This window comes from Grampus griseus (genome assembly GCF_964374135.1).
Source record: "Grampus griseus genome assembly, chromosome: 5".
Classification (NCBI taxonomy): domain Eukaryota; kingdom Metazoa; phylum Chordata; class Mammalia; order Artiodactyla; family Delphinidae; genus Grampus; species Grampus griseus.
In genome coordinates, this window is record NC_138998.1 from 934,794 (window position 1) to 1,511,509 (window position 576,716).

General features: G+C 43.2%; 4 protein-coding genes across 10 annotated transcripts; 2 read left to right on the top strand and 2 right to left on the bottom strand.

The window, feature by feature from the left end:
• Positions 1 to 55,828: 55,828 nt before the first annotated feature.
• On the bottom strand, positions 55,829 to 59,929 carry OXSM (3-oxoacyl-ACP synthase, mitochondrial). 2 transcript variants are annotated; one of them, XM_082655102.1, is made up of 3 exons: positions 59,830 to 59,929; positions 58,211 to 59,268; positions 55,829 to 56,263 (listed from the first exon to the last, which is right to left on the bottom strand). In XM_082655102.1, exons 2-3 carry the CDS (start codon positions 59,188 to 59,190, stop codon positions 55,861 to 55,863), a joined length of 1,383 nt encoding a protein of 460 aa, XP_082511228.1. In that variant the 5' UTR covers positions 59,191 to 59,268; positions 59,830 to 59,929; the 3' UTR covers positions 55,829 to 55,860. The 2 variants fall into 2 exon arrangements, with proteins under 2 accessions (XP_082511228.1, XP_082511229.1); XM_082655103.1 differs by having other exon boundaries at positions 58,211 to 59,324; positions 59,830 to 59,860.
• Positions 59,930 to 69,156: 9,227 nt separating this feature from the next.
• Positions 69,157 to 132,163, top strand: NGLY1 (N-glycanase 1). Of its 2 annotated transcripts, XM_082655205.1 has the most exons (12): positions 69,157 to 69,376; positions 83,996 to 84,110; positions 88,646 to 88,891; positions 105,416 to 105,584; positions 111,935 to 112,157; positions 114,393 to 114,514; positions 115,638 to 115,783; positions 117,447 to 117,557; positions 118,636 to 118,800; positions 123,416 to 123,601; positions 130,747 to 130,924; positions 131,322 to 132,163. In XM_082655205.1, the coding sequence occupies exons 1-12, from the start codon at positions 69,246 to 69,248 to the stop codon at positions 131,495 to 131,497; spliced, it is 1,968 nt and encodes a 655-aa protein (XP_082511331.1). In that variant the 5' UTR covers positions 69,157 to 69,245; the 3' UTR covers positions 131,498 to 132,163. The 2 variants fall into 2 exon arrangements, with proteins under 2 accessions (XP_082511331.1, XP_082511332.1); XM_082655206.1 differs by lacking the exon at positions 130,747 to 130,924.
• Positions 132,164 to 184,842: 52,679 nt separating this feature from the next.
• TOP2B (DNA topoisomerase II beta) lies at positions 184,843 to 251,242 on the top strand (the record flags this gene model as incomplete). 3 transcript variants are annotated; one of them, XM_082654896.1, is made up of 36 exons in its annotated part: positions 184,843 to 184,933; positions 205,513 to 205,683; positions 206,503 to 206,593; positions 207,932 to 207,995; positions 213,110 to 213,255; positions 214,096 to 214,193; positions 214,908 to 215,120; positions 218,526 to 218,699; positions 220,617 to 220,718; positions 220,801 to 220,938; positions 222,817 to 222,955; positions 223,271 to 223,428; positions 223,561 to 223,686; positions 224,617 to 224,727; positions 224,813 to 224,918; positions 226,404 to 226,513; positions 226,849 to 226,941; positions 227,038 to 227,152; positions 228,247 to 228,368; positions 228,581 to 228,729; positions 229,295 to 229,526; positions 231,510 to 231,644; positions 232,242 to 232,442; positions 233,399 to 233,594; positions 233,740 to 233,831; positions 236,642 to 236,797; positions 236,955 to 237,038; positions 238,622 to 238,816; positions 241,359 to 241,503; positions 241,728 to 241,889; positions 243,414 to 243,615; positions 244,532 to 244,608; positions 245,780 to 245,890; positions 248,103 to 248,225; positions 249,782 to 249,876; positions 250,743 to 251,242. In XM_082654896.1, 36 exons carry the CDS (start codon positions 184,865 to 184,867, stop codon positions 250,908 to 250,910), a joined length of 4,869 nt encoding a protein of 1,622 aa, XP_082511022.1. In that variant the 3' UTR covers positions 250,911 to 251,242. The 3 variants fall into 3 exon arrangements, with proteins under 3 accessions (XP_082511022.1, XP_082511024.1, XP_082511023.1); XM_082654898.1 differs by having other exon boundaries at positions 248,118 to 248,225; XM_082654897.1 differs by having other exon boundaries at positions 184,865 to 184,933; positions 205,528 to 205,683.
• Positions 251,243 to 251,325: 83 nt separating this feature from the next.
• On the bottom strand, positions 251,326 to 444,431 carry RARB (retinoic acid receptor beta). 3 transcript variants are annotated; one of them, XM_082655388.1, is made up of 8 exons: positions 444,415 to 444,431; positions 412,209 to 412,357; positions 360,289 to 360,430; positions 284,776 to 284,936; positions 277,394 to 277,570; positions 255,365 to 255,569; positions 254,398 to 254,556; positions 251,326 to 252,785 (listed from the first exon to the last, which is right to left on the bottom strand). In XM_082655388.1, exons 3-8 carry the CDS (start codon positions 360,398 to 360,400, stop codon positions 252,589 to 252,591), a joined length of 1,011 nt encoding a protein of 336 aa, XP_082511514.1. In that variant the 5' UTR covers positions 360,401 to 360,430; positions 412,209 to 412,357; positions 444,415 to 444,431; the 3' UTR covers positions 251,326 to 252,588. The 3 variants fall into 3 exon arrangements, with proteins under 3 accessions (XP_082511514.1, XP_082511512.1, XP_082511513.1); XM_082655386.1 differs by lacking the exon at positions 444,415 to 444,431 and adding an exon at positions 443,721 to 443,904; XM_082655387.1 differs by lacking the exon at positions 444,415 to 444,431 and adding an exon at positions 413,712 to 413,826.
• Positions 444,432 to 576,716: the final 132,285 nt, after the last annotated feature.

The following is a 576,716-nucleotide window of genomic DNA, read 5'->3' on the forward strand; positions in this document are numbered from 1 at the left end:
ACATACAGCATATTTTTTAAATGCTTCAGTTTCAGAGGATCTGAGACAATGGTATGTCTATAATTAACCCTCCACCATCAGTAAGCTTCAAATGACTGTCTGTTCTCAAAGGTAGAGAAAAATATTAAGTATTTTTTATGAAATTTCAGAAGTTGCCTATTCAGTAATTTGCTATTTCATGGAGTCATACACACAGAATGTGTCTTGAGATTCTGTTTAACGGCAGGGAGGTTTTCAATCAACCTATTTGATTGGGATATAAGGAGGCCACCAAGAAAAGCCTGACCACCAAGCAAATGGAATGCCTTAGAGGTCCACAAATGTGTTCCACCACAATCACAAACCACTGATGGTAAGACACTCAATTCAGCTTATTTCCCATCAATTTCCTTCTTCCCAACAGTATTTCCTCTTAGTTCATATATGTGTGTGTATGTGTGTGTGTGTGTGTGTGTGTGTGTGTGTATTCGACAGACAGTCATTAAACATCAATTATGTACAAGCATTGTGTCAGGCACTAGAAAGAAATACAGTAAGTCCCCTACATGCGAACCTTCAAGTTGCGAGCTTTCAAAGATGCGAACATGGGTTCGCATGTCCAACCACGTAAGTTAGTTCACTGTCTGGCGTACATTGTCATGTGCATGCATATCCTACAAGTGGCACATGGACCTAGTTGCTCCATGGCATGTGGGATCTTCCCGGACCGGGGCACGAACCCGCGTCCCCTGCATCAGCAGGCGGACTCTCCACCACTGCGCCACCAGGGAAGCCCCCTGCTTCCTCATTCTGGAGCAGATGTCAGGCTTCCATTGTGAGCTCCTCCTCCACATCAGGTGGAAGTTTTCTTGTCCCTACACGATCAAGCTGGGACTGTCATGGCACAATGGAAATGAGCAAACTGCGGTAACACATGCTAAAAATGGTAGGTTTCATCTCAGGTTTCAGTATAAAGTCACCTTTTCCTTATATTTGTGTTTATAGCGTATGCAGAGGAGCATGTCCTAGGAATCATTAAATTACTGAGCTCACTGGGCAAGATGTGGGTCTCATGACACCATCGTTTTATTGTTTGGGGGCATGTCTTGTGCTTCTGTTGCATGGTTTTGTTGCTAAGCAAGCCTGCTTGGTTTTGTGGTTAAGCAAACCTGCTTTCTTGAGTGATCATTAATTTACAGGGTCTCCCATACTTTTTCCTTTACTTACGATCCCCTAGTGGGATTAACTATTTAATCACCTACTTTGTCCCTTTACTCTGTTCCTATCACAACTTCTTCTCTGCACACCCACTTCTACCAGCCCGGGCCATCATTCATGTACCTGGATCATGGCAATAGCCTCCCAACAGTCTCCCTGCTGCAAACTCCTGCTCTTATAGCAACCAGAGTAAGCCTCTCAAAAGATAAATCAAAAGATGTCACCCGGGACTTCCCTGGTGGTGCAGTGTTTAAGAATTCGCCTGCCAATGCAGGGGACATGGGTTCAATCTCTGGTCCAGGAAGATCCCACTTGCCACGGAGCAACTAAGCCCGTGTGCCACAACTACTGAGCCTGCGCTCTAGAGCCCGCGAGCCACAACTACTGTGCCCATGTGCCACAATTACTGAAGCCCATGCACCTAGAGCCCATGCTGTGCAACAAGAGAAGCCACCGCAATGAGGAGCCCGCGCACCGCAATGAAGAGTAGCCCCCGCTCGCTGCAACTAGAGAAAGCCCATGTGCAGCAATGAAGACCCAACACAGACAATAATTAATTAATTCGTTAATTAATTTTTTTAAGTGAATAAAAACAAAAAGTTGTCACCCCTCTCATGGCTGTCCTACATTTTTAAAATAAGAGTCTTCATTACGTCTGTAAGAACCCATATGATCTGGTATCTGGGTCCTGCTGGATTTCATTTCTTCTTCTACTCTTCCCCTGGCTGACTGCTCTGCATCTAGACTTGCACCCTTGACATTCCTCAAACACAACAAGAAATCTACCACAGGGCCTTTGTACTTGCTGTTCTCTCTGCCTAGAAGTGTTCTAACGGCTACTCACTTCATTTGGGTCTCTGCTCAAATGTCACCTCTTCCTAGAGGCTCTCCACAACAATACCACTGAAAATAGTGCTCTCCCCTCATTTGGCTTCGATTTCTTCCCCTAGCACTTGTCACTATCTGACATTACATGTATTTATCCACTTTCTAGCTCCCGCCCTAGAACCTAAGTCCTATGAGAGTGAAATTTTATTTAAGCCACTGCTGTGTCTCCAGCACCTGCAGCAATTCCTACAAATAACAGGCACTCAGCAGACATCTGTTCCATAAATAAATCCATGCCATGTCCCCAGGACCCAGAAGAAAGAAGAAATAAAAGCTTAGTGTGTGCAGAAGTTGTTTACATGGCAGGCCCTGGCTCTTCACTCCCCTTCTAATCGAGCTAAAGAGGCTGTTCTAGTAACATCATAAAACCAAACAAAGAAAAGATCAGTTCCAAAGGGAGTACAAAGGGTGGGCAGGATTCCTTGTCTGAAAAGCTTTGGAAGTAGTATTGTTGAGAATCAGAGCCATGACACTAAAAGCCTTTTTAAATCCTTCAAGTTCTAAGTGACCGTAAGGCCCAAGTCCACTTGGAGACACATGTTCAGTCACCTCGGCGTGATGCCATAGTCTAAAGAAAGGATTTTCCCAATAGACAGATGTTCCTGGAGAAACTGCTGTACATCCTCGTAGGGAGAAGACCTGGCACCTCTTAAAATGACAACCCAGAGGCCCATCCTGTATTTAGGGGTTGGGGCCGGGGATGGGTTACATTTTATTTTTACATTTTTTAAATAGTTTCCTGCATTCAAACATTGGAATCCATACTTTCTATGATCTGTTGAAAATGTGAAAGATCTAGCAATACCTAATAGTCAGTGTGAGGCTAGTGACAGCTGCTCCCTCCAGATCGGGAAGCACTCAGACTGCCGCCCCGCTTCCCATGACCCATGTATGAACTCAGGTGGGTTCTCTCATTTAGTTGACCTGTCTGGTCCACGTAGCCATTTAAGTTCTGATTCCTGGCCTTAAACCTGATGGGTTACTTTCCCTAGAGTCAGAAAGACCATAAAAGGAACAGAAACACTGATAATGCCATGAAGAACCACCAACTTTTTAAATGAGGCGTCACCGTAGAAATGTAGAGCTGGAAGGGGCCTCAGGAATCAAACAGTGGCTTCCTTATTACAGGTGAGGGGCAGGTGGTCGCACTTTGAACAGATCAAAGATTGCATCTCCCAATACCCGATATGGGTCTTATATGCCATCTACGGAGTGGCCATCAGAACGTGTGTTCGCAGATTAACAAACACTGCTATTGGTCAATGTCATGGCCATTCAGTGGCCCCCATCCCTAATGTTTTGGAAACATTTTTAAAATCTAAATACTAAGAAAAGGCAGCCTTTCTAACCATTTAAGGGCAATTGAGAAACATCTATTAAATAATATTCTCATGAATCTCAAGATTCGGAGAACTGAGTTGGCCTAAATCAAAGGTGAGGAAATTCTTTTGGTAAAAAACCAGAGAGTAAATATTTTAAGCTTTGTGAACCATCGGGTCTCTACGGCAGCAACTCACCTCTGCTACTGTCTCAGGAAAGCAGCCCTAGGGGATATGTAAATAAATGGGTATTACTCTGTGCCAATAATGCAGGCGTTACTATGGACACCGAAAGCCGAATTTCATAACACTTTCATGTGTCATGAAATAATAACCTTCTTTGATTTTTTTTCTTTTGGAACCACTTAAAATTGTAAAACGCATTCTTAGCACACAGGCCATAAAAATGACAGGCAGACGCAACATCGTAAATCAACTGCGCCAATAAAATTTTTTAATTTTAATGTTTAATTAATTTATGAAAATGATAGATAGGATTTGGCCCTTGGGCCATGGTTTGCAGATCTCTGGTCTTGATGGTGACGGGGGATAAAAAGAGCAACCAACCTGCCTGTCCTGGTATCCCAAGGTTGCTTTCAGTTTGAATACAAGATCTCTGTCCCTCACTAGACCAGCCTGACTTTTTTGTTTTTAATTTCTCTTTTATTTTATATTGGAGTATAGTTGATTTACAATGTTGTGTGAGTTTCATGTGTACAGCAAAGTGATTCAGTTATACATATACTTATATCCATTTTTTTTTTAGATTCTTTCCCCCTGTAGGTTATTACAGAATATTGAGTTCCCTGTGTTATACAGTAGGTCCCTGTTGATTATCTATTTTATATATAGTAGTGTGTGTGTGCTAATCCCAAACTCCTAATTAATCCCTCCCTCCCCCCACCTTTCCCTTTCGATAACCATAAGCATGTTTTCGAAGTCTGTGAGTCTGTTTCTGTTTTGTAAATAAGTTCTTTTGCATCATTTTTTTAGATTCCACATATATATGATATTAGATGGTATTTGTCTTTCTCTGCCTGACTTACTTCATTTAGTATGATAATTTCTAGGTCCATCCATATTGCTGCAAGTGTTATTACTTCATTCTTTTTTATGGCTGAGTACTATTCCACTGTATATATGTACCACATCTTCTTTATCCCTTCCTCTGTCGATGGACATTTAGGTTGCTTCCATGTCTTGGCTATTGTAAATAGTGCTGCTATGAACATAGGGGTGCATGTATCTTTTTGAATTAGTTTTGCCTGGATATATGCCCAGGAGTGGGATTGTTGGATCATATGGTAGTTCTCTTTTTTGTTTTTTAAGGAACCTCCATACTGTTCTCCATAGTAGCTGCATCAATTTACATTCCCACCAACAGTGTAGGAGGGTTCCCTTTTCTCCACATTTATTATTTGTAGACTTTTTGATGATGACCATTCTGACTAGTGTGAGGTGCTACGTCATTGTAGTTTTGATTTGCATTTCGCTAATAAGTTGCAATGTTGAGCATCTTATCATGTGCTTTTTCCAGCCCAATGTTTTTCTTTCTTTATTTTATTTTATTTTTTTTTCTGCCACACTGCACGGCTTGTGGGATCTCAGTTCCCTGATCAGGGTTTGAACCCAGGCCCCAGCAGTGAACAGAGTCCTGACCACTGGACCACCAGGGAATTCCCCAGCCTGACTTTTACGAAGTGAATCAGTTATACATATACATATGTTCCCATATCTCTTCCCAGCCTGACTTTTTAATGGCAGTATTTGAATTGTCCTACAGTTTATCTAGTTTACTCATATTCTCTTGTTTGATCTTTACCATGTTCTATGAGTTACACAGGGCAGGTATATACACATATATATGGCATTTCAAATTTGTTCATTTTCATACAGATTATAATCACAATAACAGATGAAAAATTCACCCAAAAAATCAGAAACTCAGGAAAAAATATTTGATGTTTTTCTTTATATTGCTCTACTCTCTTTTCACATGCCAAATTTTACTGAATTGGCACCATAATATTGATAAAATGGTAAATTCCAGTTTTTCACATAATGAGTCTATGCATTATACTGCATTACTAAATAGACCTCATGGTGAATGTTTAAGATTCTTTTGTACTTTATCATTATTTACTTAATCTTTTCTCACTTGTTGGACATTTAGGAAGTTTCCAATGATTTACGATGATAAATAATGCTGTAATGAATGTCTTTTTCCACTTTACTTTTATAGGAGTATTTTCTTATGATATCCCCAGAAGTGAGATTACCAGATAAAAGGATAGTAACACTCTTTAATTGTTCGTAAGCTTTGGAAATTCCTTTCAAAAAATTTTTACCGAAGCAGAATTTTTATTAGCATAGGGTTAAAACAATGGGCCCTGGAGAAGCCCAGTTCTGTCACTGACTCCTGTGTGACCTTGGGAAAAGTCTCTTATACTTTAAGCTTCAATTTCCCCATCTGTCAAAAGAGGGAAATAATCTATGCTCTCAGTGAGGATTAAAAGAGATAATCTATGTAAAGGTGACTCATAATAAGTAACTTCCCAATACTAGTGAAGATGGTGTAATGATGGTGACGGTGATGATAATGGTGATAATGAAGGTGATGATGATGGTGATGGTGATGACGATGATGATGATAATTCTGATGATAATGGTGATGATGATGGTGATAATGGTGATGATGATGGTGATAATGATGATGGTGATGGTGATGGTGATGAGCTTCAGTTTATTTATGAAGAACTGAAGTTCAGACTTAAGTGTCTCACCCAATGCCACACAGTTGGGGAATAGCACTTCAGACTCTAGCTCATGCCTTTTGCTGTTTCTTTCGGACGGCACCCAAGGACCTCCCACGATTTTGAATGTATACGTAGTTTTGATTTCTTGTTCCCTCTCAGGGGCGTTTCATTTGCAGACTGACTTCTAAGTCCCAGATATCAGCCAATCTGTTCCTTCCGGACTGAGGACCCTACTGGTCCATCTCTAATCTGCTACACAAATCCAGAGGTGAGGCTTTTTTTCCTTTTTATTTTTTAAATTAAACAAGTAACAAATGAGCATTATGTGGCATAACATTTGTGCCTTTACATCAGCCTAGTCACCAAACTTGCTGCAACAGTCCCTTCCCTTCTGACAGTATTTACTTGCTATTTAAAGTAGATGTCAGCAAGTCCTAACTGTGAGTTCATTTATATTCTTAATGCTTTATCGACACTCTGATATTTCAAGGTTAATGACATTTGTACTCCTGAAACTGAGAATTAATATCCAAGAAGAGTTCATATATGAAAAACATTTATTACTTCCCCTTCTTTATTTCTTCTTTTACGAAAAGATCCCTAAGAAACTTCAAAATTATAGAGTTAATAACAACATGAGAATGGTGACAAAAACTGTAATCTTTGTCTATATAATATTCTGAATGAGATGCAAAGCTGGAGTCTAGGAACTTCCTTGGCCGCTTCTGTCAGTGCTTAATCACTCCTCCCAGGATGTTTTCTGTAAGTTTACTCATTGACGCAGTTGTGTTTCTCACTGTTGGTTGCACTTCGTAACAACTTTGATTTAAAGTATTTGAGGTGGACTTCCCTGGTGGCGCAGTGATTAAGAATCCTCCTGCCAATGCAAGGGACACGGGTTCGAGCCCTGGTCCCGGAAGATCCCACATGCCGCGGGGCAACTAAGCCCGTGCACCACAGCTACTGAGCCTCTGCTCTAGAGCCCGTGAGCCACAACTACTGAAGCCTGCGCACATAGAGCCCTTGCTCTGCAACAAGAGAAGCCACCGCAATGGGAAGCCCACACACTGCAACAAAGAGTAGCCTCCGCTCGCCGCAACTAGAGAAAGCCCGCACGCAGCAACAAAGACCCAACACAACCAAAAATAAATAAATAATAAAGTATTTGAGGGACTTCCCTCATGGCACAGTGGTTAAGACTCCGTGCTCCCAATCCAGACGGCCTGGGTTCGATCCCTGGTCAGGAAACTAGATCCCACATGCATGCCACAACTAAGAGTTCACATGCCACAACTAAGGAGCCCACGTGCTGCAACTAAGGAGCCTTCAAGCTGCAACTAAGGAGCCCGCCTGCTGCAACTAAGACCCAGCGCCACCAAATTAAAAAATAAATAAACATTTTTTTAAAAAATAAAGTATTGAGGACTTCCTTGATGGTCCAGTGGGTAAGACTCTGTGCTCTCAATGCAGGGGGACTGCGTTCAATCCCTGGTTGCGGAACTAGATCCCGCATGCGTGCTGCAACTAAGAGTTAGCATGCCACAACTAAGAAGCCCACGTGCTGCAACAAAGCTCCCACGTGCTGCAACTAAGACCCAGTACAGCCAAAATAATAAATAAATAAAATAAAGTATTTGAGGCAAATCTGGTTCTAGGAATTAACGACACTTGTAGTTATAGGTTGGGGGAAATTGGGAGTTTTAGAACAGATGTCAGCAAACGTTTTCTTTAAATAATCAGATGGGAAAGATTTTAGGTTTTGTAGGTCTCTGTCATAACTAGTCAACTCCGCTGTGATAGCACACAAGCAGCCATAGACAGTGTGTAAATGAATAGGTGTGGTTATGTTCTAACAAAACTTTATTTACCAAACCAGGTAGCAGGCCTGCAGGCCATAGTTCTCTGACTTCTGGTCTAGAAGTTGAGAGAACTTGCACTTCTAGGTATCAGTGACACTAGTAGTATCTTGGCACTTTGTGGCACTTTTTCACACTTTTAATGGCACATACTATTCTAGGTTTTGGCGTTTTCTTGCACTTTGTGGAGCCAGCACTTGGTGAAGGCCTCTTGGGACTTGGTGGAACTTATGATTCTAGATCTTGATAGCACTTGAGGTTTCATGCTTGGCAATTCTTGTGGCTGTGAATATTGCTGGCATTTACATTTCTAGAAGGTGGTTATTTAATGGCATCAATGGTCATTTGCCAATCCCAAACTCATAGCCCTGATAGTAAACTCGCAGAGAATGTTTAGTGAATACGTGACTCCTTCCTGGGTCTCCAAGGTGTGCCAAAAATTATATCTCTATTATCATGCTAAGTGAAGTAAGTCAGACAGAGAAAGACAAAGACCGTATGATATCATTTACATGTGGAATCTAAAACAATAATACGAATGAACTTATTTACAAAACAGAATAGACTCACAGACATAGAAAACAAACTTGTGGTTACCAAAGGGGAAAGGTGGGGGGGGATAAATTAGGAGTTTAGGGTTAAGATATACACGTTACTATATAGAGAATAGATAATCAGCAAAGGACAGGGAACTCTACTCAATATTCTGTAATAACCTATATTGGAAAAGAATCTGAAAAAAATGGATACATGTATATGTATAACTGAATCACTTTGCTGTACACCTGAAACTAACACAACATTGTAAATCAACTATACTCCAATATAAAATAAAAATTAAATTTAAAAAAATGTTAAGAACCATAATGGCAAAATAAAATAAAATAAAATAAAAATTATGTCCCTAATATTTACAAATTTCTGCACTCCATGCTTTTTATTCAATAAAAACTGGCTATTAAATTTGGAAAAACTGACAGACTTTGGCCAACAGGTGGTTCTGGTTTTCATTAATTCATATTTGCAGTCATTGTGTCAGCAAATATTAATTTAGAATCTACCATGTATAGGGCACAGAACCTCCTCTAACTAACCTTTTTTTTTTTTTTGTGGTATGCAGGCCTCTCACTGTTGTGGCCTCTCCCGTTGCGGAGCACAGGCTCCAGACGCGCAGGCTCAGCAGCCATGGCTCACGGGCTCAGCCGCTCCGCGGCATGTGGGATCTTCCCGGACCGGGCCACGAACCCGTGTCCCCTGCATCGGCAGGCGGACTCTCAACCACTGCGCCACCAGGGAAGCCCTAACTAATCATTCTGAATGTTGCATTCGGGTATCTGGGTTCATCAGCTTTATAAATACCTTTTACTGAAAGTTAGTATATCTCCCAAAGTACTATGGAGAAATTTCTGCATTCCCTAAGAAATGGGAATACTATTAGATACAGATCCTACTGGTCTCATTCTTAAATGTAAAAAGTATATAATTGTTTCCCTCTTCAGCACAACTCTGAGAATGTGCTCCTCTGGGTTAGAAAACTCCAGTTTTACAAATAAAACATCATGAGAACTAAGTCAGGTCTACCTGTTGACTTAAGAAACTGATAAGAAATAAAACATTACTTTGAAGCTACAAAAATATTATTTATGTTCCATGACTTTGTTTCTTAAAATAAAATAACTGAAGCCAACGTGGCCACGTTTCTATACAAGAAGGAATTTGCAAGCTGGTCTGAAAAGCCATATTAACTACCAATGCTTTGGCACCATCATGTGGCCGTTTAGATTTATCCACTAAAAACTAAAGTGAGTGCTGCCATAACCAATATGGCAACTCCACGCAGATCATAACCGATATCTGGAAATGGAGAAGAAACTCTTCAAAATGGTGTTTCAGTCCAACCTGTTCTCTGGTTCTCTGACAGGGGACAAAAGATTATTATAATCAAATTTTTATCTGACGTATAATGGTAGCTTGCCTATTTTGAATCCAATTGTTGTCAAGCCTTGTGGAATTTGCTGGCTAGATATCCGCTGCATCTTCTCTCTCCTGTCTTTTCCCACTGCCACCACCCGAGTCCAGGCCCTTGCATCTGTCCTCAGCAGATCTGTCTCCTAGACTTCTGAAGCAATTTCCCGCTCGAGTCCCTTCCTCCGTTCTCCACTCTGTTGCCACAGTGAAAACAAGACCAATCCTGTCACTCCTAAACTCTACCTAAAACTCTTCAATAATGTCCCACTTCTCCCAGGAAAAATGTCCCAATTCTAACTCAGCCTTGCAGGCCACCCAGCTCTGTCCAACAGAGGAGCCTCCAGCCACTTGAAAGGAGGCTTGTGGAGATGAAATGTGCTGTGAGTGTAAAATACACCCCAGAATTTGAAGACTTCAAACATAAAAAAGTATGTAAATTATCTCATTAATAATTTCAGAGTAAAATGATAATACTTTGGATATAATGGGTTAAATGCAGGATTTTTAAATTTTTTTATTACTTTATACAATTTTTTTAAATTAATTAATTTATTTATTTTTGGCTGCGTTGCGTCTTCATTGCTGCGTGCGGGCTTTCTCTAGTTGCAGCAAGCGGGGGCTACTCCTCACTGCAGCGCGTGGGCTTCTCATTGCGGTGGCTTCTCTTGTTGCGGAGCATGGGCTCTAGGTGCACGGGCTTCAGTAGTTGTGGCGCACCAGCTCAATACTTGTGGCTCGCGGGCTCTAGAGCGCAGGCTCAGTAGTTGTGGTGCACGGGCTTAGTTGCTCTGCAGCACATGGGATCTTACCAGCCCAGGGCTCGAACCCGTGTCCCCTGCATTGGCAGGCGGATTCCTAACCACTGCACCACCAGGGAAGTCCCTATTTTATACAGTTTTTAAAGGTTACTTTCCCTTTACAGTTATGACAAAATACTGGCTATGTTCCCCGTGTTGTATAATACATCCTTGAGCTTACCTTACACCCAACAGTTTGTACCTCCCCCTAACCCCACTGGTAACCACTAGTTTGTTCTCTATATCTGTGAGTCTTCTTATGTTATAATACAGTATATTATTAAACTTACTTTCACCTGTTTCTTTTTACTTTTATAAGGTGGACCCAGAACCTGGGGATATAGTGAAGCAAGCAAGAAAAGCGCCTTTCCCTGTGGCGTTTCTCCCAATCTTATAGGAGAAGTGGGAGGTAGACAACACAGAATATGAGACAGAGCAGGTAAGGGAGTGACACGTGCTGAGGAGGGGGGGCGGAGAAGAAGAGCCGGGACAGGTGGGTGAATTGGAGATAAGCAATTCTAGGCAAGGCCTCATTGAGTAGGTGATTTTTGAGTCCTAAAGGAAGTGAGGGAAGCCACCCAGAAAAACCATTTGAGGCAGAGGAAATAGCAAGGGCGAAGGCTGTAAGGCAGGAGCAGCTCTCACTTATTTCAGAAGTCTCCAAAGGTCAAAGTGGCTTAGCCTCAGTCAGCAAGAAGAGACAGGGGAAGTGAAGGTCAGGGAAATAACAAGACATCACTGAGAGTCTTACAGAAGGTAGGAAGGACTTCAGCTGAGGAAGACAGGAAATTACCAGAGACCCTAAACAACGGACCAGCCCCAGTGCTTTCCCTGACTCAAGCCTATGCATCCAACCACTGCACACCTTCCCTTCGTTGTCTAAAAGCTCTTTCAGAAGTGACTGATTCCTGACATGTGGCCCCCAAGACCAGCTCCTCACCCAGGAGTCCTCATCTTACTAAATTACATCTACATACACCTATGTAGCACCTAAATAAAAGGAATTGACAGTAAAAGTCTTCTGGTGTTAGCCCCAACATGTAAAAAGCTTGGAAGGCATCACTCCCTTCTTACAAAAAGAAAAAGCTGAACAAACTGAAAATCAGAGACTTTTCTTGGACCTGTCAGAGAACTGAGGTGGCAGGACACATAGCACCCTGAGATCTTGAGAGACAGCGGCATCCAGAGGGTCACAGCCAAGGTCAGCAGAAGCCACTGGAGTCATAAATTGGCAGCCACAGTTCCACATGGTGGCTACAATTAGATTGAGAATTTGACTCCTAGGCACCTGGCAGGTGTCAAAGGCTTTTCTGAGTAAGAAATGGAAACCAAAAGTAAGACATTTACCCAAGCCATGAAACCTAAAAACAGGTTTTGATTATGCACATAAAAATGAAGAACTTCTGTACAATGAAAGAGAAGAAAAGTTTAAAAATAACTAGGAAACTGGAGGGAGTTATTTGCAGCATAGTTAACAAAAGGTCAAAGTCCATAATATATAAACAGCACCTACAAATCATTTTTTAAGTATGAGCAAGTTCTTGAAACATTGTTTCCAATACAGAAAAACTGGACTACCTTCACCATAGGCAGGGTATAGCCATTCCATAAGGTTCTATGCAACTGATAATAAAGGACTATTGTAACTCATCTTCTGTCTTAGAAAAAGCTCCATGATTTGTATTTAAATGACAATAGCATGATAAATATTGAAAGTCTCATCTCAAGACAAAGTATGTAATTTATCTCTTCAAGACTTCTTTATGCTCAGAGAAAAACATAATTCAAAAAGACACATGCACCCCAATGTTCACAGCAGCACTATTTACAATAGCTAAGACATGGAAGCAAATGAAATGTCCATCAACAGAGGAATGGATAAAGAAGCTGTGGTACATATATACAATGGAATAATACTCAGCCATAAAAAAGAATGAAATTGGGTCACTTGTAGAGATGTGGATGGACCTAGAGAGTGTCATGCAGAGTGAAGTAAGTCAGAAAGAGAAAAACAAATATCATATATTAACACGTATATGTGGAATCTATAAAAATGGTAGAGATGATCTTATTTGCAAAGTAGAAATAGAGACACAGATGTAGAGAACAAATGTATGGATACCAAGGGGGAAAGGGGGAGAGGTGGGAGGAATTGGGAGATTGGGATTGACATATATACACTATTGATACTATGTATAAAATAGATAACTAGTGAGAACCTACTGTATAGCACAGGGAACTGTACTCAATGCACTGTGGTGACCTAAATGGGAAGGAAATCCAAAAGAGAGGGGATGTATGTATACGTATGGCTGATTCACTTTGCTGTACAGTAGAAATAAACACAACATTGTAAAGCAACTATACTCCAATAAAAATTAATTTAAAAAAAACTTCAAAAGAGAGAGGAAAAAGAAAAAAAAGATTTCCTTATGGCTCCACGATGGAGTTTTACAGTTTTCTTCCAAAAGATCCTTTACATTTTTCATTAGATTTATTTCTGGATATTTTCTGTTTCATGATGCCAATATGAATGGAATATATTCTTCCATTATATTTCCTATATAAATTTCTATACAGCTCATATAAAACTTGTTCATGTTTTTACATAAGAAAACTGCTGATTTTCAGATATTAATTTATAATTGGACTCAGAGAATTATCTTATTGTTTCTAGTAGTTTAATAACTGTGCTTACCCATTCTATTCCTTATGTTTCCTCCTCTATACCCCCAAGAGGAGCTGTTAAACATGACTGCAGTTCAGGGGAATTTTACTGCTAAACAGCTGGGAAAAGAGAATAGGGAACCATAAAATTACTCATATTTGAAAACAAAACAGTTTTGCAAAATCAAGTAAGTCAGTATGTGGTCCCTGAACGATGGTTCCTGAGTCTTTCTCAGTCTGGGCAGTGGTGATCACACACGCTTTAGGCAAGCAGCTCTTTCTCCAAATGAAACCTTGAGCAGGAAAAAGCCCAGTATCTAAAACAGAGCTTGTGTGATCGACACTGCCGGGGGAGAGGGGGGGCAGAGGCGGGGAGGGGGTGCAGCATCCTGGGTAAGAGAGGAAGCCTCCTCTGAACTCCGGCGACTTCCCAGAATAATACACCAAGCACTGAGAGCCCCTACTACTCTCACTCCCCCTTCATCCCTGACGACTGCACTCAAACTTCTTTTCTTCACTTGTCCCCTTCTCTCAAATGTATATGCCTCTTCTGCCATAGAAAATTACTCTTTTTCAACGTATGGGGGCCCCAAGATAACTTCTGGACACAAATATAGGGCATTTTCTCACAGTGCCAATGAAATGTTCCACGATCACCTGGAACATTCTGGGATTTGACTTGACTTCAAGGAACCAGAAAACAAAAAACTGTGTATGATGACTCTTTGCTTTAAAACCCATTTAACCGATTCTTGAGAATTCCAGCCTGTTGCCCTTAAAAACATAGCAAGTGAGTGATTAAAATTCCAGTGTTTCTGTTGATTTTCTGTCCTTATGACGGTTATCAATTTAACAAAGTTCTGCGTGCCCACAGCTGCTTGAGAGAACTTCTCCACAAATCAGAAAAATCAAATCAAAACAAAACTGGAAAGGAAGCAAAAAACTTTTAAAACATTCTAGACCCAGGATAGGGCTTTAAACAGCAGGGCTTTCACCCAACACCGTGCCTGACGCAAATCATTCTTCACGTTCCATTTACCTGATTGGCAAACTGAGAGGTCTGCTGTCTGGCAAGTACTCACAAGCACCCACTGGGGGATTTGGTTCTTCCAGTCCCCTGTTCCACAGAGCTGGCAGCTGTGCTTGAAGCTCCTCTCACCATCCTGGAACGCATCCGCGTGTGCTTGCATAAAATTCCATCTGGTGCTATAAGCGTGATTTTAATTACAAGACTGAATTTGGCAAGTAGCTGAGAGAATGCATCAAAAGTTCTCCACATGATGGAACTGCACCTCCTGGCATTTTACTTTTTGATGAACCTATGAGGCTAAACTACATTGTTTTTGAGCAAAAGCCTTTCCACTGAAATCATGTCTTATGGTAGGAGGAGCTGTCATGAGCTGAGCCATCACACTGACAAGGCTCTCCCCAAAGAAAACGCTGTTGGCTGCTAGAGGCTCTATAGAAAGTACAGTGCGGCACAGGGATTAAATGAATAGCTTTGATAACTACTCTGCATAGGTGATATAAAGAGAATAAATACACAGTTGAGGAAAATCATAGGTGTCCAGATTCATAGTATTTAATTAGCTTAGCCAAGACTGAATTCACTATTTCCACTTCCACTTCTTACAAGTTTACTGTGCTCCCATCTCCAGGCTTAGGTTGAATGCTTAGTTTTCTGTCTCAGTTAAAGTCTAGACGTATAAGCTTCAGGAGGCGTTACCTCTCCTAATAGCCAAATGGTGCATGTAAGTTCTATTGGTGTCCATTTCTTTCTGTCCACAGAGCTCTCCCATTGATTCTGAACCTACTACATGTTGGTTTTATGCATCAAGTATTGCTGATGAAAAGTCTGATATCATTCTGATTTTCTTTCCTCTGTAGGTAATTTGGTTTTTATCCTTCAGGATTTTCTTTTCATGTCGAGGGTTTCAAAGTTTCACTCCAAGGTGTTAATTTTTGTGACAGGTGTAAAGTCTGTGTCCAGGTTCATTCTTTTTTTTAATTTTAAAAGAAAAAGATTTTAATTGAATAAATTTGACATGTAATATTGTATAAATTTAAGGTGTACAGTGTATTACTTTGATACATTTAAATATTGTAATATGACTGTTGTAGCAATGTTTATCAGTATTATATAGTTATAGTACAATATTATTGTCTACTTTCATTATGTTTTATATTAGACCTTTATGGCTTATTTACTACTCTTTACAAGTTCATACCCTTAAACACCATCAGTCTTATCCCCCCAGCCCTCATCTCCTGACAACCACCATTTTACACTCTGTTTTTTACTAGTTTGACTTTTTTAGATTCCACATGTAAGTGATTGGTTTGTACAATAGGTTCATTTTTTGCTTCTGGCTTTCCAATTGCTCCAGCACCGTTTGTTGAAAAGATTATCCTTTCTCTATTGAATTGCCTTTGATCCTTTCTCAAAAACCTGTGAGGGTCTATTTCTGAGCTCCTTAATCTGTGTCACTGATCTAAATCAATCTACGTATCTGTCACCAGTACCATGCTATCAGCATGTCCTGCAAGAAAGGTTTCCCAATAACACTGTTTTACCTTTTCTCCGTATCGCCATCAATAATGAATGTTATGTCTTTAAAATGTTTTTCCAATCTACCAGACTCTTCTCCCCATCCCAAATCTTTACTTTTTCAAAACGCCTAGTATATTGTGTCATTTGTTTTATTTTTTTTAATTTATTTTATTTTATTTATTTTTGGCTGTGTCGGGCCTTAGCTGCAGCACGTGGGATCTTCATTGAGGCTTGCAGGATATTTCACTGCAGCGTGCAGGATCTTCGTTGCGGCACGCGCGCTTCTCTCTAGTTGTGGCGTGCAGGTTTTCTCTCTCTAGTTGTGGTGCACAGGCTCCAGGGCATGTGGGCTCTGTAATTTGCAGCACATGGGCTCTCTAGTTGAGGCGCAAGAGCTCAGTAGTTGTGGCACATGGGCTTAATTGTCCCACAGCATGTGGGATCTTAGTTCCCTGACCAGGGATTGAACACACGTCCCCTGCATTGGAAGGCAGATTCTTTACCACTGGACCACCAGGGAAGTGCCTGTCATTTGTTTTAATGATTTGTTAATACTGTTTACATATTACAGATATTGACCTTTTGTTACCAATATTGGAAATAGTTCCCTTCAAATTCCTAGTTATCTTTTAACTTTGTTTCCCTTTTATTACATGAAAGTTCTTCATTTCTATGTAGTCAAACCAGTCTTTTAAGTTTCATGGCTTATGTGAATGTTTTACTTCTGGTTTCATTTCTTACTTAGAAAAGCATTTGACACCTGCCATGTCCTTGGAGTCAAATTCTCAGTTTAATTGTAGCAACCAGGTGCAGCCTGTGGTTCACATATTTTCATTTGAAATTTTTGCTTTCTCATGTCATCATTCTAAACTTCTTAATGTTATCTAATATCCAACTGAGCTAATATATCAAATACCACCTCAAAAAATGTTTGTGTCTTACATGAAATAGAAATAAAGTGGATAAAAATAAATGCACATTTCACTCAGGTATATACCCAGAAGGATTGAACCCAGGTCTTCAAATAGAAACTTGTATACAAATGTTCATACAGCCCTATTCACAAGAGGCAAAAGGAGGAAACAAGTCAGATGTCCATCAAATGATGAATGTATACTAGAGATGATCATACTAAGCGAAGTAACCCAGACAGAGAAAGACAAATATCACATGATATCACTTACATGTGGAATCTAAAAAACTGATACAAATGAACTTATTTACAAAACAGACACATGAGTGTGACAGGGGCCGTGGCGAGGCTCTGAACAGAAGTCCTGGCTGTGCCCAGCCTGATTTCTCACTGTCTCAGGTGGGTTTCCCTCAGTGACCCTGGCTCAGCATGTCACCTGAATCAGATGCTTTTAGTGCACATTGCAGAAACCTCTTAACCCCACGTCTTCCTTTAGCCATTGCTGCAGTTACTAGTTCCATGCAGGCTTTGACCTCCTTTGTCCCTGGGAGACTGGGTTGTACCTTGCCTTTAGCTGCACTGAGAACCTCTTGCTTTGTGCCCAGGGATTCCTTTGAGGCGAACCCAAGATGTCTTCCAAATCACCCGGAATTCATGCATTCTCGATCCAGATTACAAGGAAGCTAACGTCAGTGAGACCACCCTTGACCATGGGGGACAGATGTTGATTAGTAAATGCTCCCCCCTTGCATTCTCCACCCCTGCCCAAGAAAACAATTCCTGGATGCATTTCCTAAGGTTCCTCACGAAGTCTCACTGGATCCAACACCAGATGCCTCCAGCACTGGTCCAGCTCAACAATGCATCCTTGTACTGCCTTCCCTCCTTTCTGGCTTCATTCCTGCATCCTGCACCCTTGCTCCCTGGGATCATATTTTTTAATAAACTGACTCTGCACAAACTGATATCTCAAGTTCCACTTTAGGAGAAATCCAGCCTAAGACCCCTCCCTCCACTTTCAAATCTTACTCCTCCAGCGTGGAGCCTCTTAGAACGTGGTGCCTGCCTGGAATCTCGCAAATTGTCACACTCACCTGGTCTTGACTGACAGCCAGTTCTACCCTGGCTGCCCCTCAGGCCCTTTTAGCTCCCAGTCACCTTCCCCTCCCTCTTCATCTCCTCTGTTCCCCAGAGCTAGAGGCAGAAAATGAACCTGGAAAATAGGGGGCCAACAGATTGTGAAAGTCCTTGGATGCCATGCCAGAAGTTATAGGCAGAAGAGATCCACTGGGTGTTTTTAATCAGGGGAACAATGTGATCATATTTGAGAAAAACAACTAAGGGAAGAGTATAGAAGGTAGATGAGAAGAAAAAAGTCTAGAGCCATGGCGATTAGGAACAAAGAAAGTGGAGGAATACCCACTCTGATTATGGCCATTCTCTCCCCAAAACTGGTCGTATGCCAACAATGCTGGGCATAGCAGTGGAGCCAGGGCCCACGGGGAATGGTGGATGTGCTTCCTTGAGGTGCTCAGGGCTGGGTTGCTCTGAGTGGGGTTGGCATGGTAGGTGCAGTGGGAACATAAACAGATGGGGGCCCTGGTGATGTGAGGGTTGTGGTGGAAGGGATGCATCATGGGACTCATACTGGATGGGAAGGTAAAGAAATCAAGAGGCATGACCCACACTCTGAAAGAATCACGACAGTCAAAAAGGGACTTCCCTGGTGGCGCAGTGGTTAAGAATCCACCTGCCAATGCAGGGGACACGGGTTCGAGCCCTGGTCCAGGAAGATCCCACATGACGCGGAGCAACTAAGTCCGTGCGCCACAACTACTGAGCCTGCACTCTAGAGCCCACGAGCCACACTACTCACCCCATGCACCACACCTACTGAAGCCCGCGTGCCTAGAGCCCGTGCTCTGCAGCAAGAGAAGCCACTGCAGTGAGAAGCCCGTGCACCACAACAAAGAGTAGTCCCTGCTCGCCACAACTAGAGAAAGCCCGCGTACAGCAACGAAGACCCAACGCAGCCAAAAAAAAAGACAGTCAAAAAGAGATGCTTGTGAGAAGGAACAAGGAGGTGGAACCCTAAAATGTCCATCTTGGGACTTCCCTGGTGGTCCAGTGGTAAGGACTCTGTGCTTCCACTGCAGGGGGCACAGGCTTGATCCCTGGTGGAGGAACTAAGATCCCAGGTGTCACACAGTGCAGCCAAAAATGAAAAAATAAAATAAAATGTCCATCTCGCTCCTTCATTACATTTCTGAGTGGAAGGCTTGTTACAGAATCCATGGATGCTAAACATTCAAATAAGGTTTGGAGATTATCTGTGGATTTTAAAGGTAATAGGCAATGAAATTCAATCCTGCTTAACTTACAGGAACTAATGGTCGCATTTCAAAGTCTAAAGCGAGACAGGACGAAAACTTTCTATTAGTTCAGCATAAATATTGCACAGGGCTAGAGAAAGAAGGCCAGATTCATGGCCCTAAATTTACTTAGGATAATGCTCACTGTGGTCAGAAACTAATCACACAGCATTGTAAGGGCTGACAAGACTCTTAAAAATATAAGTAAATTAGCAATCTTTTAAGCCAACTTTAAAAGTAAAGTCGATTCACCAATATGGCCATTTTTCCTTGTTCTTAGTAAGTTAACGTTCCCATTTTCTTTCTGTAATTGAACAACCAATTAGTCATTATTCTTTTTACTATTGAAAATATTTTCATATATATGAAATTAGATAAATGCAAAAGGCCAAGATAGGAATGCAGTCTAGAAACTACCAAGGAGGTTTTTGCTTGTGTCTTTGTTTTGTTCTTTTACTTGTATCTAATTATAATGGATGGACATTATCACTTCAGCTGAACTGCATTTATTACCTTGAAAAAAATTCCAGGAAAATATGTTAAGGCTTAAAAAACTACCAATTAATATATGTACTAATAAAAAATAAATGCCACTGTATCAGTTGTCTGTTGCCACATTCATGCTGAGTACCAAACAACCACAGATCCTCACTGACATACAAAACCCGGCATTTAGTGTTCACATATCTGTGGGCTTGCTGTGTGGTTCTGCTATCTTGCTGGGTTCACTCAAGTTTCTGTGGGTTGGGTGGGCGGCTCTGATTTACTCAGAACTTTATTGAGTCAGACTAACTGGGCCTGTTCTGCTTTCACTGTCCTTCTGGAAGCAGCAGGCTAGCTAGGAATGTCCTATGGCAATGGCCCAAGTTCAATTGCAAAATCACTTCTCAAGACTCTCCTTGCATCCCATTTCTAACACCTCATTGGCCAAAGCCAGCCATCTGAGCCCAGGGGAGATATTACACCCTGCCCACAGTGGGAGAGAGCTGAAAGGTTACACGGCAAAGGGCACGAATACGAGGGGGGGAAATGCAGCCTGTGGCACAATCCACCATACCCACTTCTAAGAATTTATCCAAGGAAATGTTTTAAAAAGATAAAAACAAAATGATGTACAAGAATGTTCAGCAACATACTGATTACTATATGGAAAAACTAGAAACCTAAATACCCGTGAATAGGGGCCTTTTGAAGCACATCATGATACAAGAAAATGAAAACTTATCAGCTATAAAAATTGAAGTAGACTCTTTTCTTCTTTAAATGGGAAGAGGTCCACTACATATTATAGAGCAGGAAGGATAAAAACAACTTAGAGAATAGAATGACTGATATGAACCCATTCATGTAAAATGTGTACGTATTTCCACATGTCACGCACATGAGAAATATCTGAAACAATGTCATCTGAGGTTTTCTTGCAATTGTCGAGTTCTAGGTGCTTGTTTTTCTCTGTATCATTTGACTTTAAAAGTGTACAAGCATTGGGGCTTCCCTGGTGGCGCAGTGGTTGAGAGTCCGCCCGCCGATGCAGGGGACACGGGTTCGTGCCCTGGTCCGGGAGGATTCCACGTGCCGCGGAGTGGCTGGGCCCGTGAGCCATGGCCGCTGAGCCTGCGCGTCCGGAGCCTGTGCCCCACAACGGGAGAGGCCACAACAGTGACAGGCCCGCGTACCGCAAAAAAAAAAAAAAGTGTACAAGTATTATATTTACAGAAGCAGTAACATGCTCAAAAGATAAGTAAATTACTCATCTTTAAAATTAAATATAGTAGAAAGAGGAATGGATAAAGAAGATGTGGTACATATATACAATGGAATACTACTCAGCCATAGAAAGAATGAATGTTTGCCATTTGGAACAACATGGATGGACCTGGAGGGTATTATGTTAAGTGAAATAAATCAGACTGAGAAAGACAAATACTGTATGATATCACTTACATGTGGAATCTAAAAAATACAGTAAACTAGTGAATATAACAAAAAAAGCCGACTCACAGGTATAGAGAACAAACTAGTGGTTACCAGTGGGGGGGGGGAGGGGCAACACAGGGATAGAACAGTAAGAGGCACAAACTAGTATGTATAAAATAAGCTACAAGGATATATTGTACAACACAAGGAATGTAGCCAATAATTTATAGTAACTATAAATGTAGTATAACCTTTAAAAATTGTGACTTACTATGTTGTATGCCGAAAACTTACATAATATTGTACATCAACTATACCTTGATTTTATTAAAAATTAAACACAGGAGAAAATAGACCTTTGCTCTTAATTTAATTCCTGACTCATTGTCAAGATTTATACTGGAAGTCCCAGTTTTTCTGCACAAGAAAAGAGTAACTACTCATTTAAAAACGTTTCATTTTTTTATTAAACTTGGGTGGGAAGAACAAAGATGTTTGTTATGTTATGCTTTATACTTTTTGTGTGTCTTATTCATTTCATAATAAATATTTTTGAAATTTTTTAAAACCAAACCTGTTTCACTACTCAGTGTACTTTATTACAAATGCAATTTTTTAACATCTTTATTGGAGTATAATTGCTTTACAATGTTGTTAGTTTCTGCTTTATAACAAAGTGAATCAGCTATATGTAGACATATATCCTCATATCCCCTCCCTCTTGCGTCTACAAATGCAATTTTTATTAGTTCTGAGGCTCTTAATGTCCTATAAGGAAAATTTTCAAATTTGAGACTATTTTTAATAATTTGCTCAAAGCCTCGAAGAAATAATCATCATTTAATAAAGCTATCATTTATGGAACTCCTACTATATACAACAGACTATATCAAGGGCCACTCAGGGTTTGTTTTTAAGTACATGACAAAGAGTCTACTTTTAAAGAGGAAAACGCTTCATATTTTGAAGAACAGTCCCTAAGTAGGATATGATACAAAGAATTTCTGCCTCTAAAATGATCTAGGGAGGACTTTCCTGGCGGTCCAGTGGTTAACACTCTGCTTCCACTGCAGAGGGCACGGGTTCAGTTCCTAGTCAGGGAACTAAGATCCCACAAGCCACGTGGCACAGCCAAAATAAATAAATAAAAATAAATAAAATAATCTAAATGTCAAAGCTAGATTTCATGGAGAAGATTCATCTCATCTATGAGACTCTCATATTAGTATAGGTGTTCTACGCCCATGCTTCTATTGGCTTGAAACTTTGCTCCAAAAACTATAGACAGTCAATAGCCAACTTTAAGACCCAATTACAAGCATCTTGCCCACAGGGTACCAAATGGAATATGTATTCGAGAAAAAGAACAAACACAGTGATATTAAACGGTGATATTGCTTAGCACAGCAATCCAAAGTCGGCCAGTGTCCCAAGGTGACTGTTCTCCAAGGCTACTTAAAGTAGTTTGTTGTCAAAAGAGAATGGTTTGCTGTCAAAAGAGTCTAACGTACACACCTCGGTCTTGGCTTAGTATGACTGTGCACACAGATTCAGCTATGACGTTGTCAAATCACCGTCCTCCACTTTCTACCAAAAATGGGGATTCAGCTATCTCTATGTTAACATACACTGCAAGAGCTTTGCATCATTGCCAAGCGACATACTGCAGCCAGACTTCCCAGTAGAGGACTGAAATGAGGATACATTCATTTTAGTCCTTCAATACCAACTACCTGCTAGAGGTAATATTTGTTTCTTTAAACTCCTGTAGTTTATTTTTCCAGTACAATTGCACTTATGTGTTGATTTACATTTAAAGCATTTTCATCTAGGTCCTGCCTTCCTTCACTGACTGTTTATCCCTTAAGGCAAGAACAGCACCTATTCATCATTGAAGCCCCAGAACACCTACTACACTGTCTGGTAAAGAGCAGACTCTCAATAAATGGATTTTTAAAAAAATGAATAAATTCTAATTCTGTTTCTAATTCTGAGCTATAAAAATAAATCTGATGAGATAAGAGCACTGAACTTTCAGTACAGAGATATAGTAGACACCGTTGGCTATCAACTCCACATTCACTTTGCAATACTGTCCTACGTTACAGCAAAACCTGCCTCCAGTGACAGAGACTGAAAATGCCAGATACTCACTTTTCCTGACCTCCTTGCAATTAGGAATAAAAATGTAACCAACTTCTAGCCACACTGATACCTGGAGAAATCTTTGGAGAATTAATTCTTGGAAAGATGTACCCCCTAATTGAAGAGGGGGAGAAGGAAAGAATGTGAAAGTGAGAGAAAGAAGAGATAAGAGATGGAGAGGGAGGGAGGGAGGGAGAGAGAAGTAGACAAAGTCAAGGAAGAAAGAGGGAGGGGGAAATAGAGAAACAGAGTGGAAGAGGTGGGCAGGAAACGACGAAGGGAAAAAGGAAGAGGGAGGAGGAGAGGGAGAAGGAGAGAGAGCTATCCTATCTCTCCCTTCCTGCTTTGGGTTGATTCTGTAATGGGAAGATGTGATGGCTGGAGCTGTTGCAATCATCTTGTGGCCTTGAGGGGAAGGTCAAGAGAATCAAAGAGACACAAGCCTGGCTCCTTGAACTAACCTGGAACCACTTGCTTCCAGTCTTCTGTTCATGTGAGATTGTTAATGGTCTTTTGTGTTTAAGCCTATATCAGCCAGATACCCTGCCATATGTAGCTGAAAGCATCCTATCTGATAGGTTTAAGCCCCAGCTCTGCCACTTACTATCCGTATGACCTTAGAAAAACTTCTTAATATCTCTGATTCTCCATTTCTCTATCACTGCCTTCCTCACAGGAATGGTATAATGAGTGGCTATGAAAATTGATTTAATTACAGGTTGAAGCTATAGATATCCTCACACTTTGTCAATGATTGTTGTCAGATCATGTCCTCAAATCCCAAACTCAACAGGTAAAGAAAAGCATACCATAGAAACAAAATCACAATCTGCTGATTAACAGCAGCAATTAAATTTCTCATATCTCCAGGTTATATTCCTTCCAAAGAGAATTCCCAAAGACTCACTTTACCAACTTACCAACTACCAAGAATTAGTTTTTTTCATGCAACACGATACCATGATTTTAAATAATACGGATTTTAGTTTTCTTAAAATATGTTGAAAGTGGGCCAAGGAACATTTTTCTGGAATGTAGTTATTGCAAATATGGACTAATTACAGGACAAACCCAAGGGCTGTTTTTCTGTGCAGGTTGCACACTAACTCACTGTGGGTAATGGCCCAGTCACTTAGAGCAGCACATAATTACTCAGCAGTTAGGACTTCCCTGGTGGTCCAGTGGTAAAGAATCCACCTTCCAATTCAGGGGACACGGGTTCGATCCCTGGTCAGGGAACTAAGATCCTACATGCCGCAGGGCAACTAAGCCCACTTGCCACAACTACTGAGCTCGTGCGCCTCAACTAGAGCCCAAGTGCTGCAAACTACAGAGTCCACACGCTCTGGAACCCGCGCGCCACAACTACAGAGCCTACGTGCCCTGGAGCCTGCACACCACAACTAGAGAAGAGGAAACCCACACAACACAACTAGAGAGAAGCCCACGCACCACAACGAAGAGCCCGCACACCACAGTAAAAGATCCCACATGCTTCAACAAAGATCCCGAGTGCCACAACGAAGACCCAACACAGCCAAAAATAAATAAATAAATAATAAATCTTTAAAAAAAAAATTACTCAGCATTTACAGCTAAGTCTTTTCTACGCTTTTGCCAAATAAAACCATGAAAATACTATAAGACTGTAAGGCAAGCAAATGATTCAGAGAAAGCATAAGTGTTGTATGTACGGGTCACTTAGTGTCTGATTCAGAATGATTTTTGCTTTTAGTTGCACACACTTGTGTGGGAAAACTCCAGCCTGCTTAAGCTCTATCAAGCAGAAGCACTGCTCAACCTGCCCTTCACGTAACAGGCTTGAGCTTGAAGATGTCTTGCTAATGATAGTCGCCTGTAGGAACTACTATTTTGTCTGCTCCACATACACACTTTCCTCTCTCCTCTCTTCTAGTAACAAACTCTCCCCACCGGTCACAGGCTTGGGCATGTGACCCAAACAGGATCGGTCAACGGCAACACCCTCCTGAACCCAGTGATTGGTTCAGGGATGTGCACATACGGCCAATCAGAATCCTTCCCTGGGTTTACTGTATGAATGTTAGTAAAAGTCCATCTCCAATAAGAGAGAGTCAGCTGGCACATAGGAAGATCTAGTTTCATCGTTTGGGTGAGGCTTTTAGCTTCTGCATATGGGCAGGTTGCCAATCGAAATGACTTCTGATGAAAATTCTCTGGTTAATTCAGTCATGTGACTTAATTGCTCCTCCAAATAGTCGTCAGCAAAAAGTGGGTGGCAAAGTCAGCTGCCATGTGAACTCAGAAAAGACTTGACTTAGCTATACCACTGGACACAGTGATTAACATGAGAAGCAGAAATAGAGAGTAACTAAGAGTAAAGATTAATTGATCCAGAGAAGAGAAGAATCTAGAGCAGCATTATCCAACAGAAACTTCATGTAAGCCACGCATATAATTTTAAATCCTCTAGTAGCTATGTTTCCGAAAGTAAAAGGTGAAAATAATTTAAACAATTTCTTTTATTTTATATAGCCAAATCTTATTATTTCGACTTGCAATCGATATTTTTAAATTATTAGTGAGACATTTTGCTTTCTTTTTTTAGTAGTAAGTCTTGAAATCCTGTGTGTATTTTATACTTACAGCTCATCTCAATTCAGACTAGCAGTATTCTATGTGCTCAATAAACACATGTGGCTGGTGGCTACCATATTGGATAGTGAAGCTCTAGAGAATAAGATAACCTAGTTTTTAACTTTTGCTGGCAGCTCCCTAATATCTCTTTGAGCTGGGAATCAGTGATTCCCCTAGATCCAAAGCTTCATTTACCAGCACAATATGTAGAAATTCCATCCTGGGTAAATTTTTTGGTTTTTTGTGGATTTTTTGTTGGTTGGTTGGTTGGTTGGTTGGTTTTGTTTGTTTGTTTGTTTGTTTGTTTTTGGCTGCACTGTACAGCATGCAGGATCTTAGTTCCCCACCCAGGGGTCAAACCCGTGCCCCCTGCAGTGGAAGTGCAGATTCTTAACCACTGGACCACCAGGGAAGTCCCCATCCTGGGTATTTTCAATGGCAAATTCAAGATTCCACGTGGGTGTGGATACACCCAAGTATGTGAGCCGAGAATCTGAAACACCTCATGTGGATTACGACACCTGCTCAGTGAAAAGATGACCATGGATCATCTATCCTGTCCTTGCACCCAGGTTGTTGAGCAACTCTCTTGGAGAAAAATGACATAACTCGGAGCATTGGTACCATTACAAATTCAAAGCTTTAAACCTCAGATAGAAACTCAGTTCTACCGAGAAATTCTGTCCCTGGTCAATCCCCTTTCCCACTGTCCTCCACAGCTATTTGACACCTTCACCATTTTCCTTAAGCCCCTTACCTCAGCATAGCCCCTTCTTCTGGCAATTTTCCGTGCACAACCCTAACCTTCCTTCATAGAGAAATGGAAGCCTCATGTAAGAATTCCATTTCCCTACACTTGTTTCCTCCTTCAAACTTCAGCCTTGAGCCTTTATCCACCCTTTTCTGCCTCTTGTCTAACTCCTGTCACCTCCCATCTTCCGGGCTCACTCCATCTACTATACCACTTCTTGCACATTCAGCCTTTCTTCTCTACTTTCTCCTCTCTTCAGCATATAAACCTGTTCAAATTTCTATTGTATTGAAATTATATACATCCAATTATTCCTATTGCTTGCTCTCTCTGTATCCTTTCAAAGCAATCTATCCTCCTTTCTCCACGAAAACTGCCCTAAGGTCATCAGATGCCTCTTCCTGGAAAACCCAGAAGAGTCTGTTCTGTCTTTGCTATTGTTTCTCAGCAGCATTTGACCGAGTTGAACACGCTCTCTGTCTTGAAATTCTTTCCGCCATTCACTCCACGACACAATCACTCTCCTGATTTCTTCCATTTCTGGCTACTCTTCACAATCCCTTTGCCGCTTTGTTCCCCCCTTGCCTATTATTTAAATATTGTTGCTCCTTAAGTTCCAATCGTCTACCTCCTTGGCTTTCCAAGTGTGGTCTGTGAAGCAGTAGCATCGTCACCATCTGGAGCTTGATGAAAATTCAGAATCTTGGGCCTTGCCCCAGGGCTTCTGAATCAGAATCTGCATTTTAACAAGATCCCCAGGTGATGTATGTGCACATTCAAGTTTGAGAAGTGCTGCTTTCCCCTGGTCTCTTCTTATTCTGCACATTTCTCCATGAGTGATCTCATCCGCTCTCATGACTTTCATCACTACCCATATACCATGACTCAAACGTGCATCTCCAGCCCGGCTCTCTTGTCTGAGCTCCTTGCATATCTATAAAATTGCCGACAGGAGACTTCCCTGGTGGTGCAGTGGTTAAGACTCCGTGCTCCCAATGCAGGGGGCCCAGGTTCGATCCCTGGCCAGGGAACTAGATCCCACATGCATGCCGCAAGTAGGAGTTCACATGCCACAACTAAGGAGCCCACCTGCCGCAACTAAGGAGCCTGCGTGCTGCAACTAAGGAGCCGGTGAGCCGCAACTAAGGAGCCCTAGAGCTGCAACTAAAAGAGCTTGCCTGCCACAACTAAGTAGCTGGAGAGCCGCAACTAAGGAGCCCTCGAGCTGCAACTAAAGGAGCCCACCTGCCGCAACTTAGACCCGGTGCAACCAAATAAATAAATATTTTTTTAAAAAATTTAGTATGATCCCACAGACAAATCTGATCCCACGTGTTCAGATAAGGGAGAGATCATGAGAGAGGAGTAATGATAAAAGACCTCACCTTGGAGCTGGGGTTGAACTTGACCTGAGCCTATGAAAATACGGAGGGCAGGGATTCAGATAAAGGTAAAGGGAAAGGATGTGTAAAGCACATTTATCTTTTTTTTTAATTTTTTTAAAAAATTTTATTGGAGTATAGCTGCTTTACAACGTTGTGTTAGTTTCTACTGTACAGCAAAGTGAATCAGCTATACATATACATACATCCCCTCTTTTTTGGATTTCCTTTCCATTTAGGTCACCACAGAGCATTGAGTAGAGTTCCCTATGCTATACAGTAGGTTCTCATTAGTTACCTATTTTATACATAATATCAATAGTGTATATATGTCAATCCCAATCTTCCAATTCATCCCACCCCACCCCTTTCCCCCATGGTATCCATACATTTGTTCTCTACGTCTGTGTCTCTATTTCTGCTTTGCAAATAAGATCATCTATACCAATTTTTTCAGATTCCACATATATGAGTTAATATACGATATGTATCTTTATAATTGATATGTAAGGCTTTCTCCCAAGGCAGCCGTCTCCTGCCAGGAAATCTAAGGAAGAAGTAGTGGTTCGGTGTTTCTTCAGCTGGTGTGAGAATTCCCCTAGATCTCTTAGTCTCTATTCTCTTCAAATTTCTTTTCATTAATTGAACAGATGTTTACTGAGATCCTGCTATGTGTCAGGTACTGTTCTACATGCTGGAGATAAAGTAATGAAGAAAATGCAAAAATTGCTGCACTCACATTCTTGGTAGAAATCTTTTTTTAAATTCGCTTTTTATTTATTTTTTTGGCTGCATTAGGGTCTTCGTTTCTGCACGCGGGCTTTCTCTAGTTGCAGCGAGTGTGGGCTTCTCTTCGCGTGCTTCTCATCACGGTGGCTTCTCTTGTTGCAGAGCACGGGCTCTAGGTGCGCAGGCTTCAGTAGTTGTGGCATGCAGGCTCAGTAGTTGCGGCTCGCAGGCTCTAGAGTGTAGGCTCAGTAGTTGTGGCACACGGGCTTGGTTGCTCTACGGCATGTGGGATCTTCCCGGACCAGGGCTTGAACCCGTGTCCCCTGCATTGGCAGGAGGATTCTTAACCACTGCACCACCAGGGAAGTTCCTTGGTAGAAATATTTATTTTCTCCTCTTAATGAGTCATTTAAAAAGAGACTATCATGCAAATCGAGTCCTTTAGTGATGAAGCTCCAGGGCTCAGGAAGAATCCCAAGACATCACATGAAATACTTTAAGGCAAAGGCCTTCTGTTGGTGAAACTTATGAGTAAGTGTCAATAGGCAAAGAAGGCCTGGATCCTTTATGTTCCCACTGGCCCTACCAAGAGGCTTGCTGGGATGACCCCCGAAATGACTTATGCAGCTATTCAGTGCTTATATATGCTAGACCCTGATATCACAAAGAGGAATAACATCTCTGTCCTCCAGTAGGGAGAGGAGGTGAAGTGTGAATGGAACCGTGCAAATCCACCACCACATCTGAGAAAATTTTCCCAAGTAGATTACTAGGTTTATCAGTGTAAATAAAAACCGTGTGAAACATCCTGTTGTAGCTCTTATTTTGTATAGATTTCACTTGTGATACATTCCCCATTGCTAGGATAGACTGATTAAAACCAGCATTAGAGCCCAAAGACCAAAAAAATTTACTAGTGACACACGCCCACAAAAGTGAAGGTTAGTCTAGTAGAGTTCAGTTATGAGCAGAAAAATACCGATAACAAAACACTAAACCACAGAAAATAGATAGTGGAATTATCAATTAACTGCAAAAATGGAGTGTTTCTTTGACACTTTCATAAAGTGATATTTTCCTCAAATTCCAAAGATAATTGTAAAAGTTGGAACTGTAAGTCACCACATGTATCTCCACATGTCTCTTTTTATATTGTATTTTAGTGCCAATAAAATATAATAGGGGAGAAAAAAGTAGAGCTTTGATATCAGGCCTCTTACCTTTTCATTTGATTTCAATCTCATATTTCTAGAAATACACAATAGTGCCAAATAGCTTTCTTTATCTTGGGTTGGTTTTTCTGTATATTAGCAGTCATTGTAAAATTATTGCACTCCTACATGGAGACTAAAATTCCAGACAACAGTTACTGACAAATTTCTCTACAGTTCACTGATTCCTCAAAGAAAATGGGTTTTCTACACAGCTAAAATTAATTATCATTGTAACAGAAATCAGAATGCATCTGACAGCTGGAACAGAAAACACAGAGTGCTTTGCTTTCCTTTTTTATCATATCAGTAATAACATTCTCCAAAACCAATTTGTATAGTATAATCTTCCTAAAGAAATACCTACCCATGATACACACTTACTGTGCAAAAGTCAGTCACAAAAATCTCCTGAACTGGAGGGATGCAGGTTTGGGCAGTGAGAGAAGGTATCAGGGAATGTTTTATCACCTCTTGCTTGCCCCAAGAATACGTAGGATCTGGGAAAGTGATGCTATGGTACCAGGCAGCCCAAGATGGCAAGTTTCAGGGTGTTAAATTAGTACTTCTGCCTAACAAGCCACCCAAAACTTGATGCCTCAAAACAGCAGCCATAACAGCAAGGTCCTACCGTGGAGAACAGGGAACTATATTCAGTATCCTATGATAAACCATAATGGAAAAGAATATTAAACAAAGAATATATATATATATATATATATATATATATATATAACTGAATCACTTTGCTGTACAGCAGAAAGTAACACAACATTGTAAATCAACTATACTTCAATTAAAAACAAAACAAAACAGCATCCATGTATTATTGCCCACACATGTACGGGTCAGCCAGGCAGTTTGCTGATGTGAGCACACTCCAGTCTGTAGCTGTGCACTGGGCTATCAGCAGTGGCTCCAGCAGAGACGCTCCTCCACATGGTCTTGTCTTTCAGCCAGCTAGCCTGGGCTTGTTCCCATGCTGGTGGCAAGGAGAGAACAGAAGCGTGCAAAGCCCTTGATGACTGGGATTGGCCAAAGCAAGTCACCAGCCAGCCCAGATTCAAGGGACAGGGAAATGGACTCAACCTCTTGACGAGAAGGTCTTCAACGTCACGTGGCAAAGGGCTAAAATACAAGGACAGAGAATTAGTCAAGTGTCTTGGTCGTAAGTCTAACATCCCTAGGAAACCCCCGGCTAGTCTCCTTAGGTGTTATAGTTCTACCTGGCACATCCCTGAGGAACTGTTCTTGCTGAGACTTTATCTTACTGTGACCCTGTCTTGCAGTCGCCATTACTCTCTAAAGGGCAAGTCAGAGGAGACAGGGCCAAAGGGGGAGAGGAAGACACTACCTGTGTCCACAGGGCTTTACTGTCTCTCGACTCCCACCAATAATACACCCAAACCCTTGCTCTGGCCTCTCAGTGGGAGAAGTAAGCTTCCCTGCCCCTCACCTGTGGGACAGCCACGTGCCTTGCTTTGGCTGATGAGACGTGCCACCAGCAAAGATTTAAAATGTGCTTATGCATTAAGCTTACGCTATTGCACTTGGGCCATTGCCATGAGAAATACATACCCTGGGAAGACACTGCCCCTTCAGCACAGAGCAAACCAGCCCGGACACCCCAGAGTACATGAGCCAAAAATAAACGCTTGTGGTTGTATGCAACTGAAATGGACTGAATTCTTGATAAACTGAATTAAGAGTAGATGAAGCTGACTTACAATGTTGTGCCAGTCTCTGCTGTACAGCAAAGCGACTCATTACCCACATATACACATTCTTGTTTTATATTCTTTTCCATTACGGTTTATCCGAGGAGACTGGATATAGTTCCCTGTGCTCTACAGTAGGACCTTGTTGTTTATCCATTTCTAAATGTAATAGTTTGCATCTACCACCTTCATGAAAAGACTCGCCATTATTTATTTATTCGTTTATTTATTTATGGCTGCGTTGGGTCTTCGTTGCTGCGTGCAGGGGCTACTCTTCATTGCGGCGTGTGGGCTTATTGCAGTGGCTTCTCTTGTTGCGAAGCACGAGCTCTGGGCGCACAGGCTTCAGTAGTTGTGGCACGTAGGCTTCAGTAGTTGTGGCTGGCGGGCTCCAGAGTGCAGGCTCAGTAGCTGTGGCGCACAGGCTTAGTTGCTCCGCCACATGTGGGATCTTCCCAGACCAGGGCTTGAACCCGTGTCCCCTGCATTGGCAGGTGGATTCTTAAACACTGAGCCACCAGGGAAGTCCCAAGACTCACCATTATTAAATTTGCCTTTTTTGATTAAAAAAAAAGGAGTGGATGAAGAGGCAAGGAGGAGAACAGGAATTCTGAAGGCAGGAAAGCAGCAAAGAGGTGATGGAATCATCATCTTTAATACAGGTTTATTCAACACATGAATTTTCTGAGAGAAATCATGCAGAGTCATTTTTACTCACTGAATGTTACAAGCATTAATCCAAGAGCATCTTTTCTACCTCTGCGTGTGTGTGTGTGTATGTGTACTTCTTGTTTAATGGTAGGCACTGGTTGTGGTTAATCATTAAGAGAAAACTTTGTATTATTTTTGTAAGCATAACAGGATACATTGGTGTTTGCTAAAGAAATGTCCCATATTCCCCCATCTGTGAAACGGAGATTAACATGTTAAGATGCCTCAAAGGGTTTTGTTTTCTGGGATATTTTTTCCCTGAAGAATAATGGAAAAGATAACGGAAAAAATGTACGGAAATACAAAGCAGTATAAACAATAAATAATAATTACTTGTGAGAATTGCTTTGCCAAGAATCTTGAGTTAGATTATAGCTCCATTATTTGCGAGGAATAGCTAATGAGAATCCTCATTAAAATTTCTCGTTTTCTACCGACTGATTCTTTACCAGGTCGAAATTATTAGCAAATCCCTATCAAGCATTGTGAAGCAGAAAGCTATTCAAGGCAAGCAGCATAATTTCCTTTCGGGACACGGCTGACTAGGGTTGTCAGAAGTCACCTAGCCATGGCAGAAAGACATGGCGCTTCCAGATAGGGAGGAAAACAATCACCCCCCAGCAGATAAAGCTGCACAAGGGCACTAGAGCCTCTAGTTAGTTAGCTGGATGGCTAACTGATGTGCTATTTGTACTACCACCATTCCAGAAGACTTATTGCTGGTTTACGCCTGCACACCAGTAATAATAATAACAATAATAACAGCCACTACTCATCGAGCAACAAGTATGTGTCAGGAACTTTATATAAATTAGCTTATCCTGACATCGATCATGTCCAGTTCTTTATATATAATAGATGCCAACACACATGTGTTTAATAAATGAATGAATGTTTATAAGTACTGTTAGCTCCTTAACTCTTTCTTACAGATAGGAAACTTAAATAACTCAGGTGGTAAATGATAGAGCCACAATGTTAAAAAAAAAAAACTTTTCTGAACCCAAAGCCTAGTCTCTTTCTATTACATCTCCAGTGTAGACATGAAGAACAGAATGGAAACAAACAGAATCCCTGCTCTTTAGACATTTCTGGTCTCAACCCAGTAGAGATGTTACCTGCCGCATCCTGAGTTGGGCTGACCGTCCTGCAAGGTGAGGTGGAGAGGTGTGGCTTAGATCACGTGACTTTCTCTACCCCTCTCTCCCATGTCTCTGAGGCTGTGCTCTTCGAATATCAGAGAAAGGTATCCTGGTGCTTCCAAGCAAAGAGTCCGCCCAGTAGGGCTCCCAACTTCACCCCTGCCCTAGTTCTTCTCATTGCTCTACCGCCCCGCGAAAGTAATGACCTGCCCTTGTACCCCCTGTTCTACAAAGATGCCCTGTTCCTTGCTGCAGGAAAACACACGGGTAAGTCTGGGCTTCCAGGATCCCTTAATTTTCTTGTTCAATTTTCCTCTTATTTACCGGACAGAACACCACCACCCCTGACTCCCACCAGGTCCCACTCAGATCACCACGTGCCTCTCTGGTGTTTACTAGGGTATCCTGAGCATAAAATTTGAAGCCAGAAATCCCAGCTCTGCCATTTACTCACTGACTTTGAGAATGTCTCAAGACCATCTAAGCCTTCGTTTTTTCATTTATAAAGTGGGGACAAATCTAAACAGAAAAAAAAAAGGACTTTAGAGCAGGCCTTTTACAGCTCACCAAAATTATCATTAATCCAGGTACTTCAGATAGAGTATCATAACAAGTTGGGGTGAAGGAGAGTGAGTTTTTAAAATTTTATTGAGGTATAGTTGATTTACAATGTGTTAATTTCTTCTGTACAGCAAAGTGATTCAGTTATACATACATATATTCTTTTTCATATTCTTTTCCATTATGGTTTGTCACAGGATGTTGAATACAGTTCCCTGTGCTGTACAGTAGGACCTTGTTGTTTATCCATTCTCTATATAACAGTTTGCATCTACTAACCCCAAACTCCCAATCCTTCCCTCCCCCACCGCTTCCCCTTTGGCAACCACAAGTCTGTTCCCTATGTGTATCTGTGAGTCTGTATTTGTTTTGTAGGTACGTTGATTTGTATCATATTTCAGATTCCACATATAAGTGATATCATATGATATTTGTCTTTCTCTTTCTGACTTACTTTGCTTAGTATGATAATCTCCAGGTCCATCCATGTTGCTGCAAATGGCATTATTTCGTTCTTTTTGATGGCTGAGTAGTACTCCATTGTATATATGCACCACATAAGAAGACTGATTTTATGTGAGGCATGTTCTCTATGACCAAAGACCATAGCCCCTAGGGCCCTGCCTGATCCCCCTTCAACATTAGCCTTGAATCACAGCTCTGAAAAGAGGTAGACATAATGAAAGGTCAGAGGGCAAGGATTCTTGTTTGGTTCACTGGTATGTCCCAAGGACCTGGCACATAGTCAGTGTTCAATAAATATCTGTTGAATGAATGAATGGAGAAATTGCCATAAATGACTAAACTTAGAGCAATTCCACCCACTGAGGAAGTAGTCGACTTAGTGGTTTCAAGCAGTGATTTAGGTATCTGATGGATCTGAGTTCCAGTTCTCGATCTGCATCTTATTATGTGAGCTTGGCCAGGAGTTAAGTTTTCTCAGGCCTGAGTTTCATTATCTGAAAATGGATATAATAACACCTATTTTCTTAAAGGTCGTTTGAAGGATTAAATGAGATAATACTGGAAAACATTTAACACAGTGTCTGGCACACAGACTAATTGCCAAGAGGAATAAAAACAAAAGATTGGGTGAGGGGGTAGTCACGTGAGCCAGAGGCCTTTTGGCTCATGGGATGCATTTGTGTTCTGTTTACAGGGATAAGTGACAGAAATTCAGTCATTCATTCAGCAAGTATCAATATGTTTTAGGCACTTTCTCTGAGCCAGACACTGATGCAGGCACACGGGATGCTTCAGTGAACAAAACAAAGCACCCTAGGGCTTCCCTGGTGGTGCAGTGGTTAAGAATCCACCTGCCAATGCAGGGGAAATGGGTTTGAGCCCTGGTCCAGGAAGATCCCACATGCTGCACAGCAACTAAGCCCATGCGCCACAACTACTAAGCCTGTATGCCACAACTACTGAGCCTGTGCTCTAGAGCCCACGAGCCACAACTACTGAGCCTGTGTGCCACAACTACTGAGCCTGTGCTCTAGAGCCCACGAGCCACAACTACTGAGCCTGCGTGCCACAACTACTGAGCCTGTGCTCTAGATCCCACGAGCCACAACTACTGAGCCTGTGTGCCACAACTACCGAGCCTGTGCTCTAGATCCCACGAGCCACAACTACTGAGCCTGTGTGCCACAACTACTGAAGCCCATGCGCCTAGAGCCCGTGCTCCGCAACAAGAGAAACCACCGCAATGAGAAGCCCCTGCACCGCAATGAAGCCCCCGCTCATCGCAACTAGAGAAAGCCCGCACACAGCAACAAAGACCCAATACAGCCAAAAATAAATAAATATAAATAAATAAATAAAATCTATAAGAAAAAAAAACCAAAGCATCCTACCATCAGGAAACTTCCCTTCTGGCAGGAAACAATATGCAAGTACCAGACAACTAAGTAAATTATAAGGTGTGTTAGGTGGTGACTAATACCTTGGAAAATTAAGAAGTTGAGCAGGGTTAGTAGCAGTGTGGATCAGTAGTGTGGAAGTAGGAGGCAGAATGCTGTTTTTTTTTTTAATTTTTATGTTCTACTGGAGTATAGTCGATGAATACTGAGCGAGGCAAGTCAGACAGACAAAGATCACATGACATCGCTTACGTGTGGAATCTAAAGCAGTGATACAGATGAACTGATCTACAACACAGAAGCAGACTCACAGACTTGGAGAACGAACTAGGGTTTCCGGGGGGGAGCGGGGGGACGGGGGATACACTGGGAGATTGGGATCGACATGTATACACCGCTATATTTAAAATGGATAAGCAACAAGGACCTATGGTATAGCACAGGGAACGCGGCTCAATACTCAGAATGCAATATTTAAAAAGAGTGATTAGGCTGGGGATTCTTGAGAAGGTGACATTTGAGCAAAGGCTCGAAGAAGGTGAGAGAATTGGTCGCGCATCTGGGAGAAGAGCACTAACGGTAAAAAGAACAGCCAGTGCAGAGGTCCTATGAAGGGATGTGACAGGTACACTTAAAGAACTGCAAAGAGATAAGCAAGGCTGGAGCAGAGTTAGCAGAAGTGGTGTAGATCCTTTAGAAGCTTGTGAACCATTGCAAGGACTTCAATACCTATTCTGAAAGGTTTTGAGCAAAGCAGTTGTGCCATGGATTTGGTTTTAAAGGGATTATTCTGGCTGTTGGGTTGAGAACAGGTGGTAGGGAAGCAAGTACAGAGTCAGGGAGACTGACTAAAAGGCTACTACAGTGATGTAGATGGGAGAGGGTGGTGATGTGGACCAGGGTAGCAGGAGCCTGGGAGATGACAGGAAGGGGGTAGGTTCCAGATACAGTAAGTCCCCTACATACAAACCTTCAAGTTGCAAACTTTCAAAGACGCGAACGTGGGTTCGCATGTCCAATCACGTAAGTTAGTTCACGTGTCTGGCGTACATTGTCACGTGCGTGCATCCTCTACAAGTGGTTGTGCTTTTGTGTATTTTTACTGTTTAGCACTGTATACAATACAGTATCTTTATTTCAAGCCCAGGATGTCCGGAAGCAAGCGTAAAAACAGCGGTGATGTAGCTGGTACTGCTAGGAAGTGCCAAGAAATAACAATGGAAACAAAAGTGAAAATAATTGGAGAGTGGAGCGAGCAAAAAGATGGTAGACGCCGCTCATTCTTATAACATTGAACTCCTTGTCGTGCAACACGAGGGGCTTACTAATGAAGATCTGATGGAACTGGATCTTCATCCAGCGAAAGGATGAAGAGAGACAAGAGGAAGAAGAAGTAACTGAAGAACCGAAGGGATTCACGACACAGGAAATGGCAGGGGATTTTCTTTATCTGAGGCGGCGCTGTTAGTTTTTGAGGTACAGGACCTGAACCTAGAACGGTACACAAAGGCTGCAGTAGCCGCTCAGAATGCAACCCAGTGCCACCGTGTCATCTGTGACGAGAAAAAAAGAGCTACTACCCAGACATCACTGGATCGTTTTTTCAAGAGGGTGGATAGAATTGAATCCAGCAAGGAACCAGATCCTGCGCCATCAGCGTCAGGTGTGAGTGACACTGCAGCTGGCCCTCCGTCCCCTATTGCCCTATTGCTGACCATCCTTCAGCTCTACCATCTCCCACTCCCCCTCCCTCCTCCAGTCAGTAACTCTTCCTGCTGTTCCCTCGATGCCAGCCCCTGGATGCCAGCTGTTGTACTGCACTACTGTTCTTTTCAAGGGACTGCACTGTAAGATTTAAAATGTTTTATTTTTTGTGCTTGTTTGTTATGTATTACTTGTGTGAAAAGTATTGTAAACCTGTTACAGTACAGTACCGTATAGCCGATTGTGTTAGTTGGGTACCTAGGCTAAGTTTGTTGGACTTATGAACAAATTGGACTTAATGTGCTCACAGAATGGAACTCATTCGTATGTAGAGGACTTACCTCTACTTACGGTTATCAGAATGGGTAGAAGTCAGAGATGTGCCCCCAGGGAAGGTCTGCTCATCTCCCCCTTTTTATAGCTGTCGTGATGTCCAGTCAATAAGGATACATTTGAATAATTTCACAGTATTGTCGTGGTGGACCTTCCCGTATTCAAAGAGGCATCTCCTCCAGTGCTGATTTTTATTCAGAATTAGCAATTTTTAAATTCAGCTTATCTCATATATACAATGGAATATTACTCGCCATACAAAGAAACGAAATTGAGTTATTTGTAGTGAGGTGGATGGACCTGGAGACTGTCATACAGAGTGAAGTAAGTCAGAAAGAGAAAAACAAATACCGTATGCTAACACATATATATGGAATCTAAAAAAAAAAAAGGTAATGAAGAACCTACAGGCAGGACAGGAATAAAGACGCAGACGTAGAGAATGGACTTGAGGACATGGAGAGGGGGAAGGGTAAACTGGGACGAAGTGAGAGAGTGGCATGGATATATATAAGCTACCAAACGTAAAACAGATAGCTAGTGGGAAGGAGCCACATAGCACAGGGAGCTCGGTGCTTTGTGACCACCTAGAGGGGTGGGATAGGGAGGGTGGGAGGGAGGGAGATGCAAGAGGGAGGAGATATGGGAACATATGTATATGTATACCTGATTCACTTTGTTATACAGCAGAAACTAACACAACATTGTAAAGCAATTATACTCCAATAAAGATGTTAAAAAAAAAGATGCAGCCTATCTGCTAACATCACAAAATGATAGTCATTGTGTACTGTGTCACGAAGGCACATACTACCCTTGAACAGTGCATGTTCTTGTAAACTTGGGTTAAGTCTCCAGTTCTAACCACCAATTGCTAGGCAATACAGAGGACAGAGCAATATGTAAAATGATACCATAGACTTCAACCAGCAAAATATAGATGTGGGAAACGCTATAGGACAAATGATCTGTTTCTTTAACAGCTAAATTGCAAGGGGAAAAAAGAGAAAAGACGACTGCCTCCTTTAGATTAAAAATGACAATGTGTTGACCTCATTTGGATCCTTGTTTTTAATATATCCATATTTTTTAAAATTTATGAGGTATCTGGGGAAATCTGAATACCAATTGGATATTTGATAATATTAATGCATTATTGTGAATGCATTAGGTGTGAAATTAGGTGTGAAAATTATTAGGTGCGAAAATGAATTCTGGTTATGTTTTTTTAAAAAGAAAGAGAGTCTGCTTGTCTTTGAGAGCAGGAGTTGGTGAACATTTTCTGTAAAGGACCAGATAGTAAATACTTTAAGCTTGTGGACCATAAGTCTGTCACAACTACTCAACTCCACCATCGTAGCACAAAAGCGGTCACACACAATAAGTACATGAATGGGCATCACTGGTGTTGGGAAAGAAAACTTTTCTCTACCCTCTTAGGTTCAGATATTGGGGTCTGTGAATTAAACTGATTAAAAAACAGATTAGGAATACATGCACCCCAATGTTCACAGCAGCACTATTCACAATAGCCAAGACATGGAAACAACCTAAATGTCCATTGACAGATGAATGGATCAAGAAGATGTGGTACATATACACAATGGAATACTACTCAGCCATAAAAAAGAATGAAATAATGCCATTTGCAGCAACATGGATGGACTGAGAGATGATCATACTAAGTGAAGTAAGTCAGACTGAGAAAGACAAATATCATATGATAGCACTCATATGTGGAATTTAATGTTTTAAAAAATGAAACAAATGAAATTATTTCCAAAACAGAAACAGACTTACAGATATTGAAAACAAACTTATGGTTATCAAAGGGGAAAGGGGGAGGGATAAATCAGGACCTTGGGATGAACATACACACACTACTGTATATAAGATAGATAACCAACAATGACCCACTGTAGAGCACAGGGAACTCTACTCAGTATTCTGTGATAACCTATACGAGAAAAGAAACTGAAAAAGAATGAATATATGTATATGTATAACTGATTCACTTTGCTGTACACCTGAAACTAACACAACATTGTAAATCAACTCTACTCTGTATTCTGTGATAACCTATATGAGAAAAGAAACTGAAAAAGAATGAATATATGTATATGTATAACTGATTCACTTTGCTGTACACCTGAAACTAACACAACATTGTAAATCAACTATACTCCAATAAAATTAAAATTTAGAAATAAAAAAAAACAGATTAGGAAGAGAAAAGACAGATTTTTATTCATGCACATACACAAGAGTTCACAGAAAAATATGACTCAAAAGGTGTCTTATTTTTATAATTTGGGACCTACAAATTATCTTAATAGGGGAAGTGGAGGGGAAGAAAGGACACTTATGGAAAACCAAATGCCTTTTAGGAAAGATAAATGGGCCCTCAGGAGAATAGATGACAGGTATAGTTTTGTGACAATGTCTGGTTAGATGTGGTTCCAACTTCTCATATCTGTGATAAGAGTTAATCTTGCCTGGTTGAGCATTCCTGGGGAGTTTCATCACAACTGAGTTCTTCTAGGAGGATCTGCTCTTAGGCAGATAAAAGAGTTCAGAAAAAAAAGCCTATCCTCAGATGACTTCAGTTCAAAATAATTTTTATCCATCAGTGGCATATTGTGGACCCCTTCACTGTGTTCCAATAAAACTTTATTCATAAAACAGAGTTTGGGCCATAATTTGCTACCTTTATTTTAGAGATACATACTGGAAGATTTAAAAATGAAATAGAGTATGGATGAGATCTGTTTCAAAATAATCAAGTAAAAGTAGGGGAAGTGAATGGGCATTTAGGTAAAACAAGATTGCCCATAAATGGATAACTGCTAACGAATACGTGGGGGTTATTATACCTCTATTATTAAAAATTAAAAATTTTTCCATCATAAAAAGTAAAGAGGGCTTCCCTGGTGGCGCAGTGGTTGAGGGTCCGCCTGCCGATGCAGGGGACACGGGTTCGTGCCCCGGTCTGGGAAGATCCCACATGCCGCGGAGCGGCTAGGCCCGTGAGCCATGGCCGCTGAGCCTGCACGTCCGGAGTCTGTGCTCCGCAGGTGGAGAGGCCGCAACAGTGAGAGTCCCACGTACCGCAAAAATAATAATAATAAAAAAAAAACAGTAAAGAAGTGAAAACAAAAAGGAAACAAAATAAAACACAATAATACTTAAGATTTTGAATTAATTGCTATTATTGAACACATTGTATTCCAGGCACCATGCTAACCACTTTACACTTATTAACTCGTTTAATCTTCCCAGCAACCCTAAGAAGTAGGTAACTATTATTATCCCCATTTTACAGATGAGAATCATGAGGCACAAGTATGTTAAATGCATTGCTATGATCACAGAGCCCATAAAAGCTCAGAACCAGTATCCAAACCCCCAAAGGCTGGCTCCAGAGCCCATTCTCCCACAGCACTACACAAGTTACTTATTAGATACATGGGAACTCTCTGTGTTCTCTGCTACAAAGACTCTTTCCTAGTTAATATGCTGCTCCAGTGATAGCTTTCTGGGGGAGTCACCTCCTGGGTCTTTGCATTCTACATTATTATTCATTCCTCTTTCTCACCCACAATATAAAAACTAAGCTTAGTTATTAAAATAATCTAAATCCTTCTGTATTTAAATGCATTTTTTTTATCAACCTTCCCCCTCTTGCTTTAGTCCAAAATACAATAACAAGAAATCTTTTTGAGGAGAAAAAAAAGACCCAATGGCTTATATAAGACACGAGCATTTGAATCCTGTTCATCTCAAGTATATGATTTTAACCAGGCAGGCATAGATTCAGGTCAGGAGCCAGTATTTTTAACCATCACTGTGTACAAAGGATTTTACATCAGCAGTATTAGCGTAATCTTTAAACAGACATCAAAAAACAAAACCACCAGCGACAAGGAACCTTGAGAGGTCATCTGATCCCCCGCTGCTGCTAGGAAGGGGTGGGCCTGAGCCAGCCAAGAGCAGCAGCTTTCTCATCTTTCATCTCTTCAGAAGGAATGTCATAAGCTTCTTTGTTAACGTTTCTATGCTTCACACTGCTTATTTTGGGGGAAAATCCTAAAGTCTGGATATGGTGCTTTTTACCTTGACAAAGCTTTTCTCCTATGTAATAATAGGTCACATGGATGATGCTATAATAATAATAAATCTACATAGATATAGAAATATGAAAATAATAATAAAATCCAAACCAATTGAATTTTCTGGACTTAGCAACGAAGGTCCTAGAGAATCCATACATACGGAAAAGCCCACACTCAGCTCTTAACAAAATAGCCGCTCTCTGTACAGAGGATACACTTAGTATTCTCTGTACAGTACTGATAACCTCATTTGAGGCTCAAAACCATTGATGCATGGATAACATTATTGACTCTGAAACCGAGCAGTACACTGTGGGGTCCACCCGAGGACAAAAGCCCCTCTGTATCCCCATTTCTTGTTTGTGGAAAAAGGCTTTATTCTCCTAGGGCTTCCCTGAGTTCCGAAGAGAAGGCACATGCCCTTACTAATTAGGGAAGAGAGGGAATGCAGATACAAAGGAAAAGCAGTTGAACAAGAAAAGTAATGACAAGAGTACAGTGATAAAACAGTCCTAGTTCCTCCTCAAGGAATATACCTAACAACCTGATGCACAGGTTGTTCAGTTGTTCTGCAGAAACTAAGACCCTCCTGCTACCCAGGTGGAGGATGGTAACTACAGGCTGAGCATGAGCACTAGACCCCAGGCTGCTTGGAATCAGAGGCTGATGACTGAGATTCCTGAAACGCCACCCTATTACCTCACCTCCAACCAATCAGAAGAAAGCCATGCACCCTGCAGCCTCCCCCCTAAATGTTGCCATTGAAAACTCTTCACTGAAGACCCTCGGGGAGCTTGGCTCTTCTGAGCACAGGAGTCACCCGTTCTCCTCGTTGGGTGCCCTGCAATAAATGTTGTACTTTCCTTCACCACAACCTGGTGTCAGTAAATTGGCTTTGCTGCAAGGTGGGCAAGTGGACCCAGGTTTGGTCCAGTAACAACTCCATTTACAGATGAGAAAAAGGAGGCCCAGTGACAGTGATTTAAACCTAGGTTACTGAGTCTAAAGCTCCCACTCTTCCCCCAACATCACTCTGGAAAGCAAGGAAATCTCAGGTGGCTTATTCCCCACCAGCCCATCTTTAACAGAGCTTGGCTAGGGTGGAATTAAGCAGTGAAAGTGAAACCAAGTCCTCCTAAAGCCGAGTGCCCCTGCTGACTTTATGAGGAACCTCTCTTTGCAAAACTTTATTCCCTTTCTTGTCCCACCCTGGTCCCCTCAAGACTGAGGGAGATCAAAGAAAAGAGAGGATTGAAACTGAGGCCCCTGCAGGGCCCTCCCAGACACAGAAGCCTTCCCATACCCCCCGTTTCTCATTTGTAGGAAAAAGGCTTCCGTCTCCTGGGCCTTCCCTGAGTTCCAAAGAGCAGACTCAAGCAGTTAATAATCAGGACAGTAGAGTCACAGGACTCCTAGCTCCTCCTGAAGGGACATAGATAACAATCTGGTACATATCTGTGAGCTGTTCTGCAGAACTATGACCCCCCTCAGCCACCCAAGGGGAGGATGGTGACTACAGGCTGACCACAAGCACACAGACCCCAGACTGGTTGGAACCAGAAGGTTGAGATTCCAGAAATTTCACCTGTTACCTCACCACCAACCGATCAGAAGAAGGTTCACAAGCTGATCGTGCAACCTAGGACCCTCTCCCCTCACACTGTCTTTAAAAACCCTTGCCTGAAAGCCATCAGGGAGTTAGGGGTCTTTTGAGCATTAGCTACCCAGTCTCCCTGCGTGTTGCCTGCAAATAAACCACTACTTTACTGCAAACACCCGCTGTCCGAGTTTGGCTTTCTGCACCAGGGCATAAGAGCCCTTGCTTGGTAACAGAAGGATAAAGGAAATCCTCATGTGCTGTCTGCTAAAGTTAGGCCAGATCAAAATGGCAATACCTGTGTCAGTTACTTTGAGGTTATAAAATGTTATTAGCCAGTGGTGAGGGGGTGTGGCAATGGGCTGACACATATTCTTCTGCTCTGCTTTAATTTTTTTTTAAATGAGCATATATCACATACCATCTGATGGTATATGAAAAATATACCATCAGTGTTTTTAACCTATAAATTAATAGGTCCTTCCCTTAAGATACTATGATGAATTTAATTATAAAGATACACTAATATTAAACCTGGAAAGAGTAGAATATATATACTTAGGGAAGGATCATATTGATTTTCAAGTTGGAGTTTGGTTATCCGTCTTTATATATTCTAATTTAATGTGTCAGTACCTGCAAAAACAAAACAGGTCCCATCTTTCCAAAGAAACAAAAGGAGATGTTCAGGAAACTGCATTACTCCTCCTCCCAATTCAGAACAAGGTCCAAAAGAGCTGGCTCTGGCCCTGCCTATAAGATTTCCCTTGGTAGAGCCTCAATCCTTGCTCTTTGGGCAGGTGGGTATATTCATGAGGGTAAAAGTCTGCTCTTTAGGGTCAGAAGACACTCTTGAGTCCCCGCTGTGCCATTTTTTGACTGTGTGACTTTGGACCAGCTTTTTAACTTCACTAAATTTCAAATTCCTTATCCATAAAATGGGGACAATGATGTTACCTAAATTACACAGCTGTAACTGAGCAGGACCCCCTGGGGCCTTCCTGGGACAGACCCCTCCCCCGTATCCTCTGCTTTAGCCCCTCTCTGAAGTATCTGGATAACAGTATGTGACGCACACTTCCTGAGTTGTTTCACAGATGTCAAAATCCCCCACCAAATGGAAGATGCTACCTACTTGATGACCTTGAGCCCCCAGTCCCCAGGCCTACTGGAGCCTAAGGACTGATAATATTAACCCCTGTGATCCTGCCCTGTGACCTCACCATCAGCCAATCAGAGAATTGTGCACGAGCTGATCACATACCCTGCAACCTGCACCCCCCTCACCTGGTCTTTAAAAATACTTTGCTGAAACCCATCGGGGAGTTCAGGTGTTTTGAGCACTAGCTGCCCTGGACCCCTTGCTTGGTGCCCTGCAATAAAAACTGCACTTTCTTTCACCACAACCAGGTGTCAGTAGATTGGCTTTACTGTGCACGGGCTAGTGGACCCAAGTTTGGTTCAGTAACATCGTGAGGATTAAATGCAAAAACGTTAAGAAAGGTAGTTGAAATATTGCCTGACATACTACATAAGCATTAGCTATTGCTATGATAATTACTGTTATTACTCCAGGACGGAAGTCCAGCTTTCTAATTTTACGCTGCAAAATTTCTAGACACCCCACAGGCACAGAAAGGCTAGCTGGCTAAACACTTCAGAGAAGGAGCTTCCTTGAAGACTTAAAGCAGGAGTCGCGAAACTACAGCCCATTGGCCAAATCTGTTTCCCACCTCCAGCGCCCCCTCCAGGTGGAATCCTGCACGCTTGTCACTTGTCTAAGTATTGCTCGTGGCTGCCTTGCACTACTAGCTGCACGACTGAGAAGCAGCAACTGAGACCATGTGGCCCGTAAAGCCAAAAATATTAACTCTCCAGCCCTTTACAGAAAAAAAAAAAATGGCTGAATCCTGAGCTAAAGGCATTTTTGTTCAAAACAACATAAGTAGGTTTTTATAATTCAAGGTACACTGCTTTTAAGCAATTCTAAAGAAACTACCAAGATAACCATGACCCTTCCTCCTTGGTTTCAAAGACCAAAGCTGAGCCTCTAGTAACTAGGCAGAGAAAAGCACTGCAGCCCTCACTCATCACAGCCGTGAGGGCCATCCCCAGAACTTCCTTGAGGCGGTAATGACAACCCTCTCGGTTTTCTATGACCATGAACAAACTGGTCTTCCTCACCGTCTTCCTGAAACAGAGATATTGTCAGTCACTGTTAGGACTAATATTCTTCTCTTTGTGTCGGTGTGTGTGTGCACACGTGTGCGTGCCACACGCTTTGCTGGATTCTGGGAATACGATTTTTGTTCCCAAGATCAATAAGATTTCTCTTCTCATAAAGTGTACATTCTAACAGAGGAATAAAAAGCCCGGAAAAAAATATTTTTAAAATGACATCATTGGGTCTTCCCTGGTGGTCCAGTGGTTAAGACTCTGCATTCTCAATGCAGGGGGCCCGGGGTTCGATCCCTGGTCGGGGAGCTAAGACCCCCCCATACCGCAACTAGAGAAGCCCACGTGCCACAACAAAGAACCTGAGAGCCACAGTGAAGACCCAGCGCAGCCAAAATAAATAAATAATTTTAAAAAGGACATCATTTCTGATCCTGATAGATGTAAAGAAACAAAACAGGGCTCTGGGATGGAGAGAGATTAGGAAGGAGAGAGGGGGCTCCTTTAGGTTGGAGGCTCCCCCCAGAAGAGGCAGTTGTGCTGAGACCTGAATAACAGGAGCAAGCCAATTTGCACATAAATGAAAAAGGACAAGAGAAGAGCAAAGACAGAGGCAGAAGGGAGCTTGGTATGTGTGAGGAAGAAAAAGAGCACAGTTTGGCTTAAATGCAAGCAGTATGAGGTGGGATTGCAGGGGGGTCAGGGCCACATCACATGCCCTGGTAAGGAGTTTGCCTTTCATCTACTGTGAAACGGGCAGCCATTGGAAGCTTTCCAGCAGAGAAGGGGCACGATCTCATTTACATCATAAAAAGATCAACTTGACAGCTATGACTAAAACTGTTGCAGGAAGGGGGACCCCTTCCAGGGCTCGAGAGCGGGCTCTTGTCTGACCCTCGGAAATGAATTGTCCGAGGAGACACACGTGCTGACAAAGCAAGAGACTTTATCGGGAAGCGGCACCTGGGCGGAGAGCAGCGGGGTAACGGAACCCAGGAGAACTGTGCTTCCACGTGGCTCACAGTCTCGGGTTTTACGGTGATGGGTTAGTTTCCGGGGCGCCTGTGGCCAGTCATCTTGCTTGGCCCATATTTGGTATCACTCAGCGTCCTCCCGGGTGGTGCACGCGTCTCTCAGCCAAGATGGATTCCAACGTGAGGGTTTCTGGGAGGTTGGCCAGACATATTATGGGCTGGCACCTCCTCCCTCCTGCTTTCAGTCCCTCCTGAATTCTCCCAGTTAGTTTTCAGTGGCAGCACCACGTTCCTTATCGGGACCTCCTGTTGTGACACAACTCATACAAGTGGTCACATCATGCCCAGCCCAGGCGGGTGGTTTCAGTCAGCGGTTCCCTGACAAAATGAATGGTGCTCGGGAGGCCATGGAAAGTGGGCAGAGGAAGAGCAAAGAGTTGGCTCTTGCGGGAACTCGGGGAGATGGACAGCAGCAGTGGAGGTGGAGGGCAGCGCTGTGCGGGGGCTATTTTGGGGATACAATCTGGTGGAGTTTTGGAAGAAGGAGATGGGGGAAAGTGGGGAGGGCAGGAATCAAGTTGCCTCCCACTAGCCTTGTGGTCGGTGGAGCAATTTTCTGAGATCCGCTCATCTGTTCATCCAACAAACGTTTATTGGGGACACACTTTGTGCAGGTACTGTTCTAGGTGCCAGGAACTGTAGCAGAGAAATAAGCAGCAGAAATCTCTACTCTGGGGACTTTCTGGTGGTCCAGTGGTTAGGACTCAGTGCTTTCACAGCTGGGGCCTGGGTTCAACACCTGGTTGGGGAACTAAGATCCCACAAGCCATGCCACATGGCCAAAAAGAAAAAATCCCTACTCTGGTGGAATTTATATTCTAGCAGGGGATAGAAAATACAGAGGATTATGAGAGAAGCAAAGAATCTGGGAAGGAAGACAAGGGGAATCATTTACCAAATCCTCTGATTCTGTCTCCTAAATACCCCTTGCAGTAGTTCAAGTTGAAAACAGGTGGCAGCTGCATGAAAGTCATATTCAGGGTGTTAAATTAATCAAACAGGAGGCTGTTAGACTGAGGTGGCCCCCATGTCCTGGCAGCCTAAGTCACCGAACCAACACCTAAGCCGGAAATGCCTCAAGGTTATTAAACTGAAACTAAGGACAACAAATCACCAACAGCCAACTAGGCTTTAAGCTGTAGCCAATCAATATGTCCTCGCTTCGCTTTGCTTCCTTTTCTCTACAAGTCGGGCCCTGAGCTCCTGCTGGTGAAGTCACCTAAACACTCACGGTTTGGCCCATTCGAATCAAAAAACGTTCAAATCAACTCTTAAAAATGTTTACTGTGCCTCAGTTTACCTTTCAACAAGTTCACTTGAAAGACACTGGTGATGGGGAAATCTTCCCGATGGGCGGAGCTGCAAGCAAGGCATCTGGTCCACTTTGTACAGGAGAAACTGCCCAAGAAGTGAGAATACATCAATATTTCTGGACAGTGGCCAAAGGTCTGGCCTTCAGGCAGGGGTCTGGAAAGAAAACATCTCTGGAAGACCAGAGATGAGACGGTCTGGAGCAGAGGCACGCAGACGGACACCCAGACACTCCATGGAGAGTACAGATTTTCCTATCACACATTCACACCCACCAGAAAACACTCACAGGGTAGAAGCACTGAACGACCACGTAGACAAAACGAATCTGTCCGTTGACACTATCAGCCTTTGTCACTGGCCACCCAGAACTTACACAGAAGGCTTGTGAAAGAAGCCACAGCGGCAGAGATGAAGGCCACATGTGGGCCCAACACTGCGGACCCCTACTTAGCAAGATGGATCTAGCTACCGCTGCCTCTGCTTACTTAATACAATCCAGGTACTGCTGCCTCTGCACGTCCAACCACGCTCCAAAAGGAGGACCTGAGGTTCACCCTCGCAGGCGTAGGTTCCAATTTCAGGTGTGGGTTTGCCCTTTCTGCCATCGAGCCTCAGCCGGCACCACTGTCTGCAGGTCCACAGGCGTGGATTCCCTTCAACACAACTTCTGAGTGTTGGCTCAAAAATTCAGGAGCTTCCCGGGAGAAATCTGAACCTGGCCCCCACAAACGGAAGACAAGGAGGGACCAAAGAAAGAGGCAGGTAGGTGGCAGGTGTAATAAGCAAGGGAACTTACACAGGAGGCTTGTCTTGGGCGCCAGAAGAGGAGGAGACCTCTCCACCCACCAAATCTTAAAGTTTATACAGAGAACTTCACTGGGTTCAGTCATGTGTTCAGTCCAGATGGTCTCAACACCACACCGCTCTCTCAAGGCTGCGTCCTTGCAAACAACTCCCACTGTGGGAATGGTGGGCGGAAGGTACGTTTCAAGGACAGGGGAGGGGTTGTGAAGCCTCCCACTGCCCGGGGCCAGCTCCAGGGTCAACCAGCGGTCGCATCCTCTCAATGACCTCCCCGCACACTCCAGCCCTCCCGGTTCCTTGACTCCTACAGTCTCTCACGCCCCCCCAGCTCCTCCACAATGGCTCTGAGAGGTCCGCGAGCAGTTTCACTAGCATCGAGACGGCCTGTTTGGTAGCTGTCTGGCTACACTGTAGCAACACAGGCACAGGCAAGAGAAAACACAGATCAACATAATGACTCCCAAAATAAGTAGCAACCTTTCCCACCAAGAGCCCCATGATCCAAACCACTGATTCACTAAATGTCCCAGGCTGGGGACAGTGGATCACTCAGGGTGCTCGCTTGAGTCCCCATTTGCTTTAATAAAGAAGACACGTTAACAGACCATCAGGTGTGAACACACAGCATTCTGTCTGGATAACACACAGGGGCCTCCTTGTGAGGCAGTGGTAATGTCCGACCGAGGCCATTTTATTCTGGAGGACGGCTTTTCTCACTAGAGACAGTTCAGGGTCCGGTAGGGGCAGGCTTTGCCAGCTATCATTTAAGGCTTGCTGGGTGAATGTGGTGAGGGCTTGTGTGTGAGCTAGAATAACCTCCAGGCCAATGGAGGAACGAAGATGGCAGCCACATGTTGGTACCAGTGGAAAAGAGAACGGGCCCGCCTGGCCTCCAGGAGAGGGAGGTGGGCAGCTTTAGGACCCTGACCCAGTTGTGCTGGCCATACATGTTGACTGGGAAGGCAGCAGTGTCAGGAGTGAGGGATGGACCGGAGGTGGGCTATGTCAAAGCAGGACCCAGACCCCCCCGCTCCCCTCTCTCAATGGTGCACGCTCCAATCCGGGCACAGCTGGCAGCAGGACAACGGGGTCCCGGTGGAGACGCCCTCCCGCAGGGGCAGGGAGCAACTCTCCTCTCCTGGTGGGACGTCCCACTGCAACTTCCAGCACACGACGCCCGTCCCGGGCTTGAGGGGGCCGGGTGTTCTCAGCAGCACACCACGTTGATCCGTGGTGTCAGGGCGCTGCCACCCCCTGACCCTTCCATACTTTATGGTGTTGCGGGTCTCGGCAGGGGGCCCCGGACTGGCACATGGGGCCACAGTCCCTACTGGTTGATCACTCAAATGTATAAAGTCTGGGACGGTGGCTTAGTCCACCCAGCCAAGGTGGTTTGACCTGTTAGTGATTTAATCTGCTGCTTGCAGGTTACAGGGGAGATGAACCCTCTGTGCAACGTCATGTTCCTCTGCCTAGTCTTGCACAGCATGGCCCTTGAAATGGGATCTCCGATCACTATTTGACGAGGGTATCAGTACAGGGCACTCAGCTTCTCTAATCACCTAAGGGTGGCAGCCCCTGGCTTGTGCAGCCACAGGGGAAAGCTTGGGTTAGGCCAGATGCAGTGTCCACAGGAACCAAGGCAGATTTAGAACCCTCACTCTGAGGGAAAGGGCCAATACGATCAATTTGCCAACCCCTCGCTGGCAGGGAACTCCAGGGGGTGGTCCCAGACTCCTCTGGTAGTTGCCCTGGGCACCGTTGAGAACACACAGGACACGCTGTTGCTGCATGAACCAACTCACTGTATTTCAAGGGCAATCCAGGGTCGTGGCAATACGCCATCCCACCCTGGTGCTACGGTGGCTGCCCTTCCTATGCACCTCATCTACTGATGAATCTACTGAAGGGTCAGTTACCAGGGCTGGTACCCAAGCTAGGGCATCAGCCTCCTGATGGCCAGGGGGTGTCAGCGCCTCGTGAGCCGGGAGGTGGAAGCCAGTGAGGACGGCCTCAGCCTCTTGCAGGTGAACCGAAACGTCTCTCCACACATCCTGCCCCAGCGAGGGTTTATTCATGAACATCCACCTCCCGACTCCCCGCTGTTCAAACCACAGGGTTAATCCCTTTAGATCAGCCCAACTGTCATGGCAAAGGGTTAACGGCCAAGGCTCATGAGTGGTCACCAGCCAAATGCTGAGTTCAAACCCCTGGCTGCTGCAATTCATTCCTGTTACAAGATGAACAGATTCTTGTTGAACTTACGCAAATAACTATATTGCCATGAAACTAAGAATGCTCATTCTAAGACTTTCTGAATTCTGCAGGGGTCAGGTAGGGAGGAAAAGGTGAATGTTTCCTCTTTGTTCACAATGGTATATGTTAGCAAATTGCTGATAGCTTAAGAGAAAAGAAAATTGTTTTTCTTAAACCCGGGAAAACAAAACATAAAAGGATCAACAATGTTTCCAATTTAAAAGATCATAAAAATGATAGTCATCCTCATCAGTTTTTCCATTAGAGTTCTGCAAATTCTTACGCAGTTTAGTAGCGTGACCTTAGTTACCAGAAAGCTATATTCTTCCACAAATCTTGAAGATGAAGCCCTCTTACAGGAACACTTTTGCAAAAGCATCAGAGCAGACAAAAGTCTGTAAATGACAGAAGACTTTAAAATGGCCAAGGTTAAAGATCTGATGAGAGCTCATCATAATGCAATTGGCAAGGAAATTTGGTTATTGCTGTGATATACATCCTCCTGATGACCTCCTCTGACACCAAGCAGGGGACCTACGTCACAGCAAAGATGGGCCGTGGGCATAGGCCAATGACACGGGGTCCCCGGGTTGTATGACACATCATACCATGCAGAAGCAGCCGGCCTCCTAGAAGGATGAACTGCCTTCCAAAGGCACCCCTGAATGACCAGCTGAGAGGCAACCTCCTGAATGGGTGCAATGCCATCCTGGGGATGCAGTATGTGCTTAAATCAAAGACTTCTGTACGGGGCTAAGTCCCCAGTGAGAACAACACACAGGTCCAGAAACAAAGCGGGGTGGGGAACAGGGGTGGCCCCACTTACCATCACTCCCAGTGATCCAATCACAGCGAGGAATTTCATGCTTTCCATCCTTGCCACTCTGAGCTCTGCAGCGTTAAAAGTTCTGATCTCCAGAGGGTATGCACACTCTTGCCAGGGGCCACAGCAAGTGTCTCATTACAGCCAGGACACTTTGGCCTCCCTGTGCCCAGGGACCAGAAAGTCAGCATGCTGGCTGTGGAATCTGACCCTGACCAGCCAGGGAAGGTAGCATGTGTATGGAATCCCGGTGGTCTGCTTGGGTGCCTCCTGGTATCCGCTGGCTTCCTGATCCCAGTGCCTAGGACACAGCTCCAACTGCTGTCCGAAAAGAGCGTGGTATGATTGCCAAGGGCTCAGCCTTTCAGGACTAAAGGTTTTGAGCCACACCACCAGGGAAGCTGCCAAAGCCTGCCAAGATAATCCCTGAAGGTGAGGGGAATTTGGAAAGAACAGTGGCTTAGGGAGAGGATGGGTACCAACCAGTATGCACCTGAAACCAATGCAGGATCAGGGGCTACTGCTTGTCCCACTAACTTCCCTCTTCTAAATTCTCCCTCAGAAAGAGAGGCCCACAGAACTCACAGAGGACCTGCCCCCTGAACTTGCTTGCAGAAGTAGATCACTGTGGTACAAGGGGTGCAGCACACTGGCCACGAAAAACGCACAGCTCAGGTCTCCGGCCATGCCCTGGTAGCACTGCCGCCGACCACAGTGGGGGCACTAATGCAGGTCCACCCCTGAGGGTCCTGGAACTCCTTCAACATGAGATTCTCGGTCGATTTGGCCCGTCGGCCTGGCCAAAACTCTCTTAGAATGGGACTTCCATCTGAAACCTTTCTAGTCCACCCCCTTTCATCCCTGCCCCCCCTCCTGACGGGTGTCAGACTCTCATCACGGTCGGAGGGGCTCCCTGCCTTCTCTTGTTCCCTCTCCCCTCATCCTTCACAGGCCTTTCCCCCCGAAGACTTGCACAGGAAATCCTCTCCTGGTGTCTGCTTCTCAGGGGACCTGAATTAAAACTAAAGCTAACTGTTATTACTTTTATTACCCTAAGTTGTCTACTTTTTTCCTTAAACATAAAGACCCAGGGGGAGAGGAGGGTCTTTGGGTCCAAAAATAGTCATATCCTCTTGGCACTAGACCACAGAAAAAAACTGTCAGATTTCTACCAGTTCAATATTCTCAGTAATGTGTGTATATATAGATGTACACACGTCTATCTATATATACCACATACACATATATACACAGTTGAGCCTAGAACAACGTGGGTATGGGGTTGCTGACCCCCCTTCCCTAGTGTGCAGTCAAAAGTCTGTGTATAACTTTACAGTTGGCCCTCCGTACCGCTCGCTCTGCATCTGTGGATTCCACCAACCTGTGGACTGTGTAGTACTGTAGTATGTACTATTGAAAAAAATCCTTGCACAAGTAATCCAGGGATCAGTTCAAACCCATGTTGTTCAAGGGTCAACCGTATACCCTTTATACAACTGTATCCTTGTAGATTTGTGATTTTCAAAGGAAGGATTCTTCACTTCAGAAGCTATCAGTTTTAGAAAACATTTTAAATCCTTGCCTTCCGTGCAAAAGGCAATACCTATCCGTCTAAAAAATAACAGTGAGATTAAGTAAAATGCTATAAAATAAGCTGAGTAGGGATTAGGGAAAGATTAAAAGCCAAAAGTATCTGTATCTATTACAGAATTTTTAAAAAGCAGTAATAAAAGAGGAAAGAGTTACTGATACACTCAATAATATGGATAAATCTCAAAAAAATTGAGAGAAAGAAGACAGGAACCAAGGGGTATGACTCCACTTATATAAAACTCTAGAAAAGGCAAATCTTATCTATAGTGACAGGAAGTTCTTCTGCAGCTGGGGAGATTGGCTGCAAAGGGGCACAAGGAAATTTCTGCAGAGATGGAAATGCTCTATATTCTGATTGAGGTAGTAGTTCCTCGAGTGTGTGTCACACCTTTATTAAAACTCGTTTAACCATACACTTGAAATGGGCGCAATTTACTGCATGTAAATTATGCCTTAGTAAAACTGACTAAAAAAAATGAACATGATTTTCAACTTTAAAATAACCTTGGGTCAAAATATCCTGCTCCATCCATCCAGGCCACCATCTTTTCTTACCTGGATTTTGCTCTCCCCTTCTGATTGGATTCCCTTATAGGAATCCAGCTTCCCTCCAATCTGTTCTTTGCTCTGCAGCCGGAGTCATGTTTCTAAAAGGAAATGTGATTATGTTACTCCCAACAACTCCCATTCTTCACATGTATCGGTCAGGGTTCAATCAGAGAGAGAACCGCTAAGAGAGATACAGATGTAGATACTTATTACAGGGATCTGACCTACACAGTTACAAGAACTGGCTAAACAGTCTCTGTAGGGCTGTTAGGTCCACCTATATTCTCTTCCGCTGCTGGAGACTCAAGTCCACCGGGCAGGCGACTGGGAAGGGAAGATGGATGTAAAGTTCCAACAACCAGCTGGAACACACAGCCACAAGAATGAACCTCACCCTGTCAGTTCTTGCTTCCTCTGACCTTGGCGTCATGGGGTGGAAGCTGGGCCATTCGTGAAGCTAAACGCATGTGGCCCAGGAGTCAGGGAAATTGAGGGAGGATCCAGGGGCGGGTGGAGCAGTTACAGGCTCAGCCACTGCCTCACCGCAAGAAGTCAGCCAGCAAAGCCACAACACACGTGAGCTACAAAATGGTTGCTGCTTCACGCCACCCTGCATATCTCCTACAAGACTCTCTCGTGGCCAGCCCTAACCAAAAAACATACGGTAGAGCGAATTCTGGGAAATGCGGCTCAGCCTAGCCAACTTGACACGTTACAAAACCATCGTTAACACACCAAACCTTAGATGGCTTCCATTACTCTCACTGCCTTAACAGAACTTAGAAGGTTCTTTGTGACCTGATTTCCTCCAGGTCTTCTGGCTTTATCTCCTACTCCCATCTCAGGCTGTAAGTATTGAAATATTTACATTCGGTCCTGAGGTTTTCTCTAAATTTCCTAGCCGTTCCACACTATGCCTCCTGGCTGGAATACTCTTCCTTCCTTCCCCTGTAACCTGACTGAGACCTTTTCACCCTTAGGAAGCCTGTCCTGACATATCACTTTATTGCTGGTGGCCAGTACAAAACCAGGTCCACAGCTGGCACCCAATAAATTTCAACGGAACCAACCATACGCCCACGAGAATTAAGACTGATTACCACTGAATGAACATGACTGGAGACTTAGGTATATAGGGGATAAAGTGCTGCAGCAAAGGTAATACGAGCAGCCCATTAACACATGGGGAAGGCTGTTCCCTTCTCACTTTTGTGCCCCCTCCCCAAGAAACAGGGGGAAAGGTCTAGAGACATTTTTAGTTGTCACCACTGGGGAAGTAGGTGCTACTAGAATCTAGCAGGTAGAGACTAGGATGCTGTAAAGCATTCCACGATGTGTACGACAGCTCCCCTCTCCCCAACGAAGAATTACCTTGCACAAAGCGTCAGCAGTGCCAAGGTTGAGAAACCCTGACAAAGATAACGCGTATCTGGATACTGATATATAAAAACGCGCATTTACATAAACATATTATTTCTCAACTTAATGCAGTTTATAACAGGTAAAAAAATCAATATTTAATGACAGATGATTTGTCCTACATGCCAGCAATACAAAGTGTTGCATTTGTACCACCAAAACCAAAGGAATTGGTGAGTCCAATACATCTCTTCTCAGTTTTCCATTCCTGTGCCTTGAGTGGAACATAATTGAGATCAAATTCTGGTTCTGTACAGTCCAGGTTTAAAGTAGGTGGCAGTTTTCGATGATAACAAGCCAGGGAGGTAAAAGCTGCCTCAGCAGCCCCGGCAGCCCCCAGCAGGTGTCCCGTGGCTGCCTTGGTGGAGGAAACGGCAAGGGCGTGGGCGTGCTCTTTGAAAAGATGTTTGATGGCTTTGTTTTCAGCAGCGTCTCCCAACGGTGTGGAAGTAGCATGTGCGTTGATGTAGGATATCTCTTCAGGCTGTACACCTGCATCTTTTAGAGCAGCAGCCATACATCTAGTACAATGAGAAAAGCAACTGAACTTATCGGAACGACATCTAATTCTAGCAAGGTATTCACTGTCTGTATGGCTTACGAAAAAGAAATATCCAAGTACACTGGATGAAAAGAACCCTTTATGCTCTAATGACAGAACAGCATCTTGGATTACCGTGTGAGTTGGAATGCTGTCTGCATGGGAATAACAAGGCACCCCCAGGACCCTGGACTGATTCATCACCATGACATAAACATACAAACCTATGGATTTTACAATCTCTAATAAAACGTATTTCCATTTTATTTGAATCGTCCTTTCTTCCTTGAGGAAAAAGCCACATAGACTCAGGCCTAGAATAATTTCTCTTCTAGGAATTGCTTTTCAGTGGGGTGTGTTGTAGAGTTAAAACGTGGAGAAAAACATTTATAACTATGCTTTAATGTTTTCTTTCACAGTTAAATGTAAAACTTGGAATATGTCCCAATAATCTAAAAAATGTCTGTCCTATTACTTTAAGGCTCAAACACCCTTTCAAAAATTGTCTATTCGGGATATGAGAATTCTAAATAAATGAAGAAATACAAAGCCAAACCCCAAGAGAAACAAATCCAAAAATAAAACACTTCTCTGGGAAAACCTCTGAAAATCTCATGGATGTTAACACCCTTTTTTTTAGTTGTTGATCTCTGGGCTGCATACATTTCCTTAAGAGGCAGCTCAGAGTATCATCTGAGGCGTGCTGGAAGGTTTCACCTAAACATAACTATTTCCTCATCTAGCTGACTACTAGGCTGGACATTTCCAGCACTAGCAACTACTCACTAAAACTCAGAAATATAATTCAGGGGTCGGTGAACTATGACCCTGGCCAGATGCTGCTTTTGCACACACAGTTGGCCCCCGAACAAACTGGGGGTTAGGGGTGCTGACCCGTCACACAGTGGAAAATGCCCCTATAACTTTACCGTTGGCCATCCATTCCCCCAATTCCACATCCGCAGATTCAACCGACCGCGGATCCTGTAGCACTGTAGTATGTACTTAGCGAAAAAGACCCGCGTGTAAGTGGAACCGCGTAGTTCAAACCCGTGTTGTTCAAGGGTCAACTGTACTTTCATCGGAACACACCCATTCATTTTCGTACTGTCCATGGCTACTCTCAGTTACAAAGCAGAGTCTGAGTAGCTGTGATAGAGACCCTCGTAGCTGGGATAATATTTTTGGCCCACAAAGCCAAAAATATTATTTGTTCCTTTACAGAAAAGGCTTGCCAACCCCCGGCTAATTTAACTGGTTAAAACGTAATATGATCTAAGCAGGCTAACCTATGAACAAACATACTGACACATAATGTTAGTGTCAGAGGGGTGTTTTGTTTTGTGGGTTTTTTAACTTAACTCGCTACCTCTTTCACAATAAAAGCACCTTGCTTTTCCAAGTGCGGTCCTCAGACCAGCAGCATCAGCACCACCTAGGAGCTGGTTAGAAACGCAGCATCTCGAGCACCACCCTAGACCTACGGAGTCAGAATCTGCATTTTAATAAGATCCCTGGGTGATGAGAAGTCGCAGCAGAACCCTGCTGAAATGGAGCAGAGACCAGGTACACGTAGGACAAAGCGCTAACTGTACTGTGCAGGTCTGATGGAGGGCTGCAGAAGGGAGCCTCCTGACCCTGACGGCTGTTAAGCACAACTGAAGGGATGAAAATGTGGCAAAGTCACACACGGCCTTCTTCACAACGTTACTGGCCTTCGCTAAAACTCCAGATTTTGTAAGGATATTCACATGTTTTCAAATATTTCAAACGTGGTAAAGCAAAGAATTCAAAAACACTAGTTAGTCTAAAATGGGAACACAACAGAGATACAGTACACCAAGGCCAGATACTACAGTTTCCCCTAAGCTGAGACTCCAATAAAGAGTCTTACCTGAAGAAATGTGAACAAACAACCACTCTTTACCTTAAGGCACCTTCTCCTCCAGGATCAGGGGCGGTTATGTGACTGGCATCACCTGAGAGTCCGTAGCCCAAAATCTCTGCATAGATCCGAGCCCCTCTTTGAACAGCATGCTCGTGTTCTTCTAGCACCAGCACAGCTGCACCTTCTCCCATCACAAAACCATCTCTCTTGGGATGGAATGGCCGACATGCCGACTTCGGATCAGAGTTTGTGCTCAAAGCCCGGGCTCTGGAAAACGCAGCCAGCGACAAAGGGCTGATGCAAGAGTCGGCACCTCCAGTCACCATCACATCAGCAGCGCCGTGGGCTATGAACCTCAGAGAGTCTCCCACAGCATGAGCTCCCGTGGTACAGGCTGTGGACACTGCATGATTGGGGCCCTTGAGTTTATAGCGAATGCTGACCTGGCCTGCGGCCATACTGATCAGAATCTTAGGGACAAAGAATGGGCTGACTTTACTGTAACCTTTCGTCTGAAACATCAACGCGGTTTCAAAAATCTCTTCAAGGGGAACCATTCCCATGCCAATTGCAACACCAGTAGCCTCTTGGTCAGCTTCTGACTGAGGATGCCAGCCGGAATCTTTCAAGGCTAACTCAGCAGCCCCAATGGCCATAACGGTGGGAGAAGACATGGACTTGATATCTGATTTGGGCACAAAGTTTTGTGCATTGAATTGACCTTCATCACAACCTCTTGGCACATAAGCTGCAACACTGCAAGGGACACTCTTATACTCTTCACCGACCAGTGAAACGATTCCACTCTCTCCCTGGATAAGACGATCCCACACCAGCTGAGTGCCAACACCCAGAGGAGTCACTAAGCCAATGCCTGTAACGACAACCCGCCTACGCAATCTGGGTGTTGGCACAGTTCCGAAAAACCTCCTTTCACTTATCAATCGCTGGCACAACCCTGTGTGTATTAGATGAGGGCTTGTAACTTTTAGGAAACTTTGCAAGCCGTTTGACAGCATGGTTGAGACTCGGAGGGTCAGAGACGTTCTGTAGCAGACCACGACACGCCCAGCAGGTACTGACTGTTGTTGAAATACCTTAAAGGCCAAAGAAACAACATCCAAGGTGGTTTTTCTCGGGTGCTTGGTATGAGCTGTTAAGGAGCGCAGGGAAAATAATGTTACATCACTTTTACTTATCAAACCACCTGTCTGGACTCAACCCTTTTTAGACTCTCAGTACCCTCGGACATTCCAAGATAAAGAGCTGAAAAGACGACTCATTCGATTCACAACAGAACTTCACAATGAAAAATATACACGCACTCCTGGCCTGATATAGGCTGCGAAGAGCATCCTTTTTCAGGATTACCGAGGCCTTATTACAAAAGGCACAAAACACACTTCAGGGCCTATTATTTGGGGTGGCGGTGAGAGAACTTTTTTGATCAGGGTTTTGGGGACCGCGAAGGTCAAGGGTGGGGTGGGGGGGAAGGGAAGGGGGTGTGGCCAACTCCCCGCACCAACCCAGAAACCCGAGGAAAGCGTGGCGAGAGGAAAAGACACCTGACCCGGCTCCTCCACACCCCTCTCCCCACGCAGCGCCGATCCGACTCGGAGCTGGAGGGCGGAAGGAGAAGAGGAGCGAGAACCCACTACCTGCACCCGGCCTCCGGCGGCCAGCGCAGCCGCAGTCCCACGCGCGATGCGGGCGTGCGCACGCGCACAGCACGTCCACGTATGTCCGCGCACACACACGTCCGCGCACGTCCGCGCACACACACGTCCGCGCACACACACGTCCGCATAGGCGCGCACGCGCACGCCCGGCGTGCGCGCCCTCTGGGCCGGGCGCGCTTCCCCCGCGTCACCTTGGCGGAGGTCAGACGGTGAGGGGAGCGTCCGGGCGCCACCTCACCGACTCCAGCATAACTTGGGAACGAGCACGTAACGAGGGGAGATAGCATTTTTGCGTATCAAAAAGGGATCTCTTTTTTTTTTCTTTTGCTAATAATCCCAGATATTCGCCTGTTGTGGGAAGAGGGACTCCGTCATATTCGCCCGGAATGCTAGGGAAGAATTAAAGAAGTTACCGTATCGTTACAGTGATCTCTGTATCGCCCAGAATTGTTTATCATAGCAAAGTAGGACTCACCGCAGTTGTCTATTTTGTGGTACATCTAAGTAATGTGCAAACATTTAAAATAATTTTATAAGTGAATATTTATTAATGTGGAAAGATGTTGATAATTTCTTAGAAGATCCAAGTAGTAACTTGTATTTTTCCTTTTTTTTTAAAGGGTTTTCTTGGGGGCGGGGTCTGGTCTGCAAGCAAGTATAATGATTGCGGTGTTTTTCCCTTATTTTATTTTTTAATTTTTAAATTATTTTGCCCACTCCTTGTGGTGTGCAGGATCTTAGTTCCCCGACGAGGGATGGAACCCAGGCCCCATGCAGTGGAAGCCTGGAGTCCTAAACACTGGACCGCCAGGGGATTCCCATTCCCCCTTATTTTTGCTTAGCTTTATTTATCATCTTCTCTATAGTATACAAACAATGCTTTTGTCATAATAAAGTTACTTTTACTTTTTGAAACTTATTTTCAGCTCTTGGGCGGTGCTCAAAATATCACAGCCAGTGTCTGAGAATGGAGACAAGACCAGAATAGAGAAGAACGTAGACATTTATTTCTAAGTGTTCGAAAAATTCAATAACTTTTATTTGCTCAGAGCTCACTGTGAATCTATCAAGGGAAAAATAACATGAAAATATAAAAAAGCAAGAAATCAGCAAGGTAGTATTTGTTTAGATGACCATCTGTTGCTCACGTGCTGACCCAGGTGCGTTTTGTGTCCTTCTTTCTTCTGTAGATAAAGGATTGACCATATAACCTGCATCTGAACCTCTCAGCGTATTTGTTTCTTTCTGGACAGTGTGCCTCTTGATGGCTTCCAAGTAGAGTGCTTTGTCTTCTTTCCCAGCTCTAGGGAAGAATTTGGGAGCTTAGCTTTTCCTAGTTAGTACTGGATTTAAATGTGTCTGGAAATAGACTTTTTCTAAAGTAGTTCCCTAGTATGACCTTGAGTCATCTTTGATCCAAGGCCTATTCAGTCACTTCTTAGGTTGACCTTCTTTCAGTGACGATAGAGTTACTTTAAGAGAAATTAAAACAAACGTGGTTATAAAATACAACTAAAAGTTAAGGAGTGAGAGGTACCCAAACTTGCTCTCTCCTCTCTTCATGGCTATATAATATTTTAAAATCATAGTGCGAAAAGTCCTAAAATATTTTTTGAAGCCAAACTCATATGAAACACAGTTTTAACATGCTGTTCTTTTTTCTTTTGTAACATCACAAAATTATCTTGGATAAGAAGTGACAAGTCAATTAAAATATTGTAGAGGGAATTCTCTGGCGGACCAGTGGTTAGGACGCCCCGCTTCCGCTGGTTGGGGAACTAAGATCCTGCAAGCTGTGCAGTGTGGCCAAAAAACGGAAAAAAAAAATTGTAGGAAAGTAAAGCCACCAAAAGTCTTTTCATTTTTATTTCTACCTCTGATCTTTCCTTTGGTCTGGAAAGGGGTGAGAGATTTTATGGTATTCTAATAGCTATACTGTATGATTTAGTACCATATTCCTTGTTAAAATACCATGGTGTTTTAGCTAAAGTACCAAAATCTTCAAAAAGGCTCCACTTGCCATAGCCTTTTGTTCAGACATATGTTTACTTAAATTTTTTGTAATGTGATTCAAAACTATCTTTCCAGATATAGTTCCCATTCTCTATTAAAATAGATTTCCACCCAAGATGGCTGTTCTCTTGCACTCTGTACATCCTCTGCCTGACGAGTGCCTGCTTCACCTACACCCTACTCACGCGACTGACCTTCCTACAGACTTGCCCCCAGCCCCAGCTGGTGACTAATCTTTAGATCAGAACCTCTGTAATGTGAGAGTTCATCAAAGAAGCAGTGAGGGGCGTGCCTCACTGTTGGTAACCGATGAGCCAACCTGACATCAATTGCCCTATAACTGGTAACCTCCCCCTCCCCCAGGAGCAAAGACTGCTGCCATGTCCTGCCCACCGTCTGCTGCAGACGGTGGGGTGTCACTCCACGACCTTGCTTCAGACATGTAAGATCCCCCCATCCACTAAACCACTGGTGTCTCTGTCACTGACTCTGGGCTCTTTCTTTTGTCTTGAAGCTGGGTAAGCCCAGGGCTTGCAGGCCTGCAGGGTGCAGCCCAACACCCAGCAAAAGTGATCTTATCATCTCTAGGTTGACTTCAGCTTGTCTTTTTTCATCTCTGTATCTTTGCTTGTACTTTCTTTTGTTCAACATTCATTTTCTTCCTAAGCTGTGCTAGAAGCTGGCATATGAAAATGAATAGGGTATGGTTCTTGCTTTCAGGAAGTTCATAGTCTAAGGAAACAGCCATGGAGACAAATATGTGCAAACCACTGAAACAGGTGCTGGAATAGAAGAATATGACAGAATTATAATAATACAAAGGAGACAACTGGGTCAATACTACCTTCCAAAGTCAGGAAAGCCTTCAAAAAAGTTGACCTTTGAACTGCATCTTGAAAATGAGTACATGTTTGTCTAGTAAATTTGGTGGGAAAGGGCATCCTGACAGAGTAGAACAAAGGCCTGGATACCTGATATCTTCCACAAACTGCTAGTAGTAGTTCAATGTGGCCAATGCTGGATGTGAGGTGTGGGACAAAGCAACAGTGAAAGCATGAGAGTGAAGCAGGGGCTGATCTGAAAAAGTCTTGGATGTTGTGCAGAAGACTTTGGATTTGATCCTGTAGGTCAGAAATGATATGCAGGCAGCCCTGGTCTAACATGGACTGCAACATTCTTTTACTGAATCTAAATTCCTCTAGGAAGGAAATGGTAAACTCTCTCATTCCCTTCACCGGACTCTGCTAGTTCTTTTGTCTTGAACAAAGCCACTTAGTACATTCAAGTTTCTTGCCTGACTCGTGACATCATTTGGCGGTAGAGTGTGTGTTGCTGAAATCTGGCCTCTACGCTGGTGCCAGATGAAATCTCGGAGACAGAGTTTTGGGTGAAGTAGAAAGAAATGGATTAATTGCTTTGCCAGGCGAAGGAGGCCACAGTGGGCTCGTGTCCTCAAGACTGTGCGCCCCGCCCTGGAGGGGGTCGAGAGAAGTCTTACGATGTTCAAGGAGCAGGGCGCGGTCAGCTCGTGGACATTCTGATTGGTTGGTGGTGAGGTAATGGGGAGTCGGCATCGTCAGCCTTCTGGTTCCAACCGGTCTGAGGTCTACATGCCTGTGGGCAGCAGACAGGTAACTTCCTCCACCTTGTGGGGTTTTCAGTATCTGCAAAACAGCTCAAAGGATGTGGCTCAGAATATTCTCTATAGTCCTGGAGGAAGAACTAAAGGTCCTCGCCTGTTTACTGGCTAAAGTATTGTGATTTGGTCTTGCTTGACTGTCTTCCTTTCTTTCTGCATTTTCTCACGTCTCTGGCTATTCTTCAACTAAAGTTTTTCTACAAACAGAAGGCAGGTGTAGGATGTGGGTGGAGGTCTATTCTGGGAAGGCCCCATAGGGTCCTGCTCGGTTACATGTGGGCAAGGGGTAGCCATAGAAAACGTTTCAGCAGAAGAATAACATGATCAGATGGGTGGTTTAGAAAGATCATCGTTGCAGCATGTGCAGGGGGATTGGGGAATGTGGGAGTGGACATGGGGGAAGAGAGTTAAGACTGGTGAGGCTCTACGGAGGGGATGAATTGGGGGCTTGGGATTGACATATGTACACTACTATGTATAAAATAGATAATAAGAAGAACCTACTGTATAGCACAGGGGACTCAATGCTCTGTGGTGACCTAAACGGGAAGGAAATCCAAACAAGAGGATATATGTATACATGTAGCTGATTCACTTTGCTGAACAGCAGAAACTAACACAACATTGTAAAGCAACTATGCTCCAATAAATATTAAAAAAAAATTTAAAAAAGACTGGTGAAGCCCTAAACTAAGGCAGTGGCACGGAGGAGAGAGTGCTAGGATGCTGTCCTTAATTAAATGTGTGTTGGGGGCATTTCCTCCCACAGCTGGAAAGTCCTGCCCTTCCTCATCTCATTAACCTCCCAATTTAAGGGTTCTTTTCAAATTCTTCTTCCATGAAACTGCAACCACAGAGGAATTTTCCTTCTTCTAAACTAATAGTTCTCCAAATTTACCGTGCACCAAAATCACCTGAAGGGCTTACCACACACATTGCTGGGCCTCATCTTTTTTTTTTTTTGCGGTACGCGGGCCTCTCACTGCTGTGGCCTCTCCCGTTGCAGAGCACAGGCTCCGGACGCGCATCCTCAGCGGCCATGGCTCATGGGCCCAGCCGCTCCGCGGCATGTGGGATCTTCCCGGACCGGGGCACGAACCCGTGTCCCCTGCATCGGCAGGCGGACTCTCAACCACTGCGCCACCAGGGAAGCCCTGGGCCTCATCTTTAATGGTGGGGCTTGAGAATATCCTGATAGTTCCCTGGTGATGCTGATACTGCTGGTCTCACCAGTGCTCGAACTCGATGACTCTTATGAAGGCGGGGCCTGTGCTCATCTCCTCCCCTGCTTCACAGTGTGTGGCGCACGGCCATTGGCTTCATAACTATTTGGTGAATGAATGAATTACAGAATGAATTAATAAACACATACCCTTATGCATATACCACTTTGTGCATTTCTTACCAAATGATTTTTTCACAGTAACTCTGTTTCATCAACTGAAGGGCTATCTGTATGTAAGGTATTCTTATTCATTTTGTCCTTCCTACTAGATTAAAAGTTTCTTATGTCATCCATCTCAGACTGCTTTGCATACAGCATGTGCTCAATAAATAATAGTTGCTTAATTACTTAATACAGTCACACAGTAGTGAGCTACCACATCAATTCCTGAGAGGCTTTAACCCTTCTCCTTGCCAATAACCTTTACTGAGGTCAACATTTTCTCTTTTTTAAAAAATATATTTATTTATTTTTGGCTGAGTTGGGTCTTTGTTGCTGCCCGCAGGCTTTCTCTAGTTGCGGCGAGCAGGGGCTACTCTTCTTTGAGGTGTGCAGGCTTCTCATTGTGGTGGCTTCTCTTGTTGCGGAGCATGGGCTCTAGGCATGCTGGCTTCAGTAGTTGTGGCTCACGGGCTCAGCAGTTGTGGCTTGCGGGCTCTAGAGCGCAGGCTCAGTTGTCGTGGCACACGGGCTTAGTTGCTCCGCGGCATGTGGGATCTTCCCGGCCAGGGCTTGAACCCATGTGCCCTGCGTTGGCAGGCAGATTCTTAACCACTGAGCCACCAGGGAAGTCCCAACATTTTCTTTTTTATGACAAAACCTATCCTGGGGAAATTTCAGTGAGTTATATCTTTATTTCATTTTAAGAATAGTGCCACCATATGTCAACTCTAAAGATGATGTTCTTAACAAAGCTGGAATCCTAAAAAGAAATTCATTATCTTGAAGCAAAAAAAAAAAAAAAAATCAAGTGAATGAACAGGAAGTTCAAAGCTGATTTAATACTAGAACATCCTTTTATGTGTTTGGAGCAATGGTGGGTATAAAGAGATTGACTAGCTTAAAACCTTTAACTTTTCTAAAGGAAACTGAAGAATCAAAATACTTTCAACTTGACTTAAGTGGAAGAAGCAGACAGGGAAAAGAATGGGCCAAGTCCCTTGTTATAATAAATTCCCTTAATAGCTTCATAGATGGTGGTATCCAAGAGAGAGAGTAGTTACTCAAAGTAAAGAGTAATTGGGGGGCTTCCCTGGTGGTGCAGTGCTTAAGAATGCACCTGCCGATGCAGGGCACACGGGTTTGAGCCCTGGTCAGGGAAGATCCCACATGCCACGGAGCAACTAAGCCCGTGCGCCACAACTACTGAGCCTGCGCTCTAGAGCCCGCGAGCCATGACTACTGAGCCCGTACCCCTCAGCTACTGAAGCCCGCGCACCTAGAGCCCGTGCTCTGGAACAAGAGAAGCCACTGCAATGAGAAGCCCGTGCACCGCAACGAAGAGTAGCCCCCTCTTGCTGCAACTAAAAAGAAAACCCGCGCGCAGCAATGAAGATCCAACGCAGCCAAAAGAAATAAATTTTTTTAAAAAAAGTAATTGGGAAGGATTTAAATTTCAGGTGAATTAAAATAAACAATAATTTAGTGAATTACCATTGAAATGAGGATTTCTATGATTTTATGGACTGTACGTTATTTTAACAGCATTAATTTTATGGCATTGGTTCTCACACTGTGGTTGCATGTCCCTCACAAAAGTACCTTAAAGCCATTATCTACTCAAGGGGAAAGCTAAGTTGATAACATTCTATTCCTCCCCCACCACAAGAGCATTCCTGCTTCAGTTCTAGAGCGCCTCCACTTTGGTGTTTTGTATATACTAGGTTTCCTCCTAAGGGTTTATTTGAAAAAAAAAAGTGTTCTGTAGCCTTAAAAAAAGTCATAAATACTAGATAGTATATGATAACCTTATACAATTATTATAAGAATAAATGAGTGTGCTGATGGAAAGAAGAAACTCAAAGGGAATACTGTTTGTGATAGAGACAGCTAGTTACATCCCAGGCCTCCCACCTCCCATCCCACAATTCCCAGAGTTGTGGGTGGTGCCTGTCCAGCTAAGGACTACATTTCCCAGTCTCCCTCCCTTTTCATCTAGGTGGGGCTTCATTTTCACTAATGATACAGTAGAGAAAACGCTGTTTGTCATTTCTGGGCCCATGTGGTTAAGAAGCAGGTATGCAGTCTTTCTGCCCAATCACTAACTAAATGCAAAAGTCTCTGTGGCCATATAGCAGTAGTTAGCAAACCACACGCTAAATCCAGAAGGCTGCTTGTTTTTGTAAATAGTTTCATTGGACATACCCATACACATTCATTTTAAGTACAGTTGACCCTTGAACAACACGGGTTTGAACTGCATGGGTCCACTTATATGAGGATTTTTTTTCAACAATAAATGCTACAGTGCTACATGGCCCACTGTGAGTTGCAACCTCAGATTCAGAACCACAGATACAGTGGAACCTCAGATACAGAGGAAGTTATACACAGAATTTGAATGCTTGGAGGGTTGGTGCCCACGTTGTTCAAGGGCAAACTGTATTGCCTATGGAACAACTGCAAAGGCAGAGTTAAATAGTTGAACCAGAGCCCCTATGGCCACAAACCCTTAAACATTTAATATTTAGTCCTTTATAGAAAATGTTTGTTGACTTCTATGGGAGGAAAGGAGCCTGGGGCCCTGCATCATTATCTGGAGGAAAGCTGCTCACTGACAAATGATACCTCTTGTATGAACAAGAAAGAAATTTCTCATGTTACGTCACTGAAAATTTCAGTTACGGCAGCTAGCAACACACTATCAGTTAAACATTATTCTTGGAAGCTGGTCCAAAAACCTACATATTTATTAAAAACTTCTCACATATATCTGGCAAGTGAATGGTAACTGAAGTGGGTGGTTATTGCTCAGGGTCTTGCTCAGAGACACTGGAAGAAAATTTCAAATTTAAAAAGCGAACTGACGATAAAGCATCAAGATTATTCAAAGAAGCTACTTAGACAAACAACTTTTAAAAATATATAGTGTCAAGAAAAACATTTGTTGAGGTTTGGAAAAGAAAGAAGGCATTGGTAAAGTACACTTTCAAGGTCATGGAGAAGTAGATGATGGATTAAAGATGTTAGGATTCTTCTTTTAAGAGGAATAAAGGACGCTGATCACAGGATCTACCTGCGAAACAAGGTCACAAATTAATACGTACACTTACTGCATGGGATGCATAATTTTGCTGTCTTTCCTTTCTCCTCCATTCCATTCTACTTTGTCGTTATTGGATATGTGTTTTACTTTGGTCAGTGGAGTCCACAACCCACTATGTTGCAAACTGCAGTTTTGAAAAAAACTTCTTTACAGAGGCATCATATTCTCTGAGCTGGGACTTATGCAAGAGATTTTCAATCATTTATCTAATTCCAAAAAAAATCCATATAGGAGAAACCCAGCAGAGTTTATGTGTTTGGTTTTGAACGTGGTTTTCTGCTTCCCTCTGGGGTCTTTCATCCACATTGACTTAGGAAGGCCTGACCATCTGCGAGGAGGAAGCTGTAGAGTAGTTTCATCTGGGGGCAAAGGGGTGGTTGGAATATAGGGGGTTTCTCCACCGTCTGGCTGGATCTATTGAGGCCGGCCCCGAGGCGCCGAGGAACCTGGGTTCCTGCGCTGCACCAGCCAGCAGCCCCTACCCCTGCGCGAAACCCCCGCCCCTCCACCCCACCCCGCGGTCCAGACCACCAGACACACATGGGAAAAGCCCCGCGGTCCGGACGACCAAGACCCACACCCCAGCCTGGTCGAAGCCCCCAGGCCCTGACAACCAGGCCCCTGTCGGCCCAAGCCCCCAACGGCCCCAAACAGCCCCCAGCTCCTCCCAGACGAACCCCACCGGTCCCGGATACTAGTCCCCGCCCCCTGGAGACCAGCCGTCCCCCTCACCTCCCGCCGAGTCCCCAGCCCAGGATATCAGACGCCACCCCCCTGGAAAACCCCCCGTCCCCTGCAGATCACCCCCCCACACACGAGCCCTGCCCCCCGCCACGAGCCTTGCACGCCCCCGCCCCCCCGCCCCCTGGAGACTAGCCCCTTCCCTCTCGGCTGGGCCCCGCCCCTGGAGACCAGCCCCTTCCCTCTCGGCCGGGCCCCGCCCCTGGAGACCAGCCCCCTCCCTCTCGGCCGGGCCGGCCCCTGGAGACCAGCCCCCTCCCTCTCGGCCGAGCCCCGCCCCTGGAGACCAGCCCCCTCCCTCTCGGCCGGGCCCCGCCCCTGGAGACCAGCCCCCTCCCTCTCGGCCGAGCCCCGCCCCTGGAGACCAGCCCCCTCCCTCTCGGCCGGGCCCCCGCCCCTGGAGACCAGCCCCCTCCCCCCGGCCGGCCGCAGAGCGCGGCGAGCTGAGGCGCCTGCTCAGAGCGCACGCGGTGCGGGCGGGGGGAGGGGGGGTCACGGCCGCGCGCTCGAGTATGGCGGCGGCGGCGCTGGGCAGTTCCTGTGGGTCAGCGTCCCCGGCGGTGGCCGAGCTCTGTCAGAACACCCCGGAGACCTTCCTGGAGGCCTCCAAGCTGCTGCTCACCTACGCGGACAACATCCTCAGGTGCGGGGCCGCGGGAGGGACGCGTGCCAGCGGGCGGGGCGCGGCGCACGCGCGGCCGGGTTTGGGGGCGCCCGGCCGGCCCCGGGGGCGCGGAGGCCGGGAGGGCCCCGGGCCTGGCTCCCGCTCAGGGGGGCGGCGGGGGGGGAGCTGGGGCCGCCCGCCAGGGGCCTGGAGACCCGCCCGGCCCAGCCCCGCCGGAGCGGAGGGAGTCTCTGCACCTGTGACCGGACACCTGCTGTCGCGGAGCCCAGGGCGAGCCGGGTCCCGGGACGCGCGGGGCGGAGGAGGGGAAGGCGCGCCCCGGGCTCTGGCCTCGGTCTGGCGCTTGAACAGTCTTACGTGTCAGGACAGGAGCGGCGACAGCGTTTCATCCCCACTGCGTGCGTTTTACCCACCAGCAGCCTTCAGTTGCCATTGGGCTTCTCAGAAGTTTGCCACGGACAAGATGTTTTCTTCCCAGCGTTTTGTGAATATCCTAATACTAGAGCCTAACACTACCGTGGTGTTTGTGAGGATAACCTTGGCTAAGAGTAGTTTGTTTCCTTTTACTCTGAGCACACTTCTAGACCTCTAAGGAACCTTACAGATTTGGGGAATTGGGAAGTAAGTTTTATTAGTCATTTTGAAGCATTACGTCCCTCCACTCTTAGATCAAATGATGTGGTGTCCTGAGGGACGGGATGTGTGGGGGAGGGAAAAGGAGCCCCACGTGCCTCCGCCTTAGTGCTGTTAGCTCGTTTATCAGGGCGCCGTGATCATATAGGCTCTGCCCCCCGCCCCCCAGCCCCTGGTGCGCTTGCTTTTCTAAGGGGTGGATGTATTGGCCTGAAGTCTAAAAGGAGATCCTTCGCAGTGTCAAGGTTATAGATTTCACGTGACCCAGTTTTGGAGACCTTAGTTACAAGTGCAGTGTCTTAACCCATGGCAGTTTTAATATGGCTCATATAGGCAACATTAATGATTTAAAAAGTGAATTGAAAGAAGAACATATTGAGCCCTTGTTGTGTGACAGATGCAGAGAGGGATGCAGCATGTGCACTGTGCACAGCTGCACAGTTAAGACCTATATGGGGGCCGCCTTCCTCCTCTGTGACACCCTCTCAGCTCACCTTCTCAGCCCTGGGAGATCTGACAGCTCTTCAGAGCGCAAGGATGCCAGAGGATTCTGCACAGTGAACTCCGAGGCAGAGTTCTCCAGAGGCCGTCAGCTAGCACCTCCCATCTGGAAAGCCACCAAACTATTTAAACCCCATTCTTCAGAAAAGGGAGTTGCCCTTGTAATGAGGATTCACTTCTGCTTTCAATCCAGGGAAACCACAAATGCTGAGATCAAGGTGTTTTGAGGAAGGAAGTCTTTTCCATCATTATCGTCATTATGAGTGTTTACCAAACTCATAGTAGAAACGTGGCATGCTGTCAGTGTATGTTATAGTCTCTACGATGGCTTATGTTTCTTACCTTAAAAAGGTTTTTTATCCAGAAAGGGAATTAGGAGTCTGGAACTCATATAAGTGGAGATGGTATGAAAAACTACCCTTTTTAGTTTGTCTTAAGTAATAGTATTAGTTCCTGCCCTCATTCTTTTTTTTTTTTTTTTTTTTGCGGTACGCGGGCCTCTGACTGTTGTGGCCTCTCCCGCTGCGAAGCACAGGCTCCGGACGCGCAGGCTCAGCGGCCATGGCTCACGGGCCCCAGCCGCTCTGCGGCATGTGGGATCCTCCCGGACCAGGGCACGAACCCGTGTCCCCTGCATCAGCAGGCAGACTCTCAACCACTGCGCCACCAGGGAAGCCCCCTGCCCTCATTCTTACAGTTCAAACTCGTTTGGTCTTCAGAGGGGGGGAAAAATCCTCACCTTTTCTTCTGCTTCCAAGTCCAGTGATTTGCTTGCCTCTTAACAGAAAAGCCCCAGGCCTCTTCTTGATCCCTTAGCTACACTGCATTACAGACAGGCTAATCTAACTTATTTGAGAATAGAGGAAACCATCGTTTCTTTTGCTGTTTTAGGAACACCTTTAGCATGAGCGATAAGGGGTGTTGTCTTGATATCCTTTGCTCCTAACTCAGGATCTGACATAGTATTTTATAGGGTGAGTGCTGAACTGAGAATTTCATTTGCAGTTTTTTAATTGTTGGTGTTAACAGTGATATTTGTCACTATACACTGGTGAAAATAATACTTTGGGTTAAGTTTGAAATTTTTGCTTCAGATGATGTTTATCCTATTCCCCAACTAAGGCTCGTAAAGCTAATGAAATTATACAATGAAGTATATACTAATTTGCATGCACAGTGTACCATGGGTTTGAACCGTTTTTTCAGTTCACTGACTTATCGATAAAAATCAGCTTTCCTCAGTATCTGCCTTTCAAAAATCTGCAGTAGTTTTACTGGCATTCCATGTGGGTTCCCTAGGAAACTTGCTTCATTCATTCTTTAAAAAACAATATTTGACTAAATTCGGGGGGACGAGGGGAAGATGGCGGAAGAGTAAGAGGCGGAGATCACCTTCCTCCCCACAGATACACCAGAAATACATATACACGTGGAACAACACCTACAGAACACCTACTGAACGCTGGCAGAAGACCTCAGACCTCCCAAAAGGCAAGAAAGTCCCCACGAACTTGGGTAGGGCAAAAGAAAAAACAGAGACAAAAGAATAGGGACGGGACCTGCACCAGTGGGAGGGAGCTGTGAAGGAGGAAAGGTTTCCACACACTAGGAAGCCCCTTCGCGGGTGGAGACTGCGGGTGGTGGAGGGGGAATGCTTCGGAGCCGCGGAGGAGAGCACAGCAACAGGGGTGCGAAGGACGAAGCGGAGAGATTCCCGCACAGAGGATTGGTGCCGACCAGCACTCACCAGCCCGAGAGGCTTGTCTGCTCACCCACCGGGGCAGGCAGGGCTGGGAGCCAAGGCTCAGTCTTCGGTCGGAGCGCCGGGAGAGGACTCGGGATGGCGGCGTGAACACAGCCTGCAGGGGGCTAGTGCGCCACAGCTAGCCGGGAAGGAGTCTGGGGAAAAGTCTGGACCTGCCGAAGAGGCAAGAGATTTTTTTTTCCGTCTTTGTTTCCTGGTGCGCAAGGAGAGGGGATTAAGAGCGCCGCTTAAAGGAGCTCCAGAGACGGGCGCGAGCCGTGGCTAAAACCGCGGACCCCAGAGACGGGCATGAGAGGGTAAGGCTGCTGCTGCTGCCACCAAGAAGCCTGTGTGCAAGCACAGGTCACTATCCACACGCCCTTCCGGGGAGCCTGTGCAGCCCGCCACTGCCAGGGTCCCGGGATCCAGGGACAACTTCCTCAGGAGAACGCACGGCGCGCCTCAGGCGGGTGCAACGTCACGCTGGCCTCTGCCGCCGCAGGCCCGCCCCTCACGCCATGCCCCTCCCCCCGACTCCGGCCTGAGTGAGCCAGAGCCCCCGAATCAGCGGCTCCTTTAACCCCGTCCTGTCTGCTGAGCGAAGAACAGACGCCCTCAGGCGACCTACATGCAGAGGCGGGTCCAAATCCAAAGCTGAACCCCGGGAGCTGTGCGAACAAAGAAGAGAAAGGGAAATTCCTCCCAGCAGTCTCAGAAGCAGCGGATTAAAGCTCCACAATCAACTTGATGTACCCTGCATCTGTGGAATACATGTATACACAACGAATCATCCCAAATTAAGGAGGTGGACTTTAAGAGCAAGATTTATGATTTTTCCCCTTTTTCCTCTTTTTGTGAGTGTGTATGTGTATGCTTCTGTGCGAGATTTTGTCTGTATAGCTTTGCTTCCACCATTTGTCCTAGGGTTCTATCTGTCTGGTTTTGTTTTTCTTAAAAAAATTTTTTTTTTCTTAATAATTACTTTTTATTTTATTAACTTCATTTTATTTTATCTTTTATTTTATTTTATCTTCTTTCTTTCTTTCTTTCCTTCCTTCCTGCCCTCCTTCCTTCCTTCCTTCCTCCTCCCTCCCTTCCTTCCTTCTTCTCTCCCTCCCTCCCTCCCCCTTCCTCCCTCTCCCCCTCCCTCCCTTCTCTCTTCCTTCCTTCCTTCCCTCCTTCCTTTCTTTCTTTCTTTCATCTTCCTTCCTTCCTTCCTTCCGTCCTTCCTTCCTTCCTTCCTTCCGTCCTTCCTTCCCTCCCTCCCTCCCTCCCTCCTTTCTTTCATCTTCCTTCCTTCCGACCTTCGTTCCTTTCTTTCTTTCTTTTCTTCTTTCTTTCTTTCTAATTTTTTCCCTTTTGTTCTGAGCCGTGTGGATGAAAGGCTCTTGGTGCTGCAGCCAGGAGTCAGTGCTGTGCCTCTGAGGTAGGAGAGCCAACTTTAGGACACTGGTCCACAAGAGACCTCCCAACTCCACATAATATCAAACGGCGAAAATCTCCCAGAGATCTCCATCTCAACATCAGCACCCAGCTTCACTCAACGACCAGCAAGCTACAGTGCTGGACACCCTATGCCAAACAACTAGCAAGACAGGAGCACAACCCCACCCATTAGCAGAGAGGCTGCCCAAAATCATAATAAGTCTACAGACACCCCAAAACACACCACCAGACGTGGACCTGCCCACCGGAAAGACAAGATCCAGCCTCATCCACCAGAACACAGGCACTAGTGCCCTGCACCAGGAAGCCTACACAACCCACTGAACCAACCTTAGCCTCTGGGGACAGACACCAAAAACAACAGAAACTACGAACCTGCAGCCTGCAAAAAGGAGACCCCAAACACAGTAAGATAAGCAAAATGAGAAGACAGAAAAACACACAGCAGATGAAGGAGCAAGATAAAAACCCACCAGACCTAACAAATGAAGAGGAAATAGGCAGTCTACCTGAAAAAGAATTCAGAATAATGATAGTAAAGATGATCCAAAATCTTGGAGATAGAATAGACAAAATGCAAGAAACATTTAACAAGGACCTAGAAGAACTAAAGATGAAACAAACAATGATGAACAACACAATAAATGAAATGAAAAATACTCTAGATGGGATCAATAGCAGAATAACTGAGGCAAAAGAACGGATAAGTGACCTGGAAGATAAAATAGTGGAAATAACTACTGCAGAGCAGAATAAAGAAAAAAGAATGAAAAGAACTGAGGACAGTCTCAGAGACCTCTGGGACAACATTAAATGCACCAACATTCGAATTATAGGGGTCCCGGAAGAAGAAGAGAAAAAGAAAGGGACTGAGAAAATATTTGAAGAGATTATAGTTGAAAACTTCCCTAATATGGGAAAGGAAATAGTTAATCAAGTCCAGGAAGCACAGAGAGTCCCATACAGGATAAATCCAAGGAGAAAAACGCCAAGACACATATTAATCAAACTGTCAAAAATTAAATACAAAGAAAACATATTAAAAGCAGCAAGGGAAAAACAACAAATAACACACAAGGGAATCCCCATAAGGTTAATAGCTGATCTTTCAGCAGAAACTCTGCAAGCCAGAAGGGACTGGCAGGACATATTTAAAGTGATGAAGGAGAAAAACCTGCAACCAAGATTACTCTACCCAGCAAGGATCTCATTCAGATTTGATGGAGAAATTAAAACCTTTACAGACAAGCAAAAGCTGAGAGAGTTCAGCACCACCAAACCAGCTTTACAACAAATGCTAAAGGAACTTCTCTAGGCAAGAAACACAAGAGAAGGAAAAGACCTACAATAACGAACCCAAAACAATTAAAATGGGAATAGGAACATACATATTGATAATTACCTTAAATGTAAACGGACTAAATGCTCCCACCAAAAGACACAGATTGGCTGAATGGATACAAAAACAAGACCCATATATTTGCTGTCTACAAGAGACCCACTTCAGATCTAGAGACACATACAGACTGAAAGTGAGGGGATGGAAAAAGATATTCCATGCAAATGGAAACCAAAAGAAAGCTGGAGTAGCAATTCTCATATCAGACAAAATAGACTTTAAAATAAAGACTATTAGAAGAGACAAAGAAGGACACTACATAATCATCAAGGGATCGATCCAAGAAGAAGATATAACAATTGTAAATATCTATGCACCCAACATAGGAGCACCTCAATACATAAGGCAAATACTAACAGCCATAAAAGGGGAAATCGATAGTAACACATTCATAGTAGGGGACTTTAACACCCCACTTTCACTAATGGACAGATCATCCAAAATGAAAATAAATAAGGAAACACAAGCTTTAAATGATACATTAAACAAGATTTACTTAATTGATATTTATAGGACATTCCATCCAAAAACAACAGAATACACATTTTTCTCAAGTGCTCATGGAACATTCTCCAGGATAGATCATATCTTGGGTCACAAATCAAGCCTTGGTAAATTTAAGAAAATTGAAATTGTATCAAGTATGTGTTCTGACCACAATGCTATGAGACTAGATATCAATTACAGGAAAAGGTCTGTAAAAAATACAAACACATCGAGGCTAAACAATACACTACTTAATAACGAAGTGATCACTGAAGAAATCAAAGAGGAAATAAAAAAATACCTAGAAACAAATGACAATGGAGACACGACGACCCAAAACCTATGGGATGCAGCAAAAGCAGTTCTAAGAGGGAAGTTTATAGCAATACAAGCCTACCTCAAGAAACAGGAAACATCTCGAATAAACAACCTAACCTTGCACCTAAAGCAATTAGAGAAAGAAGAACAAAAAAACCCCAAAGTTAGCAGACGGAAAGAAATCATAAAAATCAGATCAGAAATAATAGAAAAAGAAATGAAGGAAACGATAGCAAAGATCAGTAAAACTAAAAGCTGGTTCTTTGAGAAGATAAACAAAATTGATAAACCATTAGCCAGACTCATCAAGAAAAAAAGGGAGAAGACTCAAATCAATAGAATTAGAAATGAAAAAGGAAAAGTAACAACTGACACTGCAGAAATGCAAAAGATCATGAGAGATTACTACAAGCAACTTTATGCCAATAAAATGGACAACCTGGAAGAAATGGACAAATTCTTAGAAAGGCACAACCTGCCAAGACTGAATCAGGAAGAAATAGAAAATATGAACAGACCAGTCAGAAGCACTGAAATTGAAACTGTGATTAAAAATCTTCCAACAAACAAAAGCCCAAGACCAGATGGCTTCACAGGCAAATTCTATCAAACATTTAGAGAAGAGCTAACACCTATCCTTCTCAAACTCTTCCAAAATATAGCAGAGGGAGGAACACTCCCAAACTCATTCTATGAGGCCACCATCACCCTGATACCAAAACCAGACAAGGATGTCACAAAGAAAGAAAGCTACAGGCTAATATCAATGATGAACATAGATGCAAAAATCCTCAACAAAATACTAGCAAACAGAATCCAACAGCACATTAAAAGGATCATACACCATGATCAAGTGGGGTTTATTCCAGGAATGCAAGGATTCTTCAATATACGCAAATCAATCAACGTGATTCACCATATTAACAAATTGAAGGAGAAAACCACATGATCATCTCAATAGATGCAGAGAAAGGTTTCCACAAAATTCAACACCCATTTATGATAAAAACCCTGCAGAAAGTAGGCATAGAGGGAACTTTCCTCAACATAATAAAGGCCATATATGACAAACCCACAGCCAACATCGTCCTCAATGGTACAAAACTGAAAGCATTTCCACTAAGATCAGGAAGAAGACAAGGTTGCCCACTCTCACCACTCTTATTCAAAATAGTTTTGGAAGTTTTTGCCACAGCAATCAGAGACGAAAAGGAATCCAAATCGGAAAAGAAGAAGTAAAGCTGTCACTGTTTGCAGATGACATGATACTATACATAGAGAATCCTAAAGATGCTACCAGAAAACTACTAGAGCTAATCAATGAATTTGGTAAAGTAGCAGGATACAAAATTAATGCACAGAAATCTCTGGCATTCCTATACGCTAATGATGAAAAATCTGAAAGTGAAATCAAGAAAACACTCCCATTTACCATTGCAACAAAAAGAATAAAATATCTAGGAATAAACCTACTTAAGGAGACAAAAGACCTGTATGCAGAAAATTATAAGACCCTGATGAAAGAAATGAAAGATGATACAAATAGATGGAGAGATATGCCATGTTCTTGGATTGAAAGAATCAACATTGTCAAAATGACTCTACTACCCAAAGCAATCTACAGATTCAATGCAATCCCTATCAGACTACCACTGGTATTTTTCACAGAGCTAGGACAAAAAATTTCACCATCTGTATGGAAACACAAAAGACCCCGAATAGCCAAAGCAATCTTGAGAACGAAAAATGGAGCTGGAGGAATCAGGCTCCCTGACTTCAGACTATACTACAAAGCTACAGTAATCAAGACAGTATGGTACTGGCACAAAAACAGAAAGATTGATCAATGGAAAAGGATACAAAGCCCAGAGATAAACCCAGGCACGTATGGTCAGCTTATCTTTGATAAAGGAGGCAGGAATGTACAGTGGAGAAAGGACAGCCTCTTCAATAAGTGGTGCTGGGAAAACTGGACAGGTATGAGATTAGATCACTCCCTAACACCATACACAAAAATAAGCTCAAAATGGATTAAAGACCTAAATGTAAGGCCAGAAACTATCAAACTCTTAGAGGAAAACATAGTTAGAACACTCTGACATAAATCACAGCAAGATCTTTTTTGACCCACCTCCTAGAGAAATGGAAATAAAAACAAAAATCAATGGGACCTAATGAAACGTCAAAGCTTTGCACAGCAAAGGAAACCATAAACAAGACCAAAAGACAACCCTCAGAATGGGAGAAAATATTTGCAAATGAAGCAACTGACAAAGAATTAATCTCCAAAATTTATAAGTAGCTCATGCAGCTCAATAACAAAAAAACAAACAACCCAATCCAGAAATGGGCAGAAGACCTAAATAGACATTTCTCCAAAGAAGATATACAGACTGCCAACAAACACATGAAAGAATGCTCAACATCACTAATCATTAGAGAAATGCAAATCAAAACTACAATGAGATATCATCTGACACCAGTCACAGTGGCCATCATCAAAAAATCTAGAAACAATAAATGCTGGAGAGGGTGTGGAGAAAAGGGAACCCTCTTGCACTGCTGGTGGGAATGTGAATTGGTACAGCCACTATGGAGAACAGTATGGAGGTTCCTTAAAAAACTACAAATAGAACTACCATATGACCCAGCAATCCCACTACTGGGAATATACCCTGAGAAAACCATAATTCAAAAAGAGTCATGTACCAAAATGTTCATTGCAGCTCTATTTACAATAGCCCGGAGATGGAAACAACCTAAGTGTCCATCATCGGATGAATGGATAAAGAAGATGTGGCACATATATACAATGGAATATTACTCAGTCATAAAAGGAAACAAAATTGAGCTATTTGTAATGAGGTGGATGGACCTAGAGTCTGTCATACAGAGTGAAGTAAGTCAGAATGAGAAAGACAAATACCATATGCTAACACATATATATGGAATTTAAGGGGAAAAAAACGTCATGAAGAATCTAGGGGTAAGACAGGAATAAAGACAAAGACCTCCTAGAGAATGGACTTGAGGATATGGGGAGGGGGAAGGGTAAGCTGTGAGAAAGCGAGAGAGTGGCATGGACATATGTACAGTACCAAACGTAAGGTAGATAGCTAGTGGGAAGCAGCCACATAGCACAGGGAGATCAGCTTGGTGCTTTGTGACCACCTAGAGGGGTGGGATAGGGAGGGTGGGATAGGGAGGGTGGGAGGGAGACGCAAGAGGGAAGAGATATGGGAACATATATATATGTATAACTGATTCACTTTGTCGTAAAGCAGAAACTGTCTCACCATTGTAAAGCAATTATACTCCAATAAAGATGTAAGAAAAAACAATATTTGATTTCCCACTAGTTTCCTTTGCAAACTGCACACAGTTACTGGTTATGAACTGTATTGGGTGTGATTGGGAAGGGCCAAGAATGGAAAGTGGTTTCTTCCTTCAAAGAAAATAAATACGTCTGGGAGAAAGACACAGGTGTGGAAAATAGCCACAGCATAAAATCTAGAGAACAATTAATTCCAAGACAATGTTTAAGCACTTACGTGTTTATGTGAGGAGATAGCTGGATGACCTAGTGTGGAACAGTTCTGAGAACAAAGGTTTGGTAAGAGAACATGTATTTGACATGATAGGCAACAGAAAGTAATTGTAGTTTCTAGACTCAAAAAAGAAGCATAACGAGAAATTCACGTGGAATAATGATGTGAGAAGACACAAGGCATGGATTTCACTTCTGAAGCTACTGCAGAGCATAAGCATAACTGTGGATGTAACAGAAGAATTGTAGTCAGGGACTGGCAGTCCTTGATGAGTGAGTGCCAGGGGTAGAGCTGGTAACGGGAGGAGACAAAATACTGTACCTGAAATAACTTGAGATTTCTCATCTGGGTTAGTACTGACACCTGGAGAAACTGAGCGAGGATGGCTGAGTTTGTTGGCAGCTTGTATGGTGGAGAGTGTTTGTAATCGAATCAGTGGGTTTAAGTCCCAGTCAACCATTTCCTAAGAATGTATGTAAACTGGGCTTCAGTTTCCTCATTTTTAAAAGGAACAAACAATACCTACATTATAAGATTGTTGCAAAAGATAGAAAGAAATAGAGAATATGGCACATGTGTTGTTTGTTAGTCTCATTCAGTTTTTCATGTTAAGCTAGTTTACGTGCACGTTTCCCTTGTTGTCAGCTGCAGAGAATGGTGGAGTTAGAGCCAGGGATGCTTCCCAGATGTTCTAAAGGCAGAGAGATGTTTCTGAAAATTTTACATGTAAGTCGCACTAGCAGATTTTCAGAAGGACTAGAAATAGTTTTTCAGATGGCCTACAAACCAACTTTTGTCATCAGTAATAAAAATGCAAGATTATAGGATGCACTCACGTACTAAATTTCCATTTGTGAGAACTCTTCCTGGGATTATGCGTTCTAAAGAGGAAGAGAGCTAGAGAATGCTCAGATATATTTAATTCCTAGCATTTCTGAAAGAGAAACATTTAAGCTTTCCTTTTCTGAGAAAAGGAATACTGTGACTCAGTGGGAGGCTTATTATTAACATGTTGTAAAATCTTAGAAATATGGTAGATTATGACTTTCGAGGTGCAAAGCGGGTGTTTTTCCTACTATTCAGTTGTAAATACACAGGCGAATTTTCTGTAAATGAAACAGTTTGTCTATCTGTGGGTAAGACAGCTAGGAAGGCACCAAAGTGTGTTCAAAGTGATGGTTGCGTGAGGTTTAGGAAGTTTTGCTGCCCTTTCAAACCTCATTCATTCAACATCATCATCCAACAACCAGAAAAAGAAATCTCAAGCTAAGGTGCAAGATAATTGCTAACAAGCAAGATAAATAATAAAGTCGTAGAAATAGTTAATTGTCACCAGAGATAGGGAAAAAAAATCGAAGAGTTATAGCAAAAAATATTGAGAAAAGTCTGCACAGAAAATTAAATTAGTGGAAGAAGAAGATCAAAACTAAAGGTCCGTAGGGGTACTTCAGATGCCGCAGGATACTGAGCGTAGTAATGGGCTCGAGGAGAGTGGCCACTCCAGGCTGATGCTGTGAAGCGAGAGGTTCAGGAATGTTTGTATGGCACTTCTCCAAGGGCAGGAAATGGGAGCTGATGGATCCGAGGTCTGATGGCCCTGGGGCCAACTTCTGTAAGCCTTTGAGGGCTTCAGGGGCTGACTTTCACATCAGTCTGTGCTCAAGACTATGGTTGGTCTGCTCAACACATTCATTCATTCATTCATTCATTTATTTATGGCTGCGTTGGGTCTTTGTTGCTGCGCGCGGGCTTGCTCAAAGCTGCGGCGGGCGGCGGCTACTCTTCATTGTGGTGTGCGGGCTTCTCATTGCAGTGGCTTCTCTTGTTGCGGAGCACGGGCTCTAGGCACGCGGGCTTCAGTAGTTGTGGCACATGGACTCAGTAGTTGTGGCTTGTGGGCTCTGGAGCGCAGGCTCAGTAGTTGTGGCGCACAGGCTTAGTTGCTCCGCGGCGTGTGGGATCTTCTCGGACCAGGGCTCGAACCCGTGTCCCCTGCATTGGCAGGGGGATTCTTAACCACTGCACCCCCAGGGAAGTCCTGCTCAGCACATTTAAAAAGAGGAAGCTAGGATTTGGTTACCTGGATGTTATTGCCATTTTTCAAAAAATTTTTTTAATAAATTTATTTATTTTTGTCTGTGTTGGGTCTTCGTTTCTGTGCGAGGGCTTTCTCTAGTTGTGGCAAGCGGGGGCCACTCTTCATCGCGGTGCGCAGGCCTCTCACTGTCGCGGCCTCTTGTTGCGGAGCACAGGCTCCAGACGCGCAGGCTTAGTAGTTGTGGCTCACGGGCCCAGTTGCTCCGCGGCATGTGGGATCCTCCCGGACCAGGGCTCGAACCCATGTCCCCTGCTTTGGCAGGTGGATTCTTAACCACTGCGCCACCAGGGAAGTTTTGCTCAGCACCTTTAAAAAGAGGAAGCTGGGATTTGGGTACCTGGATGTTATTGCCATTTTTCAAATTTTTATTTGCAATATACGTTGAGTGAGAAAAACACATAAATGATATGTGAGGTCCACAGATGTTGTACAAAGATAGAACATTGTTCGTTAGAAACTAGAGAGGAAAATCTAAGCTATACAAAGCCTGTAGCAGAGAAGCTGCTTCGACCCTTTGAAACATGTCTCAAAATAATAAGCTATATCAGAACAGCTCATGTAAGTTTTATAAGAATTTTTTAGTGTGAAAAAGGGAAGAAAAATTAGAAAATTAAGCCCAGTGAAAGATTTTGATTATGTAGAAATCTGGAAACTGTTGGGAAAAAATAGACTAAGATAGCTCAAGCAGTTCTGCACCAGTGGGATATACCATCCTGGTGGTACTGATTGTTTATCACCCTGTGGAATGTGTTGAGTGTCGTGAAAAGATGCCTCATTTACCTGTAACTAGCTTTGGTAAAGGTAGGATTGTTCACTGTTTAATGTTTAAGTGGTAAGAAAGAGCGGCATGCTTATGATGTAGTGTGGTATAGAAGCCAGGGATGTAAACATTTTACTGTGCCCAGGGCAGCCCTCACAGCAAAGGCCAAAGATCAGTATTGCCAAGGTTTAGAAACCCTGATCTGATACACAGAATAAAAGAGTAAGGCATCTGTATCTCTTTGTGTTTCTCAGTTATCTGTGATTTTCAAATGACCTGCAGTAAAGAACAGTATTTTTAATTTCCAATCCTTTGTGGACCTATAACTTTTGTAAAATGCAATGAAAATTTCATGGCAGTGTCAAATTGCTGTAATAATTACTGAATACTTTCAATTTCTGTACTCCTCATGGATGAAAAGCAAAGTGTTTACAGATCAGCACCAATCTGGACATTTTAAGTAACACTACTTTGGAGCTTTTGTCTCTAAATATTCTGTAATAAACTGGTGTAATTTTTGAAATTAAAAGAGGTTTAAAAAAGTTTTGTGTAGTATTTATGACAGTTTGGCAACAGGAACTGCTTGATGGAAAACAAATGTGAAATTTGTTGAACCTTCTACAGTTAACAATCTCTGTTTTGGTTTTTATATCACCATATCTAGAGAACATGTGTAAGTTTAGGGCAAAGGTGTTTGGTCATTTGCCAGCACTTGGCCACCCCATCATCCCAGACCCCAGGCTGATAGCCTCAGCACTGCTTCTGTGGACCCCTGAGACAGCCTCAGTCTTTCTTAATGCCATACTGATGGAAGCCACTACCATTTTAAGGGCGTCAGTATCAGATATGAAACCTACTTATCATCCTGAATTAAGTTCAGAAGGCCTTTTGAGTATAATACCTTGATTGTCTTTAACCTTTTATTTTCTTTCTGATTTTTTTTTTTACAGCCTTTCTGATTTATCAACGTTATTACAAATCTCAAATCAAAGATTTTTCATGTGCTGGTCTCATCTCATGTGTACTATTCAAAATCTTAATCATGGTAAAAGAAATTCATATGTTCACTGTATTTTATTACCATAGTTGCTGTGACAAAAATATATCTTTAGCTGAAACAGAAATTATAGTAAAAACAACCATTGGTCTAGGGAAGACAGAAAAATCAAGCGACCGTAAAGGTATACCTAGGTTCATGTTTGTCAGAAGTAAAGTCTTTGAGGAGCTGTGATTCATTTGTCTATAACTTCTTAGTTTCTTTTATTCATTCGTTTCACAAATATTTATTAACCACCATCTACATGTCCATCAGGCGCTATTCTCGATGACTGAGATCCATCAGAAGAAAACAGGCAAAACTTTCTGCCCCTGTCTGGAACTTGCATGGAATTTTTTCTTAGCAACTTAAACACTCATAAAGGTCTCTAGTTTTAACAGCACAGAAATAGAATGTTGCATGGGTTTCCCTTACGTCAGCATTGATATTATCAGCTGTGAAGTTAAACAGTAATGTTGCAGTAAGTGTGTACAAGGTAAGAATCACAAAATCAGTCTGTCTTTCTAGACTGTGCATCCTCTTTCTTTAAAGCTGGGATCTCTACTACCTCGTAGGCGTATAGCCAGTATAAAATGTGAAAAAGAATGCAAAAACATGGTGAAAAATGTAAATTGTTATATATAATCAGACTTTTTTTTTTAAATCAGAAACCCTAATGATGAAAAATATAGATCTATCCGGATTGGAAACACAACTTTTTCTACTAGACTCTTGCCTGTCAGAGGAGCTGTTGAATGTTTATTTGAAATGGGCTTTGAAGAGGTAAGTATGTTCACGGTTTCTTCTCCACAGTTCATGTACAGAGCATTCATTATAATGTTGATAGATAATTTCTAATAAGAATATTTTTATTGATTGATTCATTTTGGAAAACTGTGGAACTAGTCATTTCTTCACTTACTCTACATTGAAAAGTCACAGTCCATATGCTTTAAATTCACAGTAAAATATAACAACTCTCCCACAGGGAGAATTCTTACAATCTCAGTCCTTTAGAATAGGGAGGTCAGGCATGCAACCCAAGGACTAAATTGTGGTTCTCTTTAGACTTTTAGCAAAAACCTGCTATGAGAGCAAACATGAATTGCTGATGGGGGTCCAACCACCTGTCTCCAGTAAGAAATGAGAAGAGTAAAAACAGAAAAGTTGAGTTTAGTTGCCACGCATAAGGGTTCCCTTCTGTGACAGGAGAAAAGAATCTCAGTGGGGTTTTTTTGTTTTTAGGTCAAAAGAAAAGCTTGGTGTTTCCATGTTGTGGAATCTTGTGGCATAGTTTAATTTTATGACACAATGAAAGTAGCTTTCAAGATGATAAGTTTTCTTTATGCATATATGCTTAACCATTTCTAGTTTATGGAATACTGAGAGAAGTCCAGCCAGGTTCTAGAGGCCAAGCAGTCAGTAGCAGTCAACTGGCAAGACCGTAGCAGCTGTTAAGGAGATACACTGAGTTGCTCTGGGATGTACTTTCCTCCCCGCCTCTCTGCTTCCCTCCCCGATTCTGTTTCAGGCCTTGGGAATATAGTGGTGAACTAGTTAGATAAGAGCTCCCATCTCACATGGGGCTTGCATTCCTGTAGGTTAGACAGACAGTAGGTGTGAAAGCAAAGATGAGCACAAAGAAGAAAATAAGGCATGGAAAGAACATCATAAGCAACTGTAGTGATGGGCAGCTGTGTAAGGACGAGCGCTCAGGGGAGGCCCCTGAGGAGATCATGTTTGAGCTGGGACCTGAGTGATGAGAAGCAATTCAAATACCTGACGCCCTCAGGTGAGCGTTTTTCAGGCACAAAGAGCCACACGTGTGGAGGATCTCTAGCAGGAGTAGCCTTGGCACAGAAAGTGGCCACAGAGGCAGGCCTGGGGTTTGGGGAACTGCGGTAAAGATTGGACTTCATGACCAGTGGGATGGGAAGCCATTGAAAGGTTTTAAGCAGGGAAGAGTATTTTTGAAGATTGCTCTGGCTGTTGGAAAGAGAATATCCTGGATGTTCTGGATGGGGGCAAGGGGTAAAGCAGGGAGGCCGGTTGTAAAGCTTGTCACGTTAGTCTCAATGAGAAATGGTAGTGGTTTGTCTAGATTCCACGAGGGCAGGCTTTGTGTCTGTGTTGCTCCCCGTGTGCTGGCTGCTGGGAAAGGAGCAGAGCAGGTGGGCACCCAGTAAATATTTGTGGAAGTAAAGACCGACGGCAGTGGAGATGGGGGAGTAGTGGGATCCAGGATTTCTTTTTGAAGCAGTCTGTGGGACTTGCTGATGAACTAGATGTGGAATGTAAGGGAAAGGAAGGAATCAGGGTGACGTCTGGGTTTTGGTTTGAGCAACTGAGTGGATGGGAGTACTATTCATCGAGGTTGAAAAATCTTGGAGAGTAGCAGGTATCAGGGGAGAAAAAACGACCCGTCTTTTGGATAATTATAACTGATATACTGTTAAATATTCAAGTAGAGGTGTCAAGGAGAGAGTTGGATATATGAGTCTTTGATGATTCAAAAGGAGAGGCCAGGGTGGAGGTATAAATTATGGTGTCATCTGCTTGTAGTTGCGCACAGACATCTGAACCTAAAGAATTTAAAACTATAGAAGGGGAAAGTTGAGAACATTGATGAATTTGTTCAAGGAAATGCAGATTTTTGAGAGTCAAATGACAGGAAAATTAAGTAAATGACAACTGGAGACTGTTGAAGTGTTTCAGTTTCTCATTGTTTCTCATTGTTGAAGTGTCACAGATTCGGTGGAATCATATTTATCTTTCATTCAGCAAATACTTGAGTGCCAGGAGGGATGACCAACCGCTCTAGTTTGCCAGGGACTGTCCTGGTTTTAGCAGTGAAAGTCCAGCCCCGCAGAAAACCCCTCAATCCCAGGCAAACTTGTAAGTTGGTCACGCCAGTGCCAGGTAACAAGCCAGATTGAGACTTGCAGTAGTATTTGATGCAAGTAGAGTCACAATTTCAGAAACGATGATCATGCTTTAAGACTAATTTATACTTAGAGTTTCTGGCTGGCTTTGGACTTCACACGGTAGGAAGTAAATGTTTTATCAGTGTTAGCCAACGGAGTTGAGACTGAACTCTACCACCAGAAAGAAACTTGGTGGGCTTTGAGATGAAGTAGGAATCCAAGACCTATCCTGAAATTTTCAGTTACACATTAAAATCCTGGACACCTTTGTGCCCACTTGTCCCTGAGGCTGCATTCTTGTTTATGAAAATTCTGAGGAGGAGGTTGAGAAAGATTGGGATTCAAATGGTCGTGTGACCCGTCAGGCTGGCTTAGTGGAGTAGTTCTTGCTGGGAGCTGCCCCCACCCTCGGGGAGGATGGGGCATCGAGGACCATAGTTTTGGTTGTCTTGGTGACTGGAAGATGTCACCAGCATTTAGCGAGCAGGGACGGGGTTGACTCACATCTGGCAGTGAGAACTGTCTCACCAAGAATGCGTTGAGAAACATAGATTTTGTTAAATACTAAAATCCTCGTTGGTTTCTTAAAGTGTTATTGGGTCTAGTGCATTAAGCCTGTAGTTTTGTCCTTTTATGAAAATACAGTGCTGTCGAGTAAACTTTTTCGTACAGACACTTCAGTCATAATCATACATTCTTTTAGGACTGGTCCTGAAAAGATGGAAGGGAAGGGAGCAGCCTCTGTCTCACCGGGGCCCTCTCTGGGGTGTGGACCAGACAGACCCACGTGGCTGTCAGGCTCTCCTGCCTCCGGCCACGGTGTCGTGTACCTTCCTCAGTGCCACTCCATTCAGAGTGTGAGATCAGAGGCCTCCATGCATGGTTTTAACCCAGGAGTCTGGTTTCTCTTCCCAGAGCTCATCGTAGATAGGAAGTGGTTCCTTTCTCCTGTTGGAAAATTCACTGCGTTCCAATTTGTGCCAATCATCGTGTATGTAATCATCACAACTGTAGAAATGCTTTTTGCTCAACCCTTCAAGCTATTTGTACAGGCTTGTGGGTTTTGATCTCTGTTCAGTCTCAGGTGGAATCAGTTATAGCATAGCGATTAAGATCATGCAGTTTGAATCCTTGCTCTGACGGTTGGTAGCGTCAGGCAGGTAGGTTATTTAACTTCTCTGAGCCTTCATATTTCCATATGAAAAGCGGGGATAAACCCAATACCTACCTTTCAAGGTGGTTGTAAGAATTCTTCAGATAATGTGGGTAAAGTGCTTTTTAGCACAGTACCTAGAAACACATAAATGCAGTAAATGGTAGTAGTCTTTTTTACAGCTGTTTTGGGTAATACATGGAGATTGCTGGCCTCTTCCAGCTTTTTCAAAAGGATTCACGTGGAATTGATTTTCATGTCGTGATGGAGTAATGTCTTGGTCCGTTGATTCCTGTAGATCTGCCATCACCAGGGAAATAAGGTCATTCTCAGTTGTGGAGTTGAATTTAAATGCTCACAATCTACAGGTTGGCCCACTGCATATTGTAACAACTGTGTTATCTCATTTGCAGTTGGTGGAATTACTGTTTTAGCATTGTTGCTTCTCAACCCTTAAACCTTGATGGAATATATTTTCATTTCACTTTTTTGTTTTGTAATTTACTATTTTACATTGTGAGCTTTGTTGTAATGTTTACTGTACCTCAGAGCGCTCTGATTATATTATGTGGATTCATTAAATGAATCACTTCTTAAAGAATCAGATTTTTATTGTTTGATGGTCTGTTTTTGTTTGGACCACCTTTGTATTACTAAATAGCAATAGTTTTTCCATAGTTTTGAATTGACCCTCAGGATGTAATTTTTGTTATCTTGGAAGAATTAGTGAACTCCATACACAGACTTCTAGTCATGTAGCTATTCTTAAAGACTTGAGTTTAGAAGATTCAAAGGTTGTTATATAACTTCTTACTGGTTTTATGTGACCAGTGATCATTTTGAATGGCTGTATCTATAGTATCATTATTTCATAGGGAATTTCATGGAGAATAGTTGTATCATATACTATTGCAGAGGAGATAGGAATGTTCATTTTTGCATCTCTTAGGAGGCTTTCTGACTCATTACAGTGTTTCTAAAAGGTAAAGTATTTTTCTGAAGGTCTTTTGAACGAATAAAACAGGCTAAACATTTTATGCTAACAAGGAGACATATTTTCTTAATTTTCTAGTATACCTTTGCCTGTATTTTTTTAAAAAGTGCCAAAATGGTAAGAAAAGAGAAAGATTGTTAAAATATGATGTGTTCTGTAGTATTGGCTCCATTTTATATATACTGTGTACGAATGACTGTCAGTATAAAGCAAAGGTTCAAATTTTCCCTAATTTTGTAAATTCCAGGGAGAAACCCATCTTATCTTTCCTAAAAAAGCTTCAGTGGAGCAGCTGCAAAAAATTCGTGACCTGATTGCCATAGAGAGAAGTAGCAGATTGGATGGATCAGATAAGAGCCACAAAGCAGAATTATCTCAGCAACTTGCAGCCAGCACCCAGCTTCCTACAGCACAGCCTTCCAGTCCTAATGGGTTAACCCAGCATCCAGGGAACAGTGAAGGGCAGTCATCAAATCCACCGTCCGCTCCAATGGTAATGTTAGAATTAAACCTTCCTTGACTGCTCCTTTCAAAGTGTTGATATAGCAAAAGCTTTAAACTAGGACTTATTCCAGAATTTATGTCTCAGTCATTCTTGGTTCTTATAGTTCTAATACATTCAGATTTCCTGAGCTCTTTTAAACAATTGTCAGATCTGTAACAAAAGTGGGGAAATGGCTGTCTTTTATTTGGACTTTTAAATGTTAACTTGTGACTTACTGTTTCTGAGGCAGCCAGGGTTTTATTTAATTTATCGTTTGTAAATGTACCTGTTGCCGTGGCACTTAAACCAGTTGCACAGATTAGCGTATGTCTTTAACCTAGAAAAAGTAAAGGACTTGCTAGACAGATGTGTGGCCATCAAGTTAGATTTCCTCTATTGCTTTGACACTTCTGATGTAATACCTGCTGCTGTCTACCATGGAATTATTCATTCCAACAACGTACCATTATCAGCACCTCAATTCCATAAAAAATGGGCTTCTTTAGGCTTAAGGTAAATAATCATTAATTTACTGACAGTGGTGCTAGCATATACATATATACTTCTGAAGAACTGAAGTCAAATTACTGATGTCTAACAGGCATTCTCGGTATACTTAAATGACCTTATTTAATAGGAAATTATCCTGTTTACAAAAAAATCCCTTTTAATAAAGGTCCTTAAGCATTTTACTTCTAAATTTTCACTGTCAGAAAAATTTTCATGGCTTTTCTATAGTAATTTTATCAGTAGGCAGCTTAAACTCATGTCCTCTTTTAATTTTGGTGAAACACCTGGTTGCTCTCCTCCATACACTGGAACTCTACATCTAGAGTCAGTTGTTAAATCTACCCTTAATTTTCTCCAGCTGAATAATTGGAGAGCCTTTAACCTAACCTCCCTGGTAGTCAGATGATGGGCAGTCATTCCTTAGTGTAGGCTGGGAATACCCTAAGCTTGTCTTTAAAAAATAAAGAATTGAAGGTGCTAGGGGCTGGCAGGGGAAGAGAGAGTGTCTGTCCTTTTGAATAATAATTCTTATTTATTTATTTATTTATTCATTCATTCATTTATTTATTGGCTGCGTTGGGTCTTCATTGCTGCATGTGGGCTTTCTCTAGTTGTGGAGAACGGGGGCTACTCTTCCTTGCAATGCAGAGGCTTCTCGTTGTGGAGCACGGGCTGTAGGTGCACGGGCTTCAGTAGTTGTGGCACGTGGGCTTAAGTAGTTGTGGCACGTGGGCTTCAGTAGTTGTGGCTCACGGGCTCTAGAGCGCAGGCTCAGTAGTTGTGGCGCACGGGCTTAGTTGCTCTGCGGCATGTGGGATCTTCCCAGACCAGGGCTCGAACCCGTGTCCCCTGCATTGGCAGGCGGATTCTTAACCACTGTGCTACCAGGGAAGCCCCTGAATAATAATTCCTGATGAGTGGTTTCCCAGATTTTTGTGGAGGGTTAACTCTTCTAAAACATATTCTTTTGTGCCTCAGTTGACTTAGGTTAATGTTTAAGTCTTTAAAATATTTCTCCTCTCATTAGCTTCAGAGCTAATGTTTGTTTATACTAATAAACACAGCTATTGTTTATGAATGCTTCCAAGAAACTGTTACTGGATACTATTGGATCAACTAGTAATGATATTAAGTGGCCGTGGGCATCAGATAAGAGCATATGTGAAAGCTTAATAAACTGTAAAGGACTTAAAGGTTTGCTCTTGGTAACAGTAATTCTTTCTGTAAAGTATCTCAGCTGCTTCATTCAGAACAAAGTTACCACAGAGTAACAGAAAAGTGGGACTACTTAACTCTATTGGGACAGAATAGTAACCCTAGCCAGTCCAGTCCTTAGGACACTGGTTTCCACTCTTTTTTGATTGTACATCTTACCAGTGATAAAATGTTGAATGCATAACCCAATAAGTGTCTATTTACTTATGAGTTACATACTTCTATGGGTATGTGTTAACGTACCTTATACAGGACTCATGTACAGGATTAAAGCATGTCATTACACCTCTGGGTAACAGGTCTTCATCAGTTTTGCAGTTAAGGCTGGTACAGGGGCTTCCCTGGTGGCGCAGTGGTTAAGAATCGCCTGCCAATGCAGGGGACACGGATTCGAGCCCTGGTCCGGGAAGATCCCACATGCCATGGAGCACCTAAGCCCACGCGCCACAACTACTGAGCCTGCGCTCTGGAGCCCACGAGCCACAACTACTGAGCCTGCGATCCACAACTACAGAAGCCCGCATGTCACAGCTACTGAAGCCCATGCGCCTAGAGCCCGTGCTCCACAACAAGAGAAGCCACCACAATGAACCCGTGTCCCCTGCATTGGCAGGCGGATTCTTAACCACTACACCACCAGGGAAGCCCCTCGGTTATAGTTTGAGGTCTTTAATCACTTACCAGAAAGGGCCTGGATACTACACTAAAAACAAATTGTCATCCTATTGTCAAAACGAATTTAGAGTTTAGAAGAAAACAAACTTTTGCAAACACATATGCTCTTAGAAGCCTACTGTATATTAACTCTTAACTTCTTGAGTCCCTGGGACAAAGTATCTTTTTCTTAAGGGAGTTGGGAGAAATTAGAATGAATCTTGTTTTTTATAGCCAACTCCTGGTTCCATGGATCACTGAAGTACACATTTTTAAAAAGTATTTTGTTATTTAAGCTTTTATCACCATTAATTGCTGTATTACAGAGTTTGACAATTATGTTCTCCTCCCTTTCTCATTTTGAATGGGGATATTGAGAATTAAAATGGACCAAGTAAAGCAGCAGGAGAGAGATTAACAATGCATGTAACTGCATATAAACTAGACAAATCCTGAGCACTGTTGAGTGTCACACCTAATATATTTCTTTGGTTGAAACTGTATCAAGTAAAATTTGGAAATATAAGACAAGGTGATAGTCATTGATGTTGAAGTTGCCAGTAAGTTTTTCCCTTAAGATATAAAGTACTGGAATATACCCATGCTCAATAAACGGTGATGTAGTTAGAAATTTATTTTGCTGCTTTTTCTGGATATTTTATGTAAATGAATGATACACTACATAGTCTTTTGCTTCTGGCTTCTTTTACTTTGTATGTTTTTGAGGTTTATCCATATTGCAGGATGTATTAGTATTTTTTTCCTTTTTATTGCTGAATAGCATTACATGGCGGACATTTGGGTTTGCCATGTTTGCTTGTTATGGACAATGCTGCTATGAATGTCCACGTACCAGGCTTTGTGTGGGCAGATGTTTTCATTTCTCTTGGGTAGATTCCTAGAAGTGGAACCACTGGGTTGTATGACAAGTTTATGTTTATTGCTTTAAGAAATTGCAAGCTGTTTTCCAGAGCTGTTGCACCTTTTTACATTCTAACCAGCAGAGTGTGAAGGTTCCGATTTCTCAGTATTCTCATTGATAATTGTTAATGTCTTTTTTATTATAGCCATTTTAGTCGATGTTAAGTAGTATCTCATTGTGGCTTTAATTTGTATTTTCCTAATGACCAAACTGATTTCTTAAATTTGCTGGTTATACATGCTGAGCATTTAGTGTTCTTATATGAAATAACTTCCTGATAACCCTTTATATATTTTTATGCCCTTTGCCTTCCAAAAGCAGGTTCAAAACAGCAAAGACAGTTTTTCAGAGACTGAGCCTCAGAGTGTTAGAAGCATTGTTTCCAATTTTGCAACTTTTTCTAGGTTGAAAGCATGTGACTCTTGAAGTATGATTTGCTTAAAATAAGTCGTTGGCAGTTATTGCACAGTCTAACGTATGCTTTTATTTGATATGTGACTGCTTTTAGAATGTGTATGAAGTTGTTGAGGACTTTGCATCAACACTTTTATGACTCTAGAAATTATTGCCCATTGTGTATATGACTATATATGTATCTGTTTAAAAGAATTATCATTTGAGATTATATTAGTGAAATTATAAAAATAATATTAGATAATGATAAATAACAAAATTAGTTGATTTTTTTAAATGAAGATATTTTTTTTTTATTGTTTTAAATTTAACTTTTATTTTATATTGGAGTATAGTTGATTTACAGTGTTGTGTTAGCTTCGGGTGTGTAGTGAAGTGGTTCGGTTATACGTATACATGTATCAATTCTTTTTTAGGTTCTTTTCCCATATAGGTTATTATAGAACATTGAGTAGAGTTCCCTGTACTATATAGTAGGTCCTTGTTGATTACCTGTTTTATATATAGTAGTGTGCATATGTTAATCCCAAACTCCTAATTTATCCCTCTCCTAGACCTTTCCCCTTTGGTAACCATGTTTGTTTTTGAAGTCTGTGAGTCTGTTTCTGTTTTGTAAATAAGTTCATTTGTATCATCTTTTTAGATTCCACATAGAAGTGATATCATATGATATTTGTCTTTCTCTGTCTGACTTACTTGATCCTCTCTAGGTCCATCCATGTTGCTGCAAATGGCATTATTTCATTCTTTATTGTGTCTGAGTGGTATTCCAGTGTGTGTGTGTGTGTGTGTGTGTATACACATCACATCTTTATTCATTCATCTGTTGATAGATATATTGGTTGTTTCCATGTCCTGGGAATTGTAAACAGTGCTGCAATGGACATTGGGGTGCATGTATCTTTTCGAGTTATGGTTCTCTCTGGATATATGCCTAGGATGTGGGATTGCTGGGTCATATGTTAGTTCTATTTTTAGTTTTTTAAGGAACACTCCATACTGTTCTCCATAGTAACTGTACCAATTTACATTCCCACCAACAGTGTAGGAGGGTTATCTTTTCTCCACACCCTCTCCAGCATTTATTGTTTGTAGACTTTTTGATGATGGCCATTCTGACCGGTGTGAGATGATACCTCGTTGTAGTTTTGATTTGCATTCCTCTAATAATTAGTGATGTTGAGGATCTTTCCATGTGCTTTTTGGCCATCTGTATGTCTTCTTTAGAGAACTGTCTATTTAGGGCTTCTGCACATTTTTTGATTGTGGTGGGTTTTTTCTTTTTGACATTGAGCTGCATGAGCTATTTGTGTATTGTGGAGACTAATCCTTTGTCAGCTGCTTCATTTGCAAATATTTTCTCCCATTCTGTGGGTTGTCTTTTAATTTTGTTTATGGTTTCCTTTGCTGTGCAAAAGCTTTTAAGTTTAATTAGGTCCCATTTGTTTATTTTCTTTTTATTTTCGTTACTCTAGGAGACAGATCCAAAAAGATATTTCTGCAATTTATATCAGACAACGTTCTGCCTATGTTTTCCTCACGAGTTTTATAGTATCCGGTCTTACATTTAGGCCTTCAGTCCATTTTAACATTACTTTTGTGTATGATGTTAAAGAATGTTGTAATTTCATTCTTTTACATGTAGCTGTCCAGTTTTCCCAGCACAGCTTGTTGAAGAGGCTGTCTTTTCTCCATTGTATATTCTTGCCTCCATTGTCATAGATTAATTGACCATAGTTGCATGGGTTTATTTCTGGGCTTTCTATCCTGTTCCGTTGATCTATATTTCTGTTTTTGTGCCTGTACTGTACTGTTTTGATGACTGGAGCTTTGTAGTATAGTCTGAAGTTAGGGAGCCTGATTCCTCCAGCTCTGTTTTTCTTTCTCAGGATTGTTTTGGCTATTCGGGGTCTTTGTGTCTCCATACAAATTTTCAGATTTTTTTTGTTCTAGTTCTATGAAAAATGCCATTGATAGTATGATAGGGATTACATTGAATCTATAGATTGCCTTGGTTAGTATAGTCACTTTGACAATATTGACTTTTCCAATCCAAGAACATAGTATATCTTTCCATCTGTTTGTGTCATCTTCAACTTCTTTCATCAGTATCTTATAGTTTTCTGAGTACAGGTCTTTTGCCTCCTTAGGTAAGTTTATTCCTAGGTTATTTTATTTTTTTTTTGATGTGATGGTATATGGGATTGTTTGTTTAATTGCTCTTTCTGATCTTTCACTGTTAGTGTATAGAAACAACAGATTTCTGTGTATTAACTTTGTATCGTGCAACTTTACTGAATTAATTGATGAGCTCTAGTAGTTTTCTGGTGGCATCTTTAGGATTTTCTATGTATACAATCTTGTCATCTTCAAACAGTGACAGTTTTACTTCATCTTTTCCAATTTGGATTCCTTTTATTTCTTTTTTTTCTCTGATTGCTGTGGCTAGGACTTCCAAAACTATGTTAAATAACAGTGGCAAGAGTGGACATCCTTGTCTCGTTCCTGATCTTAGAGTAAATGCTTTCAGCCTTTCACCGTTGAGTATGATGTTAGCTGTAGGTTTGTCATATATGGCCTTTATTATGTTGAGGTAGTTTCCCTCTGTGCCCACTTTGTGGAGAGTTTTTATCATAAATAGGTGTTGAATTTTGTCAAAAGCTTTTTCTGCATCTATTGAGATGATCATATGGATTTTATTCTTCAATTTGTTGATATGGTGTATCACACTGATTGGTTTGCAGATATTGAAGAATCCTTGCACTCCTGGGATAAATCACACTTGATCATGGTGTATGCTTCTTTTAATGTGTTGTTGGATTTGGTTTGCTAGCATTTTGTTAAGAATTTTTGCACCTATGTTCATTAGAGATGCTGGCCTGTAATTTAATTTTTCTGGTGGTGTCTTTGTCTGGTTTGGGTATCAGGGTGATGGTGGCCTCATAGAATGAGTTTGGGAGTGTTCCTTCCTCTGCAATGTTTTGGAATAGTTTCAGAAGGACAGGTGTTAACTCTTCTCTAAATGTTTGATAGAGTTCGCCTGTGAAGCCATCTGGTACTGGACTTTTGTTTGTTGGAAGATTTTTAATCACAGTTTCAATTTCAGTGCTTGTGATTGGTCTGTTCATATTTTCTATTTCTTCCTGGTTCACTCTTGGAAGATTGTTCCTGTCTAAGAATTTGTCCATTTCTTCTAGGTTGTTCATTTTATTGGCATAGAGTTGCTTGTAGTAGTCTCTTATGATCCTTTGTATTTCTGTGGTGTCAGTTGTAACTTCTTTTTCATTTCTAATTTTGTTGATTGAGCCCTTTCCCTTTTTTTCTTTCACGAGTCTGGCTAAAGGTTTATCGATTCTGTTTATCTTTTCAAAGAACCAGCTGTTACTTTCATTGACATTTTATGTTGTTTTCTTCATCTCTATTTCATTAATTTCTTCTCTGAACTTTATGATTTCTTTTCTTCTACTAACTTTGGGTTTTGTTTGTTCTTCTTTCTCTAGTTGCTTTAGGTGTAAGGTTAGGTTGTTTCTTTGAGATTTTTCTTGTTTCCTGAGGTAAGATTGTATTACTGTAAACTTCCCTCTTAGAACTGCTTTTGCCAGGTCCCATAGGTTTTGAATCGTTGTGTTTCATTTTCATTTGTCTCTAGTTATTTTTCGATTTCTTCTTTGATTTCTTCATTGATCCATTGGTTGTTTAGTAACATATTGTTTAGCTTCCATGTGTATGTGTTTTTTTAGTTTTTTTCTCGTAGTTGATTTCTAATCTCATAGTGTTGTGGTCGGAAAAGATGCTTGATACGATTTCAGTTTTCTTAAATTTGCCGAGGTGTGCTTTGTGACCCAGCATGTGATCTGTCCTGGAGAATGTTCCATGTGCATTTGAGAAGAATGTGTATTCTGCTGCTTTTGAATGGAATGCTCTATAAGTATCAATTAAGTCCCTTGGTCTAATGTGACATTTAAGGCCTGTGTTTCCTTATTTTCTGTCTGGATGGTCTGTCCATTGCTGTAAGAGGGGTGTTAAAACCCCCACTATTATTGTGTTACTGTTGATTTCTCCTTTTATGGCTGTTAGGATTTGCCTTATGTATTGAGGTGCTCCTGTGTTGGGTACATATATATTTACTTGATCATTATGTAGTGTCCTTCCTTATCTCTTGTAACACTCTTTATTTTAAAGTCTATTTTGTCTTATATGAGTATTGCTACTCCAGCTTTCTTTTGATTTCCATTTGCATGGAATATCTTTTTCCATCCCCTCACTTTGTCTGTATGTGTCCTTAGATCTGAAGTTGGGTCTCTTGTAGACAGCATATATATGGGTTTTGTTTTTGTATCCATTCAGCCAGTCTGTTTTTTGGTTGGAGCATTTAATGCATTTACATTTAAGGTAATTATCAGTATGTATGTTCTTATTGCCATCTTGTTAATTGTTTTGGATTTGTTTTTGTAGGTTTTTTTCCTTCCCTTCCTCTCTTGTGATTTGATGCCTGTCATTAGTGTTGTTTGGATTGCTTTTTCTTTTTTGTGTGTGTATCTGTTGTAGGTTTTTAGTTTGCTGTTACCATGAGGTTTTGATATAGCAATCTGTATACAAACACGATTGTTTTAAGTCGCTGGTCTTTTAATTTCCAATGCACTTCCAATATCCTGCATGTGTACTCTCCTCTTCTCACAATTGCTGGGTTTGATATCATATTTGTGTGTGGATGATTTCCTACCTTTACTCTATGTTTGCCTTTAATGGTGAGCTTTTCCATATGTAATTTTCTTGATTCTAGTTGTGGTCTTGTCTTTTCTGCCTAGAGTAATTTTTTAAAGATTTTTTGTGAAGCTCTTTTGGTGGTGCTGAATTCTCTTAGCTTTTGCTTTCTTCATCGAATCTAAATGAGAGGCTTGATGGGTAGAGCATTCTTGGTTGTAGGTTTTTCCCTTTCCTCACTTTAAATATATCATGCCACTCCCTTCTGGCCTGCAGAGTTTCTGCTGAAAAAAATCAGCTGATAACTTTATGGGGATTCCCTTGTATGTTATTTGTTGCTTTTTCCTTGTTGCTTATAATATTTTTTCTTTGTCTTTAATTTTTGTAAGTTTGATTAATATGTGTTTTGGTGTGTTCCTCCTTGAGTTTATCCTGTATGGGACTCTCTGCACTTCCTGGACTTGAGTGAGTGTTTCCTTTCTCACGTTAGGGAAGTTTTCCACTATAATCTCTTCAAATATTTTCTCAGGGTCTTTCTCTCTCTCTTCTTCTGGGACCACTATAATGCGAATGTTGCTGTGTTTGATGTTGTCCCAGAGGTCTCCAAGACTGTCTTCATTTCTTTTCATTCTCTTTTCTTTATTCTGTTCCACAGCAGTGATTTCCACCAATTTGTCTTCCATCTAACTTGTTCGTTCTTTTGCCTCATTTATTCTGCTATTGATTCCTTTTAGTGTATTTTTCACTTCAGTTATTGTATTATTCATCTCTGTTCTTTAAATCTTCTAGCTCTTTGTTAAATATTTCTTGTATCCTCTCAGTCTGTGCCTCCATTCTTTTTCCAAGATCTTGGGTCATCTTTACCATTACTCTGAATTCTTTTTCAGGCAGATTGCGTATTTCCACCTCACTTAGTTGTTCTTCTGGTGTTTTATCTTGTTCATTCATCTGAAACATATTTCTCTGCCGTTTCATTTTGTCTAACTTGCTGTGTTTGTGGTCTCTGTTTCTCAGGCTGCAGGACTGTAATTCTTGGTTGTGGTGTCTGCCCCCTGGTGGTCCAGGTTGGTCCAGGGGCTTGTGCAGGCTTCCTGGTGGGAGGGACTGGTGCCTGGCCACTGGTGGGTGGAGCTGGGTCTTGTCCCTCTGATGGGCAGGGCCATGTCAAGGGGTGTGTTTAGAGGTGTCTATGTGCTCAGGACGTCTTTAGGCAGCCTGTCTGCTCATGGGTAGGGCTGTGTTCCCACCCTGTTGGTTGCTTTGACTTAGGTGTCCCAGCACTGGAGCCTACATGAGCCACAGCCGACCCCCGCCTCCCCAGGAGACCCTCCTAGACCCACAGGTAGGTCTGGCCCAGGCTGATATGATGTCACTGCTTTGCCCTGGGTCCCAGCACATGTGAAGCCTTGTGTGCGCCCTCCAAGAGCAGATTCTCTGTTTCCCCCAGTCCTGTGGAGCTCCTGCGCTCAAGCCCTGCTGGCCTTCAAAGCCAAAGGCTCTGGGGGCTCCTCCTTCTGATGTGAGACCCCCAGGCTGGGGAGCCTGACATGGAGCTCAGAAGTCTCACTCCTGTGGGAGAACATCTGCAAAATAATTATTTTCCAGTTTGTGGGTTGCCCACCTGGTGGGTTTGGGATTCGATTACACAGCGAAAGCGCCCCTCCTACCGTCTCACTGTGACTTCTTCTTTGTCTTTGGGTGTAGAATATCTTTTTTGGTAGGTTCCAGTCTTTTTCATCCATGGTTGTTCAGCACTTAGTTGTTATTTTGCTGTTTTCCTGAGAGGAGATGAGCTCAGGTCCCTCTGCTCCACCATCTTGTCTCCTCTCTGTTCTGTTTATAATTTTAAATTGACACCAATTCTGCTTATTGTATGCAAAGCCCTTCTCTAGTCTCCACATCAAAGTCAAATTTGTTCCATCTTGAAGATGTTAAAGAGTTAAGTCAGAATTGCAGAACCTTCAAATGCAGACTTAAAACGGTAGGAGCCCAGCATGAAGAGCACTCGGGTTCAGCCTCCTGGCCGCCCTGGTGTCTTCTTCCCCTGGCTGTGCACCTCTGAGTTAGTCGATTTTTAAACTATTTAAATCTCATAAGACAACTTCTTAGTCTGGATCTATATGCAAACTTTGTAAGAGGAGAAATCTCCTCCTCGTCTCCCTTGGACACAAGATTTAAATGTTCAATTTCTTGTTCGTGAACCATTCTTAAAAGTAACATATATTTACATACTTTCAACAGGCAATTATGACACATATTTACATTGCCATTCTTAATATCCTTTAGAAATGATGATGTGGTATATTTTGACATGAAGACAATTATTATGTGGTGAAAAAAAGGTAAACTAAGAATTCCAAAATTAAACAACATATGTTGTGTGTTTGTGTGTATTTCCATTTTTCTTATTAAAAACACACATACATAAATATGTTCATTTTTAAAAGGTCTGGAAAGCTGTACACTGATATCTTAGCTATAATTTTCTCTGAGTGGTGAAATTATAGTGATTTCACATTATTTATACCATTCAGTATTTCCTGAAAACTTGCTGCAACATTTATTACTGTTACAAATAGAATAAAGTGGTTTTTGTAAGAAATGTTTATTGAAGTCACAAGTTGATTAAAACTGTCGTTAAAAATTTATTAAACATAACTTTTATGTTAAGAAAACAGGTTCTAAATTTAAAAGCCATTGAAGCAAAGGGTTGTAAAAAGGTAGAAAGAGGGCTGGTGGGCTTGAGAAGCCTTGTCCTTTACTAAAGAAGTAAATTTGCTGATCCAAATTCCACTGCTTCTATCACTGCTTCTGTTTTGTGTGATTTGACAAAAATACACATTGTACTTATTTTCTTATAAAGAGTCTTAAATATCTCACATTAGAAACCAAATAATTGGAATCCAGGTATGATTAGTGAAGAAAAAAATCTTTTTTGCTCTAAAACAGATTTCACGTTTTAAACTCCCATTTGTATTCCAAATAACTTTTAACTCTTAAGCAATGAACTGTTGCCTCATCTACATGGTTACCCAGCTGCTATAATGGCCATGCAATCAGCAAACTTCTATTTTTATGAATTAGTTTTTTTGGCACTGTGCTAATGAGTATTTAAAGAAATAAGGCAAAGAAAATAAACTTTATTCTTCAAGATTGTTTGAGTGCCATTAAAAACCACAGTGGGGGCTTCCCTGGTGGCGCAGTGGTTGGGAGTCCGCCTGCCGACGCAGGGGACACGGGTTCGCGCCCCGGTCCAGGAGGATTCCACATGCTGCGGAGCGGCTGGGCCCGTGAGCCATGGCTGCTGAGCCTGCGCGTCCGGAGCCTGTGCTCTGCAATGGGAGAGGCCCGTGTACCGCAAAAAAAAAAAAAAAAAACCACAGTGAAGGTGGTAATTTCCAGAGTGAAAAATGAAAATAAAAATTCTTTGGATGAGTTCTTACCCTCTCAGTAAATGAAAATCTGTGTGTAAAAATAAATAAATAAATAACAACCGTAAGGGTCTCCTCTTTATAGGAATTCTTTCAGGTAAAAATGGAGACATCCCTGTTTGCTTGTTTGTTTGTTTCTGTGTCAATTCTGGTAAAAAGCACACTCCTTCCTGCTGTGGATGCCCTGGGTTTCCCACCTCAGGTCTGCCCCATCTCTTCTGTCATCTGTTAGTAGAGTAAATGTGTCTGCACCTGCTAAAGGCCAGCCCGTCCTCTGTACCTGTGTTCCTCTCCTCTGTTCACCGTGGGATGGCAGGTGGACTGCGCAGTCTTGACCTGCCCCTTTTCTTGGAGATTCTTCTCAGTGGCATTGAAACCTTGCTTTAGGCCAGTTTTCATCTAAGCTTGGACCATTGGCATCAGAATAACCTGGACACGCAGATTCCCGGACAAACCCCAGACAGGCTGAGCCAGAAAGAGAGGGGGGAGCTTGGAAACCTGCATTCTTCCCAAGCAGATTAACGTTTATGAACCTCTCATGTAGCTCTTAGAAACAAGCCATCACACAAGTATCCCTGGATCGTGCATTCCTGTATTTCTCACTTCCTCTTCACAGCAACTTTCAGGGAGAATCCCCAGTACGCATCCCTGCATCTGTACTCCTCATGTACTTGTCTTGCAGGTCTCCTCATTCTAACATGTGCCCCGTCAGTAAAACATTTCTGAGCATGTCCTCTCAATGTGTATTTATTTGTTTATAAATTATATACATATACTAGTATGTCAGTGTACTCGATACATTATAGAACAATGTAAAGAGGAGCTAGAAAATAAGTAACATTTTTAATTTAAAAAATGTATTAACACTATATCATTTCAAGAACGTAGACATGTCTTATTTTAAATACTCTTGATCATTTTGTTTGTCAGATCTCAGTAGATTGTGATTTTTTTTTTTTGGCATTAAAATATGGCTGTTGAAGGGGCTCATACTAAAATAATAGATGGGTTAGCCCTGCCATTTTCTTCTTGTAACACTCCACATGTGCTTACATTGTAAGTATTAGCCTCAGTGCCTAGAGGTCTTTGAAATCTTTTTTAAGCCAGGTTGAGGGTTAAATTAGTTAAAACCGCATAGTATGATCTGTAAATCCGCTGAACCAGGCACATTTGAACTGCAGAAGTTTGTAGCATCATGGGAGCAGAAGTAGGAATGAGCCGTGCCACTGTGAACCCCTCCACTTTGTGGGACTTTCTTCCCTCAGGATGGCTTCTGTAGCCTGGGAGGAAGCCACCATTGATCCAAATATTAAATATTATAATAAATTGCTTTACTTTTTGGACAAAAAAATAATATAAATAGAAGTTGTAATATTTTCTGTCCCTATCCCAGTGGACCACTTTGTACAGCTCCTTTGGGGCACCTGGCCCACTTCGGGACACCACTTATACCACTGAGTCTCTTAAAACTTGTTTTCCTTATTAACACTGTTACAAAACTTATTACTAAGATCATCAGTGATCTCCACGCTGCTAAATTTAATGGACTTTTTTCAGTTCATTTTTATTTGACCGTTCGTAGTTTTTAGCTCAGTTGACCATTTCCTGGTGTTTCTCCTATTATAAGTGGTTCAACCATTGACCCAGTTGCTCATATGTGAATCATTCCCAAATATTTTTCTACTTTCCTAACTGCCCCCTGACCCCACGGTTCAGTCACTAGGATTTGTTGATTCTACTTCCTACATGTTTTTCGTATCCATTCGCTATTCTACCACCTCTGTCCCCACGCTGGTTTAAGCCTCCGCTCCCTCAGAGTTCGGCAGTGGTCCCCCAGTGAGTCTTCTGAGGCCTGCTTTCTCCCCCCTACAGCTGGTGTCAGACTCAGAAAACACAAATCTGATCATTTTACTCCCTTGCTTAGGTTTCTTTAATAGCTTCCCATTACAGTGGAAAGAGACAGGGAAGATCTAGATGCTTCCCCAGCCCAACTTCTTGCTCAGCTGTCTCGCACCATCATTTCCCCTGGGTGCTCTGTGCTCCAGACACACTGACTTTCTCTCTGATCCTTCACAGCATGTTAAGTGTATCCCCCGCGCAGACTCCCCGGCTGCCTGCACGTTGCTCCCTGTGACAGGAATGGTCTTCTCCCTTCCCTGGTTACCAGCGCTTCTCATCCTTCATATTTTACTGCAAATATCATTTCTCCAGGGAATTCTAGTTGTGCAGTTACACTGTCCTCTGTGTTTGCTTTATAACTCTTACCGTACATATGAATAAACTGTCTAACCATTATATCCCCCGTACCTAACAGGTAATAAAGGCTCCTTAAATATTTGAGTAAATTAGCATCATTGTAGCAATATTTGTTTCTGTATCCACAGACTCCCTACTCTGTGAGGATAATGTCCTTGTCTGGTTTGGTCTCCATTATTTTTCCATCATCTAACACATATGCACACACACATTTACACACAAACATTTGTCGACTTCATGTGAAGATTCTCTTGTTTCTTGTTTAATGCCTTCCCCTTCAGACTGTAAAGTGATGATGTCTGTTTTGTGCACCCATGCCCAGCGCTTGATACAGTGCCTGACATTACAGTAAGTATTTGGTAATGGTTTTTATTTTTTAAATTAATCTATCTCTGCCTTTTAATAAACAGGTTAATCCATTCCTATTTACTGTAATTCTAATATGTTTGAACTTACTTCTGACATCTTATTTTGTGTTGTCTGTGTCCTTCTTGTTTTTTTTTTTCTTTTTCTATTTTTGTTTAGATTGACCAAGTTTTCTTCCATTATTTTCCCTCTAAAAATTAGGAAGCTAAGTATTCTCCTTTTAGTCTTCTCATTATTCTCTTTAAATTTCTAATGCAGGTATTTACTTTATATTTTTCTGCCAACATCTTACAACAAGACAGGAACCTCAGAAAGGATTTACTCTTCTCCCTTCCCTGCCACCTTTCTTAGATTTTGCTTTTCAATTATCATTATTTATTTATAACAATCGGAACTTAAGTTTAACTAGTTTGTTTGGTTTTTATTTAACTTGCTCCTGCTCTTTTATCCCAGGCTCTACTCCTTGGTGTTCTGTTTATTTACTTTGGCTATATTATATTTGGGGGGGACAATAACTTTTCTAATAATTTTTTAAAATAGGATTTGGGAGTGATATATTTTCTGCATTGTTACATATCAGAAAATGTGTTTATTTTGCCCTTCTATGTAATTAGTTTGCCTGGGTATGCGTCGTATGTTCTCATTTTCTCTCAGTATTTCAGAGATTTTACTCCGTTGTTTCCAGTGAGATGTCTGATATTGAAGGCTTTTAGTATTTTGTTTTTAATCCTTTTTACTGTCATGAAATGTCACTATTACATACCTGATATAGTTTTTGTTTTTGTTTTCCCATTCACACTGGCTCGCTCTTCAACTCTCAGAGATTTTCCATTATTTCTTTGAGAAGTTTTTTCTTCCATTTTTTTCTACGCTACTTTCTAGACTTCCTGTTAGCTGGATTTGGGAAGTTTGGGGGTTTATCCTCAGTGTCAGTGTCTATTTGTTCTTTTGTACTGCATCCTCAGAAAATGTCTCAATCTTCTAATTGATTGATCACTTAGCTGTGTTTGTTCTGCTGTTTGACACACCATCTGTGCTTCATTTCAGTGTTTACATTTTTAATTTCCTAGATCCATAGTTTTCTTTCTCTGACTCCAGTGTACTCTTGCACTTCTGAAGATAGACTTTTTTTTAGTCTTTTTCTGTATTTGCTGCCATTGCCACAGGTTCCTCCTTCTGCTGTTGATTCTAGTGCATCTTCTCAACAATACGGGTTGTTGTAGATTCACAGGGGTCTGAGAGTCCCTGCTAGCCTATCTGTGAATACCGCATGTGGTTTCAGCCACTGTGGGGAGGGACAGGACATGCCGCCAGGTGGGCTTTGCCTGAGCAGCGCCTCTTCTGAGCCGGGGCGCTCGTCTTTCCTTTTAGAAGTCTAAGCGTCCGCCCTCACTGCCCAGAGACACACTTTTTTGTTGACAGTGGTGACCAGAATGTCTAGCTGTTCCTCCCGTGGAGCCCAGCAGCCTTCCTCACGCTCACTCCAAGGCCCCTTCCTGCTCTGCGGGTCCTCAGGCTCCTCTCTCCTTGGGATTATTTTGAGAACTTTTTCTTAGTTTTTGTAACCACTCTCTCTAGAGGGCCTATTGCCATTGTTTCTTCCTTTAGTCCATTGGCATCTGCCTTTCCTCTCAGGAATTCCTCCAAATTCCTGATCCCTTGAGAGTAGTCCTCGGTAGCTAATGCGCTATAAAGTTCTAAAAAAATTGTCCTTTACAGGGATTTGAAGTGGAAACAGCTGTCAGATGCATTGCTTAGAGTGCTGTCTTGTTCCAGGTGTGTGGTCAAGAGTTCAGCATATCCCTGCCTAAATATTTATATCCTCAGTAACATACTTTCAGATGAAAATATAGACATGTCTTAGACTGTGATACAGATATGGCTGTCTCCTAATACTAATTTTGTAAAGGTTTTGGGTATAACTATTATATTTCAATGAATCCATGCATTATCTGTGAAATCATAGAACCCGTGTGTTTTTATGATGTTTAACATAGAACCGGTGTTATTATTTTTATAGCATATGGAGAAAAGCTAATTTCATTATTTTCTTTCTGTTAGGTTACTACTGGTGATTCAGTCATTCTAAAAGCTCTTCAGTCCAACATTCAGCATGTACTGGTCTATGAGAACCTTGCTGTCCAGGAGAAAGTGCTGGCTTGTATTCCAGTCCAAGAACTAAAAAGGAGATCACAAGAAAAGTTATCTAGAGCTAGAAAGTTGGATAAAGGTAGTGGCTTTACATAACCATTCATTGCTAAATATGCATCATTGCTAAATAAATGGGAATGCTGAAATGGTGCCTTTTGCTGTTGACATTGTAAATACGTAACCCAGTTCTATTTGGATTTTTAAGAAGTACAGTAGTATAATTTTTTATTGCATACACCTCATGCACACTGGAATGTGTATTTGCAGTTTAATCATTGATATATGATTTTTTTTCAGATATAGTAGATCTTTAGTCCATGGAATATATGATGGCATTATTAGAAGATTCTAATGTGAATCGGAGAAAAACCTTACTCAAAATTAATTCATGTGATTAGACCACTGACTCCCTTTAATAGACAGTTACTGATAAAGAGTGTGGATATAGAAGCCAGATACCTGGGTATAAATTCAGCTCTGACTCTTACTGAGCAAGTAGTTTAATCTCCTTACCTCAGTTTCTTCATTTGAAAATAGGAATGATAATTTTAAGAGGTAACTGAGATAGTACATGTAAATGGCTCAGAACAGTGCCTGCCACATTCATCAAGCAATAATTATTTGTTATTTTCATTAATGGTCTTAGGATTTTAGTTGTTAAATGTTTCCAACTTCAGCATTTTTACTTTGAGTTTTATGGAATTGGTTTTTATCTGTTAAGTCATTTCTTAATACTGTCCTTTCTAGGGGGTTCTGTAGTATTTTTTTGGTGGTTGCCCTAGTTTACAGTAAACATTTTTTTTCCAATTTAAAAAAAGAATTATCTTATATTGGTATACTTGATTGATAATGTTGTGTTAGTTTCAGGTGTACAGCAAATTGATTTAGTTATACAGATACATGTATCTATTCTTTTTCAGATTCTTTTCCCGTGCAGCTTATTGTAGAGTACTGAGTAGAGTTCCCTGTGCTATACAGTAGGTCCTTGTTTATCCATTTTATATATAGTGGTGTGTGTATGTCAATCCCAGACTCCCAATTTATCCCTCCCCCTCCTTCAAAAGCATTATGCTGCTTCGTGTGTAGTGCAGATACGTTTCAACAGAATGTCTCAATTCTTCCTTCCCATCCCTTGAGACTCTGCTGTCATTCATTTCACTTACCCAGACACTGTAAACACTCAGTACATTGCTATTGTTATTATTTAAGCCGTTACTCTTTAGACTAAGTAAGAATGAGGAAAATAACAGATTTTATGTTACCTTCATGCATTCTTCCCCTGATGCTCTTCCTGTATGCAGGCCGGAGTTTATGACCATCACTTTTCTTCTTCCCGAAGAACTTCTTTTACTGTTTCTTTCAGGGCAGGTATACTAGAGGTGAAGTCCCTCAGTTTTTCTCTGCCTCAGAAAGTCTTTATTTCTCCTTCACTGTTGAAGGATAATATCCCTGGGATAGGTTGGTGGGGATTTTTTCTGTCAATGACACTTTAAATTTCTATTCACTCTGCTGCCTGCTTGTTTATGAGGAGAAGTCTACCGTAATTTCTATCTTTATTCTTCTTTAGGTTTCTCCCACCTGTGCCCCTCACCTCCCCCTCCATCCCCAGCTTCACTCAGGATTTTCTCTTTGTTTTTAGTTTTCTTCAGTTTGCGTATGATGTGCATATGATGTGCATATGTGTGGTTTCTTGGTACTTATCCTGGTTGGTGTTTTCTGAGCGTCCCAGATCTGTGGTTTGGTGCCTCATTAATTTTGGAACATTCTTGGCCATTATTGCTTCAGGTATCTCTTCTGCTCCTTTCTCTCTTTCTTTTCCTTCTGATATTCCAAAATAGGGTATCCTATTCCACCTTTATTTATCAACCGTTTCCCACCATCGTTAGATGTTCTGGTCCATTTTTTAAATTCTCCCACCATAATTGGATGTTCTAGGTGTTTTGTTCCTTTGTTTTTATTCTCTTTTTTCCTCTTTGATTTTCAGTTTGGGATGTTTCTGTTGACCTGTCTTCAGGCTCAGTGATTGTTTCCTTGGCTGTGTCCAGTCTGCTGATGAGCCCGTGAAAGGCATTCTTTATCTCTGTTAGAGCATTTTTGGTTTCTAGCATTTTTTTACAGTTTCCATCCTTCTGCTTACATTGTTCTCACATGTTGTCTACCTTTCTCATTAGCGCGCCAAACATATTAATCATAGTAATTTTAACTTCCCTAATTCCAAAATTTGTGCCGTATATGAGTGGTTCTAATGCTTTGCTTTACCTCTTCAGACTTTTTTCTTTCCTTCAGGTTTTTCCTTGCCTTTTAGCATGCCTCCTAATTTTTTTGTTAAATGTTGGATACGATGTATTGGGTAATAGGAACTGAGGTGAACAGGCCTTTTGTGAAAGGTGTAAATGTCCATTTTACTAGGAATTGGACACCGTTAACGACATTGTGTTTAATGTTTGCTGTAAGTGTCAGGGGCTTTGGGTTCCTCTGGTGTTCTTGGGGTCCCTCTGTTGTCTGTGGGCTTCCCTAAGGACCCCTCCTTAGCTCGAGTCTGCATCCTGCAGATGGTTTAGTTGTAATCATCCCCTATTGTTGTACTGGAGTCCTGTTGGTGTGGTGGTGAGGTGTGGGAGAGGAGCATTCTGTAATCTTAGGGTTAAATCTCAGGGTCTTAGGGGGCCTTATGCTCGGGCCTGTGACCCACCCTCCATAGGTGAGACAGGAAGACCAGAGGGGCCTAGAGTCAGAGAAGTGCCCTTTCCCCAAACTTACTTAAGCTACAGGTTTGTTGTGAGACCTTGAAACAGTTCTTCCTCTTCTTGAATTAACAGGGTGTTTTGGTTTTTTTCTATTTATAAAACAAGGATGCTTATCAGCATGTGGTCACGGAGGCTCTGTCCATTTCAAAGTACTGTGGTCCTGTACGTGATGCCTGACATACATGCCTATTTCTCAGGTACTTACTGTCATGTTGTGTGTGTGCTGAGCCCTGCAGAGGAGACATAGTTAGCAATGTCCCTGCTGCCGTTTGCCCTGGCATTTTTTCCCTCTAATTATAAAAGTAATACCTGTTTTATGTAGAAAATTCAGGAAATAGGGGGAAGATAAGCCATCCATAATTTCATCACATCAGAATGCAACTTCTAAGATTGTGTATGCAGTTGACCCTTGAACAACACAGTTTGAACTGTGTGGGCCTGCTTACACGCAGATTTTTTTTCTCTAAAGACATGCTACAGTACTACATGGTCCAAGGTTGGTTAAATCCGTGGATGTGGGACCACAGAGAGTTGACTGTAAAGTTATACATGGATTTTCCACTGCGTGGGGGAGATCAGCACCCATAACCCCTGCATTGATCAAGGGTCAACTGTATATCCTTTCACACTTGAAAATATAAGGGCAGGATAATGGCGTTTTAATGTAAGTAGGAAAGAAGGAACACTTCTTTTCTGGTAGAGGCATTGGCAACTGCAAAGGCTCCGTGGGTGGGAGTGAGCTTGGCATGTTTAGGGGATGGAAGGAGGGCACCTGGCGTAGCAGAAGGAGCAAGACAGAAAGCTGAGAGAGGCAAAGGCAAACATTAGTTTCCTGTGCTGCTGTAGCAAATTACCACAAACGTGGCTCCTCGAAACAGCAGGAGAGTGCTGTCTCACAGCTCCGGAAGCCGGAAGTCCGTAATCAGTATCCCTGGGCCGAAGTCAAGGTGTGGGCAGGGCTGGAGGGGAGAAGCTCTCCCTGCCCCTGTCCGCTTCTGGGGGCTGCCTGCAGTCTGGCTTGTGGCTGCACCACTGCAGTCCAGAAGACCAGCATCTTCACACCCGGCTCCTCTGCCGCTGCGTCACCTTCCCCTCTGTAAAGTGTCCCACTGCTTCCCTCTTGAAAGGACACGTGTGATTGCATTTAGGGCCCCCGTTTAGTACGTAGGATAATCTCCCTGGCTCAGAAACCTTACTGCATCATATCTGCGGAGGCTTTATTTTTTTTTTTTTTTTTTGCCTTCTTTGGTAGGATTCACGGGCTCCAGGGGTTAGAGTGTGGATATCTTTTGGGGGAGCTACTTTTCGGCCTACCACAGGCGCCAGCTGAAAGAACGAGAGTGGCGACTTTGGCTTGTATTCTGAATGAGATGGAAACCCTTGGGAGGGTTTCAGTCGACTCAGGCTACCTTGCATTCTTAAAAAGATCACTCTGCTGTAGGGACTTGTTGGAGAAAACAGGATGAGAGTGCTGTTTTTCTTAAAGTTCATTTTTAGTCCAGCATTCACGAATATCTCCTTGTTGAGAAACTTTCATGTTGTACAGGAAAAGCTGAACTCTCCCTGCCAGTCAGTCCTCTGCCTCCTCTTCTGCAGGTAACAGCTATTACCACGTGACGTGTTCCTTTTCATATCTTTTCCTGTGTATTTCTACCCATAAATAGTTATCTGTAAAAATAAATAAAGTTGCATGGGTTTAATAAAGTGTATCATCTCTCATATATTCAGCTCCGTGGTGATTTTCATTTACTGACATGTCTTGGAAGTCATTTTCCCTCCCCCTAGTGCTCTGTAGTGTGCATGCACTGTTATTTATACAGTTCCCCACTGATGGACACCAAGATTTCCCTGTTCTGAAGGCTGCTGCAGTGAAGATCCTTGTAAAGCATGCCTGCCTACATGAAGGAATGTTTCACTGGGTTAGATATAAAAGTATCAAGGGTTGTGTGATACTTTTATACTACAGTGGATCCCTGCCAAACAAATTGCCTTCCAATTTATACCAGAAGTGTCTGGGAGTGTTTGTTTCAACTTAATGAAATTATTGAACTTCTTTTATGGACTGTACTAATTTTTCTAATGGGTTCTGTTAATATTCTTACTGATTTATAGACGTTCTTAATATATTCTGTATACTTTTCTTTGTTAGACTCATTACATTTTTCTCTCAGTATTCTTTAATTTCATTCAGTGTATCTTGAAATTCAAAAGTTACAAATTTTAATGAGAAAATTATTTTTTCCGTTTTTGTTTTTACAGTTGTGTTTTGTTTTCTACACCAAAGTCATAAACGTAAACTTCTACTGTTACTTTTATAATATTCCCTCTCTGTGTATAGTGTTTATATATATGTATTAGAATGAATGTAGTAGGGATCTGATATTTGGATAGCTACTCGTCCCAATACCATTTGTTGAACAATCCATCCTCTTAGAACTACTTTAAAGGCTAACTTTATTAAATACTGTGTATCACTTAGAAATCTATCTTTCAGGACTCTTTGCTTTGTTTCATTCATCTCTGTCTATTCTTTATCAGTATCACAATATTTTAATTATTAGAATTTTGTAATGTGTTTTGATGTACTGTAGACAGATTTATCTCATTCTTAGTCAAAGTTGTGTTGATCATTTTGTGCCTTTCCTCTTTCACATGAATTTTGCAGTTAGCTTATCAAAGTTTATGAAAAATTATTTTGTAATTTCAGTTGATTGCATTAAAGTACAGGTTATTTTGCGGAGAGTTAACAACTTTGAGTTTTCCCATTCAAGAACATAATGTATTTTGGCCTTTTAATATTCTCTGTAGTTTTTTTTTCTTCTATAGTTTTTTTATTTTGAAACGTATCAAACATAAATACAAGAATAGCGTATAACAGATCAAACACCTGTGCCCAGCATCAGACTTTATTAGATCTTAACATTATGCCATATATCTCCTTCATATATTTTTTTTATTTTTAATAATAAAATATTAAAGATAGGAATGAGAATCCCCATATATGTCCCGAGATTGTTTTCCCCTCTCCTTTTTCCCAGAGATACCACTGTCTTGAATATGGTCGAGAGAGAGATCTTTTTATTTGATAAAGTGGATATAATAATATATGTCATGCTCACTTGCTAGGGTTGTTTTAGATAGATAGTACACATGGTTGTGCTTTTATGTGTTTTGTGAATTATATTGAATGATGGTGAATTATATTGTACAGTTGAAGCACTAATAGAAAAGCTAACAGGATGATTTTTAAGGTATCCAGAATTCTGTGATTTCTGCCTGTAATAACTGTGATTGTTTCATATTTACTTGTGAATATACCTGATAACAAATATAATGCAGTCATTTAAAAATGTTTGCCAAAATCAGACTTTGTTACCTTCCAGGTGCTTCAGGATCAACTCCAAACTGTCAGTAGTTCCCTGAGAGGTGGTTGTATTCAGCATGGTGTCGGTCAGAGGATGCAGTAAAGTCCCACTGCTTTGAGTGTGCAGTGGATTACGTCCTTGTATTTCAGCCTGCTTCACAATACACTGACAATTCTGTCCGCATCCTATTTGTGAAGACCTTTTAGATCATCTTCTGTTTTCATATATTTCAGCCTCATATTTGAGGATAAAATGCACATGGATGTTTTTAGTTTTTTATGCTCTAAATCTTACTTGGTTCTGTTGTAACTTCTCAGGTACTAATGTAAGTGAAGAGGACTTTCTTTTGCTGGAGCTTTTACACTGGTTTAAGGAAGAATTTTTTCACTGGGTGGATGACATTTTGTGCAGCAAATGTGGTGGCCAGACTAAGTCTAGAGGCGAATCATTGTTCCCCAGTGATGATGAGCGGAAGTGGGGTGCAAACAGAGTGGAAGATCATTACTGTGACGCCTGCCAGTTCAGCAATCGATTTCCAAGGTGAGCATCCCCTGGACACTGAAGTCAGAATAATCTCTTATTGGGATGGCTAGAAGAGAATTTTATTAAATCAACTTGTAATCTTCGTTTTAGTTATTAGAAGTATATTCCTCTAGGACAGGGGTCAGCAAGCTATGGCTGACTGGCTCAATCCAGCCCACATCCTATTTTTGCAAATAAAGTTTTATTGGGACACATCCATGCTGCTTCAATAGCTTATGGTCTGTAACTGTTTTCACATTACAATGTCAAGAGTTGAATACTGGCAACAGAGACCATATGGTCTGCACAGTCTAAAACATCTACTGTCTGGCTTTATATAGGAAATGTTTGTTGACTCTTGAATATAAATTGAGTGTAGTTCTAGCAACTTAATGCTGTAAATCTTGTATTTTTATTCTTTTAATACATAAGTTTTAACTTTCTGATTAATAATAATACTGATAACACATAAAATGATGCTGAAACACTAGAATAATAGTGATCATTGTGATAGTAAATACAGTGCTGTACTCAAAATCATCAGATGGAAATATGGAAGGTGAAAGTATAGTATAGGACCATCTTTTTTTTTTTTTTTTTTTTGGCTGTTCTGTGTGGTACACGGGATCTTAGTTCCGCGACCAGGGATCGAACCCGCGCCCCCTGCAGTGGAAGCGCCGAGTCCTAACCACTGGACCGCCAGGGAAGTCCCCTCATCATATTTTATCTTGAATGACAGAAGTTTAATTAGGGGCCTCTGCTACCAACCTAACCTACCCTCATATCTCTAAATTCAAACTAAGGGAACTGGAACTTTTCTGTTCACTTTTTCCATCCTTTACTTTATAAGTCTCTTATCAGATGTTCTTAATTGACAATACTTGTAAAGTTTGGTTGTATCATCAGGTAAGAAAAGATACCAAGTTTTTGAAATACCTGATTTTGGGGGCTTAGGGACTCAGTTCAGTCCTAATGAGGAATCAGTCCTGTGATATACAGAGTCTAAGATAAACAGAATCCACTGTCCAATAATTATCTAAAATAAGCGCAGGTTATTTTTTCATTCAGCATATGTGTGCACAGGTACTTGGCAAAGATGTGAAGATAAAAGATGTCTGTGATTAAATCCTGTCTTCATAAGGTCTAAGCAGTTGGGTGTAGACTGATAGTGTGGGGAGACAGAGGCTAACAAAGGTGTCTGTACCGAGCATTGTCCTTTTCCCTCCTAACCGTGTGCTTGTCTTACTGTTAGCTGTTCTCTGGGTAGGGCTGGGAGGATGAACACTATTAATCAGAGACCAAGCAGCCTTTCAAGTTGGCACGAGTGTGTTTAGAAGATGGAGGCGTAGGATGCTCTAATCCTGCTGCCGTTACTTCTTCAGGTTAATACGCAACTTCTTCCAGTAACTACCTTACCTAAACCATAAATTCATTTAACTTAGCTCAAGCAAGAGCATCTACTTGATTGAAGACAGATAGCTTGTCATTGCAGATACGGTTCATTCACAGCTGACATCGCTGCTCACTTTTCCTGAGTAGCTTTATTAGCTCAAAATCCTTCTCAACACAATATGCAAATTTTGATGTGCTTCAGCTTTATGATAATTTTATAACTGGAGTAACTTTTTTAAAGAATGTTGCCAACACATTTCAAAACACAACTTGCAAATTAGCAAACACCTGTAAGTAATTCAGCAGAATAAAATTTCAATCCAAATGGTTGTTAGAAAGAAGAATAGTATTTTAAGTAAAACTGAGTTCAACTAAGCTTTAAAATCTTCCTTGAGTTATTTGTTAAAGTTGTTTACCTTTGAAGTACAAGGAGCTAATTATACCACTTGTTAGAGTAACACTAATGCTTAATGCAGATTTCCTAGAGAACCTGCCTGTCCAGATCCTGCCTGTCCTTCAAGGCCCAGTTCAGGATCAAGCCCTCCTCCCCGACCCCTCCCCCATGACACTAATTCTGACCTGTTGTAGGGTAGGTATCACAGTCTGCCGTGTATTTAAATGATTTGTGTTCTCTCCTTCCCTCTCTCAGGACTGTAAGCTCCTTGAAGGCTGTACCACTGTTGAATCATTTTCCACCCAGGATTCTAGCACAATGCCTCACATAATCTAGGCTCTTTAATTGTTATTTAAGAATACGAAGTTAAGAAATATTACTGTTTAGCACGGAGGTAATGTAAATTCTTCAGAATGCTTGATTTCTATAATGAATCGAAGCTTTTTGTTGTTGTTATTTTAAACCAGGTATAATAATCCCGAGAAACTTCTGGAAACAAGATGTGGACGGTGCGGGGAGTGGGCCAATTGTTTCACACTCTGCTGCAGAGCCCTGGGCTTCGAAGCCCGCTACGTCTGGGATTACACAGGTGCGGACGCCATGTGGGCAGAGGCCAGGGTGGTCTTGCTGACTTCAGGATGGGGTGTACAGTCCCGCCTTGTCAGTCTGTGTTTCCATTTGCCTTCTGTAAATAGCAGTAATCCCAGCCTCGTGGGGTTTTTTTTTTTTTTTAATGGGGATCACAGGATTGTTTTTAGTACCCCTAGCATTTTGCCTGGTACTTTACACTATAAACATTTTTTATTAACAATTTATCGTGACATTTTAGTAGTGCTGTTTCTCTATGGATAAGAACGTGTGTAATAATGTTCTGTAGAAATCTTCATTTTTGTAGAGATTAGTGTAAAAGATTTAGTAATCTTAATATACAATAAAATATAATAATAGCCATGTGAGATTTATATTGTCCTTATTTAGTTATAACTTGTGTCACATGTTAAAAAGTTTTTCTTCTTAGATCTTTTTACTTGTGTTTCTGTTATTTTCTTAGGATAAAATGAAACCTTCACTTAATAGTTATTGTTCTCTTAACAGTCAGATAGAGACCATCAGTAACCAGACATCCTCTGTTAGACCTCTGCTGGCCTACAGTTCCGAAGTGGAATTAACTCCTTCACATAAGCAAACTGTGTGCATTAGTCCTATGGTTTACGTGCTGTTGTTCAATGTGTTTGCCCTTTTCAGAGTTATAGCTCACATTATTTTTAATTAAGCCTAAAACTGACTGTATTAAAGGAGATTTTCCAAAACAATTGCAAGGATTTCAAAGAGAGAGAGAGGGACTTCCTTGGCGGTCCGGTGGTTAAGACTCCATGCTTCCACTGCAGGGGGCACGGGTTCGGTCCCTGGTTGGGGAGCTAGGATCTCAAATGCCGCAGGGCACGGCCAGAAAATAAAAATAAAAAGTAAAAAAAACAGTCATCAAGAATTGCCCCTATTAAAAAAAAAAAGAGAGAAAGAGAAATTAAAGCAGGTGTTCTAGAGTCTTGTGTGCCACAAAATGCTCACTTGTTAATTAAAATTTAGACTCTTGCATATTATCACGTGGTTCTCATCTTAGGCGTTTGTATATAGTTATTGGAAGTCTTGGTTTTATAAACTTAGCTTTTGTTTTTCTCTTTCTGTCGCGTCTTTGTCTGTCACTTGCATAGACCACGTCTGGACAGAAGTGTACTCCCCTTCTCAGCAGCGGTGGCTGCACTGTGACGCGTGTGAAGACGTCTGTGACAAGCCCCTCCTCTATGAGATAGGCTGGGGCAAGAAGCTGTCCTACATCATCGCATTTTCTAAAGATGAGGTAGGACGGAAGAGAAAAAATGTGTTCTAAGAATAAAATTTTTTTTTCTTTTTTGACAGCCTTTGAAGGTATAATTGACATAAAATAAGCAGCACTTGTTTAAAGTGTACAATTTAATAAGTGTTGTCATTTGTATATGACAACACTTTGTATATGACAAAGAGATGACCTTTGCAGTCAAGGTGGTGAACACATCCATTATCCCGGGAGTTTCCTTGTGTTCGTTCTCGCTCCTTCTTGCCCCTCTCCAGGCAACCACAGATCTACTCTCTGAGACTGTACACTAATGTGCATTTCCAGAGTTGTATGTAAACGGAATCATATATACTCTTTTTGACGGGGGGGGGGTTTATTTTACTCATCATAATTATTTTGAGGTTCCTCCATGTGTTTGCAAGTATCAATAATTTATTCTTTTTATTGCTGAGCAGTATTCCATCGTATGAATGTACCATGGTTTGTTTATCCATTTGCCTGTTGATGGACATTTGGGTACTTTGCAGTTTTTTACTATTTCAAATACAGCTGCACAAGTCTTTATATGGGCATATGCTTTCTTTTCTCTTTGGTAAATGCCTGCTAGTGGAATGACCGAATCGTATGGTAGGTGATTGTTTAACTTTTTAAAAAACTGGCTCAACTGTTTTCCAAAGTGATGATGCTGTTTTGCATTCTCATCAGCAATATGTGCGAATTCCCAGTTTCTCCATATTCTTGCTAACAGTATGGTCTGACTTTTTCATTTTAGCCCTTTTTAGGAGACGTGCGGTGGTGTCGCATTGTGGTTTCATTTGCATTTTCCTGAGGACCAACACTGAGCATCTTTTTTATGGGATTGTTTGTCATCCATTTCTCTTCTTTGCCCTTTCTTTTTTTAATTGGGTTGTTCATTTTCTTATTCTTGAGTTTTGAGAGTTCTTCATACATTCTGAATACAAGTCCTTTTTCAGGTATGTGCTTTGCAAGGATTTTCTCCCTATCTGGCTTGTCTTTTTATTCTCTCAGTGACTTTTGAAGAGAAGAAATTGATGAAGTCCAGTTTATCAATTTGTTCTTTTGTGGATCTTGCTTTTTGATGTTATGTCTAAGAGATGTTTGCCTAGCCCGAGCCACAAGGATTTTCTCCTACGTTTTCTTTTAAGTTTTATACTTTTAGTTTTACACTTGTGTCTGTGATCCATTTTGGGCTAATTTTTGTAGATAGTCCAAGGTGTGAATTGAAATTCATTATTTTGCATATGGATAATGAATTGTTCTAGCACCGTTTGTTGAAAAAGTTATCCCTTTCCACTGAATTGGCCTTGTACCTTTGTCAAAAATCAGTTCTATAATATATTTATATATAATTTATATATTCAGTACAATAAAAATGGAGTGTGTTTATTTGTTGAATTTTGTGAAATCGGCTTTGTAGGTAAGTTATAAACAGCTAAATGTTCTGAAACTTTTATCTCCTAATCACAGTCTTTCTTGGAAGTGCATACTGGTTAGAAAATGAATAAAAAGCATATTCTCTTCGATTTTTTTTCCCACAGGTTTTAAAATGTTAAACAAAGGACAGCATTTAAAAAATTCTGTTTAAGAATTACATGCATTCTAGGTATTTAGCCAATTAGTGTTGATGGTTGTAATCTTATTAAATATTTCTGTCCTGTAATTCGAGGTGGTTGACGTCACTTGGCGATATTCTTGTAAACATGAAGAGGTGATCTCCAGAAGAACTGAAATTAAGGAAGAGTTACTTCGAGAAACTATTAATACACTTAATAAGCAGGTATGTGATGGGCATTTGGCATTTTTCAGAGGACATTTGAAATATTATATAATCAAGAATAGCCAATTTTTAACCCAGTGAAGTTCTTCAAGTAGTAGCATTATTTTACAATGAAAAATGTTTAAATATTTAAATTAAAATTTTTGAGGACTTGTTTTAAGTATTGTGAGGTGGGGTTTTTTTTGGCTTAAATTGTCACATCTCAAAGTTCAGTGAAACAAAATTTCCATATATATACTAGTTGACATAAAAAATATGTTGCCTTATTTTTCAAAGTAATTGTGTCTTGAATATAATTACCGACACACTTGTCCACGTAGGGGAATTTCTGGAACAAGGCACGGGAAGTTGTTAACAATGAGTATTTCTGGGAAGAGGACTGGGGGGTCCAAGAGGGAAGTTTCAGCTTTGATTTTATACCCCTTTGGTAGTACTGAAAAATTTTTTTTATATATATATATATATATGCATATTATTTTGCAATTAGAATAGGGCAGATCACCTTACAGTGGTTGAGATTCAGTGTTTCAGCACGTTCACCTGTTTTGAGCTTGGCTCCTTGGGCCATTTGATGATTGGCAAATGCCTGGAAGGGAGAAGAGGTGCAGTTCAGTTCACCTCAGTTTGTTTCTTCCCTTGGGATCTTAGCTTCTTCAGGTCGGGATACCTTTGTAGTTTTGTGTTGCATTCAGACAGCTGTTGTGTGTGTGTGTGTATACCTTTGTAGTTTTGTGTTGCATTCAGACAGCTGGTGTGTGTGTGTGTGTGTGTGTGTGTGTGTGTGTGGTTCCCTGCTGTCCTCGCCTTTCTCAGCAGGACAGTTGTTTAAACGTAAGCCAGTAAAGGGCATGGGAAGTTGGATATGGGTGTTCAGTGATTTCTTAACATAAAATTTGTAAAAGTATTTTGTTTCCACAGTGTCCTTTCTATTTTCCAAAATTACATGTATGAAAACAAAGTTGGTTACTTCTTTCCAAGACCCTGTTAAAATACAAATGTCTTAATTATATTCATACTTAGAGATGGACCTCTGCATTCCCCTAATCGTTAATGATGGTTTTTTAAACGTGCATTACAGAGGCAGATATCTTTGTCAGAAAACAGAAGAAAAGAACTTCTCCAGAGGATCATTGTGGAGCTTGTTGAATTTATATCTCCCAAAAGCCCTAAGCCTGGAGAACTTGGAGGAAGGATATCTGGGTCCTTGGCGTGGAGAGTAGCCCGAGGTGAAACGGATCCAGAGGTATTTACTTCATTACAGCCTGATAACCTTCTCACTTTACCACTTCCTGTCCTGTGCCCTTTACGTACAGAAAAACACGGTTGGCCACGACCTTTCAATGAACTTTGCAGGGTAATTATTAAAAAATGTAAACATTTGAAGAGAACCAATAATAGATTGATGTAGTATAATTACATACAAGAGTTAGCAAAGCAATTAAAATGGGATTTTTCTGTTGTTACCTTACGTAAATTTCTAGGGCAGTTATGACTAAAGTACATAAAAACGCATTAATTGTAAGTGTACAGCTTAACAGATTTTCACGAATTGTGGTTCCTCATGTGACCACTAACCAGAATAAGAAGTCAGACAAGCAGGTGTCTGAATGACCTGAGTTCCCTTCCAGCCACTGCCCTTCACCCCTAAGAGTGACCTTTTTCCTGGTTTCTAATATCATGGACTAGTTTTGCCTGTTATTGTGCTTTATGTAAATGGAATCATACAGGATGTACTCTTTTGTGGACGATTTCTGTCTCAACATTATTTAGTGAGATTCACACTTGTTGCTGCTTGTTTATAGTACATTTATTTTCTCATTGTGGTATAATATTCCACTGTGTGAACATAGTATAATTTATCCACATCACTATTGGGTATTCAGGTTGTTTCTCGATTTTGGCTTAAAATTGTGCTGCTGTGCTATTTACAATAGCCAAGACATGGAAACAACCTAAATGTCCATCAACAGATGAATGTATAAAGAAGATGTGGTACATACATACAATGGAATACTATTCAGCCATAAGAAAGAATGAAGTAATGCCATTTGCAGCAACATGGATGGACCTAGAGATTATCATACTAAGTGAAGTAAGTCGACAAAGACAAATATTACATGATATCACTTGTATGTGGAATCTAAAACATAATACAAATGAATCTATTTACAAAACAGAAGCAGACTCCACAGACATAGAAAACAGACTTATGGTTGCCCAAAGGGGAGAGGAATGGGTTATAAATTAGGAGTATGGGATTAAGAGATGCACACTACCATGTATAAAAGAGATAAACAACAAGGGTTCACTGTATAGCACAGAAAACTATATCCAGTATCTTGTAATACCTGTAATGGAAAATAACCTGAAAAATATATATATAGAAATAACTGAACCACTTTGCTGTACAGTTAAAATTAACGCAATATTGTATATCATTGTATATATTTATTGTATATTGTATATTATTATTTATAATATATTGTATATGAATTTTTTTTAGTAAGAAATTACATTTTTTTTCCTGGAAAACATAGGGTTTTTTAAAATTTATTTATTTTTTATTGAAATATAATTGACTTACAATGTTGTGTTTCAGGTATACAGCAAAGTGATTCAGTTATACGTACATATATATCTATTTTTTTTTTCCGATTTTAAATTTGCACTTTGGTGCTGAATGATGAAGTTGAATGTCTGTTCTTTAAACTTTCGTTTATTTATTTATTTTTATTTCTGGCTGTGTCAGGTCTTCGGTTGCCGCATGTGGGATCTTACTGTTGCGGTGCACAGGCTCTTCGTTGCAGCGCGTGGGCTTCTCTAGTTGTGGCGCGTGGGTTTTCTCTCTAGTTGCGGCGCGTGGGCTCCTGTAGTTCGGGGCGCGCAGGCTCTCGTTTAAGTGCGCAGGCTCAGTAGCGCGGTGCACGGGCTTAGTTGCCCCGCGGCATGTGGGATCTTAGTTCCCCGACCAGGGACCAAATCCATGTCCCCTGCGTTGGAAGGTGGATTCTTAACCACTGGGCCACCAGGGAAGTCCCATTCTTTAAACTTTTGGATATCCTCTTTTGTGAAGTCCCGTTCAGTGCTAGGAAAACTTTATAAAGTGGGAAAAATAATAGAACCTGGGTAATTCAGCAGATGAAAGTGTGTATTTCTTATTACATACTTGCCTGCATCTGGTTTGGGCTAGAAAGTGTTGTTGCTCTGAGTACTATTATATAGTCAAACTTATTTGAAGATATTATCACTTGACTAGTCTCCCAAAATTAAATAATGAACAATGGAAATGTAATTTCTAGAGTTAGGGACTAGCATTAAAGCAGTGTGCTCTGTAATGGACATTAAGTACAATAGACTGTCCTTTGCTCTTAGGGAGCTTAAAGTTGACTCACTAGAAAGTATTTAATATAAACGTCTAAGAAGATAAGCAATGAAAAATGCTTGAAAGGAAAATAATCCATCACGGTAGAAGTATCAAACAGCTCCACACAAAGTTTTATATCTACTTTTTCTAAATTTGCCAGTTACACCTCATTTCTCTAATAAAGGAATATGTCCCGAAGGGGAGAATTATCTCTAGTAAACTTTGTTTACTCTTAAATTTATCCCATCATCTTTAGCTGGCAGTTAGAAGTGTTGGTTCAGCTATAGAATTACAAGATCTAATTTCAACAAATCAGATCACTGCTGATGCAGTGCAAGTTACAAGTCTAAATCTAAATGAAGCCAATTGAAAAGAGCTAATGTAATTCACAGCTGTGTTCAGTTTAAAATGGGGGTATTTAGGTCTTCGCTTCTTTTTCTTTTTGTGGATGAGTGCGCTTCCTCTTGCATGGCATATACGTTGATTAAACTTTAAAAATATGAATTGGGTCCTATGCCCGGATTGTTTTCCCTGATGAACATTTTTTAAATTTCTCAATTATTGGAGACCATATTAGGGCCGTGGATTTAAAAAATCATTTTCCTCTTTACAAATAGATGTTTGTTTTAAAAGTCAGTCCTAAAAAATTAGGGAACTGTATCTTGAAATCGGTTGGAAAAAGAAGGAAACATTGGTGATATTTTCATAAAGAGAAGTTTTGTCTTAATCTTATATTTTAAAGAAATTATGAAATATGATATATTCAGTAACGTATATTTTTCTTTTCCCTTTGGTAATTAGTTATCCTTGGTAAAATGGTAGACAATGCTACTTTAATATTTTAATTCCACCTGGGTTATGTCAGCACTCTGAAATATCTTTGATAGAGAAGAGAAGAATTGAGAAGTATTGTTACGTGCTCGTTTTAAAGTGTAGTGTACTAATTCATAGTTAGAAAATCACCTCCTAAAAATAATAAACTGCCCTTTTTTTTTTTTTAACCATGTCCAGGTTCTGCTAGGGAATTATCTTGTTTATACATTTATAAATATTTTTCTCTTTCCATCTCTAAGATGTTTTATATTCTACTTATTGATCCTTGTACATTTGAAGTTTTTACATTGTGTACTACCTAGTTCCCAATGTTTAACAGGAAAGCATCACCTACTATCTTGATTGATTAGTAAATTGATTAGTTAGAAGCAAGAGGTTGATACAGACTAGAGCAGTGGTTCTCAACAGTGGATGACTGCCTTCCAGGAGCCATCTGTAATGTCCAGGGACATTTTGGGGGTTCCAGCTGTGAGGGGCAGTACCACTGGCATCTGGTGGGTGAGGGGCCAGGGATGCTGCCGAGCAGCCTGCAGTGCACAGGGCAGCCCAGCCCCGCACACCACACGCTGCTATGCTCACATCTGAGAGGGAGGAGATGTTGTGTCGGTGCCACAGACAGGCGTGGGACAAATACATCCTCTTCCTCAAACCTGAGATTCAACCGGTGATTTCAGGCGCCTGTTTTACATTAAAATAAACATTTATTTTGTAATAGAATGCAAAATTTGCCTGGAATTTTAAGGTGAAACAGGAGTTTTTGTAGCAATTTCACATGTGCGGAAGATTGTTTCCAGCTATACCTCCCAGGCACTGTCCTCTCTTCGGGCATCAAGAAAGGACCCTGGTGAAACGGCTTTAGGCTGAGGCCTGAAGGGTGAGAAAGAATCACGTAGCTGGAGAGTAGAAGGAACAGCATTCCAGACGGAGGGAACAGCATGTGTCACGGCCCCATGGCAGGAAGCAGCTGGGCCTTTGTGAGGAACTAAAGAAGAAGTAACACAGTGCGGGTGAAGAGACCGCAGAGAAGGGTGCCGTGGGACCTGGTTGGAGAAGGAGCACAGGACAAGCCACGTGGGCCCTGGTAGCCCTGGTAGAGGTGTGGCGTTCCTGTGCAGTGAGAGGTCAGTGGAGCCAGTTAAGCAGGAAGGTGAGGGACTTCCCTGGGGGGTCCAGTGGTTGAGACTCCGCACTTCCACTGCAGGGGCCGTGGGTTCAATTCCTGGTTGGGGAACTAAGGTCCCCCATGCCATGTGGTGCAGCCAAAAAAAAAAAGAAAGTGATGTGTCCCAATTTACATTTTTAACAATCACGTTGATGACTGTGTGGAGAGGTGAAGAGTTGAAAGCTGGGAAATCAGCTGTAGGAGAGGATTGCAGCATCCAATTAAGACATGGTGGTGGAAATGAAGTCATGTTGACACAAAATCCGAAAAGTGTAAGTCAGCTACAGTTTATATTTCTTGTTTTCTGTCTAGTAATGTTTGGTGCTACGTCAGCATCATCCTGTTCATATTTAATCTGTAAAATATTTTCCAGATTTTCCAATGACACCAGTTTTTCATTTTCAAGTTGAAGGAACTCTTAACCACTATCCATAGCAGTACCTCTCTATGTATCTGTTTTCTATTATGTTGAAAAGCTAATTCTGCTTTCTTTTTAAGAGTAAAGAAACCCTGTTCATCCCCTCTGAAAACGAGAAGATTTCTAAACAGCTCCACCTTTGCTATAATATAGTAAAAAATCATTATGTCCGCATTTCAAGTAATAACCAAACCATTTCTGGATGGGAGAATGGTGTGTGGAGAATGGAATCCATATTCAGAAAAGTTGAAACAGACTGGAACATGGTAACGTAATGCATGAAGCTGTTTAAAACTTCAGTCGTTGTTTAAACAAATACAGATTGGCTTCATTTTTCAGCTGTGCATAATGTGAAAATGGATATCAAAATTACTTTTAGTAATGCTTAAAGTTGTAAAAGAAGATCCTGCTCTCTGTTTAATGAAATGTCCATTCGAAATCTCTGTGTTTATATCAAGAAAGTATCCATTTTCATCAAAGAGGCCGAATTTAATTCTTTCATGGGGAAAAATAATCAAGTGTATGACCAACTCATGTGACTAGTTTTTGCATGAATATGTAGAGTATACTGTTATCCACTTCCTTCATAGATGTGTACTGATTGCCTGCTACGGGCAGGCTCTTAGGGACTGTAACCCATTTAGTCCAAAGTCCCAAGAGCTAACCATCTAACACGCTTCTGTTTCATAAGAATGTCGATGATTGAGCGGCGATATTGGTTATTTCTTCTCTGTTTCCTAAAGATAAAGGGAGAAATGGATGGTGTGACTGTAGTAGTTCATTATACCAACTTGTACATTGTTGTCACTTGTTGTCTGGAATAAGAGGCTTTGCTTTTAGACTGCCCTCCCCCTTAGGCACACACCAAAAACAAGCTCAGAGCAACTCACATGACCTCGGTAGGTCTGACCGTATTATTGATGGGTTTCACTGGAGTGAATGAGCTCATGGGCAGCTTTAACTTGCCCCCTGAAGAGTGAGAAGCTGTTCACTTGTAAGACATAGTGAGTAGATTTAGCAGGTGAGTCACAGATGAACAGCTGCTGGTGTTCATGAGCATCTACTACATGCTTATCGCTGTACCAGCCATTAATCAGAGTACAGAGGACATCCAAAGATAAGGTCCCTGCTTGCTTCCACCACCACCACCCTCACCCCCCCATAGGTTTTTGTTCTAAACTTACCTTGGTGCTTATTTTGACCATCTTTTTGTATTAAGCCAAGAATGGTTTGTAGGCTCATTGAGATTGTAGATGGAGGAATTCTCTCCCTTAGTTAAGGAAGGGCATAAAATGTAATACAAGATAAAATTTAAAACTTCAAGATATGTATATCTGTAATTGACTCTTCTCGCTGATGAGAGAGGATGAGCTTCTTCTGGAAAACCATCCTTACCTGAAGAATTGCTCTGAACAGAAAGCAGGAGAGGACAGACATGGCGTTTACCCAAGGACTAGCATGTGCTGAACTGGAGACAAGGCATGCCTCGCGCCCTGACCACCGGCCTGGTGGAGAAGACAGCACTGTGCCGAGGAGCAGGGCTCGTGTGTGGCATGCTCGCGTCCTGCTCCCGCGTTTGCTCATCGGCACACGCGCACCGAGCGCCTGCTGTACCCGGCACAGCTCTCACCGCGAGGACGCGCTGGTGAAGGTGCCACCGGTGCCGGCCCTCACAGTCCAGGAAGCGTGAGCAGCCACGACGCAGGGCGCTGTAGCAAGGACGCCAGCGCGTTGCCATGGGGACTGCGGGAGGCTGGCAGAGCGCCACAGCGCGGGCGCCGCTGGGGCTGCGCGCAGAGAGCGGAGTAGGTGCTCGCGAGGCAGGGCCGGAGCGTGCAGGGCAGGGCTCGCTTCCAGACCTCTGAGTAGACGGTCGTGGCCGGAGACGGGGTGTTGTGTGAGAAGGCTTTACGTAAGGCAAGTGAGGTGTGAGGGCCATTAAGTATGAAACAAGAGCCTACTGAAGCAAAGTTTGTGCCTTCGTATGCTTTTACGAGGGGCGCCATTTTTCAAAAAGCTAAATGAATCCATTCCCGGTTAAAATACTTAATTAGTAAATTAAGAAGAATGCTGGAATTGTAACTGCGCTTGTAGAGACTAATCACTCCAAAGTCATATGTCGCCATTTAAAACATGAATTTTTCGCCTAAATCAGTCTCTGGTCGTTCTGTTCGAGGGCGCCCCCTGCTAGAGATTCTCTAACTCGGCTAAAACTAGAGGCGCATTCCACTCAGTAATCGCCACGCTGGAGTCACGGCAGGTCCCGTGCAGCCCGTCTGTGGGTGATTAGAACAGAACCTTACGCTCTCACAGTGGCAGCCTCCCGGGAGCACAGAGACTCTGAATTTTACTCCTTAGCAAAGACACTGTTCAGTGGTGTCTGGATTTGAAGGGAACATAAAAAGCTCAATCAAGAGTCTCCTTTTTAGGAGGCAAGTAGTAACACCCTGATAAAGTGATGTTAGTGGCTTCCTGACTAGTCTCCCTGCATTGCCCTGGTCCCTTCAAAGATGTTTTTCTGGCTACAGCATGGAGAACATTGTCAGAACCCCGTTCGTTACTGAGTGCTCTCAGGGTGAGAAGCAGCTCCGGTCTCCTGAGTCTGGCCCTCGCCTTGCACCACCAGGCTGCCCCCTGGCTCTCTGCATGCGCTGCCCTGCCTTGCCCCCCTCCCCGCGGAACCTCGTTTCTTTCCTTTCTGTGAGACTAACTTATTCTTACCCTTAGGACCTGTGTAAGCCTCATTCCGTCCAGTCCCAGCCGGCTGGTTCCTTTTACCCCGTATTGACTCGTGGCATCATGCCCCTCCCCTTCCTGAAGTTTATTCTATGCACGTGTGTGAAAACAGATTGTCTCTCTCCTACCGGACTGTAAACATTGCCCGGGCAGAGACCTTGTCTTTTCCTACTCACTTCTGTGCTCTCAGTATTCACATGTCTAGCATAGTGCCTGATACGTAGCAAATGTTTAATAATAAAGACGGGTGGATGTGAGAACGAGCGCTTGAGTGTGTACGGCATAAATTCTGCGGCACCCGAGGGCCACGTTGAGCACCGCAGGAGCTCTGTTCATTCAGACTGTGCCCCGTGGATGTTCCTCAGTACTTTGCAGTTTTGAGCAGTTTTGTCATTCTCGATGCCACTAGAGTCACGTTAGCCCTTTCGGGCGCACGGCGTGATGTCAGGAATTGACCCCCTCAGCCATTCGGCAGCCGTGCACCTTGTCATACTCTGTGCTCGGCACTTAGGGCCTAGTGGTGAGTTACGAGGCGCACCCAAGGTGAGCTAGGCCTGTGTAGGAGGAAGACACGTGGACCAGCTGTTTCGGTCAGCAAGGTGGGCGCTGGAAGGACATGGGCCCGTGTGTGACACACGAGGAAGAGCCGCTGCACCTCACGCCGGCGCCTTGCAGAAGAAATGATATCCGAGGGGGCGGCAGAGGGGAGTTTCTCCGAGAGGGGCATGAGAAACAGTGTGCACACGCACAGAAGCGGGAAACACCCGCACCTTCAGAGAAGAGGAAGCAGTCGGGAACGCGGGGAGAGCAGCGGGGAATAAGGCCGGAGGGGTGAACGGTTGTCAGGCCCCAGGGACTTTGATGACCTTGCACTTATGCAATAGGAAACCTTGCAGGAGTTCAGGCAAAGGAGGGCCATCATCACACTGGCCATCCAGAGGCTACAGATGGAATAAGTAGAAAGCATAGTCTGGAAAGATGTAAATACAGTGGGAACTGACAGTGTTCACGTTGGACCTCAGTTGAAAAATTGGAATAACCAAAAATAAGATTCATGAGCCAGAGCAGCTTACTAGCATTCGATTAGGGTTTCTTGAAATACAGCTGCTCTGCTGGATATCTGTAGGAATGACTGACTGCACCGTGAACTCAGAGTTCATCTCAGCAGCCGCGGCAGAATGAGAATTTTAAGTGTGTACTAAAGAGCAGCTTCAAACAGTGCAGTGCAAACTGAGCCTCCAGGAAACCATAACAGCCGACTAACCAGCCTGGCATGTTTCTCATGTGATGAGAAAATCTTTAAGTGCAGATCTTCCCAAGAATGTGAAATACGGAAAGAAGCTGATGTGCAGATTGTTCACAGTCTTGAGAGTAGTGGTCGCAGCCACAACCCGCAGGACCCGCTTCAGCAGGGTGCATGGCAAGCAGTATAACTTAGATCTGAAGCCGCAGATGCACTGGTCTCACTCCTCCCCACAGGTTGTGTGTGATGTGCTTTCGTTGTCTACAGATGCCAGAGAGGGGCCAGGGTGGATCACGTACAAATTTAAAAAGCCAACAGGCAAAACATTTGTTGAAGGTAAATCAAGAAGTTCGGAACGATCAACAGTTACAAAAATGCTTTTTTTCCCCTTTAGAGCAAACAGTTGCCTGTTGGAGAGGTTATAAAGTATTTTTTTCTCCTAAATAAATTATAATTACCGGTTCTGTTGGTTTTACACCTAGACAGGACCACAGTTGGAGGTTTATGTAAATCCTGATGTTTTGGTACATTTCAAAGTGCCAAACTGAGTATATACATAGTATACTATGGAACTGAGTATACATAGTGTACTCGGTTACCATAGTAACATCCTACAGTCTCTAAAAATGCTGAATTAAATAAGTTGGTTAAAGTGCTACAGACAGAATATGTTGCGTCCAAAAGATGACATGAATTTTCAATATAAATAGGGTTTACTTTATCTCCATACGCTGTTTCTTTAGCCTAAGAGAACTTTTATTTTCTCACCGTATGCTTAAAGGTTTGTTTAAGCATCTAAGAATTCAATGAGGAATTTCACCCTATCCTTTAACGTTTTAGAGTTGTAAAAACTGATGCCTTCAGGACTGAAAAATGTAAGTCTTAGAAAAAGCAATTTTCAGACATGTTCAACAGCCATTATAAGCCTTCTGTGACAGTTAAAAACAGTTCTAATTAGATCGTCTTCACTTTCTACTGTGATCAGGTATTGCTTTTCCATGTGTACCTGTAAGACTTTTCTGTCATATCTCAAAATTAGAAGCTTTAAGAAAGAAGAAGAAAAAAATTTTGGCCCAGACTCACATGATATAATTAAGGCAGTTCTTGGGGGTAAACTAGAACATTGAAGTTAGCTTGACTTCAGCCTATCGTATTTTATATGCCCACACTTTTAGGGGGGCATTTGAAGCCACTGAGCTCTGAAAACACACAAGACACAGAAGACAGGTTTTGAGACATAAATATATTTGCTCCCTGTCTTTCAGTTTCTTCCCACCACCTTTCTTCCAGTGACCCCTCTGTCTGGCTCTTCTTTCCCAGGTAGCCCCCTTTACCAGCCTCTCCTCTGGAGGAGTAATTACATTATGGATAATCCCTAGGTGCCCAGGAGTTTAGTGTTGGTGAGACTAACAGCTCCCTGGCAGCTTTGCTGCAGCCCTGAGCCCAGACTCTCCATGCACACAGCTCTCGGGGGAGCGAGCAGGAGGTACACACGCATCCGAGGTGCTAGAGTGAGGTACCCGGGACCCGAGTGGGGCAGGCAACCGTGCAGACAGCTGGGATGGTTGTGCAGGACAGCAGCAGGCGCTTTATGTGTTTCTGGTCTAAGGAGTTTTAAGTCATCTTCCCTGGAGAGTGATTGTGTAACGGTTTCATTGTCTCCAGCTCACTGATTCTAAAAACTCAAATTAGCCAGCATATTTAACCTGGAGGAAAACTAGGTAGGGGTTGCCGAGCAGAATAGCGTATCAACAGCATGCTAGCAGCAACTGACGTTTTACTTGATGGCTGAGGGCTAGAATAGGAAGGAATTGGACATTTCCATGGCAGGTGTGTTTCATGCGGTACTGCCAGCTACTTGCCCCTGAGAAGTAGATTAGCTGTTTCTGAAAGAACGTATGTGTGTGCGCGCGCAAGTTTCTAGTACTTAAATACTGTTTATTAAACCCCATAAACCCAGAGCCTGTGCCCCCAGAGCATTTATGATTTGGTTAAGTTAGATAATACAAGCACACCTGAAATAAAACAGTTATATTTGGGTCACGGAGTATTGGCAGTTCAAGGCGGGATGCACTTGTGGAGGACCATGAAAACTGCGAGTTTGGATGTCATGCAAGAGGCAGGTACTTGCTGTACGTTCTAGACCAGCAAACCATAGGAGGCAGTGGGATGTTAAAAACATTAATTAGGCAGTTGCAGAAAGATGAGTGTAACGTCATGACCGAAGTGTTAAGTGCAGTAAGACCAAAGGAAAGGGTTTTTCGTTGTTTTTTATTTTCAAGACTTATTTCAAAGAAATGCATGGATTATTGTGGGAGTTTGGACATTAGGGATAAATGACTAAAGAGTCAGGTTCTCAGGGGTTCAAGCCTGGGTGAGTGGGCCAGGGCTGTGGACGTTCAGTTTTCACGTCAGCACATTTGAAGAGTGTGGATGAAACTGTGAAGGGAGCTGGATTGGAGGCAGCGGTCGGTCTGGACGTCTTAGGGAGGACATTGATGGTGGTCACAGCACTGACGGTGAAGGCCTGGGCAGCATCCTGTTTAGAGAGGCTTGCGGGGAGCATGGACTTTTAGCCTTGTAAACCTTTCCCGTTGCTTAGCACTGACTGAGGTATTTGCTTGATTTAGAGGATATGGCCCATCTCATTCTAGGAAAGCTTATCTGAAAACCCAGGCTTAGAAAAGAAGATACATTAAGGAATAATTGCATTTAAAAAGACTTCATTTTCAGCAGGATTCATCATAAAGTTCATTTTAAATAGCTGGACTGGGGACTTCCCTGGTGGTAAAGTGGTTAAGAATCCGCCTGCCAATGCAGGGGACACGGGTTCGAGCCCTGGTCCAGGAAGATCCCACATGCCGCGGAGCAACTAGGCCCGTGAGCCACAACTACTGAGCCTGTGCTTTAGAGCCTGCGAGCCACAGCTACTGAGCCCACGTGCTGCAACTACTGAAGCCCGTGTTCCGCAACGAGAAGCCACCACAATGAGAAGCCTGCACACTGCAACAGAGTAGCCCCCACTGGACGCAGCCACAGAAAACCCATGTGCAGCAACAAAGACCCAACGCAGCCAAAAATAAACAAATAAATAAATGTAAAAAATTAATAAATAAAAAATAAATAGCTGGAGTTGGTAATTTAAAAGAGAATATGATTTACCAAAATTTTGGTTAGCATGCAGCCTTAGGGCTCTACTTATTGAGGCACCTGTATTCAAATAATACCTTACATCCATAGCAAAAGACGCTATCGCAAAGATTGCTAATAAAATGAAAAATTGTTAGCAGTAAAAATCTTTTCAGTGGGGAAAGTTATGTTTTAAATCACCATTTGTGCATAGTTCCTGTGGCAATAAGACTTTGACTATATGTGTTTTTCTACACTGTTTGATTATCTCTGACAGTTCCTTTTCTCCCACCTACTTTATAGGTGTATTTAACCCGAAAGGAAGGATCGTCTTATGCTTACATTTCCTGGAAGTTTGAATGTGGGTCAGTTGGCCTCAACGTAGATAACATTTCCATTAGGACAAGTAGCCAGACCTTTGAGACAGGAACAGTACAGTGGAAATTGAGATCTGATGCAGCACAAGTAGAGCTGGCGGGCGGTAAGCATTTGACGGGAGAAGTAATGGTGAAGTGTCTGTTCAGCACTCTGAAGGGTGATTGTGCTTATCTGAGATGTAGTTAAGAGTTTTCCTTAGCCTAGAGTTATTCATACTGTTGCAGTAAAAAAAAAAAAAAAAAAAAAAATTTAAGTTAAAACCTGTAGTTTAACCTCATTATTAATAGTAGGGCTGATGTTTTTCATTGTGAAACACAGATGGAAGGAGAAAACATCATTTCTTTCTTCAGAGGACACATTTCCTCCATAAAGAATAATTTGTATTTATTTTTTAAGGGTTGATTTTTACCTATAAGGCAGGTATGTCAAATGCATTCCGAAACTACCTCTTTTATGTTCTTACCAAAAGCAAAGTGTTAATTTTTTTTTTCCTCCAACAGATAAAATTCTTCGCTCCTATCATGATTTTTCTGGTGCCACTGAAGTTATTTTGGAAGCAGAATTAAGCAGAGGAGATGGTGTTGTTGCTTGGCAACACACCCAGCTGTTTAGACAAAGCTTAAATGACCCTGAAGAAAATTGTTTGGAGATAATTATAAAATTCAGTGACCTTTGAGAACCTGAACATTATAGAAAAGCTGGCAATAATCAAGGACACAGCATGTTCTAAAGTAGTCTGTGGGCTCCGTGCATGCTTAGATGGCAGTTCTGCCCCCTGCTAGCATATCTCCTTGTTGGCTATCCATCGTGTTAACCCTCATGAAAATGTATCTTTTTACTGTGGACCCTAATGAAACCTTGAATTAAAAGCTTCCTTCCATATGTGACTCTGATTTGGAGTGAAGTCTTACTGCCCCACTATGAGATTTTAACCTAAAAGTCGTGAGTATGGTTTTAAAAGTAAAATGAAGGTATTCGTGATTAAATGCTATTCGTGATTATGATGACATCTTAAGCTAATAATAGTAACTTGACAGTTTCTGATCATTCTGGCATTAATTTCTCCGTAAGTAATAGAAATAGATTTCCTAAGATTTTTTAATTTTTAATAAACGTGAAAGTGTAGTATTTCATAAGTTATAGAGCATGAAAATTTTTATGACTGTAAATACGTACACATTTAAGAAATAAAATGAATTATTTTGCGTTATATCTTTTTAGTGATTACTTTGGCTAAATAAAAATCATAAGTATGCTAAACATTGAAAACCACTTGAATAGACGAGAATTATGAAAACAGTTAACACTGCGTAAATTCAAAGATACATTATAGATCCATAATATGTGGACACTTCTGAAAATGCTTTACTTTTGAGTTTACTTTTGAGTATTTTTATCTACCTCATTGAATAAAATGTTTATTCTTGACTTTGAAACTATGTAACTGGGATTATTCAGTGTGTATACACTGTATCAAGAGTGTGTGTGTGTGTGTGTGTTCCATGTAACCTCTCCAGTTAAACTTAGTGAACATTTATGAAGTGTTTGTGTGCACCGCAAGGGATGCGGTGACGAAGACGACCACGGCCCCACTCCCTAAATGCTTTTTGTCACGTTCTGCAGAGCGAGTTCTCAGCTCTCCCGGCCAGAAAAGTACGTTCTCAGACATTCTCACCCTGTGCAACTCACTAGCATGTTTACATGCGTTGTGAAATATGTACTGGAATTCTGAAACAAAGGTCTTATGTTTTCTTTTTAATTGTAGTCCAACTCTGCTGAGGATCACCTTCTTGCTAAAAAGTTACACTTAAAGGTAGCTTGTGCGTCTAAATTTATTAATACGTCTCGAATATTAGAAAATTTTCTGGAATTCTGAAACTGTTAAGTTAATCATAGCATCGTAGAGTGGCCAAATACGTGAAGTTGGACAGCCTTGTCTCCTACCTGTCTCGAAGTGTCTGGTTTTGTCAAGGTAAGTATTTGGATGATAAGTGGAACAATACTCTTCATGAGAAAAACTGGAGCTTGACAAGCAGTCTTGTTAAAGATGGCAACAGAGATAAACTGAATGTACTTTATCTATGAAAAGGAAACATTCTAATTTTTACTGTGGCTTTAAGCAGAAAGGTCAAATGTCCTGTATTTTTACAGAGTTGAACTACTGAAGAGAAAAGCAGTTGCACACTTTTCTTAAGTGTGTTCCTTGAGAGTTTCAACCTCAGGGTACCTGACACACGTTAATAGATATTTTATGATACAGACAAGTTTGGCAATAGTACAGAAGATATGAGACAAAGCAATTCTCAGTAATGTGTACGGCATAGTGAGTAAACCAGTAAGGCAAAAGTAACTGAGGCAGAGACGGGCTGTGATAGTACAAACCCCGTGAATAAACTGGCAGTCACATTAGCTGCCCTTTATAAAGCAGTCATCGGAGATCTTTTTTTATTTTCTTTCCAACTGAAAAATTGTAATTAATTTGCAGGGTTTTTCATTTATCTCGATCAAAACAAATTTCAGAATCCAAATATATGATACCAAAACTAGACCATTTATATTTTGTAAAAATTAATAATAAGCCTCTCTTAAAACCTTTACAAGATACAAATCTAAAATACAAATGCTTAGGGCAGTGGTTTCAAAAGTGTTCTTTATCTGTGAACCAGTGGCATCAGTATCACCTAGAGACTGCTAGAAATTTAAATTCTCAGTCCCCACCTCAGACTTACTGGATCAGAAACAACCCTCCAAGTGACCCTTGGATCTTATTGTAAGAGCCCTCAGTCTGCGGTGACCCCGGGGTGAGCACACAGCGCTCAGGGGACACCTGCACCAGGCTGCAGAACCACCGGCTAGTCGGTGAGCCCCTGCTGTCATTGCTCACCATCTAACAGGCTTTATACCTCGGCGTCCTGAGCAGCTTTACAGACCGTCTGCTTTCTGTTGCAGTGTTGTTTTTTTAAAGTAGGTCCTTTGCTGGAAATCACATTCTCAAGATGAACAAGAAGTTACATCTGATGTTTTGATCACTTTAGAAGGAAAAGAAGTGCCTCGGATTAAGGGAGGGCTAGAGAACACGGTGTCATGAATTTGGGGGTAGGGGGGGTTGTTAGAGATCATTTAATCCAGACTCCTCGCTTTTCCCTGAGGAAGCTCAAGCCCGGAGAAGGGCCTGTCTAAACAATGCAGTGGATTAGTAACACAGGCAAGATTGACTTGTACACTCAGTGTTCCCTTCTACCGAGTTGCAGGGTTGTAACACAGGGTTGTAATCCTATAGAATTCTAGTCCTGTGTGTGGGCTGCTGTTGTATTACATGTTTCATGAATACAGATACTTTGGTAGGAATGTTCAAGTTGAGGAGATATTAAAACTGATGTTAGAGCCAGTTATTTTTCTAACTATAGTTAAGCTTTCCTGGAGAGTAAATGTATTATAATTTGATAATAGATAACTATAGATATATATGCTTTGGTATTTTTTTCTCTACAACACAATAAATTGTGTTTTGATTTTATAGTTCAAGCAAATACACTTTTTAAAATTTATTGAAGCATAGTTGAGTTGCGATGTTGTGTTAATTACTGCTGAACAACAGTGACTCAGTTTTATATATTTATTTATATATATGTGTGTGTGTGTGTGTATATATATATGCACACACACACACCTTCTTTTTCATATTCTTTTCCACTATGGTTTGTCACAGGTTATTGAATATAGTTCCCTGTGCTGTACAGTACGACCTTGTTGTTTATCCATACTATATAGAATAGTTTGCATCTGCTAAACCCAAACTCCCAATCCATCCCTCTCCCACCCCCCCTCCCCCTTGGCAACCACCAGTCTGTTCTCTATGTCTGTGAGTCTGTATTTGTTTCATAGATAGGTTCATTTGTGTCATATTTTAGATTCTACATATAAGTGGTATCATATGGTAAAGCAAATACCCTTTTTTTTAACATCTTTATTGGAGTATAATTGCATTACAATGGTGTTTTAGTTTCTGCTGTATAACAAAGTGAATCAGTTATACATATACATATATCCCCATATCTCTTCCCTTTTGCGTCTCCCTCCCTCCCACCCTCCCTGTCCCACCCTCCCTGTCCCACCCCTCTAGGTGGTCACAAAGCACCGAGCTGATCTCCCTGTGCTATGCGGCTGCTTCCCACTAGCTATCTGTTTTACATTTGGGAGTGTATATATGGTCTGTCATACAGAGTGAAGTAAGCAAATACACTCATAAGCTGCGATCAAGGTGGTACTCCTTCCTAAAGTACTCATGGGAAGAATAAGGGTAAACCACACATGATTGTGGTTTTATTGGTTTTATTACCCTTAGGATGTATTCAGGTACATCCTTTATATTGACCAAACCAGTGCTTTATTTCTGATCAGAGATTTAGAATGGACCTACACTGATAGTGGCCACCGTTTGAGTGTCTACTAGGTACCAGTGGCTTTGGTGTCTCATTGGATCGTAGTGGCACTGTACAGTAGGTAGTATATCTTGTCCCCATTTCATAGCTGATGAAACTAAGAGGCTGAGAGTCAGATACTTTAATACCAGACTGTCTAACAGCCGTTTCCCATTCATTACACCCCGACAAGTGAAAGCAGACTCAGAAGTTGAGACCTTGCTCTATTTCCTTAATTTTCTAAAGACTTGATCTGAGATCAACAAAATTGTAGCAGCAGCTAGAAATCCATAAGTGAGCCATAAAGGGTCTCCGAAGAGCTCAAATAAAGTCTAGCCACAAAAGCCCAAATTCTTTACTGTAAGAGGGCACTTTGGGTTGTCACTCAAAGTCCGTTATTTTCCAGTTTTAAATGTTTAGATTATTTATTTTTGTTAAAAATTCAAACAAGACAGTATTATGAATTAAAAGTGCTGCCTTCACGCCCCACTCCTCTGGTACCATTTTCAGAAGTAACCACCAAAATTTTTACATGTGTCTTTCCAGAGCTTTTCTGTAGATTTTGACATTCAGAGATATCTGTGCACACACACAAAATCAGTATTCATGTATTGACATTTGGTTTTCTTTTTACGTAAATGGAAGAGTATTTTCTTCTTGTATCCTTAACAATGTGCCTTAGAAATCTTTCCATGGTCAATCATAGATCTGCCACATTCTTTTTAACTGCTCTATAGTATTCCTTAATTTATGCATTCCCTAATTTACAGATATGTAGGTTTTCCCCCTTTTTCTTTCTTTCTTTTTTTTTTTTTTTTTGCGGTACGGGGGCCTCTCACTGTTGTGGCCTCTGCCGTTGCAGAGCACAGGCTCCGGACGCGCAGGCTCAGCGGCCATGGCTCATGGGCCCAGCCGCTCCGCGGCACGTGGGATCTTCCCGGACCGGAGCACGAACGCTTGTCCCCTGCATCGGCAGGCAGACTCTCAACCACTGCGCCACCAGGGAAGCCCCTCCCCCTTTTTCTTGTTATTGCAAATACTGCACTGAACTTCCTTGCACGTATGTCCTTCACATAGAATACCTGCAAAGGTATGTTGCATTTTAAATCGTACCACCCACCCACTGTCAAACTGCCCTCTAAATGAGGTACACCAGTTACACACCCCGCAGTGGTCTGTCAGGGCACCCGTTCCCTCCCATTCTCCCCCATACTGAATATGGCAGTTGTGGTAGCCAGCCTCCAATGATCCTCACCTCCTGACTTCCACGTCTTCGTGTTGTCCCTTCCACACTAAATCAGAGCTGGTCTGTGCCCAGTAGAATATAAGTGACCGCGTGTGTGGTATGTCATGAGAAGCCTTGCTTTCCTGGACCGCTTGTTCCGGAGGAGGCCCGTGGCCGCGCCAGGAGGCCTCGAGCAGGTCTGGAGAGGAACCGACGGCAATAGAAGCCTCTCCTCCCTCCAGCCCGAGCAAGCCTTCGATGACTGCAGCCTCGTGAGGAGTCACGCAAGTTGAACCTGCCCAGCCAAACCACTACTGAATTCCTAGTGCACAGAAACCAGGAGAGCTAGTGAGTGGTTTGTGGATACAGCATGAGATCACTGACTGCGACTGAATGTTGGTGTACCCTCCTCCCACTCCAATTCATATGCTGAAATCCTAACCCTCTCCCCACCCCCTACCCCCAGCCCCACCTCCCCGCAGTGTGATCTGGGTGAGGGTGTTAGGAGGTGGGGCCTTTGGGAGATAATTAGGTCATGAGGGTGGAGCCTTCGTGAATGGGATTTGTGCCTTTGGGAGGAGAGAAGAGATGCTTGCTTCCTCTCTGCTCTCCAGCTGTGAGAACCCAGGAAGAGGCCATCCTTAAGCCAGGAAGAGGGGAGGGCCTTCGCGGGGAGCCCAGCCTGATCGCGGGCTTAGAGCTTACACAGCTGTGAGAAATAAATGTTTGTGGTTTAAGCCCCCTAGTCTATGTAATTTGTTACTGCAGCGCAAACTAGTACAGTTAATTAAAACAGCGTTGCTCTTTTTGCCGATTCGATGGATGAAAAATACCTAGTTTTAACTTCCATTTCCTTGATTACTGTGAGATTAAAATTTATCATGTTCATTAGCCAGTTTTGTTTCTTATCTAAATGTTCTATATATACAGTCATCCCTCGGTATCCACAGGGGTTTGGTTCCAGGACCCTCCACAGGTACCAAAATCCAAGGATGCTCAAGTCCCTTTTATAAAATGCCATGGTATTTGTACATAACCTGTGCATATCCTGTGTACTTTAAATCATCTCTAGACTGTTTATAATGCCTAATACAATGTAAAAATGCTATGTAAACAATTGCCAGTGTGAGGCAAATTCCAGCTTTGTTTTTTGGGACTTCCTGGAATTTTTTTTTTCTGAATATTTGTTTTCAAAGAAATGATTTTTAATTTACTGCTTTTATTGAATGAAGGAGTCTTTAAATTCTATAGTACTTTACAGTTCTCAAAAGTCTCACACATGATTTCATATAATCCCATAATAACCCTTTTTTACCCCCTACCCCTTTATTGCCCCTCCCCCCTTCCCTCTCCCCACTGGTAACCAGTAGTTTGTTCTCTGTATCTCTGTGAGCCTGCTTCTTTGTTTTATACACTAGTTTGCTGTATTTTTTAGTTTCCACATATAAGTGATATCACACAGTATTTGTCTTTCTCTGTCTATTTCACTTAACATAATATACTCCAAGTCCATCCATGATACTGCAAATGGCATTATTTCACTCCTTTTTATGGCTGAGTAATATTCCATTGTATATATGTGCCACGTCTTCTTTATCCATTCATCTGTCGATGGACACTTAGGTTGCTTCCATGTCTTGGCTATTGTAAATAGAGCTGCAGTGAAAACTGGGGTGCATGTCTCTTTTCAAGTCAGTGTTGTTGTTTTCTTCGGATACATACCCCGAAGTGGGATTGCTGGCTCATAGGGCACCTCTGTTTTTTGTTTTCTGAGGACCCTCCCTCCACACTTCTCCACAGTGGCTGCACCCGTTTACATTCCCACTGACGGTGAGGAGGATTTTTCTGAATATTTTTGGCTCACATTTGTTTCAGTCCACAGCTGCGGAACCAGAGGTACGAAGGGTGACAGTGTTCGCCTGTTGGGTGGGCTCTTTGTTTGATAATCACCTTTAATCCCTGACTGTTCCTGATCCCTTTCCTCCATATCGGTTTGTGCTTGTTTAATGCCTGGGACATTCTCTCTATCAAGATGCCTAATTATAACTTTCCCATAGGTCTGTTTGTTAAAGAATTATCTCCACTTTCTTGTGGATCCTATCACATTGTTCATCTTGTTTTCTGTTCCATGTGGTTGGTTTTTCGTAAATGTTTGATGGACTGTATTTATGACTAAGGACTAAGCTGATAACTACCAAGTGGCAGGCCTAGGTTTCCTCACTCAGGGGGGCTGTTGATTGGCAGGACTCTCCCTTGGTTGGGAGGCTGACTGCACAGCAGACCGTGTAAGTGGCGGGTATGGCCAGTCCTTAGCGAGCCTCACCCCATCCCTCCCTACTCAGTATTCATTTGTTTCAGGGATTTTCTTTTCCCTTTATGATCTCATGGTTTATTCTATTTTTTTCTTTTTGAAAATATAAGCAGGAAAAACATTTCCCCCCCTTTCCATCACTTCAGATACTATACTATGCTACAGATTCTCTTTTGCACCTCACCTTTTTCACTTGATATATTGTGGCACTCGCTCTGTATTTTTTTTATATTGGAGTATAGTTGATTTACAACGCTGTGTTAGTTGCAGGTGTACAGCAAGGTGATTTAGTTAGACATAGACGTACATCTATTTTTCAGATTCTTTCCCATTTAGGTTATCACAGAATATTGAGTTCCCTGTGCTACACGGCAGGTCCTTGTTGATTATCTGTTTTATATGTTGTAGCGTGTGTATGTTAATCCCATCTCTGTGAGTATTTTAAAAGCTTCCTTATTCTTTCTACAAGTGGATAATATTTCTTTCAGTGCACGATAGCTCACGTTTTGGGCTGTCCCCAGTCTTATTCAACCAACAATTTGAAATTATGTTATGTTTACCATAAAATCTGGATTTCAGCTTACATTGGAAAGTTAGGTGCTGTGACAACACTGCATGCACAATGGCGCAGCTGCGCTTTCCTTAAGGCAGGACCTGTATCCCCATGATAAGGGCCGTAGGGACCATAAGCCCGCACCCCTGCCCAGCTCTGATGCTGAAGCCTAGGGTCAGTCAGTCACCTTTTGCTGTAATACTTGCACTACTTTTTTTCTTAGAGAAATAAATCCCCTGTTCCCGTCTACCAAGATTGTAAAATCAAAGATAGACTACATGGATTGCATATGGTTTTATTTATTCATTAATTCACTTTTACCTATGGTCAGTTTACTCATAGAAGTTATCTGCCCACGTGTGTGTTGCAGTTCGTGCCGGCCCTAAAGGAATGTACTATTTTATTTGTACATATTTTACTCAAGTTTAAGGTAATTGCTTAATAGTACAAGTTGCTTAAAGCAAAGTAATTTGACATGTTGAATAGCTTTAGGAGAGGTTGTTGTCTTTGAATTTTCAGGAACTTAGGATCCATCAGGAAGTCAGCTAAGATGGTAGGACTCATTTCTGATGTCAGATGCAAAATGTAGGTGACAATTTTTATATCTTTTTTTAAAATAAATTTATTTGTTTATTTATTTTTGGCTGTGTTGGGTCTTCGTTGCAGTGCGCGGGCTTTCTCTATTTGCAGTGAGCGGGGCTACTCTTCGTCGAGGTGCGTGAGCTTCTCATTGGAGTGGCTTCTCGTTGCGGAGCACGGGCTCCAGGCGCGCGGGCTTCAGTAGTTGTGGCGCGCAGTCTCAGTAGTTGTGGCGCACAGGCTCAGTAGCTGTGGCTCGCGGGCTTAGTTGCTCCGCAGCATGTGGGAATCTTCCCGGACCAGGGCTCGAACCCGTGTCCCCTGCATTGGCAGGCGGATTCTTAACCACTGTGCTACCAGGGAAGCCCAATTTTTATATCTTTATTTCTATAATCCCCGACTTCAGTCAGTGTTCTGTGAGACAAAGCTCAGTTCTCATGACTGTCTTTGACAAGAACCCTTGTACTGAATAATTTTCAGAATGCTTTATAAGTATCATCACGGCATTTGGAGGAACTAGCGCCACAGAGTGGCTGGCCCCACTGTAGCACCCTCGCCGTTTAAAAGGATCATTGTGGGCATCCAGAGATTCTTTTCCAGGTATCCCACACTGTTACTTGTTAATACATCAGTTTAAAAATATTTTTAAATACAGGGAAGTAGAAAGAATGATATAACAAAACCCAGTGTCCTCTCCACTTGAAAGTGAAATACATTAGCATTTGGTTTTTCTCGTTTGTTTTTTTAACATCTTTATTGGAGTATAATTGCTTCACAATGGTGTGTTAGTTTCTGCTGTATAACAAAGTAAATCAGTTATACATATACATATGTCTCCATATCTCCTCCCTCTTGCGTCTCCCTCTCACCCTCCGTATCCCACCCCTCCAGGTGGTCACAAAGCACCGAGCTGATCTCCCTGTGCCATTAGCATTTGGTTTTATTTGCTTCATCTTCTAATGAACATCTAAACAGCACTTAATCAGTTGAAGGCCTTGTGGGTCCCCTCTACTCCCTCTCTCCCTTCCCCACAGGCAACTGGAATCAGGAATTTAGAGTTTATTTATTGCATGATTTTTAAGCTTTTACTATATGCATATATTTAATAATATATAATATTAATTGTAGAGTTTTAAATCTATATAAATAGTATTATAAATAGTACATAATGTTCACTAATTCACTTTTTCAATCATTTTCCACATCCATGTTGAAGCATATAGATCTTAACTATCTTAACTGCTGAATCCATTCCATCGTTTAATGGTATCACAATTTATTTCTCCCTTACCAACCTGATGGGTGTTTGTCTTGTCCTCTGTGTTTATTACAAACAGTACTTATAACCAGTGCTACCTGTTTCTCCTTGTGGGTAAGTGCAGTTTCTCTAGGATATATTCCTGGATATAGAGTTGCTGACTCACAGTCTATGTATATTTTCACATTTATTGCCAGTTTTTCTCCAAGATGTTTATACCAACTTATAGTACTATTGGCAGTTTATCCCAGTTCCTGCTTGTCTACATCCTGGCCTACACACAATATTGTTAAACTTTATAACAATATTCTTTTTTCTGAAGTATAGTTGATATACAATGTTGTGATAGTTTCGGGTGTACAGCAAAGTGATTCAGATATATGTGTGTGTATACATTTATATATTCTTTTTCAGATTCTTTTCCATTATAGGTTATTACAAGATATTGAATATAGTTCCTTGTGCTATACAGTAGGTTGTTGTTGTTTATTTTATATTATATATAGTACTATGTATCTGTTAATCCCAAACTCCTAATTTATCCCTCCCCCCTTTTCCCCTTTAGTAACCATGAGTTTGTTTTCTCTGTCTGTGAGTCTGTTTCTATTTTATAAATAAGTTCATTTGTATCGTTTTTTAAGATTCCACATGTAAGTAATATCATATCATGTTTGTCTTTCTCTATCTGACTTAACTTCACTAGTATGATAATCTCTAGGTCCATCCATGTTGCTGCAAATGGCATTATTTCGTTCTTTTTTAGTAGTAGTATTCCATTGTGTATATGTACCACATCTTCTTTATCCATTTCATCTGTTGATGGAAAGTTAGGTTGCTTCCATGCCTTGGCTATTGTAAATAGTGCTGCTATGAACACTGGGGTGCATGTATCTTTTCGAATTAGAGTTTTCGTCTTTTTCAGATATATGCCCAGGAGTGGGATTGCTGGATAATATGGTAGCTCCATTTTTAGTTTTTTAAGGAACCTCCATATTACTCTCCATAGTGACTTACATTCCCATCAGTTATGAACTTTAAAGTTATAAACTTTAAAAATACTTAAAAAGCATTCTGAAAATTATTCAGTTATAAACTTTATAACTTTTGCCATTATGATCTGTGTGAAATAGTATTTTGTTGCTTTACTTGGTATTTTTCTGATTACTGGTGAGTTGGAGTATCCTTTTACGTTCATTGATCTTTTGAGTTCCCTGCTCTGCAATTGCCTGTTTGGATATCTGGCCTCCTTTTCTATTGGATTCTTTTGTCCTTTTCTTACTGATTTTTAGTTCTTTATATACTGGGACAGTAATCTTTTGCCTGTTTTATATTTTTCTCCATATGTGTTCCATCTTTTAAGTATGTCAATGATCCTTTGCCAGACGGAAACAACACAACAAAGAGCCATCTTCTCTAAGATCTGTTTAGGAAGATAACAACCTTTGACTTATACCATTTTATAAGCCCTAAAGCCAGTCTTACTAGGAAAAGAGCTTTGTGGGAAGAAGAGGGACAAAGCTGTATCTGGTGGCAATTAAGAATGGTGTGTTAGATCCCTGGTGTTCTTGAAACATAACACTGAATGAAATTCCATGTGTGATGGCAGCATGCTTATAATTTGGAGAACGTTGAGGCTTAGAGAAAAATAAATGCTTGAAAATGAAGGCATTCTCATGCTAAATTCTTTGGTGGAAAGAAAACCTGTCATCTGAAATGTTCTGTTATCCCTTGCAGATGTAAAAGACGAAAAAAAGCAAAGAAGGCCTTTGATCTTCACTGAATAAATATGGAGCCATCAAAGCTCTTGTACTTCTTGTAAACTTAAATTTGAAACAGATTAAATGCTAAGGCAGAATGATGACAGGAAAACTTTGTTAAAGTGAATCATGAAGTAGTTGAATTTCAAAAAAAATTCATGGCTGAAGCAATGAGTGCTGTAATTTCAGTTGGATTCAAATCATCTCACAGGATGAGGAGTGTCAGTACCGAATGGTTGTGCAATCAAGTCATGTACCTTTGCCACTAGGGAAAATTAAGGTATTTTCATTAATCAGATACTATATCCTGAAAGTGCCGGGTGGCAGAGGAGCTGTCCAAAAGGCACAGCGCAAACCTAAGTACCACTTTTTCCTGTCCACATGAATGGGAACGGGCGTCTACACTGAGGTGTCGCCAAGTTGCAGTGCTGCCTGACTTGCCAGCGAGGGGCAGGTGCTGTCCTTCCTGTCCTCCTCCCACTGCTGTGTAGGGTACTAATATCCAGTCCCACACCACCAGGAGCTGCAGGGATGCCTTGCTAACAAGTAGGCCTGCATATTAAACAATCACTACTTTTAAAATATGTCTTCAGTAGGAGAATGGAAACAGTCTGCATTTGATTTCTCAGACTCTCCACAGCATAATTCCTAAATCACGATATTTTGGGGAAACTTTTCATTTTGATTTGTGAATACAAGTTGATTATTTTTCTTAGTTTGAATGCAGTGTTGTGTTTAAGCCTCATTTTCGGGAAAAAAAGTATAATTTTGATTTCACTGAAGAAGGAATTGCATACAGATTAAATTATACTGTTTATGAAATAATTCCTGCTTTAAACTATTTGTGATGTATTACAATGGGAATATATAAATGGAAACAGGAAGAAAAGAAATGGCAATTTGCGTGTTTAATGTTTCTGCTATTTCCCTTTTGTAAGGGTGATGCCTCGCACAGAACATAGGATCTTTCAGGCAGTGTCCCCAGAGTGAGGGTTGTATCACACATCTGGGGGCGGTGTGTGTGTTGGGTGGGGGATGTCACTTAAATACAGATTCCTGGGCCTCATGCAGGCGATATTAAGTCAAAATCCTGGGGTTGAGGCTAGAGAATTTGGTTTATTCACAAGTCCCTGACTCTTAAATGGACAAACATTTGAGATCTGCTGTTCTAACATAATGCTCTCATTTTTATGATGAAGAAATTGAAGGTCAGGGAGCTTAAGACATCGGTCCAAGGCCACACAGCAAGTTAGGAATTCTTTACCCACTGCCTAGTATTCGGAAGCCTCTAACTATTGCTAACCTGTCTCATTCTCATTTTTACCAAGATTTGACTAACGTGGAGTTATTTCATTTTGTTCTTTCCCTTGCGTCATTATGTGCTAGCTGCTTTTTTTTTTTTTTAATTTAACAGAAAAGGAATTTTTTTTCTTCTGGTTCTCTTCTCTCAATTCTTAGAGCAGACCAAGGTTACCTCCAAAGGGAGAGAGGGGGAGAAAAGAGAAAGAAAAAAATAATGGTGCTCTAGCTTAACCGAGCCTACTTCTGGCATCCTCTTTCACTTTGCACCCACCGCAGTTTGTCTTTTACCCCTCACCTTCGCTGAAAACACAAGATGGCAAGCCCCTTCGTCCCAGGAACCATGTGCTGTTTCATTTTGTCACCCTTACTGTACATAGCACAGCACCCAGAAGGGGTATATTGAGGAGGCAGCAAAGGATAAGCAGACTAACTCCAGAGTAGAAGAACCCGAGTGCCTCTTCAGGGAGCGGCTACTCTGTGGATATACTTTTATCCATAAATATATAAATTTATAGATATATAAGTGTGTCCTGGTGGTTTTGCCCCAGGACACATTGTCAACATTTTGCACCCCCTGTGCTGTGGATTCACGGAAGATGTGCTTCTCGCCTTTTCTTTGTCTTTCCCTGTGGGTAGTGGTCTCCATACATTCTCCCTTAGTCACCAGGACTCGCTCTCTCAAGCCACATTCTCGTTCCTTTTCCGATTGGATCTATCAGCATAATCCTAACTGGCTTCCAGTTACCCTAATCAGTCCAACAAGTGCTCATCTATCCAAATGGATATTATTATTATTTAAATTAAAATCTGTGGTTGAAATCATCACTGGGACAGTCTGACCGCTAGTGGCACATACCATATCCTACAATTTTTTGTTTTGTTTTGTTGTGGTCAATTCTTACCCATCTTTCAGTTCTCTGTTACCAAAGAGATCCTTTATCCAAGCTCCATTTTGAGTCTTCTTTCTAATTTCATTATTTCTTTTATAGAATTGAGCAGATCTCATAGTTTCCCTGACCAACCGAGACATAGCTGACTCCCGGAGCTGGACCTCATGCTGACACCTCAGAGATGCCCGAGTTCCTTTCCATGCAGCCATCCCACTGCCACCTTCAAACACAGCCGTCTCTACAGTGGGAACCTTCTCAGCCGCTGCGTATGAGCCATGTTGATGTTCGTGACATAGTTGATTCAGGCCTTCGGTAAATATTACTGACAGCCTACTCTGAATTAGGAATTATTTTAGGTATGGGGACTACAGCAACAAATAACACAGACAAAACTCTCTGGCTTCATGGCGTTTGTATTATAGAGAGGGAGATGATTTTTAAGCAAGATACACACACATATTTAGATAGTGATAGGCAGAGAAATAGATATTTAAATAGTGATAAATTCCAAAGACAAAGAATATTATTTTACCAGTTCACAATATTAGGCTGGTGAACCAAGAGTGACTTGCTTATAATGAACCTAACTGACTGCCCAGCCTCCAAGCACAATGGCTGGCAATTCGGCGGGGCTTTACTGACTACCCGCACCTCTATCTGACAGATGGCGGTTACAAAGAGGACACGCTACTATCTCTCACTGTAAGGGTTGAATAACTTAGACTTTGCACAATTCCTTGAGCTGGCTGCAAACATCCCCCCACATCTGCGTGTCCTCGGGATAAGCCTGTTGCACCTTTTCTCTGTACAGAAGGCCTCACTCTCCCATCTGCCGTGTGAGTGATGTTAACTGCGGCTCCACGTGTTGAAGGACCAGCCGTTGGCTGAGTGATACAGGACCGAATGTTGATTAGGAGAAACAGGGCAGCAGCACAGGGCTTATCAGCACCTCTCCATCTTTCCTGGGACCAAATTTGCTCCCGTGCCTTGGCCTCAGCAAGATCTTGTCAGCTCTAGTGCACCCACTTTATCACACAGTCACATAGCTCTAACTAAGTTCCTTCTGAGTCTGTGTTATCGTGTGATGCATAGAGAGAATTCCAACGTTTCAAGAACGTGAGAATTGGAGATGTGTCCTATAAAGCAATGGTATTGACACTTGGGTATAATAGGACTTGATGCATGCTCGTGGTCATTGTCATTGATCTCCCCTCTCCCTACAGGGCCAGGCCTGGCCAAACTGTGTCTTCTTCCAGAATTTTGGCCTTGGCCACTCCTGTTTAGACACCTTTCTCCTCATTCGTGATTTTGATTCACGTTTATCCTCTTTTGTAAACTTGCAGTTATTTTCAAAAATGTAGCAAGAAAATCAGAGATGTTGAAGAAATTTAATAGAATGCAGTAATATTTAATTAACTAGAAAGCAATTAAAATTTGGGATTCTTTTCCCTATAACGTTTTCTTAGTATACGTTCAAATGGAAAAAATTAAAATACAGATAAGCAAAAATCAAAACTCCCCTGCAACCCCATTGCTCAGAGATAACCACTTTTTAGATTTTGGTATTTGTCTTTATATAAATGAGGATATATATTTTAAAGTTCATGTATCTGGTTTTTTTCAAAAACAGAATTTCACTATACATCATGTTTTATATTTTAAACGTTTGTGAATCATAATGTGCTTTTCTTTATTTTTTATAATTGCATAGTAGTCAACTGTACAAATGCTTTGTCATCTGAAACACATCAATCTCTTGTTGGATTTTTAATGGTGTGATTAGTTTGTTGTTCGGTTTTGATTCTTGTCAGCTTTTTTAAGAGAAAGAGGTACATGAAAAGAAAAGGCAGCTCGTAGCAAAGATTTCCCCCCAAAATCAAAATACCTATAACGTGTCCCGAGATGATACAGATCAATCTAGTTTCCCAGACTTTTAGTAACATCTTAGTGATGTAACCAATTCATGGTGACCATTACAATGCACTGAATCCCTCCCTTCCACCCTACATACCAAGTGCTAGAGCAGGACCTGAGGTGCCAGCACAGCCTTCAAGCAGCTGCTGAGCTCCTCAGCACAGGACTAATAGTTTTGGGGACACAGTATTTAAGCATGGGTTTTAAAAAGACATTTTTTAATTTAGTCTTTATATAAATTAAATCAGCCAGATTTTGTGACACATATGTCACTGGTACAGAGATGTTCTTTAAATTCGAATCTCAAATTTATTAACTATCTAAACATAGAACATCAAACATACCATTCCCTAGTCTTCTTGTTTCCCACTTACTTACCATGGACTTAAAAGTCAAGATGCAATTTTATTGTTGATTCTCGGGTAACATAAAGATGAACTGAACATCATAAGAATTATAAAGGACTTCCGTGATCTGTGGCAGATATATTTGGCATTGCTGGATGACAATCATTTTGAAGAGGAAGTGAGATTAAAATAGAAACTGGGGAATTCCCCGGTGGTCCAGTGTTTAGGACTTGGCACATTTTCACTGCCGGCCCGGGTTCAATCCCTGGTCGGAGAACTAAGATCCTTCAAGCCATGGGTTAATTAACTTAAAACATTTTTTTTTCTTTAAAGACCATAAAAAATAAAATTAAAATAAAATAGAGGCTGATGGCTGAGTACAGGCCTGGTGGTCCTGGAGCTGTGGCCTGTCTACAGAAAAGCATAGACGTGGATACTCCCGTTCTTAGAATTCTGAGGTCCACACTGAGCTGAATACACTGGCCTCTGTGAGCTGTTTTAAAGAGAACGGCAGGCTACGATTAACTCAGGTGTGGCCCCCAATCTCCTGACAAGCTGCCCACATGGGCCAAGTTTGAACCTATTGACTGTAAATTGATAAGATGTAGACAAGTTCTTTGTAGAAGAAAGATTTCAAAGATACAGCTCTTGTTCTTTCTGACCAGTATTCATTAACAGAAGGTAAATGTGGAAAAATGTAACTCACATATTACTTCTTTCAAAACTAATCACTGCATAAATTATGGTAGGCACCATTGGGAAGAAAGTACACATACTTCGGATTCTTTTTTTTTTTTTTCCCGCGGTACGCGGGCCCCTCACTGTTGCGGCCTCTCCCGTTGCGGAGCACAGGCTCCGAACGCGCAGGCTCCGCGGCCATTGCTCACGGGCCCAGCCGCTCCGCGGCATGTGGGATCTGCCCGGACCAGGGCACGAACCCGCGTCGCCTGCATCGACAGGCGGACTCTCAACCACTGCGCCACCAGGGAAGACCCGATCATTTTTAAGATGTTTAAAATATTTAAAATATTTCTCTCTTCCACTCATTTGTTTCTAATCCCACCACAGGACTCAGGCCCTCATCCCTTCCTAATTGGTTTCGGTGCCTCTGGTTTCTCCCTTTTCTCTCCCTTTATCTTTCTAAAACATATCATCAGATCAATCCCCAGTTCAAAGTTGCCCTATTTTCCCCACAGATTTAATTCCTGACACATAGTAAGTTTTTAAGAAGTGTTGAAAGGGGACTTCCCTGGTGGTCCAGTGGTTAAGAATCCACCTTCCAATGCAGGAGGCGCAGTTTCAATCCCTGGTCAGGCAAATAAGATCCAACATGCCATGGGGCAACTAAGCCCACGCGCTACAGTTACTGAGCCCGCGCACCACATGCCACAACTGAGACCCCACGCAGCCAAATAATAGTAAATAGAAATAGTAAATAGTAAATAGAAATAAATAAATAATATTTTAAAAGCTAAATAAATATAAATAAAATTATATATATATATATAAAAAAGAACTGTTGAAGGAACTCAGTGATTGGTTTCCAAAACGTGAGGTTTCAGTTTTGTTTTAGCTTAAACATGTGATTCACTAAGCTTGAACTCGTAACTACGGAACTATACTTCTTTTAGGTTATTTTCACTCACAGATATTAAATGAGGCATTGTAAAACAATTGTTGACAGTGAAATAAACTAAGGCGATTAAAGCTTTAAGGACACTTCTACCTTGTGAAATAATTTGGAGTCACAATCTAACTTGCACGTCACTAAAACTTGGATCATTCACAATGTGTGTCTTAAGGTGAAGATACTGATTTTCATAATCCTCACTTGCAAATCATCCTCATTATTTTCTCCATCGCTGCGTATGCTCAACCCTTCTTCCCATTCTTTTATTTTTAGACCCGGCCAAACTGCCAATCATCTGTGAGCCGCTCATAAGCAAGACCATCCCTAAACAGGACTGTAGGGTTAGGGGTTTTGGCTTCTGCATAAATGTTTGTAAATCAGCTGCATTCACTGAGCATGTGGAGTTGAATGATTTCACATGGAGGAGAAGTTTCACATGAAATGCTCAGTGTTTGCATCTGGAGTGGAAGTGCTTCCTCGTCTTCCCCATCCCCCCCATCTAGGATTTGCAAACGTTGTGACGATTTAACTTTAAGCAAGGTTTAATAAGAACTTCAGATGAATCATAGAGCCCACCTCAAAATGATAACATATAATCCAAGTTCACGGATTGAACAGAACCAGTGAGTTGGTTGAAACAGTTCCTAGGGTGATTCTGGTGTATCCTCTCCCCTCAGTTACCCCAGTTCTTTAGCAGAGCTGGGTTTTAGAGTCCAAAATATCAGCTGATAGGAGAGTGTGCCTTTTCTCTCAGCTGAATTTTGTTAAGTCCTCCTGAAAGATGCACAACTTGCTGATAAGTGCAGGTTATCATTTTCAGTCACTGAAATGAAACGAAATGAAAATGAGTGATACAAGGTAGATTAGCTAGGTCTACTCTGGCTGATACTGGATGAATCTGAATAATTAACTCCTGAATGATTGACTGTAATCTGCATATTTCTTTTGGTCATCGTGGGAAGGTCTTTCAGCTCCTTGGACTGCACACTGTACACCTTCTAATTGTAGGCTGAGTGTCAAGTTGCCTGTGTTCCAAGCAGACTGGGAAGAATGTGGGCGGTCCTCTCATGTTTCAGAGTTATTTAAAACCTGTATGACTCTTTTAAGCTGCGGTAGACTATTCTTACCAATAAGCTAAATTTAACTTTTCTCTCAACGTGCTGGAATGATGTTGCTACTATAAATTGCTATTGTGTAGATTGGAACTTCAGAGAGTAATTATATGTGCAAAGGGCTTCAAGCCAACTTCTACTGCATGTTTCTTGACATCTTGCCTGCAGCCAGTGTGGTAATACTAGAAGTTACTTATTCTCTAGTACAAGACGACACCTGTAGCAGAATCTGCAGACCCGACAGCTACCACAAAACAAGTTAGTCCCTGCTGAAGGGAAATCAGCGAGAATACATGACATAAAACGTGAAAAATGCAGGGACTTCCTTTGTATGCCTGACGGTGGCCATTATTTTTTAAATCTTTTAAGGGTTATTTTAACATGGGGAGCATTGTTTCCTTCAGAGGGCTTTTTTAACGTTCATTTTAGTATTATCAAGGCTGTTTTCTTATTTGAATTAGAAAATGTCAAAAGAGTATATATAGTTGATTTGATTCAGTTTGTACCAAAAAATGAAGAGCCTTAAGTGTGGTAATTTGAGGCATATTTTGAAGACATTTTTGGAAAAAATACATATTACAAGGTTTTTTTTCTTTTTTTAAAAAACGAATCAATGTTTCTGATATTCATAAATACAGATATTAGTTTACTGTTGACTTGTGTTCCATAAGTCTGTTTGAACAGTTACTTGTCATAGTGGAAAGACCAAGGACTTTTAAATAAGCCAGACCTGGTTAAAACGTGGTTCTATTATTTCTTAGCTGGATAAAGTCCCTTAACCTTTCAGAGCCTCTTTTTATATGTGTGGTAAAGGAATAATATCTTCCCTACTGAGTTGTTATAAAGCTTAAAGGGAATATATATAAAATGCAAAGCATAGTACTTGAGACATAGTAAGTATTCAATTAATTACAGTAATAAACTAGCAGTAGTAGATGTATCTGCAGTTGTTGTCAGAACTTAGAATTAATAGCAGGAATATAGGTTACTACTCACTTTAGGCATTAAAATGAGATTTTGTGGTACAGCCTAGAAATCGCATCTTATTTTAAAAGAAAGTGAATAAGATTTTCTTCTTAAAAGAAGGTTCAATTCCCAAACACAAAGACATTTCGGACCAACGTTTAAAAATCTTATAATGAAATCAGCCTTTGGGGGACTAACACATAGTTTTAAAAAGCTAAAAAGCTTGTTGATTAGAAGAAAGCCACTGAAAATACTGGCAGTGTTTTCTGACCTGAAAATTTGATATCTGCCAGTATTTGAGAAGAAGCAAAACAGAGACAAATCTTTTTTTTTTTTCTTTTGGCCACACCGCAAGGCATGTGGGAACTTAGTTCCCGACCAGGGATGGAACCCGCTCCCCCTGCAGTGGAAGCGTGGAGTCTTAACCACTGGACCACCAGGGAAGTCCCAGAACAGAGACAACTCTTACTCTTCAAGTTTTCACGTGCCCAGAGCTTCAGAGTTCATAGATGCGATCATGGGGGTCACCTCAGAGGTCGGCCCAACTTGACAGATGAAGAAACTGAGGGTCAAGCACAATCACTTGCCTGAAGTCACACAACAGGTTAAGAGCAAAATGGGAACCAGAATTAGTTCATTCCGTTCATGGAAACATTTGCCGAGTGTGTGCCAATAGTGGGCAGATGGCAATGCATGCACCTTCCCCTGCCCCCTCCTCCCAACATCCCCACATGGATGGGGATGCCTTCCTCTCCAGGCTTTCAACTGCTCTCTCTGTTTGGACCAAGTAAGGCTCCCTCCCTATCTTCGTCCATTTGCTGCTGTAACAAAATACCATAAACCGGGTGGCTTATAAACAACAGACAATTATTCCTCACCGTCCTGGAGGCTGGAAGTCAGTGCAGCTGGGCCAGGTGAGGCGCCCTCTGGGCTGCAGGCGTCTGGTGGTCCTCACATGGGAGAGGGGCCAGCGAGCTCTCTGGAGCCTCTTGTATAAGTGCACTAAGCCCATCCATGAGGGCTCCATCCTCGTGATTGAAGCACTTCCCAAAGGCCCCACCTACCAAAACCATCACATCAGACATTAAGATTTCAACAAATTAATTGGGGAGGGGGGCACAAACAGACCATAGCACTCCCTCTACCAGTGCTCACATATCCCGGAAGGTCTTAGAACCAGAGAGATTTCTTGTTACAACAAGACAGAGAGGTGGTGTAAATTCCAGAGAGTCTGCATCAGATTTGGGCATTGGTGTTATTAACTACATAATAGTTGACAACTGACCAACTGTCGGCTGGGTACCTCTTGAAGCAACAGAAGTTAATGTGTCTTATCTTCTACAATTCGGTAACATTCTATGATTATTGTTCTCTTTAAAAAGGCTTTCTTTGGGGACTTCCCTGGCAGTCCAGTGGTTAGGACTTCTCCTTCCAATGCAGGGGTTGCAGGTTCAATCCCTGGTCAGGGAGCTAGGATCCCCCATGCCTCATGGCCAAAAAACCCAAAACATAAAAAACAGAAGCAATATTGTAACAAATTTAATCAAGACTTTAAAAATGGTCCACATAAAAAAAAAATCTTTAAAAATAATAAAAAGGCTTCTTAAGTGTTTTTGTTTTTTTTTTTTTTTTTTTACTTTTTTACATTTTTTTTTGAAGTGTAGTTGATTTACGAGTGTTTCAAACTTAAAAAAACACAAACAGGAAAAACCCTCATCCCAGTTTTGGAGATCTGCAGCACAAGGATGAAACAAACACAGACAAATATTAGGATAGATGTTTAGATTTCAAGAGCAGAAGTATGGCTTTACTTTTTTCCCCCTTTTGCGGTGTTCCCAACATTTCAAGAATAGAATCCCTGATTAAATAAATTGAGGTGTTGAGGTTTTCAAGATTCAGATCACAAGTGGGTTTTATTATTTTTCTCCAAAGCGTAATATATTACTGGGTTTCTCTCCCAATATCTAAACAGCTAATAGCTTTGTTGACCAAGAAGTTTGCCCAAAAAGGAAATTCTCATTAACTCAAGCACTTTGATTCAACCTCTACACCATTTAAAGACTGAGGGTTGTGCTACAGTTAGTTTTATCCTAATGTCCTTTGTTGGCTTCATCAAACTTCTACGGATACGAATCTTAATAGATTTCAGTCCTGCTCTATTTTCCCATTCCTGCCTGTCCTGAGGGAGTCGTACAGTTGCTTAGTGTTGGTCTGGCATGCAGCTGGAGGAAGAATGTCAAGCTTATGGGAGTGTGGGAAGGGGCTCACTGTTTGCTTCTGCCGCCAGAAAGTGTTATCTTGCAACTCCTAGGTTTTGTGCAGGACATGATAGAAAAGGAACCACGCAGCTTGGTGGATATACGGATCTGAAATAGCAACGGCTAGAGCGTTGGCATTGCTGCACAGGAAATGGGCACGTTTTTTGGAAGGATGTCAAGTGAGAGGATCGAGGCTCCACAGCTAGTAAGTCCTTTGACTTCCTGTTCTCCGAGCCACTCACCCTGCTCATGGCTTTGCTTCTCTTCCCACCCAGCCTAGCCTCTGGGCCGACGCATTTCACCTTCTGTCTCACACACGCCACCAACCCTCATCCCTCGAGGGTTCATTCCCCCAGCATCACCCGCGTGCCATTTGCCAGGTGGACCATCCTGCTCTACGGCCTCTTCCCACTTTGCGCGCTCTTCCTGGGCCCATGCTCCGCGGCTTCACCTGTAGCCGCGTTTGCAAACCTGTGCTGGCGTTTTGCAAACTTTTGTCTGCAGCCCAGATCTCCATCCCGAGTTCCAGGCCCATCTCCTCCCACTTAGTGGAGACACTCACTTAGATGTCCCAGGTGGAATTCACCTACTTCCCTCTCAAATCGGCATCTCCTTCAATGATCGTCAAGACCCTAGGATCCTTGGAGGGGAAAAAGAAAGCGAAGGAACCAAAAGCCAGGAACCTGGAGTCCTTTGTTTCCTCCTTTCATCCAAAGCTAATTGGAGCCTAGTGCATCAAAAGTCAGGCTCGCCTCGTTTCCTGCTCCGCAGGAGACTGATGATCCTAAGGCATTGTGTTGCAGAAGGTCAAGGCTTCAGGATGGGACATGTTGCTTTGTTTATGGCAACAGCAATGATGCCAGCTATGGGCCTAGAATAAGAAGAGTTCTTTAGATAAATTATGACTGGGTGTGCTGTTGTCTTTATATGCACCGCGATATTGTAAACATTTCTTGAATAACCAGTTTCCCTGGGATATGCGCGCTCCTTCTAAATGTCTATGCACTGCCCACCCATCCTTCCGTGGGAGGAACTTGCATTTAGAGCATTATCTCAATGTATGCCTTTTGAAAGGGGCCAACGGCACATTGAATAGGAAAACATTGGATGCCTCGGCCAGGAAAGGACTATAGAATTAGGAGTGATTAAACCTTGCCTGCAGGGCTGAGCTGTTTGGGAAGGTTTGAGTTGAGGGGCAGGTGCCAGGGGCCATCTGGCCTCTCTCAAAAGAACATGATGCGTTGATTTTTACTTCTTCAACCAAACAAAGATGGTCAAAAAATAAAGGTGCAGCTGTTGAGGTTTGGCTTTTCTGCAGGGATATGTTCAAGTAGAAAGAGCTAAGAGCCGGGAGAGAGCGGATTTGAAGGACTTTTATTACTTGTTGGATTTGAAAAGTTAATTTTATTTTTTTAATTTTTAAATTTTCATTTATTTTTTTTTGAAAATGAGCAAAGACATATTATTATTATTATTTATTTATTTATTTTTTTGCGGCACGCGGGCCTCTCACTGCTGTGGCCTCTCCCATTGCGGAGCACAGGCTCCGGACGCGCAGGCTCAGCGGCCATGGCTCACAGGCCCAGCCGCTCCGCGGCATGTGGGATCCTCCCGGACCAGGGCACGAACCCGCGTCCCCTGCATCGGCAGGCAGACCCCCAACCACTGCGCCACCACGGAAGCCCAAGACATATTATTGAAGACGATATACAGATGGCAAGCAAGCACCTGGGTATTTGTTTGCCATTATTGAAAAGTTAATTTTAAAACTATGGTCACAGCATTATAGACTGTGAGCTCTTAGTCACCAGGACCCGTGATACAGAATGATGGTGTATCTGAAACTGGAGTGTTGTATTGGGGCGTGGGGGGTCTTTGAACCTTAGGAAGAGAAGGGGTTTGTAAGAGTCAGGGTAGGGGAAGGGTCTTTCACTGAGATGGAGAACAGGGAGGGTGGAGTCTGGGTGGCTGCGAATTAAGTCAGAACAAGCCACTCTTTTGCTCAAAACTCAAGTGGCTCCCGCTTCACTGCCTATTGGGCCCTGCACCTTCTGACCCTGCTGCTTCTCCAGACTCACCTCCTCCCTCCCTCCCTCCCTCTCTCTCACCCTGGCCTCCGCCTGCCCAGCTCTGGGACCCACCAGCACACTTCAGCCTCCGGGCCTGTGCACTTGCTTCCCCTCTGCCTGGAATTGTCCGGCCCCACCCCACCACCACCCCACCCCGGATCATGGCCTGACTTTCTTCAGGTTTCTGCTCAACTGCCAGTTTATAAGAGGGACCTTTCCTGACCAAGACAAATTCAAGAACACACCTTGTCCCCCTCCCTGAGCTCCAGCCCCCTTTCTTTCCCTTACCTGCCTTTCTTTTTCTCATGCTCTTACCAGTACCCGATGTCCATTTGTTCGTTTATTGTCTGTCTGCTCTCCTCATGTGAACTTCAGATGCAGGGGAGATTATCACGGTATCACCAGCATCTAGAATTGGCCCATGGTGGTAGATGCTCAATGAACTGTTTTGGGGTTTTTTTTACATTTTATTTTATTTTTATTTATTTTTTAAATTAATTTTTATTGGAGTAGAGTTGATTTAAAATGTGTTAGCTTCAGGTGTACAGCAAAGTGAATCAGTTATATATATACATCCGTTCTTTTTTAGATTCTATTCCCATATAGGTCATTACAGAGTATTGAGTAGAGTTCCCTGTGCTCTACAGTAGGTCCTTATTAGTTATCTATTCTATATATAGTAGTGTGTATACATCAATCCCAATCTTCCAATTTATCCCTCCCCCCTTTCCCCCAATAAACCATTATTGAATGAACAAAAGAAATGCGTTTGAGACTTGCAGAATTAGAGGTGTCTCGATTCCATCTAAGTGGAGCCACACACAAGCAGTTGAGTACTGCAGGTTCACCAGAGAGGCCTGGGTGACAGACTGGGCGCCACTGGCATCTGGCACAGCAGGTGGGGTTGCAGTAAGGCAGTGAGGGGTGAGAAGACAGGAGAGCCGGGCCTGCATCCTGGGGACACCAGCCTTGAGGTGTGATGGCGGGGAACAGATCTACGAAGGAGACTTAGAAGGAGTAGTGAGAGGGTAGAAAGCAACCAGCGGGGAGTATCCCGGGAGCAAAGTACAGGGAGCCCCTGAGACAAGGACCTACCGTCAAATGCTGTGGAGTGAGCCCAGGTCCTTTAGGGCAGGGTCCCCGGCAGGGTGAAGGGAGAAGCCAGATGGCGAAGAGCTGAGGACTGCATCAAGAATGAGATGGTGGGCTTCCCTGGTGGCGCAGTGGTTGAGAGTCCGCCTGCCGATGCAGGGCACATGGGTTTGTGCCCCGGTCCGGGAGGATTCCACATGCTGCGGAGCGGCTGGGCCCGTGAGCCATGGCCGCTGAGCCTCCGTGTCTGGAGCCTGTGCTCTGCAACGGGAGAGGCCACAACAGTGAGAGTCCCGCATAACGCAAAAAAAAAAAAAAAAAAAAAAAGAATGAGATGGTGAGGGTAGAAGCTGGCGGTGGAAAGAACAGAGTTCGTTGAGGAGTACCAGAAGCCTTTGTAAAGGCAGACGGTGAGGGAGAGGATGGACCTGAGGCCACGGATGAGGGCCTGTGGGGAAGCCACCTCGCCTGTGGTTGAGAACAGAGCGACAGCCTAGGTGCAGAGGGGAGCGGAATGAAGACCGATGGGATTTAGGGAGGGGGCGGGGGGCAGCAGTGGAGGGCCTCGTGCCTGAGGCCTGCTATCCCCCCCCACCCCGCCCCACCAAATAATGAGGGGGAAGAGGTAATGCTATTGGCTGACAAGCGGGGAGAAGTAACGGATGGATCTCCAAAGACAATATCCAGTTTGGGAATGGGATGACATGGGTGCCCAGAGGCGGCCGAGGCCAATTGTGACTGGGGACCACGGCTCCTGGAGCAACCCTGGTGTTTTGCGTTTAGCTCGCCAATTTTCAGGTGCATGGGGATCACCTGGGGATCTTGCTAAGCCATGAATTCGGGCTCAGTGGGCCTGAGGCAGGCAGAAGAGGTCTGCAGCCCCACAAAGTCCCGGTGACACCGATGCTGCGGGTCTCTGTATGGAAGGTGTTTGGGGATTTTCTCGGGCAGCACCCGCGGGTCCTGCGGGCAGAGCGAAGCCGGGGGAGCGCGGGAGTCAGGGCTCGGGTGCTGCCAGGTGGGCTCAATAGAAGGAAAAGGGGGAAGGGAAGATGACGAGGTTGAAAAGCTTGGCTGACGCAGGGGGCCTCAGTCAGAGGGCGCTGGAGGAGGACGCGAGCAAGATGGAAGGAGGCGTCTGAAGGGCAGAGTGGCGGACTCGAACGCAAGGTAAGTGCGCGCGGTGAGACGCGCGCAGCGGGAGCGGGGCAGACACGGATGCGGGCTCTGCGGGCTGGGATGTAAATGCAGCTCCCCGGCACTGGCATAACGTGAAATGTGGAAGGAAAAATACTACCCACGGCAGTGTATAGTACTTCCTAAACACACTCAGGTTAAGCGAAGTTCCTTAAAATTCTTATCCTCTTTCTTTTTAATTAAACGTCTCCTTTGTTTTCCTGTTATCTGTGTTCTGGATTTTAAATTTCCACTGGGCAGAGATTTTTCCTTTGCGGTTAACGTGTCTACAGCCGTACATTACACAGGGAGCTTGGCTGGTCAGTATATTGAGGGAATTCCCTGGCGGTCCAGTAGTTAGGACTCCATGCTTTCACTGTGGTGGCCGGGTTCAGTCCCTGGTGGGGGGACCAAGATCCCGCAAGCCGCTGGGCACGGCCAAAAAATAAATACATAAAGTTAAAAAAAAAAAAAAAGTATTGAAACTTGTGGGCAAGTATATGGACTTAAGTGATCCATGACTCTAGCCATTGTTTATCAGGAAAACCTGTTACCATCATCCTTCCGTTATTTGTTATTTTTCCTTGGATTGGGGCATCACCCACATTCTTAGAAACACAGCCCTGTTCAGTAAAAGACTAAATTATGTGGCAAGCCCATATTCTAATAATTACACTGTCCAATCACACCGGATTTTTAAAAAATTTGTTGAAGTATAGGTGATTTACAATGTTGAGTTAATTTCTGCTGTACAGCAAAGTGATTCAGTTATACACATATGCACATTCTTATTTTTATTTTATTTTTTTTTTTGTGGTACGCGGGTCTCTCACTGTTGTGGCCCCTCCTGCTGCGGAGCACAGGCTCCGGACGCGCAGGCTCAGCGGCCATGGCTCACGGGCCCAGCCGCTCCGCGGCATGTGGGAACCTCCCGGACCGGGGCACGAACCCGTGTCCCCTGCATCGGCAGGCGGACTCTCAACCACTGCGCCACCAGGGAAGCCCCATTCTTTTTTTTTTTATATATTCTTTTCCATTATGGTTTATCCCCGGAGATTGAATATAGTTCCCTGTGCTATACAGTAGGACCTTGTTGTTTATCCATCCTGTATATAATAGTTTGCATCTGCTAATCCCAGCCTCCCAATCCATCCCTCCCTGTCCTCACCCCCTGGGCAACCGCCAGTCTGTTCGCTATGTCTGAGCTAGCTTCTGTTTTGTAGATAAATTCACTTGTATTATATTGTAGCTTCCACATATAAGTGATATCATATGGTATTTGTCTTTCTCTTTCTGACTTAATATGATAATCTCTGTGTCCATCCATGTTGCTACAAATGGCGTTATTTCATTCTTTTTTATGGCTGAGTAACATTCCATTTTATATATGTACCACATTGTCTTTATCCATTCATCTGTTGATAGACATTTAGGTTGTTTCCATGTCTTGGATATTGTGAATAGTGCTGCTGTGAACATAAGAGTGCATGTACCTTTTGGAATTATAGTTTTGTCTGGAGATATGCCCAGGTGTGGGATTGCTGGGTCATATGGCAGCTCTATTTTTAGTTTTCTGAGGAACCTCCATACTGTTTTCCGTAGCAGCTGCGCCAACTTACATTCCCAATTATAATGTTTAACAAGCATCTTTTATATTTGAAGGAATCATTATTAACAATCTTTAGGACATGGTGCTGCATGATGGGAATACAAAGAGGCCTGAAGTAGGTCCCCTCCCCTTGGTTCTATTCAGAGACTAAGATACACGTGTGTAAAAGTCTTACACCACCAGGCAGCATGTTTATTAAGTACCAAAATGAAAAACATGAATTCGTACTCTAAAGGCACCTTGAAAGGAAAGGTGAGTCCAAGTAATTCAAAACAAAAAGCAGTTACCAGATGTTTCTGGCTTTAAGATCAATTTGAAGGTATAATTTCCAATTAGCATTAGTCCTCATTCTGTCTTGATTGCTAGATCTTTTTCAAAACCTGAAATCAATATTATTAGCAGTTGTTAGTTACCAACCAGTACTAAAACTGAACAATTTAATTACTGCTTTAAAATCGTGTATCACAAATTATTTCAGGCATACAGAAAGGCACAGAGAGTAATATACAAAATAAACTCTCGCGAGTATGAAAGAATAGTTATCCCAGTAGGTACGCAGTAAATGTTTGCTAAGCGAATAAATGACCCGTTTATTATGAAATGCCTTGTCTTCACATTTATAGTATACTTGGAGCCAAGGACAATGGTTTAAATTTGTCGTCTTTTCCATGGTGCCCATATAATGACGGTCATGTGGCTGGTGTTCAGTGCTTGTAGATTGGTTGACTTTTTGGGCCTAGGCTCCCCTATGTTTGTAGCTGTCTTTTTACCCTTGAGCCCTAACTGGTAGCTTTTGTCACTCTAACCCAATATTTAGCTTAATTGAAATTAAGCTGAATTGTAACACATTATTGATGAAGTACACCTGGAAAACTTTAAATTGAGAGAAGCTGAAAATCATTTAAGCTATAGCTTTTCCTTAATTTTATTATTACATCCTAACATCTTTTATTACTACCTGCTATTTTTAATGTTTGAATTAAAAATAGGAACTTGTTTAAAGCCCTGATTTTTAATTAGAGTAAGAATCACTCAAAAGCTGATATTGCAGAATGTTTAAGCACAGATTTCTCTTGTAAGGAAAGAAAAAGGACTCTGCTTCAATTTTCAGAGTACTCTTGTAACTACTACAGCCTACCTTTTTTTTTTTTTTTTTTTTTTTTTTTTTTTGAGGCACATGGGCCTCTCACTGCTGTGGCCTCTCCCCTTGTGGGGCACAGGCTCTGGACGCGCAGGCTCAGCGGCCATGGCTCAAGGGCCCAGCCGCTCCGCGGCATGCGGGATCCTCCCGGACCGGGACACGAACCCGCTCGGACTCTCAACAGAAGGAGACTTAGAAGGAGTAGTGAGAGGGTAGAAAGCAACCAGCGGGGAGTATCCCGGGGGCAAAGTACAGGGAGCCCCTGAGACAAGGACATACCGTCAAATGCTGCGGAGTGAGCCCAGGTCCTTTAGGGCAGGGTCCCCGGCAGGGTGAAGGGAGAAGCCAGATGGCAAAGAGCTGAGGACTGCATCAAGATGATGAGGGTAGAAGCTGGCGGTGGAAAGAACAGAGTTCGTTGCCAGTTTGGGAATGGGATGACATGGGTGCCTAGAGGCGGCCGAGGCCAATTGTGACTGGAGACCACGGCTCCTGGAGCAACCCTGGTGTTTTGCGTTTAGCTCGCCAATTTTCAGGTGCATGGGGATCACCTGGGGATCTTGCTAAGCCATGAATTCGGGCTCAGTGGGCCTGAGGCAGGCAGAAGAGGTCTGCAGCCCCACAAAGTCCCGGTGACACCGATGCTGCGGGTCTCTGTGTGGAAGGTGTTTGGGGATTTTCTCGGGCAGCACCCGCTGGCCCTGCGTGCAGAGCGAAACCGGGGGAGCGCGGGAGTCTAGAGCTCGGGTGTTGCCAGGTGGGCTCAATAGAAGGAAAAGGGGGAAGGGAAGATGACGAGGTTGAAAAGCTTGGCTGACGCAGGGGGCCTCAGTCAGAGGGCGCTGGAGGAGGACGCGAACAAGATGGAAGGAGGCGTCTGAAGGGCAGGAGTGGCGGACTCGAACGCAAGGTAAGCGCGCGGTGAGACGCGCGCAGCGGGAGCGGGGCAGACACGGATACGGGCTCTGCGGGCTGGGATGTAAATGCAGCTCCCCGGCACTGGCATAACGTGAAATGTGGAAGGAAAAATACTACCCGCGGCAGTGTATAGTACTTCCTAAACACACTCAGGTTAAGCCAAGTGCCTCAAAATTCTTATCGTCTTTCTTTTTAATTAAATGTCTCCTTTGTTTCCCTGTTACCTGTGTTCTGGATTTTAAATTTCCACTGGGCAGAGATTTTCCTTTGCGGTTAACGTGTCTACAGCCGTACATTACACAGGGAGCTTGGCTGGTCAGCATATTGAGGGAATTCCCTGGCGGTCCAGTAGTTAGGACTCCACGCTTTCACTGTGGTGGCCGCGTTCAGTCCCTGGTGGGGGGACCAAGACCCCGCAAGCCGCTGGGCACGGCCAAAAAGTAAATACATAAAGTTAAAAAAAAAAAAAAGTATTGAAACTTGTGGGCAAGTACATGGACTTAAGTGATCCATGACTCTAGTCATTGTTTATCAGGAAAACCTGTTACCATCATCCTTCCATTATTTGTTATTTTTCCTTGGATTGGGGCATCACCCACATTCTTAGAAACACAGCCCTGTTCAGTAAAAGACTAAATTATGTGGCAAGCCCATATTCTAATAATTACACTGTCTAATCACACCGGATTTTTAAAAAATGTGTTGAAGTATAGGTGATTTACAATGTTAATTTCTGCTGTACAGCAAAGTGATTCAGTTATACACATATGCACATTCTTTTTTTTTTTTTTTTTTTTGGCGGTACGCGGGCCTCTCCCGTTTCAGAGCACAGGCTCTGGAGGCGCAGGCTCAGGGGCCATGGCTCACGGGCCCAGCCGCTCCGCGGCATGTGGGATCCTCCCGGACCGGGGCACGAACCCGTGTCCCCTGCATCGGCAGGCGGACTCTCAACCGCTGCGCCACCAGGAAAGCCCCATTCTTTTTTTTTATATTCTTTTCCATTATGGTTTATCCCCGGAGATTGAATATAGTTCCCTGTGCTATACAGTAGGACCTTGTTGTTTATCCATCCTGTATATAATAGTTTGCATCTGCTAATCCCAGCCTCCCAATCCATCCCTCCCTGTCCTCACCCCCTGGGCAACCGCCAGTCTGTTCGCTATGTCTGAGCTAGCTTCTGTTTTGTAGATAAATTCACTTGTGTCATATTTTAGCTTCCACATATAGGTGATATATGGTATTTGTCTTTCTCTTGCTGACTTCACTTAATATGATAATCTGTGTCCATCCATGTTGCTACAAATGGCGTTATTTTATTCTTTTTTATGGCTGAGTAACATTCCATTTTATATATGTACCACATTGTCTTTATCCATTCATCTGCTGATGGACATTTAGGTTGTTTCCATGTCTTGGATATTGTGAATAGTGCTGCTGTGAACATAAGAGTGCATGTACCTTTTGGAATTATAGTTTTGTCTGGATATATGCCCAGGAGTGGGATTGCTGGGTCATATGGTAGCTCTATTTTTAGTTTTCTGAGGAACCTCCATACTGTTTTCCATAGCAGCTGCACCAACTTACATTCCCAATTATAGTGTTTATCTAACAAGCATCTTTTATATTTGAAGGAATCATTATTAACAATCTTTAGGACATGGTGCTGCATGATGGGAATACAAAGAGGCCTGAAGTAGGTCCCCTCCCCTTGGTTCTATTCAGAGACTAAGATACACGTGTGTAAAAGTCTTACAACACCAGGCAGCATGTTTATTAAGTACCAAAATGAAAAACATGAATTCGTACTAAAGGCACCTTGAAAGGAAAGGTGAGTCCAAGTAATTCAAAACAAAAAGCAGTTACCAGATGTTTCTGGCTTTAAGATCAATTTGAAGGTATAATTTCCAATTAGCATTAGTCCTCATTCTGTCTTGATTGCTAGATCTCTTTTTCAAAACCTGAAATCAATATTATTAGCAGTTGTTAGTTACCAACCAACCAGTACTAAAACTGAACAATTTAATTACTGCTTTAAAATCGTGTATCACAAATTATTTCAGGCATACAGAAAGGCAGAGAATAATATACAAAATAAATTCTCGCGAGTATGAAAGAATAGTATCCCAGTAGGTACTCAGTAAATGTTTGCTAAGCGAATAAATGACTCGTTTATTATGAAATGCCTTGTCTTCACATTTATAGTATACTTGGAGCCAAGGACAATGGTTTAAATTTGTCGTCTTTTCCATGGTGCCCATATAATGACGGTCACGTGGTTGGTGTTCAGTGCTTGTAGATTGGTTGACTTTTTAGGCCTAGGCTCCCCTATGTTTGTAGCTGTCTTTTTACCCTTGAGCCCTAACTGGTAGCTTTTGTCACACTAACCCAATATTTAGCTTAATTGAAATTAAGCTGAATTGTAACACATTATTGATGAAGTACACCTGGAAAACTTTAAATTGAGAGAAGCTGAAAATCATTTAAGCTATAGCTTTTCCTTAATTTTATTACATCCTAACATCTTTTATTACTACCTGCTATTTTTAATGTTTGAATTAAAAATAGGAACTTGTTTAAAGCCCTGATTTTTAATTAGAGTAAGAATCACTCAAAAGCTGATATTGCAGAATGTTTAAGCACAGATTTCTCTTGTAAGGAAAGAAGAAGGACTCTGCTTCAATTTTCAGAGTACTCTTGTAACTACTACAGCCTACCTTTTTTTTTTTTTTTGCGGCACGCGGGCCTCTCACTGCTGTGGCCTCTCCTGCCACGGAGCGCAGGCTCAGCGGCTCACGGGCCCAGCTGCTCCGTGGCATGTGGGATTCTCCCGGACTGGGGCACGAACCCATGTTCTTGTAACTACTACAGATGCCATAAAATCCCGGAAATTGTTCCTCTACTGCCATGCGCATTTATTTTCTGCTTCTTCCTCTGGTTTGCTGTTTCAGTGTGGTTGGAAATGTCTGGGGTGCTTTTTGTATAGATTCCTGACTTTCATCTCAGTCCTTCTGTATTCCAACCAGAGCAGGGGGCAGCACGTTGACACCAGCATCTTTAAGGTTTCCATATGCTTCGTAAAGAAGCTAAACTTGGATAAATTGTTATTGCTGTTGTCTTAACTCTGCTTTTCTTGTTCAACTTTCCCTCTCACAATATCTTTAAATTTCTGTTCCTATTCTTCCCTTTCTGCTGATCCCTTCCGTACCCTACCCCTGCTCCCACTCTGGCAGCTCCCTCAAGGGTCTCTTCTGTCCTTCATGGCCCCCATGATCCATCTGCCAGTATGGAAACTTTGCAGTAGCCCCTCTTACAGAGTCACTAGCCCTCCTCATTTCAGTCTCAGGGGATGTAGTCACCAAAGACACTGGAAATCATTCTGTTTCAAGTGTGAGGTGCTGTAGATCAGTGCTACTCAAAAGAGCTTATTTATGAGATAAGAAACTTATGCTTGTATAATCAATGCACAATTTCCTTTTGGGGAAAGTCTTGCTATAGTTTCATATTTTGGTGCAAGCCCCTCAACTGTTCATAGACTAACAACAAACAGTTCACGGAAGGCACAATCCCACTAACCACATTTTGAGTATCTGTGCTATAGATTATGTTGTGGGAAAAGCTTTTTTGAGACATAATCATACACCATAAAATTCATTTAAGTACACAGAAAGTATACTTGGAGTTTGCAGCCTTTACCATAATCGATTTTTAGGACTTTTTCATCACCTCAAAAAGAAACTCAATACCCCTTTAGCTATCACCCACCAGCCCTTCCATCTCTCCTCCTCCCAGCTGATCACTAATCGAGTGTCTCTCACTATATATCAATACTTTCCTGTTCTGGATATTTCGTATAAGTGGAATCACGTGATACGTGATCTTTTGTGACTGGCTTCTTTCACTTACGACAATATTTTTAAAGTTTATCCGTGCTGTAGCACGTATTAGTACTTCATTCCTTTCATGATCGAATACCATTCCATTGCATAGATACTTTTTTGCTTTTTCATTTCTCAATTGATGGACATACGGATAGTTTCTCTCTTTTGGATGTTATAAATAATGCTGCTGTGAACATTCATATGCAAGCTTTTGTGTGAATATATTTTCAGTTCTCTTGGGTATATAATTAGGGGTGGAATTGCTGAGTCAAATGGCAGTGTTTAAATGTTGAGAAACTGTCAGATTGTTTTCCAAAAAGTGGCTCCCCTATTTTATGTTCCTATAGCTGAGTATGAGGATTCTGATTTCTCCACATTCTGCCAGCACTTATTATTATTTGACTTTTCTATTATAGCCATCCTACTGGGTGTGAAGTGGTATTGTGATTTTCGTCTGCATTTCCCTAATGACTAATGATGTTGAGTATCTTTACATGGCGCTCATTGGCCATTTGTTTATGTTCTTTGGGAAAATGTGAATTCAGATTTTTTTTTGCCCTTTCTAAAATTGGGTTATCTTTATTATTGGGAATTATAAAAGTTCTTCATATATTCTGACAACAAGTTCCATATTAGATATGATTTGCAAATATTTTTTCCTATTCTGTGGCTTGTGTTTTCACTGTCTTATAGCACAAAAGTTGTTAATTTTGATGAAGGCTAATTTGTCTACTTTTTGTTGATGCTCATGCTTTTGGTGTTACATTTAAGAATTCATTCCAAATCCAAGGTCATGAAGATTTACCCCTATGTTTTTCTCTAATAATTTTATAGTTTTGACCCTTCCATGTAGGTCTTTTTTTTTTTTTTTTTTTTTTTTTTTTTTTGTGGTACGCGGACCTCTCACTGTTGTGGCCTCTCCCGTTGCGGAGCACAGGCTCCGGACGCGCAGGCTCAGTGGCCATGGCTCACGGGCCCAGCCGCTCCGCAGCATGTGGGATCTTCCCGGACCGGGGCACGAACCCGTGTGCCCTGCATCGGCAGGCGGACTCTCAACTACTGCGCCACCAGGGAAGCCCCATGTAGGTCTTTGATCCATTTTTTAAAGTTAATTTTTCTACATGGTGTAAAGTAAGGGTCCAACTTCAGTCTTGTGCATGTGGCTATCCAGTGTTCCAGTACCATTTGTTGACAAGGCTATTCTTTCCCTACTAAATGATCTTGGTACCCTTGTTGAAAATCAATCAATTATAGATACAAGGATTTATTTCTGGACTGTCAACTCTATTCCACTGACCAATATGTTTAACCTTATGCCAGTTTCTCATTGTCTTCATTAGTGTCGCTTTGTAGTAAGTTTTGAAATTGGGATTCAGGGGTCTTCCAATTTTGTTCTTCTGTTTCAAGACCATTTTAGCTGTTCTAAGTCCCTTGAGTTTCATATGAATTTTAGGATCAGCTTGTCAGTTTCTACAAGGAAGCCAGCTGGGATTCTGCTAAGGATTGCATTGACTCTATAGATCAATTTGTGGATTATTGTTGTTTTAACAATATTGTCTTCTAATCCATGAACATGAGATGCCTTTCTGTTTATTTAGATCTTATTTGATTTCTTTCAACAATGATTTGTAGTTTTCAGAGTCTTAAGTTGGTACTTCTTTGGTTAAATTTATTCCAAAGTATTTTATGGAATTGTCGATTTCATTTTGAATCATTCATTTATAGTTCTTACTCATTAGGGACACACAGAGGAAAATTCAACTTTTGCAGTTGCAGGGGAAACTTGGCTGGTCTCCTGTGAGCCAGAATTTCCTAAAATGGATTCCTTGAGATTCTATGTGGGGAAAAAAGTATTCTGTGTCAAATAATTTTGGAAGATGTTTCCTGTCTTAAAGCTTCCTGATCTTTGTAAACAGAAGAATCTGAGAAGTCAGGCAGTACCTTAAATCCCACAGAAAGCAAAGCCTTTCATCTATTTTGAAGTACTTAATCTTGAATGATTTTCATATCCTTAAGATGTGATAAGGCACAGAATTTATGTGGCCAATGTCTTGAAAGACAAAGTTAAGTTATTTCATAGTTTTGCCTTGAGTAGACATTATAATGGTTGGTCATAATATTATAAAATGCATTCTAAGTGCCAGTGAAAATATTTCTTTTTGAAAGTGACACGTAAATTCAGCCTGTAAAATACTGCCTTTTGTTGAGTATTTTCCTTGGATTAAGTATCCTAAATGTATATATCAATACTGTATAATGGTAAGAGCAGTGTATTGAAGACTGGAGAAAGGGGCCTTGGGGAACTATTAGATGAATAAGCATACACAGTTTTCAGGTTAGGTAAGGTGTAAAAAGACAATGTGGCCTTGGAAGTTGGACATGCTCATCTTTGAATCTTAGCTCTGTGTGTTTTACTTGAGTGATAGTGAACATGTGTAATGGCCTCCCTGAATCTCAGTTTTATCACTTAAAACTGGTCTTGATAGCTATATCACTTTATAAATTGCATAGCATGGTACATACGTAACTCATGTAAAATGGCTTTGTTCCCTAAAGTAGGGATATATAATATATATAAAATTCTATTTTACATATGTTTTACCTGTATCCTTCAGATTTGTGTCTGATTTGAAGGAACACTGGGGATTGAATTCTTGGACAAGTTTAGGGCCTTGCTTCAAGAGTGGACTCAAGCGTTCCACCTATAACTGCTCTCCAAGCTGCAGGCCAGCTTCGAATCAGGCAATTTATATCCAGCGTTCCCCACCCCCCCAAACTCTTTTTTTCCATCTTCTTTCCCTATAACTCATTCCCTCCTTCTCTCTGGAATACCAGTCTGTTCTGACAAAACCAACTTTCTGGAAAAGTAATGTGTTAGGCTGTCTGAGCTCCTGTAACAAAATGCCACAGACTGGGTGACTTATAAACGAGAAACATTTGTTTCTTACAGTTCTGGCAGCTGGTAAATCCAGGATAACGGCGCTGCCAGATTTGGTGTCTAGTCAAGGCCCTTTTCTGGGTTGCTGTGTCCTCACGTGGCCTAAGGGGCCAGGGAGCTCTGTGTCAGGCCTCCCCCCACCCATTGTTAATTTCCTTTAGCATCTAGTTTATTTCTGAGCAGCATCGATACACCTTGCAATAACCACCCAATCTCATTGTGTTTGTACTTAGTCTTCCATAGTTTCAAATGCCTGATATACTGTACCAATGGAAGGTACAAGGAAATTTGTATATTTTCTTTTTATTAATAAACATAATATTATGATTAGCTTCGTAGATTGTTCTCCCTGGTTTGTGATTTCCTCAAGGGCAAGGCCATGTCATATTCAGTTTGTCAGGCCTTTTTTTTTTTTTTTTTTTTTTTGGCGGTACACAGGCCTCTCCCTGTCGTGGCCTCTCCCGTTGTGGAGCACAGGCTCCGGGGGCGCAGGCTCAGTGGCCATGGCTCACGGGCCCAGCCACTCTGCGGCATGTGGGATCTTGCCGGACCGGGGCACGAACCCGTGTCCCCTGCATCGGCAGGTGGACTCCCAACCACTGCGCCACCAGGGAAGCCCTGTCAGACCAATTTTTATAAGGGCATTAATCTCATTCCTGAGGGTGGGCCTTCGGGACTTAACATCTCCCAAAGGCTCCACGTCCTAATACCATCACATTGGGCATTAGGATTTCAGTATCATATTTGGGGGGGGGGATATAAACATTCGAACAACAGTATAATGTAAAGTAAAACTGAGTCAACAAGTTACCTGTAGCAATGATATTTTGCAATTTTCCTGTCTTCTCTAAATATGGACTGAAAGACATTGTTTCTAGGTAAATTTTGAAACTTTGTCATGAAGGGCAGTGAGAAGGTATGGAATTCTATTTTGAATAGATTATCCTTTCCTCATTCTTCTGGTTTTGCTATGCCTGCTTGATGATCAGTTCCTTTACAGCTCTTCTACTGCGTTCTATAATAAATCACCAGCTTTCTGGGGAAGGAAAGCATCAACTTTGGGGTTCTGATGCCTTTTTGGCTTTAGATCTGGTCCTAGGAAGTTGGTGTGGAGGAGGAAAGAGAATAGCTAGTTACAAGGAGACTGAATAGACAGATGGAAAACATCAACAGGATTCAGGCCCAACGATAAAGCATAACAGTGTGGGTGCTAGTCTTGGTTATTACAGTCTCCGAAAGGATTTTTTTGTACTGGAGATAACAACTTTCCAAACATAACTGTTGGCATGAAAATAGAATGACAAGCAAGTTACTGGGGACTATGGCATTGTTTTCTGTTTTTGTTTTTTTAATTCTTGACTTTGCTATGATTCAAGTTTCTTCGCAAACGATTGTGTGACTTGTTTTAAGCTGATTAAAATTTAATGTAAAAAGTCACTCAAGGGGCAGAACAGGGGAACTTCAGAAATGAAAACAAATCAATTCAATAAAAATTCACCCAGTCCATGTAGAGGCCTTTAAGGGATAAGGGAAAGTCTAGATGGCTCTTCCTCGGTGGAAGTGGAATGAATGGTGAGTTCATTGAGGACCTCAACAGCCCTGAGCTCAGGTATCTCTCTGGTTGGGACTCACGGTTCAGCTCTTTCCAGTGGAAGAGGCTGGATCATGAGATTAGGTGAATCTATAGTTTTCCCAGAAGCATGACTTTTTCCCCCTATGGCCTTTGAAGAAGACATTCTAATAAAAGGAAAAGATAGCAAAATAATATTTTAACAGCAAAACTCATTTTAAAAAAAATTTATTGGAGATAGTTGACTTACAATGTTTTGTTAGTTTTCGGTGTACAGCAAAGTGATTCAGTTTTACATATACGTATATTCATTCTTTTCCAGATTCTTTTCTCATATGGGTTATCCCAGAATATTGAGCAGAGTTCCTTGTACTATACAGTAGGTCGTTGTTGGTTATCTATCTTACATATAGTAGTGTGTGTATGTTAATCCCAAGCTCTTGATTTATCCCTCCCCGCCATGCCACGTTTCCCCTTTGGTAACCATAAGTTTGTTTTTGATATCTGTAAGTCTGTTTCTGTTTTGTAAATAAGTTCATTTGTATCATTTTTAAAAATTAGATTCCACATATAAGTGATATCATGATATTTGTCTCTGTCTTACTTCACTTAGTATGATCATCTCTAGGTCCATCCATGTTGCTGCAAATGGCATTATTTCATTCTTTTTTATGGCTGAGTAATATTCCATTGTATATACATACCACATCTGTATCCATTCACCCATTGATGGACATTTAGGTTGCTTCCATGTCTTGGCTATTGTGAATAGTGCTGCAATGAACATCGGGTTGCATATCTGTTTCAAATTATGGTTTTCTCTGGATATATATCCAGGAGTGGGATTTCTGGATCATATGGTAGTTCTATTTTTAGTTTTTTAAGGAACCTCCATACTGTTCTCCATAGTGGCTGTATCAATTTACATTCCCAACAGTGCAGGAGGGTTCCCTTTCCTCCACACCCTCTCCAGCAGTTATTGGCAAAATGCATTTTTGACATTACCAAAACCAAGCACAAAATGGACTTAGTCACATGTCCCTCTCCTGTTAAACTAGAATATTTGATTTTTGAGCCCCACTGGTAAACAATGGACGTTCTCCTTCAGTGCTGCTGAAAGAAGCCTGACTGTATTCATTCTTTCAAAAGCCAACAGTGTAGGCAAAGTATGTAATGTTTGGTATCAATTTACAGAAAAAAAAAGTGTTCTCTAAAGCTGTGAAGGGGTAAATGCAACTCATTGGTCATATTTCTCAAATTACTCTTACGTTTGAATAATAGGAAGACTAAAAGAAATCATAGAAATATTTGGTTAGAAGGGAGTATCAAATCCAAATTCTTTACATTTTACAGATGAAGAAACTAGAAACCCAGAGAAATTATACTCTGAAACAAATGATTTAACCAACAAAACCTGTAAAGTTGAGGCCAGGGAATTAAAAACAGCTGTGAAAAACATCATTCGCAGTTAGTTCCTGGAGACCATTGAAGAAACAAGACATGCAACATGAACGAGTGAAGATGCGTGATAGCCTAATTCAAAAGCAGGAATTGTGCAGTATGATCCGTTCCTGAGAGAAATTTATGAGCGAAGTAATGGCAGAACATTTCAGACTTTTACTGTTGTGTATCTTCAGGTGCCCACAATCAGGGGAAGCAATCATTCGGTTGTTGTCACAGACCCTCCGGAAAGGGTCAGCTCAGATGCTGTGGAGACGACTTCAGCAGCAGTAAAATAAAGCAGTGAATTTACAGATGCTGTTTAGGGAGGCAGATTTTAAAATAACAGCCCATAAGTGGTGGTTGCCTGGACTTAGCTTAGAATCCCTGAGAATTTTTGTTCTTAGAACCATATTAACAGTCAGCCTTATTCATCGTAGTATTCTCCGTCAGATGACTCATCAGGAGGAACATTATCATTTTACAGGTATGAAAACTAAAGAGCAAAATAGAAACAGAATCGAGAGCAACATATCCTCCGTTAAGCTTTCGAAGCCTTGGTTCATTGTTTAACCAGAGGTCCCACGATCCCCAGTGAGGGGAAAATTTTAAGGCCAACACTGGGAAGGAGCCAGTACTTGTTAATAGTGGCTCAGGGTTGTTGTTCCCCTCTTATTTTTCTAGCGGGGAAAGAATATGTTGTAGTAGGCAAGTTAGTCTAATCTCTAAGACCTGGTGTCTGATTCTCTTTTCTGTTAAGATAACAGTAATAATACTAGAGCAAAAAGACTAGGAAACTCCAAATGGAATCAGGAGACTCCACTGCTTACAAAACCTCCATTGGTTTTTCCTTGGACTTTTTAGGAGCAAAGATAAAAATCCGTAACATGACCCCACATGCTCTGCTTGATCTAACCTGGCCCTGGTTGTCTTCTCTCACGTCCTCAGCTACACCGTGACCCACTCTGCCTGAGGGTTCAACCTGTGCTGTTGAATGTTAACTCATACTCCGTCCTCAGAGCTCAATGTACTTTTTAAGAAAGCCTCTTCCATCCCCTACCTTGTTGTTATACACTCCCCGTCCCCCCACCCCCCCCCCCCCCCCGCCACGGATCACAGTTATTTAAGCAACTGGTTACTGAATGTCTTTCACTTTTCTAGAGGTGTGCTTTGTGCCTCTGGTTTACTCTTATGTCTGTAGCACCTGGTGGCCCATCTGGCGCATAGGAGGTGCTTAAATATTTGTGGAAGCGAATGAGATAACAGCTGATTGAAATACGTGGTACAGAGTTAGCACTCAATCAATATTAACAGCTAGATTAATTCTGAATTGGTTTTACTCTCCCTCTTTGTCTTACTCTCCCTCCCTCTTGCCTTGTTTTCGATTGCTCAGGGTTACAAGACCCTGCCCAGCTCTGGGGCCGAGCAGTGTGCTGCTGTATGCAGTAGGAGCTTCATACATGTCTACTGCTGCTCATGAGACGTCTAGGACCCTGCCCTTGGACCTGCCGCCAGTATAAACTAGGTTAGCTTTGAGGGCGCTTCATCATAGTTGGGTATGTTAACGGTGATGATACTACATTAGCTACATGTTCTAAAAATTCATCACGTCTTCTGTTTAAATGTTTATTACAGATGACTTGTTCTGCTATGGACACCTTTAGAAAGCTGAAAAATTCTACCTCCTGGTTCTGTCAGAAGAAGCTGAGTTAGCTTTAATATTTATTTACTGTCAACAGGTAGTGATAGTCACTGTTCAGACAGTCTCTTTTTAGAGTGGCTTCTCAAACAACCTCTGGATAGTCAAATTACAGTGGAACTGAAGGTTAAAATCATGAACTCTGGAGACAAGAATAGAACTGGGTTCCTATCTCCCCTTTACTAGATAAAGCAGTGGGACCTCGGGCAGATCAACCTTCCTAGCCTAGGTCTTCTCAACCATAAAAAAGTGGTTTATGATAAATAATACCAAGATGTTCAGCGAATCCCTTTCACATTGTTGAAAATAACATAAATATCCTTCTCTACCAGTTATTCTCATTGGTGGTGGGAGGGAAGGAGTTTTGTCTCTCGGGAGACAATATATCTGGAGATGTTTTTTGTTGGTCACGCTGGGGGTGGGTTGGTGGAGGAGAGGCGGTTTGCTACTGGCCTCCAGTGGGCGGAGGTCAGGAATGCTGGTAACGTCCCACAATGCATAAGATAGGTCTTTATTATTTTATTATTATTATTATGTGTGTGTGTGGTGAAGGAAAGTGCAGCATTTATTGTAAGGCCATACAAGTAGTCCGGGACAGCTAGTGGTCAAAAAGCCCAAACTCTCTGATGAGTTTCAGCAAAGCATTTTTAAAGGCTAGGTGAGGGAGTGGGCATCGCAGGATATGTTATCAGCCTGTGCGCAGTTCTGATTGGCTGATGCTGAGGTCTCAGGGCAGTGTCCCAGGGGTTAACGTTATCAATCCTCAGCCTTCCGTAGGCCTGGGGGCTACGTGCTCCCGGTCATCAAGTATCAAGTACCTTCTTCCATTTGGTGAGGGATTTTCACATCTGTGAAACAATTCAGGAAAAGTGCATCAGAGGCTGTTATCCAGGCACTTCAGAGAGGAGCTAAAGCAGAGGATACGGGGGAGGGGGTCTGTCCCGGGAAGGCCCCAGGGGGTCCTGCTGGGTTACGGAAGTACTGTTGAAATCCGTGTCCCCCTGCCCACTCCAAAGTGAGGGCAGCGCTGGAAGGGAGCTCATTATTAAAACCAGCATCAGGCGTCCGTTTCTAGGGTGGAGTTGAAGCCGCACAACTCAGATGGGACTTGAAGCCAGCCAAAACCCAGACTGGGGGTTGAACCCATTGTCTTTTAAAATCACACACCTGGTCTCAAGGACTTAATGAAGCTCAGGTTCTTTGTGTCTCGTCACAGAAAGAATTCAGTGAGGGACTAATAGGTAAGAAGTGGATTGATTGATTTATTGATGGCTGAGTTGGTGCACGTGGGCTTTCTCTAGTTGTGGCGAGCGGGGGCTGCTTTTCGTTGTGGCGGGCACGGGGGCTTCCCACTGCGGTGGCTTCTCTTGTTCCAGAGCATGGGCTCTAGTCATGTGGCCTTCAGTAGTTGTGGCACGCGGGCTTCAGTAGTTGTGGCTCACGGGCTCTAGAGCACAGGCTCAGTAGCTGTGGCGCACGGGCTTAGTTGCTCCGCCGCATGTGGGATCTTCCTGACCCAGGGCTTGAACCCGTGTCCCCTGCATTGGCAGGCAGATTCTTAACCACTGCGCCACCAGGGAAGTCCCCAGAAGTGGATTTATTTAGAGCGATACACACTCCATAGACAGAATGCGGTCCAGCTCAGAGAGTGAGAGCAGCTCCAGGGCACGGGGGCATCTGGGAAAGTGAGAGGGGCCCAGGGAGATATACACTCCACAGACGAGTATGGGCCATCTTGGAAGGCAAGAGGCGGGACAGGTCTTTAAAGAATCATCCAGTCCAAAAAGTCCATAGTGCCTGCTTATGGTGAAATGGTTGAATAATCACTGCTGTCGTTCAAAGAATGAGAGAGGTCTATGCACAGACGTAGAAGGATTTCCAGGAGACACTAAGTAAAGCAGCTCACAGGGATATATTTATAATATCTCATTTATTACTACCTCTCTGCTGTGTGCATGTGTGTGTTTCCACATACATATGAAAGATCTGGAAGGACACATACCAACGTGTTAATCACTGATATCAATGGGGAAAAGGCATGCTAAGGAGTGTCTGCATTTCTTACTGGACATACTTTTTACTGGGTTTATACAACCCAGTAAGCTATTACCTTTATAATTCTGAAAATTCCTAACTCATACTGTTCCTGTAAGAATTAAAGTATGTTAGTACAGTGCCAATATATAGTAAGTGCCAATAAATAATAGTTATAATTATTGTTATTAGGACAGTGTTATATTTCTCGAAAATCGAGGGAGTTTAGGAAGTGAAGGTATGCAAGTGAATATGGTAATTAAAAGATTTCATTAATGATTTGCAGAGTTTCAGATGTGGCAGCATTCTTTATTTAATCACATAAGTTTCCTTTTGTGCTTATTGAAAGAACTGTTCGATCTTACATCATTTTTTTGGGGGGGGGATGGCACACATAAAAAGGGAAACATGAAATAAATTGGTAAGGGTCTTCCTACCACTTCACATTCAGGATACAAATCTTCTAAATCAGTGATCAGCTCAGAGGCATCAGTGAGCCTGTCTTTCCACACACCCTCACCCTTATTTCTATCAAGTGTTGGTGATACAACATTTTTAAAGTAAATTGTTTTTTTTCCTCACGGTGCAGCTTGTGGGATCTTAGTTCCCTGACCAGGGCACCCTCACCCTTGGCAGTGAAAACGCGGAGTCCTAACCACTGGACTGTCAGGGAATTCCCCAAAGTAAACTGTTTCTATTAATGTAATTTAAATTTTTTTAAATTTATTTTTGGCTGCGTTGGGTCTTCATTGCTGCAGGCGGGCTTTCTCTAGTTGCGGCGAGTGGGGGCTACTCTTCATTGCGGTGCGCAGGCTTCTCATTGTGGTGGCTTCTCTTGTTGTGGAGCACGGGCTCTAGGCGTGCGGGCTTCAGGAGTTGTGGCTCGTGGGCTGTAGAGTGCAGGTTCAGTAGTTGTGGTGCACGGGCTTAGTTGCTCTGCAGCATGTGGGATCTTCCCGGACCAGGGCTCGAACCCGTGTCCCCTGCATTGGCAGGCGGATTCTTAACCACTGTGCCACCAGGGAAGCCTAAAGTAAACTTTTTAATTAAAGCATAATGTTCATTTAGAAAAGTAATTCAATATGTACAGCTGGATGAACTTTCAACATGAACAGAATGATAGATTCACTATCTAGTTCAAAAAATAGAAATTACCAGCACCCAGAATCCTCCCATAGGTAACCACATCCTGACTTCTACCATCATAGATTAGTGTTGCCTGTTGCTAAATTTTATATAAACGGAGTCATACAGTATATATTCTTTGCTGTTTGACTTCTTTAGCTTAACATTACATTTGTGAAACTCATTCCTGGTAGGTGGAGCAGTGATCACTCACTGTCATTGCTGGACAGTTTTCCATGGCATGCAAATGTTACATCCGTCCCACCACTGATTGACTCGGGATTGCTTCTGGTTTGGGGCTACTATGAATAGTGTTGCTATGTACATTTTTGTGTGTGTCTTTTGGTCCATATAAGTATACATTTCTCTTTGTATATACCTAGGAGTAGAATTTTTGTCTGAGTGATGGAATTATGGGGTCATTTTGTTGTTTGCTTTGTATTTACACTTTCTATACTTGTAAAACAAACATGTTATAATAACAGAAATAATATAAAAAGTAGCTGCATTTCCCAGAGTCTTTTCATTGAAACAAAAATTCAACAATGTTAATAGATATTCCTGCAAATAGTTTCAAGGCTAAGTAAGTTTAACTTGTTCATGGCAGCTTGCTCTGAGACAAAAAATGTTAATGTTATCTGATGAATCTCTTATGCTTGGGTACTACATAATAGTGTGCATGGTTTCAGGGATTTATAATTTCCAAAATCTCTGTTAATGCCTCAGGGAGCTAATATACTGGGAAACATTATTTGCAAAATGCTGGAATGGGAGATGAAAAAAATGAAATACATAAAAATAGGTTATAAAAAGGCAAATAATTCTTATCATAGGTGGCTTGTCCAGAAACAAGTCTTCCCTGTATGACTGCACACTCAGAATTTTTAATGCTGCTTTAAGTATCTTTTACTATGAATTTGAATCTCTCCAAAATGTGAATCCAAGAGTCCAATCCCTTGGTACTTCTGCATTCTCCCTGCTACCTTTGAAAGTTAGCTATTTGAGTGTCTTCTATGATCATAACACTGGATTTATATTATATGTTTTAAAATCATGCACATGGACAGATGTCCCTGGACCCACAGGGTCTTGGACCTCAGGTAGTCTTTGATCCTTTGGACTGACTCCAAAAAGCAGCTTATTTTGTAACAAGGCAGGATAAAGCAGATTCAAGCTAGTGTCCAAGAGAAGTGCTAGTCAGTCCTACAAATTGTGGATGCTTGTCACCATAGTTCAATGATAAAATGTAACAACCGAAGGGTTTTACCAAGGGCCAGATTTATTCACTAGTATTGCCAGCTTCCTAGCACATTGCGGAAGATGCTCCACTGCCAAGTATGGCAGCCAACCTGGCACTCTGACAGAAGGGTGTGGTTTGGACAAAGAGAGGCTCGGGCTTGAATTTCAGTTCCACCACTTGTTCAGCTCTGTGGCTTTCTATGACAATTAATTTCCTTGGCTGTGAAATAGGAATGATAATGCCTCCCTCTTAGGGTTGTTGGAAGTTAATTAAGCTGATATGTGTGAAAGTGCCTGCCCAGTACTGTACTAAACAGATAGCAGGGTTCTCGATAAATGGGGTTATTCCTTCTTCATAAAATGAAGCATAAGCATTGGCTGGGCTACAGCTCATGGACTTCCATAGACAGAACGTGTTCACTTTCTCTGCTCAGTTTCAGTCAGTTGGATGCTTTTGTTATCCCTCTCTGGTCCCACCCCCAGTTCTTTTCCCTGGTACCATAATCTCTCCTCTTTCCCTCCTCATATCATCCTGCTTTTCATTCCTAAAGAAGAACAATGCTTTAACTAATTCTTCATAATCTGTTAATGGATAAAGTTTAAGGTACTTTACCCTCTTTGGTATTCAACCAAAAACACTCGAAAAAATAAGACTTAAGGATCCTGGTCAAGTTTCAGCACCATCACGGTGATGGGTGAGATGTTTTGCTTCGAGGAACTTTTTGATATGCCTCAAAGTCATTCTTTGAGAACTTATTTACTGAATACCTCCTATGTGTCAGGCTTTCTAGGACTGGATAGCACTAGGTAGTGTACCATTTACTGAACAGACCGGTCTTGTTCTTTGACTTTTCCCAAACAACGTTTAAATCAGAAATACGTTCCTTAAAGAGTCAGCATCTTAGGCCTGCTTCTGGATATTTCCACATTCAAACAGCACTCTCGAAGTAAAGAAGAAAGCTATTAGACAAAGATATCAGTTACGTAAGATATCTGGGCTAATCTGTGCTTAGCTGTTTTTAAGTAGGGAATGGTTGCTTTTTGTTAATTGGCACACTAAAAGATGGGATATTTTCAAAGTTCTGATTTTTAATTATCACCTTGGGTAACCTACAGGTATCTTTTTTGAAACCCCTGTAGCTTGAAGGCTTTCCATCTCAGATTTTTCTGGTGTAGGTATTTCTCGTACTTCCAGCCCCATACCATCCGAGTTCCTAGCTCTTCTGAAATGCAAACAGTGGAGTTAGGAAAGCCACTGCTATCTTATTTCTTTAGGTCTGAATCTTATAAACTCACTGAGTCACTCGATCCAATGACTCTAAAGAGACGTCTAATACAACGTAGCCATATGCGTGCTAGGATCACATCACATTCTGTGGGTGACGGTCAGGAGAATGACGGCATCTAATGCTTCCCCAAGATGGGGTTTGCTTAGAACAAAATGCTTCTTTGAAAGCCCAAACCTAATGGTACACCCTTTCAAAGCCCAAGTACAGCATTTTTAACTATATGCCAATCATATGCTAATTATGCTTTCCATATTACATAATTTAGTAGAGTAATTGAGAGGTCTGGTCCATATCATTTAAAATAAGGGAAAATTTCCCTTCTATCTGTACAAGTAATTAGAGACATCACCAGAGGATCAGCATAGCTTGCTTCGCCAAAACCAATCAAAATAAACTCCTCCAAATCAAAAAGGCAAACAAGAGGAACCTGCTATAATTATTATAGGTAGAAATTTGAAGACCTTTAGCCTTTATCTGTCTTCTCAGTGATGATAATACTCAGCAATGTGGTGGTCATTAATGTCTTCTGCCATCAATAAACACCTCTTACTTTTGGTGCTTATATACTTTTTTTTTTTTTTTTTTTTTTTTTTTGCGGTACGCAGGCCTCTCACTGCTGTGGCCTCTCCCGCTGCGGAGCACAGGCTCCAGACGCGCAGGCTCAGCGGCCATGGCTCACGGGCCCAGCCGCTCCGCGGCATGTGGGATCTTCCCAGACCGGGGCACGAACCCGCGTCCCCTGCATCGGCAGGCAGACTCTCAACCACTGAGCCACCAGGGAAGCCCCTAGGTATATTTTTAAAAGTAAAAATATAGTTAGAAAATATTTGGAGCAACTAGTCTCAAAAAGCAGAGTTAATAATCTTATTATGATATTTACTATAGAAATGCTGAAACCCAAAAGGCTACATTGGTGGTAGCTTTCTTCTCTAACTTGAGCATATACTTCTAAAGAAATATTGATATAACAAAGTTAATTACATTGAAAACATTTAATAGTCATTATCTGGAAAACCATTTATTGAGTTTACTGAATTTTTCTTCTTATTCTTTGCCTAGCAACTTTCTATATATTTATGATCCATAAAAGCTAACACAATAAGAGGAAGGGAGAGGTAAAATTGAAGACACTGAATCTTGAATTCAAATATTAACTTCTTTAAATGCTCACTGGGTTAAAGATTAGCACCTCTCCCCTCACCTCCCAACTGAAACTCAGTGTTGGAACAAGACATGATTTAAGTGGAAACTCTGTTGAAACTTTGCCAGGTATCTAGAAGTATAGTTTTGAGTTTCTATCCTAGTTAAATCAATCTTGTTTTTTTTTTTTTTTTTTTTTTTTTTTTTTTTGCGGTACGCGGGCCTCTCACTGTTGTGGCCTCTCCCGTTGTGGAGCACAGGCTCTGGACGCACAGGCTCAGCGGCCATGGCTCACGGGCCCAGCTGCTCTGCGGCACGTGGGATCTTCCCGGACCGGGGCATGAACCCATGTCCCCTGCATCGGCAGGTGGACTCTCAACCACTGCGCCACCAGGGAAGCCCAAATCAATCATTTATTGATTAAAATACCTGCTGTGTTTAAGCTCAATGAAAGGTGTGACACATCAGGTAAACTGTTTATTAAATAGCAAAGGGATGCATATAAATTGCTTTTTTACTGAAAAGCTTAGCTCAAAACTACACTGCACAAGGTGTAAACTCAAGGCAGAGACTACATCCTTATAACCTCGAATTCTTAGGTCCTGAGTACCTAACACATAGCAGACATTTAATATATTTTTGATTGCTGTAATAGGGAGACATAAGATCTAAGAATAAAAATTCTAAAGTAGTTAGGATAAATTCCCATGGAAGCTATTCAGAAAGCTTGATTAAATAAAGGCCTTTATTTTGACAGTTAATGGAATTGACTTTGATTTCTACAATTTTTCATTTTGGCTGGTGCCTGCCATGGGGTGGAAATTAAGTCTTTAAATGTAATAAATGCATGAATAAAGTAATATTACAAACGAGACAAACCTTGACATAGAAGGTTTTTTTAAATTGAAGTATAGTTGATTTACAATGTTGTGTTAATTACTGCTGTGCAGTGAAGTGATTGTTATACATATAGATACATGTTTTTTTCATTCTTTCCCATTATGGTTTATTGCAGGATACTGAATACAGTTCTCTGTGCTATACAGTAGGACCTTGTTGTCTATCCATTCTATATATACAAGCTTACATCTGCTAACCCCAAACTCCTAATCCATCCCTCCCCCAACCTCCTCCCCCTTGGCAACCACCAGTCTGTTCTCTATGTCCATGAGTCTGCTTCCGTTTTGTAGATAGGTTCATTTGTATCATATTTTAGCTTCCACATATAAGTGATATTATATGATATTTGTCTTTTTCTGACTTCACTTAGTATGATAATCTCTAATTGCATCCATGTTGCTGCAAATGTCATTATTCCATTCTTTTTTATGGCTGAGTAATATTCCATTGTATATATGTAGCACATAGTTTATTTTTTAATTCATTTTTGGCTGCGTTGGATCTTTCGTTCCTGCACGTGGGCTTTCTCTAGTTGCTGCGAGCGTAGGCTACTCTTTGTTGTGGTGTGCAGGCTTCTCATTGCAGTGACTTCTCTTGTTGCAGAGCACGGGCTCTAGGCACGCGGGCTTCAGCAGTTGTGGCACGTGGGCTCAGTAGTTGTGGCTCGTGGGCTCTAGAGTGCAGGCTTAGTAGTTGTGGCACACTGGCTTAGTTGCTCTGCTGCATGTGGGATCTTCCTGGACCAGGGATCGAACCTGTGTCCCCTGTATTGGCAGGCGGATTCTCAACCACTGCGCCACCAGGGAAGTCCCTGTACCACATCTTCTTTATCTATTCATCTGTTGATGGACATCTAGGTTGTTTCCATGTCTTGGCTCTTGTAAATGGTGCTGCTGTGAACACAGGGGTACATTTATCTTTTTGAATTACAGTTTTGTCTGGCTACATGCTCAGGAGTGGGATTGCTGGATCATATGGTAATTCTATTTTTAGTTTTCTGAGGAACCGCCATACTGTTTTCCATAGTGGCTGTACCAACTTACATTCCCACCAACAGTGTAGAAGGGCTCCCTTTTTTCCACATCCTCTCCAGCATTTATCTGTACAGTTTTTAATGATGGCCGTTCTAACCGGTGTGAGGTGGTACCTCATTGTAGTTCTGATTTGCATTTCTCTAATAATTAGCAATGTTGAGCATCTTTTCATGTGCTTATTGGCCATTTGTATTTCTTCTTTGGAGAAGTGTCTATTTAGGTCTTCTGCCCATTTTTCGATTGCGTTGTTTATTTTTGTCGTTGAGTTGTATGAGCTGTTTGTGTATTTTGGAAATTAAGCCCTTGTTGGTCACGTGTTTTGCAAATATTTTCTTCCATTCTGTAGGTTGTCTTTTCATTTTTGTTTGTTTTCGCTGTGCAAAAGTCTGTAAGTTTGATTAGGCCTCATTTGTTTATTTTCATTGGTATTTCTATTGCCTTGGGAGACTGACCTAAGAAAACATTGGTACGATTTATGTCAGAGAATGTTTTGCCTATGGTCTCTCATAGAAGCTTTTTAATATGGCAATTATTGCAATAATTACTCTGTAAATGGAAGTTACTTGACAAAACCCCAGAAGGGAAAGCTGCACTGAAGTCCAACACAATCACTTTTATCATAAATATATGCTGCAGGAAGTGAGACAGGTCAGCGTGTCTTCAGGAGCGGAGATGCTTGTGATCTAACTACATTGTCCCCTTCATGGTGAACCTCTGCTTTAAACTGTTGATTTGCATTTATATTCAACAGCTCCTTTATTTGTGATTCTTTTAGGTAAGTCAGTATTTTCATAAGAATAAATCAAGTTACGTTTACTAGAGGGTCTTCATGCTTCGAAGGCTAAAGACCTCAGTGCCTCATGTACAAGGCAAGTGAAAAGATGAACGTGAATTTCCATTAGTTAACCCATCTGACTTTTGACTATATGGTTTTATTCATTTGAAAATTTGAGACTGAAGAGCTTTGAAAACTGAAGTTAAAAAAAAGAGATGGCTATATATTTTATAGCTTGGCTTCTATTAAACACATATATCTTTTATTTTATTAAAAAACAACCCCTCAGAGCCCTTAAAATTATTTACCCCTTTTCAAACTTGTAGAATATATATGTACTTTGAAGATGTAAAGACAGAGTAAGTACAAGAGCAAAAATCCTCAATTTAAGGAGGAGCAAACAGAGGTCCGTGAAGTTAAATACCAAGGCAGGAATACTTAGCTGATCAGGTTCAGAGCCCAGATTAGACCCTGGTCTGTCTGATTTACAAGCTGGCACCTCAAGTTCAAGGTAAAGAAAGGCTTCACTGTTCTGAACTAAGGTCCCAAATATGCCAAAATTATATGGCCGCTAGAGAGCTACTTAAGAAAAACTATGTCTAAATTATTTCCATGTTTCAGAGTTCTCCTCCTCTTAGGATTCAGAAGTCAGTTGAAAGCTGTGACCCGAGACATTTTTGTTTTCCCTTGAGAGGAAATGCACAGTTGGAAGTTCACAAAAACACCTTTTCAAGAGGCAGCAATAAGGTTTTCATCTTTTTAAAAAGCTCTCTTGTCCCAACGATTTGATAGCACTTCATGCCCTCAAGTAAGCATGTTGGTGATAACTCCCTCTTAGCTTGTCTCACAAGTCAGGCTATCAGTGACTTGAAATCAGGGGCCCCGGTTTTATTTGGAGCCCACGGCAGAGCCTGGTACAGGGTGGCGGAGTGTGGCATGGATTTCCATCCAAAAGCAGGACAAAGCCAAGCCATCTTCCTCTGCCAGACCGTGCTGCGGCTGTGTGGGTGATTTTCTTCCTTAGAAAGCTTTGATGTGAATGACATGATTCCTTGGTGCGTGCACTGGGACATTAAAGAATTAAACGTACTCTTAGAAGGCACGGTTCTGGACAGAAGAGAATGGAACGTGACAGTGACATGTCCTCATTGTTCAGAAAAGAGAGAAGGTCAACAAAGAGTAGACTCGGAACCCTCGGCCCACCCGGCATTCTTTCCCGGGAACGTTCTCTGTGCGTCCCGTATCATTTAAGTTTTTTAAAAGCAGTTTTCTTGAAACACACCGGGTCTCTTTCGCGGTGAGGGGAGGAAAGGGCGGGAGGAGATGGACGAGGGGAGGTCTGAGCAGAGGATTCTTCCACAGCAGCGTCCACTCGGGGCCTCGGGAGGCCAGGGTCACGGGGCCCTCCTTGCACCAGTGATCTGCAACGTCCCGCCTGCGGTTTACAACCGCTCTTTAAAAATACTTTCCCTTTGGGACGGCGGCTCCTGACTGCTTCCTGCCCCCTCCCCGCCCCCTCCCACGGCCCCGGGCAAGGAAGGGCCTGGGCTTCGCCCTCAGGGCTAGAGTAAACAGCGCGGTCGGAGGATTAAAATCGACCCAAGGCCAAGTCGACCTTTTCCCTTTGCCGCCCTCAAATGACCCTTGACTGCAGCCCCTGCTCTGCCTTCAAACGGAAAACCCTCAGACACACACGCAAACAAAAAACCCCAAGTCTTCCCTTCGGTTGCTACCCGCAATGACGATTCCCGCTCGGGTCCCGCCCCTCCGGGGGCTTGGGAATTTGGGATTGGCCGATAGGTTGGCCGACGGGGCGCCGATTGGGCGCCGCGGCGTGAGTGACAGCGGGGCGGCCGCTGCTCCCGCCCGCCCTCCCCCGGCCACCCCAGCCCTCCCCGGGGTGCGAGTGTGTGCGGTGTTATGCCGGACAGGAGGGAGGCGACCGCGGCCGCGGCGGCTCCGCTTATTGTCCCTCTCGGCGAGTGGATGTGAAGAAGTCGGGCTGTGGCGCGGCCGACACAAGCGGCTTAGGCGCCGGCGGCGGCGACCCTGCTTCCGCTCCCCGAGGGCGGCCTCCGCGGAGCCTGAGGAAGGACAGGGAGCTGCCGCGTCCCCGCCGCGTTCGGACGCCCGCGCTCGGGGCCTCGGCCGGCCCGGCGGGGAGGAAGCAGCGCCGCCGCCCACCGCCGGCCTCCGCGCTTCCTGCTCCGGCGCCGCCTCCTCGGCGGCCGCGCAGGCCCGGGCGCCGCGGCCGCGCGCCTCGAGTTTGAGGGCGGCGGGCGGCGAGGCCTCCTCGGCGGGCTCGGCTGGGCGTCCGCCCCGGGGTCGGCGATGGGGCACGGGGGGCGGCGCCGCTAGAAGAGCGGCGGGCGCGCGGTCTGTGCGGAGCGGCGGGGCCGGGCGGCCCGCGGGAGGCGGAGCGGCGGCCTCGGGCCGGGAGCGGAGGAGCGCGCCATGGCCAAGGCGGGCGGCGGCGGCGGCAGCGGCGCGGGAGCTGGCGGCCTCGGGGCGCTGACTTGGGTGGTGAGTGGGGGCGGCGGGGCGGGGGTCTGGGCCGGGGCATTGTTCCCGGGCGGCCGTGGAGGGCTCCGCCCGGTGGATCCTGCTGGGGGTGGGGGAGGACGGGGAAATCCGGGCCCCCAGAGGCGCGCCCCGTCGGGGCGCCTGCCGGCGGAACCCTGCGCCCGCCCCTTTTCTTTCTTCTCCGCCTCGGCGGGGGCTTGGGCTGCGGGCGCGCAGCGTGCACTTGAAACTTTGGGGGGCAGACCGTGAGCAGGACTGGGGGCCCCCACGCTTCATTTTCTTTGCTGTTGCGCAAGCTTTGTAGGGCGGTGGGGCAGGAGATGGTGGGGATAGCAGGGGTGCGTGTGTGACCGTGTGGGTCAGCGGTTGCTCCAAATGTGTCTTAAGAGAAGCCGGGAGAGAGGTGCGGGTCCGTGTGCGTGTGCTGTAAGTGCCACTATGTGTGACGCTGTCGCGTCTCAGGGAAGAATGGATTTGGTGAGGGATGTGACTGCAGCCGTGTGCACTTCAGTGCCGAGGGTCTCGTTCTGTTGGAAGCGCGCTCGGGATGGCTCTTTCACAGCAGTGAAACCTTGTAGCTCGTACGTCTGTCACAGGGGGATTATTAAAAGCGCTTACCTGCGTCAGCTTCGCAGGCGAAACGGGCGGGGGGCTGCGTGGACAGTGTCGCCGAGGTGACCCAAGTGATTTGTCCTGGAGTCAGAGCATTTCGGCGCTCGGTTCCTGCTGCTGGCAAGTAGTAGAGGAGGGAAGACCTAGAGAGATCCGATTCCCACGGCAGATCGATAATTCACCCGCATTTCACTGGCTCAGCAGAGAGTTCAGACCAGGGTCACTTCCTACACACGCACACACACACAGCAGGGTCATTTCACACACACACACACACACACACACACACACACACACACACACACACACACACACACACACACACACACACACTGGCTCAGCAGAGAGTTCAGACCGGGGTCACTTCCTACACACACACACAGACACACACACAGCAGGGTTACTTCACACACACACACACACAGCAGGGTCACTTCACACACACATACACAGCAGGGTCATTTCACACACACAGCAGGGTCACTTCTCACACACACACACACACACACACACACACACGGCTCAGCCAACTGACTAGGCATCCAGGAGAAAAATAAAAAGCCTTACATTTTCCCAGGGGACTTTGGCTGCACCCTCCCTTTTCCAAAACACCCAAGGAGACTTTCCTATGGGCATTTTTATTAAGTTGTTCATTTTCTCTTTGTTTGGGTGAGGTTTAGGCGAGTTGTACCGCTAACAGGAAAATATTTTGACCATTTATGTTTGCATGCCAAGATGCTTTGCAGACTAACTTGCCAGACTGTCATTGTTGGACTGTCCGAATTTTGTGTATTACTTCAATAATGTAGTAAGTATGAACAGACTAGAGCCAGGAGAGAGAAAACGTCAGATAAATAAGTTAGCCGTTCATGTAAACATGGTGGGGGGGCGGCGGAGAGGAGGGGGAGGTTTGCATAAATGCAAAAGAAGGCCTTTACCCTCGTTACTAAAATCAAACAACTTCGGAAAATGGAGTTAGCCAGATGGTTCTCATTCACTGTTTGGAAGTGTTTGAGACCTCATCAGTGTTCCTCTGATTCTCTGTAATGGTAAACATTTTGCTCCAAGATTGAATTGGTTAGTTTTAACATTTAAAAGCAATATTTTTGTTTACTGTTCCTTAACTTTGTAGATAATGAAATGACCACTTTTTCTTTCAATCTCAATAGGAAATTTTCCTTTCATTTACAGAAGAAATTTCGTGAAACTTAGAGGGTGTCATTCAATATCAGAAAAATTCATTTGAAACTAAAATTGACTTACTGATTCAGTATTTTCTCACTGTAAACCTATATGGGAAATATAGTAAAATAAGAAATAAAAATCACTTAATCTTTTATTTATAAATTATATCCTCTTGAATTAGAAATTTATTAAAAAGATAATCACTCCCTAAGTCTACTTCAAGATTTGCTGCTTGCTTTAAATTTGTCAGGTTATATGAGCATCTTTATGTCCATAATATACACCATTGACCATAGACCATAGTTTAATTTTATGCGGGGGGGCAATATAGGGAGGTGGTTATGAGCATGGACTTTGGTATCATTGATGTAGGTTCTGATCCTGCCTGACATGTAATCACTGGGACTTTGCACAAAGGGACCTAATCTTTCTAAGCCTATTTCTTCATCTGTAAGATAAGGTTGCATTGATAATTAAATGAGTAATATACATTGCTGGGCTTAATAAATGTTTGTCTTTATCGGTGAAATTCAAGAAATACACACTGAGAAGAAAGTTGCTTTTACGTAAAATATCTTTGAGCCAGAGTGAAAGCAGATTATTCCTTTGCAAGAGTTCAGGAGTTTGTTGCGGAGGTCATCTATTTCTGAAGAGGGTTAATTTTGCCTGCTTTATTGAACCATGTCATATTACTACTTGTTTGTGGGTAACAGGAAGAAATAAAAATTGAATCAGTCCCTGCTATCGTTCTTCTTTTTAGGGGGTGGGGGTGGGTAACACCATGTGTTGCTGGTAGCAACTTGTGTTGGGATGTGTGCTACAGGGTAGTGTTAACATTGTCACTGCACAGAAGTTTACATTTCTGAAACCACAAAGCAAAGTGGTTTAAGATTATTAACTTCTCCTTAATAATAGTGCATTGGGTTTGTGTTTGATTCGCAATATCTTAACAAGATACTTTAAAAAATTAAAAAGTGAGGGCTTCCCTGGTGGCGCAGTGGTTGGGGGTCCGCCTGCCGTTGCAGGGGGCACGGGTTCGTGCCCCGGTCCGGGAAGATCCCACATGCCCGTGAGCCATGGCCGCTGGGCCTGCGCGTCCGGAGCCTGTGCTCCGCAACGGGAGAGACCACAGCAGTGAAAGGCCCGCGTACCGCAAAAAAAAAAAAAAAAAAAAAAAAAAAGTGAAAAATATAAGTACTATAGTAAAACTATTTTGAGTTAAAATTGACAACAGCTATGAAAGCTTCTCTGAAGCAAGCAGAATTTCTTGAACTTTTAGTTTGTAAAGCTTTTCTTAAAAAATGTTTATTTATATATATTTATTATTTATTTATTTTGGCCGAGCCGGGTCTTCGTTGCGGCGTGTGGGATCTAGTTCCCTGACCAGTGATCTTTCCCAGCACCCCCCGCCGCACTGGGAACGCGGAGTCTTACCCACTGGACCACCGGGGAAGTCCCTGGTTTGTAAAGCTTTGATTTGTAGACCCTAATAATCTGTTTCATCCAGTCAGTGTTTTATCATGTTTAAGTGGTTGCAAAAAACAAATTTTGTTTTATTAGAATACAGTTAATCACTATGTGAATATTGATCTTTTCCCAGTACTACTCTAATTTAGTAGATTAAGAAAAAAAAACCCACTGTAATGGAAAGTATTAAGCCTATAAAATTATGGTGGCCAGAATGGTATAAAGACATTCCCTCTATCATCAAGCTTCAGCAGTTACAGCTCAAGGTCACCCACCTTTCCCTTCTCATTATCTTGAAGCAAAGCAAATTCACTTTATCTGTAGATGTTTCAGTATTCACCTCTAAACTGTAAGTTTCTTAAATATAAAACTATTAACATTGGAGTTTTTTAAAAGTAAAATTCAATGAAATATAAAGCATACTTTGTTTTGACTGTGAATATTTCTAATTTAGGAAATGTGACTATATTTAAATATTATTTAAAGATTTATATTAAAAACTTTGTTATAGTGGCTTATTATTGCAAGTCTAAACTCCTCAACCAGACTTTCAAGCCACTTCTTTTATAAACTATGTGCCAATTGAAATTTATTCCATATCATCCTAATAGTTAGATTTACCTCTTCACTTGTCCCCTGGGCATCATGTTTGTTTTTGTCACTTTGCATGCTTATCTTTCAACAGAAATGCCTGTCTCTTTACCAGTCTAAATCTTAGTTACTCTTAAAGGCTAGCTCAGGGTCTCACCAAACGTTTATCTTCCAGTTTATACTCATCTTTTTCTGTCACCCTTGTGGATCATAAAACATAAATATCTTTCCTTTTAATTAACTTTTATGTTTTATACTTTTGTTTTAACAATTAGATTATCAACTCCTGGAGTCAGAGACCATGTATCCTTTATAGTTTTTATCAAAGAGCTGGATACATAATCCAACCTCAGTTATTGTTAACCAGTTAGATAATTGACATACTAACTTCCTCAAAAGTCTTCTGTCATTCTTAGGACAAGTGGTTACATAACAATGTTCTTTAGATACATTCTCAAGTAACTAATTGCAGTTACAATGAGAACAATTTTTAGAAACTCCTAACTTTTCTGAATAGAAGTGGGTGTGTCCATCAGTAGTTTCAGATATGTTTAATACTTGGGTGATAGCAACAGTTGCATTTTACTAAGTACGTTAAAAAAATTATAAGCCTCTTTTGTATTTTTAAAAATCTTAATACAAATAGGACTCAGTTTTAAAGAAGAGGTGAGATCGGTATAATTATTCCCATTTGCAGAGAAGGAGACGGGCTTACAGATTAGGTAACAAACTGTTAATCATGTGACTAAGGCAAAGGTGGGATTTAAACCAGTCCTATGTTCCTAACCATCATTTACACATTCCCCTGGCTTAAAGACAGTAACAACCAAAACAATTTGTCTTTTATTCCGTGATATCTTTCCACTAACCTTTCTTTTACTTTCACACAAAAAGCTACGGAGTACACGCCCCTTTCAGGGTGTATGTATTTTGAATAATGTAAGTGTGATGCCTTTTAAGAGTATGGGCTAAAAAATCACATCACCTGGTTTCGTAACTCAGCTTCTTCAATACGAGCTTTGTTAGCTTACATTCTTCAGACCTCAGTTTCCTTGCTGTAAAATGGGAGTCATTAGTAATGGTGTCTACTTCATGGAGCTTTTATGAGGAATGAGAGTACTTATATAATTCCCATAGTGCTTTGCCCATGGTAAGCTCTTAGATGAGTGTACACACACACACACACACACACGTCTTCCCCCTCTTCGTTTTTAAAAAATCAAGGGATCAGTATTTCACTTATTTTTTTAATTTTATTTAATTAATTTATTTATGGCTGTTTTGGGTCTTTGTTTCTGTGCGAGGGCTTTCTCTAGTTGCGGCGAGCGGGGGCCACTCATTGGCAGGCAGACTCTCAACCACTGTGCCACCAGGGAAGCCCCGCTCACTTCTTTTGTCTGAGAAGATTTTCTTATATTGCAAAATGATCACCACAATAAGTCTAGTTAACATTCATCACCATACGTAGTTACATATTTTTTTTCCTTGTGACAAAAACTTTAAAAATCAACTCTTAACAACTTTCAGATAGACAACACGGTATTATTAACTATAGTCACCTTACTGTACATTACGTCCCCAGGAACTTGTTTTATAACTGGAAGTTTGTACCTTTGAGCACCTTCACCTATCTCCCTGCTCCCCCCAACTTTGGCAATCACTAATTTGTTCTCTGTATCTATGAGTTCGGTTGTTTTGTTTTGTTTTGTTTTAGATTACGCATATAAGTAAGATCATACAGTATTTTTGTCTTTCTCTCTCTGACATATTTCACTAAAATTATGCCCTTTAGATCTACCCATGTTGTCCCAAATGTCAAGATTTCATTCTTTTTTATGGGTGAATAATATTCCATTGTATATAAACACCACATTTTCTTTATCCGTTCATCCATTGATGGACATTTATGTTGCTTCCTTGTCTCAGCTGTTGTAAACAGTGCTGCAGTGAACATGGGGATACATATATCTTTTCAAATTAGTGTTTTCATTTTCTTTGTATAAATACCCAGGAGTGGAGTTGCTGTATCATATGGTAATTCTATTTTAAATTTTTTTGTGAGACTTTCATACTGTTTTAAATAGTGACTGCACCAATTTATTTATTTATTTTAAGGAAAAAACTTTTAACCAGCTTTATTGAGATACAATTTACATACCATAAAATTCTCCCGTTTATAACATACATACAAGTCAGTTTTTTTTAATTTTTAAATTAAATTTTATTTATTTTTTTATACAGCAGGTTCTTATTAGTCATCAGTGTTATACACATCAGTGTATACATGTCAATCCCAATCGCCCAGTTCATCACACCACCCCCCGACCCCCCCCCCGCGGCTTTCCCCCCTTCGTGTCCATACGTTTGTTCTCTACATCTGGACTGCACCAATTTACAGTCCCACCAACATGTACAAGGGTTCCTTTTCTCCACATTCTGCCAATACTTGTTATTTCGATAATAACCATTCTAACAGGTGTTAGGTGATATTTCATTTTGGTTTTGATTTGCATTTCCCTGAGATTAATGATGGTGAGCACCTTTTCATATACCTGTTGGCCATCTGTATGTCTTCTTTGGAAAAATGTCAATTTAGATCCTCTGCCCATTTTTTTTTTAATGAATTGGTGTTTTTTGGGGTTTTTTTTTTGTGTGTGTGTGTTTTGTTTTTGTTTTTTGCTATTGACTTGTATGAGTTCTTTATGTATTTTGGATATTACCCCTTATTAGGTATATGATTTACAAGTATTTTCTCCCATTTGCTAGGTTGCCTTTTAATTTTGTTGATGGTTTCCTTTGCTGTGCAGAACTTTTTAGTTTGCTGTAGTCCCACTTGTTTATTTTTGCTTTTGGGATCAAGTTAAAAAAAAAAAATCATCGCAAAGACTGATGTCAAGGCATGTACTACTTATGTTTTCTTCTAGGAGTTTTACGGTTTCAGTTCTTACTTCAAGTCTTTAATCATTTTGAGTTAATTTTTGTGTATGGTGTAAGATAGGGGTCCAGTTTCATTCTGTTGCATGTGGCTGTCTAGTTTTCTCAACACCACTTATTGAAGAGATTGTCATTTTCCCCTTGTATATTCTTGCATCCTTTGTCATAAAGTAATTGACCATATACGCATGGGTTTCTTTCTGTGCTCTCTGTTCTGTTCCATTGATCCATGTGTCTTCTTTAAATGACGTTCACCGTTTTGATTACTATATTACTTTGTAATATAGTTTGTTTGTTTGTTTTGGCAATGCCATGCGGCATGTGGGATCTTAGTTCCCCTGCATTGGGAGAATGGAGTCTTAACCACTGGACCGCCAGGGAAGTCCCTGTAATATAGTTTTAAATTATGCCTCCAGCTTTGTTCATCTTTCTCAAGACTGCTTTGGCAATTCAGGGTCTTTTTTGGTTCCATATAAATTTTAAGATTGTTCTATTTCTGTGAAAAATGTTGTTGGAATTTTGATAGGGATTGCATTGAATCTGCAGATTGCTTTGGGAAGTACGGACATTTTAGCAATATTCTTTTAATTCATGCACACAGAATTTTTTTCCATTTACTTTTGTCTTCAATTTCTTTAATCAATGTCTTATGGTTTTCAGTATACAGTTCCTTTACCTCCTTGGTTAAATTTATTCCTAGGTGGGGACTTCCCTGGTGGTCCAGTGGTTAAGACTCCATGCTCCTACTGCAGGGGGGCATGTGTTCCATCCGTGGTCTGGGAACTACCATGCTGCACCGTGTGGCCAAAAAAAAAAAAAGTATTCCTAGGTATTTTAATTTTTACTGTTTTTGTTTTAATTGTAAGTAGGATTTTCTTAGTTTCTCTTTTTGATAGTTCATTGTTAGTTTACAGAAACATAACAGATTTTTGTATATTGATTTTGTATCCTGCAACTTTACTAAATTTGTTTATTCTAATAGTTTTACGGTGGAGTCTTTAGGGTTTTCTCTACATAATATCATTTCCTCTGCAATTAGTGACAATTTTACTTCTTTCTTTCTGATTTGGATGCTTTTTAGAGAAAGTATATTTTTTATTTTCACTATGGACATTTAAGCATTTCTTATGATATTAAGTATCCCTCATCTTCTACCTCTCTCCTTGTCCCTTGGTTTGGGAGGGCATTTCTGGAAGTACATTAATGCTGGGTAGATAACATGGCCCTCTCCGTGGTTATATGGGTGAAACGTGGCTGAAATGAATATCAAAGCATGGCAGCCTTGAGGGAGAAAAGAAGAGGAGATATTATAAAAGGATAATGTGGAGTCTGAGACAGTCTTTATAGAAGATAGGAAAAGAGGCTTGTTGCTAAGCTTTTGCTGGTCCCACTTTTGTTGGCTTGGTGATGGTGAGATTTCTGTGCTTGTTGTGTGGATGAGTGGCTCAGTTCCTTTTTTGCACCAACTGGCAAACCATCTCCTTTCCCCTCTTTGGCAGCAATTCGTTCTTCCACAGAAAAACAAACTATGGGCGATTGTCTCAAATTGCTGTATATCAGGTGACCACTCTGTGAACGGAAGAATCTTTCTTTTTACAGAATGATCTTGGTACATACTCTTAGTGAAATTAGGAGTTTGTTTTATTGGAATTTTTTTTTTCCTTTTCTGATAGTTGAAGTATTCTTGATAAAGTTTGAGTCTTTGATAAATATTAAATCTATATTCTTTTATTAGAAGTTAGCAATATTGCAAAGTGCTATAAAATAGATTAATATTTTCAAATAGATTTAACGTATTATTTTGACATTTTTGTTATAATTTAAGAATTCTCAATAAAGCATTTTTTAACATGGCAGCCAGCTTTTGAACTTTAGAAAAAGTCAGTTATGGCATCATCATATGTATAAATCACAAATGATAGAATTAAAATTTTTTTAGATACCTGGAGGATATTTATCTTAATATGGGTTTATTTTGCATTTTCATTGCCTTTAGTTTTATGTGGGGATGAAAATGTGCCCTGAGTGCTTAGATTCCAGTATAATTGGGTGCTGGCGTTATTACTATAAATAGTTTGGTGCTTTGTGCGCACAAAGACAATAAAATAAAATAAATTACAAATAAACTTAACTCATAAGATTTCAATTCTATCAGACCTTAATGAAAATTTATTCTGAATGCTCTTTGTAGTTGATTATTTTCAATGGCATACTGTTAATTTTTATTCAATGTGGAATACTTAGTGCAATTACTATAGTACAAGATACCGTATTACTATGAAAATACAAGATAAGAAAAGGTTAAATCTTTTTTTTTATCAGAAGACCCCTTGTTTTCATCGTTGAAAATGAGCATAATTCTGTTAGCCTATAAGTATCAAATGTATATCACTCTCCTTTTCAGCTGTGGGCTTGAGAGTGCTTTTATAAACGTAGATATGAGTTTGCTGGACTGTTTTTATAGAAGCTAATTTCTTGATCTCTTTTCTGAATATTATCAGCAACACCGATTGAACTGAATTTCTACTCAGAGTGACTTTCTTTTCAAGAGCTAGAGATAGTGGTAATAATAGCTGCAGTGAAGGTGATCAGTGAATTTTTCTCATTTAGTTTCTCTGTTCTCAGGCCAAGGATGTTTGTATTCACACCTGTTTGTTCTAGGGATGGAGCCATCCCATTGAAGCGGGGGGAGTTGCCCTCCCTCCCTTACCTTCAGATTTTGAGTTTTAGTGGCCTGGACAATATTCAGGGGGACACTTTCTGCTAATAAACAGGAGCTGCAAGAGACCATTAATCCAGGCTTCTGTCAGAAAAGCTGACAGACCTCTCAGGGGAGACCCTTCTGTGTTTGCTGCCCCGAGTCAGTGCGCGGTGCAGGCTGCCCCTAGTTGAGAGTAGGAATGTGCACTCCCTGCCTTCTACGCTGCCAGGACTGCCGGCTTGTTTTGGTTTCACTGAACCTTTTTGCCTAGATTCTAGTGAGAAAGTTGGGACTGCAGAAGTAATAAGTAGGTACAAACAGTGTCTCTAAAAAAAGAAACCTTCAGTTTTATTCTAGCTTATGTTCTCATATACATGGATTAATAAGCTTTTAAAATAGTTTAATATATGTTCATTGTAGAAAGTTAGAAAACGTCTATCAGAAAAGAACATGAAAAATATTTCTACTTCTCACAATTTTTATTTATATTCTGTTGGGTAAACAGCATTTCATATTTTTTCCTAGGTGTGTATGTATCGTGTGTAATTTTTTTCTGATGAAAATGGGCTCATATTTTTTAATATCCTTTTGTAACTTTATTCACTAAACAGTATAATTTTAATAACCTACTAATTTAAAAATACTTGATTATATATAATTTTATATAAAAGTTATAGTAAGGGAAGTTTCTAATTAACACACCTATTTTTTTGTATAGGTAATTAAAAATATTTACTCAATTAAATATCCAGGTTTAAAGGTTTATATGAAGTTTTGGAAATTATTTAATATCATCATGGAGAGTTGATTTGAAATATCGACAGATCATCTGTTTTATTATGGTATTCTATAAACAGTGCATAGTCCTTAAGCTTTTCATTACTTTAAATAGAATGGTACCTTTTTTCCTTTCCTCAACACCTGTCATGTGACATGTAGGAAGAAATATTTTGGCATAAAATGTTTTAAGTATATTGTCACACTTATTTTTTAAGTATTTACGTATTATTATATTCCTGGAAAAGATTACAAATAGTAATCTAACAAAGCAGACTACGTATTACGTAGTCTTTGATTTTTGAGACATTATTCTAGCAAGAATGACAACTTTTTGAACTGGATAAGGATCTGGCAGGTGCAAACCAAACATTCCCTATTCTCATGTACCGATTTGGGAGGAAGAGATGGCGATTTGGGAGGAAGAGATGGCGATTTGGGAGGAAGAGATGGCGACTGGTTGTAAGGGGATGTGGAAAAAGTTATAAATCCTCGAAAAAGGAGTGAGGTGAGGCTCTACCCTGTTTTCCATACCAGTGTGCCAGTTTAGCTCAGTGTTAACTCTCAGGGCTAAATGCAGAAGTCTCTGTTGGAGTCTAATCTTAAAAATGTTTTCTTTGTGGTGGGCTTTGCTTTGGAGGAGTAGCCTGGGATAGGAAAGCCTTTACTCGCATTGTTATTATAAGTTCCTGAGGTTTATGCCAGAATTGCAAAGTTCTAAGTTAATGGTGAGAGGTTACTGTTATCCACCTTTGAATGCATAGCATTTATCATCCTTAAGCACTTCCTTAAAGAATGAGATCTTGGTCATTATGATGGTTGTTCTAACTATTTTGAGGACCCATTTAAAAAAATCAGTTATGTTTTTATTATTAGATTTGTTTCTATAAATTATCTCATCTCGAAAAGCAAGGGACATGATTAGAAATTTGGAGACTATCTGGCATTTTAAAAATAACAGTTCATTTTTCTGGCCAGCAGGTTCGTCATGTAATTAGCTTGACAGAAATAGAATATGAAGACTTTATGAAACAGAATTTTCTTATGTCCAAAGCTATTTTTAATTGACTGAGCAGTGTTAATGGGTAACCTTATAAATGAAAGAATGTATAAGAAAATCTCTTTAATTTTATGTAAAATTTATGACATTGGAAGATTGTAATTGATGTTTGAATTTCCATAGGTTTTATCTGTTAAAATTCTTGTCTTGCGCTAGACTACTCAGAAGTTATGTATTTTGATTTTTTAAACATACATTTGACATGTTTTTGAAAATAATAACTTTAAAGATGATGGTATGGCTATGCCTAGGTCTTGAAGTGGTATGTTGCTTGTTCAAATGCACAAAATCTCTCTGCCCCCCATTGTTTGTCTTCTGATTGTTTCATTTCTCCTAAAATTCAAATACCTATGAAAATATCTTGCTGTGTCTTATATTTGAGTTATTTTGGGGCTCTGAAAAAACGGCCATCATAATAACTTTCTCTTAGTGGGATGTCTTAGTTGTCAGCATTAGGGAATCCCAGAAGGAGAGAGATGTGTTCTCTGTTGCTATTAAGAAGACAGGGAAGTCTCCAGACACTGGGAATTTTTGTTTGGGATCCTTATCTCTGTAGGAGTTAGAATTAGGATCACAACTTCTGCTTCCTTGGAATTAGCAGGGAAACTGGAATTATAGGGTGCCTCAGAAATGGGGCATTAGTGCTGGTATGTAAGGAATTATTGGCATGGCCTACAAAAGTGTGAAGTTTGAGATGTCATAAAACCATGCTTGGTATTCTCAGCCCTGTCAGTATATGCTAACTACATAGGTTACTATTCTGTGCAGGTTATTTTTGCCCACTCTTTACTATAGTCTTAAGTAGCTTAATGGCAAAGGCTTACATTGGGAAGTTTTGGGGAGCCCTGCAACCAGCCAGGTTCAGTCGTTGTCAACCTATAACCTGATAAGAATTCACATTCCTTGGAAAGTTTTGAAGACTACAAAAATTAACCTGATATCTTACAGAATTGCCAAATATTTCTTTTTTTTCATAGCAAATATTTATTTCCATTATGAGATCTACAGAGACATAATACTGTTAAAATGAGAAGAGTTTCTGAACCGTATACACTTTTTTTTTACCATCTTTATTGGAGTATAAGTGCTTTACAATGGTGTGTTAGTTTCTGCTTTATAACCAAGTGAATCAGCTATACCTAAACGTATATCGCCATATCTCTTCCCTCTTGCATCTCCCTCCCTCACACCCTCCCTGTCCCACCCCTCTAGGTGGTCACAAAGCACCAAGCTGAACTCCCTGTGCTATACAGCTGCTTCCTACTAGCTATCTGTTTTTCATTTGGTAGTGTATATATGTACATGCCACTCTCTCACTTTGTCCCAGCTAACCCGTCCCCCTCCCTGTGTCCTCAAGTCCATTCTCTAGTAGGTCTGCATCTTTATTCCTGTTCTGCCCCTAGGTTCTTCATGACCTTTTTTTTTTTTTTTAGATTCCATATATATGTGTTAGCATACGGTATTTGTCTCTCTCTTTCTGACTTAGTTCACTCTGTGTGACAGACTCTAGGTCTATCCACCTCATTACAAATAGCTCAATTTCATTTCTTTTTATGGCTGAGTAATATTCCATTGTATATATGTGCCACAGCTTCTTTATCCATTCATCTGTCGATGGACACTTAGGTTGCTTCCATGTCCTGGCTATTGTAAATAGAGCTGCAATGAACATTGTGGTACAGGACTGTTTTTGAATTATGGTTTTTCTCAGGGTATATGCCCAGTAGTGGGATTGCTGGGTTGTATGGTAGCTCTATTTTTAGTTTTTTAAGGAACATCCATACTGTTCTCCATAGTGGCTGTATCCATTTACATTCCCACCAACAGTGCAAGAGGGTTACCTTTGCTCCACACCCTCTCCAGCATTTATTGTTTGTAGATTTTTTTTTTTTTTTTTTTTGCGGTACACAGGCCTCTCACTGTTGTGGCCTCTCCTGTTGCGGAGCACAGGCTCCGGACATGCAGGCTCAGCGGCCATGGCTCACGGGCCTAGCTGCTCTGTGGCATGTGGGATCTTCCTGGACCGGGGCACGAACCCATGTCCCCTGCATCGGCAGGCGGACTCTCAACCGCTGCGCCACCAGGGAGCCCTGTTTGTAGATTTTTTGATGATGGCCATTCTGACTGGTGTGAGGTGATATCTCATTGTAGTTTTGATTTGCATTTCTCTAATGATTAATGATGTTGAGCATTCTTTCATGTGTTTGTTGGCAATCTGTATGTCTTCTTTGGCGAAATGTCTATTTAGGTCTTCTGCCTATTTTTGGATTGGGTTGCTTGTTTTTTTGATATTGAGCTGCATGAGCTGCTTGTAAATTTTGGAGATTAATCCTTTGTCAGTTGCTTCATTTGCAAATATTTTCTCCCATTCTGAGGGTTGTCTTTTGGTCTTGTTTATGGTTTCCTTTGCTGTGCAAAAGCTTTTAAGTGTCATTAGGTCCCATTTGTTTATTTTTGTTTTTATTTCCATTTCTCTAGGAGCTGGGTCAAAAAGGAGCTTGCTGTGATTTATGTCATAGTGTTGTGCCTATGTTTTCCTCTAAGAGGTTTATAGTGTCTGGCCTTACATTTAGCTCTTTAATCCATTTTGAGTATATTTTTGTGTATGGTGTTAGGGAGTGTTCTAATTTCATTCTTTTCCATGTACCTGTCCAGTTTTCCCAGCACCACTTATTGAAGAGGCTGCCTTTTCTCCATTGTATATTCTTGTCTCCTTTATCAAAGATAAGGTGACCATATGTGTGTAGGTTTATCTCTGGGCTTTCGCTCCTGTTCCATTGAACTATATTTCTGTTTTTTGTGCCACTACCATACTGTCTTGATTACTGTAGCTTTGTAGTATAGTCTGAAGTCCGGGAGCCTGATTCCTCCAGCTCCGTTTCTCTTTCTCAAGATTGCTTTGGCTATTTGGCATCTTTTGTGTTTCCATACAAATTGTGAAATTTTTTGTTCTAGTTCTGTGAAAAATGCCAGTGATAGTTTGATAGGGATTGCATTGAATCCATCTGTTGGTATTATCTTTAATTTCTTTCATCAGTGTCTTATAGTTTTCTGCATACAGGTCTTTTGTCTCCTTAGGTAGGTTTATTCCTAGGTGTTTTATTCTTGTTTTTGTAATGGTAAATGGGAGTGTTTCCTTAATTTCACTTTCAGAGTTTTCATCATTAGTATATAGGAGTGCAAGAGATTTCTGTGCATTAATTTTGTATCCTGCTACTTTACCAAATTCTTTTATTAGCACTAGAAGTTTTCTGGTAGCATCTTTAGGATTCTCTATGTATAGTATCATGTCATCTGCAAGCAGTGACAGCTTTACTTCTTGTTTTCTGATTTGGATTCCTTTTATTTCTTTTTCTTCTCTGATTGCTGTGGCTAAAACTTCCAAAACAATGTTGAATAATAGTGGTGAGAGTGGGCAGCCTTGTCTTGTTCCTGATATTAGTGGAAATGGTTTTAGTTTTTCACCTTTGAGAACGATGTTGGCTGTGGGTTTGTCATAGATGGCCTTTATTATGTTGAGGTAAGTTCCCTCTATGCCTGCTTTCTTGAGGGTGTTTATCATAAATCGGTGTTGAAAGCTTTTTCTGCATCTATTGAGATGTTCATACGGTTTTTTGTTTGTTTTTTGCGGTATGCGGGCCTCACTGCTGTGGCCTCTTCCGTTGCAGAGCACAGGCTCCGGATGCGCAGGCCCAGCGGCCACGGCCCATGGGCCCAGCTGCTCTGCGGCATATGGGATCCTCCTGGACCGGGGCACGAACCCGCGTCCCCCGCCTCGGCAGGCGTACTCTCAACCGCTGTGCCACCAGGGCAGCCCGTTCATATGGTTTTTATTCTTCAATTTGTTAATATGGTGTATCATATTGATTGATTTGTATATATTGAAGAATCCTTACATTCCTGGGATAAACCCCACTTGATCATGGTGTATGATCCTTTTAATGTGCTGTTGGATTCTGTTTGCTGGTATTTTGTTGAGGATTTTTGCATCTATGTTCATCAGTGATATTGGCCTGTAGTTTTTTTTTTTTTTTTTGCGGTATGCGGGCCTCTCACTGTTGTGGCCTCTCCCATTGCGGAGCACAGGCTCTGGATGCGCAGGCTCAGCGGCCATGGCTCACGGGCCCAGCCGCTCCGCGGCTTGTGGGATCTTCCCAGACCGGGGCACGAACCCGCATCCCCTGCATTGGCAGGTGGGCTCTCAACCACTGCGCCACCAGGGAAGCCCTGTACTTTTCTTTCTTTGTGACATCTTTGTCTGCTTTTGGTATCAGGGTGATGGTGGCCTCATAGAATGAGTTTGGGAGTGTTCTTCCCTCTGCTACTATATTTTGGAAGAGTTTGAGAAGGATAGGTGTTAATTCTTCTCTAAATGATAGAATTTGCCTGTGAAGCCATCTGGTCCTGGGCTTTTGTTTGCCAGAAGATTTTTAATCACAGTTTCAGTTTCATTGCTTGTGCTTGGTCTGTTTATGTTTTCTATTTCTTCCTGGTTCAGTCTCAGAAGGTTGTGCTTTACTAAGAATTTGTCCATTTCTTCCAGGTTGTCCATTTTATTGGCATACAGTTGCTTGTAGTAATCTCTCACAATCTTTTATTTCTGCAGTGTCAGTTGTTACTTCTCCTTTTTCATTTCTGATTCTGTTGATTTGAGTCTTCTCCCTTTTTTTCTTGATGAGTCTGGCTAATGGTTTATCAATTTTGTTTATATTCTCAAAGAACCAGCTTTTAGTTTTATTGATCTTTGCTTTTGTTTCCTTCATTTCTTTTTCATTTATTTCTGATCTGATCTTTATGATTTCTTTCCTTCTGCTAATTTCGGGAGTTTTTTTGTTCTTCTTTCTCTGCTCGCTTTAGGTGTAAGGTTAGGTTGTTTATTTGAGATGTCTCTTGTTTCTTAAGGTAGGATTGTATTGCTATAAACTTCCCTCTTAGAACTGCTTTTGCTGCATCCCATAGGTTTTGGGTCATCGTGTTTTCATTGTCATTTGTTTCTAGGTAGTTTTTTAATTTCCTCTTTGATTTCCTCAGTGATCTCTTGGTTATTAAGTAGTGTATTGTTTAGCCTCCATGTGTTTCTATGTTTTACAGATTTTTTCCTGTAATTGATATCTAGTCTTATAGCATTGTGGTTAGAAAAGATACTTGATATGATTTCAGTTTTCTTAAATTTACCAAGGTTGATTTGTGACCCAAGGTATGATATATCCTGGCGAATGTTCCCTGAGCACTTGAGAAGAAAGTGTATTCTGTTGTTTTTGGATGGAAAGTCCTATAAATATCAGTTAAGTCTATCTTGTTTAATGTATCATTTACAGCTTCTGTTTCCTTATTTATTTTCATTTTGGATGATCTCATCTGTCCATTGGTGAAAGTGGGGTGTTAAAGTCCCCTACTATGATTGTGTTACGGTTGATTTTCCCTTTTATGGCTGTTAGCATTTGCCTTATGTATTGAGGTGCTCCTTTGTTGGGTGCGTAAGTATCTACAATTGTTATATCTTCTTGGATTGATCCCTTGATCATCATGTAGTGTCCTTCTTTGTCTCTTGCGATAGTGTTTGTTTTAAAGACTATTTTGTCTGATATGAGAATTGCTACTCCAGCTTTCTTTTGATTTCCGTTTGCACGGAATATCTTTTTCCATCCCTCACTTTCAGTCTGTATGTGTCCCTAGGTCTGAAGTGGGTCTCTTGTAGACAGCATGTAAATGGGTCTTGTTTTTGTATCCATTCAGCCAGTCTATGTCTTTTTCTTGGAGCACTTAATCCATTTACTTTTAAGGTAATTTTCAATATGTTCCTATTACGATTTTCTTAATTGTTTTGGGTTTTTTATTGTAGGTCTTTTCCTTCTCTTGTGTTTCCTGCCTAGAGAAGTTCCTTTAGCATTTGTTGTAGAGTTGGTTTGGTGGTGCTGAATTCTCTTAGCTTTTGCTTGTCTGTAAAGCTTTTAATTTCTCCGTCGAACCTGAATGAGATCCTTGCTGGGTAGAATGATCTTGGTTGAAGGTTTTTCCCTTTCATCACTTTAAATATGTCCTGCCACTCGCTTCAGGCTTGCAGTTTCTGCTGAAAGATCAGCATTTTTTTTTTTTTTTTTTTTTTTGGCGGTACGCAGGCCTCTCACTGCTGCGGCCTCTCCCTTTGCGGAGCCCAGGCTCCGGACGCGCAGGCCCAGCAGCCATGGCCCACGGGCGCAGCTGCTCCGCAGCATGTGGGATCCTCCCGGACCGGGGCACGAACCCGTGTCCCCTGCATTGGCAGGCGGACTCTCAACCACTGCGCCACCAGGGAAGCCCTGAAAGATCAGCTTTTAACCTTATGGGGATTCCCTTGTTTGTCAGTTGTTTTTTTTCCCTTGCTGCTTTTAATGTTTTTTCTTTGTATTTAATTTCTGGTAGTTTAATTAATATGTGTCTTGGCATGTTTCTCCTTGGATTTATCCTGTATGGGACTCTCTGCGTTTCCAGGAATTGAGTAACTATTTCTTTTCCCATATTAGGGTAGTTTTCAACTGTAACGTCTTCAAATATTTTCTCAGTCCCTTTCTTTTTCTCTTCTTCTTCTGGGATCACTATAATTCGAATGTTGGTGCGTTGAATGTTGTCCCAGAGGTCTCCGAGACTGTCCTTAATTCTTTTCATTCATTTTTTCTTTATTCTGCTCTGCAGTAGTTATTTCCACTATTTTATCTTCCAGGTCACTTATCTGTTCTTCTCCCTCAGTTATTCTGCTATTGATTCCTTCTAGAGAATTTTAAATTTCATTTATTGTGTTGTTCATCATTGTTTGTTTGCTCTTTTGTTCTTCTAAGTCCTTGTTAAATGTTTCTTGTATTTTCTCCCTTCTATTTCCAAGATTTTGGATCATCTTCACTATTATTCTGAATTCTTTTTCAGGTAGACTGCCTATTTCCTCTTCACTTGTTTGGTCTGGTGGGTTTTTACCTTGCTCCTTCAACTGCTGTGTGTTTCTCTGTCTTCTCATTTTGCTTAACTTACTGTGTTTGGGGTCTCCTTTTCGTAGGCTACGGGTTAGTAGTTCCCATTGTTTTTTGTGTCTGCCCTTAGTGTTTTAAGTTTGGTTCAGTGGGTTGTGTAGGCTTCCTGGTGGAGGGGAGTAGTACCTGTGTTCTGGTGGATGAGGCTGGATCTTGTCTTTCTGGTGGGCAGGTCCATGTCCAGTGGTGTGTTTGCAGTGTCTGTGACCTTATGATTTTAGGCAGCCTCTCTGCTAATGGGTGGTGTTGTGTTCCTGTCTTGCTAGTTGTTTGGCATAGGGTGTCCAGCATCATAGGTTGCTGGTCATTGAGTGGAGCTGGGTCTTGGCTTTGAGATAGAGATCTCAGGGAGATTTTCGCCATTTGATATTACGTGGAGCTGGGAGGTCTCTGGTGGACCAATGTCCTGAACTCGGCTCTCCTACCTCAGAGACAGAGGCCTGACACTTGGCCAGAGCACCCAGACCCTGTCATCCACACAACTCAGAATAAAAGGGAGAAAAAAGGAAAGAAAAAAATAGTTATTAAAATAAAATATAATTATGAAAAATTAAAAAGTTAAAAAGTAAAAAAAAGAAAGAAGAGAGCAACCAAACCAAAAAACAAATTCACCAATGATAACAAATACTTAAAACTATACTAAAAAAAACAAAAACAAAAAAACCGACAGAACCGTAGCACAAATGGTAAAAGCAAAGCTTATACAGACAAAATCACACACAGAAGCATACACATGCACACTCACAAGAAGAGAAGAAGAAAATAAATATATGTATTGTTGCTACCAAAGTCCACCACCCCAATTTGGGATGATTCGTTGTCTATTTAGGTATTCCACAGATGCAGGGTAGATCAAGTTGATTGTGGAGATTTAATGCACTGCTTCTGAGGCTACTGGGAGAAATTTCCCTTTCTCTTCTTTGCACAGCTCCCGGGGTTCAGCTTTGGATTTGGCCCCGCCTCTGCATGCAGGTCACCTGAGGGTGGTCTGTTCTTTGCCCAGACAGGACGGGGTTAAAGGAGCAGCTAATTCGGGGGCTCTGGCTCATTCAGGCCGCGGGGAGGGAGGGGTGCGGATGGGGGGTGAGCCTGTGGCCTCAGAGGCCGGTGTGATGTTGCACCAGCCTGAGATGCGCCGCGCGTTCTCCCGGGGAAGTTGTCCCTGGATCCCGGGACCCTGGCAGTGCCGGGCTGCCTAGGCTCCCAGGAGGGGAGGTGTGGATAGTGACCTGTGCTCGCACACAGGCTTCTTGGTGGCGGCAGTAGCAGCCTTAGCGTCCCATGCCCATCTCTGGGGTCCGCGCTTATAGCCGTGGCTCGCGCCCGTCTCTGGAACTCGTTTAGGCAGTGCTCGGAATCCCCTCTCCTCGCGCACCCCAGAACAATGGTCTCTTGCCTCTTCGGCAGCTCCAGACCTTTTCCCAGACTCCCTCCCGCCTAGCTGTGGCACACTAGCCCCGTTCAGGCTGTGTTCACGCCGCCATCCCCAGTCCTCTCCCTGGGATCCCACTGAAGCCCGAGCCTCAGCTCCCAGCCCCGCCCGCCCCGGCGGGTGAGCAGATAAGCCTCTCGGGCTGGTGAGTGCCGGTCGGCATATGTCCCCTGTGCGGGAATCTCTCCACTTTGCCCCCCGCAGCCCTGTGGCTGTGCTCTCCTCAGTGGCTTCGAAGCTCCCTCTGCGCCACCCGCAGTCTCCACCCGCGAAGGGTCTTCTAGTGTGTGGAAACCTTTCCTCCTTCACGGCTCCCTCCCACTGGTGCAGGTCCCGTCCCTATTCTTTTGTCTCTGTTTATTCTTTTTTCTTTTGCCCTACCCAGGTACGTGGGGACTTTCTTGCCTTTTGGGAGGTCTGAGGTCTTCTGCCAGCGTTCAGTAGGTGTTCTGTAGGAGTTGTTCCACGTGTAGATGTATTTCTGGTGTATCTGTGGGGAGGAAGGTGATCTCCGCGTCTTACTCTTCCGCCATCTTGAAGCTCTTCCAATATTTCTTGATTGAATAGTTGTAGGCTGTTCTAGCTATTCTGGTAACTATGTATACCTACTTTTTGGGCTCAGTCAAAACTGCAGTTTCACACTATATTATAAAAGGTACTAGATTTTCAGTAAATAGACCTGTGTTCTCTTTAGAACTTAAAAATCAGAGCCTGAAAGATAATTTTGTTGTTAAAGAGAAAACCTATGTTATGTGTCCATATACATTTTAGTTTATCCCTTGGTAGGTTATTTAAATTTGATTTTTTGGTTAATTTTAGACTCTTTTTGATCAGAACAATGCTGCAAAAAAAGAAGAGTCAGAAACTGCAAACAAAAATGATTCTTCAAAGAAGTTGTCTGTTGAGAGAGTGTATCAGAAAAAGACACAACTTGAACATATTCTCCTTCGTCCTGATACGTACATTGGGTCGGTGGAGCCATTGACACAGGTAATTATTAAATTTTACTGAAATTAGATGTATATCTACTTTTTAATAAAATTTTGTAAGTATATGCTCTGTGAGTACACAATTTCATGTCTCTGGTAATAATAGAAAGTAGGGAGAGAGATCTAAGAGGTAGAAATGTCTTAATTTTTCACTAGAAATTAAAAAAACTGGGAGCTAAAAACTATCTGAGAAGTATAGAGACGTATAAAGTAAAATGGTGCTGTGTGAACTTTTTAAAGGTTCTGAAGTTCATGCTGTCGTTTATTTTAAATTCTAGAATTTATATATACACATTGATGACTGTTGTTTAATGCTTACTATGGACTTGGCTTATGCATAGCAATTTTTTTCTAGCAGTTAAATTTAAGTAAGTTGCTCAGACCTCTCAACTAGTGAGAGCTGGGATTCAAAGCTGGGTGTCTTTGACTCCAAAATCATGCTGCATTCATACTGTTTACTCTGTGCTACTTATACTACAGAAAAATATAATGTGTGAAGTAAAAGTGTAAAGTAAACATATTTTTTTTCCTATTTTACTTAAATACTGTTTCTAACAATTTTTGGTGCCTTATATTAAAGCTGACTTTATGTATGAGTAAGAACACAGACTTGATACAAAATGAACAATTTCTCAATTTTGAGGCTATTTAAATTGAAGATGAATACAGCAAGGTTGACTGCAGCTGAAGTAGTATGTTTTTCTACTTTGAAGATCTAAGTATTTACAGACTAAATGACAAATGTGGATTTATGCTTTGTAAAATTGATGTTAAATATTTTTTACTCCATAAGTTCTTTTGAATTTTTCTCTCATTGCAGCTCATGTGGGTGTATGATGAAGATGTAGGAATGAATTGCAGAGAGGTTACCTTTGTGCCGGGTTTATACAAGATCTTTGATGAAATTTTGGGTGAGTACTTGCTTAAGATTTAATGCATCTGTTTCTATTGATATCATTATAATGTCCCTATATATGTAAAACCAGACTTATAAATTTTAAAGGCATATCTCTGGTTTTTATGCTGAGTATAAATGTTCTTCAGAAAATCTGTATTACCTGCTGTAATATGTTCATATCTCTGGACGTCATGTCTTTGTGCTTTGGTTTGTTCATCTGTAAAATGCATGTGTTGTATTTGATCAGTAATCCCAGGGTCATTGTATGGTCCTGTATGTGCAGTCGTCTGGGGGCTGCTCACATCCCAGTCAACAGGAGAGGGCATGTTAAAAATATAGATTCCAGGGCCTGATCCATGCAGATTCAGTCGGTTTGAGTTGAGACACATAAAAATGGGTTTTTCACCAACACATTAGGTATTTCTATTGGACAACCAGGTTTAACAACCATTGTTCCAAATACCTCTGTCCATTCCAAATCACATGATTAGTTAAATCACAACGAAGTGTGGATACCTAATTGACTCCTAGGGCAGGCTTGCACTTTGGAAACGTTTTTAGCCAAGGATTTTCTATAGAGACTCATCAGTGCCACTTGAGGTTTCCTACCAGGGTTGTTTGGGTCTCTTGAAGCTTCTTTTGGTCTTTGGGAAAAGGATAGGAGAGTAAAACTGGTTACTTTCGTTTTCACTCTTTCACTGGTACTTTTCACTCTTGTCTGCCAACTATCCGCCAGTTTTACTTTTAGGTTACACAGTGTTTATCAGGAACATATTCCTTCTGTGATTGAAGTTCAGTTTGACAGCTAGCTAACCACTGAAGCTGTGGTTAATGTATGCAAGTATTATCAGTTATAGTTCATAGAATTTAAAACTTTGATTTCTAAGGATGCTAAAGAGTGCTTTTCTAATTCAAAAATAACTGGTTTCAGCTCAATCTGTCTGTAAAATCACTAGTTTATTGAAGGAGAGCAAGAGAAAGTAGTTATGTGTTGCCAAGATAAAATATAATTAAACTCAATACTTTACTTTTAGACCTGGATAGGGGTTTGTAAACTGCAGATGTTTGTTTTTACTTAATTTGTTTTTCAATATCATAGAATCATCCTCCCCCTTTGTTTTGTGGTAGAAGACATAACCGTAATTTGGTGTGATATAAAATTTAAGAATATTACTTGGAAAATCAGATTTTGTATTAGAAATTAGCAATATTATTTTCATTAACTATTACCATATGTAAATGTTTATATTAAGTAGTGATGCACATGTAGCTGTATGTTTATTTATGTATGTCCTTATATGTTTATTTATTATAACTATTTTATTACTTATCAAAATATTTAATTTTGTAGTTAATGCAGCTGACAATAAACAGAGGGATAAGAACATGACCTGTATTAAAGTTTCTATTGATCCGTAAGTATATTTCAAGTTTAATTTCTTATGCTAAGTTGTTTTATTCAGATGTTCAACTTCGAACATTCCTCAAAGGAATAATGCATACAGTTAGTACTCTTGAGTTTCTTGTTGCTTGAGACCTTGTTATTTTTGTCTCTTTTGGCCAGAATGCTACCCTCTTATAGTTTCCTCTGTCATTCATGATCTTTTTCTCCAAAGTATTCAGTACTTCCTTATGGGAGCACTTGGAGACCATTTTTCTCCCTCTTTGATGCTGTGGATACTGTTTCAGCTGCTAGAATAATCAATCTTTTCTTATTTTTGCTTTGGTACTCAAGGCTACGGGCTATTGTTAGTACTATTCCAGGTACATTATGGGTTAAATTTACTTTTTCATAACCAACATTTGGACTTTTCCATTTATAACATTTGTGAATTGGGAACTGCTGGTATTATAGAATATATATACCAGGTGCTTAGCTGATAACTACAGTGATATTTTTTTTGGAGGACTGAGGGGGAGTGAAAATAATAAAGTATTTCTAACTTAAAGCTTTATCCTGTTTTCACCAGGATGCTTTTGTGAGATATTATGTTACATTTATCCTTTATAGTTAGTAATTTAGCATGATTTTAACATGAAAATTTTCTTTAACATGAAAATTCAATAATTCAGTTATAGCCTTACTGTCAGTAATCTAATTTTAAGGACATGGTTAAGATAAATAATAAAAATATAGTTTATATTTGGTTATACCATGAAGTTGACTGTATCTTATATGAAAATATTACTACATAACTATATTGTTGAAGTTCTTGATTTTTTTTCTTCCTTTTTTTGTTTTTCATTTGCATCATTTCTATAACAAATAAATTGAGAATCTGTATGGTAAGATGCACAAGACACTTACAAGTTGCAACTTAGGCAGACATTTAAAAGGAAATTTTGGCTGTCAGGATTTCTTTTCTTCCATATTTAGGAAATTAGTTAAAAATGGTATCATTTATTATGTTTTAGGAGAGCTAGTAAGGAGTAACAGATGTTGAATTTTTGATATCTTTAAGCTTTTTTAAAAATCAGAACTGAAAGACTCTGAAAACTAAGGAAGAAGACCTTTTCTTAAATACATTCATGGTGAACATGGTTACGATGTTTGGTTCCTTTATCTTAATTGCTTTGACCACATTGATCCAATAATGTGGACTTTAAAAAAAAAGATTAGATAGAACCCCATCATAACAAAGTGATCAAGAAGTGAGCTATAAAACAGCTCTGTAGACCAAATAATGACTCTTGGTGGCAGGCTTTACTTTAAGTTTATTACAGATTTGGGACAAACTAGTGCCTTTATTGCTCTCTTTCTAACTCCCTTTTCATTTAGCAGACATTTTTGTGTGAGTATAAGAGTGTCATAGAATTATAACTAAATTTATTTGGTTCTTAATGGGAATCAGATAACAGTTTCTTTTTTCTTATTTATCTCTAAGTCATTTTAACTGCTTCTGCTGGAAAGTTCTTTTATTTCATACAAAATATGTATATAAAACAAAAATTCATAGTTGACTATTCCAAGGAAAAAAGGGTGAAGGTAGTATATTTTTCACCTCTCCTTTCCTATTTTACTTTTGTTTATAAATTATTGATGAGATTCTTGAATCTTTCTCCTGCTTTTAATTAAAATATATATTTTATACACACACATATTTAAAATTGCCAACAGACAACCATTTTGGGACATGTTGTTGATCCTTATATTTTATTATTTATTTATATTTGTTAATTTTGACAATAACATTTTGACTTTTGTGAATATTCTCCCATAAAATCATTCCTTATGTTTTTCCTTTACTACATATATTACAGAATTCATGCTACTTTTATTAAAATAAATTTTATTTCAGAGATGCAATTTTTGCTTAAGTTAGATTTCTAAATTAAGAAGTCATTTTAAAGCAGAATTCAGATGGGGAAAAGTGCCATTAGGCTGTTTATTTTATTGACCCATTTTTCTCTGCTGTCCATTTTTTATACTCTTTGGGTTTCATTCTTTTTAACATTTTTGTATAGCAGATTTTATTTTTCTTTGTGCATGTGTGTACATGAACTCTTTGTGTAAAAGAGAGGTTAAATTTTGATAGTTAATGGGTTAAGTGTAGAGGATACACAGCACAGTTTAGCTCTTATTCCTCTTTTGATAATACTCTGTGACGTGGGAATAAAATTTAAGTAAACAGCCATGGTTGTAAAAAAAAAACAAACAAAATAAAAGTAGGAATAGATTAGCAAGGAGTGCCATGCAGAATTTGGACAGCAATTCTAGAAAGAGAATTTGAAGCAGCTTCTTACAGGGGAGCTTAAAACCCATTAAATAGTATAACATAATGGTTAGTTGTTATTGAAACAACTTATTTGTTGGCATCTGTTTGATTAAAATCAAATAACTGTGGAAAGCACATTAACCAGGGTTCTGTTTCTCCAGCTTATGTATTTTTATTTATTCAGGGTTGAAACTTAAAGCTGTAGCTTTCAGTATACACACTCATACTGAAATATATGTACATATATGTATACATTTTTTAAAAATCGCCTTCTGTATACTATTTTGTATCTTTCAATTTTTATTTGACATACTGTGGGCAGCCTTCTTTATTAACTTATGTAGATCTACTTAATTCTTTTTAATGTTTCTAAGTATTTTATTATGTCAGTATGTCATCATTGTTTAACCTCTTTCCAGCTAATGAATATTGGATGTTTAGATTGTTTTCCAGGTTTGTTAGCTTTAATTATTTTGAAACTTTATTTATAGCTTATTCAAGGACATCATTCTTAATACTAATGTGAAGATTATTGATGGAGCAAAGAATATAGTTATAGAATTCTGAATCATTGTTTAGAGATTATAGAAATAAGTACCAGATCTAGGAAGTGAAATAGATTGAAATTTTGTAATAGGTGACTTTGATAGAAGATTTCAGTTTCATACTCACACAGGCTTATAGAATGTACTTGATATCAAGCCTCATTTTTTGAAACTGTGATGAAGATAACGCATTTACAAAGTGCCTTATTTTAATTATAGTACCACATGTACTAAGTAGGATGAAGAAATTTTAAGGGTTTTCTAATGAGTTTGTTGACTTTTTGTGTCATTCTGAGATGTTTAATATCTGTAATTTTCCATTCGTTTTCTTTCTTCATTTCCTTCAGAATTTTTCTCTATAGTTTTAAACTCCATGAAGTGTCTTGTTAAAAAAAAAAAAAAAAAGTGCTTAATAAGTTACAGGTTTTAAGCCCAAGCTAGGAACTATTTGGAAGTCTAAAAAAGTAATGCAATACACAGCCCTTTTTCTAAGGCCCACTATTTTGACATCTGCATTTAAAAGGACACACAAGGTAAAGTACAGTAGCTAATTTGAAACCATTACATACTTAAATATTCAGCTGTGTATTCTGTAGAGAGTGTTTACCCACAAGTGAGCTAACCTAATTATGTCCTGAGGTCTCTTGTAAATACTTTTCGATTTTTTTGCAAGTTTCAATGTAAGGAGGGTTGGGAAACGTTGTTTTAGGCTGGGTAAAAGGCTTGTGGGAGAACTGAAGTCGTAAATTGATCCTTGAAGTTAAGGTAAAATTTGGCTAGACAAAGAGGGAAAAGGTAGTGTAGGCAAGGGAAAGACCAGTAAACAAAGAAATGGAAGAATTGGGAATGAACATGGACAAGTAATAAAACTGACCTGCAGGAAAATAGGATGCATGTTGCAGAATAGTGGTAGTTCAGTTTGACTCTAAGTGATGATATGGATAATGGGCCTGGAACATGCAATATAGAAGACACTTAAACTACTGATGTGTCCTGGAGCAAACAGTAGTGTGAGGAAAGCTGTGGTATCAGAATACAGTTAAGGGGAGTGGCTAGCTCTGTGTTTTAGCAGTGTTGCAGTAACAGTATTTAAGGTGATGCTAATTTAGACTCCTATACTGGCATTTGGAATGAAGGAAGGTCGGATACTGCTGAAACGAATCTAATAGGACAAATTAATGTCTTGATGATTAAACGACTTTAGAGAATGATCAGGAGATATGAATAAAAATGATATCAAAATTTAAGTCTCCGCGATTCGGAGAGTTGAACCTATATTGTAGAGCGAGGGAAAGAAGATGATGTGTTGTTATTTTTTATTTTCTTTTTCTTCTAAAAATTTAATTAACTTCCTCCTGGATCTTTGATTTTCATTTTGGCTTTTATAACTTTTTTTTTAGTTGTAATAACTACTTCTAGTAACTCTAGAGAGATTAAGCTATGTATGTGTGAGTGAAACAGTGTGTCTAAGAATAATTGTGAATCAGATTGGCAAATGGTAGCTTTTTAAGGTAATTCTCAGTGAAGTGTGTTTCTTTGCACGTTTGGCTAAGTGGGTAAAGGCATCGTAATATATACTACCCTGAAGCGATAGGGTAGGCAAAATTTTCCATCAGGACTGTGGCCTACGTCAAGTTGCTGTTAACTGTAGGAACCTCTACTCCATACCATTTAGGACTAAAATGGATGGTTTTGTGCCTGAAAAACCTAAAAGACCTAAAATAGGTAATACTTAACATATTTTAAAACCATTAAGGTTAGTTTATAACAATGACTGCCACAATACAAACAACCCTCTAACATTTAGGCGGAGAATGGAGTACATTTCAGGCTGTTTTTCCCTTTCTGTCTGCCCTGCTCAGCAGTCAGGTAGGAAATAAAAATGGCCGTGGTCACTGGCCCTGCAGAGCCTGGGTTCACAGGTGGCTGACTGGTAGGGTGAAGCAGGAAGATCATGGCTAATATGTATGAAAAGAAAACGAAATTGATAGCTGGCTTGTTATAAAAGCTTCACTGCTTTTACTACTGAGAAGAGTTTCTTTTCCTGAGAAATTTTGCAGTATTACCTGCAGATCTTAATTTGAGTTATGACTCAGGGATAGAAATGTGTGTCCTCAGCAAGCATTTTCTTGGAAGACAAGTGAGTGTCTCCCAATTGGTAATGGCTGGCAAACTCAGGTTTATTCTGGGTTACATTACTTTTGATGTAAATTAATTGATATAGCTTATAACTATTTTAAGCTCTAAACTCTGCTTGTTTATTTACAGTGAATCTAACATCATAAGCATCTGGAATAATGGGAAAGGCATTCCGGTAGTAGAACACAAAGTAGAGAAAGTTTATGTTCCTGCATTAATTTTTGGACAGCTTTTAACATCCAGTAACTATGATGATGATGAGAAAAAAGTAACAGGTAAAGTCTGATTTAGGCTGATCAGAATTTTTATTGAAAAATATTGCCCTCTTACTATTTCTATATAAAATGTTACAGAAAAGGAAATCTGTATAGTTTTATTATGAGAAAATCCTTTTCAGAGTTAATATATAAAAAACTATCATGTTTAATTGTTTCCTTGGTTATAGTCTGATAGAGACTTAACTCTCGTAGTACACTGACTTCTGCTAGAACTCCTGGAGCTCTAACCTGGCTAACGGTTTGGGTTTTGAATTAGAGTCCTGATGAAAATAAGATGTGTATGATTCCTGTTTATGTGAATTTGTTTTTACATAAGCACCATGTCTTTTGGTATCAATTAAATTGCTTTTAAACTGATTTCTTTAAGAGAGTCAAGATTGAAAGCCTAGACCCTATGAATAGAGTTGAAAGTGCTTTGACCAAAACCAGATGTTTTTCTACTTATTTACATTTCCTAAGTAGATTGATAATTTTTTTTCAAAACCAAGGCTCTAGGAAGTTATATAGATTAAAATTTTGTAATAGAGAAGTAACTTTGATAGAAAGCTCAGATTTCATACATAGACTTACTGAATTATAGGAGATAAAAAGCTTAATGTTTTTGAAGTTGTGATGAAGATAATCTACAAAATGCATATTTTAATTTTACTATATGTGCTAAACCTTAATTTTATTTTTCTTTAAATGAAAAATCTAAATATACTTTGCATTGTCATCAATTGATTATTTCAATAAGTGGAAACTGTTTTGCAACAGACCTGCTGTATGGTAGGTGAGTTAACAAAGTTTCTTTAAAGTCATTGTCATTAAACCTTTCACATTTAATTGTTTTTACAGGTGGTCGCAATGGTTATGGTGCAAAACTTTGTAATATTTTCAGTACAAAGTTTACAGTAGAAACTGCTTGCAAAGAATACAAACATAGTTTTAAGCAGGTATGATAGAAATGTGCCTGATTTTTTTTTTTTTAAATAATCATGTTTGTTGCTTTGCCAAGATAACAGACCTTAGGTAAATTGCAGTGATACCCATATAACTTGTTTTTAAAGCATTAAGCAAGTAATCAGAGTAAAAAGACTTCAGAATGCCTGGGATATTTTACATAAACCTATCTTTCTCCTATTCCTTTAAAACAAACGCTTTACTTAACAGACTTTTCCTTTAACCTATTTAAGCACTAGGGAAAATATCCTGACCCTCACAGGCAGATTGAAATACATCTGCTTAGCATGTTTGAAAAATTCCTTGTTGATTTGTCAAATTTACATTTCAAAATTTTATATTTCACTTTTGTAGACCTTTGAAAATAGTTTGAAATTTTACATAGGCTAAAATAATTTTGTCAGGAAAAGCATCATATCTTTTTATTTTTGTAAAATTCTGTATGGTCATGTTGAAGAATTTGAAAGATGTTTTAACTAACAATGTATAAAGTTGTGCAGTTTATTTTGCTTATTTTCAGCATGAGGTTATAATAGTAGTATTTAAAATTTTCTCATTTATAATATCAGTTTCAAGAATTTGGTTTGCTGTGAAGCTGGAAAACGGATATAGTTATGGTAAATGAGTGTTATCTCATTAGCTGAGTCTTTATGTATTATCAAATATAGAAGCATTATAGAAACATTTGAATATTTTTTCTTTTACAGACATGGATGAATAATATGATGAAGACTTCTGAAGCCAAAATTAAACATTTTGATGGTGAAGATTACACATGCATAACATTCCAACCAGATCTGTCCAAGTTTAAGATGGAGAAACTTGACAAGGACATTGTGGCTCTCATGACCAGAAGAGCTTACGATTTGGCTGGTTCGTGCAAAGGAGTCAAGGTTATGTTTAATGGAAAGAAATTGCCTGTAAGTGTCTTCTAAAATAGTTAATGCTTTGTTAATTCGTAGACAGCTTATAGTTAGATCTTGCTTTTCAAATCTAATCTGTTAATCTCTTTTGACCAGTGTGTTTAGATGATTCACATTTAAAGTGATTATTGATACATTTGGATTAAAATTTACCATCTTGCTATTTATTCATTGTATTTGTTTGTTTCTTATTTCCCTGTATCCTGCCTTCTCTGGTTTTAATTGAGCTTTTTTTTTTTACGATTCCATTTTATCTCCTCTATTTACTTGTTATTATACCTGTTTTTAAAATGTTTTTAGTGGTTGCCCTAGGGTTTATAATACACAGTTGTGAATGGTTTGAGTCCACCTTCAAATAATTTATCACTTCATGTGTAGTGAAAGGACTTTACTTTTTCATGGAAAGGCATTTTATTTTAAATATAGAAGTGTGTACATGTCAATCCCAAACTCCCTGACTATCCCTCCCTCCACCTTTCCCCCGCTGGTAACCACAAGTTTGTTCTCTAAGTCTGTGAGTCTGTTTCTGTTTTGTAAATATGTTCGTTTGTATCATCTTTTTAGATTCCACATATAAGTGATATCATATGATATTTGTCTTTCTCTGTCTGACTTCACTTTTATGATAATCTCTAGGGCCATCCACTTTGCTGCAAATGGCATTATTTCATTATGGCTGAGTAGTATTCTATTGTATACATGTACCACATCTTCTTTATCCATTCACCTGTCGATGGACTTGTTTCCATGTCTTGCTGTTGTGAATAGTGCTGCTGTGAACATAGGGGTGTGTGTATCCCATGTGTAGTGGAGGGACTTTATAACAGTACATCATACATTTCACTTTTACATGTGCTATAAACAACAGAAGAAGAAAGAGAATGAGGTGGAAGAAATGTTTGAAGAAATGATGGCAGAAATGTTTCCACAACTAGTGATGTTGTTAATGCTTTAAGCAGTCAGTTATCTTTTAGAGTAATTAAAAATACAATAAAGATTATATTTTACCTTCATTTATTCCATTTCCAGTGCTGTTAATTTCTTCGTGTAGATCTAAGTTTTTGATCTTAATCATATTCCTTCTGCCTGGAGATTTTCCTTTAATATTTATTTTCTGTAGAATAGGTATGCTGGCAATAGATTCCCTCAGTTTATGTTACCCTCAGAAAGACTGAGAGAGTCTTTCTTTTCCCTCACTCCAAAGGATACAAAGTTTCACTGAATGTAGAATTATGGGTTGATAGTTTAATTTTTTCAATACTTTAAAAATGTCACTCCGTTGTCTTCTTGCTTGCATGGTTTCTACTGTAGTTCATGTCCTTCTTCCTCGGTAAAGTGTTTGTTTTTCCTCCGGCTGCCTTGAAGATTTTCTGTTTGTCTTTGGTTTTTGAGTATGCTATGCTTAGGTATATCTATGGTTTTTTGTGTTGGTTGGTTGGTTTTTTTGGTGGTGTTTTTTGGTTTTCTTGGTACGTAGTCTCTCTGGTGTTTTCTGAGCTTCTTGGATCTATTGTTTGGAGTCTGTCACTAATTTTGGAAAATTTTTGGCTGTTACTTCTTCAAATATTTCTTACATGCTTTTCTTTCTTTTCCTTTTGGTGTTCCAATTATGCATATATTGTAGGGTCCCAAGCTCTTGGACGTTTTGCTCTGCTTTATTCACTCTCTTTGTGTTTTAGTTTAATTTCTATTGCTCTATTTTCAAGTTCATTGATCTCTTTCCTCTACTGTTTCAAGTCTTTTGCTGAGCCTGCCAAAGGCATTCTTCTTGTCTTCTGCTGTGTTTGATTTCTAGGATTTCCAACTGATTCATTCTTAAAGCTTCTGTCTCTGCTGAAGTTACATATTGTCTGCCTTTTCCACTAGAGATTAACAGATTAGCCATAGTTATTTTAAATGTCTTATCTGATAGTTAAAACATCCGTGACACATCTAAGTCTGGTTCTGATGATTGCTTTGTCTTTTCAGACTGTGTTTTTTTCTTGCCTTTTGGCATGCCTTGTAAGATTCTGCTGAAAATCAGCAATGTTGTATAGGGTAATAGATACGGAGTACCTAGGCTTTAGTGTGAGGGTTTATGTTAATCTGGACAGAGATTGGGCCGTATTTGCAGTCTGTTGTTGCTATGGGCACCAGATACTTTAGATTGTTTTTTGTCCCTTCTTTTCGCTTTGGGCCTTCCCTTGGAGCTGCCCCTCAAGGAGGGTCTGTCTCGTGTTGCTCTCCCAGCTGAGAACCACTGTTGTTATCGGAGGCCTGCTAGCCTGGTTGTAGGTTGTGGAGACCCCCACGTCTGACTAAGTCTCCGGCTTCAGAGCACACAGTGAACCCGTGTCTCAGGGGTCTGGCATTCACAAGAGTGTCTGCCCCTCCGTTGGAGGTGGGGATTGTCCTTTTGTCCTCTGTTCTCTTGCCCTAGTTGCAGCAGGTAACCGCCAGTGTTCTCATTCAGTATCCTTTAGGCTCCCTGCCCTGCGGAATAAGCCTTTTAAAAATGTAAACTTAAATGAGATGGGGGTGAGGTGGGGTGGCCCGGGGCAGAATTACTTCATCCCAGCTGCAGTGATACTTCACCACGGCTTTCCAGCCCTGGAGTTGCTAATTGGCTCTATGGCCTTGCCCCCTGTGGATTAAGGGGTTTTTTGCTGTTGTTGTTGTTTGTTTTTCTTTTTGATAAGGGAGATGGGTCTGGGTGGGATTCCCAGTGGCTGCTCTTCTCCCCCAGCTGGCCCCATGGGGGGAACTTGTTCTAGATTCTCTCTGATCTGCCCTGTGAAAACCTACTCTACGGTTCCTGGAAAAGAGTAGGAACCCTTTGACCACAGCCCTCAAGTTCTTCACACACTCACGCAGGTCCACATGTGTCCTGTAGCAGTTAATCAGAAACTCTGGCTTAAGGCTCCTGTGGGCTTATATAACCAAGTAGCTTCTGTCCCAGTTAAGCAAAAGGCTTAGGTTCTGTGTCTCCCTACAGACACCTGTCTGTCTTCAGACTTAGGATGGCCAGCTGTCCTGTGATCCCAAGCTTTTGAAGATACATAAAAAATTTGTCACCTGACCAGCTGTTTTCTTGTAAGGGAGAAGAAAACTTCTTCTTTGTCCTCTACATGTCAACTCAAACTGGAGGTCTACTTGGTCATTTTAAAAATTTAAACTTTTGAAAAATTTTATAATAATTTACCTGTCCAGCTGTCCCTTCATAACCTCTCTTTGTCAAGTACATACGGAAATGAATTCCTTTTTAAAGGGCAGAAATCAAGGAGTAGAATAAGGTTGGGATCTGCAGATTGAGAGGTGTTGTGAATGAGGGGAAATGAGAGTATGAGTACCTGTTGGCATTCACCTAGTTCAGCTGCCAGTAGGAGAGAAATTGTTTCTTGTTTTTGTTTTCCAAATTATTAGGTAAATGGATTTCGCAGTTATGTAGATCTTTATGTGAAAGACAAGTTGGATGAAACTGGAGTGGCCCTAAAAGTTATTCATGAACTTGCAAATGAAAGATGGGATGTTTGTCTCACACTGAGTGAAAAAGGATTCCAGCAAATCAGCTTTGTAAATAGCATTGCAACAACAAAAGTAAGTACACTAATTCTGTTTCCAAGTCAGTGGTAGAACAGTGCTTCATTCAAAACAATAAAATAAACAACAAAAACAAAAAATACCCAAATCTGCTTTTGTGAAATCAAAATTGACTTATGAAAAGAAAAGCTTATTTTCTATGAAATAGCTGTCTTATAGTTTAAACATATAAGTTTATATGATTAAACATATAAGTTTATATAAGTTTATATGATTAGTGTTGATAATTGAATACATTTATATTTTATGACATTTAGAATGATAAATTCCTTATTCTGTGTTCTCTGAGTTTTGAGTGTAAAAGAACAAATAATAGGGGATGAGTCTGTTTTGGTGTCAGATTGTGAAATGTGTTAGCTGCCATTCTGAGGAGTTTGAACCCCTTTCTGTAGGCTTTTAAATTTCCAAATCAAATGAAATTCTTCTCATCTATAAGCATTTATCCATTGACCATAGTAAAATATTAGGCACGACAAGTGTGTATTTTAGAATAAGCTAACGCAGTGATCTGTCACTTTGTCACTCTTGTTCAAGTTTGAACTTATTTTTTTTATTTTCTATTTTTTTTATAATCTAGCATCACTTTCTCCAGTCAACAGAAATCTGTATCAGATATGATTGCATTTTGTTATGTGTAACAGAAACCTAGTATACAGTGGTTTGTAAACATGTAAAGGTTTTATTCTTCCTCGTATGACTGGGGACTGATGGTAGGCAGTGTTAGTCTGGTTCGGTGCCTCCAGAGTGTCATCAGGGACCTATGCTCTTCCTGGCTTACTCTTCTGCCACCCTTAGCATTTGGCTTTCGTTCTCATGCTGCACCCTTCCAAATTCTAGGGAGAGGGAATGAGTTTGGGCAAATGCATATGCCAACTAGAGCCTCTCCCCTTTGATCAAGAATGCAGTAGTTTTGGGGCTTCCCTGGTGGTGCAGTGGTTGAGAGTCTGCCTGCCAATGCAGGGGACACGGGTTCGTGCCCCGGTCTGGGAGGATCCCACATGCCACAGAGTGGCTGGGCCCCATGAGCCTTGGCCGCTGAGCCTGTGCGTCCGGAGCCTGTGCTCCGCAGCGGGAGTGGCCACAACAGTGAGAGGCCTGCGTACCGCAAAAAAAAAAAAAAAAAAGAAAGAAAGAATGCAATAGTTTTTCTGGAAGCCCCATCCAGTAGACCTCTGCTAGCATCTCTGGCTAGAACTGGGTCAAGTGGCTACCTCTAGCTGCGAGGAAGTCTAGATTGGTGAATATTTTTAATTGGGTATGTTGCCAGTTAAAAACAAACAAATTGGGGTTTGTCAGTAAGGTAAAAGGAGAGAATGGATATTGAATGGACAACTGTCAATGGCTGCCATGGCCCCTAAGTGTCAGTCTTGTGAGTGTTACTGCCACCACCAGGCCAGTGTTTATTCTCACTTCCATGTTTCTTTTTTTTTTTTTTTTTTTTTTTATGGTATGTGGGCCTCTCACTGTTGTGGCCTCTCCCGTTGCAGAGCACAGGCTCTGAACGCGCAGGCTCAGTAGCCGTGGCTTACGGGCCCAGCCGCTCCGCGGCACGTGGGATCTTCCCGGACTGGGTCACGAACCCATGTCCCCTGCATCGGCAGGCGGACTCTCAACCACTGCGCCACCAGGGAAGCCCTCCACGTTTCTTTTTATGCGATTGCTTTCACTTTGTATGGAGTCTTATGGAGTTGCTAATTGGCTCTGTGGCCAAAAAGACTTTATTTTTTAAATCCCAACTCTGGCATTCTGAGGCTCATCTTAACTCTTTGGAAAATAGGGTTAATAATATAGTCATACTGAATTCACAAAGTTGTGGTGAAGATTAAACACTGATTCTAGAAAAAAATGAACATGTAACTATTTTGCTACCTTAACTATAGAAGATTTTGGATTCTATTTTTTTTCCGTCTTCAGGGTGGACGGCATGTGGATTATGTAGTAGACCAAGTTGTTGGTAAACTGATTGAAGTAGTTAAGAAAAAGAACAAAGCTGGTGTGTCAGTGAAACCATTTCAAGTAAGTGATGTTTTATATATTCTGTTGAATTATTAAATAATATCAGTTCTGATATTAACCTTTTTTGATATGTTTTCAACAGGTAAAAAACCATATATGGGTTTTTATTAACTGCCTTATCGAAAATCCAAGTTTTGATTCTCAGACTAAGGAAAACATGACTTTGCAGCCCAAAAGTTTTGGATCCAAATGCCAACTGTCAGAAAAGTTTTTTAAAGCAGTGAGTAAAATCTGTATTATTTTTCAGTGTTTTTTATTTTGTTTTTTTATTGAGAGTTGTTTAAGTAGTTTTCTTGATTTATTCTAAATCATTCTAATTATTTAGATTAGTTTCTTTCTTATATTAATTGTGGGTACAGGCATACTTATACTAAAAACTGGTATGCTTGATTCTGAAAACTTCAGAGGGTAGATAGACACAGTTTCATAAAGCAGTCGATTATTTCGCCAAGCATTAAAGTGGGGACTCATGTAACTAATTGTGTTTTTAGCTTCGCATTGTCCTTTATAAAGACAGATTTGCCTCTAAAAAGTGTACAGGTCCTTATAGGACTCCTGATTTCATCCTTTCTACTTACTTCAAATTCATATACTGATTTTTACCTTTATGTAGTTTTTTAAAAAAAATTTTGGTAACATATGCATAACAAAATTTACCATATTTTATATATTTTAAAATTTCATTTTACTTTGTGCATATTTATTTAGGCTGCCTTAGCTTTTCTGAAACAAGGTGAGAGTATAAATAAATAATAAATCTTCTATTTATAACTGAGCCTTGTGGCTGCTAATAATTTCTCATAGCCTCTTATGTATCAGCAAGATTTGCCTCAGTTCTCTTGTTCACCAGGACCATCAAACATATATTAAATGATCATATCTAAAATGCCCTTAAATATGTTTGCCCTGGGAATGTAAAGATGAATAAATTACAGCCCCTCCTCTTTGGAAGTTAATAGTTTTTTGGAGGAGTATCATGTAATTGCAGTAGAACTAATATTTTTATCAAATTCTGGTATTGGAATTTCAAAGGTAGGGTCTTACAAACAAAAAGAAAAGTTGTTTTTTAGGTTTTAGTTAAAGGCCTGTAGAATAGTACTGTTGGGTCTAAGCATGATGAATTCTGAATACAGAGGACCCAGTGTTAATGAGAGCCCAAATTTCTGCCCTCATCAGCACTTGTCATTTGAGTTCAGATTTTACACGTTTTCATTTTTGGCAGAGAAAGTTTAGATTTGACAACATAGTTCACTTCTTTTTATATCTGAAACATTCCAGAAGACTGTTTCATACACCTAAAATCATACTACCCAGGTTGATGAAAAATAAATAACTCCAACTTTGTTTGGAGGCGCTTTACTTTTTCTTGTGGGGAGGTTGGGGGGAGGTTTGACATCTTGTCACACATTAATTCACTGCAGAATGACACATATGTAATGTTGAAATCCTTAGTACCAAACTTCTAAAAAATAAGGACTATTCATAAGGTTTTTTTTGTTTTGTTTTTGTTTTTTTGGCCACTTCATGAGGCACGCGGGATCTTAGTTCCCCGACCAGGGATTGAACCCGTGCCCCCTGCAGTGGAAGCACAGAGTCCCAACCACTGGACCACCAGGGAATTTCCCATAAGATCTTGAGTTTATCCTAATATTCCCTTCATGTTAATATTTCTTTGTCATAGGGAATTCAAGATTCACATTTTTGTGTTGAGGGACATCAAAAATGTCAGTGTCTAAAATTTCCCAGGTAGTAAATTCAAAGGTGGATCAGCTTTTACTGTGTTAATTTTCACAAAACTAACTTGTAACAAAAGCTATGTGTATTTCTTATGGAGTTTATTGTAATAGAACCTTTTTCATATGAAGTAAGGTCGACCTTCTTTTCATGTGTTTACATTTCAGTACAATAGGTCATTGTGAATAGCTGCCTGAGTTGTTTTTACTGTAGTTAGAATAATATTTACCAGCATATATCACAATTATTATCATCACTACTATTGTTTTGCCTTATAACTGCACAGATTCCAAGTATTACACTAATTTTAGCTAAGTGTATAAACTTCTGGCTTGCTTGTATATTATTACTCTTTGATTTTTAGGCCTCTAACTGTGGCATTGTGGAAAGTATCCTGAACTGGGTGAAATTTAAGGCTCAGACGCAGCTGAACAAGAAGTGTTCATCAGTAAAGTACAGTAAAATCAAAGGTATTCCCAAACTGGACGATGCTAATGATGCTGGTAAGGTTCAGATTTTTTTTTTAGATTTTAAGTTTGTGTTTATTCAGTTAGAGACTGTTTTAACTTTCCACATATAGAGCATAGGGTTCTAAGTTCAGAGTATGGTTTTACTTCACTAAAACTGCCATATGTACCACAGATTACTAATTTTCGGGGGGCCGGAGTTCCATAAAATGCACTTAATTTTTAAGTTACCCTGAGCATGGTGTAAGATGCTCTTACAGCGCTCCGTGGTCACTGCGATCATCAGTCTCTCGGCTCCGCGCTGTCATGGGCGGACTCGAGAACTTTGGAATGTGTGTCCTCTGCCCCCAGGTGGCAGGCACTCCCTGGAGTGCACGCTGATACTGACGGAAGGGGACTCTGCTAAGTCGCTGGCCGTGTCCGGACTGGGCGTGATTGGGAGGGACAGGTACGGGGTCTTCCCCCTCAGGGGCAAGATCCTCAACGTGCGGGAGGCCTCTCACAAGCAGGTGCGTATCTGCGCCCGTGCCCGCGGCACTTGAGTGCCTCGCTAGCACTGTGAACTTTATGCGTCCCTGCGACTCACCTTTGGTCTCTGGAGACACTCTAAAACACTTTCCATCCTTTTCATGTTTGCACAGATCATGGAGAATGCAGAAATAAACAATATCATTAAGATAGTTGGTCTACAATACAAGAAAAGTTATGATGATGCAGAATCGCTGAAAACCTTACGCTATGGGAAGATTATGATTATGACTGATCAGGTTAGTTTAAAAGTTGCCACATATTAAAACATATCTTTTTCAGAATGTCCTTTTGATATTTGTTTCATGAAATTTGTCCCAAGATGGTAGACGCGGAAGTGATTGTGTTTACATCCGGGGGAAGATACTGTTTAATGGCACAGTTTGTGTGAAGCACATTCTACATTATCTAATTTATGGTAACCACCTCTTTGGTTAGGTATTTTAAAAATATTTTTAAATGCAACAAGTATGGGAAGAGTAGAACACACTGTAGTATTATGGGGTTGAAGCCCACCTATCTATAAGCAGGAAGGAAATGGTGAAATTTACAAGAAAGATTAATCAATAGGATAATGGCTAATATTTGTATATGATGGCATAATTTGGCATGCACAAGAAAAGTGGAGGACCTGAATAGTGAAATGGTAGTAATTAGGAAAGAAGTAGAAAATTGAAAAGGAAGAATTCCACATGCATCCAACTGCTTGTCTCTTACATCCTCTAATTGAAAGGATTTTGAGAGAAAATATTCAATGAGCAGCTGCTGTATAGTTTTAAGCAGAAATTTATCAGTTTTTATGTTAAGAGAAGACTTGTGAATACCTGTACTCCATGGATTTCTCCTTCCAGTGAAGTAGCATTATAACCCTGTTTCATTAATTTCCATCTTTAAATCATTCTTTTAGTGAAATCTGGGCAAACTATTAAAAAAAATGGTAGCAAATTTAATGACAGAAAGATTTAGTCTGTCACTTTGCTATATTCTTTATTTGAATTTTAAGAAAAAAATTCTTTACGGTGATCATCCAAAGAATGTTTTGTAAAGCACAGTTGTAAAATTTGAATGGAATTTTGCCTCATTGCTGCATTCATACATCTAAAAATTTGGTTTTGTAAGTAATTATATTTCATAAGTTATTATAGCACTCTTTACTAACATTTATTTAGGATCAAGATGGTTCTCACATAAAAGGCCTGCTTATTAATTTCATCCATCACAATTGGCCATCACTTTTGAAGCATGGTTTTCTTGAAGAGTTCATTACTCCTATCGTAAAGGTACTATTTACATTAATATACTTTTATACTGTTGTCTTAAACAGTAGCAGAAAATCTAATTTTTTTTTTTAATTATTCATTTAAGGCTAGCAAAAATAAGCAGGAACTTTCCTTCTATAGTATTCCTGAATTTGATGAGTGGAAAAAACATATAGAAAACCAGAAAGCCTGGAAAATAAAATACTACAAAGGTTTGTATTCTAAAACACTTAAATTTTGTGAAGTTACTACTGACGTAAATTTATTTTTATGAGAGCATTGTAAAATATTTTGAGAGTTTGTCTCTTTTAGCTTTTAGAAACAGCTATGGCTGATTTTTAAAGAATTGTTAGGGGACTTCCCTGGTGGCGCAGTGGTTGAGAGTCCGCCTGCCGGTGCAGGGGACACGGGTTCGTGCCCCGGTCCGGGAAGATCCCACATGCCGCGGAGCGGCTGGGCCCGTGAGCCATGGCCGCTGAGCCTGCGCGTCCGGAGCCTGTGCTGTGCAACGGGAGAGGCCACAACAGTGAGAGGCCCACGTACTGCAAAAAAAAAAATTGTTAGGGAAAATTTTATGTAAGTAGAGAGAGTGGTATAATGGGCTTCCCCGTGTTCTTAAACAGTCACCATTCTGCAGCCAATCTTGTTTCATCTGAACTCTTGTCATTGCCACCCCATTAGTTTGAAATAACTTCCAAGCATTAATTATATCTATACTACTTTAGTATGTATCTCTAAGAGAATTTTTTTTATTGTCCATAATACCATTATCATACTTTTCTTTAATAACCTTAAATATTCAATCCAGGTTAAAATTCTCCTGATTGTATTAAAATGTTCATTTTTATAGTTTTTATTTTTTTATTTTTTTTGAATCAGGATCCAAACAAGGCCCACACATTGGTTTTGGTTGATAAGTCTATTTAATCTTAATACATTACTTCTCTTTTCATTTTTTTCTTGTAATTTATTTGTTCAAAAAGTTGGATTGTTTGTCTTGTGTAATTTCCCATATTCTGGATATTGCTCATTATCCCCATATATATATTTTTTCTTGTGGAGAGAACATTTTAAGATCTTCTCTCTTAGCAATTTTCTTTAATTAATTAATTAATTTGGTTGCACTGGGTCTTAGTTATGGCATGTGGGCTCCTTAGTTGCGACTCACGGGCTCCTTGGTTGCGACTCGTGGGCTCCTTAGTTGTGGCTTGCCGGCTCCTTAGTTGTGGCATGTGGGCTCCTTAGTTGCAGCAGGTGGGCTCTTTAGTTGTGGCTCATGGGCTTCTTAGTTGCGGCATGTGAACTCTTAGTTGCAGCATGCATATGGGATCTAGCTCCCTGACCAGGGATGGAACCTGGGCCCCCTGCAATGGGAGCGCGGAGTCTTATCCACTGTGCCACCAGGGAGGTCCCTCTCTTAGCAATTTTCAAGTATACAATATAGTATTATTGACTGTAGGCATTATGCTGTACATTAGATTCCCCAGAACTTACTCATCTTAAACTGAAAGTCTGTACCCTTTGACTGACATCTCCCCATTTCCCTCTCCCCCCAGCCCCTGGCAACCACTGTTTTACGCTCTGTTACTATGAGTTTGACGTAGATTTTTTTTTTTTTAGATTCCACATATAAGTGAGATCATACAGTATTTGTCTGTCTCTGGCTTGTTTCCACATTTATTTTTAAAATTGTGCAGGGTTGGGTACCAGTACAGCTAAGGAAGCCAAGGAATATTTTGCTGATATGGAAAGGCACCGCATCTTATTTAGATATGCTGGTCCTGAAGATGATGCTGCCATTACCTTGGTAACAAAGTTCATTTAAAAAAATCTCTCCTAATATCCATTCCCTCTTTCTGCATACTTTTCTTCCAATCTTGGTTTTCTGTGATAAGTCTCTTTAGAATTCTAAGCCCAACCTAGTTAATCTTGGTGTCATTCCCCATCACCGCAGATTATGCCCTGCTTTCATAGTTCTTTAATTCAGACACCACTGTTGAAGTGTATTTTTGATAAAAGCATATTGGAAAAAAGTTAATTTCCCAGAAATTAATAATTAGTTATTTGCCTTTATAAATTTTAATTTTATAATGAAATTCTTTTTATTTTTAATGTATGAAATTGTTACCTGGAATCTTTCAGGCATTCAGTAAGAAGAAGATCGATGACAGAAAAGAATGGTTAACAAATTTTATGGAAGATCGGAGACAGCGTAGGTTACATGGCTTACCAGAGGTTAGTCATAAAGAGTGGTGATCTGGGGAAGAAAGAGAAAAAGGCTAAAATTCATGCAGTAATCATGACATAATTGCTATATAACTTTTCTCTTAGCAATTTTTATATGGTACAGCAACAAAGCATTTGACTTACAATGATTTCATCAACAAGGAATTGATTCTCTTCTCAAACTCAGACAATGAAAGGTCTATACCATCTCTTGTTGATGGTAAGTAGCTTTTGTTTAACAATCTTTTTCATTTTTGTATGTCATTGAGTATATTTTAATTTCATGTACTTTAACGCATCCTTATAATAAATTTAAAAATTCTGAAGTTGCTCTCAAGATGTTTAGTAGTTCTGAAATTTTATATTGTTTATTTGAATCTTTCAAACCCTTTTTGAACTTTTTAAGAAAATTAACTTGCAGAATTTTAAAGCTTTTGCTCCAAGTTGTTGGAGACTTTTTAAAATAAAAAGTAAAATGTGATTTTGATAAGTTCTGAAGTATTTATTGGAGACTGAATTTTAAAAACACCTTTACTCCTCAATACCCCAAACCTAATGCTTTTAACTTATTTAACTTGACAGAAAAGTTAAACTGCTACCCAGTACTTAGAGCAGATTTTAGTCTTCTATCTAGAGCATTTTGATTTTTATAACTTTTAGCAAATTAGTTGATCTTCATGTTCCTTGGTATTTCAGCTAGTAACAGACGGTTCTACTAATCCATGTAGTTCTAGCTTTAAGTTACATCTGTTCTCTGATGTCTTCCCTAATAATTGCCGTCTAAATTGGTCTCAGATGCCTATAAACGTCTATGCCGATAATTGTATGCCTCTTATTTTATTTGTGTTAATTTTCCTCCTCAATTAGATTGTAAAATTCTCAAGGAAAGTGGCCATATTTTATAATCCTTTTGCTTCTGCCTTGCTCTGGGCCCACGTTGATGATGATGGATAGCTAGCATATACTGAAAAGTTTATTACTGTGCTCATTGGCCTAGAGCAAGAAGAATGCTCACATGAGTGTTTGGGAACTCCTATGAAAGGAATTTGGTGCCACTGAGCAGTTTTTTAAGACCGGAGGGTGTCTTTCTATTGGTTCTTCACTTTGGAATAGATTGAGATGGTATAAAATGTGTTAGTATGTACTCATTTTGTTACAGAATCTCAAGTAAACAATTTTACTTATTTTTCGGAAGCAAACTATATCTTTGCTTTTTTTCTCTTGAATATGTAAAACATTGTTGTCACTAAAAGAAACATTACAACTATATCCTGAGCAATATTTTTAAAAGAGGGTTGTTGTTTTTAAAAATAGGCTTTAAACCAGGCCAACGAAAAGTTTTATTTACCTGTTTCAAGAGGAATGATAAACGCGAAGTAAAAGTTGCACAGTTGGCTGGATCTGTTGCCGAGATGTCTGCTTATCATCATGGAGAAGTAAGCATGGAGATTGGAATTAATTGAGAACTATACTTATGGTCATGAAGGAGGATAGTAGAAGGATAATTCAGCATAATAAAGTGTTTTTTCTTTTATAAGTTCTTTGGAAATGTAAAAGAGTTGAGAGTTTGGGTTTTAATAAAAATTAGGAAATCCATTTAGAAAATCTGGAATGTGAATTTTGTATTCTGTCTGTTTCTGTTCTGCAGCAAGCACTGATGATGACTATCGTGAACTTGGCTCAGAACTTTGTGGGGAGTAACAACATTAACTTGCTTCAGCCCATCGGTCAGTTTGGAACTCGGCTTCACGGGGGCAAAGATGCTGCAAGTCCTCGTTACATTTTCACGATGTTAAGGTAATCATTTGCTGATATAATGGTATAAAGCTCTATTTGAAGTTTATTGGAACTAACTAAATGTGTGATAGAATTATAACTACGGAGAGAGGTGATTGGGTATTGAGGGTGAATGTTCCAAATTATTTGATCACATATAGAATGAAATTTGTTGATCTCAGTTTTTATGAATTATTGGTGGAACCAGTCCTAATGAACGTAAGGATTTTTTCTGATCCAACTTTACTTTTTAGGCTGAAGATGGGTTTTGTGGTTTAGTCAGAATAAGAGGAAATCCTTAAAAGGTTATTTATCAATACTAAGAATTTAGGAAGGTAAATCAGTAAATAACAAGTAAAACAAGACTGTTTTATTCTGGCTTTGTGCCTGAGAGAAATATATTTGTTAATAAGGTTAGGTAAATTTTATTGTTAAATTTAAATTAAGCACGTGTAACCAAAATTCTTAACAAATGCATTCTTTTTAAAAGATTTTTTGATTTTAATTAAAAGATTTAAATTATGTATGAAGTTTTATTTTCTAAAACCATGATATTGCTCCATGTCTTTCTCTTTCCTTTTATTAGCTCTTTGGCAAGACTGCTTTTCCCTGCTGTGGACGACAACCTGCTTAAATTCCTTTATGATGATAATCAACGCGTAGAGCCCGAGTGGTATATTCCCATAATCCCCATGGTTTTAATAAATGGTGCTGAGGGTATCGGCACAGGATGGGCTTGTAAACTACCCAACTATGATGCTAGGGAGATTGTGAACAACGTCAGACGGATGCTGGAAGGCTTGGATCCTCATCCCATGGTGATTACGTAGAACTTATTGCTTATGTTGTTTTAACAAATGATAATTTGTGAACGACAAAGGCCAGTCATTTTAGAAAAGTAATGGAATCATTTTCATTTTAGAACGTATTGTAGACAGTAAGGACCCTATTAGTGTGTAACTTGTTGTGTGCTTACTGTAAAAGGTATAGAATTTGGGGGACTTCCCTGGTGGCACAGTGGTTAAGAATCCGCCTGCCAATGCAGGGGACACGGGTTTGAGCCCTGGTCTGGGAAGATCCCACATGCCACGGAGCAGCTAAGCCTGTGCACCACAACTACTGAGCCTGAGCTCTAGAGCCCACGAGCCACAGCTACTGAGGCCCGTGTGCCTAGAGCCCGTGCTCCGCAACAAGAGAAGCCACCGCAATGAGAAGACCATGCACCGCAACGAAGAGTAGCCCCGCTCACTGCAACTAGAGAAAGCCTGCACGCAGCAACGAAGACCCAACGCAGCAAGCAATAAATAAATAAGGAAGGAAGGAAGAAAGAAAGAGAAAAAAAAAGAATTTGGAAAAAGCCTGGATATAAGGTTTATGGGAGAAACTGTTTATTAAAAATTTTAAGTACCTTGTAGTTCAGGCTTTCAAATATCTAACTTATATAGAGAATAACGTTTTTATGACAAAGTTATATGCAACTTTGTTATTGTTCTTAAACTACTAAGTCATATTAGAGTCATTACGGATGCTTAAAGACACCTTGTATATATTTTAATAATCCCCATATTTTTCATTTTTGCCCTTACATCATTCATCATGTTCAGTTCTTCCCCCAAACTCCCTCCAAGAAAAACCCTCAAAAAAGTGTCTTACGCTCTTCTACGTGATTTAAAATCATCTAGAAGTTTCCCTTTATCATGATACACTTAAATAGAATAATATTTGTATTACAAAAATGATAGTGCTCATTGTAGAAAATATAAATAAGCAAAGAGGAAAAAATACTCCCTGTATATAGAAACAAACTGTTAATATTTTTAAGTATTTCTCTCCAAGTTTGATTTCATATTTGTATTTTAAAAGAAAATTAGATTATGGGGATGATTTAACATCCTTTTTCTCCTAAATACTTTAAAGTACTTTAAAATATTTCTAACAGAAGTATCAAATTACTTCTAATGATTATAGCATTTTATTTTATTTCAGATACATTTAGAGTATTGTCTCAGTGTATTTGATCAATACTTGTTTCATATATATATAGATATATATATCTTCTATATATGATACTGTGCTAGGTGGTAAGGTAAAGAACCATGATCTCTGTCTTCAAAAAGTTAATCTGTTGTCAAGATGATACCTCTGGGCATGAAGTTTGCCGTGACAGAAGATATTAACAGTTGCTCAGTGAGCAGAAGTGTCCTATGCTGTACGCCTGATTTCTTAGTGATGATAGCACATAGGAATTTTAGAAGAGGGAGAGATCACTTGTCATTAGGCTGAGAAGGCTAAGTAAGATTTGTATAGATGCATGGGGTGTGGAGAGCTGAACAACCATCAGGCCTGGTGGATAGAGCAAGTGAAAGTGAGAATATCCAAAATATTCAAGAGAAACGTGGAAAAAGAGTAGTGATCTGGAAGGCACATCACTGGAGAAAGCGAGAAGGTTAGCTTGGCTTGTAACCTAATGTCTGAGGAGTTTGGATGTGAAGGATCTTTAATCTAGGGGAGAAGGAAGGATGGAGGGGTAATCTGGGGAAAAAAAGGCGATATTCTTGGAAGACCAGGAAAGGTGGTGCTGAGGTTTTGAGATTTGGGGGGCTGTTGAGTATATTAACAGAAGCTGTGAATTCAAGATTGAGTGATTATTTGGAGAGGGCCTATTGCCGACGAGAGGAATTTAGTTTCAGTTGTGTGAACCTGTCGGTAGCAATAGGTCATCGACTAAGGGGCATTCAGAGGTGGCACTGGCACTCAAGTGAGAAGTCGGGGCCTTTAGGTATTTTTATTTTTCTCTACAGCTTCCAAACTACAAAAACTTTAAAGGAACAATCCAAGAACTTGGTCAAAACCAATATGCAGTCAGTGGTGAAATATTTGTGGTGGATAGAAACACAGTGGAGATTACAGAGCTTCCCGTTAGAACTTGGACACAGGTTGGTATAAGACGTGAGCTGCCTGTGAGCTGTGTGTGGCAGTTGTGTTAGGCAGTCCTTTCTGGTGAGAATATGATTGTTTGCCCTGTGTCTGTAGTGTTTAAACATTCATGTATATACTTTTGACACATTCATTGGAATATTCCAACGGTAATTTAAAAGTTATCTAAATGTAGAATGACTTAGCTAGCTTTTAAAAAGACTATTATCTTTGTTTATGTTGCAATGACTAGAATAGTACATAACAAATAGTGTTTTGAACCCTTATAAATATGGTCAATAAACTCATGTCATTCAGTATTGGATCTAAAAGTACGCGCGTCACCTGGTCAGTGCTAGTTGATGCCTTCTGCTTTGTACTCTCAGCCTCTTGTTGCCTTTTGAGTATGAGATAGATCAGAACCAGTACCTTGTATATCGTCTTTCTCCATTGAGATCCCCATGTATTGTCAACTATAGTGACTGGGCAGGAGATGATAGAGATGGTTTCCCCTTTTTCCCCACTGGAATCGAGAAGTTTTAAAGATTACATGACTTGTAGAATAAGAACATGAATGTGTGTCATGAAAGAATTACTTATTTTTAAATCTTTTATAGGTATACAAAGAACAGGTTTTAGAACCTATGCTAAATGGAACAGATAAAACACCAGCATTAATTTCTGATTATAAAGAATACCATACTGATACAACTGTGAAATTTGTGGTGAAAATGACTGAAGAGAAACTAGCACAAGCAGAAGCTGCTGGATTGCACAAAGTTTTTAAACTTCAAACTACTCTTACTTGTAATTCCATGGTAATTGACTAGATTTACTATGAATGTAACCTTGCATTCTGTAAGTTGGATTTTTGTAATTGGCTTCATGATGGGAGTAGCTATAGTAAGTCTGAATGCGTTTCCCCCTGTATGTTTGCTAAAGAATCTAGAGGTACATTCCCTTTCCTCTAATGTTATCCTCTGCTCTTAACCCCAACCCTGCATTTGTGCATCTGGGCTTGAACACACAGGATACACATACCCTCACACACACTGACGAGAAGTTCTGAGAGTGATTGTTGCAGGGTCTCCTTGTGCCTCATGCCTGTCTCTATTAGCATTTTCGTTGTGGAGTTCTTATCTCCTCATGACTCTAATCTGCTTTATTAAACTTTAGATAATTGGGGAGGAGGATAAAAAGTGAACATGTATGATTACCCTGTTCCATTCCAAATTAGCTTTTTAGACTTGAGAAAGAGTAAGAGAAAAAAATCCAGCAATAGCACAGTGACTGAGAAAAAGTGCCATAGAGAAGAAGTAAAATTTCCCTCTAAATTGAAATTTGAGTGAATTATGGCCCATTCATAAAAAACAACGGAGAGGCAAATGCATGTCCATTGAGTAATGGGAGAGGGAGAACTTTAATATTTAAAAACTTACAGATAGAATATGCTTCTTTTTGGTTTGGAAAAAAATATATTAGGTGGCTTTATAGCCATAGTTTATACAGTTTTAAGTAAGAACCTTTTTTTTAAGGACCTATTTTTATCTTTCAAAATTATTCCAATTTTAAATATTTTCATAGTTTTGAGAATAGAATTTTATCGGTTTCTTGGAGCCACCAAAGGAATATTTACTTAATAATTTTGTTCTGGATTTTAGGGGTGGTGTGTATTCATATACATGTATTATGGTTATTTTAAATACTGTAGCATACAAGTTAAAAATACCAACACAGATTTATATAATCTTCAAAAACTTTGTGTTTTGTTTAGGTACTCTTTGATCATATGGGATGTCTGAAGAAGTATGAAACTGTGCAAGACATTTTGAAAGAATTCTTTGATTTACGATTAAGCTATTATGGTTTACGTAAGGAGTGGCTTGTAGGAATGCTGGGAGCAGAATCTACAAAGCTTAACAATCAAGCCCGTTTCATTTTAGAGAAGATACAAGGGAAGATTACTATAGGTAAGATGCAACCTTTAAAAATTTGAACATTAGTTAAAATGGAAAAAAAAACTTTATTAATAGAAGACGTTTTTATCAGTAGAATATAAACAAATACAAATTGACTCTCTTTTCTTGATCCTAACTTTATTTTTCCCTCACATAGAGAATAGGTCAAAGAAAGATTTGATTCAAATGTTAGTCCAGAGAGGTTATGAATCTGACCCAGTGAAAGCCTGGAAAGAAGCACAAGAAAAGGTAATCATTTGCAGAACGAGACATTCAGAGAAGCTTTTAAAAGCAACTTCCAAAGCAAACAAAAACCCCAACCCCTAAATTTTGAATTTAGTACTGCTAAAGGTGCTGAGTAGTCTGTTTGGAGACTGAAGTCTTCTGTGTATCCACAAAACAGATAGGGTGCAGGAACTTGCAGTGCACACCCACCGCCAAGCACTTTGCCAGTGTGGCTCAGCCAGGGCCTGGAGAAATGATTCCGGTTGGAGAAGGTCGCTCAGCCTTCTTTCTGAGCCTGCCGTTGAAGGACGGTGGTGGTGGTGGTGGTTTTGTGAGGTGCATGTCACTGTCTGGGAACTACACTGGTAGCACAGAAATCATTTCCCCCTGGGCAGTTTGTGGCCACAATGTGGAATCCACTCACCACTCACTTGATCTGGTTTTGGTGTACCCTGGGGAGACTAGAGACAGAGAATGGTCAATATTTATCAGTATTTATCGAGCACCAAGTATGTGCTCTGACCTATGCTTAGGTCTTTAGCTGGAGATCTTAAACCCTGGAACTTCAGGTTAAAAGTCTGATGTTTTATTAAATTGTCCATTTTAGATCATAGAGTACTAATATTAATTCGGTAAATGCGATATTGAAACGTGAGATTCTTCTCAAGAATTAGCTTCTTGCTGTCGTGGACAATTTAAAAAAAAAAATTGAAAAGGCAGTACAGCATTGTGATTGAGAACACAAATGTACAAAAGGAAGAAAGTTGGAAATGATTAATTTTCAGATACTTAATTATAATTTATATATATGCAATACTGATAAAATTCACATCTTTAAAAAATAGTTATGATTATGTGATGTAATTTGAACTGAAACTTCCCAACATTCATGAGTTCTCAACCATAATGTTTTTCATATTTTTCATCAAACTCCATTGAAATAGTGTTTTCATTTACATTGTTTTTTTTAAAATTTTGAACTGTCAATAGATTGCCATATGTTAGAGTGAGTAAAATTAGAATAAATTACATATTTACCAATTACATGTTAAGAGAATAGGTTTATTCATTGTTTGAGGAAAATTGGGTAGGACAAGTTGGGGGAGTATTCAAAATTAAGATGACTCAAGCATGTTGCACACATTCCTTCAGTGTGTTTTGTTGCATTCTTAAACCCCAAATTACGGTTTATACACTACTTGCCCTTCTGTATCATTGTTGGTTTAAATTATATCTTAAAAAAAAATTAGCTAGTAAGCTAATGAATTTAATGTTTCGTTTTAAAAAATAAAGGTGTTTAGGGTTTGAGAATGCCCTTCTGGCAGAAGTAGACTTCATGGGTAAAAGCTAGTGCTTGGATTCAGTAATTTCATTGTTACCCTCAAAATGTTCCCAGCATCTTGGCCATGTGTTCACTTTGGGGGTTCAAGAAACAAAAGGAACTGCTCTTACAAGAGTGTCCTTGTTGTGTAGAGTTGGAGAAGAGAGAATTATAAAGCCGATAATTAGAAGATCAAAAACATAGTAGAATTGTCATTGGAACTTGAAAAGTTTCTTGGTTTTTGTTTTTTTTCCCTGAAAGTATCCTTAGTCATCTTCATGATAACAGTGATAGATACACATATTCATGGAGCGCTCATTAACAATATTTGGTGTGTCATCAAAACCTAGAGCAAATAGACTTCTAAAGTGTGGGTCTAAATAGGATTTTATGACACCCTAATAATAATATTTTAATAGTAGTGTAGCAACCTAAAATTCCATAGCAACACACTATTTCATGAAGAAATTTTAAAAACTGTAGACTGTATTACTTTGTCATAAATTATCTAGGTACTTAATAATCTATATCAACTCAACAGCATTCTTTTTTTGGCTAATGTTACTTAATTGAGTTTATACTTTTGTTTATGTAATGAAGCATCTTGCTTTGCAATTTTTATCTTTATTCCTTTACTTCTAAAATACACCTAACGTTTACTTTGTATATACACATTATTTTACCAAAAATTTTAAATTAAATTGTAAAGATTTTTTTTCTCTCTTTTGATTGCTAGAAGTGAACTTTTGTTTTATGGAGTATCATGGCTAACTCAGTCATTTTTAATTACTCAGTGCCCTTAAAAATTGAGATGCAATTTTATTTAACAGCTGTTGTTATTTTAAAAATTTTAAAGATGATGTCACCTATAATAACTTCTATAAATTCATTGGACTTTGAAATTTAACATTAGCATAAGGCTTTTTATTGCAACTGCTCCTATGAAAGAAGGCCTTATAGATAAACTTTTAGGATAGCCCTCGTGACTCTGACTCACCAGCTGTTAAATGCTGGAGTGAGCTTCAGCTTAGTCCTTGAATGAATGTTCTTGCTTGAGGGAATCTTTATCAAGAATTCATCCGTAGTGACTGACTACCTTAGCATATTTATTATAACTGTAAAACATTCTTCATAAGTTATATTTATTTTAGGTTTCAGATTGTTCACTCACCAATATAAAGATCTGACAAGATGCATGATAAAACATTAGTTCTGCTCTATTAATTTTAAGATGTGGTGTCTTCTCAAGCAGTTAATTTTTCACGAGATGGATAGAGGCTGAATATACCATTCCTTTTGATGATTTTATTGTGCATTTTTAGAAAATTTAAACTTTTTATAGGAAATATATTTTCATAGATAATCTTGCAGATAATCTAAAATTAACCCACCACCTTGAAGATGTAGCTTTAAGAGTATAGCATTATGGAATTTTAAACTCAGTACTCAATAAAATTCAACATTGATTTGATATTATATAGGACTTTAATATAAAGTTTATTATTTTTTACAGGCAGCAGAAGAGGAAGAAACACAAAACCAGCATGATGATAGTTCCTCTGATTCAGGAACTCCTTCAGGCCCTGATTTTAATTATATTTTAAATATGTCTCTATGGTCTCTTACTAAAGAAAAAGTTGAAGAACTGATTAAACAGAGAGATGCAAAAGTATGAACTTTTGTGGGTTAAATAATTTGAAACTTTAAGTGCTATCCATATCTTTTTCTTTTCCAAAAATAAATAGTTTTATTTAGCCTTCATGTATACATTTGAAAATTATACATTTAAAATTGAATGTTTAAATCGTATTACTTTTTTATTATAGGGGCGAGAGGTCAATGATCTTAAAAGAAAATCTCCTTCAGATCTTTGGAAAGAAGATTTAGCAGCTTTTGTTGAAGAACTGGATGTAGGTTAAGTCTCCATTAAAATATATTTGGAAAAGTAATGTTTATGAAACAATGAAAATTTTTTAAATTAAATTATCTCAGTGTTTCCTTTAACTCTACAAAAGTTAATATGTTTATAAGCTGCAAAGGATTAAGCTTCTAGCTCTGTGAAACCATAAAGAAAAGTCATATCTGATGCAGATGAATAAAAGCTATGGAGTTGAAATTTAGAATAAATTAAATTCTAATACTCTCTGCTAGTTAAAATTTCTTAACTGACTTCAAATTAGCTTATTGATTCAATTTTAATGTTTTCCCCCAAAGAGGTAAGAGCAGTATATATGATTGAATATAGGTACTTTGAGTTTTTAAAAGTAGAATGATAGTCTCCTTAGACTTTTAATCGAGAAATTTTAATATTTTTTGTTATAGCTTAGTTTTCTCCAGGTAGAATTCCAATTTTAGAAATAAAAGAAAAATGTAGAGAAAGATGTAAAATATAAACTTTTTCTAAAATTGCCTAATTTGTTTTTAAGCAATTAACTCAAAATCTTAGAATTAAATTCACAGTAGCAGTATGATCACCTGATTTTGAGTAGCACAAGGTAAATTACTATTTATTATTACTCATATGATATTACTTATATTTATTACTTTTTAGTTGTTTCATTTACTGTCCACATGTTCTAATTTTATTTTTATGGCCCAAGTCAGAATTCGAACTCTTAAGAATGAGTGTGGTGTATTAGTTGCCTAATAAAATTTCTGGAATTGTTTAGTCCTATTGTTCTGGGTTCCCTTAATGATCTTTGAAATGCCACAATATAATTATGCCTTGATTTATACTTTTCTTATATTGTTATGAGTTAGATTTTTTTTAATTGCAGATCCTTTTTTTTTTTTACTGCTGACTTACACATTTAAAAATTAATATCCGTTAAAAATGAAGCAAACTAAAACAATAGTAAAGAATAGCTTCATATTTGTTAACAGAACTTCCTTTTTGTGTGATTTGCTGGGATTCTGATGATACCAGGTCATCAGAAGTCTTGATCCCATAATACGTTGTAGGATCCTAGAATTGGAAGGGACTATATAGGTCATTTAGTTACTAACCCCTTGTTTTGCAAATGAGAAGCTAGTTAGATAGAACTGGGACTACAGCCCAGGTCTTCTTTTTTTTTTTTAATATTTAATTATTTTATTTATTTATTTGGCTGTGTCGGGCCTTAGGTGTGGCACGCGGGCTTCTCTCTAGTTGGGGTGCACGGGCTCCAGAGCACGTGGGCTCAGTAGTTGCAGCACGTGGGCTTAGTTGCCCCATGGCATGTGGGATCTTAGTTTCCTGACCAGGGATCACACCCGTGTCCTCTGCATTGGAAGGTGGATTCTTAACCACTGGACCACCAGGGAAGTCCCCAGCCCAGGTCTTCTGACTTAGAATTATTTGGTTTTTTCTTAGATTAGATCACCTGAAAGGAAAGCTTTGTTCTTTACCGAATGAATAAAGTTAGATTTGACTACTTTTGCAGTAGTAACTCTCTTTTCTAATGAGTTGTCTATGCCCCCGCCCTGTTCCCCATCCTTAATCATTACACTCCAGAAAGTGGAAGTGCAAGAACGAGAAGATCTTCTGGCTGGGATGGCTGGAAAAGCAATAAAAGGGAAAGTTGGCAAACCTAAGGTGAAGAAGCTTCAACTGGAAGAGACAATGCCCTCACCTTTCGGGAGAAGAATAGTTCCTGAAATTACTGCCATGAAGGCAGATGCCAGTAAGAAGTTGCTGAAGAAGAAAAAGGTACATGTCTCTTGTTTTAGCTCATTGGTGGACTCCACCTCCATAATGATGTATGTAGGTATTTTAATTTTATTGTGTACTTCAGTCATGCTTTATTTTTTGTTTCTATTATGTTTCACTGTGATTGGAAATCACTTGTTCTCAGAGCCGTTGATCCATACATAGAATGAAGACATATTAGTCAAGGACCCACGTGTGTAAAGACCTACTCACTTGATTCCATTTCTAAAACGAGAGAGAGAAATACTCTACTCAGCATTCTTTTTTTTTTTTCCGCGGTACGCGGGCCTCTCACTGTTGTGGCCTCTCCCGTTGCGGAGCACAGGCTCCGGACGCGCAGGCTCAGCAGCCATGGCTCACGGGCCCAGCCACTCCGTGGCATGTGGGATCTTCCTGGACCGGGGCACGAACCTGTGTCCCCTGCATCAGCAGGCGAACTCTCAACCACTGCGCCACCAGGGAAGCCCTACTCAGCATTCTAAATTAAAATCATGAAACAACAACAACAGAAAGTTTATCAACTTTAAAATATAAACTTTAGTTCTATATCATGACTAATTAAGGAAGTCTTATGAAAAGAGTCTGTTTGGCTTTCAAAGTAAGCTTTCAACTTTTACTATTTGTTATTACCTTTAGTTAAAAAGTCATCAAACACAGCATATATCATTGGCATTGATGAGAGTTAGAGGGGATTTAAAAGCGTGAGATCTGCCTACCCTCCAGCAGGATGCGAACAGTTGGCCAGAGGAAGGAAGTGTCGAGAAGGCTGCTCAGAGCCGAGAAGCAGGGGCCTGACGGTCTCGAGGGAGTCTGATTTTTCTAGGCAGGTTGATTTAGAGCCCAGGGGATATATAGGTCGATGCATCCCACAGTCTAAGTAGAGCTTGGGAGGTGAGCCTGAGAGCGGTGGTCTGTACAGAAGAGTTAAGAGTTGAAGCCTGGGGGCACTGTGCTACCAGGGAGATCCCTCTCTTCCACGGTTCTGATAAACGGAGGTCTCACAGGCTCCCCTGCACATAGAACTTGCTCTCTCCTTAGGAGAACGTTTCTCTCCTTTTCTGAAGGTCTTAGCCAGGATCCGTTCTCAGCACACTTCTCTTCACCTTTCATGGTCTCCCCAAGTGACCTCGGTTGTGCCCAGAGCTTTTATCACTTACACTGGTGACTCTTTAATCGATGTCCTGAAGCTGTAATGTTTCCAGGAGGGCCAGGCTAATACAGCCACCAGAATGCCCAACGCCCCGCAGACTCAGCATGCCTGCAGGGACCCATCCATTATCTGGGTTTCAAAACTGCCCTCCCACCTCTGCGCCTGATCCCAGTTCCTGGCACTACCAGCTGTCACTAACATAGGCCGAAAACCTGGGAGTTTTTTCATTTAGTCTGTAACTCAGTCCTACTGACTGTCTATGAAAGTTCCAGATACCACCCTCTTATCTTGGTCTACACTGACACAGTCTTAGAATTTGGTATTTTCCCTGAGATAATTTAAGGTGAGCCGTGTGGCTCCAGTGATCTTGTCTGTAGTCATCCAGTCACGACTTCTTCCTTCTTCACTTCAGTCCTCTCAGTCTTGTCTCTCACCACCAGAGTGATGTTTCCAAACAACGAGCCTGTTGTTATAGGTGATTCCTGGTGCACAGTGATTTAGCACCCGCACGCCTGCCTGCTTCCATCTGGCTGCCTTTCCCCCTCACCTTTCATTGAGTCTTAGCAGACAGGAGTCTTTATCTTGTGCCTGGGGCGCGCTTCCCGCCTTCCTTCTCCTCACCTGGCGAATCTACCTGATTCTTCAAAGCCCAGTGAGAAAGGCCCCCTTCTCCGTGGTGTCTGCTCTGACCCTGCCCTAGGCCTCCCTCCCTCTGTCTCAGGGTCAGGGGACTTCATTATGTACTGCTAGGCATTATAAGACATGGGTTGCTTATTTTCATTCAGTAATCTGAAGATTTTTTTCTAGTATATAGAGGCGTGAGCTATGGGAACATATTTTTTCAGGTACCTTGTGGTATACTTAGCTATGAGTCTGAAAGTCCCTTTGATAATCAAAAGCTGCCTTCTTATTTTTCATAGTTGGTTTTAAGTAGCTGTCATGTCATAGAAGGGAGTGGTAAGCAGTGTCATCTTCTACAGCTGCATGAGATAAAGTAAAACAGGGTCTGATCAAAGTCATTTCTTAGGACCTCAATAGAATCACGCTTTATATTGTTTTTTAACTCATCTGATATGAAAAAACGATCTCTTGGCTGGAAGTGTATCTCTAAAGTATATGGTGTTAATTTAACTTTTTTTTTTTTTTTTTTTGCGGTACGTGGGCCTCTCACTGTTGTGGCCTCTGGTCGCGGAGCACAGGCTCCGGACATGCAGGCTCAGCGGCCATGGCTCACGGGCCCAGCTGCTCCGCGGCATGTGGGATCTTCCCGGACTGGGGCACGAACCCGTGTCCCCTGCATCGGCAGGCAGACTCTCAACCACTGTGCCACCAGGGAAGCCCTAATTTAACTTTTATTTTTACTTATGGTTTGGTTTTCTTTTCAATGTGTAGGGTGATCTCGATACCACAGCAGTGAAAGTGGAATTTGATGAAGAATTCAGTGGTGCACAAGTAGAAGGTGCAGGAGAAGAGGCATTGATCCCGTCAGCTCCTATAAATAAAGGTCCCAAACCCAAAAGGGAGAAAAAGGAGCCTGGTGAGGAATTGTTAGAGTATTTTTGTGTGTCAGAAAATCTGTATGTTCAGGATATTACTACATTCTTTTGATTGTACTTTTTTTCTACTAGTTGAAGTAATGTCTTCAGTTTTCACAAACATTTGTTATTTTATCATGAAGTTTTCATTACAATAGTTTTATTTTTACTAATGACGTTTGGATAGGTATTGATACATGTCTTATTGTTGCTCATTTGTTTTTAGGTACCAGGGTGAGAAAAGCACCTACATCATCTGGTAAACCCAGCGCAAAGAAAGTGAAGAAACGGAATCCTTGGTCAGACGATGAATCCAAGTCAGAAAGTGACTTGGAAGAAACAGAACCTGTGGTTATTCCACGAGATTCTTTACTTAGGAGAGCGGCTGGTATTCTGATATATTTTATATTTTAATATATATTATGGTTTGACAAAGTTAGTATTACTCGTAAGTTGGTATTAGTATCATCAGTGTTTCTGAAGTACTAAACCATTAGTATTTCAGAAGTTATAGTTCATGAAGACAAAAAAACCTTTACAAAATGCTATTTTCTAGCAAAGTTGGACTGAATTTCTCTAAAGTGAATCATGTTTTCTTACCGATTTTTGTTATAAAGTTTGGGTTGTATTCCCTCCATAGTTGGAAGATGTTTGGTAAAAAAAAACATACCTTGGTGTAGTATACCAGCAGTGATGGATCCATGCAAGTGCTATGTAGTGTTCTTTTCGTTTTCTACCCCTTGTATCATGAAGAATTTCCCCTACATTAGGAGTCTGGTTCCATATGCACACAGCATAATTTAGATAATTGCAATGTTAGAGTTAGGCTTGCAGAATCCCATTTTGCTAATACATATTGCTGTTAAGCATGTGATTTGATCCTTTCTGAATCATTAATTTGAAGTCTTCAAATAATTAAAAACTGATGTGTCCTATTTTATAGATTCTTCTCAAATTGTTAAGTCCTAATTTACATAAAATGAATAATAAAATATGATTGTTTTTATCTCTGGGAGATACTTTCAAAATTATATCTCAGGCCTTTAGTCACTAAGTGATTGAATTTCTTTTCCTGATGTGCATAGGTCGTATAATAGAGATGAATTAAAAAAATTTTTTTTATTATAGTTGATTTACAGTGTTGCAATAGTTTAGAGGTGAATTTTTAACACAGTAACAAGTTACATGAAAATTTATTAAATGCTTTCAAATTGTATTTAGGCTTTTTCCATACATCTAAAATGAAGTGTAAAATTGCATAGCATCCAAATGACTTTCAAAACTTTATTCCATAGTATATGCTAGAGATTAGAGTAAAACTTACTTGCATTATACCAGTGTGCCTTTCTCCATAGTTGGTACCTTTTTATGCATTATATTGTTTTGCTAATATATTGAGGTCTTATCTCTATTTTTACTATTCATCTGAGAAATGACTGTTTGTTATTTCATAGTAAAACTACTGTGAAGAGAAGATAGGAGTTTTTATGGAAGAGGTTAAGAGAAAGTGCAGCACTTCCTAAAGACCTGTAAGAGTTGTCTTTCGTAATTGCAGAAATGAGAAATCTCATATTAGCAGTCACTTTCACAGTGGCCATGACTGCTTTCCTCACTGTTTTGAGTAAGATTTAAGCATGACAGGCAGCATCCTAGTGGCCTCATTAGCTCACCCTCTCCTGAGACAGGCAGCGTTGCCCCCAGAGCCTCCAGGGAGTACAGAACAGATGTCAGCACCATCAGAGTAACTGAGGCAGAGTGGTCGACTTTTGTTCTCTAATGCTTGTCTTTTTCTTTTTTTTCTTGTATATTTTAAGAGACAGCTGGAATATATTTCAAGTGCGTTGTTTGGAATAGTATTTCATGTTGATAAAGCTGGGTTTGAGTTTAACACTCACTTTTATTTTTGTCCTAGCTGAAAGGCCTAAGTACACATTTGATTTCTCAGAAGAAGAGGACGACGATGCTGATGATGACGATGACAATAATGATTTAGAGGAATTGAAAGTTAAAGCATCTCCCATAACAAATGATGGAGAAGATGAATTTGTCCCTTCAGATGGCCTAGATAAAGATGAATATACGTTTTCACCAGGCAAATCCAAAGCTAGTCCAGAGTAAGTAACACAGCAACTGCTGTTCAGCTGTATGGTGCAGCTAGGTGTCTGGACATCTGCAGCAGTCTTACAGTAAGCTCCATCCTAGGTCAGGTCCTTCTCATGAAGTAATATATCTGCTTAATATTACAGCTGCTTACATAACCGTTGCTATAGTTTAGAGCACGGGTTGGCAGATTTTTTCCATAAAGGGCTGGATAGTAAATATTTTAGGCTTTGCAGGCCATATGGTCTCTGTTGCAACTACTCAGTGCTGCCCTTGTAGCAGGAAAGCAGCCATAAATGATATGTAAGTGAACGACCGTAGCTGTGTTCCAGTAAAATGTTGTTTACAAAATTAGGCAGCAGGCATACGGGACATAGCTTGACCACTCCTGGTTCAGAGAAAAGTTATTAAATCTTTAGAATTGAGAGGTTTAATTTTCCTCTCTAGCTTTGGTCTTGATTTTTTTCTTGCCTCTGGTGAGTGTGAACACATAACATGTAGCATGTGAAGTCTGTGAACTATTTCAGATTTTTAAGGAAGTATTTTAACCACAAGCAGTCAAGTATTAGAAGTCAGATTATTGCCTCTTCTGATGGAGATTCTTTCTTTTGGGACTTTTGCCAATAATTTACTGATGTTAAATTCTGAAGAGGTTCAACCATAAAATTTAGTGATATTTTGAATAACTTTAAAGTTTTGCTTTTCTGTTAAATCGTTGGTTTGTCTGGTGTCTCTGTGTGTATGCATGCACACTTACACTTATGAGAGAGAAGAAAGGAGTTTGGTTGCCCTGTCTTTGGCAAAGGGCAACAAATAAGAGAACTAAAATTTTGTTCTGTAATTATAATCCTGCAATACATATTATATATAAATTGTCAAAGTTGAAACCAGATACTTACATTATATTGTTGTGTTTAATTTTTCTATTAGAAAGTCTTCCCATGACAAAGGTCAGGATTACGGGAATCTCTTCTCATTTCCTTCATACTCTCAGAAGTCAGAAGATGGTATGCTCATTTAGTCTTTTTCTTGGTTACTTACGTATTATTGCTATGGATTTTTTTTATGAGTAAAAAACTTACCTTCTTTTTACATTTTCCCCAATGTAATAAGGTTTATTTAGTTTTCCTGAGGTGATTCCCAACTGATTGGTCAAAATCAGCATTATGGAAGCATTTAGGTGGAGAAGCAGATGCAAACCTGTGTGTGTGTGTGTGTGTGTGTGTGTGTGTGTGTGTGTGTGTGTATGTATAGTGGGGGGAGTGTGAGTGTTTTAAGGAGAGAAAATAGTATAGACAGAAATTCTGGAAGAGCAAAGTTAATTTTCATGGCAATGTGAATGGATATATGACAGCTTTTTTTTTAAAGCTACAAGTGTACCAATATGCAGATTTGTTTTACTGAACCCCAGTAGCTGAAAGACTAGAACCTTCATAGAAGCAAATTTAATCAGTGTGCATACTTTTTTATTGCCTACATTTCTGTGTGTGGAATTTCTAAGGTCAGAACAACCTAGTTACATTTGAGTTACTGTTTTCCATTTTTTAAATACACACATACATGTAGATAGATGCGGTACAGGTTCTGTAAGTACTGATAGATACACATTTTTTAAAGCATGTCAAAACAGCTATATAAAACTTTCACATCCAAGTTGCCATTTTAAGAGTCCCTGTTTTGGTTTGAGTGGGGGAAGGATGGAGGGAGGTATTGATTAATTAAATTGAGTGTAAAAGTAAACTGAAGGTAAGCCTACATGCCTTTTCAATTAACCTTTAATGACGTAAAGTTGATGAACTGATATTCCTGAAATGGTTAATTAGATGTGTAGATGCTAAAATAATCACAGTGAGAACTTTTTAATGTCTCATTTTAAAATAAGTCGTCAGTATTTTTGAATTGGTCAGTTACGTTTTAAATGATTAGCGTTTGGGACTATTAGGAATTTTTATTACTGTATGCATTTCTATGTTGTTCTACACCAGAGTAACTTTTTTGAAATATAACATTGTTATATTATTTTCCGCTGTTTGTATACTGTGGATTATATGATCACAAAATAGAAACTTACAAGATCTATTATCTAGCTAAAGAGATGTCATCAGTAAAAAGAATCAGTTTTACTACTAAGTGGTCCTTATAGAATCTCTTTACTGAAAAAAACCCTGTAATTTTTAGATTCAGCTAAATTTGACAGTAATGAAGAAGATTCTGCTTCTGTCTTTTCACCATCATTTGGTCTGAAACAAACAGAAAAAGTTCCAAGTAAAACAGTAGCTGCTAAGAAGGGTATGTACTTGTATTTGATTTTGTTAAGCATTGCATAAAACATACAGAGATGGTTAAAGGAAACTTAATGTAATTTGAAACTATTTGCACTAGGACTTCAATAGAAAATAGGTATGAAGTATAAATGTGTATGAGGAAAATCCCTCTTGTTTTCTAACCGTGTGAGGTAATTATTCAGATGTCTGTAAGACTTCATTTTAAAGCTGCTGTAATTATAACCCCATGCATTGATATGGAAAGACAGCTTTCTGGTAAAGCTGTGCTGTAGTTAGTTGTTGGGTTGTGAAGTAGGCTGAGAGTTTGTGCTGATAGCAGTTGCCCGCCTCAGCTGTGTAGGCCATGCCTAACTCCTCCTGGGAGCCGTCGCTCAGCTCAGTCTGGGCCTCTTGTTGTTTGTGAGTCATGCAGCTTTCTTTTCCGTAACCTTAGATTGTTTATGAATAAGTTGATTGGAGTTGATTCATGAATCTGTTACTGGTACTGAGGCACACACCTTGAAGGAGGTCAGTGTTAGTGCTTTGGGTTTAAAAGAGAATCACCACTTACCCAGCAAGTAAATCAACAGTATGGAATGTCCCTTCAGGATCTTAGAAGCGCACAACAGACACCCACCGTTGTAGACACACATGTACTGCATGCAGCAGAACAACAGTAAAAGCCCCTGCTGTTCTGGACACACTGGGGCGGTGGTGAGAAATTGGTTGGCCCTCCAGCCTCTAGCCCCGGCCCTCCAGCCTCTAGCCCCGCCCTGGCCATGGTCTGTCTTTCTCTACTGAGGACTTTCTCTGTTGCTGTGCCCGCCACCCTTTACCCGTGACTGAGGAAAGCTGGTCTGCACGTCTCTCAGGGTTCGTGCCCCTCAGGTTAGCTCGCTCGGGTTTCATGCCAGCTCTCCGCTTCCTCACGCGGTGAAGCTTCCAGAGTGATGACAGCTCGACACCCTCCCATTACGCAGCCCTCTCTTCACTGTCTCGTTCTGCACTGCCTTCCTGTACCTCCCAAGTGGGCACTCCTAACTTGAGTTTTTTCGTTAGGATCAGGTGGGGTCTGCTTCTGGAGAACGCAAACTGAGACGGGCCCTGTAATTCCCCTTTAAGCATCTTTTTAGCATCTTGATATGAGCATCTTACAACCACCCTGAAAACTGGGGAGCCCTTTCCCTCTCTGAACGTGTCAGCCCGTTTCCTTCATCAGGCTGTTCACCCCCATTAGACCTAACGAGTTAGCTTAGCATTAACTGAAAGGCCAGCATGCGCAGCCACTCCCGTCCTGTGGCTCCAGTGCTTCACAGCAGACGGGCTCAGAGGACGCACGTACCTGACCTACACCCGCCCGGTAGCGTCGCCAGTGCCACCTAACACTGCAGGCCTGGAAACGTCCCAGGAGAAAGGGTCGTCACTGCACCTCCCCACGTGTGGAGCCCGCACTCCCGCCGGGGCTGCCCCGTGGCTCTAGCGGTAGGAAAGCCCACAGAGCCTGCAGGCCGCTCCTGCTGTTCCAACAAGGGGCCTCACCTTGAGCGCCGTGTATTGGATCGCGATCACGTTTTCCATATAAGGAGCATGGGTGTTTTTAATAGAAAAGTGTGGTTAATTCAGTACGTTCTTTTTTTTTCAAATTAGGTTTTACTAATCACACAAGTAAAGGCTGATTTATCAATTTTCATAGACTGTAAATGAAGCAAGGTTTTTAAAAACAAAATTCATCAAAATAAAGGCCTTTGGATCTATTATCCACTTACCTAGAATTTTCATGTTTCTTTTCACATAAAAGTACCAAGTCTGATTTCAACCTCTGAATGGAAGTGAAGTTTCTATTCATGGTATTTGAGGGTCCCATAATTTTTTTTTCTCTAAAACATTTTAAAAGTTAGAACTTAACATGTGGTTATACTTGGCATTATCATTAATGTCTTTTTACTACTGCTTTTTAAAAGTTATTGCTTCATTCATTTTAATGGCCCTTGTTAATTTAAATTTCTCAATTGAATTATCAAAAGGCAAATTATGAAAAATTAAATAAAAACCATTTTGTCACCTATGAGCAGTTGTTTGCCTTTACACTGGCACCAAACGGAGAGAAATCATTACATTATTTAAGGCTACTGAATTTCATATCAGCAGTAAGAAATTCCATCGTTATAGGACTCACTCCAGCTTGAATTGTTGTAAGAATATCACATTGATCTATGAAATGGAAATTTGCTTAATAGGAAAACCATCTTTAGATACAGCCCCCAAGCCCAAGAGAACTCCCAAACAGAAGAAAGTAGAGACTGTAAACTCTGACTCGGATTCCGAATTCGGCGTTCCAAAGAAGACAACAGCACCCAAAGGTGAGGATTATCTTTGTATAACCCTCTAGCATATTCCATGTGGCAAGTGTTTAGTCTCTTCTACTAACTGAATTTAGAGAGACTGGGTACCTATTTTATTTTAAATTGTTTCACTCCTCAGTAAGCAATGTTCTAAGAATCAGTGCTGAATTAGAGTCCAAAGGAAATACAGCAATTTAGTCCACTTTGTTTACAAATCAAGAAACTGAGACTCAAAGAGGTCAAGTAAGTCAGCAACTTGCTACCAAAGAATGGTTCAGAGACCCCCTGCAGCGGACTCCCTGGAAGTGGTTATAAAAGGCAGTGGGGGGTCCTCATTAAAGTGTGAGACTCCTTGGCGGAGGCTGGAGCGGGGACCCTTAGACCAGAGCCCTGTCTTCATGTGGGAGCTGAAACAGCTGTCCTCAGGGCCCCGGCAAGGGCACAGCACCAGCTCCTCTCGCTGCTGTCTCCTCTTTGCCTCTGGAATCTACGAAGTCCTTAAAGATGCTTAAAAAAATATGTAAGACATTTCTCTAAGGGTAGTTGTTCAGTCTTTTGTCCAACTGATAGATACTCTCATCAACGTGTTTCTTTCTTAAAGCATTGGTTGGGTTAAGGAGATACAGACCTACAGCAAACCGAAGGGGCAGAAAAGAAACATAGTGACTAGGGAGGTTGGTACTTAGGCAGTGCATGGTTTGAAACCTTTATAAATTCAATAGTGCCATCTCATTGATTCATTTGATCAAGTATGACATCCCAAGGCCATTTAGGCTATCTTTTCTTACTAGTACAATCAGTTAGTCATAGCTCTTTAAGTTTAAAAAATTTAGAATTGCCGCTTACTTTTTCTCTTTCTCTGGCATCACTGTAGGATGGAGAACGTTTGGTGACCGTTTACATGTTACCTTCTCCCCTTCCTCCTCCAGTGATGAACATGCAAGATTAGGTAGATGAAAAAAAAATAGGCCGCATGGGGTGACTCTAGTCTGAGAAGGAATATGGATTTGACAGATGGTCTTGTGATTAATACTGGGGAGTTTAGTGTAGGGCGGGCTGTGCTACTTAAAATGGGATATGCAACTGGCTGTCACTGCTGTGTGGCAGGAGAGGTTACAGTAAGCATCCAGACCTCTACAATGTGTGCTAATAAGAAAGTATGTCTTTTCTAGTAATTCATGCTATATTTTTAGAAGTATTGGTCTATGACAAATTAGAAACTAATTTTTTTCATCGCATACAATTTAACAAATTCTCTTCTAAGAGATTTTCTTTTCAGGCCAAGTACCACCTGTGCAAAATGCCAAGGTTTCTTTTATGCATTAGGGGTTTGGTCATTAAAGTTTGTCACCAGCACTTTCCAACTAATTTAAATGTATTGGTGAAATACTCCTTACTCATGTCAACCCCAGAACCGAAATGATGCTGACACACTGTTTCTATGTTAATCACAGTAAGAGATCAGGATTGCAGTACCAACTGGGCATGCCAAAGAAGTAAAAGTATAATGCTTTGACACTTTTTATATTGCACTGATTAACCTTGGGAGAAAAACCCCTTTGTATCATTTTAAGGTAAAGGCCGAGGGGCAAAGAAGAGGAAAGCATCTGGTTCTGAAAACGAAGGTGATTATAACCCTGGCAGGAAAACCTCTAGAACAACAAGCAAGGTAATTAGCAGCATCTTTTTAATGCACAGTTTTAAGAATGTTATATAATTGGCTTAGTTCGCTTGTTACTGTAATGTCTTGTAACAGATTTAAACCTAGTATGTCTTCTCCATAGGGGGCTTGTATATGGTTAAAAAATTATCCACATGTAAAATTTATATAATCGGGACCACCTCTTGGATAAAGGGCGGCATAAATCAGCCTGCTCGAGTCTTCCACGGCCTGCAGTGGCAGAAGTTACATGCTACCCTAAAGTATTACTTTCCAGACCAAATTAAGGCTATTTCTTTTGAACTCGAATTTATTTGACCAGGACTGATTTGATTCTTTTTAGCTTGAATTCATTTGACTGTGGCTACTTTTCCCAATTTGTCTGACCCTTCTCCAGCAGTATACTGTCTCTTTAAGGTAAATTAATAACATCAAATGCCACCCTTTTTTCTCTCTCCCCCTTCCTTTTAAAACTTAAAAAACACAAACAGATGACTTTAGCTCCGTGGTGCTCTCCACACTGACGTTTTCCATCCAGTCATCTGCTGTGACTGTGGCCCATCCTGGTGACCTTCCTCTGCCTTTTATAAACGCTTACTGCGTGCACTACACATACTGTCCATAAGTCTTAAATAAGTAATGGTGGTATCATGAGATCACCAAGGTGGCACATTAGCCCTTCGTGAAAATGATTAGGTAACTGGCTTCACACTTAAGTTAGCATTACAGTTCTGCTTTTAAAAGAACCACTGCTGGTAGTATTTCCCAAATATAAGTGACGTGTAAGGAATAATAATTCTCTTTAACACTAGTCTTTTTTTTCCCCCCCCCCAACTTCGGGGTTTTAAATCTCTTTAAAAAAAAAAAATGTCTAGAAACCGAAGAAAACATCTTTCGATCAGGATTCAGATGTGGACATCTTCCCATCAGACTTCACTTCTGAACCACCTTCTCTGCCGCGGACCGGTCGGGCTAGGAAAGAAGTAAAATATTTTGCAGAGTCTGATGAAGAAGAAGATGTTGATTTTGTGATGTTTAATTAGGTGCCCACAGAGCACAGAAAACAGTTTTCAGCAGATAACTTGTGTTGTCCCTTTTGTCTTTTCTGTCTCAAGACTTTTGTACATCTGGCTTATTTTAATGTGACGATGTAATTGACGGTTTTTTATTATTGTGGTAGGCCTTTTAACATTTTGTTCTTACACATACAGTTTTATGCTCTTTTTTACTCATTGAAATGTCATGTACTGTCTGATTGGCTTGTAGAATTGTTATAGACTGTCGTGCATTAGCACAGATTTTAATTGTCATGATTGATTGCAGACTACAGACCTGCTTTTTGAAATGAAATTTAAACATTAAAAATGGAACTGTGTTCTCCGTCTCTTTACTGAAGGTGAACGTGCAGTAAAAGCTCTCATACACCTTTAAAATAAATATATTTTATTCTTTGCCAGGAGACTCCATGGAAAAAGGTAAACAGTATATGAACATAGAAAGAAGCATTGTTAAACAATTTCAATGTACAAACAGAGCCAGTGAAAGTACATCACAGACTTGCTAATATATCAAAAAAAAATTTTTTTCCACTAGTGCTTAAATGAGAACTAAGAAACTGACAGACACTTGGGTCTGTTAACCACTCCACCCCAGCCTCCACTCTGTTCGTAGTGACTGGACCAGGCCAGAGGACGCAGATTCTCTGCCGGTGACTTTGGGGAGGCAACGCAAATTCCCCCAGTAACAAGCGGGAATCAGGAAGGATACAGAGTTAGTTACACGGTGCAAGTGAGAGACCAGCCCGTCATTATCCCATGAAACCTCCCTAATGGCTTGTGAATAGGTAAACAAAAACTTATATTAACACTGAAAAGTGTTTCTGCCTTGGAGGCTATCATTACTGTAAAAATGTATCATCTTTTAAAAAAAAATTGTGTAGTTGTTATGTCATTAAACAAGTAATAAACCACCTTTAATTTAAAGTGACATCCACAACTGAACAAATGACATTTGATACCTGAACTGGCAGTTACACTGATACAGAATTCTCTTCTGCTAGTGCAGTGAATTTGTCGTATACTTCACTGGGCAACATGAAAGGAAAGATGCGGTCTGAGAGCATCCAGAGAGCAAGGACAAGCTTCTACACTAACTAAAGTAGAACACCTTTAGCCTTATCTTGCCACACTGTACGACAGTCCCATTTCCTTACCTCGACGTCTTGATCTGCGAAGGCAAGAGAGTTATCTTTTTGACCCTTTCTTAACTGGACATGTACAGTAATCGGTTCCATAACCTTGGTGTCTTGGTTATTTGGAGTATGCAAGACAAAAGGAAAGCACCAAACGTATAGGAGAGAGAGAACAGAGCCATACTTCTGTATGTACAGAGTCTTCAGAAACTTAACCAGGGGTAAGTCATTTTGACTGGGTCTTTGCCATGCAATCATCTTGAGTGTTCACAGAGGAGAATAGAAGCTTTTAACTGGTTTTCGGTTGCATGAAATGGCTGATTGATTTTTAGAATTTAAAAAGTTTGTACTTCTAGGTAAGTTAGACAGTGAGGGGTATATACTGATACATACGAAAACTTCTTGGTCCTTCTTGAGTTTGAATATATTTTCAGTCCAAAAACTAAGCAGCAGTAAAAATGTTTTTTCCTTGCATTTTAAATCCCAGGAGTGAAGGTACTGGGGAATGTTGGAAGTGGCTAGAAAGTGTCTTATTGCAGCAGTGGTGACTGACCGACACCGCTGTTCTCCACGGAGCTGGGCGAGGTGCTGGGACTGTGCTCTGCTGTGTTCCCACTCGAGCTTGGGGTCAAGGGTTCATGTCCTTCAGAATTCTCCAGCATTTCCTGAATGAGAGGGGGCATCGAGCCAGGAATTTCCATTTTCAAGGTAATTACACGTTCTGCACCTTTTCAAAAGAGATCAGAGAAATCTGGTAGAGATACGGAGTCAAGGTGATAACCAGGGAAATCAACTTTCATCTACTTTAACAACGGTGGGTGAAAACCGTGCTGCCAGGGCCTCCCAGAGGCTCTGCTAATTTGCCACCATTAAAGCATTTCCACTTCATCTGCAGAAGAACAGCAGAGATAGGCTGACAATACTTAAATGGGACAACTCCACACCTCTGTCAGTTTTAGGAAACAGTATCAGTATATATTTACTCGACAGATTTGCAAAGAGAAGCTCCTGGTAAGAGACCAGAAAGAGTATATCTTGAAGAGAGACGGTGAAAGGAGAGCAGTTCCCCACAAGTGCAGGCAGGGACTTGAGAAACAGACGTGTGGCGAACGAGATCACCCACTCGATGTAGCACCGTGCTGCCCAGGAGGGCGGCCGCTATGTACACGCGAGTGTTTACACCTGCTAGGTTAACTCCCGAAGGAAAAGCGTGCCTCGGCCGCATCAGCCCCATCTCAAGGGCCTGAGAGCCACGTGTGGCTGGGGGCCACTGGACGATGCGGGTTACAGAACGTGTCCGCTCTGTTAGCACTGTCCAGCTAGGTACGGGGAGGGGCAGTATGAAGTTCCACAGCCTCGCGGATTTAAAATCAGAGACGGAGGGGATATGGGGATATATGTATACGTAGAGCTGATTCACTTTGTTATACAGCAGCAACTAACACACCATTGTAAAGCAATTCTACTCCAATAAAAATATTAAAAAATAAAATCAGAGACGTCACAATGACTGACAGTGGTCAAGACTGGTGACTTCTACACTTAATCCCAGGCTAGGGATGAACTCAGGGTCTCACTCTTAGAAGGAGCTCAGGAATTGAAACTCCTTGTCAAACACGTTCGCTGTGCTTCTAGGCACTTCCTGAAATGTCGAGTTTGTTCCCTGGCTCACCAGGCCTTCAGGGAAGGGGAGTGACAACCGCACGTCCTGCTCTCACACTCAGCTGCCATGTGGCTCCAGGCACTTCTGTAATTGCTCCAGTTGCCATATTAACTGGAAATCACTAGGCAAAAAGTAGTTACACCTCTCAGGAAGGCAAGAATCCCTTTGCTTAGAGGTGCAGAAGTTAAATCTGCCTACACACCGAGAGAACAACGGCTAGACTGATGTAACCAGTCACGGTCACCCTAAGCACTACTCATTTTTTCTTGAGGTTTGGGTGTTCAGGAAAAACTGGAATCAAGTTTACACAAACCAGAGCATGTATGGGAAGCTGGAATGAAATGTACAAAACGAGAAAATTAAAATGCCGGTCATATAGTATGCTCTCTTGGAAACAGTTTTTCTAATCACTCACTGAGTCATCTGAATTTTAAAGCTCTCCTAATCTACTGAGATCACCGAGTAGGGTAAGACATGAGGTTTTACTGTTTTTAAGGGCAGGTACTATTTAATTCCTTTTGATTCCAATGAGAAATGAATTCCAGAATAATAATAGCGAAAAGGCAGCTACTATCAAACACCCGCAATTAAAACACAGGGTTTTAAAAAGCAATACACTGTGGTCAGGACCGCAAGTCCACCTGGTGGGTGAGTGAGTGCAGCGTGGCGGACATACCTTTAGCACTGATGCTGCGGAGATCTGTGATTTTCATGAGGATCTTTGGAAACATGTGAGGCTTGCTGGGTCGTCTCTTTCTGATATAAATTTTTAGTGCTTCCAGCAATGGTTCTTGTAGCTTATCTACTTTTGTTGGTTCCTCAAGGTCCTGACGGTCTAGATTCCAGGAGTAAGGTATTAAACAATCAGTATCAGGACAGAAAGAGTTACGCATTTGCAGGCTAGAGTTTCTGCCCAGTTCCCCTCCCTCCTTGGTTCCACTATATCGTAACCGTATTAATTTGATGATTCAATCACATAAGCAAATCTGAAGATGTGTGCAACTGCCTTAAGCAGTGATACTTGAAAATGTCCACATTTTGAAGGCTGGTTGCTTTTGTCCCCGGCAGAGCATTACTTCTCGTGACCAGGAGGTGTCACTACTGAACTGAATTAAAGGAAACCTTGAGCAGGATGGTTAAAAAGGCAAAGTCAATCAGCCCCCTACTTGATGCCAGTTAACTCGTTAACCACACGTGATTCGGCCTCCCGTGAGCCAGGAGGGGTCACTACAAAGAAGAACCATATTTCACCCGAGACCTCCCAAGGATGGTAGGGGGCCAACACAATGACTTGTGATCTCAGCCCCTGAAGAGCAAACAGCACATGCAAGTTCCTTGGCTCTCCTAAAAATATCCCGGGGCAACTTACGTTACAACAGTCTAATCCTACCTTTAAAAAAGCACCTGTGGTAACTGGAGAAATAGCATTTTGGGATTTCAGAGCAGAAAAACCCCAAATGCCTTTATTTAACTAACAAAAATATTGAAAAATGCAACGAACTCTAAGCATGCATGGCCGGCTTTATCCACATGTCCTTTTCCATGCAAAATAAATCCAAAGTGGAGATGAGGAATTTCCCATCAATTACAAGTGTGAGTTGCTCTTCACGGACCCTCCACGAGGGTTTTCTAGGTGGTGGTACCTCCACAGATCAAGCAGATGGCGCTGAGAAGGCCTGTCTCCGTGTCGTCCATCTCCAGAGGCAGAAGCTGGCCGGCAAAGGTGAACACGAGGTCGGTCAGGGGGCCAAACCCGGCGTTGTGCATCTGGGTTCGATTCAGGGTCAGGCCGTCCGAAAACGTCATGGTGTCTTGCTCTGGGGTATACCTGGTGCAGATTCTCAGAATCTGGAAGAAAACAACCACATTTGCATCATCAAAGCAAGCCTGGCCCGGCGGCCTCCATCAGATCAGGGCAGGAAATCACGGGAAGATTTCCGAGGAGCTCTGGCAGCACGTGAGTCTCTGCCCACCCCCGCTTCGGGGTGAACGTCTGTTCCAGCTCTTCCCTCAAAAGACCACAGAAGTCAAAACATGGTTACAGTTCTTTAGGGGATAATAAATAGGACACAGAATTTGAGAAATATCTGTTTATGCTAAAAGTAATTCATCTGACTCAAATAAACATTTACTGAGTACCTACTTATGTCCCAGGCACTGTGCCAGGTGCTTATAAAAAGAGGAAGATTTTTTTTTTTTTTAAAGAGCTTACAGTCTACCAAAAAAGAAGGCCACTATTTACCACTTATTAAATGCCTGGTGTATATCAAGAGTTACACGTGCTCTCCATTCAACCTTGTGAAGAACTCGGTGAGCTGAGTGTGTTTCTTATTTTATAGACGAGGGGCCGGAGGCTCAGGAAGGCTAAGCCGGGTGCCCAGCGCCACACAGCTGAGTGGCTGACTGATGCATTCCAAGTGGGACTCCCGCTAGGATGCCCTGATCACGCAGCCCCAGACGACCATGACCCACAGAGCAGAAGCAGAGCAAGCAAGGTTGCCAGGGCGCCGGCAGAGGCGGAGCTCGGGCACACCCGGCAGGAAGCCACGGGCAGGCCCACGGACAGGAGGTGGCCGTCAGCTCAGCCCAGACGTCTGGTGGGTTTCTCTGGAAAAGCGGCCTGGGCCTCCTGCCACATCTGCCAGCCCCGCCCGACACGCCTTCGGTCTGTAACCCTGCGGCCCGCGGTCACTGCACCGCCCACTCAACCCCCAGTGCCCGTCAGGGCTCTGCGCACCCGCGGCGCTGATCCGCCCAGAGCCGCGGCGCTGCACCAACCGGGCCTCCACACTGGACTCTCCCTCAGAGGAGGCCTCAGAGCTGCTGGACAAGTTCACTCCGCCTGGACCCAGCAGGCTGGGGGAGCTGAGAATTTCTCCCAGATGCTCATGTGATTGGGTGTGGTCCCCACGACCGGCAGCCTAGAGGACACTGCCACCAGCGGGTCCGGGGCCCTTCCTGTCCCATGGCATGGCAGAGGGTCGGCTGGCCCCCTGAGAAAGCCCTGCCCGCTCTCTGCGACCCCACCACGGCTCCCGAAAGAAGAATTTCTGCGGAATCTTGCATCGTCTCAGGGAAGTGCCGGGGGTTTGGGGCAAGGACGCTTCCGGTGGGGAAGCTCTTCCAATCTGATGGGCAGTGTGGGTGCAGGAGCCTCACAGCCACTGGACCACAGCAACCAGGGAGGGGCCGGGCCGCTGCAGGGAAGGGCCAGATGCCCCCGCACCGTGGCTGTGTCCCCCCAATCCCTAGGAAGACGCAGACAGGCAGGACTCCAGCGTGGACGCCCCGTGGGGGGCCGTGGCGGCCCTGCTGATGAGGTCTGCTGCTGCGCCTTCCTGGTCAGAAGACGTCTGAGAGCAGCAGATGGCCATGAGCACGCCCCACCTAGTGCAGCAACAGCTGATGCAGGGTGGATCGCCGACCACACGGGGCCCGTGCCTGGTGCTTCTAACCGCGACTTAACTTCTGTATCAACCCACGAGGCAGACGCTACTGTCACCCCATGCTACGGGCAGGGCACAGACCCCAGCAGCTTGTCCTGGGTCACGTGAGTCCCAGGAGGCATGGCTTGCTTCGGGCCTGTGCTCTCCACCTCTGCTCCCGGCAGCCAGCCTCGGGGCTCCTCAGGCCACCACCCAAGCCCGAGTGCCCCTGTCGGGGAGGTGACCCCTGGCCCTGCCGAGGGCCTTCTGCAGCTCCCAGCCTGGGCGGCTCTTCACAGGACCTACCTGGCTCGCAGCGGCGCGTGCCCAGTGGCCTGGAGAGAGAACGTCGCACAGCCTTCGCGTTCCGCGGTAGGGGCTTGGGCGGAACCAGGAGCTGCGCTCAGGCTTTGCGTGCCTGGCGCGTGGCCCGTGGCAGCCCAGGCGTGAATGTGCGTGGTTATCAAAGCACCACAGAGACTCCTTCCCTAGAGGGGACCAGCTGCACCTCTCGGACACTTGTCCAGGGACGCCGCCCCCTCCCCCGGGCTCAGCCATTCCCTCTGGGTCCCTCTGGCCGGCCCGTGGCCCTTCACCTTGGTGGCCGACAGGGCCTGAAGCCACGCCACTGTCAGAGCAGCAGAGGGACCCAGACGTCGTCGGGCACAAGCCTTCGCTCCCTCGGAGGCCCAAGAGCACACATGTGACCACACGCGTGACGGTGCTGGCATGAGACTCCCAACCCCCGGCCCAAGGCCCCTCAGCGTCTGGAGAGGCACCAGCAGCATGGCCTTGGCAGGAGTCACCGCGTGCTCGGGGTTGGGGGGCTGGGAGCCGCTACACACGCTTCCAGGTTGGATCGAACAGGCAGCAAGCCTCTGCAGTTTCGTGCACGGGCGCTGCGCCCGCCGGGGTGGAGGGGCCGCCCGCGGCTCCCCCGAAACCCGAGCCCGGACGGCAGCGCACATGGCGCCATTCCACGTGGCAGGGCTTTCCTCACAAGCTGCAAAGTACGTGGACTCTGATGAAGCAGTGAAACCCCGTCCTGTTGCCCCTCGCCCTACAAAGTTCAAAGCCAAAACCAGGCATAAACGGGCGTCCAGCGGCGAGGGCCTGGGGCTGGGCCAGGCCGCCCCGGGGACAAACCTCGGAGCTCCGGCTTGTCACGCTGAAGGCAAACGCCAGCAGCCGCCGCCAAGCGCTGCCAAGCGCTGCTCCAGAAAAAACCGCCCTTCGTTTGAAAGGAGGGGCTTTGGTCTGGGAGATGGAGCACGCGGGCCCCACGAGATGCGTAAAAACAGGCCCAGCCAGGTCGACCCTCCAAAGGAGGGGCGTGGCGGACACACAGAGTCCGCCGATGGGCAAGGCTAACCCTCCTCAGGGCACGACGCCTCTCCCCAGCCCCCAGGGACGCCGAGGGTCGCCCACTGCCTGCCAGGGCCGCGGAGCATGGGGCGTGGGGCGCAGCGGCCCCGTCCGCTTCTGTCCTTCCGCCTCTGCAGCCGGACCCACTGCTCAGCATGGTCATCAGGGCGCCTGGGCGTCACAGCCGTCCCCCGGGCGTGCGGTCCTCTCCAGGCCCTGCACCGCCCCTTCTCCCCGCGGCACCGCCCCCGCCCGCACCAAAGCCTGTGCGCGGGCTGCTCCCTCGCCTTTCGCGCTTCTCCGCCGGCCTGCACGCAGGGGGCTCTTATATTCAGGGCTCGCTCAGCTCAATGTCACCTCATCAGGGAGCAGGGAGCACGTGTCCTAAAAACCATTACTTTGTATCAATCACTCCACCCCATTTTTTTCGAAGTAGGAAATACACTGGTATAAAAATTGAGGCACAACACGCGTGGTGGTTTTAAAACATTCTCTGCTCCTACTCCCTCTGCGGAGCAGAGCTTCAGTCCCCTCCCCTGGAGAGGGGGCTAGACCAGCACTTGACCTGCAGGCAGGATGCAGAGCAGTGAGGGCATGTCACAAGGCCACGGGAGGCATGGCCTCCTGTGCCTGTTCTCCCCAATCTCCTGTCCTGGGGAGGCTGGCGGATGTGTCACCGGGACGTGCACGTAGCCCCCAGGGAGGTCCATGTGGCCAGGAGCCTGGCCCTCCGGTCACCAGTGGCACCAGCCTGCTGGGCAGGTGTGCTGAGCCCGCCCAGAAGCGGCCCATCTAGCCCCAGTCAGGCCTTCAGATGAGGCGGCCCGCAACGTTGCCACGGCAGCCTCAGAAAGCCCCTGGCAGACCCACCCGGCTCGCGGCCAGCAGGGGCTGTGTAACACCTACTGTTTTAAGTGGCTCAGTTTGGGGCAGCCTGACACACGGCAACAGGTCACTAACACAACACACTTGCTGTGGGTCATGTGCACAGCCTGATGCACACACAGCTGGATGCGTGCCCCACGTGGGCGCCTGCGTGAGCACCACCAGATCACGGCACCCATGGTTCTGGCGTCCACAGGCACCCTGGCCTTTCCTGATGAACCCTCCTCCCCAAGAGGCTCCATTATCTTGACTTCTGTTCCTATCAATTAGTTCCGCCTGAATTTGAACTTTGGGTGAATGGAATCACAGTCTAGTCTGGCTTCTGTTCCCTCCACGTGGCGGCTGGGAGATTCCCCGTGCTGGCTGGTGGGGCAGGCACCTTTTTCATTGCTGTGTGATATTGCACAACCGACCCCTTGCCCTGCTTTACCTTCCCCCAGGAGATGAGCTTCTAGTAGGACACTGCTCTTTATCTGTCCTGCCCCTTGCTGTTTCCTTGGCACCTAAGGCAGGGTGGTCCACACAGCAGGTGATGAATTAATACTTATCCAGTTATTAAGGAAATTCCCTGAACCGGGCTTACAAAATCCAGAGATTTCTAAATTTTTCAGCAAAGGAGAAAACTCCAGTCGCTCACCGATCTTGTTCTCTTTACTAACTGTGTCTGGCAATTTGGGGGCAGGTCCTGACCTGATTTGACTGTTTGTCCTCCAGTGCTTGTGGGAATGTTGATGTGCCATAATGACAACACATACACAGAGCTGTGCCTGGTCGTCCTCCCTGGCAGTACGTGAACCTGCAATGGTGACCACATGGGAACAAACTGTCTCCCCAGGGGACGTGCCAGCAGCCTGCCATTCCTGAGAAGAAAACCCCTGTGCTGGGAGCACAAGTCTCCTCGCTGTGCAGCTTCTGAGATCACCGCTCAGGGAGCCACTGCCTAAATGTTACGCGAAGTATGCTGACTTAAATTTAATAATAAATACACTGCTAGAGCCTGGGTTCCTGGCCACTGGCTTGGCCCTGCGGCTCCCCGCCTGCCCCCCATGCCTGAGCAGTTATTTAGGAGTTGACTGGAGACAAGATGGTGGAGTAGAAGGACCTGAGCTCATCTCCTCTCACGAAAACTCCAAAATCACAACTAACTGCTGAACAACCAGTTACAAACCCATTGACCAAACAGACTGGAAACTACCAAAAAAAGGTATTCTACACCCAGAGACAGAAGCCACCACAACGAGACTGCGGGGGGGGGGCGACACACAGACTGGAAAATAATTATTTCGCAGAGGTTCTCCCACAGGAGTGAGACTTCTGAGCCCCATGTCAGGCTCCCCAGCCTGGGGGTCTCGCATCAGGAGGAGGAGCCCCCAGAGCCTTTGGCTTTGAAGGCCAGCAGGGCTTGAGCGCAGGAGCTCCACAGGACTGGAGGAAACAGAATCTGCTCTTGGAGGGCGCACACAAGGCTTCACGTGCGCTGGGACCCAGGGCAAAGCAGTGACATCGTATCAGCCTGGGCCAGACCTACCTGCAGGTTTTGGAGGGTGTCTCGGGGAGGCGGGGGTTGGGTGCGGCTCACTGTGGGGAAAAGGACACTGGTGACAGAGGTACTGGGAATATTCATCAGTGTGAGCGCTCCTGGAGGCCGCCATTTTGGCAGAGACCTGGCCCCACCCAACAGCCTGCAGGCTTCAGTGCTGGGACGCCTCAGGCCAAACAACAAGCAAAACAGGAACACGGCCCCACCCATCAGCAGACAGGCTGCCTAAAGTCACCCTGAGCCCACACACTGCCTCTAGACATGCCCCTGCCCACCTGAGGGACGAGACCCAGCCCCACCCACCAGAGTGCAGGCACCAGTCCCTCCCACCAGGAAGCCTGCACAAGCCCCTGGACCAACCTTACCCACCAGGGGGCAGACACCACAACCAAGAAGAATTACACTCCTGCAGCCTGAGAAACAGAGACCACAAACACAGCAAGTTAGACAAAATGAGACGGCAGAGGAATATGCACCAGACGAGGGAACAAGATAAACCCCCAGAAGAACAAGTAAGTGAGGTAGAGCTAGCCAATCTTCCTGAAAAAGAATTCAGAGTAATGACGGAAAAGATGATCCAAGATCTCAGAAAAAAAATGGAGACACAGACTGGTGAGATACAAGAAATGTTTACAAAGAACCAGAAAATTTAAAAAACAAACAAAGATGAACAGTACAATACTGAAATGAAAAATACACTAAGATGAACCAATACCAGAATAACTGAAGCAGAAGAATGAATAAGTGACCTGGAAGACAGAATGGTGGAAATCACTGCCATGGAACAGAAAAAAGAATGCAAAGAAATGAGGACAGTCTAAGTGACCTCTGGGACAACTTTAAATGTGCCAACATTCACATTATAGGGGTCTCAGAAGGAGAAGAAAGAGAGAAGGGCCTGAAAAAATATTTGAAGAGGTAATACCTGAAAACTTCCCTAACATGAGAAAGGAAACACTCACTCAAGTCCAGGAAGCACAGAGAGTCCCAGGCAGGATAAACCCAAGGAGGAACACACCGAGACACATAGTAATCAAACTGACAAAAATTAAAGACAAAGAGAAAATATTAAAAGCAACAAGGGAAAAACAACAAATAACATACAAGGGAATCCCCATAAGGTTATCACCTGACTTTGCAGCAGAAACTGTGCAGGCCACAAGGGGGGCGGGGGGGGCACGATATATTTAAAGTGATGAAAGGGAAAAACCTACAATCAAGAATACTTTACGGGCTTCCCCGGTGGCGCAGTGGTTGAGAGTCCGCCTGCCGATGCAGGGGACATGGGTTCGTGCCCGAGTCCGGGAAGATCCCACATGCCGCGGAGCGGCTGGGCCCGTGGGCCGTGGCTGCTGGGCCTGCACGTCCGGGGCCTGTGCTCCGCAACGGGAGAGGCCACAGCAGTGAGAGGCACGCGTACCACAAAAAAATAAAATAAAATAAAAAATAAAAATAAAAAAAAAAAGACTATTACAAGAGGGACTTCCCTGGTGGCACAGTGGTTAAGAGTCCGCCTGGCGATGCAGGGGACATGGGTTCGAGCCCTGGTCTGGGAAGATCCCACGTGCCATGGAGCAACTAAGCCCGTGCGCCACAACTGAGCCTGCACTCTAGAGCCCGCAAGCCACAACTACTAACTCACCTGCTGCAACTACTGAAGCCCGTGCACCTAGAGCCTGTGCTCTGCAACAAGACAAAGCCACTGCAATGAGAAGCCTGCACACCACAACGAAGAGTAGCCCCCAATCGCCACAACTAGAGAAAGCCTGCGTGCAACAACGAAGACCCAACGCAGCCAAAAATAAATAAAATAAATAAATTTATATAAAAAAAGAATGTTACGGGCTTCCCTGGTGGCACAGTGGTTGAGAATCTGCCTGCTAATGCAGGGGACACGGGTTCGAGCCCTGGTCTGGGAGGATCCCACATGCCGTGGAGCAAAGAGGCCCGTGAGCCACAACTACTGAGCCTGCGCATCTGGAGCCTGTGCTCCGCAACAAGAGAGGCCGCAATAGTGAGAGGCCCGCGCACCGCGATGAAGAGTGGCCCCCGCTTGCCACAACTAGAGAAAGCCCTCACACAGAAACAAAGACCCAACACAGCAAAAATAAATTAATTAATTAATAAACTCCTACCCCCCAAAAAAAAAAAAAAAAAAAAAAAAGAATGTTACAAGAGACAAAAAAGGACACTACGTAATGATCAAGGGAACAATCCAAGAAGACGATATAACAATTGTAAATATATATGCATCAAACATAAGAGCACCTCAATATATAAGGCTAACAGGCTAACAGCCATAAAAGGAGAAATTGACAGTAACACAATAATAATGGGAGACCTTAACACCCCAGTTTCAGCAATGGACAGATCATCTAGATAGAAAAGCAATAAGGAAACACAGGCCTTAAATGACACATTAGACCAGATGGACTTAATTGATATTTAGAGAGCATTCCATCCAAAAGAATCAGAATACACATTTTTCTCATGTGCACATGGAACATTCTCCAGGACTGACCACATGCTTGGCCACAAAGCAAGCCTCGGTGAATTTAAGATAACTGAAATTGTATAAAGCATCTTTTCCGAGCACAATGCTATGAGATTAGAAATCGACTCCAAGAAAAAGAACTGTAAAAAACACAAACACATGGAGACTAAACAATATGCTATTAAACAACCAATGGATCACTGAAGAAATGAAAGAGAAAATCAAAAATATCTAGAGACAAATGAAAACAAAAGCACAACAATCCAAAACCTATGGGATGCAACAAAAGCAGTTCTAAGAGGGAATTTTATAGCAATACAATCTTACCTCAGGAAATAAGAAAAACTTCAAATGAAAACTTAACCCTACACCTAAAGCAATTAGAGCAAATAAAGAACAAACAAAACCCAAAGTTAGCAGACGAAAAGAAATCATAAAGATCAGAGCAGAAATAAATGAAATAGAGATGAAGAAAATAACAGAAAAGATCAGTGAAGCTAAAAGCTGGTTACCGGAAAAGATAAACAAAATTGATAAACCTATAGCCAGTCTCATCAAAAAGGGAGAGGGTTCAAATCAATAAAATTAGAAATTAAAAAGGAGAAGTTACAACGGACACCACAAAAATACAAAGGATCATAAGAGACTACTGCAAACCAACTGTATGCCAATAAAGTGGGCAACCTGGAAGAAATGGGCAAATTCTTAGAAAGGTTCAATCTCCCAAGACTGAACCAGGAAGAAATAGAAAATATGAACAGACCAATCAAAAGTACTGAAATTGAAACTGTGATTAAAAAACTCCCAACAAACAAAAGTCCAGGATCAGATGGCTGCACAGTGAATTCCACCAAACATTCAGAGCAGAGTTAACACCTACCCTTCTGAAACTGTTCCAAAAAACTGCAGAGGAAGGAACACTCTCCAACTCATTCTATGAGGCCACCATCAACCTGATACCAAAACCAGACAAAGATACCACCAAAAGAAGAAAATTACAGGCCAGCATCACTGATAAACATGGATGCAAAAAACCTCAACAAAATACTAGCAAACCATACACCATGATCAAGTGGGATTTATCCCAAGGATGCAAGGATTCTTCAATATCCACAAATCAATCAGTGTGATACACCATATTAACAAACTGAAGAATAAAAACCATATGATCATCTTAACAGATGCAGAAAAAGCTTTTGACAAAAGTCAACACTGGAGACAAGGGGAAGATGGCGGAAGAGTAGGACGCGGAGATCACCTTCCTCCCCACAGATATACCAGAAATACATCTACATGTGGAACAGCTCCTACAGAACACCTACTGAACGCTGGCAGAAGACCTCAGACCTCCCAAAAGGCAAGAAACCCCCTACGTACCTGGGTAGGGCAAAAGAAAAATGAATAAACAGAGACAAAAGAATAGGGATGGTACCTGCACCAGTGGGAGGGAGCTGTGAAGGAGGAAAGGTTTCCACACACTAGGAAGCCCCTTCACGGGTGGAGACTGCGGGTGGCGGAGGGGGAAAGCTTCGGAGCCGCGGAGGAGAGCACAGCAACAGGGGTGCAGAGGGCAAAGCGGGGAGATTCCAGCACAGAGGATCGGTGCCGACCGGCAATCACCAGCTCAAGAGGCTTGTCTGCTCACCCACCGGGGCGGGCGGGGCTGAGAGCTGAGGCTCAGGCTTCGGTCAGAGCCCCGGGAGAGGACTGGGGTTGGCGGAGTGAACACAGCCTGAAGGGGTTAGTGTGCCACGGCTAGCCGGGAGGGAGTCCGGGAAAAGGTCTGGAGCTGCCGAAGAGGCAAGAGACTTTTCTTTCCTCTTTGTTTCCTGGTGCGCGAGGAGAGGGGATTAAGAACGCCGCTTAAAGGAGCTCCAGAGACGGGCGCGAGCCGCAGCTAAAAGTGCGGACCCCAGAGACAGACATGAGACGCTAAGGCTGCTGCTGCCGCCACCAAGAAGCCTGTGTGCGAGCACAGGTCACTATCCACACCCCCCTTCCGGGGAGCCTGTGCAGCCCGCCACTGCCAGGGTCCCGGGATCCATGGACAATTTCCCCGGGAGAATGCACGGCGTGCCTCAGGCTGGTGCAATGTCACGCTGGCCTCTGCCGCCGCAGGCTCGCCCCGCATCGTGCCCCTCCCTCCCCCCGGCCTGACTGAGCCAGAGCCCACGAATCAGTGGCTCCTTTAACCCCGTTCTGTCTGAGCGTCTGAGCGAAGAACAGACGCCCTCCAGCGACCTACACGCAGAGGCGGGGCCAAATCCAAAGCTGAGCCCTGGGAGCTGTGAGAACAAAGAAGAAAGAGGGAAATCTCTCCCAGCAGCCTCAGAAGCAACGGATTAAAGCTCCACAATCAACTAGATGTACCCTGCATCTGTGGAATACATGTATACACAACGAATCATCCCAAATTAAGGAGGTGGACGTTGAGAGCAAGATTATGATTTTTTCCCCTTTTCCTCTTTTTGTGAGTGTGTATGTGTATGCTTCTGTGTGACATTTTGTCTGTATAGCTTTGCTTCCACCATTTGTCCCAGGGTTCTATCCGTCCTTTTTTTCTTCTTCTTAATATGTTTAAATTTAATAACTTTATTATATTTTACTTTATTTTACTTTATTTTCTTTCTTCCTTCCTTCCTTCCTCCCACCGTCCCTCCCTCCCTCCTTTCTTTCTTTCCTTCTTTTCTTTCCTTCCTTCCTTCCTTCCTACTTCTACTAATTCTTTCTCTCTACTTTTTCTCCCTTTTATTCTGAGCCGTGTGGATGACAGGGTCTTGGTGCTGCAGCCAGGAGTCAGTGCTGTGCCTCTGAGGTGGGAGAGCCAAATTCAAGACACTGGTCAACAAGAGACCTCCCAGCTCCACGTAATATCAAATGGCGAAAATCTCCCAGAGATCTCCATCTCAACACCAGTACCCAACTTCACTCAACGACCAGCAAGCTACAGTGCTGCAAACCCTATGCCAAACAACTAGCAAAACAGGAACACAACCTCACCCATTAACAGAGAGGCTGCCTAAAATCATAGTAAGTCCACAGACATCCCAAAACACACCACCAAACATGGACCTGCCCACCAGAGAGATAAGATCCAGCCTCATCCACCAGAACACAGGCACTAGTGCCCTCCACCAGGAAGCCTACACAACCCACTGAACCAACCTTAGCCACTGGAGACAGACATCAAAAACAGCGGGAACTACGAACATGCAGTCTGCAAAAAGGAGACCCCAAACACAGTAAGATAAGCAAAATGAGAAGACAGAAAAACACACAGCAGACGAAGGAGCAAGATAAAAATGCACCAGACCTAACAAATGAAGAGGAAATAGGCAGTCTACCTGAAAGAGAATTCAGAATAATGATAGTAAGGTTGATCCAAAACCTTGGAAACAGAATAGACAAAATGCAAGAAACATTTAACAAGGACCTAGAAGAACTAAAGATGAAACAAGCAACGATGAACAACACAATAAATGAAATGAAAAATACTCTAGATGGGATGAGTAGCAGAATAACTGAGGCAGAGGAACGGATAAGTGACCTGGAAGATAAAATAGTGGAAATAACTAATGCAGAGCAGAATAAAGAAAAAAGAATGAAAAGAACTGAGGACAGTCTCAGAGACCTCTGGGACAACATTAAATGCACCAACATTCGAATTATAGGGGTCCCAGAAAAAGAAGAGAAAAAGAAAGGGACTGAGAAAATATTTGAAGAGATTATAGTTGAAAACTTCCCTAATATGGGAAAGGAAATAGTTAATCAAGTCCAGGAAGCACAGAGAGTCCCATACAGGATAAATCCAAGGAGAAATATGCCAAGACACATATTAATCAAACTGTCAAAAATTAAATACAAAGAAAGCATATTAAAATTAGAAAGGGAAAAACAACAAATAACACACAAGGGAATCCCCATAAGGTTAACAGCTGATCTCTCAGCAGAAACACTGCAAGCCAGAAGGGACTGGCAGGACATATTTAAAGTGATGAAGGAGAAAAACCTGCAACCAAGATTACTCTACCCAGCAAGGATCTCATTCAGATTTGATGGAGAAATTAAAACCTTTACAGACAAGCAAAGGCTGAGAGAGTTCAGCACCACCAAACCAGCTTTACAACAAATGCTAAAGGAACTTCTCTAGGCAAGAAACACAAGAGAAGGAAAAGACCTACAATAATTAACCCAAAAGAATTTAGAAAATGGGAATAGGAAAATACATATTGATAATTACGTTAAATGTAAACGGACTAAATGCTCCCACCAAAAGACACAGATTGGCTGAATGGATACAAAAACAAGACCCATATATATGCTGTCTACAAGAGACCCACTTCAGACCTAGAGACACATACAGACTGAAAGTAAGGGGATGGAGAAAGATATTCCATGCAAATGGAAACCAAAAGAAAGCTGGAGTAGCAGTTCTCATATGAGACAAAATAGACTTTAAAATAAAGACTATTAGAAGAGACAAAGAAGGACACTACATAATGATCAAGGGATCGATCCAAGAAGAAGATACAAGAATTGTAAATATTTATGCACCCAACATAGGAGCACCTCAATACATAAGTCAAATACTAACAGCCATAAAAGGGGAAATCGACAGTAACACAATCATAGTAGGGAACTTTAACACCCCACTTTCACCAATGGACAGAGATCATCAAAACTGAAAATAAATAAGGAAACACAAGCTTTAAACGATACATTAAACAAGATGGACTTAATTGATATTTATAGGACATTCCATCCAAAAACAACAGAATACACATTTTTCTCAAGTGCTCATGGAACATTCTCCAGGATAGATCATATCTTGGGTCACAAATCAAGCCTTGGTAAATTTAAGAAAATTGAAATTGTATCAAGGATCTTTTCCAACCACAATGCTATGAGACTAGATATCAATAACAGGAAAAGATCTGTAAAAAATACAAACACATCGAGGCTAAACAATTCACTACTTAATAACGAAGTGATCGCTGAAGAAATCAAAGAGGAACTAAAAAAATACCTAGAAACAAATGACAATGGAGACACGACGACCCAAAACCTATGGGATGCAGCAAAAGCAGTTCTAAGAGGGAAGTTTATAGCAATACAAGCCTACCTCAAGAAACAGGAAACATCTCGAATAAACAAACTAACCTTGCACCTAAAGCAATTAGAGAAAGAAGAACAAAAAAACCCCAAAGTTAGCAGAAAGAAAGAAATCATAAAAATCAGATCAGAAATAAATGAAAAAGAAATGAAGGAAATGATAGCAAAGATCAATAAAACTAAAAGCTGGTTCTTTGAGAAGATAAACAAAATAGATAAACCATTAGCCAGACACATCAAGAAAAAAAGGGAGAAGACTCAAATCAATAGAATTAGAAATGAAAAAGGAGAAGTAAAAACTGACACTGCAGAAATACAAAAGATCATGAGAGATTACTACAAGCAACTCTATGCCAATAAAATGGACAACCTGGAAGAAATGGACAAATTCTTAGAAATGCACAACCTGCCAAGACTGAATCAAGAAGAAATAGAAAATATGAACAGACCAATCACAAGCACTGAAATTGAAACTGTGGTTAAAAATCTTCCAACAAACAAAAGCCCAGGACCAGATGGCTTCACAGGCGAATTCTATCAAACATTTAGAGAAGAGCTAACACCTATCCTTCTCAAACTCTTCCGAAATATAGCAGAGGGAGGAACACTCCCAAACTCATTCTATGAGGCCACCATCACCTTGATACCTAAACCAGACAAGGATGTCACAAAGAAGGAAAACTACAGGCCAATATCACTGATCAACATAGATGCAAACATCCTCAACAAAATACTAGCAAACAGAATTCAACAGCACATTAAAAGGATAATACACCATGATCAAGTGGGGTTTATTCCAGGAATGTAAGGATTCTTCAATATACGCAAATCAATCAATGTGATAAACCATATTAACAAACTGAAGGAGAAAAACCATATGATCATCTCAACAGATGCAGAGAAAGCTTTTGAAAAATTCAACACCCATTTATGATAAAAACCCTGCAGAAAGTAGGCATAGAGGGAAATTTCCTCAACATAATAAAGGCCATATATGACAAACCCGCAGCCAACATCATCCTCAATGGTGAAAAACTGAAACCATTTCCACTAAGATCAGGAATAAGACTAGGTTGCCCACTCTCACCACTCTTATTCAACATAGTTTTGGAAGTTTTAGCCACAGCAATCAGAGAAGAAAAGAAAATAAAAGGAATCCAAATCGGAAAAGAAGAAGTAAAGCTGTCACTGTTTGCAGATGACATGATACTATACATAGAGAATCCTAAAGATGCTACCAGAAAACTACTAGAGCTAATCAATGAATCTGGTAAATTTGCAGGATACAAAATTAATGCACAGAAATCTCTGGCATTCCTATACACCAATGATGAAAAATCTGAACGTGAAATCAAGAAAACACTCCCATTTACCACTGCAACAAAAAAATAAAATATCTAGGAATAAACCTACCAAAGGAGACAAAAGACCTGTATGCAGAAAATTATAAGACACTGATGAAAGAAATTAAAGATGATACAAATAGATGGAGAGATATACCATGTTCTTGGATTGGAAGAATCAACATTGTGAAAATTACTTTACTACCCAAAGCAATCTACAGATTCAATGCAATCCCTATCAAACTACCACTGGCATTTTTCACAGAACTGGAACAAAAAATTTCACCATCTGTATGGAAACACAAAAGACCCCGAATAGCCAAAGCAATCTTGAGAACGAAAAATGGAGCTGCAGGAATCAGGCTTCCTGACTTCAGACTATACTACAAAGCTACAGTAATCAAGACAGCATGGTACTGGCACAAAAACAGAAAGATAGATCAATGGAACAGGATAGAAAGCCCAGAGATAAACCCACACACATATGGTTACCTTATCTTTGATAAAGGAGGCAGGAATGTACAGTGGAGAAAGGACAGCCTCTTCAATAAGTGGTGCTGGGAAAACTGGACAGGTATGAGATTAGATCACTCCCTAACACCATACACAAAAATAAGCTCAAAATGGATTAAAGACCTAAATGTAAGGCCAGAAACTATCAAACTCTTAGAGGAAAACATAGGCAGAACACTCTGACATAAATCACAGCAAGATCCTTTTTGACCCACCTCCTAGAGAAATGGAAATAAAAACAAAAATAAACAAATGGGACTTAATGAAACTTAAAAGCTTTTGCACAGGGCTTCCCTGGTGGCGCAGTGGTTGAGAGTCCTCCTGCCTATGCAGGGGACGCGGGTTCGTGCCCCTGTCCGGGAGGATCCCGCGTGCCGCGGAGCGGCTGGGTCCGTGAGCCATGGCCCCTGAGCCTGCGCTCCACAGCCGGAGAGGCCACAGCAGTGAGAGGCCTGCGTACCGCAAAAAAAAAAAAAAAAAAAAAAAAAAAAGCTTTTGCACAGCAAAGGAAACCATAAACAAGACCAAAAGACAACCCTCAGAATGGGAGAAAATATTTGCAAATGAAGCAACTCACAAAGGATTAATTTCCAAAATTTACAAGCAGCTCATATAGCTCAATAACAAAAAAACAAACAACCCAATCCAAAAATGGGCAGAAGACCTAAATAGACATTTCTCCAAAGAAGATATACAGACTGCCAACAAACACATGAAAGAATGCTCAACATCATTAATCATTAGAGAAATGCAAATCAAAACTACAATGAGATATCATCTCACACCAGTCAGAATGGCCATCATCAAAACTAGGAACAATAAATGCTGGAGAGGGTGTGGAGAAAAGGTAACACTCTTGCACTGCTGGTGGGAATGTGAATTGGTACAGCCACTATGGAGAACAGTATGGAGGTTCCTTAAAAAACTACAAATAGAACTACCATATGACCTAGCAATCCCACTACTGGGCATATACCCTGAGAAAACCATAATTCAAAAAGAGTCATGTACTAAAATGTTCATTGCAGCTCTATTTACAACAGCCCAGAGATGGAAACAACCTAAGTGCCCATCATCAGATGAATGGATAAAGAAGATGTGGCACATATATACAATGGAGTATTACTCAGCCATAAAAAGAAACGAAACTGAGCTATTTGTAATGAGGTGGATAGACCTAGAGTCTGTCATACAGAGTGAAGTAAGTCAGAAAGAGAAAGAGAAATACCATATGCTAACACATATATATGGAATTTCAGGGGAAAAAATGTCATGAAGAACCTAGGGGTAAGACAGGAATAAAGACACAGACCTACTAGAGAACGGACTTGAGGATATGGGGAGGGGGACGGGTGAGCTGTGACAAAGCGAGAGAGAGGCATGGACATATACCAAACGTAAGGTAGATAGCTAGTGGGAAGCAGCCGCATGGCACAGGGAGATCAGCTCGGTGCTTTGTGACCGCCTGGAGGGGTGGGATAGGGAGGGTGGGAGGGAGGGAGACGCAAGAGGTAAGAGATATGGGAACATATGTATAACTGATTCACTTTGTTATAAAGCAGAAACTAACACACCATTGTAAAGCAATTATACCCCAATAAAGATGCTAAATAAATAAATAAATAAATAGACACATCAAATTTCAAAAAAAAAAAAAAGTCAACACCCATTTATGATAAAAACTCTCCAGAAAGTGGTTAGAGAGGGAGCCTACCTCAACATAATAAAGGTCATATATGACAAAACCACAGCAAACATCACTCTCAGTGGTGAAAAGTTGACAGCATTTCCTCTAAGGTCAGAAACAAGACAAGGCTGTCCACTCTTGCCGCTTTTATTCAACATAGTTTTGGAAGTCCTAGCCATGGCTATCAGAGAAGAAAAAGAAATAAAAGGAATCCACATTGGAAAAGAAAGTTAAACTGTCACTGTTTGCTGATGACATGATACTATACATAAAAAATCCTAAAGAGGTTACCAGAAAACTCCTAGAGCCTATCAATGAATCTGGTAAAGTTGCAGGATACAAAATTAATACACAGAAATCTCTTGCATTTCTTAAGAATGGAATATCAGAAACAGAAATTAAGGAAACAATCCCACTTATCGTTGCAATAAAAAAGAATAAAATACCTAGGAATAAACCTACCTAAGGAGGCAAAAGACCTGTACCCTGAAAACTATAAGACACAGATGAACAAAACTGAAGCTGACACAAACAGGTGGAAAGATACACCATGTTCTTGGATTGGAAGAATCAATATTGTCAAAATGAATATACTACCCAAGGCAATCTACAGATTCAACCCAACTGCTATTAAATTACCAATGGTATGTTTCACAGAATTAGAACAACAACAAAAAAATCTTAAAATTTGTATGGAAACACATAAGACCCCGAATGGCCAAAGCAATCCTGAGAAAGAAAAATGGAGCTGGAAGAATCAGACTCCCTGTCCTCAGACTGTACTACAAAGCTACAGTAATCAAGACAATATGGTACTGGCACCAAAAACAGCAATACAGATCAATGGAACAGGATAGAAAGCACAGAAATCAACCCATGCTCCTATGGTCAATTAATCTATGACAAAGGAGGCAAGACTATATGATGGAGAAAAGACAGTCTCTTCAATAAGTGGTGCTGGGAAAACTGAACAGCTAAATGTCAAAGAATGAAATTAGAACACTCCCTAACCCCATACACAAAAATAAACTCAAAATGGATTAAAGACTTAAATGTAAGACCAGATACTATAAAACTCTTAGAGGAAAACATAGGAAGAACATGCTTGGAAGAAATGCTTGGACAGCAATATCTTTTTGGATCCACTTCCTAGTGTAATGAAAATAACAACAAAAATAAACAAATGGGACCTAACTAAATTTAAAAGCTTTTGCACAGCAAAGGAAACCATAAACAAAACAAAAAAAACTCATTTTCTCCCACAGAATGGGAGAAAATATTTGCAATCAAAGTGACCGACAAGGGGTTAATCTGCAAAATATACAAACAGCGCATGCAGCTCAATATCAAAAAAACAACAGAATAAAAAAATGAGAAAACCTAAATAGATATTTCTTCAAAAAGACATACAGATGGCCAAAAAGCACATGAAAGGATGCTCAACATCGCTAATTAGAGAAATGCACATCAGATTACAATGAGGTATCATCTCACACTGGTCAGAATGGCCATCATGAAAAAGTTTACAAACAATAAATGCTGGAGGGGTTGTGGAGAAAAGGGAACCCTCTTGCATTGTTGGTGGGAATGTAAACTGATACAGCCACTGTGGAGAACAGTATGGAGGTTCCTTATAAAACTACAAATAGAGCTGCCATATGAGCCAGCAACCCCACTCCCAGGTATGTGTCCTCAGAAAACTATCGTTCAAAAAGATGCATATGCCCCCGTGTTCACAGCAGCACCACTTACAATAGCCAACACATGGAAACAACCTAAATGTCCATCGACAGAGGAGTGGATAAAGAAGATGTGGCACATATATACAACAGAGTATTACTCAGCAGAAAAAGGAATGAAATAATGCCATCTGCAGCAACATGATGCACCTAGAGATTATAGACTATACTTACTAAGTGAAGCAAGTCACACAGAAAAAGACAAATATCATATGATATCACTTATATACGGAATCTAAAAAAAATGATACAAATGAACCTATTTACAAAACAGAAACAAGTCTCACAGACTTCGAAAACAAACTTATGGTTACCAAAGGGGAAAGGTGGGGGAAAGGATAAATTAGTAGGAGTTTGGGATTGACATATACACACTACTATATATAAAACAGATAATCAACAAGGACCTACTGTAGAGCACAGGGAACTCTACTCAATACTCTGTAATGACCTGTATGGGAACAGAATCTGAGAAAGAATGGATAGATGTATATGTATAACTGACTCACTTTGCTGTACACCTGAGACTAACACGTGGTAAGTCAACTGTACTCCAATATAAAATAAAAAATCAAAAAACATTTAATAATATATTTTAGTTAACCTAACAGATCCAACCTACTGTTTTAAGAACATAAAGAATCATCAAGGAGATATTTCGTATTATTAAACACGAAGTCTGAAACCACGTACCTCCTTGAACACCACAGCACTCAGACCGGCTGCACTCCAGCACAGCTCCAGATAGCAGCGTGTGGGCGACTGTGTACACACCTACACGTGCAGACACGCGTGTCCGTGAACGTGCACAGAGACGCTCTGGGCTTAGCGGCGATGATGGTGGTGGTAAGGAGGATGACGGCTATGGTAAGGGAGCTCTTCCTAAGTGCCAGGTATTGAGCCAAGTGCTTCCCGTGCGCTAACCCCATCCGTTGTCCCTTACTGGGGAGGAGCTACCGTCACACCCACTTCAGCGGGGCTGCTCGGAGGGGCAGAGCCAGGGTGTGAGCCCGGGAGTCCGGTCCCAGCACGCCCATCTCGCAGGGACCGCTCAGTACCCTGAGGCCAGCAGGCTGTGGCTTTTCTCACAGGGACCCTGGATCCTGCAACGGCACAGGCAGCTGGGCCTCCGAGAGCAGAGCTGGCCCCTCTCAGGCCGGGGTCCTGTCTCCACTGAGTCCCTGGGGAACAGCCCTCCCTAGTGGGGCCCCAGAGCCACAGATGGTGCTAGAAACCAGGCAGGGCAGTCACCGCTGCGTGGCCAGGAGTGAGGTGCGGGTGGATGGTGGAGGGGAGTGCGGGCGGACTCCTCGGGACTGTCAACCAGACCCGCCCCCGCCCGGGCCTCCTCGGCCTGTCCTGCAGGAGACACAGCACAGGCGCTGGTGGCCATGGGGGCAGCACGCGGCCAGGCCTGGTGCCCCGGGACTCTCCTTCCTAGGGGCTGAGAACAGCTGCAGCCCGTGTGTGCCCATCCTTGCGCCTCGCGGGCCCACTCCCGCCACACACCAGTGGCTTCGCTGAGAAGCCGCCTCTACCGTCAGCCAGTTGATATCCTCACTCAAGAGATGCTCTTTGACGTTGTGTGTTTTTCAGGATCTTGTGCTTTTGCTAGAAATTTTTGGACATGAACTTGTCTGGAGCTAAATAAGTATTCCTTCTGCCTGTCTCATCTGACTGGAGATCCTGCCCTGCCCCCACTAGGGCTTCCCCCCTCTGCATGCCAACCCCACACTGCACCCCAAAAGGCCAGTGGGAGCAGTGGAAAGGTCTCCCGACTGCCAGCCCAGAGCCTGGACTCCGCCCTGCGTGCCCTGCCGACCCCGCCCCTGCTTTCACTGCCGAGCCCCCCACCTGATCCACGCTCCACCAGGGCCGCGTGAGCCCGCAGAAGGGCCTCCCCTGGTTAACTCGCATTCCTATCTTACACACGGGTACACTGAGGCCAAGAGGGGTCACGGGAAGTGGCTCCTGTCCTTCCCAAGTCCCCCGAGGGCAAAGGGAGGAGAGCTGCCGGGTTCCGAGTCAGTGTGAGATGCGGGGAGACGGCTGCTGGGGCCCGGGTGGGGCCCTGATCCCTGAGCACCTGCCGCTGTGGCAAGAAGGCCCTCCCCACCCCGAGGACCTCAGAGCATCCTCTCACCCGTCCTTTCCCGAAGGGCGGCAGGGGAGGGAATCACAAACGGCCGCCACCTGGCAACCAGACAAAAGGAGAACCAAGAAGCAGGCACAGGCCAAAGCCAGAGTCGGGAGGTCCCAGGCCCCGCAGTGGCCATGCGGCACAGGGTCAGGACCCCATGGTTGCGGTGCCGCCGCGTGGCAGCGTCCAGCGGCTCAGGTGAAACTGGGCTGAGCGCCTCACGCTCGGCACTCGTGAGGACACACCGGTGCCCCGTTGTTCACTGCCCCCAGAACTCCTCCCTACGTCGTGACCCACAGGCAAGCTGCCCCTCACCCTGGGGGCCGGGCAGGCTCTGTCCCCAGGCCCAGCCCCCGCTTGTGCTTCTAGGGCCTCAGAGCTGCAATGCCTCTCACGCCGCTGGCGTGCAACCCAGCACTCAGGTGACTCACCTGGTATGCAGCTCCTCCTGTAAAACGGGCTGGGTCTCCACCCCCGGCCCACTCTGTCACGTGCGGCTCAGATGAGCTGAGGTTTGCAAACTCCACAGCGTGTGGGTATGTGACAGATTTTGGGTTTTTGGCCGTGTGGCTTGCAGGATCTTAGCTCCCCGAGCACGGATGGAACCCGTGCCCCCTGCAGTGGAAGCGCAGAGTCCTAACCACTGGACCACCAGGGCAGTCCCCGTATGTGACAGATTAATGCTGCTCTGATGTTTCATTTTTTCTGAATGTTCCTAGGTCCATCCAAGACCCTCTGATTTCATGAGAAGAAAAGTATCATAGATACCCTCGTGACCCCCGGCCCCTGTAGGTTACAGAGTAACCGTTACCACTCCTCCTAAGATCCGGCTCCCAGTGAAAAGACACAAACATTCGAGCTTCCTGCACAACTGCCCCATCCTGAGCCCCCTCTCCTCCCGAGAGGGACTGTGGGAGGCGTGTGTGCGTGTGTCTAGTTACAGTTACTGTATTTGCTTTGCACAACTGTTTATACCCAAAGCTATGAAAGACGTAATAAAAAGAAAAACCTACGCTTTTAAAGCACCTCAAAAGCTCACCTTACCTTCCCTACGTTGTGACGCGTCCCTGGGGGCTGCCCCCCACCTCCTCCAGAGGCCCAGCACACACTTCCCCAGGCGGGACACGCCCCTGCCACCTCTAGTGCTTCCCTGCCTGACGACACCAGCACTGGGGCCGAGGCCTGCAGAGGCCGGGCTGGGATGGGCCTCACCCCTCCAGGGCCCTGGAGCCACAGTGTGGCACTGAAGGGTTTTGGGGCCCTTTCCCAGGCCACACAGAGGGGCGCCCACACTGGGGAGAGAATACGAAGCTTCTGTCCAGCTCCGGGGACACCTCTGGCCATTGGGCAGCAGCAGGAGAGGCTAGGGATCCAGGGTGCCTCAACCCCTCCTCCCTGCCCACCCCGACGGCGGGCTCAGGCCACATACCAGGATGTCCAAACAGGCCGCCTTCAACAGGGTGATTTGGTCTGCGATGGTCAAGCCGGTGAAGCCTGGCAGACGTTTCGCAAACTCCACGATCTTAATAATGCACTTGGTAGCCAGTTCGCTGAATTTGTCCCAGAGGCCCAGATCCAGTCGGACTCGATGGTCGGCACTGGAATTCTACGAAGGAGAGAAAACACCGTCAGGGGTAGTTGTGGGAAGCCAGGTGGAAGGCAGGGGACCGAACACGTTTCCCTCGAACGCGCTGACAGTTCACTCTTCACAGGGAGCCTCCGGAAGGTGGGGGAGAGGTGACCTTTTAGCTTAGCGTCATTTTTAAAAAATGTTCAAAATCTTATCCCTGTGCTGCTGGGTAATCAACTACCAGATGCGGGAACCTCTGTCCAGCGACCACTCCAGCTAGTAACCCAGATGGACTCGTGGCTCTGCCACCTCAGGAGAGCCGAGACGAGCCGTGGGAAGAGAGAGAGGCCCTTCCTGAGATGCTGGATCCAACCATGCCTGACCCACACCAGGATTTTATTTTTTAGTCTAAGTCGGTTTGAGTTTGGTTTCTATCACCTGCAACAGGAAGAATTCTAATTAACGTTTCAGTTACAGCTTGAGATGGTTTAGGTGTGAGAGCTTCACGTTCTCCACCCAAAGAACGGTCACGATGTAGAGAAGGGGGCCCACCCCCACGGCCACCAACGCCTCCCGCCTGGATTACTGTGACAGCTCCTCATGGGTGGCCCTCACTCTACCCTGACCTCCGCACGGTCTGTTCTTTTACCAGAGGAATAAAGGGATCCTTCAAAAACGCAAGTCAGAGCAAGTCACCGTGCTGCTCAACATCTGCAGTGATCTCTCACCTCACTCAGATGGAAAAGCAAAGTCCTCTCCGCGGCCTGCAAGGCCGGCCCGCTCTCTCGCGTCTCCCCCAGCTCCACAGGGCCCTGCTGTCCCCGGACCAGCGGGCGCGCCCCTCTCCCCGGCCTGCTCTGCAGACGCACTGCTCATTCCTTCCCGGCTGGGCAAACCTGAGCCCCCGCCCGACGACTCTGTGGACCCCACACCTGCTCTGTGGTCCCAGCCCGCAGCCCCCGACGCACACTCTCGTTTACTTCCTGCCTCACTGTCACTGCCGCGTCCTCAGTGTCCAGAACAGCGCCCGGTACACAGCAGGGGCTCAAAACGTTTGTTGAGTGAATGAGTGAGTGAATGAGGCTTCCATGAGTCCACGCTCGTGTAGGATGTCTCAGGGCAACCACCATGCGAGGACGAGGCTGCCCTGGGCCGGGGCCTCTGGCGGCCCCGGGGGGCGCCAGACGTGCAGCAACTGGCAAGGTCGAGGCTGGCGCTTGGGCCCCTGACACCCGGGGACACGTCCACGTAGTCTATAAAATGAGCTGTGTTTTTCTTGTTTTTTTATTTTTGCGGTACGCGGGCCTCTCACTGTCGTGGCCTCTCCCGTTGCGGAGCACAGGCTCAGGACGCGCAGGCCCAGTGGCCATGGCTCACGGGCCCAGCCGCTCCGCGGCACGTGGGATCTTCCCGGACTGGGGCACGAACCCGTGTCCCCTGCATCGGCAGGTGGACTCTCAACCACTGCGCCACCAGGGAAGCCCTGACCTGTGTTTTTAAGGTTGGCGGGGAAGCTGAAAGGGAAGTTTGCATACGGGGTGGCACAGAGGCCCTAAAACAGGTGGAGGCTGGCTGCCCCCTGGCGCTCCTGCGGAAAGGGCCAGCGTCCTGCCCGCCACTTCACCCCATCTGTCCCTAAGGACCTGGGGACACAGCGCAGCCGGAGGAGCTTGAGCCCAAGCGTGTGGCCACTGCGTCTGTAATGCCTGGTTTGTGGGAAGATGACGTGGGAGAGGAGGGGCACAGAGGTGAGCGGACAGCAGGAAGTCATGTCACCGCAGCGCCCATCCTCTGCCCAGCCCAGCACGTGAACGGAGCCTCCATCAGCCTCGTACGAGGAGACTTCATCACGCACCGGGCCCGCCATCCTTCTATTAAAAATACTGCACAGCCGTCTTAACGGCATGTGAATCTAACTCACCACCATGCAAACCGAAGGGAAGAGGCGGTTGAGAAAACACAGAATAACCTGGCGTCTTATCATCCTGGTTGCTGGACTCACACGGCATGAGCTTAATGGCTTATACGCTATCCTCCAGCGCAGACAGTGCAGAGCTCGGCCCGTCTGGGGGGAGTGGAGGCGGTTAGGGGAGCCCTGGGTGGGGGCTGATCCCGAAACCAGGGGAGGAGAGAAAGGGAAAGGCTCGGGCTGGGAGAGGCCTCGCCGGCAGCTCAGGGGAGCGGAACACAGCAGAGGGGCAGAGGCAGCCGCTGCCCCCTGGCCCCCCGAGCACCGGCGAAGCCTAACCCCACCACGAGATCCAGTTAAAGGGCCACTTTGGTCAAGCAAACGGACGCCTTCCTGCTGCCGTGCGCTTCTCTGCTGCTTCTCTGACCGGCTACCTTCAGAACGAGGCCCGTAAATGGACTGGAATCGCGGTGTCTTTAAGCCCGTCTGTGGCAGCTGCAGGCACTACAGTGCTTCAGCCAGGGCTGCTTGTCCTTCTCAGCCAAGGAGGAAACGCAGAAAGCCTTAAAAGGGACGAGGAGCTAAGGTTCCCGGGGGTGGAACACCGGGGGCCCGGGTCCAGAGTCTCTGCCTGCCGACTGTCCTGAGAGGCTGATGTCCTTTCAAGCTCCACCTGCAGAATGCTCCCGGCGTCCACTGGGCATGCTCCTCCTGGAACAAGCCCTCCTCCGGGGCTCACCGGGAGCCAGGCCCTGCTCTAAGCGCTGTATGATGAACTCCCTCTAGTCCTCAGGACACCCGCACCTGGCAGCTGCGTCAGTGCCCACCGGCCAGCGCAGAGGCAGCTCGTGCTGCAGCCCTGGGCCCACCCTCTTGGGGCACCGCACGGCCTGAACTTTGTCTCCGGAAGCCTGTCCCCTGGTGAGAAACCCCAGAGGCTGAAAGGTGCTCGGCGTCGCCAGGACGAGGACGTGATGTGCGGGCCGGCGTCCACGGTCCACAGACACACGCCAACTGCCAGCTGGGCATGTCCATCCGCAGGAAGACGACACACAGAGGCCCCAACACACACGCTTCTAACCATGTGGCAACCGCCCTGCCACCGAGGGGGAGAGACAGGGATGGGGCAGGGGCAGGGCTCTGAGGGCCCCCAAGTGTTTCCTGGACGTCTGGCTAGAAGCGAGGGAGACGGTGCAGGACTTCCCTGAAGCTAATATTTCAGGGGTGCTCCTGGACCCCTCCCCCACCAAGACACCTGGGCCAGGACAGGAGCTGGAGGGGACCCTCTGGACAGCCAGGGGGTCTCAGAATGCAGGGGCCTTGGTGGAGGGCAGGGTGTGGCCTGGGGGCACCAGCTGCAAGATGAGGGTGTCCAGCGTTCCACATGCTAGATTCGGGGTGGCTTCGTGATCCTTTGGGTGGATCAAGGGCTCCTCACATCTCCACAGCCCCACCTCCCGAGCCCTCGGAGGGCAGCCCGTGTCCCGCAGGGCCTGTGAGGGGGTGCACAGCCGCACATGGCGGGAAGTGGGAGCAGACAGCCCAGGCTGGGCCGTGCCCCTGGGAGACTGCCTTGCTGTCCTAGCCACACTTAACGCTGCCAGGACTGGGCTTGTGGCTCCAAAAAATGACAAAGCATTCATACAGAGTCAGGAGGAGGAGACCTGTCCGTTCTGCATGTCTCTGGACCAGAAACAGTACAGGGCACGCCGGTATGCTTCCCTCATCTACCCTCCCCGGCAGCCCCACCAGGGAGTCACAGCGCCGACTCCTGTTACACAGATGACGAGCTGGGCTCCAGCGACGACGCCAAGGTCACGGAGCTCCCAAGCAGCACCGGCAAGATGTGAACCTGGGCCTAGGAAGCCCCAAAGCCCGGATGCCAGGGTCACGGTTGCCGAGGAAGCAGAGCAAACCCCCCCAGAGCTGGGCTGTGTACTCTTTGGAGAGTGCAGCGTCCACAGCCCCACCCTGGTCCTCAGAGTCCCCCCTGGCCCCCTTGCTTTTCAGGAAGGTCACTGGTCAGAAGCCTCGCCAAAGAGCCCGGCACTGAGCCTGCAGGTGAGCACCCTGTCCAGGCCCAGGCGTGGGGGGTGGGTGCCAGCTTCCTGCCCTCCCCTCTCGTTCCTGGGTCCTGACCAGGGTCCCAAATCGACCCTAATGAGGAAGAAAAAGGAGCTACTCTTTCAACGATCTGTAGGCGGGCAGCTAGCTGCCTTTCTAATTCCTCCCTGCCCATTTATTCCAAAGCCACCTGACAGGGATGCCAGCCGGGCAAAGGCACCGAAGTCCCCTCGCAGTGGAAGCAGCTGCCCGTCGACAAGCTCCTTATGGAAAGCGCTCGCCCCGTGGCCAAGTGCCTGCAAAGGATGTGTCCTGGCTGCTGCTCTTCGTTCACACCTGCGCCTACTTCCCGAAAGGACTGCGAGCTGCTTACAATAAAAACAGAGCTAGATCTGTGCGCAGAGAGAAGGGCTGGAGGAAGCAGCAGCGCCTGCAGGGCGTCAGGCCGCCCCGTGGTTAGGGATCATCCCCTGGAGACGGGACGGGAACGGCCACTTTCCCTGCTGGATCCAAAGAGGCGCAGAAAGCCCTGCAAAGCGCTTAGGACTAAGGGCCCTCACTGGGGACCGAGGGGGCAGGGAAGGGGCGCTGGTGGCTCTCGGGGAAGCCCCTCCCTGGGGCTGGGAGCAGACCCTGAGACTAGGATTCCAACGCGAGCAGCTTATGTGGGCAGAGGTCCTGGGAAGCACTGGGAGAGGACTGGGGAAGGGCCGTGGGCACCGGGCTCCACCTTGTTGGAGAGCTTTGGGAGCCGTCGGGCCGGGGCTGCTCCCAGGAGTGTCGACCCCGCCCCCCTCTGCCCCACCGTGTGAAGCACGCTGCCCCACAGGCGCAAAAAGCCTCGAGGAAGCGTCGTGGGGCTGCAGGATGAGCCACAGGGATGCGGGATGCGGGATGCCAGCAGCGGCCCCACTGGCCTGGAAGCAGGTGAAATCAGACCTCGGGCACAAAGAGAATCCAGAAGGAGAGGCTCTCGGATTCCGCCAGGAGGCCTGGGGGAGGGAAGGTGGGGAAGGGCCCAGAGAGGCCGACCAGAGTCCCTGGCTGTGCTGACCCGCAGAGGGACGACGGTCCCGAGGGGGCGCTTTGGTCCCAGGCTGCACCAGGGCGTGTGTACTTCTGTTTGCCCTGCCCTCCTCCAGACCAGAGTGGCGGCCACTTCACCTGGTGACCAGGTGAGGCAGAGTCTGGGACACGGACGAGGCCACCCTGACACCCCAACCCGGGGAAGAGAGCCGGGGCCCCCGGAGGGCAGCAAATGACCCCACGGGTTGTCTCTCACCGCGGGACCTGGCTTACAAGTTTCCACCTCCAAGAAGCCCTCCCTGCTGGGACTGTTCTCTTTTACTCTGTCTTCTGGAGGGAAAGTTGATTTATCCCTGGGTAACAGACCCGTCCTCCTAGCTAGATGCCTGGTGTCCCCCGTCTCCACCCTCCTGAGACACGGTGTACCGTGTGGGGTTAGAAGAGCTGCCCCGGAGTCAGACTGCCCACATCCAAGGACACCCGCTGGCTACGGGGCATGGGGAAAGTGACTTATTCCTCTGTCATACGGGGCGCTGCACCCGCCTCGCGTTGCCTCCGTAAGGAGTAAAAGAATTCACACAGCGAGAGTACGTAGCGCGGCCCCTGGTACGGAGGAAACGCTCAGTGAGTACCGGCTGTAATAATGATGACCGTAACAACAATAAAGACTCCTGATCACTAACCGTCGACTTCTCTCCACCACTTCAGACTGAAATTCAAAAACGAGGCCGAGGGAAGTGAAGTAACGCGCACACGGTCGCACGGCTGGTTGGCGGCAGAGCAGGATTTAAACCACATTCATTCCTAGCACCCCTGCTCCTGACTCACGGCGTCACCGGCCACCCAGGTCTCCGGGCCTGCCTTCCCTCGCAGGCCGACCTCAAGGCTCCCGATGCCGCCCCGTCCTGTGTCTGCTCTGGGCGCCCCTGTGCGCAAAGGGGACTCGTCCGCTGAGTCAACAGCAGGCCAGGTCAGCAGCTTCACAGACTGGCCAGCGTCTCTCCTTGTTCCTGACACCAGGGCCTGGGAGCCCAGAAAATCGTCCTGGGCCCCGCTACTCGAAGTACGCTCTTGGCCTTTGCTACTCAGAGTGTGGTCTGCAGACCAGCAGCACCTGGGAGCCTGTGAGCAACGCCCGCCCACACGTGCTGAACCAGAACCTGCATTTTAATGGCTGCCAGGTGCTTTGTAAGCTGGCGGAGGACTGGGGAGCAAGCTCTAGGTTCTTCTTCTCGGACAGCTCAGCCAGGGGACTTGCGGCTAAGTCCAGCGCCAGCTCTTTAGAAGCTGGTGCCACCCACCGTGCAGCCTCGGTGCCCCACTTGCTGTTCTTAGGCCCCGCCCGCATCATCATTTCACCTTTTTATCCCCATGACCTTCCCTACTATTCTTTTTCTAGCACGTCTCAATCAAACCAGCAAACACTGCAATGCCTGGATTTTTAAAAAGCGCGTCTACCAGCATCTCGGGCGGGCAACGTGAGCCACTGAAGAGGCCAGAACAACATTCTAGTTGCACTCACTCATTCAGTCGACAAATATTATTGAACGCCACATGCTGGGAATACACGTCAGCGCACAAAACACATGCAAAAGCCACTAAAAAATTCAAGTACCTAAAGACATCTCCACCAGCACATCCAGACCAGCCGAAAAGGCCTCCTGCCTTGTGACCTCACCTGTCCCCCACCCCCTTCTCTTCACTTCTCCCTCAGCGAGGCCATTCCCAGGGGAGCACAGGGAGCAGAGAGGGACCTCCCAGCTCGGTCCCCCTTCGCTTTCCCGGTCCCCACCCCCAGACCTTCTGTGGAGCCAGACCCTGGGCGGGGTAGGCCCAGTCTCCCGGGCGGGCTCTTCCAGCTGGAGCGGGGACCGTGAAAGGCTCAGCCCGGCCCTCCGTCCCCGCTAGGCTCTGCACCGGCGTCCGCCGCCGGGACCCCCGGCCGCCTCCCCGGCCCTCCTCGGCCCCTTCACGCGGCTGTGGGTCCCCGCGAGCAGCAGCCACGGCTCACTCACCCTGGCCCGGAGCCTCGCACGTGCCCAACCTGTGCGTCCTGACCGAGCGGGAGGAAACAGCCACCCTACTCAGCGGCTGCTGCGACCCCGGCCCGGACGACCGGCCGCGGCGTCTCCTTCCTCGGCCTGGGCCTGCCAGGGTCGGGGCGGGGAGCGTGCGCACGTGCGCCTGCGTGCGCGCGTGAGTGCGAGTGCGCGTGCGCGGCGGGGTGGGCGGGGCCTCTCACCGTGGTGTACTTGCCCAGCTGGCAGAGCGAGGGGAAGGTTTCCTGGTGGGCTTTCCGGATCTTCTCCGTGAGATCGTCCAGCTCGGCCGTCATTTCGTAGCTCTCCGTGCATTCCTGCTTCGAAGGCTCCTTCTTTTTCTTGTTTCTGTCATTCCTGACCGCTGCAGACAAGAGAGCAGACAGACCAGGGTCATTCGTGGCCAGGGCTGCGCTACCCGATGCTGCCTGGGAAGGGATGGGGGTCGGGGGGGAGGAGATCCGACCAGCACATCTCCCGAGGCGAGGGGGTGGCTGCCGGCGGACTTGTCTGTCTGCGCTGCAGCCGCCAGCTGGTTCCTAAGGAGAGCTCAGCTCACCCAGAGGGCCTAGAGCCTGTTTGTTCGGAGGGAACTTCCTATCTGGACTCGTTCCTGGAAGAATTTTTCCGGGCAGGTTCCCCGCAGTTCCAGAGGGGATGGCCTGAAAGGCGCTCCAGGGAAACCCCTTTTTCCAGGGAGACACGTCCCAGAATGGAGCCAGGGATTCCTAGCTGGGCCTTTCGGTTCATTTTTTTGCTTTTCAGTTTTCTGAATTAACTGGCAACTTTTTTTTTTTTTTTTGGCCCCAGCTTGTGGGATCTTAGTTCCCCCACCAGGGATCGAACCTGGGCCCTCAGCAGTGAGAGCACAGAGTCCTAATCACAGGACCACCAGGGAATTCCCTTAACTGGCACTTTCGAAGAAATTCATCTCCAAGGGTATGGGATTTGGGGTGTTGTCCCTTCATGTTTTTCTGCTTCCTAAACTTTCTGTATTAGTCATACAGTCTTTTATTACTTACAGTTTTAGAAAGTAATAATCTATGCATCATGAGCCCTCAGCCTGGAAAGCTGTCCATTCATTCAACCTTTATCTGCCCGCAGCCCTCATCCCCACACTTTGTCTGGCCCTGGACCTCATGGGCATGGTCTTGGCCTCCATGCTGGGTGGTCGTCCCACAGAACAGCCTCTCAGATGACCCAGATTCGAGGAGTACTCAGAGCTCTGGCTCTGGCAAGGGTCTCCTGGGGAAGGAACCTGGGACCCAGGGAGGCTGACAGATAAAACTAGGTCATGCAACCCACACTGCCCGGGAACCCAGGGTTGCCAGGCTGGACACTGCCTGCTGTGTCTGCCACCACCCTGACCTGGGAGTCTGTGCTGCAAACGACCCAGGGCATGATCTGATCCGCTCTAAGAGGATTCGGCCTGGTCCTTCCTGAGAGCCCCGGGCGATCTGAGAGCTGGCAGGTTCCTGGGTCTGGGTCCACACCGTGAGGACCACAAGGCCGCCTGGGGCAGGAGCTGAGGGCAGGGTAAAAGCAAGGCACAGGCGCAGGGAGAGGAGAAAAGGTGAAAGGAAAGAGATGGGGAGGGAGGGAAAAGGGAGGGGGGGTGAGTGGTACTGAAAAACCCCGTGGTCCGTATAAGCGCCTCACACCTGCAGTGGGGAGGGTATTTCTGAGAATCCTCAGCATCGTACTGGGAGCCATGTCTACAGTGCCTCACTTCATCCCCTTCCCAGGTAGGCAATTTTAAACCCATTTTACAGACAAAGAAACGAAGCCTCAGAGAGGCTAAGGGATGTGCCCATGACTACCCAGCTGGCACGACCCTTCCTCGTGTCCACTCGCTTGTTTGTAACCAAGTGGACGCATTTGAGAAGAAAACCTGTGATTTTCTTCTCCAGGACTCTAAAATGACACTGTTCTTTGGCTCAGAACGTTTCCAGGACTAGGACAAGTGCATAAAGACAGTTTGAGGTATCTCAGCCTCACAGGAAGGCTAGCTGTGTGCCCAAACCACTCCCACAGGTGCAGGACACAGGTGAGGGCAGCATGGTTTAAAGCAGGGAGAATGCAAAAGTAAAAAAAAAAAAAAAAAATCCCTTTTGAAATCACATCAAAAAAATTAAAAAAAAAATACTTAGGAGTAAACCTGACCAAGGTGGTGAAAGACTTACATACTGAGAACTATAAAACATTAATAAAGGAAATTGAAGATGATTCAAAGAAACGGAAATATATCCCATGCTCTTGGATTGGAAGAATTAATATTGTTAAAATGGCCATACCACCCAAAGCAATCTACAGATTTAAGGTGATCCCTATCAAATTACCCATGACCTTTTTCACAGAACTAGAATAATCCTAAAATTTATATGGAGCCACAGAAGACCCAGAATCGCCAATGCAGTCCTGAGGAAAAAGAACAAAGCAGGAGGCATAACCCTCCAGGACTTCAGACAATACTACAAAGTTACATTAATCAAAACAGTGTGGTATTAGCACAAAAACAGATATATGGATCAATGGAACAGAACAGACAGCCCAGAAATAAACCCACACACCTATGGACAATTAATCTTTAACAAAGGAGGCACTAATGTACAGTGGAGAAAAGTCAGTCTCTTCAGCAAGTGGTGCTGGGAAAGTTGGACAGCCACATGTAAATCAATGAAGTTAGAAGACACCCTCACACCATACACGAAAATAAACTCAAAATGGCTTAAAGGGGACTTCCTTGGTGGCACAGTGGTTAAGAATCCGTGTGCCAATGCAGGGGACATGGATTCGAGCCCCGGTCCAGGAAGATCCCACATGCTGCAGAGCAACTAAGCCCATGCACCACAACTACTGAACCCTGTGCGCCTAGAGCCCGTGCTCCATAACAAGAGAAGCCACTGCAATGAGAAGCCTGTGCACTGCAATGAAGAGTAGACCCTGCTCACTGCGACTAGAGAAAGCCCGCACACAGCAATGAAGATCCAATGCAGCCAAAAATAAATAAATAAAACTTATATTGCAAAAAATAAAAAATGGTTTAAAGACTTAAACATAAGACAGGACATCATAAAACTCCTAGGCAAAAACTCATAGGCAAAATATTCTCTGACATAAACCAAACCAATGTTTTCTTAGTTCAGTCTTCCAAGGCAATAGAAATAAAAGCAAAAATAAACAAATGGGACTAATCAGACTTATACATCATCAAAAAGTCTACAAATAACAAATGCTGGAGAGGGTGTGGAGAAAAGGGAGCCCCCTAATGCTGTTGGCAGGAATGTAAAGTCGCACAGCCACCATGGAAAACAGGATGGAGGTTCCTCAAAAAACTAAAAATAGTGTTGCCATATGATCCAGCAATCCTACTCCTGGGAATATATTCGGAGAAAACTAGTTCGAAAAGATACATGCACCCCTATGTTCACAGAAGCACTATTTACAATAGCCAAGACATGGAAGCAAGCTAAATGTCCATCGACAGAGGAACAGATAAAGAAGATGTGGCACATATATATAATGGAATACTACTCAGCCATAAAAAGAATGAAATAATGCCATTTGCAGCAACATGGATGGACCTAGAGATTATCATACTGAGTGAAGTAAGTCAGAGAAAGACAAATACCATACGATATCACTTATATGTGGAATCTAAAATATGACCCAAATGAACCTGTCTACAAAACAGAAGTGGACTCATGGACATAGAGAACAGACTGGTGGTTGCCAAGGGGAAGGGGGTTGGGGGAGGGAAGGGCTGGGAGTTTGGGATTAGCAGATGCAAACTATTATACAGAGAATGGATAAACAACAAGGTCCCACTGTATAGCACAGGGAGCTATATTCAATATCCTGGGATAAACCATAATGGAAAAGAATATATATATATAATGAATCACTTTGCTGTACAGCAGAAAGTAACAGCAGTGTAAATCAACTATACTTCAATAAGATAAATTAAAGAAAATAAAGTGGGGAGAATGCAGAGAACACGGTCAGCACAGGGGAGACAAGCCCAAGGCAGTGGGCATCTGCGTTCGATGGGGAGGCTGCGGCCGGAGGCCTTGTGAGCACCGTGGCTCTGAGGGCAGGTTGCCAGCCCCCCTGCCCCCTCCTGGCCCTGCCGAGAACCCTCTCCTTCAGCTAACACTGAAGTCCTGTCTGAGTAAGATGGTCCTTCTGAAACAGAGCCCCGAGGAGAACAGTTTGGCAGGTCCTCACAAACGTAAGCGTACGATCCGTGCAAACCTGCACACAAACGTTCAGAGCAGCGTGATTCCAAACAGCCCACGTGCCCATCCCCTGATGAGCAGAGGAGCAAAACTGGTCTATCCAGACAGTGGAATATTATTGGCCACAAAAAGGAATGCAATTCAGATACATGTTACAACATGGATGAACCTTGAAAACATGATGTCAGTGAAAAAAGCAAGTCACAAAAGGCCACGTATTGTATGGTTCTATTCTTAGGAGATGTTCACGATAAGCTAATTCACAGAAAGAAAGCAGGTCGGTGGTTGCCAAAGGCTGGGGTGGGAGTGAGGGGACGGAAAGTAACTCCAGTTGGGCCCAGGGTTCCTTCTGGGGAGATGAAAATATTCCAGAATTAGACAGCAGTAAAGCCGGACAACCGTGTGAATATATTATAAACCATTGGACTGTATACTTTAAAGGGATTAATATTATGCTATGTGAATTGTATCTTAAAACAACAAGAACAGCCACAAAAACTCAAAGCCCCGGTGGGAGGCCACACCAACACTTGGACCTGCTTTGACCACGATGGCACCTGGACCGCCTGACTCACCCGCGGCAGCAACGCTGCTCACCGATCTCTCAGCGAGGGCCAGCCCCTCCTTCACGTAACTGAAGAATTCTCGCTCTCTAAATTCCACAGTGAACCAGGAGTGGTGGGCATTACAATTCCATGTCTCCACTCTAGAAACCCGAGGCCCAAGATCACCCTGTTTGAAACTCGTCAAGATTTCAGTGGAAGACACACAAAAGCAAAGACGGGGCACACACAGTACCTGCGGTCCGTCCCCAGCACGCCTAAGCATCGTCCGCTGCCGCCCGGCCCACCCACGGCCCCCTGGAAAATCAAACTCAGAGGAGCAACCACAGCTCTAGAGGGTTATGCTCTGTGAGCTGCCGCCACTGAGCATCTGCACCCAGGCGGAAAGCAGAGGTGAGGTGGGAAGGGGACCTCGGAGAGTGCCGCAGGGCACCGGGTCGGGGGCACCCCTCATCTGCAAAGCCAGAGCTCCATCTGTTGTGCTCCGGGGCCCAAGCTTGGGGCCCTCTCAGTGGCTGACCGTTTGCCCGAGGACTAGTGCATGACCTCATGCTCCCTTCCAGACGGCTCCTGCCCTCCCAAAGCAGAGTCCCCAGCCCCCAACTGTGTCCATCACCAAAGGATTCCCGGGACTACCGCAGACTCGTCAGCAACTGCAAGTTGCAGCCACCCCGTGGGCGATAACACCCCAAGTGTGTAGAGGCCCCTAAGTTGATGGGTGGGTTCTCTACACACTGGCTTCTGCAGTTTGCTTTGCTCAATGCTTTGAGCTGCTGTGGAGCACGGATGTGGTATCTGGGCCAGGCGGGCGGACGGCTGCCAGAACGTCCAGAATAGGGATGCCTTCTATATCCAGTCACTATTCCAAATGCTTTTTTATAAATAAACTCATTTGACCCTCATGAAGAACCTATGGGGTAGGTGCCATTATGCCCGTTGTACAGATGAGAACACTGAGTCACAAAATGGTTAAGAACCTGCCCAAGGTCACACAAACAGAAAGGATGGAGCCGGGATGGGACCCTGGCACATGGAGGCTTGATCACTGTACTACTCAGCATGGCAAAGGAAGGGCAGGGGTGAGCCTGGAGCTGAGACGGTGGGGCCAGGCCAAGCTCCTGGGTAGTGGCTCTGCTGCCTGCCTGCTGGGCTGCGGCAGCCAGGTCAGAGAGGAGACCATCACAGGGCCCTCCCTGTGCCAGGGATGAAGCAGTGCAGGGCTGGGGAGGCGTCTCTGTCCTGTCTCAGGGGACTCATGTCAGCAGCCGCCAGGGCGGGGCAGGAGCTCGCCCCTGTGCAGGGCTGCAGTGCGGGGCAGGGGGCCACCCACAGTTGCTGCAGGGCCTGGGGATCTGATCGCTCCCCACCCCAGAGCTGCCGGCCCCTCTTACAGCCTCTCTCCTCGGTGGATGGTGGGCTGGGTGGGAAGGGTGAGTCTCCTGTGAAGCTTCTGTGCGCTAGTCACACAGGAAGGAGGATGGAAGCCCTTCCACGTGGACATGAGTGGACCTGTGGGCAGCACTGTGGGTCCGTGGCTGTAAGCGGCAATGGTGCTTTCAGAGAAGGCGGCTGGTAGCGGCACCACGTGAGCAGGTGCACCATAGCTTTGTCCATTCGTTCATTCACCAAATGTTTTGTGAGCCTCTGTGCCATCTGCCGTGGGGATGGAGTGGAGACCACACAGCTGGCTCCTGCTGCCTCGGGGCTCACTCATGGTGGGAGACAGACATGAATCATGTGATAGCAGTGACAGTGATAGGACTGTTGGCCTCACTATTACTACAGATACTCAGACTCCAGTACCAGAGTGTTTTTTTGTTTTTTGTGGGTTCTTTGTTTTGTTTTGGCCACGCCGCACGGCCTGCTGGATCTTACTTTCCCAACCAGGGATTGAACCTGTGCCATGGCAGTGAAAGCTCTGAGTCCTAACCACTGGACCTCCAGGGAAGTCCCTAAAGTGTTAATTATGATAAGACTGAAAAGGCTAATACAGTTTCCCAGCAGCTCTGGGCGCTCGGTGAAGCCATTTATTCATATTAGGTCATTCAACGCTCACAGCCGCCTGACAGGGAAGTATCATTATTATGCCCATTTTGCACATGAGAAAACTGAGGCACAGAAAAGTAAGTAACCTGCCCCCTCCTGTTAAGTGATGTGGCATGAACTCTGAACTCAGAAAACCTGGCCCCGGGGCCCTCAGCCGTATCTGTCGCACTCATATGTGACGCCACGATGTGGTGAGTGTCGTGAAGGAGGCTGCAGGAGCACTGCGTGTGTGCACGTGTGCGTGTGTGCACGTGTGCATGTGTGTGTGTGTGTGTGTTGTGTGCGTAGGGGGCGGCGGGTGGTCCAGGATCGGGAACTGATGCTGGAGAAAGGGGAGGGGGGATGGGGGAGGGATGGAGGGATGGGCTGGTAGGTGGGGAGCCCGCCATGCTCTTCTCTGCAAGTATGGTTTGGGAGGTGCTCAGCCCTGAAGGCCGCCTGCGATGTGTGAGGGGTGGTCTCTTCTTTCAGCCCAACTGCAACTGGCTGGCATGTGCCCAGTCCTGCGACGTGCCTGGGGGTTTGACAACTGCTTTCAGGCACAGTGCATCCCTGGGAGGGCCGGGGCGGGGGGCAGGAGGAGGGCACCTACTGTCACCTCTGCATCAGGGCCCCATCACGGTGTAGCGGGGCAATTACTCTTCCACATGGCCCTCCCCTCCTCGTCTGTGAGCATCAGGAAGGCAAGGGCCATATTTTACTCGTGTCTGCGTCCCCAGGGTTTGATGCATCGTCTGGCCTATGGTGAAGGGTGAGCATGTGGCAGATGTGGAGCTCTGTCGGCCATCAGGGCCTGGGTGCAGCAACGCAGAGCTCACCTGAGCCTCTTTCTTCCAGAAATTAAAGGTCGCGTCATCAGCTCCGGGCTTGCAAGGGACTCATGGCCACTCTCGGCCCCAACAGTGCAGCCGATAAAGCGGCAGGCATGCAAAGCCTCACGAGTGTGATCGACACACCTGGTAGAGCCCGGCCCCGTGTCTGCAAAGCGCTTCTTGGACGAAAGGTGCTTCAGAAGATATCAAGTATTCTCCTTGTGAGGGCTAAGTGCCACAAATCAGATTTGGTGGCACAGAAGTAACATATTTATGATCCACTATCATATTGCAAATGAAATGAACGTAATAAAAGTGTCACTTATACACATACCTCTGATGTACAGATCTCGACCTATGAATATGAAAGCAGACACCCAAGCACTTTTTTTTGAATGTCTAATCATGACAATAAATGAAGTCATGATCATTTCAATGTGTGCGCTTGTGCACGTATCTGGAATATTGATTCCTATGCACACAATAAAAATGTAATGCAGGAAACATGCGGAATTCAGAAACTTCACTTGGATTCAGGAAGAGATGAAACAACGCTTCACTAGTAATTCTTTCACATCAAAAAAAAAAAAAGGAAAGGAAAATACAATCAACAGTGATTTTGTCCATTAAAATTCTCTATAGTCAGTCTAGCAAAGGAAGCATAATGGTCTATTTATTCTTGTTTGAATATTAAAGTCTGGAATTCCTTCAACTTGACTTTTCACCCCCTTACTAACTATAAGAATAATGGACCACAGTCGGTGATGAGAGCTATCTGCTTGCCGTGAGTAGGGGAGGGTCTCTAACTAACATACAGATGTAGTTTCATCTCAGTTTAAACATCATTTTCTGAACTAATTATACACATGAACTTGAAGGCAGGTGGATCTGTAACTAGTAGAGAAATACATTCCCATAACTTCAGGATTTGCGGTTGGAACTCAAGCAATTAACAGAGCAGGTCCTACTGTGACCTTGCGTGGGTTGGGGTGAGTGAAACAGCCCTAATGTCAGAATTCCCTGTGCGGTGGAGACTGCGTCTTTCTCCCGATTCAGCAATAGCCATGGAGGCACTCGTAGAAATTGGTACAAATACACAGAGAAAGGAGGTTAGTGAGTGAGGTTGCAGCTAAGTTTTCTCCACTGCTACCAAGACACATGCCTCTGGACCAGGCTGAGGGCAGGGCACCCATGAGAGTCTGTTAAATGAATTCAGCCCCTGTGCTTGGACCTTGATTTTGGGGTTTTGAAATGGAGGTCAAAATAGCATCCTCCAGGGACCGCTCTAGTCTGCCACGTGGCAGCCTATGTGCAGGGATTTCAGAGGGTGATGTGGGCCCAGCACAAACGCAAAGTGTACGGAACGGCATGGCACTCGTGGTGACCGAGCAAGGGAGCATACTTAGAATTTTTAGAGAATATTAAATATGCAAGTCTTGGGGGGAACAGTCTGGACACAGCATGCTGAGAGTTTAACCAGGGTCGACCAGCCTAGCTCAGCTTCTTCAAGTTATTCCAAGCACTTACAGAAAATCCCCAAATATCAGAATGTACAAAGGCCAAATACGTCTTTTAGTTAAAGTGGTATATTCTACTAACAACACTTTGCAAATGATTTTAAACACACTTTCCTCTCACTGGTTGCTTTTACTTATGGAGATGTGATCTCCTCTCCAGGGAACTGCGTTCCTTCTGTTGCATAATCCCAAACACTTTCCTCCTCTGTCGGGGCTGGTGGGGGCAGCCTGGTGCGGCTGCGTTTATCTTCAGCAGGCCCAGGGTGGTGGACATTCTTGCAGGGAGACTTGGAGTTTAGAGGCTCTGCTATAAGGGGCAAATCCTTTCCTTTGGAGAAGAGTCTTGGATGAACTATAGGAAATATCCTAAGTTTAACTCTGGAGACAAACACTCCTGCCTTATGCATAAAAGTAAGCACTTGGTCATGAGCAGTCAAGAAAGTGCAGGCGGCCTCTGGATGCCTTCCTCCACCACCCGTGGTCCTTCTCTGCTCATTGCCTCTGGCAGCAAGGGGCCCTGACAAAGGATGGCTCTCACGAAATCTGTCCACTGGTGGTGGTGTTTCCCTGGCTCTGTCTGTGGCAGAGTCATCCAGTATGATCAGGGCTGAGATGAAGGACTTTACTGATGCTATAAAACTAGATGCTAAAAAATGGAAACTGAAGACACCAAGGCTGTGGTCCTTTACCTTTTTGGTTTTAATATTTATTTTATTTATTTATTTTATTTATTTGGTTGCAGCAGGTATTGGTTGCAGCAGGTGTGCTTCTTAGTTGCGGCCAGCAGGCTCCTTAGTTGTGGCTCACTGGCTCCTTAGTTGCGGCATGCATGTAGCATCTAGTTCCCTGACCAGGGATTGAACCCGGGCCCCCTGCATTGGGAGTGCAGAGCCTTAACCACTGTGCCACCAGGGAAGTCCCCCATTTGCCTTTTAATCAGGAGTAAACTCACACCCACTGCATGATCAACTCACGTCGTCTGTAAAAACTGCCAGCTTAGAAAAGGACAGTTCAGTCCCCACTGCCATAAACCATTTTCATGGGCAGGACATGCTTTATTATATAAGCTGAAGTTCCTTCTGCAGAGCTCAACCTGCCCTCTTGTGTCGGAGAGGCTGTTTAGCGGGTCTTTTTGACTCGGTAAAACTGCAGGCAGTCTGAGAGTCAGGAATCTAGAGTCTTAAAATAAGGGCCATGTATCCAGAGTGACATGACTGAGCAGAGGTGTTGGTATAACCCTTTAGATTTTTTTCATGAAGACAAAACTTCATTCAAAGCAGTATCTGATGGTGAGGTGGGGCGGGGGGCTTCATATAACAAAAAGAAATTTCCCGGCAGACTGTTTCAGATGAGCCTGTATCCTGCTCTGTGTCACATACATTCTTCACAGCAAGTTACAGGCTGTCATATCTTAAACAACAATCTCCATCATGATTTGTATGGAAACACAAAAGACCCTGAACAGCCAAAGCAATCTTGAGAAAGAAAAACGGAGCTGGAAGAATCAGACTCCAGGACTTCAGACTATACTACAAAGCTACAGTAATCAAGACAGTATGGTACTGGCACAAAAACAGAAATGTACATCAATGGGACAGGATAGAAAGCCCAGAGATAAACCCAAGCACCTATGGTCACCTTATCTTTGATAAAGGAGGCAAGAGTATAAATGGAGAAAAGACAGCTCGTTCAATAAGTGGTGCTGGGAAAACTGGACAGCTACATGTAAAAGAATGAAAGTAGAACACTCCCTAACACCACACACAAAAACAAACTCAAAATGGATTAAAGACCTAAATGAAAGGCCAGATACTATAAAACTCTAAGAGAAAAACATAGGCAGAACACTCTTTGACATAAATTGCAGCAAGATCTTTTTTGACCCATCTCCTAGAGTAATGAAAATAAAAACAAAAATAAACAAATGGGATCTAATTAAACTTAACAGCTTTTGCACAGCAAAGGAAACCATAAACAAAATAAAAAGACAACCCTCAGAATGGGAGAAAATATTTGCAAATGAAGCAACCGACAAGGGATTAATCTCCAAAATATAAAAATATACTAACAGCTCATGCAGCTCAATATCAAAACAAATAACCCGATCAAAAAATGGGTGGAAGATCTGAATAGACATTTCTCCGAAGAAGACATATAAATGGTCAAAAAGCACATGAAAAGATGCTCAACATCACTAATTATTACAGAAATGCAAATCAAAACTACAATGAGGTATCACCTCACATGGGTCAGAATGGCCATCATCAAAAAAAATCTACAAGCGATAAATGCTGCAGAGGGTGTGGAGAAAAGGGAACCCTCCTACACTGTTGGTGGGAATGTAAATTGGTGCAGCCACTACGGAGAACAATATGGAGGTTCCTTTAAAAACTAAAAATAGAACTACCATATGATCCAGCAATCCTACTCAGGGGCATATACCCAGAGAAAACCATAACTGAAAAAAAATACACGCACCCCAATGTTCACTGCAGCACTATTTACAATAGCCAGGACATGGAAGCAACCTAAATGTCCATCCACAGAGGAATGGATAAAGAAGATGTGGTACATATATACAATGGAATAATACTCAGCCATAAAAAAGAATGAAATAATGCCATTTGCAGCAACATGGATGGACCTAGAGATTGTCATACTAAATGAAGTAAGTCAGACACAGAAAGAAAAATATCATATGATATCGCTTATATGTGCAATCTAAAAAAAAGGGTACAAATGAACTTATTTACAAAACAGAAACAGAGTCACAGATGTAGAAAACAAACTATGGTTACCAGGGGATAAGGGAGGGGGAGGGATAAATTGGGAGACTGGGATTGACATACACACATTACTATAAATAAAATAGATAACTAATAAGGATCTACTGTATAGCACAGGGAACTCTACTCAATACTATGTAATGACCTATATGGGAATAGAATTTAAAAAGAGTGGATATATGTATATGTATAATGGATTCACTTTGCTGTAGAGCAGAAACTAACACAACACTGTAAATCAACTATACTCCAATGGAAAAAAAAAGATCAATTCTAGCAGCCAAAGTTTTCACTCCTATGGTCCTCTAAACCCAATTAATTTTCAGAAAATGAATTGCAGTTCTGGTTGACATTCTCCTATTTTCCCTTTTAAAACAATTCTTAAAATAGAAATGAGGGGACTTCCCTGGTGGCGCAGTGGTTAAATGCAGGGGAGACAGGTTCAAGTCCTGGTCTGGTAAAATCCCACATGCCGCTGAGCAACTAAGCTGGTGGGCCACAACTACTGAGCCTGCGCCCTAGAGCCTGTGAGCCACAACTACTCAGCCCACATGCCACAACTACTGAAGCCCACACGCCTAGAGCCCGTGCTCTGCAACAAGAGAAGCCACAGCAATGAAAAGCCCGTGCACTGCAATGAAGAGTAGCTCCTGCTTGCCACAACTAGAGAAAGCCCGCACGCAGCAAAGAAGACCCAACATGGCCAAAAATAAATAAATAAACTAATTAATTAATTAATTAAAAAAATAGAAATGAGGCACTTAGCTTGGAGAAAGTTCTGAGACACGGCCTCAGTGATTCCCCTGGGGCCACAGGACCCCTCAACAAGCCCTCAGAACCGGGCAGCAGGAGTGCAGTGCCAGGAAGGCCTGCTCACCTAAAGATGCTCCAGTGCGGAGAGGGTGTGGAGAAAAGGGAACCCTCTTGCACTGTTGGTGGGAATGTAAACTGATGTAGCCACTATGGAGAACAGCATGGAGGTTCCTTAAAAAACTAAAAATAGAACTACCATATGACCCAGTAATCCCATACTCGGCATATATCCTGAGAAAACCATAATTCAAAAACAGTCATGCACCACAATGTTCATTGCAGCTCTATTTACAATAGCCAGGACATGGAAACAACCCAAGTGTCCATTGACAGATGAATGCATAAAGAAGATGTGGCACATATATACAATGGAATATTACTCAGCCTGAAAAAGAACCGAAATTGAGTTATTTGTAGTGAGGTAGATGGACCTAGAGTCTGTCATACAGAGTGAGGTAAGTCAGAAAGAGAAAAACAAATACCATATGCTAACACATACATATGGAATCCAAAAAAAAAAAAATGGTTCTGAAGAACCTAGGGGCAGGACAGGAATAAAGACGCAGATGTAGAGAATGGACTTGAGGACACGGGGAGGGGGAAAGGTAAGCTGGGACGAAGTGAGAGAGTGGCATGGACATATATACGCTACCAAATGTAAAATAGATAGCTAGTGGGAAGCAGCCGCATAGCACAGGGAGATCAGCTCGGTGCTTTGTGGCCACCTAGAGGGGTAGGATAGGGAGGGTGGGAGGGAGACGCAAGAGGGAGGGGATATGGGGATATATGTATGTGTATAGCTGATTCACTTTGTTACACAGTAGAAACTAACACACCATTGTAAAGCAATTATACTCTAATAAACATGTTAAAAAAAAAAATGATGCCCCAGTGCTCCACCTGTGGACGCCCTCTGCACTGTGATGCCCCAGCTCCTCCATCCAAAGGTGGAGACTGCTCCCCAACCCCTGTATCTGGGTTGGCCTGTGATGCACTGGCCAGACAGAAACCAGTGGTAGTCATGTTGTGCCAGCCTAGGCCCAGAGAGATCCTGTGCTGGTCCCTCTTAGAGCATCACCCCTGTGTGGGAACAAGTCCGGGCTAGCCTGCTGGAGGAGAGACCAGCAGCCCAGCCAAAATGTTCCTAAATCAACCTAGAGCCAGCCTAGCCCTGAACCTGGGAGAGCACTCAGGCAAGATGGGCAGTACTGCCACCCATGCTGCAGCTCACCACAGACTTATGAGAGGGCCCAGTGAGCCCAGAAGTTCCACCCTGCTGATCCATGGTTTTGTGATCAATAACAAATGCTTACTGTGTCAAGCCACTGAGCTTTGGGGTGGTTTGTTACACAGCGATAGCTAACAGATACAGTCTGTGTAAAGGATGGGTTACACAGCAGTAGCCCACGCCCACATGCTCTTTCACACATGATATATCTGAATCAGTGGTTGTGTTTATTCAGCAATTAAGGCAAAAAAGAAAACAATTTGTCATTCCTTCAATTCAAGGTTCAAAATCCTGCCCGCATCTGTTACAACACACATAATTTTTTTTCTCCTTAATTTCTAGTTTACCAGAAGTCAGCTAGGTTTTTGTATCTGCCTCTGCATTTAGTCTCTTGTAATATGTTCTTTTCATGGAATATATGAAAGAAAAGGGAGGTGTGTTTCAATAGACTTAGCAAATAATTGTGGATATTCTTGATACTGCACTAAAACTTTACAAGATTGTAATTTCTTTTTTTAAACAAATCATTTATGTATTTTTTAACTGAAGTATAGTTGATTTACAATGTTTGTTAATTACTGCTATACAGCAAGGTGATTCAGTTACATATATATATATTTTTTTTTTCTTTTTTTAAATATTCTTTTCCATTATGGTTTATCCCAGGATACTGAATATAGTTCTCTGTGCTATACAGTAGGACCTTGTTGTTTATCCATCCTATATATAATAGTTTGCATCTGCTAATCCCAAGCTCCCAATCTATCCCTCCCCCACGCCCCCTCCGCCTTGGCAGCCACAGGTCTGTTCTCCGTGTCCATGATTCTGTTTCCATTTCACAGATAGGTTCATTTGTATCACATTTTAGATTCCACATATGTCATGTGGTATTTGTCTTTCTCTTTCTGACTTACTTCACTTAGTATGATAATCTCTAGGTCCATCCATGTTGCTGCACATGGCATTATTTCATTCTTTTTTATGGCTGAGTAATATTCCATTATATATATGTACCACATCTTCTTTATCCATTCCTCTTTTGATGGACACTTAGGTTGTTTCAATGGCTTGGCTATTGACAACACACATGAAGTATGGAATTAATGAAGACCCATGTTCCCCACGGGTCTTAAATAACATGAAAGGTACCCTGGAAAAGTGGGATGACATTGGGGTAAAATTCCAAAGGCCCAAATTTCAGCCCTTCATTTACTAACTGTGCAAACTCAGGGTGGTCTCTTAATGTTCCTGAGCCTCAGTTTCCCATCTGAAAAATGGAGAAATGAATTTTTCCATCATACACAGGGTTCGTAATATATATTTAGACATGTAAATAAGTGCAACACGGTGTAATGGTACGAAACCAGTGGGAGTCCTACACCGATCTGCTTATTCACCAAACATTTATTGAGTCCTGTAGCTACTGGAGTTTCTGAGTCAAATAAAGCATGGTTTCTCCCTCAATAAAATGTACATGATAGGTAGTGTAGACTCTAAGGGTTTGCTGTACATGGACTGCTTTGAAATGTGAAATGCTAAGACAGCAGGATAAGTAGACAGGAATAAAGTAAAGAAGGAAAATGTAGAGGAAGGGGGGAGAAAATGAGGGAGAAGAAAGAAGTTTTATCCACGGCAAGATCAGTGCTCCACCTGGGGCCACATCACTAGTGATTAGGGGAAAATGGAGAGAGGTAAACCGGACAGCTGTTAAATGTTCAGTGGTTTCATTTCTCATGGCAGGACTTTCCACGTGAAGTTGGCTTAGCAAACAGACGTGACCATGTTCGCTTCCTTGGGATCCAACTTTTTAGATATTGCTTGCCACACTCGATGAATCTTGTCTGAGAGACAGACAAATGGTCTGCGAGTCTGCCTGATGTTGGCCAAATACCTGCATATTGTCAAATACATTTTAGAAATCCAAATATTACAGAAATGGTCTACATGTGAACGTGTGGGTGTTGATTTTACATATTAGTTTAAATGAAAAACTTTAAGGCCTTTAAACGGTTTATGTCAGCCTGTACTCCCCTCAGTGATTCTCACTGGGGTCCTGCAAACACTAAGGTTTCTAAGGGTTTTCAGAATCACAAAGGAAGTGCAGTGTTCAGTACTTTTGTTCTACATGCATTCTATTAATTTGAACTTTTAGAGAATCAGCGGTCCATATATAAGATGTATGCTAGCCCACTATTGGATATGATTAGTCAATTAACCATAAACTCCTTTCCTAGAAATTATGGATAAATTTAAACTTACTGTTAGTGTTTTAAAGGCTGGCTTAGCTCTCAAGGTTACTTTTAAAGGAATTGTTATAATGGGTGTGAGAATAACCATTTCAGTCTTAACGGCAGGTTTTTTCCTACATCCATCCATCTGTCCACCCTTCTATCCATCCACCCATATGTCCCATCTTTCCTCCATTGAACTGTCCATTGGCCTATCCATCCATTTGTCCATCTATTATTTCATCAATTTATCTGTCCATTCATCCATCTGTCCATCTATTTATCTGTCCATCCATCCATTCATTTATTTCTCTATCTGTTCAAATAGTTATTGAGTACTTACACTGTACCTGACACTGTGATTGATGTTCAAGAAACAAGAGTGAAAGGGTATCATTTCAAAAGACTTACATTCTAGTAAAAGATACAGTCACCTGAACAAAAACTACCATTCAGTGAGCTAGATGCCAGAAGAGAGGTGTTTAAACAACAGGAATACAAAATCTAAGCAGTAGGTTTTAAGACAGTACTTAGTCCCACAGATGCAGGAGCTGACGATTCAGTGTGTGGGCGTCATGACAACCCCTCCGGGGAGGGTTCTGGAGCTGCGTGCCCCCAGGAGCTGGGTGTCCAGTGCACAGAGCCTCCAGAAGGGATGCTCAACAAATAGTTCATATGGACAGGACTTGGAGGGTTAGGGAGACAATCCAGATGAAGAGAACGGTGTGGACCAAGGCCTCAGGGTTGGATCCGACACAGCCGCGCGAGGAAGTTAGCTCTGCGCTGGCCTTTAAAGGGTGGGAAGAACCTTCTTCATGTGGGGGACATGAGGACATCCTTCTAGGAATGACCACCTCATGTCTGTAAGAGAGCAGGACGGCTGGTGCGACCAGAGGGAAAACTGGAGACTGGGGACAGGTGGGGAGGGAAGACTGGTTGATACACGGAAAGAGAAAGAAGGCGGGATGTGCAGGGTGGCGCCGGGAGGGAAATCGCAGGACCTGGTCACGGCTGGAGGAAGGGGAGAAGGGGACCCCTAGAGGTCACAGGGAGATTTTCACTGTGGCTCCCGGATGACGACGGTATGGCAAAGAGTCTATAGAGAAGTAAGGTAGCTTGGATGGAATAGCGAATTGAACACTCAGCAGGAAAATGATGAGCTGGGCCTAAGGGCAGGTGAGTGAGGAATCAGGCAGCCGTCCCAGAGGCTGCAGAGGCTCAGGTCAGAACCTCCCAGATGCCTGTCGGGGTCAGGAGCCGGGACGAGCAGCGGAAGGTGAGAGAGGAGAGCGAGGTGGAGCCGGAACTGCTCTCTGGGTGTGGCCTGTAGCGGGCGGGAAGGGGGGCGGGAGGCTGTGACGGAGCAGAGGGGCAGAGGGCAGGAAAGCTGGGGCGACCCAGAGTCACAGTGACTAACGGAGACAAGGATTCGGAGAAGCAGCAGAAGCCTGGCCGAGTGTCCAGTGGCGCCGAGAGTCGGAGGTACGGACAGGGAGCAAAGTTCACGGTCTGGCGACTGAGGAAGTGGTGACTTTCAAGAGAACATTTATAGCAGAGCAATGTAGGATGGAAGCCCCGCCAGAGGGCGGGGAGGGTTAAGAGGTGGTCAGGGAAGGCCCTTCAAAACCCAACCCAGGAAATAAACTTGGGTCCAGGCACTGGAAAGCTTGTCTTTCTAGAATCAAACCTGTTAGAGACATCCGGGAAACCACCCATGCCTACAAACAGAAAAAGGCTGCGTGGATTTCCCAGAGAGTCTGCAACTGTCCGTTGTCGAGGGCTCCCCGGAAGGCTAACACACTCACGCAGGAACTGTCTATGCGGAGACCCACGCAGGCGCAGGAGGAGGCTTCAGGTGGCCACAGGTGGGAAGCGGGGAGGGCTTTCCCGGCAGAAGACAGGGCAGGTTTGAAACCCTGCGTGGAAGCGACAGGGCAGCTTTGAAGTTCTGCAGAGAATAGGGCCGGGACTGAGTTCCAGGCTCAGGCTGGACCGCGGCTCTTGTGGCCGGCGAACCTTGCCAAGGAGACTTGCGGTTTAGGTTCACCGGGAGCGCAGTGGCAGCAACAGGACCCCAGCTGCCTTTTAGAAGGGCAGCTCTGTCCATGGTGAAGAAACGATTGGGTGGAGACATCACTCATGTGGTTGCTAGGAGTTCCCAGCGAGAGAAGAGGGGTCATGGGGAGGGCCCATGTGAGGGGTCCAGGGCGCCGGGCAGTGGGCAGGGCCGAGCTGCGCGATGAGGGAAGGCCCGTGCCCCCAGGGCACGGTGCAGTGTGTGCGGCGGGCAGCTGGCTCTCTGGGTCCCGGCTCTGGAGGCGTGAGTGTGTGGAGACAGGCTCTCAGGGAAAGTCTGCCGACGGGAGCGGTGGCCGTGGGAGGGGACGGCGAGCCCCTTACCCCTCTGGGCTGCTTTCTTCCCGTTCCCGACTTCCGGCAATCAGCTGAATCTGAAGCACACGCAGCGATCCGGAACTCGACACATCTGGACTCCTGCTACTACTGACAGTTCCTGAGCCGTGACCACCAGCTCTGGGTGTCAGGCCCTGATCCAGGTACCGGGGATGCCGCAGGGAACCAGAGTCCCCGAGTCCACGGGATAGTCGGGTGAGAGCGCAAGACCACGGTGAGGGGGGCAAAGCGCACAGGGGAGAACTGACTCCACACGTGTACTGCAGACCCCAGCCTGCACGCCTTCCCGGGACGCGCCCGAATCAGGACCGGACGACCCCGCGTGTCAGAAATGCTCAGTGAGAAAATATCCACTGCTCCTTGCCCTTGGCTTTGAAATGCAAAGGTGGGAGAAATTCCAACCCAGTGTGAAAATTCCAACTCAAAATCTTCCCGTCACAGACCAGCTTCCCAAAATCGGGGGCCGCGGCCTGCGAGCTGGTGTCTTCTCTTTAACAGGAACTATCAGGGTCACGGCCAGCCCCACCCCGTCGGGGAGGGAGGGTGTCTTCCCCGGGCTGCGTCAAGTGCGAGACATGCATTATCTGTCACCCTAACTGGAAGGAGTTACTACGAGTCCCCAAGCTGCACAGGAGGAAACAGGCTGAATGCCACGTAGCTGCCAGAACTGAAACCCAGTTCTAGCTCCAAACCACACGCTGCTCATCAAAGAATTCTCGAAACGGTTTCCTTTAAAGAAAAGATTAGTGTTAATAACAAGAATGCAACGAGGACTGTGATTAAGGAATTTTTCTCCTTGGCCTTGACTTCCCTGAATGCCATCGAGGGGTGACTCGCAGGCCACACGTGTGATTGAAAGAAAACGTGAAAAATGAAACAGCAGAACTAGGCCCCCCGCCCGCCTCGTCCACCTCAGTGTGTGAAGTGGTGGCCGGAATCGTGGCCAACTTCACCCTCCCCTGGTGAACAGTGTCTCAATACAAACAGATCAGCCCAAATTGTCTTCGTCTGGGAAGGACTGCTGAAATCCTACTGAGTTCACAAAAATCTTCCTCCTGGCCTACGACACTTTAATTCTCAGGTATTTATTTCTGCAGAGACTCATCTGGAAAAGAAAGCAAGGCATCGTCACCATTCCCGGTACGGCTCAGAGCCACATACGCAGAGAACTGAATTTCTATCCCCGGGAAGCTTCAGCTAAGCAATCAAAAAAAAAAAACAACAAAAAAACCCAAAAAACCGGCAACAAGCCCAAGAAGTAAGACACGCCGTTCCTGCCACCCCACTCTGCTCCCTCTGCCCTCCCTTCTCTCTCCTCTAAGCCCACACCCAACAGCGTGCTTTCCTCTCCTTTTCATAAAAAAGCCATCCGAGAATGCTTTCCGGGTAGAGGCAGCAGCCTCGGGACCCGGGGGAGAGGAAAGCAGGGCCTGGAAGGGAAAGCGGTGCAGGGTCCCAACTCAGACGTCCAAGAAACATCAGAGGACATGCAGGGAAGTTGCGGCTGCCTGCGAGCAACCCTAAAGGTGATCTTGAACTTTAGAGCACGTCCTGAACTCCCATTCTGTCGCGGGCACTGTTCTAGGTGCTGGGGAGGTAACTGTGTAAAGCGATGTCCCCGGCTTCTGGGAGTTTCTTTTCTTCTTGGGAAAGGTGGACGATGGCCAAATCCATGTACAGTGTGCCATTGGATAACGACAGCGTCATGAGAAAGGGCATGAGGGGGAGAGCAACAGCATGCAGGGCACCGGCACGCAGCCGGGTCTCTGTGACGGGGGCATTTGGGGAGGGAGCTGGAAGCGGTGATGGAGCAGGTCCTCTAAAGAGCTGGGGGCAGAAAGGATCGCATATATCGGGGCAAAAGAGCTTTTCCTAAATTAAAGACACAAGCTAGATGAGCTATGTACTGACTCACTCGCAAAACGCCAGACAGTAAATATCGTAGATTTTGCAGGACTCACAGTCTCTGTGGCCACCACTGTGCCATTGCGGGGCAGAAGAGGCTCTGTGCACAGAAGGGCATGGTTGTGTTCCAGCAGAACTTCACCAAAACAGGTTGTGTCTGGACTTGGTCCACAGGCTGTAGTCTGCAGACTCGTACTCTAAAAAAAAGTCCTTGATCTGTAAGAAGTTGTTTGTAGAGTAAATCCAAATTAGGGAAGAAAGTATTTTTTGGTGGGTTTTCTGGTTGTTTTTGGCCGCGCTGCACGGCTTGCGGGATCCTAGTTTCCCAACCAGGGATTGAACCCGGGCCCTCGGCAGTGAAAGCGCCAGGTCCAAACCACTGGACCGCCAGGGAATTCCCAGGAAGAAAGTCTTTTTAACAAAAAAGAAATGACTTAACACCCACTCTCCTGTGTTTGTTCTTCCCTTTTATTTCAGTGATCAGGCAACAGACTGGACGTCAATTGTTTTTCCTGCCCAGCACCAAAGCCCTGCCCCCTCCAACAGATTTTCTTCTGGGGACTCCTCCACCCCCGCCCCTGACTGTGGCCTGCAGTACGTCCAGACCCTGGTGGAGAGCTAGAGGGTCTCCTAGAGCGCACGCAGAATAAAGGGCCGTCACCCGGAGAGCAGTGGGGTACAGTGGAGCAGAGGCAGCAGTGGGAAGGTGGCCAGGGAAAACCCTCCCCGCGGAAGGAACATCTGAGCGGATAGCACTGAACTAGGAGAACATTCCAGGCTTTGGGGAAGCGGGAGCAAAGTTCTTGGGGGCAGAAAGCCTCAGGGACTCGAGGTCGTGGTGTTGTGAGGTGTTGTAGGGATGTGATGGGAGCTCCGCTTCTCACAAGACATCTTAACAAAGCTTGGCCTGGAAACCCGCCGGGGTGTAGTGACAGCCAACGACCATGCCTAGAAGTGCATTCGACAGGCAGTGCTGCAGAGGCTTCTGGACACAGACGTTTGTCCAGAGAGGGAGCACGGACACACGAGACGTGATGAACGTGGTGTACTCACTGCTCTAGAATCTGGTGAAGCAACACCGCAGGTGACTTTGGGGGGCGGGGGGGAGGGGTTCTCCTTCCGAAGTCCTTATTCTTCCTCGATACACATGTATTCAAAGTTTCTCCGAAGCCATTGCACTCCCCGCTGCTTCCTTGGAAGGTGTCGAAAAGGGAGCTGCCTTCTTCCATCTGTAAATATTTCCAGCTCCTTTTTTCCATAACTTTTTCTCACACCCTTGCTTCAGTTTAGAGGGGCAAGGTTCTGTCTCCTTCTTGCAGATTTCAGTAGGGAGAGAAGTCAAGGGTGAGAAGGGACCTGAAAACCTGTCAGCTGGACCACACTGAGTGAGGCGGTGACCCTGCTGTACTCAAAGCAGAGCCAGCCACCCTGGAAACATCCAGAACGCGAGCAGGGAGGTCACCCTGGCCTAAGCAGCCCTAACCAGCCACCGAGACGAGGATGCCCCCTCCTCCTTTCCACTGACGACCAGGTCCCTTCCAGCAGGGGCCGGCAGCCCTCCCACCTAAGCCACCCCCCGACCCCAGACATTTCCACTGTCTTGAGACACATGTGGCATAACTTCGCACACAGATGAGGTGGGCCGGACCCTAAGCTGGAAAGGAATGCTGGACTCTACAGTCATATTCTTCTTATTAATTCCACCAGATCCCCTGCCCGGCCTGTTCCCCCACTTACCCCGTCATCTTTTGACTGAGTTCAGGAAATTGCACAATGATTGGGCTGCTCCGGGAACTGCCATTTTTAATCACATGGACTTTTTGCTACCAGGCACCTTAACTGCACAGGGGCCCTTGGTCACCTATGATTGTCAGCTTGACCCTCTCATCCCAGGGCTCTTGCTGGTAGCCACTTTATTTAAAAACAGGGAAAGGTCAGTAAGTTATGCCACTTTTTTAAGATGTGTCCGGACTTGAAAAAAAATAGCAACAATTATGAAATGTGGTATTAAAAAGTGCCTTGAGCTAACTAACTTCCAAAAGAGAAATGCTGGCGAATATGGACTGGGCTTCTCTTGCCTGAGAACTACTGCCGACTCCCAGGTTTATAACGAGGAGATGGACGGCCTGTTTGAACTTGAGGCAGCTGCGTCCTGGGATCCCCACGAGGTCTCTGGCAGCCCATTTAAAGGACTCCCTACGCCTGGGAGCACCCCTAGCCTTCTTCTCACCCTTCACGTCTCCTGAGATCCGGGCCCAAGCCCTCCACACCAAGTACGTACATCCAGGAAGCTCAAGTTCCCACCTCTGGCCCCGACTTCCCCTAAGCGTCAGACATGCACACCTCACTGCCCACTAGGCACCTCTCCACCCCTCACACTGATCCTCTCCTGAGAGGGGCCCCTCCAGCTGCCCTTACACGGCTCCTTCCCTTTGGTGCTGCCAGCTCAGCGACTGGACCCACCACCCATCCAGGGGCCCTCTCCCAGTGACAGAGGCAGACCTGTCCTTCTCTCTCCCTCATCCTGTGTACCTGCCAAGGTCAGCTCTGTCTGCCTGCATCCTCTCTGTGAATGATGTTCTGCAGACAATGGCTCATCTGCGAAAGGTAGGCAAATACACTATAATACAATAAAAAGTAAAGTAGAAATAGCACTGTTAGAGCTAAAACAGGCTGTTTCCACAGAGGTCTCCTGACTCATCCTCTCTCGCTGGTAAAACATTCAGTGAAGCGCTCAGGGAACCTTAGGCTCTCAGTACGGCACATCATTGAAGGTCTCTCCTTTCATCCTCAGTACCCTGCTAAGACCCTGTCCCTAAAGCCTTCGATGATGATTTTTCTCATTAATTTTTCAGGCCATGACCTCCTCAACCCCCTAAGACACACAGACAGACGGACACACACACACACACACAACATACGCACATACTCTCACTCCCTTTCCTGAGGCTCCAGGAAAGTGCAGGATGGTAAGCCAGCCATTTTCAACCGTGTAGACAGCTTTTACTGCCGACAACCTTAACTGCAAAGGGGCCCTCGGTCTCTCAAACCACCTGATTTAAGCAGCAAGTGTTCCCAGACCAACCCCACTTTATTTTGGGTACTGTGAGAGAGGATCCCTTCCCTATGCCTGGAATATTTCTGAATATCAGGAAATGACTTTGAACGTGTGTCCTGAATGGAGACCTAGGAGGTTTACAGCTGCAAAGGGACCTTACCGATCACCTAAATCAGTCTCTGGAGCTCGTGCTTATGGCATAGGTCACAAGCGCTGGGGGAGAGCTGGGTTACATCTCGACTCTGGCTCAGGAGTTGCGTAAATTCGGGCAATTTCCTTGGCCTCTCTCAGTGTCAGTTACCGTGACCAGTAAGCAATGGTACTCATCTAACAGAGGCTGTGAAAAGGTTCAGTGCTCAATTAACGGTAGCACACTTTGTGACTTTCTTTTTTGCTCGTGGCCCCTCACACAGTTCACAGCAATTATCTTCTCCCTACGGCTGAATCTCTCCAGCCTCTGAATGTCTGGCGTGTTCCGTCATATCTCAAAGTGGGACAGCTGGATTCCACATCATCCCTCTCCACCGGCTTTGGATAATGTTCTGTTCTAGATGACTGCTCTGAACATGAGGTGCGCAGAACAAAAAACAATCATCTTCCAAGATGTGCTCTGACCGGCCACAAACACAGAGAGCTCTGGTGGTCTTCCGGGATCTGATTCACCCAAGATCTCAGGAGGAAGGCGTGCCTGTGGCCTTCGCCCCTCCGTGCTGTCTGCCCAGCCGTCCTCCCACTATGACCTCACGGCACTGCGTCCTCATGGCTCTGCCTCAGGACGCCTCACGGGTCCAGAGGGCATCTCATCTGGACCCGCCCGTCATTTGCTCCACTGAGGATCTGCAGGAAGCCTCAGCCCTTCTGAAGTTCTCATTCTGCCAGGTTCACCTCCAGGACCAATTTTAGCGGGAGGAGCCTTCTGTCTAAGGCCTCTCCCTTTAGTTTAAACTTCTTGAAGCCTGACAGCCCGTGGCCTCCTCTGCCCTACCTGGGACCCCTCGCAGAGAGCCCAGCATGAAAGGGGAGACCCCAGAGGTGCCACTGCTTGTTGGGTGGCCAGGTGTGACAGCGCGTCACATACGCCTGACCATCCGACCAAACCCCAGGCCATAGCAGAGGGACCCACCATCCCTACCCAGAGGCCAACATGACTGCAGTTGGTTAGAAGCCACAAATAGAAAGAGCACAACTTATTCCTAAAGAAGTGAGTAGGCCTTTAAAAGAAAGAAAGAAACCAAAGGAAACATAGTCAGGTAAGTATTAGGCTCTAAATACAGAGTCAAACCTCCTCCAAATTAGATACCCTGTGGCTCACCCTGAAACATCCATAACGTCAGCTGCTGCTTCAGTGGATATTGGAAAAATATTTAGAACTAAAATATGGTATTTCTCCAGGGGGTGTATATCAAAAATGGAGAGAAAGCGGCAGTCACTAGAGAAACTCAATAAATAACTCGGCTACCTGTCACTTTTCTCCAGGTGCACTAATAACATATATTAGAAGGATTCAAATCTTGCTGTTTCCTCCCAAGAATTTTTTTTTTTTTTTTTTTCCAGCCAAATCTGGTGAAGTCCCATTCAGATCATGGGCAGGAAAAAAATAACCTATATAATGCAGTCAGTGATTCAGAGTGTACCTCACATTTAAAGGAATGGGCTTCACAGATGTAGAAAACAAACTTATGGTTACCAAGGGGGAAAGGGGGGGAGGGATAAATTGGGAGACTGGGATTGACATATACAGACTACTATATATAAGATAGATAACCAACAAGGACCTACTGTATAGCACAGGGACTCTACTAAATATTCTGTAATATTCTATATGGGAAAAGAATCTAAAGAAGAGTGGCTAGATGTATATGTATAACTGAATCACTTTGCTGTACAGCAGAAACTAACACAACATTGTAAATCAACTATACACCAATAAAAATAAATTTTTAAAAAAGATCCCATTTACAATAAAAAAATGTTTTCCTATTAAATCAAAAAATAAAAAATAAAGGAAGGGGCGTGCCTAAGACTTTCTCTCGGTGCTGCTTAAAATCCCGGGAATCTGAATGCCCGTCTTCCTGTATTATTCATTCCATAATTGCTGGGTTTTATTAGAAACATGATCTATTATAACCTTGAATAGAGTACATTAAATGACGTTGAAAATTAGATTATTCTGATTATCAGAGAAGTGAGAACTGTGCTAAACATTTGTAAGACTGATAGTCAATCAGGGTATCCATCTGAGTGTAATAAAAATCAATCTGGAGTCAGTGTGTTTAATTTTTTAAGCGTGACATTTTCCTCAGAGTTTCTTTCTAAAATGTCACCATCTTCTATGATGCTGATTGATTCTGTCTCTTGGGAGAAGCACTCACTCCAATTACTTCATCCACTGCACACAAACCAGAGACCACTTTAAAAAAAAGCTAAATGAATCGCAGCAAGGACCACGTATTTCCAGGGGCGGGGCACAGATATATGTCACGCAAGCTAGAAAGTCACTCATCTTCAGCTCAGACAGACAAAATATGCTACTTAGATCACACGTGGCTCTTTGCTTTCTTCCAACGGAAATTAGGAATCTCCATATTGCGTTTTTATTTCACCTGAGAAAAAAGAGGAAAAGATTCTGGCTTATGTAAAAAACATGATTCTGCTCACATCTTTTCAGAGGAAAAAAAAAAAAGGTACAACTGTTAATTTACCCTTCCTTCCACCCTTCCCACAGTCCTTCTTTCTTTCCTTTCTTCCATCCACCCATCTCTTAACACATTGGTCCATCCATCGACAATTACTGAATTCCAACTGAGGTCGCCAAGAGACTGGCCGGCTGGGGACTCTTTCTCTCTTGAGGACATTCACATGGTACAAGGTGGGGACGAGGGCTACTGAGGTGACATCTAAGGGGAACTTCCTGAGCTGACCCGACATCCCGTACTGTGGAATGACTGTCCACTAACTCAGCTTGGCCCCCGAGAATGACACACGTGAATACTGACTTCACGGAATATTGGTATTTTCCTGGCAATGGTAGGGGAAGGGGGAAGATGACATTTATTGAGCGTTTGCCATGACGCAGAACTTGACATCCATCACTCCCTAAATCCTCAGGGGTGGGGGCCCCTCTGCTCCCGGGCCCTGGGTTTCCTGAGCAGGTGGCTGGGCAGTGACCCTCGTTTTCTCCCCACGTCTCCTTCTTGTTTTCCCAGGAGGAGGGACCTGTCTTAGTGCGTCTTCGGAGCAGAAGCCCTTCTGGGCCTTCTCTGCCTCTGCCCGCCTCCCCACCTCGCTGCAGAAAAGGGCACCTGCCCTGCTCTCCACACCGTGGAAGCTCCCGGTGGGGGCTCTCCCTGGGAGGAGGCCTTCGGGGATCAATGCTGCCCGGGACGCAGCAGGGAAGCTCATGTGATTCGTGGGTGAAGTTCAGGAAGCCATGAACCACCGAGGCTGCACACAGCAAGTTGCATCTTCCAATAAGCAAATGGCTCTAAAAATTATTTCATACCCGTAGGAAAGGACATCACACTGCTATCAAAAAGCATCTCTTCAAAGACTATTTAATGACATGGTGAAATATTCACGATGGTAAACTTAACTAAAAGAAGAAACTCAGAAAAACTGGAATACACACATATTGAAAAGAGAGCAGAGTAAAATAAATCAAAATATTCACAGGACATATATCTGGGACGTGAGATTCATTGTGATTTAGATCTTCTTTGTAAATTTCAGTCCTTTCCAAATCATCTGCAATGAGCTACTGTTGCCTCCATTATTTTTTTAAATGTAGTTGTTCTGTTTTTTCTTTTCAGAGGAAAGTAGCTTTCCTCTAATACTAAGAAGGTTCTCGGACTGTAAGGCAACTCTCAGAACATGTTACTGACATGGTGATCTTCTAATTCCTGCAGCTACTTCTCAACTGATTACTGCAAACTCCCATCACCAACAGCACTGCCTCACCGGTCAGAGCGCTACCGTCTCTCACCTGGTTCCCTTCTGTGGCCTCCTGAGCTCTCTCTGCTTCTGCCCTGACCCCCCGATAGGATAGTCTGAACATAACAGCCATCTTGGACCTATTAAAACCCAAATATGTCCCCTTTCTGCCCGAACACTTGACAGCCTCCTATCCAACTTGGAGTGAGAGCAGAAGTCTGGACAAAGCCCCTGGGCCTCTCTGATTCCATCTCCTCTCTTATGCCTGCTTGTTTATGCCCCTCTTATTATTTATTTCTTAAATTTCTTTATTTCTTGGCCGTGCTGTGTGGCATGTGGAATGTTAGTTCCCTGACCAGGGACTGAACCCACACCCCGTGCATTGGAAACACGGGGTCTTAACCACTGGACTGCCAGGAAAGTCCCTATTTATGCCCCTCTTGACAACTGGCTTCCTTCTTGGCCCTCAAACACACTGGGGAATGGCCCCACCTCAGGGCCTTTGCACGAGCTGTTCCCTCCGCCTGAACCCTCTCCTCCAGATACCCTGGCTGCTCTCTCCCTTACCTCCTTCCAGTCTTTATTGAAACGTCATATTTTCACGAGGCCTGCCCTGACTACTTCATCAAAAACTGCAGCCCTGATCTCCAACAGTCCTAGGTCCCCGTCCCAGTTCAGTCTCCTTATTTTTTTTTTTCTTTGCGGTATGCGGGCCGTACTTGTTGTGGCCTCTCCCGTTGCGGAGCACAGGCTCCGGACGCGCAGGCTCAGAGGCCATGGCTCACAGGCCCAGCCGCTCCACAGCATGTGGGATCCTCCCGGACCGGGGCACGAACCCGTGTCCCCTGCGTCAGCAGGCGGACTCTCAACTACTGCACCACCAGGGAAGCCCCTTGTCTTTTTAATTATCTTTCTCTCCCCAAAGAATGTAAACTCCTGGAAGGCAGGGATTCTAGGAATTCTTCACATGCAATCACTAGCACCCAGAACAGTGCCGGGGCATCCAGGGCCTGGGACAAGTCTTTGCTGCTGATGGAGGTTCTGGAAGGGGGGCTGAGTGCTGAGCAGGGGTGACAGGTACTGCCCCTGGTAGGTGGGCTCACAGATACCTGTGTTGGAGCTGTGCTAGTGGTGAGGGGGTGGAGGGGCACCCAAAAATCTAAATATTGCAGAGAGAGGCCATAAGGAATGGCATTTGGCAATGCTCAGGCAGGGGAGCAGCCCCTTGGAGACACTGCCCGAAATGTATAATCACTGTCCAATAAGAAAGCCCTGACCCCAGGGCCGCGCTGCTTCCCCATCTTCACCAGCTACTCGGAACGATGCCAAATGTGCACAGGCCCGGGAGGCTGAGGGTGAGGCCGTGTGAGCATCTGAGCACTGGCTGGGCCTGCGGAGAATCGTGCATTCCAATCACAGGGTGTTAAACCCCCCTTAACCCAGTTCTCCTGCAGCATCTGCTTCGGGAGAGGACACAAGAGCAAACCATGGCAGGGAAGAGGCCTGGCCCTAGCAGAGGCCAAGCCTTCTGGGGCATCTTTAGCGGTGACGGGGACTAAGCAGACAAAAGAAGCCTCCCTTGGTATTTAGGCGAGCCATCCCTGCATTCCTCCTTAAGAGGAAAGTGTGGAGGTATGTCCGTTGGGAGATGTACAGAGAATTAGAAGAATTCCCTAAACTCTCAGACCCTAGTTCTTGAAACCAGCAGTTCAGGTAAATTGAATACAGCTATGACAACCACAGATTCTGCCACAGGCTGCTGTTCAGTTTAGGACAAAAATCTAAATATTGCAGAGAGAGGCCATAAGGAATGGCATTTGGCAATGCTCAGGCAGGGGAGCAGCCCCTTGGAGACACTGCCCGAAATGTATAATCACTGAAGCAGCAGTTTGGGGATGATCACATCAAACAAGTCAGGCAACGAACTTCCTCCGCTTCCCAAATTCTAGGTACCCACTTATGCAGTTTACCAGGAGGGGGAGGGAGAGGAGGGGGAAGAAGGGGGGAGGGGAAGGGGAGGGGGAGGGGAGGGGGGAGGGGAAGAAGGGGGAGGGGGAGGGGAGGGGGGAGGGGAAGAAGGGGAGGGGAGGGGAGGGGGGAGGGGAAGAAGGGGGAGGGGAGAGCTCGTTGGTTTTCAGCTAAACATCTCTGAGTGTGAACAGGAGCCTAAGGCACTAGAGGAACTAACTTCCTTAATCTTCCAGGTAACCACTGGTTTTCAGTGACGACAGCTGCTAAATTAGGTATTGGTCAACTAGTTTCCCAGAGTGTCCATACAATATGAGAATCTTAATAAAGAGAAAAAGCTACATTCTTTTTTTTTTTTTAAAGCTACTTTCTTTTGAAAGAAAAAAAAAAAGAGTATCTTTTTAAAAAAACCCACATAGGCTCACTGAACAGAATTTGAAAAATAATGAACTCTGCAAAGAAGAAAATGCAAATTATAATTAACCCATGTCCCAGAAACAAGCCCTGTTAATATTTTATTTTTCTCTGCTCCTTTTCATGCATTTATATATGTATATATATTTTTTATTATAGATCACAGAATACCCAAATTTTCTAATCTTGTTTTTCATTTATATTTAACAGTGTGGATATTTCCCCACATCGTGAAAAAACTTTCAATGGCGGCATAATGTTCCTGCCTATGGGTGTGAATTAATTTTTTCTACCTATTTTTTTAAGACATTTTAAGTTAATTAATTAATTAATTAATTTGGTTGTGCTGGGTCTTAGTTGCGGCAGGCAGGCTCCTCAGTTGTGCCATGCATGTGGGATCTACTTCCCTGACCAGGGTTCGGTCTTTCTAACGGTGGCTTTCTGGGCAAACGGTCCACAAGGAGGCCTCCTTCCAGCCTCCCAGGGCCCCTCGGTTCCGGATCCTTTCCAAACCTGGTTCTCCAGCCTCCAGTCTATTCTGGGGCCCCCCAGTAGGTTTCGAATTAATTCCTCTTTGCTTAAGTTGGCCAATTCGGTTTCTTGTAACCGAACAACCCTGACTGATGGATAACTGCAGAAAATTCTGGGGAGAAAAAAAGAAAACTGGGGAAATAGTCAAGGTGAAAGAGTTAGGGAAAAACAGGAGAGCCATTCTTAGCTGGTCTAAATGCAAACAGAACATGGGAGAGAAAAAGAATTATAAAGAAAACTCCTGTTATTGCTAACATGTCATCTCAAACCCCACGCTCATGGAATGCAGGCATCTGCTCATCCAGAACGGCGATCACTATTCTCTCCATCGATGGTGACATTTGTTGTCTCTCTAAAGATTAAGTTTCCAGTCAACGGACAGATGGTCAAAATTTCCAAGATTATATATATTTTTTCTTGGCGCAGGAACAGAAATGTAATGATTTCAGCAGCATCTTTGTCCTCTCTGTCCTCCTGTTACGTCTCTGACCCCGTCTCCTCCCTGCCCCTGTCCCTGTGACTCACCCTGTTCCAGATGCACTGGCCTTCTTGCTGGTCCCTGACCACAACAGGGCCTTTGCACTTGCAGGTTCTCACACCCGGGACGCCCTTTCTGAACATATCCGCAGGCCGTTACTCTCCTCCCTACGCCACCTAAAACAGCAAACACTCCAACCCCCAGTGCCTGCTCGAGGTTCCCTTTTTCCTGTGCCTCTTTGATTTTCCTCACTAGCATTTCTCATTGATTTATTTAGCATTGACTTTATTTATCTATGTATTGTCTGTCTCCTCCCACTAGAATGCCATCTCTCTGAGGGCAGGGATTTCTGTCTGGATGCCCAGTGCCTAGAAAGTTGTGTGGCACGCAGCAGGCAGCTAACAAATGCTCATGGAATGAATAAACGAATGAATCTGGCTGAATCTGGATGAAAGGTCCCTTACGTGCTACCTTGCAGAGAGGCATCCCGTACCATCAGAAAAGCTCTGCTTTGGGACCTCCCTGGTGGTCCAGTGGTTAGGACCCCCCCAGCTCTCACTGGCGATGGCCCACGTTTGATCCCTGGTCAGGGAACTAAAATCCCAGAAGCTGCGCGGTGCAGCCTAATCATCATCATCATCATCATAAAAGAAAAGTGCACATCTGGGTCCAGCCCATGTCAAAAGCGAGTGTCTAGCTTGGAAGCATGGAAGTTTCACCCTGCACCAGCTAAGACTCTCTTAGAGAAACGTCTTCTATTTCTTTGGCCCCAACACAAACCCCTTGTTCTAGCATGTTATGCCTGTGTATTCAGTGAATGTAGCTTAATGATTAAAGATTACCAGTAACTAGTTGAAGACCACGTATATCTTTGGCCATTATAAATACCCTAGTTCCTGTGGCAAAATGCTTTGTTCCACGGATTAAAGACCAAATCCCGGTAGCTTAAAGGAGAAGGCAGCAGGCTTCAACGATGCTACAAAAAGGAAGATGGTGGCAGCAAAGCAGGCAGCCCAATGTCCCGTCCACGTAATGAGTTTGAAAAAGGTTTTGCAGCCATTGTTTTAATAGTCTAAAAGTGAGATGGAAAACACGGCCTGCAAGCCACAACCCTCTTCTTTCACGCCCATGGCAGATGTCGCTAATGGATTATGGCTCTTTTTCTCACTGAACTGAACCTGAATACGGCCTCAGAATCCTTCTCAACCCAGTGATCCAAGCAGATCCCGGCAGCCACTGCCTACTGATCAGCCTTGGCATAGAAAATAAAACCTCCTTGCCAACCCTGACCTTGATGATAAAAGGCTTAAGTTATATTTCTTTCTCCCTCCCTCCCTTCCTCTCTTCCCTTCTTTCTTCCTTCCTTCTTCAGATGATAATTTATTTGACAAACATGGGCTAAGTCAGAAACGAAAAGACCGGAGGAGAAACTGCCACCTTCCCCCAAGCACACGGCAGACCCCTGTCTGGTACCCGGCGCTGGACAAAGGGGGGCCCAGGCGTCTGTGGAGGAAGGCGCCAGACAACCGTTTTGTGGCCTCCTTGTTCTTCCACACTCTTCCTGTGACCCTTACCAGGGTCTCAGCTACTGTCCTTTGTGTGGTCCAGGAGACTGGGCCAAATTAGATGAGCAGAGGAGATTTACAGAAGCATCATGGCCATAGTAAGAATAAGGGCTCAGATTTGGGGCCAATGAAATGGAAGCAACTCCCTAAAGTTCCAGGGTCTCAGCCGTGTAAGGGGACATGTTGGTGACTCCAAGCTAAGCCTTCCTCCGTGACTGCCTCTGGGATCCACCTGTTCACCTGTGAGGTCCAAATAGGACTTTTCTGCAAGGTGAGCTCTGGTTGAATGTGCCTCTGGACAGAGCTAGATGCGCTCATGCATCCACCACACATGTGCACTGTTCCAGGCACCGCGGGGACAGCAGTGACCCAAAAGGTGGAAACCTACACCCCTGTGCATGTTTCCAGTTGCAGCGGGGTCAGCGTGGAAGCTGGAAGTGTGGCCAGAGAAAGCAGGAGAGGACAGTGCAGATTCGCTGTACGGGGTAGAAAAGACATCGCCACGAAGGGTGGTCGTGAGAGCTGGAAGTGGCCTAGAGGTGAAGAGAATGGGCAGGGATGCAGGACCAGCGGGGGCCAGATCCATGGATTTAGTAACACAGGGCGGGGTCAGCAAACTGATTTCTGTAAAGAACCAGAGGGTAAATATTTCAGGGTTTGGGGCCACCTAGTCTCTGTCACAATGACTCAGGTCTGTGGTTGATTTGGGAAAACAGCCACAGACAACCAGCAGAAACAAATGGGTGCAGCTGTTCCAATAAAACTTAATGTATAAATCCAGGTGACCCGCTGGATTTGGCCCACTGGCTGCAGTGTGCTGACCTCTGAATCAGGTCATTCATCAGCCTGGAAGAAGAGGTTTTTCTTCTGTCTGTAGGGTGGTTGCGGGGAGAGGCCAGGATGCGAGGCATCCGGAAGTGAGGGGGTCGTGAGTAAGTCAGGCATCCCCAGAGGAGGTGGGTTCCACGAGGAACTCAACTCCAGCCAACATATGAGGAGGGGTGATTTCTTTCTTCTCTCTTTAATCTTTTCTATTACTACTGCTCTTAATTGCAGACGTGCAGACGTATTTATCATCACATGTGAACCGATCATGTGAATGACTGTCCCCCACTCCACTTCCATCCCGGCCCTCTGGGGCTACCCTCATACGATGTCTGCTGTGGTCCTAGGACACAGTGGCCACACCGTCAGAGGCTGGGATGTGGAGATAATCAGATGTGCCACCTGCACGGCATGGAAACCAATGTCACAAAGCTCACAGCAGAGAGACCTCCTTGATCGACACTTCTTACAGGGAAGGAGGATTAGGGACGCAGCTAAAACCAACGAAGCGTCCACCTGGGGAGCTCGCTGATATCCTCCGATTCTCCAGTCTCCAGATAGCTGGGACTTGGTTAACTGGCTAACCTTACCCTGAGGTGTGGACCGGAGAGCTGGTGCCCAGACACTGAACCTCCAGAGCAAATTAGCTGGGATGATGAAAAGGCCTAAACCGCTTTCCTTCCACTGAGTATGATTTCTTCTGAAATAAATGACAGGATTAAAGTCCTGAAGCAGCTAGGAGAGAGTTCCCCTGGTTGGCAGGATGGACGCTTGGTTGGATGGTGGGTGAAAGAAGGACTCAGTCGATGAATAAATTAGTGGGTCAATATACAGAACAACTTCCCAAATGAAGGTGTTCACGTTAAAGAGACGTAGCATTTTTATCTAGTACAAGAAAGCCATGAGATACGGCCACAAAATCAGTAATACGGTCTCAGTTGGCATGATAAGAAATACAGTGTATGGACTGAAGGAGATGGTCATTTTCCTATATCCTGGACAGACCACTTTTGGAGTGCCAGGATCATTTTTGGGGGACACTGACTAAAGAATGCAGAGAGCGGAGGTGAACAGGACAGGAAGACTGAGGGTGGAGTATGGAAGCCAGATCACACCAGGAAGAAGATTCAGAAGTGGCACAGTGCCTATGACCAAATCCTGGGACTTAGTATGATGAAGAGGTAGACCTGAGGCCAACAGGTAAGACTTAGCGAGGGAGAGATGGGCCCGACATGAAGAAGGACTTTCTAACAGTCGCTGCAGACTCCCAAACAGAATGCTGTCCGCCATGATGCATCCGTCCCATGGTAGACGGGCTGCCCACTGGGCAGGTCAATGCCAAGGGCTACACGGCCCCCTGGGGTCTCTTCCAAACCTTAAGCTTCTGTGCAGCTATGATCCTTCAATTGCTTTGGAAAACACAGGGAACTGGCCCGTCTGTTGGGGTCTCAATGGTTTTCTGAATTAGGAGAACTCAGATGTTATCAAAGGGCATCTGTTCATAGATCATTCAAGGTTGATTGTCCACAGAGATCCTTCCTTAAAAAAAAAACCTTAGGCAAGAATATCTGCAGCTGAGCTTGCTCTGTGGTTAGCAGAGTGGTATCTTAGAGAACGGCTGGCTTCAGGTAAGAAGCGCTAGATGAAGGCACAGGTGACAGGCCAGGTGTCTTCACCTCTCTGAGCCTGGGTGTTATCTACCTGTAAAATGGGGTTTAATACGTAATCCCTGTGTCCCTCACAAAACTGGGGACAGCATGAAATGGGCTGATGGATGCTGTTTAACAACAGTTTTTCCCAACCTATCTGTGGCAAAGGACCAGGATTTTTGTTTGTTTTGTCCACTTCTAATCCATAATAGACAATTACTTGTATAAAATACAACACAGATGAACCATTAGAAAAATGAAAGGCTGCTTGGATGTTACAGCAGGATCAAATTGCTCAGAGTTTCTCAATGTCTGTTCCTCACTTTTTAATTTTATTGAAGTATAGTTGATTTACAATGTTGTGTTAATCTCTGCTGTACAGCAAAGTGATTCAGTTATATATATATATATATATATATATATATATATATATATATATACACACACATTCCTTTTTATATTCTTTTCCATTATGGTTTATCCCAGGATATTGAATATAGTTTCCTGTGCTTTACAGTCTGTTCCTCACTTCTGTCCATACCTACCTTTCCCATCTGGTAATAGTTCATTGGTCAGCTCTGGTCCACAGACCAGACTTTGAGTAACTCTAAAATGTTAAAAAGTATTATTCTAAAGCAACATTACTGTAATGTGAAAACATTAAAACATCACAGTGATAACACATCTAAAACCCTGATGAGAAGATAATGGTGTTTAGCAACCAAATGGATCCCTTTCACTTTTGATAATCAGTTTGGGTTTGATGATCTTTACTGGGTCAGATGATAGGAATAATAAGGAAATTCTGCAATCAGGAAGGGGGTCTGGGGCCCCCCTTTCTGTCATGCACACTCCAGCTTTCCTGGACGTTGATGCAGCGGCACTGCAATCTCACTTCAAGTCCTTTCATGATCAAAGGGGCTGGATTCATTTAGTGTCTGGCAAAACAGTTAAAAGGACAGACACTTTCTACCGGGAACCACCATTTCTGAAAAAAAAAAAGAAGGGTTTTCGTTGTTGATTTTCAATCTAAGCGATTACTGGAGACCCCTGAAAAACTGTCTGAGAACATGCCCCAGACACAAGGGACTCTGTTTCTATAAAGCACTGAGGCAGCAGTTTGCACAGAGTTAACTCAATAAAACAACACTTTCTACTTGGATAAACTGACCTAGATTCTCTGACTTTCATGCAGAAACAGAATTGGAGAGTTGCAATCTCGGGAGCCGTCCATGAGAGCGAAGGGGTAGGAGACCAGGGTTGGGGGCAAGCCCCGCTTGAAGAACTGCAAGAGGTTCCTTCTGATCATGGTTATGACTTTCATCCCCACTTCGTGAGCTGAAAGGGTCTGTTCTAGGGTTTCAAGAAGGGCTTCGTAAGTCAAATGACATCACCGTTCAAGCCTGGGCCAACAGAAGAGGCCCTCTTGATAAAAGAGCTCAGAAACAGGGACTTCCCCGGCAGCCCAGGAGTTGAGACTCTGAGCTTCAACAGAAAGGGGCACGGGTTTGATCCCTGGTCGGGGAACTAAGATCCCGCATGCCCTGTGGCCAAATAAATAAATGCAGAGGATGGGGAGTTATAGCTCAAAAAAAAAAAAAAAAAAGAGAGCTCAGAAACACACACTGGCCCACAGTCCTCTCATTCACAAGCATCTGCATGACATGGTAGCATGAGGTTAGGAATGAACAGCGCTACAGCCAAACAGCCCAAAAGAGCCTCGTGTCTACATGTGCAATACAGGATGATAACATCTGCCCCGTAAAGGAATAAACTGTGAACATCGGATCAGTCCATGCACAGTACTGGGAATGCAAACTGTGATCAATAACCACGTGTGTGCTCACACACACCCACACCCACACACACGAGTTCCAGCCCGCTCAGAGCCTCTGCAAGCACACGACTGAACCTGACCTGCAGGGGAAGCCAATCTCAGGGGAAGAACTACACACGGTTGAAATAATTTACAAGAACATACAGTCACATTACTCAATTAGCTTGGCATGAGTTTAAAGCACTCAATGGCCTTTCCAGATGCTTCTTGCTTTCAGCCGCTCTTCTGTTAACAGGTCTCTCTCCTTTCCACCAGGGCCAAGCTGCACACTCCACTCCCTCTGCCCCTGAGGGTTTGGGGTCTCTTCCTGACTTGGTTCCAGGCCACCCCTCCAACCTCCAATGGCAGCAGCCCCTCCCCAGCAGGCTGCAGAGGGTCCTGAGTCAGCGCTTCCCTCCGGGGGCTCCCTGGGGAAGCCCCTGAGGAGTTTTTCTCTTGATTCTGGGAATGCAGTCTCTTACTCAATTTTCTGAACTGGATCTGCCACCTTGCTCAGTACAACATGGGTTTATTTTCTTTCTCAATCCAACATTTCACTGGAAAACTCCCCAACTTTCTTTTTCTGGGGCTTCTGAAGTTCTTGTTTCATGGTCATGCTCTTCCCCTCTCCCCCGGCAGCTCATAAAACTCGGACGGTAACTCCCCATCATTACCTCACAAACCTCACCCCTTACACCTCATCCACCAATCAGTTTCGGAGATACTATTTCTTCCCGAAATACCCAGCCACATTTGTTCAGAACAGCAACACTGCTGCATTTTATTTTTCTTTGCAGTTTAGCTATACCAAACTAAATTCCCCATACGCTGGGCCAGAGCCCAGAGATTAAAAAAAACTTTGATTATTTTTGTTTTGAAATCACAAATGTTATTAACTAGTTTTGCAGTCGCCTCTGTGAGGAAGGGTTTGACTTGGAACATTTTTCCATCCTCCAAATGTCTCAATTCCATTTTGTCGTTTACCCCGTCGTGGGCTTTGCTATAAAGCGGCCGTGTGGTTGGAACGAACTGGCATCATCTAACACCCACTGAAGCTCCCGGGTGGAAGAGACTGGACCCGCCAAGCCGTCCTGGGCATTTACACCTTAGAATTCCCTGTTTCCCGGGGACGTCGCAGGGCAGGTGTCAGGAGCTCTAGACCTGGATTCTGCAGCCATAGCTGCCGGCCTGCTTTTGTCCTGACCAGTTGTGTGACTGCAGCAAAGACACAACCACTCTGAAATGAGATTAGATGCTTTTTCGTGCTCCCATCAACCCTAACGCTTGGGTGAAACAGCAGGTAGGAGAAAAAGATAGTTTTGTGCTGTGAGTGGGGAGCGTGGGTGCCCCGGGGCCCTGGGGTCCCTGTCAGCATTTTCAGGAGCCTTCTCCCTTGGCTGACACTGCTGGCCAGCTGCTCCGGTGCCCTGAACTCTTTAAGGACTTCTATACGTAACTTATTTCTTTTGCACAGCAACCTAGTGAGGTCGGCATTCCTATTCTCCCACTTTACAGACAAGCACGCAGAGGCATGGAGAGCTTATTTGCCCAAGGTCACAGCCAGAGGCTGTCCTCACAGCAGACAATGGAGACCTCTCTGCCGTCATCCCAAGCTTCCAGAGCCACTTGGATGCTGGGCCGTTTCTTCCATGTTTTTGGCAAGCGTTCAGAAGATGCCTTAGGCTTCCGAGGAACGGTGCTGCATCCTGAAGGAGGAGTCTTTGCAGGACTAACTGGGCACCCCAGACCCCGCCTAGAGACAGAAGCAGGAACCTCTTCATGTAAGGACTCTTTACAGAAAACAAAACACAAACCTGAACCATGGTTAACGTGTTCGTTTATAACATTTTCTTTGAAAAGAAATATGGTCTCTGACAAGAAAAAGTCTGCATCCAAGCAGGTGTGCTCGGCAAACACCGTGCCAAGGGGGCCCAGGAAAGCCACTGCTAAGGGCCCCTGGTTGTGTGCTGATACCCAGACACTGAGTGGAAGGGGAAAGTGTGGTGTTCCCGTAGGATCTATAAAGCAGGGACCTTTCTCTGCTTTTACTTACAGTATAAAAACAAGTATAAGATCCTTAAAGAACTAAAAATAGAGTTATCATATGATCCTGCAATCCCATTCCTGGGCATATATATATCCAGAGAAAACTCTAATTCAAAAAGACACATGCACCCCTACGTTCACTGCAGCACTATTTACAATAGCCAAGACATGGAAGCAACCTAAATGTCTATCCACAGAGGAAGGGATGAAGAAGATGTGGTACATATATACAATGGAATATTACTCAGCCATAAAAAAGAATGAAATAATGCCATTTGCAGCAACATGGATGGACCTAGAGATTATCATGCTAAGTGAAGTAACTCAGAGAAAGACAAATACCATATATCACTTGTATGTGGAATCTCAAAAAATAATACAAACGAACTTATTTTCAAAACAGAAATACACTTACAGATATTGAAAACAAACTTATGGTTATCAAAAGGGAAAGGGGGAGGATAAACTAGGAGTTTGGGATTAACAGATACACACTACTATATATAAAATAGATAAGCAACAAGGACCTACTGTATAGCACAGGGAACTATATTCCATATCTTATAATAACCTATAATGAAATGAATATATATATATAAATGAATCACTTTGTTGTACACCTGAAACACTGTAAATCAACTACACTTCAGTTAAAAAAAGAGAGAAAAACACCCAAATTAAGAACCTGAGTACTCCTCAGATTCAGAAAGGGTAACTGAAGACCCATTATTATTAATAATAGTGCTATTGATAATAACTAACATTTATTGAGTTGACTGCTTACAATGAACCAGGTACACAGAACATAAGCGCTGCACATAGATTCCCATCCATCCTTCTTGACCTTCAAGGTAGGTATTATTGTACTCTAATTTTACAAATGCTCAAGTTTTCATGGCCAGCAAATAGTGAAGCTGGGTTTCCACCTCACATGGACTGAATCTTTCTTTTTGATGATTGGTTATGAAAGGATAAACTGAACCCTTAATACTGTAAGAACTTAGAGCTGAGTTAATGAAACATAATCTGGGGGTTTCTTCAGGTGGCACACAGTGAAAGCATTTATTAAATTTGGATACACGGGAGACACGAGGAAGGACTTAAGTTTGATTCCATGGAGGAATTCTGAGAAGCCCCAGAAGAGCACGGAGGAGAGTGCAGAGTGCAGTGCAGAGTGCAGAGTCAGTGTCACCACCATGAGAGAGGAAGCCAGGGTTTAATTTGAGATCAATTCAGAAGAGGTAAAGTGTTAGAAAGTAAGGCATTTGATTTTGCCCAGGAGTTCATATTTCTTTAAATCGTGCTCTCAATTATATAACTTAATAACTTTCAAATTAGACAGTTCCTGCTTTTAACTCAAACTTTGTAACTGGTGTTCTTTTTCATTTAGCACTGTCTACTAGAGTCCTACGCGTTACTTTTTGCTCCTTCTATCAGATCATTTTAGGATTTCTGTTAATGAGTGAGCAGAATCAAACCAACAAAGGAGAAACCTAGATACATCATTTGCAAAGGAAGTACTTGCTTTATTTGCTGGCATATAAAATGCAATCTCCCCTCCCCCTGTTCACCAATAAAACATATCCAAACATTACCCTGCATTCCATGTCCTTTTTTTAAATAAAAATTTATTTTTATTTATTTATTTATTTTCAGCCATGTTGGGTCTTCGTTGCTACGCGCCGGCTTCCTCTAGTTGCGGTGAGCGGGGTCTATCTACTCTTCATTGTGGTGCGCAGGCTTCTCATTGCGGTGGCTTCTCTTGTTGCAGAGCACGGGCTCTAGGCATGCAGGCTTCAGTAGTTGTTGCATACAGGCTCAGCAGTTGTGGCTCACGGGCTCTAGAGCGCAGCTCAGTAGTTGTGGCGCACGGGCTTAGCTGCTCCGTGGCATGTGGGATCTTCCCGGACCAGGGCTTGAACCCGTGTCCCCTGCATTGGCAGGCGGATTCTTAACCACTGCCCCACCAGGGAAGCCCTCCATGTCCTTCTACTTCTCATGGAAAACCAAAAGCACAAGATGTAAAATAAGAAACTATTCTATCCTCTCATGAAACAACAAGCCACAAGCCAGGCAACGCATTAGGCATTAAGTTTGGCCCATTATCTTAATCTTTTAGATTTACTTTACTATTATAATCTTTCCATTATTTCCTGATACCAATATATTATTTACTTTATCTGTGGGGATTTCTTATTCAAGGGTAGTAAAACAACTATGTATCCAGAACTTGATACATCTTATTGAGTTGTGGTCGAGAGCACATTATGCTTATGTAAACACTATAATGTTCCCCCCTATAAAACCACATTATAATTATGTTCAATACGTCAATATTTATAAAAATAGATAGAGCTTTTTGTTAGTGTACACTGACATGGCCTTTGCAATGAATGCATTAGATTTAAAAGTGGAGGTAGCCTCTGTAGCATTTTTAGCAAGTATTATTCTTTCATAAAGAATCTCTTTTGATTCCCCAATACCTGTCAACTCATTAGCTGCACTGAAGGGAACCCTGTCTGTGTATGACAGGAAATCTGGCAGGACCTCAGTGCTGCCTGCCACCTGGTGTCAGCATGCTGAAATTGCAAGCACAGGACTCAGGCAGGTTCAGCACTAGACATGGAGAGGCTGGCCTTGAGAGTGAACTTTAAGTGTCCTGGAGAGCAAAGCTTCTCTTTGCAAAACACTTCATCACATTCCCGGGGAGGAATTCCCTCATCTTGTGGCTCAGTGCCTGGGCCACTTGCCACCAAGAATGAAGGTAAATTCTCACTTTGGAGACAGTTATAGGAAGCCTCTTAGGGCTCCAGCCATTTGGACCATGTCCTTAATTATCTGAGAGCTGGATCTTAGCCCAAGAGCATCTACTAACCAAATCAGTTGGTCAAGTGTATTCACATAGTATATGGCAGATTTCAAACACACATTGCTCTTGGGAGGCAATGTGCTACACACATAAAATAAATTGTCACCAGAGAAACCACCACAAGCCTCTAAGTGCTCTCTCCTCTTTCACTTTAGGGAAACAGTATCATAAATAGAGGACATTTCTTTTAAAATAAAAAATACTACTTGTTTTTGAACAGCTCCTCTCTCCTTGTTATCCACCGCACCCCTGCCTCTGCTGTTAATAACCATCTGATCTGACATTTAAGCAGGAAACAAATGAAGCCACATGATTTAAAATGCATGTGTTTATGACTTGCCATGTTTAAGCACTGCTGAATAAATGTATATTGAAAACATATTTCAAGTGAGAAGCCATAATAAGGGGTTTGGAGATATTCAATATTACTCCATTAATTCACAGCACACCAAAATTATGGAATATGTAGACTTTCTAGATGTAAATTACAATCCAGGCCTCGGTGAGAGCCCTTTGCTGCTCTCCCCCCAAACAGCATTACACTCTTCAGGCAAATTGACACAAAATAGAATAAATTATGTCGAAAGCTGTAGAGAACCATTATTTCAGCCTTAAACACTTCATTAAAATAAAACAGCTCAAAATCTCCCCTCCCCATTCCTACCTTCCAGCCTGTGTGGAAACGAATTTAAGTCCAAAGATCCCAAACAGTGTAGCTTTCTACGTGTTTCTGGGTGGGAAGGTTATTTTTACCAACAACACTAAATCCAGATTTTGCTCCAGTCCCTCCGGCAAGACCCTGAGGGAAAGGACACTGAGCTCTCCTCTGCTCTCTCGAATTCCTACCTGGCAGAAGATTCCTGACATACAATTTTTATAATTTGTAGGTCAAGAAAGTGGTTTTCTATTTTTCTTTGTGTCTGTACCTTTTTCTTCTTATTATAAAAATCTACCAAAATCGAAAACAGAAAGTTGAGTGAGTCTGGTTGAAATAGGGATGGATGGGGACTTTCCTGCAAGGAGGCTTGGGGTTTCTCTGTAGAATCCTTCAGAAGACACGTTGGAAAGTTCCTGAACTATCACTAAAGGACCAGTACCATGGTCCTTAGTTACTCAGTACCACGACTTCACTACATTCAGATTTCCAGAAACCAACGCAAGTTATAACCGACAACTGTTGGTGTCCCACGTGTGTATATGTACCTCCTTGGCCTTGACTTTTTCAGTGTATTCTGACCCAACCTCCAACTGCCAACACTTGCATCTCTCTGAATGACGGCTTTCCTTGGCCCCGGAGTGCACGTGTACACAGGTCCTGGGAATTAAGTTCCCCCAAGGGCAACCCTCACCCGAAGACTAACACTTGTCGGGGGAGGACTCTGAGGTTCATGTTTTCTAGTGCCCAGCATGGATTCCACTGGCACACAGGGCAGCTACCTTGATGACACGCTCTTATTGCTGCATTTCTCTTCCCTATCTCCCTCCACTTCCCGCCGGTGTTTCCAGAGATTAACCAAAAAAACAGAAACACTGTATGCACTCAAATCAGGGTCTGCTTCTCATGCGACTCGTGTCAGGGTCTGTGCACAAACGAAGACAACAGTCCACCTGATGAGATCCTGAAAACAGGAGGAAGCATTTGCTGTCATTCTGTTAAACTGCAGTGGGGAATTTTATTCGTTCTTTGCTCTGTGTGGTAGGAAGAATCATGCCCCCGACCCACGTCCCCAAAATGTCTACATGCTGATCCCCAGAATGTGTGAATATGTTAAATTACATGGGGGAATTCAGGCTGCTAATCAACTGACCTTCAAACACTGAGACTAGCCTGGATTATCCGGGTGGACCAATGTGATCACCAGGGTCCTTTAAATGAGGAAGAGGGGGCAGAAGAGCTAGAATCACAGGGACGATATGAGAAAGACACGACCAATCACTGCTGGCTTTGAAGACAGAAAAGCGCCAGGAGTCAAGGATGCAGGCAGCCTCTCGGAGCTGGAAACAACTGGGAAGTGTATTCTCTCGCAGAGACTGCAGAAGGAGAAAGCCCTGACAAGCACCCCGACTGGAGCCCAGCGAGACCCAGTTCAGACATCGAGCCTCCAGGGCATGTTCTGAGGGAACTTCATCCCCAGTGCATTTCTCCCCGTTACTCCTCCTCCTACAGAATGAAAGAGAATGCCTGTACCTCAACAAAACTGCACAAATCTCTGCTGAACTTCTATGAAGTATCAGACCACGTGTTGGAACGTCGGCCGCTTCCAGCCCAGGGTGATACAGAGCAGTCCACAGAGGAGCACAGTTCAGCAAGGCCAGCGTGTGGAAGAGGAGGACAGGCGGCGGGGGCCATGAGCCCAGGACGGGGTGGGGCGGGCAGGGGGCAGGGCAGGAAGCACCGTAGTCCCGTGAGCGGTCTGACGCTCACCTGAGGAGAATGGCAAACCACTGGGGGTTTTCAGAACTGCTTTTTTCAGTAGACTGAGTAGCTAAGAAAGGAAACGAATCATGTATAAAGTATGAAGAAATCACAATATAATAAACGCACCTGTGTGCCTACTGTACACTTTTCTTAACAAATGGTTTTCAATTGAGCTATAATTTACATACTCCAAAATTCACCGTTTTTTTTTACACGAATGACTACACGTTTTTACACAAACGCGTAGTCATGTAAATACCATCTAAGATCAAGATATAGAATAGTTCCACCATCCTCCCCGCAAATGTCCATCACGTACTTCTAAGCTCAAGGACACCCTGGGAGCCTCGTGGGTGCCCCTCCCCATTGCATTCCCATCTCCTAATCCTTCAGAAATAACCCCACTCTACACTGTGTGTTTATCATTTCCTTGGTTTCTTTTTAAATTTTACCACACTTCCAGCCATAAAGAAAAGGCTGTTTTGTCTTGCATGCTTTGAAATGTATATAAATGAAAACGTTCATGTTTTTGGTGACTTAATCCTATGTGAGGATGAAACCTGAGATGCATCCGTATTCTCAGCTAGTCAATCTCACTGTTGTTATTTATGTGTTCTACTGTTGTTGAAATCTGAATTGTTTCCAGCATTTTGCTATTATTTTCTATTGACGTACAGCTGATTGACAATATGTTAGTTTCAGGTGTACAGCAAAGTGATTCCGTTTTATATCTCTATCTATCTATCTATGTATATATATACACTCACACATACATACACACATATCTTCTTCAGATTCTCTTCCCTTATAGGTTATTACAAGATATTGAGTATAATTCCCTGTGCTACACAGTAGGACCTTGTTGTTTATGTATTTTATATATGGTAGTGTGTGTATGTTAACCCCAAACTCTAAATTTATCCCTCCTCGCCCATTTTACTATTTTGAATAGCGTTGCTAAGAACACTCTTGTACACATTTTTGTAGTAGGAAACATATATATACACACACTAGGTATTTACATACATACAGAGAGAGAGAGAGAGAATTGTTACTGGGTCTCAGATACCCCAATATCCTTAATCTGTGATTAAGCAGATGCCACTTAACCAAATAATGCTAAATTCATTTTGAAATGTGTTGCAGCCAGTCCCCCTCCTGTGAATCATATTCCAATTACTTCCCATCTCACCATCCTGTGGCACCATTTTCAGCAGGAGAGTCATGAGTGACTTGTTTTTTGGCTTCAGAAAAACCACGGTGACCAAGAGACAACACGAGAGAACGACGCAGCTGACAAACGTGAAGGACAGAAAACTCTACGGTGAAGAGATTAGATCATTGCTAATGAGGGGTGTCTTCATGTGTCCATTTTAAGAAGAAAGCCTGCCTTCTAAGAGCTGCTGGCTCCCTTTGGGAGGGGTTGGGCTACGTTATTCTACATGGCAGGACCCCTGCCTCCCCAGCAGGGGGAGATGAAGGCCCAGAGGTGAGGGGCGCTCACAGGACGAGGGCAGGGAGAGACAGGTCTGTCTGATGGACTGGGGTGGCCAGGGCGGAACCATGGGGCAGGGAGCCAGCCCGCCCCTCCCCCAGTCCTTCTCCAGACACAACTAAGCTGGAAGGAGCCTGCCTTGCAGTCCAGTCCCCACCCCACCCCAAGCTGACTCCGGGACCCGGGCACGGCCCTCTAGACCTTGGGGTGTCAGTGGACCAGTTCAAAGCAATCTGACCGACACCCTGAGCCCCACGTCGGCCAGGCCCTTCCTCCAGGACCTCCATGCCTCGCTCAGGCCCATCCCCTCCTTTCTCCACATCCACCAGCCTCTTTACTTTCTTCTCTCCAGGTGCCAACGCCCCGGACGTGACCGATTAGTCAAACATCAGTGTTTTTTTCTTTAATTTTTAGAATTTGCAATAAGCTAAGCAGCTCATTCTTTTTTTAAAAAAAAATGAATGAATTAATTAATTTATTTGTGGCTGCGTTGGGTCTTCGTTGCTGCGTGCACTTCTCATTGCGGTGGCTTCTATTGTTGCGGGGCACGGGCTCTACGCGCACGGGCTTCAGTAGCTGTGGTGCGCGGGCTCAGTAGTTGTGGCTCGCGGGCTCTAGAACGCAGGCTCAGTAGTTGTGGCACACGGGCTTAGTTGCTCCATGGCATGTGGGATCTTCCTGGACCAGGGCTCGAACCCGTGTCCCCTGCATTGGCAGGCGGATTCTTAACCACTGAGCCACCAGGGAAGCCCCCAAACTTCAGTGTTTGGCAAGCATTTTCCTGAGGCTTCTGGCTCAGCCCGTGGGCATCTCCTCTGCAGGCCTCCCGCCTGGCTTGGTGAGGGGACTTGGAGCTGCAGCTGTGGCAGCGCGCACGAGGCTTTGAATGGGGAAGACGGAGGGAAGGAAACAAAAGTGAGAAATCTGGGGGGAAAGGCTTTCCTCCTGAGGTTTATGGAGTGAACTGGTTGTTTTCCCTCTGAAGTTCTGTGGAGGCCAAGCTAATGACCTGCAGTTAATTTTTATTCCCTCAAGGAGCAATCATCACATTTTGGTTTGTTCAAGGAATGCCAAGAACATCTAGCTACCTTCAAAAAAGCTCCCCTTGCCTTGAGACATAAGGGTAATGAGACAGGCTGGGACCTGGGACCTGGGCCCCTTTGCTGCAGGGCTTGCACCTGGACAAACATCTCCTCCAGCTACAGAATACAAAGAAACTATAAGGGACTAAAAATAACTGCGTGCATGCACAGTTGGAGCAAAATTATGGACAACAATATACAAAAAGACCAAAGAGCCCAACTGCCACTTCTGAAGAGCTGGGAGCAGGGCACTGCGCATGCCCCCTGCACTCAGCACCACCAAAGGGGGCGGGCAGACCACCTAAGCCACACCTCTGGCCTGAGCCCTGGACACACCCCTCCCCTCACCCCATATAAGGAACCAGCTCGCCTTCCCCGGCAACTTGGGGAGCGAGCGAGGGAACCTGTTACTTGTTCTCACTCTCCTCTGCGGCAGCAGGGGCCCCAATAAAGCCTTGCCTGGATTTCTTGTCTGGCCTCTGATCAGTTTCTATTGATTAAGGAGGCCAAGAACCCTGGTTGGCAACAGGGTTGTCCTTTGTTCCACTTACCCTGCGCTTGCAAGGTTCTGGACTAAACGCTTCCCGTACAAGCCAACCCTCTCACTACACACCCCTGAGGTCGCCTTAGCTTCACGTTGTACTTAAGGAAACTCCAGTCCACAGACAGCTGGAGTTGGAATGGAGCCCACGGCTGACGTCCATCCTAAAGGGAACTGGTTTATTTGAAACATACTGATTTTTCACTACTGTTTTCAGTGCTTCTCAATCAAAGTCTTCCCAGCTAGTCTTCCTGGGAGCAAATCAAGTCACAGCCAAGGGTCCACCACTGGGTTTACACAGGCAGGTGCCTCCCAGGGAATCTCCAGAGCCTTTGCCTCAGTGAGGAATGATGCTCGAATAGTGAGTGTTTAGAGCTGAGGTGCAAAACTGCGGCCACTACCTTACCACAGAGACCCATAATTTGGAGGGCTGGCTGGTTGGAACAGACCTGGACGTTCTCAACTGCACATCTGCATCTGGGAAGAAATCATTCCTGCCACTGACTCACTGTGACCTCAAGCAAGTGACCTGCCTTCTCTAAGCTTCAGGTTGCAAATCCGTCTGTACAGGGGGCTGGGTGGCGTCACCTCATAGGGCAGTCCTGAGGACTAACTGAAGCATCGTATGAGAACATCAGCACACTGCCTGGCCCAGTGCAAGCCTCCGCACCTTGCTCCCAGGTTATTACACACACAGGACCACCACCAGTTGCCTGCTTAACCACAAACAGGGTTTTCTGATAAGATCATTGATAAATGATGCAATTCCTTCACCAGCAGAACTCCATCACTAAAAGCATGAGTGAGGAATCATAGGAAACTAGGGACCCACCTGAGGAAGGAGAACATTTCTAGGAACCAGCTTAGATATCACCCTGTTAAAGATTGAGATTGGTCTGCCAGAACTGTACTGAAGGCCAGAGAATTAGCATTCCATCCATCTATCCCCCCCTCCATGCTTCCACCCACCCCCTCACCTATCCATCCATCCATCCATCCGTCCATCCACTCCCCCCATCCTTCCACCCACCTACTCATCCATCCATCCAGCCATCCTTCCACCCATCTAGTTCGTCTAACATTCCCCATGTGCCTTTTATGGGCTGTCATGTTGGTTCTATACCCAATTCATCTATCAAAATCCACACACTTCTCTTTATTTTCAAATTTTATTTTTCACTTTTATCTCCACTGTCACCATCTCATTCCAAATCATCCTCTCTCACCTATGCTTAGTTAGTCTCCTCACTTTCCTTCCCAGCCCCTCCCCACCCAGTTCCCACACAGGAGACCAAGCAGTCGATATTTTAAAACCAGAAATGTGACCATGTCATTCCATGTTGATCACTTACCGGGGGGCCTCAGGACACTGAGAACGAAATCAAACTCCTTCAGGTGGGCTACAAGAGCCTGCCAATCTGGCCCCTGGCTTCCTCTCAGATGGCATGTTGGACCACTCCTCCCCTTACTCGCTATGCCCAGCCCCAGCGGTCATCTGGGTTCCCAGAAGACAGACTTATTCCAGCCTCGAGACCTTCTCCCACGCTGTTCCCACAGTCTGTACCACCCCCCATCCTGCCCGCCATATGCACGGTCAGCTCCTTCTCAGACTTCACACCTCCTCACTGAGGTCTTCTCTCATCAGCCAATTCTGAGGCCCTTCTCCTACTTATTTTCTATCATAGCTTGATTTTCAACTATATGTACGCATTTTCGGCCACCTAGTTTCGTGTCTACCCGACCCATAGACTGAAAGCCCTAAGAGCATGGACCGCGACTGTGTTTCGTTTACCACTCAGCTCTCAGCAGGTAGCACACAGCCTGGCGTCTGCCGCTCCTCTGCCTGGAACAGTCCTGCCCTGACAGCCACCTGCCTCACTTGCTTACTTCCTTTACATCCCTGCCCAAACGTTCTCTTGCCACACAGACGTTCCCTGACTGTCCTTTAGCAAATAACCCCCGCCAGCCCCATAACCCTCTGCTTAACGTCTCTCTTTACATTTCAAGTGCTCGGCAGCCGTATGTATCACACAACACAGTTCTAAGCAGTGGGGACCACCCGGCACATTCCGTCAAGCTGCTAATCACTTACTTCTGCCTACCCTCTCCCCGCCTCCACCAAAGAACGCTCCATGACGTCAGGGACTGTCCTCAGTGTGGACATTCGGTGCCTGAAACCGCATCTGACAGATGGGAGGCAGGCAATAAATATTTGTTGTTGAAAGACCAAATGGTAAATATTCAGGAAATACGTGAATAATTGAGTGAGCTCATGAAGGCACGAACCAGAAACTACTTACTGAGGGGTCTATGAAGCCAGTGAAGGTAAAATTCCCGACCTCAGGAGCTTGCTACTGAGGACACGGGACAGGCAGCCTGGTGACACTTAGCATGCAATCTGCATCCTCTCTCCACCTCCACGCCAGCTCTCTACCCTTTCTGTCCTCTGCCTCACACCTCAAAATGAAACGAGGCTTTAATTGTGTTTATCTTGTTTTTGCCTTCAAGCGAATATTGGGCATGTTGCTCCAAGGCAAACAGGATAACCCAGCATCCTGGGAATTTTATTCTCACGGTAGAAAGATCTTTGGGTGATTTTCTTCCCTCCTTTGTTCCCCCATCCATTTAACACTGCAAGTATGTGTGTAAAATTTTGTAGTGCTTTGTCAGAACACTTTATCAAGTTGTGATATAAACTGAAAATTTAAAAACCTTCCACATCAAGTATAATTTCCGATTGTACTCCCAGAGCCATAAAAGCAAACCTTTTCAAAATGGAGAGAGAGAGAGAGAGAGAAAAGCCTTCTTTTGAAGGTATTTGTTAGTCTGTGGGTTTAATCTTTACTTTTATGAGATGAAAAAGGCTTGTACTACATTCCTCAGGAGACTCATCTTTATTCCAACCCAGATGGAAAAGATGGTGGAAAGAGCGTGACTGCTGGTAGGTTTCAAACCTAACCCTAATTCCTACAGGAAAAAAGTTTGGATTAAATTATCCTTTGATCTTCTTTTTCGGGCCAACACCTTGACTAAAGAGACCTTAAAACTACGCGTGCACTTTACCTTTCGTGCAACCTGCTTTTTCAAGGAGCTCGTTTAAAGTGAGCATTTATGCTGGGTACCGTGGTAACAGAAGTAGGTCACCCTGCTTTGGTTGTGCATCTGACTCCAGCAGAAAAGGCAGGCGAGCATCCCACCTCACACTCGCCCGAAAGCAGTGATCGCATCAGCCGCGCAGCGAGAAGGGAAAGGCGGCAGTTTAGCTCTGACTGCAAGATGCTTCTCAGGTGCCTCAAAAGACTTCCCTTGACTTTTTAAACACATTCCCTCCTAGCTGCAATGAACGACGTCTTCTGTATTGAGGGCACAGCAGCAAAACCTCACAGAATATTAAATGTGCGCCAGCCTTAGGCACTGCCGGTAGGATGGAATGCTAGAACTCTTTAAGAGGCAGTTTTCAAATTGTACATTTTATGGGGATGGGAATAAGACATTTTCCTCCCCCCAACTGCTACTGCTAAAAACGGCTCATTTTAAAAATTATGCAATGTTACTAACAGGTCCTGTACAAAAGAAAAAGAGTTTGTAAAAATCACTGCAGAAGTTTTAGTGTTATTCTTTCTCCCTTTTAATTCTGAAAGTGAGTGAGGGCTGATGCTCTATTCAAATAGGGAAGCGACAGGTCAGCTGTTTTCTCATCATTTTCACAAAGCACCTGTTAAGCATTTTTTGAGGGCACTACATACTATGCGTGGGGTACACATGGCCCCTGACTTCTAGAAGCTCCTAATCTGTAGTTTGTTCAGCTCAGCTGGTGAAAATGCTCTCCCAGGAGAAGGATGCTATGGTAATAAGTGCCCTCCCCTCAGAATCAGGACGCCCGGGTTCTACTTCTGCACAACCATGATTAGCCATTGACATTGGACAAGTCATTTCAGTTCTACAAATCTTATATTCCTGAGTCATTAAACAGGAGCTTTCGGTCTCTCCCTTACTGTTTCACATGAAACTTGCCAAGATCCAACTACCTGAAGGTGATTGCTTGTGTTATAAAAGGATCATTCACTTTACAAAAAAACTTACCCCACACTTCATTTAAACAGTGATTACCCCACTCTACATCTGGGGGAAAAAAGTCTTCCTGTGTACAAGGACTTATCCTGCAAGAGGCCAGAAATCAAGAAATCAAGTAGAAACAAGGACACAGAACAATGCCCTTATGCAGACATTCCCTCAACTTCTCATATGTAAAGAGATAATGCTTCTGATACGTCTGCAGAACCTACTGGAAACTATTCTCAATACATTCAGGTACATGTTTATTGTGATAGCCCTGTGTCACGTACTGGATTTTTGAGCAAAGCTGTCAGCAAATGAAACATTTCCTTGTCTTAAATATGAGCTCTGGTGAACATGAGAACTTTCTAGACACCACCATAAAAACGTAGAACATGTGAACCGGATTCTGACCACGTGTTCATGGGTTCCTAACCCAGGGCTTACTGGGACCATGCCCTGGATGGGAACTTGGAGACCAACCAGCTTGGGTGCCCTGCTCCATGGAGAGAGGTGGAGCCCATAATCTAGGGCCATAACCCATAATACCCGATGCATCTCAGAGTCCCCTACAGGCGTGGGTGACAGGGGCAGGACAGGGGCGCCTCAGGAACGAAAACGCTGGGGTGGGGTCTCTGGGAGGACTGCAGACCTCTCACTTCCCCAGGGCTGCCTTTCCAGATGGGAATTCTGTGCCACGGCTGATGCTGGGCCAGACCCTCCCAGCGTTCTCCACCTTCGCTCCTGCCCCAAAGCACACACACACACCTTCTTCTCTCCTCCCCCTGCCAAGTTTGATGGGAGCCAACACCTATTTCCTCAAAAGTATCAAAAAGTGATTTAAAATGCCACCTTTCCCCGGGAACTCCTATATTCATGGGACTATAAAGAAAACCTTACAGTGAAGTGAAGAACCCTTTACATGTAAGGATGGGAAGTCGCTTGGGACTTGGGGTGTAGGGACGGGTGTGCAGTGCGCCCACTCACAGATGTGCCGGGAGCCCTGTCCCCACCGGGGGCTGGTTTGCCCCCGTTCTCTCTGTTTCTCCCCTCCCACCTACAGTCTAGGGACAGGTAGGGATGGAGCAAGTACACATCTTCTCATGGATTTTTAAATCTACACGTTCATGCTAGATCCCTAGAGATTAAGGAGGGCACAATTACAGCTTCACTTCTCTCATTTCCCACGCCAAGCGGATAGCTCCTTCTCTGGACCACTTCTGCTTGAAGTATTTTGTATGGCGTATTTTCTTAGACAAGGTAATTAACCTCTTTGTATCTAGGGAGTCCATCTCTCCAACGATGAGACGCTTTCAGAACACGCCATGATAGGAACGTTCAGAGATCCCCCCAGAAAGGTGACATATGAAGAAATCGCAGAGAGAAAAGTCAATCCCGGCACGTCGTTAAACCACTTTAACAACTGTCTGTCTACTTCCTTAGGAGCAGAACACAGTCCGAAGGAGGCTTCACTGTAATTGTGTCCTGGAAGTAAATATGATTTTCCACGACAAGGTCTTGCCGACTCTAATGAAAGGCATGTTACAAGCCTATTGTCTCAGCTCGTGGGATGCCTGGAAGGGATGCTACTAATCGCTGCTTCCACGCCTGTGTTTGGCGGATGCGTGACACCCAGAGAGGGCAGGTGAGTTGCGCAGGTCTCCCACCTAGTGAGGAGCGCGGCCGGCCCCTAGGTCTTACCTATGGGATTCTGGGTGTGTTAACAGACGGCTATTACACTCGACCTGGGAGCCCAGAGGCAGGCCTGCTGCGTGGCTCTCTTCTCTATTCATTCATGAATTACAGTCCGGCAGAACCAAAGCCCCCGTGGCTCTCATTTCTTGTTTTTTTCCCCCTCAGACATCCTAGAAACTGTCAGAGGCACCAGGAATAATGGAGAAGCAGCAGCAGCTCCCTGCAGCAGCAAAGTGCACGTGCAGATCCACCCCTGACGCACGGAGCTCGGTGATGAGTCTGCAGGTGAGGGGAGGTTTGGTGCACCCCTGGGTTTGTATAATTCGATTCCAGGAGGAAACTCTGAGGAAGACGGTTGTATCTTTCAGAGGAGCAAAGTCTGAGAGCGAACTAGGTCGGGGAAGTTCTTCTGGGACAGGAATACACACAGAGGTCATTTCTCTGCAGCAGGCGGGCTGTGCGTTGTGCAGATGGGGTGTCGTGGGAGATGTGGATTCCAGGAGGAAAGTAACGCCCTGTCCCTTGACGCGGAGAGTGCCAGACAGAGGTTCTTCTGCAGTCTTGGACCAGTAAAATGAGCCACACTTACATCCTCTGCTTCTCAAGCATTTTGATTTGTCAAGGCACTTTCACAGTTTTTTCGTTCTCCTGATATTTTGGTCTCACAAACTCTCTTAGACGTGGAAAGGATAGGAATGAATATCTTCGTATTAAGAGATACAAAAATAGATGCAGTGGTGTTCTTCTGCCTTGGGTGCATCTTTAAAATGGTCCAGGACACCACGCTAGTTTATTGGCCTGTATTTGTTTTAAGTTCCTCTTTGGTGGTTTATAAACGGTGAAGGGTAATAAGTCTGTCTTGAGTTGATGTAAATGTTAAAGCATTTCACTCTTTATAGTGTATGAGGTTTAATACAACATGTGACCATTCAGACAAAGAGCAGTAATCCCAGGATGCTACCTGTTCCAGCTTTGGAGCCACTACTTACAACCATTTTCTCTCTCTTCTTCTAGAACTGCTTTCAGAGCCAATTCCTAGACAAGAAAATCAAGCTCATTCATTATTCAGTCACTACTTCTTTTGGATAATTCTCTTTTAGATAAAGAAGAGTTATCAGTTGGATGTTAACATTCTCATCTGTGTGTGCTTAAAAAAATGACACAACGTTATAGTCAGCTGCATTTCTATCCAGGACAAAACCCTTGTATTTTTCCTGCGCCTAACATGAAAGGATTTTCGGGGTGTTGCTGGGAGAAGATTTGTTTATGAATTTTCAGTCTGAAGTTGAAATTAGATATGGTCCTTATTGAATTATCAAGACATGATTGTAAGGCACATAACCGCTGAGTAGCTTACACGAATTGGATAGAAATGAAGGTGCAGTTACAAACTGCACATATGTTTGGCATGGAACTAAACTCTCATGACTAGTGTTTGAATTTAGAAAACATAGGAAGAGTGAATGGATTATGGCAGGGGCTGGCAAACTCCTTCCGTAAAGGGCCAGACAGTATACACTTTAGGCTTCATGGGCTACATGGTCTCCGTCGCAACTACTCAACTCTGCTGTTACAGCAAGGAAGAAGCCGTAGATGATATGTAAATGAATATATGTGGCTGTGTTCCAATAAAACTTTATTGATAAAAACAGGCAGCAGGCCAGATTTGACTCACAGGCTTAAGTTTGCTGACCCCTAGGTTTGTGGTCTATTAAACTGAGGGAAATATGGATGTAATCCTTAGATATCAAGATGTCTAAATGTCCAGGAATGGGTTTATTTCTCCCTGGGGAAACAGACAAATGCAAAACTGTATTAGCATCTATCTTCTCAACCATTTCCACCTAAAGCATTGTCAATACCCAGTGTTACTTTGCCTGAAGTATTAGACAGTTAGGAAAACGGAAGTTCTACCTCGGTCAAAGAATTAACCTTTTCTTTTTTTTCAATGAAAAGCCTTTCTTCTAAAATAGATAACTAACAAGGACCTACGGTATAGCACAGGGAACTCTGCTCAGTACTTTGTTAATAATCGAAATGGGAAAAGAATTTGCAAAAGAATAGATACATGTATATGTATAACTGAATCACTTAGCTGTACACCTGAAACTAACACAACATTGTTAATCAATTATGCTCTGATATAAAATAAGAATTTAAAAAACAAGTTTTTCTTCTTTTCCTATCACATGACTAACAAATGTACACTGATGTTACACAATAAAATAAAAATACAGATAAGTTCAAACAAGAATATAACAATAGCTTTTAACTTTTTGAGCAATGTCTTCCAAACTTTGTTTTAACAACTATGAGATCAAAATGTGCATAATTTTGTTTTATATTTTATAACTTAACAACAGATTGGGACTTCCCTGGTGGCAAAGTGGTTAAGAATCCGCCTGCCAATGCAGGGGACACGTGTTCAAGCCCTGGTCTGGGAAGATCCCACATGCCGCAGAGCAGCTAAGCCCGTGCGCCACAAGTACTGAGCCCGCGCTCTAGAGCCTGCGAGCCACAAGTACTGAGCCCGTACGCCACAGCTACTGAAGCCCGCGTGCCTAGAGCCCGTGCTCCACAAGAGAAGTCACCACAATGAGAAGCCCGTGCACCACAACGAAGACCTAATGCAGCCAAGAATAATAAATAAATAAAATTTAAAAATTAAAAAAACAACAGATTGAGCTTTTGTTAAATTAAAAAGCAATGTAATATCATTAGTGATCATGAAAATGCAAACTAAAACCACAATGAGATATCACTTCATACCTAGTAGATGTCTAAAATTAAAAAGACTGAAATATCAAGGTTTGGTAAGAATACATCGCTGATGGAGTGTGAAATTGTAGGTAAAACCACCTTGGAAAACTGGCCACTTTTTACAAAATTAAACACACGTATCCTTATGACCCACTAACTCTGCTCTTGAGTATTTACCTAACAGAAGTAGTGTCTATGTCCCCCACAAAGCATGTACAAGGATGCTCATGGCAGTTTTATTCATAGTAGCCCCAAACTGGAAGCAACCCAGATACCCATTAGGGTGAGAACTGCCCATCTAGCAAATGGAATCCCACTCAGCAAAATAAGGAGCAAATAACCAACACATGCACCAACATGGAAAAATCCTGCAAACATAATGACGGATGAAGGGCACCAGACACGAAGAGTGCAGACTGTATGATTCCACGCATAGGAAGTTCAACAGGCAAAACTCACCTCTGGTGACAGACGTCAGAACAGTTACGTTAAGTGTAACCAGCACCCAAATCAAGATGTGGAATGTTCCAACCCCAGAAGGTCCACAGTCCCTTTCTAATATCTTGACTCGGAAGGTAGCTAGAAGGACGTTTACCTTTATCAAAACTTATTACATAGTACATAAGATCTGTACCGTTAAGATACGCATATTATACCTTAATAAAGAGAAAAACATTCGAAAATATAGTTGATTTTCGCCTGAGAAAGGGAAGTCAAACAAAACTGAGGAGACATCCAGAAAGGCAGGATTTGGAGGAGAGAGTTTTAAATGATAAAATCTGACAGGGAACGAGGGGAGGAGCTGAGCCCTGCTTTGTGTTTTGTGTGACAGACGGTCTTTATCTTGCTGCCTTCAATGTCGTGTCCAGTTATTTCTTTTGGGGTCTAGGGTCATAAAGATTGCCTTGCCCTTCTATGCCCTTTTGATTCCAATTTGGAAAACAGATGAGCTTTAACTACATGGAGGGATGTCCCAAGGAAGAACAACGAAAAATGTCAAGGACATCCTAAATGACACCTCCCAGGACCCTCTTGAGAAGTACCCCTTGGAGACATTCATCTCCAACATCACTATCTGGAAAACCTGAGATTCTGCTGAACAATGAGGCTGTTTTCATCTCGTGGATGCCAAGGACCCTGCCACTGACTGCATCCCTTTATTGCTCCACTAGTCTCACCAGAACTAGGGTCACCAGAAGCCTTGTCTAGGCTGCACGCACCTCACTGCACTAACCTGACTCCAAGGTTTCTCCTATTTTCCCTTAAGTCAGTCTGCATAACATTGAAAAAATCCTGTCATTTAGGGCTTCCCTGGTGGTGCAGTGGTTGGGAGTCCGCCTGCCGATGCAGGGGACGCGGGTTCGTGCCCCGGTCCGGGAGGATCCTAAGTGCCGCGGAGCGGCTGGGCCCGTGAGCCATGGCCGCTGAGCCTGCGCGTCCGGAGCCTGTGCTCCGCAACGGGAGAGGCCACAACAGTGAGAGGCCCGCGTGCCGCAAAGAAAGAAAAAAAAAAATCCTGTCATTTAAAAAAATTGATATATAATTCACATACTATAAAACTGACCTTTTAAAGTGTGTGATTCAGTGGTTTTTGATATATCCACAAAGTTGTAATACTACCAACCCTAAAAAGAAACCCATTAGCACCCACTTCCCATTGCCCCATTGCTCCAGCCTCTGGCCACTCCTCATATACCTTCTGTCTTTATGTTTCAATTTTTAATTTAAAAAATGTTTAAAAATTCAAGTATAGTTGATTTACAGTGTTATGTTATAATAGTTTCAGATGTACAGCAAGTGATCAGTTATACAGATATCTATTCTTTCCTCCTGTCTCTATGGATTTCATATTCTGGACTTTTTACCTAGGTGAATTCATACATTATGTAGCCTTTGTGTCTGGCTTCTTTCACTTAGCATAGTATTTCCAAGGGCCATCCATGTTGCACCATGTGCCAGTACTTCATTGCATTTTATGCCTGATTAACATTCCATTGTATGGAGAGACCACACTTTTTTTGTCTCTTCATCAAGTGGCAGACATTTGGGTTGTTTTCACTTTGGGGCTGCTATGAATAATGCTGCAATGAACATTTCTGTCAAGTCTGCGGGGCACATGTTTTCATTTTACCCAAGTACCTATCTGGAAGAGAAATGATGGGTGACACGGTAACCCTACGTTTAACTTTTTGGGAACTGTCAAACTATTTTCCAAAGTGGCTGCGTCATGTTACAGTCCCGCCAGCCCTGTGTAAAGGTTCAAATTTCTGCATGTCTTTGCCGGCACTTGTTACTGTTTATCGTTTTGATGTGGGTGTGAAGCGGTTAACTCACTGACTTTGATTTGCATTTCCCAGACGACTAATAAACATACTGAGTGTCATTCTGTGTGCTGATTGGCCATTTGTGTATCTTCTTTGGTGAAACGTCTATGCAAATCCATTGTCCTCTTTTCAATTATGTTGCCTTTTTACTGTTGAGTTGTAATCTTTTTTTTTAACAATACTTTTGTAAACTCCCTTGCATTCTTTGAAGACGGCATTGAGAGAGAAGTATATCTCTATAAAAAGGGTTGGGGCGACATAAAACTTCCATTAGTTTTGATATGTCATATTCCATATCCTAAATCGAATTTTTAATACGCCAACATACTAGACCACAAAGTCTATCTATGTTTAAATTTCAGAAGCTGAATTAATTCTTCATATTCTGCCAACTGGTATTAGGACAGGATTTGCCATTTTTACTATTTTCTCTTCTGTCATTAATATATATTAAACATTCAAAAAAATAATAAAAAGGACAAGGAAATTAAGATGGGCTTTCTGTAAATCCAGAACTTTCTCTTTAAATGTGAACAGCCTCACAGAGAAACTACTCTGGTGGCCGTAAAAAAACATGTAGGTTGTCTATTCTACCAGCCACACCTTCTTGTTAACTCCTGTAAACCAACGTCAATCTGACCACCTATGCATTTAAAGTCCCATCTGCCTTTAGTGGATGAATCAAAATGAAAAGACATCTTTTGATTTTTTTTTATGGAAAAAAAAATCCGGTACATGGAAAAAAGGGATAGCAACTAATTATTAAACTAGAATCAACACTGGTTCATAAATCACATTTGGATTACATTACATTCCTGAGAGGAATTTACTGGACACTACTGATAATTTAACATTAAAAAAATAACAATTCTTCTTAAGCTGTTTATTATCTGATGGCTGAAATAGTTTTCCAAAACACAACAAGCTGTAAATGGATCCGTGGGCTATTAATTTGCAGTGCATGGCACCAAAGGGAAAAGATGGTTAGCTGGGTTGATGAGATTAGAGGTGTTACATAACCACCCTCAGAGGACTGAGAGTAAATCAGGGATAACATCCCACCTCTGGTGCTCCAGAAGTGTTCAGAGCTGCAAGTGAAAAAGGCCCCAAATTGGAGGAAAAGGCAAAGGCAGAGAGGCCTAAACAACTCCTGAAGAAACGTTAGTGTCGTACAGGGCGGAGGATTCTTCTTCTCCTTCTTGTTTTTTATTTCATCTTGGAGTTGATTTATAATGTTGTGTTAGTTTCAGGTGTACAGATAGGTGATTCAGTTATACATATACATATATCCATTCTTTTTCAGATTCTTTCCCTATATAGGTTAATACAGAATATCGAGCAGAGTTCCCTGTGCTATACAGTAGGTCCTTGTTGGTTATCTATTTTATATTTATTACCGTGTATATGTTAATCCCAAATTCCTCATTTAGCCCTCCCCCTACCACGTTTCCCCTTTGGTAACCATAAGTTTGTTTTTGAAATCTGTGAGTCTGTTTCTGTTTTGTAAGTAAGTTCATTTACGTCATTTTTACAAAATTAGATTCCATGTGAGTGATATCATATGGTATTTGTCTTTCTCTGACTTACTTCACTCAGTATGATAGTCTCTAGGCTCATCCATGTTGCTGTAAATGGCATGATTTCATTCTTTTTATGGCTGGGTAATATTCCATTGTGTATGTGTATTGATACCACATCTTCTTTATCCACTCCTCTGTCGATGGACACGTAGGTTGCTTCTAAGAAGAGGACGTTACACTTCTCATCTGCGATAATGTCTCTATGCACAGGAAGGATTGGCCATCCAGGGCCCTCTCCAACCCTACTTCTGCATTTCAGCCTTTTTTTCTTTGTGATGGAGGTAAAATAATACACGTACGGCTACGTACACACCCAATCAATGTTTAGGACATCGAGCATCCACAAGCGTCCTGGGGTAACCACCACTGTCCTCTCTAGCACCTGGATTAATTTCGTTCATTTAAGATCTTTATCCAAATGGAACTATCCAGAATATTCTCTTTTATTCTGAGTCCTTTTATTCAACATGGTGTCTGTGAGATTCACCCATGCTGTCTCACTTACGAGTCATTAGTTCCTTTTTTATTGCTATGCGTCTTCCATTATTTGAATAGGTCCCAATTTGTTTACACATTCTACTGCTGATGAACACAGGGGCTGCTTCCAGCTTGGGGCTCTCATGCATGAAGCCGCTGTGAACATTCGTATGTGTGTTTTGGGAGGCCATGCACTCACTTCTCCTGAGGCTCTTCCCAGGAGTGGGATCCCTGGGTCACACCGGTATGTTTACCATTAGCGGATACTGACAGTTTTCCAAACTTTGGCTTGACTTGGACTTCCACCAGCCCCGTATGAGAGTTCAGCTGCTTCACATCTCGCCAATACTTGGTATTGTTAATCCTCTTTATTTATTTATTTTTATTATTACTATTGGAGTATAGTGGATTTACAATGTTGTGTTCATTTCAGGTGTACAGCAAAGTGACTCAGTTACACATATACATATATCCACTCTTTTTTTTTAGATTCTTTTCCCATATAGGTCATTACAGAGTATTGAGTAGAGTTCCCTGTGCTATACAGTAAGTCCTTATTAGTTATCTATTTTATATATAGTGATATATATATGTCACTCCCAATCTCCCAATTTATCCCTCCCCCACTCTTACCCCCCGGTAGCCATAAGTTTATTTTCTACATCTGTCACTCTGCTTCTGTTATGTAAATAAGTTCCTGTGTACCATTTTTTACATTCCACATATATCCGATATATGATATTTGTCTTTCTCTGTCTGACTTACTTCAGTCAGTATGACAATCTCTAGGTCCATTCACGTTGCTGCAAATGGCATTATTTCATTCTTTTGAATGGCTGATTCCCTTGTATATATGGACCACATCTTCTTTATCCATTCATCTGTCGATGGATATTTAAGTTGCTTCCATGTCTTGGCTATGCTGCAGTGAACGGTGCTGCAAGTGCTGCGATAAACGGTGGAGTGCAAGCCTTCCTGGTGGAGTAAAGCACCGCTCTTCAATTCGATGGACATAAAATTCTATTATTCGGGAACACAGAGCCACAAAAAAGGCACTATTTGCAAAAACACACTGGGGTTTGCGTTCTGTAGCCCTGGATCCCGTCATCAACCTGGGGACATGGGTAAGGCCATCTCCAAGTGCTGCCTCAGGCCCAGGAGACAGGAGGAGGTCCTGATGCCCCCTTCCCGGGGGCAGGAGTACACTCGGAGCTGCGTATCTTCACATCTCTGAACGCTCAAAGTCCAAGGGTGCCACAGCCAAGTTTCCATTCAAAGTTGCTCTGGCGCTTTGTCCCCCCACTTCCAGGACACAAAGTGGGAATCCTTCAAGCACTACAGTTTGCACTTGATTCTCTGCCTGTCCTCATTAAATCCCGGAGTTGACAGCGTTTACTAGAAGCAACTTTTTTAAAAAGATTTATTTAGTTATTTATTTTTGGCTGTGTTGCGTCTTCATTGCCACAGGCGGGCTTTCTCTAGTTGCGGTGAGCGGGGGCTACTCCTCGTTGCACCACGTGGGCTTCTCACTGCGGTGGCTTCTCTTGTTGCGGAGCACAGTTTCTAGGTGTGCGGGCTTCAGTAGTTGTGGCTCACGGGCTCAGTAGTTGTGGCTCGCAGGCTCAGTAGTTATGGCTCACGGGTTCTAGATCACAGGCTCAGTAGTTGTGGCGCACAGGCTTAGTTGCTCCGCGGCATGTGGGATCTTCCCGGGCCAGGGCTTGAACCCATGTCCCCTGCATTGGCAGGCGGACTCTTAATCACTGTGCCACCAGGGAAGTCCTAGAAGCAACTTTTATCTTTTCCTTTGGAAGCACTGTATCATGACTGCCTCCTGAGTGTGTCTATTTTGAAACACCAGTGAAATTCCTCTGTTCTATTTTAAGATTTAAACTATGTTGCTGAATCAAAATACTGTTTGTAAGTCTGACCCCACTATGTTGTTGAACACCTCCAAAAGAAACAAGCCAAGAAAAAGGCGGGACTTGCATCCTCCAACATCAAAACAGGACATTTCTGTCCTAAAATCATTTTGAAAATAAAACAATCAGAATTTTTTTTTTAATCACGGAGGTACATTATATTGGTGAAGTGAAGTGTTAGAACAGTCAAGTGTGAATCTGGGGCAAAGACATCCCTTCTCTGAGGAAACAGAGCGCTCTCTCCTCCGTGCCGGCACTAAAAAGACACCTGTCTCTATCAATCCGGTCAATCAGATCACAGCAACTCTTTGTTTTCCAGTATTAAAGGGAGAAGTAACCTAATTGTGATAGTTCATACTCTGCGATGGCAGACTGGTTGAAGTGCTCAATCCCACTCCAGGAAGAGCAAATTCCAGACTGAACTGTGTGCGTGGATTTATGGAGCAATTTAGATGGCCACCCTCCAGAGAATTGCTGTCACGGGGAGAGGACACTTAAAGGGCCACGCTCATCACCCAGAACGCAGGGGCTGCAGGCGAATCTCGGGTTGCTATTTTCACAGAGACATTTGTTTCCAAACAAAGGGCTCTCTGCTGGCTATTTTAGAAGCACTTGCGTACTTACTCAGCCAGCTCTCCGTGCTGGGGATTGTCTTTGGGCACTGAGGTTTCACCATCAATATCTATTTAAAGCAGAATGAAAAATAGCTCCAGATGAAAACATAGGGTATTTCCAGCCTAGAATGTGAGACGCTTCCTTTTCTTACAGGGCTGAGATCTGGTTTCTCCCTCTCTTTCTCTCTCTCTCTGAAATTGCCACCTGTCTTACAATCTTTGCTGTGTCTTAGTTTAATTAGCGCTATTTTCCTTTTAGCGGTACATAACATTATAGTGCACCTTAACAAATTATAGATTGGATGAAATATGGTGTCTAGGTGTGTACAGTTTTGAGAGAAAGCAAATCTTCTCTGTTAGGACCTATTTACAAGCTCTATCTGGTTGCATCCACCGCGGAACATACGATATCAAGACTTCGTGTCATGAAAGGGCCAGTAGGCTAGTATTTATGGGGTGCGAATTAGGGGAGGGGGCAAAAGAAAAAGGGAAACCAGGCTCAATATATCTGTATATTGATTCAAATTCTCTAGCTCTTGGGAAGATCAAAGTTCCTGATTCAGAATCTCCACTTCTCAAGTACCCTTTGCTTCTAATCCATTCCAGAACTAGCTATTAAATACAAGGCATTAAGTTGAGGACCCAAGTAAGACTCTGTGCCTGTCCTCAGGATGCTCCCAGCCCGTGTAGGGAACACCTGTTGTTCTCTTTCCTTCCCTCTCTCTCTCTCTCTCTCACACAAACACACACACACACACACACACACACACACACACACACACACACACACACACACACACACACACACACCTACCTCCTGAACTCAAAACAAGTTTGACATTGAAAGTCACCCAACAGAGGTGCCGCCAGCATGTCACACTGTGGGGAGGTGAGAATGCCCCCCACCTGCCCCTGCTGTTGGAGGAGCGTACGGGCACACTTAGGAGGGAGGTGGGCTAGCACAGAGCGGGAGGAAGGCGGGGACAGTACCGCCCGAGGCAGCTCACGTGGGGGTCTTTGGGGAGCAGGACAAGAGGCCAGCACGGGGTGGGCGGGCAGGCTGAGTGGCTGTGTGTACGGAGTCGCCCACGCCGATTCACAGGGAGCTGATTCTGCAGGTGGCGAAGGGCCGTGGCTCCTGGCACAGGATCACGGGGCTCAGTGCCAGCGCTCTGCTTTAAGGGGGCTGGCTCTGAGCGGCAAGGACAGATGTCGCATTGAAGGGTGCCCCTTGCTCTGAGTAAATGAACCGCTGGGCCGGGAGGTGTGTCAGCTGTACAGACACTGAGGGCCGTACTGATGATCACACGGGCTGCTCTCCGGGGGCCGGGCTGGGTCATTACCGTAGCAGGGTGCGAGCACCAAGGGCCAACACTTAGCTGAGCAATGTCTTTAGTCCTGGCCACAGATTAATCCGTTTGTCCTCACAGTAGCCATCTGAGGGAGGTACTACGACTGTCTCTGTGTTACAGACCGGGAAGCGCAGGCACAGAGATGTGAGATAACCTGCCCGAGATGGCACAGAGCTAAGCAAGGGCTGGGCTGAGGCTTGAACCGCAGCTGCCCCTCGGGTCAGTCCTCCCGCCACGATGCTGCTCTTCAGAGGCAGGGACGCGAGTAAACCGCCCTGGCGGCCTCCCTGGCGTCTCCCGCTGCCGCTCCAGGTGTCTGGATGCTTGAAATCCCACCGCCGCGGATCCACCCATTACCGACCCCCTCCTTGCACCAGGACAGGACGAACCCAAGGATGCAAGCAAAGCAGGGCCCATACACTCCACTCGGGGTGGGGGGGCAGCTCGGGGTGGGGAGAGGGCTGGACAGAGGGAGGTCAGGGGGATCCAGACCAACTAGCAAGGCCCAGGGCCCTGGAGGGGCCAAAGCTGCCCAGATGCTGTTCTGTTCCTGTCGAGGTGCAAGAACACTTGACCAGCTGACACAGAAAGCCACCGTTTCTCCAACTTCAGTCCACACCCACCTTCACGGTTTTTCACATGCTCACAGGCCAGTACCCTCTGATGATTTCTGCCTAAATTACTTTTTTGGTTAGATAAATTTTAGAGAACTTGATTTTACCACTACACGGGGGAAACTAGTAGCATTGGCCATAAATAGGAGGTAAGAGTAAAACACAGACAGCATTTTCAGGTCAACTGCCTCTGTTTGTAAATAAAGTTTCACTAAATAAAGTTTTACTGGAACAAAGCCACGCTCCTTCATAAAACTTCCACGCTGCAATTGAGGCAACTAATACCCAGTGGTCTGCAGAGCCTAAAATGTGTCCTATCTGGACACTTAAGAAAGTTTGCACACCTCTGAAATAAATACAACTTCTCACTAGGGACAGTTGCCTGTCCTCTCTATTAAAAACAGTGGGGAGCAAAGGTTCATGAGGTGTTCATTAAGGGGGTACCAGCAACAAACTCGGATTTTTCTCCCTGGCAATAAAAAGACTGAATGAATATTGACTGAAAAGGGAATAACTTTATCACCGTATGATTTGATATTATTCAGCACTCCCTAAATTATGTTTCACATCACTGTGGGCAGAGTTTACACTAGGGGAAATACTGTATTAAACTAGTACATACATCAAATCAAATCATATATGTAAACGATAGAATATGTGCCTTGGGAACAGAGATGGGTGAAGATACAGAAAACTTTGTAACGTTAAATGTACATAAGAACTTTACTGTTAGAGAAGCGAAGTGAAGCTTGAAAAGATCCAGGGGCTGGAACTGGGCCCGTGGGCTGAAGCCAGCACCGTGACTTAGGCAGGGATCAGCCTCTCTGAATCTCAGGAACACGGAGGATCAGAATACTTTTCCTGCCCCACCCAGCACACGGGATGACCCTAAGTCTTGGGAGACCCTGCTGTGGGTAAAGCGCTTTGTGCTCGTATCACCCACACGGCTGACGGCAAAGGCAGTGCTGCGGTAGAGGCCGAAAGGTGATAACATTTGGTTGGAAGAAAGGAGATGATGGATCCAGGGGAAAGGCAGGCCACAAAGTCCCAAACAGAGGATTTGGAGAGGGACTTCCCCGGCGGTCCAGTGGTTAAGACTTCGCCTTCCAATGCAGGGGGTGCGGGTTTGATCCCTGATCGGGGAGCTAAGAACCCTCACGCCTCGCGGCGGCCAAAATCCCCAAACCTAAAACAGAAGCAATATTGTCACAAATTCAAAGAAGACTTTAAAAATGGTCCACATCAAAAAAATCTTAAAAAAAAATAATGCAGAGAGATGGAAGGTGCCACGTGGGCAAAACAAGGAGGATGCTGGGAGGGAGGGGGCTTTGCGTCGGGGAAATTTGGCTTGGGTTCGGCACCTCCCGAGAGACCGCAAGGCCTCACCTTGAGCTGACGATGCAGGAAAGCATCCTTTCCAACACCCTAGTTCAGCTTTCCCCATGGAGTAGGGTTCCATGATGCCAGGATCCTGTCCCGTTCTCTGATTACATGTCCCAGCATCTCCGGGCAGATGAGCCGCCTGCCTCGAAGTTTACAGTAGCCAAGGAAGGGGGATATTTATCTTGGAAACTATGTCTGCAAGCTTTCTTCTGAATGCTGTGACATAATATTCGGGGCCATACATCTAAACCGCAGCATCATAAACAATTCAACACGAACAGAGCCTCCGCCCTTCACTTGCCTCCTGAAGGAGGACCAAGGCGGTGGTTATTAAAATAACAACCAGCTGTGACAGCGACAGCAGAGAACAGAGCCTGTGTCAGCAGCAGAGGAAGAACCCAAGAGAACAGGTGTCCTTTATGTAGAACCAACCACGTGCCAGGAAGGGTCCGAGGCACGAAACCCGCCAGCACGGCTGCCCACGCTGGGGCTCAGCTCGGGCCCTGAAGCAAAAGCACGCGTCCTGCCCAAGACGAGACAGCTCGAGAGCAGGGCCGGATTCGAACCCAGCTCAGGCTCCCTTCAAAGCCCTTTGTTCCTTCCTCTGCTCTGTCCTGCTGCGTAATGGAAACGTCTCCTTTTTCTAAGGTGAGAACGTGCCCCGCGTGCCCCTTCCAGGCTGTGGGGAGATGATGTGTTTGTAAAGCTGCAGGAATCTGAATACTTCTTTTGCAGCCTGAGTGCTAAGGGGCTGCAAGCCCCGCGGCGGCGCGGACATCACCGCCTGCAGGTGCCCAAAGGCAGTCTGTTGGTGGTGGGTTTTTTTTTTTAATCTCTTGGACACATGTGGGAAAACAGGAACATGTGGTCAGTGGAATGGGGCAGCAGATTTTTATTTTCCAGCTTCCATGACGTTTTTAAGTATAAAAATATAAAGTTTCTAGTCTTTCATTTAATTCGGGGCTGGGGGGAGGGGCTTTTGGGGATTTGTGTGTGGCGGGGAGAAGGCAGGGTTAATGCTGCATCTCTGCTGAACAGAGCAAAACGATCACAGTGGGCCTCAGAAACACAGTCATGGGCTACGACATGGGAACAAATGAAGAAATAAACTGAAATTAGAAAGACATTACGTGACCTGATGATGATGTTTATGTAATTTTCCAAGTACACAAGGCAACCGACAATATGAATCCCCTCGTTATTAAGCCAGTAAGATCCAGCCATAGAAGCAACGAGCACATCAATATAATTTGTGCACCAAGAAAAGTGATTTTAACTGAGGTTAAGTGCCTTTAATCCAAAAGGTTTGTTTTAATGTAAGTTTAACACTAAAGGGGAAATGAGAGAAACAGAGAACAACAAAAGCCTCTGGTGGAAGTATCTAAGTGTCCGTACAAAGCACATTTATGGCATCCAACCCACCCATGGGGACGTTCACATCTAAAGTATAAATCGGAATTTAGAGACTTTATAAGAAGCCGTTTTTAAGCTCAATATGCCCCAAATGAGAAGTTGTCAATGAGTGCTTAGGGACTCTTAAATTCAGAGATTATTCAATTGCTCTATTCTACAAAAACACTTATGAAACTGTCATAGTAAAAAAAATGCTGTGAAATAAACACCGAACAGCATTCTCACACAAAATCAAAAGACGTGTTTTGCCTGCCACTCAAAGGCATGGATTACATAAATATAAGCTCAAAGAGAATGTAAAGAGGGTCCTTTGTAAATTAAAAGCCAGCGATTTTGAGAAAGGAAAGAAGAAATAGAAGGGGGTGACAGCCTCAGTACCGTCCCTAACATCTTTTGTTACAGACACTGGTGGAGGGCGCCCAACCTGAAGGCCAGAGGCTCAGGGAACCCGGCATATGTTAAAGGCACCAGGGACCACAATTCCCCCTTCATCACAGCTCACGAGCCTTCGTTCAGGCTAGTTCTCATATCCCACTCTCCTCCCCCAAGTCCAGCCTGTTCCTGCACCTCTGCCTTTTGTCTGTGAGCAACTTCACTGACAATGAGACAGGCTGGGACCTGGGACCTGGGACCCTTTGCTGCAGTGCTTGCACCTGGACAAACTCTGCTCCAGCAACAAAATACAAAGAAACTATAAGGGACTAAAAATACCTGTGTGCATGCACAGCTGGGACAAAATTATGCACAAGATACAAAAAGACCCAAAACCCAGCTGCCACTTCTGAAGAGCCTGGAGCGAAAGCAGGGCACTGCGCATGTCCCGTGCACTCAGCACCACCAAAGGGGCGGGCAGATCACCTAAGCCACACCTCTGGCCCCACCCCTACCCTCACCCCATATAAGGAACCAGCTCACCCCCCACTCAGGGGGCAAGTGAGCGAGGGAACCTGTTACTTGTTCTCGCTCCCCTCTGCTGCAGCAGGGGCCCCAATAAAGCCTTGCCTGGATTTCTTGTCTGGCCTCTAGTAAATTTCTACTGATTGAGGAGGCCAAGAACCTTGGTCGTTATCACCAAGGTTTGGCAAAAGGGAGCCGCAATCCCACGGCCACCCCTTGTCCAACTCAGCCTTTCCACCTTCACTGGGCCTTTTGTGCAGTCACACAGGATGCCTGCTCAGCTGAACAGTCTGCCCAGCAAACACACTAGAAGATCTGACGTCTTCCAGGAGAGGCAACTGGCAAGAGGCAGCTGACTGACGAAACACTGTTGTCTAAACAAGATGAAAAGCATCAGTTCTCACATCACACCCAGGCTGTCAGTCAACAGTAATGCTCCTCGCATCCAGGTAGAAAACACAGCCCCAGAGAAGGTGCATAACTTGTTCTGGGCCTGGAGCAGAGAAGTGAGTGAGTGACAGCTGAATAGCTATACCCAGAAAGGCTCTGTGACTGACAACTTTTCACGATGTAAAGCTAGGGAGATGCTGGGTTTGGTCATCTCTTAATACAGCCACATCGCTAAGTATTAGAGAAATACAAATCAAAACTACAATGAGGTATCTCACCTCCCACCGGTCAGAATGGCCACCATCAAAAAGTCTACAAACAGTAAATGCTGGAGAGGGTGTGGAGAAAAGGGAACCCTCGTAAACTGTTGGTGGGAATGTAAATTGGTGCAGCCACTATGGAGAGCAGTACGGATATTCCTTAAAAAACTGAAAATAGAGTTTTTTACTACCATATGATCCAGCAATCCCCCTGCTGGGCATATACTCAGACAAAACTATAATTCGAAAATATACATGCACCCCAATGTTCACTGCAGCACTGTTTACAATAGCCAAGACGTGGAAGCAACCTAAATGTCCATCCACAGAGGAAGGGATAAAGAAGATGTGGTACATATATACACTGAAATATTACTCAGCCATAAAAAAGAACGAAATAATGCCATTTGCAGTGAGATGGAAGGACCTAGAGATTATCACACTGAGTGAAGTCAGTCAGACAGAGAAAGACAAATACCACCCATCCCTTATATGTGGAATCTAAACAACGGTACAAATGAACTTATTTACATAACAGAAATAGAGTGACAGATGTAGAAAATAAACTTATGGTTACGGGGGGGCGGGGTAAGCGTCGGGGGAGGGATAAATTGAGAGACTGGGACTGACATATACACACTACTATATAGAAAATAGATAACTAACAAGGACCTGCTGTACAGCACAGGGAACCAACACTCCACTCTGTAATGGCCCATATGGGAAGAGTCTTAAAAAGAGTGGACGTGTGTATATGTATAGCTGAGTCACTTTGCTGTACACCTGAGACTCACACAACATGGTAAATCAATCATTCTCCAATAAAGAATAAATAAATAAGTAAAGAAACCACTTGGCCACTCTGACTTCGCTGAGGAAAGCATCGTGCTAGCTTCTCGGCCTACAAGGTGAGGAAGACAGGACGCTTGCCGTTCAGGAGTTTATAATCAAGCCAGGGAGCCTCGCGCTATAAGCTTGTGGTGCCTGGACGTATGTCCAGAGCCCCGCGGGAGCGCAGGGGGAAGAGTGCATAACTCTGCCGGGAGTGTGGGGTGGGGTCCGGGGGCGGCTTCCAAGAGCAAATGGCATCTCAGCAAACTCCTGCAGTTCCTTGGACAAACGAGTGGAAACCCAACCCCAGGGAACAGCCTTTGCCGGAGCGTGCAGGTGTGAGGCTCACGGGTCCTCAGGCTCCAGGGCAGCTGGAAGCTGGGTGACGGTCCGTCGGAGGAAAGCAGGGGACGGTGGGCGCGGGCGAGCTGGGGGTGAGGTCACCACTGGGGGAGCCCCTGCAAGCCTCGGGCCAAACCCAGCCCTACACCTGCTTTTGTAAATAAAGATGTGCCGGCACACAGGCAGATCCCCTTTGTCCACGTATTTTCTACTGCCGCGTTTGTGCTACCACGACAGAGTTAAGGAACCGAGACAGACGTCATGCGGCCCACAAAGCCGAAACATTTTCTACTGGACCCTTTTTTAAAAGTCTGAGGATCGCTGGCTGAAGGACTTGAACGATCGCTGGGATTTCCGTAACTGACTTAAATGCGTGTGGTCAGCTCCTGTGGTCTGCAAGCAGCGTGGTCTCAACTGGCTCCCTCCCCATCACGGACATCAGCTTGTCTGCATAGCTCACTGACAATCCCAAATTTTGTGTCTTCATTTACTGCTGATCCTTTTTACCTTGTTCCCACTTCAGGGCTTTGCTACACTTTCCTCGCCTGACACGGTTACAAGCCTCCCACCCGCCAGCAGAAGCTCATCACTCAACTTGGGAGTCGTGTTACTTCCTTTGCTTCCTCCCCAAGTTCTTCATAAATTTTTGTACTGCTTTTAGAATGCAGCTGAAAATCGATTTTTTTCCCCTTATTGTTACCGCTTTCAAATCCCATGGTCTGACAAAGAGCTACTCCTCCACAAAAAAGGTTCCCCTACTGTACAAAGCCCTTGGAAAATATAAGGCATACCCACCAGCATCTACAGAACAGAAAAATGAAGAAATAATCATGCTTTGCTGACGGGACACACAATAAAGGATTTCTTTTACCAGTACAACGCCTTATACTTTTAAAACCAAATGTGATCTATGAAAATTAAATTTGCACATGATTTTCCAGGGCGTACATCTCTAATACGTAGCAAGGAGTGTAATTATTGTTTTATTAACCACTGGCAATAAACCCCAGAGTTTTCAAGGCTGCTTTTTACGGCATGCGGTATATGTTGCTCCCTGGGCCCAGATCCCAGGGCTGCACCTTACCAACCGTGTTACCTTGAGTAAGTTAACCTCTCTGTGCCTCAGCTTCCACATCTTGCTGGAAAGGAGGGAGAGAGGAACTATAACTAACCTACCTTACAGGGTTGCTATGAGGATCAAATGGTATGAAGTATTACAAGAGGTTAATGCAGTGCCTGGCCCATAGAAAACACCGCGTCTATGTTAGCGGCTACCGTGGGATGATTCTCAGGTTTCTTTCTTTCTTTTCCCCCGCAGCATAAAGAATAAGAACGTACTGGGAACAGCGCTGTGAGACGATATTTCGTGGGGAACGTGAAGTTGTTTCTGCCTCCTGACTTTCTGGTTTCCCACCGAGAAACACTTCTTCCACACCCTTGGCTCTTGTGGTTTGGGTGGGTCCGGAGCTGGGCACACGATCCCAAACTAGCCAATCACCATATTCAGCCCCCAACACCCCAAAGTCCTGCATTCACAGAGGATCTGAGGCTCTCTCTTTCTGCCGGGTAGGCTATTGGTTGGCCATCTTTATTAGCCATTTGGAAAATCTTCCCAGAAACAAAACCAACACAGCAAAAAAAACCCAACAACAAACCAGCTCTGAGAAATGAAGAGGAACGATGAGAATGCCCCCAAAACAAACGTGAGCCTTTGGATCCAGTCGTGTCATCCAGTGACATGTGTTGATTTTTTAGCTTATGTCAGGTTGGAGCTGGGTTCTCTGTCCCTTGCGTCCAAAGGGTTCTGATACATACTCGTGAAGTGACATGACCTCTGGCCCCAATGGAATGCAAACCTTGCTAATCTTGGTGCTGCAAAGGAAGCATGGCGAGCAGAGGTGGCAGATGTGAACTGTAAGCTTGGTTCTGTCTTTAGCCAGTTGGGGATTTGCTGGGAAGAGCGTTTCATCTTTCTGGGTCCTGGTGTACTCGTATGTCAAAGGAGAGAGGTGAGTGAAAATCAGTCTCTAAGATCCGTTTTCAGCTGCACCGTCCTGAGTCTCTGTTACTCCTGGGTTTGTTTCAGTGGTGGGTACTGTGGTATAATTGATGAGTGATTCTCATATGCTCCACCGTCCTATGAGTCTCTGTTACTCCTGGGTTTGTTTCAGTGGTGGGCACTGTGGTATAATTGATTAGTGATTCTCATATCTTCCTGCTTCCTTCTGTTTCAACTTTTAAAATGTTCTATTAGACTCTCGGTCACTGTACTCCAAGTGGATATTTCTTCCCCTTCAATTTCCTTCTGAAGAAAATATATTTATTTTTGTTTACTTGGGCATAATGATCCCATTTTCTTCCCATTTCTATATTTTTAAATCTAATTAAGGTGACAAGTTCCTTGAGGGTTGAAACTAGAGTTCTCCTGTGGGTGTAAACATTATTTTTTTAAATTGGCAACCAACCTTCCAGTTTTTACAGAGAAGCAGGATACGGGTTTTAAGTAATGTAAGCAGGAAATGGGTCTCCAGCCCACGCAAAATAAATGCAAAAGTACTGATTTACCCCGAGCCCACATCTGGCTTACTCATTTATAATTTTAGCCTGAACTGAAATTCTCCCACAGAACTGCAGTGTAACATCCACATCTACAGAATGTCAGACTAAAAATGGGGAGTTAGGGGGATAATTCTGTGAGTCTCGCTTATACATATAAACAATTTGCCTACTTCAGGGCAATATCATGCTTTTCTCATTAGTGCCAGGGTTTGGGGACTGAGCTAAGTAAAGATTAGCTTCAAAGCTTCACATTCATGGATTTTTTTAAAAAGGTTTTTAAAATAAAATTGATTTCTTAAAAGTTAACATGTGCATAATAGGAAACCAAAAAACACAAGAAGCAAAAAACAAAGTCAACCGTGATCCCGAGCAGTTTACCATCTGATGTGTCCTTCTAGGTCTCGTTTCTGTATTTACACAACTAAGCATCCATGTTTATGTAATTAAGACCATACAGTTAGGTATCATGCTTTTTCACACGCCATGAATATTTACCGTTTCAAAGTCCCAAAGCTATGAGTACTTTGATAACCAAGAATGTACTACACCAACTCAATCTGGAAGGAAAGAGTCATTCAATAGCTCTAAAGTTTGGAGGCGATCAAAGGACCTGGCTGAGATGCGGGCAACAGAACCGCCTGGAGGAGGTGACCCTCCCAGAAGGGACGGCATACCCAGCATGCATCCCTGTCTGGTGACTCCAGGCTTGCTCATCGGGACCTTAATTATGAATAAGACCCCAGCCTCAACTGCCTTCAGGAGTCCTTGGCAGAGCGAAGCAAACCATCCGGAGGCAGAGGTGCCAGGGGTGGTGGGTTCGGCAACTCAGGGATGCCGGTCAGGGCCCGAGTTCTGTCTGTCTTTCCATCCTTCCATCCACAGAGCCTGCTCTGTCCTATAGCCGACCTCCCTTGGGGCTGGAGAACACTTGCGTCTCCTTGTTCACATGCATCAGAAGGCAGGACACTTCTGCCCCAATATTCTAAGCATGAGTCTTTTGTTTTAGTCATTTTGTTTTGATACAATTTCAAATTTGCTCAAAAGTTGCAAGAATAGTTCAAGGAACTCCTTCACTGTGTATCCCTTCACTCAGATTCACAAGTCTTAATATCCTGCCACATTTTCTTCCTCTCTTTCATTCTCTCTCTCTCTCTCTCCACACACACACACACACACACACACACACACACACACACACACACAGCCCTTTTGGACCATGGAGAGTAGGCGGCACATATCAAGAATAAGAACATTCTCTTATGTAACGATAGCACAGTGATCAAAGTCAGGACATGCAAAGTTGATTCAACGTGATATTCTAATTGACAACCTATATTCGAATTTCAGTAACTGTCCCAATAATGCCCTTTATAGGTAGCTTTCCTCCACTGCAGGGTCACCAGGATCATGCCTTGCACTTAGCTGTTATGTCTCAGTCTGTCTGCCTTTCATAATCTTGGCAATTTTGAATTTTAGTTTAGTTTTGGTTTTTTAATTGGGTTATTTCCTTCCTGATCATTGAATTTTCAGAGGTTTTCCATATTCTACATATAAGTCCTTAGCAGATATGTGGTTTGTGAATATTTTCTCCTCGTCTGTGGCTTGGCTTCTCATTAATTTCACAGTGTCATTTGAACAGACATTTTCTGATTTTGATGAAGTCTGATTTACCATTTTTTTCCTTTTATGGGTCACGAGCATGAGTCTTGAACTCATTCTCACTGGACCAGCCTAGGTTACACGTTCGCCATGAACCAATGACTGTGGCTGGGACAGGTTATACTGATTGGCTTGAGTCAAACGAATGGATCCAACCCTGATGTCTTCCCTGAGGAGTAGAAACCCAAGACGTAGAAAAGCCTATGTAAACCCTGGGCAGAGTTAGGAAAGGCGAGGGGCAGGAAAGACACTGGGCAGGCCGCCAAGAAACATCCCAAGTCAGAGCTCCCAGCAGAGCTCCTGTCGGCCAGCTGCGCACTCTCAGGGAAGCCCTGCCCGGCTCCAGGGGCCTTGCTCCCATGGCCACACGTCCCAGTTCCAAAATCCAAGAGCGTCTAACCAACATAAAGCCTTCAAACCCCGCTGTCGGACTGTGGCTTTTCGTCTCCCTCTCGTAGGGGTCAGTGGGCGTGGCTTAGCATCTCCAGGGCCCCTCAGAGCGCCCCGCCCAGTGCCCCACTCAGATGCTCAAGTGTCAGGACGCAGTGGGGGCAGGTGGGCAGCGATTCCACTGAGCGCCCAACCAGGCACACATCCCTGCGTCTTCCTTACACCTGCCTGAGCCCGGCCACGCGCCTGGCACGTTCTTGTTCCCTTCGTGATTTTTTGGTGCTGTATGTACTCTGCCTGTATATGTCCTCTGCATGTATAATTCAAAGCCCCACAAGCAGATGATTACGGACCACTCATTTTTAATCTGTTCAAATATTCTCTTCTGAATTAATCAAGTGAATAACTGTTCGGAGGAGTGGGGCTGAATCGAGTTTGGAAAATTGCCAACATGCCAAGTTTCTAAATGTTTCTTCGACAGCAAAAGTTTTACGCTCCCTCCCCTCTGAAAAAAGGGTCCATTATTACCACGGTTGATGGACCCTCTGAAAAAGGGCACATTATTACCACATGCCTCTCGCCTCGTTTTATTCTCATCAACATAGGCAAAGCTCGCTATTCCTACTGTCGAGATGGGGAAACAGAGTCTCCATGTGGCTCTAGGACCAGTTACCAGTGGCTCAGAGACACAGAGCTGGTTAGTAACCGCTCTGGAATACAAGCCTGCTGTCCACGACACCCAGCGCCTGCCTTTTCACCAACTGCCACTCAAATTGTATCTGAAAATCCCCACGGTCGTTCTATTTCCGTGTCATCTCTGTTGACACCTACCCCTGGCAAACTATCACTCGTGTCACGTCTGAATTCCACACGCTGACGTCCTCCACGACTTGATTTTGGAGGCTGAGCAATCATATTTATAGATAAGGCAAAGAGAAAAGAATTTTTTGGAGACTCCACTTACATTCTTTGGACATTCCCACTTCAAAGCACTTCTGGAGTCGACAGTACTGGCATCGATTCCTGGTGACTTTATTAATAACACAGTTCTTATCTCGGTGACAAGTGTAAATCATGTTCTTCTGAATACTTCTGCGGAAAAACCCCTGCAAGCAACCAAGAAGATGAGAAAATTAAGCAAAACTACTGAGCTTCATGAGAAATCAAAGCCAACCTTATCAATGCATTGCCTGCTCGTTCTGAGTAATGAAGTGATGGCAGCAGAAAAGTTAACTTATTTAAGCCTTAAAATCCTTGTGAAATATGAATAGTCAGTTCTCTCCCTTTGCTGCAAACCAGAAAGCCCCTTTTAATCAAAACTGGACTTGCCCGTTATTATCTTGCTAAAAGAAAATGAATACCAAGCGAATTCACTTGGAAAACATAATGCAGAGTTGGGTTCGCTCCAAACAGGCTTAACTTCCTAAGTGGCTCCCTTGCTGGCCAGAACAATATCAGGTGAGTCCACTGTCAAGAAAGCCAATAGAAGAAGCATTCCACTTGCAGAAGAAATTATACGCTTCGTGAAAGAATTAGGTCTTTCCAAAGGAGTCTTCTCCAAATGCTTTTACATATTTAGCTCTCGTGATAATATTTAAAACACGATTTAATTCGCAAAGTGTTTAGAAAAATATTATCCAAGATTGGAAACAAGGCAGAAAAATGATTGTCTGCTCGTTTAATGGCATGTGGGAGCTGTGATGTTCAATATGATAGCTACGAATCACGTGTGGCTATTTAAATAATGAAAATTAAATAAAATTAGTATGATAATCTCCAGGTCCATCCATGTTGCTGCAAATGGCATTATTTCATTCTTTTTAATGGTTAATATTGCACTGTATGTATGTACCATATCGTCTTTAGCCATTCACCTGTGGATGGACATTTAGGTTGCTTCCATGTCTTGGCTACTGTAAACAGTGCTGCAATGAACACTGGGGTGCACGTATCCTTTCAAACCATGTTTTTCTCCAGATATACGCCCAGGAGTGGGATTGCTGGATCATATGGCAGCTCTATTTCTAGGGTTTTTTTTTTAAGGCACCTCCACAGTGGCTGCACCAATTTACATTCCCACCAACAGTGCAGGAGGGTTCCCTTTTCTCCACGCCCTCTGTAGCATTTACTATTGGTAGACTTTTTGATGATGGCCATCCTGACTTATGTGAGGTGATACCTCATTGTAGTTTGATTTGCATTTCTCTAATAACTAGTGATGTTGAGCATCTTTTCATGTGCCTCTTTGGTCATCTGTATGTCTTATTTGGAGAAATGTCTACGTAGGTCTTCTGCCCACTTTTTCTTTCTTTTTTTTTTAACATCTTTATTGGAGTATAATTGCTTTACAATGGAGCCCACTTTTTGATTGGGTTGTTTGTGGTTTTTTGTTTTTTTTTGATATTGACCTTCACGAGCTGCTTGTAAATTCTGGAGATTAATCCCTTCAAGTGCTCAACAGCTACACATGTGCAGGGGCTACCACACTGGGCAGCACATGTACAGAATATTTCCATCATTGCAGGAAGTTCCCTCGGGCAATGCATACAACGCACTGACTGACAAACTTACACGAGTCATCTAACGGTCTCGGGAAATGTAACTTCCTTTGACTTACTGTTTATTATTGACTGGACCTTGACTCTGTAAAGACTGTAGAAGACTGGTAACTTATAAATCATATGTGCCTAGTATAGGTGCGAAGATTCCTGCCTGGTTGAAATATAACCAAAGATTATTGTTTTATTGCCTTGTAGGACATTAAGCAGTTGGGTCTAACTTTGCCACCTTATTCCAGCATTCTTTTTTCCAATCACCCTATCTGTCTGTCTGCCTACCTCCCTCCCTACCTATTTTTTTCATATCCTTCTTTGAACCAGCTTTGTCATCTGACTGTTTCCCTCGTTAATGAGTGAAATAAGTCTTCAACATGTGCTTACTGCATATTTGAATAAGTATTGTTTTTTAACTTTTGGAAAGTTATATTTTGACCAAAGAAGCAATTTATCCTGATTTTTTGGGAAACACTGATGAAACAAATCACACTTCAGGCTCCATGAGCACAGGGTCTCCCCCCAGCTTCTCCTCTCTGCGTACCCATCTCCCCACACAGCTTTGCAGAGAACGGAAAATTAAGTGGTGCTTGTTAAGACAGAGATGATTGAAGAGTGAGTGATGGATAAACCTGCTGTCTTTTCTCATTGCCCAACAAAAACCTCTACGCTGCTAGGAGTATTACAAGCAAGGAGTTTTACCTCATCAATTGTGATGTGACTTTTACCTCCGTTACTAACAATTCTCTTGAATGTGGGAAGCACACCATCCACTGTGTTGAACAGCAAACAAGACTTGCCATCTGAGTTCAACTTTCCCTGTAGTACATTAACACCCCAGGAGCCAGAACTGAAGACCTTCAAAGCTAAAGCACATTAGCAAAGGAAGCTCACGTAACACACACTGCTTAGGATATTTACGTGGGCACCCTAGGATTTTAACATCTAAAAAAACATATTTTTACTGGCATGGTTCGACTGTAAACGCCTGGAAATCTTGTTTAAGGTTGCAACTCCTCTTACATCCCAGACACACACATTTTCCAAGAAAATGTAGTTTATTTTTGTACCTCTGGAGCTACAAATATGCTCAGAATCTAAAATAACAGGTTATAAATACTTTGAAGCTCTAAGAGAATCTGTGCACTATGGTCACCTCAAACATATTTTTTCCTGCAAAGAATACCTACAGGACACTCTTGGCTGCCAGACGTACAACCTCAATTGACAGAAACTTCACTGCTCTCCCGTCAAGTAACACTGACACATGGAAGATCCGGTCTTTTTGCAGGTGTGAAGCAAGTGAGGTATGGACCAAGGTGACCTCCTCCACTTATTACAAACTGAATAATCAGTTCAGCAAATTCTTAGTGAGTGAGCACAAAGGAGCGGAAACCAATCTCCTGACACCCGGATGAAAGAAGAAGAGAGAATTAAGAACTTTATATGTCACTAATTATGCAGTCAGCGTGGTTCAGGAACAATGACAGCAGAAACTAAATAGGACTTCTTGGTTTTCCAAATCAGAGTTTGGGCTGGATTTCATGAGGAGGTCTAAATTTCAGTAAATCATTACCACTAGGCTAGAATACTTGCTGACTAAAATGTATGCTGTGAGGTATTTTTATTCATGGGCTGGGTAAACAGAAATGCCCTCTGAGGCCAAAGAGAGGATTGCATTGTCCAAACCCCCCTCCTCCACAGTAGATACTGTGAACCGTTCTGTAAACCTCGTTTCTACCGCTTGGAGGGCCTTGTGTGTGCGTGCGTGCGTGTGGCACCATAGCCCGTGTCACCAAAATTTTATCTACTTAATGTTTTATTTAGGTTGATTCTTCTTTATTTTTTTTTTAAGATTTGTTTTGATGTGGACCATTTTTTAAAAGTCTTTATTGAATCTGTTACAACACTGCTTCAGTTTTATGTTTTGGTTTTTTGGCCCCAAGGCATGCGGGGTCCTAGCTCCCCGACCAGGGATCGAACTCGCACCCCCTACAATGGAAGGCGAAGTCCCAACCACTGGACTGCCAGTGAAGTCCCTCTTCATTCATTCATTCATTCATTCATTCATTTATTTATTTATTTATTTATTTATTTAGCGGTACGTGGGCCTCTCACCGCTGTGGCCTCTCCCGTTGCGGAGCACAGGCCCCGGACGCGCAGGCTCAGTGGCCATGGCTCACGGGCCCAGCCGCTCCGCAGCATGTGAGATCCTCCCGGCCCGGGGCACGAACCCGTGTCCCCTGCATCGGCAGGTGGACTCTCAACCACTGCGCCACCAGGGAAGCCCCCTCTTCCTTTATTTTTAACATTATTTAAAATGGAAACCTTTAACCTCTGACTCAATTTGAATACCAGCACCAACTGTCAATATGAGAAGGCATTCATAAAATAAATAAAATGAAGTTGAACAAAACAATAATCAGATGCGATTTCACTCTCGCTGGATTCTGCTTCTGCTAAACCTCACTCCTGGCTGAAAGGGAATGGAGCAAGACTTAGCTACAGATCAGCACTTACTTGAGGCTTCTCTTGAGGAATTCAGAGAAAATAAACATGTTTCTCACTATGTGATTCAATGAGGTTTAACGCCATGAATCTGTCCCACCTAAAATTGGGAGCCTCATAATTTGGGAATCAAAACTGTATCCCAAGGTTGTTACATGTAAAATGAGCTTTAGTCGTACTGAGTTCAAACAGAAACAGACTCAACAGACTTTGAAAATAAACTTCTGGTTACCAAAGGGGAAAGAGGGGAGGGAGGGATAAACTGGGAGTTTGGGATTGACATATACACACTACTATATATAAAATAGATAACCAACAAGGACCTACTGTATAGCACAGGGAACTCTCCTCAATATTCCATAATAACCTACATGGGAACAGAATCTGAAAAAGAATGGATATATGTATATGTATAACTGAATCACTGTGCTGTACACCTGAAACTAACTAACTCCAATATAAAATAAAAATGAAGTTAAAAAAATTCTTAAGTGGAAAAAAATAAAAAGTTTTCCATCAAAGCAAAGTACCAAGTTCAAGTGTGATAGTTCTTGCAGCCAGGAGATGGGTAGGTACGGATGAAGGATTTGGTCCTCTTTGGAGGAGCAGCCCCACGGGACAGAGGGGGCAGGAGGGTGCAGTGGGAGAGTCCCCGCAGGGAAGGAGGGGGGCAGGCTTGGAGAGTCACAGCCTCAGGGCTAGGCGCACTCACGCACTATCTCCTGAGGGAGGGGCTGGAGGCTCACTTCCAAGACCCTTCCCAGCTGTACCTTTCCGGGACTCCAAGTGTGTCCTCGCGCCAGGGAGTGACAAGTTGGGATGGCTTGAGAGTGAGGATGAGGGGGCTTCTGTGGGCAAAGAAGATGGCGAAGGAGGAGGTTTGAAGATGAAGGAAGGAGAGACCGTCCCCCTGTAGGGGTGACAACTGCGATTTCTTCAGACTCACAGACACAGAGATCAGGCTGGTGGTTGCCAAGGGGGAGGGGGTTGGGGGAGGGATGGAGTGGGAGGCTGGGGATTAGCAGATGGAAGCTATCATGTATGGATTGGATAAAAAACAAGGTCCTACTGTATAGCACCGGGAGCTGTATTCAATATCCTGGGATAAACCATCATGGAAAGGAATATGAAAAGGAATGTATACATGTGTATAACTGAGTCACTTTGCTGTACAGCAGAAATTAACACACAACATTGTAAATCAACTCTACTTCAATAAAAAAATTAAAAAAAAAACAAAAACAACTGCGATTTGTTTGGACTAGCCTGGGGCTTAAAAGACACCAACAAGAGGGCTTTCAGACGGTGTCACCTTTATCTTGGAGCGGAGCCCTCACCACACCTCTGTGGGGACCTGGGGCAGGTGTCTGTGACCAGATGGAGGCTGGAGTGTCAATCCTGGCTCATGGTTGCTGGTCATCAGGAAGTCTGAGGGCCTGGTTTTCTGACACCAAGTCTAGGGTTGCTGGTGCCACGAGCTTCCTCTTTCACTTTCCAGAAACATCCTTTTTCCCAGTGAACACAGAAAACTTCTATCAGGTCTTGAAGATGTTATGTCACCTCACCCAGGAAACCTCTGACTGATCCAAGCACACATGAATGCTCCCTCTTCTAGATAACCTTGGGCTTTTGCTTCTCCTTCTATATCACACCTATCTGAGTATGATATTTAAAATATTAATCAATAGTACCATCTACTTCGGAGGTTACATGGCCATCGTGGGGGAAGTCCAGTCTGTGGCCAGCAGTCACAGCCTCAGGAGTCCCATGGGCTTCAGAGATTTCCACCAGTGGGTGTCCCAGAAGCACCACCCAGTGTGACATCTTTCTTGCTGGGATTCCAGCCTCCCTGACAGGGGACAAGGAGGGGCATGGGGGCCGGCTCCACAGAACTAGGGTGGACAAGATGGGGACTCCATGGTGACTTCATGTGTCTTCCCTGGACTCACCACAGTGGACTTGGGTGGAAGAAGACAAAGACTGAAGGCAAAAACTGGTAGGAACACAGTTCAATATTTCAACACCTAGTACAAATGGACTGGTACAAATCAACTGCATATCCCCAGCACCGGGACAGAACCTGACACATGGCAGATATCCAACAAACAGCTGTCGACTGAACGAATGAACAACGGACATCCTCAGCTATAAACAGAGCCAGAGTGATAGTCCTTAATTCCACAGAATATTCCACAATGATAATGTATTCCTTGAGGATGATATTATCTGTACTTAGGGAGGGAAGCATCCAGATTTCCCTGAGGTTAGTAGAAGACCCACTGATTTGAGTTGTAATCAGGACTTCTGCTGGTTAGCCATGATCTGTGTTGGTTAATCTGTTAAGTAACTTCTGTTGGTTAACTGCTAACTTGGTGAAACCTGCCTTCTGCTGTCTAATCGTGGCTTCTGCGGCTTAAGCGTGACTTCTATTGTTTGAGATCGCCAAAGCAAGTGACACAATGAACGCTCTAACTACCTAGATCAAGAAGCTAGACCTGCATCACAAACTGGGTCAAGTGTTTTCTAACCGCAGGTTTTTCAACCTTTCTTACCTCATAGGCTCTTCTACTCTTGCTATCAAAGAACTGGGGTCCAACCAAAAAGAAAAAAAAATAGTCACTTGGTGGAGAAGGCCACATAGGCCTTAGAGCCATTTGCGAGCCATTTGCTTCGCATCATAGCGATACCAATGGAATGCCCACTCCTGCTCAGATTTCTTCTGTCTCCCCTTGGGGATATGAGGTGCCATTGCTCTAACTAACGTACTATCTGCGGGACAGAAACAATCCTAAATCAGAAGGGACGGTATGTCTCTTGTAAACCGAAATATCCTCCTGCACCTAACTACTTACAATTCGTAATTCCCTTGATGGACTAGTCAGATGTCCCAAATCTAAACAAGACATGGAGAAAAGTGACTCATCTCACTCCTTCTTCATATTTTGATATGACATTAAGTTGGGCCTCCTTCTCCCCTCTCATACTCTCAAATCATTGCTCCGATTCTCATCATTTTTTCTCCCATTCATGGGCCCTGTTTCACCTTCTAGTTTTCAGATATCATCACATATAATATCTTTCACCCTCTCCCAAAGGGGGTGATTTTTTGGTTGGTTCAGATAGTGGGCTAGTGGTTAAGAATTAGGCTTTAAAATATTTTTGTGAAAAATAATTGCCTGGGGACTTCCCTGGTGGTCCAGTGGTTAAGACTCTGTGCTTCCACTGCAGGGGGCACAGGTCTGATCCCTGGTCAGGGAACCAAGATCCTTCAAGCCGCAGGGCAAAAAAAAAAAAAAAAAAAAAGCCTGTCGTTTGTGTGTTATGTATAATTATATATAATATCTTGCCTTACAGAAATGGAGTGGGGCTGAGATTTTTTAAATTAATTTTTATTGGAATATAGTTGATTTACAATGTTGTGTTAGTTTCAGGTGTACAGCAAAGTGAATCAGTTATACATATACATAGATCCACTCTTTTTTAGATTCTTTTCCCGTATAGGTTATTACAGAGCACTGAGTAGAGTTCCCTGTGCTATACAGTAGGTTCTTGTTAGTTATCTATTTTATATATAGTAGTATGTATATGTCAATCCCAATCTCCCAATTTATCTCTCCCATCCCTTTCCCCACTGGTAACCATAAGTTTGTTTTCTGTATCTGTGACTCTATTTCTGTTTTGTAAATAAGTTCATTTGTATCCTTTTTTTAGATTCCACATATAAATATCATATGATGTTTGTCTTTCTCTGTCTGACTTACTTCACTTAGTATGATAATCTCTAGGTCCATCCAAGTGGCTACAAATGGCATTATTTCATTCTTTTTTATGGCTGAGTACTATTCCACTGTATATATGTACCACATTTTCTTTATCCATTCACCTGTCAACAGACATTTTGGTTGCTTCCATGTCTTGGCTATTGTAAATAGTGCTGCTATGAACATTGGTGTGCATGTATCTTTTTGAATTATGGTTTTCTCATGGTATATGCCCAGGAGTGGGATTGCTGGATCATATGGTAGCTCTGTTTTTAGTTTTTTAAGGAATCTTCATACTGTTCTCCTTAGTGGCTACACCAACTTACACCCCACCCACAATGTAGGAGGGTTCCCTAATTGGTAAGGTAGGAACACACTTTCGGGCTCTGATTTTGCCCCCTAGGTGATATTTACATCATACTGTATGCTGACGTGCAGACGGGGGGAGATCAAGGAGGCCACGCCAGGCGCTTGCAGGGCAAGTACTCGCTCTTCTGTGCAGGAGAGGGCTAGGGTCGGAGGTATCCTCTGCTCAGATGGCTCAGGAAGCTGTGCATCACTGATTTCCTCGTGCATTAACTGCATGCACGCTGAAGCAGACAGTGAACTCTGCGTATCAACACAGGTCCCTAACACCCAGAGCCTGCCCTCAGGCCTGAGCAGAAATAGAGCCCTAGAAGCCTGATTTCTGGAATGACGGTGCACTTGGCTGACTCGCGTGCAATGCTAGAGCTGCTTCTGAGAATTCACACCATGGTGTTGTGGATGGAAGTTGCTTTGCTGCCTTAGAGCCATTGACATCGGGCTGAACAAGTTCAGAAACCATCGAGATCCTTTGAAGAAAGGCACTAAGTAAAAACTTTTTTCCTTTTAAAAAAAGGCAACTTGGCCTTTTATTTGTCATAAAAAGCATGGGGTCAGGAGAAATTCACCCCAAAACTAGTGTGGGAAGCACATCTGTTTGTACTGGGCTTTTGCAGAGCTAATTTCTATCCCACGCAAAGTTCGAAAGGGTAATTTCTCCTTCCTGAGTGAGAGAAGAGAGAGAAAAGTGAGGAGTGTTGTTTAGTCGTTTTTCCTCGATCATTAAGAAGACTATATCTCAACCCCATCTCAATCAAAGAGTAATATGCAGGTGGCCACCCCAGGGAGGCATGCCCCCGGCCAGCCAGGCCGGCACGGCGAGGTCCTGGCCAGGCCAGCGCAGAGCTGCAATTTCCATTTCCAGCCAGAAGCAGAGATGCTGCCAGTAGGAGGAGGTGAGTGTGGAATAATCCCATCACAGCGACTTTGGGAAACACGGCTTTCAGACCAGGAAACACGTTGCCTTAAACAAACAAAAAACACCCTCCAGAGTGAGTGGAAGTCTATGCGTGACAACGTCTGAAAAGTTATTAATAGCCAGATTTGGGGGGAGAAAGAGAAAAGTGAAGACCTTTTCACCCTACTGAAAGACAATGGTGAGAGGGAGGGAGAAAGTAAAAAAACAGCCCACTATTTTGATGACAAACAGAGAGCTTCCTCCCCAGCAAGGAAGGTGGGCACACATGTGACATGGAGAACACTGGACAGTAGAGCTGGGGGGGGCCGCTCTGAGCCATGAAAGGAAAACAACGTAAGATTCCTGCTCCAAACAAGAAAGTCAAGTTGTCCCAAGGGGTAGAGGCTTAGAGTTATTTTTTGTTTAAAAAAAAAAAAAAATCCCCACCAGGGGAAGGTCCCACTTCTGGAAATTTAGTAAAGATGAATGGGTGACAGTGGTGAAGGTGGACGGCGCCAAGGTCTGATAGCCTCGGCTTCTGTAAGGTCCCTTATTCCCCGGCGCCTCTCACCTGCTCCCTGGGAAAGGGTCCCTTCTGTCCTTCCACCTGACCATGCATTTCAGCCCTAACTCTCTCCTTTCAACTCCCTGGGACTGGAAGTTTCCTGAGCACATTTACCCTTGCCCAGGTTAGAAAGGCGAGCCTTTATTTTGGGAGGTGCCTAGAAAGATGGTTCATCTCTAAAGAAGGCGAAGAATACAGATTTAGCAAAAATATCATCTCTGTGGGAACGAGTCTTTCCAGAAGAGGGTGATTAAGGTCTTTTCCTGGACTTTGTCAGGTGAACCCCTGAGGGCTCAACCCCTGTTAGACCCAGAGGCCAATGCTCTCAATCCTTCTAATCCCCAGTTAATTAAAACTCCCCGGGAATACCAAGGCAAAGGCAGCCTGTGTTCTTAACTGTGAACCTGAACTCACAACACCAGAGATCAAGGTTTAAATCTCCAAAGCCTTCCATGTCCCAGGAAGGGCACAGGGCCACTGCACTCAGTCCACAGTGTTCTTTATCTTAGAGGAACGTGATCTGGGGAAGAAATGGCACCAGGTAGTATAAACTGGGAACCAACAAGTAAGAAGAGATTAATTGGTACAAATGTCTTTCAATTTAGGTGAAAAACTGGCTTTTTATATTTCCGAAACATGACCTTGGATAAAGTAAAGAGTTTTTGAAAGTGCCCAGCTATCACATAGCTCTGACTGATTATTATAACCCCGTTCTGACTGGTAGGCAGCCGATCCATCAGGTTTGGGGGCCAATAATCACAAACAAAATTTGGGAGGAGAGTTTCACAAGGCAAGTAAACACTACCGGTTAAACTGGCTGTTTTTCAAAAAGTGAAGGGATCTGCTCTGGGCTGGCTTCCCAAGCGTGTGGCCTGGGTAGTCACATAGTCACATAGAGCCCGGTTCTAAAAGGGTACTAGGTTTACTGCCCTGCTGTCGTTGTCTTGAAATTCTGAATCACTGTTGAACAAGAGGTGAGCGTTTTCGTTTTGTACCGGGTCCTGCAAATGAAGCAGCCGGCTCTGCTTCCAGAATACCATCTCCACCAAAGGCTTCCAACCTTCTTCCTCCGTGAGGACCTGGACGTCTTAGGTAGCCTCTCTTTTCCTCTGGCTGACCTGAAGGCTAGTTGTAAGACTGCTGGTCAGACAGAGTTAAGCAAGTCCACCACCATCACACTTAGTCTCCCCAGAATCTTCTCGGGATGTTTTGAGCAATTCGATGGTTCCAGAAACAGCCAGAAGGGAAAGCCATTCGGGACGTATTTGATGTTCTACAATGGGCTTTATTTCCCACTTGGATATGGGACTTTGGAGGGCGCTGGGAGGAGTAGGAAGAATACCAAGAACTTTTCCATAACTGGATAAAATTTGCTTCCAAACAGCACATATATTTAGGCGCAGTCTCAGGAGGGACTCCAGAAGCTCAGCCATATGCGTCCTAGATGTCTCTCACTCCCTCTTGGGAGCCAGCAAAATAAAGAGTAAAGTAGAAAGAAGGTGAGGTCAGACAGCGGATCTGTCACCCAAAGAATTTCTGTATCGCAGGATAAATATCACAAATACAGTGTCTTGGGGACCACCTCCCCGCTTCTCAAGAATCTGAGTTGAGACAGGGTAGAAAGAAAGTCTGAAAGAGAGAAAAAATCCCTCTAAAATGGACGATTTCACTGGGCTCCACAAAGCTCTCTTTAAATCTGGTTTTGAGAATTTACATTCAACCAACCAAAGACATCTGTTTTCTAGATTACTTGGGTCAGTTATTTTGTGCCCTTCCACCATGAAACCCATAGTTACCGATTTATCATCAGGATTACTCTAAATATAACAGGGCAAGAAGCCAATGCATTTTAAGTTTTTTAATTCTCAATTCTTTCACTGAGAAAAATGTACCAGAATAGCTCCTCAGCTACAGCCTGGGAGTTAGCAGACCCCAGCTGCTTTGCACATTAATGTCTAAGTCTCATCTGGACTCAAATTCAAGATCTTCATCTGTACTGAAGCGGGAGGAAAGGCAAGCAGAAGGACACAGAGCCAAAACATGCTCAAATATATTTAAACTCTTTGCAGAGGAGTATGAATTTTTAAAATCGCTTTTAGAAGTCTGGTATGCAACATGTCACCATCGACAAAGCCAGGACTCGCTCCTCCATGACATGCTGGCTGATGACAATGTACACCTCACAGTAACTCTGTGTATCACCTAATTCAAAAGCCTTTCACAGATGCCAATAATTAGGATGTACTGGTATTGTTCTGTGATGCCAAGAGGGACCTAAATTAGAAAAGAAAACAGATGCCAGACCAAAATTTCTTGTACTTTTTCCAAGTTCATTTAATTTTCAGGGCCATTCAGGGATCTTCTACTGGAATTTTTCTCACTTACTTTGTATGTGGTTATGTCCTGAACCTGACGTGAACAGGAAGAAATCATAGAGGACGTGGAAGCAGGAGAAGGAAGTCGGTCAGGCTTCCACGTGTAAGTCATCAAGAGGCTGATAACTGTTAAAATAACCGGCATTGATTGGCTGTAGCCTTCTGTTTCTCTTCACCACAGACGCTGCTCTGACAGAGCAATGATCTCACTAACAGGGTGGGGAGAAAATACTGCTTAAGCTCCGGCTCTCAAAATGGATTCTGTCCTTATACAGAAAAGCCATGGTGACTCTAGGCTGAGGCCTGATACACACCGTGTCCCAAATCCACCCTCTCAACTCTGAGCTCATCGATGGAACGGTCTGGAGCCCGCCTGCCCCCCACAGTTGCCTGTGTCCTTTGTCCAGGCCTCCACACCTAGACCATCCTCTTTCTCCACCAAGCCTTCACTCATGCTGTTCCCTATGACTCAAAAGTCCTTTCCCTGCCTTGCCTTTTAGTTCATGATACAGCCCCTGAGAGGGTCAGCCACCTATGAATCCCCTACTACACAGCAGCACACCCCATGGCAACACTCACTCCACAGTGCTGCAGTGATGGGTCTTCACGTCTTTCTTCCTCAAAACAGGAATCCTTTGCAGGCAGTATCTTAATTATCTTTGTGAGGTAGCATAAGCAACTTTTCTAATTAAAAAATAATGTGGTGCACCCAATGTTCACAGCGGATCTATTTACAATAGCCAGGACATGGAAACAACCTAAGTGTCCATCGACAGATGAATGGATAAAGAAGATGTGGCACGTGTATACAATGGAACATTACTCAGCCAATAAAAAAGAATGAAATAATGCCATTTGCAGCAACATGGATGCAACTAGAGATTATCATACTAGGTAAAGTAAGTCAGACAGAGAAAAGCAAAGACCATATGATATCACTTATATGTGGAATCTAAAATATGACACACAAATGAACTTATCTGTGAAAAAGAAACAGACCCACAGACATAGAGAACAGCCTTGTGGCTGCTAAGGAGAAGGGGAGGTGGGGGAGGGATGGAGTGGGAGTTTGGCATTAGTAGATGCAAACTGTTATGTAAAGGATGGATAAACAACAAGGTCCTACTGTATAGCACAGGGAACTATACCCAATATCCTGGGATAAACCACAATGGAAAAGAATATAAAAAAGAATGTATATATATGTATAACTGAGTCACTATGGTGTACAGCAGAAATTAGCACGACATTGTAAATCAACTCTCCTTCAATAAAAAAATAACATGGTGCAAGTTATTTTGCTTTTTATGTATCATATGGCGATTCCACGTAGAAGGAAAGGGAGGAAAAGAAAGATCGGCATGGAAACTTAAATTCAATAAATATAACAACCATCAAAAATTTTTAAGCATAAGGAAAAGGAAAAAGGATGTTATATTTTCAACAGTGAAACTCCAGGATCATAAATTCAGACAGCAATACCAACTTCACGATTTATCCCAACCTCCTTTCCTTCTCATTCCAAATTAGTAAGAAAGCAGCTCAAATTGCACCCCCAGCTCCTCTTTCTTGATCTTTAAAATTAAAGTTGCGATATTTTGTCAGCACGGTGCCAAGATCTGAAATTGAGCAGGTCCCCAGTGCAGGAGGTAAAGGTCTCTTACACGGCATGAACTTGCCTGCAGTCAGCATAGCACATTTCGTCTCCCACCCAAGCACCCCACGTTATAAAAGCACGCTTCCGAAGCGGCTGCTCTCGGAGCCCTAAACTGTGTGCGTTCTGTGCCTATCTGATGAGGGGAATTTGGGAAAACACACACGAGTCACTTTTTAAGTGTTACTTCTCTGCTTTTCCGTCTCATCCCTGACCTGAGTTGACAAACGGAGGAGCAGCCTTCTGACTATACGGGGGAGAAGGGGGAAATCAGTCCCGGTCAGAAAAGAGGTAGCTGCCAATGAGTTCATCTGTTCTCCAGTTTTCAACTAAAGGCAGCTAATGGATGTAGGGGGACACATTTTATTTTTTCCTGACAGAGCCCTTATTTTTAAACTCTTAGCTTCATTTTCCAAAATTGCTGGCTTTAGACTTAAGAAGCACACAGCTTGAGTGGAAAGCTGTATGTTCTCCTATATCCTGTATCAAAATGACATTTTTCTCCTCAGTGGCTACTTCCCGCTTGGCCTCCCAACGCTCTGCTGTCTGGGGCGGGCTTGTGGCGCGGTCTCTGCCCCAGGGGGTGGGTGTTGGGTCCCACGCTCCCCGCCAGCGAGGCATCCCTGGGAGCTCTGGGGTGCTTCGCCCAACTCTGCTCTCTTTGGATGATTATTCGGTGGAATTTCATTTACCCTTCCAATTTTTTCCAGGAGGACAAAGAAGATAACTTGGATGGGTGTGTTTATTTGGAACTCTTCTGAAAGAACTCCAGTCTCTCTTAAGCAGCTGCCTCTATACGGAATTTGGGAATTATTTTCCTTAGATCTAACAGGACTGAGCATTCCCTTGGCCACGGCTGGCCTTCTTCCCTGGAACACACACGTTCTCAGGATTGATATTTTTATCCAGAGTTTTCTCAAATGAATAATTAGGAGATGTACACAGGCAGGAGTAGGAAAAAGAGCTGGGCCCCCATAAATCATGACCAACTGACCTGTAACCACGAAGGACTGAATGACTTTTTGTTAACAGTTTAGCAGTTCTGTTTCTGCGGGACTGCACTGTCGCTAGGCTTCAGGGATTTGTCGGGCAGTGGGAGTTAGAGCTATGGGAGAAGTCCTTCAGGATTGGACCAGCCACCCCACAGGGCTGGGAAAGCTGCTGTGAATCACGTGATCCTGGTTTTGACATTTAACATGTCTATGGGGACAAGACGATAAGACATTATAATTCCTCTTTCTTTTTGTTTTATTTTTTAATTTTTTACTTTATTTTTATTTATTTGGCTGCATCGGGTCTTAGTTGTGGCACATGGGATCTTTTTGCTGAGGCATGCAGGCTTCTCTAGTTGTGGCACGCAGGCTCCCACGTGGGCTCATTCGTTGCGGCGCACGGCTTAGTGCCCCGCGGCATGTGCGATCTTAGTTCCCCGACCAGGGATCAAACCCACATCCCTTGCACTGGAAGGCAGATTCTTAACCACTGGACCACCAGGGAAGGCCACCTATTTGTTTTAATGTCACCTGAAGTTTGCTTGGTTCACCCAAAGCTTCGAGAGGCACATTAGGACTGAGCATTACACCTCGGTGGGCATTAGAACAGACCCTGTGAAAACACCAAGCAACGGCAAAAAAGTGGCGCTTTCGTCCTGCCAGAAAAACGGAGGGGACTCTTAGGAGCCCCTCAGAAGGAGATTCTGAATTAATCTGTAATTTCAGGTTTCCAAGTGGCTTTTACAAGTTTGCTTACCCGAAGCATTTCAGAGCGCCATCTCTTTTAATTTTTATCCGTACGATGTTTCACAAATATCCCGACCTGAATCATGGCCCATCATCTTGTTATCTTAATGGGGGGAGGATAGAGTGTCCTGCCGCCCTTCCTCATTAGGTGTCCTCATTTACACATTGAGGGAAAAAGTGCCGAACGTGAATTATTTAAAATCTATTGTATCAGTGTGTTCTGTAAGCATTCACTACCGGCAAAGCAGACCGATTATTTTTCACTTTTAATTGTGCTGATACCTCATCTGCTCGGTTGAAAGTGGAGAGTGGTAGGTGACACCGTCTCGCACGCCAAGGACCAGAGAGGCAATGAGGTCTATCGAGTCTGTCATACAGAGTGAAGTAACTCAGAAAGAGAAAGACAAATACCGTATGCTAACACATATATATGGAATTTAAGGGAAAAAAATGTCATGAAGAACCCAGGGGTAAAACAGGAATAAAGACACAGACCTACTAGAGAACGGACTTGAGGATATGGGGAGGGGGAAGGATAAGCTGTGACAAAGCGAGAGAGTGGCATGGACATATGTACACTACCAAACGTAAAATAGATAGCTAGTGGGAAGCAGCCGCATAGCACAGGGAGATCAGCTCAGTGCTTTGTGACCACCTAGAGGGGTGGGATAGGGAGGGTGGGAGGGAGACTCAAGATGATGGAGATATGGGGATATATGTATATGTATAGCTGATTCACTTTGTTATACAGCAGAAACTAACACACCATTGTAAAGAAATTATACTCCAATAAAGATGTAAAAAAAAAAAAAAGCCAAGATAACCCACTTAGTGGACGCACGTTTAACATTCTGCTAAGGATGGGCAACCTGGAGTAGCTCTTTTCATCTGTAATGTGTGTCTATTACTGTGTCGGACATGAATGAGAGCAGGACAGAGCCCGGTTCCTTGTAGAAGCTCTCAGCTGAGGGAACCAGTGACATGTCACCAACCACACACAGGCAGCCATCGCATGTGAGTGAGAAGGGGCCTGCCCATTCCCCCACCTCCTCCACCAAATCTCAGGTGTGACCTAAGATGAGAAGCATCAGATGGGATCATCGCTAGGTATGCTTGAAGACCTGGTCCTAACCTGAAGAAAATAGTTAGAGCAACGAAAATATATTTAGATAATAAACTTACAAATCTGTGACTGGAAACTGATCGAAATAAGACTGCACACAGGACACAAGGATTTATTACTAGACATTCAAAATGAGCCCTAATCCCTCCCCTCCCTTTGAACCCCCAAGACCATCCTCAGGAAATGCCCACGGTACTGGATACATCTGTATGTGGTCAAAAAGTGTCTCACCGTTATCTGAATTTAACATATCTCTTCCAAACACAGCAACTCAGGAATTCGTTTGGGCGAATCCACAGATAATGACTATAGAATCATTCCGATGTTGTTTATTAAGTCAAAGACTTGTTACAACTCTTGTGTATCCTCAGCATCCCATCCAGTGCCTGACCTGGCTTCCGGGAAACATTTGCTCATCTGGATGGATGCAGGGTTGCATGGGGGCAATGACTCAGTTTGCAAACTGAGACCAGCAGGGACCTAGGACTCTTTGCTGCAGTGCTTGCACCTGGACAAACGTCTCCTTAAGAAACAAAATACAAAGAAACCATAAGGGGACTAAAAATAACTGTGTGCATGCACAGTGGGAGCAAATTATGGACAACAAGATACAAAAAGACCAAAAACCCAGCTGCCACTTCTGAAGAGCCAGGAGCAAAAGCAGGGCACTGCGCATGCCCCCTGCACATGACACCACCAAAGGGGTGGGCAGACCACCTAAGCCACACCTCCGGCCCCACCCCTGGCCACACCCCTACCCTCACCCCATATAAGGAACCAGCTCGACCCACTTAGGCAGTGAGCAAGGGAACCTGTTGTTTGCTCTCTCTCCCCTCTGCTGCAGCAGGGGCCCCAATAAAGCCTTGCCTGAATTTCTTGTCTGGCCTCTAGTCAAGTTCTACTGATTACGGAGGCCAAGAACCCTGGGAGGTAACAAAACGACCTCTGCCGGAGCATAGGGATGGCTGAGAGAAAAAGCACCAGGAGGAAGGCTATGGGAGTTTCCACTCTGCCTCTCACTGACTTTGGGACCCGAGCAAACTGTTGAGCGACTCTTGCGGTTCCTCTTCACACATTTGAAATCATCTCTACGCATCTTCCAGCACCGATGTCTGAGATTTCCAGGAGTCTGAACGAGGAAACACACGTCCGAGAGTCCCCCCCTATGAGCTCAGGTCCATGCCTTTTGTGGGACAGGTCTGGTTTGGTAAGATGCAAAGACATGAAGAGATCCAGCATCTCCCAGACATGGGTCCTTTTCGCACTAAGTCAACATCCAGCAAAAAAAGACAACTCCCAGAAAGCTAACCAAGTCCACAGCAGGATGCAAAAATGAGCTGCAGCATGTGTGATGCTGGTGAGTTTCGTGTCCGCACTGTCAAACAGAACCACTTTGGTGAAAGCCCGAAGTCGGCCCCACATGGTTCATGCCCTCCAAACCCACCGCTCCAATCCGGTGGGAGCTTCAGAACGCGCTCTTGCCTTTCCCATTCCCAGCAGTTATCCCTGGAATCTCGACAGCCCGTCATCACCTCGAGTCAGCGTGCCAGGGGAGCAGAGAGGCCAGGAATGTTCTACCTCTGCCCCCAAAGGGACCAGGGGAGGGAGAGGCTCCTGCCTTCCTTTCCATCTGGTTTCTCCAATAAAAGGGAAAAAATAAATGGAAATGAAAAGTAGACAATCAAAAAAAAATCACATTTACCTTCCTATCGCTAATGTCTGTAAGATGATTTTTTGGCCTGGCAGGAGATTCCAGATGGGCCGTATAATGACTATAATTTAATACGGAAAACCCGAGTTCAAAGAAACACATTTTTCCAAGTCAGAAAGTGGGTTGTCTCCCGTGTAATGCAAAACACCGGGACAAGTCATTGCATTTCTTCTCTTATTGCACATTCGCCTTTCAACCTAATATCAGTCCAGCCAGACCCAAAGCCATCAAACCAGAAACTGTCGCTCTCCGAGGTCGGCCGGCACTGATGCATGCTCGCCGAAGGGCCAGAGACCGCTCACGACGCAATGTGTTTTCCTCCGGGCTCTCAGGATTTATACCACCAATTAAGGGCATAATGAGTGCCCCGAGTTGACCTCCTAGGAGCAAGAATTAATTAAGCACAGGATTTCTTAGTAAAGAATGACATTTCCCCAAACGAGTAATACAAGGGAACCATATTTCCTGATACAATTGTGCTTCCATGTACCATCCTGAATTGTTAACAAAAATAGAATGGTCCGGGAACACGGCTTCATTTATGTTTTTAATTTGGTAATAAAAGAAAACAATCTCTACTTTTATCCTTATTTGGGGGGCAAAGAGAATGTTTTGAGCATGTTGCGTATATGTAAAGCACAAAATTATTTACATTAGTAATATAATGTCACTTCTTTTAATTACCAACATCAAGACAAAAGAAGGAAGCTGGGGCTCGTATTTAGAATCTCCAGCGTTCAAAAATGAAGAGTTGTGTTTTGAAACTATTTGCTTCCTAAAGTTCTTATGGTTCCATAAATTCTGTAACCGAGTTTTTTTTTTTTTAAAAAAAAGGTTAAGGCTTTATTTTGGAAACTACCCTTTAGATAGTCTAATCTAGGGGTTGGCAGAGTCCTTCCGTAAAGGGCCAGATGTAAACTTTTTAGCCTGTGAACCGTACGGTGTCTGCTACAGAAACTCACGCCAGCCATGGCTGACTGGAAGCAGCACAAACAATTCATAAAGGAGCCAGCACGGCTGTGTTCCGAGAAAACTTTATTCATGAACACCGAATCTGAATTTCATATCATTTTCATGTGTCATAAAATATTCTTTTACAATTTTTTTCAAGCTTTTCAAATGCAAAAGCTATTCTTGGCTCTCAGCTGTACCAAAACAGGCAGTGGACCAGATTTAGCCTGTGGCCTGTAGTTTGACAACCTCTGGTCTAAAAGTAACGTCTATTTTTAAGTAATCAGTGAGGTCTGAGAAAATGCAATCTCTGTCCCTCTCTTACACAGATGCACACGAATAGAAAGTCACACACAAATCCACCTAATTATCAACACCAGGGTCTCTGAAACCACTGATGTGGTACAGGGAAAATATGGCTTCAAGCATGTGTCTTTAGTGCTATGAACTAGACGTGAAAAATATCTCAGCCTTGAAGAAACATTACGGGGGTGGTAGGCAAAAGAGACCTCCTTCCTCCCGTCCTTTCTCATAAAGAAAACTCCCACCCTAAATTACAAATCATGCCCTCTACTCCTTGAAGGAGTTAATGGAGCTAGCATGAATCTGGAAATCCCTACAGCCTACTTGACAATTAATGTATTTAAAGAGCAGAGGCTTTTTAATTTAGCCCATCAATCACTAACAGAACATTTTGGTTGAAAATATTAGGATTTCCAAATAACTTTATGGCTCTGTAAATTGCCAACATACCATCTGCAACTGAATTAACATTTATAACCAAACTGAAATCATAAATAAAGCAAATTATGCTGCAAATATTCGTAAGTGCCCAATATGCACTTGAGAATGATAATTAGCATTTTATAATCACGCTTCATTTTCTTTATCCAACTCCCTGTCACATTAATGATAAAATATTTTAAACTGTGCTCTATCAGCAAATGGCAGTACAATCTCTAGATTAGCCATTAACTAACATGGAGAATGAAAACAGTTTGTGTTGCTGACATGATGCACCCAGAGAAGTTTTACTTGGAATCACATCCTCCAGTCTCCCTGGCCCTTATCTCTGGCTTTGGGCTTCTTTTTCCCATGCTGCCAAAACAAGTCTAGAAAGGCAATGCTTCCTTTGCACCATCCGAACCTCTATGAGAGCTGAGGCCATGCTCTTTTGCTAGGAGAAAAGAAAGAAACAGGATTTAAAAATTTATTATGCTCCTCTGATCTAGAAAACCGAAAGGGGTCTAGAGGTCAAGAAGCTTTAAGTCACTCAAAGGGAATGACTCTGGTCCTCAAATAATTCTTTCTGAAGTTCTTTCTCATTATGATCTGACATCCTCAGCTGTGGTATGTGCAATTTTTTCCTAGCTTCAAATAAAAATGAACTTCATTAAATAAATCAGTAAAGAGTGGATATATGTGCATATTTTTTTCTCAACTAGACTTTCTACCAATTAGTAAAATTTCCCCAAAGTTTCCCATTACCTTCCTTCAAAATCACTTCTTTAAAATAACTGTATCCAGATGCTTTCTTGACTCTTTTCTGCCTTGTGCCCCTCCCCCATCTGCACTTGGCATTTCAGGGTTTTCTCATACGGTTTCTGGCTTTGTGTGTAGCTCCCACACCTCTTTGGTCCAGTGCTGTCCTATCTACCACCGAAGCCACTGGCTGCACGTGGCTACCAAGCCCTTGAAATGCGGCTGGTCCAAACGGAGATTGTTCTAAGTGTTAAAGTAACTTCAAGTTTGGAAGACTTAAGTATGAAAAATAATGTGAAGTCTCTCAATGGTTCTTTTGAAATGATAATATTTTGGATACGGAGTTAGATAGCATATATTCTTGAAATTAACTTCACTTGCTTCTTTTTACTTTTTGAAAACGTGGCTACCAGGACACTTTACGTGACACATCTAGCTCGAATTGTGGCTAGCATCATATTATCGGATGGCGCTTGTCTAGTACTGGGTTGGCCAAAAGGTTCATTCAGTTTTTTCCCTAAGATAGCTCTAGTACCACTTAGTTGTCTTTAACTTCATTCGAAACAATTTTGTTAGACTGTATGTGACAGCTGTCATATCGGCGTGCATTTTAAAAACGACTTATCAAAATCGGTGGTTTTTTGTCTAGCCATTTTAATATTGAAGATGGAAGAAAAAAACGAGTTTTTTGGCATATTATGCTTTATTATTTCAAGAAAGTAAAAACGCAACTGAAATGCACAGAAAGATTTATGCAGTGTATGGAGAAGGTGCTGTGACTGATCGAATGTGTCAAAAGTGGTTTGCGAAGTTTCTTGCTGGAGATTTCTTGCTGGACGATGCTCCATGGTCAGGTAGACCAGTTGAAATCAATAGCGATAAAATCGAGACATTAATTGAGAAGAATCAATGTTATACCACGCGGGAGAGAGCCGACATACTCAAAATATCCAAATCAAGAGGTGAAAATCATTTGCACCTGCTTGGTTATGTTCATCGCTTTGATGTTTGGGTTCCACATAAGTTAAGCGAAAAAAACCTTCTTGACCATATTTCCACATGCGGTTCTCTACTGAAACATAATGAAAACATTCCATATTTAAAACAAATTGTGGGGACTTCCCTGGTGGCACAGTGGTTAAGAATCCACCTGCCAATGCAAGGGACATGGGTTTGATCCCTGGTCCGGGAAGATGCCACATGCTGTGGAACAACTAAGCCCATGTGCCACAACTACTGAGCCCGCGTGCCACAACTACTGAAGCCTATGCGCCTAGAGCCCGTGCTCCACAGCAAGAGAAGCCACCACAGTGAGAAGCCTGTGCATCACAACAACAAGTAGCCCCCGCTTGCTGCAACTAGAGAAAGCCCGCATGCAGCGACGAGATCCAATGCAGTCAAAAATAAAATAAATTAATTAATTAAAATAATAATAATAAAACAAATTGTGACGGGCGATGAAAAGTGGATATTGTACAATAATGTGGAAAGGAAGGGATCGTGGGGCAAGCGAAATGAACCACCACCAACCACACCAAAGACCAGTCTTCATCCAAAGAAGGTGATGTTGAGTATATGGTGGGATTGGAAGGGAGTCCTCTATGATGAGCTCCTTTCGGAAAACCAACTGATTAATTCCAACAAGTACTGCTCCCAATTAGACCAACTGAAACCAGCACTCGATGAAAAGCGTCCCAAATTAGTCAACAGAAAACGCATAATCTTCCATCAGGATAATGCAAGACCGCATGTTTCTTTGATGACCAGGCAAACACTGTTACAGCTTGGCTGGGAAGTTCTGATTCATCCGCCGTATTCACCAGACACTGCACCTTCGGATTTCCATTGATTTCAGTCTTTACAAAATTCTCTTAATGGAAAAAATTTCAGTTCCCTGGAAGACTGTAAAAGGCACCTGGAACAGTTCTTTGTTCAAAAAGATAAAAAGTTTTGGGAAGACGGAATTATGAAGTTGCCTGAAAAGTGGCAGAAGGTAATGGAACAAAAGGGTGAATACATTGTTCAATAAAGTTCTTGGTGAAAATGAAAACTGTGTCTTTTATTCTTACTTAAAAAAACTGAAGGCACTTTTTGGCCCACCCAGTAAGTCCTGAATGCAATGATGCCTGGGAGTTTTGGTTGAGTTCATGCTCTGTGATTGACCAAAATGATTATTATTAAAAGACCGTATCAAGTAAAGCTTTTGATCTAATCAATCCTGCAGGAGGCCCATCAGGCAACTCCAGACATTTCAAAGAGCAGTAAACCTGGCCTCGTGCCGTGCATAATCAGATTTGTATTGAGACAAAGGTTTGATGAGCCACACGTTCATGTGGAGATAGAGAGCGAGTGGAAATGATTCTGCGAGTCGTAGGGCTCAGCCTCCCCATTGGACCAAGTCCTACAGGGAGCACGAGGGCTTGGGAGCCTTAGCGTAGAGTCAGTCTAGTGGTTGTGGGCTTGGGTCTTGTTGCTGAGCAGCCTGGGTTCAAGTCCCATCTCTGCCTGATAGTAACTGTGTGGTTCATCTTGGACAAGTCACAACCTCTCTGTGCCATGTTTTCTTATGTTGCCGTGAGCAGGGGCTACTCTTCGTTGCAGTGCGTGGGCTTCTCATTGCGGCGGCTTATCTTTTTGCAGACCACGGGCTCCAGGGGTACAGGCTTCAGTAGTTGTGGCTTGCGGGCTCTAGAGCGCAGGCTCAGTAGTTGTGGCGCACAGGCTTAGTTGCTCCGCGGCATGTGGGATCCTCCCTGGACAGGGATTGAACCCGTGTCCCCTGCATTGGCAGGTGGATTCTTAACCACCGCACCACCAGGGGAACCCATAGCTGCTATTATTATTAATTCACAATGCAACTGGAAGTGGCAAAAGGTGCAAGTGAAGCCAAAACAAAAAGTGAGGCGAGGCCAGGAAAGAAAGTTGGATGTGGGTGGAGAGATGCAGAAAAAAGCCTGTGAGGTACCACAGGTACGATGAGGTACCACAGGTACGATGAGGTGAGGATGAGAGCAACATTGCCCCGCTAGGATCTTTCACAGGAACCAGGCCCGTCCCTGGCCTACAGGCTTCAACAGGGACCGTGGCTCACAGGCTGCATCCACCTAACCAAGGGAACTATCTGATAATTTTAACAGCTTATGGATTTCCCCTTCCAGTTATAAAAGGAAAGTACAGTTACAAAAGCAGGTTTCTGGACTAGCTTTTCTTTTCCTCTGCTAAAGTTTTTCATGATATTTTCAACTGCAGAGAAGACATTCAAAAACCTGAATTCTTTCTTTCTCATCCATTGTATCTTCTTAGCATCTAAAGCAGAAGTTGAAAACTACTCATCCGTACGCTGAATTGAGCCAACAGATATGTTTATTTTGGCTCAGTGGTGGCCAGCGCAGTCGTTTAAAAACTTTTAAATTCATTGCCAACATTTAAAAAGTGGGAGATTTCAATTACAAAAGAGATTGATTTGATGTTTCTGCCTAATATTTTCTTGCCTAATCCTCGTCTGGTCTGAGTGTTTTTTTCAGTAGCAAAATGTCAGGAGAACCAGAAAAGACCTTGAAAAAGCCACAATCCTCAAGGAATAGAGTCACTTGAAATACTAGAAAACCAGGCAATGCTAGCCCCCCACTCCCATAGGGCAGTGACTCTCAAAATGTGGTCCCTGGACCAGCACCCTACATGACCCAGGAGCGTGTTAGAAATGCAGACTCTCAGGGCCACCCAGACCTCCTGAATCTGAGACTCTGGGGGCAGGACCCAGCGATCTATGGATTAACAAGCCATCTGGTCCATGCTACAGCTCTAACACCAATGATACAGGGGAGCAATCAATGAGAAGACAGCTGCTGTCTCCCCACACTCTCTATTGTCCCAAATTAGCCTGCCTCATTCACTTCCTTGCCTGGCTCTCCCCATAAGGCATCCAAATTCTCAACTCCAATAGTGAAACGAACTCCAGTAAGAATAAGTAAGTACACACAATTTCTTAATGGGGTTAATTTTTGCAGAAAATGATCTGGCATCCTTCTACCCTAAACTCAATGAAACAGAGTGGAATATGTGGTGACTTTTACCTCTAGAATTATATGAAACATGACCAAAAGGCAGCCTTGCCTCTCAAGGAATATGAATCAGAAAATATTCAAGATGAAAGTCAGTGACCTCAACTCCCATTTGGATCTAACCTGGCTCGTGTCACTGGTGGAGAATCAGAGGTAAAGAGAAAGTGAAGCAAACTGGGGCCTCACCTGCAAAGGTGAGCAGTTATAGCTTCTTCATAGAGCCGTGGTGAGGGTTAGCTGAGTTAAAATATGTGTCCAGCACAGGGTAAGTGCTAGATAAGTGCTTTTCTCACTAAAGAAACACTGGGTACACACGACAGTGTATGTTTCTCAAATAATCCTGACACTCAGATGTTATTTTCCTTTTTCTACAAAAGATGAACCTGCAAATTGGGTGATACGACTCCCAGGCCAGAGGAAATCACTAGCTCAGGCTGAGGGGATGCAGGAACCACAGGACTGCAATATTCCATCTCACCAAGACTGAGCTTGCTGTGAACTATACAAATCTCTCTTTTCCAAAGAATACAACCAACCATTTGCGATTCAGGAATATGGTCAGTATGTGGGCCATTAAAGTTCTTTACCAGCTCCCTGGTCGCTGCACTGCTGGTAATGCATGAAGGGGGTGGGGAGAGGAAGTCAGAGCAGTCTATGTCACTTCCATGCGGCTTCCTTAAAATGTCCAGCAGTGGAGGGGTGGAAACATACAGTGCAATTAACACAGCCTGTGAATTCTGCAGTCAGGGACAGTCCAGCCTCCTTTACAGAGATAGCTCAGGCTTGGTAGGCGGTAACCTTACCACGAAGCCAAGTAAGGGACCTGCAGATTTCCAAGATCTCACAATTCTGCTTCACAGTTAAAAGCCATCAGAAACAGTTCAGCATTCTCCAGATCTCCTTAAAACCCATGACATCTGGGCTTCCCTGGTGGCGCAGTGGTTGAGAGTCGCCTGCCGATTCAGGGGACACGGGTTTGTGCCCCGGTCCAGGAAGATCCCACATGCCGCGGAGCGGCTGGGCCCGTGAGCCACGGCCACTGAGCCTGCGCGTCCGGAGCCTGTGCTCCGCAACGGGAGAGGCCACAACAGTGAGAGGCCCGCGTACCAAAAAAAAAAAAAAAAAAAGACATCTGATACCTTAAAAAGTCACTGTGAGTACTCAGTTACTTACAAAATTCAGCATATTTCACAGTTTTGTGTTTAAATTTGAAATAGGAACAAATTTAATCTATCGGGAAATGTAAAAAAGGGAAATAAAAACTATGGTCAGAGAGGGGCATGGATTGCATAAGACTATGCACAGCAAAGTTGAGATTTTTAAAAGCAGCCATTTAAAATAAAGTAGAACGTCTCTCATCTCATTATACGGTATACCACCCTAAAACCAGTGAACACACCATGATGGACACGCTGAGTAATTTTTAAGTAAATACCCCTGCATATTTTCTCACTGCCCTTCCCTTGACATGCTGTACTTTACAAAAATTCATGTCCAAGTTCAAAGAGAAAAAAAAAAAAAAAAGAAGAAGAAGAAAGACAGACAGCATTTTTTAAACAGCCCAGCCTTGGAAATATGTACAGAATTTACGCATGTTTCAAGCGCTCCTTCTCCTTTGCCAGAGGGTGTAATTAAAGGCCCATAGACAACTTCCAAACTGAGGCCAAGAGAATTTCAGCCGAAGTCAATGGGAGTTCAGCACCCTGACCGTGCAGAGGCATAGCACGCCCAGCGAGGAATAAATAACTCTCTTGGCAGGGAGCTCGGGAAGCACAGGGACGAGAATATCTCACATTAGAGCCCACATTTATAAAAGCAAAATTCGTTCAGTCGCCTAGAATCAATAAGATAATTATCGTACGACTTGACACAGTCCGGGAGGGCAGGGCGGTGAGCAGGCAGCCTGTTTCTAGGACGCTGGCGGAGCTGAGTCTCACTTGGACCTTCTGGATTACTTTTTTCCCCTCTCTGTGGACACAGATATTACGTACACCCTAAGTGTACAGCATTTTTCTTAGTTACCTGTGAAGTAAGAACCCGCTCACAGCAGCTTCAAGGTGGGTGGTAGCCAAACACCAACATGCCGTTGAGCTCAGGGGGTGCAAGATTGGTGATGGAACCCACGGGGTCCCAGTCCCTCGGGGGTCCCCCTTTTCAAAGTCAGCCATGAGTCTTCCTAGTGTGTAAAGATGCATCCTTTTCCTACAACAGGCTCCTGAGAACAAGCCACCTACTTCACCTGGCTTCTTCAACTGGAGACAGAGCCATCTAAGTGTGGTTCAGACCAGACCCCAGGTTGCAGCAGGCTGGATTTCCCCAGGACGGCCACAGGGGTGCCTCCATCCCAGATGCTCTTCTCAACTGACCTGGGCTCTACCGCCAAGAGAGGAGGGTCTTATGTCCCCTCCCCTGAATCTGGGTGGGTTTGTGACTGCTATAACCAGCAGAATTTGACAGAAGGGACACTTGGGACTTCCAAGAGTAGGAATAAAAGGCCGCTGGGCTTCCCCCTTGTCTTCGGGACCTCTGAGCCGCCATGGAACACATGTGATTACTCCGAGATCACCTTCTTGTGAGGAAACTCAAGCCGCACTGAGAAGTTCCGTGTCAGGGCTCTGGGCCAGAGCCCCGGTCGAGGTCCTGGGCAACAAGCGGCACCAACCACCAGATGCAAAACTGAAGCTGCCTTCAAAGGGTTCCAGCTCCCAGACCTCAGGCACTGAAGACGCTGTCTGCTCAGTGGAGGCCCAGACAAGCCATCCCCACCATGTCCTGGCTACTACATTCCTGACTCACAAAGTCTGTGAGCAAAACAAGAAACATCGTTTCATGCCTCTCACCTTTGCGATGGCTTGCTATGCAGCACCGGTAACGGGAACACCCTGTTTGGATGATTAACGGTCACTTTAACCCTATGCAATTTTTACTGCATGCACTTATTTTCGAAATTAAACCCTAAGGAAGAAGGGATTCTCCCCTCTCTGTCTGACCTATGCAATAAATGTGTTATATAAAGGAAGGAGATACTGTATTCATAAATCCTCACCGTACTTGTTAGTAATTACAGGATTTTTCATAATGAAAGGAAGGCATCTGTTATCTCACTGGTGTATATGACGAATGGGAAATGACCAATATTTGAAATTCAAAACCAGTTCAACGCGAGGCTAAGAAGCGACCTTAATAATTGATAAGAAAACAGTCACCCTTGGCAGACACGAACACACCATCTATCTCATGAGGTGGGAATCTGAGCCCAAGCGTTGCTCTTACATCATCTGTTCCAGACCAGGAGCAGTGTGGTAGAAGGTGGCAAGGCAGAGACAGCAGGACAGTGGGGTGGACACCCCTGCATGGCCCTGAGTGCTCAGGGGAGAATGCTCCGCCCGAAAATGACAACGCAACGGGTGAGGATGCCTCCTGAAACTGTCACTCTTCCTTTTCTGTCTGCTAGGACACACACAGTCAGCATTACCCAAAACCTCTGTTCCTCCCTGTGCCCCTTCGATGCAAGTTATTACAGGGCAGGGGCTAACACAACCACGGGGCACAACTGTGCTCTAATCCTGGTTGGTTTTTCTTTCTCGCTTCCAATTTTGTTTATTATAGAATCATTCAATGAACATCTACAGAGTGCCTGCATCGTGCCAAGCTCTGTCGTAGGCACTGGAAATACAGAAGAGGACAAGACTTACAAAGTCCCTGTCTCAGGGTATTTATACAGTAATGGAAGAGAAGACCAGTGAATAAGTGGACAGTTAATGAAATAATCTCAAATAGTAGTAAGTGCTACAGAGGGAGCTCTGCTCCACTACAGCAATCCTGGCATGTCAGGATGGCTGCCATTGCTTCAACTCAACCAAGACTCAACAGGCCACAGTGAAGACATGACGATTCCAGAGAAAAGGGACAGCTGTAGGTCCAGGACTGGGTCTCTCATATAAAGACAGGGAGAGCATCTGCCCTTCAATGTGGGGAGTTTCCCAGAGAGGTCGGGGAGATTACTGAAAACTAAAATGACAGATATGGTATAAGCAAATTCAGTCCAGAGAGAGGCAACTTTGGGTGCGACGTAAATTTGTTCCTAAATCTATCCTGGGAAGTTTGCTTAAGGGACTTGGAAACATTTTTGGCGAAGAAGAATGGCATTAAAAAAATAGAAGGCACAGATAAGATGGAGTGTTTTTACCCAAGGCGTTTTACACAAACCCCTTCTCAAGGGCCCAGCAGTGTGTGATACGGATGTGCAGGGGACGCATCCTCCACTGCGTGGGAACACAGCCAGACATACCAACCATATGTATGAGGCAACCACACTGAGAACCACACGACTATGGAAAAGAAATGGTGGTGGCGGTTCTCAAAGCTGAGGGGTGAACACTAGCGATGCTACCAACACTGCCCACCCTCCTTCTCCTGGACACACAATAGGGCTGCATTTTCTTCCACTGGATTCGGTAGGGCCATAAGACAGAGGACCTTCGTGATGGCAGAAGACAGGTGGCCTGCATCCCAGCAGGGCCTCAGAACCACATCTACCCACAACACTTGCTGCTCCCAGGCGGCTTGAAGAAAAAGAAACAAGTGTTACAAACATAGGAAGTTTCACAAATGTACCTAAATCAATTTTTTCTATTTTATTTACATTATTTTTATATGTCCTTGTAGGAATTTCAGCTTTAATATTTTAAAATAAGTTGCTAGGGGCTTCCCTGGTGGCGCAGTGGTTAAGAATCCGCCTGCCAATGCAGGGGACACGGGTTCGAGCCCTGGTCCAGGAAGATCCCACATGCCGTGGAGCAACTAAGCCCGTGCGCCACAACTACTGAGCCTGCGGTCTAGAGCCCGCGAGCCACAACTACCGAGCCTGCGTGCTGCAGCTACTGAATCCTGTGTGTCTAGAGCCCGTGCTCTGCAACAAGAGAAGCCACCACAATGAGAAGTCCGTGCACCACAACAAAGAGTAGCCCCCGCTTGCTGCAACTAGAGAAAGTCTGCGCACAGCAATGAAGACCCAACGCAGCCAAAAAAAATAAATTAATTAAAAATATTAAAAAATAAATACGTAAAATAAAATAAGTTGCTAAAATACGTAAACATCACTCTCCTTTAGTTTCCACCTGTGTCACAGGGGCGTGGCTAAAGTAACTGACAGTGGCCCACCCACCTGGACGTAACAGAGGCACAGGTGAGCTCCTCGGAGGTCACCATCCTCATCTCTCCTCCAATGCTCTTATTTCTAATACTGTGCATTGTAGAGAACAGGAATACTATTTCTTTCTTCTTTTTTTCTGGCTGTGCCACGTGGCTTGCAGGATCTTAGTTCCCCAACCAGGGATCAAACCCGGGCCCCCTGCAGTGGAAGCGCAGAGTCCTAACCACTGGACCGCCAGGGAAGTCCCAGGAATACTATTTCTGCGGCCCAGGGCTCATAAAGAATAAGATGGATGGGACAGAATCAAAGAGTAAAGGAATGCTGATCTAGATTTACTAATTAAAAAATACTCTTTTAGGTTTCTTAAACCACCGGGTCCACGATATTAACCCTGTGCAAACATCCCACACGTGGGTGTAGTGAAAGAAATAACTTCATTATTTGGGTTTAAAACCAAATATATCTAGTGGTGACAATTAGACTCTTTTAGGCTTTGATATAATTCACAATTTTGTGCAGAATCCTACCTGCCACAAATATTTACAGAAACAAGTTCTATATCTGTATGTATAATATATACATGAGGCTCGAATTTTGGTCAACAGGCAAGAATAAGCACCAAACACTCATTTAAATAGAACATACTTCCCACCTAACTCTTAAAGCAGGAAGTAATTTAAGACCAAAATACAAATGGATGAGGAATTTTACATTTGATTCCATTTTGGGGCAAATAACCACAATTAGTGGAATCGATTTCTAATACCCTCTCCCATAATTTCTGGCATTGGACTAATAACTCATAGTTTTTCTATCACAGTTCAATTTAACAAACGTACTAAGAGCTATTCAAGCATTTTAGCATAGTGTTTTTTTGGTTTGTTTGTTTGGTTTTTTTTTTTTGCAGTATGTGGGGCTCTCACTGCTGTGGCCTCTCCCGTTGCGGAGCACAGGCTCCGGACGCGCAGGCTCAGCGGCCATGGCTCACGGGCCCAGCCGCTCCACGGCATGTGGGATCTTCCCGGACCGGGGCACGAACCTGCGTCCCCTGCATCGGCAGGCGGACTCTCAACCACTGCACCACCAGGGAAGGCCTAGCATAGTGTTTTTGATGAGATCATAAACATGATATATTGTGCATTCAAGTGGAATAGAAGCCATCAAAAGACATCTCACGGAGTACTGGGTCTATACATTTTCTAACTTAGGGGACCAACCAGTTGAAGGAGCATCTAACACAGCAGGACATGCCTGTGGAAACCAATAAATATCAAAAAAAAAAAAATGCCCTCCTCAAAATGTTATTATTCTGAGACTAATTCTTTATGTTAACGAGGAGTAATGTAAACAAGGGCAGCGGCCTTCAAAAGTGTTTCTTGGCTGTAAGTATGCCCACACTCCAAAGTCCCCAGATGCAGCAGAGCTTGTCTACAGTTTGAGTACAAAATGCAGAAGTGAGATCCACTCTGAAATTCTCATTTCCCTAAGGAGCAGTCAGATGATCCCTGCTGGGTTTGACTAATCAGGATAATTTTCATGATTTGGGGACTTTCCAGCCCGTATGAATGGTGGTGTTGTGTACTGAGAATGCTGCTATTTTCAGATTCAAAAGCACAGAGGAGAACTCGCGTTGTTTGATCATTCTAGTTTCTCCAAATTTGTTTAACCATGAAAATCCTTTATAAAACCAGAGCTTTCTCCCCGTCACTGACCTACCTCACATTTTTCCATCGCTCATTATTTTAAGGCTCACAGACCCTGAGAAGTACATTTTACATGCTCCAGTTCAGAGCTGCAGCCAATATAAAGGATTTTTCTTTTTTTGTTTTCCAGGCACAGAAAAAGCCTCCATGGAAGCAGAACTGAGAGGGTCACTGAAGATTTTGCTTTTCCTTATTGGAATATTTACTCTACAAATCCACTGATCTCTGTTATAAATGGAGCATTACATGAAATCCTGAGAGGGAGGAGGGGGCCCACATTAAAACCCAAGGGCTGTCTCAGCAACACCTGAGAACAAGCTAATAAGTTAAATTTACTGTATGTGCCTTCTCACATTTTGACACTAGTGAATAGGAAGCAGACACCCTGGCAGACAGGCCACCTTGACTGTACTGAGAAGTCTGACGACAAGCTCTATAAAAACAGTTCCACCTTGTACACTTATGCAGCCTGCACTTTGCTGCTTTGGAAATAAAACAAAACCAACCCAAACAAAAATGCCCCAGGCGACAGTGCCGGCCACAGAACTGGTGCCAGAAATCCGGGCAGGACGTTGCTAGCAAAGGAATGTCATCTTTTCAATATGGAACAAGGAACAAGGCTCTAATGGGGCAGGGCTGCCAGAACCCAGCCTTTCCCCTGCACCCCAGACAATGCGAGCATTGTGCGGGCAGGAGATGCACGCAGATTTTTATCCACCTTTCTAGATATTTTTCAGGGATGAGTTCTAGGGTCCAGGGAACACAACTTTCCCCCATTCTGGCGCTGCTTATCCATTGGACATATCTAGCCACCTTTCTGAAGCGGAAAAATACTGAACCAAAAAAAAAAAACACAAAAAGACACAGCTCATAAAAGGCACAAGAGAAATTCCAAGCCCAAGGAAACTATTATGACGAAAGAAGCCCAGAAAGAAGGAAATGGCTAGAGAGATGCGTGATTTCCGTGCTGTGAGCGTTGTGTTGTGCTCGTGTAACTCTTGTGCTTAAGGACGCACATTTTTGGTACAACACGAAAACAGAAAACAACTATCTCACACGGTGCTCCACAGAAGGGCTAGCAATCCTCCAAAGCTGGAGGAAGAAGTGGCTTTGCTGCCTTCATGGGAGCCGTGTGTCCATCTCCAGCCGTCTGCTTGCCGAAGGGGTTTTCTGGGGTCATTCTGGCTGCAGGTGATTTCTGCCTTGTGGGCTGACACTGCGGTTGAACCCCTGATAAAGGCCTCCCTCTACTGGGGAAGGCCTTCCCGGTCTCTCAAAACGTCAAAACCGAACATACTAGGGAATGAAGATGTTTAGGATCATAGACTTGAAAAGATAGTTTGATGAGATTCAGGGAAAACTACGGGAACAATTGTATAATGAACCCTTGCTGGTTTCCACAGTAACCGTGTCAGGATCTGCAACAGATTCCAAATCAAGGACGTGAATGGTAGATTGGTGCGTTTTTCTCACCTGTGAAATGGAAGTAAAAAAAACCCTCTTCCACCTACTTCTCTAATTTTTATGAGGATCAAATAAAACAGCTAAGGCAGGAACGCTCAGCTCTCCACTAAATTCACTATTGCGTTCCCATCGCTAACCACTGGCCTGTCCCCAAGCTCATGGCTAGACTCCATCTCCTGCAGCTGGCTTGGTGCTGCGACCGGGTCCTGACAGTGCCCTGTGCGCCCCCAGGACTGGCTTTCCCCTCCCCTGTGCTCTCCTTCCCAGTCTGCCAGCAGGAATCAGACGCAGCTAAGGGCCTAGTGGATGCTGAGCTGTAGCACAGAGAGCAGCCTGCCTTCCTACTCACTGTGTGCAAGAGAGGAGGGACCAGCTGGGGACACAGGCCTTGAACGGTTACCTGACGAAGAAATTCTGTACCAAACGTGCACACTTTGGAGGCCTTTTTCCTAACTGCAGCAAAGCTCAGCTGAACTGAATTCCATAAAGTGAAAGTGCTTTAGAAACCCTTAGAGGCAGTATAAGTGTGAGGTATTTTTCCTGTTTCTGTAATTTTATACAGGTCTGCAGGTGAGGAGAGAGGCAACCATACAGAGAGGGCAGACAAGGGATGCACAGCCTTGCCCTCGGGAAGAGCAATACAGGCGCTGGCAAAACAGGAGCGCCCTTGTTACCAAAGGGGAAAGGTGGAGAGGGGATAAAACAGGAGCTGGGGATTAACATACACACACTACGATATACAGATAACCAGCAAGGGCCTGCTATAGAGCACAGGGAACTCTGCCCAGTATTCTGTAATAATTTATATGGGAAAAGAATCTGAAAAAGAATAGATACTTGTATATGTATAACTGAATGACTTTGCTGTACACCTGAAACTAACACAACATTGTAAATCAACTATACCCCAATATTAAATAAAAATTAAATTAAAAAACCAAACAAGAGTGCCCTTGCCAGGTGATTCCATTCCTCATGACTTCTTTCCAAGACTTCAGCCAGGAGAAGGAAATATAGAATTTAAAGCTCCCTATTTAACCGCTCCAGTAAAAGGTTTAGGGAGACGGCGGAAACACTCATCTCCCCAAAGTAACTCAATCATAACTTATGATGGTGTAAGATCTATTTAAACAGAAATGATTTTCTGTCATAATTCTATCACTCTCAGGAAACCCCAAACCATATACTTTTATTTCTGTGACAAAAATACATTCTTGTTTTTGTTTGGTGAAATTATAATACACTGTCACAATTCATTTTTAGATGATGGTCTCCAGGAATTTTGTAAAAGTAACTTATTTCGCACCCCCCAAACCCTGGTGGCTCCACGCTTGCTTTAAGTCAGAAACATCGTTTATTTTTTGCTAATTTTTTTCATTGACCAAAACTCCTTGAAACATACACTTGGGACATCATTGGGAGTAAGCCATTTTCAAGTCAACAGGTTAATTATGAATATCGGAGCTTGTTTCTCTACCGTATGACAAAGGGAGAAAGCTTTCCCAAAAATTACAGACTTGAGGCTTGTTTAAAAAAAACAGCAAATGAGAGTGTTCTAGATATTTTTAAACAACAAGCAGGCAAAGTAATTTAAACAAGCATTTATGAACTTGTAACTGTTAAAAGATTTATAAAGCCACGTAAAGCCACCAAATTAAATAAACTATTCTCACTCAGCCAACATGGGAAAACAAATATAGGGCTGCAGGAGAATTCAGAATTCACCCTCCACTTCCTGTTTATTCCTATATCAGAAGGAAAAAAAAGACAGATTTTTCCTGCTTTTTCAATCCAAAATGATTTCTCAAGTTAGAACAACATTTGTCCAGCAGCAGAAGTATTTTCTCCTTCTGTAGGAACTAAAACTAGAAATAGCCAGACTGTCATTTCAGCTGTCTTGATGTTTCTAGATATGAAGGTAGATTCTAGATGTTGAGATTGTTATTTTTTTTAAAGCACTAGAGCCCACAGCATTTTGGAGTATATCGATCTAGTTGCTAATCCTTAAGAGTTCGCTTAAAGACGGTATCAAAAAGAACATATCATTTGCAGTGAAGGGCTAACCTTGAGGTGAAAAGCAGAAATTACTAAGGAAATGAGCTGGATTTTGGCCACCCAAGGCCTTGTCCTGTTCACAAATTTCATAAAAATGTTCATGAATATATAATCACAAACCCTATGTATTTAGATGCAATTCATTATATAATTAGATAGAATATATAAAATTATACCACTATGTGCATTACCATAGAATTAAATCTTATTTATTACATGTCATTTATTACTATATTAATTACTATAGAATTAGATCTAATTTATGATTAAAAACACTTATTCAGGCCCTACTATGCACAGAGCACTACGGTTGGCATTGGTAATAAAGCTCGGACAAGAGACCAGCCCCAGTCTTCCTGCAGTTTACAGTGTGACAGAGGCTGGGAGCAAACAAACAGCTGCATAATAATAAGTTAATCACATGACTCAGCCATAAAAAAGAACGAAATCATGCCATTTGCAGCGACGTGGATGCAACTAGAGATTGTCATACTGAGTGAAGTAAGCCAGACAAAGACAGATATCCTATGATATCGATTATATGTGGAACCTAAAAAAAATGATACAAGTGAACTTATTTACAAAACAGAAACAGAGGGGCTTCCCTGGTGGCGCAGTTGTTGAGAATCCGCCTGCCAATGCAGGGGACACGGGTTCGAGCCCTGGTCCGGGAAGATCCCACATGCTGTGGAGCAACTAGGCCCGTGAGCCACAACTACTGAGCCTGCGGTCTAGAGCCCGCGAGCCACAACTACTGAGCCTGCGCGTCTGGAGCCTGTGCTCCTCAACCGGGGAGGCCGCAACAGTGAGAGGCCCGCGCACCACGATGAAGAGTGGCCCCCGCTTGCCGCAACTGGAGAAAGCCCTCGCACAGAAACGAAGACCCAACACAGCCAAAAATAAATAAATAAAATTAAAAAAAAACCAAAACAACAAAACAAACAGAGTCAGAGATGTAGAAAACAAACTTACGGTCACCAAGGAGCAAGGGAGAGGAGGGGTAAATTAGGAGACTGGGACTGACATATACACACTACTATGTATAAAATAGATAACTAACAAGGACCTACTGTAGAGCACAGGGAACCCTACTCAGTGCTCTGTAATGGCCTCTATGGGGAAAGAATCTAAAAAAGAGCAGATATGTGTCTATGTATAACTGATTCACTTTGCTGCACAGCAGAAACTAACACAACATTGTAAATCAACTCTACTCCAACAAAAATTAATTAAAAAATAAGTTAACTACAGCTGGGTTAAGTGCTACAAAGGAGAACAACAGAACACGTGAAAGAGAAGGACCTAATGAGGGTGCCAAAGAAGGCTGCTCTGAGTACACACAGCAGTGAGCCCTTCTGAGCGTCTTTCATGCCCGCTGATCCCCAGATGCCTACACAGGGCTGTGCAAAACCAACCTTAAGAGAAGGGATACGTTTCCACATTTCCATGCAGTTCTTCACGGACTATCCCAAGTTCCCTTATTTTCAGATTAGTCTTTAATTTTTTCCTGGAACGCTCCTCTCCCCTGCCTCACCTGGAAAATGCTCACACGTCCATAAAACCACCTCTTCTGTAAAGCCTTCCCTGGAAGTGTCAGAGGGATGCGAGTCTCCTTCTCTGCACCCGTCAAGCCCTGCAACTCCAAGTGTCACAGCACACGGCACGTGCACTAATTTTCTCCTTGCCCGTACATACACTCATCCTCTCACTCAGTAAATATCTTCTATGTACCTATTATTTAACAGGCACTGTTCTATGTACTTTCTAAACATTGGAACACAACACTGGGAACAAAATACATAAAAACTTTTAATTTCTGTACCTAGAGCCTGTCTCATTGAAGGTATTTAGTAAATGTCTGATCAATGAGAGAATAAATAAGTTCTCCCTTGTTGGCCAGTTTTATAAAGGAGGACAGCTCCTTGGGCCTATGAGGGAACCTACTCTTTTTGGTTCAAGGACTGAAATAATGAACTTGATGGCAGGCTTCATAATTCAGCTTTAGCTACTACAGCATGCAGACATTGTCCTGTTTTTGTTACTGTCTTTAGTGTGTTATATTGTTCTTGGGACTGGATCTTGCAGCAAACCCCTAAGCAGAAGCAACTGTGAAGGGCGGGCAGAGACTGGAACGGTCTCCAAAGAGAGCATAATGTTCATGTTTATGGATGCTGATTAAAAACAAAAAAACAATGTCATCTTAAATGGCCTCGGTCAAATAAAATCACCAAGCACGTTTATAGTATTTAATAGAGTTCTAAAATTAAGTGCAGACATCCATCTTCCTGATTGCAAAACTCTTTGTACTTAGCGCACTACTTGCCGTCTGCCAGGAAAAAAACCCCAAACCAGCCCAGTGGCCGAATGCTGTCCTGGAGATGAGAGCCTCCTTCTTCAGAGGCAAGGAAAACAAAGGCAGATAAGAAAATGGATGAAATGAGCCCTGAGGGACTGAGGGGGCTGGTGGAGTTTACACTCTTCAAGGCTGCTTTAAATAGCAGGCTACCAGCGTGACCACGATCAAGCATCCCTCTGTGCCTCATGGGCTCCCCACGTGGGCTGGGCGCTGGCTCAGAGATGGGAAGTTTCCACCCACCAAGGGCAAAGCGGAGAAAACAAGGACTCAGCACCATTTGGGAGTGTGCCCATGGGTGGAGCCCGTGTGTTAACTGTCCCTCCTTGGGAAAGACTGCCTTGCAAGCTCTTCCTTCTTTTACTTATTCATGTAAAATGTCATTTCTTTTATGAAATGATCAAGACCATAGGGTTGTTTCCCTTTTGAAGTATGCTCCCACCTGTTTTTGTTTTTCATCTGTTGCCCCATGAAACCCCCAAACTGGAATACAACACACCGCTGCTTCCTACCCACTGTTTCAGTGTGGCTGAAGCAGTGAGGAATTTTCCAGACTAGGATTGAAATCCAGCTGTGTGACCTTGGCCAAGTTCCTTAACCTCTCTGAACCTCAGTTTTCTCATGTTTAAAATGGTGGTCATAAAGCCTAACCCCCTGGAGGACTGTTGTGAGAATTAAATGAAATATGAGTATAAAATGTCCCCACGCCTGGTACAGAGAAGGTATCCAACAAGAGCAGTTTTTTCCTCCCCCGCTACGCACCCCAGACTTGTAAACACCAGGGACTCCCACGCCACACAAGCTATTCCTAACAAGAAATCAGTGCACTTACTGGGTTCACTGTTGTAGTGTTTGCATTTGGCGTAGGACGGGGTTCAAACTTGTGGATTTGTTTTAGTTTCACAGATTTGTTGAAGCCCAGAGAAGTTAATGGACATAACAAAGAAGGGAAGAAACGGCCCTAGAATCCAAGTTCAGTTTCTGACCTAAAATACCCCATTACACAGCCGGCTCCTTCGCAGACATGAGCTCTCTCCTGCCTCCCTATCAAATCAGGTCCCCCTCCGTTATTCTTTACCAGACCATCCTATTCATTTTCTTCCAACTCTAAATTGTTTGCCTGTCTTCTGCCCTTGTTCCAGAAGGAACCTGTCTGTCACATCCACTGCTGCATCTCTGGCGCCCAGCACTGTGGCCCTGGAATACAGTTTTTGGAAGAGAATTCTGCACAAAACCAGGGCATAATACAAGAAGGTATGTCAGCAAATGTCGGCTCTGGCATCCTCACCCTTTTGCAGGGTGACTGTGCCACTTTTCCCCATAAGAGGTGGTGTTCACTTCTCTACCCACTGAATCCAGGCTTAACCACGCTGGGCCAATGGGACACTAGCGAATGTGATGCAACCAGAGGTTTGCACACTGGTGCTTGTCCTGTCTTACTGATGGGAACCTGCCCACCACCACATAAACAAACGCAGGCTAGGTTCACAGGTGAAGAGCCCCAACATGGGGAGAGGGTCCAGTCATCCTGTCAAGGCCCTGGTCATGTGTGTGAGGCCATCCTAGGCCCACCTGGCCCAAGCCAAGCCAGCCCAGACAAGAAGCTCTGCGCAGAATTGTGACAGATAATAAGTGCCATTTGTTTTAAGCCAACAAGCATTAGAGCTTTTTGTTAGGCAGGAAAAGCTAACTGATACGGAAGATCATAAAATACATCCCACAAACTGCTCCAAAGTAAGGTGCCAGGTGTTTCTGGAAGTAGCTCACTTATAAGGAAATTGCTAATTTCTGGCTTTGGATTGACAAGGAGGTGCGAGCTGAGCAGGAATGAGAGGTGGAGGAACAACTGAGAGGGAGAGTGGTCCTGAAGCTGTTGCCATGGTGCCCGGGCAGGCAGGGATGGCGAGTAGCCGTCCTAGGCCCACAGTCCACCAGAAACAGCTGCTGCCGCCTTTGGCATGAATGCTTTGGGCCATCAGCTTCTGAGTTTTAGAAACTAAAAACAGGACATATCACCATGTACTTTTGCAGAGGTCAGGAAACTAGGCCCAAGGGCCAAACATGGTCCACTGCTTGTTTTTATAAATAAAGTTTTATTGGAACAGAGCCATGCCTATTCATTTACATATTGTCTATGGCTCCTTTCATGCAGCAATGGCAGAGTTGAGTAGCTGTAACAGAAACCATATGGCCTTTGAAGCCTAAACTACTTACTGTCTGGCTCTTTACAGAATCAATTTGTAACAACTCCTGTACTAGGTAATCAGGGGAGGTTCCACGCAATGGCTGGGTCTTAACCTGAGTCTTGAAGGAAAGAGGCAGTGTTGATTTGGGCACAAAGGAATAGGGAATTGCTGAAAGAACATTACAAGAAGGAATACTGAGATTATAACCAATGTTACATGACTGTGTGCAAAAGTAATTATAATAATTTCATGACAGTACAAACAATAACTAAGCAGATATACCACTTACTATGTGCCACGTATATGCTCTATAGTCACTCATTCTATCCTCACAACAATATTAGATGGTAGGTGGTGTTATTATCTCCATTTTTCCAATTGAGAAAAGAGAGCAACACAGAAAATGAAAGATGCTTGCCCAAGGTCACAAAACTAGCAAGTAGCCTAGCCAGGATTCAAATCCTGGTGTTCTCACTCTAGATTCCATACTCTTTGAAAGCTACAAAAATGGAAATGTAAATAGGATAAAGGCCAAAACTGTGCATAAATTCTAGCTATGAGCAATGAGATTGTCCCTTAAAGACACCTGAAAATCAGCTTTATTACTTTATATCATGAAACGTTCTTGGCTAACTATACCACATGTTCATTTTATGTACCCTTTGTCCCCTATAAAAATTTGCCATTTGTCCTGTTTAGCTGGAAATCCCCTAACAGGACATCACTATGGTACAGCTAGTGGTTATGATGCCATGGTGATGCTGTGTCAACACAGCAGCCACTGGCCATTCCCAGAGGTAGCCCACAACCCATTCATTAAATTCTGAGGTTAATACTGCCACTTGGTCCCTAGGGAGACAGAACATTCTCTTCCCCAAACAATAGTCAATACGGTCATTCTGGTCATGACAGGCGGAAGCTACTGTGGATACTCCTTTTTAAAGATGTAAATTGGGTTCTGTTTGGGAATCCTACTTTACAGCAGGGGATCCCAGCCCAGAGAAGTGATCTTTGATCTCCAGCCAAAGGATGGGCCAGCCCTTACAGGTCAACTGGGGGCCCACGGTGTATGTGCTGTAGCCCAAAATGGTATCATGCCTGGGGCCCATTATAAACAACCAAACTAAAGATAGGCAGAATTCCCGAAGAGACGTTGTTTCTTGATTTGTTACCTCATAATCACAGGGAGAGAGTTCTAACAGATAGTCTTCAATGATACTAACTCTTTATAGACTAACGGAGCTCACATTGATATACCTCTTTTAGAGAGCATCCTGGCAATTCGCTGAAGCCTTAAAAATGTACAGAGCCATTGACTTAGAAATTCCACTTCTACTAATTTATCCTAAGTAAATTGTCAGAGATAAACATGAAGGCTATTTATTAAAGCATTATTTATAGTAGAGAAACACTGAGAACACCTCAATTGTACAACAGGGGATTCATGAAATATATTACGATATAACCATAAACCACATTAATGGCATAGCCATAAAAACTATGCAGTTGTTTAAATTTTGGTCATGAAACATTATTAAATTTTAAAAGAAAGTTAAAACCAGTATACAACATAAAATTCTATCCTTGTGAGGAAGGCGGAAGATGGCGGAAGAGTAAGACGCGGAGATCACCTTCCTCCCCACAGATACACCAGAAATACATCTACACGTGGAACAACTCCTACAGAACACCTACTGAAGGCTGGCAGAAGACCTCAGACCTCCCAAAAGGCAAGAAACCCCCCCACGTACCTGGTTAGGGCAAAAGAAAAAAATAAACAGAGACAAAAGGATAGGGACGGCACCTGCACCAGTGGGAGGGAGCTGTGAGGGAGGAAACGTTTCCACACTCTAGGAAGCCCCTTCGCGGGCGGAGACTGCGGGAGGCGGAGGGGAGAGCTTCGAAGCTGCGGGGTGCACAGCAACGGGTGCGGAGGGCAAAGCGGGGAGATTCCCGCACAGAGGATCGGTGCCGACCGGCACTCACCAGCCCGAGAGGCTTGTCTGCTCACCCGCCGGGGCGGGCGGGGCTGAGAGCTGAGGCCGGAGCGCAGGGAGAGGACTGGGGTTGGCGACTTGAACATAGCCTGAAGGGGTTAGTGCACCACAGCTAGCCGGGAGGGAGTCCGGGGAAAAGCCTGCACCAGCAGAAGAGGCAGGAGACTTTTCCTTCCCTCTTTGTTTCCTGGGGCATGAGGAGAGGGGTTTAAGAACGCTGCTTAAAGGAACTCCAGAGACGGGCGCGAGCCGCGGCTGAAAGCGCGGACCCCAGAGACGGGCGCGAGCTGCGGCTGAAAGCGCGGAATCCAGAGACGGGCGCGAGCCGCGGCTGAAAGCGCGGAATCCAGAGACGGGCGCGAGCCGCGGCTGAAAGCGCGGAATCCAGAGACGGGCGCGAGCCGCGGCTGAAAGCGCGGAATCCAGAGACGGGCGCGAGCCGCGGCTGAGGGCGCGGACTCCAGAGACGGGCGCAAGCCGCGGCTAAAAGCGCGGACCCCAGAGGCGGGCGGGAGACGTTAAGGCTGCTGCTGCCGCCACCAAGGGGCCTGTGTGCGAGCACAGGTCACTCTCCACACCCCTCTTCCGCGGAGCCTGTGCAGCCCGCCACTGCCGGGTTCCCGGGATCCAGGGACAACTTCCCCGGGAGAGCGCACAGCGCGCCTCAGGCTGGTGCAAAGTCACGCCGGCCTTTGCCACCGCAAGCCCGCCCCGCACTCTGTGCCCCTCCGTCCCCGCCGGCCTGAGTGCGCCAGAGCCCCCAATCAGCGGCTCTTTTAACCCCATCCTGTCTGAGCAAAAAACAGACGCCCTCCAGCGATCTACACGCAGTGGCAGGGCCAAATCCAAAGCTTAGCCCTGGGAGCTGTGAGAACAAAGAAGAGAAAGGGAAATCCCTCCCAGCAGCCTCAGAAGCAGCGGATTAAAGCTCCACAATCAACTTGATGTACCCTGCATCTGTGGAATACCTGAATAGACAACCAATCATCCCCAATTAAGGAAGTGGACTTTAGGAGCAAGATCTATGATTTTTTCCCCTTTCCTCTTTTTGTGAATGTGTATGTGTATGCTTCTGTGTGAGATCTTGTCTGTATAGTCTTGCTTCCACCATTTGTCCTAGGGTTCTATCCGTCCATGTTTTTTTTTAAAATTTTTTTCTTAATAATTAATTTTAATAACCTTATTATACTTTACCTTCGTTCTTTCTTTCTTTCTTTCCGTCCTTCCTTCCCTCCTTTAGACAACGAATCATCCCAAATTGAGGAGGTGGTCTCTGACAGCAAGATTTAGGATTTTTCCCCATTTACCTCTTTTAGTGAGGGTGTATGTGTATGCTTCTGTGTAAGATTTTGTCTGTATAGCTTTGCTTCCAACATTTGTCCTAGGTTCTTTCCGTCCCTTTTTTTTTTTTTTTTTTCTAAATAAGAAGTTTTTAATTCAATAACTTTATTATACTGTATTTTATTTTTACTGTATCTTCTTTCTTTCTGTCTTTTTTCCTTCTTTCCCTCCTTCCTTCCTTCCTCCCTCCCTCCCTCCCTCCTTTCTTTCCTTCTTGCCTTCTTTCCTTCTTTGCTTCTTTCTTTCTTTCTTCCTTCCTTCCTACCCTCCTTTCCTTCTTTCTTTCCTCATACTTCTACTAATTCCCTCTACTTTTTCTCCCTTTTATCCTGAGCCTGTGGATGAAAAGCTTTTGGTGCTCCAGCCAGGAGGCAGGGCTCTGCCTCTGAGGTAGGACAGCCAACTTCAGGACACTGATCAACAAGAGACCTCCCAGCTCCACATAATATCAAACGGCGAAAATCTCCCAGAGACCTCCATCTTAACACCAGCACCCAGCTTCACTCAACGACCAGCAAGCCACAGTGCTGGAAAACCTATGCCAAACAACTAGCAAAACAGGAACACAACCCCACCCATTAGCAGAGAGGCTGCCTAAAATCATAATAAGGCCACAGACACCCCCAAACACACCACCAGACGTGAACCTGCCCACTAGAGAGACAAGATCCAGCCTCATCCACCACAACACAGGCACTAGCCCCCTCCACCAGGAAGCCTACACAACCCACTGAACCAACCTTAGCCACTAGAGACAGACATCAAAAACAGGAGGAACCACAAACCTGCAGCCTGCAAAAAGGAGACCCCAAACACAGTAAGATAAGCAAAATGAGAAGACAGAAAAACACACAGCAGACAAAGGAGCAAGATAAAAATGCACCAGACCTAACAAATGAAGAGGAAATAGGCAGTCTACCTGAAAGAGAATTCAGAATAATGATAGTAAGGTTGATCCGAAATCTTGGAGATAGAATGGACAATAGATTGGACAAAATGCAAGAATCAGTTAACAAGGACCTAGAAGAACTAAAGATGAAACAAGCAACGATGAACAACACAATAAATGAAATTAAAAGTACTCTAGATGGGATCAATAGCAGAATAACTGAGGCAGAAGAACGGATAAGTGACCTGGAAGATAAAATAGTGGAAATAACTACTGCAGAACAGAATAAAGAAAAAAGAATGAAAAGAACTGAGGACAGTCTCAGAGACCTCTGGGACAACATTAAACGCACCAACATTCGAATTATAGGGGTTCCAGAAGAAGAAGAGAAAAAGAAAGGGACTGAGAAAATATTTGAAGAGATTATAGTTGAAAACTTCCCTAATATGGGAAAGGAAATAGTTAATCAAGTCCAGGAAGCACAGAGAGTCCCATACAAGATAAATACAAGGAGAAATACGCCAAGACACATATTAATCAAACTGTCAAAAATTAAATACAAAGAAAGCATATTAAAAGCAGCAAGGGAAAAACAACAAATAACACATAAGGGAATCCCCATAAGGTTAACAGCTGATCTCTCAGCAGAAACCCTACAAGCCAGAAGGGAGTGGCAGGACATACTGAAAGTGATGAAGGAGAAAAACATGCAGCCAAGACTACTCTACCCAGCAAGGATCTCATTCAGATTTGATGGAGAAATTAAAACCTTTACAGACAAGCAAAAGCTGAGAGAGTTCAGCACCACCAAACCAGCTTTACAACAAATGCTAAAGGATCTTCTCTAGGCAAGAAACACAAGAGAAGGAAAAGACCTATAATAACGAACCCAAAACAATTTAGAAAATGGGAATAGGAACATACATATCGATAATTACCTTAAATGTAAACGGACTAAATGCTCCCACCAAAAGACACAGATTGGCTGAATGGATACAAAAACAAGACCCATATATTTGCTGTCTACAAGAGACCCACTTCAGACCTAGAGACACATACAGACTGAAAGTAAGGGGATGGAAAAAGATATTCCATGCAAATGGAAGCCAAAAGAAAGCTGGAGTAGCAATTCTCATATCAGACAAAATAGACTTTAAAATAAGGACTATTAAAAGAGACAAAGAAGGACACTACATAATGATCAAGGGATCGATCCAAGAAGAAGATATAACAATTGTAAATATTTATGCACCCAACATAGGAGCACCTCAATACATAAGGCAAATACTAACAGCCATAAAAGGGGAAATCGACAGTAACACATTCATAGTAGGGGACTTAAACACCCCACTTTCACCCATGGACAGATCATCCAAAATGAAAATAAATAAGGAAACACACGCTTTAAATGATACATTAAACAAGATGGACTTAATTGATATTTATAGGACACTCCATCCAAAAACAACAGAATACACATTTTTCTCAAGTGCTCATGGAACATTCTCCAGGATAGATCATATCTTAGGTCACAAATCAAGCCTTGGGAAATTTAAGAAAATTGAAATTGTATCAAGTATCTTTTCTGACCACAACGCCATGAGACTAGATATCAATTACAGGAAAAGATCTGTAAAAAATACAAACACATGGAGGCTAAACAATACACTACTTAATAATGAAGAGATCACTGAAGAAATCAAAGAGGAAATCAAAAAATACCTAGAAACAAATGACAATGGAGACACAACGACCCAAAACCTGTGGGATGCAGCAAAAGCAGTTCTAAGGGGGAAGTTTATAGCAATACAAGCCCACCTTAAGAAGCAGGAAACATCTCGAATAAACAACCTAACCTTGCACCTCAAGCAATTAGAGAAAGAAGAACAAAAAAACCCCAAAGCTACCAGAAGGAAAGAAATCATAAAAATCAGATCAGAAATAAATGAAAAAGAAATGAAGGAAACAATAGCAAAGATCAATAAAACTAAAAGCTGGTTCTTTGAGAAGATAAACAAAATAGATAAACCACTAGCCAGACTCATCAAGAAAAAAAGGGAGAAGACTCAAATCAATAGAATTAGAAATGAAAAAGGAGAGGTAACAACTGACACTGCAGAGATAAAAGAGATCATGAGAGATTACTACAAGCAACTCTATGCCAATAAAATGGACAATCTGGAAGAAATGGACAAATTCTTAGAAATGCACAACCTGCCAAGACTGAATCAGGAAGAAATAGAAAATATGAACAGACCAATCACAAGCACTGAAATTGAAACTGTGATTAAAAATCTTCCAACAAAGAAAAGCCCAGGACCAGATGGCTTCACAGGCGAATTCTATCAAACATTTAGAGAAGAGCTAACACCTATCCTTCTCAAACTCTTCCAAAATATAGCAGAGGGAGGACCACTCCCTAACTCCTTCTACGAGGCCACCATCACCTTGATACCAAAACCAGACAAGGATGTCACAAAGAAAGAAAACTACAGGCCAATATCACTGATGAACATAGATGCAAAAATCCTCAACAAAATACTAGCAAACAGAATCCAACAGCACATTAAAAGGATCATACACCATGATCAAGTGGGGTTTATTCCAGGAATGCAAGGATTCTTCAATATACGCAAATCTATCAATGTGATAAACCATATTAACAAATTGAAGGAGAAAAACCATATGATCATCTCAATAGATGCAGAGAAAGCTTTTGACAAAATTCAACACCCATTTATGATAAAAACCCTGCAGAAAGTAGGCATAGAGGGAACTTTCCTCAACATAATAAAGGCCATATATAACAAGCCCACAGCAAACATCATCCTCAATGGTGAAAAACTGAAAGCATTTCCACTAAGATCAGGAACAAGACAAGGTTGCCCACTCTCACCACTCTTATTCAACATTGTTTTGGAAGTTTTAGCCACAGCAATCAGAGAAGAAAAGGAAATAAAAGGAATCCAAATTGGAAAAGAAGAAGTAAAGCTGTCACTGTTTGCAGATGACATGATCGTATACATAGAGAACCCTAAAGATGCTACCAGAAAACTACTAGAGCTAATCAATGAATTTGGTAAAGTGGCAGGATACAAAATTAATGCACAGAAATCTCTGGCATTCCTATATACTAATGATGAAAAATCTGAAAGTGAAATCAAGAAAACACTCCCATTTACCATTGCAACAAAAAGAATAAAATATCTAGGAATAAACCTACCTAAGGAGACAAAAGACCTGTATGCAGAAAATTATAAGACACTGATGAAAGAAATTAAAGATGATATAAATAGATGGAGAGATATACCATGTTCTTGGATTGGAAGAATCAACATTGTGAAAATGACTCTACTACCCAAAGCAATCTATAGATTCAATGCAATCCCTATCAAACTACCACTGGCATTTTTCACAGAACTAGAACAAAAACTTTCACAATTTGTATGGAAACACAAAAGACCCCGAATAGCCAAAGCAATCTTGAGAACGAAAGAAGGAACTGGAGGAATCAGGCTCCCTGACTTCAGACTATACTACAAAGCTACAGTCATCAAGACAGTATGGTACTGGCACAAAAACAGAAAGATAGATCAATGGAACAGGATAGAAAGCCCAGAGATAAACCCATGCACATATGGACACCTTATCTTTGATAAAGGTGGCAGGAATGTACAATGGAGAAAGGACACCCTCTTCAATAAGTGGTGCTGGGAAAACTGGACAGGTACATGTAAAAGTATGAGATTAGATCACTCCCTAACACCATACACAAAAATAAGCTCAAAATGGATTAAAGACCTAAATGTAAGGCCAGAAACTATCAAACTCTTAGAGGAAAACATAGGCAGAACACTCTATGACATAAATCAAAGCAAGATCCTTTCTGACCCACCTCCTAGAGTAATGGAAATAAAAACAAAAATAAACAAATGGGACCTAATGAAACTTCAAAGCTTTTGCACAGCAAAGGAAACCGTAAACAAGACCAAAAGACAACCCTCAGAATGGGAGAAAATATTTGCAAATGAAGCAACCGACAAAGGATTAATCTCCAAAATTTACAAGCAGCTCATGCAGCTCAATAACAAGAAAACAAACAACCCAATCCAAAAATGGGCAGAAGACCTAAATAGACATTTCTCCAAAGAAGATATACAGACTGCCAACAAACACATGAAAGAATGCTCAACATCGTTAATCATTAGAGAAATGCAAATCAAAACTACAATGAGATATCATCTCACACCAGTCAGAATGGCCATCATCAAAAAATCTAGAAACAATAAATGCTGGAGAGGGTGTGGAGAAAAGGGAACACTCTTGCACTGCTGGTGGGAATGTGAATTGGTTCAGCCACTATGGAGAACAGTATGGAGGTTCCTTAAAAAACTACAAATAGAACTACCATATGACCCAGCAATCCCACTACTGGGCATATACCCTGAGAAAACCAAAATTCAAAAAGAGTCATGTACCAAAATGTTCATTGCAGCTCTATTTACAATAGCCCGGAGATGGAAACAACCTAAGTGCCCGTCATCGGATGAATGGATAAAGAAGATGTGGCACATATATACAATGGAATATTACTCAGCCATAAAAAGAAACGAAATTGAGCTATTTGTAATGAGGTGGATAGACCTAGAGTCTGTCATACAGAGTGAAGTAAGTCAGAAAGAAAAAGACAAATACCGTATGCTAACACATATATATGGAATTTAAGAAAAAAATGTCATGAAGAACCTAGGGGTAAAGCAGGAATAAAGATGCAGACCTCCTAGAGAACGGACTTGAGGTTATGGGGAGGGGGAAGGGTGAGCTGTGACAGGGCGAGAGAGAGTCATGGGCATATACACACTAACAAACGCAGTAAGGTAGATAGCTAGTGGGAAGCAGCCGCATGGCACAGGGATATTGGCTCGGTGCTTTGTGACAGCCTGGAGGGGTGGGATGGGGAGGGTGGGAGGGAGGGAGACGCAACAGGGAAGACATATGGGAACATATGTTTATGTATGACTGATTCACTTTGTTATAAAGCAGAAACTAACACACCATTGTAAAGCAATTATACCCCAATAAAGATGTTAAAAAAAAAAAAAAATTCTATCCTTGTAAAAAAACACCAAAAATAACAAGATGCACAGACTAATAGAAAAACAGGTTTAACAGGGGTTTTTCTCCCAGGCTAGAACTATGGTTATTTTAATGTTCTATTTTTTTATACAATAAATTCTGCATTGTGTTGGTAATTTTTAAAATGATAACAAAAGTTATATTTAATTTTTTTATATATTTATATATATATAAAGTTATATATTTTTTCCTTTGGCTGTCACATTATACTTTTGCTTTCTCATGTTTTTCAGTTCTATGAATTTTGTCATGTTTTCCCAGCAAGCCAAAATGCAGACCAGTCTTTCTCAACAACCAGGGGGAAAGGCAGTCCACATTTTCAGAGACCCACCCATAGTTCAAAAACCCTTTAGTCGGACAACTGGTTGGCAAGCTCATCTGACTGTTTTGGGCTTATAGTTCTTTATTAAAAAGGTACACCCCAACAGGACTCTGAACAGCTTTACCAAGTTCATCAAACTTGCTTGTGCTGCTATGGGTTTTGTTTTTGTTGGGGTTTTTCCTAGAAAGAAACAGAATCCCAAATTAAAACAAGAGGTCAGGGAATTAGCTGACTAAGAGGTGATTAAAACAGTCTGTACTTTACAGAGTGTGAAACTGCTTAATATGTAGGTAGGGCTTGGGATCTGGCACGAGAAGACATGCTGGATAATTTCTTTTCCCAGGACATAAAAGGAGCAGGTAAACTGAGTTGTAACGTCCCTCATTAAGGTTTCTGGTCATGAGATGACAAAGTTTTTTGAAATAAAGGAGTGTCTTTTCATTTAACTTCCAAATGAGCACTAGACAATGATTTATTTATAGATTGCACAACAAATGGACGGAGTGAACTGGGATTCTGCTGAAACCTTCCCAGATCTCAGGATAAATTTAAGTAGGTTCAGCGAGGGGTTACCAATAATAAAGCACTAATTAGATGCACAGATGCTTTGCTTTTTATCCAGCTGCCAACTGGTTGCCGTGTTCTATTCCTTGACCACCATATCTGAGGCTACTGGAAGAAGGGGCATTCCTTTCAAACCAATACAACCCCAGAAGAAGAGATATTCCTAAGGCTGTAATGAACTTCTCCAAACCGGCCTCACCCTGTAAACAAATTCATGTTTATTCAAATGATTCGAAAAGGAAGGAAACCTCGCATAATTTCTTTGAGGGGCTGACACTCAGGCGGTTCTTCAAGCTGTATCTTTCAGCACCCAGGATGTGTCAGGCTGTGTGTGAGGTGCAGCTGGGGTCCCGGGTCCCAGGTCCCGGTCCACTCTGTTCCCAGGCCATCAGACGTGCTGGGCGGGAGACCGAATGCAAAAACGGCCCCAGCTGTCCTCCCCCTGTATTCCCGCCTCTTATCTTGTGACTTGGAAGCTCCTCCTGCTAAGAAGTTGAGTTTATGTTCTTACCTGTTGAGTACAGACTGGCCTTCTGACCTGCTTTGGAATGTGTCAGAAGCATGAGTGTGTCCCTTCCGAGCCTCTGGAGGACTCGTGTAGCCCGACTCTCTCTTTTGGAACCCTGCCTGCAAATAACTGGGGCCAGCCCGACGGGATGAAAGGTCCCCCACCAACCGGCAGCACCCTCAGAAGCAGAGCCCACCAGCTAACCTGCGGTGGACCTGGTCCGTGTGGAGCACGGCTAGGACCACACGAAACCCCCAGAGGAACCTGGCCGAGAGCACCGGCCCGTGAGTTGTAAGCCAAATTAACAGTTGTGGTTTCAACAACAAGGACCTCCTGTACAGCACAGGGAACTCTGCTCAATATGATGTAACCACCTAAATAGGAAAAGAATCTGAGAAAGAATAGATGTGTGTATACGTATAACTGAACCACTTTGCTGTACACCTGAAACGAACACGACGTAGTGAATCAACTGTACTCCGATATAAAATAAAAAGTTAAAAATAAATTTAAAAAAAGGCTGTGGTCTCAAGCCATTCCTTTTGAGGACTGGCTCCTGACCCATGCACGCAGTAAGTGCTAACTCTGCTCAGCTAAATACAAAATGCCTTGGAGCAGCTGGGGGCAGGGAAGGAGGCTGTAATGCTCCAACATGTCTGCAGTGATCAACGCATCACGCAGTTTTGATGCATAAACAGCACACCTGGAAAAAAAAAAAAAACAACAGCACACCTGAACTGCCATCGGCGGGAACAGAGAGAAGCCGTGTTAACTAGGGAAGGGCTGGCTCAAGACAGCCACAGATCCTTTGAAAGACTATCTGTGGATGAGTTGGATTTGCCTGTGAAGTCATTCTTTGTTTCTTTGCTCTCTTTAAAAAAATAAGAAGCTCTTTCACTTAATTAAGCCTGTTGGACTCGATTACGATTGTCTAGTTTGATTCAAAGCAGCCACATAGACTCTCTGACACATGTTCAGCCTCCATGACTCTGTAGGCTGGAATTTTAAATCCAGCTCCCCTGAATTTATGACGCACGCACACACAGTAGCAAGTCCCCACAGGCTGAAAATCAAACTGTAATTCAAAGGCCACAGGGCTGAGGAAACAGCCAGAAGATAAATCCCCATTTCAACCTTGGATTCTCTGCAAGTTGATTCAGGGGATTGTCAGTCATATTTAAAGATGAAATAAAACTACAAAGACACCAGACGGCATGTTCTAAAGAGAAATAGGGGATGCTTTTCAGGACGCCTTCAAAAGGCTCTTGCGACCTGAAAAGAACTGTTACGGGTTATTTTAAGGGCCCTGGAACATTTGGCTCCCATCAGACATTTGCAGAAGTTTCTGAATTAACTAATGAGCTCTAAGGAAGAAATGAAACCATCACACACAACCCAGAGCACCACGCCGATTGGAGGTGACGCGACAAGATATCAAAGCAGCCCAGTCCTGGAGCTGGGCACTCACCTTACACCCCTCGCAGGCGCTGACCCCGTAGTGGTACCCCGATGACTTGTCCTGGCAGACGAAGCAGGGCTTGTACACCCGAGGGGGAGGAAGTGGAGACGGAGGGCTCGGGACCAGTTCCTCGGAGCTGGTGCTCTGTGTTTCAATCGCTACGGTGGAGATGGGAAGGGGGAGGAAAAAGAGAAAGCGTATTTCAGTTCATTGCTTTTTCACCAGTGAGTTCATAGGCCTCTGCCCCCAATTCAGCAATAACATAGCAAGGATAGGCCCACAAAAAGAGCTGCCAGTGTAGGCACTGCAGGGCGATCCTGACTCTAACGTGGTATTGACAGTTTACAAAGCAATCCCCTACGCCTCTCTCATTTGCAGAGCACCGTGGCACCGTGAGGGAGATGATTTTATCACCATTTTACCTCCAAGAGAAACAGAAACTCAAGGAGTGCAGTGACTTGTCCAAGACCCACTGGGCAGTGGTAAAGCCAAGATACAAAGTCAGATGTTCACTGCACACCCAGGGCTCTTTCGACTCTCGTTCCCCCTAGCTTCCAGTTCAATTAGAGTCTCTGAAATGACCCGCTTGACCCTGTCTCTCACTTAACCAAAAGGAACTTTCCTTAGGACAAAGGAAGAAAATGCCCAAAGCAGCCATTCAACAAGGACACGGAAAGGGCCGTCTGCACGCGGCCAGAGCCGAGATTCACTAACAGCAGTGGCGGCGAGACCTTTGCTACTCAGAGCCCTCCTTGGGCCAGGAGCGCCAGCACCACGTCAGAGCTTATTAGAAAATGCGCTATCAGGCCCCAGCTCAAGTCCGAGGAGTCAGATCTACCTCTTAACCAAACCCCCAGGTGACGGAATGTACACTTAATGTTTGAAAAGCACTGCATTACATTAATGATGGCATAGCCTGACGTTGCTTTTCAGTCTAGACTTACAAATACGCGATCCCCCATCTCATTATTTAACCACCCAAAATCCATGAGGAATAGGAATTTATAGAACTTGAGACCTAGGTATTCTCCCATCCCTACCCTCCAGATTTATGCTCAATGTCAAAGCAAGACCTGGCCCTATTCCTATAACAGGCAAAACTGCTCACAAAGGATGAGGAAGTGGGGAAGGGAGGGGCTGAAAGTGGTCAAATAATGTTCCAGAATCTTCCAACCTCCAATCACTTTACAATACACAGCATATTTCCCAGAGTATAAAATTTCCAGTTGTTCCACTGTTCACCATCTCCCAGATTAGCTACTCTACCCACTGGATTGTCCGATAGCCAAATTTTCAGCAAGTCAGCTCTGCCCCCTACACGTACTGTTAATCCATCCTTGTCTGAGATCTTGCTGCCAGGCCAGCCCAGTGACCCAGCAGCACCTCTCACCCCAGTTACTGCAGAAGCTTCTGCACTGGTCTCCCGGTGCCCACCCTCCCAGCCTAGGGTCCCCTCTGCACACGCACAGTCAGATAACTGCTCCAACGTTAAAATCACTCTGTCCCCCTTACCTGCCGAGAGCCCTCACACGCTCCAGCAGCCACCGATGAGAGCAAAGTCAGTCTCCTTGCTGGGCCCCGCAAGGCTCTTCAGGATATGGGCCTTCAGTAACATCACTGAATTCAGTGACTCTCATTTATTGACTTCTAAATGCTTGGTTTCTGTTCCATCTCTTGAACAGGCCAAGCTCTCGTACCAACTTACGGGTATTGCGTTGACCATTCTCCCTACCTGGAAATTCTCAGACCTTCACACGTCTAGTCCCTTTTCTCTCTTAGATCTTAGAGCAAATGTCACCTCCTCACGGGTGACTTTTCTAAATAAAAGGCCCCTTCCCACTTCTGGTCACTATATCTCATTTTATTTTGTTTTCTATAATACCTTAACTAGTGTCTAAATGTAGAAAGTCGGTTTCTGTACCGACTTTTTATATTCTACCTGTGCTACTCCTCCCCAAGTATGGGTCCTGTGAAACCAAGGAACTCAGATGAATTGTTTACAACTCTGTTCCAGGCCTAGAAGAGACACTGGCACATAGTAGGTGGAGAATCAATAAATATTTGTTGAATTAATACATGAGCTTTTCCCCTTTTCCTTATTTGTCTTCATTCCAAGCCCTAAGTGCCCTTCTAAGTGCCCTTTAAGGCCTTGTTAAATGGTAAAATTAGAAACCAAGTAGCTTTCACATACTCATTGGCTTCCTTTAAAATTAATTAATTATCCCTTTGGAATAGAATCAACTATAATTATAGTATTGTCATAATTCAGAAGAATCTTGGAATGAATTCATTAGAGTTGGGCAGGTCTAGTAGATAAATCTAGTGCTGTCTTTACTGGGTAGCTCAGCACAATTGTGGCAAGGGCTGTACAGGAAGGTGGGCATCGAAGATGTCACGAGAGCTCATCAGATCAGCTATCAAGCTACAAAAGCAACAGCATGCCTCCCCCTAAACCAATCAGCTTCACTGAAAGTAAATGAGTCATAATGGCATCAACAAGAAAGCAGTACAAAATAATACGTCGCTCTTTGTTAAAAATCTAAGAAAACAATATAAAATAAGCTACAAGGATACAACACGGGGAATAGAGCCAATATTTTATAATAACTATAAATGGAGTATAACCTTTAAAAATTGTAAAGCACTATATTGTCGCCTGTAACTTCTATAATATTGTACATCAACTATATTGCAATAAAAAGAATCTAAGATGCCGCTACTGCCGTTGTTACTATTGTTATTACTGGGTGTCACTGATCCTGAGTCACCACAGATTATAAAATTGCATGTTATTCTATGTATCATTAAGAAAGACAAAAAAGTACTGCCAATTAAATTATGACCCATCAATGCTTGTGAGACACAGCCTGATTTCAGAGATGTTAAAAAATTAAATGCTTCTGGAGCCCTGAAAAAAAAAAAAAAACCTAAGAAAACACACGCAGAATTACTCACAATCCTTTCATTCAGAGAAAATTACTGTTATCTTGGCATCTACCCTTCAAAACATTTTACTATGCGTATAAATGTTTTTGGTTGGTTTGTTTACTTTAAAAAGTGGAATTATACTGTAGATTCTGTTTGGGACTTTGTTTAACTTACTGTGTCATGAGTTTGTTTCCTTGTCAATAAATATTTTTCCTGCAAACGTTCCATTATGATGAATATCTTTGTAGCTAATCTCAGCACATCTCTATTTCCTTAGGCTAAGTTCTCAGAAGTGGAATTATCAGTTCAAAAGTTATGGCTATTTAAGAATACGTTGTGAGTCCTAGAAAGGCTGTGTTAATTTACGCTCCTAATATCAGCACAAGTGAGTCCTCCCCTAAACGCCTCCCAGAACTTTCTGATTGGTTTTATTTGTGTGTCTCTACTTCCGCCCTAGGGACCGAGCTGTGTTGTCACCACAAGGAGCAATCCCACATTGTGTGCAATGTGGGGAGAGTGTATTTTCATGTTCTACTGGCTCGTGTAGAACAGCTAATCTGGCTTGTCTAGGAAGGTTGTAAATAGAATTCTGTTAGGTCTGGATTCAGCTGTCAGAGTTATGCCCTGAATTTCAAACGTGGGTGGTAATTTCCATAAATATGCAGCTTCAAATCCATGTACTGAAGGGGTCCAGCATCTCCCCCTCCCAAAGAGAGGAAACTGAACTGCAGGCAATCTAATCCCCGAGAAACTCAGGCAAAGCACAGGCAAGTGGGGAGACCTCAGAATCGAAAGCCTTTTTCTATAGATGAGAGTCACTTATAACCAAGGAGTGAATCAGAAAACTTTCCCTCAACAAGTGTATGGATGAAAATGTTCTATTTGGAAGCAATCAATAGTGAGGGCTCTGGACTTTTATTAAGGCTGTGGTTATTTCACTAGTAGTGTTTTCCCATATTTGTACAATGGATGTTGGTGTGTTCAATCTTTTTTTTTTTCCATAAACTTATTTATTTATTTAGGCTGCGTTGGGTCTTCATTGCTGCGTGCGGGCTTTCTCTAGTTGCGGCGAGCGGGGGCTACTCTTCATTGCGGTGCGCGGGCTTCTCATTGCGGTGGCTTCTCTTGTTGTGGAGCACTGGCTCTAGGTGCATGGGCTTCAGTAGTTGTGGCACACGGGCTCAGTAGTTGTGGCGTGGGGGCTCTAGAGCGCAGGCTCAGTAGTCGTGGCGCACAGGCTTAGTTGCTCCACGGCATGTGGGATCTTCCCGGACCAGGGCTCAAACCCGTGTCCCCTGCATCGGCAGGCGGATTCTTAACCACTGCGCCACCAGGGAAGCCCGGTGTGTTCAAACATTTAATTCCCTGACTATAACATACCAAGTGTGTGTTACACGCTATGGACAGTACATGGTATGATCCCTTAGCCTTGTCAAGTTTGGTCTAATAGAGAGTAAACCAACAATTAGAATATAATACACTGGTTCTCAAACTTGGCTGTGTGTTAGAACTACCTGGGGAGCTTTTTTTTTTTTTTTTGCAGTGCGTGAGCCTCTCACCGCCGCGGCCTTTCCCGTTGCGGAGCACAGGCTCCGGACGCGCAGGCTCAGCGGCCATGGCTCACAAGTGCAGCCGCTCCGCGGCATGTGGGATCTTCCTGGACTGGGGCATGAACCTGTGTCCCCCGCATTGGCAGGCAAACTCTCAACCACTGCGCCACCAGGGTAGCCCCCTGGGGAGCTTTTAAACATCCTAATGCTTAGATTGTATCTTAGACCTATTATGGCAGAATGCCTGGGAGTGGAAGCCAGGCATCAGTGTTTTTAAAAAAGTATTCCCAGGTGAATCCAAATTGCAGCAGTTTGGGAAACACGGATATGATATGATATGACAGAGAGGGCTATAAGCCTTATTCAGCTCAGAGAAATCAAGGGAGGCTTCCCAGAGGAGGTGACCAGGCTGTGTTTTGAAGGATGAATTGATTCCGTCTATTGTGGTTTGTAACGTGAATCCTACAAATGCCACATGTGCATCCCAGACAAACATATATAGAAAAGACTTATACATGACAAGAAATAATCATCTTTGGAAAAATTTTCCCATTGGTGGTAAAGCATTAACTATTTGACTATATATATTCAAATATCCCCTCAAAATAGATCAACGTTGGTCCTTCATTTCCTCTGTGTGGCCCGTGACGCTGAGAACAATGCAAAGCAAACAAGAAAAATCTCCGTGGTACCGTCAGATTGCCAAAGCTAGCTTTAAGCAAACATGCCAACGCAAGCTCTAGGATTACAACCAGGATATGGCATCAGGAGAAAAGCAGATTTGAACTTAAATGCAACCTCTGGCCTTTTTGGTAATGTAGCAAAAACATACTTTGGCCAAGTTTATTAGTGCTCCTCTTGCCCTTTGGTGCCCCCATCACTGCCACCCCAAAGACAGTGGGAAACAAGGCAGGGGGATAGCCCAGGGCCCCCTTCACGACTCAGTTCTGGCATTGAAGGCAGCTACAGAGTGCCTGCCGTTGATCTGTTCGCTGTCGTCCTGCTTAAATCAATAATCTATTAGTCCCTTTAAATGAGAGTTAGATTCATCAAATGCCCCTGAGAGACGTCAAACATTTTGTGCCTTATTCCAGGCAAGCACAATCAGTCTATGGAATGATGAATTTTTTGCTCAAAAACCCTGCAGGCCCAGCAGACAACATGTCCTGTATTAGCTCATTCAGCGATCTCAGGCAGGCCAAGAAAGCAGTTTTTAGACTTCCCAGGGGGGAAAAGAGGCTTGTGTCATTTAAGAAAACAACCGCACTCCAGCCATCCTGCCGTGATTTCAGTTCAGGGAAAAGCAGTCTTTGAGGACTAATTCAGATCTGCTCTTTGCCTCCTGCTTTTATTTATTTCCTTGCTTACTTATTGTCTTACTGAGTTTTGTTTAGTGACTGCGTCCCCAACAAGCAGCAACCTCCGAGGTGGCATCCAAACTGCTAACCAGATGCGCTGCCTCGTTTGTTAGGCAATGGCCAAGACAGGAGCTTCTGTCGCTAGGGCGAGATGGATGTTTGGCTCCATGGGTCCCTGCCCAGAGGAGCGCCAGCACCAGAAGTGCTGAGGGGGCTTCTCTGGGCTGCCCACGGGCCAAAGGAGACAGCGATCCAAAACCTGCACTGACAGAAGCCTCCAGCCCATATTTTAAACCTCTCCAACCCTGCAACTCAAAGGTGGCTGTCACTAGGGCACCCAAAGCTAGAATCACCTTCCTTGCCGAAAAATTCATTACAGGTCTTGTTTGCCTTTAAACTAATGCTCCTCAAAGTGTGGTCCAGACCAGCAACCAGCAGCAGAATTCCGGGGGTAGGGAGGAAGCCATTTGCTTTAAATTAGTGCTTTTCAGACTATCTATGGTAAAGGACCTTTTTCTTTTTTTCTCACAGATTGATAAAATCAATAAAAACAAATCCCTAAGGGAAAAAAAGACACACAAAATGAATCTCCAGAAAAAAGGAATTCAGAAAAAGATGCTCAAAACACAAGCTACAACTTAAGGAGGGAAAAAAAGGATCTTTTAGACGTAAAATTCCTCTGCCAAATTTCTGTACAAGTTTCTAAGCATTTGCTCTCACGGACGCCCTGTCTCCTCGAGTACTGGCAGTGGGCTGCAGAGCAACTGGCCCGGGCCGCGGCTGGCACTTTGAGAAGCACTGCTCTGAAGGACTCTATAAACTCGGAGGCTGTTTGCAGAAAAAACAAAAGCAAACCAAAGGAACTCTCCACCGACCGAGACACCGTACAAAAGCAGAATACCGGCACTCCCAAGTGACACGGCCTTCTTAAACACTGCCACAACTCTGGGGGTTTAATTCACTCCCAAAATAAAAGCAAAATAATAATAATAATGCTGTTGCCTGTTAAGAAGACTTGGCACTTGCAAATTAACTCACCTGAGAAAACACAGTATAAATGTCCTTGTTGTTACAACACACCTGAGTGTCACTTAAACACACGTAAAGCCTCTAACAATAGCGCCCTTCACAATTCCTAACATGCTTGGCATTTTTCTAAAGGTTAGATTAAGTAGCAGATAACATTTTTAAGAGAAGGCCCAGTATACTATGTTTTTCTTTGTGAGAACTAATTTATGGCGGGCTAAGCCATGCTGACAGACTTCAGGATTTTAGAGGCGATCAGGCAGGCATCCTGCATAATGAAAGCCCTGCCTTTTCGCTAGAACTTTCGATGATTAAGACAGCATTTTAATGCACTCTCTGGGTAGCAGAGCCTTAAAAGAAAAAGGAGTTGTAAAGCAAAAGGCATTTCCTGCACGGCCCCGGGGGAATTTTGAGCCCTGAGCTCCGGGACCCTGTGGGAGGGAGTAATTTCAGCTAATTAACGGAGACTAGCAAAGTGTTGCATTTGGTCACAACATTAGTTGGGTTTCATTTTTGTTGGCACGTAGGAGAGCCGGTCTGGATTTTTTTCCCTCCTTTTTCTGTGGATTCACTGCAGGATCGCAAGGCCCACAGCTCTCATACATTAGGGAGAAAGTCAAAGGAAACGCCAAAGTTCAACCAAAGTACAAGTAATTAGAACCAGATTCTCCGCTGCGGGCGTTTGCGCATGCGCGCGCGCGCACGTGGACCTTTATTGAAATATCATTTACATGCCTCCAACCGTGAGCGTGGGACTGGGGACCTCCGTACTGCCGCTCATTTAATTTTCCAGTCGCCTCCAGTGTGTGCGTATGTTTGGGGTGGGGTGGGGGAATCTTGCTTTTAATCATCTTTCAGGAGAAGCGGTTTGTTTCCACACACGGGATTTTGCAAATCTGTGAATCGCATTTTGAAATTAGGTAATTGCCAAACAAGAAAAACTCTGCTTTGAAATGGTCTTGACTCACTCTGCTGCTGGCTTTGTTATTACTGAGAAGCTCCAAGATTAGTCCCGGGTCTGGGGGAGGGGAGGGGAGGAAAACGGCGCGGCGGGCTCTGGCAGTCTTGACTCAGTAACCTGCCCGTGACCCTGAAGGAGTGTGTGTTTGCCCGGGTCACCCGGGATCCTGGCCGAGGGCTGGGGCCGCGTCATGAGAATCCCTGCTATTCTGACCACACATGCAACAGGTGCTGAGGACAGGCAGGGGACAAAAGAAGGGCCGGGAAGGCTTTGCTTTTTAAGTCCTTCAAGAAAGCCTTGCTTTCCAAAGTGCGGTCCCGGGCTCGCACCATCAGCACCACCTGGGAACCGGGTCAAACGCAGGCTCCCACTCCCCTCCACCCCCCCACCCCAGAAATGCCCGCCGAATCTCAACAGGCATCTTAACAAAATCCCCAGATAATTCCCATGCATACTAGCAACATTCGAGACACCTTGACATAAAACATAAAAATGTCTTGTTGCTCTCCTAACCTCCCCGGAACCCCAATCTGCTGAGTCAATTTGGCACCGTTGACTCTGTCGGCCTCGCCCTTTGCTCAGGTCCTCACTAAATGCGCTCCTTGTCGAGCACTTAATACATTAAGAGCTCCAGGCGGCGCGGTGTTTATGCTCCCCAGAAGCCTGCGTCCGCTCGCACGGAATTTCGGCAGTGGATTTTAGTTGGCAGAAGGGGTCAGAGTTGCACCGGAAGAGCTGAAGTAACCGCGGCTACCATTTACTGAGCACTTACTAACTGCCCAGGACTGCGCCAAAGGCTTAGTATTGACACCGTGAACTCACTGACTCTTCCCCGGAACCGAAGGGGACAGCAAGGCCGGGGAACCCCGCACCTTAGAACTGGGAAATTTAAACAACACACTACTCGCAGCCTTTGCGAAAGAGATTTATTTTTTAACTGGCGTGGCGTTGTTTTACAATGTTGTGTTAGTTTCCACTGTTCCAGCGAAGTGGAGTTCCCTGTGCTATACAGCAGGTTCGTATTAGTGGTCTATTTTATTACAAAAGAGATTTAAATGGCTGAATAGATATTACTCTTACTTCACTCAAACCCACAGCTTTTTAACTTCTCACCTTCCACCTCCTTAGGAAGTAAATCACTGGGTGTGGTCCGGTCGGGCCTATTTACTCATATTTGAGAACTGCAGGATTGTTACCTCCCTTTCTTTTAATTCACGGTTATAATTTTCCAAACACTGATTTGATTCAAGACATGGTTAAATTTGACAAGATAGTTTGGGCCTTAAAAAGAGAGACCGGGAGGCTGAGGACCCACTAATCACTCTGTATTGCAGCTACACCTGTCTGGGCTCTCGGCCAGCAGCAGAAATTATTCCTGAGACCGACTTTTACCGTAGGAAGTGCTGTCATATTTTCCTAAGGGACTATGACACGTTCATCACCTACATTTCATTTTTATAATATGCTTTCTTGCTCCAAGGAACATGGTCGAAAATTATGTCATAGGTTGTTTTAGGTGACGTTTGTAACAGACGATGCTTTAGATCACGATTTTCTAGGACATACTAAGATAGCTTATGACAGGTTCAAATAAATTCTCCCTTAAAATCACTTAACGGGCCGACACATCTAACTGCTTATTAATGATGTGAACTGAGAGGCATCCGAAATGGAAGGCGTTAAGTGAACAAATGCTGTAACCTGCCTCAGGAGTCGCGTGTTCATGAAGCTAATTACATCACAATACCAAGGTCCCTGAAGAGCTTATCTCCACACCAAATGATTCAGTCCCATATTCCACTTCCAATCAGGATTTCCAAAATTCTTAAAAAGCAATTATTGCACTAACAAATGACATTCTATTATCTGTTCAAATTTCCTGCACCCATAGTGGATTAAAACAGGACCACTAAAATGTTTATCATCTCAGATACACAATTCTTTGCTTATATACTGTAAATATATTTGAAAATCACATTGGTACCAGTCCTTACAGAAAACAGGGGGGATACTGTGGTGGAATATTTTTCAAAGATGATGATGAAATTACTCTTTGTCACATGGGAATTTTTGCCATTCTTCTGAGATCTGAGAAAGTTCAAGGGTAAAGACACCAGAATGTAACCTCTTTCGCAACAAAGTAACGTTCTACTTACTCAGTTATACTTTGCTGCAAAGAAGTGTTTTTTGTTTTATTTGCTTGATACTTTACAGGTAGACACTCACACTAGTGGCCTCAAAAAGCTCTGAAACCAATTTAATCCTCATCATGTGAGTTTCCTTTGTTCCTAAAAAGAACTAAAATGCCCTGAACCTGCAGAAAACTGTGTGAGGAAGTGATGGGATGGCATGGGCTTTGCTCCAGATGGACCTGGATTTGAATCCCTCTTCTGACACTTGCTATGTTAGTGACCATAGAGTTTTTGTTTCTTCTCTGAGTCCTAGTGTCCCGTAGGACAATGCAGATGATCCTAGAATTCCTGTTGGTAAACGAGAGACCTTGTTTGCAACTTGCCTGGCACACGATGTTTCATAAGTGACGGTCAACCCCGAACCCCCATCCTCCCACATTTCCCTTCCACCTTCCTTAATCTTGGACAGTGGCTCTTAACCAACACTGATTTTGCCCCCCAAGAGACATTTGGCAATGTCTGGAGAGATTCTAGCTGTCATAACTGGGGGCAATTACTGACATTTAGTGGGTAGAGGCCAACGATGCTACTAAACATCCCACCGTGTACCCCGATGTTCATTGCAAGCACTATTCACAGTATCCAGGACATGGAAGCAACCTAAATGTCCATCAACAGATGAATGGATAAAGAAGATGTGGTACATATATACAATGGAATACTACTCAGCCATAAAAAGGAACAAACTTGGGTCATTTGTAGAGACGTGGATGCATCTAGAGACTGCCATACAGAGTGAAGTAAGTTAGAGAAAGAGAAATTTTGTATGATGTACATGTGAAATCTAAAAAACGGGTATACAAAACAGAGAGAGACTCGCAGATGTAGAAAACAAACTTATGGTTACCGAGGGGGAAAGGGCCGGAGGGATAAACTGGGAGATTGGGATTGACACATACACACTACTATATATAAAACAGATAACTAATAAGGACCTACTGAATAGCACAGGGAACTCTACTCAATACTCTATAATGACCTATATGGGAAAAGAATCTAAAAAAGAATGGATATATGGGGACTTCCCTGGCGGTCCAGTGGTTAAGACTTCGCCTTCCCATGCGGGGGGTGTGGGTTTGATCCCTGGTTGGGGAGCTAAGATCCCACAAGCCTCGCGGCCAAAAAACCAAAACATAAAACAGAAGCAATATTGTAACAAATTCAATAAAGACTTTAAAAATGGAAAAAAAAAAAAGAATGGTTATATGTATATGTATAACTGATTCATTTTGCTGTACACCTGAAACTACCACAACACTGTAATCAACTATACGCCAATAAAAAGTAAAAAATAAAACAATATAAAATAAACAACAAGGTTGTCCTGTATAGCACAGGGAACTATATTCAATATCCCGTAATACACCATAATGGAAAAGAATATGGTAAAGAACAGATATATGTGTATTAAAACTGATTCACTTTGCTGTACACCTGAGACTAACAACACTGTAAATCACCTATACGCCAATAAAAATTAAGCAAAAACAAACAAAAAACATCCCACAGTGCACAGGACAGCTCCCTCCTCCTCCCCAGGCAACAACGAAGAACTGTCTGGCCCAAATTAGAAACAGTGCTGAGGTTGAAAAACCCCGCTCTAGGGTAAGGAGACTACTTGTGGGAAGACTTTAGGACAAAAATACAACTTCTTGGAGCACAGGAGACAGAGGCGGGAGCTCAGTGCCTGACACTGCCTCTTACTACGGTCACTTCACCTTCCTGAGCCTCAGTTTCCTAACCTGAGAAATGGAGATGACAAGTGTGTGTACCACGCTGCAGGGTTTATACATTATAAACGACACAACTCTATATTCGACGACTTGTCTGTTATTTGGGAACAGGTGGGCGAGGCATATCCTGATGTGACTGATGCCTTAGAAGATGATGGGAAACTCTATAGAGTCAAGTCAAACGAAAACAATACGACAGGGACTTCCCTGGCGACACAGTGGTTAAGAATCCGCCTGCCCATGCGGGGGACACGGGTTTGAGCTCTGGTCGGGGAAGATCCCACATGCCGTGGAGCAACTAAGCCCGTGAGCCACAACTACCGAGCCTGTGCTCTAGAGCCCACGCGCCACAACTACTGAAGCCCGTGTGCCTAGAGCCCGTGCTCCGCAACAAGAGAAGCCATCGCAATGAGAAGCCCGCACACCGCAACAAAGAGCAGACCCCGCCCGCCGCAACTAGAGAAAGCCCGCGCGCAGCAACAAAGACCCAACACAGCCAAAAATAAATAAATAAATTAAAAAAAAAATAAGAATGCAACAAGTATTAACAGCGACAATCACGGGGCATCTACTGCGGGCTACCTGCCACCCCTATTCTGTTCTAAGCATTTGACATATATTAATTCATTTGCCCCCCATGACAGCCCTATGAGAGACCTCATCTTAGTATCGCTAAAAAATACTTCCAGGCAAGAAACTGGAGGCACAGACTGGTGAGGGAACTGGCTCAAGGCCATCCAGAGGGGAGCAGATAAGCAGGAATTGGCACGCAAGTGGTCTTGGGCTCAAGAGAATGGGTGTGACCCCGGGGATGACATCCTGTCTTGTGATCCTGCACAACTTCTTTGGCAAGACGCTGGTAGAGTCCCTGGCAGCAAGTCTGAGAAAATACAGACCACGTCAAGCAGACCCATGCAGTCATCCTGGCATAAGGAGCAAAAGTAAAACTAGAAAACTAAAAAGGAAAGAAGCTAAAGGGACAGAAAGAATGCCCTTTCTTCTTTCCAGTCAAAGCAATAAAGTAGGAAAGTCCCCAGAGGCAAACACAGGAATGAGGAGGCACACATCCCCGGCCCACGAAGCCCTCCCGCACCTTCCCTGCCGAGAAAGCAGCCCCAGCGGGCCGGGTGGCGGCAGCTCAGACCAGGTTCCAAGGGCCTCTGGCGGCGGTCCAAGGGCGTGTAACTCCACGCTGTCGGGCGCGGGTAATAACTGCGGCCACATGTGGCCCGCCCCCCTGCCAGCTTCGGGGCTCTGCTGGGCGGCGAGAGGAGGGCTCGGGTCCCCCTCCCCGGGCTGCTTCTCCAGCTTTCACCAGTGGGCCACTTACACTCCCTCAGCCAGAACGTATCTGGCACAAGAATGCAACCCGAAGTCGTGCGCTTGCTCTTCTGTCCCGGTCTGCAGGGTTGGGATGCCTCAGGAAGACCCGGGTCACTCCCTCCCAAGAGGACCAGGGTATGGGGGCAACCAGAAGCGTCCCCACCGAACCTTCTAGTGGACTACATGACGACTGTGTTAGTGCTGGAGATAAGCATCACACACCAGCTCAAAAGGACCCACTGGGGATATTTGAGTTTAAAAGATTCTGAATTTTCTACATGGAATTGTTCAGATTATAGACAGAAACGCTCTAACACAGTTGATCTTTTTGTTCCTTCATAACAGTGATTTCTCACTATTTCCTGATGTGAGAAGGATGACGGTGTCAAAGTGCTTTCATTTTAGTTCTTAAAAAGGAAATTGCTAAACAAACTGATGGTTATTACCAAAGGGTGAAACGCTGGTGGGAGGGATAAATCAGGAGCTTGGGATGAACACACCCACATGACTATATATAAAATAGATAACCAACAAGGGCCTATTGTATAGCACAGGGAACTCTATTCAATACTCTGTAATAACCTAAATGGGAAAAGAAGCTAAAAAAGAGCGGGTATATGTATAACTGATTCACTTTGCTGTACACCTGAAACGAACACAACATTGTAAATCAACTCCACTCCAATAAAATAAAAAACAAACAAACAAACAAAACAAAATAAAACACCCTCACAGAAACACTCAGGATAATGTTTGACCAAATGTCTGGGCACCCCTTGGCCCAGGCAAGTTGATACATAAAATTCACCATTACAAGTTTCTTTTTGGGGGGATGAAAGTGTTCTGAAATTAGATAGTGGTAGTGGTCCCACAACTCTGTGAATGTACTAAAATCCACACTTCATAAGGGTGAACTAAATGATATATAAATTAAATCTCAATAAAGCTATTTAAAGATAAAAAATTTAAAAAAAGAAATTGCTAAGGAAAACTTGAAAAAATAATTCAAAGGCATTTTTACCACTTGTGAGCAGGCCCCAAGGCTCAGGTCTTTCTGGATATTCCTTCCTTTAGGGAACTTCCCATCTTTAAAGACAAGCATGTGGTTGGAAGTGTGAACTCTGGGGCCTGCCTGGGTTCAAATCCTAACTCTCCTGCCTACTAGCTGTGTGGCTCTGGGCAAGTTACTTAGTGTCTCTGAGTGTCCATTTCTCCTTGTACGAAATGACAGCCTATCTGGCATTGGATCATCGTGAGCATTAAATGATGAATCACTGTAAAGCACTGGGCCCAATGCCTGTCGCAAAGGCGGCACAAGCAGAGTTACCATCATCACAGGATCAGGGGTCATGCCTGTGCTGACGAACCTCGACACGATTCACCTCCCATTCACCTCCTAAGTAGCAGTCTCAAGTCTTGATTTGCTGACCTTTGCTTCCATTTTCCCTCTCAAAACACTTGTCCCGCCTGATAAGATTCCCCCACAAGCGAACGTGAGCAGAGCACTTTGCGTCAGCTCTGCTCCCGCACGCTCCCACTCAGCTGTCGCGTCCCTTCCAGCCTCTGTGCATCACCCAAAGGACCACCACAGCCCTCTCCTCGTGGCCCATCCCCAATCCATGTGCACAGACCCCTCAGAAACAGCTTCCTGAAACTCCTCCTTCCCATGGCGATCTCCCCTTTGGGAGCCTTCCACAGCTGCTGAAACCCAAAGTCGCAAACCTTTGCATGGACCAACGTGGGGCCGGGTGGACGGGGCCGGGATTATCAGCCAGCAACGTCCAACTGCTGACATGTATTTATTGAGCACCTGGCAAGGCCAGACACCGTGCTAAATGCTGGGTTAAAAAGAAGTTAGAAGACACCATTCTTCGCCCACACAAACTGACAACTAAAAATACCAGACAGTAAAGATGGTCCCAGCTGGAGGCTGGGATCCGATGGTGCCCAAGGCTGCCACGACCAAGCATGTCACGAGCACACAAAGGCTTCGGCTGACTTGCCTTTAAATACTCAGTGCGTAAAAGTACACAGCAGGTGCTTAATAAATGTTGGTTGAATAATGAGTGAAAGAATTAAATCTGCATACAAATCCTTACATAGTTATCCTAGGCATCATCAAATACGTGATGACCGTTTCAGCCAATTCAGCAGATCTGCCAACAGCACACATTACCTGGTGGTGGAGGATTCCAGGTGTGTTTTCGTCACATTCCCTCACTTGCTCCCTCAGGGCAAAAGTGTGAAGGAGAGCAGGGATTATTATCATTATCCAATTTTTACTCTCCGTTATTTATAGGAGGAAACTGAAGCTTAGAGAAGTTAAAGGACTTGGCCAAGGTCACAGAGTTCAGAAACAGCTTGATCCAGAACTGGCCTCCTGAATCCACCTACATTACTGTAACCGAAAAACAAAGCACTCATTTCTATTTGAAGCTGTCCTACTGATTTTTTAACGTTTTAAGACAAGATCAGTAAACTCTTTCTGTAAAGAACTAGACAGTAAATATTTTAGGCTTCGTGAGCCATATGGTCTCTGTCACAGCCACTCAACTCTGCTGCGGTAGGGGGAGCAGCTACAGACAAGACATAAATGAATGGGCGTGGCATGTTCCAATAAAACTTTATTTACAAAAAACAGGCTGCAGACCAGATACGGCTCAGTTTCCTGACCCCTGCTTTAAGATAAAGGAAATTAAAACTATTCCTTCTTAGAGTAACTGCACATGTACTATAAAATCCATGCTTTTCTTTGCTTCTAGGGTAAAGACAGAATATGATCGCCATATGTTACAGAGATGAGGGAAGTAGTTTAAGGATGCTAAGCACTACAGTGTATACAGTATTTATATACACTATAAACGTGTAAGGTCTGCACATTTCCCTCAAAACTAACCTCATGTACACATTTTTATTAGTTAGGGAGGTCAATGTGTCTATAGTAAATACATTTTAAAATTCCTTCCTACATATTCCATCTATTGGGATTATTTATCACGCCCTGTTCCCTGGCCTAGAGCCAGGGAGAATATGGGAGTTTTAATGCCTTTAAGCCATTACATGGGTTTTTTTTTAGAGCTCCATAAGACAAAATAAAAAGCACTCTCATGGTCCTATGTGCAATAAACCTGATATGCCACTTAATATCTCATGTCCCATTTTATTTTTCACTTGTGACGGTTTCCAGCTCTCAACGTGCAAAATGACATCATTTCAGCCATCTTTTGGCTCCAGTTTTTTGTTGTTGCTGTTTAGAGAACTCCTGACAATTCAGACAAGAAATCTCCCTGTGGACTTTGAGGGGTGATGATTATTGCTCCCTGACATTCTGAATAAGTATTGAAATGCGTTTGCTGACACATGCCACCCAGTTTATGGCACTGTGAATTGATTAGGCCATGTTAACCTTGTATCGAAAAAGAGGTGTGTGTGTATTTCTAGTTAGCATGTAGCTGGTTTCCAAAGATGGCTTGCCCAGTGACCCACACCTCCAGGGAGCCACACCATTGTGTAGGCCCTTCCCCTTCAACCTGGGCTGCTACTGGGATTGCTTTTTGATCAAAAGGACGTAGCAAAAATAACACTGTTACACACAGGACTAGATCCTAAGAGGCCTTGCAGCTTCCATCTGGGTTTCTTGGAATGCTCATTCTGGGGGAAGCCATGTGAAGAGCTCAGGGACCACCATCCTGTAAGGAAGCCCATGTCACAAGAGGAGGCCGTGCAGAGAGAGAGGTCCACGCAGTCTCTAACTGCTCCAGAAACCTCAGCCGAGGAACTGGACATGGAATGCAGGAGCCATGGTGAACATCGGCCTCATCTGGCCCTAAGAGGAGTTCAGCCCTGGAACCATCTGACTGCAGCCACATGAAAGATCCCAAGCGAGACAGAAACTTGAAAGTGGATAATAAATTGTGTTTTAAGCCACTAAGTTTTGGGTTGCTCTGTTCCATAGCAATACATAACTGAAATTAATTCTATAGCTATCATTAATTGAAGATGATTTATCTGGAGCCATGAAGAACCTGTGGAAAGAGTCCACCCTGACTCTTTTAGAACCTGGGAGACAGTAATTTGACATCACACTCACGGTCCAAGCTCTGCATGCGTTCCTGCCAGTTACAAGAGCAATGGAGTAATTCCATCTAAAAATAAGTAACTAGGGAATTCCCTGGCAGTCCAGTGGTTAAGACTTGGTCCTCTACTGCTGGGGCCCTGGGTTCCCTGGTCAGGGAACTAAGATCCCGCAAGCCCTGCGGCATGGCCATAAAAAAAAAAAAAATTAACTAAGAAATTCTGGATAAAAAGGAGCATGATAGTTGCTCAGCTATAAATTCAAAGACTGTGATGATTAAGATATAACAGAATAAGGCTCTTAAAAAATTAAAAAGTCTCCTATAACGCAATGGGTCTTTTATCTTCAAATTGCTTATAAAACTCATTCACATCCCCCTGAGCCCACCTGCCTGTCACCTGCACACGCCCTCTTTTATTTTGAGATGCAGATGTCTGCTTATTGGGTCGTTGTGTTTTTATTTGTTCCTCCAGAGGACGGATTGAATTCTCCTCCCCTTACTGGACACTGCAATTCAAAATAATAGCAACAACCCTGCAAGTAATAGGCCAGAGTACTCACTTGATACCCACTAAAGGAGGGTTTAGATCACTAGCTCTCAGTTACCTTTCAAGAAACATCTGTTTCACATGAGCCCGTTTAAAGTGCATACATCTGTAAATAATAAGCCTGTGTGTGCACATAATTTAATGAATTAGGACATAAAAAGGAATTGAACAGTAGGGGCACAGCAATTACAGTAAATGCCCATTTTGTTAAAAACGTATTGTTTCCAGCTTTCACTTGGAAACCCTTTTATTATACTGCGGGTTCTGGGGCTTCCAACCTTCCTCATTCCCCCTCCCTGCAAAGAGCATGGGAGTTTACTTTGAAGAGTTGGGAGAAGGAAGGAAACCCACGTCACACAAAGCTGAGAGGGGGACTTCGACCCACTTTCTCCTACTCCACGGATCCGGGCGCCTGAACTGCTCTGTGTCTGGGGATTCCCATCTGTAAAATGGAGCAATAACAGTGCCTTTCTCTTCAGGCTGCTGCGACAATGAGGTGACAGAATTCATTTAATGCACTTGGTACAATATGCAGATAATACGCACTTAATAAATATTAATTATGATGATGGCGGTTGTTTCGTTTTAATAAAAACCAGTCACAACTTGAAACTATTCAGGAGGGAAAAAAACCCTGGTTCAAAACTTTCTTTTGACTGAATAGACTTGTGGTTGCCAAGGGGCAGGAGGGGTGGGGGAGGGAAGGATCGGGAGTTTGGGGTTAGCAGATGCCAACTGTTATATATAGAATGGATAAACAACAAGGTCCTACTGCACAGCACAGGGAACTATATTCAGTATCCTGTGATAAACCATAATGGAAAAGAAAATGAAAAAGAATATATATATGTATAACTGAGTCACTCTGCTGTATACCAGAAACTAACACAACGTTGTAAATCAACTATATTCCAACAAAATAAATTTTTTTTAAAATGTTTCTCTTGATTGTTAATTTGGTCCTATTTCTATTTAATTTCTTCACCCCATTTCTAGGGATAGACAAAAAACAGAAGGAAGGGAGGAGTGGCTATGTGAACGGGAAGTACCATCAGAGATTCTATTCCAAGGATGTCAGAGCGAGTGCCAGAAGCCCGAGGAAATACCACGTTTTCATATTTTCAGGGCAATTTTTCAGCTGACACGTTTGTAAGGGCTTGCCATCACGGCCAACGTGGGCCTCCCAAGTTCTAACCACTCCCTCCAGTTTACTTCAGGTGTTTTGAGTGACCCCCAAATATACAAATAAGCAAAAGCAGAGACCACTTGAGATGTTCTGAATTTCAAGTTCATGTTCACTGAACTATACTCAGATATCTCCTGAGCCCCTACTGTGCGCCCGGCACTGGGTTACTAAGCAGAGCACACATATAAGAGCAGAAGGTGCTCGGGGGAGAGAAAGCGTGGCATTTTCTAGAACACACACTGAGGCTTCCACAGAGTGTGGTCCGTTCCTCTCTGCCTCCCTGCAGTTTAAAATGTTTAAGTAGAGTTGAAAGTAGCTGGAAAAGGTTGGAAGATACTCTATATCCATTTGAAAACCATGCAGGTGTGGCGCACAGGACTAGAATTTGTATTCTCCCACAATAGGACTGCTGCAAGAAACAGACCTCAAGTCCAGCCCACTGGGATTCTGGGAAAATCCTGGTTGAGCTCTGCAAAATAAGTGTTAGCAAAATAAGTGCTAAGTATTTGGCAAGCCCCAGGAAAAAGGGTTCCACCCAGAAGGAAAACAAGTTAAACAATGACTGAAATCACTACCCTCCAGTATTCTGTTTACATTCTCCTGCAGTCTATTTACCGTCTACATAAAGAGATAATTAGAGCTCCTGAACAGCAGTAGGAGAGAATAATAGAGGCTAAAGGAAAAGGGAAATAAAGAGAATGCACAAATATTGAAAAAATATTAATAGCTGAGTATACAGAGCTGTGTTGTTCAACGCAGTAGTCACTAGCCACATGTGGCTAGTGAAAGTTAAATGAACTAGAATTAAATAGGATAAAAAATTCAGTTCCTCAGACATACTGGCCACATTTCAGGTGCTCAATAGGTCCACATGACCAGCCATCACCGTACTGGACAACACAGAATTACAGATGGTTCCCGTCCTTGCAGAAAGTTCTACTGTAGAGTGCCGGTATCTGGGGCCTTAAGGGGCGGTGTGCTTGAACACCTATATCCATTGACTCAACCATGATTAACTGAGTCCTGACCAGGTATTTACTAGCTGTACTAATACCATACGACCATATTGGGAAGACAGAGGTAAAGGACACCGTATCTGACCTCAAAAGACTTCCCAGGTTAGTAAGGGAACCCAACCAATAAAACAAAATGAAACAACACACACTAAAAAGGACAAATGAGAAGAAACACAGAAAACAAACCTGGTAACTTTAATGGTCAATATGGTAGTAAGTATCCAAGGGTTCCCTGTAAAGTTCTTTCAACCTTTTCATAGTAAAGTATTGGAAGATTATTTACTGAGTATTAAGTCTCAGGTACTTTAAAGAAACTCTCTTATTTAAGTCTATGGTAAGCTTGCAAGGTAAGTATTATGGACCAATGGTACAGATGAAAACCACTGAGGTAACAGCAAAGGCAGCGCATGAAGAGTGCCAGCTCCACTGTACCACGCTGTACACACAGGAATGCATGGAGCACCCACCTAGAGCCCACTACGTGACCCGTAGACAGTCACTTCAGTTAGCCCACCTGTCTCCTCAAAATCTATAGTTCAACAACTAGATTTCAAACAAAAGAAACAGGTAGAACACGGTATGTAAAAATCCCAAGTACAGAACAATATATTGCACTTAAAATAGCAGTCACCCCTTCATATCTTTGGGGTATTGGTTTCAGGACCCCCACGGACAACAAAATCTCTGGATGCTCAAGTCCCTTATATAAAATGGCGTACTATTTGCATGTAACCTACACATCCACCATATAGGTTAAATCATCTCTGGATGACTTACAATGCCTAATACAATGTAGGCGCTATGTAAATAGTTGCAGATACAATGTAAATACTGTGTAAATAGTTGCCAGCTGTGCAGCAAATTCAAGTTTTGCTTTTTGGAACTTTCTGGAATTTTTTTTCTGAATATTTTCCATCTGAGATTGGTCAAATCCGCAGATGTGGAACCTGTGGATATGAAGAGCAAACTGTGTTTGGAACCACTGAACTAAGAGCATTATGTGAGAGGCTAAAATAGTCAGTTTTCATAGGTTTGGGACCCTCTAAACAAACTGCGTGGCAAGTACCAAAATATCAATGTTTCAGTGTCTCCTGGAAACTTTTCTTTTTTTAATTTTTCTTCTTCCTGTTTTTCCAGTAATGGAAGACGCGATAGTGCTGGCTGACTAGGAGGTACCACCACTTGTGCCCATCTCCAGACGAGAGTTCTGAGTGAACCAGAAGAACAAGAAAACCTTCTTTCCCATCTCTCACCTCCCTGCAATTCCTCGGCAAACACAAGAGGGACCAGGCCAGCGCAGACACTAACAACAAACAGGATGGAAAACAAGAGTAAATAGCCTCCTGGTTTCTTCCACAATTTAAAAGGCTGTGGCTTCTATGAGAGAAATAATGTCATCAGGGGAAATTCTGTGGGACAGTTCTTCACCCCTCTCTCTCTTTTCCACCTTTTCCCAAAACCAAAGCACTCCATGGTCCCTTCTTGGTATTACTGGGGCATAAATATCTTCCAGGAAGTCTTCACTCGGCTGTCAGGGGACAGGGTCAAACTGCTGTCAAACTCACCTTCTCTGAGCCTCAAGGTCCTTTTCCGTAAAAAGAGGCAAATCGTACCTGCCTCACAGGATTGCTTGTGATAATGATGTAGGTACAGTCATTAGAGTAGAATCTTGTTAAAAATTTAACCAGCCCAGAAAGCAAACTAAACACCCCACCACAGCTCTTTAAGTTGGTCTCTACAGAAGACAATCATTTATTTCGTGTTCTAGGGAACGGTTGTGATGACTGCTGCGTGTTTTTGGTCCCTCCCCATGGACAGGTAGCCGTATTGAAGGCGAGCTGGCCCATGCCGCTCCCCCAACAGCAGGTGGTGACAGTGACCGCACACCAGCACACACAGCTACCTCAGGTGACAGCCCGGCTGAGCTCTCTGCTACCAACCAACATCCACTGCCAGCCCTGGGCGCCAGCAGTGACAGACTTCCAGCCCATTTTAGCCCTGGGAGCTGTAGCCTCACCTGACATCATGTGGAGCAGAAGATCTGCCCAGCTGAGCCCAGTCCACCCACAGAATAATGAGATAATAAATTGTTAGGCCACCAAGTTTGGGGGCAGCTTGTTACACAGCAAGATGTCACAAAAACAATCATAAAGAAAGAAGTGATACAACAGGCAAGACATGGAAGCAACCTAAATGTCCATCAACAAACAAATGGATAAAGAAGATGTGGTACATATATACACAATGGAATATTACTCAGCCATAAAAAAGAAATAATGCAGCAACATGGATGGACCTAGAGATTATCATACTAAGTGAAGTTAAGTCAGAAAGAGAAAGACAAATACCATATGATATCACTTGTATGTGGAATCTGAGTTTTAAAAAATGACATAAATGAACTTATTTACAAATCAGAAACAGACTCACAGATTTCAAAAACAAACTTATGGTTACCAAAGGGAAAACGTGGTGGGGAGGGATAAATTAGGAGCTTGGGACTAACATATGCACACTACTGTATAAAATATGTAACCAGCAAGGACCTACTGTATAGCACATGGAACTCTATTCAACATTCTGTAACAACCTATATGGGAAAAGAATTTGAAAAAGAATGGATATGTGTATATGTATAACTGAATCACTTTGCTGTACACCTGAAACTAACACAACACTGTAAATCAACTATACTCCAATAAAATCTTAAACTGATTTTTAAAAAAATATAATCTAATAGACCTAACCCCCAAGAACATTATTTAACAGACACTGGAAACATCCATACGAGTCTTCAAGAAGCAAGTTCAGAAGGTATGCACTTATTCCACTGCATAGTTTAAAATTCCGCATCGTAAACCGCACTTAGAATGGACCTCTGCAGCTACCCCCAGAAAAACTTCTTTCCTGCTCCGTACGACAAAAATGCGGAACCTACGTAATCCTCCACTTATGCACCAGCTCTGGTTCTCAGTGGGTTTTAGTTTTTTCTGGAATCAAACTCAGGTTCGAAGTCCTAAGGAGACTGTGTTTGTGTTACAGGGGGCTGTGTCACAGTGACATGTGTATACAAGCGTCTCCCGTACACTGTGAGTCCAGAGAGCAGGGACCACATGGGCTTCATCTTGGTGTGTCTGTCCCATCCCCCTGCTCCTGCCAACCCCTGAACACATCAGGGAGCCTGGCACACAGCAGACATCCAAGAGCCATTTGTTGTTTGTTTGTTTGTTTCGGTACGTGGGCCTCTCCCCGCTGTGGCCTCTCCTGTTGCGGAGTACAGGCTCCAGACGCGCAGGCTCAGCGGCCATGGCTCACGGGCCCAGCCACTCCGCGGCATGTGGGATCCTCCCGGACCGGGGCACGAACCCGTGTCCCCTGCATCGGCAGGCGGACTATCAACCAGTGCGCCACCAGGGAAACCCTCCAAGGGCCATTTGTTGAACAGCACTCTGCAAGATGGAATCCATCAGTGAGTAATTGAAATATACTGGCCCCTGACAGCATCTCTGGGCAAAGTGTACTGTGACCACCTGGAAGGTGACAACGCTTAGGTGTAAAAGCCAATTATTTGTTCCAAATGGATGCCACTGCATCAGGACCACAGTGCTGTCCCACTGTGACAAATAGGAAGGATGGTCCCCCGGGTGATGAGCCACAGTCAGAGGAACCATTTCACAGAGGAAAGAGATGCCAACTCGACAAACATGGTCTCTGTTAGTGAAGGCACGCAAGCCGCAGTGTCACGCTGAAACCAGAGAAGCTCTACTCGGGGACCTCTGTGTGTTTTCGGGGCAGAGTAGAATCCTCATTTACATTAGCTATTATATTACAAATCCTGCAATGTCCCATGCCATGGCTGTAGACATCGATCCCGTGTCAAGACAGGCTATTTCTCAGCCCATGGGCAGCGCGAGGACCACAGATGGAGAGATGCTCGCAGGGTAATGCATGTGCGTGAGCGGGCAGAGGCCGCCGTAAAACTCTCAGAGTGACAACTCCACAGCCTCTGGGCTGAGGGCAAGGAACTCACTACCCCTACCTCTCTAGAGCGCTCCCCTTGCACAGGTGGCAGGATAACCTCTGTAAGGCCATTTAGGACTTGTGCCGCTAGAAACCCAACATGGGTTTCTGGAAACTCTGGCCCAGGAAGCAGAAAGACGGCCTTCATCTGCATCCTCCGGCTTTCGCAGCGAATCCAAACCCGTTCATCCTGTCTCTAGTTCCTATTGTTTCCTCTGATAAGCAGGGCCCCAGTGAACAATTAAAGCTTTCAATAAATAATCTCTAAGCACATTCATTTGATTGACTGTTATTTGATACAGCAGTTAGTTTCAATGGGGCAGTTAATATTGATCACATAAAGTACTCCAGACAAACATGAAACAGTTCCAGAACTCCATGGATTATTACCCTTTATCTGCCAGTCATCCGGGTTACTTGTAATGGTCACGGAATTTAAAATCAATAATAACAATTAGTGTTCTGTACACCAAAACAGATGAATCATGTGAAGTGGGTTTTCATACAAGATCAAAGGTAAAGTGTGCCCATCACGTGGGAGAAGGCTCTCTGAGTTTCCAGGACACACTTGGCAAGGTACTTTCAGGCAAGTCTTCAACACAGCCAGCAAGACAGAAAGAACGGTATTTAGGAGATGTGATCATAAAAACGCACGTGAAAGCCCTGACTGTCTTAATCCAAAAAGATGAAGGGTAAAAGATAAAAGTGATCAAAATGAATGCTAACAAACAGTAAAATTAATGGGACTGGGAATTTACTTCCTCTGAGATACGCTTCTAGCTACCTTTTCCCGCTTCCAATTCACAGGCAATAATCGTGATTTTTTTGTAATAAAATGGCAACAACGGTATTTTAGCTCCACAGCACCACTACTGTAATGTCTGGATAATTAAAATGCAAAGCAACAGAGAAATGTTTCATCATTAAACTGTAACCATCGCACTATGTGAAATCATCCATCCCAAAGACTTGTTTTTCATCAATTATTTGTTATTTATCTGATGTAAATATAAGGACTAATTAAAATGTATGCCTTTTTACACAGCTTCTTGTCATTAAAGCCAATGAAAGCATTCTGAGGACCATAATGAAATAATTATGTTTGCCTTTAAGAATTCTCTTCAACACCACATGGCAGTACTGAGCTAAATTAAAACATCAGGAACTAAATTTCGCTTGCCTCCATTTCCGTTTTAGTTAATTACACCCCCAAGGGTTCCAATAGGCCAGACCCTAAAACATCTTTTGAAGCTGAAACAGCCTTCAGATCATCAGCCTTTTTATAATCATGAACTCTGATGATAAGACAAAGGTACCGTACCCCCAAAGCTTTCATATTTTTGAGAAGAGTTATTACTGAGGTCTTCGTTTGCTCTGAAAATTAGGGAAGTATTAGGATAAATGTGATCCAAAGCTTCGTTTTCAGGTTAGCTGATACACTCATCTTACCTGGTCTTATCTGCATCATTTCTACCACAGTATTTTGAATTTAGCTATTTTTTTTTCCTGATTTGATAACATTTAATCAGTGGCGAAGAGTAATTGATTATTATCAACAACAAAAACATTTCACTATATCTGAGTAGAATCAGGAGAATAACTCCTTATTCAATACTCAAACTTAAAAAAAAACAAAACAAAGAGCAATCTTCAAGAGTACACTGTGAAGCCATGAACTTGAAAAAATAAAATAGGACCCTTTCATTAGGATTTCTCCTTCTCCAGACCTCAAATTGGTGACGCTCGTAAAGGCAAGAAAAAATAGTAAAAAAAAAATTTTTTTTAATCTGAGTTTAAGAGAAAAGGAAGAAGGAAAGAGGAAAGGAAAAACTGCCAGGCGGTGTCAGGGCTGGTGGCAAATGCAGTGGCTTTCACCTGCTGTCAGATGATGCCAATGGGATGGGAACGCGGTGTTTAGAAAAGTAAACAGGAGTCCCAGGGATTAACTCTGACAATGTGAATTCCGCCCATCTGGTTCTGTGTGGAGAGTCAGCAGGGTTCACGGGGGATGATATTTGACTGCCGGATAGACTGTCTTCCGAGACATCAGAGGGAAACGGTTGACAGCTGCGAAACAAGGATCTAGTACATGACAACCTAAAATTGCAATTATAATCTCAGAATCTGCTTTTATTAAAGCCACACCCAGGTCAGTCTTTGTTCCGTTTAGAGAAATTTCCTTTCGGGAATGAGGGACATCGTCACCCACGATCAGCCTTGTTAAAATCAGCTCCCCCGCCCCGTCGCAGCTCGCTTCATCAGCTGCCGGGGAGCCTGTGCTCTGAGAGAGGAAACGCTCAGCAAGGCTGGGTCACCTCCTGACGTCAGTTCCTGTTATCCTGCCTTATCGTGCTGGGGACCAGGAGTCTTATCTTACGGAATGGCCCCCCTTTCAGCTCCCCATCCTGCAAGGCCAGAGAAAAAGCAAGTCAGCGGTTCCACTGCCTGTCTGAATTCCCAACTAAGAAGCTCTGAAAGCTCCAGATAAATAATAGAACACTTGCAGGCTCACCCTCTGCGGCTGCCTAGGTGGAGAGAACTTTTGCAACTTTATTTTTTATTCATCGGAAGGGGTTTAGGGGCTGGGATGGGACGGGAATCATGCCTCTTAGTGATGAAGCAAGGAGGCGGGAAGGAAAAGAGGAGCATTCAGGGCGACATATTGAGTGATTAGATTGTGTTATTAGATCTTACAGATGGGCAGGTTATCTCATCTCCTATTTAACAAGAGGTGCTTGGGCCAAGCCACTTACAGACCGGATACTGATAAATCTGAAACTGGAGTTAACTCTCCTCTCTCCATCACCTCCAACTCCAACTTTTTATGAAGAAGCTGGCCAAGAACTGATACAGATTTGTTCACAGTGATTCAACGTATAACTCCACCCCTCCCCCACTCCCAATACACACACACACACACACACACACACACGCTGGCATCAGAGCCGCGGTCATAATACTTAAATCCATATTGCAAGGGACGCCTCCTATTTACAGATCTACATTTTGCCACAAAAGGAATTCGTGTTCAGAAGAATGACCAAGAAGCACAAGGTGATCTTCAGTCATAACAGAAAAATTAAGCTGTGAGTGCTCCAGTTAGACTGACCAGCAAGTCCAAACAAAGGCTTTCTGTGCCACTCCTGGGTGCAAGGGGCAACCCTAGGAGATGTCATAATATTGAAATATTTGGCATATTTCAATGGCTTATGTGGGAGTTGTGGCAGTATAGTTGAAAGTGGGTTATTCTAGAAAATCTGAGATGTATGATTGCCATAACTACCCTGTAATTTGAAAGGCAAGATTCTACATTAGTATCTTTTGGAAAGGTTTTTAGCCCAGATTTTTCTGATTAACCTTCATCAAAAAACTCCCATTTCCGAAATAATCTAGTTAATTGATAGTTAACTGAATTTATATTAGAACATTTAAAGTATAAAAATGTCATTTAGGGAGAAATTTATTGGCACTTTCATGTAACTCAAACTCTATAGAAGATTCTTTTTAAGATGTTCCAAAATGGAACAGTGCGTTCACTGTTGCGTACGTCCTGTTCGACGCGGAGGGTTTTCTATTTTGCAACTTGGTTTTACATCTTCATCTACCTCGCAGACAGTAACTTTCTAGTTAAAAAATTCCCAGCCTTTAAAAACATTTTTTTCGATTTTAAAGATTCTAAATTCCTTGACAGCAGAATTTATAATCTTCATCATTTATCACGTATTTCCCTTCTGAGATTATCTATGCATTACATTTCACAAGAATGTAGAAAGGAGAAAACGGTAAGGTTTTCTTTCATTTTTTAGCCATCTCTGGGGCTTAACATGTTGAAGGGAAATTATAAGCACCTGATATCCAGAAGAACTTTCTTGTGTGCTTTAAAGCAAAGTTCGTGACAATACCGACTGGTTATATATGGTCAGAGCCAGGCTTCCAAAAATGAGAAGAAAACTTCTGGTTCAGGTCAGCGAACCTATCAGAAATTGCGCTGCTGGTCATTTATCTACTAAGAGAAGAAAGGCCTAGTTCCGACGCGAGGGCTTTGCATTTGGGCTGGGAAATCAAATGCTACCAAGAGTTTCCACATCCATTCCACAGCCTAAGCTTAAGGGACACATGACTACCACTCCTAGCATTCTGATCTATTTTGGGGGCAGTCTATCCTTTTCTGGTGATAAAATGTAAACTTCTGCATTTTTTCTTGTAAGTTGCACATCAGTGCTTCCCTACCCAAGTGCCGAGTTACCTGGATACAGAAAAAATTTTAGTAATTATTTTTTCCTATGGGGAAGGAAAACTTTGTGAATCTTCCACTTGTTTTCAAACGGCCCTGCCCTGCACTCCCTGAGATTTAGGTAGAATTCCCTTTTCTTTTCTTCTTTCTGATGGTGTTAGTTACCACTGTCATGTGGCCGAGAAGCAGAAAATTATGTCCTACTTTAGAAAAACAATTGAGCCTTTTCACTGAAATATTTATTCAAAACCCCATTCAGTTCATACGGTGGCTGTCAGCCTTTATTTAGTCTCTCTTTCAGAGGGTATCTTTGATTTTGCCACTTTGACCCCAATTTATATCTCACTAGGAGAGGATTTAGATACTGTTTAATACTTAAAATTCAGGTCCCGGTGCTTTGGAAAGGAGACGTCTTTCCTTCCTAAATCATAACATCGATACTGTTTGTTTTTAAAAACAGATTATTTCTCCTTAGAAAAGAAAATCTGTTTTTCCTTTTTTCTTTTGATGTGTTAGGAGCAGGGTGAAGACAGGGAAAAGGGCCAAGAAGTTGTCACACTCATGATTTCACCGAAAGCAACTACTATATTTAGACCACAAATATTAGGCTTTATCTTATGCTCACTGAGCAATTAATGCTGAAAACATCTGGAGCAGCCTAAACCCAAGGTAATCCACGAGGCACCTGAACAGAGACTTAGTGACTCTGACACCTCCAGGGGCCGTCTTAAATCATATTATTTACACTATGTTCCCTTAGTAACTCGCTACTCCTGCCTTCGAATTTTTAGAGGCAATTCACAGGCCCTACTTCAACCGACAGCTGGTTGGCATATCATTTTTCTGTCTTAAAATTAAAAGGGAAAATAAAGAGAATATTCTAACACCCTTCAAAGAATGCTTCTGGTGTGTTGTACATTCAAAGGGTTTACTCCAATTCCTACACACACACAGAGACGCACACACACCACAAAAAAATAAGTAGGATCTCGAAGCAGAAAATAGTTTTGGTTAGAATTTAGTACTATTTTTTCCCTCCTGGCCCACTGTTTCCTCTGTGTTAAGAGCACAAACAGATCTGCTTCTTGTCAAAACAGTCATTGAGTAAAATGGAAAAGGTTGTGGTTTTTATGTTTGTACTTATACAAACAGGGCCCTAATATGCTTTAACTTCAAAAGCCCTAACTGGCTGTGCCACCCTGAGCCAAACACCGCGCGGCAGAGCTGTGTCAGAACTTTTATTTATGCTTAAAAACTTAAACCACTTGAACAACTAAACTGACCTGTCCTAAAGCGGTTTGTACGACTCCGCAGGGGCCTGAGCCATATTTACACTCTATTCATTTAACCTGGAGTCCGGGGGTGGGAATCCAAACCCTTGTGAAATTGACCACAGTGAGCACTAATTGCCCTGCTTACAAAAATAAGACACTGAAATTTCTGAAATCCCTTTGTCATTTGCCTTTATTTACTTTGTCTAATGCAAGCTTCTTTGATTAGCTGAACTTTGCTGTTATCAACACTTCTTGCTTATCAGCTGGCCCTAGGTGAATGACACATTCACCACTAGCCTCTCCCCAGATAAGGCAAATCCCTTGTTTAACTTGTTCCAGAACAAACAAAGTTCCCCCCCAAACTCCTGCAACTTAATAGGCACTTTTGGAGAGTTAATTACAAAAGGAAGAATGTCTACTTGTAAAACCTCTACTAGGTCTAATAGCTTGATGCCAGGGTCCTGAGCATTCTTTTTTCCTTTGTTAAAAAACGTTTCATTAAAACTTTCTCTCACAAGAAAAAGTTTGAGGGAGCCCTAGTTCCCTGAGATTCCAAATGAAACTGTTCATACTGTTTTAATTGCTACAGAGAGGAGGAGGGTAGGGTCTAAAAGATCTGTTAGTGGGTTGGAAAATTATTTTCTAACAGTTTCTTTGAGCTCTCCAGAAAGAAAATAGGCAGCAGGAAAGAAAGCATTTGAGGAGCAGCTGAAAATGAGGACGCCTTCTGAAAATGATATTCTTTTTACCGTGGTTATGGCTCTACGAAATACTTAGTCTGAAAATGATATTCTTTTTACCCTGGTTATGGCTCTACGAAATACTAAGACAGCTAGACTGTTGGCATCAGATGGTTATTGACTTTTCAGCTACAAACCTGTTGATTTCCTGGACCCCTGAAGCAAGTCTTTATTCTTAAGAAAAAGTTTCAGAAGAGGACGATTTAAATCTTGTCATTGTCCCCTCTCTCTCCTTTTTCTTCCCTCTCTTTAGATAAGCCATCACGTTATTAGGAAAACTCAATTTCTTCCAGTTAAACTTTGACCTCTTTGAAAACAAAGATTTAAAATGTCATTTTCAGGCTAATGCTCCAATGAATTGTCAAATAAAGTACTAAAAACATTTTGATAGATAGCTGAGCCATTTATCTAAATCACTGTCAGGGCAGCGATGCGTCCAGCAGGCTCCCACTACAGCCACCCGAAGGTGGGATTTTCTGGGACTGCTGGCCATTTCTCAAGCCTGCAGCCAGGCTACTGTTGACCAGTGCGTGCCTCGGCACCCTCTCAGAATCAGATAACCAAATAGTCAATATTTTTTTTAAAAACTGAGCTACCCCACTTATGTTTCCTTTCCTTTAACCGATGTCCAGGTTCCCGGCTGAACTGCAAGATATGGAAATAATGGATGGCTCAGCCCAAGGGGTGTTCATTGCCAGTAGTTTTCTAGCAAAACAGCAACTTCTTAGAGCAACAAAGTGACTCGGAAAGGTGGCAGCAGGGTCAATGCTAAGAAATATTGCCTTTCCTCCGCAAGGAAAACATTGGCGGCGGCAGCTTTAACTGGTCATTTATGAACTTCAGGAGCGGCAGCAACCTTAATTAGGCTAAATTCCTTGCAAGGAAGATGTCATATTTTAATTACTTTGGACTGTTGAAACACACAAGGGGGGGGGATATACATGTAACTAGTAGCTAATCCAAAGAACAGCAAAGTTAAATTCCCCTCTGCATATATCTTAGTAAAAACTGTACCAACGTTGTCAAATTGCCTCACTTGAAGAATGTTTCAAAGTCCTGTGGTCACTCTACTTTTTCCCCCCTCCACGCACATTTTCTAAAACTGTTTTCAAGGGACTGTAGGGTCGGTAAGGAGAGAAGCAGGGGTCGGCAGGGGTTGTTTGGGAAGAAAACATCTAACAGGAAATTTTCAGCAGAGGGAATCAATATGCACACCAGCACAGCACACCCTTTCAGCATTAAATCATTAAATCCTTTGTCTGGCTACCAGTGCAATTTGTTTCCAATGTCTTCATTGCATGCAAGCGAGACAATTCATATTTTTTTCTTGGTAGAAGAAGGGAAAAAATAAACCTACATTGCGCAGTGTGCCGATGCTGCCATTCGGTTTGGGTCAATCCACTGAAGCATGCTTTGAGAGCTTTCTCCTGGAGCATGCAGGAAGACGGGCTCGCAGTGTAGAAATCCAGGATTTGCCCAGGACTCACTGACAGGACATCCATACAGTCAAACATGATCTCCCCTGCACCGAATGTCTGCAAAAGTGCTTATCCTCTAGGTGTGGAGGCAAATGGCATAGAAAAGTCCACCCAACTCCATCAAACTCTGCCCCCTTTTTGGCACGTAGGCTGTTGGTCTTTTTCCCAGCCTCGAATCATGAATTATGACAGACAAGCCAGCTAAAAGCCTGTAATTGATCCAAATGATCATTTACCATTTTCCAGGCTTGCTCGGCCAATCCAGCCGGGGCGGGGGGTTCCCAGAAAGAGCCCAAGTTCTCCTTCTAGGCAGACGCCTGCAAAAAGCCTTCGGAATGCGGTGCGGATCCTACCCGGACGGTGCCCAGACCAGCCCTGCCCGGCTCGCGCGCGTCCTCGGCATCCCCGTCCTCAGGCGGCTCGCGCGGGGACTCTGGTCCCCCCTTTGGCAAAGAATAGACCCTCCTGCCTCTGAACAGCTCACTTCCTACTACTTCTGTCACACAGAATGAAAGATTGAATTGCCTAATATATGCGAGTGAACTTTCGGTGAACCCTTCCCGGGCTGCTAACCTTCAAATGACCCAGCGAGTCTGACATCACCAGCTCCCAGGATTCTCACAGAGCCGAGCACTCCCAGCAGCCCCGCCGCGCGGGCGGCCCGCGGCCCGGGCGCGCGCACCTCCCGCCCCGCGTCTCCGCTCCGAGCGCGCGGGGCCCGGGGCGCCCGGAGCCACAGGGAGGAGGAGTGCGCGCGGTCCGGAGCCGCCGGGAGGAGCGCGCGGGGCCGGGACGCCGCTCGCCAGCTCCCGCCCTTTGCGCCCCAGTTCGCGGGGCTTCGCTCGGCCGCGCGCCCCCGTCGCCCGCCCCCGGCCCAGCCTTTACATTCCTCCGTGCGCCTGTCTGTCTGTTAAATGCCTTGTAACGTGTGTTTTTCCACTCCTGCAAAAGCACAGCAAGCCCTAAACCGGAGCACGGAGAAGAGCCGCCCCTGGGGAAGCCTGGGGTCCAGAAACTTCCCATTTGATAGTCTTTTTCTGTCTGTCCCTCTTGCAGGCTGAAGGGACTGCGTTGGCTCGGGAGTAGAAAAAAAAAAAAAATCCAGCTTTCTGGATTCATTTACTTCTTAAAATTCTCCCAAGTCTACACACAGCCTACGAAGGAGTCGAGAAGTATCGCTAGTTCCTCCTGCCCCAGACACACACAGACAATCACACAGATATGCAGGACCTCATAATATAATACAATGGTCAACAGTGTGGATGTGGAAGTCTAAACTGAACTAGATTCCAACCCACTGAGCAGCTATGGGATCTGGGACAAGTACCTAACCTCCCCAAGCCTCAGTTTCCTCATCTGAAAAATGGGAGCATGCTACTGGCCACCTCAACGGATTGCTGTGAGGACAAAAAGAAACAGTGCTTGCATGGCACTTAGCACACACCCTAGACCAGTTAGCTGTGACTCATCCTCTTCTTTTTAACTGGGGAAGCAGAAGCCCAGGGAGGCTGAGAGCTGCTTGAGGTCCCACAGCTCAGAATCATGGCTAGAACCCAGCTCCCTGGAATCCCAGCCCAACGTGGAAATAACTTTTCTGTTGCGGACGAGCGCGGCTGAGCCCTGTCATCACATCCCCACCCCACCCCACCCCCACATAACTAAACACAGATTTGAGAACTGGTTAAAGTGTGAAAGTTCTGTATTTCCAAGGGCCACTTTTCACCCATACTAGCCCCTGCTCAAACTTGGCTATTTATTAGAAGACAGTAATTTTAAGGAAAAGGGACTAATTTTTTGGTACCTCTCACACTGAAGCTTTTCAGCCATCCCTGAGAAGGACAGATGCAGAGTTTACAAATCAACCCAGGCAGAAAGCTGTGAACGGGAGAGCCAATCCACCCTGCAGCCATTTTGCACCACTTGCTTAAAGGATGCAAGGTACATCAAAGAAAGGAAGCTCCGGGGGAGGGATTAAAACACGTTAAGTCTTCCACTGGCCCTCCACCGTTGACTAATAATTCTCCCACAAAGCAGGGAGGGCGAGTGGGCGGGCAGGGGGGGACGGCTTCCTTGCCCCTCACAGGGAAGGGCGCGCTGCAGTCTCCTTTCTGTGAATGGGCTGGTATGTGCCCTGGCATCCAAGCCTTCTAAAAGCCTGTCGGGCACTCGCCCCGTGCTGCTGGGCTAGCAGAGCTGCTGAGTGGCACTCATGTGTAACATGAAAAGTATGCATGGCACACACTTACCAAGTCAAAGACTCTTTCAGGAAGGTGTAGGCAAACAATTTTCAGCCCAGCAAGCTCAGTTCTTGCGATTGCAAAGTCCAGGGTGATAAAGGGGTAAGCTTTTGCTGAAACTATGTGTTTGTTACTCTCGCTCTCTCTCTCTTTTATATGGTCATCATTTTGCAACAGAGCTTTATTATAAGAAATCCTTTAACTACAAAGAAAACACACATTTTAAACAAGGAGCACAGAGGAATTTACAAAACATTTAACACTCTGTCATTAAGATAGTTGTAAAGATACATAAAGCACCACATTGCCAATTGCTGCATGGTCCATGGGACTTACAGCTCCAAATGCTTATTTGAGGTCCTCAGAATGCCTTGGAAACTGGGCTCGTTTTGTACAGGATCATGGAGGTGGGTGAAAAGTTCTTTGAGGAGGGAGAGGAGGGAGCTATATTTAAAGTACAGCAGGAGGAACTAAGAGATGAGAAACATGGCACCGTGGCCAGGTGTATGTGTACGGGTTACCGTGGCACTTACCTGCCTACTCAGCATCTTTCCAAAGGGTAGGGTGCACTGGTCACAAGGAAGTGAACATGCGGATGGGGTCCCCCAAATTCTGTTTACTCTCAGTTCTTAAGGGAGACAACGGCTCCCAAATTTCCTTCCTCAATACTCTGTCACGGCACAAAAACAATAACAGAGGGGTGTGTGTGTGTGTGTGTGTGTGTGTGTGTGTGTGTGTGTGTGTGTGTGTGTGTGTGTGTGTGTGTGTGTGTGTGTGTCTTTGTGTGGCAGGGGTTCAGAGATCGGTGTTTTCTTTCTTTGCACAAGAAAATTTTACATTTCTATTCACCTAGGAACACAGTTCTCTTAACTGCAGAGAAATAAACTTGAGCCTTGAAATGAAGGATCAGGGCTTAAATCCTCGTGAGTGGAACATTATGGGTGTTTTACGGTGCGACAGTATTCACTAGTCAGTTCATCATTTCTCATCATGGATCGATTACGTGGATAGCAACTATTACGGTTATTATTTAATCCGAGCACTAACTTAGAAAGCAGCCCCCAAATTTAGCCACACGCTTCTCATTTCTTCGTCAGTAAATCTAACTCTTGTACTTCTTGAAAACTTGATTCTTCTCCTACCTTCTTCATCTTAAAAAAAGATAAGGGAAAAATACACAAATAAGCCCCGGTTCCTCAATACATATCCGGGCACCATAAAGATTAATGAACAGGTAGAAGGTGAAAAACGGCCTAGTTAATTTGTGGATAATGAAGTTGAAACTATCGACACCTATTTTAAACATTAATTAAACATTCTGGAAGAACCGTTTCCCAAATATCCTCTTGGTAAGGCATAAAATAACATTCTGATATGTGTCACTGCCCCTGTTTTCTTTATGCTCGATCAATGATAAAAGGAACTCTAATAAAAGTATTTCCAACCACAAACAAACAAACAAGCAAAAGTTTGAGCCCCAAATTCATTTTGTTTCAGAGTAACTGTGTATTTGTCAGTGTGACACAGCACATTTGAAACCCATAATCATAAAACAAAAATTTATAGCCAGGGTTCAGGGTCTACATCTGTTTCTCTGGTTTCTGTACAGCAATTACCCACTGGACAATCCAGAAAGAAACACCATGAATCATGCTCTGCAGACATGTTTGAACTGGAGAGTTTGCTGAAGAAAGAGCAGGCGTCTCTGTGCACCAGCATTGCAGCCGGCTGTGTTCAAAACTGGTCACATGCCTCGTGATGTCTAAATAAAAAGATTCTCACAGGTGCTGACATCCACCCCAGGCACAAGTCATGCAAAGTGCTGGCCACATGGAGGTGGGGTGGCGAGCGGCGGACACGGATCGTATTTTAAGAAGACACACCTGTCTCTTACATGGTTTTGTTTTTATTTATTTACTTTTACTTTTTTTTTTTTTGTTTTACACTTAGTCTCATGTAAACCCCTCTTGCCACACTTCTGTGGAAAAAGTAAATGGCAGCACTGAGGGGAGCGTGGGTTTCAGCAGGGCAGCCCGGGCAGGGGTGTGTAGCCGGCACAGGGCAAATGCTGAGCTGTTCCGGGGGCTTCTGTTCCCCCTGGCTCAGCCGCCTCCCGCGTTGGGCGCAGGGGAAGTCCTAACACTGATCAACAGCAGAAAGTGCCCTGGGCCGTCCGTCTGAACACCGGCTCCGAGGCCGGGACTGGTGGTGTCCGTGATTCTCAGGCCCACAGACAGCAGGCTGCACCCCAGACGTGAGCCCGCGTCCCCGCAGACACCGGGTCTTCTCAGAGCCCAGGAAACGTGTTCTTCCTCAGAAACGTCTCTCCACCTCCAGGGCTGGCCACTGCGTCCTTCCTTCCCTTGGCTCCTTCTTCTGTAGCTTCCTGCTTTTCCCAGTTTCCTGGACGAAGTCTTCCCACCCGTTACTTGCGGACAATGTCCCCAGGACAGGGCCACTGCCCCACTCCCTTTCCAGACCCGAGTGGCCTCCTGGGCACTTCCCCGCGTTTGCTGTGCGTGGCTCCTGCTCCCGGGTTCCCGCCGGTCCCACCTGGAGACCAAACTCCTGCCCCCCCGCCCCCCGATCCCCGCAGTGCTAGCAACGGGCTCCAGTGGGTCCTCAGACCCCCGGCCTCCTCTGCTGGCACCGGCTCGTATGCGGGAGCCGGGAGGCCTACCTGTGGCTATTTCCTCTTGTTTATTTTTCCCCGTTTTAATTTAGATTTTTAAAAAAGTAGTGCATGTTCATAAACACTCAGAGTCCAGGAGATTAAAAGTGAAAAAGTAATGTGTAAACTCTCCATGTGTTCACTCCTCAAATGCCGAGCCCTGTGCCAGGTGCTGGGCATATATATATCCCTGTATCTTCTGGGGGGATTCTTTGTTGCTTTTATACAAATGTAATCAAATAATGCATACTGTTCTGCGACATTTTTCTATTTAGTAATAAATAGTACATACAGAACTATCTCATTAAAAAACAGCAATAAATAGCTCAATTAAAAAAAAAAACAAAAACCCCACAACCCATTAAGCAATGGGCGGAAGACCTGAATAGACATATTTTTCCAAAGAAGGCATACAGATGGCAAACGGGCACATGTAAAGGTCCTCAATTATTACAGACATGCAAAGCAAAATCACAGTATCACCTCACACCTCTCAGAATGGCTATCATCAAAAAGACAACAAATAACAAATGTTGGCAAGGATGTGGAGAGAAGGGGACCTCCGTACACTGTTGGTGGGAATGTAAACTGGTACAGCCACTATGGAAAACAGTATGGTGTTTCCTCAAAAAACAAAAAGGAGAAGTCTGAATGATCCAGCAATTTCACTCCAGAGTGTATACCCAGAAAAAACGAAAACACTGATTTGAAAAGATACATGCACCCCAATGTTCATAGCAGCATTATTTGCAATAGCCAGGACATGGAAGCAACCCAAGTGTCCATCACCAGATAAATGGATAAAGAAGATGTGGTACATATATGCAATGGAATATTACTCAGCCATAAAAAAAGAATTTAATTCTGCCATTTGCAACAACTTGGGTGGCCCTAGAGAGTATTATGCTTAGTGAAATAAGTCAGACAGAAAGACAAATAGTCTATGTTATCACTTATATGTGCACTCTAAAAAAATAAAACAAATGAATCAATATAACAAAACAGAAAAACAGAAACAGATTCACAAATATAGAGAACAAACTAGTGGTTACCAGAGGGGAGAGGGAAGGGGCAAGGGGCAAGCAAGGGGTAGGAGATTAAGAGATACAAACTACTATGTATAAAATAGATGAGCAACAAGGGCATATCATACAGCACAGGGAATTATAGCCATTATTTTGTAATAACTTTTAATGGAGTATAATCTATAAAAATGCTGAATCACTATGCTGTAAACCTGAAACTAATATAATATTGTAAATCAACTACACTTCAATTAAGCAACATCAACAACTGAACAGTATTCCTTTACACGAATGCAGTGTAATTCATTTAACAGTGCTCAGCTAGTGGACATTTAGGTTGTTTTCAGTTTTCCAGTGTTTCAAGAAATGCTGTGGGTATGTGTACCAGTGTAGCAGTGTTGCCAGGTCAAAGATGATGTGCATTTTAAAATTTGATGGCCACACAAAATAGTACTCCAAAATAGTTATGCTAATATATATTCCCCTTTTGTTCTAAAATGGAGGTCAATAAGCATTTTTCTGTGTAGGGCCATAGGAACTGTTCTAGGTTTTGCAGGCTATACAGTTCCTGTTGCAACTGCTCAGCTCTGCTGCTGTAATATAAAGGAGCCGTAGACCACATGTAAATGAATGGACAGGTGTGTACTTAATAAAATTTTATTTACAAAAACCAGCAGTGGACTGGGTTAACCCATGGGCTGCAGTTTGTCCAGCACTGTTCTAAACCAATATATAATGATTTCACCAAATTCTACATTGCCTTGTCTCTATGCTATAAAACCTAGCCATATACATTTGGGTTTTCTTAACACTTTAATTTTCCTTCCCGTTTAAAAGCTTCACCCAATTTCAACTTGTATAACCACACAAAAAATAATACGGCTCTTTTCTTACATTACTTCATCCAGAGCCACCTTTATTTCTCTCTTGGTTTATCATTTCCCACTTTCCTACTCATTTTCTTCACTTCCTTCTGTAAGGAGTGTGGGAAGGCATGTCTCCTTGAAATGAGCACAGATGCCCCCATACTTCTTGTTTTTTTCATTTTTTGCACCACTGAACGCTGGGTGGCACGCGGGATCCTGGTTCCCTGACCAGGGATGGAACCCGTGCCCCCTGCAGCGGAAATGCAGAGTCGTAACCACTGGACCGCCAGGGAAGTCCCCGAACCCTGCTTTAAAGTCAGTCATTTCCATCAACTCCCACTTCCGCTAACATAGGATGGCAAGTATTTGGGAGATGGAAAATGTCACAATGACTCCTGAGAATAAACGCCAATGGCACCACCACGCTACAACCCGTCTGTATTATTCTGCCTGAATTATTTGCTCTGCCTCATCTCAGTACATCTTCCAATGAGCTAAGGGTAGATGTGCCACCCAGCTGGCAGAGCGCTTAGAAGAATCGTGATACTCTTTTAGGGCTGGAAGGAAGCACAAAGGGTTCTAAGAGTGCTCTGTAATTATTTCATGTTAATAGTATTAATAAAGGATAATGTCTATAGCTGAGATGTCTTCCTGAAGCCTAGTTCAGCACTTAATTTTTTTAGATCATCTGTATGACCAGAGGCTATTAGGTGGCTCTTAAACCGTGCTGTTTAAATTAGTTAAAATTCCATACAATTAAAAAACTTAGTTGCTCAGTCATACTGGCCACATTTCAAGTGCTCGAAAGCCTCATGCAGCTAGTGGCTATCATGTCAACAGGACAGCACAGATACAGAACATTTTCGTCATTGCAGAAAGTTCTATTGGACCAGTGTTCTTAAAAGGTGAGCTGAGTGATCAGAGAGGCGGTGTAGCCTAGTGGGTGGGGCCGTGGAGTCGGGACATGGACTGAGTTTCAACTCCAGCTTCACCTCTTACCAGCTGTGTGACCCTGGTCCTGTGTTACTTAACCCCTACACGCCTCAATTCCCTCACCTGTAAAATGCAGATATTAATGGTTCCTACCTTAAAGGATTGTGGTAAAGATCGAACGAGGTAATACAAGTAAAATGCACTTAGAGCGTTACCTGGGATATAATACGTACTTTAAAAAATGTTAGTGTAATGTCTGTAAGGAGAAAGTGACGTCAGGAACACAGAGCTCCAACACTACTCAACTACCTCTGGTACCAGGTACAGAGACACTTCTGTCAGGGCAGTAATTTTCAACCAGGAGGCACAGTTCAGGCCGTGAGGTCCAGGCATATGCAATTAGGGCAAGTTCCCCAGGAGATTTTGCTATAGGTGCCTGGTTTGAGTTCCACAGCGCTGAAGCACTATTACATATATTATATTTTTTAAAAGGATGGTGTCTTTTATTTTACAAAGCAGACACTGAGTAAGAATGGCAATGAAATATTTGACAAGTCCCACCCCTGACGCTCCTCGTGGAAGGCAGAAGGTAGCTCACATGGCATGCTGATTTCTGCAAAGTGGTATTTAGCCTCAGGAACATAAGGCCAAGTATGGATAATTAAATGGCAAGGATATCGCACAAAATGGAAAGCTGGCATTATTTATCTGTCTTCTCTTCCCATCCATTCATCTATGCATCCGTCTATCCAGCCTATCCACCTACTCACTCTTCTACTTCACCCAATCACCCACCTGTCCATTACCCATCTACCAAGCCATCTACCCTTCTAGCTATACACCCACCACGTGGTCCATCTGCCCATCTGCTTACCCATCTACCCATCATCCACCCAGGATCCAACTACCGGAGGTGATGGAGGGAGTGTGGTTTTTGGGCAGCAATATCTAGAGTAGGGAGAGGGATACAAGTAAAGCTTCTCAGACTGCACATGCGTCTTTCTCTCGAATACTTGAAAAGGATTTCTCGGTGACGTGTGCTGGGAGAAATAAGGTCAAAGGCACTGGCCACTGCTCATTTCCGTTAAACAGGTCTGGCAAATCAGGTCATGGGTGGGGAGCCCTCAGACCTGACACTGATCTCTGAGAACATCGCAGGATTTGAAATGCTAATGAAGCCAAGTTCGATTAGCAACACAATAGTTTCTGACTCAAAGGCCCCAAAGGAATTTCCATCTGATTCTACAGGGAAAGGGAATGTAAAACAGAGCAAATGCATCAGAGAGGCCATTGGCAAGGGACTGGAGTTTAAATTCATCCTGGTGTCTGACGGAGAAAAAGGCAAATAAAAAGCTCAATGCGATTGGGTGGGAATCGAGGGTAAGATACAGCCACCTAGAAATCTCCGAGAAATTTCTGCTGGAGAAACAGTAAGGATATATGTACATTACACACACACACAATATGAAAAAACAAATATTTTTGATGAAAAAACCATTTTTTCTCTCCTTTCAAACTATAGGGTATAAAGCACCCGCTCAACCAAGGGCTCTGAAAACTTCTGTGAGAGAGGCTACATGGTGGCGTCCAGAATTAGTTTTTGACATTTTATCATTGTGTGATTTTTGTTTTGAGTTAGAAATGCTTCAAAAGAAATTAGCTTGGATTTTTCAGAAGGCAAGAGTTCCAAAATTTAACAGATAAGCATGGGAATGCAAAAAGGGAAAGAATAGACAGAAATAATATGAAATATCTCCCCTCTCTGTTTAAGCAAAATACAATCATAAAATGTAAGATCACTGTGGTGATTCCCAAAGCGCGGCAATTCCAGGGCTTCACGCTGGAGGCTACATAATGAAAATTTCTAGGATTGGGGTAATCAGGGACTTTGCACACTAAAGTGTCAGATCCTCTGATCGGATGGGACATTCTATTTGGTAAACACCAAGTCACAGGCCTTTAGAGGATTAGGTGTTAAGTTTCTAGGAGTGCAAATGGTAAAGCTCTGAGCCTGGAGTGAGGTTTGGGCTCTGTATGTTGTGGCTGTATGGCTTTGGTAATCTCACACTCTTTTTATTTTTTTATTTTTTATTTTTTTGGCGGTACGCGGGCCTCTCACTGTTGTGGCCTATCCCATTGCAGAGCACAGGCTCCGGACGCGCAGGCTCAGCGGCCATGGCTCACGGGCCCAGCTGCTCTGCAGCATATGGGATCCTCCCGGATCGGGGCACGAACCCGTGTCCCCTGCATCGGCAGGCGGACTCTCAACCACTGCACCACCAGGGAAGCCCTTTTAAAATTTTTTAATTAGAAAAATTTTTAATTCAAGTATAGTTGCTTTACAATGTTGTATTTGTGTGTGTGTGTGTGTGTGTGTGTATTTATTTATTTCGTTGCGCTAAATAATAGCTGCAGTCTTAGTTGCAGCATGCGGGATCTTCGTTGCCGTGTGCGAGATCTTCGCTGCAGCACGTGGAATCTTTTAGTTGCGGCATGCAGGCTCTTAGTTGTGACATGCGGGATCTAGTTCCCTGATCAGGGAACGAACCTGAGCCCCCTGCACTGGGAGCTCGGAGTCTTAACCACTGGACCACCAGCGAAGTACCTACAATGTTGTGTTAATTTCTGCTGTACAGTAAAATTATTCAGTTATACATATACATACATTCTTTAAATATTCTTTTCCATATGGTTTATTACAGGATATTGAATATAGTTCCCTGTGCTATACAGTAGGACCTTGTTATTTACCCATTCTATATATAACAGTTTGCATCTGCTAATCCCAACCTCCCACTCCATCCCCTCCCCCAGCCCCCTCCCCCTTGGCAACCACAAGTCAATTCTCTATGTCCGTCACACTCCTTCTGAGACTTACTTCACATAAATGAAGTAAGTCTTCACATAAATGAAGATAATATCTACTTCCAATTATAGTGTTTACTTCAAGGGAAGATAATGCTGAAGAATGAAATGAAATAATGTATGAGAAAGATTTTTCTAAATCTCTAAAGTATTATGTAATGTTAGGCATTACTATTTCTATATTAGGTAAAAATAGACAAAGTTTTTTCACCTCCTTGTATAAATTCTGTGGCGAACTGCTAACTCCAGCCTCCCTCTTAATTCACAGTTCCCTTTAAAAATCCACATTAATAGATTTTTAGCTGAGCACATGGCTCCCCAGATAGAGAGGGTGTTTCCCAGACTCCTGTGCAGCCAGGTGTGGCTATGTGATCATGTTCTCATCAGCAAAATGTGCTGTGTGCAAGTTCCATGTCACTTCCTGAAAAAGTACTCTCCCACCTTCCACTGTCTATCTTCTCCCTTTCCTGCCAGCTAAAATGCTGTGGGACCCAGCCCAGACCGCAGGGAAGAGGGCAGCCACCCAGGGATAGCAAAGCCTTGAGATGGAGGGACCCTGAATCCTTGGATGTCCACATGGAGCACCGCTACCCAGCCAGCCTGGACCACTTATCTCTAGACAATCACACGACGGAGATTAACTTCTATCTTATTTATGCCATCATAGTTCGGGTCTCTTTTGAAATCAAGTTTAGTCTATATTCTAATTACTCAAATCTCCTTTGACATGTTTAAAACTATAAATTAGAAAAATGATTATCTTGGTATCCCTCCTGTGAGGTCTCCCTTACGTTAAAGATCTGCTTTTCTTTCCTACTTGGACCAGGGTCTGTTCTCCTTTCTTGCTAAGGACAGGCCAGTGGCAGGGGACACAGCGGACGTCCACTCCCCACCACGTTGCAGCTTCAGTCTTTCACTTGTTTTTCTGTGTGGCAAAGACACAATATGACAAAGCTCTGCAGAAACCCTTACTTCTAACTTTGAAAACCACCGGCCACTTCCTAGGAAGGTCTTCCATTCAGGCTTAGGTGGGCTCTAGCCATGGGGGCTGCACCCACATCCCTCAAAGCCCTATACCTTTCACGTAGGCAAATCTGGAGGGGTGAGGTCAGGCTAGTGTAACAAAACTGAATTAGGAGACCAGAGAGTTAACTTTCCACTAACAGCTTGTGAGAACTTGTCTGGTCTAATGGGTAACACAAGGAGGCTGTTTGACTCACAGTGGCAAATACACGGCTGAGGTGCCCTGTGTGAGCCCACGACAGAATGACTAATGAGTCCCTCTGAGAGATACAGGTAAGACGGCCCAACACCATACTAGCCCAGATGCTGGCAGACTTCAAGGGCCAAATCCAGCCCACCAGTAAAATACAGTTGTACTGGAGCACAGCACACTCACATTCGTTTACATATTACTGTGGCTGCTTTCAGCCAATGACGGAGCTGAGTGACTGCAACAGAAACAGTATGTCCCACCAAGCTGAAAGTATTTATGATCTGGACCTTGACAGAAAAGACTTACTGACTTCTGCTGTAGGCGTTCACCACCAATTCATTTGAATTGACTTTGAAGATGAAATCTACCAGCAATCCTGGAACTGGGTAATATCGAGGTTTCTTCAAGATCTAAAATTCTCAATTCAAATACCCCCAGGACCCTCCGCAGCTATTTTTTAAGCATGCCAAATACACTACTTCAGCATCTTTGAGTTTATTTTTGCTCTGCCTGGATACTCTTTGCTTGGATATCAACAAGACGTATTCCATCCCTTTCGTCAGGTGTTTATGAATATGTTGCCTTAATTGAGGCACTAATGACCCTATTTAAAATAGGGCTCTAGGTCATGTCCATCACTGTCTGTTCCGTGACACTACATTTTAAAATTTACGGACGTTATTACTACCTGGCATACATTTATTCTTTATTGTATGTCTACTATAATAGAAAGTAACCTCCTTGAGGGCAGCCACTCTATCCAGTTCACTGTAATGACCCCAGTAATAAGAATGGTACCTGACACATAGTAATGCTTCAATAAATATTTGTTGAATGAAAAAAAGTACTTCTTGGAAGATATTGCTGTGTACAACTTGGTAGAAATTTAAAAGAGGCAGAAACTATGATCAACTGTCTCAAGGCAATCTGAATGGCCTCACTGTAAGTAAAATAAAATTAGGATTAATTATTAAAAGAATCAAAACTACAGCGAGATATCACTTCACACCAGTCAGAATGGCCATCATGAAAAAATCTACAAACAATAAATGCTGGAGAGGGTGTGGAGAAAAGGGAACCCTCCTACACTGATGGTGGGAATGTAAATTGATACAGGGTACAATATGATATGGAGTACAGTATGGAAGTTCCTTAAAAAACTAAAAATAGAACTACCATATGAACCAGCAATCCCACTCCTGGGAATATATCTGGAGAAAAATATGGTTTGAAAGGATACATGCACCCCAGTGTTCATTGCAGCACTGTTTACAATAGCCAAGACATGGAAGAATATACTTTCTTCTCAATTGCTCACATGACGCAGCTCCACAGCTGGGCCGCTGAGTTCATCGTACACACGGCCACCTCCATGGGCACTGCCATCTTGCCTTCTCCACCGCCCTGGACTCTTGCCTTCTCCACCACCCCAGGATAGATCATATCTTGGGTTACAAATCAAGCCTTGGTAAATTTAAGAAAATTGAAATTGTACCAAGTATCTTTTCAGACCACAACGCTAAACAATATGCTACTAAATAACCAAGAGATCACTGAAGAAATCAAAGAGGAAATAAAAAAATATATAGAAACAAATTACAATGAAAACACGACGACCCAAAATGTATGTGAGGCAGCAAAAGCAGTTCTAAGAGGGAAGTTTATAGCAATACAAGCCTACCTCAAGAAAAACCTCAAATAAACAACCTAAGCTTACACTTAAAGGGAAAGAGGAACAAAAAAACCCCAAAGTTAGCAGAAGGAATGAAACCATAAAGATGAGATCAGAAATAAATGAAACAGAAATGAAGGAAACATTTGCAAAGATCAATAAAACTAAAAGCTGGTTCTTTGAGAAGGTAAACAAAATTGATAAACCATTAGCCAGACTCATCAAGACAAAAAGGGAGAAGACTCAGATTCAACAGAATCATAAATGAAAAAAGAGAAGTAACAACTGACACTGCAGAAATACAAAGGATCATGAGTGATTACTACAAGCAACTACATGCTAATAAAATGGACAACCTGGAAGAAAGGGACAAATGCTTAGAAAAGCACAATCTTCAAAGACTGAATCAGGAAGAAACAGAAAATATAAACAGATCAATCACAAGCACTGAAATTGAAACTGTGATTAAAAATCTTCCAACAAACAAAAGTCCAGGACCACATGCTTCACAGGCGAATTCTATCAAACATTTAGAAAAGAGCTAACACCTATCCTTCTCAAACTCTTCCAAAATATAGCAGAGGGAGGAACACTCCCAAACTCATTCTACAAGGCCACCATCATCCTGATACCAAAACCAGACAAAGATGTCACAAAAAAAGAAAACTACAGGCCAACATCACTGATGAACATAGATGCAAAAATCCTCAACAAAATACCAGCAAACAGAATCCAACAGCACATGAAAAGGATCATACACCATGATCAAGTGGAGTTTATCCCAGGAATGCAAGGATTCTTCAATAAATGAAAATCAATCAATGTGATACACCATATTAACAAATTGAACGATAAAAAGCATATGATAATATCAATAGATGCAGAAAAAACTGTCAACAAAATTCAACACCCATTTATGATAAAAACTCTCCAGAAAGTAGGCATAGAGGGAACGTACCTCAACACAATAAAGGCCATATATGACAAACCCACAGCCAACATTGTTTTCAATGGTGAAAACTGAAACCATTTCCTCTAAGATCAGGAACAAGCAAGGGTGCCCACTCTCACCACTACTAGTCAACATAGTTTTAGAAGTTTTAGCGACAGCAATCAGAGAAGAAAAAGAAATAAAAGGAATCCAAATCAGAAAAGAAGAAGTAAAACTGTCACTGTTTGCAGATGACATGATATCATACTTAGAGAATCCTAAAGATGCTACCAGAAAACTAGTAGAGCTAATAAATGAATTTGGTAGAGTAGCAGGATACAAAATTAATGCACAGAAATCTCTTGCATTCCTATACACTAATGATGAAAAATCTGAAAGAGAAATTAAGGAAACAGTCCCATTTACCACTGCAACAAAAAGAATAAAATACCTAGAAATAAACCTACCTAAAGAAACAAAAGACCTGTACGTAGAAAACTACAAGACACTGATGAAAGAAATTAAAGGTGATACAAACAGAGGGAGAGATATACCATGTTCTTGGATTGGAAGAATCAACATTGGGAAAATGACTACACTACCCATTTGTATGGAAACACAAAAGACCCCGAATAGCCAAAGCAATCTTGAGAAAGAAAAACAGAGCTGGAGGAATCAGGCTCCCAGACTTCAGACTATACTACAAAGCTACAGTAATCAACACAGTATGGTACTGGCACAAAAACAGAAATATAGATCAATGGAACAGGGTAGAAAGCCCAGAGATAAACCCACGCACATATGGTCACCTTATTTTTGATAAAGGAGGCAAGAATATACAGTGGAGAAAAGACAGCCTCTTCAATAAGTGGTGCTGGGAAAACTGGACAGCTACATGGAAAAGAATGAAATTAGAACACTCCCTAACACCATCCACAAAAATAAACTCAAAATGGATTAAAGACCTAAATGTAAGGCCAGACACTATAAAACACTTAGAGGAAAACATAGGCAGAACACTCGATGACATAAATCACAGCAAGATACTTTTTGACCCACCTCCTAGTTAAATGGAAATAAAAACAAAAATAAAAGCTTTTGCACAGCAAAGGAAACCATAAACAAGACCAAAAGACAACCCTCAGAATGGGAGAAAATGTTTGCAAACGAAGCAACTGACAAAGGATTAATCTCCAAAATATACAAGCAGCTCGTGCAGCTCAATACCAAAAAAACAAACAACCCAATCCAAAAATGGGCAAAAGACCTAAACAGACATTTCTCCAAAGAAGATATACAGATTGCCAACAAACACATGAAAGAATGCTCAACATCACTAATCATTAGAGAAATGCAAATCAAAACTACATTGAGGTATCACCTCACACCAGTCAGAATGACCATCATCAAAAAATCTGTAAACAATAAATGCTGGAGAGGGTATGGAGAAAAGGGAACCCTCTTGCACTGTTGGTGGGAATGTAAATTGATACAGCCACTATGGAGAACAGTATGGAGGTTCCTTAAAAAACTAAAAATAGAACTACCATATGATCCAGCAATCCCACTACTGGGTATATACCCTGAGAAAACTATAATTCAAAAAGAGTCATGTACCACAGTGTTCATTGCCTCTCTATTTACAATAGCCAGGACATGGAAGCAACCTAAGTGTCCATCGACAGATGAATGGATAAAGAAGATGTGGCACATATATACTATGGAATATTACTCAGCCATACAAAGAAACGAAACTGAGTTATTTGTAGTGACATGGATGGACCTAGAGACTGTCATACAGAGTGAAGTAAGTCAGAAAGAAAAAAACAAATACTGTATGCTAACACATGTATATGGAATAAATAAAAAAAAAAAGGTTCTGAAGAACCTAGGGGCAGGACAGGAATAAAGACGCAGACGTAGAGAACGGACTTGAGGATGCAGGGTGGGGGAAGGGTAAGCTGGGACAAAGTGAGAGAGTGGCACTGACATATATACACTACCAAATGTAAAACAGATAGCTAGTGGGAAGCAGCTGCATAGCACAGGGAGATCAGTTCGGTGCCTTGTGACCACCTAGAGGGGTGGGATAGGGCGGGTGGGAGGAAGCCGCAAGAGTGAGGGTATATGGGGATATATGTATACGTATAGCTGATTCACGTTGTTATACAGCAGAAACTAATGCACCATTGTAAAGCAATTATACTCCAATAAAGATGTTAAAAATAAAATAGATAACCAACAAGGAACTACTGTATAGTACAGGGAACTCTGCTCAGTATTCTGTAATAACCTAAATGAGAAAATAACTTGAAAAAGAATAGATACCTGTGTATGTACAACTTAATCACTTTGCTGTACACATGAAACTAACACAACATTTTTATTCAACTGTGCTCCAATGTAAAATAAAAAAATAATAAAATAAAAACATCATTTTATTGTTTGTTTGTTTTTGCGGTACGTGGGCCTCTCACTGTTGTGGCCTCTCCCGTCGCGGAGCACACGCTCCTGACGCGCAGGCTCAGCGGCCATGGCTCACGGGAGCAGCCGCTCCGCGGCATGTGGGATCCTCCCGGACCGGGGCACGAACCCGCGTCCCCTGCATCGGCAGGCGGACTCCCAACCACTACGCCACCAGGGAAGCCCTAAAAACATCATTTTAAAAGTGAAATCTATGGCATTAGCCTTGTGCTTTTAATTTACTGATAAAACGTTGAACTTATATGCAGACCAGGAGAAAGGACAGTCTCTGCGAAATACAGCACTCGAACAATTAGATATCCACTGAAAAAAGCAAACGAACAAAAACCAATGATCCATAGTTCTCAGCATACATAAAACTTAACTCAACATGGGCCATGGGCCTAAATGTAAAACATAATGCCATAAGCTTTTAGACGAATAAAATAGGAGATCTTGCGACCTTGGGTTGTGCATGGGTTTTTTTTAGATGTGACACCAAAGTATGACACATAAAACTATGAACTTATAATTTAGATTTCATCACAATTAAAAACTTCTTTCCTTTGAAAGACTCGGCTAAAAGAAAATGAATATGTATCCAAAATACATAAAGAAATTTCAAAACTCAATAATAACAAAGCAAGCACCCCATCCTCACCCCTAGTGGGTAAATTATTTGAACAGAAATGTCACCAAGGCAAAATATCTTGGCAAACAAACACATGAAAAGATGCACAACATCACTAGTTATTAGAGAAGTGCAGATTAAAACCACAATGAGCTAGCATGACACACCTACAAAAACCTCTAAAATTAAAAAAAAACAAACACCAAACCTGCCAAACCAAATGTTGCTGTGGCCGTGGAGAAACTGGAACTCTCATACGCTACTGCTAGAAGTGCAAGACCATACACCCACTTTCAAAAGAGTTTGGAAATTTCTTGAAAACTTAAACATGTACCTTTCAAATCATCTAGCCACTCTACTCCTAGGTATTTACTCATTTAATTTAAGATACGTTAAAGCGTATTTTTACTCAATAACATGAATGTTCATAGCAGCTTTATTTGTAATAGCCCAAAATTGAAAATAATCCAACTCTTCACCAACAGGTAAATTGATGAACTCTGGTGTATCCATACAGTGGAAAGCTCTTGGCAATGAAAAGGAATGAACTGGGATTCCCTGGTGGCGCAGTGGTTGAGAGTCCGCCTGACGATGCAGGGGACGCGGGTTCGTGCCCTGGTCTGGGAGGATCCCACATGCCGCGGAGCGGCTGGGCCTGTGAGCCATGGCCGCTGAGCCTGCACATCCGGAGCCTGTGCTCCGCAACGGGAGAGGCCACAACAGTGAGGGGCCCGCGTACCGCAAAAAAAAAAAAAAAAAAAGGAATGAACTACCGATACACGACATGACATAAATGAACATCATAATAAGTATGCTGAGTGAAAGAAGACAGACGCAAACTGATATTTAATGTATGGTTCCATCTATGTAAGGATATTCTAGGAAACGCAAACCGATATACGGTAGAGGAAGCAGATCCCTGGTTGCCTGAAGACAAGGTCTGGAGGAATAGGGAGGGGCAAGAGGACAAGAGTAGAAAAGCACATGGAGAAATACTTCTGGGGGTGCTGGTAGGCATGTTCACTATTATTATTATTATTGAGATATAATTGACATACAACTTCATATCAGTTTCAGGGATACAACATAATGATGCTTCAATATTTGTATATATTGCAAAATGATCACTATAGTAAGTCTAGTTAATATTCATCACCATACATAGTTACAGATTTGTGTTTTCTTGTGGTGAGAACTTCTAAATTTTGCTCTCTTAGAAACTCAAATGTGCCATGCAGTATTATCAGCTATTGTCACCAAGCTGTACATTACATCCCCAGGACTTATTTATTTTATAACTGGAAGGTTGTACCTTTTGAGGACCTTCACTCATTTTGCCGGCACCTCACCCCCTCAGTGCCACCCGCCACCCCCGCCTCTGGAAACCACCAATCTGTTCTCTGTATCTATGAGTTCAGTTTTTTCATTTTTGTTTTTTAGATTCCACATATAAGTGAGATTGTATGGTGTTTGTTTTTTTCTGTCTGACTTGCGTCACCTAGCATGATGCCCTCAACGTCCATCCATGTTGTCACAAATGGCAGGATTTCCTTCTTGTTTATGGCTAAATAAAAAATATATATCACATTTAAAAAACCAATTCATCCATTGATGGACACTTAGATTGTTTTCATTTCTTAGCTATTGTGAATAATTCTGCGTTGAACACGGGGATGCAGATATCTTTTCAAGTCAGTGTTTTCATTTTCTTTGAATAATTACTAAGAAGTGGGATTTCTGGATCACGTGGTAGTTCTCTTTTTAATTTTCTGAGGAACCTCTATACTGTTTTCCATAGCGGATGCACCAATTTGCATTCCCACCAACAGTACATAAGGATTCCCTTTTCTCCTCACACTCACCAACACTTGTTATTTCTTATCTTTTTGATGACAGCTATTCTAACAGGTGTGGGATGATATCTCATCGTGGTTTTGATTTGTACTTCTCTGATGATTAGTGATGTTGAGCACCTTTTCGTGTACCTGCTGGCCGTCTGTCTGTATGTCGTCTTCGGAAAAATGTTTATTCAGATCCTCCACCCATTTATCAATCAGATTTTTTTTTTTTTTCGCTGTTGGGTTATATGTCTTCTGTACATATTTTGGATATTAACCCCTTATCAGATTTGTGACTTGCAAATATCTTCTCCCATTCCATAGGTTGCCTTTTCATTTTGTTAATGGTTTCCTTTGCTATGTATATTATTTTGATTGTGGTGACGATTTCACAGGTGTATACGTATGTCAAAACTTATCCAATTTTACACTTTAAATATGTGCAATTTAATGCATGTCAATCACACCTCAATAGAGCTGTCCTAGAAAACAGTATTTAATAAAATATTTAGCACTCAGTATAGTAGAGGCACTGACCCTTGAGGAGAAATGCTGGCCATGTCAGTATGTGACAGCTGAATACCAAACTAGCCTGGGTTGCAAAGGTGCTCAACTGGTTTCTGGGAATGAAATTTAAGACCACAATGCAATAATAGCACTGCATACCTACCAACATGGCTAAATTAAAACAATCAAACAAGGAATGCTACAAAGGGTGTGCAAAGATGTGGAGAAATCTGACTTTTCATACATTGCCAATGGAAATCAAAATTTGTACAACTATCTTGGAAAACCATTTGCCAATATCGACTGAAATCTGATATACTTCAACCTCTAGTACATGGGGATTGCATTCCTACATATGTACCCAGTAGAGATGGGGATATACCCAATAGAGATGGGGATGTACCCAACAGAGATGCATACATATGTTCATATAAAAGACATGTAAAACATGGCCATAGCAGCACTAATCATAACAGCCCCAAACGGAAAACTAACCAAACATCCATCAGTAGTAGAAGGAATAAATAAAATATGCCATATTCAACCATTACATACTATTAGGCAATGTGAGAGAATGAACTTTAACTACAGGCAATGGCGTGGATGAATGCCACAATCACAATATTGAGTGAAAGAAGCCAGAAACACGCAAAAAAGTACAATTCCATGATTCTATTTTTATAAAGTTCAAAAACAGACCTAATTAATCTATGCTGTTACGACTTAGGATGCCTGTCACCCTTGGGTCAGGATCAGAGACCAGAAGAAGGTAGAAAGGGGATTTGGTGTTCTGTTTCTTGATCTGCGTGCTGGTCAGCTGGAAAAGAATTCCAAACTGTATCCTTACGATTTTCCCACTTTACTTCTATGTGTATTTCAATAAAGCGTTTACTTAAAAATAAAGTGTGGATGGGACAGATGACTGACAGATTTTTTTTTTAACTCTTCTCAATTGGTCCTTGGATTGAAAAAGTTTGAGAACAACTACTCCGGTAAACAATCTTGAGAAGGTGAGGTGCTCTCACCACAATCATGTCAAGCACTTGGAGGGAAAGGGAGGCGGGGAGCCGGGGAGTCACTACAGAACCAGCCTTGAATATTTAACTCTAAGTATGAAGAGCATCTTGATGAAACCTCATGTCAGCATCTACATAATCAGGTCTCTTATTTCATACCAACATCTAATGAAGAAACACCGAAGCCTTAATATATCAGGATATAATTTTTTATAGGTATATACTGCTATTTTATTTCAATCACACAAAGTTAGCGTGAAGGAAATTTGAATGAAACAGTACGGTAAGAATAGTGGAGAACCAAAAAGTCTAAAAAGGAAGTATACCTAAAGCATGAGAATTCAATATTCATTAGTGTTTCATCTTCAGTTTTGACTGACACTTGATGCTTTCAAATTTTGAAACAAACTTTGAGATCATGATGATGATTCTGAAGAGATTTCAGCACCAACACTAAGGTTTGTACCTTCAGTTGGTTTGCAATTGACTTGTTAGCCATTTACATAGTGTATAGTACAGATTTGTCACAGGTTGGATCACAGCGTTGAAGGAAAGAAATACCTTCCTATCTGCATGTAATTTTTATCTTTTAAATAAACACCTAAGAGATTAAACACAGGAGAAAGAAGGGAATGAGGGACAGAGGACAAAAGAAAAATAAAATATCCATTTTCCTCTAGATAATAGTTTGCTATCCATTTCCCACCAAGAAGCACCTTGACCACAATGTAATAGTAGAAGCCAAGAGTGATTAGATAACTTACAGACTCATTTCCAGGAGGGCCCAGCTCTGTGATGTCCCGTGAGGACTGTCCCTCGTGCCTCCCACAATTCCTGGATGACAGACAACTGTTGAAGCCGGATGGTGATTCCATTCGCAGTTGGCCATTTCCCCAAAGTCAGCTGCTTCCACACTGTCCTCACCCAGTTCCTAACCTCCCGCTGCACTGCCCCTGCTGGCAAGGAGTCTTTCCTGTACTATCCCTCTTCCTCAGAGTCCCCTGCTGTCTCTCCAGCTGTCCCTGCATCTTTTGGATTTGCTTAGAGTTCGGGTCGCTTGGCATCTCCTCTCTGGATGCCCAGGTATCACTGTCCTTTCAGCTGATCAATTCTCCTTTTTGATAGTAGCTCATCAAGACAAAGGGGTAGCTCATCAAGACAAAGACAGGCCAGGCTCTGAAGGACATTCCTTGGCCTCGATGTAGAGTACTGGTTCTTATCTAGGGCAGTACTATTCCTAGGTTGCTTTGTGAGTCTTTAGGAGATATTTGGTTGCCTCTTTGACTGAGGGCACTCCTGGCATTTAGTGGATGGTGCTAGAGATGTCAGTGGTTCTGTACAAGGAAGCACTGCCCATGTCTCATGTGACTTTAGAAGGCAGGCAATCCACGCAGGTACATAACCTGAACCTAGAAACAAATTCCTTCTTATACAAACACACAAACTATTTTTTTGCATGGTTTTAAATATGCACTGGACCTTTCAAGATGCAATTACCTTGTGGGTTGAGGGAAAAGTGTATTTTACATTGTGCAGAACTTTACTAAGAATTGTTCATCATTTCAGAACATTACACTAATTCACTGAAACCTCACCTCTATCCATCTGCACTGTAGCTGCTGCTTTCTCTGTGTTTCTAAATAAAGGTATGAACATTAGGCTACCTTATCTTGTCTTCTAGTGGAGACATGACCAAACATTTATATATTAAAATATATATTCATCTATTATAAGTAACTTTCATTTCATTTTTCCTTTATATTATCATTGGGATATTATGCTGACTTTTTTTTAAAGGTTTTGTGCAGGTAGATTATATCATCTATGAAATTCATTTCAGAATGGAATAGGATGTTTTCTAAAATATTTAGTATATAATGGAGATACGGAGTTTCAAAGGGCTGGGATCCACTGATTTACAGAAACAGCTCCAATTCCTCTGAAAATTTTTCAAATGCTTTTGTAAGATCTTGTTTTCTTATGCCAAACATAAGCTGACCTTTGCCCAGTGGTGTGCTGGTAAGTGCTCTCTGGGGGGGAGAAGCCCTGATTCACAGTATTTGCTGATTTCCACCGTGTGAATACTCTGATCGTGGCCAAGTTCAAGAATCATCTAACATGACATCACTGGACTGAGTGTTGGGTAGAGATACCAAATATGAACTCCTGTAACTTACACAAGTAAGGGGACCTGAAGACCCCAGGTCATCAATTTTCTGCTTAGACACCACCCCATTTTTTTCTAGGTTTTGTCTACCAGGGTTCAGGGATCATAAAGTAAATTAAGCGAAGACTAAATAGATGAAAAAAGTCACAACTTTGTACGAGTAACATAGATACTACAAGGCTCAGATTCAAAGGGAATGCGGACAGGCATGAATGAAAGACTTCTCTATGTAGTCAGCTGACCTTAGTTAAAATTCCAGGATAAAAAGAACTGCCTTGTTCATGAGGACTAGAGGACGCTGCAATATGTTTCTCGTGTTTATTCTGCCCCTGGTTTTAGAGAAAACTCTAGAGACAGACTTGTGAAAAACTGTTTCAGGGCAGCACCTGGGAAAGGACCATTTGGTCAGCCAGCCAGTGGAAATCCACGGACAGGAGGCTCGCCCTACTTGGTGGAATCTTAGCTTCTTGTGAGTGCTTGAGTGATAGGGTAACTCACGCTCAGCTCTTCTGTTACCATTTTCAGGACTGGGGGATCCACGCGGTGTGTCTGGCCAGAGTACAAGACGAATGAATGGTGGATGAATTATCAACTAAGAGAAAGGATGAAATTAAGAACTGGATTGGTGTAAATGATGCTCAAACATGAAAAAGGGATCAAGATCCAATGGGAGGGACTTCCCTGGTGGCAGAGTAGTTAAGAATCCGCCTGCCAATGCAGGGGACACGGGTTTGAGCCCTGGTCCGGGAAGATCCCATGTGCCGCGGAGCAACTAAGCTCACACGCCACAACTACTGAAGCCCGCGCACCTAGAGCCCATGCTCCGCAACAAGAGAAGCCACCGCAATGAGAAGCCCGCACACTGCAACAAAGAGTAGCTCCTGCTCGTCGCAACTAGAGAAAGCCCACACACAGCAATGAAGACCCAACACAGCCATAAATAAATAAATAAATATCCAGTGGGAAACTGTCTGATGTCAATACACGTGTGTCTGATTTTGAATTTGTCCAGGACCAAAATTAGCCATATTTTCCTTCTTCTTTTTTCTTCTTTTTTCTGACCACGCTGCGCGGCTTGCGGGATCTTGGTTCCCTGACCAGGGCTTGAACCTGGGCCTCCGCAGTGAAAGCACCAAGACCTAACCACTGGACTGCCAGGGAAGTCCCAAAATTAGCCATATGTTCATTGTTTCTGCAACTCCCCAATAAAGAACACTGAAGAATTCCTGGGATTTGAAAATAACGCCCGATTGTAAAAAAAAAAAAAAAGGGCATTAAAGTACCTGCTATACCCATGGGGATATTAACAGTGAAATTTCTGGAGAGCAGACGTCAGGGGATTGTTCAGCTGGCTTGGATGGACCCCAGGTTCTCCTGGCTACTTTAAATTTTGCATATTATTGATATTAGAGGGGATACCACCAGAGTCCTTTGTAATGATGAAAGCTACACTTTGTACAGTTTTCCCTCTGCGTCCTTCTTTAGTGCTTTCAGATCCTGAAATTTCAAGCACAGCCCCACATCTGGAGATTCCAATGCCCAGTGTTACTCTGGGACTGCGCATTCCCTGTGAATCCCGAATAGTCACGCTGTTCAGAGAAGACCCTTGTACTCCATGGCACTGCAGAGTTCACACAATTTTGAATAAAGTCTCGAGTTTATGATGAATGTGTTCCAGACACGCAAAAGTTTATGGTGATTGTCAACCAAGAAAATGTGCAATTCCAGCAGATGATGGCATATGGTGCGTGATCTGACGGGGGGAAAGCAGCTTCCGAGCAGATGCTTAATGACAAAAGCAAAGTCAGTTGTACAGTCTCTTGGGAAAACAACCAGAAAATAAAGGTGAAAGAATTTTTCTGGTGTGTCAGTAGAAGAAATTCATGAGCTATACATTTTCTTCCGGTGTTGAGGAACGAGGGACAGAGAGCTCATGGCGGTGGGCTTAGGCCACGGTGGTCAGAGGGTCAGACAGAGTCACAAAGGACCTGCTGCATCGGGGCTCGCATTCTCGAGCATTTAACAGCATAGTCGTTGCCGTTGTTGTTATGTTTTATACGCCGTGGTGGCATTTGCTTTGCTTGCTGCCTGGGGCCAGGCAAATCATCCCCTAACCATTCTTTCATGGAAAAGAACTTCTGGTAGCACTGGAGACACTGCAGGAGTCACAACTTCCTGACAGGTGTCTGGAGTGAGCACCGACTGCTTCACACCCATTAGTTCAGGTGTTACTGAGGAATCACGAAGTGAGGGAGGGAGCGTGTCCTGTGCAGTTGATGAAAGATGACACGCGTTATGTTTGCGTCTCAGGTTGGGTTCCCACGAAAACAGATACTGAGAGAAGGTTCTGAGTGCATGCAGTGTACATGGGGCATCTCAGGAAGCAGCGGCCTCAGGTGGGGAAGTGAGATGGTGAAGGGACAGACAGTTAAAGTCTGTGTCACTGAGAAGCCGATGTGGGCAGTTGAAGTTCGGTCCTGCTGGGGGTCTTGCGGGGGGGAGTGTAGAACACACTTGAGAGTTAGTTATCCTCCCCAAAGAGCAAGAAGGCTGGAGGATTTATCCACCAACTTCCCACTGGCCCTTGTTGAGGGGTGTTTAGTTTTCTGACACTTCCAGCTTGCATGGCCTGAGACCTGAGAATGCTCTCTGGCCAGGAAACATGCCTGCAGGCAGAGAACTGCAGGTACTCAACGTAAGCAGCCTCTGTTTTGTGCAGAGAGGAGGGTGAAGGATATGAATGGGGCTTGACAGTCTCCTGCCAGTGTGTGTGCCTGTGTGTGTGTGTGCGTGTGTGCGTGCACAGATATACAAAAAGATGGACCTTGGATCTAGAAACAATAAATGCTGGAGAGGATGTGGAGAAAAGGGAATACTCTTGCACTGCTGGTGGGAATGTGAATTGGTACAGCCACTATGGAGAACAGTATGGAGGTTCCTTAAAAAACTACAAATAGAACTACCATATGACCCAGCAATCCCATTACTGGGCATATACCCTGAGAAAACCAAAATTCTAAAAGAGTCATGTACCAAAATGTTCATTGCAGCTCTATTTACAATAGCCCGGAGATGGAAACAACCTAAGTGCCCATCATCGGATGATGGATAAAGAAGATGTGGCACATATACACAATGGAATATTACTCAGCCATAAAAAGAAACGAAATTGAGCTATTTGTAATGAGGTGGATAGACCTAGAGTCTGTCATACAGAGTGAAGTCAGTCAGAAAGAGAAAGACAAATACCGTATGCTAACACATATATATAGAATTTAAGAAAAAAAATGTCATGAAGAACCTAGGGGTAAGACAGGAATAAAGACACAGAGCTACTAGAGAACAGACCTGAGGATATGGGGAGGGGGAAGGGTGAGCTGTGACAGAGCGAGAGAGAGTCATGGACATATATACACTACCAAACGTAAGGTAGATAGCTAGTGGGAAGCAGCCGCATAGCACAGGGAGATCAGCTCGGTGCTTTGTGACCGCCTGGAGGGGTGGGATGGGGAGGGTGGGAGGGAGGGAGACACAAGAGGGAGGAGATATGGGAACATGTGTATATGTATGGCTGATTCACTTTGTTGTAAAGCAGAAACTAACACACCATTGTAAAATAATTATACCCCAATAAATATGTTAAAAAAAAAAAAGAAAAAGATGGACCTTGGAGAATGGAACTAAGATAGGCATGAAAAAGGGCGAGGTCTCAGCCAGCTGGTGGAATAGTGCTCAAAGGTACAGAAAGAGGAAATGCAAAGTAGAGTCAGGGATGATAACAATTATTATGCCTTTAACTGAGAACATACTATGGGCAAGTAGGCATCCTGGATACATTATAAACTGTCTGTCCAGCAACGTTCAAGTTAAGTGTCACTGTTCTCATATTACAGATGAGTTTCACTTAACAAGTCTCAAATGCCAGTGAGTAATTTTCATTTGAATACAAGTCTGTTTTACTCAGAAGACTGTACTCTTAGGACTCCTACACTGCCTGGTATGTCCACCTGTTGATATGTAGGAGCACAAGCCGGCACACGCCGTGGCTGTCAAAACCAGCCTGGAAAGATCGCGGTGGAGGCAGTGGTTAGGGAACTGTCAGAAAAGGTGGCTGGCAGAAAGAGGAAAGAAGATAGTTGTGAAAGACAGTGTTTACTTGAGAAAAAGGGGAGAAGTCGCTCCCCAGTAAAGACAGAAAGAGAGGGGGGTGGCACAGTGGTTGAGGGTCCGCCTGCCGATTCAGGGGACGCGGGTTCGTGCCCTGGTCCAGGAAGGTCCCACATACCGTGGAGCAGCTGGGCCCGTGAGCCATGGCCGCTGAGCCTACACGTCCGGGGCCTGTGCTCTGCAACGGGAGAGGCCACAGCAGTGAGGGGCCCGCGTACCGCAAAAAAAAAAAAAAAAAAAAAAAGCAGCACAGGTTACTGGGAGGTGTGAAAACAAGGGTGGAGCGGGACGATGAGCTGCCATCGGGTGCCCTGGCGCGAGTGCCAGCGAGCCCAGCCCTTGTCGCCCTGAAGCGGGCAACGCAAAGTCCTGCAGAGAAAGAGTCTGACATCACGGTCGTGGCTAGGGCCTCTGTCACTCTGCTGCTCATTGCTGTGGCTGATCCGGCTGCAAGGCAGATGATCCTGTCTCGAGCCATCCCTGTTACAGGCTGAACTGTGTTTTCCCCAAATTCATGTGTTGGAGTCTCAGCCCACAGGGCCCCAGAATGTGACCAGATCGGGAGGTAAGGTCTTTAGAGAGGTGACTGAGGTTGTTGAAATCACATTGTTAGGGCGAAGCCCTGACCCAACATGCCCGCTCTCTCAGTAAGAGGCAGACACCCCGGGGAGCACACGTGCACAGAGGGGTGACCATGTGAGAGCGTGGCTGACTGCAAGTCAAGGAGAGAGGCCTCGGAGGAATCCAGCCCTGAGGGCACCTTGATCCAGGACTTCCAGCCTCTGCACTGTGAGACAGTAAATGACTGTTGTTTAAGCCAGCCAGCCCATGGTATTTTGTTATGGCAGCCCTCGCAGACCAGCACAATCCCTGATGAAGGCTTTGTGCCTCCTCAGAACACGTGCCTTCCCACAGAGAGGAGGACAGCTCTTCCAGCGCACAGCTATCTCTTTAGTGGAACTTCCAAAGAAGGTTTTAATCATGTCCAGTAGGTGGTCATGTGCCTCTGTGACCTGAGTGTGGCCAGGCCTGGATAGGGAAGGGTGCCTGAGCGTGCTGGTGAAGGTTAGAGTGGTGGGAATAGATGGCAGTCCTATGAGAAAGGAGGGAGGACCAAAGACACTACCCCTCACGGTCAGATGGTGGGAGCCGACCAAAGAAGGAAGAACAGAAGTACCCTCAGAAGTGTGACCATGGCATCATTGCTACTAATGCTGCCACCAGACAGGCTCCAAAGGTTCCCCTGGCTTATGCCATTCCACTGGACAGTCTACCCCTTTCTCATCAACACCAAGGGCTGGCTCTTATCTCACATCTGCTATGGAACCTCCCGTGACCAACAGAACAGATAATGCTTTCTCATCTCTATGTGGCGGAAATACATCTGTGCTCTACAGTGCTGAAGGCATTAGGCACATGTGGATACATGGAGTACTGGACATGCAGCTAGTGTGACTGAGGAACAGAAAATTTCATTCCATTTTAATGTAAATAGCCACATGCTGCCAGTGGCTAACATTATCTGGTGCTTATCGTGCCCATCCTGGCATTTCACACGTGCCTCCGTTCTCCATCCACGTAGTGAGCCAGGTGAGAGCGGGGGTTCTCTCTTAAGTAACTTTGTATCCCCATATCACCAAGCCCAGTGCCTGATACACAGAGGTTCTTAGAACACGTTTGTGAGCACACCACTATGGCTGCCATTTTGTCTCAGATCATCGATCTAGTAGATTACTGTCAATCCTGTGGCTCAAAAGGAAAAACTTCTAATGACTTTCATGAGTTCCACCAGGTGCCAGGTCTCTGCTCCACTTTCTGGGGAACGAAAGATGGTTGAAACATAGCCTTGGCCTCTAAGGGCTCAGGTCTCGTGGAGAGGGCAGAGAAGCAAATCTAGGCTCACCTCTCAGATGGGCAAATGCCATGTAGGCAGGCCTGCAGTCTACCTCGTGGGATTTAGGACTGTCCTCCTGGTACTTTTTTCTTGGGTCCTACAGAATCAATTTTCTTTCCCACAGACGGAAAAAATATGGAATAAATGTTGGCAGGGCATGAGACCTTTTAGGATCCCTGACAAAATGCAGTGAGTGAATTAGGTTTTCTTGAGAAGCCGTCACCAGCTGGAAGGGGGGAGTATGAGAGGAGTGCGGGATGGTCTTCCAGGTCAGACTTTGAAAAACTTTACTTGTTTCATGTAACTGAAACTGTCACAACGACGACCTACCATCAAAGAGGGTCTTTCTCTGCGGGCAATGCTTGAAATACTAAGGCCACGCGTGACTGATCACGTTCCTTTCCCCGTCCCGTCTCTACCCCCGACTCTGGGGGCCTTGCTCACAGTAGGTGCTCAGAAAGTATCTGCCGGAGAATGAACAGGAGAGCCTCTTGAGGAATATCTATGCTTCCTCTCTCTACACGGGGCCAAGTCTCCAGCCCCTAGAACCCTATCCTTCCAAAAAATGAGGGATAGTAAGGAAGCAGGTCTTCCTTTGGTCTAACAGGCAGTAACTGTTGGAAAAAAACAGTCCTCCAGGGATTTAAAGGGGGTAAGCGTTAGCAAGTCAGCTTTCTACCAGGGAGTGTGTTTCTGCTAGCTACACAGAGCCCCAGGCCAGCTAAGCTAACCCTGCAGGGATGTTAGATGGAGTGCAGCCACCACCTTGGGAATGTGGGGGGAAGCCCGCCGGGCTGTGCCAGCTCTGCTCGTCAGTGAGGGGAGCCCTCTGTGGAGAATGAAGTAGCAAGGGACTGGCCAGGACAGTGTCAAACACCCTGACACTCCAATGACATGTTGACAAATCTCACTCCTCCCTGCTTTCCTCAAATCAGAATCAAGCACGAGCAGTTTCCAGATCGGGTTTACACAGTTCAAGAGCGGGCTCTTCTTGCCTTATCAGCAGCCTCTGACAGGCTCCAGGTGGGTGCTGTCCAGGAAAAAAAACCCAGAAACCCTGAAATATTCAGTACAGTGTTATTAGGGAGGCTTTGCCCTTCAACTACAAGCTTCTGGGGAAAAAATATCTAGTGGGTTTTTTTTGTTTTTTTAAGAAAAAGGATTCACAGCTTGTAAAACTTGACATCTTAAAAAAATAATAAAGATGATGACTGATTTCATAAAAGAAAAAGAAATGGAAATAAAAGTGCTAAATACCAGCACTCAAATGTCAAAGAAGACAAGATTTTCCAGGAAAACATCAGTGATCAAAAAGCTGAAAAAGTTATTAGGATGGCAGTACTGTTTGAGACATAGTCTCTCCTTACTTCAGAGCAGATTAAAAAAAATAAAATAAAATCACAGAGCTGATGTTTTTATTTTTGTTCTGGTTCTAAAGTTAAGCCAGGGTAACTTTATCCTAGCCTGATCTGCCTAGGTTTACTCTGGTTTAAAGGCAAAGTTGAGGTCAAGTTGAACAATAGTGTCTCATTCTCCAGCCTCAATCACATGTACTCAATGAAGCTTCTCATGGTTTTACTTCTAAACCGTGAACGAATCAAGTGTTGAAAGAAATTGGCTTTGAGTAATTGGGTTTTATCCAACTTGGGATTCAAATGATGTTCTTTAAACTGCTGTGATGTCTTCCACCAATTTTGGAAAATTCATGGCCTTTTTTGTCTATAAAATTCCTTTGTCCCATTCTCTCCCTTCGCTCCTTCTGGGAATCCAAATATATACGTTAAAACTTTTTAATATGTCCTCTGCCTCTTTTCTGTATTTTCCACCCAACGAGGTCTTCTCCCTGCTTCAGTCTGAGTGCTTTTTCCTGACCTATCTGACAGGTCACTTATCCTCTCTTCAGCTGTATCCAAACTATTAAACTTACCTAATGAGATCTTCATTTTTTTATTTTATTTTATTGGAGTATAGTTGATTTACAATGTTGTAGATCTTCATTTCAGTCAGTATATTTTTCATTACAGAATTTCCATTTGATTCTTTTTAAAAATTTTTTAAAATTTGTTTATTTTTAAAATTTGTATTGGGGTATAGTTGCTTTACAATGTTGTGTTAGTGTCTGCTGTACAGCAAAGTGAATCAGCCATACGTATACATATATCCCCTCCTTTTTTGGATTTCCTTACCATTTAGGTCACCGCAGAGCCTTGAGTAGAGTTCCCTGGTCTATACTGATTCTTTTTTAATAGGGTCTAGTTTCCTGGTGAAATTCTCCATCCTACCATTTATTTCTTGAATGTACTAATGACATTTATTTAAAATGTCATTACCTTTAGAGATAAGTGTAGTATCTGGATCACCTACGGGTCTGTTTCTATTATCTGTTTCTTCTTGGTCCTGTTTCTTAGTTTCTCACTTTTTTATTAAGTTTTGATGGAATGAAGAACATTGTGTATGAAAATTTTAGAGGTTCTGGATGATGTTATCTTCCTTTAGCAAGTCAACCCTCTCTGAAGGTAAAAGGTAAATCTCAGCATCTAGAGCAGGGGGAGCTAACCTCAGTCTAAGCAAGGGCTCAGTTGACCTGAGAGAAAGTTTTACCTTTCTCAGGCTGGGTCTACCTTGAGTTCACGCATCCCTAGGGTGTTGCTTCCTAGAGGTCCCAAGAAGAGCTTTGTTTATGAGAGCCTCTCCCCAGAATTCTCTTTTTTGCCTTTCCAGCACCATGAGATTCTGAAAACCTCACTCTGCTTTTTTTAAAATTAATTAGTTAATTTTGGGCTGCGTTGGGTCTTCGTTGCTGCGCGCGGGCTTTCTGTAGTTGCAGCGAACGCGGGGCTACTCTTTGTTGCCGTGCGCAGGCTTCTCACTGTGGTGGCTTCTCTTGTTGCAGAGCACGGGCTCTAGGCGCGTGGGCTTCAGTAGTTGTGGCGCACGGGCTCTAGAGCACAGGCTCAGTAGTTGTGGCGCACGGGCTCTAGAGCACAGGCTCAGTAGTTGTGGCACACGGGATTAGTTGCTCAGCGGCAATGTGGGATCTTCCCGGACCAGGGCTCGAACCCGTGTCCCCTCATTGACAGGTGGATTCTTAACCACTGCGCCACCAGGGAAGCCCCTCACTCTGCTTTTCAGCAGCTTTTCCTTTGCTTGACTTCTTAACCTCTGCCTTATGCAATTAAGAATGAAAAACTTACTGAGGGGGAAAGGGCGTGGGGCCTTCCTTTCTCAGAGGGCCTGGCCCCTCAAGCCTTGGCAGATCTCTGATGCCTTCAAACAGATTTTTATTTTCATGTTCTCTGGCTTTTCTCCGGGTTCTTCCTGGGATCATTGGTCTGCTAAAAGCTGCTTTGCCAGAGCCAGGAGTAGAAGTGTTGAATAACTGTGGTGTTTGCAAAAGCAAAATCCCAGAGACAGAAAAGTATCAAGAACTCAGCTGGGAAAATTCCTTCCATGTGCCAGAAAGTGTACTTGTACTGGGGTTTTTACATGAATAAGATAATATCCTCACCCTGGGGGCATTCACATCCTATCAGGCTTCTTCTAAGGTGAACTTGATTCCATTCCATTTCCCCTCCTCTTTTTTTGCTGTTAGTATTTTAGCTCAAGACCCCCAATAAACATTGGCTAAAAGACTCAGGCAAATATTAAGATCTTCTTGAGGATATGGGGAGGGGGAAGGGTGAGCTGTGACAAAGCGAGAGAGAGGCATGGACATACATACACTACCAAACGTAAGGTAGCTAGCTAGTGGGAAGCAGCCGCATAGCACAGGGAGATCAGCTCGGTGCTTTGTGACCGCCTGGAGGGGTGGGATGGGGAGGGTGGGAGGGAGACGCAAGAGGGAAGAGATATGGGAACATATGTGTATGTATAACTGATTCACTTTGTTATAAAGCAGAAACCAACACACCATTGTAAAGCAGTTATATCCCAATAAGGATGTTAAAAAAAAAAAAAAATTAAGATCTTCTTTCTCTGAGACCTCACGCTACTTATGAGCACCTCACGGAGCAGAGTGGCGTGTCACAAGGCCTGAGGTGGTTAAGGCACTGGGCCCTACCCCCTCCCTGCACCAGACTGGGAGCTCCCTTGAAGAGAAGAACTAGGTCTGCTACTTACGCTAGAACCTCCAAATCACCCAACATGTATTTCTGGCGTACTTTTTTCACTATAATCACTCAGTGGGCAAACTCCCATACTTTCAGCGTGTTTTTTTGTTTTGTTTTGTTTTGTTTTGGGCTGTGCCACTCGGCTTAGGGATCTTAGTTCCCTGACCAGGGATCAAACCCGGGCCCCGGCAGCGAAAGCATCGAGTCCTAACCACTGAACCACCAGGGAATGCCCACTTCCAGTGTGTTTTGTATGGGAAAGAATGGGGTAAGGCAGTGACCCTGTTTATGGCAAGGGGAGGAGTGCTGAGACTGTGTCTCTGGGAGCTGGTTCTTCTTGTCTGTGCAGCATCAGTAATGATTCCAGCCCATAGTGATAATGAGTAGCATTTATAAACTGCTTCCCAGTATGCCTGGAATTATTCTAAGCATATTACATGTATTATCTCATTAAATGTTTAGAACAATCTTAAGAGGTAGGCTTTATTATTGCCCCCATTTCGCAAAAAAAGAAAGAGAGGCAGAGAGTGGCAAAGTTATAAAACCCAACCCTAATGCTCTCTTCTCCGGAAACATCAGCTGAGACCGTAACTCGAGAGCCCATTCATGGTGGTGGACGCTCGTCCTAATCTGAGTAACCCCTGGTGATGGACCCTAGCCGGCGGTGGAGAGTTGGTGGGAGACTTGCTGATTATATACAACAGTCTCTGCCTGAGAGACAAACCTTGCCATTTTCTTCTGGTTCCATCTACCATTTTTTTCGTCTCATTTCTAGTTTGTTTTACTCTATCAGTCAGGACTGAGTGCGGTCAGAGCCGCTACACTGGCTTAACCAGCCAGGGGCCTCTGTTTTTCCTGGAACAAGTGGTCTGGAGGTGGGTTCCTTATAGTCAGGTTCCTTATGGTGGTTCCCTAATGCCCTGAGGGTTCAGGCTCTTTCTGTGTGTTGATTCTGTTAATTAAATTTGTAACTTTCATCCTCATGCTTGCAAGCTGGTTACTCCCTCTTCAGCACTGTGTGTATTTGAGGCAGGAAGAAGAAGGATAAAGGGGATCAGATATGGAGTAAAGCTAACAATTCTGTTCCCATTTAAATAGCTTTCCCAACTCTCCTACACTGTTGGTGGGAATATAAGTTGGTGCAGCCACTGTGGAGAACAGTATGGAGGTTCCTCAGAAAGCTAAAAATAGAGCTACCATATGATCTAGCAATTCCACTCCTGGGCATATACCCCAAGAAAACTATAATTTGAAAAGATACATGCACCCCTATGTTCATAGCAGCACTATGTACAATAGCCAAGACATGGAAGCAACCTAAATGTCCATCCACAGAGGAATGGATAAAGAAGATGTGGTACCTATATACAATGGAATACTATTCAGCCATAAAAAAGAAAGAAATAATGCCACTTGCAGCAACATGGATGGAACTAGAGATTATCATCTGAGTGAAGTAAGTCAGAAAGAGAAAGACAAATATCATATGATATCACTTATATGTGGAATCTAAAATATGACACAAATGAACCTATCTATCAAACAGAAACAGACTCACAGACAGAGAACATACTTGTGGTTGCCAAGGGGGATGGGGCGTTGGGGGAGGGATGGAGTGGGAGTTGGGGATTAGCAGATGCAAACTATTATATATAGAATGGATACATAACAAGGTCCTACTGTATAGCACAGGGAACTTTAACCAATCTCCTGGGATACACCATAATTGAAAAGAATACAAAATAAGAATGTATGTATGTGTATAACTGAGTCACCGTGCTATACAGCAGAGATTGGCCCAACTCTGTCAATCAACTATATTTCAATTAAACAAACAGACAAACAAACAAGTAAATAAACAGCTTTCTCAGAAGCCCTATCCAGGGATTCTCTATACATTCAGCTGGCCAGGACTCTGTCACACCGTCACACCCAGTGTAAGGAGTCTGGAAGATGGGTACATTGCTACACTGAAGAACATCAAGATTCTTTCAGTGAGGAAGAAAGAACAATAGCAACCTACAGTGCCTGCCAGAGTTATTGAAGTTTTAACTGAGGTCAGAGAGGGCACTTCATCGAGGACCAGCAAGCCCGGGAGGCTAGATTTCTCAGTGAGCATCACAGTGATGTGTGGAAGCTTGAGTAAGAGATGAGCATCCTTCTGGATCAGAGCCCTGGTCCCACCTTCCTGTAAGTGATCACCTGTTGTACAACCGTGACGGTGTAGTGAGAAGAGCACTGAACTTAGAGGCAGAAGAACAGCCTGCTTTTGCCACGTCTAATCTGGGAGACCTTGGGCAACATATTTTCACAGTCCTTATCAGGAAAATAGTCCTATGCACTCCACAGAATTGGAAAGATCAAAATAACAAATGTGGAGAAGTTTTGTAACCTACTGACCTGCACATTTTACTCGTCTCTTATGAATTTTAAAAATTAGAAATGGAGAAGTATAAATAGAAACTAGTTCATTATTTCCGTAAACTTTTAAAAGTCCATCTAAAATTACACAGGTATATACATTTATAACATTTTAACATTTTGTATATATAAAGTGTACGTTGATAATTTTATCACATTATAGCCTGCACATACACATATGTATGCAGCTGTTTGTTAATGAAATTTTGCGATATCCTTGTAATGGAATGTGGCAGAATTTACAAAGTTCAGTATTAGTACTTATGCTTCTAGACCCCACTGGGTTGCTTAATCTACTTCTTGGGTTTATTCTATACTGGGGGGGAAAGAGGGCTTGGAATTATCAGTGTATCTCAACATTAAAACTGTCATCTCTCCCACTGGAAATATGAGAACAGTGCTGTGTTTTCTAAGATATATGCCAGCAATATTTCAAAATATGATTAACAGTGCCAATACCTTCTGAAGTTGGGCACATCTTTTCTCGTTTGGTCTTAGTGATGCCGTCTATCTTTGTGAAAGCTGATGTATTAAATAGCTTTTTAAAAGCCTTTTTGTGGCCTTTCTCTCCCCTCGGTATAGGACTGTAACTTTCATGGATCATAATCGGAGTTATGCTAGAGCATCTGGGGGTTATGTGGCTTCTGTAGTTAATGGTGATGGACCAGGCTGGAAGCCACGGCCTGGAGTTCAGGATCCCGTCTCAATTATTTAAGCTCTCATGGTGGGGTGGATGGAAGGTGCCTTTCAGCTGGCCCCCAAATTTGGAGCTTTTCTACCTTTTATTTTGATAGAAACCAGTGCATGGACACATGAATTAAGTGAGATGGAGTGACAACAAATTTCATATAAAATTGTATGATATCCAAAATCCAACATTAGCAGAACTTTCACCCCAAAGATTTATTTTGATATAATCCTGAATTTCAGTTCAAGAGTGTATGAAAGTTATAACCTTCAATAAACAACGAGGTCCTACTGTATCGCACAGGGAACTATATTCAGCTTCCTGTGATAAACCATAATGAAAAAGAATATTAAAAAAGAATGTCTGTATATGTATACAATGGAGTCACTCTGCTGTACAGCAGAGATTGGCCCAACGCTATAAGTCAACTATCCTTCAATTAAAAAAAAAAGAAAGCTGTAACTTTCAGTTAAATGTTATATACATCAGCTCTTGAGAACTAGACAGAAAATATATTTTTCCTAACAGAAAAAAAAGCCTGCTTATTTTAAAAAATCACACAACTTTTGAGCCGGAAAAGATCTATGTAACAGACTCACTTTATAGATGAGGAAAACGAGGCCCACTGAGGTTAAATTGTTTACCCAAAGTCAGTTAATTCTAATCCCTGACCACGGATACAGAAAACATTACGATAATGTGACACCTGATTGCCGAACAAATATATATGCTTCTTTGGAACAGAAGGGATGCTCAATAAATACTTTTAAAATAAATTCAATATTCGAGGGCTTAAGTATTAAGAATGGAGCTAACCTAATATAAAAGTTATCAAATTTATTCATGTTTTACTGTACTAGGAAAAGTCAGACTCATATAGTCAAGGAGGCTTGGTGGGATGTCCACCAGCCCATAATAAGAATTGAATAAACATTTGTTGACTGAAGGAAGCTTGTTAAAAGTTTATCATACATGGAATGAAATGAAATACCCCAAAAGAGTAATTTTTAAGCTAACTTATTTTTTCCTTTGATGATGACTTTTACTATTCTGAACCCCAACCTTGACACAAATGATAGGATATGCCCTTGGTTATTCTGTCTGGAGTAGATTTCCACTACGTATTTAAAACCCTGCGCTAGTTTCTGAAGAGGAAAAATGAGTGTGTCTGCTAAGAGTCACACAGGTGCGCTGGCATGTTTACACTCCCAGGTTGTCTTTTGCCCGATACACAGCCCTGGGCCTGGCCTTAGCCTTCGAACACTTCTCCCACCAGCTTCACTTGACCTCGTCAGCCACAACCAGCTCCAGTCTCTACGTATTTCCTTAACGCCTGTCCTGGCACCTTTGGTCTTGCTTTCCTACCCGCTTCAGTCCTCTCCCGCACCTGATTTGCCTTCGTGCAAGACTCAGGTCCTACTGTACAGCATAGAGAACTATGTTCACTATCCTACGACAAACCGTAATGGAAAAGAATATTAAAAAATCATGTATACGTGTAAAATTGAATCACTTTGCTACACAGCAGAAATTAACACAATGTCGTAAATCAACTCTACTTCAATAAAAATATATATGCTGATAAAAATTCAATTGTACACTTTAACTGGGTGAATTGTTTGGTATGTGAATTATATCGCCATAAAGATTTTATTTTAAGAGGGAAAAAAAAAGACTCAAATATTTATCATCTTCTCTTTTAGACGTTACAACCTACCTAAGACTCTTCTCTCTGGGTCCCCGTGAAACCGAAACATCACTACTATTGATGAAGTTAATGCAAATGTTGGGACCCACAGAATGGAGGCCACCCTTGTGGCCTGGCCCACGTCGCAAATCTAAACCGAAGTCCCCCTGTACTTACAGGAAACACCTGGCAAGCAATGCTAACATACACCAATGACAACCCTCCAACTCAGCTTTAGCTGGCCCACCTTATCCTAGAAGACAGGACCTGCCAGCCTTACAGGGGAGTCCCTGACCTCCCGTTCCCACCTTGCCTCTTCCAACTCCTGCAAAACTCATTCGTGCCCCAGAACCCTGCGGAAGCGTGCTCCACTGTTTGTGAGGCTCTGTCCTGCCCCTTCCGTGGACTGTTTTCCTTTGAACAAATGACGTCAAACTTGTTACTAAATTGAATTATTTTTGTCACTTGACACTATTATTTCAATTATTTCTATAGGCACCATTTTCCTTTCCATTCGATTGTGAATTCTGAGAGGGCAGATGCCCTGCATTGTATTTATTTGTGTGTCCGTAGCAAGGAAGGCCCCCTGAAAACAGAGTGGGTGGACAGTAAGTATTTGTAACATGAATGAATGAAAACTGTCCCCCACCACAGACCCGACACCCGGTCCTCTGCACTGGTCCTCTCCTCTAGGTGCATGCAGAGCACGGGCTAGCAGCCATCAGCACAACACGCCACAGCTGATTCTATTACTGGCATCCTTTTACTGAAGGGGAAACTGAGCCTTATGAGATGTTTAGTGACTTTCTCCAAGTCACACAGCGAGGCCCAACGGCTGTGCTGTGGAAAGACTAGGGGAAGAAACATGAAACAAGTGATAGAAGCCACAGCAGTAACAAAGACAATCCAAGCCCAGGATATCACGGAAGAAGCCACAGAACAAAAGATCCAAGTGTGTTACCCTGTAAAACAAGGAAAGCAGGGCAGCCAGACTTGATCCGTCGCCCAGTCAACTCTGAACGCTGGGATTTCGTCAGGAAGATGTCTGGATGGGGAATTTCTGCCACCAACCCAGGAACCTTTCCTGGGGCCCTCCACGGGGACGGGCATCCTTCTGCTAACCCGAGTCTGGCATGCTGCTGCACTCTGAGCGCCGCCTGCCACGCTCCCCACATTCTACCAAGCTACTTTCATGCTCTTCCCTTTCCTTTCTTCTTGCAACCGGCAAGACGTTTCTGTCCCCCAGTTTATTCAGAAACATCATGTGTTTCTATTCAGTGAAACAGATCAGTGGCATTTTCTACCACTAAATCAAAAAAATCTTTCTCTTCCTCCAACTTCAAAGACAAACCTGCTAATACCCAAAACACTTTCTAGATTCTTTTTTTTTTAATGCCTAGAAATTCACATGACAAAGGAAATAGGAAAAAACCCTCCCCACCTATCTCCTGCGTTTGTGAATATTTACAGCTCCATCATTGTTTATGTTGAGTTCTATTCCTTTCTGTCAGCTGGCTTCCTTTGTACAGTTTAACTACTTTCTCGTCATGCCAAGCTCTCTGTGAATTGTCACAAGGGTTAATGGGATATTCTGTGTCAAATACTATTTAATTTTAAGGCATTTCTGTCTGCTAACACATTACCAACAGCAAATTTCATTTTGCCAAGGCAAAAAACAATTTGTTTGTTTTATGTTGAAAATGGTTTTTCAAGTAAAATCTGATGGTACCCTTATCAAGCACTCTTATCTTTCATTAAACGAATGCTTTCAGACATAATTAAGAAGGGGCTAGAAAGCTAAGTATATTGTAATACACTGATATTAAGGAAGGCATATCAAAATAAATTTGCAGTTGTATTTACATCAATCTCTACCCTGATTGCAGTAGTATTATAACCATAATTAATTAGCTATAATACAAATTACTAATAAATCTTTAGAAATTAAATGCTTAATTTTTCAAAACCATATGTCTTTGTAAGTTGATTATTTAGAATTTAGAGGCTTTTTAATTAGGAAGAAATTTATGCAATGCTGTATGTAATAATTAGGAATCAGCTTTTCTGCAATACTTTTGAACATCAGCAAAAAATTAAATCTTGGGAAAACAGTCCAGGTTAATTATAGTATTTCACTGTCAAAAATCAACATAGAGATAAAATTTAGAGGTTAATGTGGCCTTTCCATTCCTTTAACTTCCACCTAGCCTTATGCTCTCAGTGCTGGAATCATTAACCGCATCCAAAAATCAATGAGAGGGGGGAAATCTCCCCCATGATTTATGCCTCTAAGAAAGTTTTCATTTTATCCAGTAGTTTCAGCAAAACTCATCAATCCAGGTTAAACATTTAACACTCTCTCTCTCTCTTTTTTTTTTCCTATTCCCTAAGGATAAAGCAAGGCTATTTCTGAGCCTGGCCATCATTTTGGGTAAGTGATTATTTTGACATTAAGACACAAAAGCTGCTTTGTCAGGAGGGTGGGGACATCACTGGGGTCTAACAAAGGCATTGCTGAAGTGCGACCTCATTATGTGTGTGGGCAAGAGACCCACGCCGGGAAGAAGCCCCAGTGGTGAGCCCCTGCTCCCCCAGGGACTGCTGCAGGCAGACGTCAAAGCCAAAGCCCTCCTGTGGCCAGGAGGCTGGCTGGGAGGTGCCCCGAGGCCACATCTGGTTCCCACCTACACTGGCCTGGAGGGAGATGCCTAGAGACACAACAGCGAGAGGGGAATCCTATGAAAACCAGATGATCGCCTATACAATCCAGAGACCAACTCTTTTTTCCTCCTTGCTTCACCTCCTCCCACTGTAGCTCTCTGAGCACAGCCCAGCCCAGATGTGTTTTGCATCCGTAGGTGCCATAGGAATGAGCCCAACCAGAGGGAAATGCAAGTTTGCTCATCGAAGCATTTTTCCTTAGGTCGTCCTTTTGAATTCACCTTCCTCAATAAAGAGTTGGGTCCTGAGTTCTCCCAAAGCCAGTGTCCCCTTGTCCGCCCAGGAAACAGAATTATTCTTCCCCACCAGCTCCAAAAGGAGGGAAGCCACCGTTTTCTCCCGTTGGGGTTCCGTGGTGTATCCCCAAGCCGCTTCTTCATCTGAAGGTCTTCTGGAAAATCTATTGCAGCTCCTGAGTGCATGACTCAAGGGTGTCAATCACTCACAGACGCATTTGTGCTCAGGCAGAACTGGTCCCTAATTGTCACTCGTACGAGAAAGGAAGAGCAACGACAGCATCTCTGTTCACTGTTGCCAGTAGATAACAAACTCGAGATGAAGCCACATTTACCGGGGAAAAACTGCTTACGCCTACAGAATGAAATCTCAGGCTTTGACAACTGCTAGGTAAGTAAATGACAATCATTTTATTCTGGGGGAATGCAACACAGCACATCTTGCACAATGAGACGGACTTGGCGGCCTGAGGGCGGAGACATCCCAAGTGGTGCGTGTCCAGAAGAGTCCCCTAGGAGAAGAATTGGGAGCACGTGGCCTGACAATGGTCCCCTCATCAAAGCAGGGCTCCGTGTGAGCTCACATGGAAGCTACAGCCCCCGAAAGGGAACTGGAGAAAGTGGCTCTGAGTTTTCAATTCAGCAGGCGAATACCACACAGGGAATCCGAGGGAGCCCCGTGTGAAAGGCCTCCGCCCGGATCCAGGAGACAGACCTTCATCTCATGTCTGGAGGCTTCTCACAACCTCCTAACTGGTTTCTTGACCCCACTCTCCAGCCGCGGCCAGAAGAGAAGCCTTCTCAAAGGCTGCTACACCCTACAGTCCATCAGGGGCCCCCACCTGCCATCAGAAGCCCTACCGCTTTAGGCTGATCTACAAGGCCTTCCACGCTGGCCCTTTTTCATGTCCCACACGCATTCCTCCAGGCCTTGCAGAGGCTCTTCCATCTTCGGTCCCTCTTCTGGCCAACTCCCGCTGATCCTTTAGGTGTCGGCTGCGCTGTTTCCTGTCCCCAATCCTTCTCTAACTCTCTGAACTGGGTTGGTGACCCCCCCTCTGTGCTCCCTTTGTGGCTCTGGGATAGCTTTGTCAGACTCCATTCCCGCTTCATGTTTTGTCTCTGGAGTTTTCAAGGTTGCAAAACTTGAATCAACTTGAGCTGAACAGGAAATTCGCTGGACCCTGGATTAGCTCACAAAACTGAAGGAAATGCTGAGCAACGAAGCTCGAGGACAGCAGAATTAGGGTTCCTCCCAGACCCCCAGATTCTACATTAGGGCTTTGAACACTGGTCTTGGTTTGCCCCTATGTTTCTTTTTTTCCCTTTAAAATATTTATTTATTTATTTATTTGGCTGCGCCGGGTCTCAGTTGCGGCACATGGGTTCTTCGTTGCCGAGTGCGGGATCTCTTAGTTGCGGCACGAGGGACCTAGTTCCCCGACCAGGGATAGTACCCAGGCCCCCTGCATTGGGAGCATGGAGTCTTAACCGCTGGCCCACCAGGGAAGTCCCCGTCCCTATGTTTTTGCTCCCTGCCTCCGTCTGTCTCAGTCTCTCTCTCTCTCTCCTCTTTTCTGTCGATGATCTGTTGTCCTTTGCCAGAAGGGGCTTAAGCTTGCATTTTCCCCGGTTCTAATGTGAAAGGTCTGCAGCAAGAATTCTGGTTTCTCCTTCTTGGGTCACCTGCTTGCCACAAGACCACTAATGATGGCTCTGGCTTAGGGAGGATGTATTATAGGAAGATGGCAATCCCACCCAGATCCCATATCAAGCTCTTGGGTGGAGGGAAGAGCCTGGCAGAGGACAGAAAGAGGCGAAGGGCGGGCTCTAACACATGGATCACCTCTTGTTGCAAAACCCACAAGCACAAAATCTCAGTGGGATAGGTCAATAAGTATTTATTTTTTGTGCCATTGCAGGTTGGCTGGAGGTTGACCAACGTAGCGCTGACGGCTCTGCTTTGCACTGCAGGTCAGGCTGAGCCAGGCTCCTTGTGGTGGCTTAAATTCAGGCCTGCTCTGTCGACGTGCCTCATTCTGGTGCCCGGGCTGACGGGGCAGTTCTTCTTAGGGCAGTGACAGGGGTGCAGAGGGGAATGGAAGTCCTTGGTGGATCTCAGGGCCCGGGCTTGGAAGTGGCACACTGAATTCTAGACTGTTCTGTCTGGCTGAGCGCCAAGTCCAGGGCTGGGGATGGGCATCGAGCCTCTGGTGGGAAGCATGGCAAAGTCACAAGGCAAAGGGCAGGGATATGGGGTGGGGGGTGAGGACGGAGAGTCCAGGGATCCCAATGATTCCCCCTCCTTGTGTCCTGTGCCATGCCCTTCCTTCCACCCAATGAGCCCAATGATTTTTCAAAGGAAGGGTGAGGTCATTTCCTAAAGAAGGAAGAGGTGCTAAGCGGATAAAACCAGTCACGCCCACACATTCTCCTGTTCATGCTGTGCCTTTCGTGGGGGCAGGAGACGTGGCTTATTGACCTGTTTCTAACTCAGTGCTTGGCAGGCAGAAGGCAGTTGAAAATGACCGGTTGAACTGAACAGAAGTGATTTGGGGGTTACAGAGAGGACAGACACCCGAACCATTTCCTGTAAAACTCAAAATCTTGCTAGGGAGGCGCAAGTTCACGTGAGTAGCTGGCACAAAACACAGAGAAGTACGTGCTCCTTCGGTTCAGACAACGTGCTCTGGGAGTGCTGGGGAGGAAGAGGTGAAGTCCAGCTACATATGCTCAGGATGTGTCCCCGGAACAGGTGGGAGGCAGGGACGGCTTTGAAGGGGACGGAAGCAGCTTGGTGACCTGCCAGGTGCTGGCCTGGCAGCGAGGCCGAGGGCTGTCACCTGTTTCCCACTACGCACACCTGCAGGGGATGCGGCACCCCCGTGGTTTCCCGCGTGAGGCTGATTAACCCTCAGAGTTATCTGGCTAGAAGCCGGCAGAGCCCCATTTGGACACAGGAACCTCGCCTGTCACCTTTTCATTGTCCGTGTCTTGTTTAGTGGCTGACACTTCGTACAGCGGCTCCATAAATGTGAACCAATGAGTAGGTATGTAGAACCTGGCTCTCTTTCTTCACATCTCTGGCAAAGGGAGAAGTCAGGACAAGGCACTTGAGACAAAGGGACCAGTCTGCGTCTGCTGTAGGAGGAGAGAGGGCACATCCCAGAAATGCCCAGGATTTATGTGTCTGCGGGCAGCACGTGTATGCGGTTCCTGGCAAAGCCCAAGGCTGAGAAGGTACGTAGCAGGCAAGCATGGGGTAAGGGTGTGTGCCTTATTCTGCCTACAAGTATCCCTTAGGGCCAGGGATACCACAGATGACCTCCTAGGTAAAGGTTTATGATGTATAAGGCAACACAGATTGTACATGCTATGCACTATGTAATAATTCGGATCGAGCTCACTGAACACGTTTTTTTTTTTACTATCAGCAGATGCAGGAAAGAGGTGCACTTAATTGGGAAAACAATTTATTTCTCATTCCCTTTTCAGCTTTCTGAATGAAAAGAGTTTGGCTAGCTGGTCTTCTCTCCTTAGGAGCATAAAGAAGGTTGCACTGTCAGGAACTGCTCTTTTCTGGAGAGGACGCCTACAGGTGACATCACGTGCAACGCACTGACCGGTGTGAGCGCGTCACGCACCAGCCCCCTCCTGCCACTGCGAGCTCCCAGCTGACAAGGGAACAGCCTCAGGTGAGGAGCCTCAGGTCAGCCTCATTCTGGAGAAAGGGGGGCCCGTCCTGGGGGTGGCTGTAATTACAGAGCCCGGGGTCTGAGGCTTCAAAGAAGAGAGAAAGCTGAGGAGCAGGTCCCTGTCATCAAACAACTGTGTAGGACCCTCATCACCTGTGCGTTTTCACTTCTACAGGCAGCAGTTGAGGCAATTTATAATTCTTCACACAAGGCTCTGCCCACACAGAGGACAAATCTCTCATTGTTGGGCCATCCGCTGACTCTCACCCCACCCAGTTGGTTCATAGGAAATAACAACAATAAATAAAGCTTGAGTTCAGAGAGGGAGCCCCTGTGCTGACTTTTCAGAAAACAATCAGACAATTTAACAAGTGCCGGGAGGTGATGGGGGCTCTGCTGGGGGGTACACACACCTCAGATAGACACGCTGCATATCTGGGGTAAACGTGGATTTTGTTGTTTGTTTACAGAGGTTGAAGGGACAGAAGTTAAATGATATTTTGGTTGTTGTTGTTCTTTTTTTCTTTCAATTATTTATAAGGTATTTTATTTTTTAGGTTCTCATTAGTTATCTATTTTAGACATAGTAGTGTGTATATGTCAGTCCAAATCTCCCAATTCATCCTTCCCCCTCCCTTCCCCCTGGTAACCATAAGTTTGTTTTCTACATCTGTGACTCTATTTTTGCTTTGCAAATAAGTTCACCTGTACCATTAAATAATACTTTTGGAGAATCTATCCTAACAGCCAACTAAAAAATGACCTTATAAACCTGTGGTCTAATATGGTAGCCACTGCTACAGGTGACTTTTAGAATTTACACTGATAAAAATGAAATGAAATGAAACATTTAGTTCCTCCTCTACCATATTGGGTGGTATAGACACAAAGCATTTCCCTAAGCACGAAGGTGGTTGGGACTATGGGATTGGGCTGCTATAAGCTAATGGTCGCCATCCTCTCTTGCGTGGCCGAGCCCTGGGTTCTACCAAGTTGATGTCCAGGAAAATTATTGGAGAATAGCAGCGGCTATCAGCACAGGGGCTACCGAATCCAGTAAGCAAATTGCCTTTTCATTTCTTAGGTTCAGAAAGGGCCTTCCTGCTGAGAACTCACGTCCTCTCCAAGCAGAAGACCCGCCGTCCATCCCAGGTCGTGGGCTGCAGAGAGAAACCACGTGGTGAAGGAGAAAATGCCTGGATTGGGGTCAGAGGACCTGGGCTCTCACCTCAGCTCTGGGACTAGTTCTGTGCCTTTCGTTCTTACAGCCTCTCTGAACCTCAGCTTCTGCATCAATGAACTGAAGATAACCAATGTGGCTGGTTAAGTGAATATGAAGGTGTAACCTCCTCCCTAAACACAGAAATCTGTATTGGGTTGGTCAAAAACTTTGTTCTGTAACATCTTACAGAAAATCCCGAACGAACCTTTTGGCCAACCCAGTACTCGCACGGAGACTGCATCGGTAGCACGTCTTCGGGAATGACGGCTCTAAGGTCGTAGTGTGGAAAGTGAGGCTTCTACCGAGGTGCCTACTGACTGGTTCTTCTATGAGGACTTCTGGGAAGTCTGCCTTGGGGGACGTTGTGGCCTCTGCGCTACTGTCTCTTTGGGATGTCACCAGCAGCAGCGGTCAGCTGTGATCTCTTTTTGCAATCAACAAGAGAGGTGTGCCCAACCCTCGCCCACATCTGATAGAGTCTCACAGGTGCAGGCGGGTCACCCGGGCCTGACAGGACAGAGCAATGCACACGGGTCATACTATGGACAGGGCTGCATATAGTCCACATCCCTAAAACACACCTTCTCCAACCACCAAGGAGCTCCAGAAGGAAACCATCGTGATTTGCCTTAAAGTATCAACTTCATAAGATCCCAAACATACCCCAAAGAGGACAACTTAGAAACATTAAGTAGAGGTCACGGTATGTGTACTGCCAGGTGACTTGATTGTTCTGAGAGGTGAAAGGCACTGGTATTTAAGACTGAGAGAAGAGGCGGGAGCTGCAGTGGAAAATCTGCTGCACTCAAGGGTCGCTAAGTAAAACACCCAACGAATGGAAGATGTTGGCATTCTTCATTCCACAGGAATGAGGCCAGCTTAGAGGAGCGCAGGCCCTGCACACACCTTGATCCTTATCAGCAAGCCCGCCCTTGAACCACGGCTATAAAACTCCTCAGCAAATCCTCCCGGGTCGGGACACACAGTTTTTCAGGGCAGGAGCCCACTGTGTCCTCCTTTGCCCAGCAAAGCAGTAAAGCTATTCTTTTCTACTTCACATACACACACAAAGGTCTGGACTAGTTAGTCTTGCTTACCTGTAATAGTGAAGGGCACCTCTTTGTTTTGACCCATCCTCACCTACTATACTCTCTTGGATTCCTGCTCTTCAGACCAAAAGAAATAAGCAATTCACCACTGTGGGCCAATGGAAGAGGTGACGCTAATATTCCTTAGGTAGAATATTGCTACCCTGCACCCACAGCTTGCTCCCTACCCAAGCTGCTCCAAAGAGCATGACCACGTAGCACACAGCGGCTCACCATGGTGCTGGTGGTAGTGGCGGTGGGGTGAGGTGGGTACAGCTCTGTTTTGTATTCTGGACACACCTTTGGAGGAGAGAGAATATCCACCATAGGGCCGTGGTTCTCATGCAAACTTTAGCATCACCAGAATCCCTTGAAGGGCTTGTTAAAACTTGAATTGCCTGGCCTCACTCTCAGGGATTCTGATTCAGTTGGCCGGGGCTGGGTCAGAGGTCAGGCTTGAGAATCTGCCTTTCTGACAGGTTCCTAGATGCTGCTGCTGGTCCGAAGGCTTCAACTTCGACAATCACTACTTTCAAGCCTTCTCAAACCTGAACACAGATGGACACATGCAAGAGGAGGTGTATTTCCCAAAATGCGTATTTTCTTGTGCCTGATACCAACTCAAGTGACTTAGGCAAATCATAATAGTTAATACATAGCTTTACTGTGTTACAGGCACAACTTTAAGTGCTAAATGTATTAACTCACTGAATTCTCATGAAAATCTTATAAGAGGAGTAGTATAGGATCGTCTGTATTTGGCAAATGTACCCCAGAGAAGTAACTTTCCTAAGGTTACACAGCTAAAGCTGGAAGTAGAGTTGGGGTCTGAACACAGGAATTTTGGCACCAGAGGCTGCGACCCCTATTCACACTGCCTCTCCCTCCCACCCCCTTTCTTTCTCAATTTTGTCCTTGTTCTGGGCAAATGACAACATTCCTTTAAGAGGGCACTTGGGAGCATCCCTGAATGCAATCCTAACAGCCTCAAGACTGTCAGATGGTAGCCTTGGTCAAGTGTATTTTTATACCTCGTAACTGCAACAGAGCACAGCTTCTCATTTGCAGATACCCTGACATTTTGGGAGTATCCTGGATTCAATAATTATTCTACAAGTGATGTAGAATGACTTCACGAATAGAAAAATGGAAACCTGAGTGAAGGAAGATAAATAATAAACAGGAAAGAGAAAATAATAAAGCAAGAGGAAGAAGGGTGAAAATCACCAGATGGAAAGGTCGAGGTAGATCAAACATGGGAAATCAGGATTCCACAGTCCTGAGAATTAAACATACATGATAGAAAAGTTGGAGTGTGCAGCTGTCACACTGAGAAAATAGAAATTTAAAAGCTCAGAGTAAATCCGGTAAAGAGGAGAGAACACAGGAAACAAGGAGGACGGGAGATTAGGAGGGGCAGGAGACAAGTGATGCCATAAACTGGGTTTCGAACTCCTGTTATAATTGGGCATTTACGCTATGTCAACATTCTTCTTTATCCTTAGCATATTTTGCAACCTTTTAAATACAGGAAACGCCATTTGACTTTGTCCCAACTCTGGCCACTCAAGTCCTGGTTGCTTGTTTATTTTTTCTTTTGCAAAAGAAGTTTCACTAAAGGTTGGCATATGGGATAAATCTTTTAGAGGAAAGAGAAGGGAAAATAATTCAACGGGAAGGAAGGATTCATTATGACAGGGTCCAGGTCAGGGAAATGGCCACATAGCTGCATTCCTAAGAGCAAAGGCCTACGAGAAACTAAACCTGCATGAAGGCTGTTTGCTCTGCCCTGGGATTGAGTTGGGGTCACTCCAGAGGCCAGTCTCAGAGCCTGAGAGTCAGAACGTTCTGTTTTAGATTAGAGCCGGGTTCACCCAAGGGGTACAGTGTGGGGAAGAATACGGCTGAGGTCAGCTCTCGTCTGAGGGCCTGAGTCCTGCATGGGAGCATCCCCACTCTGGAGCCTCTCTGGAAGGTGGTTGTTCCACTACTTGGGTAAAGGATGGGGGGGGGTGGGAGGGAAGGGGAGGAGTGTTGCCTTTCATTCACCTTTTCCCCACTAGTAGTCAGATTCTTCTCTTTACATTTCTCTTTTGCTGTAATAGGAAACTCTTGAATTTTAAAATGGAATGCTTGCAAAATTTATCTTTCCTCCAAAACTAGTTCCTATCCAGTTCAGCATAATTTTCCAGTCACGCAGCTTACAAAGTCACTTCTCCTGCGAAGTCTTTCAGCATCTGTCCTCAGGGGATCCGTCTCCCTCCTCCCTCAGCCCCTTCCATCCTGGACGAGAGTTACCTGTGAGGCCATAGTACTATACTTCCTTGAATCCAAGACACCTCTGAGTGTAAGTACCAGGCATCGTTATTTCATAAGCCACTACGGAAAAAGAATCTGCCAATTCATGCTGCAGCATTGGTTGTGGGATGTATCTCCAATCCAGAGATGTTACCACGTCAAACAAAAACTTAGAGTCCATGTAATGCGGCATCGCCTCTGCAGGACGGTAAGCTCTTTGCTAGTAGGACTGCGCCTCAGACCCTTTTCTCTCAGTTCACCCCCAAGGCAGAGGATAGCTTTTTGTATTTCCCAAGCTAGCTTGCTAACAATTTTGATTGAACTGAGAGAGAGGGAGAGAGAGAGGAGAGAGAGTTTGATCATGAATATCTGCATAGCTAGCATTTGTATGCTATACTATAAAATTTGCATACCCATTTCGTCCTTAAGTTTTCCCAAGAAATTCAGGAAACGCAGATACTGAATGTTCCTGTCTTACATGCGACCGGCCTGAGGCTCAGGGATGTGACCTGATACACCCATGGTCAAGTCACCAGTAAGAGTGGAAACTAGGACTTGGAGCCAGGTCTGAGTCTAGCTTTTGCTTTCCATGCTCAGGACATAGTGGAAAGTACAGAGATTCCTCACTTCCCATCCCGGCTCCTGAGGAAAACCCTGCCTTTGATTAGAGAACGAGGGCCGTTTCTGTGCCCCCGCGTGCTCTGGCAAGAGGCGCGTTATTTTATCTCCGCGGCAGGTACCTGTCAATGCGCCGTGCTGGGAGCTGCTGGTAGGAGTTTGTACACACCGTAACTGTCTAAACAGACCGTTAAGTGGTAGTGAAGTAACGCAGGGGAGCGACAGGTCAGTAAATCCCCAACAACCTGTGCTGCCTGCGAGGGGCAAGCAGCGCGGAGGGCTGTGTTTTCACAAAGTCAGTTTTACAAGTGATCTTAAATAATTAGAGAAGACGCCATCATAGAGCGGATATTCTACATTCCTCTAATAGCCTCAGCATTCACCTCACTGATCGCTTTTGTTTGATAGGACCTGTGGATTTTATCCTCCTAAGCAGCCATCTTCTCTGATAGCTTCTTTATGAGATGCTGAAATGCTACCTTACGAGGACCCGAGACACACATTCTTATCAGTGTTTTACAGACTAAAGACCCTGACGTTGCCTGTTAGCAGAGTCTTCGTGAAGCTCAGCTTTACATGCATTTTCCTTTAATTCTCTAGTGGCAAGAACTTAAAATATTTGGGGGATCGATAAATCAGGGGAGGGGGTAGGTACCATACATACTAACCACAGAAGTTGGAGGAAAAATGGAAATTGTCTACAATGGGTTTATGAGAACAGCAGAGAACATTTAGATAAATGTGGGTTTTCCTTTTAACTTTCTAGCCTCCTGGGTGATGCTTATTTTTCCTTTATAACGTTTAAATACAATGGATCTTTTGTTGACATCAAACACCATTTACAATGCACTGCAGGGGTCCACTGGGGACAGGTTTCCTTTAGGGACTTACAGTCCAGAGGCATCTGGTGGCTTCCGTCAGGTAGAGGGAGTCTCTCTGGCTTCTGAGGAAGATGCTGTAAACCCACATTTGCCCTGGGACGCCGCGGGTCCCATCTGTTCCCTCAAGTGCCTACATAAACGAAGTTTCTGCAAGCCATCTGCAAAGGGCCCTCATGCGTGCATACCGGCGTCTTGTGCTAATGCAATGTGGTGATTTTGCAACTTCCAATAAGGTTCCTTTTAATTGTCATTGTTAAGATCAAATGCTTTGCAGCTGTCTCTCTTTTGCAAAGTTGAAAACGTAACTTTGATGGTGGATGTGATGAAGTCTCAGGTTCTGTTTTCTCACCTGAACTAGTAGTCCCTACATCTAGTATGTGCTTAACAAAATTTTTTTTTTTTTTTAAACTGTGACTAGGAAGAGGTGGTGGGAAAAAATATACGAATCTCAGATTAAAAAGTGGGTTCTGGCTATTGCTCGGCTATTGAAGAGCCGTGTGACTGAATCCCCAGACATCTTTTTCCCCTTTTGTAAAATGGGTATGTTGATTAAGTCACTCAAAGGTCCCTACCGGTTCTAAAATGTGGGTTCTATATTTTAACCATATTCCTCTCATAGCTAATTCTAACCTTGTTTGAATTTTCTTATCTAGGGAACATGACACAATTTGGAAATTATGTCCCCTTCCTTTTCCTTTACAATCCCAACTAAAGTTTTATATAAACCAGCCCAGGGAGTCTCAGTTATCATTAATCACCGATTTTAATGAAACCACATACTATAAAAGATGACTTAATTAACTCTGGATGGTAATTTTTATCTGCTTAAGAAACCTTATTTCCTATTACCATACTTTAAGTAAAAATTAAAAAGCAATTTATCTTAAGAGATATCTGACCTACACAGTGCCATGCACATGCCTTGCATGTAAGAACGCTTCTATTCTGTTAGGATTGTTGATACCACCTCCACATAGGCCTGTCTGCACGTTTCTCCCTCTGTCTGCCTTGCAGAGGACAAAAGCAGTGCACAGCTCTGAACACTGTTTTGTCCAGTCCCCTTTTTGATATGGTTGGTGTTTAGTCTGACGAGAAAAGCAAAGAAAGGACAATTAGACAAAGTCCAGGAATACCTGTTCTTTGAGTGCTGATAAGCTCAATTGCGTGGGGCATGTCTGAGCAGAATCTGTCATTAACACAATGTACTATTTGTCCAAACATCTGCAGTTCACATAATTTCTCTTCAAGCCAGTGAGAGCAAAAGCAAAACCAAGACGGGTTATTAATCACTTACTCAGTATTTCTCAAGCAACACTGGAAAAAAAAAAAAAGAGCTAACATAATGGATTGAAAGAAGATCACACAGAAGAAAAACAAGGCAGTTTTCATTATTGTGAAATGAGCCCACCCAGGTACCACGTGGTATACTTGGGGAGCTCTGGGGGCCATGAGAAGTTGGAAACAGGACCAGTGCCTAACGAAGGACACCCTGGTAGCTCTCATTTCCTCTGGAAGGAAATGGAAGTTCAGATGTGCATGTCTTCAATATTTGTGTTAGAATTGCTTCCACCAGGGGTGTGGGAACCCACTTGGATGCAATGAGCCAAACAGTCCTTGGGACACCTGACAGCATCAGACGCTGGCAGACCTGTGGAGAAAAATCCGAGCGTCCACTAATGCCAAGTGAAAAGAGAGCATGTGGGTTCTTGGCCAGCCACAGCTGTCGAGGTGATGGGGAATTGCATAGGTAGGTGCACTTTTACACATCTGTCGGCAAAAGCCTGTTTCCAAATTAAAAAATCCACTACTCAGGAACAGTAGGTGTATTGTTGACCCTCCCAGGAGGACTTCAGTTTCAGGGCAAGGCATGGATTACAAGGTGACATAAAGACATGGTTGTAGATTCCACAGTGAAAAAAAATCATACAAATGAGCTTATTTACAAAACAGAAACAGACTCACAGACTTAGAAAACATACCTATGATTACCAAGGGGGAAACGTGCGAGGAGGGATAAACTAGGAGTTTGGGATTGACATATACAGACTACTGTATATAAAATAGACCTACTAACCAACAAGGACCTACTATTTAGCACAGGGAACTCTACTAAATAGTCTGTAATAACCTAAATGGGAAAAGGATTTGAAAAATAATAGATTATGTATAACTGAATCACTTTGCTGTACACCTGAAACTAACAGGACATTGTAAATCAACTGTATCCCAATATAAAATAAAAATTTTTAAAAAGACATGGTTGTATCTGGGGCCATAAAGGCTGGTAATTACTCCCAGAGGCAAACATTTCTTTTTCTTCAGTATTCTCCACACTAACAAAAGATAACATTTTGAGACAAATTGGAATTATGTCGTACCGGACTATATGTAGCCCGCAAACATTCGAGGAGTCCCTGCCCTGTGTTACGCACCAGACACCTTTCTGGGTGGTTGACACAAGCCTGAAGGGAGGGAGGGAGGTTGTTTTGTGCTGGGTAGAGGAATGGTAAGATCTCCAAAGTGAGATGAGAAAAATGCCATTTGAGGCAGCTGATCCTACACAAGTAAATCATAGTAGCTCGTCTAGGCGGTTTTCTTAAACAGTGCAATACATTACATCTGCAAAAAAATAAAGGCGGGGTTTTAAGGGCTTTACGTGGTTGGTGGAAACTTGAATCCTGGGAATCTAACTTTGCAGTCCATGCTTTTAATCATTCTCACTCAAAAAAATGGTATGGCTAAATGACTGAGGCTGATCACAAATAGAACCTCAATTTTGATCGTGGTACATGTGTCCCAGCATACATGTGTATGTTCACACAGAGTCAGAGAGTTTAGAGGCAGGTATAAGGGACTGTAGAGATTCTCAGATTCTCTCACCCAATAGGTGGTGACCATCTGTTAACTGATGGATAACAAAATGTAGGCCCCCAAAGGATCCAAGTTTGCGCCCAACACATGTGTTCATTATTTAACTCAAAAGTGTAAAATGGTACTTCTTGAACCTCAACAATTAGTCGTAAGAGCCAAAGGGCCCAAGAAACTGACCACCTTGCTTGACTCGACAATCACCATATAACTGCAGAGCTTCCGAGTAAAGGTGGTAACCACTGGTATGAAAACAGGGCATTGGTACAGGAAATCTCACAGTTAAGGATGGATGGCTGTGATGTTGCCTACAACACCCATGGTTCTCTAGACAGAAAACAGATTATCATTAGAAGGTAATTCAACTCCAATGACAGGGTGGTGGAAATACACCGTTATCACTGAGAAGGCGCTGGTTCACCTACTATGCGTAGGGTCCTATATTTACTGCCTTGTTTGAAGCTAATGATTTTTCAGGGGTGGAATATGCTGATGGAGGGTCATTTTCCAGGCTTTATTTTCTCTTTGGCAGATACCCTGTAATGGTTTTGGTGCCTAGCACTTTGGAGTAATGATTTTTCATTGCTTTTTGACAACCTGGTTTATTTCTCTCTGCTTTAAGTTTTCAGGAAAGTCTATTCCCAGCCTGCAAGATCATCAGTGCTTCCTGCACTAAATAAAAAGTATGGGTTTCAGAAAAGATACCGGAAAAAAAGAAGAAACATAAAATAATCTTTGGGTCTTCCCTGTGGACTTTTTCTGGGTGTGGTTCTGTAGTTCTTTTCTAGGCAAAGTCAAGGTTAGAAGTGCTGGGTGTAGCTAAATTTCTGCTAAAGTCATTCACACCTGAAGAGAGACGCCTCGTGCAGTCTGAGGAGAGAACATACCTATTAGACTGGACCCATTCATTCCAGAGAGGGGGTCTGTGGGGATGGCCTCCAGTTGCCCCTGTGGGCCTTCTCCCCACTCTTCGTGCCCCAGGAGGCTACATCTGCTCTGGCTTCTGGTTGGAGAACAATTAGCAGGTGGAAGGGGCGCCCCCAGTTCCCTCCCCGTTGGGGCTGCAGGTTGGGGGCTTTGTGAGGGAGGCCCCAGCTCCTGTGGAGCGGCCTCTGCCGTCAGCTCCACGTCAGCAGCTGCCTCCTTCCCCTCCCCTCTTCTCCCCTCCCGCTTCAGTCTGGGCACGAGAAGGAAGCCCTGGTCTTCCTTAGCGCCAGGATGCTTCTGCAACTCTTCACCCTACTCACACCTTTAGATTCTCCTCAACTAGCCAAACTCTTTCCTGCTGGGAACTTAACCCGATGCAAAGTCCTGTCCTGGGACCACTGGTCCTGAGACCTGACCCCCTGTGCCCAGGCCTCAGACCTCACTTCCCGTTTACCCTGTACCTTGGTGCACAGAGTGTGCGCGGCACCGTGGACGGGTCTTCGTGTGTGACTGTGCTCTCCAGGTGCCGACCAGGTCCCCAGCCCTCCTCCAACCATGCACCCAACCCAGACCCCTGCTGGGGCCTCGGAAGACTAAGGAGGATTCCCATTTGAACTGAACTTCATTTGCCAGTGGCTCGAAATTTCAAAACATACCTGAGGACTTAATGTGATCACAAGTCTGCTTTACACTTTTTGTAATTTAATATATCACGGTTTCCCAACCACGTACTCTATCCAGTCAGGTATCGCCCTGGCTTCTCATCTGGGAGCTCATTCTTTTCCTGTCTGCCCACTGCCCGGGGCAGCGTGTCAAGCCACGATGAAGGAAAATGGCTCCTCAGTCTGGACATGGTTCCAGTCACGGATGGGTATCAGCACAAAGTTAGAAAGGATGGTGACAGTTTTCGTGGTCCACTCCCTGCCCTGGGAGAAGAAGCGGGTCCACAGCCCCCTTGTTCCATTACCAGAAGAGAACAAGACCCAGAATGCAGATCTTGGATTTTTTTTTTTTTACTGAAGTATAGCTGCTGTACAACATTATATAGGTTACCAGAGCACAATATAGTGATTCACAATTTTTAAAGGTTATACTCCATTTATAGTTATTATAAAATATTGGCTAAATTTCCTATGTTGTACAATATATCCTTGTAGCTTATTTTAGATCTAATAGTTTGTACCCTGTCCCTATATTGCCCCTCCCTGCTTCCCTCTCCCTACTGGTAACCACTAGTTTGTTCTCTGTATCTGTGAGTCTGCTTCTTTTTTGTTATAGTCACTAGTTTGTAGTATTTTTTTAGATTCCACATATACGTGATATCATACAGCATTTGTCTTTTTCTGTCTGACTTATTTCACTTAGCATAATCCTCTCCAAGTCCAACCATGTTGCTGCAAATGGCAGAATTTTGTTCTTTTTAATGGCTGAGTAGTATTCCATTTTATATCTATCTATCACTTAGGTTGCTTGTAAATAATGTAAATAATTGTAAATAATGCTGCTATGAGCATTGGGGTGCATGTATCTTTTCTAATTAGTGTTTTTGTTTTCTCTGGATATATGCCCAGTAGTGGGATTGCTGGGTCGTATGGTAGCTCTATTTTTAGTTTTGTAAGGAACCTCCATACCGTTCTCCATAGTGGCTGCACCAATTAATATTCCCACCAACCGTGCAGGAGGGCTCCCTTTTCTCCACACCCTCTCCAGCGCTTGTTATTTGTGTTCTTTTTGATGACAGCCATTCTGACAGGTGCAGGTGATATCTCCTGTGGTTTTGATTTGTACCAAAATGCAGATCTTAAGATCATGAAGCAATTAGTTAAGTGCTTTAGAACACTGGGCACCTGGCCTGCAGACTGGACTTTCTAGCTAGAAGTGATTAGAGGAGAGGAAACATTTAGTATCTCTCAACACTAATAAGATTGTTTATTCTGACCTCTGGGAGCTGCTTTTCATTCCTTGTCTTTCCAGCACAACAAAAGCAAGGTCTTTCCTGCACAACAAAAGCAAGGTCTTTCCTGTGTCTTCTAATGTCCTTCACTGTTTTTCTGGGCCCTCCTCATGCACCAGGTCCTCTTTCTTGGTTTCTTCTGCTGACGTCTCCTCTAACAGAACTCCCAGCGTGTGGACCCCAAGCTCAGTCCTGGGGCCCCTTTGCTCTCTGCTCTCCTATCCTCTCTCCTCTGTCCCTCCCTCCGTCCTTCCTTCCCTCAGAAATCTCATCTTGACCCATGCCAACGATTCAGAAACTGTACCTCTAGCCTGACCGCTCTCCTGGGCTCCAGACCCTGTAGCTAAAAGCCTGCTTGACCTCTTTCCTCCATGGATGTCTCTAGAGATTTCAACAAACACACCTCATCAGAACATGTGCCCTTCCTTCTTGCTCTGCCCTCCACCCAACCTTGCTCCTGCATCCTTCCCCGTGTCAGTAAGAGATGTCACGAATTACCGGGTGCTCAGGCCACTAACCTTCTTTGATTCTTCTCTTTCTCTTACATCCACACTTCTAACCCATCAGTAAGTCCTGTGATTCCACCCCCAACACATATTCCAAATTCACTCATGTCTGTCTGTCTGCAACTAGAGACCACCATGTCCTCTTGCCTGGAGCACAGCACAGCCCCCTAACTGGCCTCTTGCCTTCCACTATCACCTCTCCTACCAAAAACTCTCCTCATAGTAGGCAGAGAGTGCTTTATTTAACCCAGTCTCATCTGGGGGTGCTTTTGTACCCCAGAGGATGTGTGACAATGTCTGTAGATACTGTTGCTTGTCACAGCTGGGGAGAGTGGTTCTAGCCAGGAATGCTGCTAAACCTCTTCCTATGCACAGGGCACCCTGTCCACCCCAGACAAAGAATTGTCTGGCCCCAAATGCCAACAGCGCTGAGGCTGAGAAACCCTGATCTAAATGGACATCAGACCATGCCATGCATCCTCAAGAATGATATTTGTTCTAGGACCAACATCTGTTCCAAAAACACTTAATGAACAACTCCCATAGGACAGGCACTCTCCTCACCTCTGTGTATTTGCCATCTTTTCCATACTGGTTCGCCTGCAGATTCACTCATTTGTGCGTTATTTCAATAGGCAGCATGTCAGAAACCATGGAAGGGGCTTTGGTCTTAACAATGACAGAGAAATGTCTCTAGTCCTTGAGACACCCTTGGACTTGACTTGCCAACATCACTGTCCAAGGAATCAAATATGATCGTTTTCTTCTCTATGATTTGCCCCATCAGCATTATGGTGGGCTGGATGATGTCCCCCCCAGACCCACTCCACCCTCTGAAAAGGATTTGTCCATATCCTAACCCTGAGAACCTGTGAATGTGACCTATTTGGAAAAAGGGGCTTTACAGATACCATCAAGTGAAAGATCTCCAGAAGAAATCATCCTGGATTAGCCAGGTGGGCCCTAAATCCAATGATTTAGTGTCCTTATAAGAGACACGTAGGGGAGAGGCATGGACAGAAGAGAAGCAGCCTGGGAAGATGGGGGCAGAGGTGGGAATCAGGCAGCTACAAGCCACGAAACGCCTGGAGCCATCAAAAGCTGGAAGACGCAAGGAAGGGTTCTCCTCTGGGCCCCCAGAGGGACCACGACCCTGCTGGCCTTCAGAACTGCAAGAGAATAAATTTCTGTTGCTTTAAGCCAGCAAGTTTGGGGTAATATATTATGGTAGCCACGGGAAACTAACAAGAGTGCCTACACCATACATAGCTGGTTCCTCCACGTGCCACTTGGGGACCTCCTGGCGTTGGCCTCTGCCTGCTTTCCTGTCTCTTCTCCGCATTCTGTAAGTGCTTTCTACACGCCAGGCTTTTCCCACCACACAAGCCGTGCTTGAGTCAAAATGGATTATTTACATTCTCTAAAAACTCACCTTTAATGCTTCAGCTGCTCCTTTAGTCTGCCCTGTTCCTCCAGCTACTTCCCATCCTAGTGAAGCCAGATAACTCCCACTCATATTTCAAGGCCTGCTTTCTACTTCCCTGGTTTCTCATCTTAAGGCATGTCTGCAGGCACCTTACTGCGCTGTGGTGCCAATTAGTCCCTTATGGAATTGCCACAGCTTGGAGTACGTATCTTTATTGTAACGCTAATTTTTGTGCTACTGTATTTTGATGATGGACTTGTATTAACGAATTTTAATTATAAAGCACTTCATGAATACAGCTGCATTTAAAAAGAGCACTGTCGAGGGACTTCCTTGGTGGTGCAATGGTTAAGAAGCCACCTGTCAATGCAGGGAACACAGGTTGGATCGCTGGTCCGGGAAGATCCCACACGCTGCAGAGCAACTAAGCCACAGCTACTGAGCCTGAGCTCTAGAGCCCGTGAGCCACAACTACTGAGCCCTTGAGCCACAACTACTGAGCCCATGCACTGCAACTACTGAAGCCCGTGTGCCACAACTACTGAGACTGCATGCTGCAACTACTGAAGCCCGCATGCCTAGAGCCCATGCTCCACAACAAGAGAAGCCACTGCAATGAGAAGCCTGTGCACTGCAACCAAGAGTAGCCCCTGCTCACTGCAACTAGGGAAAGCCCGCGCAGCAACGACGACCCAACACAGCCAAAATAAAAAAAAAGAGCACTGTCGATGAAGCTAAAGTGTCCCTTTGGCCACTCCTGCCAGTGGCTATAAAGCAGATTGCTGGAGTGGTCACCCATTTTTAATTTTAGCGAATACTGCCAAGTGTTCCTTCCCCACAGGACTGGAATGGGAGTGCCTGCTTTATGGTTTTGAGCTGAGCTATCCATGGAATGGAAGCATCGTGAGGACCGGCACCTTGTCTGTTCTTGTTTTATGCCCAGCTCCCTAGAATAGCTCCGGGAACACAGCGGGCATTCAACAAACATGTGTAGAATGGATGACAATTTCTCCGTTTTAGTAGAATGCAAACTTCTCTGGGCAGAATTAGTGGCTAGTTCCTTCTTGTACGCCCAGTGCCTACAAGGGTCTCATACAAAACAAGCGCTCGAAAATTCTTTATTGTTGAGTTAAGGAAAATATATTCTCAGCACGATACCTCTGTATCCTGCTTTTCAGTTCTCTGAGATTACCTTCTAGGTGCTAAGTAGCTAAAAAGTGGAAACTATGTTCCCCACCTACTCCCCTGCCCAACTGAAAATGATTATAATCAGCGATTTCACACATCCAGTATCTAAATATATAATTATGTGCTCTCTTAAGAGCACAAAATCAAACGCATGATGTGGCTCCGCGATGCCTGTGGACAGTTGGTCGTACAGTGGAGACTTACTCAAAGAGGTCCAGGTGATCTGTTACAATTTACAGGTAAGACCTAGAGGCCAGAAAGGGGAAAGGAGCAATGGGCCCTCCTGACAGACCCCTGGGCAGGTACCACGTAACATTAGGCAGATTTCATTTAACATGTGATGAACACACCTGCTGCTTGCAATTAGAAAGAGATAATGAACTCATCTAACAAGGCCAGGTCTGTTTGTCAGCAGCTCAGGCAACAGGAGTGGCTTGTGATGATGTGGGTTTTCAGTGAAAACACATACGATTCCTTATAAGTGCATTGCCACATCTTGCATTTGTGTGGAGATATTCTTTTTGGTCTTGAGCTGTGTGAAAGAGTGTGTATATATTTAAACAGTGCATTACAATGAACATCTTTGATGGTGTCTGCTTGCATATAAGTGCTGTATGCATCCTAACTATGTCACATATGAATGATAAATACTAAACTTTTTCTCAAATAAGGTGGTAGCGCTATTTATTACCAAGTTTGTTGCCAAATGCACTGTTTAAAGAATTCTTTAGTTTCTCTAAAATGCAAGAGAAAACTTCTCAACTACTAGCCTAGAAGTTCCCAGACCTTCACATTTCAGAGGATGATTAAAAGAGCAAACCAGTAAACAAATTTAGGGTCTGCTATGGCTTGCCAACTTTTCGTTTTTGCCAAGGAAGGACATTCAGAAAGAAAAACAACTATTATTTACTGCAATCACTTCATAAAAGGAAAGGTTTTTATGGGCCCCATGCCCCCCAAAAGTCAGAAGATTATTCTCAGAATAAAGGGAAGTCTTTCAACTTGAAGAAAGCAGATTTATTAAAAAAATTTAGGTTTACAAAAAGATTTCCTTACATTTTCTCATTTCACAGGGGAGCACTGAAAACTCGATTGCCTACAAGGCCCAGTGCAAGAATCAGTGCTCGGAAACCACCTTTCCAGCCTGGCTGCTTCAACACTCCCTTGATTCTTCTGGACTTTTCCTATGAAATCCACGATAGTCACAGTTCGGCTGGGCAAGCAGGTTGACGCAATTCCACCAGCGTTTACTAAGGGCCTACTATGTGCTCGGCCCTGAGGGAGGTGCTTTGTCAAAGGATACAAAAGTGGAAATGTTGCCCTGTAAGTAAATGTGCGCTCATGGGGAGGGGTTTCTGGCAAATCCAAGAACATAGGAAAAAAATTCTTAAGACAAAATGTGACTGAAGCCATTATGCTGGGTGTCAAAGGAGATTGCTCAAATGCTACCACAGCTGGAACTTCCTTCTAAAATAATCCTCTCTGCCAAAGTTGAAAACCCAATTTTCAAGTCAACATTAATAAGCATGTCTGTCTTTTGCTTTTCCTGTTGGTTATTCCAACTTGAGGAAATGCTGGAGAGTCTTTTTAGAGCTCTAGTTTCACATGTTTAGATTGACAGGAAGATCATGATGGAGATATACACAATGGCATATTACTCAGCCATAAAAAGGAATGAAATAATGCCATGTGCAGCAACATGGATGAACCTGGAGATTATCATACTAAGTGAAGTAAGTCAGACAGAGAAAGACAAATACCATATGATATTGCTTATATGTGGAATCTAAAGTGTGACACAAATGAACTTATCTACAAAACAGAAACAGACTAACAGACATAAGAGAAGAGACTTGTGGTTGCCAAGGGGAAGGGGGTGGGGGAGGGAAGGACTGGGGGTTTGTGATTAGCAGATGTAAGCTATTACATATGGAATGGATAAACAACAAGGTCCTATTGTATAGCACAGGGAACTATATTCAATATCCTGTGACAAACCATACTGGAAAAGAATATGAAAAAGAATGCATATATAAGTATAACTGAGTCACTTTGCTGTACAGAAGAAATTAACACAACATTGTAAATCAACTATACTTCAATAAAATTAAAAAAAAGATAATGATGGAACATGAACTCTTGGCATAAAGAAGGTTCGAGACAGATTTGCTTATATAAGGGTCCGCCTCTCCTTCCTCTCTCTCAATCTTAAAATGACATTCAGTCTGTTGCTATAATCCTGAGGCTTCCACTGCAGAAAAACAAAAATGGCTAAGTTTGGGCCTCACTATAGGTTCACCACTCTGGGCATGATCTGCTTAGCTCATGCGGTAAAGTATAGCCCATGAACTATTCCAAATGCATGGATAAAACTGAGCAAATGCTCTCACCCAAGACACTTGAAATAACCTATTTTCTCTGCCCCACAGAGAGTTCATTTGCAGTCACAGACGGCCAACATGTGTAGACAACATAATAACGCTTCTTTTTTAAAACTGAAGTACAGTTGATTTACAGTGCGTTAGTTTCGGGTGTAAAGTGATTCATTTATATATACACATATATATTTACATGTGTGTGTGTGTATATTCTTTTCCACAATATATATATTCTTTTTCATAATAACTCAATGTAGATAAATAAAAACAAGTCCCCCTCACAAAGGTAAACTTTTGCAGAGTGGCTGACAGGTGTTTAGAAACCATGAGTCATAAATAATTTGTGCTCTGTAAATTATTTCATTTCTATTTAGTTGTCCAGCTCATGCCTAACCTCACTCCACTTTCAAAGATCTGATTCCATCAGTTTTCTAGGAATCTGAGTGCTTTCTACATAAATTCTATGGCTCCTCAAAACACAGGTTGCTTCTGTTAATCTGATCATTTGTTTCACATAACTAGAATTCAGTTGCCTTTTTGTGCAGGAGCTGAATAAATGGTGAATCTAGCTGTGTCTCACACCTACAGGAAAAGTTAGTGGCATGCAATCTGTCCTACAGTCTCCATGAGGATGCTTACATTTCTAGGAGTGTGGTGTTTAAAAGAAACGGCCAATATATTCTTTGACGCCTTCCCATAGAGCAGTGGTTCTCTGTCCCCTCTCCTTGAACAGAGGCTCGGTGTGATTAAAGCATATGGCAGGGGACTTCCCTGGCGGTCCAGCGGTTGAGACTCCATGCTTCCACTGCAGGGGGTGCAGGTTCGATCCCTGGTTGGGGAACTAGGATGCCACATGCCCCAGGGTGCGGCCAAAAAAAAAATAATAAAGCATAGGGCAGAAGTGTTGCCATGTGGTTTCCAAGGTAGGTCATACAAAGCTATGCTGCTTCCACCTTGTTCAGTTTTGTTGGCGTCGACACATAACAAATTTGATTACCCTGTGCTCTCCATGCTGCGAGGAAGCCCAAATCTCACAACCCCGGCCCAGGTGTCACACGTGTAAGTGAGTAATCCTCCGTGTGATTTCAACCCCCAGCCTTCAGTTTACTCCTCATCTTCAGATATTTTTGGCAAGATGCTAGGCATCGTGGAGCCGGGTCAGCCATTGCTGTTGTGCCCTGCCCATACTCTTAACTCAGAGTCTATGAGCAGAATAAATGGAGTCTTTATGCCACTAAGTTTTGGGGTGGTTTGTTACACAGCAGTTGTAACTAAAACATAGAAGGTGTTTTCAATTTGGGGAGATTGCTAACTTGGATGGCTAATTACCCCCTTTTAGGTACTGAGGGCATTCTTGTCAAGGAACTAGAAGCCCAGATGGCCTCATTTTATGTGTTCGCACATTCAGAGCATTTTTTTAGGGCCTTTGAGTAATGAGAAACTTCTTCTAGATATCTATCCCCCAAATAACAATCAAAACAAAGCATGAATCAAGGGCCACAGCAGAGTACTAAGCTCCAGCAAAGAAGAAGTTGGGATGCTTTGTTGCAGGGAAGGAGGGAGGATCGAGAAAACAACAACAACAAAAAGCAACCCCCCCCCCCAAACAAAGCATGAGACGGACCATATCAAATTGAAAACATAGTTCTCACTGAATCAAATGACAGCATTAATAATCAGATAGTAGGAGAAGGATGCAACTGAGAAGGTCTCAGAAGTGTAATATAAATTGGATAAACTACAGTAGTTTTAATAGGGGCATGGATGCATTTTAATTAGCATAATGATGAAGTACTCATCTATCTTTTACAATAGGAGGGAGGCTTATAAAAGTCTTTTGAAAATTCTATTCGTTTCTCTTGTTTAAAGGCAAATGAAGACAGAAGTACATTGTGCAAAGTTTCACAATGAGCGGGAAGTGAACACAGGGCAAAATTACCAGGCACAGCTCCTCACGGCTCGCCACCCTCTCCTCATCAAACAGAAATAACCTTTCTCTGGAGTTCTGGGAGCTACACACTACAGCCCCGTACTTATCTCCCGTTACTCTGCTGCTTCATTATACACTCCAGACGAACGATTCCTGGTGAGCCTCTGACACGAGCACACATGCCTGCCTCTGAGCCTTTGTGTATGCGATTCTTTCTGCCTAAGACACAGCTCCTTGATCTTGGTTTCTTGGATGGGTCTCAGGATGTGCGTGAGCCTCCCGGAAGTGAACGCAGGATTTTGCGTAAATTTGCATATGTGCGTCATTCTGGGAAGAGGTCCATTGGATTCACCAGACTTACAGAGAGGGTTGTGAGTCAAGGTTGTTTAAAAACTACTCACTCTTTCCCTTTTTTCAGAATAACCCTCGTTTCCCTATGAATCTGCTTATTTGCTTATTGGCAAATGTTTACTGAGTGCCCACTACGTGCCAGGCACTGTTTCAGGCACTTGGGATGCAGCAGTGAACAAAACAAACAGGGATGCTACCTTCTTGGAACTTCTGGGAACTGTAATATTCTAGCAGAAGGATAGAGACAACAAAACACATAATAAAGAAAAACTGAATATATAAATCATATAGTATGCTAGAAGATCGGTTCTAAGGAAAAATTAGAACCTGTAAGGAGAATCAGAAGTGCTAGTGGGAAGAAACTCAATTTTCAATAAAATGGTCAGATAGGCCCTGTTAGGAAGGTGCCACTTGAGCAAACTGTTGAAGATGGTGAAGGGGCGATCTATGTGGGTATCTGAGAGAAAAGCATTCCAGGTTGGGGGGAAAGCCAGTGCAAAGGCCCTGAGGTGGGAGTCTGACTTGCAGATAAGAGGAGCAGCGAGGGGGCCCATATGGCGGAAGCAAAGTCATAGAAGGAGAGAGTAGTGGGAGATGAAGCTGAGAGGCTTTGCCAGTCGTATGGGACTTTGAGAGAAGTGGGAGCAGAGGAGGATTCTAAGTAATGAATGATGGAGTCTGATCTGTACCGTGTTGAGAAAAAGTTGTACGGTATGGAGAGGATGGAGTCAAGGACAAAAGCCAGCGGGCTGCGTTGACCATCTAAGTGAAAAGCAGTGATGGAGCAGGTGACAGGAGTGGGGAGGTTGTCCGATTCTGGGTGTATCTAAGGCAGAGTTGATAGGACTTCCTCACAAGGACGATGCCGAGATCTGTGGCCTGGACGACTGGAAGGGTGGTTCCATCCACCAAGATGGGGAAGGCTGGAGGGATGGAGGTGTTGGGGGCAAGCTGGGAATTCAGCTTTGGATACGCTGATTTGGATTCTAAGTGGAGCCAGCTAGTTGGCAGCTGCATGAGTCAGGGGCTCCAGGGAAAGGTTCAGCTGGGGATAAACGTTTGGGAGCCATCAATTTCAGATATTCAGGAGAGCTATCCCCAACAGCCTTCAGCCCTTCTCTGATCCCCGAAAACATTTTGCTGTACTTCCCTAGCGAAAATTTTTACATCTTTCATAGTACTGTAGTTTTCTGCCTCCTCTCCTCACTCTCTTTACTGGACAATGAAGTTCCCCAGTGGTATCCTGTCCAACCCTGTACCTCTTGCTTTGCCTCCCAAAAATATTGGTTTAAGCTCCCCATCATTAGGCCTTATTTCAATTGCTATGACCTGTAGATGAACTGAATGTAATAATTTTGGTTTCTTTCCTCATCACTCATCAACATTTACCATCAAATCCAGGCTCTGTTTTCATCTTCTCTTTAATGTACATCATATCCAACCAAGTTTTTCTTCAAAATAGGTTATTTTTAAAACAGACACTTGAAAAGATGCTAATCATCAGGGAAATGCAAATCAAAACCACAATGAGGTACCACTTCACACCTATCAGAATGGCCATCATGGAAAAGACAAGAAATAAGTATTGGTGAGGATGCGGAGAAAAGGGAATCCTCGTGCGCTGCTGGTGGGGTGTAGATTGGTGCAGCCATTATGGAGAGCAGTATGGAAAGTCCTCGAAAAATTAAAATGAGAACTACCATCTGACCCAGATTTCCACTCCTGGGTATTTACCCAAAGAAAACAAAGCCACCAAATTGAAAAGATGTACCCCTATGTTTAGTGCTGCATTATTTATAATAACTAAGCTATGGAAACAATCTAAGTGCCCATCAATGGATGAATGCATAAAGAAGATGTGGTACATATACTCAATAGAATACTACTCACCCATAAAAAAGAAATGAAAGCTTTTGCCATTTGTAACAATATGGATAGAACTTGAGGAAATTATGCTAAGTGAAATAAGTCAGAAAAAGACAAATAGTGTACGATTTCACTTACATGTGGAAACTAAAAAGCAAATCTAAAAAATGAACAAACAAACCAAAACAAAACAAAAATCATAGATGCAAAGAACAGAATGGTGGTTGCCAGAGGGGAAGAGGGAGGAAAGTGGGTGAAATGGGTAAAGGGGGTCAAAAGGTGCAAACTTCCATTTATAAAACAGAAAAGCCATGGGGATGTAACGTACAGCACGGTGACTATAGTCGATAATGTTGTAGCGCTGCCAAGAGGGTAAGTCCTGAAAGCTAACTTTATATGGTGACAGATGGTAGCTAGACTTATTGTGGTGATCATTTCACCATGCACATCGATATAGAATCAGGATGTTGTACACCTGAAACCAATATAATGTTATATGTCAATTAAACCTCAGTAAAACCCCCCACTATGCATACTTATTGTAAACAAAGCAGAAAAAAATGTCAAAAGGCAAAATGTAAACTTTAAGAAATTCTCCTCGTGTAGTTTCCCTGAAAATTAGCTTTTGTGCTCTGCTTTCACTTAGCTGGGTGCAATTACTAAGCTCTGTGGGTCTCAAGTTTCTAAACCGAAAGATAAAGAAACTGGGTCAGACAATTCTAAAATTCTTCAAATACTTCTTTTTGAAAAACTCAGAATGGCTCTGTTCAATCACTAACATTTCTGGAGACACACCATTTACTCTGCTTAAAACTAGATGTGATCAGAATAAATATCAGGGAGAAATAAATCTTGCAGTCAGTAATCTTTACTACAACTCCTTTCTATTAACTTGCAAATAGAGAATATATATTTTTTAAATAAAAGGACATTTCCAAGAATGATACTGACCATTTTCTATGCAAGGATTGATTAGAAAGAGTCTTTTTCTGAGTTCCTGCTTACCATTTTTTCCCAATTAATAATAGCTGAGTCTACTATAGATGCATCCCATAAAAAAGAGACCTAATCACGATGCAAACAAAATCACTCTCTGTGTTCTGGCGCAAGAGTATTTCATGAGCTTCTAGGACACAATTTGCATGACTAAACTGAAATCGTGATTCTTACATCAGAACTATTTTATCTAAATATGAGGGTGAAAAGTATTGTGTCCACAATATCTTGCTTTCTTTTTTGTTCAAGTTATTTTTAATCAGGAACATTATAGGGACATACAAATGGCTCTTCTCAAAAATGACTTGCGGATGCTGCCTGTGGAATCATGATAATTAAAAGAACAAGGTCAGATCGGGCTGAGTGTTTGGGAGTGGAAGTCAACCGCAGGTGGCGGCAGGGCAAACAAACAAACAAAACCCCCTCCAGCCAAAGAAACGCCTGTCAAGACGAGGCTTAAGTGGCTTTGATTGAGTTGACTCATTGTGTGACAAAGGGGTTAAAACACAGAGATTCCTTCAGATTATCTCAGATCTGAAAGCCCTTGGAGCACGGGGAGGCCAGCCAAGGAAAACCTTGCCCTCAGAAGAGATGGATGGAAAAGATTAAAAAAACCCAAAACCCAAAAAGCAAAGCAACAAAAACTTGCCACCACCAACTGGTCCAGTGGTGATAACTGGCTTCTCAGGCTTGACCCGGGTTGGATGTATCCATGCAAACACCAATATCACCCTCCATAATCAGATTTACTTTAAGAATACGTATGTTACAATTTGTCCATGTCAGGCAGTCTTCTAAGAACTTTGCAAATATTTCATTTTCCTGTAAACCCTGGGAGGTTCGCAGTGCTAGTACCTCTACTGTAGGTGAGGATGGCAGACATCCTAAAATTTGCCCAAAGCTGCGTAACTCCTAAGTGGCAGAGCTGGGGTTCAAACCCAGACATTCGGAATCCAGAATGTGCGCTCGTGGTCACCGTGCTGTGTTGCAAGGAAATGGAAAAATGACATTGCAGATGAATTTATATGATTCAACAACTCCTACTTTTCCCATTTCACGAAACTTTAGGGAGCATCCTTTGTCCTGCCACAGCTGAGTAGCAGCAAAGCACAGGCTGTTCTTTAAGTATTAAAAAAAGTATTTTAAGCACCTCCACCATTGCCTAAGTGTGCGCAACTCTGTTACCAATAAATCAAACCCAACCACGGCAAAACAAACTACCTTGGCCATCTAACTTGGAATAGGCAGCTGGGAAGCATAGTTGAAACCACTGAGCATCTGAAAGGTAGGCACACTGGGGGGAAACCAGCGAGTTTAGTTTCCAGGTTTAGAGCACAAGGTGATAACTAAAAATCTGGCCGTGCTTGTACCCCGGGAAGATTTTCCATGGCTTATGATGGTTCCTTTTCTCCTTTGTACAAAATGACATAAAATAAAAATTAGTGGCTTACACTCCCGGGTCCAAGAGGATGTTGATATAAGTTTTGGAAGCGAGAAGCACAGACCACCCCCAGGAGGAAATTCCAGAGAGGAAAAACATACTATCAGGGTACACATGATCGTAACCTGATTTAGCATCCTTTAAAACCACAGTCTCCTCCAGGATTTTCCTGATTACTGTCTTCAGAAGCGTGAAACAGTTACACGGGATTTTCCTGATTAACGAATGCAAAAGCATGAGAAAGTTCCATGAGTCACACCATAGACTTGTCTAATTTGAAGTCTGCTGCCAGGCAGTTTGGAGGGTTACATATTTATTACTGCTACATAGCAGTTCTGGGAAAAGTAAAATATGTTAGTCATAAGAAAGCACATTCTTTAAGTGGGCTAGAATCTTTCAATCAAGTGTTCTTAACCTTTTTTTTTTTTTTTTTTTTTTTTTGGTGGTAGAAGTGGGAAGGATCATGGATCTCTCTGAGAGTATTTGAGAATCTGAGGAAAGCTGGGGAGTGTGAGTGCACCCCAAGAAAACGCTTGGGTATACTGTCATACTACACTGTGCTTTATTTCATGGGGTTCATAAACCTCTGAACTCCCTGTAGTTAGAAACCACGTTATACGTTAGGGTCCCAATGGAATTCCCTAGACAGCTTAAGATGCTAGAACAGAACTGCTTGAGGGCTGGACTTACTGCTGCAACTGGGTCAAGACCAATGTGCTTAACTCTGGCAGCCCTCTGCTCTCCCTAAAGCCACCTGGGACAGGAAGCAGGGAAACAAACACCCAGCTACAGTTAAGAGTTATCAGACAGGCAAGGAATAATCTGAATTTTGGTTTCAGTTACTTTTTCTTTTTTCCAAAAATACCACTGAATCTACTTGGAGTAAGACAAAAAAATCTCAGCAGTTGTTTTTCTCCAGAGAATATCAATCTTACAGTTAAGTTTAATGAGTTAAGAGGAAATCAGTTTCCAGTGAAAACTAACTGGAATCAGATAAAACAGGACAAATAGAAAATAAGACCTTCACAGGAATCCCCATTAATAGGGCTGAGCACGGGAAACAAATCATCATCATACATTCACTCATGCATGATTTATTTGTGAATTAATTTAAGCAAGTTTCCATTGAGACTGCGATGTGGCAGATTCCATGGTATGGGGATATTCCACTGATTCAACGGATCCTGTCCAGCAGTGACAATAAAGTGCTGTGGGAGCTCGGAGCTGTGGGTACCAACACCATCTTCACGGATCAGTGAAAGAGATGGGCGAGCCCAGGAGCTAACTGTGAACACTACAGGTGAGGCCATGTGATGACAGTGAGGATGACGATGACCCACCTCCAAAGGGTAGCAGCAGCCTTCCTTTAAAAGCGTGTTCTATTGCTAATTCCTAGAGAGATGAAAACCAAAACTACAAAGAGCTATCTCCTCACTCTGGTCAGAATGGCCATGCTCAAAAAGTCTATAAACAACAAATGCTGCAGAGGGTGTGGAGAATAGGGAACCCTCCTACACCGTTGGTGGGAATGTAAGTTGGTACAATTACTATGGAGAACAGTATGGAGGTTCCTCAGAAAACTAAAAACAGAACAACTGGGACTTCCCTGGTGGTCCAGGGGCTAAAGCTCTGTGATAAACTAAGAGTTTGCATGCAGCAACTAAGATTCCGCATGCTGTAACTAAGACCTGGCACAGCCAAATAAATAAATAAATATTAAAAAAAAGAAAACTAAAAATAGTACTACCATATGACCCAGCAATCCCACTCCTGGGCATATATCCGGACAAAACTCTAATTCAAAAAGATACATGCACCCCTATGTTCACTGCAGCACTATTCACAATAGCCAAGACATGGAAACAACCTAAATGTCCCTCAACAGATGAATGGATAAAGAAGATGTGGTACATATGTACAACAGAATACCACTCAGCCATAAAACAGAACAAAATAATGCCATGGGCAGCAACATGGATGGACCTAGAGATTATCATACGAAGTGAAGTAAGCCAGAAAGAGAAGACAAATACTATATGATATCACTTATATGTGGAATCTAAAATATGACACAAATGAACCTATCTATGAATCAGACACAGAATCACAGACATCGAAAACAGACTGGTGGTGGCCAAGGGGAAGGGGGTGGGAGAGGGATGGAGTGGGAGTTTGGGATTAGCAGAGGCAAACTATTATATAGAGAATGGATAAACAACAAGTTTCTACTGTATAGCACAGGGAGCTATATTCAATATCCTATGATAAACCATAATGGAAAAGAAAATATTAAAAAAGAATGTATATATAGGTATAACTGAATCAGTTTCCTGTAAAGCAGTAATTAACACAACATTGTAAATCAACTGTACTTCAATTAAAAATAAATCTGTGTTCTAACTGCCTTGTGTTACATGGTAAGTGCTCAGTTAGCTCTGTGCGGAGTAGACGAAAGTTTTTCCTTCTCACTTGGTTGCTCAGTGACTCCATAACAGGCAGGGTGGTCATGATCAGTCCTATTACGAAGATGGAAAAAACTCAGTCTTAAAGAACGTAAGCAAACGTCCAAAGCTAGCACAGTTCATACCTGCAGCTCCGTGTCTAGAATCCAGGACTTTTCAGCTCTCAGTCCAGGATTCTTCCCACTATAGCCCAACAGGGAGGTGAGTGATTTTTATAGACTCCTGAGATGGATGCAGGACATCGCGGAAGACGAGAGTCTGTAAAGCTAGCCTTAGTCCTGTTCAGAGCTGCCTGATAATCTTGTCCTGCTGACATTAAATGGGCCGGATTGGAGAGGAAGGAGCAGTAAGCTAAATCGTGACTGAACTGGAATCAGGTGGGAGAGAAATGAAACGACAGTAAAGGAAAACATTAAGTTCCTTAGAAACTGGGACAGGGTAAACCTGCGGAAATCAGACGCGAGCAAAGCTACAGACATACTTTCTTGCCACAGGTGAGGTGAAAAGATAAATAACAGGTGGTTTTAATCCAGTAGAGTTCCGTTATCAAGGCTTCAAGGCCATTGTCAAATTCAAGACAGTCTGGGGTTGTTCTCTCCTGCTAGTTTTGGAGAGTCTGGGACACGTTCACATCAGGAAAGATGGATATTCAGATGGAGAGAGAGAAAAAGGAAGCTGGGATGATTCCCAAGGGGATAGGAGCTCAAATTCTGTTATGTTGAGGTCCTGCCATGCCCATGGCCTTGCCTTGGTTTGCTTTTAGGAGCTCAACTGGATCACTTCATTGCCAAATTCCAGATTTACAAACTCAAGGCTGTTTTTCAGTAAGTGGTGTGGTGTGGTGTTTGCATACTCCACAGGACACAAATTGTCTCTTATTTGATTTAAAACACACATTGTATTCTAGGAACTCTAGGCCCAGGAGCTGAAATGCCTGGGAAAACTCTAATCGAGCTCTAGCAGGTCTGAAGAACTTGGTTAAGGTCATCAGAGAAACAACTCTCCCATTAGTGCTTTTGAAGAACATCGCAGCCAGATGCCCTCTTTTTGCAGCCAGACTGGGCTGAGGCGCCCGTGGAGAGAGTCATCACACTCTGGTGATACAAGCAGAGACGGGAATGGGGCTGAGGGTGGCGGCTGGAACGAGGGTAAACAAAAACACGTGGAGGAAAACAGCCAGGACTCAGTCCAAGAGAAACATTCACGATGCTTTCTCAAAGCCATTTCTTAACCTTATTTGAAAGGACACAGATACCTCTGGGCTGGGAGAAAGGCTGCAACGCACAGCACTGAGGACCACTCCATGCAGGCAGGTGCACAAAGCCAGGAGGAAAGGATTCAGACGAAGATCCTTAATGGGTAAGGACTAGCCTGGGCATCCGGATGAGAGGCCCCCCCAAACGATAGATCTAGGTGACCTGTAACCAAATCCGATGCAAGCACATAAAAGTCATTAAGGAAATCGGATTTGTTTTTCTGTGATCGATAAACAATCAAAAGAGCAAATGGACAGGAGGGTGAGCATAAATGAGGATTCTAATAACCTATAACGCCAAGTTTTCAAGGCGATGCTATAGGAAAAAAGCAAAGAAAGAAAAAAATATAGATTGGTAGAAAGCAAAAAAAAGGGGGGGAAAGAAAAGAAGAAGAAAGGAAGACAGCAAGCGCCTCCCTACATTGCAATGAAAAGCAGAACAGAATGAAAAGCTATCTGGTTAAGCCTCTTTTTAGGAATGAATAGCTCATGCTCACTAACCAGTTTTAGCAAGGGTGAGGATATCCGAGGTTTAATTGGAAATAATCTAGCATTGCACCAGAAGCCGTTCCTTAAAACTAAGGCGTCCAATAAAGCCAAAGCTAAAGTCCAATAGCCAAAGCTAAAAGAGGGTCTCCCACTTCTGTATTTGGAAACAGGAGCACAAAGCCTAATTGGCCAAATAAAGGAGCTGGAGGCTCCACAGAAAACCCTCTAAGCCCATGATTGATGTCCACTGACACCTTGGGACAATGACACCATGGGAACCGGCAGAGGAGACACAGCATCCACGACAAGGGGGTGCCCTGCCCAGGGCCTGCAGAGGAGACCCCAACGCAGTCACAGCCCTACATCAGGACAACGTACTTTCGAGTTGCCACGTCTGCCTCGGAGGCATATTCTCAAACTTGACATTTCTGTTTTCATTCCTTCGACAACTATCTTTGCAGAGCCTCTGTGTGCCAGGCACTGCTGGTGGTGCTGAGTGTGCAGCAGAGAGCACAGGAACTCAGTGCCTTCCCCTGGGCGCTTTACATTCGATGAACATTTACATGGTGGGGAGGCGGGCAATAACCACAGAGACAACACAGTGTTAGGCAGTGGTGAGTGCTCGGAAGGAGAAAAAGAGCAGGGTGAGGGGAGAGCATAACCAGAGGAACTTTTCAGCAGGAAGTTAAACAGAGACCCCAGTATGGAGGTTCCTTAAAAAACTAAAAATACAGGTGCCATATGACCCAGCAATCCCACTCCTGGGCATATATCCAGAGAAAACCATAATTCAAAAAAGACACATGCACCCCAATGTTCATGGCAGCACTATTTACAATAGCCAGGACATGGAAGCAACCTATGTGTCCACCAACAGATGAACGGATAAAGAAGATGTGGTCCATATATACGATGGAATATTACTCAGCCATAAGAAAGAATGAAATAATGCCATTTGCAGCAACACGGATGGACCTAGTGATTACCATACTAAGTGAAGTCAGACAAAGACAAATATCATATGATATCACTTATATGTGGAATCTAAAAAAAAAATGGTACAAATGAACTTATTTACAAAACAGGAAAAGACTCACAGACATAGGAAACAAACTTAGAGTTACCAAAGGGGAAAGGGACGGGGAGGGATAAACTGGGAATTTGGGATTAACATATATACCCACTATTATATATAAAATGGATAACCAACAAGAACCTACTGTATAGCACACGGAACTCTGCTCAGTATTCTGTAATAACCTAAATGGGAAAAGAATTTGAAAAAGAATAGATACATGTATATGTATAGCTTAATCACTTTGCTGTACGCCTGAAACTAACACAACATTTTTAATCAACTATATCCAATATAAAATAAAACAAAAAAAACAGAGATGCCCTGCAACAGATACGCGTTATCGTCCTCTGAAAATTCTCTGTCAGACACAGTCAAAGCCATTTTTGCATGTTTGGGAGGCTCCGATGTCCATCCTGAGATGGACTCAGAACCCAACTGATCGGCCTGACTGGTGTGGAGGCAAGGTGCTCTCAAGCAGTATGGGCTGTGACTGTGGTGGACTCTGGCTGTGGTGGCCCCAATGCCCACACGTCCTGGGGTTTACGCCCTGTACAGACTGTCCTCTTGAGTGTGGCCTGGCCTGGCAGCTCCTTTTAACCTGAATCCTTAAGAAGGCCTGGTAGTTTCTGCTTTTGCACCCTGGGCCCTATCCTGAGCCCAACCTGCTGTGAGAAGCCCAAGCTAGTCTTATGGGGAGACCCAGAGAGGAAAATCCAGGCCCCAGGAGAGGTGGGTAGATCCTCCAGCCCCAGCCGAGCCAGCCTAGGTGACCCTGCATGCAGGAGGGCAAGCTGCTCTGAGGCAGGAGATAGACGGGCCCCAGGCTGAGCAGCTGAAGTCTGTCCCTTGTGGACAGATACTCCAAGATAAGACAATGACAGGAACAAGGAGAAGCTGAGCCCTGCTTGAATAGAAGATAAAAAGACCACATATTTCTAATTCTCGAGGTCAAGGAGACCTTCCCGACCACACATGTGCAGAAAGGTTCCTGGGAGGTCAAAAGGGAGGGCGTGCCACCTCATAGTAGGTGATGTCAACCTTCCCATAGTCCTCTGCGCTAGAATCCATCTGGGCTAAAAGATGTGCATGCATGTCAGAGAGGGTCCTAGGGCAGGTCAGGTGTGGAAAAAGAAGTGAGATAATTGGTGAAAGTCAACAAAGACCCGAAAGAGCTGCCCTGCACATGTGATTAAATCACCACTTTACTGGGTTCCTCCTCATTAGGGAGGTTGCCCACACCTTTTCTCTCCGATGTGCATCTCTGCCTTACTTCTGTCTTAACTAAACAGTTTCTCTCTGTGCTCTCCCACTTGTTGTGCTGTGTCTCTAATAATAAACTTTGTACCTGTTTTTCCAGTTTTTGCCTCCTTGAAACATTCTTGCTTTCAAGTGGGGCAAGAGCCAGGGCAACTTTTCTTCCAGCCTCTAGCCCTTGCTGGTCTAGTGGTTCGGATTCCTGGTTTTCACCCAGGCTACCCAGGTTCAATTCCTGGGCAGGTAACTAAGATCCTGCTTCAGAACAACTCACTGCCGTCTCCCTCAGATCAGCTCCACCCAGAGCTGCACACACTGCAGAATCAGGAGCAAAGAAATAGAATGGTTGATGTTTTAAACCACTACATTTGGTGGGTATTTTATTATTCAGCAGTAGTTAACCAAAACACTGACTTTCAATTTCAGGTACTAACATAATAACTTTTTATGCACAATTTTGGCTTGGAAAATCTGGGATGGGGTTTAGACTTTTTTTTTTTTTTTGGTTTTGCTGTCTTTGCCTTTGATTTTAAAATACCTCCTCATTTGAGGACATAAATTACTGGATCTCAAATAGGGGAAAAATATGTTCCGACTTAAAGCTTAAAAATAGAGATGTCTGTTATTAGGAAGACAAGAATACGTTTCTGCTGACCTATTCCTCTCACGAGGGCCAAACTTCCGTCCTGCCATAATTCTGTAGGTAGGAAGCTGAACTAGAGCTGACCTCAGTTAGCATTTCCCAACTCAAGTGACAATACCCCACCCTGGAATTCCTGACAACACTATCAAGCTCAGACAGCAGCCAGTTTCTGGCTATCCTCGGAAAGTGCTGGCAATAAAGTCTTGTCCAAACAGGGGACAAATCTGCCTAGCTTTATGCAAAGGAAAAGGAAAAGCAAAGCAATTAATTCACCCTGGGGAAACATGCTGAGGCCATGCTTTTACCGGGTGCTGCAAAATGTCAGCTGCGTTCTCAGAGAGGATGCACCATCCTTCCCCTGTTCTCTGGCCCTTTCCACCTCTATCGCGGGGGAAGGGCAGCAGATGATGAGCAGTGGGTGGGAGGACATTTAGGACATGAACGGGTGCTATAAACCAGGATATAGTGGGAACATCACTTCTTGAGGGCATTGATCTTAACTACATTTGTGTCACATACATCAAAGCTCACGAGAGGATACAGCCCAAGGGGTCATCAAGATGATCTACTGCAGAGGTTCTCAAAGTGTGGTCCTAAGACCAGTAGCATCAGCAACACTGGGGAACTTGTTGGAAATGCAAAGTCTTGGGCCCCACCCAAGACTGACTGAATCAGAGATTCTGGGAGGGGGGCCCAGTATTTAACAAGCCTGCCAGGTGCTTTTTGATGCACACTCAGGTATTGAAATTCTGGAAATAAACCCCTAAAACTTCTATTTACATTTGTTTGTAATTTAAAAAGGAGAAACACGGAGCGTTATTAACATTTACATGCAATCGACTCTCCTGTTCTCATTTGATTCTTATCTTGTGTCATATGGGATAAGACATTTTCCACAACCCAAAGGATTTGAGATTATTATCACTACTCCTTCATTCACTTTCAGTCTATTTAAAAATATTACTCTTATGCCCACTGGCAGATTTACAAATTGTATTACCTAGTTTTAATTTCACTAACCTGTTTCAAATGGCCAAGTGGCTTAAAGGATTCCTGCAAAGAAACTGCAAAGCTGAAGCAAATAAGAAAACGGGCAGAGGTCACACTCTCACGATCTGCTCACATTTTTACGAGCCATGATTTTGTCCCCACTATAAATATTGTTGAAAATAATATCTTACTGAGTACTCAAATAAAATTTTATTTAATATAATGAAATTTAAAATATTTAAGATGTTGTTTGGTTTACCTAATGTCATTCCTTAAAATATCTGAGAATATAAAAATATATTAGCACAGAAGTACGTTTGTATACTTCCTGTGCGTATCTCGGGGACTCAGTCTAAAATACCTTTTATTGATAGGATATACTGATATACTCTATTGCGCTCTTTTAAACAGAATTCTTCATAGCAGGTGTACAGGTATGCACAATAAATTCTGAAGATAGTATAGGCAAGTTATGTTTCTTATCCAGGGTAAGTGGAAGATATCAAATAGAATAGAAACAGTTTGGGAGAACGTGCTATCATTTATCTTGGGTTAAACTCTCTGGGGTTTGACTGCCTTGAGAAATGTCCAAATCAAGAACAATTATAGATTTTTCTCACACCACATACACCATGAAACATTGAACAAATACTTCTTTTAGACTATTCAGAAGCTTAGAAAGGAAGAAAATTGTCTATTTAGTGGTCACCAAAACCAGTAAGATGGGAATACAGTATGATGTGTAGAAGAAAAATAAAGAGAACCAAGACGAGCACTGAAAAAAAAAGAAAAGAAAGTTTTGGGAATGGTGACACATGGGTACCTGTGTCTGGTATATAAATATGGAATACCCCAAATGGTTAAACTTGACAGGATTAATGCCATAAAATTAGCAGAAACTGCTCCACAGACACAGTCACACCTGGGATTTCGTGTATTTTTATATATAAGATGTGATTTTTATCTATTTCAAATCAGTACTAAATCCACCAACCCCATTTCACAGATGGGGAAACTGACGCTTACCCAGTTACATAAATATATCAAAAATCTAAGGGAAAGATTTAAACTCTGGAGCATCTGCTGGATCCCATAACCTATTGCTATCAGGTGACTGACGGCCTACGTGTGGCTTTTTAGCTTACGAAGCCTGTGAAGGTGGCGATGGGAGATACAAGTGGGCTGAACAAGATCGGATCCAGCTTGGAGATTTGTGTTCATCATAGAGCTTGCAGGAATTCTTAGAAGACAGGGCCAGAGTGTCCTCAAAGAACCTGGACTAGTTGACAGTACGTCCAGAGAAGGTAGAACGTTCCTGAGAAGGGTTTCCTATGCTATCACCAGTGATATCACCTGGTTGATGGGATTTGCCATGTGTTTTGCAGGCAGTATAATTTTTTCACAGCATCGCACAGATTCCCTTCTTCACGAATTACAAATCTTGGGATGGTGTGGATTAAATGGGTTTTCAGGCCTTTCGCTGATTTTACAAAATGTCTAACGCTGAAGTTTCCATTATTACCACATCTTTTCAGTGCTTTTGGGTGGCTAACTTAGACTCCCTTGTCACTGTGCCTGGAAAAGTAAGTTTCACCAAAGTGAATTTCATGAAAAAGTAATAATAAATGATATAGAGAAAAAACTTCATTTAAAAATCAAAGTGCACCTAAAGACAGTATCCTTTGTGACCTATCATTGATGATTTTCTTAAAACATTCTTTTATTTCTTTATTTATTTGGCTGCATCGGGTCTTAGTTGCGATATGTGGGATCTTCACTGCGTCATGTGGGATCTTTGGTTGGGGCGTGTGGGCTTCTCTCTAGTTGTGGCACGCGGGCTCTAGAGCACGCAGGCTTAGTTGTCCCATGGTGTGTGGGATCTTAGTTCCTCGACGAGGGATCAAACCTGCGTCCCCTGCATTGGAAGGCGGATTCTTAACCACTGGACCACCAGGGAAGTCCCTTCTTAGAACATTCTTATCAAGTATCATTTTCAAGTGGGTGGCAGGGACCGCCTTCAGGTGGGGTACCCTGTAGATCGAGAGATGGCCAGCTCACAGGCTCCAGAGTGCCACCCAGTCTGGAGGCACATGCATTTTCCACTTATACTATTAAGGGTGCATCCCACAGCTCACCGTTCAGAACTTTCCTGCCCATGTTTTCGACTCCTGGTACCTGGTAATATCAACAGCTCCAAATTGCATGAACCTGGCCCTGGCTATATGCAATGATCCTTCTTGTTAGGCTCTGTATCTGGGTGGCTGAGCCCTGCAGGAGGAGAATCCACAGTAGATTCATGGTGTCCGTTTTAGAGCCTGGTAATCTGGTATGTTTTCCTGGTCCAGCGGCTTCTCCATTCTCAACCACCACAATTATAAACCCTCCTTCCTGTCCTCAAACCTATATTCTCAATGCTTCCTTTTCAGAATACTCATGATAGGTTGTACTGACCAATGTGGAAGATTAATAACTAACAGTTCTCTTACCAACTTGACTAGAGCCTCATGTGGGCTGAGCCGGCATCAATGTTGCTCACATAGACTCCCCCAGAGGGTTTCACCTGGGGTAGCTGCTCTAATATGCATTTGAATATTTACAGCTCAGGAGAGATGAGTGGCTGCTTTCAAACCTTGACCCTTGGGCCCTGTCCCCCTCCAAATACCAGTGAGCCCTGGAGGGGGTCTCAAACAGCCTTGTCCAAACATCCTGTGTTGATGGAGCTGTAATCAGTCCCTTCGAGCTTCCTGATTAACTGGTGAGGAACAACTGGGGCACAGTCTGCAGTGCCTATGGAGGTGGTAAGTAGTGTCCATGTTGACCTTGGGACGAAGTCTCTAAGGGCAAAACTGCCAGAGACTGGTGAGCTTCTCTGAGATGTACAGGAAACGGGAAGTGGAAATTAAAGGCAAGAAATTCAATAAAAATGCTAATTCATTTAGCCACCAATTTTTAATCATTTGACCATTTAATTAATGAATCAATTAATTCTGTTTGGACTGTGGCTCCTTCCTGAAAGCATTTGGGGCTGATGACAATAAAAGACAAATAAAATAACCCTAAAAGTTACGAAAATTCAGAAGAAATGTTGGTTTATTCTCCACTCCCTGTCTCAAGAAAATCCAGGCAACCAGGAGAGGATGTTGCCCTTAGGAATATTCTAATATGACACAGATTAAAGAAATTACAAAAGGAATTTAGAGACCTGGCCAGATGAAAAAATAAATGGAAAAGGTATTGAAGTTGGATTCGATAAGGGAGCAGGCTGAAAGGCTCCACGTAAAGAGGCCTCAGGTGTCTTTGCTTTCGCCGCCCCTGACCAGACAGTCCCCAACTAAAGCAGCAGCTGACCACAGATGCAAAAATGAACTCCACTGAGGTGGGTCAACTCCGGATCAGAAGAAGCACTTCTCAGAGCCCACCCCAAAGGGCAGGCTTGCAGAGTCACGAGCTAGTTAAATGATGGTTAGTTCTGGAGAAGCTCCTTACACATCAAAAGCTAATCGATACACCCTGACTTTGAACAACACAGTTTGAGCTACGTGGGTCCACTTTACACGGAGTTTTTTCACTTAACACATACTCCAGATCTGCAGTTGGTTGAGTCCCTGGATGAGGATGGGTAGATTTGGAGCAGGGCTGGCTGTAAAGTTATGCGTGGATTTTCAACTGTGCAGGGGTTGGCACCCCTAACCCCCAGCATTGTTCGAAGGTCAACTATATTTCATTTCACACATAATCACCTCTTGAGAAACAAATACTTGTTTGCTCCAATCTGCAGCTTTGCCACATGGAAAAATCTTTTTAAGCTTTTCCTGAGTCCGTTTCAATTTCGTCCTTGATGAATTTTGTGCGGCTTAACCCTCGGCTATTGGATGTAATATCCATAGGGGTAAAATAGAGTACCACGAATTTCTGCTCAGCAACCTCTGTTGCTTCTTTTTCACTACAAAACCAAAACAAAGAAATACTCCAGAGGTTAAACTGGACTCCTAAAGATCCAGACAGACAGCTTTGGTGAGTTGTGTTTGTTCAGGTTTTTTATGCTTCTGGGGGTACTAATACTATTGAGTTTGGGTTGAGAAAATTTTTTTCTCTTTAGAAGCTTGAGTCAGGGGCAAACCTAGCAAATCAACACCCACAGATATTTTCTACAAGGTGGTAAGTCAAACAATCCAACATCAGTATGTCTGCTCTCCCACAGTAAGATGGTCTCTGTAAACCAAATGAACAAGCATAAAAGGAAAAAGAAATAAAATGCTTCAGAACACAAATGTATATTTTAACTTACAAACACAAGCATGCCAAATACTTTTCAGAAAGCATGCATGAGAATGACAAACAATTCACGCTTCAGCCCTAAAAGCTTTCCACTCTCTCTGGCTCCAACATGTATATAAGAGGTTTAAACGAACAAGAAAAACATGTTGGGATTAGGATTTGATTCCAAAGAGCTCTTATATCATATAGAATGGCCAGGAGTTACACTAGCTTCAAAAGACACACCAAACAAAAACTGATTTTTATCAAATAGCATTAATACTTTATGGACCAAAGTTGTTTTCACAAAGTATTTACATAATGAGGAGCTTGCCAAGCTGTGTAAATGTTTATGGCGTTAGGATTCCCATCTTGACGCTTTCAAATTCAGTCAAAGGAAAAACCATGTGTTTGTTTATTTGAACTTTAAAATTTGTAACTAGATATCAAACCGCACATTTCTGAAACACAAATGGTGGGCCCAGTTCTGACTCAGTTAACTACTTTGACAGTGATGGTCAGACACCCCAAGCTGGGGTGCTGGCAGATGCATTTTTATAAGTTACTTCATTTCTTTGTTAACTGACCCAATCACGTGTAAGTCTCAATGATATAAACATTAGTCAGAAATTAATTGTTCTGGACTTGTTAATGTGAAAACGTGCCCGAGATGCTCAGAACCTGACTGAAATGAATAAACATAACTGTTTTTTCACAAAGTACCACGTCTTTTCATATGTTATTTCACTTTTCTTGAAATAACTAAAAAGTTCTCTACCAACCTGAGCTTCTAGCTTATTTCCAACATGATTTTATGAAAGAAGAAATGAAGGGCTTAATTATCCCATTACCTCTGAGGCAATCAGTTCAGAAAAGTGATCCAAGTCACAGAGGAAGTTTCTGGAATATAATACCAGGCTCCTGACTCTTAGCTTTAGGCTGAGAAGTTTTAAACTTCGCTAGCGTGCTGTCTTTGGTCTCCACGTTAAACCACACATTTAAGGACTGTCATGGCAGGCATAAAACCCAAGCTTTCCTCTCATAACTGCTGTTTTTCTGTCTGCTTGAGTATCCCATTTTACAAAATGCCTTCTTCCGTCCTTTGAAGCCTTTCTTCCTTTATGCTCCCTTTATTTTGCTCTTTACAAACCTTATGATGTAAACCAGCAGTTCGCAAACTTTGCCATGAGTGAGAAAATGACTGGGTAATCATTATCGCATGATTCTTTCCCCTGGAATGTTTTTTTGGTTGCATCATTCAATACGGTTTTTTTTTTAAATTTTTAAATTTAATTTATTTTTTCATACAGTAGGTTCTTATTAGTCATCCATTTTATACACATCAGTGTATAAATGTCAATCCCAATCTCCCAATTCATCACACCACCACCTTCACCCCCTGCTGCTTTCCCCCCTTGTGTCCATACGTTTGTTCCCTACATCTGTGTCTCAATTTCTGCCCTACAAACTGGTTCCTCTGTACCATTTTTCTACGTTCCACATATATCCGTTAATATACGATATTTGTTTTTCTCTTTGTGACTTACTTCACTCTGTATGACAGTCTCTAGATCCATCCACGTCTCTACAAATGACCTGATTTCATTCCTTTTACTGGCTGAGTAATATTCCATTGTATATATGTACCACATCTTCTTTATCCATTCGTCTGCTGATGGGCATTTAGGTTGCTTCCATGACCTGATTATTGTAAACAGTGCTGCAATGAACACTGGGGTGCATGTGTCTTTTTGAATTATGGTTTTCTCTGGGTATATGCCCAGGAGTGGGATTGCTGGATCATATGGTAATTCTATTTTTAGTTTTTTAAGGAACCTCCATACTGTTCTCCACAGTGGCTGTATCAATTTACATTCCCACCAACAGTGCAAGAGAGTTCCCTTTCCTCCACACCCTCTCCAGCATCTGATGTTTGTAGATTTTCTGATGATGTCCATTCTAACTTGTGTGAGGTGATACCTCATTGTAGTTTTGATATGCATTTCTCTATTAATTAGTGATGTTGAGCAGCTTTTCATGTGCTTCTTGGCCATCTGTATGTCTTCTTTGGAGAAATGTCTATTTAGGTCTTCTGCCCATTATTGGATTGGGTTGTTTGTTTTTTTAATATTGAGCTGCATGAGCTGTTTATATATTTTGGAGATTAATCCTTTGTCTGTTGATATGTTTGCAAATATTTTCTCCCATTTTAAGGGTTGTTCTTTCATTTTGTTTATGGTTTCTTTTGCTGTGCAAAAGCTTTTAAGTTTCATTAGGTTCCATTTGTTTATTTTTATTTCCATTACTCTAGGAGGTGGATCAAAAAAGATGTTGCTGTGATTTATGTCAAAGAGTGTTCTGCCTATGTTTTCCTCTAAGAGTTTTTTTTTTTTTTTTTTTTTTTGCGGTATGCGGGCCTCTCACTGTTGTGGCCTCTCCCGTTGCAGAGCACAGGCTCCAGATGCGCAGGCCCAGCGGCCATGGCTCACGAGTCCAGCCGCTCTGCGGCACGTGGGACCCTCCCGGACCGGGGCACAAAACCGTGTCCCCTGCATCGGCAGGCGGACTCCCAACCACTGCGCCACCAGGGAAGCCCTCCTCTAAGAGTTTTATAGTGTCCAGTTTTACATTTAGGTCTCGATTCCATTCTGAGTTTATTTTTGTGTATGGTGTTAGGAGTGTTCTAATTTCATTCTTTTACATGCAGCTGTCCAGTTTTCCTAGCACCACTTATAGAAGAGACTGTCTTTTCTCCATTGTATATCCTTGCCTCCTTTGTCATAGATTAGTTGACCATAGGTGTGTGGGTTTATCTCTGGGCTTTCTACCTTGTTCCATTGATCAATCTTTCTGTTTTTGTGCCAGTACCATATTGTCTTGATTACTGCAGCTTTGTAGTATAGTCTGAAGTCAGGGAGTCTGATTCCTCCAGCTCTGCTTTTTCCCTCATGACTGCTATGGCTATTCAGGGTCTTTTGTGTCTCCATACAAATTTTAAGATTTTTTGTTCTAGTTCCGTAAAATCTGACATTGGTAATTTGACAGGGATTGCATTGAATCTGTAGATTGCTTTGGGTAGTATAGTCATTTTCACAATATTGATTCTTCCAATCCAAGAACATGGCATATCTCCATCTATTGGTATCACCTTTAATTTCTTTCATTAGTGTCTTACAGCTTTCTGCATACAGGTCTTTTGTCTCCCTACGTAGGTTTATTCCTAGGTATTTTATTCTTTTTGTTGCAATGGTAAATGGGAGTGTTTCCTTACTTTCTCTTTCAGACTTTCCATCATTAGTGTATAGGAATGCAAGAGATTTCTGTGCATTAATTTTGTATCCTGCTACTTAATCAAATTCATTGATTAGCTCTAGTAGTTTTCTGGTGGCATCCTTAGGATTCTCTATGTATAGTATCATGTCATCGGAAAACAGTGACAGTTTTACTTTTCCTTTTCCAATTTGTATTCCTTTTATCTTTTCCTTCTCTGATTGCTGTGGCTAGGACTTCCAAAACTATGTTGAATAACTGTGGTGAGAGTGGACATCCTTGTCTTGTTGCTGATCTTAGAGGAAATGCTTTCAGTTTTTCAGCATTGAGAATGATGTTTCCTGTGGGTTTGTCATATATGGCCTTTATTAAGTTGAGGTAGTTTCCCTCTATGCCCACTTTCTGGAGAGTTTTCATCATAAATGGTGTTGAATTTTGTCAAAAGCTTTTTCTGCATCTATTGAGATGATCATATGGTTTTTATCCTTCAATTTGTTAATATGGTGTATCACATTGGTTGATTTGCATATATTGAAGAATCCTTGCATTCCTGATATAAATCCTACTTGATCATTGTGTTTGATCCTTTTAATGTGTTGTTGGATTCTGTTTGCCAGTATCTTTGTTGAGGATTTTTGCCTCTATATTCATCAGTGATATTGGTCTGTAATTTTCTTTTTTTGTAGTATCTTTGTCTGGTTTTGGTATCAGGGTGATGGGGGCCTCATAGAATGATTTTGGGAGTATTCCTTCCTCTGCAATTTTTTGGAAGAGTTTGAGAAGGAGGGGTGTTAGCTCTTCTCTAAATGTTCAGTAGAATTCACCTGTGAAGCCATCTGGTCCTGGACTTTAGTTTGTCGGAAGATTTTTAACCAGTTTCAATTTCATTACTTGTGATTGGTCTGTTCATATTTTCTATTTGCTTCTGGTTCAGTCTTGGAAGGTTATACCTTTCTAAGAATTTGTCCATTTCTTCCAGGTTGTCCACTTTATTGGCATAGAGTTGCTTGCAGTAGTCTCTTAGGATGCTTTGTATTTCTATGGTGTCTGTTGTTACTTCTCCTTTTTCCTTTCTAATTTTATTGATATGAGTCCTACCCCTATTTTTCTTAAGAGTCTGGCTAATGGTTTAGCAATTTTGTTTATCTTCTCAAAGAACAGCTTTTAGTTTTATTGATCTTTGTTATTGTTTTCTTTGTTTCTCTTTCATTTATTTCTGCTCTGATCTTTATGATTTCTTTCCTTCTGCTAACTTTGGCTTTTGTTTGTTCTTTCTCTAGTTCCTTTAGTGTAAGATTAGATTGTTTATTTGAGATTTTCCCTGTTTCTTGATGTAGGGTTGTATTGCTATAAACTTCCCTCTTAGAACTGCTTTTGCCACATCCCATAGATTTTTAATCATTGTGTTTTCATTGTCATTTCTCTCTAGGTAGTTTTTGATTTCCTCTTTGATTTGTTCAGTGATCTCTTGGTTATTTCATAACGTATTGTTTAGCCTCCATGTGTTTCTGTTTTTTACCTTTTTTTCCCTTTAATTGATTTCTAATCTCATAGCATTGTCATCAGAAAAGATGCTTCATATGATTTCAATTATCTTAAATTTACTGAGGCTTGATTTGTGACCCAAGATGTGATCCATGCTGGAGAATATTCCGTGCGCACTTGAGAAGAAAGTTTAATCTGCTGTTTTTTGGATGGAATGTCCTATAAATATCAATTAAATCTATCTGGTCTATTGTGCCATTTAAAGCTTGTGTTTCCTGATTAATTTTCTGTTTGGAAGATCTGTCCATTGGTGTAAGTGAGGTGTTAAAGTCCCTCACTATTACTCTGTTACTGTTGATTTCCTCTTTTACAGCTGTTAGCAGTTGCTTTACGTATTGAGGTGCCCCTATGTTGGGTGCCTGTATGTTTATAATTGTTATATCTTCTTCTTGGATTGATCCATTGATCATTTTGTAGTGTCCTTTCTTGTCTCTTATAACATTCTTTATTTTAAAGTCTATCTTATCTGATATGAGTATTGCTACTCCAGCTTTCTTTTGATTTCCATTTGCATGGAATATCTTTTTCCATCCCCTCACTTTTAGTCTGTATGTGTCCCTAGGTCTGAAGTGGGTCTCTTGTAGACAGCATATATATGGGTCTTGTTTCTGTATCTATTCAGCAAGCCTGTGTCTTTTGGTTGGAGCATTTAATCCATTCACGTTTAAGGTAATTATCCATATGTATGTTCCTATTACCATTTTCTTAATTGTTTTGAGTTTGTTTTTGTAGGTCCTTTTCTTCTCTTGTGTTTCCCACTTAGAGAAGTTCCTGTAGCATTTGTTGTAGAGCTGGTTTGGTGGTGCTGAATTCTCTGAGCTTTTGCTTGTCTGTAAAGCTTTTGATATCTCCATCGAATCTGAATGAGATCCTTGCTGGGTAGAGTAATCTTGGTTGTAGGTTCTTCCCTTTCATCACTTTAAGTATATCATGCCACTCCCTTCTGGCTTGTAGAGTTTCTGCTGAGAAATCAGCTGTTAACCTTATGGGAGTTCCCTTGTATGTTATTTGTCTTTTTTCCCTTGCTGCTTTCAATAATTCTTCTTTGTCTTTAATTTTTGCCACGTTGATTACTATGTGTCTTGGCGTGTTTTTCCTCAGGTTTATCCTGTATGGGACTCTCTGAAATTCCTGGACTTGGGTGGCTATTTCCTTTCCCATGTTAGGGAAGTTTTCAACTGTAATCTCTTCAAATATTTTTTCAGCTCCTTTCTCTTTCTCTTCTCCTTCTGCGACCCCTATAATGTGAATGTTGTTGCATTTAATGTTGTCCCAGAGGTCTCTTAGGCTGTCTTCATTTCTTTTCATTCTTTTTTCTTTATTCTGTTCTGCAGCAGTGAATTCCACCATTCTGTCTTCCAGGTCACTTATCCATTCTTATGCCTCAGTTATTCTACTATTGATTCCTTCTAGTGTAGTTTTCATTTCAGTTATTGTATTGTTCATCTCTGTTTGTCTGTTCTTTAATTCTTCTATATCTTTGTTAAACATTCCTTGCATCTTCTCGATCTTTGCCTCCATTCTTTTTCCGAGGTCCTGGATCATCTTCACTATCAGTATTCTGAACTCTTTCTGGAAGGTTGTCTATCTCCACTTCATTTAGTTATTCTTCTGGGGTTTTATCTTGTTCCTTCATCTGGTACATAGCCCTCTGCCTTTTCATCTGGTCTATCTTTCTGTGAATGTGGTTTTTGTTCCACAGGAAGCAGGATTGTAGTTCTTCTTGCTTCTGCTCTAAATAGGGTTTTGAAGAGTAGCAAACTGTCTCGGGAAGATACAGCACACGCTGGCATATCAAAGGCAGTGACTGTTTAACCCAGTATTTCCTAAGCTACTTATTTAAAGGACTGGGTTTGGACTTCCCTGGTGGTGCAGTGGTTAAGAATCTACCTACCAATGCTGGGGACATGGGTTCGAGCCCTGGTCTGGGAAGATCCCACATGCCACAGAGCAACTAAGCCTGTGCACCACAACTACTGAGCCTGTGCTCGAGAGCCCATGAGCCACAACTACTGAGCTTGTGTGCCACAACAACTGAAGCCTGTGCACCTAGAGCCTGTGCTCTGCAACAAGAGAAGCCACCGTAATGAGAAGCCTGCACACCACAATGAAGAGTAGCCCCCGCTCGCCACAACTAAAGAAAGCCTGCGCAGCAGTGAAGACCCAATGCAGCCAAAAATAAATAAATAAATAAAGCTATAAAAAAATAAAGAACTGGGTTCTTGTTATACATCTGAAACTAAAAGAGTACTGTAATTAATTATGCTTTAATAAAAAATATACAACTGGGTGTGGGAAAATTTCTTTTTGAAAATTCAAAATATTCTTTTCTTGAATAAAGCTTTTTTCTTTTCTTCAGAATTTTCCCTAATTCAGATTTTCGTCTTCTATTCAAACTGTAGGAACTATTGCTTGAGATGAAAAATCAGAGATGAGGGGAAAAAAATGAGATTAATCTCCACCTCCCGACTTTCATTACTTCTCTCTTTCTTTCACAATTATGTAATTTAGAGACCAAAAGAGAGAAAAACTATAAGTGTGCAATTGGGAAAACACTGACTGAGAATGTCCTATAAGCATGGCACTCTGCTGGGACCAGAGGAACTGACAGCAAGAGGACATGGGTCTCGAGGAGACCTTCAAGATGGCAGAGGGGTAAGACGTGGAGATCATCTTCCTCCCCACAAATACATCAGAAATACATCTACATGTGGAACTACTCCTACAGAACACCTACTGAATGCTGGCAGAAGATCTCAGAATTCTCAAAAGGTAAGAAACTCCCCACGTACCTGGGTAGGGCAAAAGAAAAAAGAAAAAACAGAGACAAAAGAATAGGGACGGTACCTGAACCTCAGGGAGGGAGCTGTGGAGGAAAAGTTTCCACACACTAGGAAGCCCCTTCACTGTGGAGATGGCGGGTTGGCAGCGGGGGAAGCTTCGGAGCCAAGGAGGAGAGCACAGCAACGGGTGCAGAGGGCAAAGCGGAGAGATTCCCGCACAGAGGATTGGTGCCGACCAGCACTCACCAGCCTGAGAAGCTTGTCTGCTCACCCGCCAGGGCGGGCGGGGCTGGGAGCTAAGGCTCAGGCTTTGGAGGTCAGATCCCAGGGAGAGGATATGGGTTGGCTGAGTGAACACAGCCTGAAGGGGGCTAGTGCACCACAGCTACCCAAGAGGGAGTCCGGGAAAAAGTCTGGACCTGCCCAAGAGGCAAGAGACCATTGTTTCCTGGTGTGTGAGTAGAGGGGATTCAGAGCACCGCCTAAACGAGCTCTAGAGACGGGCGTGAGCTGCGGCTATTAGCGCGGACCCAGAAGATGGGCATGAGATGCTAAGCCTGCTGCTGTAGCCACCAAGAAGCCTGTGTGCGAGCACACGTCACTAACCACACCTACCCTCCTGGGAGCCTCTGCAGCCCGCCACTGCCAGGGTCCCGTGATCCAGGGACAACTTCCCCGGGAGAAAACACGGCGCGCCTCAGGCTGTTGCAACGTCATGCCGGCCTCTTTGGCCACAGGCTCACCCCACATTCCATACCCCTCCCTCCCCCAGGCCTGAGTGAGCCAGAGCCCCCTAATCAGCTGCTCCTTTAACTCCGTCCTGTCTGAGCAGCGAACGGACGCCCTCAGGTGACCCACACGCAGAGGCGGGGCCAAATCCAAAGCTGAACCCCAGGAGCTGTGCAAACAAAGAAGAGAAAGGGAAATCTCTCCCAGCAGCCTCAGGAGCAATAGATTAAATCTCCACAATCAACCTGATGTACCTGCATCTGTGGAATACCTGAATAGACAAAGAACCATCCCAAATTGAGGTGGTGGGACTTTGGGATCAACTGTAGACTTGGAGTTTGCTTTCTGCATCTAATTTGTTTCTGGTTTTATGTTTATCTTAGTTTAATATTTATAGAGTTTATTATCATTGGTAGATTTGTTTATTGATTTGGTTGCTCACTTCCTATTTTTTTACTATATAGGTATATATTTTCTTTCTTTTTTCTCTTCTTCTGAGTGTGTATGTGTATGCTTCTTTGTGTGATTTTGTCTGTATAGCTTTGTTTTTACCATTTGTCCTGGGGTTTGGTCTATCCTTTTTTTTTTTTTTCTTTTGTATAGTTTTTAGCACTTGTTATCACTGGTGGATTTGTTTTTTGGTTTGGTTGCTCTCTTCTTTCTTTTTTCTTTTTATTACTTTTTAAATTTTTAAAATTTTTAATAATTGAAAAAAACTTTTATTTTAATAACTTTATCTTCTTCCTTCCTTCCTTCCTTCCTTTTCTCTTTCTTTTTTTTTCCCTCCCTTTTCCTCTGAGCGGTGTGGCTGACAGGGTCTTGGGGCTCTGGCCAGTTGTCAGGCCTATGCTTCTGACATGGAAGAACCGAGTTCAGGATATTGGTCCACCAGAGACCTCCCGGTTCCACATAATATCAAACTGTGAAAGCTCTCCCAGAGATCTCCATGTCAATGCTAAGACCCAACTCCACTCAACAACCAGCAAGCTCCAGTGTTGGACACCTCATGCCAAACAATTATCAAGACAGAAACACAAGCCCACCCATTAGCAGAGAGGCTGCCTAAAATCATAATAAGGTCACAGACACCCCAAAACACACCACTGGATGCAGTCCTGCCCACCAGAAAGACAAGATCCAGCCTCATCCACCAGAACATGTGCACCAGTCCCCTCCACCAGGAAGCCTACACAATCCACTGAACCAACCTTACCCACTGCGGGTAGACACCAAAAACAATGGGAACTAAGAATCTGCACTCAGAGAAAAGGAGACACTAAACACAGTAAGTTAAGCAAAAGGAGAAGACAGAGAAACACACAGCAGATGAAGGAGCAAGGAAAAAACCCACCAGACCAAACAAATGAAGAAGAAATAGGCAGTCTACCTGAAAAAGAATTCAGAGCAATGGCAGTAAAGAGGATCCAAAATCTTGTAAATAGAATGGAGAAAAGTACAAGAAACATTTAACAAGGACCTAGAAGAACCAAAGAGCAAACAATGATGAACAACACAATAAAAGAAATTAAAAATTCTCTAGAAGGAATCAATGGTGGAATAACTGAGGCAGAAGAATGGATAAGTGACCTGGAAGATAGAATAATGGAAATAACTACTGCAGAGCAGAATAAAGAAAAAAGAATGAAAAGAATTGAAGACAGTCTCAGAGACCTCTGGGACAACATTAAACGCACCAACATAAGAATTATAGGGGTCCCAGAAGAAGAAGAGAAAGAAGGGACCGAGAAAATATCTGAAGAGATTATAGTTGAAAACTTCCCTAATATGGGAAAGGAAATCGTTAATCAAGTCCAGGAAGTGCAGAGAGTCCCATATGGGTTAAATCTCAGGAGAAACACACCAAGACACATATTAATCAAACTATCAAAAATTAAATAGAAGGAAAAAATATTAAAAGCAGCAAGGGAAAAGCAACAATTAATGTACAAGGGAATCCCCATAAGGTTAACAGCTGTTCTTTCAGCAGAAACTCTGCAAGTGAGAAGGGAGTGGCAGGACATACTTAAAATCATGAAAGGGAAAAACCTACAGCCAAAATTACTCTACCCAGCAAGGACCTCATTCATATTTGACGAAGAAATTAAAACCTTTACAGACAAGCAAAAGCTAAGAGAATTCAGCACCACCAAACCAGCTCTACAACAAATGCTATAGGAACTTCTCTAGGCAGGAAACACAAGAGAAGGAAAAGACCTATAATAACAAACCCAAAACAAGTAAGAAAATGGTAATAGGAACATACATATGGATAATTACCTTAAACGTGAATGGATTAAATGCTCCAACCAAAAGACACAGACTGGCTGAATGGATACAAAAACAAGACCCATATATAGGCTGTCTACAAGAGACCCACTTCAGACCTAGGGACACATACAGACTAAAAGTGAGGGGATGGAAAAATATTCCATGCAAACTGAAATAAAAAGAAAGTTGGTGTAGCAATTCTCATATCAGACAAAATAGACTTTAAAATAAAGACTATTACAAGAGACAAAGAAGAGTACTACATAATGATCACGGGATCAATTCAAGAAGAAGATATAGCAATTGTAAATATTTATGCACCCAACATAGGAGCACGTCAATACATAAGGCAAATGCTAACAGCCATAAAAGGGGAAATTGAGAATAACACAATAATAGTAGGGGACTTTAACACCCCACTTTCACGAATGGACAGACCATCCAAAATGAAACTAAGTAAGAAAACACAAGCTTTAAATGATAAATTAAACAAGATGGATTTAATTGATATTTATAGGACATTCCATCCAAAAACAACAGAATACGTTTTCTTTTCAAGTGCTCATGGAGCATTCTCCAAGATAGATTATATCTTGGGTCACAAATCAAGCCTTGGTAAATTTAGGAAAATTGAAATCGTATCAAGTATCTTTTCTGGCCACAACACTATGAGACTAGATATCAATTACAGGAAAAAGTCTGTAAAAAATACAAACACATGGAGACTAAACAATACACTACTAAATAAACAAGAGATCACTGAAGAAATCAAAAAGGAAATCAAAAATACCTAGAAACAAATGACAATGAAAACACGATGACCCAAAAGATATGGGATGCAGCAAAAGCAGTTCTAAGAGGGAAGTTTATAGCAATACAATCCTACCTCAAGAAACAAGGAACATCTCAAATAAACAACCTAACCTTACACCTAAAGCATTAGAGAAAGGAGAAAAAAAAAATCCCCAAAGTTAGCAGAAGGAAAGAAATGATAAAGATCAGTTCAGAAATAAATGAAAAAGAAATGAAGGAAATATTTGCAAAGATCAATGAAACTAAAAGCTGGTTCTTTGAGAAGATAAACAAAATTGATAAACCATTAGCCAGACTCATCAAGAAAAAAAGGAGAGAAGACTCAAATCAATAGAATTAGAAATGAAAAAGGAGAAGTAACAACTGACATTGCAGAAATACAAAGGATCATGAGAGATTACTACAAGCAACTCTATGCCAATAAAATGGACAACCTGGAAGAAATGGACAAATTCTTAGAAAGGTATAACCTTCCAAGACTGAACCAGGAAGAAACAGAAAATATGAACATACCAATCACAGCACTGAAATTGAAATTAAAAGTCTTCCAAGGAACAAAAGCCCAAGACCAGATGGCTTCACCGGTGAATTTTATCAAACATTTAGAGAAGAGCTAACACCTATCCTTCTCAAACTCTTCCAAAAGATAGCAGAGGGAGAATCACTCCCAAACTCATTCTACAAGGCCACCATCACCCTGATACCAAAACCAGAAAAAGAAGTCACCAAGAAAGAAAACTACAGGCCAATATCACTGATGAACACAGACGCAAAATTCCTCAACAAAATACTAGCAAACAGAATCCAACAGGATTCTGTTAAAAGGATCATACACCATGATCAAGTGGGGTTTATTCCAGGAATGCAAGGATTCTTCAGTATATTCAAATCAATCAATATGATAAACCATATTAACAAATTGAAGGAGAAAATCCATATGATCATCTCAATAGATGCAGAAAAAGCTTTCAACAAAATTCAACACCCATTTATGACAAAAAAAAACCTCCAGAAAGTAGGCATAGAGGGAACTGACCTCAACATAATAAAGGCCATATATGACAAACCCACAGGCAACATCATTCTCAATGGTGAAAAACTGAAATCATTTTCTCTAAGATCAGGAACAACACAAGGTTGTACATTCTCAGCACTGTATTCAACATAGTTTTAGAAGTTTTAGCCACAGCAATCAGAGAAGAAAAAGAAATAAAAGGAATCCAAATCAGAAAAGAAGAAGTAAAGCTGTCACTGTTTACAGATGACATGATACTATACATAGAAAATCCTAAAGATGGTACCAGAAAACTACTAGAGCTAATCAATGAATTTGGTTAAGTAAGAGGATACAAAATTAATGCACAGAAATCTCTTGCATTCCTATACATTAATGATGAAAAGTCTGAAAGAGAAAGTAAGGAAACACTCCCATTTACCACTGCAACAAAAAGAATAAAATACCTAGGAATAAACCTACCTAAGGAGAGAAAAGACCTGCATGCAGAAAACTACAAGACATTGATGAAAGAAATTAAAGATGATACAAACAGATTGAGCGATATACCATGTTCTTGGATTGGAGGAATCAACATTGTAAAAATGATGATACTACCCAAAGCAATCTACAGATTCATTGCAATTCCTATCAAACTACCAATGGTATTTTTCACAAAACTAGAACAAAAAATTTCACAATTTGTATGATAACACAAAAGACCCCGAATAGCCAAAGCAATCTTGAGAAAGAAAAGCGAAGCTGGAGGAATCAGGCTCCCAGACTTCAGACTATACTCCAAAGCTACAGTAATCAAGACAGGATGGTACTGGCACAAAAACAGAAATATAGATCAGTGGAACAAGGTAGAAAGCCCAGAGATAAACCCACACACCTATGGTCAACTAATCTATGACAAAGGAGGGAAGGATATACAATGGAGAAAAGACAGTTTCTTCTATAAGTGGTGCTGGAAAAACTGGACAGCTACATGTAAAAGAATGAAATTAGAACACTCCCTAACACCATACACAAAAATAAACTCAGAATGGATTAGAGACCTAAATGTAAAACTGGACACTATAAAACTCTTAGAGGAAAACATAGGCAGTATACTCTATGACATAAATCACAGCAAGTTCCTTTTTGACCCACCTCCTAGAGAAATGGACATAAAAACAAAAATAAAGAAATGTGACCTGATGAAACTTCAAAGCTTTTGCGCAGCAAAGGAAACCATAAACAAGACGAAAAGACAACCCTCAGAATGGGAGAAAATATTTGCAAACGAAGCAACTTACAGAGGATTAATCTCCAAAATTTACAAGCAGCTCAATACCAAAAAAACAAACAACCCACTCCAAAAGTGGGCAGAAGACCTAAATAGACATTTCTCCAAAGAAGATATACAGATTGCCAACAAACACATGAAGGAATGCTCAACATCACTAATCATTAGAGAAATGTAAATCAAAACTACAATGTGGTATCACCTTACACCGGTCAGAATGGCCATCAACAAAAAATTGAAAAACAATAAATGCTGGAGAGGGTGTGGAGAAAAGGGAACCCTCTTGCACTGTTGGTGGGAATGTAAATTGATGCAGCCACTATGGAGAACAATATGGAGGTTCCTTAAAAAATTAAAAATAGAACTACCATATGACCCAGCAATCCCACTACTGGCATATACTCTGAGAAAACCATAATTCAAAGTGTCAGGTACCACAATGTTCATTGCAGCTCTATTTACAATAGCCAGGACATGGAAGCAACCTAAGTGTCCATCATCAGATGAATGGATAAAGAAGATGTGGCACATATATACAATGGAATATTACTCTGCCATAAAAAGAAATGAAATTGAGTTATTTATAGTGAGGTGGATGGAACTACAGTCTGTCATACAGAGTGAAATAAGTCAGAAAGAGAAAAACAAATACCGTATGCTAACACATATATATGGAGTCTAAAAAAAATGGTTCTGAAGAATATAAGGGCAGGACAGGAATAAAGATGCAGATGTAGAGAATGGACTTGAGGACACGGGGACGGGGAAGGGTAAGATGGGACGAAGTGAGAGAGGGGCATGGACATATATACACTACCAAATGTAAAATAGCTAGTGGGAAGCAGCTGCATAGCACAGGGAGATCAACTCAGTGCCTTGTGACCACCTAGAGGGGTGGGATAGGGAGAGTGGGAGGGAGATGCAAGAGGGAGGGGATATGGGGACATATGTGTATGTACAGCTGATTTGCTTTGTTAAACAGCAGCAACTAACACACCACTGTAGAGCAATTATACTCCAATAAAGATGTTAAAAAAGGGGGGGGGGGGGACATGGGCCGCATCTTCAAGATCCTCGGAGTGTAGTGGGGAAAACTAGACTAGCAGAAGGAGGTAGATGTACACATTTTGTAGGACAGCCGCTCTATGCTATAGTCTTTCCCTCCATGCAGAACCTTTCAATCTGCACCTGAAACTCTCATCTTCTAATCAGTCACTCCCTCCGCTAGCCCCTGCCACCACAGAGGGCAAAATGTAAATGGCAAGTCAGCCAGGTACACTTTGTATCACGAGTATTTGTTTTTTTTCTCTCTTTAACCATGAGCCCTTTTTTGTTGTACTCTCTGCAGCGTGGACTGGACTCCCCATTAATCTTTCAGTGCCACAGCCTCACCACGTCTGATTCTTTTATTTACTTGTGCTTTAGATGAGACGTAAGCCCAGGTCCCTGCAGTGGAAGAGTGGAGTACTAACCACTGGACCACAAGGGAAGTCCACCCTGCCACCGCCCACCCTTTTTTTTCTTTTTTTAACTAATCACTTTCTTGAACTGAAATAGAGAGCAATCCAAGACCCCCTGACAAATTTCAGTTGCTTGTGGAAACTACAACTCTACTTGATCATCTTATTTGGCTTATTCCCTAATATTAGTCATGTGTTGATTCATCCATTCAACAGACATTTATTTAGGTTTTACAACGTGCCAGGCATTATGTTAGGTGCTAGGATATAGTGGTGAATGAGATACACACAATTTCTTTTTCTAGGAGGTTTGATTTTTAATGGAAGAGATAAATATTAAGTATTTACTTATAATTGTGACAAATACTATGGAGGGAAAGTACAAAGTGAGATGAGGATATTATAGGGAGTTAGTGTAGCATGAGGACTGTCAGGGGAAGCTTCCCCAAGGTACACTGAAACCACAGTTTCTAAGCTTTGGCACTACTGACATTTTGGGGTAGAGAATTCTTGGTTGTGACGGCCACCCTGTGCATTTCAGGGTGTTTAGCAGAATACCTAGCCTCTTCCCACTAAATGCCAACAGCTCTCCCCCCCACCCCAGTCCTGACAACCAAAAATAGCTCTAGACATTGACAAATATGCCCTGGGGGGCAAAACTGTCCCCAGTTCAGAACCACTGACTTAAACAAAGACTTGAAAGATGAATAGGGGATTCAATCACACCAAAAGGGAGAGGTTCATCTTTCACCCAACCTTCTTTCCTTGGTAAAATTTTAAAGCCCTCTTGCTTTATTCAAAGACCTTTAAAAATCACTTCTTCTAGAAATGTGTTGAATAATCGCAAAATAGGTGCAAAATTCCCTCTGGTTCACACCCTGAATAAACAGTATGTCTTATGACCTTTTTCTTTGTTTTCCTTTTAAAATTATTTTATATTGGAATATAGTTGGTTAACAATGGTGTGTTAGTTTCAGGTGTACAGCAAAGTGAATCAGTTATACTTATATCCATTCTTTTTCAGATTCTTTTCCCATATAGGTTGTTATAGAGTATCGAGCAGAGTTCCCTGTGCTGTACAGTAGGTCCTTGTGGTTATCCATTTTATTTTATTTATTTATTTTTTTTGCGGTACGCAGGCCTCTCACTGCTGTGGCCTCTCCCGTTGCAGAGCACAGGCTCCGGACGCGCAGGCTCAGCGGCCATGGCTCACGGGCCCAGCCGCTCCGTGGCATGTGGGATCTTCCCGGACCAGGGCACAAACCCGCGTCCCCTGCATCGGCAGGTGGGCTCTCAACCACTGTGCCACCAGGGAAGCCCGTCCATTTTAAATATAACCGTGTATACATGTCAATCCCAAACTCCCAATCTATCCCTCCCCCTCCCCTTCTCCCCTGGTAACCCTACGTTTGTTCTCTAAGTTATGACCTTTTTCTACTCACAGTTTCACCAACTGCTGGGTGCCCTGAGGTCTGGAAGCATAGATGGTACTATTCCATTTTTCCACCCATCGAAGATGACCTAGAGGACCCTCATGCACATTCACCTCTGCATCCAGACTCTATGGCACCCTGTATACTGCTTCCTTTCTTCTGCACAGCCCGGCCTTGAGGGCCTGTTTTGTGCGGGGCCATCTTAGATGCTACAGTAGGACTATAAGCAAAGAGCTGTGCTCTCTGAGAACTCCCTCTCCTGCTCCCCCAGGAGTAGTACAGGCAACCCTTCAGTATGCAACCAGGTACTTTCTGCAGCTCGAGTGTCCCTTCAAATGAAAACAGATTGAGAAGCAAAGGCAATGCCCATCTGGTTCGTACTTCAGCACCTATGATGGTGAAGGGAGAATATCCACAGAAGATTGACTGATGGTAACTCTGGTAGCAATTGATGAATGACAATGATTCTGCACTTACTCAGACAACCTGTAGCTGAAGTGGCCGTTCCACTAAGGCTCCATTCTTCCTAATTATTTGCTGAATCAATTAAAACGTGGTTTTCATTTGCTTCAAGCTCTGCTGATGGCTTCCCCAAAGGCAGATCTCTCCTCAAATCCTCTGCCTGGCTTTTGACCTACTTCCTTCTTGGCCCGTCTCCCCGAGACAGAGCTTGCCCCTAAAATCTCTCTTGTCTATCACCTGTCTGGCCAAGTCGACTGCCAAGGACAGCAAAACCGAATGGAGACAAAGTATTTCTTTCCCGCTTTGTGAAGCCAGATACTTTGAGTGAAAAAAAAGGTACCCTGTGCTTCCTAAGTCATGTTTTGTTTGGTCAGAACCACACAATGATTCACATGTCCCGGCTGCTTATAAAATAAAACCAGAGGCATAAAAACTGATAGCAACATGCATTTCTTTTTTTTTTTTTTTCTGCGAAAGGGAGCTTGATGGTGGGGGCTCATTCCTCGTGTACTGAAAGTGGACTTGAGATTTTAAAGTAAATGGGGCTCAGAATGGAGGGATGGTTAAATCTCGAACTCAGGTAAATGGGAGATTAAATTATTATCCTGTGGAGGTAAAAGTAATGCACCAGGAGAGCCCCCTAAAGGGAAAAAGTTCACTAGAACAGTGCAATGGGGTAAATACAGTAGGACCCAACGTCTCCCCTTCCTTCCACGGGCCCTTCAGGTGCCTCTGGGGTGAGCCTGGCATCGAGACTGAGGAGGACGGCGCCACCCTCCCTCCTCTTCAGAGGAAGGAAAATGGTAGCAGGTCTCCGCATTCAGTATCCATGACCTTTGCCCCGAGTGCGCCCTGTCACTTTAAGCATCCGTTACCCATGGTTAGTGCACTGAAGGTCTTCTTTTTCACGTGCCCATGAGGGGCTTTAAACCCACTCAGGCCCTCCGCATGCCTTAAGCTTGCGGTCATCTCCACGGTGGGGCGCTTAATAGTTTATTTCTGAGAAATTGTCTAAATCATAGCGCAGACACCGTGGCCAGAGCTATGTGAGACTCAAGCAGTGTTATGTGGAGACTGCCGAGGACAAAGTTCTTTTCCAGAAGATGACAGGTTGCCAAGCACTGCAGTATGTTATTAGTTGGACGCAGTCCTCGGACCTTCCCTGGGAATGGAATACGGTTGACTCATATATCCCAGCTGATGCAGCCGTGCGGGAGCGGGAGGACGTCCCTGTTCGCTCGTGGGTGTACGTGTTAAAACCAAAACATCCTTTCTTTGGAAATTCTTGCAAATTAGGCAAAGGGTGTGAGGCTTGTTTCGGTAAGGGCAAGGCAATGGAAGTAGATCCTGGGGGACTCCTTTAGGATGTTTGTAAACAGCTTAATGTTTTCACCTTATGTGAGTTCCATCTCTCTTATGAAGTAAAGGACACAGAACTTTCAAATGCAAGTTTCATTGCTCTTACGGTCTCAGGCAGCCTGATATTTAAATACTTATCATATGGAAGGTAAGGGCGCTGCTACTCAGAATGGACCTGTTCCAGGAAGCTCCCTGCTGTGTCAGGCAATGACTGTTGGGTGGTGATTTTGGGAAGGGCTGGTGAGGGGGTTCTGGTGGAACAACCCAGGTGACCCTGGTGCTGCGGGAGGTTCAGGATAGTGGACCCTTGAACAGCACTGCTTGGGTCCACTTATACATGGAGCTTTTTCAAACAGTAAATACTACAGAACTCTGTGATCTGCAGCTGGCTGAATCCACAGATGTGGAATTGCAGATGCAGAGGGCCAACTGTAAGTTAGATGTGGATTTTCGACTGCACAGGGCCAGGGCCCCTAAGCCCCTGCATTGTTCAATGGTCAACGGTATTCCACAATTTTAATACCCAGTATAGCTGTATTGGTGCAAACTGCTGAATATCAGGCTCACTTTCATGAATAAAATTAGATGAATGAATAGATGAATGACTTATCCTCAAGGAAGAATCAGGTCCTCCTGAGTTCTCCAGAAATCTACAGAAGCTTCGAAGGGTGAATTCAGTCTTTTCCTGGGAACTTTCCTATGGATACGAGGCTGCTGAAGAAAGGAACAGGCTGGCCACTGCCTTTTGGCCATATGTCCAAGTAACCGGAGAAGGTAAATGATTCCCGCCAAAGCTATCAATAATTGACAGCAGGTAATTTGGGACACTGATTCCCCAGCCGCCTTTCTACAAAGGTGGCAAAGAGAATGTCTGTTTCTCTTCACCCATTCAATTTAGACACTAGCCCACCTCCAAATAATGCCACACATTCCGATCACGAAAAACAAACAGTGTGGCAATAGCCAGGGGCCCTGAGCCCAGAGCATCCCTTTGGTAAACACAGCCTCCAGCTGCCGTCTCCAGCTCAGCTCTTCCAGGGGACGCCTGCGGCAAAGAAGGAAGGCTGAACCTGAAAGTTGGGTGGGTTTAGAAATTATGGGTTATATGACCCTCTGGGACCCAAATGTAGCACCTGGGCCCCAGAAAACTTTTATTCTGTGTGTGTGTGTGTGTGTGTGTGTGTGTGTGCGCGCACTCAGTAATGGTGATTTCGTTCTAAAGCCAATGATTTAATGAAAGAGAGAGCATTAATTATTTGTAGAGGTAACTTACAACTGTTAGATGTAATTTTCTGGAGCTTTCAATTTATCATCTCTAGGTAAACTCGATTAATTAAATGTATTCATTTATTTATTCAACCAGTATTCATTGTCTCCATTCTGCATCATCTACTTTTTTTAGGCTCCAAGGATGTAGAAGGGAAGAGAGTAAACAAGAAATCTATACTCCTGGAAGTCACCTTCTAGGGAAAAAAGCTAGATAAATAAATAAACAAGTAAATATTTGTCTTACAATTTCAGGGACTAGTTAAGTACTCAAAAGAAAAATTACGCAGGATAAGTGGTGGGTGGGTGGTCAGGGAAGGCCTTTGTAAGGAGATGACCTCTGAACAAATGAGGGGAGAGACCTCTAAGTATTTGAAAGAAGAGGACCATCAAAGCAAAAGCCTTGAGGTGGAATGATCCTGGTGTGTTCAAGTCACATCAAGATGCCCAGGGAGAAGATATTTGCAAACAATGCTACTGACAAGGGATTAATCTCCAAAATTTATAAACAGCTCATGCAGCTCAATATCAAGAAAACAAACAACCCAAGCAAAAATGGACAGAAGACCTAAATAGACATTTCCCCAGAGAAAATATACAGATGGCCAAGAGTCACATGAAAAGATGCTCAACATCACTAATGATTAGAGAAATACAAATCAAAGCTATAATGAGGTATCACCTCACACCAGTCAGAATGGCCATCATCAAAAGGTGTACAAATAATAAATGCTGGAGAGTGTGTGGAGAAAAGGGAACCCTCCTACACTGTTGGTGGGAATGTAAATTAGTACAGCTACTATGGAGAGCAGTATGCAGGTTCCTTAGAAAACTAAAAATAGAGCTACCATGTGACCTAGCAATCCCACTCCTGGGCATATATCCAGAGAAAACCATAATTAGGAAAGATGCATGCACCCCAATGTTCACTGCAGCACTGTTTACAATAGCCAAGACATGGAAGCAACCTAAATGTCCATCAACAGATGAATGGATAAAGAAGATGTGGTACATATATACAATGGAATATTACTCAGCCATAAAAAAGAAAGAAATAATGCCATTTGCAGCAACATGGATGGATCTAGAGATAATCATACTAAGTGAAGTCAGACAGAGAAGGACAAATACCATATGATAGCACTTATATGCTGAATCTAAAAAAATGGTACAAATGAACTTATTTACAAAACAGAAACAGACTCACAGACTTAGAAAACAATCTTATGGTTACCAAAAGGGAAAGGTGGTGGTAGGCGGGATAAATTGGGGGTTTGGGATCGACACACACACACTACTATATTCAAAATAGATAACCAACAAGGACCTACTGTATAGCACAAGGAAGTCTACAGAATATTCGGTAATAACCTAAATGGGAAAAGAATTTGAAAAAGAATGGATATATATAACTGAATCACTTTGCTGTACACCTGAAACTAACACAACATTGTAAATCAACTATACTCCAATATAAAATTAAAAATTAAAAAAACAAGGATGCTGAATGTCTGGAGTGGCCTGAACGAGGGTGCAAGTGTAGGAGAGAAGGCTAATGTCACTCTTGATAAGTCTCAGCCTTCTGGCAGGCAGAGGGAAGGGACTTTTCAAATCAATGCTGTAAGTTCCCTCCGAAGAACTGAATCCTTCCTAAAATAGCTCCAGTGGTGGTGATGAGGACACTGAATTGTACGGTCATGCTCCTGAAACAACAACTTTAATATTGTTGGTACCTGGTATGGTTTCCTATGTGATTCTATAGCAAACGTGTTCTAATTTTTCCATTTTTTGTGGGGGGGAGGAGGGGCAGGATGGTGGTTTAGTGGCTGACATATCGAGACTAAGGCTAAATACAAAACAGGACAAAATGTGCATTTCTAATTCCTGCCTTTTCTGATTTAACACATGGCCCCAGAGCTCTCTCTTTCACACACTCTCACCATTCAGTGACGCCCTGTTCCAACTCACTGGGACCTGATGGAGTTTCTCTAGTAGAATTTAGTTTCCACGAGGACAGGGGTTTGTTCGTGGCATCCATGGTGGTTCACAGAGAGTCGCTGAACACCTGGACACACGCCGCCCAGGTTCATCTCTTCCTTGTCATTGCTGTCTCCTCCGTTAAGCCTCACAGGGCAGGACACCAGTCTGAGAGGAGCACCACAGGGCACTCTGGTCTCCCAATCACGCCCCCTCATCCGGAACATAACATGCAATGGGCCATTCCATGGGAGCCCCATCCACCTGGTTCAGGTAATAGCACTAAATCTAGGAACAGTTCAGAGGACTTCTGGGTGATGAGAGAGGGGGCCGTGTTTGTCCAAATGGTTCCTGTCATTTTAGAGGATTTGTTCTAAGGATCCTAAATTGGTGGTAGCATCACACCCCCTCTGTCTTCAAAGCTGGGGTATTTATAAGCACTTAACATCAGAAGAGAGCTGGGCACTAGTGGTGAGACAGGCTGGGACCTGTCTGTGCTGCAGTGCTTGCATCTGGACAAACATCTCCTCAGCAACAAAATACAAAGAAACTATAAGGGACTAAAAATAGCTGCGCGCATGCACAGTTGGGGCAAATTATGGACAACAAGATACAAAAAGACCAAAAACCCAACTGCCACTTCTCAGGAATCCGGAGCAAAAGCAGGGTGTCAGGAGCAAAAGCAGGGTACTGGGCATGCCCCGTGCACACGACACCACCTAAGGGCTGGGCAGACCACTTAAGCCACCCCTGTGGCCTGAGCCCTGGACCTGCCCCTACCCTCACCCCACATAAGGAACCAGCTCGCCCCCGCTTCAGGGAGCAAGCAAGGGCACCTGTTGGTTGTTCTCGCTCCCCTCTGCTGCAGCAAGGGACCCAATAAAGCCTTGCCTGGATTTCTTGTCTGGCCTCCAGTCAATTTCTATTGATGAAGGGTGTCAAGAACTCTGGTTGGTAACAGTGTTACAGAGAGGTCTAACAGCTGGTTCCTTCCTACAAGAGGTTCAAAATCTACTGAGGAAAATGGTAATAATAAGATACCATTAAACTAAATTCTAAAATAAAATAAATTTCATTACCAAAGTGCACTGAATTCTAAAAGCATCTAACATGGTATTGGAAAATAAGTACTCAAATGTTCTTGAGTACTTATACATAAATTTGTGTTATTTATCTTGAGGTTATTACTACTTACTTTTAAATCATATATATATTTTCTCTCATGATAAAATAATAGACTTCCTAAATAAAAACAAAAAGAAGAGAGGAGTAAGGAAAGAAATGAAAACTATTCATAATCTTTGAATCCAGAAAGACCTCTCTTAATATTTTGGTTTATTTCCTTCCAGTTGTGTTTTTTTTCCTTCTTCTTACATAGATAAGATCATATGGAATACATAATTTTATTTCCTATTTTCCTCTTAAAATCAAAGTATGTTCTGCATGTTTTACAACTCTCTGGTTATTGGCAAAATAATAATCAAATAAATGGTTATTAACTGGGCTGAAATTTTATGTATGCCCTATTACTACACACTCCAACAAAATTTCTGTATTTGGGTGCTTCACACTGTCTACTGTGCTTTGCTTTGGTCTGTTCCCTGGTCCTATAGGTGACAAATTATCATTTCAAGAAAAGAATATAGCAGAGAACACACAGATAAGGCCTTCAGAGGCAGAAGCTCAGTATTTACTTGTCTGCCCTTGCAAAAAGTGACCATGTGGGATTCTGGCTGTCTGACAGGGTTCTCTGTTCTCCAGCAGGGTTCCCTCAGGAAGTAAACTCTCAGTGGCCTTTGGGTTGACAGCCAGAAGACAGGCGATGCTGTCAGCAGTTACGCCAGAGCAGAAACCTGAAGAGGTGACTGTGCTGATGGAATCGGTGGAGCCGAGAGAAGGGAATGAAGTGCCAAACCTGGCCTGACATGCAGAATGCAGGGGACAGAAGCCAAGCAAACACACATCCACTCGCTGGGCTTGGGAAGTCTGTCGAATGGTGGATCGCTTTTGCAAAGCTTTTCCATTCATAATCAGAGCCCTGTAACTAAATGTAACTAACAATTATTTTTATAAGGAAATTATTTTTTAAAAATCCATGGCTTTGCTTCCTAAGCATTTTGGACGCCTTATTAGCACTTCCACTTACTATTTCATGATGTGTATGTTATCAGCTAAAATACAGTGGTAATTGCTGCTTATTGAACATTGAGTATGTGCTAGCACTGAAATGCTCTATATGCATCCACTCACTTAATCCTCCCAACAAACCTACCCAATATGCTTGTTCTATCCCCATTTTCATGTTACAGGTGCGGAAACAGACGCACAAGAGGTTGCCCAGAGTCAGCCACCCAGGGTGGGTGGAGAGTGGACTTTGAGCCCCTTCCCTTCACTACTCCAGTGCCCTATCTTTCTCCATCCCTAAGTAACCCCACAAGGGACATGGTTGTGCCTTATCTTCACATCTGCCACGACTCACACTGATTTGGAAAAAGAAGGTGACCAACAAATAACATTGGCTTGAATTGAATCAAACCATGTTGGGTATCCTTATTTTTGTTTCCCTTTAATTTCTTTGTCAAAGTAACATACATCATTAAGAAAAATAAAATAATGACAAAAGAAATGTAACAATTAAACACCCCTCCCCGCTGCATGCCCCCAACTTCCACCTCTTTTTCTCTCCCTTCCCTCCCTTCCCTCCCTTCCCTCCCTTCCCTCCCTCCCTTCCTTCCCTCCCCTCCCCTCCTTTCCTTCCTTCTTTTATTTTTGGCTGTGTCGGGTCTTAGTTGCAGTAGGCAGGAACTTCCTTGCGGCATGTGGGATCCTCTGCTGTGGCGCTTGGTCTCTTCCTTGTGGGGCACGGGCTTCTGTCTAGTTGTGGCATGCGGGCTCCAGAGTACATGAGCTCTGTAGTTGTGGCACGCGGGATCCTTAGTTGCAGCCCATATACTCAGTAGTTGCAGCGCACGGGTTTAGTTGCCCTGGGGCATGCGGGATCTTAATTCCCAGACCAGGGATCAAACCTGTGTCCCCTACACTGGGAGGCGGATTCTTAACCACTGGACCACCAGGGAAGTCCCCCCACCTCTTTCTTTTACATCTCCTTTAGCAATTTATTTTGATCTCCAGATTGCCAAATTACTTATATAGATATTTCTCAGTATATTAATTTTATACTATGTATATAGATATCCTTTATGAGACATGAGGATCTAGCTTTTACATCATTCTCCTTCTCACCCCATTTAAGAACATATATTTATAATGATATACTAGGAATATCTATAATTCCTAATAAAGTTCTTGTTAAATCATCAATGTATTAAGTACTGTCTATTATTTACTGCAGAGCCAAGTAGCGTACTATGATTATTTTTCATTTCTTATACAAATGACCTCATAATTGCATCTTTTATTAAATTTGCTTAGCTTTCCACATATCTGTCTTTAATTTTCTCTCAAACATTATACGTTCCAATAGTCAAGTCGGCCAGATAATATACCGGTTCCTTCACCCTCCCACCACCCTGGAGAACGCCTTCCCAGAACGCTTCATTCTCTTGCTTTTATCTGAACTCCTTTCCCGCTAGGCTAATGGCACAGTTTGTCATCTGGGACTTTACCTTTCCCATAATCTGGATATTGCTTTACATTTCTGATTTTCTGTCTTGGATCCTCTATTTTATGGATCCTTTCTACTTCAGAGTTAATTGCCTAATTTGGCTAAAGCCAAAACTCGAGGATCAGGTTAGGAAATCGTGCAGGGAAGAGAAATATTCTGAGATCCCACATATCTGAAGATGCTTTATTCTGTGCTCACACTGGATTAAAAGTTTAGGCAGGTGTAAAATTCTAGGTTGAAAACCTTTTCCTCTTAGAATGGTAAAAATACTGCTTTTATGTTTCTCTCTCTTCTAATTGTGGCTATTAAAAAGTCTGATGTCTTTTTGGTTCCTGTTACTTTGAGTATGACTTGCTCCCCTTTATGGAACGCTTTCTGAGTCTTTATCTGTTACTGAAATATCCCAGTAGTGTTCCTTGGTGTGTATCTTTTTATTTACTGATTTTTCTTTTTTATAAATTTATTTAATTAATTAATTTACTTTTGGCTATACTGGGTCTTTGTTGCTCCACGTGGGCTTTCTCTAGTTGTGGCAAGCAGGGGCTACTCTTCATTGGGCTTCTCATTGTGGTGGCTTCTCTTGTTGCGGAGCACAGGTTCTAGGCGCGCGGGCTTCTGCAGTTGTGGCTCACAGGCTCAGTAGTTGTGGCTCGCAGGCTCAGTAGTTGTGGTGCACGGGCTTAGTTGCTCCGTGGCATGTGGGACGTTCCCGGACCAGGGCTCGAACCCGTGTCCCCTGCATTGGCAGGCAGATTATTAACCACTGCGCCACCAGGGAAGCCCTTTACTGATTTCTCAATTACTGTACCTAAGCATCTGTTGTGCCCTTTCTTTCTGGAACTGTACGTCCTTCAGATCTTGGAAACTGTCCTTTATATTTTATTCTGTATTTTTCAAAATTTCCTTCCATCCATTTTGTCTTTTCTCTCTTTCCAGAATTACTGGTAGTCAAATGTTAAACCTTCTGTGTTGATCTAAATCTTTTTTTTCTCCCTCTTATTTTATATTCCCTTTGTCTTTTTATTCTACATTTGGGAAAGTTTTTTGATATTCTCATTTAGTTACCTATTAAATATTTTCATTTCTATAAAAAGATGTTAATTGTGACTTTTCAGATTGTCTCAGAGTATCAGGAGAGGCTCCCGAGGCTGACAACAAAACTTACAGACCTACTAAGGAGATGCTAAAAGAAGATGAAACCACAAATGGAACTAGACTGTTGGAAAAAAGTTGGACTTGCTGGCTGAAGTCAGGAAATCATTTTTTTTAATACTATAGTCTGTCTGTCAACCATATTATTTTGAATATTTTCTTCCTGCTCTTGAAAGACACTTGGGTCACTTCCAGGTATTAAGAATAGTTTCAATTAGACAATTGTCTCAAGAGACAATTGAGGACATCTTGCTTGTCTAGGGGTCCCTTCCAGGGTGATGCAATGTCTGCTCCTTTCCATAGTTTCCACATGACCCACGGGAAGCACAAAGATTTGTTCCACTGCCAGTGGTATGCAGTGGGCTTTCACCACAGTCCTTTCTCCTTGTTCTCCTGCTGGGGCCGTTATGTACCAACCATTCTGTCCCCCTGAATTTTACGGAGACATATGGCAACACCTTTCAGTGTTTTTTCAAAAGTGAATTGAAAATTCACTTTTCAATTGAGGGGGAAATGAGCAATGAAGAACGCACTGGTACCTCTCGCTAAAGAAGCTCTCACTACTGCTCTCCCTCCATAAATCTCATTCTCTCATATATGCTTAAGATGCGTGACAACAAGGGATGCAAATCCACCTCATGTTCTCTTCTGTGGACCAAATAGGTTATCTGCAGTCTGCTCATCTTGGATCAACTGAAAACTGAGACAGCAAGAAAATCTGCATTTAACCTCTTGCTTCACTCTAGCAATTTTATTTTTATTTCCAAGAGTTCTTTTTGTTTCTTCTTTGCAGTTTCCTGCTCTTTATTAACATACAGTATCTTCAAATTTATCTGAGACCACAAGTTAGTAATTTTCTTCCATTTCCTTTATTATCTCTGTTTTCTTTAGGTTCCTCTTTTGTTTGTTTACTTTTGCTTTGTTTATTATTTTACATCGGAAGCATCCTTCCTATGCTTGGGAATTCTTGATAATCTGCTGTCATTTAAGAGTTAGGGACTAGTGTCTGAGTGGTGTTTTAGAAGGGAGATAAGCTTATGGTTAAGTTTACACATTTAACTGAAAGGTCTCTTGGGCTTTGGGATCATCAATTAACTGTAATTTTTAAATCTTATCACCACATTAATCCATTTTAGGGTCATGCCTTGTGTCTTTTTCTGCAGTTCTTCTTTGTGTGGGCCTGGAGGTCCAGCATCAAATAATGAGGTCCTTCATTATCCAGGATAGTGGGTGTTCTGAAGAGTTTCCAAACTAGATCCTTCCAGTAATGCGCAAAAGATTTTATTTCAAAATGCATGAAATACAGTATATCAGCCAAAGTTATGGCATCTACTTTCCCCATGTACTCCATGCATACACACACAGCCATAGTTCTTATTTGGGGGGATACTGAAAAAACCTTGGGTATTTACACTGAGTAGATGACTATTATACCTTACGGCCACTCCTAGATGACTTATGTTGAACACACATGTTGGGACACAAATGGACTAATACATCTGTTGGCTAAAAGTGGCACATTTTTAGAGTTACACCGTGGTAGATGCAACCCCCCTCCCCACCCATGGGTCCTATGCCATCCTGCCCACTGTGAGTCTGTTTCCCCTCACCTTGGATCTGGGCTGGCCCTGTGACTTGCTCTGAGGAACAGAAGGTGGTGACAGTGACACTGTGAGGCTGTCAGGTTGCGTGGCTGCTGCCCTGCCAAGAGAGGCCGCACAAGGGGTACCGAGATGCCCAGCCCGCAGACGCGGAAGTGAGGTCCTCCTGGGTCTTGCAACCCTAGTCATGTGCAGGCGACCACACTCGAAGCAGAGAGGAGCTGTGCCTGCCAAGTCCCGCCTGAATGTCTGACCCACAGGATCACGAACAATCCAATGGTTCATGTTTTAAGTCACCGCATTTGGGGGCGGTTATGCAGCACTGGATAAGTGTGTCTTTAGAAGAACCATTCAGGGACTCAACTCATACCGCATCTGGGTGTGTGTACTTCTAGACACTTGTTAAGAGATGGAGTCCACAGCTTTCACCTGATTCTTAAAAAAGTCTTTGTCTCCGAAATGACCAAGAACCACTGATTTACGGGTCATTCAAAGTTAAACACAGTATCAACACAGCTTTTAGCTTTTGTTTATAAAAATAATACATGTTTGTACTTTTATAAAAATAATATGAGAAAATTAAGTAAAAGATTGTCCTAAAGGCATGGCAAAAATGTTGGTGTGTACCTCCCAGGGCACATAAATATTAAGAATCTAGCTGGAGAAATTAAAATGGTATACATATGTTTATATACGTGTATCTTTAGGTGTACATTTATATTCATATATGAATGAATCACTTTGCTCAGTAAGAAAAGCAGACCTTTGAAATATGTATTGGAAATATCTCATACTGGTTTGTTGTTTGTCCTTTGACTTTTGAGGAGAGCCTAGTTTTGTTTTCCGCCAGATATATCAATATCTTACACTATAAGATATTCCGCCTTTCATGTCACTCCTAGAAAGGTCCTCCCTTCTTTAGCATAAAATACACCCAGGAATTCTTTTACAACTTTGTGGTATCAACTTTTTTTCCCCCCATTGTAATCATTTATCCCTCTATGGGTTCTCAGAATTGTTTAAAAATTTTGGTGGAAGAAGTGAAGTAGGAAGCCTGCTTTATTTTCTTCCCATCATTTATTAAACTGCACACCTTTCCACCACTGATGTGAAGGCCACCTCATCTGCTGACTTTCCCTGTGTACTTGGGATGACCTCCCCACGAAATGCTGCCCCACCCATCTTGCTACTCTACATCAGTAGCTCTGTTTTCATCACTGTTGCTTATGATGCATTTCATTATATGGAAAGGAAGTCCTCTCTTCTTTGTCTCTTTTTACAAACATCTTTTTCCCTGATTACTATCTTTTAATTTTTCGAGATCAACTTAAGAATCACATCAAGTTAGCATCCATCCTCTGACTGCCTGCCTTCACAAACTCCCCAGACATCTTTTTTAGTTTGGAAGTCGTACCATTGAACTCATAGTTCATTCTGCGGAGAAGTTACGATTTTATAACACTGAGCTCTCCTACCCAAGAACAAGGTATCTTTGCAGTTATTCAAGAAGCACAGTGGCTGATGGCAGATTTAAGATTTTTTCTTTACTTGTCTCTGTTGAGTTTATCTCTAGATATTTTAACTTTTTTTGGTCAAAAAGATAGTATACAATACAAATATTCAGTTACCTCTGGCTTGGAGGAAGCAGATCCATTACTGCGGTGTGCAAGTACACCCATGACTTTCCCCCATATGTTTCAAAGTCACTTTAGTCAAGTTCTCAAAGTCTCAATGTGACACACAGAACTTCAGATACGGCATCGGTCCTGTTCAGCTCAGGGATAATTGCCCTTGATCAACTCGCTGGTTTCCCAATTCATCCTGGTTCACCGCGTCCAACACGGGAAGGTCTGCCTGTTAAATTGAGGCTGATTTCCACAAAGATGGCAACACTTAGAAAAACAGGGCTTCCAGAGAGAAACCCCAAGCTCCTTTGATGGGCTTATACAGCTTACAATTTGAAGGAGGATACAGAGGAAAAATACTTTTAAATATCAGTGTTAAAAAAATATATATATATATATCAGTGTTGGTGGGTGCCTCAAAATTTCCCAGGTACAAGTCTCTGTTCTGTAAATCAAAGTGTTTTGAAGGAATTAAGTGATGAACATTGAGGCTTTACCTGGGATTTCACTAGATGCTTCAAGATTGAAAGAAGACACAGTCAGATGAATTCACTGGGAAAGAAGCCAAATAATATCTCTGGTATAAATATGCATGTAAATCCTTGGTTTCAGAAAAAGCCCATTTTTTTAGCACTTTTTTGAGAGACATGTTAACATCAGCAATTCTACCTGTGGATGCACATAAATGGAAGCCTGGATTCTGAATATTACTTTGGTGTTAGATGTAAGACATAAGAATTCAGAAGTCAGGTAGCTATTTGACATGATGAAGAATTTAAAACACCAGTATACGGGGGTAGCATAGTATGGGGAAGTGGCAGAAGGAGAACGATAATGGCGGGGGGAGGGTTAGTGAATTGGTAATGGAGTCACAGCAAAAGGCCTCTCAGTGGCCGAGATTTAGATTGTGTGTTTTGGCCGTGGTAAGTTTCTCTTCTGTCATCATGATACGGTGGGGATCAGTTCCCAAAGATGATCAGATAGGGATTCAAACTGAAGCTGGTGTGAGAGCATAATGCAGAGAAACCAAGCACGTGTGGGGCAGTGGTAATGTCTTATGAACCATTTATATTTACTACAATATTTTGAGGGAATATAGTGAAGTCGTGAAGAAAAAACAAGATAGTGCGTGGGCTTCTCATTGCGGGGGCTTCTCTTGTTGCGAGGCACGGGTTCTAGAGTGCAGGCTCAGGTATTGTGGCGCACGGGCTTAGTTGCTCCACGGCATGTGGGATCTTCCTGGGCCATGGATCGAACCCGTGTCCCCTGCATTGGCAGGCGGGTTCTTAACCACTGTACCACCAGGGAAGCCCACCTTAATATTCTTTATGAAAACATCCTGACCATCTTTGATGACTGCATAGAATTTATTGTGGAAAGGAATCCTAAAATTTAGGAGCTGGTGGTGGGCAGTTTGTAGAGGTCAGGGAACCTTTGAGGGGGTCAGCGCCCCTTGCCTTCGTCTCTCCCAGACTGATGTATCAAGAGATCCAAAAGCAACATACCCCTTAGCAAAAAGATGGTCCTTATCACTTTCATTTTTAGTTGCTGATTACGGGGAACATATCTACACTGTTCCAGAAATAGCCTGATATACAACAAGCCTTTGACCTCCCAAATTAAGTTAGGATATCAAGATATCTCTAGTGACTTTCTGCAGTGAATACTTCCAAGCTGTGTCACCTTTTCAAAACAATAATAATTTAAAAAAATGGCTCGAGCGTATATCCTGAATAAATAAATGTCTGAAATGCGCACAGTGCAGATTCTACCTTAAACATGATTTTTCTGTTCTGGAATGTAAACCTCCTCCACTCCATGAACACAATGTTCACTTGGTCGTCAGATTACTTTCTCATCAGGACCCACCCCTCTTCAGGCGGCAGTGAAACCTGCTATTGAGGAGAAGGAAATCAAAACCGCCACGTATGCACGGCGTGATGTTGAACTGGGTCCTCGGGACTGTAAGGAAAAGGCCCCCAGTCACCGGCTTGGGTGGAACGTGACCACTCCTCAGTTTTGGTTGGTCGATGAGCTTGTCTGGGCTGAGGGCTGGAAAACGGGTGTAGACTCAGAACATGGAGAGGGGAAATAGGGTGATAGGTTTATGAGAGTCCCACACATGATGCAGCAGCTGGGTTAGGAAGACTCACGTTCACTCACCCCTGAGGACAGCATGACCCTCCACAAGAGAAAAACTAGTTATCCTCCCCATGAGTGAGATGGATGCTATCAAGAGAATTCCACGAGGATTCAGTTATTAGGCGGGAATTGCCTACGTCATCAAACCGTATCCCAGGAGGACCATGGGGCTGTGATGGCCGCGATCACAGGACTGCAGGGGTGAGAGGGTCAGAAAATACTCACGTCAAGTCCCTTATCCCTCCTGTCCTCCCCCCCCACCCCGCCCTTTTTGGAAGACAGAACTGCAGCATTAATTTAAACCTGTCATCTGTCATAGAAGAATTTCCTTTCATCTCCCAGGTCCAAGAACACAAACGTATCGACCCAATAGATCACTGGAAACCATCTTTCATATTGTAGTTAATAAAAATTAACAGCTAAATCAGATTTTTTTTTTTAGAAATGTTTTTGGTATTTATTCTCCATCTTCTCTTTCTATACTTAAAACAAATTTTTTTTATTGAAGTATAGTTGATTTACAATGTTGGGCCAATCTCTGCTATACAGCAAAGGGACTCAGTTATACCCATATATACATTCTTTTTTTTTAGATCTTCTTAATTCTACCTTGTTACTCAGTAATCAAACACAGACACGGAGTTCGGGGGAAAGACACGTCACGAGTTACTGTGAGTGCTGGGCCCTGAGAGCGTTAAAATGAAATGTTGGTGAATGGACACAGAGAGGAAACGACATCACGGATATTGCCCGAGGACAGTGCTGAAAAATCAAAACCTTCCTGAAATTCCCGTGTCTAGTAGGTCATGAGAGTCTCACGGTGATAATGTTTAAACGTGGGGGCCACTTACAATCCTGCTAGGCGCTGTTAAGAGTCGCCGTGTGCTTGGGTGGAAATCATCCTTTCAGGAAGACCAGAGAACCCTGCATTTTCTCCTAAAGAGCCTCTTCTTTAATAAGGACTTGAGCAGACCCCTGTCACTGTTCTAGATAATGGATTACCTATACATACATTTTCAAGTGTAATGACACTCTTGCTTATTAAAGACCTCTCAGCTGAAGGGGCAGAATATTATGAACTGGCCGAGCCATTCATTTTCCTGAATGTGTTATTCAGTATTTTATGCTAAACCAGCAATACACCATCCATTTCAGTACAATGATCCTTATGTTCAATAAAACTGAAGTGTCACGTCATAAATCATTAGAGTCATTTATTTTACATTAGACACATTAGCCCCTATATTCCATAATCTATTACAATAAGGTGGATTTAAATGTACCCCAAGGAACTGCAATAATAACTCGAGAACCAAATATGGCAATTTATGGATAAAATATGCTTAACCTAAAACTGCACCAGCTATTGTGATGGCTGTGAACTCTGAATGGAATCGAGTGCTGATGGGGACTGAACTCAGCTGCACAGAAAGAGGGAAAAGAGAGGGAAAGAAATGGCAGACTTTCCTCACATTTTCTGTTCATTAGTTTAAAAAATGCGTAAGATTGATAATGACACAATCAGCGAGAGAGACAAACTCTGCTGTGGGAAGGTACTCAAACAAAACCTTTTCTCAGTGACACGTGTTCAAGATCTCCAGTTGGCCATTTAACGGGGTGTCTGCTGCTTCCCACATTGTGGTGCCTGAAAAACCTCATCAATTCAGACTTCCCTTAATTACTCATTTGTGAAAAGGCAGACAGAGGTTGGGTGGTGTGGAGAAAAAGGTGTGCACATGTAATTAATAATGTGAAAGAAGTGCCAGGAGAATGTTTTCATACCAGAGAACCATCTAAAACCGTCCTGAAATTTTGTAGGAGGCATCCTGTTACTCATACCTGAGAGGATGAATACACATTCTTATCAATGAATGAAAAGAGGTTTCCCCACTGATCTTTTCTAGGTAATATTTTATTAGCCTATTCCATTTTTCCTGTAGGCATCTAAAAGCAATGCAACTGTGTTCTGCAGTTCAGATTCTTCACTCATTTGGTGTTCCTCCACTTAGTCGTAAATAGTGAGGTCTTGTTGCTAATTTCAGGCAATTGACTCCTAGCCCTGCTATTGATGCTCCTGGACACCCCTCTTGGCAAACTCAAGTCTTACTGATCATGAAAATGAGACTGGATTTTTATATTACCTGAAATTAAGTCCTTGCTGTGTTAAATATAAGATAGCATGGCCCAGAATTGCCAAGGTCAGTTCTTCCTCAGGAAGTTGGAGATCAGATCAAATTTCCCCTTGGAGGTCAGTCACCTGTCTTTCCACCCAACCTCCTTCTCTTCCTCACTGCCTCCCTCCCTCTTTTCCATCATCCAAGCATCTACTCACCAATCAATGATCCAGCAACTCTGTGTCGGACATGAGGTGAGCACTAAGGATGCAACAAAAGACCAGACAGAGCAGCTATCCTTGTAACAAGATAGGTTCAATGATTACGTTATTCTTTTACCTATGCAAATGTGCTGTGTGTTTTTGTGGGTTTTTTTACACCATTTCTAATCATCAAATACTTATGGTTAGTTTTGCATTTTCTCTTAGTCAACATACATGGAATTGTAAGTTGACACACAAGGAAGATTCTGAGGGGAAAGGAAGGACCTTGTTTAACCGAATCCCTTGATGTGAATTACTTATTCTCGCATTTCCTCATCTGTACAATGACAGGGTAACCAGGTAGTTTCTAGGATCCCTTCTCAAAATCTAGGATTAGAATACTTTTTGCTGTCCCTTATGGTAACCTGTCCCATTTATGAAAATGTCTCCATATAAAAAAAAATGACAAAATATACAAGTACCAAATGGCACCATTGTCATATTTGTTAGTCCTTTGCAATGCCACTTGTACTTTTTGGTCTTTTCTTTTTACCATTTACACTAACAAATTTGCTGTTCTCTCCTCAACTTGCAGTCCAGTTTTTGCTCTTAAAGTTATTACCATCTGACTATGGTGCTGACCCCAAGTTTGTCGTCACTGCTATTCTAATCCTCTTTCGGTCTCAGCACCATCCCGGTTTTACTACTCTATTGATAGATCCGAATTATATATTATTTCCCCCAGGCATGTTTTTCCAAATGAAATAAAATTTCATTTTCTGTTCCTAGCTCTAATCCCACTGATTCTTTGGCATTTTTATAACTTGGTCCTATTACCTGTATTATATAAGGTACTTCAAGGGAGTTCTGGATGACGCTCGCCCATATTTAAGGCTTTCTCTTAATAGAATATGCCACCTTTCATATGTCTGCAATAGTGGAGAAAAATGACACTCTCTGTCTCTCAATAAGTAGACAGACTAGAAATTATATAAATACATAAAAAAGATATATGGATATAATGGCCCTCAGATTAACCTGTGGGCTCAGCCTGGTGCCACATATCAAAAGTTTACTGAAGACAATAGGGATCTATTGATACAAAATCTTTAGGCTAAATTCAGAAACATATAAAATTTTCTAAGCTTATTTTTTTTAAGCAGAAAAAGAGTATGGATCAGAGTCCAGTTAGAAAAACAACCCCATTCTAGGTGATCCAGTAGAATGAATTTAATACAGTAACTAGTCACACATGTTCTGTTAGCGCTGGAAATTGAAAGGGGTGCTGATAGAAATTGACACAGGCAGGAAGCTGGAGGGAGAAAGGGAAGAAGTGGGGTGAACAAAAGCCAGGCGCCCCCCAACCCCCAACCCTTGCCAGTGCCTCCTTTTGACCAGGCCAGGCTGGAAGAAGTGGATTGAGAGGGAATTTAGTGAGGCCTAGGCTGAAGGGCCTCTCACCATGAAGACCCCTTACAAGGCCCTAGCAATTTGTGTACAAGGGTCCTATGTATGCAATTTAAAAAATATGCTATTTGAACTCATGGCTATCACTGCTGTCTCTTTAAATTTTCTATGCACACCCCGTCTCACATTTCCTCTCGAATTTGTCATTCAAATGGCCTGGGGCATCTTTAGGGGCTGGCTAGGGGAAGGTGATTTAGTTGGTGTCTAGTGGGGTGTATGTCTGTGGTTCACATTTATTTCGGAGATAAATGAACAGGGAGTCTGGTTGCTGTCATAGGATTGAGGATTGCTAGCACCACTTAGTACGTAGACATCCTGCAGATATCAGACTGTCCCACGCCCCTGAGAATTTTCCGCATCTTACATGCATCTTAAATGTCCCATCAGACATTCAGACAGGGGAAAAAGGTTTTCCCTGGTGTCAGAATAGCCTACAGTAAAACACGACTGTCCGCTGTGCCATTTCACCTGCCTATCACCTTGGATGCCTTAACACGAGGACGTGATAACAAACCATTTGGTTGCAACATAAGACACTTAAACTACCTTAAAAATCTCACAGCTCTACCATTGAAAGCAAGTTGATAGAGGCTTGCCCACAATTGACAATGATCCTAAAATTTTACATAACTGCATTAATAATGAGTTGATAATGGAAACGCTTCTAAATCGTCAATAATAAAAAAGTGAATTCCAGTCAGCATACTGAGGAAAGACTGAATGATATTTCTGATTTTCTCTATAGAAAATTATTGTCATAGGAAGAGAAAATCCAAGAGTATAAAGTCGAAAATTCTAGGAAAAAAGTAGGAGAGAGACATCTGCCACAGTTCAAGAAAAATATGATCTTATGTTTCCAGCTTTTTATTTTTTATTTGTTCTTTTATTTTCTCACTGTAGGTAAAATTTTTAAGATCTGTAATTTGTTGTGATTTTTTTCATTAAATATTCCCTTTTTTACATAATTTTGTTTTTATAATTTTGAATTATTTTTTATGAAAGAGGACCCCCAAACTGCGTGAGCTTTACAAACCTGCTGACACAGGAGCTTGGGAAGTGTATTTTATGGCGGTTTCCCTGTACAACATAGAGTAGACGAGGGGACGGGTGGGGAAGGGAGCCGAGACCCACCAGGCAAAAGACAAGCACTGCAGGGACCTAAGGAGCTCACGGTTCCTCTGCGAAGGCCAGAGAACAGGGCTTGGGAGTTAGGCAACCAGCGAGGATGGCTCACTCCATGCAGGGGATGGAGGGAGCCCAGACGTGTCCTATACTGGCTCACATCGCCAACACACTGATGCTGGGTGTTGAATGGTACCACTGACGCACCTGCCATGGCTGTTTCCACAGACGTCATGTAGCTCTTGCAAGATGCACCATGCATGTGTGTGTTCCTGTGGGTCACTACCTGTCAGACCGAAGTCTGGTTCATCTGCATTTGAGTGGAGGAGCCAGGGACACCCAGTGCTGCCCTAGGTGCTAGGGAGTCTTGGGAAACATGTGAATCTCCTTATCCCCATAAGATGGGAACTTACAAAGAAAGAAAGAATGTTGAAAGAAAAAAAAAAATCCCAAATATCCAGTGTTCATAGCAGCACTATTTACAATAGCCAGGACATGGAAGCAACCTAAATATTCACTGATGGAGGGATGGATAAAGAAGATGTGGTATGCACATACACTGGAATATTACTCGGCCATGAAAAGAACAAAACAGGGCTTCCCTGGTGGCGCAGTGGTTGAGAGTCCGCCTGCCGATGCAGGGGACGTGGGTTCGTGCCCTGGTCCGGGAAGATCCCACATGCCGTGGAGCGGCTGGGCCCGTGAGCCATGGCCACTGGGCCTGTGCATCCAGAGCCTGTGCTCTGCAACGGGAGAGGCCACAGCAGTGAGAGGCCCGCGTACCGCAGAAAAAAAAAAAGAACAAAATAATGCCATTTGCAGCAACATGGATGAATCTAGAGATTATCATACTAAGTGAAGCAAGTCAGAAAGAGAAAGACAAATATCATATGATATCGTTTATATCTAAAAAAAGGTACAAATGAACTTATTTACAAAACAAAAATAGACTCACAGACATTGAAAACAAACTTATGGTTACCAAAGCAGAAAGGGGGGAGGATAAATTAGGAGTTTGGCATTAACAGATACACAATACTAGATCTAAAATAGATAACCAACAAGGACCTACTATATGGCACAGGGAACTATATTAAATATCTTGTAATAAACCATAATGGAAAAGACTGTGAAAAAGAATATATATATATACATATGTGTATATATATATATATATATATAATTGAATCACTTTGTTATACACCTAAAACATTGTAAATCAACTATATTTCAGTGTAAAAAAAAGAAAAAAATAACAAAAAAGTCCCAAATACTCATTACAGTGCCATCATTATCATCCCTGTTTTATAGAATGGAAACAGAAGTGGAAACCTTGAGAGTGAAAGCAGACTCCCATGTTCACATAGCCAGAAATTGATAGAGCCAGGAGGCACAAGTTCAAATGCCTGTAGAATCCAATGAATGGTGCAGATGAGTAGGAGAAAAATAACAGCAGGGGTGTGATGTAAATATCAACTGACCCCTGGTCCTCAGGGCTGGGGACGATAGGGAATGGTGAGGACTGTGGCAAACTAGAGCACTCATATCTATCAAAGAGGGACACGCTCCTAAGCTCCTGCTGGTTGTGGCCATGTGGGACCAGACAGTGGAACCAGACAGGCTGATTTTAAGAGAGATGAGAAATCTAGATTTCACTGTGAATTGTCCTGAATTTTAAATCTTGTTAAAAATTGAAAAAACTTTGTCAACATTGTTTGGGCCATAATTGTGCAAGGTCATCTTCTAGTAGATTATGATCTCTATTTGCAATTTCTGCTCCAGAGTGAGCCCTTGCCTACTAAACTATTTACATTGCCACACCTCCTCTCTTAAGTGGATTGCATTTTATGAACCCACTGTTAACTCCCAGGTTTTGCTTTTCCTCCATACTTGACAAGACCAGAGTTAGGACTGAGTTTCTAAAGGCCTGACTTTACTGTTCATTAGCTGTGTAATCTTGAGGGAATCCTCTAACTTCTCATCTGTCAAATGAACACCAAAAAAAAAAAAAAAAAAAAAATCCACTCTGCCTACCTCCCAGGGTTGCTGGGGGAATCAAACAAAATACTGGATCTGGACGTGTTTTGAAAACTACCAAGATCTACAGAAAAGTCAGTACATTGTTTTTAATAATAACCTTCACTTTCCAAAAGGTAATCAGCCCAAATTCCACCTTTCCGTTTATAGAAATAACACACTAGTTTTTCCTCCGTCTCTGGCTCTCCCCCGCCCTCCTCGGCATTTCAGAATGACTGCCTTGGATTCAGTAGGTTCATTAACCACTTCCCCTCATACCACAGGAAACAACTCATCTGCTCCCCAAATAACTTCCATTTGGAACACAGGATTTCTTTTTTCACCCGCCTTCTTACTTTTTTCTTTTTAACTGAGTACAACATGAAGGAGCTTGGGTCTCATGTGAATTTTTCTGTGGGGACCTGAAACTCACTTACTTGCACAAGGAGACGGAAACACCCAGGAGGTCAGCTGAGAGGCAAAGAGGGGGCAGCTGCAGTGTGTGCCTCCACAGCCCCTACTGTCATTCCCTGTGTTTTTTGAGAGTTTGTGTCATGAGCCTGAACTGTCTATGTACCATATGTGCCCCGGGGAAAGCCATTCTCATTGAAAGCCTAAATAAACCCATCACTTAGATGAAGGATGGAGCCCATTTGGCAACTGTGTTCCTTTCCATATTTCCCTTCTCCAAATGTCTTTTTTTTTTCATGGAAAGGCATTTTATTTTAAATATAGCAGTGTGTACATATCAATCCCAAACTCCCAGTCTATCCCTCCCACCCCCAGCCTTACCCCCTGGTAACCATAAGTTTGTTCTCTAAATCTGTGTGTCTGTTTCGGTTTTGTAAATAAGTTCATGTGTATCATTGTTGTTTTTTGTTTAGATTCCACATATAAGTGATATCATATGATATTTGTCTTTCTCTGTCTGATTTACTCATCTTAGTATGACAATCTCTAGGTCCATCCATGTTGTTGCAAATGGCACTATTTTGTTCCTTTTTCTGGCTGAGTAATATTCCGTTGTATATATGTACCACTTCTTCTTTATCTGTTCCTCTGTCAATGGATATTTAGGTTGTTTCCGTGTCTTGGCTATTGTACATAGTGCTGCTATGAACATAGGGATGCATGTATCTTTTTGAATTATGGTTTTCTCTGGATATATGCCCAGGAGTGGGATTGCTGGGTCATACGGTAGCTCTATTTTTAGTTTTCTAAGGAACCTGCATACGGTTCTCCCTAGTGGCTGCACCAATTTCCATTCCCACCAACATGTCTTGTTACAGAGTGAGGACAGGCTTAAGCTCCCCCCTGCCTCCCCATGGAAGCCTTCAGTTGACCCATTTACACTGATGTGGAGAATCTGCCATCAACACAAGGGATGTCCACGGAGGAACATCTGTAATTTGAAAGTTTGATAGCTATTGTTAATTAGATGAAAACTAAACAAACGGAGAATCTGTGATATAAGGAGAAGTTCCGGATAGGCAAAGCTCTTTTTGTTAGCTATGGGAGAACTTTTTGATTGAAAACAAAATGAAGAAATCCTTTACTACACATCTAGACAGTATGGATGGCTGGTATTCTGTCTTCCCAAGTTCTACCAGTGGGCTCCTCTGGTCACTGTCCGCACAGTGCTGGTCAGACTCTCCTCCTCACGCCCGCTCTCTGTTCTTACCAGGGGGGCCCCATCCTGCTTCCATAGGACACCACACTCACTGTCCTCGTCTTCCCTAAGGGGGCTCTCCCTGTCTGACAGGTCGCTCCCTGATGCCCTCCACCTACCTGGAGTCTACAATCCTTCCAGGCTAGACACAAGTCCCATGCTCTCCATGAAGTCCTCCTTGGTCACCCTCATCCCTACCACGTCTCCCTTTCCCCTGACTCTGAAACACAATTTAGTACAATATGTCATGCCCTGGTGCCTACCTGCCACTTTTTTTTTTTTTTTTTTTTAGCAGTCACTGTCATAATTCCCTTCAGAGGGCTATTTTTTTTTTTTAAAAAAACACACAAAAGCCAGGTATATAACCAACATTTTTTTTCCACTCTGGAGTAGTCTTTCAGAGGGCAGAGATGAAACCATGGGACTGATTGCACCCTGAAATGAGGCATTCAAACACTTCTGGGACCTACCTGACTCTCAAAGAATAACTGGTTAAATACCAGTGTGAAACAAATTAAAGGGGTTTAAAAAGAAACAGAAGTTAAAAGAAAAATGATATAATATGTATTAGCTATAATAGAAATATTACTTATCTTTATTAAAAATTTACTAACACTACTCTGGGCATTTTGAACATTTTACCTGTATTTTCTCATTTAATTCCCACAACTCTCCAATGAATCAGTCAGTATTATTACAACCATTTAAAGAATGCTGGGCTTCCCTGGTGGCACAGTGGTTGGGAGTCCGCCTGCTGATGCAGGGGACACGGGTTTGTGCCCCGGTCTGGGAGGATCCCACATGCCGCGGAGCGGCTGGGCCTGTGAGCCATGAGAGGCCCGCGTACCGCAAAAAAAAAAAAAAAAAAAAAAAAAATGCCTACCTGCCAGTCTTATCCGTCTACTTGAACGTGAAGTTCAGGGCCATTGTGCAAGCTTCTCCTCTAAGCTCCAGAGCTTCTAGTCCAAGGCAGTGCTTGGCACAAAATAGGAACTCAGTAAAAAATGGATTTACCTGCAAATTCTGGCCTTGGGGATTTCACCACAAAATGTAATTTGCTGCATCTCCAGGCTTCTGGAGTGTAAGAGCTTCAGAGGAAAAACATTCAAGCAGACACAGGTGCTCAGAAATATAACACCGCCTTGGGAAGTGGTGAGGATCCTGTTTCCAGAAGTATTCAAGTAGAGGCTGGACAACCATGGGTTATGAATGGCATGGAATGGAACTAAGCGTGCATGTAAAGGGGTAAAGGAAAGAGAGTCCCAGACGAGTAGAGTGGTCAGCCTAAAGTCACACGGCAGGTAAGTGGCAACACTAGCACTTGAACCCTGGCACTCCGACACCCAGCCTGGATGACCTCTAACGTATTCACGGACAATCACACATCTAAAGACACTCCGCCTGAATGTGTTACCTTCTGTCTGCCACACGGTATTTGGAAGAGTCCAGGTGTGACGTGGCCATGACATTAAATGTTAAACCCTTTATTTCCACGAGGGTAGAGATTTTTGTTTTGTTCACTGTGACAGCCCAAGTGCTTTCACACAGTAGCTACTAAACAAAGAGTTACCTGATGTTGAATGAATGAGTGTCCAGAAAATGTGAATATAAGTCAGATAGGCCAGGCTATGTTGCAAAAACAACCCCCAAATCTCAGCCACTTACAGAAACAAAGGAATATTTTTCATGCAGTCTCCATGTCCACCCTGACTTAGCAGGGGATCTGCTCTCTGCCACCATATTCTGAGACCCAGACTCATACAATGGCCACAGTCTTGAACACTGCTGAGCACCGTGCCAGAGAGAGAGAGAGAGAAACTGAGAGAGAGAGAAACAGAGAGGAGAGAGATCCAGCGTTTTGAACTGGCAGTTACATGCTTGGTCTGGAAGTGATGCACATCATTTTCACGTTTGTGATTCGTTGGCCAGGTTTCATCATATGGTCTGCTCAGCCACAGAAAGCCAGCATGGGCAATCCTATCATGTTACCAAAAGCTGGGGAGTCTTTGTTTTTAGCCACTTTCTTTCCATTGGAGGTGGATAAAGTAGGTGGGAGAAGAGTCAGTAGTTTGGAAGAAGCCATGTTTCACACGGATGGATGAAGGGAGAAAGGATTAGAGACCTTTGTTTTATTCCTTCCCAGTTAAGAAGCAACTATCAGATGTTAAGGGATCAGGTTCCCTTGTAAAATCAGAGACACAGTTCAGGCAGGTATGATGGCGGGGGTAGATCTGTGGAAAAAGGCCAAAGGTAGGAAAAAGAGCAAGATAACTTTCTATATATTCGAAAAGGGGTTGTAGTTGATGCTATGGACTGAATGTTTGCATCCCCCCAAAATTCACAGGGTGGAGCCCTAACTCCCAATGTGATGGTATTTAGAAGCGGGGCCTTTGGGAGGTGATTAGGCTTAGATGAAGCCATGAGGGTTGGATTAGTGTTCTTATACGAAGAGACAGAGAGACCTCTCTCTTCAGGTGCACACAACCTGGGAAAGGAACTGCAAGCATACGGTGAGAAGGTGGCCGTCTACAAACCAGGAAACGGGCTCTCACAGGAGCCAAATATGCTGGCACTTTGGTCTTACAATTCCCAACCTCCAGAACCGTGAGAAACACACGTCTACTGTTTGAACCACCAAGTCTATGGTATTTTGTCGTAGCAGCCAGAGCTGACTGAGACAGTGGATTTCATGCATGGTCAGAATCAACAGTGAGATGTGGTCTCCCCAAAGACAAATTCAATTTTAGCTTACAATAACAGAAATAGTAATTCTAGAATGATGGAGGTGATGGCTCTGTGTAACTCCACATTGGTGGAACCACAACCTGGAATGTTGCCTGAGTACCTGGTGATGGATTAAGGCATCCAGGGGAGTGTGACTGGATTGGTAAAGACCTCAGTACTCAAACATAAAAGGAACCAGGAAAGTAAACTGGAATATCTAACTTGAAGAAGAAAACACTCAGGGAGAAAATAACAGTTTTTAATACCTGATTGATCATTGCATTGAGGAGGGTTCATGCTTGTTTATATGCCTGCAAAGCATACAGACATACAAATGGAAAGAACCAACAAGGAGATAGATTTTTACTTGATTCATGGAAGAGTTCCTAACAGAACTATCAAAATACAGAATGGCATGTTAGGGGATTTAATAGTTGTCCCAATACTGGAATATGTTACTGACGGTAATCAAACATCAGTCAGATGGGAAGTAGGACAAGGTGATTTGTAAGATTCCACCTCACTCGAAAGGCCATGATTTTAAATTCATGATTTAACCTACTCTTATGTTCGCGTTCATAGTGAAGCTTTGAGAAGCAGCTGTATCTACTCTTGGACATCATAACGTAGGAGAAGATTTTAGAAGGAACACACATTTTTTCCGGGAAGGACCAGATAGCAAATACTTCAGGCTTTGCTGGCCATGCATTCTGAATGGCAACTACTCAACTCTGCTATTGCAGAGCCATAGACAATATGTAAACACACAGACGTGGCTGTGTTCCAATAAAACTTTATTTACAAAAGCAGGTGTCAGGTTAAGATTTGGTTTGTGGATCTTGTCAACCCCTGCTGTGGACGCTAAGCAGGATTCCAGTTAGAGGAGCTGCTTATCCAAGAAATCTACACTCTCTGAGTGTATCTTCCTCCTTTTAGGAATAAAGACTGAAAAGTTAGAGAATGAGCTCATCTTTGTGCAAAGACAAGGAAACCCCAATAGTCCCTGGCTTAGCAACAGGTAGAGTGAGCTCTGAAAAAGGCACACAAGTTTGTGATAATGGCTTGAAAACATGGAAGAATAGAGAAGAAGGACATGGGTTTTTAGGAAAGATGTTTTTGCTTGACTTTCAAATCTAACTCATTGTAAGAAAATTGCACATTGTAAGAAAACAGAAGTGCAACCAGAGGTGCTGTGGAGGCTTTGGTGTGTTGGCCCAGGAACTTCTGAGATCAGCAGTAACTATGCAACAAAATCAGGACTATGCCAGGAACTTCCATGGCTCTGTTATTGTTCTTAACAACGAAAAGGTACCACTGATGTTTTCTGGACCACGGTGAGACCAGACGTAGGTCTCTGACCCTCACAGAACGTGAAGGAACATGTCTTACCACGGGGCAGCTTGACAGGCCGCCCTGAATGCTTGGATGATGAAAGTGGTCCATCCATGGTCCTTACCCAGGGTGAGGCCAAGCCAGGCAGACGATTAACATAGACACACGGTTTTTGATCTGAACAAAAATGTTCAACCCACCCCACTCAGCATGCATAAGCAAGCATTATTATAATGTATGCAAATTGTAGAAACGGCAGACATTCTTTCCAACTCTGTTTTCATTAAAGATTCAGGTTCTTTTTTTTCCCACAGAATAATAGTAAATGACATGCGAACTTCATATGAACTATGGGTCATGAAAGGATTTAGTATTGGCATTTTTAATCTAAAAAGTCTGGTGCCAGAAAATCAATATGTTTCAGTTGCAGCATTCGAATGCAATTTTCCTCACGTAACGGGTTTCTTTCTTCCCTTCTTTCTTCTTAGTCTTTTTTTTTTTTAAAGAATGAATAATTCCTGTTTTTTCTATGAAACAAGCTGCTGTATTATAAGGTAATGACATCAATAACGCATTACATGTAAACAGAAAATGAACAAAAAATCATTCAAGGCCCTTTTGAAACTGGAGCGCTTTCATCAGCGCTATTACAGGTTCCATTCACATTATTGGGTTGAACCATCCTGCATAACCGAGGTGCTGACAAGTCCTGATTACCCAATAACTCCTGGATCCCTTTCAGGCAGGTTCACGCAGAGGACAGGGGTACCAGGCCTTGCTGGGGGGCCGCCGGCCCGCCATGGAGACCTGATCAAGAAACCCAACGCCAGCTCACTCACTCCCCCCTGCCAAAAACGGGCACGGCCCCTCCTGGGGTGTAACGGCCTTTCCTTCCCCGTGTTCTCCATGGTTTCAGATGACAACTGTACGATACATCGGGGAGGGCCAGCTAAACCTCCTAAACTCTTCCCCCCAAATGCGACCAGGCTCCAGGTAGGGTACCTACGTGTCACTCACGAAGCAGAATCAACAGAAGAGCCTGGGCCCTCGGGACAAGACGGGGACCCGGTGGGTTAATCGCCTGAACTGCGTGACTGTCTCAAACAACCGGCCACCTGCCTTCCTCTCCTGACTCTGCAGTGACCCTGCTCAGACCCTGCTCAGACCCAGATGCCTCAGACCCTTCCCCATCCCTGTTGTTCACACCACTGGGGGACATTTTCCTCTTTCTGAGGGAATGCTGGTCGAAGCCCAAGCTCTTTGTGCTACTCAACAAACAGGACTGTTCCCTCCTTATGGGGCAGGGAGTGTGGTGGACACTTCTGGCCGGCAGTGGCTATGGTGAAAGCCAGTGGCCCACCGGCCTGCCTGACGTCGGCAGACCAGGGCACTCCTTCCAAAGACGCAGAGCCTCTGGGAAGGCAGGACCACGGTGCCTCTTCTCCAGATGACTTTTCAACCCTTGCCTAGAAACTGCAGCCCATGGCTTGTGGTGCAGCTGAGCAGCTAAGCTAACCTAAGGCAGTCTTTAAATAAGCAAGCTGCGGTTTTGCCTTTTGGGTGGTATATCACCATATATTTGACGTAATCTGCGGCTTGGGAGAGATCATATTTTTAAAACAAATTTCTTGGCTCCCAGCTTGGCTCTGGGGCATTGCTGTCTGAGGGATTGGGCTTGCCTAATTAATTCAGGCTCCAGTTTTTTCTCTTTTCCCTTCCTTAAAATCTTTCCACCTACAAAGTCACACACTGATGCATTTGCAAATGTAAGAAAACAAATAGTGTCGGGTTCCTTACAGAAATATTTGAAATTACAATGAGGGTCTGAGAGCATGGATTGCAGCAAATCTTAGTATATGGCCTATGTCTAGCAGCAGGGGCGGTGGTCCAGAGGCTGGTATGGGTTCAAATCCTAGCTCATGGCTTACTGCCGGTGTACTTGGGGAAAGTCTCCTGACCTCTTTGTGCCTCTGTTTCTTACCAGGTAAAACATGTAAAAGGCTTAGAGCAGTGCCTCGTGTAAACACTTTTCAATGCCAGCTGTTATTATTAATATGGACAGTCAAACTCCGTGAAGAAAGTTTTAAGTGCTCGTGTGTCTTAGAAGATATTGGTGAATTTTCAGTTTCATCCTAAGTGTGGTGGGAGCCATTGAAGGACCTTGAATAGGGGAGGGACATGCCTGGAATTACGGTCTAAAAGGATCACTCTGGAAGCCATTCTGTAAGGGCAGAAGTGGAAGCAGGAAGACTTATTGGGTGATTATTACAATAACCAAGGTGGCGTCAAATGGTGCCTTGTACTTGTGTGGGTGGTAGGCAGTGGGGAGATTCTGGAGGACTTTCGAGATGGAGCTCATAGGTGCAAATCAAAACCACAACGAGGCATCACCTCACACGGGTCAGAATGGCCATCATCAAAAAGTCTACAAATAATAAATGCTGGCGAAAATGTGGAGAAAAGGGGCCCATCGTACACTGTTGGGGGGGAATGTAAAATGGTGCAGCCACTGTGGAAAACGGTATGGAGTTTCCCCAAAAACTAAAAATAGAACTACCATATGATTCTGCAATCCACTTCTGGGTATATATTTTAAGAAAACAAAAACACTAATTTGAAAAGACATATGCACCCCAATGTTCATAGCAGCACTATCTACAACTGCCAAGATATGGAAACAACCTAAGTGTCCATCAATAGATGAATGGATAAAGAAGATGTGGTACATGTATACAATGGAATATTACTCGGACATACAAAAGAATGAAATTCTGCCATTTGCAGAAACATGGATGGACCTAGAAGTTGTTATGCTTAGTGTAATAAATTAGAGAAAGACAAATACTGTATGTTATCACTTACATGTGGAAACTAAAAAATAAAACGAATGAATATAACAAAACAGAAATAGGCTAACAGATATAGAGAACAAACTGGTGGTATCAGTGGGGGAGGGAAGAGGGGAGGGGAAGATAGGGGTAGGGGATTAAGAGGTACAAACTACTACGTATAAAATAAATAATCTACAAGGATATATTATTGTACAGTACAGGGAATATAGCCAATATTTTATAATAACTATAAAGGGAGTATAATCTATACAAATATCAAATCACTATGTTGTACACCTGAAACTAATATTATAAATCAACTATACTTCAATAAAAATATATATATACGTATATATATATATATCTATATCTTAAAACAATCAAAATAAACTTAAAGCAGTAGTTCTCAAACTCTGCTGCACATTAGAATCACCCAGGAGATTTTAATGATTCTGACACCCAGGCCTCACCCCAGATCAATTAAGTCAGAATCTCAGGGGAAAGGACCCAGGTATCACCAGTTTTTAAAGCTCCCTGGCAATTCCAGTGTGCAGCCAATACTGTGAACCAGTGCTTGGAGCAAACTTGCATCTCATTCAAGGCTTACGTTCTAATACCCAAGGCAAAAATTGAGAGTAGAAAAAGTTACCCTTGATAAATCCTTTAACTGCCCATGAAGTAGAGCATAAGTGGCTTTGTGCCTGTAGCCCTGAACGGTTGATATTAAGTGCAGATGCTTAGTGCACCCAGAAATGTAGAGCGTATAGTAAACGGTACATGTGCATAAGAGAGTTCTGCTATATAAATTACATAACCAAAAGCACACATTGAATTTCATCCAGGTTATTAAAATGCACAGAAAGATGAGTTCCACTATCCACATGTGGAGTTAAAGTAGTGTTCATATAAGTGATCAATCTTTAAATTTTGGATGGCCCACTGCTAATTTTTTAAGATCTGAGAGTTTTCATACCGTATCTCTGGTAGTATTTTTACAACTTTCCTGATGTTCACAAAAGCAAGTGGCCTCTTATGTGATGCACAGATCATGGCTGAACCTAGAAGCCAGGTGTCTAGACTCACAGTGCATTACTGGGCAGGTAGTCAAGCCTCCCAAATCCCCACTGCACCTGACTTCTCCGCCGCCCTTTCACTGCTTCCTAGCAAAGCTGCCTTACCCAATTCTGCGGGTCTCTTCTTCCCCTGACATTCAATGTTCGTTCCATTCCCACAGCTCTGTGCAAGCGTTTTCTCCTGCCTTTAAATCCTCTCCACTTGCCCACGACCCCAAAGCCACCCGCCTCTGTGCTCCATCTGTCCTAACTGCGGTGCTCTAGTATTGCTCCCTCAGACCCCCAGGATGATTTCTTTCTTCCTTACTCAGTTTGCTGCTCACATTCACTCTTCTGGACGTTTTCTCTGACCTTGATCCATTCCAGCTTGTCAGTCCATCTTTGGAATAATCGTTGACTCTTTTCTTCCTTTATTCCCAATATCTAATTCTTCCACAGGCCTATGGGCTCCATCTTTTGTTTCTTTTAAATTGAAGTGTAGTTGATTTACAATATTATATTAGTTTCAGGTGTACAACGTAGTGATTCAATATTTTTATAGATTATACTCCATTTATAGTTATTCTAAAATACTGGCTATATTCCCTGTGCTGTACAATACAATAAATAGCTTATTTATTTTATACATAATAGTTTGTACCGCTTAATCCCATACCCCTATCTTGCCCCTCCCCCATTCCCTCTCCCCACTGGTAACCACTAGTTTGTTCTCTGTATCTGTGAATCTATTTCTGTTTTGTTATATTCATTCTTCTTATTTTTACGATTTCACATATAAGTGATAACATACAGTATTTGTCTTCTCTGTCTGACTTATTTTACTAAGCATAGTAAAAGGAGGTCTATCCATGTTGCTACAAATGGCAGAATTTCATTCTTTATTATGGCTGAGAAGTATTCGATTGTCTATATGTACCACATCATCTTTATCCATTCATCTGTTGATGAGTACTTAGGTCACTTCCATATCTTGGCAACTGTAAATAATGAGGCTGTGAACTTTGGGGTACATGTGTCGTTTCAAACTAGTGTCTTTGTTTTCTTTAGGTACCTATGAGTGAAACTGCTGGATCATATAGTATTTCTATTCTTAGTTTTTGAGGAACCTCCATACTGTTTTCCACAGTGGCTGCACCAATTAACATTCCCACCAACAGTGTATGAGGGTTCCCTTCTCTCTACATCCCCACCGTTTGTTCTTTGTTGTCTTTTTGAAGATAGCTGTTCTGACAGGTATGAGGTGATATCTCACCATGGTTTTGATTTGCATTTCCCTGATGATTAGTGACATTGAGGATCTTTGCATGTGCCCGTTGGCCATCCGTATGTCTTCTTTGGAAAAATGTCTATTCAGAAATTCTGCCCAATCAGGGTTTTTCTTTTTCTTTTTATATTGAGTTGTATGAGGTGTTTATATATTTTGGATATTAACTCCTTATCAGTCATATCATTTGCAACCATTTTCTCCTATTCAGTAGGTTGTCTTTTTGTTTTGTTGGTGGTTTCCTTTTCTGTGCGAAAGACTTTAAGTTTAGCTAGGTCCCATTTGTTTATTTTTGCTTTCATTTCCTTTGCTTTAGATGACAGATCCAAAAAAATACTGCTAAGAAGGATATTTTATTTTTAAGGTAGCAAAGGAAAGGTACGCATGTATCCATATTACTGTGGTCAAGGGGGTTAAATATGTCTTCTGTCAGGTCTCCAGGTGCCTGTGGGGGAGGTAAGATGGACCTAGGAGGAACTACCATGTTTCCAGTTTTTCTGGAACTTCGGAGCTGCTCTGTGTTCTTTTCCACACCAGGTTCCCCCAAGCCTCAGGACTGTCTTGGCTATGACCTGGCAGTATTCACAAGCCTTGGTAAACCAGTGGGCCACCCACGGTTATAATTCATCCTTGAATCCTGGACACTGCAGTCTGTAATTAAGAAACAAACCAAGACCAAACAAAACAAAATAAAAACATTCTGCCAGACTGGCAGTGGCTCTATGGGGCTCAAAAGTAGCTCTACTGAAATTCTGCCAGTGATTGTGGTAAGTTGTTATTGTGTCTGAGTTTCACCAAGAGGGAAACCTGAGCATCTAAACAACTGTTTATCACGGGGAGAGAGATGATGAACACCATCTTCTGTACTTGATGAGGTTTCAGCCGTGCGGTGGGCGCCTGTGGTGTCTGCCCAGCTGAGGTCATGGGGGACGAGAGGGAAAACCAGAAGTCAGACAGGACTCGGGCTTCCCTGGGGGCTCTTACTCATCAGAGCCGTTGGTTTACTTACTCTTTGGGCTAGCACAGAAATTAACTGAAGCTCAGCTTTGCTATCATTGTCAATGATCATGTTTTAGCTCAGTTGTAGTCATTACTGAACCCAGAGGTCTGTGACAAAATTAGTCAGCAAGGTTCACTGTTTTTTTTTAAGTTGATTGAGCTATAGTCGATTTGCAATGTCATGCTTAATTTCTGCTGTACAGCAAAGTGACTCAGTTATACATATACACATTCTTTTTCATATTTTTTCCATTACGGTTTATCACAGGATATTGAATATAGTTCCCCGTACTATACAGTAGGACCTTGTTGTTTATCCATCATAAATATAATAGTTTGCATCTGCTAACCCCAAACTCCCACTCCATCCCTCCCCGCAAACCCCCTCCTCCTTGGCAACCACAAGCCTGTTCTCTGTGTCTGTGAGTCTGTTTCTGCTTTGTAGATAAGTTCATTTGTGTCATACTTTAGATTCCCCACATAAGCGATATCATATGGTATTTGTCTTTCTCTGTCTCACTTACTTCACGTAGTATGATAATCTCCAGGTCCATCCATGTTGCTGCAAATGGCATTATTTCATTCTTTTTAATGGCTGAGTAATAAGAGCACTTCGAAGAATCAGATTAAAGGGGGTTGGCAAACTCATGAGGATAAAATCAATGTCCGTTTTCTTTGCTTCTTGAGCCACCATCTCTCTGAGCTTGGTTTTTCTCATGTGCAAATGCAAATACTGATACCTCCCCAAGTTGTTTTGAGTGAACAAGGCTCCAGGGCTGGACTGCTGTGTGTGCCAGGGGGCTGTATGTGGAAGGGACCACAGAGCCCCCGGGAAAGAACGCAGGCTCTGATGGGCATGGAGGTTGGAGCCGTCCTTAGGAGGGCATTCAACCTGCTCTTCAGATTATCTTCCAGGCCAGCCTCTTAGAACCTGAGGCTGGAGGATGCAAACAAATGCTTAACAAGCTTTTCTCTCTCACACGTAGACACATGTTCTGTGACTGGAGAACAGTACACCTTAGACCCAAACCACTCAAGTGAGGGGTGAGAGGATTGTTCTCACGGGACCTAGTGTAACCTCTGCCCAGCTTTGGTGAGGACTCACTTTTTTGTTCTAACGATTTAATTGAGATATAATTCACATAACGTAAAGTTCACCCTTTTAAGGTATACAATTCAGTGGTTGTGAGTATATTTACAAGGGTGTGCAACCATCCCAATTATCTAATTTGGGAACTTTTTCA

Coding starts and splice junctions, on each gene's coding strand:
- OXSM (XM_082655102.1), bottom strand. CDS start 59,190: ATGCTGTCAAACGGCTTGCAAAGTTTCCTAAAAGTTACAAGCCCTCAT. Junction 56,264..58,210: donor GGAGGAGAAGGTGCCTTAAG/GTAAAGAGTGGT, acceptor TCATTGTACTAG/ATGTATGGCTGCTGCTCTAA.
- NGLY1 (XM_082655205.1), top strand. CDS start 69,246: ATGGCGGCGGCGGCGCTGGGCAGTTCCTGTGGGTCAGCGTCCCCGGCG. Junction 105,585..111,934: donor AGCTAGAAAGTTGGATAAAG/GTAGTGGCTTTA, acceptor GTAACTTCTCAG/GTACTAATGTAAGTGAAGAG. Junction 123,602..130,746: donor TTGAAACAGACTGGAACATG/GTAACGTAATGC, acceptor CCTACTTTATAG/GTGTATTTAACCCGAAAGGA.
- RARB (XM_082655386.1), bottom strand. CDS start 443,877: ATGTTTGACTGTATGGATGTCCTGTCAGTGAGTCCTGGGCAAATCCTG. Junction 277,571..284,775: donor AGCTGGGCAAGTACACCACG/GTGAGAGGCCCC, acceptor TCTCCTTCGTAG/AATTCCAGTGCCGACCATCG. Junction 252,786..254,397: donor CCGCAGCATCAGTGCTAAAG/GTATGTCCGCCA, acceptor TCTTTTGAAAAG/GTGCAGAACGTGTAATTACC.